Source organism: Convolutriloba macropyga, chromosome 11 (genome assembly GCF_964194025.1).
Source record: "Convolutriloba macropyga chromosome 11, txConMacr16.3, whole genome shotgun sequence".
NCBI lineage: Eukaryota > Metazoa > Xenacoelomorpha > Acoela > Convolutidae > Convolutriloba > Convolutriloba macropyga.
This window is the reverse complement of record NC_134478.1, coordinates 7,929,261-8,339,837: the sequence shown is the minus strand read 5'-3', so window position 1 is coordinate 8,339,837 and position 410,577 is coordinate 7,929,261. Positions and strand designations below refer to the sequence as shown.

Here is a 410,577-nt window from a genome sequence, read left to right as displayed (position 1 = left end):
TTGCAGCCCACTGTCCTCAATTCAATAAATTAATTACTCACTTTTTCGAAGAGTAATCTACACTAAGTTTCAGAAAAGTGGGTTGTTCAAATTTGTCTACATACCTTTTGAGACGATAACCAAAAATAAAGAACTGAATATAAGCATGATTAAGCAGAATTTATTTTATAGTTTTCAGAACTATGATGTAAAATGCATACTGTTAAGTAATTCTCTTACGAGTTACGCTCCTAGTGACAGCCTCGAATTATTTCAATTTGAATTAGAGTTAACTCTATTTGCTCAACTGATTGTTGTCAACTAACAAAACAAACTATTTTGTATGACTTGAAGGTTTTTGCTATTAGAGTAAAACATAGGTTTGTCTCCATTTCACAATAGGATCAGATTAATTACTCTATTCTGTCTTCCCTCTCCCCATTTCCGTAAATATATGTTTTTCACACGTCTTAAGCTGGCAAAAATTTCCTGCCCTGCCCGAGACCGAACAATAATATTGCAACATCATGCATTATTCTTGCAAAGGGACGTTAACTCTGCAATTTTGCAAGACGCTGCTTATCTGCAAGATTCTTAAAGGTTGTTTCCGGCTAAGCTCTGCTCTCATTGGTTCTTATTGGCGCATTATTCTTCCATCTTGCACAAAAATATAGATGCGTGTATTCCACAAGATCGATTCCGCATAAATATGTGAAATGAAAAGAAAACATAATTTAAGTAGTTAACGATAAATCATTATTAATCTTTTGCACAAGACTAACACAACTTGAGAACTATCTAAAAATTTCAAATTGTTTTTCCGTAGTTTTGGAGTTTACTCAATTCAACGTTTCGATAAGATTTCTTTGAAAACATTTCTGTTATTTGATAACAACATTCAGTTTCTTAGATTCACTTACGTTTCGTTTAATTTCTTTGACCTTATACACTCTTATTTCGGACAGAAAATAAGTTAAGATTTGTAGGAACGTGAAATATGCTCATCCCGCTAGTATTTGACTTTTTTGAGCTCCGACGTATATTTGGTGTTCCCTATGCGCTTTTCTGATATTAATAATGCAGAACTGCAAGATTTTGAAAGTAACTTTGCAAACTTTTTGCAAAAATGAAAAAGCATCTGAACATCATCTGATAAACGAACACCAAAGCCAACTCTCACCCCTTCTGCATTTTGTTTAACGTAAAAAAAATAAAAATAGCGCACTCTTTAGGGGGGAAATTCTAGTATCTTGTTCAGGATTAGAGACAAATTTGTTTGTGAGATATTTTTGTACTATTCTACCCGCAGAAAAATTGTTTCCAAAATGTTCAGTTATAATTGTAATTTAATTTCTGTTATAGTAAATTATATCTGAAATATATTTACCAAAAAGTGAGAGAAAATTGATTATCAATCAATTAAAATTACATAAAATTGAACGGATTAATTAATTATAAATAATTTAAATGCGCAATTATAATTAATTATATCTAATTCAAAGACAAACAAATTGATGTGAGAATGCACACGCGGAAAAGGCACACGTTTCTTCTCGCTGTAAGTTTCAGAGCAATAGATTTTCTCCCAGCTCAGGTTTCATCACACCATACATTCGCCAGGCTCAAATGCTTTCACGACAGACCTCCGCCAGGCTCGTTTTTTTCACACAAAAACTACGCCAGGCTCAATTGTTTTCACACCAGACCTCCGCCGGGCTCAATTGTTTTCACACCAAACCTCCGCCGAGCTCAATTGTATTTACAGCAGACCTCCGCCGAGCGCAATTGTATTCATAGCAGATACGCATCCAGCGTCCTCCGAGTTGAAAAATAATCACAGCAGCCCTCCGCTTATCAAACAAGTAGACGTTGTAATTGGTTATAAACTGGCTAGACTTGGTCATGTAATTTCTTTAAGGCGGAAATATGTAAAAAGGGCTCTCAGCTTGGAGAGGTAAAATAAAATTAATTTTAAGGCTTAATCTGAAGCTCTTTCCACTAAGATTCAACTATAATCTCAGATTTTGATGATAGTTCCGTTGCGGGTAGTAATCCTGGGACTGAATTCAAGAAGAACATTTCGTATTTACTATTTTGTATCTTTGGCGTATAACTAAAAGAGTGTGTATCGTATTGTCATCCTCATAAATCCTGATTTTTAATGGTAAAAATTGCATTCATAAATCATTTAACAAATTGGGTTTTTCCACTAGGTTGTGTGAAAATTGCGAGAAATTGTGAAGAAACTGTTTAAAAATTTATGAATCATCTTCCTCATTGTTTGGATCAGGATATTGTATGCATAATAACTTCTTTCTTCTTGTATTTTTTCCATTACGTGTAAGGGGTTTTTGATTTTTAGTCCTCAAACATTAGAAGAGCTGAAGAAAGTGACCTATTAGGATAAAAGAATATGAAAAGGGAAGAGGGATGAACAAAAATATTTTGATTGAATATTTTTTTCTGACACAATTAAGTTGACATCAATTAAAAAAAAGTTATCTGCAATAAAAGAACAATTTTTTTCTCTTAAGTTTTGGTGTTTTTGTAGGAACACATTATTTCTACTTCCGATAAAAAAGAAACTTGTTGCATTGACAAAAAATGTTATCATCTCTTCAAAACCAAAAGACCGACGAAAATTTTTTGATGCGCAAATTTCAAAAATTGAGGCTAAAATTTTCGTGGGATGAATAGTTGATCTATTGGATATTTTGTAAATCTGGCTTGGAAAATCATTTAGAGGAGACGTAGGATTTTGGAAATTTTGACAAAAATTGTACCTTCTTTTTAATTTTTTTGGAAAAAAATCATTACAATACCTCTCATAGTAAATGGATAGAAAATCTCCGAATCAAATGCACCAAGTTCCTAACAATGGTTCTCAATTGTCATATGGCTCGTCAAAGGTGATGTTGTGAGAACTCATGTACTATCTTGCTAAACATCACTCTCCTAAGAATAAAAACTTGGTCCTTCGTGTGCTGTACATTCCAAGTAATAAGATTTACAACTTTGTCGGGAAGACTTTTAATTTTTTGATTGTTCTAATATAAACTTTTACCCTCTCTGCTGGACTGAGTAGAGAGACTTTACTGGAAACTTGTTAAACAAACTTGACGGATTTTGAAACGGAAATGCTAAAGTTCTCGATAAATTTCGACTAGTCGTACAAGGTGTTGTGGACTACTCAAACTATTCATGAAGTTTTTCAGTGTTGTTAAATGATATAATGTTAGCTGTGATACAAAAATTTTAGTGCTGCAATCTAATTTCGGGCTTTTACGTCTACTGGTTAGCCTTCTCGCTTCTTGAACCGAGACAATTTTGAGGCGCAAATCTGGTTCTGATTGGCTATTTTCGCTTGGTTTTGAATTGCAACTCACGATCTCATATTAACAACTTGCAGAAGTTAAGACGTGCTCGGTTGTAAATGATTATCTGGAATTGTTTTCAATATGTCCATTAGAGGAATTCAAGTTTTACTTCAAACTTTGCTAAATGTAAATATTACCGGAATCGTATAATGTAGACGTATCCCGTCAATTGAAAACTAGGAAACTGAGCTTTAACCTGCAGGATAACAATTTGTTCTGCAAAACACTGATTTGTAAAGTGTTTCAAAATTCTAGCAGAATCTTGCAAAATCATGAAAAACAAATATACAACCGGAGAAGTACTTGAAAATTCATAATTAGGTATATCGATTATTCAAGAGAATCATACGGTGTAATTGATTGTTTATCAGCATCCGCTATCGCTTCCTCTCTCTCTCTCTCTCTCTCTCTCTCTCTCTCTTTCTCTCTCTTTCTCTCTCTCTATATATATATATATATATATATATATATATATATATATATATATATTATACCTTGCAAAATATATATACTATACCTTACCCAACTAAAAGAGTGTGTATCGTATTGTCATCCTCATAAATCCTGATTTTTAATGGTAAAAATTGCATTCATAAATCATTTAACAAATTGGGTTTTTCCACTAGGTTGTGTGAAAATTGCGAGAAATTGTGAAGAAACTGTTTAAAAATTTATGAATCATCTTCCTCATTGTTTGCATCAGGATGTTGTATGCATAATAACTTCTTTCTTCTTGTATTTTTTCCATCACGTGTGAGGGGTTTTTTGATTTTTAGTCCTCAAACATTAGAAGAGCTCAAGAAAGTGACCTATTAGGATAAAAGAATATGAAAAGGGAAGAGGGATGAACAAAATATTTTGATTGAATATTTTTTTCTGACACAATTAAGTTGACATCAATTAAAGAAAAGTTATCTGCAATAAAAGAACAATTTTTTTCTCTTAAGTTTTGGTGTTTTTGTAGGAACACATTATTTCTACTTCCGTTAAAAAAGAAACTTGTTGCATTGACAAAAAAAATGTTATCATCTCTTCAAAACCAAAAGACCGACGAAAATTTTTTGATGCGCAAATTTCAATAATTGAGGCTAAAATTCTCGTGAGATGAATAGTTGATCTATTGGATATTTTGTAAAGCTGGCTTGGAAAATCATTTAGAGGAGACGTAGGATTTTGGAAATTTTGACAAAAATTGTACCTTCTTTTTAATTTTTTTTGGAAAAAAAATCATTACAATACCTCTCATAGTAAATTGATAGAAAATCTCCCAATCAAATGCACCAAGTTCTTAACAATGGTTCTCAATTGTCATATGGCTCGTCAAAGGTGATGTTGTGAGAACTCACGTACTATCTTGCTAAACATCACTCTCCTAAGAATAAAAACTTGGTCCTTCGTGTGCTGTACATTCCAAGTAATAAGATTTACAACTTTGTCGGGAAGACTTTTAATTTTTTGATTGTTCTAATATAAACTTTTACCCTCTCTGCTGGACTGAGTAGAGAAAACAACTTTGGTTGAGGCTCTTACTAACATTGTGACAATTTTTTGAGTGCTTCTCAATAATATTTCAAAACAACACATTTTTCCAAAGAGTTTCCAGACTTTACTGGAAACTTGTTAAACAAACTTGACGGATTTTGAAACAAAAAATACGAGGAAATGCTAAAGTTCTCGATAAAGTTCGACTAGTCGTACAAGGTGTTGTGGACTACTCAAACTATTCATGAAGTTTTTCAGTGTTGTTAAATGATATAATGTTAGCTGTGATGCAAAAATTTTAGTGCTGCAATCTAATTTCGGGCTTTTACGTCTACTGGTTAGCCTTCTCGCTTCTTGAACCGAGACAATTTTGAGGCGCAAATCTGGGTCCGATTGGCTATTTTCGCTTGGTTTTGAATTGCAACTCACGATCTCATATTAAAAACTTGCAGAAGTTAAGACGTGCTCGGTTGTACTTGGTTCATTCGTATAATGTAGACGTATCCCGTCAATTGAAAACTAGGAAACTGAGCTTTAACCTGCAGGATAACAATTTGTTCTGCAAAACACTGATTTGTAAAGTGTTTCAAAATTCTAGCAGAATCTTGCAAAATCATGAAAAACAAATATACAACCGGAGAAGTACTTGAAAATTCATAATTAGGTATATCGATTATTCAAGAGAATCATACGGTGTAATTGATTGTTTATCAGCATCCGCTATCGCTTCCTCTCTCTCTCTCTCTCTCTCTCTCTTTCTCTCTCTTTCTCTCTCTCTCTCTCTCTCTCTCTCTCTCTATATATATATATATATATATATATACATATATACATATATATATATATATATATATATATATATACATATATATATATATATATATACTATACCTTGCAAAATTACCGTTTGTACTGAAAGATTATAAAAAGATATTAATTGCGCAAATACATAATTCGCAAAAAAATTCAAGACACTAATTCAATCTTACAAAAGATATATAGGGCTCTCGAATGACAACCCTTGTAACATAACAGTTTTGCAACATAACATTTTTTTTAGTTTTTTTGCATTTTCTCTAAAATCTTGCCAGCCAATTCCAAATTCGTGTGGGATTTTGTAAACGATCGGGAACACAAAGAAATCGGAACGATAATACCAGAAGCTCTGACAGAAGAACAGCAAATCTACGTTTTTAATCTAGCAATTTCTCAAAACATTAATTTTTTTTGAATTTAATATTAATTGCATGATCTGCAAAATTCACAGAAATACAATTGCCCCTTTAAGAGACAGTATGAAAATTGAGAGACAATTGAATATTTAGGGTGGAGGTTTTACCCTATTCCCAATTGCACAATTGTTCCTAGAATCTCTCTTTAGAGAAAACTACTGGAGTGGATAGTAACTTCACAAACCTAGTGCTCTTAATTAGACTGAAGAGTTATACCAGGCCCTCCGTTCAAGCCCTAAGGAAAATATTTTTGTGCGCTATAGAACTGTGGTCAATTGCCAATAATAATAATGATGATATTAGAAAATGTTTGTAATGCTCAATGTTATATGATAATTTAGCTTCTAAGAAATGTTTTACCAAATTAACTATATTGGTGACTCTAAAACTGAAAATTATAACAGGTCCTCAATTCACTTTCTATTTAACCGATCAACCAATAAAATTAAAACAAAATAGTAGATGACGTGAGGAGCTCATCATTGTTCACTCCACAACCCAACCAGACGAGTATTAACCAACTTGATAGAACGTTAAGACATTGCCCATCAGGTACTTCAGGTTACTGCAGACCGTTTTAATTGTCTATTTGGTTCACCATTCCATACTACATTGGTAAACTTAACTTGCCAAGTCTTCGACAAGCAGGCAGGCCAACCCACAGAGTGGCTTCACTATACGGTCTCCGGGAAGGAGCTTTGCCGATTAATAATCTCAGAAATCAATCGTCTTGATGTTGTCCTGGACTCGATGCTGTCCTCCAGTTCGTTAACCTAACTTAGCCTAATTGTTGATTGGTTGATCACTACTTTACTAGTCATAAACTGTTTTAAATCCAATTAAATTAAGCTAAAATTAATTATTTTGTTAGGTCATTGAAGATGTGATGTATTGCTACCAAATTTGTACAATTGTGCGCTTTCGATTTAAGAGAAACTGAAACTTATTAGCAAATTCCTAGTATTAATGAATATTAGGTTCCCGTTCTTGTAGAACAACTAGTTTATGACTTGTATTAATCCCAACTAGCGGAACGTATAGTCTAATCTTACTATATACAGGTTTAAGTTTCTACTTATTTATAAGAAAAAGTCTAGAAAATGAAGATAGTGGAATATTTACTAAGTTAATTTAACGTAAACTATAGTTAACCGAATTTACTAATTTCAAACAGTTATTACAATTTTCAGAACCACGACAGAGATCTGTTAACCCACTCGTCGAATCAAGTTTACTCCGCAAATTCGTTTATCACGACAATATAAATATTTTCAGACTGATTTTGGTTACAAAAATTGGCTAAAATTGAGCCATAAATATACTGCTTATCTATGTTTGGTTATGATAGTTTAGTCCTATTTTTACCAAAAATTCCGAATCTCTGTGTGAAAAATACTTTTTTGGGAAAAGTTTTCAGAAGTTCATTCATGACTTTGATAACCTAGTCCCCTAATATGGGTTTCGCATCCTTCATTACGTGTAAGAGAATTTGGGTAGATTTATCATAGAATCTTTATCAGGATCAATATTTACTTATTCAACCAATCTCATTAGTTTAGATTTTTTCGCCTTTATTATCTTTGTACGGTTTCAAATTTAGAATTTGCTTTGGTGTCGGGAATAATTCAAGGTCAGTATTAATTTGGTTGTTTTCCGAAAACCGCTCAAGTTCAACTTTCCATTCCTACATCCCACCCATCCGGACTAATTTATTTTTCTGATTAGTACAACGATATGCAATTAGAGTAAAAATTATAATTATAGGGAACAACACCATCACCACAATTTGCGGTACGACAGTCTCAATAAACTTGAGTGCCTTCAATTCGCATTCTTTCTACTAAGTTAAGTCTTTCCTCAGCAGGAGTTTCATTTCTGGCATTTCTTATTGGATCAGTTGACGAGCTGTTCTTGGGTCTCCTTTTCCTGTTGTTCACGTAAAACTTCCCTGCTATCCAATCAGCTGCAAGTAAGAGTCCCAGCATCCATAAAGTAAAAGCTAATAGGCCAGCCAATTCTGATAGAGTCTTCCGCCAGGAGGGCAAAAAAAAATGTTCTTTGCTGCTTTCCTTTTTGTATTGTTTCTGTATTTTGCCAGCCATTTCATTAATCAGTTGAGGGGTTACTTCCAGCGTTGGGACGTCTTGGAGTTCTGAACTAACCCTGTGTAGCGTCAACGTCTGCTGCTCGTTCATTGGAATATTTGTCAGAAGAATTGATATAGTAAGAAATGCGTCAAGGATATCTGGAGTTCTGATGGTGGTTATTGGTCCACTTTGTTCCACACATTCGGCAGGGTCAGGTAACATCACCTAGGTAAACTGCTGTTGGCAAAATTGGCAATTCGGTCACTTCTCGTACACAGGTCTTCAATGCCGCTACCTCATGGTCGTATAGTAGAGCTGTAAAGCATAACTGATCCTGTGCGCTCACCAGCGCCACTGGTTTTTTGTGCGCAGTTTTAACTGTGGTGTACCCGGGGCATGACAGATACTCCTCACTGATCATTTCTGCGTAATTTTTTTTCTCGTCTTGACACAATTAAGTAATTCCGGTCTAGTTTCAGCGTTTCTGCCGTTGTAGAGTTTTTGGTGGGTTGTGGTAGTGCGATTGCTTTGTAGGCGTTGTGAATAGGCTCTCCACTGTACACTGGAATCATCAGAGTGATTAAGAGCCCATTGTCATTGACATACACAATTCTGACTAGTGGTAAACTGTAGTACAGACTGGAGTTTTCTGAAGGAAATGATAAATGTTTTCCTTTGAGTTTCAAATTTGAGAGTTTTTTCTGTAATTCCAAGTAAGGTATCAGTGCTGCAAGTAAGTTAACATTAGCTAGAACATCCAGAATGATAGCAAACTGTGGCCTGTCTTCTGTCATGTACAGCGTTTGAATTTGTAGCTCGATCTGTATTGCATTCAGTGTCCAAGTGACGTTGTTGATTGCACTCTGGGCTCGGAAAGCAAACATAAATACGTCCGTTCTCCGGTGATTGCATACTTGTGCTTGTTGTAGGCTTGCCATTGTTTGTTGCAGTTTGTTCAAGTTAGATTGCAGTTTCCGAAAATTGTCCTCCGTGTAATTTAACACTCTTTTTGTATCTTGGTGTAGCTTCAGGCTGCTGCTTGCTAGAACGTGAACTGATTCGTTTTCCTCGTCGTTAAGATGAACTGTCCGTGATTCGAGAATGTGTAGTCTCCCATCCAACTTTTCCATCTTCTGTTTAGCACTGCGACATAGACCAAACACAGAGAGAAGTCTGCAGCCGGCTTTTTCTAACAATAGCTCCAAGGTTATAGCAGTTGCTGCTCCCATCACAAACAAGAGGGAGATCGTCTTTGACGCTGTATTAGATCTGTCTGGTTAGTAAAGGTTTTCACCTCGTCGAGGATTTAGTTTCTTCATCTTTCTGCTCTGCCATACTCCGTCCTAATGGATAATATCAAATCATCAAAGTGGTGCTGTAGTGATAAGCTGAGCTCTTGGTTGTGACAAAATTTTGAGCCGACTCACGTCTTCTTCTCTACTTCATGGAGGACTGTTGTAAACTGAAAGACGTTTTGAAGCTCCAATTTTAGCTGTCTTGGAAAAGGTATCACGATATCAACTGTTTTATAAGAATCTGTCAGAGACACCCAACGGAATCTGGGGTTGAATTAGAACATGAGCGCTAGATTTTCCATTCAGAATCGTTTGAAGTCGCGCTGCAAATGCAAATAATATAATCCAAAAATTGAAAATCTTATAAAGCGTTACTGCTCCAGATGCTTAGATAGTGTTTTCCCTATAAATGCAAAAAATACTACAGTATTTACTCCTTTTTTAAAAAAATTTTTGTCAAATAGGACAATCATTTTATTGGTAAATGAATTCCAATCGAATGCCAAAGTTCCTTCATTTCACTCCCATGTATCGAAGAAGTTTTCGTGTAATACTTTACCCCGATTTTTTTTATTGTAACTCAAAGACCAATTAATTAGTCCCCAGAATCTAACTCAAATTCCGATATATATAAATATTTTTTTGGTTATATTATGAGACCTAATTAAATCTTCTTGTTTTCTTAATCAATTTTTTTTCTTTTTTTTTATTCGTCATCAATTCTTCGATGACGTATAAAAAAAGAAAAAAAAACTTTTGATTATATAAAATTCCGATATATATATATATATATATATATATATATATATATATATAAATATTTTTTTTGGTTATATTATGAGACTTAATTAAGTCTTCTTGTTTTTTTAATCAAAAGTTTTTTTCTTTTTTTAATTCGTCATCGATCTCTTCGGATTCATGACCGCTCTTTTGTCTCTTGTTCTTGCAATAGAGAGGGTGCCATTTTCTGTTTTGGATCCTAGATGTTCCGCAAAAATTTTTGGTTTACACATTTCTCTCGTCGCGCTAGCCGGTGTTGATTTTCCTTCATTGAGATCTCTCATCACCACTTTGGGCTTGTGCGGTCGTTGGAGAAGGGGTGTGGAACTGAGCTCATTGGTTAGTGTCACGAAGGGTGTCTGAATTTCTTTGAGTACATGCTGAGACTTTTCGTGTGCTTCTTGCTCTTCACTGCTCGGTTCCGTCGGCATAAGTTTTTTGGTGAGAGTTCTTGTAGTGTTCGTGCGTTCAACAAATAAGTCATAGAAGAAATTCGGCTTTGTCCATCCGTTTTTATGGACTGTGCTGCCTTTGTGGTCTCAACAAAACTTCTGATGTGAAGGTTTGGATGTTTTCATCGTTAGCCATTTCTTTGTTGTTGTCTCCATTCCGTTGGTTCTGCATTTTTTCGTAATGAGAAGATGTCGTTTCCATTCTGGGTGGTCTCTCATTATCTTTGACTGGCTTTAATCGATGACGAATGAAGAAAAGAAAAAAAACTTTTGATTATATAAAATTCCGATATATATAAATATTTTTTTTGTTTATGTTATGAGACTTAATTAAGTCTTCTTGTTTTTTTTAATCAAAAGTTTTTTTCTTTTTTTTTATTCGTCATCGATCTCTTCGGATTCATGACCGCTCTTTTGCCTCTTGTTCTTGCAATAGAGAGGGTGCCATTGTCTGTTTTGGATCCTAGATGTTCCGCAAAAGTTTTTGGTTTACGCATTTCTCTCGTCGCGCTAGCCGGTGTTGATTTTCCTTCATTGAGATCTCTCATCACCACTTTGGGCTTGTGCGCTCGTTGGAGAAAAGGTGTGGAATTGAGCTCTTTCGTTGGTGTCACGAAGGGTTTCTAAACTTCTTTGAGTACATGCTGAGACATTTCGTGCGCTTCTTGGTCTTCACTGCTCGGTTCCGTCGGTATAAGTTTTTTGGTGAGAGTTTTTGTAGTGTTCGTGCGTTCAGCAAATAAGTCATAGAAGAATATTGTCTTCGTCCATCCGTTTTTATGGACTGTGCTGCCTTTGTGGTCTCGACAAAACTTCTGATGTGAAGGTTTCAATGTTTTCATTGTTAGCCATTCTTTGTTGTTGTCTGCATTCCGTTGGTTCTGCATTTTTTCGTAATGGGAAGATCTCGTTTCCATTCTAGGTGGTCTCTCATTATCTTTGACTGGCTTTAATCGGACTGTGGACGATCTGCCATTTTTTTGCATTCACATCCTTCGAAACTTTGTAATTGACCTTTGACGTTTTCTCAATGATTTTGTACGGTCGGTCCCATGGAAGGAAGAATTTTTTCGATTTCACTTTGTGGGGTGCAAAAAGCCAGACCCTCTCTCTCTCTCTCCCGGCTTCAATTCTTCTCCAGAAACGTTTTTCTGATACATAGCTTTCTGTCTTTCTTGCTTGTAGCCAAGTGTCTCTCTGGCATTCATATGCTTCCCTGAATTGCTCGTTGAGCCATCTTGTGAATTCGTAGTTGGCAATTTCGTCACCAGGTGCTTTTGGGAATAGCAATATTTGGAAATAACATCCGCAACAACTCTGTTGTGACGTTCTACCATGCTATTTCCCTGCGGGTGATATGGAGATCTTCTTGTCTTCTCTATTCTAGAAAAATTGCACACTCCTAGTAGTAGTTTGCTGCAGAAGTTTGATCCTAGGTTTTTGTGAAGGCAGCCAGGTGCTCCAATTGTCAAAACCCAGTTCTCCACAATCGCTCTAGCAACATTGTCGGCCGTGGTTCTTTCTAAGGGAACGCAAACCACGCATTTCTTAAAATAGTCCGTCAATACCAGTATGTATTTTGCACCGCTTGTCTCTGCTCGGGTAACAGGTCCCAGGATATCTGCTGCCACTTCGCTGAATCGGATCCCAACGTTGATTTTCTGGAGAAGGGCTATTCTTTTCTCCCAGCGGTACTTCGTGATTGACACAGGGTTAGGTTCTCACCTTTTTATAAAAACCTCAGCCTTGCCCTTTCCAAGGTCTTTTGAAAAACAAAAAGGCCTCCACTGACTTTTGAATTGTGAAGTTGTTCTAAAACTGTCTCTCTGAGTCCCTGCGGTACTATAAGTTGTTTTTATGTTGTATTGCTTCCTTCCACATGCCATTTCCTGTACAGCACGCCATCAATCAGTTCCATCTGGTCCCAGAGACCCCAAATCGCTAATGCATCTTCTGTGCTATTGCGTTTGCCTTCTTGAATTTTATGTCTCTCAGCGGATTTTGGTCTGGATGTTTCTCAGTGTTTGCCCATTGAAAGATGAAACGTAAGCAGAGATCGTTTCTTTGAGCCAGCCTAAATGAATTTACGACTTCTTGAAAGTGGATACTCATTGGTTCGTTCGCGTCCTCGGCTGTAACTAAGTTAATTCTTCCGAGGGCGTCTTCCAAAGAGTTAGCTGATGGGCAACTTCCAAACATATCGAGTTTCTCAGCTTCAGTTAGCTCAGGTGTGAGGCTGCACTGTTGTGACGGTCCATCTGCTTTACCTTGCTTGTCTCCTGGTCTATGTACTACTTTAAAACTGAATTCTTGCGGTCTTTGAAGCATCTTGATAATAATCTCGTCATTGTTTTGTCTAAATAACCACTGTAGCGATGCATGATCTGTTCTGAGCACAAATTGAGTTCCCCAATTGTAAGGCTTGAACCATTTCATTGCCTGAATGACTGCTAAAGCTTCTCTTTTTTTTGTTGAGTAACGACATTCTGCTGGCGTCAAAACTCTGCTCGCGAAAGCCACTGAGTATTCTACTCCATAGACAATAATCGAGAGTACTGCTCCTAGACCGTTGTCACTTGCATCCGAGTCTACGACAAAAGGAGAGTGGTAGTCCGGTTGCTTGAGTACTGAGCTATCAATCAAAGCCTCTTTCAGTTTTTCGAACGCATTATGGCATTCAGGGTTCCAAGTGAAACGGCTGTTTTTTTTGTTATCTTGTGTAGAGGTTTCGCTATCCCAGCAAACACTTTGATGAAACGTCTGTAGTAACTGCAAAATCCAATAAAAGACCTCACTTTGATAACGTTTTCTGGTCGTTTGCAGTCCCGTACTGCAACTAGTTTGTTTTCATGCGGTGCAGTTCCCTCTGGGCTCAGTTTGTATCTTAAATGGGCTACGGATTCTTGAAAAAGGCGGCATTTCTTGAGTTTGAGTTTAAGATTGGCCTGGCGAAGAGCGTGAAAAACGAGGCGCATGTGTTTTTCGTGTTCCTCCACATTCTTACAAAACACCAGAACGTCGTCCAAGAAGATGAGGACAAACGAGAAGAGATATTTATTGAAGATGCTTGTCATAAGTCGCTGGAAGGTTCCCGGTGCATTGCAAAGTTCAAATGGAAATCTGAGGTACTCGTAGTGTCCACCAACGGGAGTTACAAACGCAGTTTTTGGTATAGCACTCTCAGCTAATCAGACTTGCCAATATGCAGAGGCTAGGTCGAGGCTAGAGAAAATCGTTGCTCCGTAAGGATGATCCAGTATCTGGTAAAGTCGCGGAAAGCGTCTCTCTTTGTTACTTCGTTTAGTCCTCTGAAGTCTGTGCACTTTCGGTTGCTCCCATCTTTCTCGGTAACAAGAACAATTGGTGCACTGTATGGGCTGTTTGATGGTCGGATAATATTTCGTGCCAGCATGTTGTCAATCTCCTTCTTAACCACAGTGATCTTTCCAGGTGCAAGTCTATTGGGTGCAAACTTGATGGGCAGCGCATCACCTGTGTCAGTTTCATGCTGAACTAAGTGTGTCTGCCCAAGTTCGTTGTCTTTCATTGCAAACACATCTCTGAACTCCCGTAGCAGTGTTCTTCTGTCGTCTGTTTGTTGGTTTCTGCCTGGAATTGCTAAAGAACAAATCTGTTCTAACTCTTCATTGCATGATAGGGTTAGGTTTATTTCTGCACTTACCCCGTGCTTTGTTTCTTCCGTTGTTTCAATTTGATCAAGACCAGTTTCTGCTTCCGTCTCACGAAGATGTACGTGCCTGGTGACTTCAGGTTCATAGGCAAATAGCAAAGTTACAACATTACTTTGTTTCTCCATCATCAGCTGCTTAGAATGGAAGTCGATTGATACTTTATTATCCTCCATCACCTGGGTTCCAAGTATCAAAGACACGTCTGTGTTTGGTGTCACCAGGAGATCGGCTTTCACTTTAGACCCGGTGTCAAATGTTTTTTCCCAGTAATGACGCCAAGTATTTCGCAAGGATCATTGGTAGCCGAAAGAACTTCTTCTCAGAAAGGTCTGAGTTTGGAACGCTGTTCATACTGTGAGTAAGTTTTCTCTGATAGAATGTTCACATTGCTCCCAGTATCCGCTAACGCTCTGTGTTTTTGTCCGTCAAGATCAACCATCACGTAGACTGTAGGTCCAAAGACTGCTTCGACTTGAACTTTGTTGATACTGCTCACTTGCTCTGGGTTCGCTCTCTGTAAAATGCATTTTACGATTGGTTGTCTATCGGTGTTCAAGTTTGCGGATATACCCGGTTGTATTGTTCCCTTCTGTGGACACTGATTTGAAAAGTGCCCAAACTCGCGGCAATTATAGTACTGCATCGCAGACGTTCTGGGTCGAAAGCCTTCCGGTATTCCCGGACTTCTACTCTGAAATCTTGGTTGACTTGATTCGGATATCAATCTCTTTTGGGTCTCAAGAATCTTCTCCATGATCTGTGTATGTCGCTCTTGCTGCTCTAGCATCTTATTGAAGCTTCTGGTCTGAAACTCGATAATTTGATTGAAACCCGATGACAGACTGGTGTTGAGTGCTCTAAAGTCAGCTGTTACTGACTCATCATGATCTTGTTCACCCTTTTTCCATCTCATATGTCCGTCTCTTCGTCCTCGCAGGCGACTGGATTCCGCTTTACTGATAGCGTCTAGAGCAATGACCCGTTGTGTAGCTGCATTGAAGCTTCCCGGTTCATCCTGAAGGAGTGTATATCTGATTTCACTGTCCATTAGTCCGGTCATAAAGGCATCTTTGTTAGCTAACTGTCGTCCCGCAACATCAAGATGAGCATTGGCTGCCTGTTCTAACTTCCGAACTCGCCTTGAGTACTCTTGGATGGACTCTGATTCCAATTGTTGAAGATTTTTGAATTCGGTGCGGGCACTCCTCGCGTTCGGAAAGTTGCCGATTCTGTTGTTAAGAGTGTTCAGAACTCTCGCTATGGTCGGGGCTGTTTGTCCTTGCATTTGTTGAAAGTAATGATTAAAGATTGGGGAGATTGTAATACTTACCTAACACATAACTGTAAGTTGCATCTAACACACAAACACGTAACTTGGACCTCGCGTTGTCTCTGGTCATTCCAATTATTGGCATTTGACATAGATTCGAAGTGTCGAACCCATCTTTCGAAACTCTTGAAGTCGCGGCTGGGGTATGGGAGGGGATGAGAAGGGGTGGTGCTACGACTATTGGGTGCTGATTGTTCGCCTGGTTCTGTTGTTGCTGTTGCCGGTTGTTTGGTGCGTTGTTCATTTTTGGGAATTGACGTATATTTTGATGCAAAACCGAATGAAAACGGAAAAAAGTATAGATGAGTTTTACCTTTGGAACGTATTCCAAAGTTCTAATTAATCGGTTCTCTCAATTTTTTTTGTAAAATGCAAAACCGCCTTATCAGAAGAATCTCTCTGTGGTCGCCAATATAGAATCTGAATAACTAGGATGGAGGTTTTACCCTATTCCCAATTCCACAATTGTTCGACGGTGTTCACTCCACAACCCAACCAGACGAGTATTAACCAACTTGATAGAACGTTAAGGCATTGCCCATCAGGTTATTCAGGTTACTGCAGACCGTTTTAATTGTCTACTTGGTTCACCATTCCATACTACATGGGTAAACTTAACTTGCCGAATCATCGACGAACAGGCAGGCCTACCTTCAAAATGGCTTCACTGTACGGTCTCCGGGAAGGAGATTGGCCGATTAGTACTCTCAGAAATCAATCGTCTTGATGTTGTCCTGGACTCGATGCTGTCCTCCAGTTCATTAACCTAACTTAACCTAATTATTGATTGGTTGATCACTAGTTTACTAGTCACCAAACTAATTTAAATCCAATAAGTTGAATTTAAAATTAAGTATTTTGTTAAGTCATTAAAAATGGGCTGTGAAGTTACTAAATTTGTACAATTTTGCGCTTTCGATTTAGGTGAAACTGATCCTAAGTTTCAAATTCCCAGTATTAATGAATACTAGGCTCCCATTCTTGTAGAACATCTAGCTTATGACTTCTATTAATCCCAACTAGCGGAATGTATAGTCTATTCTTAACTAGATACAGGTTTTAGTTTCTACAAAGTTATAAGAAAAAGTCTAGAAAATGAAGATTGTGGAATATTTACTCAGTTAAATTAACAAAAACTATAGTTACCCAAATTTACTAATTTCAAACAATTTTCACAACTTTCAGAACCACGACAGAGATCTGTTAACCCACTCATCGAATCAGGTTTACTCCGCAATTTCGATTATCACGACAATATAAGTATCTCAGACTGATTTAGTTACAAAAATTGGCTAAAATTGAGCCATAAATATACTGCTTATCTTTGTTTTGTTATGATAGTTTAGACCTATTTTTACCAAAAGTTCCGAATCTTTGTGTGAAAATACCTTTTCGGGAAAAGTTTTCAGAAGTTCATTCATGACTTTGATAACCTAGGCTCCTAATATGGGTTTCTCATCCTTCACTACGCGTAGGAGATTTTTTTGGTAGATTTATCATAGAATCTTTATCGGGATCAAAATTTTTTATTCAACCGTTCTCATTAGTTTGAATTTCTTTACCATTATTGTCTTCGTACGGTTTCAATTTAAGAATTTGCTTTGGTGTCGGAAATAATTCGAGGTCAGTATTAATTTGGTTCTTTTCCGAAAAACGCTGAAGTTCAACTTTCCTTTCCTACATAATGTATAGTGGTTTTGCCTAAAAGAGTACTTTATCTAGTGATTGTTTCTTCTTAAAAAAAATGAGTTCATTCCTCGTTCAAATTTCAAACATTATCATTAACTTAATATGTCGGTCGTCTCAGTTAGATAATTTTACCTATTTACCTAACTTCTACTTTTTTGGTTGTTTCATAAAAGTGATCCCTTCAAGATGCTCTTTTACTCTCAAACAAACAATGGAGCTAATGCTGTAAGCGCGTGTTCGAGGGTGATTTCATGCACAATTCTTATTTGTCGTTTTTGCTCTTTTGTTCTGGAACACGCACTCGCTCTAGATTGACTTTCTCAAGTTTGATTTCCTAATTTTTGCTTGATTCAATTTGCTCTCATTCCAAAATTAAAGTTGTCCTCATAAAGACTATTGTAAGTGATCATAAAGAAATGTGGTTATTGCTGAGTAGTTAAGATCTAGGATACATTTTGTTTTTTTTGCACACTCTAAAGATTAAATTTCTCCGTTTGTTAGATAGTGAATTAAAAAATGTTATGATTTCCAGTTTTTCGTTTATTTGTCTCATCCTTTTAAAATTATGACAAAAATTTGGTCGTTTTGATGGTTTGACCTTGCGCCCAAAAATAGTGCTTCAGGGTTTTGGCAACATAAAAATTAGCAAAAATATGTGAAAATTTTGATTTTCGGAACTTTTTTTTCTAATTAAATAATTCTGAATTTTTATGTCATAAGATGATTATCTCAGAGGAGAAATCAGTTTTCATTTCAAAGAAGTTCCATGAAAGCCGTATACGTGACTATTGGATCGGACATTCTTATTTATCAAATTTTCGAGTTAAAAAAACAAAAACTACAATTTATGAAAATCTTGACTGAAACCTCTTTCTGTATTGCGAAAAAAATGATATTCCTTTCCATTCCTTTTCCAAAAATATGATCTTAAGGAAAATAGCATTTTTTAATCTTCAGTTGTTTTTCTCCATTCATAATTTAATTAGGAGGATAGAACACGACTAATTTTATTGAATCGTATTGTAATAATTTAAATAGAGAAAGAAGACTGCTGAATAACATTAATTTTTAAACAAGGAGATTTCAATTGATACCGCAACTTAGTTTTAAAAATGTATAAGACTTTTTTCAGAACTCTATTCTTCAGGTCAGAACACAAGGCAATTTCGCTTTCTTGATTAAAACTTCTGCTTTAATTTCATTAATTTTTCTTCTAAGAATTGCATGTGACGTGAAATGCTTTAAGATCTCAAGTATCCGTTCAGTAAATTTTTGATTACAATCAATCAATAAGTATATATGTATTTCGCGAAGGTATTTCACCAGCTGCTGTAAGCAATACTTAATAAATTCCTTAATTTTTACAGCTCCTCATAGGCTCAAACTTCGGTGGCATTTTCCTCAGCTCAAAACTGACTCGCGTATGCATCTTTTTTCATTGTTAGTTTAATTCGAAAGCAGTGGTTAAAAAACACCATTTTAAAATTGCTTACCGACCATTAACTAGTATGATGACATGTTGCCTTCACTTTGGTCATATTTATTTTTGGCTCATATGACGTTTGAAGTTAGTTCCAGTGAAATTAATACGATTCCATTTGCTGACAGGTAAAAATTTTGAAGTTGAAAGTTCTTAAATGGTACCTTTTTAACTTTTTCTGTAAAATGTGACAAAATTTCCAAGGAAGTGATCAGAAGATAAATATAACAGATTTCAGAAATCGTCTAAAACCAATCTGTTAATTAAAATCAATCAATTTAGCTTATTAACCAATATTGACTTGTTTTTACGATCTTTCGTTCTCTCTGTATTTTAATCTCTGTTTATATCTGTCTGAAGGATGTGTCTTAATCAATATAAATGTTATTATTGTGATAAGTATAAAGGCAACAAATATTGTTATTTAATATTAAGTTATGCGAAACTCAGAATTGCTAAATTTTTCCAATATTTGCCGCTAAATGAGCTGCGAGACCATAAAAAAACTGAAAAAAAAAGAATTTTTTTCGTTATTTCTTTAGCATCGGAAAAATTATACTGGCCCACGAGATTTCCATTATTATACGGCACCATTTTCGATACAGCACTGTTTACTTATGGTAACGTCTAGCAATATACTTGGTTATGTTCAAATATGCTGTGACCACAATAAAAGCACAAAAATGATTGAAGTGACTGCTTTATGTTTATTATTTTCCCTTGGTGGATCAGTGTAAAATCGTAGAAATATCACAAACAATATATTATATTTTAATATAATGCAAAACGTGATTTTAGATCTCATCAGGGCTTTACTTGCTGAAACTTAAAATTCGAAACTTTAAGTATGCTTGTTTAGAAAAGTTTTCTGAGGTGGAGGTATAAATTTAAAATTACATTATCTGACTCTTTAAGGCTGAAAACAAATATTCTAGGAAAGTGAGGAAAAAGTGCTGAAAAAATGGGCTCGTGTTGACGGCAATGGAACAATTACTGTTGTTGTTGGTTTACCATAAACGTTTCAAACAAAATTATTAATGGTACAACACATTGAGTTTTAATGTTTCTTTTTTCATTGAATTATCACAGGAATTATTGGACACGGTGGATAAAAAATGGTATATAGAATCTTGAAATAAGGAAAGAAGAGGAAATTGGGATAAACGTTTGAGCAGAAATCCGCCAGCATAATATTTGAAAACGTTCTCTGTAGGCAAACAAAGCCTTTTCAAAACTGATAATTAATCTGTGATTATAAAATTTTAATTTCATCAAGTTTAAACTTAATTTATTTTCAAATCTCACATAAATATCTTTTATCTGATTGTAGATAAAAACTGTGTTCTGTTATAAAGGTCGACTGTAGTAAACTTTATTGTTTTCCATTGAAAAGAAACTGGATAGCCTTGATAAGAAGCATACTTAATCGCGGATAATTTTGCCAAGATCTTGTCATGTTCACAGCAAATAGAATGTGATCGACAGTGAAATCTGAGGAAAACTCTTTTTTATATCTCCAATTCTTGCTGGGTTAATAGAAACTTAATTAAATGAACAAATGAATTGTAACCACGAAACCATTTTAGATAAACTATGCCAACTTTTTGGCTTCAGTTTAGATTGAATTTTTGTTACGCCAATGCTCCGCATTATTATCAACATCTAGAAGCAACTAAAAATAATATTGCACAGTCGTTGAGCACCAGATTAAACAAAACAATCAATTTTAACTAAATTTTGGAAGCCAGAAAAACGTTCTGGATCGGTTTCGTGGTTGAGTTTGAACGATTTCCTAAATGCAGTCAAGATTACCTTGACCACTTTGTGTAGCAATTCTTAATAAAAAAGTTTCCATTAATTCTTCTTTAGCATTTTAAAGAGCAGTTTAGTATAACATCTATCTTCTGCTTTTCCTCACAGAACAAGTAATAGTGGCCGAACCGATCTCTGGTGCTTTAAAACTTCCTTATTTAAACTTCATTTGCCTAAAATTCACTTTTATGAACAATTCATGTCGTTCCAGGTCATAAAATTGTCTTACTCAAATTTCAAAAATGGAACTTATCACAATACCGAAATAGAATCCAACAACATTCGAAGGTTTTATTTCATTGAGAAAAATTGGGTCGAGATGTTGCAATATCAAGTGCTGGCAAATTTTTCCAAAAATTTTTCTTCAAAGACTTTTACGTCTCATAATGGGTTTCCTAAAGTTAGCTCTTCATATAGTCATTTTAATTGTTGCCTCTTAAGGTGCAATAACCACGAAGCTACTAAACATATAAAATTGTGCAGCTTGGGAATTGGTGATTTTACAAATTTTGAAATGAGGCTACTCAATAAAAACTATTACCATCATGGCTCAATCGACGACACTCTTTTGAACAGGAAATTTCAATAAATTCTTTTTTCAATTAGCTTGACAAAATAACCAGCTGAAACCACCCGTTTTGACTTCCGAAGTTTTTGATCAACTATAAAAACAGATTTTCTCTTTAAATTGAGATGATGTTGAACAAAAACCGTGCTATGAAAAAATGATTGTTAAATCTGAGATGCTTACTAAACGAGTGAGTTACTTAATAATTCTTAATCTTCGCTTGACTCACTAAAAATGCGGAGAAGTTAAACAAATCCTAATCTTTAACTTCAAAAAACTTTCATAAAATTGTGTTCTAAGTCAGAGTCTCTTCATGTTTTCTGATGAGAACGAGTTGCTATTTATAACCATACATTGAGGCTCGGTTGTTTGACTCGGGTCATTGTTGGACCAAAAGAACTGACAAATCGAGACACTTCGTAGCTTTAAGTTATTTTACAGCTAATTGAAAACATGGCATTCCCTGTAGAATTTTGTATTTTTGCGTTAGAAGGCTTCTAGCTGGTGACCGGCTAGCGCCCAAAACTCTATCAAAGTTCCGAAAGATTTGTTTGGTGGTTCCTCTTGTAATAGGGAGTGTACTGTGTTGTCCCCAAACTATGTTGCTCTATCGGCTGGTTGAAAACTTCACTCCGGATGGTTGAATTAATAATCAAGAAATGCAATACCAGCAACTATTAAAGTTATAGCCAGAAACACTTAATTGAATAACTCCAACCATTCAGAAGTAATTTTTCAAAACTAACTAATAGTTCACACTAATTCAAACCAGGTCAATCAAACTCTCCACAAGTATCCAAAATCTATGCAATTCACTTCCTAGTCAAATTATTTTTTAAAAAATTCTGCCTCCCACTAACTAGGTTACTGGCCAGAAACTTACAATTTTCACAATAACCGATTTTGGATAACTTTGCAGTTCCACTAAGTGCAACTACTCAACTGTTTTTTCGCAAAGAACTCACTAAATAACTACAATTTTCTCACTCTGAGAACCAACTGCTCCACTTGAATTTTCTCTTAGTTTCGACTGACGAAACACTGTTTCTCAGCCTCGTAAGTCTTTCTCTCAGACTCGCTCTTTCGCGTCTGATGGATTTTCTTGTGCTTAAGGGTGCTCAACTTTATCAGTTTTTTATCATCAAAACGTAACGTGTCGTTTCTTTTCGAACGTTTTGACCTAACGTATAAGCGTATTAATTGGCGTAGATTGTTGGTCATGCGCACTAGATAATCTTACGTAAATGTTTGCTCAAGATGACCCAAATTTCGTGGTTTAAACGGTTTGCTAGTTTCAGGATTCACAAAAAATCATGTGCTATGTCACTTAATCTTTATACATGCAAGCTAGTTGTTATGTTTTCACAGCTATGGATATGTCTGATTGGTGCTAATGATGCTTTGTTTCCCATTGTGATGTTACAATGTCTGTTTTCAACCATTTTTTAACGGTTCTCTTTATGATCACAATAGTAGAAAAATCAGGGAAATTTTAGATCTTTTTGCATTTTTCTTTGTAGAATAGTCGTCAGCGTTAATACTTTAAACTGAGCGATAGCTAATTTGTGTTGTTAACTTTTAAATGTAGTTTTGGGTAGAGGTTTTGACTCTGTTAAAAGCATTCCTTCTTTCGTGAAAGTTCAACAAATATTCAGTTACCGCCTCTATTTGTTTGTTTTAAAAGCAAAAAAAACAGCTTTGGGTTGGCGAAAAGTGCTCGCTCTTTTTCTCGAGGCATATGCAATTGTCCAAAGTGTCACCAGTTAAAATTTCAGCACAATCGGACTTGAGGAAGTAGGGTTTTCAGGACTTGCGGGGGGGTGGTGAAATTCTAGACGCTTAGTTTTGTAACTTTGGAGTTTCTCTCTATCAGAAACTCCTTCAAACCACCCTTATGCTCTTTTGGACTTATTATTCTTTTCTCTACAGCACTTCAGAGCAATAATTAGTCTCATCTTAAACATCGAACTCACTTCATAGCTCCATATTTCCACTAAAAGCTCTCTTTTGCAATCTTTTTGATCTTTTAAACCTCCAATACATTAGTTACCGCTCTTTCTTGACAATTATGATTTCCTGCACTGTGTAAGTACCAAAATTTTAGTAGTGCTACTTTTTCCGAGCTCTGATTTTTGTTTTATTTGCCTTTATATGCACTAATTTTTCCAAGTAAACGTATCCATTACATCTTTCCTGAAAACATTAAACAATAACCCCAAACTTGCAGCTACTAATAGGTAATAAATACTCACGTTTATTATACCAAAATGGCTTTTAGGGGTGTAATTTTGTGGTTTTGGGGATTCATTTGTTAAAATATCTTTGCATTTTTCCCAAGCTCTTTCATTCTTTTTTCTGGTGTATTCATACTTGGTTCCTTCCGTTTAATGACCTCTGAGTTTCATTTTGACTATTTCTGACAGATTGATCACTTTGCGATTTCACACCAACTTTAAAATTCTCAAGTTCGCTGCTTTTGTTTACTTATCAAATAGGCTCAAGATCAGCCTCGAAACTTTGCAAATTAATCAGTATTACAAAAGCCAAATTCTTCTCTCAACTAGGGGTTAGTGACCCATGATTGATATCAATTCCACACTCCACCCTTCTAGACTATTATTCTCCGAATAATAAAAAAAATCCGTTGGTCCTTGTGTACTAACACACCCTCTCCTTTGTACAGAGCGTTCTTCGTATAGACATTTAGTGAACATCCGTTAGTGTGAACCATTTAAATAGAGTTCCAAGTAAATGAAAATTAGGAAATGCCCAGAGCACCGTTTACTGATTAAAAAATAATTAGAAGATATCAGCATGATCATATATATGAGTCACACAGTCGTCAAACAATTCTTTTTAAAGAAAAAGCTCTGGCCAAAAAAAAGCTCACAATCAAAACTATACCATACCAACAACCCTAATTCTTAATCCTAGTCTTAATTCCGTACATTTCGATTAAACTGACCATCTCTTTTCCAATGGTTTATGTCATTAAGAGCACATGCACTTTGAAAATTAACAGCAGATTTGTTGATTCAATTGTGATCTTTTGATTTAATTTATGGCATAATAACTCCCAATCATAAGAGCAGCATCGTCAGATCAGAATAACTAGCTCTCACATCAGACAGCTCAACTTAACCAACTTTCTCAACGCCTCTTTCTTCCTCTGATGCTTGAAGGGATGACCGCCTCCATTCTCATTCGTCAGCTTTTTCTTTCGTTTGCGCCACACTCCACTGGATGACTGATCCCCAAAAATTAGTTTGTTCAACTTCTATTTCCGGCTGACATTTTGTTTTCCAAACAACAGGGTGTACATTTCAGGGTACTCCAATACAAGACCTCTCCGGTGGTCACTCAACCTCAACACGTTCGGCAAAGAACTACGAGACACCGCCCTTCTATATTGTACTATCTACTATCTCTTCTCGGCCAGATGAGCACATCGACAACTGACTTCGATCAGTAGCTATTGCTTTCTTGACTTCGAAACCCGAAGACTGTTTCTGTTTGCTATCTTGCTTCGAAAAAGAACTCTCGAAGTGTACTGCCACTACATTTTCTCCAAAATTAAATGCACAAGCTTTTTGCTCTTGCTCCATCATTCGGCATGTTCATCTCCAGCTCACTTGTCTTTGAAGGTATCAACAACTTGTAGTCACCTAACTCTACCTTGTGTACGTGCAACATTTCACATTCCGCTTCGCTAGTTGAAATTTTTCGGAGAAAGACTTCTTTTGCAGTAGAAACTTCGCATTGCCCCACCATCAGTGACTGCTCAATCGCGTTTTTTACAGATTGTTCGCTGTGAATAATTCCATCAATTGCAACATAGGAGAAACACAATTCTGAGTTTTTTTCGTCTGAGCCAAGTAATTGAGGCTCCCAATTAAATGAACCGTTTTTCTCGTGATCTATCCTCAATGGCCAATCTTGCCGCCCATTATCCAAGTTTGACTCTTGGACTCTTCCTGCAGTTATTTTGTTTCCATCTTTTGGCAATATTTTCCCTTCTGAGTTGCCTGGCCCTTCCAACTTCATCTGAACTAAGCCACAGACCACATCATGCGAACCAACACCACTTCCACTTTGACCCTCAACGAAAGCGTTGAACTTGTCTAATTCCTCAGCAGTTGAATGTTCAAAATCATTATCAAAAACTGATTAATCAGGAACTGCTCTTTCTGCATCGTAGCTCTGATTCTCCACCATTTTGATAGTTGCAGGCGCTAGCTGCTGACGCAAAGTTCCAAAAACAATTCTGCTTTCCTGTATAATATCACCGCTTCCTCCAACAATGGCGGCAACGATTGAGTCCTCGTTTTCTGTTGTGTCTGTTTCATCAATTGTGCATTCTTCCCAGATCCTGATGAAAAAATTTTCGCCAAATTTTGCTAGTGCAGTCAATTTTTCTTCTTTGCTCAATTCTGATAATCCTTCCGCGTTTGCCTTTGCCACCGTGTTTTCACAACTCTCAGTCGCTTCACAATACGCATCGTCTGTTGGGGAGATTACAAATTTCGCTTGTAATTTCTCATAGTTATCTTCAGTTGAAGTTCGGGCCAAACTAAGTTGTTCCGTGTGCTGCGACCCAATACTAGTTATACCCTGTCGTGAACGCTTGTCAATCAATTTTTCTCAAATTATATTTTTTGTTGCTGTGGTCGGATATACTTATTGAGCAAAATTAAAATGGGGCATAGCTGTTTCTCCAACATCTATCCATTTCCAAAAGTACGGCATGCAAGGACCGGACGTGATGTATTCAGAAGCAGTCAACCCTTCAGAGAGCTGTTTTCCAACTGTCAATCCGTTTTTGGCAGCCAACTCGAACGATTCAGAGTATGCCGCTCACAGATGTTTTGAAGGAACACATCGTCGTCCATGCATTCAAAAATATTTTTATCGTCGCTATCAAAGAAGCTATCGTCATCGCTAAAATCGTCCTCACTTAAAATTGCATCATCCCCCAACTTACTGTTAACAGTTGCCTCGAGTGTTTTGCTTCCCAGTTCGGCAACTGTTATTCTCTTACCAATGTCCCACCGTGCAATGCATTGATCTATCATTTTCTTGAACTGTTCATCTTCAGATTTTGTCTGTCTTTGTCGTAATCTGCTCCTCCATCTCTGCGTAAAAATTGAAGGTGCAATTACCACCAATGACATTCAAATTGGCAGCAGCCTCCACACCCGACAAACTATTAGTCTAACATACTTGGTTCCTTCCAAGTTTAATGACCTCTGAGTTTCATTTTGACTATTTCTGACAGATTGATCACTTCGCGAAGCTAGCTGTGTTTTGTTTACATAAGATTTCACACCAATTTTAAAATTCTCAAGTTCGCTGCTTTTGTTTACTTATCAAATAGGCTCAAGATCAGCCTCGAAACTTTGCAAATTAATCAGTATTACAAAAACCAAATTCTTCTCTCAACTAGGGGTTAGTGACCCATGATTGATATCAATTCCACACTCCACCCTTCTAGACTATTATTCTCCGAATAATAAAAAAAATCCGTTGGTCCTTGTGTACTAACACACCCTCTCTTTTGTACAGAGCGTTCTTCAAATAGACATTTAGTGAACATCCGTTAGTGTGAACCATTTAAATAGAGTTCCAGGTAAATGAAAATTAGGAAATGCCCAGAGCACCGTTTACTGATTAAAAAATAATTAGAAGATATCAGCATGATCAAATATATGAGTCACACAGTCGTCAAACAATTCTTTTTAAAGAAAAAGCTCTGGCCAAAAAGAAGCTCACAATCAAAACAATACCATACCAACAACCCTAATTCTTAATCCTAGTCTAAATTCCGTACATTTCGATTAAACTGACCATCTCTTTTCCAATGGTTTATGTCATTAAGAGCACATGCACTTTGAAAATTAACAGCAGATTTGTTGATTCAATTGTGATCTTTTGATTTAATTTATGGCATAATAACTCCCAATCATAAGAGCAGCATCGTCAGATCAGAATAACTAGCTCTCACATCAGACAGCTCAACTTAACCAACTTTCTCAACGCCTCTTTCTTCCTCTGATGCTTGAAGGGATGACCGCCTCCATTCTCATTCGTCAGCTTTTTCTTTCGTTTGCGCCACACTCCACTGGATGACTGATCCCCAAAAATTAGTTTGTTCAACTTCTATTTCCGGCTGACATTTTGTTTTCCAAACAACAGGGTGTACATTTCAGGGTACTCCAATACAAGACCTCTCCGGTGGTCACTCAACCTCAACAGGTTCGGCAAAGAACTACGAGACACCTCCCTTCTATATTGTACTATCTCTTCTCGGCCAGATGAGCACATCGACAACTGATTTCGATCAGTAGCTATTGCTTTCTTGACTTCGAAACCCGAAGACTGTTTCTGTTTGCTATCTTGCTTCGAAAAAGAATTCTCGAAGTGTACTGCCACTACATTTTCTCCAAAATTAAATGCACAAGCTTTTTGCTCTTGCTCCATCATTCGGCATGTTCATCTCCAGATCACTTGTCTTTGAAGGTATCAACAACTTGTAGTCACCTAACTCTACCTTGTGTACGTGCAACATTTCACATTCCGCTTCGCTAGTTGAAATTTTTCGGAGAAAGACTTCTTTTGCAGTAGAAACTTCGCATTGCCCCACCATCAGTGACTGCTCAATCGCGTTTTTTACAGATTGTTCGCTGTGAATAATTCCATCAATTGCAACATAGGAGAAACACAATTCTGAGTTTTTTTCGTCTGAGCCAAGTAATTGAGGCTCCCAATTAAATGAACCGTTTTTCTCGTGATCTATCCTCAATGGCCAATCTTGCTGCCCATTATCCAAGTTTGACACTTGGACTCTTCCTGCAGTTATTTTGTTTCCATCTTTTGGCAATACTTTCCCTTCTGAGTTGCCTGGCCCTTCCAACTTCATCTGAACTAAGCCACAGACCACATCATGCGAACCAACACCACTTCCACTTTGACCCTCAACGAAAGCGTTGAACTTCACTAATTCATCAGCAGTTGAATGTTCAAAAACATTATCAAAAACTGATTCATCAGGAACCGCTATTTCTGCATCGTAGCTCTGATTCTACACCATTTTGAAAGTTGCAGGCGCTGACTGCTGACGCAAAGTTCCAAAAACAATTCTGCTTTCCTGTATAATATCACCGCTTCCTCCAACAATGGCGGCAACGATTGAGTCCTCGTTTTCTTTTGTGTCTGTTTCATCAATTGTGCATTCTTCCCAGATCCTGATGAAAAAATTTTCGCCAAATTTTGCTAGTGCAGTCAATTTTTCTTCTTTGCTCAATTCTGATAATCCTTCCGCGTTTGCTTTTGCCACCGTGTTTTCACAACTCTCAGTCGCTTCACAATACGCATCGTCTGTTGGGGAGATTACAAATTTCGCTTGTAATTTCTCATAGTTATCTTCAGTTGAAGTTCGGGCCAAACTAAGTTGTTCCGTGTGCTGCGACCCAATACTAGTTATACCCTGTCGTGAACGCTTGTCAATCAATTTTTCTCAAATTATATTTTTTGTTGCTGTGGTCGGATATACTTTTTGAGCAAAATTAAAATGGGGCATAGCTGTTTCTCCAACATCTATCCATTTCCAAAAGTACGGCATGCAAGGACCGGACGTGATGTATTCAGAAGCAGTCAACCCTTCAGAGAGCTGTTTTCCAACTGTCAATCCGTTTTTGGCAGCCAACTCGAACGATTCAGAGAATGCCGCTCACAGATGTTTTGAAGGAACACATCGTCGTCCATGCATTCAAAAATATTTTTATCGTCGCTATCAAAGAAGCTATCGTCATCGCTAAAATCGTCCTCACTTAAAATTGCATCATCCTCCAACTTACTGTTAACAGTTGCCTCGAGTGTTTTGCTTCCCAGTTCGGCAACTGTTATTCTCTTACCAATGTCCCACCGTGCAATGCATCGATCCATCATTTTCTTGAACTGTTCGTCTTCAGATTTTGTCTTTGTCGTAATCTGCTCCTCCATCTCTCCGTAAAAATTGAAGGTGCAATTACCACCAATGACATTCAAATCAGCAGCAGCCTCCACACCCGACAAACTGTAAGTCAACTTTGAAAAGCTTCTTTTCGTCCCGTCTCTGAAATTCGGCTTCTCTTCCAGCACTACTTTTACCCCAAAACCAAGAGCTTTTATGGCAGACCAACGTTTAGTCGAAGAAATCTTTGCTGGCTTTTTGGTCATCTCTGATTTGACAATAATATCGGTTTTCACTTGAACGTCTTTCTTTTTGTCTGATTTTGGAGTTCGCTCTCGGCACTGTAACTCCTCTCCGTCAACAACGTCACTTTGAAAAACTGGTCTGTCAATTTCACACTGTAAAACCGCTTACTCATATTCCTCTTTCTCTATCAAGTATCTCTCAAACGCATTCTCACCAAACTTTGGGTTATTGGACAGTCTCAGATCAAAGAAGAACAAAGTTTCTTGAAGAGTCCAAGCACGATACTTCGATCGGATTTCCAAAATTGATGCGGCAAGAAATTCAAAGCATGAAGAGCCCGACCACACAACTTCTCTAGCAAATATCTCTTGACTTCTTCTTCAGTCCAGTTAAAAGCACAAACATCCAAGCAATACTCACGCCAGTCCCCCAAATTTCATACCCAGGCGAGGGAAATTGTTTTATTAATCAGAATCCTGCCATTGTTCTATAAAATGCTTCACTCTGCTCTGAAGGCTCCTCTGTGGCTTCAATTACTGCAGCAATTCTTTTCAGTTCTTCTTCTCGTCTCTGTCTGAGTAATAGCCTCAATCTGTCTGCTCGGGTACTTCCACCACTATGCTCAGTTGGAATCCTTGTCCCGAGAAGAATCACTGAATGTCTTCCTAAATAACCCTCCCGGAAATACCTGTCTCTGTTGCTCGAATTCTCTCTATCTCCTTTGATCTACAAAACTTGTAATCTCGTTCCGACTATCGTCAACGTGTTCCTCGACTTGCTCTGCGTTGAAAGTCGCCAGCTTTGAGCACTTGTTGCAAGTCTCCAGAACTCTCTTCACATTCGTATTTAAATTTTCTGAATAACTCCCTTTTTAACAAGAGAGCCCACCCAGGAGCACCACTGTAGAATTTTGTATTTTTTCGTTAGAAGGCTTCTAGCTGCGGACCGGCTAGCGCCCAAAACTCTATCAAAGTTCCGAAAGATTCGTTTGGTGGTTCCTCTTGTAATAAGAAGTGTACTGTGTTGTCCCCAAACTATCTTGCTCTCTCGGCTGGTTGAAAACTTCACTCCGGATAGTTGAATTAATAATCAAGAAATGCAATACCAGCAACTAATAAAGTTATAGCCAGAAACACTTAATTGAACAACTCCAACCATTCAGAAGTAATTTTTCAAAACTAACTAATAGTTCACACTAATTCAAACCGGGTCAATCAAACTATCCACAAGTATCCAAAACCTATGCAATTCACTTCCTAGTCAAAATATTTTTTAATAAATTCTGCCTCCCAGTAACTAGATTACCGGCCAGAAACTTACAATTTCACAATCACCGATTTGGAATAACTTTGCAGTTCCATTAACTGCAATTACGCAACTATGTTTTTCGCAAAGAACTCACTAAATAACTACAATTTTCTCACTCTGAGAACCAACTGCTCCACTTGAATTTTCTCTTAGTTTTGACTGACGAAACACTGTTTCTCAGCCTCGTAACTATTTCTCTCAGACTCGCTCTTTTGCGTCTGATGGATTTTCTTGTGCTTAAGCGTGCTGAACCTTATCAGTTTTTTATCAACAAAACGTATCGTGTCATTTCTTTTCGAACGTTTTGACCTAACGTATAAGTTTTCAGGACTTGCGGGGGGTGGTGAAATTCTAGACGCTTAGTTTTTTAACTTTGGAGTTTTTCTCTATCAAAAATTCCTTCAAACCTTCTTTCTGCTCTTTTGGACATATTATTCTTTTCTCTACAACACTTCAGAGCAATAATTAGTCCCATCTCAATCATCGAACTCACTTCATAGCTCTATATTTCCACTAAAAACTCTCTTTTGCAATCTTTTTGATCTTTTAAACCTCCAATAAATTAGTTACCGGTCTTTCTTGACAATTATGATTTCCTGCACTGTGTAAGTATCAAAATTTTAGTAGTGCTACTTTTTCCGAGCTCTGATATTTGTTTTGTTTGCTTTCATATGCGCTAATTTTTCCAAGTAAACGTATCCATTATATCTTTCCTGAAAACATTAAACAATAACCCCAAACTTGCAGCTACTTATAGGTAATAAATACTCACGTTTATTATACCAAAATGGTTTTTAGGGGTGTAATTTTTTGGTATGGGGGATTCATTTATTAAAATATCATTGCCGTTTCCCAAGCTCTTTCATTCTTTTTTCTGGTGTATTCATAATTGGTTCCTTCCGTTCAGGGACCTCTGAGCTTCATTCTGATTATTTCTGACAACTTGATCACTATGCGAAGCTAGCTGAGTTTTGTTTAGATAGGAACTCACACCAACTTTAAATTGCTCAAGTTCGCTCCTTTTGTTTACTTATCAAATATGCTCAAGATCAGCCTCGAAACTTTGCAAATTAATTAGTATTTCAAAAGCCAAATTCCTCTCTCAACTAGGGGTTAGTGACCCATGAGGTATATCAATTCCATATTCCCAGTCAACAATTTTTCAAACAATACATTTGATTCACACAAATGGTTAAGTAAGTTTAAGTTTTGCGTTTCTTTATCACCTAACCGCATTAAAGAAACATAATTCTATCTTTTTTTCAGGTCATTGCCTTTCTCAGATGTCAGACAGTGCCATAAACTCAACAATCATATTTTGAAAACTCAACTAACAAAGAGCAGACTTGAATGTGGCATGTTATGCGCGCGAACTGCCGAATGTCTTTCTTACAACTTCTGCCACGAAAAAATCTGCCAGCTGAACTTAAATGACGCAAGTATTGATTTTGAATCACTATTTTACGACAGTAACTGTTACTATGCTGGTTTTTTGAATGCCAACTTACTGGACTGTTATGATGGAAAATCTGAAAATTCACTTGGTGATAATTGCGATTTTGAATACAAAGTTGGCGAGTTACGGGCTTCGAGTTGTTTGACTAAATCTCACCATATTTATAACTATTCCGAATTCGATTTTTACATGGAAAGTGTATGCGATGAAATTTATTGCTATCGAGGCGAGAGAATTGTCAACAATTCGCTTTGTAACATTGAACTGGGAACCGTAGTCGCTATCTACAACGCGAATTACCGTGGGAACATGACATTCGAAGAGGGAATCGCGTACTGCCTAAGTTTTGGGAACAGTCTCCGGACTAGCTATGAAATTATTTTGAAAGACCCGTACAGAGTTCATTACAAACTCCGTCGTCTCGACCATCCGGCATTTGTTCAAGTGACTGATGCCCAAAATGAAGGAATCTGGGTCGACAAGGACCGAAACAAAAATCAAACTGAGCTTTTAGTCTGGGATTCGGATCCAAAATTTCAAAATAGTGATCTGCGTGACTATGGGGCCGTTAACGGGTCAACATTCCAGGCATATGCAGCTAATGATACAGGTCCAGATGTTTTATGCAGCAGATCGAACTTGTAAATGGAGGATTTAGTTTCTGAAAAATAAAAAAAAAACAAATAATCAGCTAAGAAAAAAATCTATGATGTGTAGCCTCCCATCGCGGGTCGAGAAAATTTATGTAAGAAATGCGCTGGAATGCGCTGATTTTTCAAAATGTTCGGTGCAAAAACCTTACATAAAAATACGCTGAAATATGCTGAAATGTGCTGAAACTTTGCAAGACATGCGCTGAAAACCGCTGAGTTTTCAAAAAATAGCTATCACTGCGAATCGAACCCTTCTCTCCGGTGCCGCAGCCTTCACCCAATCCACTTCGCCAAAGAGTCCTGAACTTCTCTCTATTTAATTTAATTTTATATTAATAGACAGTTTAAGAAGAAATGCGTTGAATTTTTGTAAGAGATGCACTGAAAATTCAGCGCATTTCTTACATATTTTCAGAGCTTTTCAGTGCAATTTTTAAGAAAAAATATAATCGTTATATAAGGAAAACTAAATGGTTCGAAATTGAGGAATCGTTGTCACAAAGCGTTCAAATCCACTAAATAGTTTTAAGAAATGCGCTGAAATTTCACTATATTTTTTACAAAGTTTCAGCGCATTTCAGCGCAAAATTATGTAAGATTTTTGCACTGAAAATTTTGAAAAATGAGCGCGTTTCAGCTCATTTCTTGAATAATTTTAGCACATTCAGCGCACTTCTTACAAAAAAAAACGCGCTGAAACGGCGCTGACATCTCGACCCTGGGATTAATTTGCTTGTGACAGTGAAAATAGTTAGTTCGTCGTTACAGCGTTTGTGAGTTATCGTAACATGCACAATCACCCCCGAGCATCACGATCAATAACCTTACATCATTATTGGGTAAATTCAATGTAAATTTGACTATAATTTTAGCCCCCCCCATGATATAAGAAATATATGTAGCTGGTATCCACAATGCTTACTTTTTAATTAGATTGTCATATAATAATTTGTCGCTGAGATTGGCAACACAAATAGCATAGCAGAAAAGCTCCTAGCCATATCTTGATCTCATTTTTTAATTGTCTCTTAAATAAATAATAAATAAGTTCATGAAATCTAGTGTTTGGCTAGTTTCCGAAATTGGTAGCATTATGCGTGCAGAAATTGGTTTCACCATCAAAAATTCGTTTCATCAATTTTATGGATTTTAGACACCGTTGTTTTGTTAACGTCGTATCACTTCTTTCAGGGATACCCATCGATAGTAAAAAAAATTTAAAAAAAAATTTGTCGAAACAATATCAAATTTGACAAAAGACCCCATAAAACTACAAGCTTTTTGGCTTAATTGGGGTTAAAAGTTGTATACTTTCTAACATTTGGAGCTGAAGCGTAAACACTACCCGGACCGAACTCCAAGTCTATATCAGTACTAGGCAAGTCTAAATCCAAGTCTTATTTAGGTTTCCAGTACTGGGCAAGTCTAAATACAAGTCTTACAAGTCTGCCAAGTCTTAACCAAGACTTGGATAACACTTGGAAGTTGATTCCCAAGTCAAAACCAACTTTTCAAAAAATTTCGAGTGAAATTTTCGAATTCAAAAAAATTTCGCAACGTGCCACGATTTTGGCATTACTTTTTGGCCACTTTACCGGGGTGCTAGAAAATGATGCCGGGGGCATACCAAATTGATTATTGGGTGATATTAGCACCCCGGGAGGGTCTATTGAGGGTATTTCATGTGTTTTGGGCCGTTTTCAGCCATTTTTCAGCCGTTTGGAGCCGAATTTTAGCCGAAAATCAACATATATATATATTTCAGATCTTGAAATGTCTGGGTATTCGAATCGAGGCAAAGTTATGAAGAAGACTGTGACGGTTCCCATGCTGTCAAGGGGCCCAGTTTTACAAAGTCGTGGAAACCTGCTCGATAGTAGTGGGAATGGTCAAAATGGTCTGCCACGAAATGGTCAAAATGGGGACGAAAATGGGCATATGGCAGTGCCGATGTACAGATTGTCAGAAGAGCCAATCCTGCCCTCTGTTAGTTTAGCAATGTATTATGGGCATACCAGGCATGCCATGGGCATACCACGGTATATTTTGGTGGCATATTGGTTGGCATATTGGCTGGCATACGGGCATTTCGGCTATATTTTGTGGTCAAATTACACAGTGCTCACTACCTAATTTCTCATCAACCAGTGATCCAAATTTAATGTGCTATATATAGTTTTAAAGCTTAGATAATAACGGTCTCAATGAGCTATGTCCCGTTTAATTTGACCCAAAATTGATGGAGTTATTAAAGATTGGCGTTGTAACACCCGAAAATCTGAGGTATGCCCGATGGCCCATCGTTAATAACTTTTTATTGAGTGATGCGATCTGGATGATTTTTTGATATGAGTAAGCCTATTATCTGCTCTAACAAACAATATATGTGCGAGCTTGATTGGTATCAATTTGGTAGAGTTATTAATGATCGAGCTCGAGGTACCTCGTGTGGAGGTAGGTCGATTTAGGCGGTGCTCAGTACCTAATTTCTCATCAACCAGTGATCCAAATTTAATGTGCCATATGTAGTTTTAAAGCTTAGATAATAACAGTCTCAATGAGCTATGTCCCGTTTAATTTGACCCAAAATTGATGGAGTTATTAAAGATCTGGCGTTGTGACACCCGAAAATCTGAGGTAAGCCCGATGGCCCATCGTTAATAACTTTTTATTGAGTGATTCGATCTGGATGATTTTTTGATATGAGTAAGCCTATTATCTGCTCTAACAAACAATATATGTGCGAGCTTGATTGGTATCAATTTGGTAGAGTTATTAATGATCGAGCTCGAGGTACCTCGTGTGTAGGTAGGTCGATTTAGGCGGTGCTCAGTACCTAATTTCTCATCAACCAGTGATCCAAATTTAATGTGCCATATATAGTTTTAAAGCTTAGATAATAACGGTCTCAATGAGCTATGTCCCGTTTAATTTGACCCAAAATTGATGGAGTTATTAAAGATCTGGCGTTGTGACACCCGAAAATCTGAGGTATGCCCGATGGGCCATCGTTAATAACTTTTTATTGAGTGATTCGATCTGGATGATTTTTTGATATGAGTAAGCCTATTATCTGCTCTAACAAACAATATATGTGCGAGATTGATTGGTATCATTTTCGCGGAGATATTAATGATCGAGTGCGAGGTGCTTTGTCTGGATATGGAGCTCCATCAAACCCCAACCCCATCACCACATCAACCCCCCCCCACATCAACACCCCCAACATCCCAACATGACACCCCCCACACCAAGCTGATGTGTGCTGACTAAATTAATAGTTCTCAACTAGTTGCGTACTAATTTCATTCAAAAAAAAAATGAACGAGCGCAAGGTAACATGGGTCGACTTGGGTCAACTTGCCTTCTACTCGCAGGCCGGTCTTTCGCGAACCACTGACTCAATTTAGAAGTCATATATATGGTTATAAAGCTTATTTCAAGGCGGTTCTAATGCGTCATGTCTGGTTTCGATTGGTTCAGTATTTTGGTAAATATTCATGATTTCAGACTCTGTACCCCGAAAAAATTGGTCATGCCGAGTGCTCGTTCGTTAATAACTTTTTGTTGAGTGAATGTTTTTGGCTCAAAATTTGATATGAGTGATCTCATTATGTGTGCTAACTAGAATAATAGGTCTCAAACCTTTGCGTTTCAATTTCACGAAAAAAAAATGAACGAGCGCAAGGTAACATGGGTCGACTTGGGTCAACTTGCCCTCTACTCGCAGGCCGGTCTTTCGCGAACCACTCACTCAATTTAAGAGTCATATATATGGTTATAAAGCTTATTTCAAGGCGGTTCTAATGCGCCATGTCTGGTTTCGATTGGTTCAGTATTTTGGTAAATATTTATGATTTTAGACTCTGTACCCCGAAAAAATTGGACATGCCGAGTGCTCGTTCGTTAATAACTTTTTGTTGAGTGAATATTTTTGGCTCAAAATTTGACATGAGTGATCTTGTTATGTGTGCTAATTAAATTAATAGGTCTCAAACCGTTTTGTACTAATTTCACGAAAAAATTCATGAACGAGCGCAAGGTAACATGGGTCGACTTGGGTCAACTTGCCCTCTACTCGCAGGCCGGTCTTTCGCGAACCACTCACTCAATTTAAGAGTCATATATATGGTTATAAAGCTTATTTCAGTGCGGTTCTAATGCGCCGTGTCTGGTTTCGATTGGTTCAGTATTTTGGTAAATATTCATGATTTTAGACTCTGTACCCCGAAAAAATTGGTCATGCCGAGTGCTCGTTCGTTAATAACTTTTTGTTTAGTGAATGTTTTTGGCTCAAAATTTGACATGAGTGATCTCGTTATGTGTGCTAATTAAATTAATAGGTCTCAAACCGTTGCGTACTAATTTCACGAAAAAAATTCATGAACGAGCGCAAGGTAACATGGGTCGACTTGGGTCAACTTGCCCTCTGCTCGCAGGCCGGTCTTTCGCGAACCATGGACTCAAATTAAGAGTCATATATATGGTTATAAAGCTTCTTTCAAGGCAGTTCTAATGAGCCATGTCTGGTTCCGACTGGTTCATTATTTCGGTAAATATTAATGATTTGGGACTCTGTAGCCCGAAAGAATGGGTCATGCCTAGTGCTCGTTAGTTAATAACTTTTTGTTGAGTGAATATTTTGGGCTAAAATTTTGATATGAGTCAGCTCAATATATGTGCGTTTACGCACCCATTAGCTTCAAGCACTGAAGGAGGGATTGGGGATCGTGGAAAGCAATTAGTTTTTTTTGAACGGAAACAATCGGATTTTGTCTTAATTTTTTTTCAAATTGTTTTTGATTTGTGGCTCAGGTCTTTGGAAATTTTTCTTTTTGTCTTTATTTGTTTTTTTCCAGAGTCAGGGGCCCTGTCTTAGGGATACAAGAGGTTTGAGTCAAAGAGACCAGGAGGAGGCAAAAAAGATTGACGAACGTTGCTCAATCTTTTTGAAGAACAGATGGTGGTTCCTCAAATTTGAAAATAAGTCAACTCTTGTGGTCAATGCAGCTTTCAGTGGTGCAATTGGTCTCAATAATGAACAGCGTGTGGCAATAAAGGCAGGTCTTTTTGTATTAGTTGCGTTGCAAAACCGTAATCCTCATGATTTTTTAATTTTTTCTAAACAAATTTTTTTTTAAGGCAGGAGACCATATTGACGTTAAAGACACAATGAGAAACCCACGCACTGGAACGTTCATCTGGTCAGCATTAGTTAATACTGTTGGTCACAAAAATTACTGTTTGGAAGATGAGCGTAGATATCTTGCCTCCCAGAGGAACGAGTCACAGGGCAGCTCTGAACTTTCGTTCCAGTTAAATACTGACCCGAATTTAACGGTGCCTGACCCTTCGGCGCAGCTCCTGGGGGCTCATAGGGCCACCAGCTCACAAGTCATTAAGAGGCTCACTTACATGGAGAATGACAATGCTAATAACACTACAGTTCCTAATCCCGAATTGGGAGGTCTTGCAATGACTGATTGCTCTATGCCGGAGATCAGCTCTGACGATATACAAAGGGTATTTGAAGAAGATGCGCTCCAAATATACGAGGGAGAACCGAGTCAGCGCAAGGTTTGATAACTGTCATTAGTTGCTCACATCTCTTCAAATTCTAGGTTTCATTTTTGGATTATTTAGACAAGCAGTCAGCCTGGCTGTTCTGCTGAAGTAACTACTTCAACTCCAGGGAACCCCAAAAGGTTAAAAAGGACCATGACGCCAGCTTCTGGATGCTTAGAGGGCAATGAACTCTATAAGAACTTACTGGAGGCCGTGAAGCACAGCGTCACCGTCCAGTCTGAGCTCAGAGATACTGTAGCCAACTTAAGCAACACAGTAAAGGATTTGAAAGGAGCAATTAACTCTCTGGCTAACAGAAATTACAATGAGATGCAATCTCACACAAACCAGCTGAAAATAATGGTTATTGTTTTGTCTTCTTTCATTTTTCCAAGATAGCCGATTGGTTTTTGCGTCTACGTTCTGTTCAGTTCAATTGATTGAAACCTGTTTTTTATGGTTAGTTTTTTGTTTGTCTTTCGATTCGTTGTTGTAACCCATACGTTTTTTTCTCTCAGAATCAACAAATTGCGCGGTTTGGTTTGGCTTTGCCTCAACCAAAGGACATTCCAGAAGGGACAGAGCCATCGCTTCTTGTTCTGAAGGGTCCAGAATTGGGATATGACTTGGCCAAAATAACCGGCAAAACCGCTGCCTCAATAATGCGCCAGGCTGCTAACAAATTGTGGACCAAAGAGGACCAAATGAGGCACATGCTTTCTCCAAAAATGAAGACAAAGAGTGGAATGGTTGCGAGAACTGACTTCAGTCCAACGTGCAAAAGCTAAATGAAGGGTAATTTTTTGTTGAGCTTTTTGTTCAAATGCAAGTCAACCCGCCCCACAAGACTCCACGCAATTCATGCGAAAATCCTCCTCTAGTCTCGATCATTATTTTAGTTGAAAAGGATTTTTTTGTTGCAGAACTGTTCAGACTGAAGTACGACGATAACTGGCTCGCCATGTACGAGCACGCAAAGACCAGCTTCAATAACCGTGCAAATGAGCTCAAATCTGACGAGCGAAAAAGTGGAGGGAGCATCGAGCCCAATGATGAGGCTGGAGTGGCAGCCAATATTTTTGCACCGGACGATCAAGCATGAATCGAAGCAGAGAAAAACAAACTTGAAAACAGTCTAGTGCAGCTTTTTAACTGTGCGGATCTAACTTTAAAGCTTCAAATCACTTGCTATCCGAAAGCCTAAACATCCTTGAGTTCATTTATTATTTAATGTTGATTTTCCCTGCCATAGACTTAAGTCTATTTTGTTTTTGTCGTTACTCAGTCTTTGCTTCAAAATTTTCAATTGATCTTTTTCACGTGTTTTGCTTATTGATTTCGGAAAGATTTCGGAAATTATCTAAAACTTTAGGGACATTTTTTAACAATTTTTGTGAGGGCTGATTTGATACTAATATTTTTTCCAGTTCTATGTTGTCAAAAAAAGTTGACTGGATTACACTCAGTCAGTGCGATTTGTACGCTGTCAAACGAAATGTTGAAAAGTTCTATCGGAGCGCGGAATGCATAGTCAGGCCGCTTTCTGAGCGGTTATTTGATCAGAACATTCTAACAAAAGACCTCTGGAAGGAAACCTATGAAATAGTTTGCAAGTCGTACGATACTTTGAAGCCGTCTTTCAAAATTGATTGCGATAGCTATGGTGGATATCGGCTAATTTATGTTGGTGATGTTGACTTGCAAGCCTCAATTGTAATCAAGGGTCCAATCGGATTTGTGAGAACCATTCCTGACGGCATAACAGATTGGTCCGTGATGCGGTCTGAAAGGACCGGTGAAAACCTCCTCTTAGTCGGTCCAATTCGATTCGTCAATTCGGACTGCAATCCGAATTGCGAATATGACTTTTCGAGTAGCTCTGGCATTGTCCAACTCAGAACTAAAAGACGCATCACTAAGAACTCTGAGCTTTTAGTAAAATATGGGCCCGAATTTTTTGAACAAAACTATTGTAAATGCCATACGTGTGAGCAGTCTTTAAACCAAAGAGTGAATTCGGAATTTGTCGATTTCATAGATTTGTTTATCAACGAAGTTGCACAATTAGCGTACCAGGAAGAGTATTTCTTAAATTTTACAAGTAGTTATAGATTATCCATTATTTTTCGAAAAATGTTTAATTATTTATACATTACTAATTAATTTGAATGGCTTTGTATTTAGATTTTCAAGTGAAATGTCATAGGACAATTGTGTGATTTAAACAAAAACATTAGAAAACACTAAAATCGATCGTTGGAAAGTTTTTTGAACTTTGTTTTATTCTGCAGAAAATCAAAAATGTTTATAAATTATCCATTGGTTTCCAAAAATTAATAATTAACTACAAATTGTCCGTTATTTCTCGACTGGGGCAGACCGAAGAATATGATAATTTTACCCAAGCGAATACTCTTTGTCTGGACAAAGTTTAGGGCAATTAAATGCAATTTAGTGTTTTGGTTTAGGTCAATTTTCGGCTCGGCATTTTTGAAAGTTGGCTCTTTTTAACTGCGGTTCTTTTTGACCGATTATAAAAAAAGCGCGGAATTCTCTCATTTCTGATTGCTTATCATGACTAGTCTTACATCCATTTAAATTTTCGTAGCAAAAATCCACAAGCAAAGCTATAAACAAATTCAAACAAATGCTTAGACAGGTAAAAATCTAATTTATTTTTTGAGAAAAACAAAGAAACTCGAATATACGAGCTTGCTTTGGTTCAAAAAGAAAATGACTCCCCCTGAAATCTTAACATCGAGCATTTAAATCCTTCCTGTTGATGAAATTATTAAACAGAAAAAGTTGATATACTCAATGAAATTGAAAGAGACACATATATAATGTCAACGCTATACCAGAAGGAAAATGAAGCAAGTATGCCAAATAACTCATCTCTACGTCAAAGTAAACTAGTGCATTGGAAAAATTCAATTTGTTAGGCTGTTTCGGTTTTTGTGGATCTGGAAGACTGCTTCTCTTACTATACCGATATTCTATAGCCTGATTAAAAATGTGTGTGCTTGTGGACTTCACCAACCTTCTGTAGCTTGATTGAAATTTTGTGTGTGAGTGTTTAAAATTTTTGCATTCGGTGCTTATTGTTTTTAAGGCTATTCGTGTTTTTGAGGATATGGAAAACCGCCTCTCTTACGTTTTCTTAATGTTGTTTTCCTGATGAGGAATATGTGCACATTCAACTATTCAACTCTAGGTTTTCAAAGTATTTAAACTGACGGTTAAACTTGCTGACAAGGAAGCATGTTTTTTTAACAAAAATGTCTTCTGCTTTTTTTAATTTAATTTGAGACCAAAAGCCAAAATGTGTGGTCCAGTAGACAGAAGAGTGCGACCAAACTGCGAAATTTTACAGCAGCAGCGTATTTAATTTTACCGCAAAACTGATTGTTTTTTTTTGTAAATAAACGCAATATGTTTAAGCTCTAGAGCCAATTCGAAGCAATTAAATATTATTGCAATGATTACATCTTACACAGAACAGCAATACAGATATCATCAAACTCAGTTAGGCAATTAGAACCACGGCATTATCTGAGACAGATAAAAGATCTGCGTAGGAGCGCAAAATTTATCTAATTTCGAATTTAAATTTTTGAATCCGGGTACCATGTTTCGTTTTTTTTCCATTCTGCTTGGTAGTTGTACTAAAGTGCCTGTTGCTGATGGCCCCGTGTCACCATGAAGCAAAACGCGGGGACACCAAATCAATTTTTTTTCAAAAATGCTTTGCTGGCAGTTTAGGTTTTTATTTGCTGACTTTGAACAAAACATGACCAACGGATTAAAGGTTTAGCCTCGAGAATCTAGATCACAGAAGATATTTCTTTTGATGTCAAGTCGATTGTTCTGAACAGTATATATAAATTTATTGTGAATGATATTGTAAATTGGCAACTGAAGTGATGACTCAACATTGACGTCATAGCATACGTTATGCGTTCTCTTATATCGTTGTGCCGTATGCACGTATAAACTCCTTGAACAGAGGAAGACATTGGCTAGAACGAATTGTTTCACAACGAAATCGAATTGAACTTTTTTCTCTTCAATATTGTACCAAGTGCAAGAACGGTTACAAAGTTTCGAGACTTCAAACCGTACCTTTCCAGTAGATTGGATGTTAAGATGTCCTTTTGATTGCGCCAATTGAAGAAATTAACGTGCAGAGTATCTACTCTCTGAGAGCTTTCATCCTCTAATCGGCTGTTGCATCAGCCTTTTGTGGTTATTCTATCCTGATTGAATCAAGTATTGGTGAATTCTTCATTCCTCACAGACACGACAGAAGCGAGCGACGTTCCGTAGTCAAAGCTGACTTCTGTTGACGGCCTAGTTTTGAGCAGACAATTTCATTCCGGTAATGAAAACAACTTGCGCGCTATATCGGTGAACAGCGAACCCAGAGCGATGATAATTTTCAAAACATTTCTCTGTTTCCTTGGAATTGTTCTGAGCGTTAATTGTCCAGATGTTATACAAAAATTTTTGCTCCATAATTTTTATGAATCATTAATTGATGCTTTGTGGCGGAATTTTTGCAATTTTTCAATCATTTGATATAAACTTGAAAAATTTGGCGATATCGTAAACAGAAAGCATTCACGCGACTATATACTAACAGCGACTGATCACGAAAAACGCCAGTAGTATAGTGACTTCCTAGGGGGACATTTGTGTAACTCTGTAATTGCAACCGGGGGAACAAGAAAATTTTTTTTGAAAAACTGATAGTTTTGGCTTTTTGGCTTTGATGGCATTTTAGGTTTTTATGTGCTTGTTTTGATAAAAAAAAATCTTGACCAACGGATTAAAAGTTTTACTTCGAAAAGACTTTTACTTAATCCAGGCCCCACAAGATATTTGTTTTGATGTCAAGTCGAGCTTTGTCAACAGTATATATGAATTTGTTGCGAACAATATTGTAATTTAGCAATTGAAGTGATGACTCAACATTGACGTCATAGCAAACGTTATGCGTTAATTTTTTGGCATTTCTCTTATTTCGTTGTGCCGTATGCACGTATAAACCCCTTGAACAGAGAGGGACATTGGTTAGTACGAATTGTCTCACAACGAAAACCTAATTGACCTTTTTTCTCTTCAATATTGTACCAAGTGCACAAACGGTTACAAAGTTTTGAGACTTCAAACCGTACCTTTCCAGTAGCTTGGATGTGAAACTGTCCTTTTGATCGCGCCAATTGAAGAAAGTAACGTGCAGAGTATCTGCTCTTTGAGAGCTTTCATCCTCTAATCGGGTGTTGCATCAGCCTTTTATGGTTATTCTATCTTGTTTGAATTAAGTATTGGTGAAGTGTTCATTCCTCACAGACACGACAGAAGCGAGCGACGTTCCGTAGTCCAAGCTGACTTCTGTTGACGGCCTAATTTTGAGCAGACAATTTCATTTCGGTAATGAAAACAACTTGCGTGCTATATCGGTGAACAGCGAACCCAGAGCGATGATAATTTTCAAAACATTTCTCTGTTTCCTTGGAATTGTTCTGAGCGTTAATTGTTCAGGTGTTATACAAAAATTTTTGCTCCATAAATTTTATGAATCATTAATTGGTGCTTTGTGGCGGATTTTTTGCAATTTTTCAATCATTTGAATTAAACTTGGAAATTTTGGCGATATCCTAAACAGAAAGCATCACGCGACTATGTACTAACAGCGACTAATCAAAAAATAAACGCCAGTAGTATAGTGACTTCCTAGGGGGACATTTGTGTAACCCTGTGTTTGCAGCAGGGGAACGAGAAAATTTTTTTTGAAAAACTGATAGTTTTGGCTTTTTGGTTTTGATGGCATTTTAGGTTTTCATGTGCTTGTTTTGATAAAAAAAAATCTTGACCAACGGATTAAAAGTTTTACTTCGAAAAGACTTTTACTTAATCCAGGCCCCACAAGATATTTGTTTTGATGTCAAGTCGAGCTTTGTCAACAGTATATATGAATTTGTTGCGAACAATATTGTAATTTAGCAATTGAAGTGATGACTCAACATTGACGTCATAGCAAACGTTATGCGTTAATTTTTTGGCATTTCTCTTATTTCGTTGTGCCGTATGCACGTATAAACCCCTTGAACAGAGAGGGACATTGGTTAGTACGAATTGTCTCACAACGAAAACCTAATTGACCTTTTTTCTCTTCAATATTGTACCAAGTGCACAAACGGTTACAAAGTTTTGAGACTTCAAACCGTACCTTTCCAGTAGCTTGGATGTGAAACTGTCCTTTTGATCGCGCCAATTGAAGAAAGTAACGTGCAGAGTATCTGCTCTTTGAGAGCTTTCATCCTCTAATCGGGTGTTGCATCAGCCTTTTATGGTTATTCTATCTTGTTTGAATTAAGTATTGGTGAAGTGTTCATTCCTCACAGACACGACAGAAGCGAGCGACGTTCCGTAGTCCAAGCTGACTTCTGTTGACGGCCTAATTTTGAGCAGACAATTTCATTTCGGTAATGAAAACAACTTGCGTGCTATATCGGTGAACAGCGAACCCAGAGCGATGATAATTTTCAAAACATTTCTCTGTTTCCTTGGAATTGTTCTGAGCGTTAATTGTTCAGGTGTTATACAAAAATTTTTGCTCCATAAATTTTATGAATCATTAATTGGTGCTTTGTGGCGGATTTTTTGCAATTTTTCAATCATTTGAATTAAACTTGGAAATTTTGGCGATATCCTAAACAGAAAGCATCACGCGACTATGTACTAACAGCGACTAATCAAAAAATAAACGCCAGTAGTATAGTGACTTCCTAGGGGGACATTTGTGTAACCCTGTGTTTGCAGCAGGGGAACGAGAAAATTTTTTTTGAAAAACTGATAGTTTTGGCTTTTTGGTTTTGATGGCATTTTAGGTTTTCATGTGCTTGTTTTGATTTAAAAAAATCTTTACCAACGGATTAAAGGTTTTACTTCGGAAAGATTTTTACTTAATCCAGGCCCCACAAGATATTTGTTTTGATGTCAAGTCGAGTTTTGTCAACAGCATATATGAATTTGTTGTGAACGATATTGGAATTTAGCAATTGAAGTAATGACTCAACATTGACGTCATAGCATACGTTATGCGTTCTCTTATATCGTTGTGCCGTATGCACGTATAAACTCCTTGAACAGAGGAAGACATTGGCTAGAACGAATTGTATCACAACGAAAATCGAATTGAACTTTTTTCTCTTCAATATTGTACCAAGTGCAAGAAGGTTACGCAGTTTTGAGACTTCAAACCAAAAATTTTCATTAGTTTTGATGTGGAGCTGTCATTTTGATTGCGCCAATTGAAGCAATTAACGTTCAGAGTGTCTGATATTTGAGAGTTTTCATCCTCTAATCGGGTGTTGCATCAGGCTTTTGTGGTTATTCTATCCTGTTTGAAATAAGTAATGGTGAAGTCTTAATTCCTCACAGACACGACAAAAGCGAACGACGTTTCGTAGTCCGAGCTGACTTCTGTTGACGGTCTAATTTTGAGCAGACAATTTCATTCCGGTAATGAAAACAACTTGCGCGCTATATCGGTGAACAGCGAACCCAGAGCGATGATAATTTTCAAAACATTTCTCTGTTTCCTTGGAATTGTTCTGAGCGTTAATTGTCCAGATGTTATACAAAAATTTTTGCTCCATAATTTTTATGAATCATTAATTGGTGCTTTGTGGCGGAATTTTTGCAATTTTTCAATCATTTGATATAAACTTGAAAAATTTGGCGATATCGTAAACAGAAAGCATTCACGCGACTATATACTAACAGCGACTGATCGCGAAAAACGCCAGCAGTATAGTGACTTCCTAGGGGGACATTTGTGTAACCCTGTGTTTGCAGCGGGGGAACAAGAAAATTTTTTTTGAAAAACTGATAGTTTTGGCTTTTTGGTTTTGATGGCATTTTAGGTTTTCATGTGCTTGTGTTTATTTAAAAAAATCTTTACCAACGGATTAAAGGTTTTACTTCGGAAAGATTTTTACTTAATCCAGGCCCCACAAGATATTTGTTTTGATGTCAAGTCGAGTTTTGTCAACAGTATACATGAATTTGTTGTGAACGATATTGGAATTTAGCAATTGAAGTAATGACTCAACATTGACGTCATAGCATACGTTACGCGTTATTTTTTTGGCATTTCTCTTATTTCGTTGTGCCGTATGCACATATAAACTCCTTGAACAGAGGAAGACATTGGCTAGAACGAATTGTATCACAACGAAATCGAATTGAACTTTTTTCTCTTCAATATTGTACCAAGTGCAAGAACGGTTACAAAGTTTCGAGACTTGAAACCGTACCTTTCCAGTAGCTTGGATGTGAAACTGTCCTTTTGATCGCGCCAATTGAAGAAAGTAACGTGCAGAGTATCTGCTCTTTGAAAGCTTTCATCCTCTAATCGGGTGTTGCATCAGCCTTTTGTGGTTATTCTATCTTGTTTGAATTAAGTATTGGTGAAGTGTTCATTCCTCACAGACACGACAGAAGCGAGCGACGTTCCGTAGTCCAAGCTGACTTCTGTTGACGGCCTAATTTTGAGCAGACAATTTCATTTCGGTAATGAAAACAACTTGCGTGCTATATCGGTGAACAGCGAACCCAGAGCGATGATAATTTTCAAAACATTTCTCTGTTTCCTTGGAATTGTTCTGAGCGTTAATTGTCCAGGTGTTATACAAAAATTTTTGCTCCATAAATTTTATGAATCATTAATTGGTGCTTTGTGGCGGATTTTTTGCAATTTTTCAATCAATTGAATTAAACTTGGAAATTTTGGCGATATCCTAAACAGAAAGCATCACGCGACTATGTACTAACAGCGACTAATCAAAAAATAAACGCCAGTAGTATAGTGACTTCCTAGGGGGACATTTGTGTAACCCTGTGTTTGCAGCAGGGGAACGAGAAAATTTTTTTTGAAAAACTGATAGTTTTGGCTTTTTGGTTTTGATGGCATTTTAGGTTTTCATGTGCTTGTTTTGATTTAAAAAAATCTTTACCAACGGATTAAAGGTTTTACTTCGGAAAGATTTTTACTTAATCCAGGCCCCACAAGATATTTGTTTTGATGTCAAGTCGAGTTTTGTCAACAGCATATATGAATTTGTTGTGAACGATATTGGAATTTAGCAATTGAAGTAATGACTCAACATTGACGTCATAGCATACGTTATGCGTTCTCTTATATCGTTGTGCCGTATGCACGTATAAACTCCTTGAACAGAGGAAGACATTGGCTAGAACGAATTGTATCACAACGAAAATCGAATTGAACTTTTTCCTCTTCAATATTGTACCAAGTGCAAGAAGGTTACGCAGTTTTGAGACTTCAAACCAAAAATTTTCATTAGTTTTGATGTGGAGCTGTCATTTTGATTGCGCCAATTGAAGCAATTAACGTCCAGAGTGTCTGATCTTTGAGAGTTTTCATCCTCTAATCGGGTGTTGCATCAGGCTTTTGTGGTTATTCTATCCTGTTTGAAATAAGTAATGGTGAAGTCTTAATTCCTCACAGACACGACAAAAGCGAACGACGTTTCGTAGTCCGAGCTGACTTCTGTTGACGGTTTAATTTTGAGCAGACAATTTCATTCCGGTAATGAAAACAACTTGCGCGCTATATCGGTGAACAGCGAACCCAGAGCGATGATAATTTTCAAAACATTTCTCTGTTTCCTTGGAATTGTTCTGAGCGTTAATTGTTCAGATGTTATACAAAAATTTTTGCTCCATAATTTTTATGAATCATTAATTGGTGCTTTGTGGCGGAATTTTTGCAATTTTTCAATCATTTGATATAAACTTGAAAAATTTGGCGATATCGTAAACAGAAAGCATTGACGCGACTATATACTAACAGCGACTGATCGCGAAAAACGCCAGCAGTATAGTGACTTCCTAGGGGGACATTTGTGTAACCCTGTGTTTGCAGCGGGGGAACAAGAAAATTTTTTTTGAAAAACTGATAGTTTTGGCTTTTTGGTTTTGATGGCATTTTAGGTTTTCATGTGCTTGTGTTTATTTAAAAAAATCTTTACCAACGGATTAAAGGTTTTACTTCGGAAAGATTTTTACTTAATCCAGGCCCCACAAGATATTTGTTTTGATGTCAAGTCGAGTTTTGTCAACAGTATACATGAATTTGTTGTGAACGATATCGGAATTTAGCAATTGAAGTAATGACTCAACATTGACGTCATAGCATACGTTACGCGTTATTTTTTTGGCATTTCTCTTATTTCGTTGTGCCGTATGCACATATAAACTCCTTGAACAGAGGAAGACATTGGCTAGAACGAATTGTATCACAACGAAAATCGAATTGAACTTTTTTCTCTTCAATATTGTACCAAGTGCAAGAAGGTTACGCAGTTTTGAGACTTCAAACCAAAAATTTTCATTAGTTTTGATGTGGAGCTGTCATTTTGATTGCGCCAATTGAAGCAATTAACGTTCAGAGTGTCTGATCTTTGAGAGTTTTCATCCTCTAATCGGGTGTTGCATCAGGCTTTTGTGGTTATTCTGTCCTGTTTGAAATAAGTAATGGTGAAGTCTTAATTCCTCACAGACACGACAAAAGCGAACGACGTTTCGTAGTCCGAGCTGACTTCTGTTGACGGTCTAATTTTGAGCAGACAATTTCATTCCGGTAATGAAAACAACTTGCGCGCTATATCGGTGAACAGCGAACCCAGAGCAATGATAATTTTCAAAAAGGTTTCTCGCCGTGCCTGAAAATGTTCTGAGCGTTAGTTATCCAGGTGCTAAACTACAATTTTTGCTCCATAAATTCTATGAATCAGTACTTGGTGTTTTGTGGCGGAGTTTTTGCAATTTTTTCAATAATTTGAATCAAACCTGAAAATTTTGGCGAAATCGTCTACAGAAAGCATGCACGCGACTACTAACAGGGTCTGATCACAAAAAACGCCAGTATTATAGTGGTTTCCTGGGCACGCAACTGTAAAAATAGGTCAAACATGTTTGCAAACATAGGGTGACACAATTATCCCCCCCGTTGCGATCCCGGTAAGACACAATTTTCAGTTTGATTCGCTTTGGATATTAGTTGAAATTAACAATGGTGTTTTGGTGATTGTCCTTTTTGTAATCAGTCCAGTTGAGCCTCATCAGTGAAAAGAAATTTTTACCTGATGGGGCTCATCATCGAGAAAATCATTAAAATTTTTTGAAAAATTGAAAAGTTTTGAAGCATTAAAATTTTGTGAAATTAAATTTACATTGGGTTTCAGGTCTCAAAGACGAATTTTTGTTGACCTCATCTTGCCTGGTGAGCTTCATAATCAAAAAAATTTTAAAAAATTTGGGAAAGCTCAAAAAATTCAAAGTATTAAAATTGCACGAAGAGAATTTTGCGCCGGGTTTTGGGTCTGAAAGTTCTGCTTTTTAATTCATCAGTTTGCCTGATTTTAAAATTACATCAAATGTTTTATCATCAAACATTATCATCAATCACGGCTTACCAACTTGTTGAAAAGAAATTGTGAAGTGTTTGTGGTATTCTGTTGTATATTGCTATCTGCCAGTCCACTCGAATCCTCTCTTTAACCCTTTGTTTGATCATGCATGAGAACAAAGTATTTTTTTGGGTAAAGAGATGAGTGGCTGCTGTTGTTAGAACTATCTTTTTAGAACTATTCGAGTGACCAATCTATTCTTAATTTACCATGTCTACAATGACTAACTCCTATTACCGTTGCCAAAAGTCATTTTACACGAGTAGTTGTATTCAATTGTGATCTGACGCCCGACCGACGGAGAGTGTCAATAGTTTATTTCTGTATAAGTTTACATGTTGAACCTATAACCTTGTTATTAGCTGTACAGAAGGACGTTATGTAGCTGCCTGTCTGAACACTTGTTGCTCTACTATAAAAATAGAGACATTAAGGAAGTAAAACATCTGTTTATTTCTTGCGCTTGACCTAACAGATATCATTTATTTCGATAAAAACCTGAAACTTGAGTAGTACAAGGAAGATATATTAAATTTGTCAGCGTGAAAAAAAATTTTGTTTCAGAAGATACATTTAACCACCATATGAGAGAAAAATAGACAGACCAACAAACAATCAAGACACCAACCCAACAACGAACAATATTTTATTTGCAATATTAGTCTTTTATTGAAGTTGAGCATATGCAATTTTTAAAGCAAGATTTTAACTTTAAGATTTTAAGATTCATTCAGCGTTTACGTTGTTTTGGGGCAAGACATGAATTGACAGGCGGCACTTCAAGACTATTGGTTGCATATGAATTTGTTGTGAACGATATTGAATTTAGCAATTGAAGTAATGACTCAACATTGACGTCATAGCATACGTTACGCGTTATTTTTTTGGCATTTCTCTTATTTCGTTGTGCCGTATGCACGTATAAACTCCTTGAACAGAGGAAGACATTGGCTAGAACGAATTGTATCACAACGAAATCGAATTGAACTTTTTTCTCTTCAATATTGTACCAAGTGCAAGAACGGTTACAAAGTTTCGAGACTTCAAACCGTACCTTTCCAGTAGATTGGATGTTAAGCTGTCCTTTTGATTGCGCCAATTGAAGAAATTAACGTGCAGAGTATCTACTCTCTGAGAGCTTTCATCCTCTAATCGGCTGTTGCATCAGCCTTTTGTGGTTATTCTATCCTGATTGAATTAAGTATTGGTGAATTCTTCATTCCTCACAGACACGACAGAAGCGAGCGACGTTCCGTAGTCAAAGCTGACTTCTGTTGACGGCCTAATTTTGAGCAGACAATTTCATTCCGGTAATGAAAACAACTTGCGCGCTATATCGGTGAACAGCGAACCCAGAGCAATGATAATTTTCAAAAAGGTTTCTCGCCGTGCCTGAAAATGTTCTGAGCGTTAGTTATCCAGGTGCTAAACTACAATTTTTGCTCCATAAATTCTATGAATCACTACTTGGTGTTTTGTGGCGGAATTTTTGCAATTTTTTCAATCATTTGAATCAAACCTGAAAATTTTGGCGAAATCGTCTACAGAAAGCATGCACGCGACTACTAACAGGGTCTGATCACAAAAAACGCCAGTATTATAGTGTTTTCCTGGGCACGCAACTGTAAAAATAGGTCAAACATGTTTGCAAACATAGGGTGACACAATTATCCCCCCCCCCGTTGCGATCCCGGTAAGACACAATTTTCAGTTTGATTTGCTTTGGATATTAGTTGAAATTAACAATGGTGTTTTGGTGATTGTCCTTTTTGTAATCAGTCCAGTCGAGCCTCATCAGTGAAAAGAAAATTTGAAAAATTTGAATAAAATCGAAAAATTTGAAGTTTTAAAATTGCGTGATGTGCATATTGCTCTGGGATTCAGGTCTCAAAGACGATTTTTTGTTGACCTCATTTCACCTGATGGGGCTCATCATCGAGAAAATCATTAAAATTTTTTGAAAAATTGAAAAGTTTTGAAGCATTAAAATTTTGTGAAATTCAATTTACATTGGGTTTCAGGTCTCAAAGACGAATTTTTGTTGACCTCATCTTGCCTGGTGAGCTTCATAATAAAAAAAATTTTAAAAAATTTGGGAAAGCTCAAAAAATTCAAAGTATTAAAATTGCACGAAGATAATTTTGCGCCGGGTTTTGGGTCTGAAAGTTCTGCTTTTTAATTCATTAGTTTGCCTGATTTTAAAATTACATCAAATGTTTTATCATCAAACATTATCATCAATCACGGCTTACCAACTTGTTGAAAAGAAATTGTGAAGTGTTTGTGGTATTCTGTTGTATATTGCTATCTGCCAGTCCACTCGAATCCTCTCTTTAACCCTTTGTTTGATCATGCATGAGAACAAAGTATTTTATTGGGTAAAGAGATGAGTGGCTGCTGTTGTTAGAACTATCTTTTTAGAACTATTCGAGTGACCAATCTATTCTTAATTTACCATGTCTACAATGACTAACTCCTATTACCGTTGCCAAAAGTCATTTTACACGAGTAGTTGTATTCAATTGTGATCTGACGCCCGACCGACGGAGAGTGTCAATAGTTTATTTCTGTATAAGTTTACATGTTGAACCTATAACCTTGTTATTAGCTGTACAGAAGGACGTTATGTAGCTGCCTGTCTGAACACTTGTTGCTCTACTATAAAAATAGAGACATTAAGGAAGTAAAACATCTGTTTATTTCTTGCGCTTGACCTAACAGATATCATTTATTTCGATAAAAACCTGAAACTTGAGTAGTACAAGGAAGATATATTAAATTTGTCAGCGTGAAAAAAATTTTGTTTCAGAAGATACATTTAACCACCATATGAGAGAAAAATAGACAGACCAACAAACAATCAAGACACCAACCCAACAACGAACAATATTTAATTTGCAATATTAGTCTTTTATTGAAGTTGAGCATATGCAATTTTTAAAGCAAGATTTTAACTTTAAGATTTTAAGATTCATTCAGCGTTTACGTTGTTTTGGGGCAAGACATGAATTGACAGGCGACACTTCAAGACTATTGGTTGCCATAAGCCTAATACTTTCGGGTGCTTTGAATACACATGTTGTAATTGGTGTAGAGGTTATCGATATTTCTAAGTTAATGGTTGTTGAATCTAGACTTTCATTAATAGCTGGATTTTCCAAAAGCTTTCAGTGAAATCCAATTCTTGCCATTCTTTTCCTGATTTTCGTAAATAGGTACATTTGGAACATCGTAATCATAAAGAATTGTTCTAATATCATCTCCCAGAACTCTCGAGTCAAATATAAACTCACGAGTAAAACCCGCTACCAGTTCCAGAGTATATTGAGCTCCCTTATGTGAAGCTCTTTTAAATCTAAAAACTTCATTGAAATCGGAAGTAAAAACAGTTAATGCAATGTGTTTCACAGTTTTCCCCTCTTCACCTTGATACTCTTGCTAAACAATAACAATATTTTCTTTCTTCAAAGTCTCGTATGCAATTGTTCAACTACTGGTTGAAGATTTTTATTTAAGTATGATTGCAATGTGAGACATTTTAAGAAATGAACGGTAATTTTTCTGTTCACACGCATGTAAGTGGACTTTAATAACCCATGGCAGACTGGAAAGTACACCAAAAAAAGACTGTTGAGAAATTTTAAAAGAATATAGTTCAGTTGAAGAGTAGAAAATTGAGTTAATGTCAAAATTACTGTTGATGTAATCTGAATAGTTGTTATTACAAATATTATCAAAGTGCAGAAATATATCAATACAATTGTCAGCAATTGAGACATAATATAAACTTTTTATTTAAAAGGTAATGAATTTAGAGAATCCGGTTTGCGCAAAAAATAATGTATGCGGGCGAGGAAATTTTTTCATTAATGTCTGTACTTTATGTGCTACATAAACTCTCGTTATCTAAAATAAACACAGATTTGAAAGTATCAGTTTAATCGCCGCTAGTTTTATTTTTCCGGAAAACTGATTTTAGAATCCTTATAGAACCTTTTAATTTCGTTGCTATTGTTGCTACAGTACCTTATGTTCAAACTGGTGCTATAAAGATGAAATAATTGATTATTTCGTTTTTGGTGTGGCTTACTTTATAATGAATAATAGTTTCTGTAAAAGTGCTACCGTTTTCCGAAAAATCTCGGCCAAAAATGGAAAATTTTTTAATTACTTCGAAAGCTTTTAAGTTCAGCAGACAATTAGTTTTGCAATCTTTTTCTCTATGAATTAGACTGATTTGGTTTCTCCAAATAGAAAAATAAAAGTGTCTATTTGTTTAGTTTCAGGCGGCTCCAATCTTACTCGCAATGCATCTTGATAAACCAACTGTTTGTAGCTACTGTTTGAAAAACATTTATGAAAATTACTTGTTATTGACCGCAACTTACCCGAATAATTTAGTAAAACTGAACTACATTTTAGCAGCAAGTGAAAATTTCAGTCAAAAACAAAAACTTGATTATGATATTGCTTTGAAACTTTGACCATACGGAGGACTTATTGAAATAGATGACTCTTCTTTAGATTCGTCAACAAACAACTCAAAACTTCTACGATTACAAGCAATATTGCATGACGCTGGTGGTTTCAACCAGGAGCTCTACACTGAAGGACCCGGCTACTCTAACATGCTTCACTGGAAGCTTAATAGCGGCTTTACTGGACATCTGACTGGAATTCTTCTTTGTTTCTATATTGACGTTTTCCATTCAAAATTTTATCACTTGTTGGAATGTTAAGCAGTAAAACAGTTGTGTTAGAACTTAAGGTTTCTGTCACAGGAAAGAATTTTTTATTTTTAAATTAATTGGTTTATGTACTGAGGATTACAACAATTGTGTTTTTTTTTCTCGACCATCAAAATTTTTGGTTTGACAAATCCGCAAAAAGATTAAATTATTTGGTTTTCGGAAAACTTACACGGCTGAGATTGGAACTCTGAAAACTATCTGTACGTTTATCATACACAAATTGTTCAAAGCGTTTGTTTAAGAAACGCGAAAGTTGTTTTTTACGCTAAAGGTACTGACAAGACTCAACTTTTATTGGTGTTACTCGACTGTCCAGTAATCGATTTGAACACTCTGGAGTGTCCTAAAATATCTTAGTTCTCTTACAGTTAACTGTGGGAATCAAAGCTCAAGAGATCTTAGTAGCCTCAACAACCATTGTGCTCGAGAAAAAGCCTGTTTCTGTTTTGGCCGGGTAACTAATGAGAGAAGAAATGACGAAAGTGGAAGCACCCTTGTCAGCGAATTCCACTATTTGTGCCTTGAACACGAAGGAGGGGACACTGAAGTTTCCAATTTGCGAAAGAGAAATAAAAATTTGTTATCCAATTTTGTTTGAGAAAAGTTGAGGTGTTCTTGACAGAGGAAGAATTTCTTTTCATTCCCTACTTGGTTTTTTCATCGAACCTTTTTGCAGTGGAGAAAAGAAAATAGTGGATTGTCAACGCCTCCAAACTTTCTTTTGTTATTGAAACATTCAACTGCTGAAGAAGTAAATATAAACGCTAAAATGATGCCGGAGGAGATTCAAGAACTTGTAAACAGGGACAAGGCCAAAAAATATTAAATACTATGAAAAAATACAAGATTACCTGCATGTTTCATGGTGCAAATGATCTATGTAAATCATTATAAATTTCAAACTATTATATCATACTTGTTTTCTTGCGATAGAACAAGTAACATTTGATCAGTTTGTACAAGAGAGTCTCTTCGAAAAAAAAATAGTGTTAAATCTAATTTGTAACCAGTTAGCGTTATCTTGAACAGAAGTTGTATTTTTTTCCAAATATTGTAATTTTGATGATAATAGTTCTTTTCATTGTGAAATTGATTGAACTGAAACCAAGTTGTGATGAAACATCAGTCTGGATTTTGATTTCATCGATTTCAGTTGAGTATTTCTTACCAAACCCTCGATTATGAATAAAATAACCTCTACCAGCGAGAGAATTTTCATGACCATGGTAGATCCGTCGCCGTTGTGACAAAACAAATTTAGTTTTCAGAATAATAGCAGGAAACACCTTTTATTCAAAGTTTAAAAATAATGGTTTTCTTTACCACGAAATGCAACCAGTATAATCACGAGTTGACCACCATTCAAACATTGTTTTCAGAAAATTCACACATGGAGGTTTTGCAAAATACTGAATATTGTTTGTTTGTATTTCACGATTTTTGCGAAGACAATTTTAATGACAAAGAGTTCGTCAAGCTGGCTACCGCCGATTGACATAAAAAAATCAATTTTATTCATGTGAAGCCCAAACTCTATAAGAAATGCTCACGAACAAAAGATTTGAATACAAACCATAGCACGTTGTCCAAAACACCACGTGAGGTTCAGCAAATCGAGCTTTTTTGGCGATAGTTACTTGACTCTTACTCAATTTTTGAAAAATTGTTATGAAATAGCAACAAGAGAAACATTTGGAAAAATATTGATTGATCTTGTTCCAAAAACTCTGGATTGCTTACGTTTTCGCTCAAAAATTAAAGAGCCTGAACAGTCGGTGATCTACATACCTTCAGAAAAATCCGATATAACTCACATATCAAATGAATAAGAAAAAATTCTTTATGTTAAAGCGAATAGCAGTTTTATCTGAACTGGAGTTGAGGATGTTTCTCTGCACTTCATAAGAAAATATTGTTTTGGTTCTGAGTGAATGGTTTTACAACTTCATCAGATGTTGAAGTTGTAAAACCATTCACTCAGATTGAACAGATCAATAATTTAAAGCAAAATGAATACGTGTTCAGGACTATTCTCCGTAAAAACGTTTCCGTTGGAAAAAAAGAGGAATACTGCTCACAAAAAAAACAGGTTCTGATTTGGTTCGGCTCAATATTTATTTTTGGTACTGGTGTTTGAATCAATCATAAAAAGGAAAACTTGTCAACTGCTGAGGAGTTTATTTCAGTTCCCATGAAAAAACAACCATATCAAACCCAGGTATTAGAAGATCCTCACGTTAAACACGAATCAAGACAGCTGTAAATTTTTAAAAGAATGTTCGGCTCAAAATTCAATTTTGGTACTAGTGTTTGAGTCAATCATAAAAAGAAAAAATCGTCAACTGCCGAGGAGTTTATTTCAGTTCCCAAGAAAAAACAACCATTTCAAACCCAGGTCTTAGTAGATCCTGACGTTCAACACAAATCGTGACAGCTGTCAATTATGAATAAAAGGCAATCAAAGGCAAACAATGAAGCGCATATCAATGAAAAACTGTCAGAAAAAAACTGTGTTGATGATGTTGACAAAAATTTGGTCAAAAATTCAATGAAACTGGCATACTAGACCTAAAAACATAATCTCTATTGCCTCATTCAAAATATTTAAAGTTTGAACATTATGAAGATCTAATTAAAAAATATGATCCTTTGTTCATTGGTGAAGATGGTAAGTTACCCATTGACAACAGTCCAACTGACATAAACACATTCGTTTTCTTGTACAATTTACAGCAACGAACAATGAAAAATGACAGTCCTGACCATTTTGAATTTTTAAAACTGTTACAAATAAAAGAGGAAAAAGTAATTAACAGCAATGCTAAGAAACCGATCAAAAAAAAATTCTCCAGAAGCCGCAACAAAAAGAAAAGTTGTTATGAGAATACAGAAAAAAAGGGTTCAAATTTTCAAAAGCCTCAAAAACACGACAATCAGAAGCAGCAACAGTCCAACAGGGCACTACTCATCGAAAACATTGACAAGAAAGAAGAAGTTTTTGAAACTCTGTACGAAGCAACTGTAGAGAAGGAGAAACAATGGGAATGTTACGAGTGACGAAAAATTGCTGCAGTTAATAAACACAAAAGAACCGGCTGCGCTTGGAAGCTTTCGAAACCTATTTTAAGAAAACACCCATTTGCAGCCTCGCAAAGTGAAACAGTTTCTAACGAACAAGAATGCTCACAAAAAATATGAAATGATTCGAAAAACTTTTGCACTTTTGAAAGTTGTTGCATTGATATTGATGAAATCTGGTCAAAGACTTGGCAGACGTGGACAATCTGTCAAAACAAAACAAAGGTATTAAGTACTTATTGATTGCTGTTGACTGCCTTTTACGCTACCTAGGTGTTGAACCACTGAAATCAAAATATGCGACAACAAGAGCAGAAGCCTTCAAACAAATGGTTAAGTATAAACGGCTGAATAAAATTTGAGTGGATGCTTGAACAGATTTTAAAGGAAACTTCAAAACACTTTGCCAGGAGAAGAACATTCAAAAAATTATCAAATTTTCAGCGAAAAGAAATCTGCTTTTGCTGAAAGGAACATCTGCATTTTTTAATAGCAATATTTACAATTATCTGGAAGAAAAATAAACATATTCTTACATCTCTCAGTTGAAAAATTTTGCACAAACAAAAAACCTCACGCATCAACCGTGTAACAAAAGTTAGTCCAAAAAAGTCACTTGATTTGGTTAGAAAAAAAGAAGTTGATTTACCCTTCAGAAAAGATCATAAAAAGAGATTTATCAACGAAGTGTTGGAGGTTAACGATATTCCAATGATAAACCCTCCAACATACAGCCTAATTGATTTGAATCAGGATCCAATCAGGGTAAGTTCTATCTGTTGGAATTAGTGCTAGTTGCTATCAAAAACGAAACTTTCACAAAATATGAATCAGTTTACCATACAATTTTGTTCATCAGCTTCAATGAGCTTTTTTCCATAGAAAACTTCGGCCGACTTCAAAACTTTTTTAGCAAGGAAATCAACCTGGAAAATGATTGTAGAGTAGCTTTAAGCGAAATTCTGTTCCCATCCGGAATCAACCAGGTTAAAAGCACTCGAATCATAAAGTAGTCTCAAAAACCATCATAAAGTAAGAAACACCATCAGAGAAGTATTCGATCTGGTGCTGTTTGAAAGCCATACAAAGAGGAGACGGTCTTGATTACTGCTGGAATTTATGAGAAATGGGAAAACTTGTTAAAAGTCATCGAAACAGCGACTGGTCTAAACAAATTCAGTAATCAGTACAAAAAATCACAGCCGTTTCGGTCTTGTTTTTTGGCAAAAACGGATGAAATACTTCGCCTGACGAACAATCACCATGCATTCTGGACTTTGAATGAATCAAAAATGTCTCAAGCTCTCATAGGGGCTATAAAACGATAGATTCATTGTCAATTTTGCAAAGAGTGATGGAGAAGCAAACGCATTTGTCGCTGGTCACTCTTTTGATCTGCTTGCACAAAAAACAATTGATATTTGCATACAGCAACATTATTAATTGTCAACCCATTGAAGATACAAACGCTCCGCTTATTCTTGTCATTGATTAAAAACAACAACTGAAAAAGAGTAGCTTTTGTGAAACTGAACCTACAAACAGAATATTCTTAAGCAATTTCGAATATATGAAATTGTCAAACAATTTTGAGTGTATTTAGGTTTAGTTGAGATCCGGAACTAGCAAATCTGTTCAATTTACAGGAATAGGAGAAGTTATTCTTACTTAAAAATTTAGTTAGTTTAGTTAAAAAGTTTAGTTAAATGGAAGCGTACTATGGACAACAATCAGTTTCACCATACTTTGCAGGATGCTATCGTCAACGAGATAGCGGGTACAAGGCCTTAGCAGCTGGAATAAGTAGGGTAGCCATACCGATAGTTAACAATTTTTGTGGGCTGTTGCTAAACAGATTGGAAGAGCTTTTTGTGCAGGCGGCACAATAGATTGTTGACATTGTCGCCAAAAAAAGAATGCTAAAGATGCACTCAAACCAAGAGCCCGAATTGGAGATGTTCGTGGTGGCAAAAATCATAAAAAACAGAACAGGAGCGGTCCTGTCAAATCCCAAAAATCATTCAGAGAAAACAACCTTTACTGAGAAGTCGGTCAGATTTTCCCATATTGAACAATGAATACTAACTTATTGCAAGCAGAGGCAACATACACAACTCTAAACCTGTTTGAAAAGCAGCCTCTCGTTTTCATCTTTGACAGTGCTTTCACACAAAAGCATGCCATCATATTCACCGGATGGCCAATGCTGAAATCACAAGAACCAAGGACGCCCATTTGAGAACTGGTGCTGATGCAGCAAACACATATTTGCCGCATTTTAGCAACAAGGCACTGCACTCTCTGTTTTCAGGGTGTACAGTCTCGGCAAATGGTGTTAAATTGGCTAATACAAACGGCAACTAGGCACACAAGGCTATCATAGAAGAATTCTTCTCATCCGGAAGAACAGCCAAGAACACTTGGTTAGTTTGGCAAGGCTATTATTATGAAGACGAACCGGCTAAATTTGATTGAGCTGACAACAGCTTTTTCTCTCGAATTTTCTTTGGTTTCAAGTGATTTTGCTCGGAGCTAATTACTCTCAATTCCAAATAAACTATACTGAAGGTCAAATGTAAGTTAGCACCCCCCGCTTTTTTCACGAATTTAAATTTTAGAAGTTAAAAATTAAGAAGATCGAAGTTCAAGTCGTGAACTAATGATCTCCGTTCGCATTTGTAGAACGAGGTTGGCTTTCTCAGTAGGTGGCTTAGAGAGGGATACTAGGTTTGGTAAGACTGACTTCACACTGTGATATCATTTCGTCTCAGCAGCTTTTGTGATTTGTACACTAACAGACCAGTAAAATCCCAGAAGCTGTTCATGCACTCGAGGCCCTCCGGGCTTTTCCTTTTAAACGAAAAATTTGCGACAAGTTAAATGTCCAAACAAAAAATAGAGGCAGAACAAAAGGGGGCCAAATCTTCTACGATATTGAATCTGCTTATTTTAGATAGCTTTGCAGAGCAACTGGTGCTTAAAAACACTTTGAGCAGAATGAAAGTGAAACAAGCCTAAACTCCAAATTTTACGTAAAGTGTCAAAAAAGCGGGAAAGAACGAAAAGTTACTTTGACAGCGTAAAAAAATCAGGAGCACATTAACAGCCAACCGAGATGAGGGCGGCTATAAATCACATTAACAGAGGCCAGCGGGACCCAAATAACGGCCACAAACCTCATTTTAGATGTTTGTGGCCGTTATGTTTGTTTAGATCAGTTAACAACCGAAATATAGCTCCGTGCACCTTACACATCAGTTTTAATAAACCTCAAGCTGCAAGACTCCTTCAATCTATTTAATATTGCTTCATCGTTCAAATGGTTTCCTCCTTACAATAGTGGGATGAATCTTGAAGGAAAATCAGATAAGGCAACTTCCTTTATCTATTTCAGTACAGTTAAAAAATACAAACTTAAATGAATTTAATTACAACAATAAGAGTTAGTTGAATAGACATCAAAAATAAAATTTTCAAATTTTAACAGGTAAGTGTTCGATTAAAAACTGTACACGAACGGAATATATGAAGTTAAAAGGCACAATAATTGAGCGATCAATATAAGACTGCTCAATAACGAAATCTGAGTTCAAAATTCAGAAATAATTGTTTAAATTTAAACTACAATTACAGGTAATTGGCTAAATACAATAGCAGCAGTTTGTGGAAAAAACAGAAGAATAGGATATGCTGGGGGTGGTACAGTAGTTTACTCTATTTTCTGTTATGATTAATTGAGAATAATTAGAAATTGCACAATTGAATAGTCTGAAAGCATTCAAATCTATTTTCAAATGGTCAGTTATTTAAGGGGAGTAGTGAAAGACCATTGATGTAATCTGCAAAGAAACAACCAAACTAAACCTGCAGGGTTAGGAACAACTTAGGGGCACAAAACTATTTATTTCTCAGCTCAACAATATTATAGGAAAGTATAGCGAAGTTTCAACGTTTTTCAGTTCATAAATAAGAGGAACAAATGAAGGTCACTTTATCAATTAGCAACGTAATAGCAACCACGAAGTCCCTAAACATTTCAATCAAGACATCAGTTATAGAATTGGTTCCAAGTTTCTTTTTTGGGGATATGACTGCTGATAAGTTTGATTCAAATGATGGCAAAAGGAATTCCCCAGTTTCTTCTGCGGAAAAAATTTAATCCCCTGCAGCGTTGTCCTTTTTCCCTATTTTCATTCCATGACCAGGATAGGAGACACTTCTCTGCCTAACCATTGCACTGGGACCTAAAACAATATCAAATTTATTTGATGAGCACATTTATACCTGACCAAATCAGACATGTTGCTCAAAAACTATTGCAAGCTATAATGCTGTAGAGTCATTTACGCAGCGTCACAAGCTTAATTGTTAAAACGGTGGCGGTCAAGCAAGCCAATAGGCAAGCAAGCCCAATTTTGAATATGAGGTCAAGTAAACCAAAAAATTTTGGGATACACGTATTTTAAGTTGTATCTGTTAAAAAAGCAAGATTTCAGCTCAGCCCAGGCTTTCTAATGTTACGTCAAGATTACAACGTTAGCGGACGACTATAACGTCTGCATGATTAATTTTCTGCTGCCCGTTCCATAAAAAATTCACGTCAGCTCTTGGGCAAAATGAATCTGAGTTGGATCACATTGCCAGCAGACTGCTGAAATGGCTGTGAAATAGACCTGCAGGCCGCTACATATAGATAGAAGCCGATACAGAACTCAGTTAATTGAATCGACCTAAATATATTATCTAAATCGTTTGTTAAAGAAAAAACGTAATTTCATTTGAAAACATAGACGGCAGATTGCCGGAAAATAGCCACCGTTGACGCGCTTTATGCACATCAAGATTGAAACAGAAAAAAAAAGAAATTGGCCAAATTTTTTTTCAGTGTTAAAGTGTTTTAATTTAGCTTGCAGTTTCAGTTGGATTCTAAAACTATACTTAATTTATCTTCTAAACTGAAAACTAATAAGCTTAATACCAATGTCAGCTAGCAAACACTCTAATAAACTTTGATAACCTAGTTCTCAATGACTTAATGACCGGGCTTCATCGGTTTATCCCGTCTCTTTTGATTTTGCGTAATTGAATGCATGAAAGAATTTAAAATCCATTCAGTTGAAACAGTGAGTGAAGTAAGTCAGAAGTCAAACGTGAAAATCGTGACTTATGTAAATCGAAGAACGTCATCAAAAGGTAAAGCGAATTGAAAAAAAAAGCAGGACAAGTCCTGACGTACAATTCCAAGAACTTTCAATGACTAAACCAAAACAAGACCTAGAACGGACTATGAGTGAATTGGGAAAACCATTTCTAAAAAATTATATCAAAAACATAAAAAAAACAGAAAATCAATGTCAAAATGCCGAATGTAAACAGAAAACACCAGCGAGAAACAAAAAACTAGGCCTAGAATGAACTATGAATGGATTGGGAAAACCATTTAGAAAAAAAATCCGATCCAAAAAATCGAAAAAACAGTAAAAATCAGTGAAAATGCCACATGTGAACAAAAAAACCACTGGCGAGAAATCGAATTTTTGTTCAAACACCGTTTTATCACTACTCCAATTTGACTTCAAAAATCATGAAAATGTGTGAACAGATCTTTAAAAAAAGACAGCACCCCAATACAATTCAAATTCTTTGAATTGTAAAAATAGGAGCGCTATAATAGCCGGCTGAGAAGCTGAAGCGGCTATTAATAATCGTAGTGCTTAATACATCTGTGCTATCACGCCTACATTTCTTGCTGTCCTTTTTCTTTTTTTCTCTGTCAGAATAATGCAAGAATATAAAACACGCTAGCGTTATCTCTGACTTTTTTCATAGATTGAGCAAAACACCCGTTTTTTCACGTGAGGTTTTATTTTTCACATGTATCAGTGTCACTTTGTCGGTTAAAGAGTCTGTTGGCCATGAACCACTCTTCTCGTCCTATAAAACTACTTTAACGCACGCAGCTTACGACTTCCCAGAAATAATGACCGTCATTGTTTACGCTCAAAAATTTACGCTCGTTATTGTTTACGCTCAGTCAAGTAAACTGCCGCCAAATGTGCTCAGTCGCTTAGTATTACAAGGGAGAGAACAATTTAGCACACGACAAACTCAGGAAAATAATCTCGAAATGAGCGAGGGTGCTTGCAATCGGAGAATGAATACCAAATGGACGAGGATACATTGTGCATTTTTATTAACTTTAAATGAGGAACCGCTTCCAGCAAAGCAAGCAATTGTTTGATATTGTGAATGAGACTTAACTAGTTTACGCAGAAAAATCCAAGTCACATAATTGCCTATGGTGACCGAGAAATCCTCAAATAGATAATAATACCAATTTTTCGAACGAGATTTTTAAAATAGATCCTAAAACTTGCAGGACCGATTGACGAAACTGTCTATGAGACCTGAGGTTCCGATAATCGATATCGAAGCAGTAGATGCTGTCCCTCCTATTAAACTGTAGGTTGAGGAATTTATACCTCCGTTGATTTATGCTGTTAATTATCACAATCAATGTTTTAAATGGTCTTATGGTCTAAGAATTGTCACCGGAAGGCTGCTAAAAAATTATTTTAGGTCTGTTAAGGATCAAATGTCTGTCTTAAGAAAGAGACTCCACTGCACAGTTTATTGATTCTCCAAAATCAATTTGAGATATACAGTTCAGAAGCACCCAGTTAAACAGATGTCTTGATGCGTTCAGGTTAAAAAAATCTAAATTTTTTAACACTGGGACTTCATTTATATGCAAAACTTTAATTGTGCATTTCATTTTACTATCTTGCATTCTTTTCTTGCAAATCACAGCAAAACAAGGAAGCTTCATCAAAGCTTTGAACTACGAAACAGCTTTCAATTAATCAACTTCTCGAGATCATTAATACATGAAAAAAGAGGAAAAATTATATCATGAATCTCTTCACGAGACAATCTGATTGGTTGAAATTTACAGAACGAATGTATAAATCAAAGGGCTGCCAGTTGAACGTTTTGATATAAACGGTATTATAATTCAAAAAAGTAATTTGTGCAAGTACCTAGGTTTAAAATTAGACTCAAAAATCACCTATTCAATACATTTGCAAAAGTATTTCTTATAGTTGTGGAATTCTTATTATAAGTCGAACATCAATACAATAATTCAGTACGGCGTGTTAATATATGATTGCTGTAGTTATACATTTCTTTTACCGATATACAATCTTCAAACGAAGATACTGAAATTGACATATTTCAGAAAAAAAGAGCTCCCACGACCCTTTCGTTCTGATTAAAGTAGGTACTGTCAATGAAATACATGTTTACGAGTTGCTGAAATCTATTTATAGTATGCATTCGGAAAGTTTTGTGAACAATCCATTTGTTTTTAACGACTATACCAAACCGACTGGTACGCTAGACAACAATTATTGCATAAGCTGGCATGTCTCCGAAAATCTCAACGTGTTTACATTCAATATCGATGTCTTGTTTAGTCAGCTAAAAATCATAAGGTTGATCGATAACAGTTTACTTAGAGAGCACAAATAGTGATTATGCAAAATCATATCAATCCATAAACTTCAACTAAATAGTCAACAACCATAAGTGGGCCAGATTTATCCACGATGCTTAATCGTTAGGTTTCATTAGGATAACTAAAATCTATGTTTTGTAAATTCCACCAAAGTCTAATGTCGTGAATGGCTACTTGTTCTCAGTTGGTTTGTCTCTGTCCGTAGGCCTGTTGCTTCGCCCAGTGAAATAGTGTCTTAAAGGGCTCAAAGGCGCATACCACAGTTGGCAGAGGCAATTCAATACGAAAATTGGCCTGGGCAACCATTTTTTTCTTTGTAAAAACAATAGAAAATTTCTCAATACTCTTAAAATTGACTACTTAGTGTTAAACACATTTTATGTAACATAAAAATTAAAATTGTACCGGGGAGCACTTGCACAAATTCTTAATTATACCTCAAACTCTTAAATACAATTAGTCTATCAAAAAATTGCTTATTCAACGACTCTACTATTTGTCATTGAGCCAGGGCAGTGTCAGGACCTTGTCAGATATCAGGACCAGTGTCAGATATCAGGACCTTGTTTACTGTCTTCTCTGATGATTATTCATGTTAAGCTTGTGTCATCTGCATAACAATTATACTTAAAGAATAATTTTGTAATATCTGAGAAATTAATTTTCTTTTTCTTTCTTTCTTTTATAAATATATCCAAGGTATCGTGTAAATTATTATTCATTTTGCTTGATCGGTTGAAAATAGCTGGTTATTTAAATTAAATCTTTTAGAAGAAAAAGTAACATTTTTATCGTACCCACGGCACCAAGAAACATCCTAAAAAACAAGTTACTTAGACACATAAAAATATATTATCATACGTAAGAATGGAAACAGGAGTTATCCTAAACAATAATTAAAACAAAAACATAGCCGACAGATTGCCGGAAAATAGCCACGATAGACGCTTGTGGCCAACCATGAATTGAAACAACTAAAGAAAGAAGATTGACAGATCAACCACCAGCTTTTTAATAGGCCACTAGACTGTTTGGGTTAGATTCGGACTGTCATTTTTATGAGACACATTTGCTCTACAAGGAAAAAGCTCTAATGGAGCTTTTTCAAAATTAATATTCGATATTAAAACTCAAGACTCTATTACGCAGGAATTAGGGCATATAAGTTTGGCGCTACTTAGATGCACACTATTGACATTTAATTAGAAAATGTTCATAAAATTTGAAAGTTCTTAAAATTTGAATGTTTTTAAGAGTTCCATAAGTGAGTTCAGAAGTCATTTTTTGAGTGAGGTAAGTCACGCAATTGACCTAAAAGCAGAAATGACGTCATGAACACAAATTTTAACTGCACAGCAGTAAAGTCACCGAAGTCATCGAAACAGTCAATTCCAAGAAGTCAGGGTAAGACGAAACAAAAATATGTGAGACGATTAAAAAAAAACATAGCAGGACAAGTCCTGACGTATAATTCAAAGAATTTTCATTGACTAAACAGAAAACTAGACCTAGAGCGGACTATGAATGGATTGGAAAAACCATTTAGAAAAAAATCCGATCCAAAAACAGTAAAAATCAAAGTCAAATAGCCGCATGTGAACAAAAAAAACCACTAGCTAGAAATCGAATTTTTGTTCAAACACCGTTTTCTCACTCTACTTTAAATTTGGAGCAAAAAAATTCACGCCGCAAAACTACTCGCTTTTTCGCTCCACATCCTGTTTCGGCGTGACCAAAATCACTACTCCAATTTGACTTCAAAAATCATAAAAATGTGTGAACAGATCTTAAAAAAAGACAGCGCCCCAATACAATTCAAATTCTTTGAATTGTAATAAGAGCGCAATAATAGCCGCCTGGAATTGCTGACGCGGCTATTAATAATAAAGAGTAGAGGGCCGGTTATGGTCTCGTGAGGTATAACTTTGCTTGATCCCATCACATTCCCTGTTCTCTCCTATTATTTGCTATTGGTTTCTCACCAAATATCAAGACGTTTTGAGACAGAGCTCCAAAAATTGACCTCGAAATTGCGAAACTATACCTCCTCAGCAGTTTGAGTAAAACTTTTACTAGGAAATTAACTAAAAGTTTATTGTTTACCGGTTTATAAAAACCCTTAATAGAAATTAAATCATCAGAAATTAAATCATCAAGAATCAACAAGTTTGGAACCAAAAAATAAGAAATTTGCAAACGCAAATTCCTCATTAGATTAGCCGTAATTAGCTGTCAATATGACGTGTGGAAAAAGTATGCGTGTGAGAGTCACAAAACAGGGGCAAAGTGCAACGGGTGTTTCCAATAACTTCGTGTTTAAAATATAGACGAACTTAAACCCTCGTAGATACAGCTGTGTGTCACAAACAGAACCAACAAAAATATTAGATGTCGCTGGTTATAAATTTATGACCCTCAATTCGGAAAAGAGTTTTTTAAATGAATCTCTAATTACCCATTGCGGCTCAGTGCGCAGCTTGTCACACAGCATAGCCAGCTGTTCCAAACACTGGTCCATACTGCAGTTCACTATGACGTCATCAAACAGGTGGCCCCATTGCAAGTCCAAAACCCTCGCCTCTTCGATCACGGCACGCAGCTCGTTTTCCTAAAAACCATGCAATCATTCATGAGCTCTCAATAATCTCGGCCTTCAATATTAACATAGGTCCATAATCTTAAATTCACATTTTTCATGTCATATTTAAGTATTTACACTAGATCGCGGCGAATTGAAATTCATCGAACAAAAATGAGCAAACAACAGCAAGAACCACGAATAATAAAAAATAACAAACACTATTTTGAAAGTTCCGATCAATTACTTTCAAGATTGGGGTCATTAAACATCTGAAGTTTTCACAAAAAAAACAAAATCACCTTAGAAGACAAAACCCTATTATTAAATTTTGATGCTATAATTTTCACACCATATAATTTTAACTAAAACAGAGTTAGCAAAAAAGGACCGAAAATCAGTTACTTGAATTATTACGAGAATTATTTCCGACTACTTGCGCACCCGATCTACAATTAATTACTATTAATTATATTGAACCAAGAAAATAATTCCGGTCGGAGCAGGAAACCCAAAAAGTAGATGACAATATTTTTATGAAATCTGTACAACCTATACAAAACATAAGGAAAACTTTTAAAAATTTTTTGGATATTTAAACGACCAAAAATCCACCAGAAAATCGGCTCGCTCAATTGAGTTGTTTAAGATTCTTAAAACTATTTTCAAAAGCAATTTAGATAATGGAAAAACAAAAGCAAAAAAACTGGGAAAAATTCAAAAATTATTTTATTTAACAATATGTGCAAGAACTTAGCAACATAACGTTATGAGGTTTCAGCGGCCCAAATAGACGACCACAATATGATTACACCAAAGTCTGGGCTATGTTCGCGGTGACACAAAAAGAGTATCCTAAGTATGCCATTTATTTATTGATGGTACAATAGTGCCTTGCCACCGTGAAGCAGTCTATGCGAGGTTCAGCTGCAAAAAAAGTGTCCATAGTTAACAAAATGAAAACATAAACCGACTAGATTTGGAAAAATTGCTCTCGGATGACAGGCTGAGCTTATAAAAGGTAGGGTTTGAACCCCGACCATCACTCGGCTATCAGGGCCTTGTCATCGTATCTGTATCAATTAGTTTTGTTTGAGTGAGAGCAATTGAAATCAACCAAAAATCAAGAAGTGAGTGAAAAAGCTACCTGAGAAATCAAAGATTATTTTAGAGGGAAAGCACACAAACTGTCAAACGAAAAATCCGCATGAAAAATACACAAACGTTTGCAACAATCGCTTCTCTTTCGAGAGCAACTGAACATTAATCGACAAACGTCGCACAAATTTCTCTCCCACGATTAGCGGGGTAATTGTTCCGACCCACTCTAGTGGGGGAGGAACTATATACTCAAATGGGTTTTTTTGTACAGTCAATTTTGGCCGATCGATATAATCATCGTAGAGAATTGTGACTGGTATCATTAAAAAGCCCGTCCAGCGTAGAATATGGAATTAAAAAGATTTTTTAAATTTTCGCTCTTTATTGAGATTTAAACTTTTGTTGGTATTTTGGTATTTTTGACCTAATTTTCGTCAATTTTGCTAAAATTTTGTTCAAATTGTTAAATGTAGTAATATTGATATTATCTCTATAGATAGAGGAGAGTTGCTGAATTGTTCGATCCGAGTTTTTTGGCTGGAATTAATGCTAAATTTTTCAAAATTCGACTTTTTGTTACCAAGTTTGGGACCAAATTCGCTCTTTTAGCCGACTTGCTTTGAATCTGCTGCGAGTAAAAACCTTAAAACTGCGACCATGTTATTTTTAAGCTGAGAAACGGGCTAGTCGCACACCCACTAGCTTTGAGAGTCTTCTGGAATTATAATTTTGCAAGTTTTTTTGCAAATTTAAACTCAATAATTATACAAAATGCTTCTTTATTTTTTGACGAACTGAAAAATTTTGTTAAACAATTGATCTTTTTCGCAACCATTTGAACAAACGAGCAGTTTTTTAGACGCGCAGCAACATATGGGCTGATATTGATCTCGCCATTGCTCCTTCCGATAAAAAACTTTTTGGATTTTTATGGGGCGCCACTTTTTTTCAAAATATTTCCGCTACGTGAATGTTTTTTAGGTATTTGTTTTACTTACAAGAAATTCAAGTCCGGGCTCAATTAATGACAGATACTATATACAAAACAAGAGGCCCAACGAGATTAAATTACGGTTTCAGAGTTAAGCGCTTGATTTTTATGGATCTGACCAAATATTTTTGTAAAATTTTTTTTGTATTTCTTGAAATTTTTGCTTTCATTCGTTATCTTTTTTGTAGCCCATTGACCTATTGTCGTCCGTCAAAGATCCAGTTATTTTTTAGGAGATGTAAATGAACCTAGACACTTCTTTCAGTTGTTATCTAATGTGTGTTATGACTTTGAAAATATTTGTTTTGAGGAAACATCGGTTAATTATTGAAATTTCCCACTATTTTATCTTATTTCTCTCAACTTCGGGTGCAGTCTCAGTAAAAACAGGCAAAAACCAATTTCCTGTGGATTATAAATTAATGTTTGTAACTGTCTTATGTTCATCTAATGGTCTCTCTGTTTTGATACTATGCCTTTTCATTTTTTTAGCATAATTGCTTTTTTAATGACTTCATTTTGTTTCGTTGTCGATATATCACATTATTGACAAGTCCAATTGAAGGCAAGCATAGTAGGGAAATTTCACAGCGTTGGAAAAAGGCGTATCTGAATATGTAATTGTTTTTGTTATATAGTTTATGCTTTTTGGTCTGAGACAGTTATCGCGCAAGATTTTATGGATTTTTTGTTTTTGCCTATATGTCTTTCTTTTTGTTGTTATGCGCCATATACTTAATAACGATAGGTCTCAATTGCTTTCCCAGGACGTATATCTCAACCCAGTTAAAGGTTTCAGTTTACAGCTATTTGTTTTAATGACTTTAAAATTGAAAAAAAAATCATCTTTATCCTTTTTGCTTTCATTTTCAAAAACTATTTTATTTAACAATATGTGCAAGAACTTAGCAACATAACGTTATAAGGTTTCAGCGGCCCAAATAGACGACCACAATATGATTACACCAAAGTCTGGGCTATGTTCGTGGTGACACAAAAAGAGTATCCTAAGTATGCCATTTATTTATTGATGGTACAATAGTGCCTTGCCACCGTGAAGCAGTCTATGCGAGGTTCAGCTGCAAAAAAAGTGTCCATAGTTAACAAAATGAAAACATAAACCGACTAGATGTGGAAAAATTGCTCTCGGATGACAGGCTGAGCTTATAAAAGTTAGGGTTTGAACCCCGACCATCACTCGGCTATCAGGGCCTTGTCATCGTATCTGTATCAATTAGTTTTGTTTGAGTGAGAGCAATTGAAATCAACCAAAAATCAAGAAGTGAGTGAAAAAGCTACCTGAGAAATCAACGATTATTTTAGAGGGAAAGCACACAAACTGTCAAACGAAAAATCTGCATGAAAAATACACAAACGTTTGCAACAATCGCTTCTCTTTCGAGAGCAACTGAACATTAATCGACAAACGTCGCACAAATTTCTCTCCCACGACTAGCGGGGTAATTGGTCCGACCCACTCTAGTGGGGGAGGAACTATATACTCAAATGGGTTTTTTTGTTCAGTCAATTTTGGCCGATCGATATAATCATCGTAGAGAGTGGTGAGTGGTACCATTAAAAAGCCCGTCCAGCGTAGAATATGGAATTAAAAAGATTTTTTTTTAGTTTTCGCTCTTTATTGAGATTTAAACATTTGTTGGTATTTTTGACCTAATTTTCGTCAATTCTGCTAAAATTTGTTCAAATTGTTAAATGTAGTGTTATTGATATTATCTCTATAGATAGAGAAGAGTTCCTGAATTGTTCGATCCGAGTTTTTTGGATGGAATTAATGCTTTTTTGGCTGGAATTAATGCTTTTGGCTGGACTTTTTGTTACCAAGTTTGGGACCAAATTCGCTCTTTTAGCCGACTTGCTTTGAATATGCTGGGAGTAAAAACCTTAAAACTGCGACCATATTCTTTTTAAGCTGAGAAACGGGCTAGTCGCACACCCACTAGCTTTGAGTCTTCTGGAAATATAATTTTGCCAGTTTTTTTTGCGAATTTAAACTCAATAATTATACAAAATGCTCTTTATTTTTGACAAACTGAAAAATTTTGTTAAACAATTGATCTTTTTCGCAACCATTTGAACAAACGAGCATTTTTTTAGACGCGCAGCAACATATGGGCTGATATTGATCTCACCATTGCTCCTTCCGATAAAAATCTTTTTGGATTTTTATGGGGCGCCACTTTTTTTCAAAATATTTCCGCTACGTGAATGTTTTTTAGGTATTTTTTTACTTATAAGAAATTCAAGTACGGGCTCAATTAATGAGAGATACTATATACAAAACAAGAGGCCCAACGAGGTTAAATTACGGTTTCAGAGTTAAGCGCTTGATTTCTATGGATCTGACCAAATATTGTCGTAAATTTTTTGTATTTCTTGAAATTTTTGCTTTCATTCGTTATCTTTTTTGTAGCCCATTGACCTATTGTCGTCCGTCAAAGATCCAGTTATTTTTTAGGAGATGTAAATGAACCTAGACACTTCTTTCAGTTGTTATCTAATGTGTGTTATGACTTTGAAAATATTTGTTTTGAGGAAACATCGGTTAATTTTTGAACTTTCCCACTATTTCATCTTATTTCTCTCAACTTCGGGTGCAGTCTCAGTAAAAACAGGCAGAAACCAAAAAGAGTATCCTAAGTATGCCATTTATTTATTGATGGTACAATAGTGCCTTGCCACCGTGAAGCAGTCTATGCGAGGTTCAGCTGCAAAAAAAGTGTCCATAGTTAACAAAATGAAAACATAAACCGACTAGATTTGGAAAAATTGCTCTCGGATGACAGGCTGAGCTTATAAAAGTTAGGGTTTGAACCCCGACCATCACTCGGCTATCAGGGCCTTGTCATCGTATCTGTATCAATTAGTTTTGTTTGAGTGAGAGCAATTGAAATCAACCAAAAATCAAGAAGTGAGTGAAAAAGCTACCTGAGAAATCAACGATTATTTTAGAGGGAAAGCACACAAACTGTCAAACGAAAAATCTGCATGAAAAATACACAAACGTTTGCAACAATCGCTTCTCTTTCGAGAGCAACTGAACATTAATCGACAAACGTCGCACAAATTTCTCTCCCACGACTAGCGGGGTAATTGGTCCGACCCACTCTAGTGGGGGAGGAACTATATACTCAAATTTTTTTTTTCAGTCAATTTTGGCCGATCGATATAATCATCGTAGAGAGTGGTGAGTGGTATCATTAAAAAGCCCGTCCAGCGTAGAATATGGAATTAAAAAGATTTTTTTTTAGTTTTCGCTCTTTATTGAGATTTAAACATTTGTTGGTATTTTTGACCTAATTTTCGTCAATTCTGCTAAAATTTGTTCAAATTGTTAAATGTAGTGTTATTGATATTATCTCTATAGATAGAGAAGAGTTCCTGAATTGTTCGATCCGAGTTTTTTGGATGGAATTAATGCTTTTTTGGCTGGAATTAATGCTTTTGGCTGGACTTTTTGTTACCAAGTTTGGGACCAAATTCGCTCTTTTAGCCGACTTGCTTTGAATATGCTGGGAGTAAAAACCTTAAAACTGCGACCATATTCTTTTTAAGCTGAGAAACGGGCTAGTCGCACACCCACTAGCTTTGAGTCTTCTGGAAATATAATTTTGCCAGTTTTTTTTGCGAATTTAAACTCAATAATTATACAAAATGCTCTTTATTTTTGACAAACTGAAAAATTTTGTTAAACAATTGATCTTTTTCGCAACCATTTGAACAAACGAGCATTTTTTTTAGACGCGCAGCAACATATGGGCTGATATTGATCTCACCATTGCTCCTTCCGATAAAAATCTTTTTGGATTTTTATGGGGCGCCACTTTTTTTCAAAATATTTCCGCTACGTGAATGTTTTTTAGGTATTTTTTTACTTACAAGAAATTCAAGTACGGGCTCAATTAATGAGAGATACTATATACAAAACAAGAGGCCCAACGAGGTTAAATTAGGGTTTCAGAGTTAAGCGCTTGATTTCTATGGATCTGACCAAATATTGTCGTAAATTTTTTGTATTTCTTGAAATTTTTGCTTTCATTCGTTATCTTTTTTGTAGCCCATTGACCTATTGTCGTCCGTCAAAGATCCAGTTATTTTTTAGGAGATGTAAATGAACCTAGACACTTCTTTCAGTTGTTATCTAATGTGTGTTATGACTTTGAAAATATTTGTTTTGAGGAAACATCGGTTAATTTTTGAACTTTCCCACTATTTCATCTTATTTCTCTCAATTTCGGGTGCAGTCTCAGTAAAAACAGGCAGAAACCAATTTCCGGTGGATTATAAATTAATGTTTGTAACTGTCTTATGTTCATCTAATGGTATCTTTGTTTTGATACTATGCCTTTTCATTTTTTTTAGCATAATTGCTTTTTTAATGACTTCATTTTGTTTCGTTGTCGATATATCACATTATTGACCAGTTCAATTGAAGGCAAGCATAGTAGGGAAATTTCACAGCGTTGGAAAAGGGCGTATCTGAATATGTAATTGTTTTTGTTATATAGTTTATGCTTTTTGGTCTGAGACAGTTATCGCGCAAGATTTTATGGATTTTTTGTTTTTGCCTATATGTCTTTCTTTTGGTTGTTATGCGGCATATACCTAATAACTATAGGTCTCAATTGCTTTCCCAGGACGTATATCGTAACCCAGTTAAAGGTTTCAGTTTACAGCTGTTTGTTTTAATGACTTTAAAATTGAAAAAAAATTCATCTTTATCCTTTTTGCTTTCATTTTCATAACCATGTAACTCAATCTCAATAAAAAGAAGTCTCAATTACATTTGCTGATTAAAATATTTTTTTTCGCGTTTTGTATTACGTTGGGACTGATTGCTTCGACCATTAATAAAATAATAAAAAGTTTTCGAGATTTCTATACTCTTCAAACTCTGGTTTTCTTTTTGTTGTCATGTATATGTAGTTCTGTTAAAAGGAAGACTATTTGATATGAGTTGAAAGTGACATTTTACAGTTCTTGTAGGTCACATCTTATAATTATAGTGCCTAGAACAGTGTGATCTGATAAAATTGTTTGAAGGTTTGGTTTCTTTATAAATTTGATTGTTATGAATTTGATAGTTATTTTGTGGGGTCGTGACTTAGTCTCATTATTAACAGTCCCAATTGGCTTCCTGAGGTATTGCTACGTAATTCATCGCTGTTTTTTTAAAATCTTAAGTCTGCTATGACTTTTGAAAATATTTGTTTTCGAAAACATAATTGGGTTTTGGAGCTTCGTCATTTTTTAAAATAATTTTTTGGTCGATTTGTAGCACAGTGTCTGTAAACACAGGTCAAAACCCATTTCCAGATAACTATAATTTAATCTTTATAATGGTTTTAGCTTCAAACATGTTCTTTGGCTTTGTTACTACTGTTACTACGAGATTTCATAAAACATTTGAGATTTTTACGTTTTATAGAATTTTGTGTTCTTTTTTAATTTATAACAATAATCGTAGGTCTCATTGGCTTTAAGCAATTAAACATTGGATAATGACATGTCTCAATTGCTTCCCATGGAGATATAAATGAACATTTTAGGGATTTCAGTGAAATTGTTTTCAATAATGGAAACGTATTTTTGAACGCACCTCTTTGCTCTTTTTTGTCAACATGTTAACCAGTCGCATTGAGTAAATGTCCCATATTTTTTCCAAAGAAGTATAGGTTAAATTGTTTCGTTCAGTTTTTATTTGATGCAAGTTTGATTTTGTTATAATTTTATTATTGAAATAATAAGTTTGGTCGTAAAAATTGCTTGTTTGATATTTATTATTCTCCTTTCTAGTAGCCCTAATTTCAACGTTCATCGTTCCTCTAGGCTGGCATTATTGTATTCCATTGGTTGTTTATGAAACAATACGATATGTATGTCTTTGAAAGTTTTGTATCTCTTCATCTTTTGGTAGCCAATTAAGTCAAGAATGTGGATGAGCGGGGTCGGAACCTTATGTGCGTACGCACATTACCGAGCCTCCTTGTTCAATTCAGGGGGCTTAGATAGATTTTTATGGGTGTAAAAACATCCAACTAGGGTGCGATTCCAACCCGCCACCTCCGTAGTCCTAGCCATAATTTACTGTATCACGCTACAATTGCTTTTACTTTACCAACAAAGTTTACGCAGGAGTGAGCGCAATTGAAATCACTCAAAAATGACGAAGAGAAGCGTGAAAAAGTCACTTGAGAAGTCAAAGAATGTTCTAGAACAAAAGAGCAAAAGAGGTCAAGCAAAAATTTTGCATAAAAAAGACCCGCATGTTTACAACAATTGCTTTAAACTTCGTACGAGAGCAATTAATAATGCTCATGAAGAGAACAGTCTGAATTGTGAAAAATAGAAGAACATATTGGACTCAATTCGGGCAAATCAATCTCAGAAGACTGGCGAAGTGTTGGTTTTGGTAGCAGGTACATAAAGCTTAGGGAAACTTAGGAAGGGGTAAAAATGCGGACGTGGGTGGCAAACTTCCAAAATTGACATCAAAATCCTGAAACGATGTATAATAATTAGGAACTGCTGGTTCATTCAAAAGTCCAAGGCCATTTTGAGAAGTCCAAAGGTTATTTTTTGCTCTTTTTACACCTCAGCATCAAGATCAATATGGCAATGTCAAACCCCACTCGAACTCTATTCGGTAGCACCACAACAGGTTCTTTTTCCAACTTGAGTTTAATTTTGAACTCATTGCACAGTGGGAACACAAGTCACGCAAATACCAACTAGATATAGTTCTATAGAGCCGCAAAGGATAAACATAACCGACTAACGTCGGGGCAAAAGCGCGGTGGGGGGGGGGGGTGGAGCCAATAGTGGGGGTGGGGGTCAACAAGGGGGGGGGGGTCAACCTCTAAGAACCGCCCCTCACACCATAAGTATAAGTATAAGTCTCCAAGACAGTTTGAGCTGAAACAGACCTGAAAGGCTCTAAGAGCACATAATGCCCGCTGGGCGCTACCTGTTTATCCCGTTTTTGAGGACGAAAAGTCAAAAGCGTCAGACGAAAAATTGGTCAAGCGAAAAATCGCATAAAAAAAAGACCGACAGGACTAATATAATTGCTACAAACTTCGTTTGAGAGCAATTAAAAAAATTCTTGTAGAAAATACTCTAATATGGTATGAAATAATTATAAATAACACTTAACAATTATTCTAAGTGATGAAACAATGAAACATGTTAGCATTAAAACATACCCGGCAGATTGCCGGCAAATAGCCGCCGTTGATTCCAATAAGCATGATTGGGATTGAACGAATAGAAGATATTGAAAAAAAAAAGATTTTTGTACAAAAGAATTTTTTAAGTCCGATTTATTTTGATGGCATTTCGTAGTTGAACATACTTCTGTTTCTTAGAGAGAGAGGCTACAGGGGCTACTATCAACACCAATAAGCATTAGAGGTGGTAACTAAGACTTATAGGAACGACGTTCAAATAGCGGGCATCTAAAATTGGGCTTTATGGGTTTAACCCGTTTCTATTTCTGACTTCAATTTTTTATACTGACTCTGCTCATTTGGAATTGCTTTGCTGAGCAACTGATGTTCAAATTCACTTTAAGGAGAATGAGAGAAGAGAGAAACTAGCCTAGAGAAGTCAAAAAGATTTCACGCAAAATGTCGAAAAAGCGGCAAAATGGTAAAGCGAAAAAAAGTTCGACGAAGTAAAAAAAAAAACATAGCAGGACAAGTACTGAAATACAATCCAAGAAATTGAATGAAAAACAGAACTATGTACCTGACCAGCAGATCAATTGAACAATCCCAGCTAAAAAACGAAATCTCGATAGTTGAGAAACTAAAAGAATCAAATTAAATAAAAAAATATTCCTAAAACTCATGAAGCTTTTAACCTGAAGGCCATTTATGACACAATGCAACATAGTCATTAACTCACGCAAAAGAATTGAGAGAGATTAATTTGACACTAAAGGTAGATAGCACGAAAAAAATGACAAATGCGTTAAAAAGAAATGTGACAAATGCTTCCAATGAAAAGGAAAATTTTAAAGATATTTTTCGAAAATGTGTCTGGAAAAAATGTTCAAATTTAATTTTTCTCTGTGGAGTTCTGTCTTGTAACTCATCTGCAACATTTAAAAAGTTTCGTTGTCCAATAAAGATAGTTAAACTCAGAAAATGACAAAAAAATGCGAAAAAAATTTGAAAACAATAAAAAAATTTTAAATTGCAAGCTTTATTTTAAAAATTACTTATATTTACAATCTAAAAAAACAGAAAACTATTTTGTTGCCACTAGAAACTCCAATAACATAATAAAAAACTCAATAGCAGCAAACCTCTGGCGACTGAGGAAAAAGACTAAAATTTCAGGAAGTCAAAAAAAATTACAATTTGAAAATCGCTAAAAATTGTAATATCAAAATCTTGAAACAAATTCCCCATTACCACTAGAAACTATGCAGTAACCTATTATCAAAACCTAAAGAAAATGTTTTGGCTGTTCAGGTTTGAGATACCTAAAAATTGACAACAATTTTCAAAAATTTGAAAAAATTGGCTGATGCCATGGTCAATAAAAAGTTTGCAGTAAACCATTAGCATATCCTAGACGAGATTTCTCTCCCCCTGGAGCTGGAAAACTTGAATAATGACAATTAAAGTGAGAAAATTAGAAAAAACTTCAAGTTTTATCAAAAAAACTGGTAAAATTCGTGAAGTTGAAAACCATTCCATTACCACTCGAAACTATAAAATAACCTATTATTGTGACACCAAGAGCTGAAACAAAAATATTCCTGAAACAAAAACTTGAAGAAATTTTAAAAATTAGAATAAATTACCGTGTTTATGTTTGGTGTAGCAATACATATAGCTCTTAAAATGGCCATAAAAAGTAATTACTTCTTGCAAAAGACCTTTTCCAACTTTTACAAACCTCAATTTCAGACTGGTCCAACAAAAAATCCGAAAAGACGAAAAAATGCAACATTTTGGGCTCAAAAATTTTTGAAAATGACCTTTTAACTTTGAATTACGGCCTTCCCAGTAGATTCACCACTCTAAGTACTTGAAGAACTACTAAATGCGGCTACGGGCCTCTAATGAAACTTGATGCCCGTTGAGCTTTACCTGTTTATCCCGTTTTGAAAGCTCAAACCATGAAAAAAGGTGTGAAAACGTCTTACAAAAATTAAAAAAAAAGACAGAGAACCAATACAATCCAATTCTTGGATTGTAAAAAATAGGAGCGCTATAATAGCCGGCTGAGAAAATGAGGGCGGCTATTAATTAGAGCCAAATTGATTCCAAGTACCGATTTAAAATAAAAGTGAAGGCCACTTATAGGACAAACAGCTAGAAATCTGAAGCCATTCACACGAAACAGTCACAATTCACCGTCTTTCAAAACTGAACTAAAGATCTTCAAATCAGCTAATCTGTCAATTATAGAAATCTGGAACCTCAATTGATACTCAGAGGTCAATTATTACATCACGAGTTTTGTCCATCATTGACGAACACTTTCAGTTTAGCAAAAGTAAATACAAGAAACCAAGTAAGTACATTGTACCGCAAATAGAACACCGATAACGAAGTTCGGCCAAGTCCAAAAAGCATCATATCATTATCAAATTGTAATGAGAAACATATTGGTCAGAAAGCATATTTGTGCTTTTACAATCAAGACTCAAAGACGAATGGACTCAGCCAACAAAACGTGAACAGAACCGTCATACAGAGTTAACTATTTATAACCAGATTGGTTATGAACAGTACAACGTACAGCATTTACTAGCGGTTGGCCGATGGTTGCAAACGTACATCGGAGTAATTCAACTAGAGGCAGCGGAGCTAAACTTCATATTAACGCTGCTTTAAGAGACGTTTCATTTTATGAAACAAAACTAATCATATTTGTACTGTATTACTATAGTTATTATTGACATTTGAACCTTTTTATTATGTGAGCAACACAGTTTTGGTCTTTGAGTTCTCAGGCCAAACATTTTTTTTTACCTCAAATTATTTTTCCAGAGCCTGCTCCAACTTTTGCGCAGTTAAACTCAAAAGCGGCCTCTGAAATTGTACATTGCTCTGATATTTTAACAAATTATATTACCGTAATCTGAAGAAGCTGTTGAACAGCCACTCAGATTTTTAAAACGTCTATTCGCCTTGCTTAAAACTCAACACAATCAGAGACTGTAAAAAAAACAATCATTAGAAACTAAACTTACAATCGACTAGTAATCAACTCTTTAATTATCTAAAAATTATCTTAAAATGTGGAGCCAAGGTATTATAAATCGCCTTGATTTGGATCGTTTGATTCCTGAGAAACGTCTACAGGATCGATCACTCGGCTATTACTTCAAATCACTGTTCCAGTGGCACGATGAAACACTTAATTGTTGGACCAACATTCTAGCCATGGCCATATTAGGTAACTTGGATTAATGACTAAACTGACACCAAAAATAGACAACAGGTATTCTACCGGATTAAAATAACGATATGGTAAAAAAAACTTGCCCCTGGCACACGTGTTTTGAGCGATGTGTCATATATTTATTGGTACAAAAATGTTTTAAAATTGGCAAAATTATTCCACTCAATTTTATTGATCGCATCAGTGTAGTTAACTCCTATACTTCTATTTTCACAGGAATTAACGTAAGCGATTGCAAATCAAGAAACTTAGCCCCCACTGGTTAAGCTGAAAAGAACGCCGAGATTCACAATTCATCAGCTGAAACATAAACCGACTAACGTCGGAAGAATTGCTCTCGAACGACAGGCGGATTAATTTTACTCACGCCTTGCCACTCAGCCTTACCGGCTTTGTAATCACAACTGCAATCTCTTTATAGTAGCAAAAGGTTTCATTGCGGAATGAGAAGAACACAGCTCACGTAATAAGTCACACGAGAGATAAATAATGCTCTAGAGCAAAAGCGCAAAAACGGGGCAGCAAAAACTTTGGATAGAAAGATACACATGTTTACAATATTTGCTAAGGATCTTTCAACTGCTTTAAGGCATCACTTCACTAAGCTTCTTCAAAGCCTATTGATGACCTGTCAGATCGCGAATGATCTGTTTGTGTTGAATTAAAAACAATTCATTCGATTCTGAAAACCAATTTATTATAATATATCTATGAAAATTTTCAAAATATCATTTCAACATACAGGATGCATGAGAATGCCAAAAATTTGAACAAAGCCTGCAAAAGCGGGAAATAGCCGTCGTTGACGCGTTGATACACATCGGGATTGAAACAAAGAAAGAAAAAAGAGCAGATAAAAATTGACAGACTTTTCCCTAAGTTTCAAAAAGTGATTTAAACATACCCGGCAGATTGCCGGAAAATAGCCGCCGTTGATTCCAATAAGCAAGACTGGGATTGAAATAACAGAAGATATTGAAAAAAAAAGATTTTTGTACAAAAACATTTTTTAAGTCCGATTTATTTTGATGGCATTTCGTAGTTGAACATACTTCTGTTTCTTAGAGAGAGGCTACAGGGGCTACAATCAAAAACAATAAGCATTAGAGATGGTAAATAAGACTTATAGGAACGACGTTCAAATAGCGGGCATCTAAAATTGGGCTTTATGGGTTTATCCCGTTTCTATTTCTGACATCCATTTTTGTACTAACTCTGTTCATTTTGAATTGCTTTGCTGAGCAACTGATGTTCAAAATCACTTTTAGCAGAATGAGAGAAGAGAGAAACTAGCCTAGAGAAGTCAAAAAGATTTCACGAAAAGGCGGCAAAATGAGGTAAAGCGAAACATTTTTTTATTCGACGAAGTAAAAAAAAAATAGGAGCGCTATAATAGCCGGCTGAGTAGATGAGGGCGGCTATTAATTAGTACAGTTTCAGTTAGATATAAAAACTATAATTAATTCAGCTTCTAAACTAGCTATTAAGCTTATAATGAATGTCAGTTAGCAATCGCTCTAATGGACTTCGATAACTTAATGCACTATGACTTAATGGCCGCGTTTCATCTCGTTTCTTTTGATTTTGACCATATGCACTCCATAACCAAAACTACATGTGATAGAATTTGAAATCTATACAGTTGAAACAGTTACCGAGATCAGCCATGAGACAAACGTGAAAATTGTGACATACGTAAAACGAAAAATGTGGTCAAAGGGTGAATACAATTCAAATTCTTTAAAAAAAGAGTAAAAAGAGATCGCCTAAATAATAGCCGTTGAGAGGCTTAAGGGGGGCTATTAAACACGCATTTGAAAACTGGCTAAAAAACAGGATGAAAAATGTCGAGAGCAATTATAAACGGTAACTTACTTAAAAAATCAATTGTGTCATTTTTAGCGTACACAATTCTGTTGGAGTGTGATAGTGAGTGGGGTTTATACGTGGGCTGTTTGTCCTTCACAACCAACTTCTCCTCCTTAATAGCTCACCTCTTCATCTCCAAGAATTTCCGCACAGAGTGCATAGTCTTCGCATTCGACTTATTCGGAGCTGTTCTACTAGGTACATTTTATTCTATTCCATACAACTTAATTGGATTTATCATCTCCCAAATTGGTTTTAAAATCTACCTAATTGATATCTTCACATGGGGCTCTGGAAGTAAGGGGGTCTGGAAATAAACCTCAACGAAAAATACCCCCCCCCCCCCTTGATTCTAATAAGAAATAAACCCCCACCGAAATAAGCCCACATATTAATATTCAGTTTGGCCGTGATAATTCTGTCAGTTGTGATAGTTTCATATCAAGGCACACGGGCGACTAAGGCATATCCGTGACCCGCGAGGCATGACCAAATGCGCTAAATCTGCTGTTTTAATTTTTAGGTAGTCTACTTGCGATGAGCTTCGTGGGATTTGCATTCTCATCGCCACACATTGTCACAGAAGATATATACAATAGTAGCAATGAACAACTGAATTTTATCTCACGACACCTGGACTATGTAGTCTTAGCAGTCAGGGTAATTTTACACCTCTTCTCATTATCATAATTATTTTGGTTCAGTTCTCGCTTTCCTGATTATTCAACATCTGAGACACATTATTTATGCTTCGTTATACCAAAAAGATGCAAGAAAAGGTAGTCAAGTATTAATTTTGATTGAATACAATGATGCCCGCACCAAAAATACATAGCAATTTGTTCGGTTAATATTAAACATAACAGACCTTTTTCGGACGAAATGCTCTCAAACGACAGGCGAGGTTATGGCTCAAATGAGGAAAAGAAAGTTCTAGCTAAGAAGTCAAACCATTCAAATGAAAGTTTTCCATAAATAAAACATAAGCGATAGAATAGCGGAAACGACTCAAAAAGTCGTACAATAGGAACTCTAAAAAGAAACCCTACCCAAATCAGAACAAAACATAGCCGACAAATTGCCGGAAAATAGCCGCCGTTGACCTGCTTGATTCACATTGGAATTGAAACAGAAACAAAATTAAAAGATAGAAATTGACATAATTTTTCTAAGTGTCAAAGTAGTGTTCTTATTTGCAGTGTATATTCTGCATATTCGGTTAGATTCCAAAATTAGACTTAATTCAGCTTCTAAACAAGACTATTAAGCAGCAATCGCTTTAATGAACTTTTATAACCTAATGCACTTACTTAATGACCAGGCTTTATCGGTTTATCCCGTTCTTTTTGATTTTGCACTTTTGACATTGACCGTATTCACTGCATTACGTAATTCAATGCGTGAAAAAATTTAAAATCCAATCAGTTGAAACAGTGAGTGAAATAAGTCAGAATTCAAGCGTGAAAATTGTAAAATGAAAAACGTGATCAAAAGGTAACGCGAATTTAAAAAAAAGGAGAGCGCCTAAATAATAGCCGTTAAATGGCTAACGGCGGATATTAATCAAAGAAAAAAAATTAAAACCAATCTTCAGTTGCCTAGTAAAGCAATAAAGTAGTGTTCTAATTGCAAACGAAGTTTGAATCAATTATTGCAAACGTGTTGGTCTTTTTTAATGAACAAAATGTGCTTGACCTTAATGACTTTTTGAGTTACTGCTGCATTCTGTGTGATCTAAATTTCACTCTCGTTCACAGTGTCAGCACCTGAACTCCAGTGGCGGCAGTTCATTACTAAAAGTCAAATGAAAAGTGCGAAAAAATTGGTGTAACTTTTCTCATTCAATTTTATTAGTGATTACAGTGGTATATAATGACCTCTAGTGACATAATTCGAGGCCACACTTAACACTTAGTGCATATAGTTACCCCCCCCCCCCACTAAAGCAGGTGGAAATAGATTAAAGCTCCCACTAGTTGTTCGAGAGCAATTCTTCCGACGATAGTCGGTTACGTTTAAAAAAGCAGACGTTTTAAGGTGCGGAGGGGGTAGTTGTACTCTGCCCACGGATGAGGGATGTTATGAGATCAAAACTTCTTTACGACTTTTTCACCTTGATTATTACCAGAGCCCATTAACTACTGACCATTAGATACAAACTGAGAACTTTGAATTTTAATGCGCAACGGTCAAAACAGAAGACAATACTCAAAAAGAAATTAGTCCAAGTTCAAGTCATGAACAGAGATGCTTCAGATAGAAAAAACCTGTTTCACACCATTATTCCACTACAATAACTTTGTCAAATTGAGAGAGCAATCATTTCTCGAGGCACTGATTCTTCAAATACTTTTTAATTTAAAATCCAAAAAATTATACTCTTCTTTAAGTTTAGACAAGTATTGTTTGTTATACCAAATATACCTAATAAACATGAGCGACTAATATCACGAGAATTGCTCTCAAATGACACGCTAGTGGTTGGCTTTGGTAAAAGCCAGCTGCGGTTTAGGTATGCTAGCAGTAGGGAGAGAGGGTTCAAGCGATTGGGGAGGGGGGTAGAGTTAAGAGGTCTGGACGAGAGGGGGTCCAAATTGACAGATGGAGGAGGGTGGAGCGTTAAGTGTTGAGAGATCTAACTCTTAAGATTAAGATCCGCTCTTCACACCATGAGTTTGTCTCCTCAAAACAGTTTTGGTGAATCCGATTCTTAGAGACTGGTAAGATGTAAGGCACTAAGAGAACTTAAAGCCCTCCGAGCGTTACCTGTTTTCCCGTTATTGAGAACGAAAAGTCAAATGGGTAAGACGAAAAATCGGTCAAGCGAAAAATCGCATAAAGCCGACGGGACGAACATAATTGCTACAAACTTCGTTTGACAGCAATTAATAACTAGGAGTAAATAACTGGACAGTTAAATTACTGTGCTATAAAACTACATGCTTTTTTGCAGTTTGCTAGCGTCTTAACTTTTGTGTAATAATTGGCTCAACAAAGGATATGATTGATCATAGAAATTTTCCTTATATCGTGATATTTGCTTCATAAACATGGCTATTAAGTCGGACATGAAAATTCCTATTTGAATTAACCTCTCCGGTGAAGTTCAACAGAAAAAAGTGGATCGATTAAAATTCCATAAAAAATTACTCAACAAAACAACGCCTAATGTACAGCAGTCACCAAATATATCGAAATAGGGCAGAGTTTGAAGAAAAACAAAAACTCTTCTTTTTGATTTTTTCAAATAATTTTTTCGAAACTCTTCAGGTCCTTGGGTGCATTCTGCTGTCAAGTAGCTCAACCATCTACGTGAAGAGATGTGGGAAAGAGTTCAGAATGCATGGTGCTCACAACTCAATGCACGTGGATGTTGTCAAATGCATAGCCCACTCTTTCCCATTATGTGCTATGATCATGATACCTACTGCACTCTACACGGGCAGAATATACCCTGTCATCTTTATCACACTCCTATTAGGGTTAGTTTCATTTCTCCACTTTTACAAAAAAATTAAACCATAAAGTAATAAACGAAGTCGAGTACTGTATTAGTCCATAAACTGATGCATACATTTTAATCTACTGCTTTCTTGACTAAGTTTAGAGTGATGGTACGCATACGTCGTTTTCCTATTATTAACTGTGCATAAAACTGGTCGGATCGAAAACTACTTTAATTAGAGGATAAGTTTTCTCTTTTGTCCACTTAATTACATCTATAAACTTCAATTGTAAAACCGAAAATGTTCACACATGCTAATAACAAGACAGTTTCTGGGCGAGGAAGCGGGTTCAAGCCACTCGGGTGGTTATTTCGTTAATTATACAAATTTAGGATCGGAATTCAGAGTCCTTTCTTAAGACCTGAGATTTTTCAGCCAATAAAAACATACCCGGCAGATTGCCGGAAAATAGCCGCCGTTGATTCCAATAAGCATGATTGGGATTGAAATAACAGAAGATATTGAAAAAAAAAAGATTTTTGTACAAAAATATTTTTAAGTCCGATTTATTTTGATGGCATTTCGTAGTTGAACATACTTCTGTTTCTTAGAGAGAGGCTACAGGGGCTACTATCAACACCAATAAGCATTAGAGGTGGTAACTAAGACTTATAGGAACGACGTTCAAAGAGCGGGCATCTAAAATTGGGCTTTATGGGTTTATCCCGTTTCTATTTCTGACTTCAATTTTTTATACCGACTCTGTTCATTTTGAATTGCTTTGCTTAGCAACTGATGTTCAAATTCACTTTTAGCAGAATGAGAGAAGAGAGAAACTAGCCTAGAGAAGTCAAAAAGATTTCACGCAAAATGTTGAAAAAGCGGCAAAATGGTAAAGCGAAAAAAAGTTTGACGAAGTAAAAACATACCCGGCAGATTGCCGGAAAATAGCCGCCGTTGATTCCAATAAGCATGATTGGGATTGAACGAATAGAATATATTGAAAAAAAAAAGATTTTTGTACAAAAATATTTTTTAAGTCCGATTTATTTTGATGGCATTTCGTAGTTGAACATACTTCTGTTTCTTAGAGAGAGGCTACAGGGGCTACTATCAACACCAATAAGCATTAGAGGTGGTAACTAAGACTTATAGGAACGACGTTCAAATAGCGGGCATCTAAAATTGGGCTTTATGGGTTTATCCCGTTTCTATTTCTGACTTCAATTTTTTATACCGACTCTGTTCATTTTGAATTGCTTTGCTTAGCAACTGATGTTCAAATTCACTTTTAGCAGAATGAGAGAAGAGAGAAACTAGCCTAGAGAAGTCAAAAAGATTTCACGCAAAATGTCGAAAAAGCGGCAAAATGGTAAAGCGAAAAAAAGTTTGACGAAGTAAAAAAAAAATACGAGCGCAATAATAGCCGGCTGAGAAGATGAGGGCGGCTATTAAAAAAAAATACGAGCGCAATAATAGCCGGCTGAGAAGATGAGGGCGGCTATTAACTATGGGAGTAAATGATTGGACTATCAATTTACTGTTCCATTATACTATTACCTTCTTTGCAGTTTCAAGCGTCTAAAACTCGACCATGATTCCGCACATTTTCAACTTTCTTTAAAGCTCGTTTGGTATCATATCTTAAAATCGACATAGCGAAAATTGGCTCAATTTGTCTCAATCAGTATCGCTCACAAAAGTATCGGGACTTCCCTTTCAAAATACGTGATAATAATTATACAACATTTCCTTATATGGTAATATTTGGTTAAAAACGGCTATAAAGTTGGATAGAAAAAACGTACGAGATTCATTATACAAAAATACTTCTTCAAGACGTGACTTTTTTCAGCTCTACTCGGACACTTTTGGCAGCTTGTAACAAATGGCACAAACAGCGATGGCTGCTTCACAGCATAAGTCACTTAACAGGCGCACTTCTAGTAGCTACAGAGATCATAGAACTAGCAGAGAACACGACAGACTCCAGAGTGAAACACATGACACGCACACTACCTTACTATCTCTTTATTGACGGCATTTCCATACTCATTCTATGCGTAGTTATGCTAATTGTACATAATAAATTGCAACTGAAATCTAATAAAGATTGATTAAATTGAATTTCAGACCATGAATTTTTTTCGTATATCAATTCAATCAGTTGACCAAAACTGAATAACAGGTATCAGCAAATAAGACAGTTGATTAGTGAAGGACTTACTTGACCAGAGTGGTTGAACCAGAAACGAAATTTTACCAGAGAATGTTTAAACTTCAGAAATCATAATATTGGTGTTAAAAGTCATTTAGAATTGAAGGTTTTGAGTGATTATAGTCAATCATGAAAAAAAAATCGTCACGCAATTCAGCTAAAACTCACGGCTATTGAGGGCAGCAAATGACGTCACCCACATAAAGTTAGTTTTGGAAAGGCACGAAAAAATGGACAAAACTACAGTTGAAAGAATCTTCAATTACTTGGATAAACAATTTGAAAAGAATTTAAAACAGAATTTGAAAAAGATTTGAAAAAAAAAACAGATCAAGCAACTAAAAAAATAGAAGCCAAATTGCAAAACGAACAAAAATATCACTATCCAGAACGCGAATTTTTGTTCTGACACCACTTTCTCATTCTACTTGAAAATTAGAGTAAAACAACCAATAACCGGCTGTGACTGATGGGGTGGTGACTGAGGGGGGTCAAACTTTTAAGACTAAAAACTGCCCCCCTCACACCGTGAAATTTTCTCCAAATAGTTTCGTTGAATCCCATACCTGAGACTAGTACGGCAATAAGAGAGATGCTCGGCCACTTAATGCAATCCGAGCGCTACTTGTACGACGGAAATTCACCCGTTTCGGCATGATCAACATTACCACAAACAATTAACTTTAAAAAATCAAGTGAACAAATCTTACAGAAAATCTGTGAACAGATCTTATAGAAGAGGTGGATTTATTCTATTTCACCCCCACCCCCGCACACACACACACACACACACACACACAACGCCAATAAAAACACTACTCTAATTTGACATTTCATTGACAACAAAAAGTGAAAAGTAAAAGTGAACAGATCATATCATGAACATAACCGACTAACGTCGGGCGAATTGCTCTCAAACGACCGGCGAGCGGTTGGCTTCATCAACAGCTAGCCACGGTTTAGTGTCCTCAGGGCGCTACCTCTTTATCCCGTTTCTGAATACGGAAGTCAACTGAGTCAGACGAAAAATCGGCCAAGCGGAAAATTGCATAAAATTCAAATAGGATTATTATATTTGCTAAAAATTGCTTTTGAGAGCAATTAACAAAGTTTTCTCAAAAGTGCCTGTTATATCATTTATGACAAAAAACACTTCAACTATAACTCATTCATAATGAGGATCAGAGATGGTGAAATTACGCAACATAACAGTAGCTGAAGTGCGGAATCAACAAAGAGAGAGAGAGAGAGAAGAGAGAGAGAGAGATAAATTAAGAACGAGAAAGAGAAAGTAAGGAACCCCAACCGAAAGAGAGAAAAGGAGACAGGAATATCTTCCATGATTGGATTCCACACTGCAACTTCTAGTTTTCTAACCTTGTTAATAAATAAATCATATAGGAAAAAACTAAAAAAGGCAAAATTAAAAAAATTTTTGAACTCGGCAATAAAAAAATCAAAATCAATTTTTGTCTCAAAAGTTCTGTCAGGTAACTCATCTTCCAGACTTGAAAAGTTTCGTTGGCTAGTTAATGGTCGTTAAACTCAGAAAGGGACAAAAAAATTGAAAAAAACTTTGGAAAAAATTGCAAATTTTAACAAAATCTTGCGAAAATTCAAGTTATTAATATCTTAAGAAACATTTCATTGTCTCAAGAGACTATCCAGTATCCCTGTTTCAAGCCTGAAATAGTTTCACTGGCTCATAAAGATCCATACGCTTGGAACATATAAATTTTACAAAAATTTGAAAAGTTTAAATTTTATGAAATTAAAACTAAAAATTTTCGAGTATTTAAATATTACTAAAACTGAAGTCATAAAAACTGTTGATCAACATCCCATTAACTCTAGAAACTATGCAGCAGCTTATTACCAAACCTTGGAGGAGGTCCCAGGGCCTCTGTTGCCGGAAAAAATTCAAAAACATGAAAAAATTGCAAATACTTTTAAAAAATTGATTAAATTCGTGATATTAAAATCTCCAAGAACATTCCATTTCATCTATAAACTATGCAGTAACATATTATCAAACCCTAGAGGAAGTTCTGTGGCCCTTGAGACTAGAGCAACCTAAAAAATGACAAAACTTCAAAAAACTTCAAAAAAATTGAAAGTTTTAAAGAAAAATTGCTAAAACTTGATATTAAAAATTTGAAAATTAATCCATGACCAACAAAAATTTTCCAATAACTTATTATCGAACCCTAGGGGAGACTTTTTTGACCCTTGAGGCTCAAAAAATCTGAATAATGACTATAAATGTTAAAAAATTGGAAAAAAAATGGCAAAAAATATCAAAAATATGCTCAAATTTGAGATGTCAAAATATTGCAAGACATTCCGTTTCATCTAAAAATTATTCAGAAACCTATTTGCAAACTCTAGAGGAGGTTACTCGGCTCTTAAGGCTGAAAAATCTAAAAACCGACAAAAAATTCAAAAAAACGTGAAAAAAAAGCATGTTTTATCAAAAAATTGCTAAAATTTGTGACATTAAAAAGTTGTAAAACTATTCTATTACCATTAAAATTTTGTCAGTAACTTATTATCAAACCGCATAGGATGTTTTCTGGCTCCTGGGTCTGGAAAGACCTCCATAAGGAAAAAAAATGTCAAAAATTTTGAAAAAAATTGCACGTTTTGTCAAAAAAAAAGCTAAAATTCGTGATGGTAAAAAGTTGAAACCAATAAATTACCACTAGAAACTACTCAGTAACCTATTTATAAAACCTAAAGGAGGTTCCTTGACACCTAGAGCTGATAAAAATCAAAAAATGTCAAAAATTTTCAAAAGGCTTGAAAAAAATTGCAAAATAGTATAAATTTGCGTTTTTAGCAAGCGGTTGTTCGTCAGTAGCTAGCCGCGCGGGGGGGGGGGGGGGGGTGCATCCGGGGCTGATTCGGGGGGCAACACTGGGGTGTGGGGGCAACAGCGCGGTGAGGGGGGTGGGGGCAATAGAGGGGGGTCAACAGTGAGGGTGTCTTCAACCTCTAAGAACCGCCCTTCACACCATAAGTATAAGTCTCTAAAAACAGTTGGAGCTGAAACAGAGCTGAAAAGCTCTAAGAGCACTTAATGCCCGCTGGGCGCTACCTGTTTATCCCGTTTTTGAGGACGAAAAGTCAAAAGCGTCAGACGAAAAATCGGTCAAGCGAAAAATCGCATAAAAAAAGACCGACAGGACTAATATAATTGCTACAAACTTCGTTTGAGAGCAATTAAAGACATAGCTGATCATTATCGGAAGAACTGCTCTCGAACGACGGGGGGATCACATAAAACAAAAAAGTCAAGGGCGAAAAAGTCAAAACAGTAAAGCAAAAATTTTGCATAAAAAAGCGGTTTACGATCTTCATTCAAGAGCAATTTAAAAAGGCAGCACAACAACATAATTCAAATTCTTTGAATTGTTAAAGAAAAGAGCACCCAAAATATGACCGTTGTATTAACAATGAACGACCATTCTAAGAAAACAAAATATCAAGTTGAAAATTAGGATACAAATAAATACCAGGAAATTGAAGATCATCGATATTCAAATACTTACTCGAGATGAGTTAAAAGGGTCAAGCGAAAAGTTTGCATAAAAAAGGCGCAAATGACTACAACAATAGGAGAACATATCATTTTGGAGCAATTAATAAAAACCAAAAAGCTTAACACTTCCAACCAACATTCCTTGAAAAACACCATACCGAACATTCAAACTATCTAAAAGTCAAATTAGGTAAATTGAAGCACGTGAACAAATGCCAAAATAATTATTCAAACCCTTTATTATTTATATGGTAACCTGTCTTCCAATACCAACTATAACCGCATTTTACACCCATCTTTATTGCATTATAATATGCATAGAGACATAAGCAACAAAGTTTATTTGATGTTTGCAGAAATATTGCCGAAAGAGAAACTACTCCAATAATTGCTAAAACTTTGTTTTGGAGTCAATAAAAAAGTTACAATACAGTCGACAGTTGCTTTCACCCACCCTCAGTGTGTTTCCCATTTCCCTCGAAACACTTTTGAGCTGTTCCAATCCAGGAGGAGCAATGAACACAACGAAAGGCATCAATAGACCACTCCGAAGTGCCTCTATCGTCTGAAATAAACAACCACCCCATTATAAAATTTATCAAATGTTTTGCATTTTTAATGGAGGACTTCATTTTAAATCTGGAATATTTCTGGGATACCTTGTTGTTAGTCACTAGCTGACACAATAGTCAAAAATGACAAAATATGCCTAGCACTAAAAATAGAAAAAGTATCGCTGAAAAACAATTAATTTAAGTTTTTAAACCCAATCATCGCTTCATCTTTTCATCCCATATTATTCTACATTTTATTCTATTCTTTATCAAGCTATATACCCTAGTCGAGACCTGGAATTTATGAAGACCTATTAATTCCAGGTGGGGGGGGGGGGGGTGAACTCTTCTTCAACAACTTGGATCTTTCTCGTCTTTATACAAGGTGATGGGCCTGAACATAGTCTCTCCTGTACATACTCTGGGATGGTTTGGATAAGGTGTAACACAGGCAGTATTTCATCGAAGGTATTTTTCCATAAAAGTGGGGGCAGATTTGAAAAATTTAAGAGACAAGTTTTCATATGCACCTACCCTCGGGTGGTTTGGGCAAAGTATAGCAGCCTTGTTCCTGTGTGCAACTGCAGTTATGGCTGATCTACTTGTACCATAGAGATGTTTGTCAGCTGCAGATTCATAGTGGTCTACAATCTCGCCCTCTGATATTTTGGACTTGAAGTTGTTTCTGTTCACGAAGTGATAGTCCACTCCATCCCTCTCCGAGGGCTTAGCGGCACGCGTTGTATCTAATCAGAAAGAAACAATCAACTAACACCCGAAAAATCAATATCAGATTATTGTACTTTATAGGTCATAAAATAGAAACAGATAACATAATTTAGTGGATAATGTAAAATACTCGATAAAGAATTTCAGTAGTTAACTACAAATCTGAAGTACTTCACAAGTCCCGTACCAGGTCAAAGGATATTAAAGGAAAGGGACACAGTGCCCAGCGAAGCACAGCTGGATAAAAACGGCCGCTACAAATATTTCAATGCAAACTTGACTTAATCTAATTTGAAAATTTTTGTAGAAGATGTAGTTAAAAGATACCAGTGATGTTCTAAATTTTAAAACATAACCGACTAACGTCGGGCGAATTGCTCTCAAACGACCGGCGAGCGGTTGGCTTTGTTGCTAGCTTTAGCTTAATAGAAGGGATGTGAGGTGAGCGCAGCGGGGTGTGGGTGGGGCAAGAGTGGGGGGGGGGCAACGGTGGGAGGGGGATCTTTGGCTGCAAGGGGACTTACGGCCTGAACGATGCGCAGAGGTGCGGTGCGGATTGGGGGAAGTGAGGGGGGGCTGATGTATGTGTGTGTGTGTGTGTTGGGGGGGATGGGGGGTCAATTTCTAAGAACCACCCTTAATACCATAAGTATAAGTCTCCAAAACAGTTTCTGTGAACCTTATACTTTGAGACTAGTGAGCTGAAAGGGTCCGCTTAATGCCCGCTGTGCGCTACCTGTTCATCCAGTTTTTGGGGACAAAAAGTCAAATTGGTCAAGCAAAAAATCGCATAAAAAGACCAATATGACTAATATAATTGTTGAATTTCGTTTGAGAGCAATTACACAGGAAAAAAATAGCCGACTGGCAGTCCAATAAAGCAGCGAAATAGACTTGCATGCCGCAAAATACAGAAATGAACTATTACGCCTAAAAAACTATATCCAAAACCTTTTGGCGATAAATTGATATCACATGTTCAATTTCATCCCACAACTAAATTCAATTAAACTGATGTCTTTAGTTGAAAAAAAAATATGACCGACTAACGTTGGAAGAATTGCTCTCCCACGCCTGGTGGGAGCTGGATTCTATTACAGACTGCTTCAGTCGAGGGGGGACTAAATTCACTTAGGGGAGCTTCAAATAACGTCTTCAGAGGTTATTATATACCACTGTAACAGCTAATGAAAATTAAAATGAAAAAAAAATTAAACAAATTTCGGTGCACTTTTATTTGACTTTTAGTAGTGAACTGCCGCAAATTGAGTTCCGCTGCTGATTCTTCTGAATGGGCGATAAATTTAGATGACGCAAAATGAAAAAGTCAAGGGCACAAAAGCACGCGAAAAGTCAAAACGGTCAACCGAAAATTGTGCACAAAAAAGACCAACACGTTTACAATCATTGCTTTAAACTTCGTTCGAGAGCAATTAAAAATCATTTCTTGAGTTAGCCGTTTACGATCAAAATCCAATCACGCAATTAATCTAGAAGCGCTTGCTGTGAGTGGGGAATGACGTCACCTGCGCAAATGCTGTTGCGCACGGAGGGGTGGGAGTAATGAGCTGAATACTGGAACTGAAGACGATATTATAGTTTATTATAGAAGCATGCTCCAAATTCAAAAATTCACACTTTCCTCGTCGAAAGTGTAGAAAAAAAATATCACCAATAGAGCTAACCTGATAGAAATTGTTAAAAAAAGATAAGGCAAAACTTGTGAAGTCCATGGAGTCAATCGAAAAGTGAAACCGGTCAAGAAAAAATTTGTGGCTGTTTACAAAAAGGAGATAATAAAAACGTCGGAGGGCGAATATGGTTTGGAAAACTAAATATATTTCTGGAAATCTCTAGAGATAATCGTTAATAATTTTCTCAAAAACGTAGAAAGAACAAAAAATTATTCAAATAAAATTTCCAAAATTAAAAGGAGATAATCAAATTTTGAACAGCGATATCAGATTCCATAATTATACAAATTCAATGAAATTAATGATGTACTATGTAATGGCACGTGCTCTGTAACTGGGGGAGCATAAAGTACTGGGAGGGGGGGCACAAATGGAAAAGATCCAAATGACCAAAGAAAACTTGGTGCTTCTAGCTCTGAAACTATTCGAAACGAAAGGAACTTTAAGAACAAAAAACGGATCCTAAGTGGACCTTAAGTGTTTCAATCTACTTCGTTTTGCGGCCTTTAAACAGTAGGTCAGAAACAATCTCGCTGCCGATGAAAATATTTTGCAGCTAATAATATTTTAACATTAAATTTTATACGGTTGGCAATGCTTACAACTTCCGGATGCTCCTAAAGGCTTCATGGCTGTTTACTATTTCATTAGAAATTAGCAGTTCATCTGCCAGAATTCCATCACATCACGGGAGTGGGCGAACTTTTATTGCCCAGTTAACTTGCTCATTAATGGATAGTTTGTAGGACATTTCCACTGGAAGAGATATGACAGCTCGATCAATTTGAAAATAATCATTTTGACCTCCAAAATGATCTCTGACCTCAGTGAGTGCAATTCATCACAAAATAATGACGGAGATGATGTAGCCATTTTACTAATACAACAGTGGGAAAGGGGACAAAAATATGTTAGCACGTTCACTTACGTGGAACAGGATATTCAAAATTCTGGGGCTGTTTGAGAATGAGTCTTTGCCGCAGGTCGAAGATGCCAATTTTAGTTGGGCCCACCAGTACCACAGGCCTAGGAGTTGACGTCTCGGGTCGGAAGAGCCCAACCTACATAAAACCACGAGTATGCAATAGAGCTAGAAAGCACGGTGTGTCATAACACAGTTCACTATTTCTTTACGTTGCCTATATATTTGGTCATTCAAATTTAATTTTAGAACGCATTTTCTCGTATTTCTGCAAAGGAATTTTTCCTGGTCTTTCCTAAAACCCAACGAACCTCATATAGCCCCCCCCCATATTTTGAATTTACCGTAATTGAGAGGGGTTGTACTCTCCAGGCCCATTAAGAGGGTGCGGGGCAGGTAAGAGGTAAAGAAGAATTTTCCTTAAATTAGATCTAGGAAATGGTAGATGGTCTTGATAGCGTAATCTACAGACCACTTTTAATTAGAAAAATTAGAATCGTAAAAACAATTAGTACTTTAATATAAAAACATAGCTGGCAGATTGCCAGAAAATAGCCGCAATAGATTCGTAGATCGGCAGTTTAAAAAAAACAGTAAAAAAGACAGACCAAAAAAATTCGTCTTTTCATTGAAGGCTGATCTGTTATATTTCGATTAAAAATCTGTATAAGTTATTGCTGCCTCTATTAGCTGATCTCAAATAACCTTCATTTAGAGTGACACACACCCATTTGACCTTATCTCTTTGAATTAAAGCAAATAAAAGTCGAATTCAAAGTGAGGAAGTCATTTTTGAGAGTGAAGTCAGTCAAGTGTGACCAAAAATTTAATCACGCGCATGAACAAAAAAAACTCGCTACACTAAGAGCGAAAAATGACGACACACATGCAATTCAGTTGAAATTGCATGAACGAATGAACAAAAAGAGGCTCTGACGTCATATGGTCGTAACAAAAATCATGACGACGAAAAAAAAACATAGCAGGACAATTCCTGACGTACAATTCAAAGAATTTTCATTGACTAAACAGAAAAAACTAGACCTAAAATGGACTATGAATTAATTGAGAAAATAATTTTTAAAAAAATCAGATAAAAAATAAGAAAAAAAAACAGAAAATCAATGTCAAAATGCAGCATGTGAAAACAAAAAAAAACCACTAGCGAGAAATGAAAATTTAATTCAAACAAATAACTAGGCCTAGAATGGCTGGGAATGGATTGGGAAAACCAATTAGAAAAAAATCCGATTCGAAAAATCGAAAAAACAGTTAAAATCAGAGTGAAATTGCCGCATGTGAACAAAAAAACCAATACCGAGAAACCGAATTTTTGTTCAAACACCGTTTTCTCACTCTACTTTAATATTAGAGCGAAAAAATTTCACGCCGCAAAACCACTCGCTTTTTCGCTCTATTTCCTGTTTCGGCGTGACCAAATTCACTACTCCAATTTGACTTCAAAAATCATGAAAATGTGTGAACAGATCTGAAAAAAAAACATAGCCGAAAGAATTCCGGAAACGACTCGAAGTGAAAATCTATTTAACAGCCATCCAACTACTCATCAGAAAAAACTTGCCTCCACTAATGATTTTCTCGAAACCAGACCATGAAACAAAATGTAAAAACATAAAAATCAAATCTGTTAAAATTTGATTAAAAAATCTGATCAAATTTTGTCATAACTTGAGATCCCGAAAAAACTATCTCTGTCAAAATTACTTCATGAAAGCCACTAGTACTTACTAAAACCACTTAAGTGAATGTGTTAAAAATACTTGAGGCCAAATTATGAAAAAAAAAAGGATCTATTCTGTTTCGGCCCCCCAGTGTGTTTTACGCCCCCCAGTTACAAATTATATGTTGTTATATAGCACGTTACTATGTAAGAAAATTGCACATGCGCCTGGGGGGGGCGTAAAACATTTAAACCCACTAAGCTGGGGGGGCTGAAACAGAATAGATCCAAAAAAAAGCTCTTAAAAACAACTTGCACTAAAAAACTGGAAAAAAGTTAGTAAATTTTTTAATATTACAAAAGCATAAATCCAAAGAAAATTTCTCTTCAACCAATAGGGCATCCAGACGCTCGCACAACAATAGACAAGTCATAATAGTCTAAGTAACTTGTCTCAAAAACAGAAAAAAAACCGAAAAACTGCAAAGAAAAAAATTAAGAAAAATAGTTCCAATTTTCGCCATTTTTTGTCATATTTCTCAACAAAAAATGATTCAAATCCAACATTGCCCATACTTATTACTAAACATCTAGAACAACTATTATGAAACCTAAACCTCCACAAATGCCATAAAAAATTAAGGAATAGAAACGGCATTCAAAAACAAATTCAACAAAAAAACTATAAAAACTAAATAAGTTTTTTTAATAGTACAAGGAAACATAAAGCCGATTAAAGTTCCCTTGCAATTAGACCTTTGACAAACTTGCAAAACAATGGGAAGTTATAATAGGGTGAGTAAGACACTTGTGTAAGATTAAAAAAGAGACAAACTGCAAAAAATGAGAAATATGGTTTAAAATTTCTCAATTATTCGGTAATTTTTCCTTAAGAAATGATTTATACCAACAAAATTTTAGTCAATTGGTATCTGACAATTCCTTAAGTAAAAAGCTTCGATTCAAAACCCACTTAAAGCAGTAAAACAAAAAAAACAGGTAAAAAATCATTAAATTTCGTCTAAAAATCAGCAAAACTGATCAAAAACGTCCAAATTAGCATTAAAAATCAAATTAACTACTTGAAACCTTCAATTCCTATCAAAACAAACCTAAAACTAATACAATATCATAATCAAACCTCATAACCATCAAAAGTTGCAAAAAACTGCTTTTAAAAGCCGCACGTGAACAAAAAAATTTCGCTCGCTTAGAAAAAATTTTTTCACACATCAATTTCTCGCTCTCTCAAAACAGCGGTGTGAACAAAAACCACTCTCTTTTTGCTCCGCTCTTCACTTTTGTTCAGCCCCAAAATCACTCCAAGTTTTTTCACGCGTTTTATTTCCCGCTTCAAAATTCACTTCAAAAATTGATTAAAAAAAGGACTTCTCCAATACTCCTCTTCGAGTCGTAAAAAAAAGACAGCGCCCCAATACAATTCAAATTCTTTGAATTGTAAAAAAAACCAAGAGAAGGCCAATAATAGCCCCAGCTATCGCTGAGTGGCTATTAATATAGAAATAAAAAGGTTTCTGCATATGTATCTAGCTATCAGACCTCTTCGTAACTGAGGACATGGATTGCACTTGGGTTCAACTGGGGTCCTCCCGCACCCTTTCTCTGCTGCTGTTGGATCTTGTTAGCCCTGCTTCTGTTGGAAGAACAGCACAACCCACCGCTGGATCTCTTCTCATTGAATGACTCGTGGTGCTGATTCGTAGTCTCTATCATCAGACGAAGAGCTTCTCTCCTTTAACAGCCATACGTCATCAATTGATGTTAAGAAACGGTGTTTTTACACCTGTATAATACGGTTTTTTAATTGTAATGGCCAGACCCACCTTTCACCGGTCAGTGCAAACTAATATTGATACAAACAGCGCTATAGCTTCAATGAGCGCAGTAGCTTCACCGTCATCTCACAATCGATTTTGTTTTAGCAACAGGCTTCATTTCTGAATGCTCGCAAATGAGATCACTCAAAAACAAAAAAAGTCAAGCGTCATCAAAAGGAAAATCCCGAGAAGTGAAATCGAAAATATGTTCTAGAAGAAAACTGTCAAACAAAAAAAATTGCATTAAAAAGACACACTTTTACAAAAATTGTTTCAAACTTCATTCGAGAGCAACTGATTACAAATCCAATTATTGCAAAACCGCTCAATCTCATTGCTAGGAAATTTGATCTGAAAACTACTTCCATTCAATGTCCAAAGAAGAGTCTGAACCATATACTGTACAAGCAAAAACAACGAATATTGAAAATCCTAATAAAACTGGTTTCAAAATACGACATGTAATCGAAAACTTATGCCAAGAGACCTAAAAATTCTGCGACCATACATTGCCAAAAAAACTGGCTTGACAGCTAATTGCTTTTCGCGGTCCAGCAGAAAACTTGAAATAGATACAAAACGGGTAAAAATAAAATTGGATAGGCATTACAAAAATTTTCTACAAGATTAATGAAAATGGGTCCCATCTTAAGGTCGAAAAATTAAATTTTCCCCCGGTTATCCCATTTTTACATAAAAGGCAGAAAACAACAAAGGCTTCAGAAGTAAACAAAGGTGGGGTGCACAGTGGGGAATGATGGGAGGCAACGGTTTGGGGGGGGGGTTGGCGCTGCACGGGGCCACATCCTTACGTCCTGAACGATGTGCAGGAGTGTGGATTGGAGGGGGGGGGGGTTAAACTCTAAAATCCGCCTTTCACTCCATGAGTATACGTCTCCAAAACAGTCTCAGCTATGAATCGCATACTTACAGACCAGTGAGCTGAAACAATCTAAGAGAACTTAATGCCCTCTGGGCGCTGTTCATCTTGTTTTTGAGGACGAAAGTCAAATGGGTCAGACAAAAATTGATCAAGCGAAAAATTGCATAAAAAGGGAAAATATTTTACAAAACAACTGTTTTAGAACAAATTTGCCCTCAGCAACTAAGCACTCAGCAGTAAGGAAACACAAATATTAAAAAAAAATTCAATTGAATCTAGAAAAACATAATTGTCATCAAACTGACAGAAAAAAACGCCAAATGAGAAAAAATTTGAAAACAAAAATCTGCCATGATCAGTCGTTGGTTTCTCAGATTTTCAAATTATTTTAAGTTGAAGTTGCCAAAATCACCAAAAACAGAAACTAATATGTACTAAAAACGTGAAAAAGAACAATTTTTGGCCATTCAATCGCATTTAACAAGACAGCAGTTTAAAAGTAATGGCTAAGTAAAAATGAACACAGCTACTAGATTGCCAGAAAATAGTAGCAATAAAATGCTACACCTGCTGTCTCAAAACAAAAGAAGAATGAGACCTAAAAAGATTTTGAAAATTAAAGATTTACACAAATTATTGTCAGATCTGTAAACAAATTAGAAATATGTACCGCTAAAATGCTCGTCAAACAAAATTCACATAGATTAAGATATCCTCAACTGAACTCAACTCCTCAAATTAAAGTTAGCAAAAATCGATTTCAGAGTAGTGTCGTTTTGAGTGAGGCAAGTCATGGGTGACCAAAAAAACTATTCACACGAATGAACAATAAACACTCCAGTAAAAGTGCAAATGACGTCACGCATGCAATTACATGAACGATTGAACTAAAATTGCTTTAGGTGAGCCTGACGTGAGCTAACGCAGCCATTGTTAAAAAATAATACACCTAACCGAATGAAAATCACCATAACACTTAAAAACGAGAAAAAAAAATCACAAAATGACCATCACCTACCCAAAATAGTCAAAACGAATACAAAAAATTTAGCTGACTGGCTCCAGTTTGGAGTGCAAAAATGAGCAGCTAAAACAGAAAACTTGCTTTGAAAATGTCGCACGTGAAAAATAAAATTTAGCTGCTTCGAGAAAACTATTTAAGACCTAATTTTATCTCTCTCTCTCTCTCTCTCTCTTTCTCTCTGCCTCTCCCTCTCCATCTCTCTCTCTCTCTCCCTCTCTCTCTCTCTCTCTCTCTCTATCTCTCCCTCTCTCTCTCTCTCTCTCTCTCTCTCTCTCTCCCTCTCCCTCTCCCTCTCCCTCTCCCTCTCCCTCTCTCTCTCTCTCTCTCTCTCTCTCTCTCTCTCTCTCTCTCTCTCTTTCTTTCAAGTGTTACGAGTGCATGTTAAGTGATTCAATTGAAGTCTTTTTTCTCTCTCTCAACAACGCGATAAGAACAGAAAACAACTCTTTCTATTCTAAACTTTTGAGCAGTACATGCTAGAGTCATGCACCTAATACAGGGGGGGGGGGGACATTTTGACTTTCTTAGCCTAAAGTATATTTACCCGAACATTTTTTTGTTTCATCCCAAATGCAAAGACTTATCCAAATTTCCAAATTTAGAATGGTTTGAATTTTTCGACCTGTAACTTTTCGGCTTGGTGGATGAGTGTTTATTTCCAAGGCGGAATTAGTTCAGATTATATTGTCTGTCTATAGAGTTATTAAGTAGATGACGCATTAGTCAGTTTATAACCGCAGACAGTGAGGTATAATAGTCTCGTTTAGTGTGTAATTGTTTTGTTCATATGTAGAAACTGGATTGTAATGAAAACGAATGCCTTCTAGGTTTATATTTAGCGTGTTGATGTCTAAAATCAAAATTTGCAATTTAATACCGTGCTTGTACTGAATAGTTCTTATTGTATTGGTTAATTCGGTGTTTTCAGACAACCAACTAACCCGTTTTCCAGGTTTTCAGACGAGGACTTCTGGTATTCGGCTCCTTCAGACGGCTACTACAGTTAGAGCCTATGAATAATTACTACTAACGAATCTAGGTTCTTTTTAATATTATTCATCATCTATTCTTTTAAAATCTTGATTATAAACCAGTCACTACAAGCATTCTCCACTTTCTCAACTGTTCGTGCATCATTATAAACAAGATATTAAATTGGCAAACTTTCAGAAAAAAGCTTCTTTTAATTTTTCACACAAATAAAGTAAACAAATCACGGCTCCAAAATCTGCTAGAATTTTTGGTTTTTAAATTTTCAACGGAGTTTTCTATGATAAAAGTTCGCCAATTTGAATTCAACAACCCATTCATCAGATTCTCAAAGTTTGAAAACTGAGGAAATGGACACAGAAATTGACGTTCAAATTGTTCAACTGGAATCAAGCGATGAGCTGTCGAGTTCTAGCAGTGGCGGGTATCCTGAGGAGTCAGACAATGCAGAGGGGAGTCGTGTTCTACAAATCTGCACCTGGACGACTAACAGAGACAGAGAAAGGGATCGAGGGTCAAGCTCAAAGACGGGAAACGACGATAGCGACATAGAAATCTTACCGCCACCAAAAATTCGCTTCAAGAATTTGTGGAAGGTAATTTTTTCTTATAAGTTTTCTGAAGTTGGTAACGGAGTTGATGCCCTCATTCTGAAACTGCTCACAGTTGTGCCTCTGAAGATAAGACGATTCGAGACATTGATCAAAGTTTTCCAGAAAACCTAGACATTGATCAAAGTTTTCCAGAAAACCTGGGGATAAGGTCAGTACCCCAACCGGCTGGAAACGAATCTCAATGCAGCAACTGTAAGTTTTTCAAGAAAATGCATCATCAAGCAAGAGTGTATTATCAGTCAGCGGCGTTGAAACTAAGCCAAGCCAAAGCTATGGAAAAACGAAGCGTTCGACGTATGGAGAAAGCGAAAAAATTTTACGAAGCGCGTTTCTTCAGAATTCCGCAAACTCCGGAAAATATGGTTGATAAAGAGAATATAGAAACTTTTCAACGAAAGGCCGCCTTAAGGGCTCGTGTAGCCCTAAAGACACAAAAAGACAGTAAATGTATTTGATAAATGACTCTCTGTTGTCATTGCTAATTCAACTGTTTGCGTTGTCTCTGTTTTAACTCTTTACTTTCAAGATTTTAAAATAGTAAAACCAGTGTTTAGATCACAAGTAGAGTTTTACCTCTTCGAATACCTAAGCTACCTGCGGAGTTTCGAGTCGGTTTTAACTTCTACTAATGAAGAGTAATAGCAGTAATATTTTGCGTATCGGTTCCTAAGCCGGCTGCCGCATACCTAATCAATTTTAACTTCTACCAATAAGGAGTAAGAACGAAAATAACTTGTGCATTGATACCTCAGCTACCTGCGGAGTATTTAGTCGGTTTTAACTTCTACCATTAACGAGTAATAGCAAAATTAACTTGTGTATTGGTTCCTAAGCCGGTTGCTGTATACCTAATCAGTTTAACTTCTACCAATAAGGAGTAATAGCAAAAATAACTTGTGTATTGGTTCCTAAGCCGGTTGCTGTATACCTAATCACCTTTAACTTCTACCAATAAAGAATGTTAGCAAAAATATTTTGCGTATCGGTTCCTAAGCCGGCTGCTGCACACCTAATCAATTTTAACTTCTACCAGTAAGGAGAAATAGCAAAAAAACTTGTGTATTGGTACCTTAGCTACCTAGTGGATACCTAAGCGAGTTTTAACTTGTACATATCAGGGGTATTGGTAAAAAATAACTTGTGTATTGGATCCTTAGCTACCTAGTGGACACCTAAGCGAGTTTTAACTTGTACATATCAAGAGTATTGGTGAAAAATAACTTGTGTATTGGATCCTAAGCTATTTACTGGTTACCCCAGCGAGTTTTAACTTGTACATATCAAGAGTATTGGTGAAAAATAACTTGTGTATTGGATCCTTAGCTACCTAGTGGATACCTAAGCGAGTTTTAACTTGTACATATCAGGGGTATTGGTGAAAAATAACTTGTGTATTGGATCCTTAGCTACCTAGTGGATACCTAAGCGAGTTTTAACTTGTACATATCAGGGGTATTGGTGAAAAATAACTTGTGTATTGGATCCTAAGCTACCTGCTGGTTACCTAAGCGAGTTTTAACTTGTACATATTAAGGGTATTGGTGACATTTTTCTGGCTGAACAAAGTAGTGTGGAGAGCAAAAGGGAGTGCAAAGCGGAGAGCAAGGTGGAGAGCAACGAGGAGAGCCAGTTGGAAACCGACTACAGAAAAGGAATAATTCAGTTAGTCCTTTTAATTTTTACTTTTTGACAAGTTTTTGGGTTTTTTATTTCAAAACTCTCCTCTTCGTCTCATGACATTTTAGTTAATCACCAATTTCTGATGTTGCTCACCTTTATATTTTTGTTTGTTGATAAATTCTATATATTGGGAATTAATTTTAATATCTTGTCTGGAGTACAAAGTCTTGAGATAAACAGTCTGAAGAGTAGCAGGAACTGTACTCGCTTGACGTCAGTAAACTCCTTGCCTTCTTAACTTTGGCAACCCCAATGATTGAGAAGCGGACCTTGCTGGTTTAGAGAAACCCCATTGCGAAAATAGACGGCACCAGTTCACAAACTTTTAGCACGCACCACCATTCACAAACACTCACTGAGTTCACTTAGACACTTAGATCAGTTGTAGGGTAGATTATGACAGATTGCTACAATCGACACAGATGATCTACGGAGGTAACTATGAACATGTTACTAATTTTTTCGAGACAAAGAGGAATTTTTGTTTGGTAATATATACATCAGCTACTTTTTTCATTTTCATCTGATAGCGCGGAAGCTTTTTAAACGCTTATACTATAGATTGAAGGCACTGAGGATAAAAATGACTTAGATATAAATTGATCAACTGCTTATATGGGAGCTTTTAAAAGACTTATACAATTGATTGAAGGTACTGAGGATGAAAATGACTTAGTTATTAATTGATCAACTGCTTATGGGGGAGCTTTTAAAAGACTTATACTATGGATTGAAGGTACTGAGGACAAAAATGACTTAGTTATTAATTGATTAACTGCTTATGGGGAGCTTTTAAAAGACTTATACTATGGATTGAAGGTACTGAGGATAAAAATGACTTAGATATAAATTGATCAGCTGCTTATATGGGAGCTTTTAAAAGACTTATACTATGGATTGAAGGTACTGAGGACAAAAATGACTTAGTTATTAATTGATCAACTGCTTATATGGGAGCTTTTAAAAGACTTATACAATTGATTGAAGGCACTGAGGTTAAAAAAGACTTAGTTATTAAATGATCAGCTACTAGTATGGGAGCTTTTAAAAGACTTATGATATGGATTGAAGGCACTGAGGTTAAAAAAGACTTAGTTATTAATTGAGCAGCTACTAGTATGGGAGCTTTTAAAAGACTTATACTATGGATTGAAGGTACTGAGGATAAAAATGACTTAGATATAAATTGATCAGCTGCTTATATGGGAGCTTTTAAAAGACTTATACTATGGATTGAAGGTACTGAGGACAAAAATGACTTAGTTATTAATTGATCAACTGCTTATATGGGAGCTTTTAAAAGACTTATACAATGGATTGAAGGTACTGAGGATAAAAATGACTTAGATATAAATTGATCAGCTACTAGTATGGGAGCTTTAAAAGACTTATAGTATGGATTGAAGGCACTGAGGTTAAAAAAGACTTAGTTATTAATTGATCAGCTACTAGTATGGGAGCTTTTAAAAGACTTATACTATGGATTGAAGGTACTGAGGATAAAAATGACTTAGATATAAATTGATCAGCTGCTTATATGGGAGCTTTTAAAAGACTTATACTATGGATTGAAGGTACTGAGGATGAAAATGACTTGGAAATAAATTGATCAACTGCTTATATGGGAGCTTTTAAAAGACTTATACTATGGATTGAAGGTACTGAGGACAAAAAAGACTTAGTTCTTAATTGATCAGCTACTAGTATGGGAGCTTTTAAAAGACTTATACTATGGATTGAAGGCACTGAGGTTAAAAAAGACTTAGTTATTAATTGATCAGCTACTAGTATGGGAGCTTTTAAAAGACTTATACTATGGATTGAAGGTACTGAGGATAAAAATGACTTAGATATAAATTGATCAGCTGCTTATATGGGAGCTTTTAAAAGACTTATACTATGGATTGAAGGTACTGAGGATGAAAATGACTTGGAAATAAATTGATCAACTGCTTATATGGGAGCTTTTAAAAGACTTATACTATGGATTGAAGGTACTGAGGACAAAAATGACTTAGTTATTAATTGATCAACTGCTTATATGGGAGCTTTTAAAAGACTTATACAATAGATTGAAGGTACTGAGGATAAAAATGACTTAGATATAAATTGATCAGCTGCTTATATGGGAGGTTTTAAAAGACTTATACTATGGATTGAAGGCACTGAGGTTAAAAAAGACTTAGTTGTTAATTGATCAGCTACTAGTATGGGAGCTTTTAAAAGACTTATACTATGGATTGAAGGCACTGAGGATAAAAATGACTTAGATATAAATTGATCAACTGCTTATGGGGGAGCTTTTAAAAGATTTATACAATGGATTGAAGGTACTGAGGACAAAAATGACTTAGTTATTAATTGATCAACCGCTTATGGGGGAGCTTTTAAAAGACTTATACTTAAGATTGAAGGTACTGAGGATAAAAATGACTTAGATATAAACTGATCAGCTACTAGTATGGGAGCTTTAAAAGACTTATACTATAGATTGAAGGCACTGAGGTTAAAAAAGACTTAGTTATTAATTGATCAGCTACTAGTATGGGAGCTTTTAAAAGACTGATACTATGGATTGAAGGCACTGAGGTTAAAAAAGACTTAGTTATTAATTGATCAGCTACTAGTATGGGAGCTTTTAAAAGACTTATACTATGGATTGAAGGTACTGAGGATGAAAATGACTTGGAAATAAATTGATCAACTGCTTATATGGGAGCTTTTAAAAGACTTATACTATGGATTGAAGGTACTGAGGACAAAAATGACTTAGTTATTAATTGATCAACTGCTTATATGGGAGCTTTTAAAAGACTTATACAATAGATTGAAGGTACTGAGGATAAAAATGACTTAGTTATTAATTGATCAGCTGCTTATATGGGAGCTTTTAAAAGACTTATACTATGGATTGAAGGTACTGAGGACAAAAATGACTTAGTTATTAATTGATCAGCTGCTTATATGGGAGGTTTTAAAAGACTTATACTATGGATTGAAGGCACTGAGGTTAAAAAAGACTTAGTTATTAATTGATCAGCTGCTTATATGGGAGCTTTTAAAAGACTTATACTATGGATTGAAGGTACTGAGGATGAAAATGACTTAGATATAAATTGATCAACTGCTTATGGGGGAGCTTTTAAAAGATTTATACAATGGATTGAAGGTACTGAGGACAAAAATGACTTAGTTATTAATTGATCAACCGCTTATGGGGGAGCTTTTAAAAGACTTATACTTAAGATTGAAGGTACTGAGGATAAAAATGACTTAGATATAAACTGATCAGCTACTAGTATGGGAGCTTTAAAAGACTTATACTATAGATTGAAGGCACTGAGGTTAAAAAAGACTTAGTTATTAATTGATCAGCTACTAGTATGGGAGCTTTTAAAAGACTGATACTATGGATTGAAGGCACTGAGGTTAAAAAAGACTTAGTTATTAATTGATCAGCTACTAGTATGGGAGCTTTTAAAAGACTTATACTATGGATTGAAGGTACTGAGGATAAAAATGACTTAGATATAAATTGATCAGCTGCTTGTATGGGAGCTTTTAAAAGACTTATACTATGGATTGAAGGTACTGAGGATGAAAATGACTTGGAAATAAATTGATCAACTGCTTATATGGGAGCTTTTAAAAGACTTATACTATGGATTGAAGGTACTGAGGATAAAAATGACTTAGATATAAATTGATCAGCTACTAGTATGGGAGCTTTTAAAAGACTTATACTATGGATTGAAGGCACTGAGGTTAAAAAAGACTTAGTTATTAATTGATCAGCTGCTTATATGGGAGCTTTTAAAAAACTTATAGTATGTATTGAAGGTACTGAGGATGAAAATGACTTAGATATAAATTGATCAACTGCTTATGGGGGAGCTTTTAAAAGACTTATACTATGGATTGAAGGTACTGAGGATAAAAATGACTTAGATATAAATTGATCAACTGCTTATATGGGAGCTTTTAAAAGACTTATACAATTGATTGAAGGTACTGAGGACAAAAATGACTCAGATATTAAATAATCAACTGCCTATGCGGGACCTTTTAAAAGATTTAAACAGTACAATTTTTCTATAACTCGAGTTGGAAAGATTATTTATTTCCATCAAACGTGGAAAACAAAACACAAGTCACGAAAACTAAAGCAGAGTTATTTCACAGAAATTAATTGTCGTCACTATCAGTGTCATTTTGTACTACTCTCCATTTCTTTATTCTATCTACACTGATAGATTCTTTGTCTGATATCAGCTCCAGCGTTCGTTTTGCGCACTTTTTCGTCCTTTTTGAGGGTCCGGGATGGTTGAAGGGTTGCTCTTGTGTTGAAGAGCTAGTAGAAACATGAATGGGGGATACGAGTCTTAGATCTAGAAGACTAGGCGACGAACCTGATTCAGCAGCCTGATCGTCTATAAAGGAACATCTTTCAATTCCGTCCTCAATCACTTGTTCAGATTTGCAAAATCTGCAATGTCCGCTTCAATCTCATCGTCGCTGTACGCACGCTGGTTGAAACCTGGATCAGGAGGTGACCAAGATTCCTGTAGCTGTGTGTGCGGAGTCACTGGTGGACTCTGCTCCACAGTCGATTCTGCAAAGTGTACATTGGTCTCTTCTTCATCGCTCGAACCCCAATCAGGATCACAGATCATATTACGCATAAACATTTCCTCTCGCAACGCATGATGGCCATATGGTAGAGTAGTGACTTTATCATGCATAATGTAACGTTTTTCATCATATCCGGACAACGATTTCTTGTTGCAAACCACTGTCATCAACTGATGTTTGCTAGAAGCAATTCTGGTGTTGACAAGTCGGACCGTCTCGCCACCAGTAAGCACTTGTTTGTACAGCTCATGGGTCATATTCCTCCTAGCATCTCTGGTGACACCCTTTGCTGATTGCTTCGAGAATCCTGAAAAAGTTTTGTTTTAGCTTTTTGTTTATTGAGTCTTGTTTTTCAACACTTTTTTCCTTGTTTCCTGATTTTCAATGCGAAAACAATTTATTACTGGTCATACTTACCATCTGAGAGTTTGATGGAGTAAAGTTTTGGTTTGAGCCCCACAAATTCCGAGATGAGTTTGCCTCCCATTTCAAACTTTAAAGTTACTCGTGCATTGCTGCCGTCGTATAGCTCATGTTCCGCGGGAAGGTTGGAGAAATCGAAGAGGTCCTTGATAGCTGGTTTTTTCTGCAAGTCGGCATAGAAATCGTTCGATCTGATTTCATAGACAAAGGAGTCGGTGTCCGAATACAACAAGTTACAAATGAAGTGCTTTTTCATGGTATTGTAGTGAAAGTCGAACATGAATTTCTTGGCTAGATCCAGAATGCATGCACCAACAATTGTTGGTTTGTCCCACACAATTTCTGTTTGATTCAAGCTTACAGTTGCAAGATCTTCTCCAATGATTTTGAACGACTTGAGCTCTGGAACGCTAGTCCACTTGAGAGCTTCTTCCTCACTGCGGACCAGTTTCAATTTAATGCGGTTTCTTTTCCCTTCACAAATTTTACCGAAAGCGCTGTTCACCATTAGTTTGTAAAAATTCTCTTCGAATTTGTTTTTTGCTTCCTTCCGTTTCTGTGTATTGAGTTTCACATAAGGAGCCAACCACTTCGACTGATTAAAAGCTAGCGCTCGATGTAGCTTTTCTACTTTCATTCCTAACTGTACATATAGCTTCAGTGTTTGATAATGTAATATGTAATTTTTTTTTGGAAATAGCGTCTGAATCAGTTTATTGGTTGAGGGAGGCGCGTTCATTTTCATATCACATAGGAGTTCTTCTTGATAATCGCCTAGTCAGCATGATTCAACTTTTTGTTTCATTGGCGCTAGGGGAAATCTGAGTGTAGATCATGAAGCTCATCTGGATAAGACAAGTCGACTTCTACTATGTACCCAACGTTGCTTTCATCTGAAGTGTCAAGCACTTTCTGGATAAATTGGGGCTCAATTTCAGGCTCCCATTTTTGGTCTGTGAATTCAAAGTCGTTGAGAGGCAAAGGAAATTTTTCCATTATTCCCCCATACAGGTTGTTTGCGTCAATCATAACTATGAATGTTGAAGGCTGCTTCGGATCAAAGTTCGGAAGATATTTGTTGTTGGCAACTGCGAGTCTCTTATTATAAATGGAGCTAACTCCACCCCGAATGAGCCCCTCAACCATATCCAATTGCTCTCTCTCTCTCTCTCTCTCTCTGTTAGAAGCTCAAGGGGTGCTTTGCATATTTTCAGCATAGCATCACCTGATAGATTTGAGGCTGTATAATACTGACAACAGTCAAGTCCGTAAGTCTGGTAGCATACCTTGCGGAAGCGTAGTACGACTGAAGCCAAGAGAAAGACGTCCCTTTTCAGGTGCAGGTTACAATACTCGCCAATTGTTTTACATTTGAAGGTTTCAAAAACGGTTAGCGCGTGCTTGTATTCATCCTCTGTTACGCTCACGTCGTACTGTTGAAGACTGTTTGTCCACTTCTCTCTTGGTGGTAATCGAGCCTCTCCTAGCTTTGAAAAACTTTCGATGTAGTTGTAAGGGAAGTGCCCTTTCTGCTTTAACATGTCTACAGAAGATTTTGGCCAGTCGCTGAAGTAGTTTTCGAGATGGATAAACTCGTTTGCTGGAAGATTTTTGGCGAGAGCGTCTAACGATGAGGGCATAAATCGGAAGGAGTCGAGCAGTCTTATATGCTCATACACTGGTTTGTCAACTCCGTTCTTATTAGGACGCATTTTAAACAGGACTCCAATTTCCAAGGCTATGAATTTCTCATCAGTGCTTGGAATGATTGAAATAGTGTTCCGCATGTTGCTTCCTTGAAGAGCAAGAATGACATGATGAAGATCATAGTTGGAAAGATTGTGAGCAAACAGAGGCGTGTAATTGAGAAATTTCCGATTGATGTTGCAATTGTTGTGTGCCCATCCAAGAAACTGACCGGTGAAATGACAGTGGTCGAGCACTGTGGGATTTTCCACAGTGTTTTCCAGCGTTTCCTCACATATCCAACACTCTGTCACATCTTCTCGGGCAATGGGGGCTTCAGCAGAGAACTATCTGTTTCGTTGCTTCACGCTGTATATTTTCCTAGCTAATTGTTCAAGAGATGCCACGAACTGTGACATTACATTTAGACCGCTCACACATTCGAAATGAAAAGGCTCTACCTCATCTTGAGCAACAAATAACAATGCGTAGCTGCAAGGCTTGTGAATTTCTATTATCCTTGTTTCTGCTTGTTTCGGATTGTTACCACACCCAGAGACTGATTCAATGATCGATTCCAAATGGAAAAACCCAACTATTGGCGCGAACCACCTTGATTGGATTTTCTTATATTTAAAGGTACATTCCTGAGGCATTCTGACAACTGCTGGCCTGTTTTTGTTGACAGAAACCGATGTGTTTGTCATACCGCTCTTTAGAGGAGCAAACGTGGAAGCAATTTCGACATAGATGGTTATCAGTCCTCAATACCCGCTCTCGCACTCTGTGCACCAGACTCCGCAAATTGCGTATCAAAACGTAATGATGCATTTGACCGTCACTTAGTAGAAGCAAATCCAAGTTGAAGTTGCAGTTGAGTTTTTTCGATACCCGGAATGGTGTTAATCCACTATCAGCATAGCTGAAACAGTTTTGATCTAATGAGTCTTGTTTGTGTTAAAGCTTTTTTGTTCAAACAGTTTGTTTTTCTCTCATGATCTTTATCAGCTTTTACTTCTATTGGGTTAGCAATTTCAAGTTTTTCTTACCGAAACACGTTGACGCGAACATCGTTGAGGTCCTCAAATTTTGTCATCTGATGGAAGCCCATTGGCATGCTGAACACTCCATTTGCTTGTTTTGCGATTGGGTTAGTTGGTCCATATATTGCCGGACTGGTTATTCTGCGTGAAGATGCACCGGCAGGGACAAGTCGGGGACCATATTTGAAATGGTATGCAGCTGTGAAGCAGTAGAGGAAGCAGTTTTCATCTTCCCTGTTTCGTATGTTTAACAAGGCCATGGTGTTTGCTAGCTTAGCGGGAAGTGCCAAATATGAAGATGCGGTTATTGGCTTAGCTTTTGCTAGTCGGATTTCTATGTTGACAATCTGATCTAACGTCCAACCGCTACCATGCGAAGCAAAGTTATTCAAAGATAGAAGCATCTGCTCTACCATTGCGTGGAAAGTTTTATCAGCAAGGCCCCCAAAATCAACCCGCTCCATTTTCGACTGTACATGTTTTAAGATTTTATCTGGCTGGACGGTTCTTCATCACCATCTTTAGCTGGTTTTGTCAATTGTATTGTCGAACTGAATTGTACTTTTTGCGGATGCTGTTGAACGCTCATATGAACGATGTTTTCAATTTCTTGTCTCTTGACTTGCATAATATGGAAGAGGTCGAAGTCATGTGCGTCAACATTAATCTCGAAGGTTCTCAGAGTGTCGCCAAAAGCGCGTTCTGTCGGCAAAATTCCCGAATGTGGTAGATTTTCCACGTCAATGTTCCAAGCTGGCAAACCATGAACTGTATTCATGTGATCCAGGTAATCAGGGTCGAATGGGAAGCATATGTTACAGTACAAGCAGCAGCGGGGGTTCGGAGCATCATGCTGAACTGTCATATGACCAGTTAGTTCGTAGAGACTTTTTGTAGAAAAACCACAGTCGTTGCATTCGAAAGAATTACTTTGCGGATAGATTTTATGAATGCTCTTTCGATGACGTCGAAGGCTTCTTTTGTCAGCCAAATGTTTTTGACAAATATCACACTTGACTTGAAGCATTTCAATGAAAACCGCTGCGAATCTGATGTTAGAAGTAAACGATCTGAGTGTTTTTGTTCAATAATAAGAAAAATGTTTATCAACTGATTGTAAGAGGAAAGGCAGAAAGCAATGAATAAGTTTCACGTCCCCGGGACCAGATTTAGTGAGGCTTGCTCAACCAATCAGATGCGAAAAAGTTGTTTATTTACTCATGTCTAGTCGAGTTGATGTCATGATGCGGTAATCTTAGTTATTTGTCCAACTAACATTCCAAAGTCTAGACAAAAATTTGAATTTGTTTACAAGCTATAAATGTTTCCTCTTCTAATCCAAGGTTCAAGATCTAATGAGTCATCAAACATTCTTGAAGTAAAACGGAAATTCTAGAATATTCACTTCATATGTTTAATGAATGATATAAGCTGAACTTCATTTATATCGGGAATGAATGGGAAACCATCATTGAGAAAATAATGAGCTATATAAATACAGTAAAGTCCACACATTTGAGAGTTTTCGCTTTGCAAGGGTTTGTTTGAGTCACGTCGGTCTTCCATAAGGTCTACTATTATGCTATCAGTAGTGCTTTGTCGAAATCGGTCTGTTATGTGTTTATATGAATAAATGGGTAATGCCAGTGGGTCGGCAAAGTAAGTTATTGGGTAGCCATATCTCTTTCCCAGCACAACCCAATGAGATCCAGGTGAAGATGCTGGCGAAGCATTTACGATGGCATATGAATTGGTTGGCATGTTCAAGGGGAAATTGTCAGCTGCATAAACACCGTTGAATTTGAACATCAAGTGCCCGCTTTGTTGGGTCAATTTGAATATTTTATCCTCATCCATTAGATTATAGGAAGAGCATTTTTGGAAACGTTTCTCGAAGAATCGATATAAACTGTTGAACATTTCTCCCCGAGAAATAAAATTTCAATATTGCGCGGCAACGCTGCACCGAACTTGAGTTCCACAGATAATGAAGAGTTTGTTAACTCGGGATGAATAAAATCATGAGTGGCTTCTTGAGTACTGGTGAGATCAAACACCATAATATAGTGATGGGGGAAGTCGGATAGAGATATTCCATGACCATTTTCTACATAAGCTAGTGCAGCCATTGAATTGTAGTATAGTCGTTTATTATCGGTTGTTGACATTGGTGTACCAGCTGTGGCGAAACCATTACGGTAAATTATTATCTCATTCAAGTCAAACTTCCTGTATGAAAACGGATTGAGCGTATTGGTACCGATGAACGCATCGCCGCGACACATTGCAACTATCAGTCTACGAATGGGTTCTTTCGTGAAAATGTCCTCTTGCTTCCAGCTCTGTTGCCCAGCTGTTGCTAGGAAAGCTTTTGAAATCACTTCATTATAGCGGTACATTGCAGGTGTCTTGAGTAGTGTTTTCTCGATTGCACCCAGAACGTTATCTGAGACTGTCATTTTTCGCACGAACAAATTTGCTTCATCGATTTTGATTTTATAGTGTTTAGCTCCGTCTTCGCTCACAATCGTAAAGTCATCCTGTGATCGTCTGAAAGAAATTCGCAGCGTTACTCCACTCGTTAGATGCTTCTCGCATGAGAAGAAATCGGTAGCAATTTTTCCGTACATTGTGAGTTGAGCTGATCTTCTCACAGTTTCTTGTCGAGCTGTGATTGTAGCGGCTGGGACGCCTGTTGGGTCTGCTTCATATTCATATCCCTGACATTTCAACCAAGTTTTTTTTGCGTCCGATCCATGAGAAAATTCTGTTTCAATGAAACTTTTGTGTGCGTAGTGACCATTCGCAGAAGAAATTTTGATGCCGTTTGCTGACACTGTGCAATCGGCGAAAAGCCAATGTAAGGCGTTATTGACCAGATGTGGCGTGTCACTGTTGTTGGCATCTCCCGTGGTGAAGCGTAAATCGTTTCCATTATTTCGAACAACTCGAAATTTGATTTCCAGATAAATTTTCTGTAGGTCGATGAAGTTATTTCTGTCACCGACTATTTCAAACTCTAACGAAGATCCAGTGGGCGAGTACAAAGGTCCTGTTTTTTGCTCGAACGATTGATCAAATGTTACAAGAAGGGGAGGTTTCTCGAACAAGTCCAATGAGCTATGTGTTGCCTCTGTGGGAATAACAATGTTAGTACGCATTTTTTACTTTTGAGAAGAAATCTGATCGACTTCTTTGTGGCTTCGTTTTTAGCGAAATGATCTTTTTCTTTGATAGAGACTGCTTTTTGTATGCTTTGTTCTTCGACCTCCTTCGATAGATTGCTTTTCGTCCTCGTTGAAGTGCTCCTCCGATTTGTTTTCTCGCTGTTTTTGCAACTGTACTTTTCAGAGCTTGCTTCGCTGATTTCTTTTTTGTTGCAAATTCTAATAACTCTGGTGCACCTTGCACTAGCAATTCTCTTCCAATTGTTTTTGCTGCTGGCCAAATAAGTCGTCGGGCTAGGGGTAATGCAACACGACCAATGCCAGCAGCTAATGCGCCGAATCCACTTCCTCTTTGTCTATAATGTCCTGAGAAATGGGGCATTGAATTGGATGCTTGATTATTATAATAGGCTTCCATCAGTTAGCGTGTTCTCTGGAATTTGAGACTTATAACAACTTTACCAATTCCAGTGAAAGGGATCAATTTCCCTGTTTCACTTCTCAGCTCAACTTTGATGCTCTGGATATTGTTTGAAAGTAAAAGCTTGTAGTCCAAGTTTGTATAGGTTTTATGGTGAATAGGTGCTACTGTGTTGAGGCTACCGTTTCTCAGACGTCTCTCCGATTCAATGATTTTGAGAATGGGTGCACGTGAGTCACCCACATGTTGATACTCAATAAAATCAAGGTACACAAAAATAAGCTGCGACCCACATGTTATATCAACAGGGAAAATACCAAAATGTCTGTTAGGAGTGTTCGGAGCCCCATTTTCGAAGTTTGTCTTGTAACCAATGTGAACAAAACCACTGTGTGCAGGGTCCGGGGTCCCCTTGAAACCAAGAATGCTGGGAATTTCATCGTCTTGAAACGACAATCCTTCATTTTCCCCAAATGTTAACACGAGCTTTTGCGTTATCATGTCAAACTTTCGATCGAACTGTTTTAGTTTTGCAATGCGAACAATCTCCGAAACTAGATCTTCCCAGCTGTTGTAAATACCAGTCCAAATTTTTCTGAGTTGTCCTGATCGATTAATCGAGTCATTTGGATTGGTCATTGAATTCTTGTAAACAACTATGTCTCCAGAGTTTACGTTGTTGATGTTTGATGGAAAAGATAGAGATGTCAATGCTACTTGCCATTCTCCCTGTAAGTGTATCGGTTGTGATAATTGGTTCCGAAATGATGCCATAGTATTTCCATTAAAAACGTCCATTGATGCATTTGATAACAAGTCAATTGTAAACTCATTGCTGTTGGAAATCATTGCTCCTCTTCACTGTTTACCACATCAACTTGTACTAATTCCGGTTCGTAAAACTTGCCTAGGATTTTAACGTTGTTTGCGTCAATCATATTGTAGGTAGGTGGACTTGTTGTAGCCAATCGTAGTACTGTGAAAACTTCGTCTGTATAATTCTGAGTATAACCTTTTCTGAAGGTATCGTCTGGTTTTGCTATTCGTACCAGGTCCCCCTCTTCGAATCGTGGTTTATATTTATTGTTGTCCAAAGCAATCGAAATTAAAAATGGTTCATGTTTTTTGAATACTTTATTTGGGGCCAACTTTGTAACGCGGTTAACACGACTGTTAATGATATTTACGAAATTGGGATGCTCCTTTATATAGTTCCAAGTCCATTTTTCTTCCAAGTATCTGTATATAATGTTTTTAAGTGATCGAATATTTCTTTCCGCAAACGCAGATTTGGTTTCGTTTTCGGTTGTATACAAATGAATCTTTTTGTTTTCACAGAATGTTTTGAACTCGCCCTTGAATTCGGTGCCTTTGTCTATCCACACTTTCTCTGGTTGTTTCGTCTTTATCATTTGTTTGAAGGCTTCAACGCAATCCTTTGAATACATCGTTCTGAGAGGTTGAACACGTAAATAGCGTGATAAAACGTCAACTGCAATCAATAGGTATTTGACCCCATTGTTGTGCTTGGCTATTTTGTCCATATAGGCTACATCCATGGACCAGATTTCGTTTATTCTGTAAGCAACTACCTTCAATCGTGGAAAACTTTTCCGGAATTGACGATATTTAGTGTATGAGTTCTTCGATTGAAGGAATTTTTCAATTTTTCTGTGGGAAAAGCCGCTTTCCTCTTTTATGTTAGCAACACTTCCAAATGCTGCTTTTCCTTTCGTGTAAACTTTATTTAGTTTTTTGATTTCCGCTGAATAGAGTTTTCCAGCCTGTTGGCGTTTTAATTTCTTCTTTCGCGTCTGCGAAGCCTTCCTCATCAAAGCTAGCAGTCTCTGTTTTTTCTGCTCTCTCGATAGCAGGTTTCTGTTCACTGGCTGCTCCATCTGGAAACTGACGTAGTTTTTTCTCTTTCGGAATTTTTATGAACTTCGTTGCGTAAGTATTACAAGTGAGATGTGGCGCAAGGTTCAAATAATTCAATACTTGATAATCGTCAGGCAAAAGTTTTGATGATGTTTGTTGTAATGCGTAGAGGAAAGTTGATGCTGGAATGTCGGTGTTCCTTCCATTAATCAGGATTTTACCTTCAAAGTCCAGTGAAATAATGCGTGATCCGTTGATTTTCTTCAAAATTATTTTTGCTTTTCCAAATTTGTCTTTATCGAGAAAGTCTATATCATCGATCACACTCTGACTGATTTCATCAAACTCTTTCCGTTTAGTGTTGTCTGGGATACTTTGTTGCTTTTCTTCTTCATCCGAAACCATGACGTCATCTGTCTGTTGCTCTGTGTTCTGCTGTATGACCGCTTCTGGTGGCTCTTGTTTTGAAGTTCTCTGTAGAAGCGATAGTTGTTTCGACTTGTTTTTTGTTAATGGATTGTTTAATATTTGCGAAACTTGGGGTTGTTCAGTTGTAAACATGTTGCGAGGAATGAGCACAAATTCCTCAGTTGGCATTTTTCTGTAGATATTCTAGACAAGGTCTGGCAATTAGTTGAATCAGAGAATGCCCTCTCGTTGTCTGCAATAATTTACTTCTTTCTAGAGCACTAAAATATTTTTCAGAAAGTTGTCGTAGTTGAGGTTCAAATTGTTGTAGTTCTTTCTTGTTGATTGGGACAACACCAGAGAGCACGTTCATTACGCAATCGCTTAGGAACCAAACGAATTCAATGTCTTGGGCTAGAAAAATTCTCTTGCTTTTCGATTTGGGGTTGCTGTTAACGCACCAACGCTTCAGCATAAGCAAATGTCTCTTTTTCATTCGTAATTGGTGTAATAACAGCTTCCTCCGAAGGAATATAGAATATTGATGGTTCGGGACCAATGAGTTGAGAAGAAAATCGTAAGCCTTGACTTGTTTTAGGATCCAGGTCAATGATTAAATGTCCATAGGGTTGAGCTGTTGCTAATTTGTATGCGTCCTTGAGTAATTGGAGACAGTTTAACTGTTTTCCGAGGTATTCTATTTGTTGAATGTCACGCAATGATTTGAATAAAACTATATGAGTTGTGTTTAGATCAATTGTCCGCGACCATTTACTCTGTTGGAATAAGTTGTGTTTGACGTAGATCACATGAAGTTTTCTGTGTCTTCCTGACGTTGCAATTTTTACGAACTCTTTGTCGTTAAAAATTTCCTCGCATGAGTCATCATAAACGAGCAGACAATCTGAAAGTTTCTTTGTTATATCCAATCCAGAATACTTGATGAACTCAATTTGTTGTATTTTACGTTGCATAGCTGTAAATGTATCCTGGAACTCTTTGTAGAAGTAATAAATTTTGGGAAATTTTGGGTAAAACGACGAACTTTGCAACATACTGAATATTAGGTCGGTTTTCCCAGAACCACTCGGGCCTACAACTGCCATGAAGATTCTATCGTTTGTAAGAATGACTTTGTTCATAGTTTAGGGTTTGGCAAAATATAACCAACTAGACTTGAAAGCAGCGCGATCCAAATTGACTTCTCCTCACAACTTTCCGATATCAAGAAAAGCATGGCGAAACAAAGACTAATCATGAGCACTATAATACTCACTTGAACAAAAAATATGATCTCTGATCGAGGGACCACAGTATTGGAACAGCAGCGCCATGGAGGTCTCTCTCGGTTTCCATCATCGAAAACTAAGTTTGTAATACCCCCATCAATTTCATCTCTTACAACGCGGTTTGTCATTCTGGTTTTTTGAATCAATTCTGGGCGACTGTTTGTTAACGTGTAAAACAGGAAAATGATCAAATTTTCAGAGCTCGCCTCCCCATTGTAACTCAAATACGATTGATTTTCTCAATTGCATGATGTCCCTTTCATGTACTCATCGCGCGCAAAGGACCTTTTAGCTTTAATTATGAGGGGGCAGTATTTCTGAGTTTGAAATTTCAAAATGTCCCCCCCCCCTCCCTGTATTAGGTGCATGACTCTAGCATGTACTACTCTTTTGTAATTTCTTGAAGGAATTTGTCCTAAACATTTGGTTTTGACGAGAGGCATTTCCTGTATCAAATACCCTCCAACAAAATTATCGATGCTCCACAAATACTTCTCTTCGAGTCGTCAAAATTAATAGCTCAAAAATAGCCAGCCGGTATGATACCGTTGTTAATCAACAAAAACAAACTGAAAAGCTCGTTTTGTTCCAAAACCTACTTTTTCCAGAAGGTGTGTGATGGAATGAGTCCTGCAAGTGAGTTGTGGTTCTGAATGGCTAGCAGTGAACCCGTAGCTCCACTATCGTCACTAGCTGATAACCCTATCACGTGATCAGGAAAAGCCTGCCACCAATTTGGGTCCTAAATAACGACAAAAATCCACGTAGTGTCAAAACTATTTGCTTGAACGGCTACGTAAAAGGTTACTCAATGGCGAAATACCAAAAGTGAAATTGCCTAATACTAAGGACATTGATTTATTTTGATATCATGTTCAACAGTCAGTGCAATACTAAAAGAGAGGGCAATGTCAGCCTGCTTTAGGATCAGACTTTAATTTTCTAAACCAGCAGCTCAGCTGACGGTGCAATTGTCTACCATATGAGCATCACATCTGCCATTCACTACATTCGACTTTAATTTGGTTCCTTGGAGCGAATTTTTATTCCTGTGCTGCCTTCGTGAGCATGAATATGCTTAATATAAGCTGTAAAATATTGGATAAAGTTTGGGTATTTTTCCGACGGGGCAAAATGAAAAACAGTTCCGCAATCTTAAAATTATTATATCGATTATAACTTGCCTCTGTATTCATGACATGGAGGACTGTTCCTCTGTCGAAAGGAATGCCCAGTTCTCTGCAAGGCACATACTCGTCATCCTCAGGGTCAAAATCAAACAGGGCACGCACATGCAGCTGAAACAGACATCCCTCAAGTGAGTACAATTTGTACATTAAAATTTACAAAATTATTTAACTGAAACAGTCACCACAACACCTGCTTTATTTGAAAAGCCTATAGAGGTGAGCTTCTTTACATAAAACTAAGGACAAAGCAAGCAGATGAAAAACTAAAAGTTTCAAAACAATTGAATTTAAAACATACATGGCAGATTGCCAGAAAATAGCTGCAATTGATTCCGATTACTCTGATTGGGATTAAGAGAGCACAGAAAGGGAACTGGGATAAAAATTATTTTTTGTTGCAAAATATCAAAAGCAGAAGGTGCTATTTTGATTGAATTTGGTAATTAGACTTACACGTGCCTTTCAATGAGAGGATAAAGAGCCTACTATTAAAACCGTTCAGCATTAGAAATGGCAAAGCTAATTAAACAAGGTTTAAATAGCAGACATAAAAAATCGGACTTTCGATAAAGACTCCGTTCATTTTAAGTTGCTCTACTGAGCAACTACTTTTTGCAGATTGAACAGAACGAGAAACAATACCCGACAGATTGCAGGACCATAGCCGCCATTGATTACATAACCCCCCTGGAATTAAAAATACCGAATAAAAATTCATAGCACAAAATTTTTTTAAAAGTTTTTAGAAGCCAACTTTGATTGGGGTTCGTATAAGACATAATCCTGTTTCTTAATGATCTGATACAAGGATTGGTATCCATATCAATAAACATTAGACCAGGCAACCAAGTCTATTTAGAACATAGTTCAAACACGGGGCATCTAATACAGATCTTCCTGGGTTTGTCCCGTTTTTATTTTGATTTAATTTTTCGTTCGTTTTAGATTACTCTGTTCAGTGATTGCTCCTTAGAAGCAGCTTCAGAATGAGAGAAGAGTAAAACTAGCCGAGAGAGGTCAAAACGACTTTACGCAAAATGTCCGGAAAAAGCGGCAAAATTGAGGTTAAGCGAACGAAATTTTTGTCTAGCACAGAAAACATAACCGACTAACGTCGGGCGAATTGCTCTCAAACGACCGGCGAGCGGTTGGCTTGGTCAGTAGCTAGCCACGGGGGGGGGGGGTGCACCGGGGGCTGATGGGGGCAGCACTGGGTGGGGGGGGGGGGGCAAAAGCGCGGTGGGGGGAGGGGGGTGGAGGGTCAACAAAGGGGGGGGGGGGTGTCAACCTCTAAGAACCGCCCCTCACACCATAAGTATAAGTATAAGTCTCCAAGACAGTTTGAGCTGAAACAGACCTGAAAGGCTCTAAGAGCACATAATGCCCGCTGGGCGCTACCTGTTTATCCCGTTTTTGAGGACGAAAAGTCAAAAGCGTCAGACGAAAAATTGGTCAAGCGAAAAATCGCATAAGAAAAAGACCGACAGGACTAATATAATTGCTACAAACTTCGTTTGAGAGCAATTAAAAAGGAGCACTATAGTTGCCTGCCGAGAAGACGAGGACGGCAATTGAACATAGCCGACAAAGGTCAATCAAAATTCCACTCTTTTTAAACAACAGGCCGGTGTAAATTTTGCCCTACTTCAAATGATCCGACAAAAAATCGATCGTTTGAAAAATCGTAAAAAAAGATCAAGAGAACCCAAACAATTGCTAAAAACTTTTCCAGCAGATTGCAAAAAAAGCTCACGTGCCGTAGAACATAGATAGAAAAAGATACAAAAATAAGTTGAAGTTATCGACGCCGCTTACAAATTATAAAAGACTACCAATAAATTGATATTTCAGTTCAATTTCATTTTAGCGACTTACATCGTCACAAAATGACTTTCATTGATCAACTTTGGGTCTTCAAAAAGCTTATGTCATTGTGTTGAGTGAGGTAAGTCACGTCTGATCAAAAACGGAACAGTTTCAAAACACACTCAAAGCTTTGCCAATTCCGCGAGTTTCATATTTCAGGAGCAAACTGACGAATTTGAGAAAGCCAAAAACCACTAGGTCGAAAAATCAGTTTATTCTAATTTTAGAGCATCTAAACAATAGATCAAGCGATATCGCAGAAAGCAGGGGCTATCGTGTGCGGGGTTACGAGTTGAATGATGTGGAGGGGGTATAGTTGGCGGAGAGGGTCAAAGGGAAGGGAAGGGGGCCAAACACTCAAAACCATCCTTTACTCAATGAATTTAAGTCTCCTGAATAAATTTGGTGAATGGCATATTTAGAGACTGGTAGGGCGTAAGGCCTAAGAGAAATACTCCGAGACTTAACGCCCATCGGGCTTAACATGTGTATCCCGTTTTTCAAGAAAAAGTGAAGTACTTAAAAAAAAGAAGGAGCACAAACAGACAAACTCGCTTCCATTAAAAAAAATCCTTGTGACTTTTATCACGTTAAAGTTAAAATTAACGCTATGTAATAAAGAAACAAAATTTTTTTCTTATTTTATTGTTAAAAAAATTGGCTGAAAAAAATCAAAATTCAGAGATTGTCAAAACGCAAGAAGCTGAACAGGTGAAAAAACTCTTCAGAAAAGAGAGTTCAGTATATATGTTATCAACACAAACCAATTAACGTCGGATGAATTAATCTCCACACTCGAATGTTTAATGGGCGCAAAACTCCGACCTTATAAGGCTAGAAAACCTGACCTACAGGATGTGAGTCTAACATCTTAGGTCACTCGGGTACAATGGCTTTGGTTCTTAATCTCTCACACACGCTGTTATATTTAGCAACAAACTTTTATCAACTTAGATCACCAAAAAATGAAGAGCTCAAGCATGATAAAGTCACTCAAGAAGTCTGGAAACTTTCTAGAACAAAAACTCAAAACTACCAAGTAAAAATTTTGCATTAAAAGACACACACGTTCACAGTGAAATAATTCAAACTTTGTTCGAGAGTTATTGAACACTCACAAGATAATTCTTTAAGAATCAACCGTCATTTTACAACTAGCAACACAAAAACTTATTTCTAACTGCACAGACAACATCTGCATTAGAGATGCCCTCAAATTACCAAGCAATTATAAAATAAAGCCCGCATATTGCCGGAAAATAGCCGCGATAGACGCTTGTGGCCTTCCATGAATTGAAACAAAATAAGAAATAAGAATATAACCGACTAACGTCGGGCGAATTGCTCTCAAACGACCGGCGAGCGGTTAGCTTCATCAGTAGCTAGCCACGGTTTCATGAAGCGGCCTTTAGTTTGATTCGACTCTGCAGCTTTTAGTTTTCTATCCTGGTTAGTAAATAAATCAAATAAAAAACTGATATGTAGAAAATTTGCAAAATATTGCACAACTTAAATGAAAACCTTCCAGATTTCGCAGAGAAAACGTTCAAAACTATATTTTGTCTCTGAAGTTATGTCAAGTATTCCATCTGAAAGACTTGAAAAGCTTCGTTGGCCAGTAATGATCGTAAAACTCAGAAAAGGACAAAAATATTTAAAAATTTTGAAAAATCGTAAATTTTAACAAAAATTTGCTAAAATTCAAGATGCTAAAATCTTCAAAACTATTGTCTCAAGAGACCATCCAGTATCCCTACTTCGAGCTTTAAATAGTTGCTCTGGCTCATAAAGATCCATAAACTTGAACATAATAATTTTCCAAAAACTTCAAAAAAAAATCAAAATTTTATCAAAAAATTGCTGAAGCTGGATTCATTAAAATATTGATAAAGATTCCATCAACTCAAGAAACTATGCAAAGAAACAGCTTATCATCAAGCCTTGGAGGAGGTCCCTAGGACCCTGGTGCCGAAAAAATTCAAAAAGATTCAAAAAAACTGGAAAAAATTGCAAAATTTTAAAAAAAATGCTAATACTAAAAGCTTAAAACATTCCATTACATCTAGAAGATATGCAGTAACGTATACTCAAACCCTAGAGGAGGTTATGTGGCTCTTAAGGCAGGAAAAACCTCAAAAATAAAAAACTTAAAACGTGAAAAACAATTGCAAAATGCATAAAAAACTTAAAATTTGCGATAATAAAACTATTTGCGATAACTAATCCATGGCCACAAAACATTTTCCAGTAACTTATTATCAAACCCTAACAGAGATTTTCTGACAGGCTGAAAAACCTGAATAACGAAAATATTAAAAATTGAAAAAATGCAAGTTTTGTATAAAAAAATGCTAAAATTTGCGGTGTTGAAATCTTGAAAAACATTCCATTACATTTAGAAACTATACAGTAACCTATTGTCATACTCTAGAGCAGGTTCCTCGGCTCTTAAGGCTGGAGAAACCTAAAAACAGACAAAACTTGAAAAAAAGCAAGTTTCATCAAAATATTGCTAAAATTTTTAATATTAAAAAATTGAAAGCTATTCCGTCGCAAAAAAAATAGTGGGGTGTCTACCGGGGGTGTCTAAAGGGGGGAAACAGCGGAGTGGGGGTGGGGGCAATATTGGGGGGTCAACAGTGGGGGTGTCTTCAACCTCTAAGAACCGCCCTTCACACCATAAGTAAAAGTCCTCAAAAACAGTTTGAGCTGAAACAGAGCTGAAAAGCTCTAAGAGCACTTTATGCCCGCTGGGCGCTACCTGTTTATCCCGGTTTTTGAGGACGAGAAGTCAAAAGCGTGAGACGAAAATTCGGTCAAGCGAAAAATTGCATAAAAAAGACCGACAGTACTAATATAGTTGCTACAAACTTCGTTTGAGAGCAATTAAAAATAAGATAGACAGATTGACCACCAGTCCTTTAATATACCACTAGACTTTCTGGGTTAGATTCGGACTGTCATTTTAATGAAACCAATACACTCTATATGGAAAAAACCCTAAGAGCTTTTCCAAAATTAATACTCAAAATCAAAAACTCAAGAATTAAGGCATATACGTTTGGTACTACTTATATGCACACTATTGACCTTCAACTAGTAAATGCTGATAAAATTAAAAGTTCATTAAGCGAGTTCAGAAGTCACTTTTTGAGAGCAGTAAGTCACGCTATTCACCTAAAAGCAGAACAAATGAAGTGTGCATAGGGAGGCTGGCTTGATTGAGGGGAGTGGGGTGGTGAGTGCCGGTGGCGGCGAGCAATCGGGCTCAAGGGTTTAATAAGGAGAGTGTGCATCGGCGGCGGACGGAGTGGAGTGGGAGAGAGGGAAAGAGAAGGAAAAAATGGAGGGTCTAACTCGCCCTTCGCACCATGAATAAATGTCTCTTTTCAGTGAACCGCATTATTAGAGACTACAGAACCGTAAGGCTCTAAGGCAACTTAAGGCTCTCCAGGCTTTACCTGTTTATTCCTTTTTTGAGGACGAAAATACAAATGGTAAGAAAAAACGATGGGACAAAAAGTCGGTAGTACGAAAAATGGCATTGAAAGACTATGAGGACTAATATAACTGCTACAAACTTTATTTCAAAGCAATTAAAAATGTGCAAACCATTCTTATTTCCATTCTGCTACCCACATTGTGGCTCTGGATAATAAAAGGAGCAAATACTGGGGAAAACAAAATCCCAAATTTCACCTAAGTAAATAGATCTAAAAGAGTGATAAGGAACTAAGGAAACAAAAAGGCGAGGTGCAAGAAAACAGTCGCTAAATCCTAAGTAATTGGAAACTAATAATTTTGGGTGATCAGTCGTTGGTCCAGTGATTATTAGTATTCGGGACAACTATACGTTTCATAGCTTTTTTGGATAGTTACGCGTGATTTATTATTGTTACCTTGAAATGAAACTGACGCCGTGGAATTATGGCACCTTCAGTGGTTAAGGCTAAGGCGGCGGTGCCCGAATAAATGGAAGTTTCTAATTCAGGATTTTTGCTGCCGCCAACTGCAGCATTGCTGGCTCCTCGTACCTTTCCATTAGCCTAAATTGCCTCAACAATTATTCAGTTTCATCATGAGTAAACACGAAAAATGACATTGCAGGCGTTTTTTACCCCAAATCTTCATGTCAGTTCTGCGATATTTAGTGACATTCAGGGGGGCACAAACGGAAAAGATGCAGTGACTACTCAAGAAACTATTTAGAAAGCAAAAAGATTTTCTTAATAGCCATCCTATCGTTCAACGCCAATTTGCATTTGTTCTTCTTCATCCTCAATTATAGTAACGCTAAGTGTACATTTTGCACCATAATATTGCAGATGTCGGAAAAATTGCAAAATTACTGCAAACACAGGTTTCGGAGTCAAAACTAGCATAACACACTGCCGTTACAGTATAACTCGCCGACGCATTTTTTAAAGCAGTCAGCAAACTTCTGAAAATCAATTACATTATCATCGGAAAAGAAGCACGACTCACCACTTGTTCATCAAATATAGACGTAGCAGTGTTTGTTCTCGACCTCAGCATTGCCTCAACACTATTGAGTTGCCCATTAGGCACAGCAGCAGCAGCACCATTTACCATATGATGACCATTAACCCTCGGTGAGTTCTTGTTACTGTTTTTGGCAAGTGTGCTCAAGTTGCTGTTGGCTGCAGAAGTGGCTGTGGTCTTCGATGGTCTAAGTAGGAAATGGACCCTACCAGTAAGTGAGGCTAGTAGATCACACACGTCATCAATGCTCATGTTTCGACTGAGCTCAATGTCGTTTATTTTCAAAAGTTCATCTCCTTCATTCATTACGCCTGAAAACAACACAATATTTATCGGAGGAAAGACTATTCACGGAAAAAGCTTCATAAGACTGCTCATGAAAGAATGCTGTTACAGAAATTAAATTCGGCTAAACCGATTCACAATTAGAGGCTACATGTAAAGATTGCATATATTCGAACAATAAGGCTCCGAAATGTGAATTTGCACAGTGTTCCGACCACTCTCAACCACTAACTAGGGTTGAATGTCTAGCGAATGGCACAAAACAGCCAAATTTTTAAAATTTTCTGAGACGGAATATGAATTATTTGTTGGTCAGGGACTTCCTTCAATTAGACAGTCCGTTGAGAGATTCCTAATTTCACAAGTGAAACATTCTGTGTAATGATAAATGTTGAAACGATTTTTTTCCCATTACAATAGAAAAAGGTAAACGGGTAAAACGAATAAAAAGTTTTTGTCAGAGACCTCCGCATAGGGTAATTTTGGAAAAATGAGAAAAACGAAAAGTAACCACATTAAATGAAATTTTTAAAACTTTTGGTGCAAAATTAGTGACTTGTTTTTCCATGAAACTTCCACTTTACCTCTAGGATCAAACTTTTCCTCCTAGGAGCAAACGGGAAAATACTTAGACCCTCTATCACCGAGTACATGTTCAGCATGAAAATTGCAAATAACTTGTTCTCTACAGAATTTGAAATGTTGATATTAATTACAACATTAACAAAAAAACTTCAGAAGAGTTAACACAAAAAGTCTTGACAATCAATTATTCTTTTCAATGAGCACTTATAGAGCAAAAAATAAAACTGAGTTGGCAAAAAAATCTAAACAACCTATTTATTTGAAGTAACTAGTGTTAAAAAGTGGATAAACAGTTAAACTAAAGATGATTTAATACGAAATAATGTTGCAACCAACTGTTTATTAAGAACTAGTTTGCTGAATCTCTCCAAGTGAATAAAAATAATTTTCTTTTGGAAAATCGTGATCTTGAACTTGGATTTATTTTAATTGCGGTTTCACAAAATAGAATGTTGCAAAAAGTTATTAGAAATTTAAATTCCGTAATATTATTCGAGCAGGGACACTATAATTACTCAATTTTATGAACTGCTTTATTATATTTCCTTTCGCTTTTTTGCGACTTTCCAAAAAAATAATTACTAACGAATACAGTAAAATTTCAAAACAACTGGCTTCTAATTTTCCTTCAGAGAAAAACTTCTCCAATATGCAAATTTAAACGATCTTCATTGTTTCAGTACTTTTCCTTAAGTTCATTGGGACAACGTCAAGATTGTTAAAACCATATATCTCCTCAGCAAACTTGAAGCACCAAGTGTTATTTTGTTTTGAAATTCAAGAAATCCATAAATTGTGCGAATTTTTCTGAATTCCAGCGTATAGATTTAACTTTTCCTTAAATTTTTTAGGGAAAATTGAAATTCAAAAATACCCTCTTCAATACCAAACTCGTCATATAAAAATTTTATTCTGCAGGGGCTTTCTTTTGATACCACTCATTTCAGCTTCCGATGAATATTTAGGGGTCAAAATTGACCTAAAAAAGCCCATTTAGCATAGAAATCCTTATCTTACAGGAGATAAATAAGTTATTAAATATTAAATTTCGCAGATTGCCAGAAAACAGCCGCGACTGATTCACATGACCCCGATTGGGATTCAAATGGCAACAGAAAATAAAAGGAAAGACTTTCCTACAACAGACCATCAAAAGCACTTCTTATTCTGACAGCATTTGATAATTAGGCTTAATTGATAATTTCATAATTAGACAATAGAAGGATTCGTATCAATAGCAATAAGCATTAGATCTGGTAACTAAGACAAAGAAAAGACTGCTCAAACACCTGGCATTTATAACGTGGCTTAATGCTTTAGAATGCTTCGCCGATAAACTTTGAATTTGAACAGATTGAGCCAAGAATGAAACTAACCTGGAGTAGTCCAAAAGATTTCACGCGAACTGTTGAACAACCTATGAACTAGAGTAACGCTAAACTCTTGTTTGACAAAATAAAAGAACATAGCTGGACACATTTGGAAATAAAATCCTAAGAATGATAAATTTAGGAGACTGACTATCAAAATTGTCACAAAAACTAGTTTCTGATTATCAACAGAGCACTATCCCTCAACCAACAAAAAATCAGAGCAGAAAAACAATTTTAATGACATAGCCAGCAAGTTGCCAGAAAATAGCCGCCATTGACACACATCGGGATGGAAACAGAAAAAGAAGAGATAGGAATGGACAGAAGTTTCTCCTAAGTTTCAAAAAGTATTCTAATTCTCCCCGCAGTTTCAGTTATATTCAAAAACTATAATTAATTCAGCTTCTAAACCGAAACCTATTAAGCTTTATAACAATGCTCGCTCTAATAAACTTTGATAACTTAATGCACTATGACTTAATGACTGGGCTTTGTCCCGTTTCTTTTGATTTTGCTCTTTTGACATTGATCGTATTCACTATATTGCTTAATTGAATGCGTGAACGTATTTGAAATATATTCAGTTGAAACAGTGAGTGAGGTAAGCCACGAGTCAAACGCGAAAATCGTGGCTTATTTAAAAAGTAAAACAAAAAACGTGCTCAAAAGGTAAAGCAAATTTCAAAAATGGAGGAGACTTTTAATTGCCGACACTAAGTAAAAATCATCAAGAACATGCAAAACATGAAAACATACACGGCAGATTGCCGGAAAATAGCCGCCGTTGATTCCAATAAGCATGATTGGGATTGAAAGAATAGAAGATATTAAAAAAAGACTTTTGTACAAAAACATATTTTAAGTCCGATTCATTTTGATGGCATTTCGTAGTTGAACATAATGTACTTCTGTTTCTTAGCGAGAGGCTACAGGGGCTACAATCAATACCAAGAAGCATTAGAGATGGTAACCAAGACTTATAGGAACGACGTTCAAATAGCGGCCATCTAAAATTGGGCTTTATGGGTTTTTCCCGTTTCTACTTCTGACTTCAATTTTTTATACTGACTCTGTTCATTTTGAATTGCTTTGCTGAGCAACTGATGTTCAAAATCACTTTTAGCAGAATGAGAGAAGAGAGAAACTAGCCTACAGAAGTCAAAAAGATATCACGCAAAATGTTGAAAAAGCGGCAAAATGAGGTAAAGCGAAACATTTTTTTTCGACGAAGTAAAAAAAAGGAGCGCTATAATAGCCGGCTGAGAAGATGAGTGCGGCTATTAAAAAAATCAATAGTATTTTATGATAACACGCTGTGAATGCCATAAAAACCTTTAGCCATCAACTGCAAATATTTAATGGGTTCAACCCTGCTCTTTGAAAACCCAATTGGACAGGTCATCAAGACCACTAAAAGGGTAGGCGACGCAAATAACAACAACCAGAAGCGAACCACGAAAAATCATAAAGAATTTTTAAAAACAAGTAGTGTTAAAGTCTTTAAAACCATAGCCTCTAAACTGGAAAGCATATGGGACCTGTCATTACAAAACTAATTCAAGGGGCATCAAAAGAACAACAAATACCGACAGAACTCGGTATTTGTTGTTCTTTTACTAATAACTATGCAATTACAAATAACCCAAAATCCTATTCGCCTTCAGCAAAATACTAAATGTGAATAGGCAACCAACATAACATAGCAAAAGACGCAAATTCACTGATTATCATTATTGAATATAAGTAGAGTTAAGTCATAAAAACTATTAGCTACATAATATTATCGAAACAATTGTAACTATTCGTAATTAGAACACGTAAATCACATCTTACTCGCACTCAAGAGAAAAACGAAAAAAAAATCAAATGGCCGCACGTGTGAAAAAAAAATTCTCAAAAACAAAAATTATGCTCGATACCCATTTCATACTACAACTTGAAAGCACATTTTTTGAAGTTCACGCAACAAAAAACTCGTTTTACAGCTGGCCAGCGTGACTAAAATCACCACAACAAATCAATTCTCATCGACAAGAAAGGTTGAAGATCTTAAAAAACACCACTACGGAATCGATTCAAGTAAAACTTGCCGAAAGCGGCAGCCAATTTGAACAACTCATCAACTCAAACATAGGCGGCGAATCGCCGGAAAATAGCGGCTGTAGAAGCGCTTGACGCACATCGAGAGTGAAACAGAAAAAGCAAAATGGAGATAAGTTTACAGACTTTTTCCTAAGTTTCAAAAAAAGCTCATAACCGGTGAGCAGCTTCAGTTAGATTCTAAAACTATACTTAATTCAGATTCTAAAATGAAAGCTATTAAGATTAATAATGACAGCTAGCAATCGCTCTAATAAACTTTGATAACCTAATGCACTATGATTTAATGACCGGGCTTTATATGTTTATTCCGTCTCTTTTGATTCTGCTCTTCTGACATTGACCGTAATCACTATTTTGCGTAATAAAATGCGTGAAAGTATTAAAAATCCATTCAGTTGAAAAGTGAGTGAGGTAAGTCGCGAGTCAAACGTGAAAATGGTGACTTATGTAAAACAAAAACGATCAGAAGGTAGAGCGAATTTCAAAGAGCGCCTAAATAATAGCCGTTGAGAGGCTGACGTTGGCTATTAATAAAACGTTCCACGCAAAACAGATTACAATTTGAAAACATAGCTGTCACATTGCCGATAAAAACCATCACTGACCGACGTTGGGACTGAAACAGAGAATTGGCGACAAGTGTCAAAAATGTTCTTATTTAATCCGCAGTTTCATTAGAATAAAACATGACTAGAAATGTGCCTGCAATTGGGGGAATTTAACCTTAATACAAATAGCAATGAGCAGTATACACTCTAAGGAATTTAGATAACATAAAACAATAAGTATTTAAACATTAACACTTAGTGCCCGGGATTTATTGGTAAAACCCCTTTTTTTCAATTTCGCAGTTTCACTTTGGTCGTATTTGCGAAACCTTTGCAGAAAGATTTCCAAACTCCATACAGTTGAAAAATTGAGCGAGGCGAGTCAGAAGTGAAAGTGGTGACACACGTTAAACGAAAAAAGGTTAGAACAAATTTTAAAAAAGAGCGCTTAAACACTAGCATTTAGTAAGAGGCTGACAGCTGCTATTATGAACGAAAAAGCGAAGCCTGAAATCTGAGAAATACTTGACTGAATCCTAAACGTCGCAACTCCAAGCAATCAATTTTAACAGATTATCAAGGAAAAGATAAAACAAAGAAATCTGTTCAAAATCTGTTTTTTTTTCTCCAGAATTCGGCGTTCGAACAAAATTTCTCAGGAGACATTGTGTTTCTGGTTCTGTTCAACCGGATACTACATACTTGATAGACAAACCAAACAAAGGGAACTAAATAAAACTTAACCGACTAACGTCAGAAGAATTGATCTCGAACTAGTAGGAGCTCGAATCTATTGCAGCCAGCTCCAATCGGGAGAGGGGGTGTGGGGTAACTATATCCACAATGGGGCCTCAAATGACGGCATTAGATTACGACATAACACTATAACCACTAATAAAACTTTAAGTGAAAACATAATTATTGCAATTCTTGCGCACTTTCCATTTGAGTTCGGTGACACTTGCGAATTCGAGAAAAAGTTAGGAATGTGCAAAACAAAAAAAGGCGTAAAATTCAATTGAGAAGTCAAAACGATTACAATAATTGTTTCAAATTTCGTTCGAGAGCAATTAAAAATATTAATCTCTTTAAAAGTAGCAACATCCTAACAATTGTTCACAAGCAAAAGCAAATGCTCAGCAAAGTTTTTGGCCTAAAACAAAATAAACGGGCAGAAATCCACAAAATACCAAAAAATATCTTGAAAAATGCTCAAAATTCAATTTCAAATTCTAATAAACCTTTAAAATGGTCAAATATGCTCCCGGACATAAATTGAGCTTTTCATAACCTAGCGAGCAGACTGGCGAGAACTAAAGAAATAAGATAGACAGATTGACAACCAATCCTTTGATAGACCACTAGACTTTCTGAGTTAGATTTGAACATTGTTTCAAATTTCGCTCGAGGGCAAAGTAGCAACATCCTAACAATTGTTCACACGCAAAAGCAAATGCTCAGTAAAATTTTCTGGTTTAAAACAAAATAAACAGGCAGAAATCCACAAAATACCAAAAGAGTATTATCTTGAAAAAAGCTCAAAATTTAATCTCAAATTCTAAGCATAGCTGGAAAATTGCCAGAAAATTGCCGTAATAGCTTCATAGATCTGTTGTCTCAAAAAGAAGGTAAAAATTCATTAAGGGCTGAGATGTTAAATTTTGATTAGGAAACTGTATAACTTATTGCTGTTTCTATTAGCTGCTCTTAAATAACCTTCAATTAGGGTGACAAGCACTCATTTGACCTTATCTCTTTGAATTAAAGCACAGAAAAGTCAATTTCAGAGTGAGGAAGCCATTTTTGAGTGTGGTAAGTCACCAGTGACCAAAAATTTAATCACGCAAATGAACAAAAAAATTCGCTCCACTAAGAGTGAAAAATGACGTCACGCACGCAATCAGTTGAAATTGCATGAACGAATGAAAAAAAAGCAGATTTGAAGTAATTGTGACGTCATATGGTCGTAACAAAAATCTTGACGACGATATAAAAAAACCAAGAGAAGGCCAATAATAGCCTCAGCTATCGCTTCGCGGATATTAATAAACCTTTAAATTGGTCAAATATGCTCCCGGACATAAATTGACATTTTCATAACATAGCGAGCAGACTGGCGAGAACTAAAGAAATAAAGATAGACAGATTGACCACCAATCCTTTGATAGACCACTAAACTTTCTGAGTTAGATTTGGACATTGTTTCAAACTTCGTTCGAGAGCAATTAAAAAGCGTTAAAAACTCTTTAAAAGTAGCAACATCCTAACAATTGTTCACAAGCAAAAGCAAATGCCCAGCAAAGTTTTCTGGCCTAAAACAAAATAAACGGGCAGAAATCCACAAAATATCAAAAAAGTATTATCTCTAAAAAATCTCCAAATTTAATCTCAAATTCTAACAAACCTTTAAAAGGGTCAAATATGCTCCCGGACATAAATGACATTTCCATAACATAGCAAGCAAAATGACACGAACTAAAAAATAAGATAGACAGATTGACTGCCAATCCTTTCATAGACCACTAGAAATTCTGAGTTAGATTTGGACATTGTTTCAAACTTCGTTCGAGAGCAATTAAAAAGCGTTAACTCTTTAAACGTAGCAACATCATAACAATTGTTCACAAGGAACAGCAAATACTCAGCAAAATTTTCTGGTTTAAAATAAAATAAAAAGGCAGAAATCCACAAAATAACAAAAGAGTATTGTCTTGAAAAAAGCTCAAAACTTAATCTCAAATTCTAATAAACCTCTAAAATGGTCAAATATGCTCCCGGACATAAATTGACATTTCCGTAACCTAGCGAGCACAATGACGAGAACTAAAAAACAAGATAGACAGATTGACCACCAATCCTTTGATAGACCACTAGACTTTCTGAGTTAGATTTGGACATTGTTTCAAACTTCGTTCGAGAGCATTAAAAAGCGTTAAAAACTCTTTAAACGTAGCAATATCCTAACAATTGTTCAGAAGCAAAAGCAAATGCTCATCAAAATTTTTTGGTTTAAAACAAAACAAACGGGCAGAAATCCACAAAATACCAAAAAAGTATAATCTTGAAAAAAGCTCAAATTTAAATCTCAAATTCTAATAAACTTTTAAATTGGCCAAATATGCTCCCGGACATAAGTTGACATCTACACAACATAGCTGGCAGATTTCCAGAAAACAGCCACGAGAGACGCTCGTGGCCTGCCGAGGAATTGAAACAACTAAACAAATAAGATAGACAGGTTGACCACTAGTCCTTTGATAGCCCATTAGACATTCTGGGTTAGATTGGGACTATCAGTTTTATGACACATAAGGTCATAAGGCTCGAAAACCTGACCTACAGGATGTGAGTCTGACATTTTAAGTCATTCAGGTACAATGACTTTAGTTCTTAATCTCTCACACACGCTTTTTTATTAGCAACAAACTTTGAGAAAGAAAGCAACTTAGGTCACTCAAAAATGAAGAACTCAAGCATAATAAATTCCCTCAAGAAGTCAAAAATGTTCTGGAAAAGGAGCTCAAAACGGCGACGTAAAAATTTTGCATCAAAAAGACACACAAGTTAACATTAAAATGCTTCAAACTTCGTTCGAGATTAATTGAACACTCACAAGATAATTCTTTAAGAATCAACCGTCATTTTAACAAGCAACACAAAAACTTATTTCTAACTGCACAGAAAACATCTGCAGTAAAGCTGACTTCAAATTACCAAGCATTTTAAGAACAAAGCCGACAGATTGCCGGAAAATAGCCGCGATAGACGCTTGTGGCCTTCCATGAAATGAAAAAACCAAAGGAGTAAGATAGACAGATTGACAACCAAACCTTTAATAGACCACTAGACATTTTGCGTTAGATTCGGGCTGTCATTTTACTGAGACACAAACGCTCTATTAGGAAAAGGCCCTAATAGAACTTTTTCAAAATTAATAATCAAAATCAAAAACTCAAGACCGTCATAAGACTCAGGAATTAGGGTATATAAGTTTTGATTTAAATAGTAAAGTTCATAAAATGAGTTCAGAAGTCATTTTTTAATGAGGTAAGTCAAGCAATTGACTTAAAAGCAGAACAAATGAGATCACGCACAAAATTTAAATCCAAAGCAGAAGTCAGTGAAATTGAAAAAGTCAAGGGTCACAAAAATCATCGACGGAGACTACGAACAAAAAAACGATGTCCCCAATATTAGCCGCTATCGCTTCGCTATTTGAATTAAAGCACAGAAAAGTCAATTTCAGAGTGAGGAAGCCATTTTTGAGTGTGGTAAGTCACCAGTGACCAAAAATTTAATCACGCAAATGAACAAAAAAATTCGCTCCACTAAGAGTGAAAAATGACGTCACGCACGCAATCAGTTGAAACTGCATGAACGAATGAACAAAAAGCAGATTTGAAGTAATTGTGACGTCATATGGTCGTAACAAAAATCTTGACGACGATATAAAAAAACCAAGATAAGGCCAATAATAGCCTCAGCTATCGCTTCGCGGATATTAATAAACCTTTAAATTGGTCAAATATGCTCCCGGACATAAATTGACATTTTCATAACATAGCGAGCAGACTGGCGAGAACTAAAGAAATAAAGATAGACAGATTGACCACCAATCCTTTGATAGACCACTAAACTTTCTGAGTTAGATTTGGACATTGTTTCAAACTTCGTTCGAGAGCAAAGTAGCAACATCCTAACAATTGTTCACAAGCAAAAGCAAATGCCCAGGAAAGTTTTCTGGCCTAAAACAAAATAAACGGGCAGAAATCCACAAAATATCAAAAAAGTATTATCTCTAAAAAATCTCCAAATTTAATCTCAAATTTTAACAAACCTTTAAAATGGTCAAATATGCTCCCGGACATAAATGACATTTCCATAACATAGCAAGCAAAATGACACGAACTAAAAAATAAGATAGACAGATTGACCGCCAATCCTTTCATAGACCACTAGAAATTCTGAGTTAGATTTGGACATTGTTTCAAACTTCGTTCGAGAGCAATTAAAAAGCGTTAACTCTTTAAACGTAGCAACATCATAACAATTGTTCACAAGGAACAGCAAATACTCAGCAAAATTTTCTGGTTTAAAATAAAATAAAAAGGCAGAAATCCACAAAATAACAAAAGAGTATTGTCTTGAAAAAAGCTCAAAACTTAATCTCAAATTCTAATAAACCTCTAAAATGGTCAAATATGCTCCCGGACATAAATTGACATTTCCGTAACCTAGCGAGCACAATGACAAGAACTAAAAAACAAGATAGACAGATTGACCACCAATGCTTTGATAGACCACTAGACTTTCTGAGTTAGATTTGGATATTGTTTCAAACTTCGTTCGAGAGCATTAAAAAGCGTTAAAAACTCTTTAAACGTAGCAATATCCTAACAATTGTTCAGAAGCAAAAGCAAATGCTCAGCAAAATTTTTTGGTTTAAAACAAAACAAACGGGCAGAAATCCACAAAATACCAAAAAAGTATAATCTTGAAAAAAGCTCAAATTTAAATCTCAAATTCAAATAAACTTTTAAATTGGCCAAATATGCTCCCGGACATAAGTTGACATCAACACAACATAGCTGGCAGATTTCCAGAAAACAGCCACGAGAGACGCTCGTGGCCTGTCGAGGAATTGAAACAACTAAACAAATAAGATAGACAGGTTGACCACTAGTCCTTTGATAGCCCATTAGACATTCTGGGTTAGATTGGGACTATCAGTTTTATGACACATAAGGTCATAAGGCTCGAAAACCTGACCTACAGGATGTGAGTCTGACATTTTAAGTCATTCAGGTACAATGACTTTAGTTCTTAATCTCTCACACACGCTTTTTTATTAGCAACAAACTTTGAGAAAGAAAGCAACTTAGGTCACTCAAAAATGAAGAACTCAAGCATAATAAATTCCCTCAAGAAGTCAAAAATGTTCTGAAAAAGGAGCTCAAAACGGCGACGTAAAAATTTTGCATCAAAAAGACACACAAGTTAACATTAAAATGCTTCAAACTTCGTTCGAGATTAATTGAACACTCACAAGATAATTCTTTAAGAATCAACCGTCATTTTAACAAGCAACACAAAAACTTATTTCTAACTGCACAGAAAACATCTGCAGTTAAGCTGACCTCAAATTACCAAGCATTTTAAGAACAAAGCCGACAGATTGCCGGAAAATAGCCGCGATAGACGCTTGTGGCCTTCCATGAAATGAAAAAACCAAAGGAGTAAGATAGACAGATTGACAACCAAACCTTTAATAGACCACTAGACATTTTGCGTTAGATTCGGGCTGTCATTTTACTGAGACACAAACGCTCTATTAGGAAAAGGCCCTAATAGAACTTTTTCAAAATTAATAATCAAAATCAAAAACTCAAGACCGTCATAAGACTCAGAAATTAGGGTATATAAGTTTTGATTTAAATAGTAAAGTTCATAAAATGAGTTCAGAAGTCATTTTTTAATGAGGTAAGTCAAGCAATTGACTTAAAAGCAGAACAAATGAGATCACGCACAAAATTTAAATCCAAAGCAGAAGTCAGTGAAATTGAAAAAGTCAAGGGTCACAAAAATCATCGACGGAGACTACGAACAAAAAAAACGATGTCCCCAATATTAGCCGCTATCGCTTCGCGGCTATTAGTAAAAAGAAAACCGTAAATAGAAAACAACTTCGCTTAACTTAACAGCTCAAATTAGAACACAGCTCTTAAGAAAATGCCTGACGTGAACAAAAAAAATACTCCCTTAGAGAACTTTTTAAGACTTATTTTTCTCGGACGCTCTAAAAAATGAGGCATGAGCAGGAAACCACTTTTCCTAAACTGTATTTCAGGTTTTTTCAAAAATTTACGTGAAAGTCAATTGAGAAGTCACAGAATATTCTACAGCAAAAGCGTAAAATTGCTCAAGCGAAAAAGACCAACACGTTTACAATAATTGCATCAAACTTCGTTCGAGAGCAATTAAAAACCTTCCTCGGAACTATCTATCTTAGCTACGTCTAACGCACTCATTTAACATAGCCGGAAGATTGCAAGAAAACAGCCGCGATAGACGCTTGTGGCCTTCCATGAATTGAAACAACTAAAGGAATAAGATCGACCACCAGTCCTTAAATAGACCACTAGACTTTCTGGGTTAGATTCGGACTGTCAATTTTATGACACATACGGTCTATAAAGAAAAGGCTCTAAAAGGGCTTTTTCAAAAACGATATTCGAAATCATGAACTCAACATTAACACTCAAGAATTAGGGCATATAAGTTTGGCACTACTTAGATGCACACTATTGATCATTAACTAGTAAATGTTCATAAAATTTAAAAATTCCATAAGTGAGTTCAGAAGTCATTTTGTTGAGTGAGGTAAGTTACGCAAATACCCTAAAAGCAGAAATGGCGTCACTCACACAAATTTCAACAACTGCAAATCAGAAGAAGTCACTGAAGTGATTGAAAAAGTCAATTCCAAGAAGTCAGGTCCGTAAGTAAAATCGATGGCAACAACGCAATAAAAAAACATAGCAGGACAAGTCCTGACGAACAATTCAAAGAATTTTCACCGAATAAACAAAAAAACTAGACCAAGAAAGGACTATGAGGGAAATGGGAAAAACATAAAAAATAAGATAAAAAAACAGAAAATCAATGTCGAAATGCCGCATGTGAACAAAAAACCACTAGAAATGAAAATTTGGTTCAAACAAAAAACTAGGCCTAGAATGAACTATCAATATATTGGGAAAAACCATTTAGAAAAAAAAATCCGATCCAAAAACTGGAAAAAACAGTAAACATTAAAGGGAAATTGCTGCATGTGAACAAAAAACCACTGCCGAGAAAGCGAATTTTTGTTCAAATACCGTTTTCTCACTTTTAAAATTAGAGCGAAACATTTTCACGCCGCAAAACCACTCGCTTTTTCACTCCACTTCCCGTTTCGGCGTGACCAAAATCACTACTCCAATTTGACTTCAAAAATGATAAAAATGTGTGAACAGATCTTAAAAATAGACAGCGCCCCCAATACAATTCAAGTTCTTTGAATTGTAAAAAAACACGATGTCCCCAATAATAGCCGCTATCGCTTCGCGGCTAATAATAAAATCCATTATCAGTAAAGCAGGGGCCGATTTTTTTATGCATAAGATTAAAAAGTCACGAGGAGCAAAATAAAACGAAATATTCAGACGACTCCGAATTATTTCATTTTGCGACCGTCCATGATCGGTTTTTACATTCTTAGATTGATATACAGTAACGGGTGCTAATATCATCGCTCATTAGGCTATAAAAACCATTATCATAGGAAAAAACAACTGGATTTTTACAGGCTTATCAACGCAAAACATATCCTCAGAGAGGTGGCATGTCTTCACTCGAAAATGATTCTCTAATTACCTGATGTTTCGATTACTCCCCCTTTGACCACCCTGCCGATCTTAATCTGTTCCCCGTCTTTCAGAATAGTAGCCCCTAAAGGGTTCTCTCCTTTCTGGACTATCACAATTCTGAGGTCCCCCCTCTCGATAACCTCCGGCGGTACTTCCGAGTAAAGAGAACTATCTGTGGGGAGGTGTGAGGATGAGAAGGCAGCCTTTGAAGAGTTCACAGACTTGTCCTGCAACAGAAACAACAGCAATCTTTGCAATGCAATAGTACACAAACTGACAAATAGCATTCAACGCTATCTAATTGATTGCGTGTCTACTTTGTTGTGATCTTTTTTTCCTTTCACAAGCTGAGAGCACCATTGAGCTAGCCTCGATAATTGGACATTGGGAATTGAACAAATGGATGGTGAACTACATTTGTGTGAGAGGGTCTTACAAGGAAGGGTCTTCAAATAAGAGCCCATGACCATGATTAATTGGTTTAGTTCTATTTTCTGTTGCTCTCTTCCTCAGAGAACCAGTGGATCAGAGCTACATGCAAAACCAAAATGGTGAGTAACGTTGATTCAACTTTCGGCAAAATTTGAGCAAGCTTGAGAATTGTTTATCTATGTAAACATCGCACTGCTATAACTTTTGGTCGAAAACATTTACAAACCTGTCTTGTAGAGTTGGCAGCAGTAAATGACGTCACGACCGGCTGGCTTCCCATCTGGTCATCGTTGCCAACGTGTCTCAAATGATTATTTGGATGACCTTCAACAGCTCCGTGACCCAAACCATTGGCTTGGTGACCCTGTTTGACACTTGAAGCTGCCAACTGGTCATGGGCACTCAAAACAGCTTGCATGTTTTCACTGTCAAGAATTCGGTACAGTTCTGCTCCTGTGTGACTGTTGTTAGCACTGTTCACTTGTTGCTGGCCTTCTTTGATGGCTTCCTGGATCTTAAACAGAACATAAAAAGTTTTATTGCTATTTAATTACACTGGGTTGACTAACATTGGAAGAAAAGATAATCAATAATTAGAATATAAAGACTAACGTTGGATAAATTACTCTAGAACGACAGGCTGGACAATTAGCCTAATTGTTGTGATAAACTTATTAAATAGCTTCAGATACTGCTTGAGACCTGGGCTCCTACACCATGGTTAACCTTCAAAGCGCTATTGATCACCTGAGTATTGAAAACCCCAGCCTGGCAAATATATTTCATATTGTGAACAGTGAGATGACTGCCCTCAAGAATGACATGCAGAGGAAAGATGAAGACATCGTGTATCTCACCAACTGTGTAGAGGACCTTTCCGAAAGAGCGCTACAACTAGAGCGCTACAGAAGAAATTCAACAATTTTCCCTATGATCCGATATCTAACAAGACGCTGCAGGACCAGGTCATCAATTTCATCAAAAACATCTTTAATTCAAATATCCCGCCGGAAAATCTGAAAGCCTGTCATTTCCTCAAGATTGCAGTAGAAGGGCAGCACTCGGTGATTGTAAATTTGTTTATTTCGCTGATAAAAACTTTTTGTGGAGATCCCAATCATTTCTCTATGGAGTTAAGAACAGACGAAACCAACAGTTTATAAGCCTGAAAGAGTGCATCCCTGAAAAAGACAGAGAAATTCTAAAGTATGCCGTAACCGAGAAACATCTGAAAGTTTCTACTAATAATTGTGCTGTGAAAGTTGAAGTCACGAACAACGAAGGGAGACGAGAGTTTGTGGAGGTACGAACAAAAAATGACGTCGATAAATTTGAAAACGTGGCAACTAAGAAGAGGACTCGAAAACAAGTAAACTCTGTGCCGTCACAACCAATGGAAGTAAATGCTTTGGGCGACCCGAAAGTGCAGTCAAACAGCTCCACTGCTTCAAGCCTTCAACTACCACCCTTGACGTATCATCCCATTCCCAACTATCATCAACCAATAATCGGTAGTAAGAGAGCAAGAGAGCCTACTCCGGCAGAGGACCAGTATGAGCAGTTACCCCAGGACCTTAGGGAAAAAGTATCAGACCCCGAAACCTTGGAAGACTCTTAAGATGTTACATATTAACACTCGTTCTCTTCGAAAACACTATAATAAACTAGAGGCTCTTATACTAAGTCAGCAACAATCTCCAGAAATCTTAGGTCTCACTGAAACATGGTTAAATCCTAATGATGAACCTAACTGCTTCGCTCTTCCAAATTACACAGTGTTTAACAAAACTAGACTCACTCGTGGCGGAGGCGTAATGATACAGTGTTTGAACTGTGTCTCTCATGTTGATGAACTCTCCGTTTGAAGAATGCCTGTTCATAAAAGTCAAATACCATTGTAATATATTTTTGATAGCTGTGATTTATACTCCACCGAGAATAAATAAGCTGCTTTTTATCGAAAAACTTGATGAATTTTTGGAAAGTTTATCGAAGGGTTTGCCTGTCCTGATTATTGGAGACATCAACATAGACGTACTAAAGCAAAACGCTGCAACTCTAAGTTATTTAACAACTATAGAAGCAAACGGATGCAACTTCTTAAACAACAAAATAACTCGTCCTGCCTCAAACGGAGGGTCATGCTTAGATCATGCTATCTGCAAAAATTTTGATATAGGGATGATCTCTGTAAACGTTCTAATGCATGAAAATTATAGTGATCATTTCCCTGTGCTTTTCCAAGCGGATCTCAAATCAAAGAACCATTATTCCAGAAAATATTTTACTTTCAGGGACACCAGTAATCTAAAATTAAATGAAAGCATCAATTCCCTCTGCGAGTGCCTTGTTCATATTCTTACTAACAAAGAAATAACTAGTTTTGGCACTTTTCATTCCACCTTCATCGAAGTTTTAAACAAATATGCGCCGATAAAACGCGTAGCTCCATCAAAGATTTTCTCCCGACCAAAATACTTAACTAACAGGATAATTAATTTAATGAACAAGCGCAACCAAGTGCACCGTAGATGGAAAATTAGCGAAAATCTAAAGTATCTCCAAACCTTTAAAGAATTCAGAGTACGTGTAGAGAATGAACTCAAAAAATAGAAAAAATTTTATTTCTCTAAATTCAATAAATTTATTGGTGATAAAAAATATATAAACTCTTGAATGACTTGAGAGGTAAGAGTACTGATGCTCGTCAGATTGATCATCTCTGCTTAAATACAGGCGGTATAATCAATGGAAACATCCAGATTGCAGAAAAATTTAATGAGCATTTCTCTAATATTGCGGAGACATTGCATGGCACTATAAAAGAATCAAATGTCAGACCTGCACAGTTGTTATAATTTAATGATTTTTCAATTTGGCTGAGACCCACAATTATTTCGGAAATAGAAAACATAATTCAAGATCTCGATAACAAAACCTCATCTGGTTATGATCACGTAAGCAATATAATCGATAAAAGCTGTTACCGGCAAATAGCGCCTGTTTTGTCTGGTGTTATCAACAATTCATTCAAAACAGGTATTTTCCCATCAGAGTTGAAGCAATCAATTATAATACCACTTCACAAAGGTGACTGCAAAAGCGATCTAAATAATTATCGTCCCATTTCTCTTTTCATGGTTTTCAGCAAAGTGTGTGAAAGAGCAACGTACAACAAAGTATACTCATTTGTAGAAAGTTTTGATCTTTTGCATAAAAAGCAGTTTGGGTTTCAAAAAAAGCATTCGACAGTCGACGCTATTGCAGAAATCACGGAAAAATTAAGAGAAAACAACTATCAATCGCATCACATGATTACTTTATTTTTAGATTTATCAAAAACCTTCGATTGCATCGATCACGCCATTTTGAAGAAGCTAGATTTCATTGGTATCAGAGGACCATGCAAAGAATGGATGAGCAGTTACTTAAAAGATAGAATGCAATTAGTTTCCTGCAATGGCGTTTATTCTAACCGGAAACCAAATAATTGTGGGACACCCCAAGGGTCAGTATTAGGTCCCCTTCTTTTTCTGCTCTACGTAAACAATTTACCGCTTGTGTGTAAGACCAGCGAAGTTTTTCAGTTTGCTGATGACACAAACGTGACTACCATCAAGTGCTCCCATGAAGAACTAACGGCAGACATTGAATCAGTGTCCAATTGGCTCGATATCAACAAGATTAAACTAAAAATAAAAAAAACACAGGTCAACATTTCACTAGGAAGTGTCTCTAGTTCACCCCTTGTTTTAAACGGTGTTGAAGTGAAAATAGAAAACTCATGTCGTTATCTAGGAGTAATCATTGACAATTTATCTTTCAAGCAGCATGTAAATTGCATTATCAATAAACTCAGTAGACAATGTGGAATACTGTCTAAGTTGAGACACTACGTTCCCCGATTGCTTTTACTACAGTACTATCAAATGAATATAGAGCCAATAATTCAATATGGCATTTTAGAATGTGGCTGTACATCTTATACAGCCCTTGTTCCTATTGAAGATATCCAAAAAAACTATGCGTATAATTCATTTTATATCATTCAAAGAGAGCGTTTCCAAGATAATGCTAGAAACTAACACCCTGATGGTTGATGAACTTTATGTTTATGAGTTAGTTAAATTTTTTCACGATCTATCCTCAAGAAGCACGCAGAAAGTTTTCTTAATAATTTATTTTCATTTAAAAAAACAAGAATTTATTCAGCCAGAAGATCAACTAAAAACTATCTAAGTGTTCCAAAGACAAAAACTTTTCGTCGACTGTTCATAGGACTAAAGATAACTATATGTTAGGAAATCAAGAGCTGTCAAGGGAAGTGTTCTGTCTGTAGTCGTAGAAATAATCATTAGCCATTTTTCAGTTATCCATCATAGTTTCTAAGACGCTCTTCCTTAAAAAATAATTAATCCAAAAGTTTTTGGGCTAATTTTTGGGAACCCTGTTATCCCGGATGCGTCATTTACAAATTAAGGTAAACTTAATAAAAAAATAGGTGCGATGCCTTCGTAGAAGGCGGTTCGATTTCTGCAGTCAAAATTTGATTTTTCAAAGTTCTAAAGATGTTTTTTTAGGAATTTTTTTCTTCCAATATGCATTTTTGTCAAGAATTCCCGCTTTTTCTCTCTCTCTTTATTACTGAACGAAATTTGGGAGTTCGCTTAAGTCAGCTCTTATATACCATAGAAGCCGGGAAACAGAGCTGAGTTGTTATAAATTTTGAATGAATTACATTTTGTTTTGGAAAATCTTGTTTTTTTAGATGAATAATATTTTGTAAACGTTTCTCGTCCATGATGAAATTTTAAAAAGGACGAGAAACCCATGATGAAACAGGACGAGAAACCCTAAAATAAAAAGGTTTCTCGTCCTGTGAAGTAGGTAGAATGAAAAAGTTTCTCGCCCTGAGCACGCTGTGAAGTAGGTCGAATGACCTCGTTGCGTGTCCTATCCTGGCTTGAAGTTCAATATACTCTGCTGATTGCGCTATTTTATTTAATTTTTGTTGTTTTGTATTTACCTTATTTATTTATACTTTGCAAGCGAGGACAAACTAACTTTCTCTCATTTAATTTTTTGAGGGTGTAGTTTAGAAATGATTTATGGGTGCAAGAAAACACACCCAGTGACTCGAAACCCAAACCTCGTGTAACTGAATAACAACTTTACCACCAAGCTACAATGGCTTTTCATCTCAAAATCACTGTCTCACATTCTCTCTGATAATAGAAGTCAAATAATGTTCTAGAGCAGGACGAGAAACCCAAATTAAAAAGGTTTCTCGTCCTGTGAAGTAGGTCGAATGAAAAGGTTTCTCGCCCTGGGCACGCTGTGAAGTAGGTCGAATGACCTCGTTGCGTGTCCTATCCTGGCTTGAAGTTCAATATACTCTGCTGATTGCGCTATTTTATTTAATTTTTGTTATTTTGTATTTACTTTATTTATTTATACTTTGCAAGCGAGGACAAACTAACTCTCTCTCATTTAATTTTTTGAGGGTGTAGTTTAGAAATGATTTATGGGTGCAAGAAAACACCCCCAGTGACTCGAACCCCAAACCTCATGTGTAACTGAATGACAACTTTACCACCAAGCTACAAAAGCGCAAAACGGTTGCCCTAACGTTTTGCACAAAAGATTCAAACTTTCACAATAATTGCTTTAAACTTCGCCCAAGAGCAATTGTAAAATTAATTGATGATCAATTAATTCCATTTATAGATATGAACTAACCATAACAAGGAGCCTCGGTAGTGTGCGAGCGACTATTATGTTCCGCACTCAGTCACTCGAAAAATTTTGAACATGTTTTCTTAAAAAAATCCGACCTAAATATTTTTAGAACAAAGAAATTACATAAGAACTTTGAGACTAATGTATGCTTCGATAATTGATCTCGATTGTTTTTCGTCTACCGATGCTAAAAAGTTTTGCTATGAAATAAATTTTCGAAATAAAGCAAAACCTTTTGAGACTCAGAATTGTCGCTCTTTAAAAGCTTTATGAACTATTTTAGATTTTAGATGGGGGCTTTATCACTTCTCTCTTTCTATACCTTTCGAATCAAAAAAGCATTTATCATCCCCAAGACTTAGAATTTTCGCAGACTTGGTTGGATAACATCCGCAAAAACCATAGGTAACAGCACCCTACTTATCTCTGTTTAGCATCCTGAGAACTTTTACGTTCTACGCAGATTTCCATTTTAAGTCAGTTTCAAATGATTGGGAATTTTTCGAAGACGCCAAAAACAAATTTTTTCAACTATTGCAACTAGATTTTAAACAAGTTAAACATTGCAAGAGAGTTTTAACACAAGCTGTTCAGAGAGATGTTATCTTACTTTTGAACTAATTAAAACATTTGAGTTTATCACCTGAGACCAAAGTCAGTTTTTTATAATTCCGGAACTTTCACGCTGGGAGAAATCATTTAACTGTTCTTGACTGCTGAGGAATTATACAAAACTCTCCGTAAAAGCAATAGTTTTTCTCAATTTATAAAAAGAAATAGTCCATTATGCCTATTGGTTCTAAGGAAGAAAACGACGCTGCTAATAAGTGGCAATGTTACGTTTTCTAAGTTAATACACCTTTTAAGAAAAAAAAACGTTAACAACAATGCTAAAATAAAGGAGCAAAACAAAAGAAATCGTTTTCAACAAAAAGACTCGTGTTAAGTGTTCAGGAACAATTTTTGAGGTAACGGCTGACATAAAATGACTGCATGACAACAAAGGCAAAACCAATTCAAAAATTAGAAGCATATTGTCGATTTTTTTTACCACAAAATAGAAAAAATGTCTTTGTTTAGAGTGTTGATCAGAGAACACTTATCGTTCTTCTAAATTTATAATTTAAAACAAAAATTTGGATCGTAATGTACCATTCTGAAAAGAAAAACGACGGCAAAAATCAAATCCAAGATGAGAAAATAAAAGTTGTCTAAAACGTAAAAAGCATTTACTATTACTTGTCTTTTTATTGTTATTGTATGAGTTCGAGTGATTAGAGAGCGATTCTTGTCAATTTTGGCTGATTTTTTCCTTGTAGTATCATATGAGATCAATGTTGTTCATGACCTCAATGTTGTTAATTTTGATCTTTTTTGAAATAATCTACTTGTGTTCTCAAATTTGACTTCGTCACTTCGGTTCTACAGAAGCAAACCAAGCATCTCTACTTTACTAAACTGAAAACAAAATATTTTGGTTCAGAATTTGCGGATCTTAAAAGATAAAACTTTTAGCATAAAGCTGCAAATCTTTGCCTTTTTAGCAAAAAATTAGCTCCGATTTTTGAAAATTATTCACAACTTTGCCCCTACGATAAAAAAGTCGAAATCTCCCATACAAAAAGCAGTGCAACAATGATAATTTGAGAATACAGCTACAAATTCGCCAACTAAAAAATTTTAATTTTTTTGTCACTCCACAAAAGTGGAGAGGAATTTGAATCAGTAATTAACTTCATCAATGCCCTAATTTCAGGTATTTTAGGCAAATATTTGTTTTTTTAAAAAAAAAATATGCTCACATTCTCTTTTCAGTCAATTTTCGCTGAACTGTGCCAAAATCTATCAGCCGATCAATCTGTTCTAATAAAGCACATATCGAAAAATCAAAATATGGTGCCCCCGATGTATTACGATGAAGAGGTATACCCCAAAATTTCCGCCTTAGTAAAATTGGCTCAAAAATTAGTTACTTACAATGAACGAAATTAGATGACCTCCTTTGTATCTTACTTTTCGCAAAAGGGGTTCCGCCAATTTTGCGAAATAAAAGAACATTCGCTGCGAAATGTAGGTAACAAATCTTGCAGTACGTTTCCGCTCAATTTAGGTCTCAATTATTCGCGCGCATTTTGAGCATGCAATAAGCACTTTCATAAAGATTTAATTGAAGCTTTCAAAGCTTTAAAGTACTTTAAATAAATGCAACCACAAAAACTGACTTTTTTCCGAAAAATCCATCGCACATCAAAGGCTTTGTATATCAATGTGGAACTGGCCAATTTTAATAAGTAGTAATAAATAGTACGATTAAGTAGTAATAAGTAGTAACAAAGTACTATAAGTAGTAATAAAGTAGTAATAAAGTACTACTAGTAGTAATAAGTAAGCCTTAATTAAATAAGTAGTAATTAATTTAGGCTTAATTGCGGATTATATGCGAAATCAAGCTACATTGCGTGCGAAAAATCGATACGTAAATTGAGCGGATGCGTGATACAACTCGCGCGAAAAATAGGTTATTGAGTTTGTACTTGTATTTCGCGGCTAAAATTAGGACACTTTTGCGAACACGGGATACGATATTCCCTTCCATTTTTGCCGGTTTCTGCTAAAGTAGCTATTTTCCGCAATATTGTACCACTTACAATGTATTAACATAGTAAAAACGAACACGAGATACACACATTGGGCATATCTGCCCGTGACGATTTGGGTACACCTCTGCACTGTAATGTGGAATTTTTGATGATAGGACACGCAGCATAGTACGAAAATTAGTTTTCCGTAAATCCAATAATTAATCAAACGGGTATTGAGTAATATATATCATGTAGCTGCAGTGGTAATAGAGGACTTATATGATAAGTGGCTCTTTTTGTTTTAACGTTATGAAAAAATATCGTTAAAACCGTGATTTTAGAATATTTTAATTTTCAATTTAAATTGTATCAAAAATGAAAATGTATTCATTTTTCATAATGTATCCTCTCTTGTTTTTTCATAATCTCTCCTCTCTTACAGCTGCAGCTACATGAAGCACATTACTCAATACCTGTTTGATCAATTATTAGATTTACGGAAAACTTTCAAATATTTATCTAGGCGAGAGATAATTTTCGTACTATGCTACGTGTCCTATCATCAAAAAGTCAATTTACGGAAAAAATTCAAATTTACGGAAAAATTCAAATACTTATCTAGGTTACTAAGCACTACTTACCTTAATTCAACTCCGCCGTGGAGCTCTCTTTATAACCAAAACAACAATGAACCAGAAAACATAACCAGCTGAACGCTTTACAGAAAATAAATACAAAATAATCAGATGACTGTGGGAGCTTAATTAAATGGAGCGCAACTTGTATTCAAAACTGTTTGATATATTAATTGAACCAAAACTTCAGAACACCACAGCTATCACAGATCAAATACCACCAAACTGAATTCACTACGAGGCTAATAAACAAGACTTATAGACTTGAACGGTTTCAAATATAAAAACCAGACCTCGAAACGTACTAACCACGCGTCACTGTAAGTCACGGCTGACACTCTAAAAACCGCTCATCCTGAAAAAAAAAGAACTCAATTCTCCAAAATCGGAACTACTCAAGCGGTTAATAGCTGGTTTAAAAATCTCAAAACAAACAATCATTTTAACATTTACAATTAGTTCAATTGTAAAGTGAGACAACTACGAGCATTACTCTTTAAGGTTTAGAAGAGAAAAACAATTGCACAAATGAAAATGTTAAGTAGTAAACAATAAACTCTTTCTAATATGACGCGGATTTTTGAGCATCAAAAATTTCAATTGTTCGTTCACAATCCACGGTCACTCCCTTGCTTTTTTAATCTTAAAATGACTGCCTTTTCTTCTAATTTCAAAATCTTTAACGATAACCAAAGACAAGTCTCAAAAAATCATCAACGATCGCATGAATTCAAACAGAAAAGCGATTGTAGGAATTTTCTATTGATAAAAATGCTCAAATAATTCAAACAACCAACTGAGATCGGTAAAAAATTCTCTCAAACAACGGAAGACGGGGTTGATAGTTGAAAACTTCAACGATATAGATAACTAGGTCAGGGGTTGCAAGATAAATATAAGTGCACCTTTAATTTCGTCCTTCAAACCCCTTTTCAATCGCTGCGCATCTTAAAAACCAGTAGAGCTCTAAGAAATTTTCACCCTGACTTAATATCGGCGAGTGTAACCAGTTTACCCTGTTTCTGATGATTAACAGTCAGATGGTCGCACAATAAAAAATAAAAGACCCACGGGTACTTATAATTAATACAAAAAGAGCAATTAAAAATACTCTTTTTAAGAGCAATTAAAAATACAATTTTTGAGAGCAATTAAAACATAGCTGGCAGATCGCCAGAAAATAGCCGCAATAGATTCGTCGATCGGCAGTCTAAAAAAACAGTAAAAAAGACAGACCAAACAAATTCGTCTTTTCATTGAAGGCTGATAAGTTATATTTCGAATAAAAACCTGTAAAAGTTATTGCTGCCTCTATTAGCTGATCTCAAATAACCTTCATTTAGAGTGACACACACCCATTTGACCTTATCTCTTTGAACTAAAGTAAATAAAAGTCAATTTCAAAGTGAGGAAGTCATTTTTGAGAGTGATGTAAGTCAAGTGTGACCAAAAATTTAATCAGGCGCATGAAAAAAAAACTCGCTCCACTACGAGCAAAATATGCCGTCACACATGCAATTCAGTTGAAATTGCATGAACGAATGAACAAAAAGTGGCTGTGACGTCATATGGTCGTAACAAAAATTATGACGAAATAAAAAAACATAGCAGGACAAGTCCTGAAATAGAATTCAAAGAAATGAATTAAAAATTCAGAAGGACTCTACCTGAACAGCAGATTAATTGAACAATGCCAGCCAAAACACAAAACAAATCATACCGAAAAATTGAGAATCTAAAACAATCAAACAAACTAAACAAAAATATACTCATTGCTAAAACTCATTGCTAAAAATATACTTCATTGCTATACTCTTGAAGCTTTAAACCTAAGGCAGAACTTTTTCCCTTTAAATTAAACTACTTCAACAATATGTTTTAAACCAATTTTTGTTTCTGAAATCGGTCCAGTATTATATCTGCAAGACCTGATAAAAATTCATTGGCCCTTGAAGATCGATTAACTCGAAAATGACCAAAAAATTTAAGAAAAAAAGAAAACAATTGCAAATTATAATGAAATGTTGCTATCATCATATCAATATCTTCAGATTAATTTTTGTGTCTCTAGGGGCTATGCAGTAACCCAATTCCAAGCCTATAAAAGATCATAGGCTCAAAGATAGATAGGCAATAATTTTTAGAAATTCAAACTTAAAAAAAGAAATTTTTTCTATTAAATTGTTGAAATCCATTCAATTGCCCCCTGGAAACTACTTAATAACATACTATCGAACCCTGGATGAGTTAACCTGGCTACTGAGGCAAGAAAAACTACATAAAATACAAAAGTTTCAAAACAACTTGAAAAAATTGCAAATTATATTTAAAAACTTATAAACGTCGAAAGGTTAAATGGTTGAAAAGAAATTCATTGAAAATAAAAACCATGCAGTAACTTTTCATCAAAACGTGGAATAGCATTTCTCGCACTTGAGAATGGACAAATATCAACAATTGAGAAAAACTTTAGGAAACCTTAAAGAAATTGCAGAATTTATCCATGCTAAATTTCGAGATAAAATGTTAAAAACCAATCCATTATTACTAGAAAATATGCAGTTCCCTATTATCAAAGCTTTGAGGAGATTGCTTGGTCACTGAAGCCGGAAAAACACGAAAAATGACAAAAAATTTCAAAAAAAGCCCGAAAAAAATGCGAGTTTTGTAAAAAAAAAAATTGCTAAATTTGTGATATTCAAAAGTTGAAATGTATTCCATGGCCCCTTAAAAAATTTTAGAAACTTATTATCTAACCCCTATTAATCTTTTCTGCCCCGTGGGATTCAAACAACTTGAATTATGAGAATAAATGAAAAAAAAATGAAAAAAAAAGTTTTGTCAAAAAATGCTAAAATCCGTGATAACAAAAAGTTGAAAACCATTCCATTACCAGTAGAAACTATGCAGTAATCTATTATCAAAACCTAGAGGAATTTATCGTGACACCTAGGGCTGAAAAAACTGAAAAGAACTGAAAAAAATGACAAAAATTTTCAAAACCTGAAAAAAATTGCAAAAAGTAGTATCATTTTTCGCGTTTGTGTTTGTAGAACCAAAACATATAGCTCATAAAAAGATCATAACAAGCAATTGTGTCTCGCAAAAGGCCTTCATGAACTTTTAAAAACATAAACCTAATACTATTAAAAAAAACTCAAAAAGATCACAAAAAAAACATGAAAATTGCACCATTTTGAGCCTAAAAACTCCTAAAAATGACCTTTTAACCTTCAATTAAGGCCATCCCAGCAGCTGCACCACTATAAGCACTTGAAGGACTACTAAAACCCACTTTGGGCCTCTAATGAAACTTAATGCCCGCTGGGCTTTACCTATTTATCCCGTTTTGAAAGATCAAAGTCATTGAAAAATGTGAGAACACATCTTAAAAAAAACACAGCGCACCAATACAATTCAAATTCTTTGAATCGTAAAAAAAACCAAGAGAAGGCCAATAATAGCCCCAGCTATCGCTGTGCGGCTATTAAAAATACAATAGAAAAAACAATGGAAGGTATCGAATTATTATTTTTTAAACCTTGAATGCTTCTGGCTCCGTCAGGCACGAACAACGTATAATGAAAAACATAGCCGGCAGATTGCCGGAATAGCTGCGAAATAGACTTGCGTGCCGTAAAATACAGATGGAAAAAGATACAGAAGTGAGTTGATAATAGTTATCGCCACCGCCTATAAAACTTACAAGTTTATTTCAAAGGAGGTTGTTTTTGGGTGCAAAAAAAGTTTCCCTGTCGCGTCTCGAACCGGCGATGTCCGGATTAACAGCCAGTCGCCTTAACCACTCGGCTGTCGGATCATACAATCTGTTTTCTTACAATCAACTTTGTTTTAGGAACAGATTCTGTTTCTGAATAACCGCAATTTAGATCACGCAGAAAGCGTGAAATCACGCGCGAAAAAGTCATTTAAGCAGTGACGAGACAGAATGTTCTAGAACAAATGTAAAACGAAAATGAAGCGTCAGACGACGAAACAAAAAACATAGCCGGAAGAATTCCGGAAGCGACTCGAAGCCGCAAAACCTCACAAACAAAACCCTAATTGCAGCTGAAGCAATTACCATTTGAATTCAACCATTAACTCATTACCTCCCCTGGTTGATCTAAGAATTGGTGAAACTTAAACCACTGTCACCAAGAAAAAAATGCAGCAAAATTTTATGTTGTTGAAAATGTTTGATAACATTAAAAAATCCGAAATAGATAAGCAGATCAAAATACTGATGGCCTAAAACAGCTGAAAGGGCTATCAATTGCCCTCAAATAATTCATGATTCTGATCTCAAAAAGATCAGAAAAGCAAACGGCAGATAACAATCTTAGAAACTAAGTTAAATCTTTTTTTTAAAAAAAAAAGAATACTCAAATTTAAGAAACAGAAAACCACTATAATTACAATTCTAATCACTGCAATTAAAACAAAAAACGGCACATACTTCTCCCTTGTTCTGAATATGCTAGACAACATGATTTAAAACTAATTCAAAAATTAAAATCATAGAAAAGACAAGCAGCAGAAAAATGTTCAAAGGCAAAAAATCGTTTAAATTAACACCAAGGCCGGAAGGAAGTTGCAGTAGATAGTATTAAGTAGAGCTTTTGGAAAAAGCTGGCTAGCAAACTCTCAGTACTGCCTTGTGTTTAATGAAACCAATTGCAAACAAAGAAATGACGAAAATCTAAGAAAATGCTGAAATCATTCATTTTTTTAAGAACTGAAACAACCAAAAAAAAATGTGCCATAAAAAGCTGCCAGGACAAAACTAAAATGATACTAACTAGAATGATAAGAACATGGACACAATATGAGGAACACCGTAATAAAAACACATTCTTGATTTTTGAAAGTCAAAAATAAAAAAAAAACAAAATTCAATAAAAACGAATACATTTCATTGTTCAGCATTAGAGACGTAGAAAAGATAACTAGTCGTCCAATATAAAGATCTATCCTCCTGAAGTGAACAAAAAAATAAGAAAAACCAGATATCAAACATACGAAACATTAAATATTTTACAGAAAAAGGTCAAAAAACTTTTAATACAGCTTTCATGAAAAATGGAAGCTGAAAAAATCAATATACCAAAAATAAAAATAGATGCCAGGACAAAGCTAGAATGATACTAACTAGAATTTTAAGAATATGGGCACAATGTAAGGAACACCGTAACAAAAAGGCATTCTCGTTTTTTAAAAAGTTAAAAATCAAATTAAAAAATCAAGAAAAACAAATACAGTTCATTGCTCAACATTCGAGACCTAGAAAAGATAACTAGTCATCCGATACAAAAATCTCTCCTCCTGAAGAGAACAAAAAAAAATAGGAAAAAAAGCAGAACTCAAAAATATAAAACATTGAAACATTTTGCAAAAAAAAAAATTATCAAAAAACTTTTAAGACTGCATTTACGAAAAAGCTTCAACTGTTTTTCAAAAACTGAACTCCAAAAAATGATTGAATTTTTATTAAAACGCAATTAAGGTCCCTCATGTTGCACAAAAAGACTTTCTAGTAATTACAATCAAAATACAAACAAAAAACTGACAAAAATCGGGAAAAAACTACCAAAATCGGATTAGCATATGTACAATTTTATAAAACAAAAATACACCGAGGTAGAGAGAGGCGTTAAGTATATGAATTATCAAAGGGAAGTTGCCAAATGAACTGATTTTTGACAAAAAGACGGTTAAAAGATCTAAGAATGAAGAAATTAATAGAAAAAAGTCAAAAATTAACTAAAAAATCAAAAAATATGTGCCAATTTTCAAATTGAAACCCATATTCAGGCTCTGCAAAACACTGTGGCATCAATCTCCGATGTTGGCATTTCAATATAGTATCGAATAAAATTTATTTCTACAAAAAACCAAATTACAAGCAAAAAAAATTGGCCACTTAGACGAAAAAACGGCTAAAAACGGTTATCTATATATGCCATTCAGTCAAAAACTACTTTTCAAAGTCAAAAAGTCATTCACTAAACGCAGCGCATGATCAAAAAACTTCTCTCGCTTAGCGAAAATTTGTTCACCAAGACAGCTTTTCTCACTTTCGCTTTTAGGTCAAAATGCCGCGTGAACAAATCTACTTCCTGTAAAAAAAAAAACCGAGAGAAAACCAATACTCCTCTTCGAGTCGTAAAAAAACCAAGAGCACCGCAATATAGCTACGCTCAGCTTACAGCTTCGCAGCTATAATTAAGATGAAGGCATTGAGAATGTTACAAAGAACATACCCAGAATTATGCCCATAATTTTTTACCCATAATTCAGAGAATCCATAATTATTTTCACAGTACCGCCAAAATTGTTTGAATCCATGATCCCCATGTACAGTTATCTCAACAAATTTTTAAGCCAAAACTGATCAAAGATGTTAAATTAATTCTAAAGGCGTTTAAATTTTCCAAGAACTGCAAACCAAAACGCATCTAAAAAGCAGTCAATAGCAACTTAAAAGACGGAAACCGAAAGAACTCACAACTTTCAAAGAATGAGGGCAGAGCGCGCACATTACTGAGTTAACACAAAACACTAAAATTTCCTGAAGAAGAAGAACGAAAGTAAGAACTCAATGCGCACCGATTAGTGACTGATTACAGCGCAATTTGTGCAATGAACAATTGAATCTACATCTAATTTAAAGTTTTTGAAAACTTGCTGCGAGAACACTCGGGTTTCCAATCATCAGAAGGCTACAAAAACTCAAAGTTTGCAATTTTGTTCGGGACAACTTATTGCATGGATATTCAATCTAAAGTTGGTATGAAAAGCCTGTCTGTCCACAATGCTAATAGGTCTCTAACATAAAACTAACCAAATTCACTTTGCTCGTCTTTTAGACGATATTTGATGACATCTAGTTCTAATTTTCCATCTTGATTATCCAAAAAGAGCGTAAACTCAAGCTCGAGGACACATATTTCACCAAAAGGATAACACTTAACGAACGTAGCACACTGCCGTGGGACGATTTTCTCTCAAATGACAGGCGAGGAGTATGCTTTAGGTTGTAGTTAGCTAAATCATAGGGAGGCAATCCTCAGAGTGCAAGGATATAAGCAGGGGAGGAGGAGGGTTAAAACTTGGACGCGGGCAAAATCGCCATTCCAATGAATATCTGCGTCCTCAATCGTTCCACAGCAGCTTCGCTTGACTGAAAACTTAGTGCTTAAAAAAACTCTAAGTGAGCTGCTAAGAGACTTACCATAGCATGCAGATTTTCGGACAATAGTCGTGAAATGGACTGTTTGAGACCTATGGTTAAAACTACCACCAAAACCAAAGAGTGCTATGCATTAAATTTAAATACGATTGTGATTTCAAATTGCATACTTTGTTCAAAGGCAATAACTTTCAAGAAACAGCCTGATAATTATCTAACTTGGATGACCTCTGCTGAACTTTTATTGGAATTTACATTGTATATCAAGAATTTTATTGAGTGCAGAAGTCATGTTTTAGTGAGGTAAGTTATGTATGATAAAACATAACCGTCTAACTTCGGAAGAATTGCTACGGAACGACAAGTGGGAGCTCAGATCTATTACAGCCTGCTTCATTCGGAGGCGAGGCGGTTTGGTAAACAAAATTCAATAAGGGACCCATGTTGAGGTCTGTACATATCGACTTTCCGTCTGGTGCCTCAACCTGGGGGGTCTCGAAATGACGTTAGCTGAGGTTATTATATAGCACTAATAAAATTTTCAAAAGTTATTTGACTTTTAGTAGTGAACTGTCGACACTTGAGTTCAACTGCTGACACTTGTGAAAGAGAGAAATGCAGATCACGCAAAACGAAGAAGTCAAGAGCACAAAAGTCACTCAAAGAGTCAAAACGGTCAAGCGAAAATTTTGGATAAAAAGACCAACACGTTTACAATAATTGCTTCAAACTTTGTTCGAGAGCAGTTTAAAAAATTAATCACACGGTTGACCTTAAAACACACTCAAAATACAGTAATTATAATGTCGCAGACACAAATTCTGCTGCTTACTCGTAGAGGTCACCGAAAACACTCGCTATTCGATATCTTTGTGCGTCATCAAAATTAAAATGTTCTTAAATAAAACCGAGGAAGACGAATAATATTACAAAAATCCTCAATGAGGCCAATAATAGCCTCGCTATCGCTCTGCGGCTATTAATAAGCTTTAGCAAACATAACTTTTCTATTGAAACTTACACTGTACTTTCCTTTCCCACTTTCTACGACTCGATCCACGCTCAGTTCTAGCAACTGTAAGCTTTCAATTTGCGATTTGATAAAAGCTGCATTTCTTCGTTTATTATTCCTCTTCCCCTTTTTCGAGTCTTCTTTACCTTGACTGTATTTCGGAGTGCTGTTCAAAATCTCATTGAAACTTTCGCGACTTTGGTTGAAACTGTCTTCCTGTTTATCTTGACTTCTGTCCAGACTTTCGACTGTTTCGCGACTTTTATTTGCACTCTTAAATGTTTCCAGGCTTATGTTCAAATTGTTCGTTCCCTGTTTTTTGTTGCGACTATCGATATTGGATTCTGCTGTCGTTCCATTGCTATCGTTGCTTGTACGTCTTCCATTACTTTGATGGTTTATATTGACTTTGACGCTAGAGATATCGTTTCCATGACCTTCACTTAGTACGGAGCCATTATGACTGTTGTTACTATTCACACTTTTATTGCTACTGGTAGTGCTAGTCGCGCTGTTGATGTTTGTCTTCTTGTGTTGAACAAATGTGCTAACATTCTGCGGCTGTTGTTGTTTACTGTTGTTGTTGTTTGGGTCCGGTCGCTGCTCTGCTTCAGATTGTGGACATTCGGCCGAAATGTCACTTACTAAAGTGCCATTTGTAGCATTCAAATAAACGGGAGTAATTTCTGACATCTTCAATCTGATCGACCGATAACCCACTTTTTAGGTTCTCTTTCCCAAACCGAAGTTGGATAGCAAGCAGTATAAGGTTTAATTTTTAAATAAGGAGAATTGGCGACATCAAGTTTCAGGCGACTAGGCAGACTTCGATTGCAGTTAGACAGCAGAGATCAGCCCGACAACAATATGATAATAAGAACCGCCAATTATGATCAGACGCGTTACCTCTCCAAATAATTTTTTTTAAATTTATAAACAGAGCACAAACTCTACACGTTTTAAGCGAACAAATTAGACTATTATTAATTTTAAATCAACAAATATTTAATAAAAATAGCAAAAAGTGCATTCGCGCCACTAATGAAACAAAAAAATTTGAAATATAAATTCCAAATTGGGGATAAATTTAGCAATTATTTCAAAAATGATAAACCGATAACAAAAACCGCGTTTACATATGTGTAACCATTCCTATAACTATACCAAGTAGATAAGAGTAAAATATAACAAAACTAATTCCAGATAAGTATAAGTAATACTACACAATGAAGTTGAGAGTACTGTTAAATAAAAAATTATAACTCGCTGCTGCTGAACAATAAGTTAACATTCAACAGTCGAGTTTTACGTCAAATAAACGTAGTCAAAAAGTCTATATAAAACTTTTAAGCTGTTTTTTTGCCGTTTCAAAAAATTCTCCAAAGAGTTAACATAAACAACGTATTCAATAGCTTTCGAGTTGAAATTGTAAATTTCGGTTGCGTAATTTCAAAAGCGAAAAAATCACAATAGTAGAAAAAAAAATCCAAAATAAAGCTCAAAACTATATTAAATATGGTAGCCTTTCTAATCATGGAATGTTAGCACTGCGACAAATTTTATTAGTCAAAGCTTCTCTTTGTCAGAAACAGGAAAACCATTTTTTTGAACAGTATGTATTAACATACACAGTAGTTTGCCTGCGCAGGTTAGCATTTAAAATACAGAAACAGTAACAGGAAACAGTTAATGAAAAGGAACCGTTATTTTCACCCCCACTGAAACGACAAAAGCAAACCGCATACGCGATTCGATGCAGTAAATCAACGTAAACGGTCTCAGCAAGCTAAGCCGTTGCTTCAAAAATATAATCTCTCGTTCAAGAAACAATTGTGATGGCTTTAAGAACCAATTAGCTTATATCAAAAACTGAAAAACCAATTACTGATTGGCAGAAGAATAATACAACAGCTGCTTGAAAATGTAATTTTTCATAACGCTCAAATGGTCAAACATGTATTTACGAAGCGTTCAAATTGACGACAAAAACCAAACAACAAAAAAAACAAAACATCGAAAATTTTCAGAAATGATAGTTTTAGTGTGTTTTGGTGCATTTTAAACACATATTAGCTCTTAACTCTCAAAGAAGGACCTTACAAACAATTCAGTTAAGCAGGAAACAAAATTGATATGTTTCCTGTTGGTTCTCCGCGACTTTCGATTCCTCAAGGACAATCTGGGCACACATAAAACCCAAATATATGGCAATTTATGAAAAATAATTGCCAACGTTTTATATTTCAGTCAAGAACCCATACTTTGATTTAATAATAGCTCCTCTCAGCTATCACTATCAAAGCAATTAAAGCATATTTCGACAAGAGAGCCGACCAACGTCGGACAAATTGGTCTCAAACGACTGCAAAAAATTGATGCTCAATAAGTCTAGAAGGAAAGACTGATTCAAGCATTCTCCCGGGTTAGACTTAAAAAAAACAATCTGGTAAATACTCTGATTCAGTGCAGTTACAATCGTACTGTGTTCCTAGGAATTATAATAAAAAATAAACCGACTACCGTCAGACAAATCCTAGATCAATTTTTCTTTATAGGCGCAAAAACATCCGACTAGGGAGGGAGTTGAGAGTAATTAAACAGTAACGTTCACTGTATGCACAAACCTGCTGAGTAGTTGGTAGAGAGTTTTGAGATACAGGACGGTTGTGCTGCTGTAGCTGGCGTCCCTGCCCAGTACCCGCCGAGGAGAGACCACTTCTGGTGTGGTTGCTACTCGCTGGTGTGAACAATCTCTCGCCAAAAATGCTGCTTTCTTTATCATCTTCATCATCGTCCAAGCGGCGCGGGTCAAATGGCCGCCCTAGATAAGAGCATTTTTGGGAGTTCATTTTCAATTGATTACACCACACCGCTCAACCAAAGCTTCAGTTTCTGTTTGATAAGGTGTAACAAAAATTATTTTGAAACAATGTGGCCTATATTGCTAAATCTTTTTCCAATCCTCTATGTAGTTGAATTGGCTTGGGAGCAATTAATAATTTTTCGGCTCCTTTCCGTTTGTGCCAACCTCAGGTTGACAACAAGAAAAGCTTGGTTTGCACGGGCGCGTTCAAAATATATTTCAGATTTAATTATAGAAAGTTATTACGCGCAGCGTATTGTTTAAAAAGACATCTAATTAAGGAGCTAACACAACCGACAAAGCTCGGTCGAATCGCTCTCAATCAACAGGCGGGTGTCAATTGTGCCGTACCTCGACCGGGTAGGGGACGTCCATGGGGGGCAAATATTTAACATGAAACCAATTTTGGCACATTTTATTTGTTCCGACCCACTTTAGTGGGGGAGGAACTATATACCCAACTGGTTTTTTTGTGAGTCAATTTTCGGCGATCGATATATTCATCGTACAGGAATGTGAGTAGTATCATTAGAAATCTTGTCAAGCAAAGAAGTTCAAATTAAAGAGATTTTTTTTGAATTTTGCTTTTTCTTTTGAGTTAGGTAGGTTTAAAAATTTCTGAATGTTAGCCTATCTTCCAATGTTTTGTTCACATTTTTCGTAATTTTCGTTTAAATTTTGATCAATTTTCGATATTATTAATATATGCTAAAATTGTCAACAAAAGCCTAATTGGATTTACGTTTGACGATAAAATTGAGTTGGTGAATTGTTTGAACCCACTTTTTTGACTTCTTGAAATATGGAAATAACGTTTTTGCGGTCTTCGGTAAGTTAAACCGATATACATAAAAAAGTATAACTTATTTTTGATCGTTTCCCAAATCCAATTACGAAAAATTTTAAAACAAACACGTTTTTTAACAGAAAAGTCAAGTTTTGTTCTCATCGTTCAGTTTTGAAAAAGTTTTCGGATTGTTTTGGGACTGTCTTTTTTGAAATAGTTTTTGCTGCATATTTTTCTTCCCATTAACTATAAAGTCTCTTCTCATATAAAGACGCAATAAAAAAGTTCGTTTTCCCAAATTGTTTGATCGTTTTCCCAAATCCTATTACGAAATATTTTAAAATAAATACGTTTTTTAACAGCCAAGGCAAGTTTTGGTCTCATCGTTCAGTTTTGAAAAAGTTTTCGGATTGTTTTGGGACTGTCCTTTTTGAAATAGTTTTTGCTGCATATTTTTCTTCCCATTAACTATAAAGTCTCTTCTCATTTAAAGACGCAATTAACAAGAGGTCCCACTACATTCCGATCAGGTCTATTGAAACAATAATGTGATTTACGAGTGAAGCTCATGGTTTTCATGGCTCCGACCAATTGTTTTCGTAAATTTATAATGCATTCTTGAGATCTTCAAGCATTTGATGTTCTTATTGTAGTCTTATGACTGAGTCTAATTAACCAAATATCAAAACGGGAATCGACGGAGCTATCAAAGAAATTATTTAAGGCCTTCAGTTGATACAAATGCTTTTTTGGTAATTTAACTCGATAAGTATCCAAAATTCATCATTTATTTTTTATACGACTTTTTGGCCAAACAAACTGTTTCGGTAACATTTGGTAAAGTTTTTGTTTTAATATAGAAGCAGCTGGAGCAAGATCAGCTTTGATCTGGTTGTGGAGTTTAATAATTCAAAAATTACTCGGATTTTAATGAGGCGCTGTTTTTTTACTTTTGCTTTGTTTTTTTATATTAGCTAAAGACCAAAATGATTTCAAATAAAACCTTAATTCTTAAATCAAATTTACGTGCAAAGGGAGGCCAATTGAGGGAGATATATAGAATTTTCAGCCAAAAGCATAGTTTTGTCTTCAACACCATTTGCATAAAAATGTTGAAATTTTGAGATCTGCCTGTATTCAGTGTTAATGTGTAGTCTTTTGACTCAGCCTCACAAACGACATGAACAATTGGTTTCCAAAGTAGTAGCAAGTTAAAACATTTATCAATTTTCAGTTGAAAGCTTACGATCATTTTGTCGCTTTTAAAACCTACGGCTTCCAAAAACCCAAAAAAATAAGGGTAATTTGAGATTTGCCACTTTCAATCTTATTTCTGCAACTTTTTAGCGCAGTCCCAGCAAATAAAAAGAACGCCTTCCATTTAAATTGAATTTCAATGTAGTCTTGATTGCTATTTCATTATTTAAATAAGGGTGCTTTAGCGTTGATACGAGTTTCCCCGAAGTCATTTTTTGAAATTTTCCATTTTTTGATCTTCTCTTTTGCCGTCCTGTCCGATCATCAAATCAATGGCACATTAATAACAAGTTGCATTCCAAAAGGAGGCCAATGACCATAAACAATACTATCAGCGAAAAGCATAGTTTTTAGTCTTCAACACCATTTGCATATAAATGTTCGTGAAACTTTGGGTTTTGCCTGTTTGTAGTCTTTTGACTTAGTCTCACCAAAGACACTTAAAATTGCCTTCCAAAGCAGTAAAAAGTTAAACTACTTGGAAGTTTTTAGTTTAAAACAGACGGTTGTTGTCTTACGGTTTTGAAAATTTGATTTGAAAAATGGTTTTAAACGTTGATGTAAAACTCAATGGTGTTACATCTTAAGTTCCATCTTATTTTTGAAATATTGAAGCGTAGTATCATTAAAAAGAGAGATCATACTCTTTTTCAAGTGAATTATGAGGTAGTCTTAATTGATATTTTATATTCTAAATAATTGCTTTTTGGCGTACAACGAGTTTTCATAATTATCTACTAATTTTTTGATATTTTTCCATTTTTCTATGTTCTATTTCGCTGTCTTATCCCATTGCCACATTAGTAGCACATTAATGACAAATCTCATATCACATTAATAACGTTCAAATAAGGCGCAATTGATTATAAATAATTTTACTGAATAGATTTTGATCTTATAAGCTTCGACACCGTTTGCTCGCAAAATTGAAACGACTTCTTGATTTTTGCCTGTAATTGTTCTTTTTTAGTCGTATGACATTTTGGTTAATGACAAGTCTCCATGGTTTTGCATTAAGGTATAAATGAAGCAATCGAATGAATTCGTTTGATAGCTAATTGCATGACATTTGTTTTGAAAGTGTACAACTATTTTCTGACATCGTTCTTTTTTGTTTTCTATCTACTTGTTAGTTAATCTCAATAACTTGTTAATTAATCTCAATAAAGATAGTTCCGACATTTTTTCTGGTAAAATGCAAGTCATTTGCTTTAGTTTACTTTTAATCTGCTGCAATTTTGTTCATTTGATTTTTTTTAATCTGATGCAATTTTGTTCTTTTTTCGTAATGAAGTGCAGACGAACATTACCGAGCCTTCTTGCTAATTTTTAGTAGCAAACTGGCGAATAACGTTACCGGATAAAATTAATTAGGAGAATCCACAAGTCAAAATTCGATCAATAAGACAAATGGTCAGACTAAAAAAGGAATCAAGCGAAAAGTCCTACCCACTAACCTCGGAAAAATTGCTCTCGAATTACAAGCGGCGCAAATTATTTCAGGGGTTGTAAACTCGATAAACTTGTCTTTATAGGTGCAAAAACATCAGCCGACGGTAGGATTCAAATCCCGGCCTCCTTAGTCCGATTCCGTCACCTCGACGGAGGTATTCACCACTCGGCTATCAGGGACTTATCATCGAGTCTCTAACAATCGGATTGTTTGAACAACAAACTTTAATTGCGAGTGAGGGCAATTGAAACAATAGCCGTCAGATTGGCGGAAAATAGCCACCAATGAGGCGCTAGACGCACATCGGGATTGAAACAGAAAAGGAAAAAAAGAAGATAGAAAAAGAATGAATTTTTTCTAAGTGTCAAAAATATTCTAATTTGGCGTTCAGTTTCAGTTAGATTCTATAACTATACTTAATTCAGCTTCCAAACTGAAAACTATTAAGCTCAATACTAATTTGAGCTAGCAACGGCTTTAATGAACTTTGATAACCTAATGCACTATGACTTAATGACCGGGCTTTATCGGGTTATCCCGTTTCAATTGATTTTGATCTTTTGACATTGATCATATTCACTACATTGCGTAATTCAATGCGTGAAAGAATTTAGAGTCCATTCAGTTGAAACAGTTAGTGAGGTAAGTCAGAAGTCAAACGTGAACATCGTGACTTATGTAAAACGAAAAACGTGATAAAAAAGTAAAGCCAATTAAAAAAAGGAGAGCGCCTAAATAATAGCCGTTTGAGAGGCTGACGGCGGCTATTAATCACTCAAAAATCAAGAAGTGCGTGAAAAAGTCACTCGAGAATTCAAAGATTATTCTAGAAGAAAAACGCAAAACTGCCAAGCAAAAAAAATGCATAAAGACACACACGTTTACAATAATTGCTTCTCGTTTGAGAGTAATTAAAAAACAAGAACCCAAAAATTGGTACAAAATTTGTTTGAGAGCAATCAAGAATCTCGTTAATCACTATATTTTAGTTCTTGGCCACAAACGCTTGAAAAGTTAAACGGTTGTAGTTGGACGTGCATTAAACCTGAGCAACTTCGGAATAGCTTTTGCCCTATCCTGCGTTTGTTTTATCGCAGAAAACTAAGTTTGAATTTAATTCTGATAAGCAGTTCTTAATCTTCTTTTCACATACCAGGTGAATCCATATCTCTCTGTTGCTTTCCACTTCCTGCACTGTTTGTAACTCTGTTGATGGCATCAAAGTGGATCAGAGATCTCTTGAATGCCTCGCTGTTCAGAGCACTCTGCAATGTCTCTGTGTCCTTGTCCTGCTGTGGAAGACTAGAGGCCAAGTTGGGTATTTGGGAAAAGTCTAAAAGGTAAAGAGCTTTTTGAGAGGAAACAGCGAAGAGTGGCGATTATGGCGAGTACTAACATTCCCGATATCAACCCGATAGAAGATTAATAGATCACGTTGGAGGTATGGCAAAATGTACTAAAAGAGTAGTATTATTTATACTATTACTAGTGTTAGTAAAGCAGTGACCTACACATAGCAGAATACTCGTCTTAAGAAAAATTCATTAACGACTCGAAGTAAATCATCCCGCAAATTTCCACATTTCCAGCACAGATCTGGGTCTTTTCCCTTTATGTGCCCCCCCCCCCCCCACCAGTACGTTATATAACCCCTGTTACAAACGGATCTAAGATCTACAGATCTGGTTAGATCTTGCTAAAAGAAGTAATATAATGTTTCAAGATTAGTGGCCATCTTAAAAAATCTTTGCCTGATTACTGTGAAACTTGGGCAAACAAAACTTTAAAGTAATCAATTTTAAGGACAAAGAGCGAAAAAACCAGAGAATTTAAGTAATGTAAATTCCTCTATATATATTTAATTTAAAACAAGCCGCCTCTCAAAAAAGTTAATGTCAAGAACGAGAATGGAAGAAACCCAATTTTATTTACCCGAATTCTCTCCAAGATTGAGATTTCCAATTCAAATCTCTTTAAATTGTAGAGCAAACAAGGAGGCTCGTTAATGTGCGTTTGCACATGATGTTCCGACCCGAGCTCATCTACATTTTGACTTAATTGTCAACCAAATGAAGAGACAACAAAAATAGATGTTTGCGTTTAAAACAATCGTTACACAACCTATCTACTAATTTAATTACATAATGCCATGCCTCACTACAGCGCCAGCGAGATCTGACAATAAAGACAGTACGAGACAAAAAAAAACAAAAAAAAAATTAGCAAAGACAAAAATTTCAAGGCAAAAACTAAATATCTAAATTAAAAAGCACTTAGTAAAAATTTAATTTCTCTTAACTATACAGCAGATGGAAAGCTTTCTAATGAGACTAGGTAACAAGTCGACAAAGATAACGAACAATGAGGCGAAAGTCATCAACATTTTTTAAACCAAGAAATTCCAAAAGTGTTAAAAATCATTAGCTTTTAAATAAATAATCCTTGATAAATGACTAAAGTAATTACAAAATCAAAAGAACCTGTCTTTGGTAAGACTAAGCCATAGAAACGAACAAAAGAAAAACTCTAAAAATTACAAACAATTTGCGGAAACAAAAACTATTGCTACCATTAAAATCATTAGCTATTGTATGAAAATTATGTATTTTTATTTCAATTGTTACTTCTACAAATTCAGCGGAAGGATTTAAACTGATAGATTAAATAAGCTTACTTGGGCCACATTTGAAAACCATTGGGTTATTACGCGATTGTTCTCAAAGAAGAGAAAAAACATAAATTAACAACTCAAAAAACGTTTATAAAAACGGATATTGTCTAACAAACAAAACATCAGTGACAAAAAATATCAGAAGATATGTTTTTTTGAAATAGAAGAAATTGGATGGCACCTCTCATTGAGGAAAATAAGTTACAATTTGAGGAAAATAATAACAAAAACTGAAAAGCGTGAAAAAAATTTAATAAGTTTCATAATTTTTAAGACTAATCGCTATAAACTGGCTGCTTCGGGTAATATACTCCATTCAATCCACAATTACAAGCTTAAGAGAACTGTCAGCAATTTACGGCTACCTAAAGTACAAAAACAGGCAAAAACAGCAAATTCAAAAAAAAATTGCGCGAGAAAAGTGTCGAAGGCACTAAAAAATGAACTTTTCACTGAAATCTTCTCTAAGTTCATTTAATTTTTAACAGCAGTGGGATTCTGTTTTTTTAAAAATCAATATAACATGAAAAAATCAAAAATGAACAAACATATTAGAACCACGAAATTTTTTAAAACTGGTAGTATCAACGCCATTAAATTCATTAGCTTTCAACAGAAGCAAGTAATTACGCTACACTATGCCTCAATGGGACAACAAGTTTGTTTGCAAATCATATTTTGTCAATAAGACCTTAAAACAAGTTATTGACTATGAAAACAACAACAAAGACAGGTAAAAACCAAATACTCAGTAGAAAAGTGTCAGAAGAAACTGTCGAAGCAACTTAAATCATAAGCTCTTCTCTGAAAACTTTATCTATGATCCGTTGAACGTCTTCCCTAAGCCAATGGGAACTATCAGTAATAGGATAAGGTGAAAGATTTCAAAAGGATCCAAAAATAAGAAAAAGCACCCGAAAGTTTAAAAAAAATATGAAAACTCGTGGCATTGAAGTTTTAAAACAAATAGGTAGAAGATAAATCCGCTATCCAGATTAATTTTGGCTGCAGTAGAAAAAAAGATGCTTTCAGTATTGAGACTGACACTAAGTTTACGAAAAAAAACTTAAGCATTGGTTAATGTTCAATAAGAATATTCGAAAAATTATTTTTTAGTCTTAACAGCCATTAAAATCAAAAGCTTTCAACGGAGGTCAATAACTTTGCTCAGATATAACCCAAGTGGAGGAACAGGATGTTTTTCATGCATAGATAATCAATAAGACATCACAAAAGATCTTATGACCATGAAACCAACAACAAAAACAGGCAAAACCAAAATTAATTAGAAAAGTGTGAGAAAATGTCGAAGCCAATTAAACCGTAAGCTTTTCTCTCAAAAGTTTATCTGTGATCCACTGAAGGTCTTCTTTAAGCCAATAGGATCTATCAATATTAGGATAATAGGATCAGATTTCAAAAGTATCCAATAATACGAAAACATCCAAAATATAATAAAAATTTTTTGAAATCTTGTGACATTGAAGTCGTATAACCAAAGTCGGAAAATAAATCGCTAGCCAGATTTAATTTGTTTGCAGTAGGACGAAATAGGGTGTTGTCATCACTGAGAATGACTTACACTTCACGATAATAAGTTTATGATTGGTTAATGTTCAAAAATTTTTTCGAAAAATTATTTTTAAAGACTTAACAGCCAATAGCTGTCGTTTCAAAGCACTAGATATGTTCACTTAAAGCTCATTACGGAATATGTTGCACTGTTAGTCAATGAGTGCATGTCATAGGACTCCAAAAAATTAGTAAAACCTCAAAAAAAATTTCAAATTTTCATTTAAAATTACGAAAACTCAGTGTCCAAGCCAAAAAAAAACATGAGCAATTCCTTGAAAACGATTTCTTTGTTCGTTGGGCTGCTTTATTTGACTGTAAAGGAGGTTTGTCCATAAAGTAGAAAAATTTTATATAAAAAGAGCTCTAAAATTGAATTTGAATATTTTTGAAAGTGAACTTTATGAGACCCGAAATAGTCTTTCTTTATCGCCTTTAGTCAATTAGAAACACAAAATCGGTTCATTTTTCGGCGTGAAATTTAAGTTTGAAATACCATCTTTATCGAAAATATCCTAATTTGAAAAAAATTACATAAATTGAACAAATATCCCGTGTTCACACAAAAACTTCAATCCTCGATAACTCCTCGAAAAGAACGAAAATCGAAAAAATTTTTTAATTTTGAAATCTACGCTGGACCAGCTTTTTAATGATACCACTCAAATTTCTCTGCGATGAATATAACGATCGGCCAAAATTGTCTGAACAAAAAAAACCCATTTGAGTATATAGTTCCTCCCCCCAAGTGGGGTCGGAACAAACATGCTTGAGTTCACTAGGCTTAACCGCCTATATATTGAGAGCATCAACTAAAATTTATTCATAACGGATTGAACGTTTAGCCAAACATCTTGATAACGTAAAAGTAAGATTTTAGAGCGAAATAAAAAACCAAATTCTGAAAAAAACAACATTTTAAGATCAAATATCAACAACTTGTAAAATGAAGCCATATAAAACAGCTTTGCGTTCTTTAATGACAAGCAAAAATTCTAGCAGCCAACATGTCTCGTTTCAGTGTTATAAAATAAATTTATGATTCTTAACACAAAGCAGTCTATTCATAATGCGCACACCTATCAATTCATCAATACAGCCTTCAAAATTCCTACTGTTGACAGTCCATCTTTATGGATACAAAAAATTCAACAAGCTCAAATTAGTCCAGTAGTGTTTCATGAACAAGCGGAAGGTAATGACAGTTTGCATTGACATTGATACCACACAGAATATCGAATGTGTTCGGAATATTTTGAATTCCAAATAATGATTCTTTTTTCCCGTAAGTTTAACTTTCAAATAAGTTAACATTAAACGTTTAACCTTGCACTTGAATAAAGTTAAATGTTTGTAAGGCTAACATTTCAAAAGCTAGTCAGTCTTCCAGAAAAAGTTCACAATTAACACAGGACCCTTATGAATTTTGGGGCAACAATAGAAAAACCCGATATTAGAACATTACAGATTCAAAATGATTACAGTAACGTTCCACAACAGATGGAAAAGATGAAAAAGGAGCTTCGGAACTTAGAACTATTCCATTGTTCAGTCAATTTTGCCCCCTCTCCCCTCCTGACCATGGTAATATTTCCCAATTTTCACCTAAATTTGTGTACTGCATGTCTTCATTGAGTCTATATGAGATGAGGTCGTTATGGTGACTGGTGTTGCTTTGAACAGCAGAAGAGTTGTTCAGGTGGGGATGGTTGTTGTGTCTCTCGACAGTAGCCATTTCAGAGTAGTTGGGTGGATGAGAACGTGGTCCTTGCTGAGGTCTGTGAGGTGTGTACTGGTTATGACTGCTATGCACCTATAACAAAACAAGACCAAATTATGGCCGACATGATAATCACGTCAAATGAGAGAACTCGTCATCATATCCTTTTAAAACTATGAAAAGTGGTAGAAAGTTTTGTAGTTTTTAATTTCGAGATTGGTTGACAAATTGGACGCGTTCTTTATTAGAATTTAATATTGTGTTTTAAGATCTTTTGCGGAGAGATAAAAACAGGTATAATTGAAAAATTCTCACAAAAAATCTGATTCGATCCTTGAGGTGACCTAATCAACTTTTTTGTTTCCTGAAAAGCTTGCATTTATATAACATAAACCGACTAACGTCGGTCAAATAGCACTCGAACGACAGGCGGTGCAATTTAATTCACAGGGGGCTATAGCCTATATAAAATTTCAAGGGGGCAAACATTTCCGCCTAGGTAAGGAAGAGTTCCAAACCGCGCCCTCCGGCGTGCAAGACAGAATCATTAACCACTCTGCTATAATCTCCTAGACTTATAATATTTTACAATCGGTTTTGATTAGCAACAGAATTAAATTCTGAATCAGAGCAATTTAGATCACGCAAAATTAAGAAGTCAAGCGTGGAAAAGTCATTCCAGAAATGGAATAAACATAGCCGGCAGATTGCCGGAATAGCTGCGAAAGAATAGACCTGCGTGCCATATAATAGAGATAGAAACAGATACAGATCTAAATTGAAAAAAAAATCGACGCCGCTCAAAAAACTAGGCTAAAAAACATTAAGCGATGAATTAATAAAGCTTGTTAATATTCATTCCGCAGAAGCCTCTTATTAGGGACCTTTACTGCACATATGAGTTCCTTTGACCTTAAACAAATTCAAATTAAACTTAAGTTTTAAAGTGCAAAAGTCATTTTATTGAGTGAGGTAAGTCACGTATGATCAAAATCTAATCACGCAAATAACCTAAAAAATTTCGCTAAAGCGAGTGAGAAATGACGTCACGCGCGCAAATGCCGTTAGTGAGAGCAAGAAGTCATTCAGAAAATTTGACTTTTTCCGCTTTGCTGTGTGAACAAATGTAAAACGAAAAAAGAGCGTCAGACGACTAAACAAAAAAACATAGCAGGACAAGTCCTGACGTACAATTCAAAGAATTTTCATTGACTAAACAGAAAAACTAGACCTAGAATGGACCATGAGTGAATGGAGAAAACAATTTTTCAAAAAAAATCAGAAAAAAAATAAGAAAAAAACAGAAAAACAATGTCAAAATGCCGCATGTGAACAAAAAAACTACTAGCGAGAAAAAAAAAATTAATTCAACCAAAAAAAATTAGGCCTAGAATGAGCTGTGAATGGATTGGGAAAACCATTTAGAAAAAAGCCGATCCAAAAAATCGAAAAAAAAAACAGTAAAAATCAGAGTGAAATTGCCGCATGTGAACAAAAAACCACTACCGAGAAACCGAATTTTTGTTCAAACACTGTTTTCTCTCTCTACTTTAAAATTAGAGCAAAAACAATTCACGCCACAAAACAACTCGCTTTTTCGCTCCATTTCCTGTTTCGGCGTGACCAAAATCACTACTCCAATTTGACTTCAAAAATCATGAAAATGTGTGAACAGATCTTAAAAAAAAGACAGCGCCCCAATACAATTCAAATTCTTTGAATTGTAAAAACCAAGAGCACCGCAATATAGCTACGCTCAGCTTACAGCTTCGCAGCTATAAAAAAACGCAAAGGGTCCAGCAAAAAATTGCATAGAAAAGACGCTCACAAAAATTACTTCAAACTTCGTTCAAGGTCACTTAAAAAAATTTTCACTTGTTCATTTTCTACGCTTTTTAAACTGACAGGCTTCATGCGTTTGTATTTGCACATATAAAAAACCAAAGCACTGCTAGGCCATTTAAAGCGCATTTTTGTCGGAGAAAGTCAATTGAGTTGCTTCTATTTGGCAGAAGAATACAAAACAGATTGATAAAGAAACCCATTCTCCCATTTGCCATCCTACAAATGAACAAATCACAAAAGAAACAATATTTTCCATAGAACATTTACCTATTGTTACCAATCCTTAATTAAACTTGTTAAGCTGATGGTATATTTAAGATATCCGAAAGTTATGATCGAAAATCAGTCGTTTTGAATTCATTTATTTGATTATTTTAATCATAAGAGCATTATATACAACTACATTTAGGCCAAAGATCTCAATTTCTCGCATGCTAATTAAAACCAAGGCATTATTCTTAGATGGCAGATGTTTCCGAAGCCATTATTTTTAGTTAAACAAGACGGCGAAATATTATTTCAATTTTCGTCACCGCCGTTGAGATTCAAAAAATTTAAATACGAATCACAAGCATCCGTTCAATTAAGGCAGAAAACAATATCCGTATACATCTTCCAATGTTCGAAAAAATTGATCCCGTTTAAACACTTTAAATTTAAAAAATCCTTTTGTTTTTAGAAATAACCCATTTGAGTTTTTTAAATTCCAAAAAAGTTTTCGCATCTTTCTTAAAACTTCTCTTCTATTATGATATGGCAAGTAGCAGTATCATCAATCAAAATTTTAAAAAAAATTCGTTTCAGAAAGTTTATATATATATTTCTTTGGCACGTACTCGAAGAATAGTCCAAATTAATGAGTTCTGATAATCCGCCTTTCTCGAACATGGCACTTGTTAATAACATACGTTCTTCACAATTTAAAAATACTTCGCAAAATTGATTGCATATATAAGGTTCTTTAAAAAGAATGGGGAAATCTTAAATAGCTCTTTGGGAAATCAGAACTTGAAAATATCGTTAAATTGTTAAACATCGTTAAAAATATGGCTCATATTGTTTTCTAATCGAGGTTAACTATTTTTACCTACGAAAACTTTTTACCTTGATTTGTCTCAAAATCTGCTTAAGGTCATTTCAGCTAATGGTCCAACTTAACAGATGACCATTTATGTTCAACTTTTTCGTTATGCAGAAGCATAATGCTTAACGGCAGTGGGTATCTGTGAACATCAAGTTTTAACATAGGAAATTTTGATAACTGCAGATTGCCGGACAATATGCACAAAACAAACCGTCGAGACGTTTTGTTTAAAAAGATGATGGACTGACGACGGAAAAAGTGAAACGAAAAATTTTTGTTTCATTCTATCCTCATTTTCAAATCAAATGTAAAAAAAAGAGTATTAATAGAGCTTTATAATAATCTAGTTCTTCTGAGCTCCCGCCAATCTCAATTAGAGCTTACATTCTGATTTTGGAGGTCAATTTTTTATTGAGTCATGTATGATTAATCACACTATTTAACTAAAAACTCATACCAAAGAGAGCAAAAAATGACGTCCCGAATACAGATTCAGCTGCAGAGGTGAAAATTCTCTTTGATTTTAATGGTGAGCGATCAACGGGTCGCAACAAAAAACGCCAAACTAACAAAAAAAACCCACAAAGGCCAAGAATAGCATCGCTATCGCTCCGCGGGCGTTTTAAAAAAAAAAATGAGCCAAAAATAAGTTACCAGAATATCTTTCTGCATGTTACCAGAATATCAGCTAACTATTTATACCAATTCTTAAATATTTAATGGAGTTGCAGTTTTCCAACTTCTCCGTTCACTTGAATTAGATTTTTGCCTTACAACTAACTTTTCAATTGAACAGAACTAAATCTCTGCCTAAAGTCTCACTGAATGAGAGGACAATTCAGATAACATAAACTTTAAAAAATTCAAGAACGGAAGTCAGTTCAAAAGTAAAAAACTGCCAGACAAAAATTGTGCATTAGAAACACTCACATGACTACAACTTCGTGAAATCGTTTGGGAAATTAAATACATTTTTGACCTGGAGTGCTGATGACATACTTAACGCTTTCTTATTTATTGAAAGATTTTTTGTTCTTTGTCACTTCAGTTTTGACACAAACGCTCGACAGGCTGACATTATTAAATGTGACGAGCATTCTCAAGCGTGCTTTTCAAATTAATCAGTTATAGAAAAAACTTCGCTTTCATGTTTGGATTGATTTCTAATTTCATGTTCTCTTGCAATTTGCATCAAAGCACCCAACAAAATGCACTAGAGCAGATAAGCCCCCCCCCCCCTGCTATTAGGATGAAGTAATGAAACTAACCATGACTCTTCTGGCGTCTTCGTCTGGGGATTCAATGTGGCCTCCAATAGAGGTAGTCTCAGTGAGTCTCTCGTCAAAGAACATGTTAGGACTGGGTGCCACTGCAGCAGATGATGAAGGTGCAAATGGGTTGTTACTACTCTGTGGACCATACTGGGACTGACCAGGCTGAAGTCGGGAAGATTGGGGTCTGCCGGGAGGTGGAGGTCTAGGGTGCCGCTCTGGTATCTCATTTGGTCTTCTAACACAAAAATGGACCACTTAGACCAGTAAACACCATAGACTCATGGCAGCAAGAACAAGCGAATCTGGGTCGACGCTGCAGGGGCTGAGGAGAGGAGAGGTAAGATGAGGGGAGGAGGAGAAGGCAAAGAAACATCTTCAAAATTTTAACGCTTTAGTCCAACGAACTTGCTGGTACAATGCGTAAAATCTTCATATTTCACAAAAAAATATTCCCAAAAAAGCAACAGACCTGTTTTGTTGATGGTTGGAGGTTGTGAGTAGTGCATTGGGCAGCACAGCATGAGGCGAAGAATGAGAGGGCGAGTTTGACGAGGCATTGTAACCAAAGACTGCATTGGGATCCTGTCCAGGGACATCGATAGGCATCTCTCTGTAGTCTCCCGCAATCCCTCCCCCTACACCATCGTGAGTGTCGACAGTCTGTTGGAAGAAAAACACTGACAGTGGTATAACAAGTTATAACTTCGTATGTGATAAATGGAGCAATTATCATATCTCTATAGCATGCCAACATGTCCAATTCCACATGAGCCTTCTGATATTGATTGCAGAAACTTTTGCTCCCAGATTATTGCTAGATAAATCAGACTCTATAAATCGGCTCTATTATATTACAATCCCCTCCCCCAATGCACGGGCTTCTTTCACACAGTTACTAACTAGATAACTACATTAAGTCATAAATAAGCACTAGTGAGAAGTTTTGAATACATCCGCTTGATTTCGTGACCCAATTTTGCATCAGTTCTTCTCTTCGGTCTGCCAAATAATAGCTACAAAATATTACCCTGATGTCCCTGTTCTGACTCAATCTGTGGTCGAACCCGCTGAACAAATCCAGCTGATCCATTCCCCTATTTCCATTCATAGCTTGTGCCTGCATGAATGGTTTCCTGGACACCACAGGCTCTGACGTCATCATAAAGTCCATGTCATCAAAACCATTGGAGGTCAGAACAGGTCCACTTATAGTTTGCATCTCAATTTCTTCGCCGGGTTTCAAATCACTAGATTTTGGGTAATTTGTAGACCTGTGTGTTGCAAAGTCTAGGGTACTCTCGTTGGGCGATAGGGTTGTACTTGAATGGTTGTTGGTCCAGGGGTTGTTTTGGTTGCTGCTGATCAGACTTCTGGAGTTGTTGAGTGGATTGCTCAGTTTGGCTCTGATGGAATCCAGGGTGTACTGGCTACGATCAGACTCCGATTTCTTTTTATACCTGAAAATGAAAAAAAAATGTTGAATCATTTCTGTTTCTGCTCCAACCCCCACCCCCCAGTATGTTGTGCATCCCCCAGTTACAGTCCACGTGCCATAAAAATATGACACGCGCGTCTGGGGGTGCAAATAGTATGCACCCACTAAGCTGGATGGAGTCTTCGATAAAAGAGAATTTTTTCAGGTTTATTGCATGAAAAGTTGTTTGTCCGGTAAAAAATTATTAGAACAAGATGCTGTCAAGAAAATTTAACGTTGTATCTTGATAGGATCTCATCAGGGATTACCATGAAATATTGATGTCAAGATCATGCATGTCTTATCAAGGTGAATAAGTTTTAAATCATTGGGTAGCGACAAATAGTTGAAACCACGATAGTTTGGAGATAGATCTTTTCAATGTTCTACGTAATCTCTACTGAATAGAAAACGCATGAAAAAATAGAGGAACGAAAACGTCCGGGCAGTCAAGAGCAACCCACCTGCGTTTGTAAGTAGAACTATGATTCAATTCGTCCGAATTTCCCGTTGAGCTTCCAACAAACGAATAAACGTGGGCTCCATTTCCGTTAACTTGCAAATTATTATTATTCTTTGAAGAATCTTCACTAGCCGGTTTGGCTGTGAACGCACTCGCATCAATGTGCAAAGTATCAGAACTCTGCCAGCTTTTCAAAGCAGTGGCCGGAGGTATTTGGGATTCGTTAAGAGAATCCGAACAATCGTCTGAGTAACTATCGGATTCTTCTGATTGGAATTCGTTTTCTAATTCTGGTTGGACAATGCTTCCGTTTTCATGAACAAAAGCTTCTGCGATTTCATTGCTGAAGGTCACTGATGGTACATGGGTCTCGTGAATCTCAAAATCTAAAAAAACTTAATCATAAAAAGCTTGCTGACGCAAAAATAGTTAATAAAACGATTAGTTAAAGCTTTTTCAATGCTTGGTTATTGAGAACAGTGCGGTATATCAATTGTAATTGAGAAAACATGTTAGGCTTAAAACAATCTTTGAAGTTATTCTTTACACGGCCTATGTTTCAATTTATTTTTGAAGCAGTTCAAGAATTGTTAAATTCGCTGTGCACATAAGTGATACAGTTAGTTACCAAAGATCAATGGTAATTTTTTTTATTGATATCGGTTTAACGATGCTCATACAATTTAACAACAAAATATTATTTCAAAAATATTATTTCTTTTACGTGATAGCAGCTCGCTTTAGCACATTAATGTAAAAAAAGATTCTTTGAAAAATTCAGCCACACAATTTCAAAAAAAAATGATTGACTAGAATTCGAAAATTCTTAAAAAACTTGTGCAATCGTTTGTTTGAAAAGGGATTCATTATATATGATAGACTTTAGACATCAGTACAATTAACAGCTCGTAGCACTATTTTCGAAAAAGGTAAACATAGCCAGCAGATTGCCGGAATAGCTGCGAAAGAAAAGACCTGCGTGCCATATAATAGAGATACAAACAGATAAAGATCTAAATTGAAAAAATCGACGCCGCTCAAAAATTTAGGTAAAAAACATTCAGCGATAAATTAATAAAGCTTGTTAAAATTCATTCCGCAGAATCCTCTTATTAGGGACCTATACTGCACAAATGAGTTCCTCTGACCTTAAAAAAATTCAAACTAAACTTAAGTTTTAAAGTAAATACGAAACATTGAAAATTTTGCAAAAAAAATTGGTCAACAAAATTTTAAGACCGCATCTATGAAAAAGTTTTAACTGTTATTCAAAAACTTAACGCCAAAAAATGATTGAATTTTAAATGAAACGAAATTAAAGTCCATCATGTTGCACAAAAAGACTATTTCTAGCAATTACAACCAAAATACAAACAAAAAAAACTGACGAAAATCGGAAAAAAACTATCAAAATTGGATTAGCATATGTACAATTTTATAAAACAAAATTACATCGAGGTACAAAGAGGCGTTGATTATATGAATTATCAAAGAGAAGTTGCCATATTAACTGATTTGTGACAAAAAGACGGTTAAAAGATCCAAAAATGAAGAAATTAATAGAAAAAAGCCAAAAATTAACTAAAAAATCAAGAAATATGTGCCAATTTTCACATTAAAACGCATTTTCAGGGTCTGCGAAACACTGACATCAATTTCCGAGGTTGATATTTCAAAATAGTATCGAATAAACTTTATTTCTACAGGAAACCAAATTAAAAGCAAAAAATAGGGCCACTTAGACGAAAAAAACGGCTAAAAACGGTTATCTATATGTGACATTCAGTCAGAAACTACGTTTCAAAGTCATTCACTAAACGCAGCGCATGAACAAAAAACTTCTCTTGCTTAGCGAAAATCTGTTCACCAAGACAGCTTTTCTCACTTTCGCTTTTGGGTCAAAATGCCGCGTGAACAAATCTACTTCCTGTAAAAAAGACCGAGAGAAAACCATTACTCCTCTTCGAGTCGTAAAAAAAGACAGCGCCCCAATTGTAAAAAAACCAGGAGCATCACAATATAGCTTCGCTCAGCTTACAGCTTCGCAGCTATAATAAATAATTGAATAAAATATTACAAAGGAAAGCGCAGCTTCGGAAAAAGATACCTTGAAAATTATCGCCGACACTGGTCCGTGTGTCGTGAGCTTCGAAAAAGCTTCCTGTGGGTTGATAATTGGCTGTAGTAGCAAATTCACCGACTGAAGTATCTTCTGGTTGGCTTATTCTAGCCGAGGGAATTTTGGTAAGAGAGCGGGTGCTTTCTGTACTCTGAGAGTCACGCCTTGTATTTGTTTGGATATCGTCAGCAGCTGAAAAAAAACAACTGTTGAATATATTTCTATTAATTGCGAAAATAGATTATTGCATTTTCCATCTCTACAAAAAGAGAAAATTTAGCGAATACAGCTAACTATTCTCGTGAATGGCATTGGCAAACGAGGAAATATTAGATCCTGTCTTCAAAACAAGAGCTTACAAGGACTGCTCTCAAACGAGAGGCTGGGGCGGGGGGGGGGGGGTCAATTTTACATAGCCTCAGCCGGAGGGGGTATAAAGCCACTAAAAGGTGTCCCAAAAATGATGGCATCAAAGCTTATTATAATAGACCACGAATAAACGTTGGCGCAATTTTGAATTGACTTTCAGTAGTAAACTACCACGAATTAAATTAGCTGCTTAAATTCCGAATGAGAGCGACTTAGATCCAGCAGAAACTACATAAAAAAGACCAACATGAAACAAATAATTGCCAAACTTCTTTTGACAACAGACAATTTGATAAATTGGTAACACTTAACAATATTGTATCGTCCTACAGTACGTTCCTTATTCTGACGCAAATCATCTTCTCCTTTATTACTATGATCTCTCCATCTACCGAAATATTTTGAAGGCCAAATATAGACTTGATTCTAATAATGCCTCATTGAGATGAGAAAATGCATATATTTTTTATCAAGATCTTGTAAATTTTCTCAAGTATATTTGCAATAAAGACCATTACGATAACTATTATTTGATTCACTCATAACAGAAGAATTTGAGATATTGCTAAAACTTCTTTTTCTATTCTCCTTTTATTTGTCCAGCACAAGCTACCACGCACCCGAAGTTCCATTTATCTTGTGTTAATCTTGATGTATTTTTGATTAATCGAATGAAAATAAGGTGCTCCGATCATAAAAAGTATTATAGTAAAAAAATAAGCGCAAATTGAATATCAGTTATCAAGAATCCAATCTTAGACTGACCGCTAGATAACTTGGTAACTGTCAACAATATGACTATTGTTGACAGTTATCAACAATATGGTCGATGACAACCATGAAAATTTTTTTATCACCTTTTCACATTTATCAAAATCAGTTCCGGAAGACATTTGATGAGATAACAACTTGATTTGTATAAAAGTATAGTCTAAACATCTTAGGAAAAAAAAACCACCACTCAAAAATAAATAGCATGACCTCAAATTTCAAACTTGATTCTCAAATCTGCAATATAAAACGTCAAAGCAAAAACTATTGGTGGTCTTAATTGAAGAAACATTGTTGAAACCATTCTTCAAGACCACCGTTTCAATTAACTTTTACAATTCAGAACAGAGGCAACAGCCGTTTCCGGTTTTTAAGAATGGTTAAAATAAAAAACAGCGAGCAAAAAAGAATCAAACATAACCGACTAACGCCTTCGTCAGTAGCTAGCCACGGTCAGTGGGGCGAGCTCTAGCTTGATTCGACACTGCAACTTTTAGTTTTCTAGCCTTGTTAGTAAATAAATCAAAAACTGACATTTTAAAAATTTGCAGAAAATTGCAAAATTTAAAAGAAAAGCTTCCAGATATCGCAGTGAAAATGTTCAACACTTTTGTTTGTATCTGGAGTTATGCCAAGTAAACCATCTGAAAAACTTGAAAAGCTTCGTTGGTCAGAAATGATCGTTAAACTCAGAAAAGGACAAAAATATTCCAAAAATTTTGAGAACAATCGCAAAATTTAACAAACTCTTGCCAAAATTAAAGATGTCAAAATCTTCAAAAACCATTTCATTGTCTCAAGAGACTATTTAGTATCCCTATTTCAAGCTTTAAATAGTTTCACTGGTTCATAAAGATCCATAAACTAGGAACATAAAAATTTTCCAAAAATTTGAAAAATGAATTTTATCTATAAATTTTACAAAGCTGGAGTCATTAAAAAACTGATAACAATTCCATTAACTGTAGAAAATATGCAACAGCTTATCATCAAACCTTAGAGGAGTTCCCTAAGACCCTGGTACCGAAATGATTAAAAAAAAATTAAAAAGATACGAAAAACTTGCAAATATTTTTTAAAAATTGCTAAAACTAAATATTGAAAAACATTACATTACATATAGAAGCCATGCAGTAAGATATAATCAAACCCAAGAGGAGGTTATGTGGCTCTTGAGGCTGGAGGAACCTAAAAAATAACAAAAACTGAAAATTGCAACTTGAAAAAAAGAAAACTTTGTGACAATAAATTTGTGACAATAAAAAGTTGAAAACTAATCCATGGCCAATAAAAAATTTTCCAGTAACTTATCATCAAACCACAAAGGTTTGATGTTAGGCTGAAAAACCTGAATAACAAAAATAAAAAAAGGAAAAAAAATGCAAGTTTTTTTTAGAAAAAAATGTTAAAATTCGTGGCGTTAAAATCTTTAAAAACATTCCATTACATTTAGAAACTGTATAGTAACGTATTGTTAAACTCTAGAGGAGGTTCATCGGCTCTTGAGCTGGAGAAACCTAAAAACCGACAAAAATTTTCAAAAAAAAACGTCAAAAAATTCAAGTTTTATTTAAAAAAATTGCCTAAATTTGTCATATTAAAAAAATGAAAGCTATTCTATGGCACATAAAATTGTTTCACTCACTTATCAAACCCTTAACGACGTTTTCTGGCCACTGTGTATGTAAAGACGTGAATAGTTACAAATAAATGCGAAAAAATTGAAAAACGATTGTCAAAAAAATTCTTAAATTCGGGATGTTAAAAGGTTGAAACCATTCCACTACAACTAGAAACTATGCAGTAACCTATAACAAAACCCTAAAGAAGGTCGCTTGACACATAGGGCTGAAAGAACTCAAAAAAGACAAAAGTTTTGAATAGCTTGAAAAAATTTAGAAAATTAGTATAAAATTGCTGTTTTTAGCGATCGGTTGTTCGTCGGTAGTCAAGGGGGTGGGGGGGGGGGGGGGGGGGGGGGGGGGATGGGCAACAGTGCGGTGGGGGAGACAATTTGGGGGTGGGGGGGGGGTTAACAGTGGGGATGTCTCGAAACCTCTATGTATCGCCCTTCACATCATAAGTGTAGAAAGTCTCCAAAACAGTTTGAGCTGAGACAGACCTGAAAGGCTCTAAGGGCACTTAAAGCGCACTGGGCGCTACCTGTTTATCCCGTTTTGAGGACGGATGAAAAGTCAAAAGCGTCAGACGAAAAATCGGTCAAGCGACAAATCGCATAAAAAAGACCGACAGGACTAATGTAATTGCTACAAACTTCGTTTGAGAGCAATTAAAAATATCCCATTTAAAGAATACACAGAATCAAAGAAAAAAACTAGCGTAGAGAGTTCAAAGAAGTTACATAAAATGATGCAAAAAAGTTAAGATGGTAAAGGGAGCACAGGGAAGATGGGGTGGGGGATATATGACATAAGGCGGGGAGCATCCAAACCAGCTAAAATTTCCCTTTTACATCACATATTTGCGCTTTCTTTGTGGAGGAGGGGGGTGCTGTGGATAAACTCTTAAGAACCACCAATCACACCATGAACTTGTCTCCTCCACAGCTTAAGTAGGAATTGTCTGATTAGAAACTACCACGGGTCTAAGCGAACTGCTCAACAACTTAATGCCCTCGTGCTTCATTCCAGTCTATCCGGATTTTCTAGACAAAAAGCACGACAGTACGGTGGTCAGACAAAAGAACTGTCGGGAAAAAAAAAGCAGTACAAAAAGCACTCAAAACACCAGTAGAACTAATAACATACCCGGCAGATTGCCGGAAAATAGCCGCCGTTGATTCCCATAATTCTATTGGGATTGAAAAAAAAAATATTAACAAAAATTGACTTTTGTATAAAAACATTTTTAAGCGCCAATTATTTTGATGTTTTTTCGTCATTGAACATACTCCTGTCTCTCAGTGAGAGGCTACAGGGTCTAGTATCAATACCAATAAGCTTTATAGATAGTAACTAAAACTTATGAGAACAAAGTTCAAGTACCGGGCATCTAAAAATGGGCTTTATGGGTTTATCCCGTTTCTATTTCTTTGATTATTTTATACTGACTCTCTTCATTTTGAATTGCTTTGCTGAGCAGCTGCTGTTTAAAAGGACTTTGAGCAGAATGACAGAAGAGTGAATCTAGCCTAAAGAAGTCAAAAAAATTTCACGCAAAATGTTGAAAAAGCGGCAAAATGGGTAAAGCGAAAAAAAGTTCGACGAAGTAAAAATACATAGCAGGACAAGTCCTGACGTACAATTCAAAGAATTTTCATTGACTAAACAGAAAACTAGACCAAGAACGGACTATGAATGGGTTGGGAAAACCATTTAAAAAATCCGATCCATAAAATCGAAAAAACTGTAAAAAAAAACTGTGACCAAAATCACTACTCCAATTTGACTTCAAAAATCATGAAAATGTGAGAACAGATCTTAACAAAAAAACATAGCCAGAAGAATTGCGGAAACGACTCGAAGTGGAAATCCGTTTAAGCGCCATCTAACTACTCATCAGACAAAACGTGTCCCCACTAAATTATGATTATCTTGAATCAATACAATAAAACAAAAAAGAAAACAAAAATCAAATCTATTAAAATATGATAACAAATCTGATCAAATTTTGTTGTAAATTGAGATCCCCAAAATAACTATCTATGCCAAAAATACTTCATCAAGGCAATTATTACGTACTAAAACCACTTATGAAATTTTTGAAAATACCTGAGGCCAAATTATGAAAAAACAACTTGCACTAAAAAACTGGAAAAAAGTTAATTTTTTTAATATTACAAAAGCATAAAAATCCAAAAAAATTGCTTTTAGCCAATAGGGTATCCAGATGGTCGCAAAATAATCGGCAAGTCATAATAGGCTCAGAAACTTGTCTAAAAAAGAGAAAAAAAACGAAAAACTGCAAAAAAAATGAAAAAAATAGTCCCGATTTTCGCCATTTTTTGTCATATTTCTCAACAAAAAATAATTCAAATCCACAAAACTGTACCAAATTGTTATATAAAACTTGCTCAAATAGAAAGTGGTCTTTTCAATACCCATTTGAGCCAGTAAAACAAGAAGATGAAGGCAGCTATTAATAATAGCTACGAACTCAGTTTCAGCTTAATTAAAGATCTGTCAGGACTGTCCATTGAGTTATATCCTTCTCAATTATAAACAACTAATTTCTATAGGCCACGTTTCATTGAAAAAGCAATGACAGAATAGAAAGACTGTCTCAGACATATTTCCATAGCCTTTTCTGGAGGAAAAAATAGCGTGCCTAGAAAATATATAAATTTAAATCTTTTATTGGGCGTTTCTCAGAACAAAATTGCTTGAAGCGACGTCTCGTTATTACTGAATTGCCGCTGAATGAGCAACGCAAAATTACTTAAAAAATATATTCCGATATTGTACTCACTTTTGTAGATGATAGTGTAGTTAAAATTCTTCCTCTTTACACTATAAACCACAAAGCCTTCACCCGGAGCACTTTCCATTGAATTTCCGATCAAAGGCATCCCGTAAATAATCAGAACAAAAAACTTTTTCAGTTTCAAACGACAGTTAAAAATAACTTGGAAATTTGGATAATATCTGCTTAAGATTGCATATGCAGGATTTTTATGGCTAAATATTTGAAATTTTTACTAAAAAATATGCCGAACTTCATAATGGATGATCACTAACGGCGTGAAATTTCCAGGTTGATATAGTTCAAGGAAACCAACGAGGGAAGTTCGCTCAAACGTCGCTTTTGCAAATTTTGACGCCCATTCAAATATCTCTGAGTGAAAAATGGAAAACAATGAGAGCTAATAAGAATAGACAAAACAGTCGGAATTGAGAATGGAATACTTAATCATAGGAATAGAGAAAGCTACGGGGAATAAGTGACAAACACTCACAAAGACACCATGTATAGAAAAACAGACAGAACCGCTCCCAAGATAAGATCAAAGCAACGCCGCGGCGAGTTAAGGGAGGGGGGAGGCATTTTGGAAGCTTTAGGGAAAATTCAAAAGGGTAGAAGAAAAGACAAAATGCAGTATGGGAAAATGAAAAGATAACCCCAGAAAAAAATAAGAAGTAACAATTGAAGTCAATGGGTTTGCAAACAGGATGCGCAAATAACATGTATATCCATCAAATAGTAAGGCGACATAGCTTAGCGAGAAAACGGACAAACGGCCATTATGTTTGTGTTCGTAGACCAAATTAAATGAATAGCCCGGAAAATTGCTGCTTTTGTCTAATTAACCGCTCTGTTGGTATCCCATTAGCTTAAGCGGTTTTGCCGACTGTTTTTAATAAAAAAGGAACAAATTTTCAATTGCAATGATAGCATGAAAAAACGCAAGATATGGAGAGCTTTTCCTAACGGGGTAAATTTTTTGCGGACAATAATTTCGATGCAGAAAATGATCAACGACATTTAGCATTTCAGAAACAATACTTTATACTCTTTTAATTTAAAGAGTGCCTTATATTACTGATCGATGTCTGTAAGTCACTCTAACTCCAACTTAAAAAAATTACAAAATTCATGCTTGTGAATCTATTTTCAAAAAGCGATCATGAAATTTGCATAATTGAAAAAATAAAAGCAACGCCATGTGTAATTGTTTGTGTGCAAAACCGATTTCCAGATTAGTTCAAAAAGCGAACCGAAAATCCGAACGTAATCAGCACTTTAACGCGTACTGAATTCAGCCACAAAATTGAAATGCAAATTTTTTCCTCAAGGGAATTTTTCCCTTAAAAACGTGATATTGATACACGTAGCAAAAATGTGGCAATCAGCCCTTTTCTTCTGTGCACTTGCTCGTCGTGCTGCTTTTTTACATAGCCTAACACTTGCTGGAAATAGGCCCGATAAATTACCACAAATTAAATTGAAACTGAAACAAGGTTAGAAAAGGCAACTAAGATGTAATTGACGAAAGATCGAATAGAGGAAACAAAGATATAAAAAACCAAATAATTATCAAATATAACCAACTAAACAAATTGCGCTCAAACGACTGGCTTTAGAAGTAGACAGATTGGACTTAGCTTAGGGAGGATAGAGGGGAGTTCATTAAAGTTTGAGCGCGGGGGGGGGGGGTGGAATGGGATCTAAGGGGACGGAGAGGGGGGCCGAGTGGTGGGCTTCGTGGTGGAATGATATGGGGCGAAGGACAAGGGGTGGCGGTCGCGAGGCGGGGACGGCTTAAGGTGGCATCAAAGACACCAAAAACTGACCTTTACGGTAAGACTTAATGTTTTATCAGCGGCTTTAATTGTACACTTAGAAACTAGCAAAGCACTTAAAGAGCTGCTCACCTCCGTGCTTTATCAGTTGATCCCGTTTTTGGGGACGGAAGTTTAAAGTCGGTCAGTCGAAAAATCGTTCGAGAGAAAAATTGACTGAAAAAGACCGCAGGAATAATATAATTGCAATAAAGTTCGTCTGAGATCAATTAAAAGTTAGCGGCAATTTTTGCTTAACCTGCTTTCCAAAGGATGGAAATAGGATTAGTCGGAGAACAAAAGCATTAGACCTGGTAACGATTAAAATGTAATAATTTAACTAATGGGCATCAAAAACCGGGCTTCATGGGTTTAGCTCATTTCTATCTCAATTTTGTTTTTGACTTTGAATTTGTCCACTGTTGAGAAACTGCTCCTTTAATTGGAACTAAACAGAACAAGGAGTCTCGGTAATGTGCGTTTGCACATTAAGTTCCAACCCCGCTCATCTACATTTTCCCATTAATTGTCTACCAAATGAGGAAGAGATAAAAAAGATAACATATCAACATATCGTTCAACAAACTACTAAATGAGTAAAACAATCTACCTTAGAGGGCCTATGAGACCTGAGAATACCATAAAATGACCATAAGAAAAGACGGCGATAAAAATCAAATGATTACAAAACTTGACTAAGATTTTCGATTGCGTTTTTCTAATGACATCATTTGTGATTCAAAGGAAATGACGCTCATAATTGTGATACTTTTTTTAAAAAAAAACCTATGAAAAGTGCGAATATGAAAAAAAATCAAGAAAATTTTATGAAAAGATTGTTCTTGTACCAAGAACCAAGACCATTTGACCAAATAAAACCGTTATACAAGACAATAGATAAAGGGCGTGACTTGACTATAGAGATGCTAAGCTAAAAGTTAACAGAAAAAAGATTGGCAAATCTCAAAAATCTACTGTCTTTTTTAAAAAACAAATAATTTCAAGATTCATAGCCAACATAAGCATTCGAATAAAAAAGTAGACGGTTCATCTTGCAATTTCCTGGAAAACTAATTGCGCCCGTTATTACTGAGATTAAATCTTGAGACTAAAAAATAACATTAAATACAAGCTGGACTAAAAAAATTTCAGAAATAATTTTACAAAACCACAGTGTTGAAGCCATTAAATCCATAAAATACTAACCGACAGAATATCAAACATTTTTTTGCGAGTCCATTGATCATCATAGTCTTATTGTAAAACAACTATCACAAAATGACAGCAAAAAGAACCATAAAAATTGAAAAGTATCTAAATTTCACAAATTTCTTCTGAAACAAATTGTCTAAGCCCTGAAGGTTTGGTTCAACCAATTATTAAAAATTCCTCTCAATGATGAGGCTAAATTAGGAACTTATACATTGTATAATACGAAAAAAACTCAAAAAGAACAAAAAGGGATAAGTCGAATACGATTTTTATTTTTTTTAAGAGATTTAGTTTGAAAGTAAAAGAACCATTAAGTATATTCCACTATCAGTTATTAAGTTCATTTATTTATCTATATGGCCACGGAGACCTTCAATTACCTAATATTTCTCGTTAGACAAACCTTTTTTAGTTATATTGTTAAGTTATGTTACAGTTTACCAAAGAAACAAACTACAGCAAAAATGGGCAATTATGCACAAATATCACAAAATTTTGTATGAAAACTCGTGGTACCATAAGCAAGAAAACGTTCTGTTAAAACAATCCTCCACAAAATTAGTTTGGATTCTATAGAGAAGGAAGTTTGCGCTTTATTTTCAGAGAATAAGCAAAACGCTGACTAAAATAGTACAAAAAATTGACAAGTTCAAAAAATCACTGAAAATTCCCGAAAACAAATACATTCAATGACATAAGAGACATTAGTTACCGACCGAATGTACGGAACAGGTTAACTTAAACCTCCTCAGCAAACCATTTGTATCTTTGAATGGTTAGACTTAAAAATCAAAATGTAAAGAGAATAACAATTGAAGGCAAACACAAGAATTCAGTTGAAGTTTACTAAAACTCTTCCTCAAAGCCATAAAAACGCCTAGGTTCTCAAAAGGACAAACTATATCTACACTTCTTGTCCCCATGTTTACGTAACGTAAAAAGCAGACGTCATTAACTGAGCCGTGAATTAAAAATTTTGTCAGTAATTAACATTAAAGAAACAAAAGCAAAATATTTTGAAAAAAGGCAGCACCAAAATAAAAATTAAAATGTTTCTGTGTAAGAATCAAAGATAATATCAAACCTATACTTGATTTTGCCGCTAGCCTAAAAAAACGCACAAGTGTTCCAAGTTCTTGGATTAGGCCAATTGTTAATTGAAATTCTTCAAATATTTGAAAAAAAAGCGATGCATTTTGTATAATTACCGAGTTAAATTTGCAAAAAAACGGCAAAATTTTAATTCCAGAAGACTTTCATAGGACGCCTAATTTCAACCCGCACTCTTTCGCAGATTAGGGAGTCTGGGTCAAGGTTTTTGGGTCACGAACTCTGGCAAATTTTTACAATGTGGACCAAAAAAGCATATTTTGTGCCTATTTTGATGAAAAAAGTATGAATTTTGAACATATTATCAAAATTTTGGCCGAAAAAACTTCAATCAAACAATTCAGCAACGCCCTTTTATCGCTAACGGTAACAATAACAATCTACCGTTAAAAACTTTAACTTATTTTAAATTATATTAGCGAAATTGTGTCAAATTTTTGCAAAAATTACAGAAAATGTGAATAAAAACTGTCGATTATTCACAAAAATTTAAACCTCGATAACTCCCTGTAAATACGAAATTCGAAGAAATTTTTTAATTCCCTATTCTATGATGTACTTGCTTTTTAACGATACCACTCACAACTCTCTAAGATGCATATATCGATCGGCCAAAATAGCTACAACTGAATAGCAATTCAAAAAGTTTTATCAAAATTAAAACTAAACCACGAAAAGCCTCGACATGGCCTTTAAAAAAAAATTAAAGAAAATCAATAAACTAATCAGTAATAACTCAAATTATCGCACAAAAATAAATATAAACCGATTTAAGTAGAAAAATTGCCCTAAACCTAATGATGTTCTATGACTGCGAAAAGCGCAGACTCCACAGAACCTCTGACCTCTTGGTCTGACTTATATTACAGTCTGACTATTGACCACCAGCCTACAATCGCTTGACTTTTCTTTCGCTCACAATCGCCTTCATAAAGGCAACAAACTTTACTTCAGAGCGAGAGCAACTTAGCTCACTCGAAAAAGAAGAGCTTAGGCGTGAAAAAGTCATTCAAGAAATCAAAGAAAGTTCTAGAACAAAAGCGCAATAACTGCTTCGAGATCAATTAAAAATCTCTGAACTGAAATGCTGTTATCATTCATCAAAAGAATTTATTTCGCGTCCACTACCGCTCCGGCAATACAACTACCATTCAAATTTAAAAATTTATTGGACTTCATTATCAGAGCCCCTCTGAATTTGAAATAAAACCAATCAAAACGAGTATTATCGGTACATAATGTTTTAAACAACCTCGCCCGGTAGAACACTGACCTCTCCTACGCAAACTAATGCTTATTGAATAACGAAAAAGTTATATTTTAAGAGCATAATTATTGCTGAAAACCTGCAACTTTTCCTATCAGGATGCGAAATCGACTCAATTATATTTTATTACTATTCTCAATCTTTCATTGTGATAGCGGAAAGCCGTGAATCCCCCCCCCCCCCCCCCCCCACTTAACCATAGCTTGAGCTTGACCACAGCCTGGCTAATATTGAATGAAATGATGGCACCATGTATAAGTTTCAGGTGTAGAAAAATGGCCATATTAACAGCAACGAAATTAATATAACTTCGTTAGTAATGAAAAAAGAAATACAAAAAACAAATAGCAACCATCAAATTCCATGATTGCGTCATACGAAAAGCAGAAAAATTAATAAGAAGTTTCAATTATTAAAAATCAACAATCTTTATAAACATCTACAAAAATTAAAAACAAGCTAAAACTACACCAATGATTGCACATTCATTCGTCTATCACAACAAAAATACAGCTATAAAAACAGATTTATAGGGAAAAAGCTAAGAATTTTGTTTAAGAGCACAAAAAACTATGCGGTTAAAATTTAGTCAAATGCAATTCTGTGAGGCTGCCGCAAAAATTATTTGAGACTAGGAACAATGACCCCGTTCCGTTTAATTTATTTACCAAAACAAAACGAAAAAAGGTTTGGTACGGGGACCCAGAAAGCGTATACAAAACTATTAAATGAAAACGAAGAGATAAACTTACCACTCAAAATCCTGAAGTTAGTAATAAATGGTTTACAATAAAGCACTGAACATAAACGAAAAGGATGATCTCTTTTAATTAAGCTTTTCTCTACATCTAATTAATAGCGTTACATTACAAAAACTCAGATTTGGAACAAACCACAAAACGTAAGTCAATCATTTGCTAGCAAAACGTACCAATTACGCAAATTTTTTGATAGCTTGCTTCAGATTAACATGTTACATTACAGGTGAAAGTGAATGCAAACTTTAGAAAACTTCTTATTAGTTAGTATAATTAGTCTCATTTTCAAAGAGCAACGATAAATACAATTTTCTTTTTTCAAACCCAGCCACTACAATAATTTATCTGACCACCTTCTAAAACAACGTTTGAACAATTTGCAGATATCTCAAGTTGTTTATAACAACAAACTACACACAATGAACTTTGATCGGAATTTCGAGGACCACCGACTCAATCAGTCAGCAGTGCTTGGAGCAAAAATTAATGACTTTTCAAGATAATTAGGCGTAAAGTGACACTCTGATTGCGTGCTTGGGATTGCTTCGCAAAATTATTTTAATAACTTTTTGGTATAAATAGTAGTTGTCTGCAAATCGCTGATGAAATGTCACAGCTCCTGCATTTTGAGCTACTGTGGCGAAAATGATGCATAAGATACAAGTGCTCAATTCTCTGAATATGTACCTGAGACTTAAATAGACTAGCAATCCTGTCAGCAAAGCAACATCCTTTCTTTTTTGTTTTTCAAACTTTCATACTTTAGTTCCAACAACAAAACTAAAAATGGTTGACCAGAGTGAACATACCCGGCAAATTGCCGGAAAATAGCCGCCGTTGATTCCAATAAGCATGATTGGGATTGAAATAACAGAAGATATTGAAAAAAAAAAGATTTTTGTACAAAAACATTTTTTAAGTCCGATTTGTTTTGATGGAATTTCGTAGTTGAATATACTTCTGTTTCGTAGAGAGAGGCTACAGGGGCTACTATCAATAACAATAAGCATTAGAGAGAGGTAACTAATACTTATAGGAACGACGTTCAAATAGTGGGCATCTAAAATTGGGCTTTATGGGTTTATCCCGTTTCTATTTCTGACTTCAATTTTTTATACTGACTCTGTTCATTTTGAATTGCTTTGCTGAGCAACTGATGTTCAAAATCACTTTTAATGTCCAAAAACAAAAAAACTTAAAAAAAATTGCAAATCCTATCAAACAATTTCTAAAAGTCGAAAGGTTAAATTGTTGAAAACAAATCCCATGAAACTAAAAACCATGCAGTAACTTTTTTATCAAAACGTGGAATAGGTTTTCTTGCACTTGAAAATCGACGAATATCAAAAACTGACAAAAACTTTAGGAAACATTAAAAAATTGCAGATCTTATCAAAAAAATGCTAAAATTCGAGACATTAAAAAGTTAAAAAGCATTCCATTGTTACTAGAAACTATGCAGTTCCCTATTAACAAACCTCAACGGAGATTGCCTGGTCCCTGAAACTGGAAAAACTGACAATATGATGAAAATTTTCAAAAACCTGAAAAAAATGCAAATTTGTTAAAAAAAATTGCTAAAATTTGTGATATTCAAAAGTTGAAACTTATTCCATGGCAACTAAAAATTTTTCAGTAACTTATTATCCAACCCCTAATATGGGTTTCTTGCCCCTGGGACTCAAACAACTTGAAGGATGACAATAAATATGTCAAAAAACATGAAAAATTTGCAACTTTTGTCAAAAAATGCTAAAATTCATGATGTCAAAAAGTTGAAAACCGTTCCATTACCACTAGAAACTGTGCAGTAACCTATCATCCAACCCCTTATTAAACCCTAGATGAGGTTTCGTGACAACTAGGGCTAAAAAACTCAAAAAATGACAAAAATTTTCAAAAAACCTGAAAAAAATTGCAAAAATGAGTATCATTTTGTGTTTGTGTTTGTAGTACCACGACATATAGCTCATAAAATGGTCATAACAAGCAATTTTGTCTCGCAAAAGGCCTTCATCAGCTTTTAAAAACTTCAACCTTAGACTAATCAAACAAAAATCTCAAAAAAAATCACAAAAAACACGAAAAATTGCACCATTTTGAGACGAAAAACTCCTAAAAATGACCTTTTGACCTTTAATTAAAGCAATCCCAGCAGCTTCACCACTATAGGCACTTGAAGGACTACTAAAGCCCACTTTGGGCCTCTAATGAAACTTAATGCCCGCTGGGCTTTACCTGTTTATCCCGTTTCGAAAGATCAAAGTCATTGAAAAACGTGTGAACACATCTTAAAAAAAAAAAAACACAGCGCACCAATACAATTCAAATTCTTTGAATTGTAAAAAAAAAATAGGAGCGCTATAATAGCCGGCTGAGAAGATGAGGGCGGCTATTAATAACAATTAAACAGTAAACCCGTCAAAATTTACTCTTTCGATTAATGATCCTAGCTATTCCTTATGACCAAAGCCTTTCTTCTGCAATGCGTGCCAAACTGATATTTCAATTAATAGTTTCCCCTCTTTTCATCCAAATTATGTTCTACTATAATAGACGGCTAAAAACTTTATCGATAAGTATTGCAACTTCATGCTTTCAAGCATGACCTTTGAGTCGCCGTCACTGTCAAAATTACAAATGGAACCAGTAAGCTTCGTTAGATTTCCACTCGCTTAAGATATGCACACTTAAATTCAAAACCCTCAGATATTACTGATGCTGTCGTAATTACACTATGCGATAAAAAACAAAAAGCGTAAGAAATATTAACCAGAATTTTTTCTAGACGCGAAATAGCTAGCATGGTAAACATGCCCGGCAAATTGTTGATAAATAGCTGCCAGATAGATTTATCTGCAGTAGAACACATATCAACAGATACAGGATTGAGCTTAAAGGGTGCATATTATTTGCACTTCGACGCACGTGCCATATTTTTACATAACGATTTACTATGTAATGACACGTGCTCTGTAACTAGGGGTTGCATAAAGTACCGGGGGGCGGCACAAACGGAAAAGATCCAATAACCGAATGCACTATGACTTAAAGACCAGGCTTTATCGGTTTATCCCGTTTCTTTTGATTTGGCTATTTTGACTTGGCCATATTCACTATATTGCACAATTCAATTGAGAAACAAACAAGGATGCTCGGTAATGTGCGTACGCACATAATGTTCCGACCCCGCTCATCCACATTCTTAACTTAATTGGCTACCAAATGATGAAGAGATCAAAAACATAGATAACGTTCAATAAACAACCAATTGAATATAATAAAGCCACGCTAGAGGGCCAATGACAGTTTTTGATAATAGAACTACTAAAAAAGACCATTGAAAAATCAAAAAACAAACCTTATTTACGACGACATCTCGATGTCTCCAATAAAAAAAAATCATAACAAAATCAAACTCGCGTCAGATAAAATCTAAAAAAAGCAGTTTAACCTATACTTCATTAGAAAAATATGGGACCGGTTCTCAATGGAACTGGTTAACAGGTTAAAAGCGAAAAAATAGCAAAGAGGTGCAAAGTTAAAAAATACGCTTCTATTTTTGAAAACAATTGACTTCACAGTTATTAATGTCATTAGATATCACCGGAAATCACTGAAATTTTCAATTATATTTCCATAGGAAGCAATTGAGAAATATTAGAATCCAATATTCAATTGCGCAAAATTTTAGAGCCAATGGGACTTACGATTATTGTAATAAACCAAAAAGAAAACAAAAATCCTCTAAAATGTACAAATATAAAATCTCAAAAATTTTATGAAGTCTCGTAGTAAAAGTAGTAAATAGACGAGGAAAAGTTTGAAGCTAAAACTGTTACCAGGGTTAATCTATAGCTCACTGCAAACGGGTTGTGAACTGTGTTTACAAAGACTGAACTACAATTCGGCCAAAAAACTATTTTAAAAAATGACAAAGCTCAAAAACCCAAACTTGTTTTGGAAACAAATATTTCCAAAAGTCATAACAGATTTAGGATTTCAACAAAAAGCGATGGATTAAGTTGCAACACCTCAGAGAACCAATTGGGACTATTGAAAATGAGACCATGCTACGACCCCACAAAATAAGAAACAACAAACACACAAAGACGCCAAAACTTCAAACAATTTTTCGACATCACACTATTCGAGGCACTATACTTATAAGATGTTACCCGCAAGAATTGTAAATCATCCTTTTCTCCTCATCCTAACATCAACGAGCCTTCCCTATAAAAGGACAACGTAGACCCGACAACAAAAAGGAACCCGAAAATTGAACAGTATATAAATCTCGAAAACTTTTTTGAAAGAAAAAAATGGTCGAAGCAATCAGTCACAACGTATAATAAAGCGCAAAAAAAGTGGATGAACCAACAAACGTAATTGAGACTTATAATCACTGAGATTGAGTTACATGGTGACCAAATTGAAAGCAAAAAGAGACAGTTGAAAAAAACTTTTTTAAAAAAAAATTAATTTGAAAGTCATTAAAACAAACAGCTATAAACTGAAATTTTTATCTAGATGGAGTTATACGTCCGCGTGAAGCAATTGAGATCTATCGTTATCAAGTATATGGCGGACAACAACGAAAGGAAAGGCAAACATTAAGAAAACAAGAAAAAATTCACAAAATTTTGCGAGATACTTTGGTTTCAGCCCAAAAAGCATTAACTATTCAACAAAAGCAATTAATAAATACAGATACGCATTTTTCCAACGCTGTTCAAATTTCCTATCATGCTTTCCTTCAATTAGATTTGCCAGCATAGTGATAATTTGACAAGGAAACGAAATGGACTCATAAAAAAAGCAATTATGCTCAAAAATGAAAATGAAAAAAAAATATTTGAAAACGCGTAGTATCAAAACAAGGAAAACATAAGTTGAATATAAAACCGTTTCCAACAATAATGTATTACTCGCGGACGTATAACTCCATCTAGATAAAAATTTCAGTTTATAGCTCTTTGTTTTAATGACTTTCAAATTAATTTTTTTTAACTTTTTCAAGAAAAAAATAGTTTTGATGCCATTAGTATGCAGAATTAGACAAAATTGCTATGGATTCCGCTTTGATTATGTTTTCAAAATGTTTTTGGTCATTTTCAATGCTTCTTAGATCAAGTCATCATAGTGATAATTTGACAAGGAAACGAAATGGACTCATAAAAAAAGCAATTATGCTCAAAAATGAAAATGAAAAAAAAAATATTTGAAAACGCGTAGTATCAAAACAAGGAAAACATAAGTTGAATATAAAACCGTTTCCAACAATAATGTATTACTCGATTGGAGTTGGTAATTGCCTGTTTCTACTGAGGCTGCGCCCGAAGTTGAGAGAAATAAGATAAAATAGTGGCAAAGTTCAAAAATTCACTGATCTTTTCTTAAAACAAATATATTCAAAGTCATAAGAGACATTAGATAACAACAAAAAAATTGTCTAGGTTCATCTATACCTCCTAAAAATTTAACTGCATCTTTGATTGGGGACACTAAGTCGTTGGGCTACAAAAAGTATAACAAATGAAGGCAAAACTCAAGAAGTCAATAAAATTTTAACGAAAACAATTCGTCAAAGCCATATAAAAACCATGATCTTAACTCTTAAAACATATCATAATTTCGTTGGATCTCTTTTTGTAAATAGTACCTGACATTAATTGAGCCCTGATTTGAGATTCTTGTCAGTAATTTACATAAAACATTTACATAGCGGAAATGCTTTGAAAAAAAGTCGCGCCCCATTTAAATCTAAAACTTTTTTTTATTGTAAGGATCCACGGTGAGATCAAGATCAGCCCAGATATTGCTGCGCGTCTAACAAAACATTCAATTGTTCAAATTATTGCGAAAAAGATCAATTTTAAAACAAAACTTTCAGCATGTCAAAAAAATAAAAAATGCTTTTTTTGTAATTATCGAGTTTAAATTTGCAAAAAAAACTTGAAAAATCTGATCCAGAAGACTCATAAAGCCAGCGGGATTACAACTAGCTCCTTTCTGAGCTGAAGAAAATTTCAACCGCAGTTTTAAGCAAATTTAAAGCAAGTGGGCTAAAAAAGCAAATGTGGGTCTATTTTTCCCGAAAAAGTCTATTGAAAAATTTAGCATAAATTCTAGCCAAAAAAAAACTCGAATCGAACGACTCAACAACCCTCTTTTATCCTTAGAGATGAAATAAAAAGCAGTACAAATATCAATTTTTATTTTTTAAAGCAAAAAATTGACAAAAATTTGGTCAAAAATGCAGAAAATGTGAATAAAACAGCAATTAGTCACAAAAATTTAGACCTCGATAACTCCCTATAAAAAGCAAAAAATGAAAAAAATCTTTTTAATTCCTTATTCTAAGCTGGACTGGCTTTCTAATGATACTACTCACAACTCTCGACGATGATTATATCGATCGGCCAAAATTGATTGAACAAAAAAAACCCATTAGAGTATAGAGTTCCTCCCTCCCCACTAAAGTGGGGGTCGGAACAATAAAAATCCACTCAGTTGAAACAACGAGTGACGTAAGTCACGATTCAAACGGGAAACACGCGACCTGCCATAAATCAAATAAAATCCAAAGAACTGAATGAAAACTTAAACTACTGTACCTAACGAAAAGACCAATTACAACAGAATATGGTTTCAAAACTTTAGCATGGTTTCAAACCATTAAAGAATTCAAAGTATAAATACTTTCGGGACTAGCGTTTTGAATACAAGGGTATTGGTTGCAAAATGGTAACTAGAGCAGAAAACAAGCATAAAAAGGCAGAAAACTTCATAGACAGGCAAACAATCAGAGAAAGACAATGCAACAAATAGAAAATAAAAATAATCTTTGAGATTTCCTTAGATTTCAAAACGACAACCGCAGTGAAGTATTTAAATCTGCGCAAAACTCGGCACCGAGCTCATTAAAATTTATTGACGACTTGATCTAAGAAACATTGAAAATGACCAAAAATATTTTGAAAACATAATCAAAGCGGAATCCATAGCAATTTTGTCTAATTCTGCATACTAATGGCATCAAAACTATTTTTTTCTTGAAAAAGTTAAAAAAAAATTAATTTGAAAGTCATTAAAACAAACAGCTATAAACTGAAATTTTTATCTAGATGGAGTTATACGTCCGCGTGAAGCAATTGAGATCTATCGTTATCAAGTATATGGCGGACAACAACGAAAGGAAAGGCAAACATTGAGAAAACAACAAAAAATTCACAAAATTTTGCGAGATACTTTGGTTTCAGCCCAAAAAGCATTAACTATTCAACAAAAGCAATTTATAAATACAGATACGCATTTTTCCAACGCTGTTCAAATTTCCTATCATGCTTTCCTTCAATTAGATTTGCCAGCATAGTGATAATTTGACAAGGAAACGAAATGGACTCATAAAAAAAGCAATTATGCTCAAAAATGAAAATGAAAAAAAAATATTTGAAAACGCGTAGTATCAAAACAAGGAAAACATAAGTTGAATATAAAACCGTTTCCAACAATAATGTATTACTCGATTGGAGTTGGTAATTGCCTGTTTCTACTGAGGCTGCGCCCGAAGTTGAGAGAAAAAAGATAAAATAGTGGCAAAGTTCAAAAATTCACTGATCTTTTCTTAAAACAAATATATTCAAAGTCATAAGAGACATTAGATAACAACAAAAAAATTGTCTAGGTTCATCTATACCTCCTAAAAATTCAACTGCATCTTTGATTGGGGACACTAAGTCGTTGGGCTACAAAAAGTATAACAAATGAAGGCAAAACTCAAGAAGTCAATAAAATTTTAACGAAAACAATTCGTCAAAGCCATATAAAAACCATGATCTTAACTCTTAAAATATATCATAATTTCGTTGGATCTCTTTTTGTAAATAGTACCTGACATTAATTGAGCCCTGATTTGAGATTCTTGTCAGTAATTTACATAAAACATTTACATAGCGGAAATGCTTTGAAAAAAAGTCGCGCCCCATTTAAATCTAAAACTTTTTTTTATTGTAAGGATCCACGGTGAGATCAAGATCAGCCCAGATATTGCTGCGCGTCTAACAAAACATTCAATTGTTCAAATTATTGCGAAAAAGATCAATTTTAAAACAAAACTTTCAGCATGTCAAAAAAATAAAAAATGCTTTTTTTGTAATTATCGAGTTTAAATTTGCAAAAAAACTTGAAAAATCTGATCCAGAAGACTCATAAAGCCAGCGGGATTACAACTAGCTCCTTTCTGAGCTGAAGAAAATTTCAACCGCAGTTTTAAGCAAATTTAAAGCAAGTGGGCTAAAAAAAGCAAATGTGGGTCTATTTTTCCCGAAAAAGTCTATTGAAAAATTTAGCATAAATTCTAGCCAAAAAAAAAACTCGAATCGAACGACTCAACAACCCTCTTTTATCCTTAGAGATGAAATAAAAAGCAGTACAAATATCAATTTTTATTTTTTAAAGCAAAAAATTGACAAAAATTTGGTCAAAAATGCAGAAAATGTGAATAAAAACAGCAATTATTCACAAAAATTTAGACCTCGATAACTCCCTATAAAAAGCAAAAAATGAAAAAAATCTTTTTAATTCCTTATTCTAAGCTGGACTGGCTTTCTAATGATACTACTCACAACTCTCGACGATGATTATATCGATCGGCCAAAATTGATTGAACAAAAAAAACCCATTAGAGTATAGAGTTCCTCCCTCCCCACTAAAGTGGGGGTCGGAACAATAAAAATCCACTCAGTTGAAACAACGAGTGACGTAAGTCACGATTCAAACGGGAAACACGCGACCTGCCATAAATGAAATAAAATCCAAAGAACTGAATGAAAACTTAAACTACTGTACCTAACGAAAAGACCAATTACAACAGAATATGGTTTCAAAACTTTAGCATGGTTTCAAACCATTAAAGAATTCAAAGTATAAATACTTTCGGGACTAGCGTTTTGAATACAAGGGTATTGGTTGCAAAATGGTAACTAGAGCAGAAAACAAGCATAAAAAGGCAGAAAACTTCATAGACAGGCAAACAATCAGAGAAAGACAATGCAACAAATAGAAAATAAAAATAATTTTTGAGATTTCCTTAGATTTCAAAACGACAACCGCAGTGAAGTATTTAAATCTGCGCAAAACTCGGCACCGAGCTCATTAAAATTTATTGACGACTTGATCTAAGAAACATTGAAAATGACCAAAAACATTTTGAAAACATAATCAAAGCGGAATCCATAGCAATTTTGTCTAATTCTGCATACTAATGGCATCAAAACTATTTTTTTCTTGAAAAAGTTACAGAACAAATAACTTGCAGGCTAGCAGAACTCACATGTACGCGACAAACAACAGAAATAGCTAGAAAAGAAGTTTAAAATTGGAAAGCAGCAAAATAAAAAAAATGCCCAAATTCTTGAGGCCATTGTTCTAAAATCCAAATATCTCTGGCTAACATTTAGTCTCAAATCCAAGTTGTCAAAAAGCTCACAAATCCAAGTTGTCAAAAACATTTAAAAATTGCTCATCAAAAAGTTGCAATTGCTCTTGATATAGTCCTCTTAAAATCATTTCATTAACTTTAGAAACTAACTAGAAACATAACTTCAACCACTTTAACGTTCCTTTGATCCCTAAAAAATTGAAAATGATTACAATTTTGTTAAAGCTTGAAAAAATGCAATTTATTGAAAAGTCAATATAATTCGTGAAATTGATATCCTGAAAATTTATTGAGAAAAACGCCAAAATACATGATGTTTGAACCTTCAAAAAATTTCGTTCTCCTAAGAAACCACTCAGTTGCCCATTTTCAAGTCTTAAACAGTTTTAGTTTACCTGACTTCGAAAAACTGAAAAAATGACAAATATTTTCAAAAAATGGTAAAAATCAGTATCAATTTGCCTGTTTAAATCTGCATTACCAAGGCATACCTCGCAAATTGGACATTACGTCCTGGAAAAGACCTTTATCAACTTTGACAACCGTGATTTTAAATCTGATCAAACAAAAACTCCTAAAAAATGCCCTAAACACCTTGAATTTAGGTCTCCTCAGCAGTTTCAACACTTTTAGCACTGAAAGACTATTAAAACCAGCTAAGGGCCTCTGATGAAAATTAATGACCACTGGGCATTACCTGTTTATCCGTTTTGAAAAATCAGACTCATGGAAAAATAAAAGAAAACATCTTGCAAAAAAAAGACAGCATCAATACAAACCAATTCTGGGATTGTGAAAAGGATAGTTCTAAATAAGATCCGCTGAGAGGCTGACGACGATTATTAATAATACCCATTTAAGCAATTAATTTTTCTCGAAAACATTGCTTTCATAACGTTATTTTGGTTGCCATCCTTAATTAGTACCGGCCTTGATTCTTTATAGGCTCACACTTTTTTTGACCGTGAACCTCCTTTATTGGCCAAGGAATGGTTTAATTACCTTTAATTGACTTTAACATTAGCCTGAACAAGAGAGTGAGGTAAGTCATTACAAATTGTCAACAAATTTCAGCTTTAACTTCCAATTAATTTAAGATTTGACATCACACGCATAAAGCCAACAAAAAGAGCAGTGAAAGAGATGAATGAAATGTGAAGAAAACAACTACTTTTTTGAGGTTTTGCGGCGTGAGAAAAATGTTTAACGAATACGAGCGTCAGAAGACGCACATAAAAAATAAAAGCGCCGCAATATAGCCTTGTTCAACTTAAAGCTGCGCAGATATTTTTGCAAAAATTTGAGTTTCGCTATGGAAGAATTTGTCAAGCCCCTAATACAAACTAGGATATTTAAACGGCAGTAATTACATAGTTCAAATAGAATTACTAAAGAGCTGAAAAAAATATAGAACAAATATAACATTATAAACCTAAAATAAAAAAAATTGCATGCCAGAAGACCCTATACACATTGCCAGATGTTGACATTCATGTCCTTTGGTCTTTTAAAACCTGCAAAGCGCGTGTTTCAAGCAAGACTACGTGACTCTGTAGAAGTGACTCCGAAATTCTCGCTGAAGTTTCAAAACCGCTACCTAGTTTTAAGTAAAGGTCAGAAGTTTCAAACGGAGTCACGTAAACGGAGTCATAATTCATTTATGAATCTGAGATACGAAAGGCATCAGGTGGAATTGCTAACCTTTCACGAGATTTTCAGTAGGCAAGGGTTTAAAACTGCTCAGTTGGTTTTCAGCTGGTCGATTCAATGGCTCCTGAGAATAATGACGGAAATCTTCGATAGATGACTCCTGTGAATGAATTGGGTTTATCTCAGTAACCGCAGGCACCAATGCAGACCTTTCTGGGAGCTTCGGTTTAACTTCTCGTTTGAGGCGTAGTAACAACTGCCGATCTTGTATGCTCTAAAAATTCCAAATCAGTCGATAAAGATTGACAGTGAAATAGTTTTCAACACTTCAAATAACTCGTTTATAACAATTGGGAACTGTAAAATCACTTCAAAATATCTCAATGTCAACTTCTGTAGCAATATCGGTCTTGTTAAACAGTTCAGCTGTTTTGTTCATATTCATATCTGATCATGACACATAACGAGACCAATAGAGTCTTTACAAACTGCTCGAACTTTAACATCAATCGAGCAAAAATAAACAAAGTAGAGAACGCAAACACGATTCTACACACCTAATTTCGCTTTTTAACGCTAAAACTGCCTCGAGAAATTTTCAAAAACAATTAATGGATATACTTACCTCAGATCAAAATATTTCTGTTCAGATAACTTATTGTAAAACGATTATAAAAAGAATGAGGACACAATTAAGAATCAATTTTCATTTTCACGGACGATATCTAGCATACAACACTCACATACACACACTTTACTGTTTGGCTTGTCTTTGAATTGCTGTCCTTATCATCTGTTTCCAAGTTTGGATTAGACTCAAGACAAGTAAGTGATGATACAAGTGAACAAAGTCAAGTGAAAGAGATGAATCCAAAAGAACATCAGGAGAGAATGATAGAGGAATTACATCTTCTAATTTAGTCTTCATGGCTCTGTTTATGCTCCTCACTTTCTGTATACATAACACACTCTGTGCCAATGTAAACTGAATCACTCTTAGTAATACCAACACAGCCATCACAAGGAGAGAGGATAAAAACTCCTGTGGAGAAAAAACGTCAAGAATTCATCCTGCCATATTTATTCTACGTTCTCTTTGCGAATCGATAGGTAGCAAATGGTAAACTACAACGAAAAAGAACGTTTGTAACTTGTTAAATTAGAAATACAAAAATTCACTGATCTCACAGCTACATTGATCAAATCGCAATGAATTTCAATATGTTAACAAAGAGCGTTTGTACATAATGTTCCGATCCCGCTCATGCATATTTTTAACTTAATTGTCTGCCAAATGGTAGGAGATAGGAAACTTTCAAAAAATTTTATACTGCTCGACAATAATTGGTGTTACGGTAAAAAAATGTTACGGACAAACAAAAAATGCCACGCCGCACTAGAGGGCCAATGAGACCTGCCAGAACAAAAGATCATGCGATAAAAAAATAAACAAAACAAAAAGCATTAAATCATTATTACAAAAGATTACTTATTATTATTTAAGTTAATATTTATAATGTTTCAGTTATTATAGAACTGAAAGATTATACATGTTCACCATATGTCTCACTTGCAAATATATGGGATATGTTCAGGGGCTATGTGAACAGAAAGAAACAAATAATTAGCACTCAAAAAATTTTAAAAACCGCTCAGTGTCCATGTCACAAAAAAGAAAAGCAATAAGGACTTTAAAGTTTTACAAAAAATGGACGGGACCATTCATTGATGAGACAAAGTTTCCTGTTAACATAAACAAGAACAAAAAGTGTCACGTTCAAAAAAAACTACAAAAACTTTAGAAAACAAATTAAATCAAAATCAAACATAAACAACTGACGTCGGAAGAAATGCTCTCCATCGACCAGTGGGAGCTAAAATCTATTGTGGTTAGAGGTTTCTATATACCACTATAACCGCTAATTAGAGGTTTGACGTCATTAGAGGTTTCTATATACCACTATAACCGCTAATAAATATTAAAGTGAAATAAAAACGAGACCAATTTCGGCGCTATTTTCATTTGACTTTCAGTAGTGAACTGCCGCAAACTGAGTTCAGCTGCCGATTCTTCCGAAAGATAGATAATTTCAGCAAAACGGAAAACTCAAAGGCGCAAAAGTCACTCGAAAAGTCAAATTGGCCAACAAAAAATTTCCATAAAAAAGACCAACACGTTTACAATAATAACTCAAATTTCATTCCACAGCAATTTAAAAAAACCAGTATCCACTGACAGCATTAAGTAAGTTCGTTTACACCTCAAAAAAGTCAATGAGACCGGTCCTTATAATAACAATTAAAGCAGCAAATTAATTATTGAAAATGTTATATTAGTTTAACTGGGCCTCTAGTTAAACAAATTAGTTTAGCAAATAATTGTTTTATCAGATATTAGTTTTTTCACAGGAAAGAATATGCGACTTAATATTAGTTAGACCGAGCCATGAGTCGGGCGAATTGCTCTCAAACGATCGGTTGGCTTCGTCAGTAGCTAGCCACGGTTTAGTGAGGCTAATTTTAGCTTTATTGAAGGAGCGTGAGGTGAGCGCAGCGGGGGCGGGCAACAGTGAGGGGAAAAACGGTGGGAGGGGCGTTTCTGGCTGCACGGGACACTTACGGCCTGACCGATGTGCAGGGGTAAAGATTAGGGGGTTAACTTCTAAGAATCGCCGTTCACATCATAAGTATAAGTCTCCAAAACAGTTTGTGAATCGCATAATTGGACACTAATAAGCTGAAAGGCTCTAAGAGCACTTAATGCCCGCTGGGCGCTACGTTTTTATCTTGTGTTTGAGGACGAAACGTCAAATGGGTCAGATAAAAAAATCGGTCAAGCGAACTATCGCATAAAAAAGACAAACAGGACGGACTACAATAACTGCGTTGAGAGCAATTAAAAACGAGGCACAATTTTTTTTGAACAAAATCAAAGTCAACAGATATTAGGTGTTGACTAAGTGATAGGACAGAGTGCAACAAATAATGCCAAAATTCATAAACGCATTGAAAGTGTCGAAAGAATAAAAACCACGAGCTATTGAATGAAAATAAAAGAGATGCTCATTGGGGCTCATTTTAACGTAAATGGGATCTGCCACAAATGGAACCTTGATATGAAGATTGACCTTCCTGTAATTGGAATGCAAATAAAAATTGGGTAGAAATGGGTGCCCTAATAAAATTCAAATCCAAAACTAGCCATAAAAGTAGTTCGTAAAAACTTTAAACCCCAGTAACTCCTCGCAAAAAAACTAGAATTGTTTTAAATTCTACTCTTGAAGGCCTTCCTATTGGTACCACTTACAGTTACAGCCTTCTGAGATGAACATACGATCGGTCAAAATTAACCGGACGAAAACCCACAAAGTGGGTCGGAAAAAGAAACCATTAGAAGTCACAAAAGCCCTGTCAATGTGATGGACAATATAAGGTAAGGGAGTTACAGGTAAATGGGGGTTGGGGCTGCATTGGGAGGTAGGGAGGGCGTGTGCAGTTTGAAGAGGGAGGGCGACTGATGTTATAGCAAGAAAACTTCTCAAAATGACTTTCGACCTTGAATATTATAAGTAGTTCCTGATTACTATATTTAGTAACTAAGCTAGTATTAAAGTCCAAAATTCGAAAACCGATGTCAACGTTCTAAAACTGAAGTCAATGGTCGAAAAAAAGTCAAAGTTCAAGTCGTGAACAAACTTGCATCAGCTAAAAACATTGCGGGAAGTCCTTAGTTACAACCCACAGAATATAAATTAGCAATTTCAAAAACAATTACTAAATCGGCAGACTAATTGACATTGCGAACCAAAAACTTAATTATAACCAAATGCCTAATGAAAAATATCAACTAACTTTCAATTTGCAGATATTCTGTTGTTAAAGAATTAAAATGAATAATTCTTATCCAAAAAAGCAAGGACCCAAGAATAAAAAAATTGATAGTTACCAGGACCCTTACATGACAAAGAAACAAGGACAGGAAAAAAAGAACTTTACAAAGATGGAAAAATTTTCCAAAATTCATCCAAAATTTGTTCAAGCTCTTTGATAATAACGCCTTCCAAAACCAATCTGTGGCAACCAGGGTCTACAAAACAACTCAATAACAGAATAATAGATAATAACTAGCTTTAAAAAAGAATGCAAAGCCAAATGAAACTAGAAATCAGCAAAAAATAAAAAGTTACTGAAATGCTTGATGTTACTGAAATTCAAATTCTCAGAACCAAGTAGGTCTGGCTAAAAACTGTCTACAAACTTTCCTTTGGGTCTCAAAAAAGCTCCATTGGCCCCTAAAATTAAGATCATTTGAGAAACAAAAAAACTTTCCAAATAAAAAAGAGCAAATTATTTAAAGCATGCATCAACTCTGTGTAGCTAAAACCTAGCCACAGATCCAGCTCAACACTATGAACTAATTTTATTTGACCTATAAGACCAAAATCGAGAAAAAACAATAAAATATTGAAAATGGACACATTTATAAATAATTCTAGATTAATCTTCATAATTCTGTCTCTTTGAAATCCACTCACAAACCTAACTTTCAGCCTTAAACAAAAAATTTTGTCCCCTAAAAAAATTAGAAATTTTTAAAGTATATTAGCAAAAAGCAAAATTTTATAAACTTTGACCATATTCGTGTTGCAACTACCTTCAGAATCTATTCTGTGTCAAAGAAATCTATTCAGTAACGCAACTTCAATCAATGAATAAGCAAACCCATCTACAAGCCCTAGAATGTTTCATTGACATTGAAAGAGAAAATGGTAAACGCCAAGGAACTTTCGAAAATAAGCACAACTGATTACAGGTTAAAACTCGTCATAAATAGAGATGTGCGTATCATTAAAATCACCAAAACTCAAAATGTCGCTAACAACTATTCAACAACCTATCTTTGAGCCATATAAAGTTTCATTGGCCCCCAAGGATCCAAAAATGCAAAATTGACAAAAAAATTTGAAGACTTGAAAAAAGTTGCAAAAATCACTAAAAGTTTAGGCGTTTAGGTTTGCATAACCAAAAAATACAGCTCAAAATAGACATAAAAATATGGTCCGCAAATGAACTTTTTCAATTGTGACAAACGTCAATTTAAGACTAATCTATCCAAAAACCGTAAAGTTGCACAATTTTGGGGTCAAAAATGAAGTGTTAACATTGAAATTACGCCTTTTTGAAGCTCCAGAACTTTACGGTCCTGTAATGCTACTGAAGCCACATGAGGGCTTCTAACTAATCTTAAAGCCTACTGAGCGTTATCTGTTTATCTCGCTTTGAAAGCTGAAATTCGTGGAAAATTGAGTGAAACATCTCACAACTAATAACAAGACAGAGACCGCCAAAACAATAGAAAAACTTCGGATTGTAAACACCTGTAGAATACCATTATCACTCTTCAAGCCGTAAAAGGACTGCTGGGCTAATTAATGGGATTGTAACAAACTTTTTTTAGAGCAATTAAAAAAACTCAAACTTCTATTGACATTAATTGGGAGTCGTTACAATTCAAAACCAACCTTTTCGTTTCTAGAACACTGATATTGAAAGGTGAGGTGAAAAAGTTGCAAGCGAAGTGAGGATCATCTTACTCCACACTCAAAACTCCGAAATTACCGAAAGTACATTAGTGAGGACGGTTTTAAAAAGCACGGTGTTTCGCAGAAGGTGTAAGAATTTCTACGATCTCTTGCAATAATTTTGAATATTGATCATTACAGCTTAAGCTCCACATTCTCCTAACAATCTTACAGCTGTGTCCTTGTCGGTCCGTCTAATCTGATGTTAATTCAGAGCCAGCATATCGCATCGATCACCTTCCTAACGACTACACAGAGCTAAGTAAAAAACAAAACACTGCTCTGACGTGATAGGGAGCGTTCAAGTGCTTAAACGTTCTGAAAAACAGCTACAAAATCAGCAACGAGTGAGACAAACATTTCCAAACAAACACACCATCGGCGGCACATATTAAAACTACTGTTTCAATCGGGATATCGTCCATAGTCATAAAAAACACAAACCGGTTGACGTTGGATGAATTGTTCTCGAACGACATGCGGGGATATAATTTACAGGGAGTCAGAAAAGTTTAAAAGGGTGCTAAAAATACCACTCCTAGAGCGGTTCACACCTGCGACCTCCTTGATGGCAGTCTGACGTCATCGCCACTATCCTACGACGAATTTGAAACTCGTTCATTCCCAATCAATTAGTTCAAACCAAATTCGTTTGAACGCACAATCGCTTAGTTGTATCACAAAATCAAGAAAACAAATGAAAAGCCCACTTGAAATCGAAGAATGCTCCAGAACAAAAGTGCAAAAACGTCGAGCAGAAACTTTGCATAATTGGAACGTATGCTTGGTGGTTGCACACAATATGCAACCATTAAGCTGGGAGAGAGGGAGAGGGAAAGATCCAAAAATTTAGTTGCCTATAAAACTAATACAATCAAGAAAATTGGGCTAATTGCTCTCAAACCAGCGGGCGGTTGGCTTCCTTGGGATGGTTGTATCATTTGGGGGGGGGGTGGGAATCAAGCGATGTGTCGATGTAGGGTTGGGAGGGCTAGACGAGAGAAGGCTCCAAAATGCCAGGAGGAGGAGGGTTGACGTGGGAGTACTGACTGGTGGTGGTGGTGGTGGTGGTGGGGGGACGAGTGAGGGGTCAAAACTTTTTAAGATTGGGAACCGCCCCCTCATACCACAAAAATGTCTTCAAAAAATTTCGGTGAATCGCATACTTAGAGGTTGAGTAAGGCGTGACGCTCAAAAAGAGCTGCTCAGCCGCTTAAAGAACTCAGGGCATTGCCTGTTTATCAAGCTTTTGCGGATGAAAAAGTAAAAGGGTCACACAAAAAATCGGCAAAGCAAATTGCATAAAAATAACACAGGACTAATATAAATGTTCAGAACTTCATTTGAGAGCAATTTATGTTTCATTTTCGAAGCAGACACATTTTTCAGTTTGGGGGTGCGTGCATCGGGTTTTTGGGTGACCTTAATTGGGCAAGGGGGTTGGGTATAGGTACGGAATGGCAGAAACAGTAAAGAGGAGGGGCGTGTGGGGTAAACTTGAGGATATGGTTGGGGGTTGGTAGGGTCGCGTGAGGTAATGTAGGTAGAAGATAAGCAGAGGAGTGTCTCTAACTTGCATAGGGAGGTGGGACTTTCATGAGAAAACTTATTAAAGCCTTTTAACCTCAAATGTTACCAGCATAACCTGATTGCTATAAATAAGAAACTAAGCAACTGTTTATGTCCAATACTCGCTCTACAACAGAAGTCAACGTGTTTCGCAGAAGGTGTAAGAATTTCCACAATCTCCTGCAATAAAATTATTACGGTTTACGCTTCACATTCCCCCAAGTCTTAACGCTTCACATTCCCCCAAGTCTTACAGCTTTGTCCTTGTCGGTCAGTCTAATCTGACGTTAATTCAGGGCCAGCATATCGCTTCGATCACCGTCCTAACGCCTCTACACAGAGCTAAGTAAAAAAAATTCATGACATCAACAAAACACTGCTCTGACGTTATAGGGAGCGTTCAGGTGCTTAAACGTTCTGACAAAAACAGCTACAAAATCAGCAACGAGTGAGACAAACATTTCCAAATAAACGCACCATCGGCGGCACACATTAAAACTACTGTTTCAATCGGGATATCGTCCATAGTCATAAAAATCGCAAACAGGTTGACGTTGGATGAATTGTTCTCGAACGAAATGCGGGGGTATAATTTACAGGGAGTCAGAAAATTTTAAAAGGGTGCAAAAAAACCACCCCTACGGCGGTTCACACCTGCGACCTCCTTGATGGCAGTCTGACGTCATCGCCACTATCCTACGACGAATTTGAAACTCGTTCATTCCCAATCAATTAGTTCAAACCAAATTCGTTTGAACGCACAATCGCTTAGTTGTATCACAAAATCAAGAAAACAAATGAAAAGCCCACTTGAAATCGAAGAATGCTCCAGAACAAAAGTGCAAAAACGTCGAGCAGAAACTTTAAATGGAACGTATGCTTAGTGGTTGCACACAATATGCAACCATTAATCTGGGAGAGAGGGAGAGGGAAAGATCCAAAAACTTAGATGCCTATAAAACTAATAGAACCAATTTAAATTGGGCTAATTGCTCTCAAATCAGCGGGCGGTTGGCTTCCTTGGGGATGTTAGTAGCATTGGGGGGGGGAGCTGGGAATCATGCGATGTTGAGATGTGGGGTTGGGAAGGCTAGACGAGAGAAGGCTCCAAATTGCCAGGAGGACGAGGGTTGAAGTGGGAGTATTGACTGGTGGTGGTGATGCTGGGGGATGAGAGTGATTGAGTGAGGGGGTCCAACTTTTTTAAGATTGGGAACCGCCCCCTCATACTTAAATTGTCTCTTCAAAATATTTATGGTGAATCGCATACTTAGAGGTTGAGTAAGGCGCGAGGCTCCAAAAAAGCTGCTCAGCCACTTAATGAACTGCGGGTATTGCCTGTTAATCCTGTTTTTGCGGATGAAAAGGTAAAAGAGTCACACGAAAAATCGGTGAAGCAAAAAATCGCATAAAAATAACATAGGACTAATATAATTGTTCCGAACTTCATTTGAGAGCAATTTATGTTTCACATTCGCAGCAGACACATTTTTCACAGTTTGGGGGTGCGTGCATTGGGTTTTTGGGGGCCTTGATTGGGCAAGGTGGTGGGGTCTAGGTACTGAAAGGCTAGAACAGTAGAGAGGAGGGGCGTGTGGGGTGAACTTGGGGATAGTAGGGTCGTTGGCTGAGGGTTGGAAGGGTCGCGTGAGGTAAGGTAGGTGGGTGATAAGCAGAGGAGTGTCTTTAACTTGCATAGGGAGGTGGGAATCTTATGGGAAAATTATTAAAACCTTTTAATTTCAAATATTACCTGATTGCTATAAATAAGAAACTAAGCAACAGTTTATGTCCAATACCCGTACTACAACAGAAGTCAACGTATTTCGCAGAAGGTGTAAGATTTTCCACAATCTCTAGCAATAAAAATTATTACGGTTTACGATTCACATTCCCCTAACAGTCTTACAGCTTTGTCCTTGTCTGTCCGTCTAATCTGACGTTAATTCAGGGCCAGCATATCGCTTCGATCACCGTCCTAACGCCTCTACAAGTAAAAAAAATTCATGACATCAACAAAACACTGCTCTGACGTGATAGGGAGCGTTCAGGTGCTTAAACGTTCTGACAAAAACAGCTACAAAATCAACAACGAGTGAGACAAACATTTCCAAACAAACGCACCATCGGCGGCACACATTAAAACAACTGTTTCAATCGGGATATCGTCCATAGTCATAAAAAACACAAACCGGTTGACGTTGGATGAATTGCTCTCGAACAAAGTGCGGGGGATATAATTTACAGGGAGTCAGAAAATTTTTAAAGGGTGCAAAAAATACCGCCCCTAGAGCGGTTCACACCTGCGACCTCCTTGATGGCAGTCTGACGTCATCGCCACTATCCTAAAACGAAGTTGAAACTCCTTCTTTCCCAATCAATTCGTTCAAACCAAATTCGTTTGAACGTACAATCGCTTAATTGTGTCACAAAATAAAAGTCAAACGAAAAGCCCACTTGAAATCGAGAAGAAAACTCAAGAACAAAAGTGCAAAAACGTCAAGCAGAAACTTTGCATAATTGGGACGTATGCTTGGTGGTTGCACACAATATGCAACCATTAATCTGGGAGAGAGGGGAAGATCCAAAAATTAAGTTGCCTATAAAACTAATACAATCAAGAAAATTGGGCTAATTGCTCTCAAACCAGCGGGCGGTTGGCTTCCTTGGGATGGTTGTATCATTTGGGGGGGGGGGGTGGGAATCAAGCGATGTGTCGATGTGGGGTTGGGAAGGCTAGACGAGAGAAGGCTCCAAATTGCCAGGAGGACGAGGGTTGAAGTGGGAGTATTGACTGGTGGTGGTGATGCTGGGGGATGAGAGTGATTGAGTGAGGGGGTCCAACTTTTTTAAGATTGGGAACCGCCCCCTCATACTTAAATTGTCTCTTCAAAATATTTATGGTGAATCGCATACTTAGAGGTTGAGTAAGGCGCGAGGCTCCAAAAAAGCTGCTCAGCCACTTAATGAACTGCGGGTATTGCCTGTTAATCCTGTTTTTGCGGATGAAAAGGTAAAAGAGTCACACGAAAAATCGGTGAAGCAAAAAATCGCATAAAAATAACATAGGACTAATATAATTGTTCCGAACTTCATTTGAGAGCAATTTATGTTTCACATTCGCAGCAGACACATTTTTCACAGTTTGGGGGTGCGTGCATAGGGTTTTTGAGGGCCTTGATTGGGCAAGGTGGTGGGGTCTAGGTACTGAAAGGCTAGAACAGTAGAGAGGAGGGGCGTGTGGGGTGAACTTGGGGATAGTAGGGTCGTTGGTTGGGGGTTGGAAGGGTCGCGTGAGGTAAGGTAGGTGGGTGATAAGCAGAGGAGTGTCTTTAACTTGCATAGGGAGGTGGGAATCTTATGGGAAAATTATTAAAACCTTTTAATTTCAAATATTACCTGATTGCTATAAATAAGAAACTAAGCAACAGTTTATGTCCAATACCCGTACTACAACAGAAGTCAACGTATTTCGCAGAAGGTGTAAGATTTTCCACAATCTCTAGCAATAAAAATTATTACGGTTTACGATTCACATTCCCCTAACAGTCTTACAGCTTTGTCCTTGTCTGTCCGTCTAATCTGACGTTAATTCAGGGCCAGCATATCGCTTCGATCACCGTCCTAACGCCTCTACAAGTAAAAAAATTCATGACATCAACAAAACACTGCTCTGACGTGATAGGGAGCGTTCAGGTGCTTAAACGTTCTGACAAAAACAGCTACAAAATCAACAACGAGTGAGACAAACATTTCCAAACAAACGCACCATCGGCGGCACACATTAAAACAACTGTTTCAATCGGGATATCGTCCATAATCATAAAAAACAAAAACCGGTTGACGTTGGATGAATTGCTCTCGAACAAAGTGCGGGGGATATAATTTACAGGGAGTCAGAAAATTTTTAAAGGGTGCAAAAAATACCGCCCCTAGAGCGGTTCACACCTGCGACCTCCTTGATGGCAGTCTGACGTCATCGCCACTATCCTAAAACGAAGTTGAAACTCCTTCTTTCCCAATCAATTCGTTCAAACCAAATTCGTTTGAACGTACAATCGCTTAATTGTGTCACAAAATAAAAGTCAAACGAAAAGCCCACTTGAAATCGAGAAGAAAACTCAAGAACAAAAGTGCAAAAACGTCAAGCAGAAACTTTGCATAATTGGGACGTATGCTTGGTGGTTGCACACAATATGCAACCATTAATCTCGGAGAGAGGGGAAGATCCAAAAATTAAGTTGCCTATAAAACTACTACAACCAAGTTAAATTGGGCTAATTGCTCTTAAAACAGCGGGCGGTTGGCTTCCTTAGGGATGCTAGTATCATTTGGGGGGTGGGGGGTGGTAACCAAGCGATGTGGGGATGTAGGGTTGGGTGGGCTAGACGAGAGAAGGCTCCAAAATGCCAGGAGGAGGGTTGACGTGGGAGTATTGAGCGGTGGTGGTGCTGGAGGGAGGGGGGATGAGTGAGTGATTGAGTGAGGGGGTCCACCTTTTTTAAGATTGGAAACCGCCCCCTTATACCACGAAATTGTCTCTTCGAAATAGTTTTGGTGAATCGCATACTTAGAGGTTGAGTAAGGCGTGAGGCTCCAAAAGAGCTGCTCAGCCGCTTAATGAACTGCGAGTATTGCCTGTTAATCCTGTTTTTGCGGATGAAAAGGTAAAAGAGTCACACGAAAAATCGGTGAAGCAAAAAATCGCATACAAATAACATAGGACTAATATAATTGTTCCGAACTTCATTTGAGAGCAATTTATGTTTCACATTCGCAGCAGACACATTTTTCACAGTTTGGGGGTGCGTGCATTGGGTTTTTGGGGGCCTTGATTGGGCAAGGTGGTGGGGTCTAGGTACTGAAAGGCACGAACAGTAGAGAGGAGGGGCGTGTGGGGTGAACTTGGGGATAGTAGGGTCGTTGGTTGGGGGTTGGAAGGGTCGCGTGAGGTAAGGTAGGTGGGTGATAAGCAGAGGAGTGTCTTTAACTTGCATAGGGAGGTGGGAATCTTATGGGAAAATTATTAAAACCTTTTAATCTCAAATATTACCTGATTGCTATAAATAAGAAACTAAGCAACAGTTTATGTCCAATACCCGTACTACAACAGAAGTCAACGTATTTCGCAGAAGGTGTAAGATTTTCCACAATCTCTTGCAATAAAAATTATTACGGTTTACGATTCACATTCCCCTAACAGTCTTACAGCTTTGTCCTTGTCTGTCCGTCTAATCTGACGTTAATTCAGGGCCAGCATATCGCTTCGATCACCGTTCTAACGCCTCTACAAGTAAAAAAAATTCATGACATCAACAAAACACTGCTCTGACGTGATAGGGAGCGTTCAGGTGCTTAAACGTTCTGACAAAAACAGCTACAAAATCAAAAACGAGTGAGACAAACATTTCCAAACAAACGCACCATCGGCGGCACACATTAAAACAACTGTTTCAATCGGGATATCGTCCATAGTCATAAAAAACACAAACCGGTTGACGTTGGATGAATTGCTCTCGAACGAAATGCGGGGGATATAATTTACAGGGAGTCAGAAAATTTTTAAAGGGTGCAAAAAATACCGCCCCTAGAGCGGTTCACACCTGCGACCTCCTTGATGGCAGTCTGACGTCATCGCCACTATCCTAAAACGAAGTTGAAACTCGTTCTTTCCCAATCAATTCGTTCAAACCAAATTCGTTTGAACGTACAATCGCTTAATTGTGTCACAAAATAAAAGTCAAACGAAAAGCCCACTTGAAATCGAGAAGAAAACTCAAGAACAAAAGTGCAAAAACGTCAAGCAGAAACTTTGCATAATTGGGACGTATGCTTGGTGGTTGCACACAATATGCAACCATTAATCTGGGAGAGAGGGGAAGATCCAAAAATTAAGTTGCCTATAAAACTACTACAACCAAGTTAAATTGGGCTAATTGCTCTCAAACCAGCGTGCGGTTGGCTTCCTTAGGGATGCTAGTATCATTTGGGGGGTGGGGGGGGGGTGGTAACCAAGCGATGTGGGGATGTAGGGTTGGGTGGGCTAGACGAGAGAAGGCTCCAAAATGCCAGGAGGAGGGTTGACGTGGGAGTATTGAGCGGTGGTGGTGCTGGAGGGAGGGGGGATGAGTGAGTGATTGAGTGAGGGGGTCCATCTTTTTTAAGATTGGAAACCGCCCCCTTATACCACGAAATTGTCTCTTCGAAATAGTTTTGGTGAATCGCATACTTAGAGGTTGAGTAAGGCGTGAGGCTCCAAAAGAGCTGCTCAGCCGCTTAATGAACTGCGAGTATTGCCTGTTAATCCTGTTTTTGCAGATGAAAAGGAAAAAGGGTCACACGAAAAATCGGTGAAGCAAAAAATCGCATAAAAATAACACAGGACTAATATAATTGTTCCGAACTTCATTTGAGGGCAATTTATGTTTCACTTTGGCAGCAGACACATCGTTCACAGTTTGGGGGTGCGTGCATCGGGATTTTGTGGACCTTGATTGGGCAAGGGGGTGGGGTGTAGGAACTGAATGGCACAAACAGTACAGAGGAGGGGCGTGTGGGGTGAACGGGGTGATATGGTTGGGGGTTGGTAGGGTCGCGTGAGGTAAGGTAGGTGGGTGATAAGCAGAGGAGTATCCCTAACTTGCATAGGGAGGTGCGACTTTTATGGGAAAATTATTAAAAACTTTTAATCTCAAATATTACCTGATTGCTATAAATAAGAAACTAAGCAACTGTTTATGTCCAATACCCGTTCTACAACAGAAGTCAACGTATTTCGCAGAAGGTGTAAGATTTTCCACAATCTCTAGCAATAAAAATTATTACGGTTTACGCTTCACATTCCCCTAACAGTCTTACAGCTTTGTCCTTGTCTGTCCGTCTAATCTGACGTTAATTCAGGGCCAGCATATCGCTTCGATCACCGTCCTAACGCCTCTACACAGAGCTAAGTAAAAAAAATTAATGACATCAACAAAACACTGCTCTGACGTGATAGGGAGCGTTCAGGTGCTTAAACGTTCTGACAAAAACAGCTACAAAATCAGCAACGAGTGAGACAAACATTTCCAAACAAACGCACCATCGGCGGCACACATTAAAACAACTGTTTCAATCGGGATATCGTCCATAGTCATAAAAAACACAAACCGGTTGACGTTGGATGAATTGCTCTCGAACGAAATGCGGGGGATATAATTTACAGGGAGTCAGAAAATTTTTAAAGGGTGCAAAAAATACCGCCCTTAGAGCGGTTCACACCTGCGACCTCCTTGATGGCAGTCTGACGTCATCGCCACTATCCTACAACGAAGTTGAAACTCGTTCTTTCCCAATCAATTCGTTCAAACCAAATTCGTTTGAACGTACAATCGCTTAATTGTGTCACAAAATAAAAAAGTCAAACGAAAAGCCCACTTGAAATCGAGAAGAAAACTCAAGAACAAAAGTGCAAAAACGTCAAGCAGAAACTTTGCATAATTGGGACGTATGCTTGTGGGTTGCACACAATATTCAACCATTAATCTGGGAGAGAGGAAAAGATCCAAAAATTTAGTTGCCTATAAAACTACTACAACCAAGTTAAATTGGGCTAATTGCTCTCAAACCAGCGGGCGGTTGGCTTCCTTAGGGATGCTAGTATCATTTGGGGGGTGGGGGTGGTAACCAAGCGATGTGGGGATGTAGGGTTGGGTGGGCTAGACGAGAGAAGGCTCCAAAATGCCAGGAGGGTTGACGTGGGAGTATTGAGCGGTGGTGGTGCGGGGGGGAGGGGGGATGAGAGTGATTGAGTGAGGGGGTCCACCTTTTTTAAGATTGGAAACCACCCCCTTATACCACGAAATTGTCTCTTCGAAATAGTTTTGGCGAATCGCATACTTAGAGGTTGAGTAAGGCGTGAGGCTCCAAAAGAGCTGCTCAGCCGCTTAATGAACTGCGGGTATTGCCTGTTTATCCTGTTTTTGCAGATGAAAAGGAAAAAGGGTCACACGAAAAATCGGTGAAGCAAAAAATCGCATAAAAATAACACAGGACTAATATAATTGTTCCGAACTTCATTTGAGGGCAATTTATGTTTCACTTTGGCAGCAGACACATTGTTCACAGTTTGGGGGTGCGTGCATCGGGATTTTGTGGACCTTGATTGGGCAAGGGGGTGGGTTCTAGGAACTGAATGGCAGAAACACTACAGAGGAGGGGCGTGTGGGGTGAACGGGGGGATATGGTTGGGGGTTGGTAGGGTCGCGTGAGGTAAGGTAGGTGGGTGATAAGCAGAGGAGTGTCCCTAACTTGCATAGGGAGGTGCGACTTTTATGGAAAAATTATTAAAACCTTTTAACCTCAAATATTACCTGATTGCTATAAATAAGAAACTAAGCAACTGTTTATGTCCAATACCCGTTCTACAAAACAACTCGACGTGCTTCGCAGAAGGTGTAAGAATTTCTACAATCTCCTGCAATAAAAATTTTAACGGTTTACGCTTCACATTCCCCTAACAGTCTTACAGCTTTGTCCTTGTCGGTCCGTCTAATCTGATGTTAATTCAGGGGCAGCATATCGCTTCGATCACCTTCCTAATGCCTCTACACAGAGCTAAGTAAAAAATTCATGACATCAACAAATACTGCTCTGACGTGATAGGGAGCGTTCAGGTGCTCAAACGTTCTGACAAAAACAGCTACAAAATCAGCAACGAGTGAGACAAACATTTCCAAACAAACGCACCATCGGCAGCACACATTAAAACAACTGTTTCAATCGGGATATCTTCCATAGTCATAAAAAACACAAACCGGTTGACCTTGGATGAATTGCTCTCGAACGAAATGCGGAGGATATAAATTACAGGGAGTCAAAAAATTTTTAAAGGGTGCAAAAAATACCGCCCCTAGAGCGGTTCACACCTGCGACCTCCTTGATGGCAGTCTGACGTCATCGCCACTATCCTGAAACGAATTTGAAACTCGTTCTTTCCCAATCAATTCGTTCAAACCAAATTCGTTTGAACGTACAGTCGCTTAGTTGTGTCACAAAATCAAAAAGTCAAATGAAAAGCCTACTTGAAATCGAAGAAAACTCAGAACAAAAGTGCAAAAACGTCCAGCAGAAACTTTGCACATGTGGGACGTATGCTTGGTGGTTGCACACAATATGCAACCATTAATCTGGGAGAGAGGGGAAGATCCAAAAATTAAGTTGCCTATAAAACTACAACAACCAAGTTAAATTGGGCTATTTGCTCTCAAAACAGCGGGCGGTTGGCTTCCTTAGGGATGCTAGTATCATCTGGGGGGGAAATCAAGCGGTGTGAGGATGTAGGGTTGGGAGGGCTGACGAGAGAAGGCTCCAAAATGCCAGGAGGAGGAGGGTTGACGTGGGAGTATTGAGCGGTGGTGGTCTTGGGGGGATGAGAGTGATTGAGTGAGGGGGTCCAACTTATTTAAGATTGGAAACCGCCCCTTACACCAGGAAATTGTCTCCTCGAAATATTTTTGGTGAATCGCTTACTTAGAGGTTGAGTAAGGCGTGATGCTCCAAAAAAGCTGCTCAGCCGCTTAATGAACTGCGGGTATTGCCTGTTAATCCTGTTTTTGCGGATGAAAAGGTAAAAGAGTCACACGAAAAATCGGTGAAGCAAAAAAATCGCATAAAAATAACATAGGACTAATATAATTGTTCCGAACTTCATTTGAGAGCAATTTATGTTTCACTTTCGCAGCAGACACATTTTTCACAGTTTGGGGGTGCGTGCATCGGGATTTTGTGGACCTTGATTGGGCAAGGGGGTGGGTTCTAGGAACTGAATGGCAGAAACACTACAGAGGAGGGGCGTGTGGGGTGAACGGGGGGATATGGTTGGGGGTTGTTAGGGTCGCGTGAGGTAAGGTAGGTGGGTGATAAGCAGAGGAGTGTCTTTAACTTGCATAGGGAGGTGGGAATCTTATGGGAAAATTATTAAAACCTTTTAACTTCAAATATTACCTGATTGCTATAAATAAGAAACTAAGCGCCTGTTTATGTCCAATACCCGTTCTACAACAGAACTCGACGTGCTTCGCAGAAGGTGTATGAATTTCTACAATCTCCTGCAATAAAAATTACGGTTTACGCTTCACAATCCCCCAAGTCTTACAGCTTTGTCCTTGTCGGTCCGTCTAACGTTAATTCGGTCAGCCTGACGTTAATTCAGGGCCAGCATATCGCTTCGATCACCGTCCTATCGCCTCTACACGGAGCTAAGTAAAAAAATTCATGACATCAACAAACACTGCTCTGACGTGACAGGGAGCGTTCAGGTGCTCAAACGTTCTGACAAAAACAGCTACAAAATCAGCAACGAGTGACACAAACATTTCCAAACAAACGCACCATCGGCAGCACACATTAAAACAACTGTTTCAATAGGGATATCGTCCATAGTCATAAAAAACACATACCGGTTGACGTTGGATGAATTGCTCTCGAACAAAATGCGGGGGATATAATTTACAGGGAGTCAGAAAATTTTTAAAGGGTGCAAAAAATACCGCCCCTAGAGCGGTTCACACCTGCGACCTCCTTGATGGCAGTCTGACGTCATCGCCCCTATCCTACAACAAATTTGAAACTCTCTTTCCCAATCAATTCGTTCAAACCAAATTCGTTTGAACGTACAATCGCTTAGTTGTGTCACAAAATCAAAAAGTCAAATGAAAAGCCTACTTAAAATCGAAGAAAACTCAAGAACAAAAATGCAAAAACGTCAAACAGAAACTTTGCATAATTGGGACGTATGCTTGGTGGTTGCACACAATATGCAACCATTAATCTGGGAGAGAGGGAGAGGTAAAGATCCAAAAATTTAGTTGCCTATAAAACATACAACCAAGATAAATTGGGCTAATTGCTTTCAAACCAGCGGGCGGTTGGCTTCCTTAGGGATGCTAGTATTATTTGGGGGGGGTGGGAATCAAGCGGTGTGGGGATGTAGGGTTGGAAGGGCTAGACGAGAGAATGCTGCAAAATGGCAGGAGGAGGGTTGACGTGGGAGTATTGAGCGGTGGTGGTGCTGGGGGGGGGGGAGATGAGTGAGTGATTGAGTGAGGGGGTCCAACTTTTTTTAAGATTGGGAACCGCCCCCTTATACCACGAAACTGTCTCCGAAATATTTTTGGTGAATAGCATACTTAGAGGTTGAGTAAGGCGTGAGGCTCCAAAAGAGCTGTTCAGCCGCTTAATGAACTCCGGGCATTGCCTGTTTATCCTGTTTTTGCGGATAAAAAGGTAGGGTCACACGAAAAAATCGGTGAAGCAAAAAATCGCACAAAAATAACACAGGACAAATATAATTGTTCCGAACTTCATTTGAGAGCAATTTATGTTTCACTTTCGCAGCAGACACATTGTTCACAGTTTGGGGGTGCGTGCATCGGGATTTTGTGGACCTTGATTGGGCAAGGGGGTGGGGTCTAGGAACTGAATGGCACAAACAGTAGAGAGGAGGGGCGTGTGGGGTGAACTTGGGGATATGGTTGGGGGTTGGTAGGGTCGCGTGAGGTAAAGTAGGTGGGTGATAAGCAGAGGAGTGTCTCTAACTTGCATAGGGAGGTGGGAATTTTATGGGCAAACTTATTAAAACCTTTTAACCTCAAATATTACCAGCAGATCTTGATTGCTATACATAAGAAACTAAGCAACTGTTTATGTCAAATACTCGTTCTACAACAGAAGTCTCGTTCTAAAACAGAAGTCGATGTTAGGCGTCAAAATTCAAGCCATAAACAGACTCGCTGCAGCTGAAAAACCTGTAGAATAGCAATATTCCTCTTCGATTCGTAAAAGAAAGTAGAATGCCGATACTCCTCTCCGCGTTTTGAAAAAGCACACTTTTGAGACATACAAACTTCGTTCGAGAGCAATTAAAAAACGACTAAAAAAATTAGGGAGGAAAAAAAGAAAACACATCATTACCAAGAAAACCACATCACCAATCTCACTCTATTGTATCTACTAAAAAATGCAATAACAACTTCTAATTTGCGAGAAAACTTGCATCATCAAACATCCAAAGATAAAGAAAGAATACTGCTGGGAAAAAATTGAAACCTAAAAAAATGTTGGAACGATTGAGCGCTGCAATTTATACAACGAAGATGAACAACTGTCATTTTTGGGTAAACATTTTGCATGAAATAAGCTCTTTTAGATGCATCTATTAGCTCTATTCTTTATTAGCTGCATTAACTTTATTCCACACTCATACTAAATCCAGCAATAAAATCAATTTTAGTAAAAAAAAAGTTTGAAAAATGCTATCATTCCCGTAGGAAATTCTCCAAAAAAATGAAATTATCAGTGAATTATTTGCAGTTATTTTACAGATTTTTTCGTCAGAATCATCTCAAAGAAAGTGCAATAAATTTACAGCAATTTATGAGCACGGGAACAACAATTTACTCTGCATCGCAGTATATCAACGTCAAATAAAGGTAAATATTTTCCCGATACTAAGTGAAACTCCGGCTAAAAACTAATACTCCTCTCAAATGAAAAATTACCTTATGAATAAGAGTAATGACTTGTTCGTGTGTCGAATGCTCTAGACTGATTCCGTTTACTGCCAATAATTCATCTCCAACTTGAACGTCAGATCGCGAAACTGGAGAATCTGAAACCGGAAAATATTTTGTTTCTTATCAAAACTCGCACTTTCTTTAATAGCTATTTAACTGAAGCTAATTAATTAAAATTTCGTTTCTCAAGTACGAAAAAGTTTCGTTAAAAGGATTGTCAACGCAAGTTTTATTCAATGCAATTAGTGTAAAATTCATCTTTTTATTGAGAAATTTAAATATCCTGTTATCTTTCCTGAATATATAAAACAATGTCAGCCATTGTCGTTTTAAAACAAAATCTTTTCAGCTAAATATTCCTCGTGGAAGGGTTATTTGAAATTAGATCAAATATGAACATTGATTGATAGGGTTAATTGGTAATGAAATGGGTCGTCACTTTGAATGATTGTTAGTGGCAATTGATTGATACACAGTTTCTCTCTTACCAGAAGTTTTGTCTTAACCTGAAGCAAATAATGCATTTATAATCTAAACTAAAATCTGGCCAACGTCAGTTCAGAAGGAAAAACTATTGTTTACTTTTTTTAAAAAAATTCACATCACACAAACTGTAAGTTATTTTTGTTCAAACGGAAGTTGCATCATCAAACGCTTGGCTGGGGTTTTCTTTTAAATATCATGCACCATTAAGAAATGGAAAATATCCAAGATCACGCGAATTTCCAGATTTCAGATCCTTCAGGTGTTTACTTTCTAGCAGCGCAGCAAATAAAACTATTCCAAATGACGGTTCCGCATGCCGCAACTTGAAATCAACCTTTCTTTTCCGTTATGGTGAGAAAATTTAAAAAGAGGAAGAAACTAACTCGGTGAAATGCCGTCAACTCTTGGAAACTGATCGTGACAACTTGCTCCAAAGATTGAAAAGCCAAACTTGCGCTCGAACACGTGCATCGCCACCAGTGAGTCAAATTCTGGTCCCTGCGAAAAGATTATAATCGTGTAATGCAAAATGAGGAGTGATCATCAATCACGCAAACCAGGAAAAACTTCTGCCGACTTATAAAATCCGGGTCGAAAACACTGCCGACTTATAAAATCCGTTATAAAGAGTGCAAGCAGGTTAACATTTTTTTCAATAGCCCTATACTAAGATGGCCGAGGCGGTCCAATGGGCGCCCTTCGTAGTGCGATTTCTGAATCGCAAATGATAGGAGATATTGCAACCAAATGTTTTGCAACCAAAAGTACTCAACTAATGCATAAACTTCGGACTTTTCATTTCTGTCTTCTTGGCTTTTCCGACGCGATATTAAACCCGTAATCTGTCAATGACTTTCTTTCAGTATTGCCCTATCGCGTTAATCAATTTACGCTTCTTTTAAACATTATAGCTTGCCCGGACCAATCACGCTATATTTGAGCATCATGAGCACACAAAATAAAAATCTTTTTTACGCCGCACGAATTATTTAAGGTTTACAAAAGTGCACATCAACTTACTATTTCTCTCAGCCTCTCTGTTTATCTTGTTCCATTCTGACAAGAAGTGAAATTGGCGCCCGGCAAAAATTTCATTTAAAATACCGACAGTGGATTCTTTCCATTTCACATAGATTTCTGAGTACATATAATACCTTCAACTGCGAGTGCTATATCTCAATCATTTGCAATACAAAAGCACATTTCTAGAGCAGGGGATGGGGATGCATTGTAGTGGAGGCTGCAAAAACGGGTTTGACGTGTGCATTTACAGCTCTGACGTGAGCAAAATTTACAGCTCTGACGTGTGCACATCAAGCGCAAATTTAGGAACCCAAACACATCTATCTAACCTGATTAATACTGATTCTTTTGACTTCTATCGCTTCTAACTCGACGTTGTCCTGCAATCCAAATCGATGCAAGTCCAACTCGTTCGGCATCTGCAATTCCACTTCAAGTCCTCCGTTCCCAGAGTTACAACTATCCATTTCAGCTCACAACATGTTCAGCATCATTTTAACATTTAACACTAATATAATGTGGTGGTTTGTTTGATATGTACGGAGTTGATATGGTCCAGTTTGATATTTGGTCAAATGGAAGACTCGAGGAAGAGTAAACAATATTACATATTTGACACTGAAAGATATTGGAAGGTTTGTGCATCCAGTTTTATTAACTTTATCAAGTGTGCCTCTCAGATTGACGGATAACAGATAAATGACAAAAAAGGTTCCACAAGATTATCATACCTCAGCGCGCAAATGGAAAAAGGCAACGCATTCTCGCGCACAAGTTTTATGTAGAGGCGGCATAAAATATCTGGGCAAAAGAAATGATATTTATTTAATAATTTTAAAATAATGCCTCTCAGGAAAGATGAATCAAAATTTCGTTTTGATATTCAGTTAAACAAATGACCTGAAAAACCTTGTCTTTTGCAGTTCAGTCAATTTAAAATTGTCCAATTTAAAAATGTTCAATTTAAAATTGTCCATTTCAATTGTCCAAACAACAATTCTTTTCAGTTCAAGATTTATTCTTTTTAAGTCTTTAGTCCTATTATGGTTGTCTTTCGCTGTTTATCGAAAAATATGTACCGTTTGAATCGACAAAATAATTGCGTAACAAAGGAATGTTTTCTTCGGAGAAACTTCAAGCGGTCCGGTCCTCTCAAAGAGAATTACAGCCAGCTGGGCTTGTTTTTTTTTTATCAAATTAAAAACAATTTTGCCGACACCTGAGCTACATTAAAAGTCTCGAACTAAAACAGTTCAGAATTGGATATGTACTCAAATCTATTCGTCAATGCATATGAAAATTGAACCAATTTCCGCAAAATATTCAATTCGATTAGCAACAAAAATTATGGAATTTTTTGCGATAACTCCGTTAAACCGCATTGCCATATAACTTAATTTTATTAATAGGGAGAGAATGAGGAATTAGATTTCAAATCCTTGACTTCATTCATATCCATAGGAAAATAACAAGCAATCCACGATAGAAGTATTTGTTTTTTTAGCGATTCCACTAAAGTAGATTTTAGGACTGAAAAATCGAAAAATCCTTAGTTAATTCTTTGATCGAAACCATTGATGTCATCTGCCATCAATACATAAAGGGATGTAATGCTTAAAACCCTAAGCTAAATCGTATCAATTATGTTTCACAACATAATTCATGAATACAAATCAGCTTTGCAATATTGATTTTTGTACAGAAAAAAAGTTGATTCATAAGTTTTGAAGTTTGTGAAACATAAAAAATTGGAAACAATTAGCGGTTTTCCAAACTATTTGGATAACTAAGTCGAATTAAAAAAAATAAAATGTTGAAAATAAATTTTCGAACAAGAGGTCACCGCTGTGAGTATCAAAACAAATACCCAATTAGATGCAAATCCACCGAGTAACTGATCAAAAAAATTACAACTTAGCGCACCATAGCTTAGATAAATTATTTAATTAAATAATTACAACTTAGCACTAACAATCTGAGAGACAACAGTGAGATGGACTTGGTTAAATTTCAGATATAACCCAATTAAAAGTGCAGGTACAAACATACTTCCATTAGGTAAAACATTAACCTAATCGCGTCGGACAAATTAATCTCGAACGACAGGCGAGGGCATTTAAATTCAGAGGGGGCTGTAGCCTAGATAATTCTCTATGAGAGCAAAAAATTGCGCTTACAGAGAGGTGCGAACACCCAGACATCCGTCGTAATAGACTAAAGCATCGGCCACTCAGCCATTAGTGCCTAGTTATAGCTTATCTTACCATTCATTTTGTTTTAGCAAAAGACTTAATTTCTTAATAAGAGCGATTTAGGTCACGCTAAGATCAAGAAGTCAAGCATGAAAAAGAGACTAAGACGTCAAATCGACGGATGTTCCAAATCAAAACGGTTCAGCCAAAATTTTGCATAACGAAGAGATACGGTTACAAGGATTGAATCAAATTTAGTTCGAGAGCATTTAAAAATAATCCAACTATACAAAAATTGTGCAAACGCGTTATTTAAATTTTAGAGTCAGATTCTAGGTTTAGGCTTTCAAAAAATGGCATATATAGCTTAAATTTTGTAATTAGTAGCGATCAAAAAGGTAAAAATAACAAATTACCCAACAGAACTAAAAAAAGATGTCGAGACAAAAATACCGCGTAAAAAGACAATAAAGAACAAAATTATAATTTTTACTGGCAAGGCCAATTTTTACAGTATACTTAAGCACCGAATTCTAAACTCGTGATGCTGTATTGTATTCCGATCCCAAAAAATGTCTATAAATTCAGAACCAGTTTTTTTAATGCAAACGCCACTTCAGAATCTTTCGTTACCAATAAAACCCAAAAAAGTTAACACAACAAACATAACAAACAAACCGACTAATGTCGGAAGAATTGCTCTCGAACGACAGGCCGGTGGAAAAACATTTAAACCCGCCGGGATTTGAACCACTGACCTCCCAATCCATAACAAGATGCACTGACCACTCAGCTACCAGCTCCTTGTCTCTACTTTGCTGCAACCGACTTTATATTAGCAACAAGCTTTACTTCGGAGTGAGAGCAATAGAGACCACTCAAAAATGAAGAACAAAAGCACGAAAAAGTCACTTGAGAAGTCAAAGAATTTTCCAGAAAAGCGCAAAATGGTCAAGCAAAAAATTTGCATAAAAAATGACCAACGCGTTTACAATAATTGCTATGAACTTCGTTCAAGCGCAATTAAAATTTGAAACTACAGCACCAAAATCTCGAGCTTGAAACGAGGTCTGGTCAATTAAAACGGCAATTTGTTTTTAACAGATCACAGAAGTATGCTGTTTGTTAACCTTCTAATGAGAAAAGTGGCTGAGACAGACCGCTGAGGCCTAATGCTGTTCCACCGCGATTAAAGAAACCACAATTATTATCAGCCTTTACTCAATTATGAGAACATTTTGGACCAAAGAAGAGTTGGTTCATGTAATACCATGGATTAGAGTAGATCAGTGCAAGTTCATTTGATCGTGAAAAAAACCTTTAAACTGTTCTCAGCGTACAGCTTCTTCGATGCAAAAAGGGGGTTTGATAGCCTCCAATGAACTCAGTCCTCTAAAGGAAGGAAAAATTATTTGAAAGCAAAATTCTGTCACAATACTAAAGCTTAGAACCAAATCGCTTCAGAAAAATACGCTTAGCACACTATTCAACTGAAAAACTATGGAATGATGAGACTTCTTTGAGTTTTCTTGTTTATCTTATATCGTTACTTGCACAGACTAAAATACCCTTTTTGCGGAAATATACATTTTTACCAAACACAGTTTCCAGCAAATCTCATCCAATCAACCCCAGGAGGGCGACCCAAAAATCACAAGGAGGAAAACGTATATACATCTCAACTTAGAAGTCAAAAATTGTGTCTGCACATACTATTTGTTAAGAAACAACTAACAAAGAATCGGAAATCGGAAAATTTTTGAAAAACTAACTTTTTAATTACTAAGGTAATTAGTAATTAATTTATTATGAACAGTCAAACCCCGAACCACTCAAGCGTTTGAAAGTTTCAAAAAGTCAAAAAGCAGGCAAAGAAAGCAGTCTAAGAAAGTGCACGCAACGTCCAGATGGCTGTCATTTTAGTCAAATCACTATTCTCATTCCATTTTTAAACTGAAGACTAACTATCTTGTTTAGCGGCTGTCAAAATAGGAAAATATGGATAGATAAAACGTAGAGGCCTGCCAATGATAATAGACACTTTGAGCTTAAACGTTATCCTCTATCAGGTGCTTCAGGAATGGTCCCAGACACAACTAACAAGTGGATAACCAAAGAGTTCAAACATGATTACAGCCACACAACAGCTGAAGAAAAGGAACATATACATGAAAATTATTTCTGTGATGGGAAATAGTCCATCAAACGCAATAATAAGACGAGTTGCACAGAAAAACAACATAACTGAAAAATATGATCTGTAGATCATTAATTGGCGTGATAGCCGAGAGGTAAGGTGTGTGATTCACACGCCAATGATTGAGAGTTCAATCCCCTGCCTCCGTGAAGCTGTCTGTGTAACGACGAGCTCTTACTTAACCATAGCTTCAGGTTGACCATAGCCTGACCAATGTTGGCTGCAATTATGGTACCACGTGAAAGTTTCAGACGCAAAAAAGTAGCTAAAGTCACCAAAAAAGAACATTTATGCTCACCAAATGAACAGTCTGAGATGTGGAATAATTGAAAAAGGACAGCTGAGAATAGGCTACTGTTAATACACTGCAGCCTAATGCTTCTCCGCTGCGATTACGCAGAAACACATTTATTTTATTTTATTAATTTCGGCAACCAATTTTGATTTATTTGCGCACATAGAAAAGTTTACTGCAAGATGACCTGAAGTCCATAAAGAAATAATTACTCTACAAAGGGTAAGCTTTTTAATATTGACGGGAGAAACTAACAAGGAGGCTTGTTAATGTGCGTTCGCACATGATGTTCCGACCCGCGCTCATCTACTTGTTTGAATTAAAATCAATCAACATTTTTTAAACCGAATAATTTCAAGTCTCAAAAATCAATAGCTTTCAAAGAATTAATTCTCAATAAATTTACTCTCGAGTCATAATGAAACCAATAGGACCTGTCTTTGGGTAGACTAAGCCATAGGAACCGACTGTAGATGCAGAAAAATTACAAACATTGCGAAAACACAAATTAGTGAAGCCAATAAAATCATTAGATATCTGAATATAATTTATTTTTATTTCAATTTTCATTCATTCTAATTCAGCTGAAAAATATATACTGAATGATAAAATAAGTTCAATTGGGCCACATTTGAAAATCATTGGGATCTGTTAATACGCGAGTGTGCTAAAGGAAGAGAAAAAGAAACACAAATACACATAACATAACTTTTTATGAAAACACATCGTCCAACAAACAAAATATTAGTTACGTCATAATATCAGTAAGCATGTTAATCTTTAAAATACATGGGACCTCTCAATGATCAGAACACGTTACAAGTTAATGAAAACAAAAAAAACTAAAAAAATTGAAAAATCCTTAAACTCTCAAAAACGTATATTATAAACTTGAAGACTAATCGCTATAAACAGTCTTCTTCGGGTAACATTATTCAATCAATCATCACTTACAAGCTTATGAGAACGGTCAGCATTTTCAAAAACAGGCTAACACAGCAAATTCAAAAAAAACAAATGAGCGAAAAAAGTATCGAAGTCAATAAAAAAGGAACTTTTGAGTTAAAACTTTTCCCGTTTCAATTAATTTCTAACAGCAATGGTATTCTTCTTTTCAACATTTTGACTTCGATAAATCAACAACATGAACAAACACATTAAAACAACGAATTTTTGAGAAAAACCGTAGTAACAACGCCATTAAGTTCAATAGCCTTCAACGGAGGCAATAAATACGCTAAGTTATGCCTCGGTGAGACAAGGAAAAGATGGCATGTTTGGCATTCATAACTCATCAATAAGACATTACAAAAAGTCATTGACTATGAAAACAACAAAAAACATAGGCAAAATCCAAAAAACTGGTAGAAAAGTGGGCGAGGAGTGTCGAAGCCCTTGAAACCATAAGCTTTTCTCTGAAAACTTTTTGTATGATCCAATGAACGTCGTCATCTCTAAGCTCATGAGACTATCAATATTAGGATAATGTGTTAAGATCCCAAAAGGAACCAGAATTAAGAAAAAGATTCAAAATTTTTTTAAAAAAGTTATGAAAACTCGTGCATCGAAGTCATAACAACAAGAGCTAGAACATAAAACCACTAACTAGATCAATTTTAGTTGAATTAGACAAGAAGGGTCCGGTCATTACTGAGACTGACTTACACTTCACGAACTAAGGGTTAAGATCCTTTAATGTTAAAAAATTTCTCGGAAAATCACTTTTAAAGTCTTAACAGGCAGTAAATCAAATAGCTTTCAACGAAGCCAATGAATACGATCAGTTGCCCCTCGATTGGACAACAAAGGATAGTTTTCATGCATAGGTAATCGATAAGAACTCACAATAAGTCTTATGACTATGGAAACAACAACAATTATTAGCTTTTCTCTGAAAAATTTTTGTATGATCTATTGAACGTCCTCATCTCTAAGCTCATGAGACTATCAATATTAGGATAATGTGTTAAGATCCCAAAAGGAACCAGAATTAAGAAAAAGATTCAAACATTTTTTAAAAAGTTATGAAAACTCGTGCATCGAAGTCATAACACCAAGAGCTAGAACATAAAACCACTAACTAGATCAATTTTAGTTGAATTAGACAAGAAAGGTCTGGTCATTACTGAGACTGACTTACACATCACGAACTAAGGGTTAAGATCGTTTAATGTTGAAAATTTCTCGGAAAATCACTTTTAAAGTCTTAACAGCCATTTAATCCAATTGCTTTCAACGGAAGCCAATAAACACGCTCAGTTGTCCCTCGATTGGACTTAAAAGGATATTTTTTATGCATAGGTAATCGATAAGAACTCACAAAAAATCTTATGACTATGGAAACCACAAAAATTACAGGCGAAAAGAAAAAATTCAGTGGAAACGAGAGCGAAGAAAGTGTCGAAGCCATTTAAACCATAAGCTTTTCTCTGAAAATTTTGTCCCAGGTCTATTGAAAAATTCTCTAAGCCAATGGGAGATATTAATAACAGGAGAATGTGATAAGATTTCAAGAGGAACCAATAAAACGAAAAAATCCAAAATTTTTAAATTTCGAAATTTTGTATCATTGAAGTCATACAACAAATAAAAAGAAGATAAAACCGCTAACCAGATTAATTTTGGTTGCAGTAGAAAGTAAGGGGGTCGTGTCATCACAGAATTTGACTTTTGACTTACAATTCACGAATATAGTTTATGATTGGTTAATGTTAAAAAAGTTTCGAAAAACCATTTTTAAAGTCTTAACAGCCATTAGCTGTCCACTCAAAGCTCTAGATAGGTTCTCTTAATGCTCATCATGGAACCTATTGCACTTTTAGGCAACGAGTTTATGCCATAGGACTCCAAAAATTTAGTAAAACCTCAAAAAAAAATCATAATTTCATTTAAAATTCAGAGTCGTAGCCAAAAAAAATACGAGCGATTCTTTGAAAACGAATTTTTTGTTCATTGGGCTTCATTAGACTGTGAATCAGGTTTATCATTAACCGAGCCTTGGGATGAAAAGTGACTAGTCTCTGTGACATAAAACAAAAAAAATATGAATTTTTTTTAAAAAAAAGCTCTCAAATAGAAATCGATTTTTTTTTTATAGTAAACTTCCCTATGAGACCAGAATTAGTCTTTTTGATCGCCTTTCGTCTATTAGGATCTCAATATTGATTCTTCTTGTGGCGTGAAATGTAATTTAAGTGTGAATGTAATTTAAGAGTAAACAAAATATCACAAAAAAGGAAATTAAAAAAAAATCTTTTTAGTTTCGAATTCTACGCTGGACGAGCTTTTTAATGATACCACTCACAATTCTAAACGATGAATATATCGATCGGCCAAAATTGACTCAGCAAAAAACCCATTTGAGTATATAGTTCCTCCTCCCACAAGGGGTCGGAACAATGATCACGTCCACAAAAGTTGTGGCTACTTTAACGAGCCTTAACACACAGTTAACATAAACCGAGTACCCTAGGAAGAACAAGTCCTGAACTACAGGCAAAAGGGCGTCTTTGACAGTAGCTAGCATTGGCTTTGAGAGTCAAGCGGTACTGGCTAAGAGGAGTGTCGATGAGGTGGGCAGATAAGTGCGTCCAAAATTCATATTGCCCCGCGAATAAATGAGCTCTGCTTAGCAGCTTCTGCGATTCGTATTTTTAGACCCTATAAATGTTCAAAAAACTGATTATTAAATAAATGCCCTCAATTATAACCAGTTTACTACTATCCGGACAAAAAAATGTTCAAGCGCGCGAAGAAATATGCAAGAACTCATCTAACGGTCAAGGAAAAACTTGCATACAAAGAAAAAAAAATACTTAGAATTTCGTTCAAGAGGAATTAATTAACATCGCTTGCAGATTGTCAGAAAACAGCTACGATCGCCTAGTAGATCTTGTAGGTCTCAAAAATTTAATGAAAACAGACCAAAAAATTTCTCCCTCAACAATTGATATTTTGATAAATGTTCTGTATAACTTATTTCTACTTCCATTAGCTGCTCATTAGAATCAGTTGAATTACCTTATCGCCTTGAATTACAACAGGGAAAATCAATTTGAGAATGAGTCATTTCTAAGTGTGAGGTAAGTCACGTTTGACCAAAAACTTAATCACGCGAATGAACAAAAAACTCTCTCCACTAAAAGTGAATAATGACGTCACGCACGCAATTCAGTCGAAATTGCATCAATGAATGAAGAAAAAGCAGTATCGGAGTGAGCGTGACGTCATGCGGTCACTCAGCCAACAGGAGGTCTGAACATCCTCTGGTTAGGAATGTTGAAAACGAGTTCGATTTTTGGGGGCAAATGGTCACCATTTTTTTTGCAACAAATTTTAACAAATTGCGTGACGCGATCGATAACAATTACGTCTAATTCATTAGCCATTTTGCTATTTAGAGCATCGCGTTCATCGGAGCAAGCTTATACAAACCCTCAGAACATGCAATTTCGTTATATACTATCAAGTGCTTTAGGAATGCTCGAAACTCAAACATATTCAACACGTGCATAACCCAAAAGTTCAAACATGATAACGGCTACGCAACAGCTGAAGAAATGAAAAAGTGAACATATACATTAAATTCATATTTGATATGAGAAATAATCCATCAAACGCAATAATAAGACGATTTGTACAGGAAAAAAAAACAACACAACTGAAAAACATGAATTATATTTAGGTATCATTATTTCGACAACCAATTTTAATTTATTTGAGCACTTGAAAATTTGGAAAATGAAGGCAAATACTGACCAAACCATAAAACACACATTTAATATATCAAGTAGTTACAATACACGTTTTGTGATTTTTTTGAAAACTTTGTAGTCAAGATCATACATATCAAACTCAAAAGCATAGAGATTCCACTGCAATTTCAGATCTATTCTGTGCCCCCAATGGCCATTTAAAATTCAATTACAAATTATGTATTTTTATATAGAACATTATAAGGCCGCTATGAAAAGAATAGCAGCTTCGGTGGGAGCGAGGGGGGGGGGGGTTGTAGTGGAGTATGCCGCTTGGGGGACTATAGAGAAGATTGGGAAAACAGAATAGACCGACGATTTCAATCAATGTCAAGGATAAACCGATGAAATCAAACAACCGCTACGAAACTTTTTACACACACGAATATCTTTACATAATTTTTGTATAATTTCAACTCAGTTGGCCCATACAATTATTATTTAACCACCTTTTAAACTTGGAATTGTTAATGTTAATATATTGCAATTGAAGCTAAGGTTGAGGAATAACATTACTTGCAACATCTGCACATTGGGTTTGGTGGTAGAGAGGTGTATATATGATTAGCCCGTTGGTCGCCCGCCTCTTAGTCCATTGTATATAATTGGTTTGTCGTCTACGCCTCCTAACAGTTCTTTAATAGCTGAAACAAAAGTATTTATACTCTTACATCTATCATATGCATGAAAACGAGGATATCACACTTTCTCGATATCACACTTTTTCGATCAGTCACTCTCCATGTAAAATGTTCAATGTTTCTGCGTTCAAAAATGCTCGTCAAAAAGCAGTATCTTTTCATTATTGTTCCTAACTGCACCTCAAGCAATACTTTATATTAGCGTCTTAGAGAACAAAGAATCCTGAAAACTCGCTAAAAACAAAAGACAGCCCAACTTCAAAAACAATTCTTGAGTGATTTGCTAAAACGCACAAAAAACGAAGGTTTTGCGAGAAAGCGGCCCTACCACCCCCCCCCCCCCCTCACAAAACTTCAATCTGATTCCATTGTATTTAACTGGTTGTATAATAGGTTTCAGACGTTATATTATGTCAAATACGGGAGTATTTCAAAATCCAATTAATATTCCGATTATTGACAAGCTTATCCATAGGGATTATGTCGCTATAGTTGCAGAAAACATATTGTGTCCTTCGAGAGTGCGTCAGCCAGCTGCAAAAAATTGGGAAACAGTAGAGAGTATCTCGACAGTCGTCAATGAAATAAGCAATCAAAACAGCCCGCTCGGACGACGAATGGTCTCCTGTATTAAAGACTTTATCTGAAAACGAATATGATAAAAGTGCTTCCAACAATTGTTGCTTTTTTAGTTAGGATTCGTTTGTTAAATCTAATGCGCCAGTGAATAACAAAGTTGAAGTTACGCGCATTGGCAAACCTCGTTCTTCCAGCGATCAAAGGCATTTTCCAATTGCTGTTACTTTGCTCAATGAGTTCAACCGGATGGTCATTCTGAGTTGTATTCATACTCCAAGAGGAACTGGTCAGTTTTTTTAAAGTCAAACTTTATGGAAAGAGCGCCTTGGAGTGCAAACTTTGGCTTTGAGATTCAATCTTGTTGAAAATAAATTTAAACATAACCGACTAACGTCGGGCGAATTGCTCTCAAACGTCGGGAGAGATTGAACGTGAGCGAGAAGGAGAAGGAAAGAAACGCCAGCTAACACAGAGAGAGCGAGAGCTAGGGATTTTTTCCATGATGAGATTCAACTCTACAACTTCAAGTTTTCCAAACTTGTTAGTAACTAAATCATATAGAAAAAAACTTAAAGTGCAAAATTCCAAAGAAAAGTTTCCACATTTCGTAGTAAAGAAACTGTTCAAAAACAATTTTTGTCTCTGGATTTTTGTCATGTAATCCATCTGCAAGACTTGGAAAGCTTCGTTGGCCAGTATTGATTGTTAAACTGAGAAAAGGCCAAAAATTCCAAAGTTTTTAAATCAATTGCAAATTTTAACAAAATCTTGCTAAAACTCGTGATAATAATATCTTCAGAACGCCATTCCATTGTCTCAAGAGACCATCTAGTATGGCTATTTCAAGCCTTGAACAGTTTCATTGGCTTATAAAGATCCATACACTTGGAACATGATAATAAATTTTCAAAAAATTTTCAAATTAAAATTTATCATAAAATTTCTAAAACTCGAGTCATTAAAATAATGATAACCATTCCATTAACTCTAGAAACTAAGCAGCAGCTTATTATCAAACCTCGAAAGGGGCTTCTTGGCTCTTGAGGCTGGAAAAACCTCAAAAAAACGACAATTTCAAAAAACATGAAGATTGCCGAAAATTTTTTAAATACTTAAACTCGTTAAATGTTAAAATCTTTAAAGACGCTCTAAAAAACTATACAATAACTTGTTATCAATTTCTAGAGGAGGTTCCTTGACTCTTGAGGCTAGATCAACCTATAAAATGACAAAAATTGTCAAAAAACTTGAAAAAATTGCAAGTTTTATAAAAACAAATCGATAAAATTGTGATATTAAGAAGTTGAAAACCATTCCATTACCGCTAAAAACTATGCAGCCACATAATATCAAAACCTTTAGCAGGTTTTCTGAACCCTGAGGCTGAAAAATCTTGAATAAAGACAATAAATGTTTTAAAAAAATTTAAAAAATGCTATTTTTTTTTTCAAAAAAAAAATGCGAAAATTCGTGATGTTAAAATCTTGAAAAAAATTCCATTACGTCTAGAAACTATTCAGTAACCTATCATCAAACCCCAGAGGAGGATCCTTGTCTCTTGAGGCTGGATAAACCTAAAAACCAACGAAAATTTTCAAAAATCTTGAAAAAAATTGCAAAAATTCGTGAAGTTGAAATGTTGAAACCATTCTACTACCACTAGAAACTGTGCAGTAACCTATTATCAAACCATAGAGTGGGTTCCTTGGGTTAATCTAGGGTTGATATAACTCAAAAATTTGACAAAAGTTTTACAAAAATGACACAAATTTTCAAAAAAGCTTGAAAAAAAATTGTGACAATTTGTATAAATTTGCGTGTTTTTAGCGACCGGTTGTTCGTCAGTAACTAGCCATGGGGGGGGGGGGAGTGGTGCTGATGAGGGTGGCAACAGTCGAAGGGGGGCAACAGCGCGGTGGTGGGGGGGGGGTGGGGGCAATAGTGGGGGGGGGGGTCAACAGTTGGGGGGGGGGGGGGGGGGTCTTCAAGCTCTAAGAACCGCTCTTCACACCATAATTATAAGTCTCCAAAACAGTTTGAGCTGAAAGAGAGCTGAAAGGCTCTAAGAGCACTTAATGCCCGCTGGGCGCTACCTGTTTATCCCGTTTTTGAGGCGCTACCTGTTTATCCCGTTTTTAGCAGTTACTTCTTCTATACAACGGTATGAAATTTTTGATGCCTATGTAATTGATGAAGCATGAAACTATCGGACAGCTAACTTAAGCTTTTTGTAGATTGTTTTCAATGTGCTAGGAATATATCATCGGATATCCAAATTATTCTTTTTGTAGGTTGATTTTGATATGCCAGTATAATCTTGGACAACATTTACGGGCTTCCACAATCGCGAGAAGGATTTATTAGACGTTAGTGCTGATCTCAGTTTAAAGCCCCGCGTTCTCTCCTTACCGGTGATTAGTACTTCTTAAACTACAGCAGACCGACAACTGGATATATTTATGAAATAGACTGGCTTGCTATGATATATAGATGGCAACAGATACCAAACTTCAATGATAAAGTTTCTAAAGGAAAAAGGAAAATTAGCAACACTGCCAAAATTAAATTATTTTCCTCATTACAGTAGAGAAGCCATATAAGCACTGGCATTCATTACATGGGTGTCCTTCGCTTGCCACGAAGTTGTTAAGAACATCATACAGTAACCTTAAATTCGAGTGATAAAGGTCCCTTTGAGAAATAACAAAACATAATCGATTAACGACGGGCGAATTGCTCTCAAACGACCGGCGAGCGGTTGAGAGCAATTCGCCCGACGTTGGTTCGCCAGTAGATAGCCACGGTTTACTGAGGCTAGATTTCGCAGTGAAATTGTTCAAAACTAATTATTGCCTCTAGAGTTATGTCATGTAACCCATGTGCAAGACTTGAAAAGCTTCGTTGGCCAGTAATGATCGTAAAACTCAAGAAAAGGACAAAAATATTCAAAAATTTTGAAAATAATTGCAAACTTTAACAAAATCTTGTCAAAATTCAAGATATTAAAATCTTCAAAACCATTTCATTGTCTCAAGAGACTATCCAGTATCCCTATTTCGAGCTTTAAATAGTTTCACTGGCTCATAAAACTGTAGTCATTAAAAAATTGACAACTATTCCATTATCTCTAGAAACTAGACGAAACTAGGCGACAGCTTATCAACAAACCTTGGAGCAGGTCCCTAGGACCCTGGAGCCGGAAAAAAAAAGATTAAAAAAATTCAAAAAGATTTCGAAAAACTTTAAAAGATCCAAGTATTTTAGCAGTTTCTGCAAAATTGCTGATATTAAAACCTTAAAAAAACATTCCACTACATCTAGAAGCTATGCAGTAGCCTAAAATCAAACCCTAGAGGAGGTTATGTGGCTCTTGAGGCTGCAGAAACCTAAAAAACGACAAAAAATTCAAATGCCGGACCCTGGAGCCGGAAAAAAAAAGATTAAAAAAATTCTAAAAAGATTTCGAAAAACTTTAAAAGATCCAAGTATTTTTGCAGTTTCTGCAAAATTGCTGATATTAAAACCTTAAAAAAACATTCCACTACATCTAGAAGCTATGCAGTAGCCTCAAATCAAACCCTAGAGGAGGTTATGTGGCTCTTGAGGCTGCAGAAACCTAAAAAACGACAAAAAATTCAAATGCCGGACCCTGGAGCCGGAAAAAAAATTAAAAAATTTCTAAAAAGATTTCGAAAAACTTTAAAAGATCCAAGTATTTTGGCAGTTTCTGCAAAATTGCTGATATTAAAACCTTAAAAAAACATTCCACTACATCTAAAAGCTATGCAGTAGCCTAAAATCAAACCCTAGAGGAGGTTATGTGGCTCTTGAGGCTGCAGAAACCTAAAAAACGACAAAAAATTCAAAACTTGAACAAAATTGCAGGTTGCATAAAAAACTGCTACAATTTGTAATAATAAAAGCTGAAAACTAATTCTTGGCCAAAAAAAATTTTCCAGTAACTTATTATCAAACCCTAACGGGGATTTTCTGTTACACTGAAAAACAAGAATTATCACAAAAATGTCAAAAAATTGAAAAAGAATAGCAAGTTTTGTTAAAAAAAAAGGCTAAAATTTGTGGTGTTGAAATCTTGAAAAACATTCCATTACATTTAGAAACTACACAGAAACCTGAAGTCAAACCCTAGAGGAGGTTATGTGGCTCTTGAGTCTGTAGAAACCTCAAAACCGACATAAATTTTCACAAAACTTGAACAAATGCAAGTTTTATCGAAAAAAATTGCTAAAATTTGTCATATTAAAAAATTGAAAGCTATTCCATGGCAAATAAAATATTTTCAGTAAACTATTATCAAACCCTTAAAGACGTTTTCTGGCCCCTGCGTCTGCAAAGACGTGAAAAATGACATCAAAAAAATTTGCACGTTTTGTAAGAACCGCCCTTCACACCATAAGTATAAGTCTCAAAAGCAGTTTGAGCCGAAACAGAGCTGAAAAGCTCTAAGAGCATTTTATGCCTACTGGGCGCTACCTGTTTATCCCGTTTTTGAGGACGAAAAGTCAAAAGCGTCAGAAAAAAAATTGGTCAAACGAAAAATCGCATCAAAAAAGACCGACAGGACTAATATAATTGCTAAAAACTTCGTTTGAGAGCAATTAAACAAAAATGGATTGAAATGCAGTGCTGCTGAGCTTAAAAACGACGTCAGTTAAATAAAAGCAGCTGAGGAGCGGCTTGGAACGAATGATGAAAACCGCTCTTTGCTGCGTTAAAAATGCAAAACCAAAAAGCGTCAGACGCTGAAACAAAGATTACTCCAAAAATTGTGATATCGGCTACTATTAGTAATTCGATTTCAACTGCAGAATTGTTTACATACATGTCTTTTAGGGCATCAAAAACAGTTACACCATTTTCACTGGTGCAGAAGTTGATATCTACCATTTAGTAATTTCTTAGAAATTTGGATAATAAATCCTAAAATTGTCCTGACCCTGCACAAAAAACTCGGTGCACGCTCTAAATCCTTCGTTGTGCTAATATTAATCTTCCAACATATACAGGTTGCCATCAGGGATTTTATCTATCTTGTATGGCGAACGAGAAATCAAGCGACAAAATTGGCTATTTATATCATCTAGAATTCTTAAGCAACTGAAACATTTCAAAATTTACACATGACAAAAATTCGAGCAGAGATTCGTGGCGCACAAAAATCCATCTCAATATTGATTACGCCGAACATGAGTCCAATCAGAACATTATTAACTTTGTAAAAACTCTCAATGCAACCAATTAACTTATTAAAGCGTACACACCTGCTTTGGTTTCCTGTGAAAGTTCTCCCTTGGGGAAGGCAACGTCAAAGGTGACGTAGAGATCGCCTTTCCTTGTGTTGTCATCTACATTTGGCATTCCCTCGTCCTTCTTCTTAATTTTGGCACCCGGGAACGTCACTTTGTCACGAACAACTGGCACCTAACAAAACAAGAAATTTAGTCTTTCAAAACACTACCTTGCAAAGCGAGGATTAATTTTACAGGTCTGCACCGGTTGAGCTCTGCACTCATTTCCAAAAACTTTCCTTTGTGTTTCTATTTAGTCTTGCAAAAAATAATAGCATATCTTACAGATTGCTATAAAAGAGCTTTGATAACTTCGTACATCTGCAGTTTTGAAAGATTTGAAAAAAAAAGAAACAGACAAAAAAACTTCTCTGCTTTTTATTAATTGCTCAGATACCAGACTTTGATTAAGAATCTGTACAACTTATTGTTGCTTCTGTTAGCTGCTCTCAGCCTTCAAACCTAGCCGGCAGATTGCCGAAAAATAGCCGCCGTTGACGCGCTTGATGCACATCGGCATTGAAACAGAAAAGAGATAAATTGACAATTTTTTTCTATTTTTTTAGAGTCAAAAAGTGTTCCAATTCGGCGTACAAATTCAGTGGGACTCTAAAACTCTACTTAATTCAGCTCTAAACTGAAAGCTAATAAGCTTAATACCAATTTCGGCTAGCAAACACTCTAATGAACTTTGATAACCTAATTCTCAATGACTTAATGACCGGGCTTCATCGGTTTATCCCGTCTCTTTTGATTTTGCTCTTTTGACCGTGACTGTGTTCACTATCCTGCGTAATTCATTCTGTAAGTCAGAAGTCAAACGTGAAAGTCGTGACTTATGTAAAACGAAAAACGCGATCAAATGTAAAGCGAATTTTAAAAAAAGGAGAGCGCCTAAATAATAGCCGTTTGAGAGGCTGAGGGCGGCTATTAGTAAGGTTGATATATACTCTGTTGACCTCATCTCCTTGAATTAAAGTATGAAGGTCATTTTGAAAGTGAGTAACTCACATGTGACCAAAAATTTAATCGCTCCAATGTAAAAGAAGTCGCTCCAATAAGAGTGAAAATGACATAACTCACGCAATTCAAATCAAAATTGAAAGAAAGAATGATGAACGTAAACCAACTAATGTCAGAAGAATTTCTCTCTAACGACCAGCGAGGAAACTTAATTCAGGGGCTGTAGCCTGGATAAATTTTTCTTTACGGGTGCAAAAAATAATTGGCCACTACGGGATTCAATCCATGGACCTCCCGAGCCCTCACCGGAAGCACTGCCCACTCGGCTATGAGGTCCTTCATTTCTCTATGCTTAAATCAATTTTAGCAAATATTTTTAGGATCAGCGATTTGAATACTACGGTATTGGTTGAGAAATGTGAAAGAGCAAAAAACAAAAGTACAAAAGTCAGAAAACATAGCAAATAGAGTCGGCATTCGAACCATTGACCTAACGAACCCTAACCACAAGCACTTCCCACTCGGCTATCAGACCGTACTTGATGCTATGCTGCAACCGATTTTACATTAGCAACAAGCTTTACATCGGATTGAGAGCTAAAGAGATCACTCAAAAACGAAAGCGTGAAAAAGTCACTTGAGATGTCATAGAATGTTCTAGAAGTAAGGCGCAAAAACGGACAAGCGAAAAACTCGCGTAAATAGACCAGCCCGATTTCAAAAAATGCTACGAACTTCGTTCAAGTGCAATTAAAAAGCAAACTTCAAGTGATCGTGACGTAATAAGCACGCAATTAAAATTTTTGCAACGAAAAAAAAAACATAGGAAAAGTCCTGAAATACAACCCAAACAAACGAATCAAAAACAAAATACTCCCCGGCGTGACCTGATCAGCAGACCAACCAAAAAACATAACCGACTAACGTCGAGCGAAATGCTCTCAAACGACCGGCGAGCGGTTGGCTTCGTCAGTATCTAGACACGGTTCAGTGAGGCTAGCTTTAGCTTGATTCGACTCAGGAAATTTAAGTTTTCTAGCCTTGTTAGTAAATAAATCAAATAAAAAATTGATATTTTTGAAGATGATCAAAACTATTTTTTGTCTCTGGAGTTATGTCAAGTAACCCATTTGCAAGACTTGAAAAGCTTCGTTGGCCAGTAATGATCGTTAAACTCAGAAAAGGACAAAAACATTTAAAAAAACTTAGAAACAATCGCAAATTTAAGCAAAATCCTGCTAAAATTCAAGATCTCTGAATATTCAAAAACATTTCATTATCTCAAGACACTATCCAGTATTCCCATTTCAAGCTTTAAGTAGTTTCACTGGCTCATAAAGGTCCATAAACTGGGAACATGATAATATTTTCTAAAATTTGAAAAAAAAATTAAATTTTACCAAAAAATTGCTAAAGCTGGAGTCATTAAAATATTAAAATCCATTTTATTAACTCCAGAAACTATGCGGCAGCTAATAATCAAACCTTTGAGGTCCCTAGGACCCTGGTGCCGGAAAAAATTCAAAAAGATTCAAAAACTTGAAAAAATGCAAATATTTTTTAAAATTAGCTGATATAAAAATCTTGAAAACATTTCATCACATCTAAAAGCAACGCAGAACTCTATAATCAAACCCTAGAGGAGGTTATGTTGCTCTTGAGCCTGGAGAAACCTAAAAAAAGACAAAAAAATTCAAGACTTGAAAAAAAAAAATTGCAAGTTGCATAAAAAACTGCTAGAAATTGTGATAAAAGTTGAAAACTAATCCATGGCCAAAAAAATCCAGAAACTTATTATCAAAATCTAACGGAGCTTTTCTGACTTTGAAGGCTCAAAAAACCTCTGAAGGCTCAATGACTATAAATGTCAAATGATTAAAAAAAGGCAAAAATTGTTTAAAAAAAAGCTAAACTTCGCGCTGTTAAAATCTTTTAGGACATTATATTTCCTTTAGAAAGTTACCCATTTTCAAACCCTAGAGGAGGTTCCTTGGCACTGGAGGCTGAAAAAATCTAAAAAAAACAAAAATTTTCAAAAAACTTGAAAAAAGCAAGTTTTATAAAAAAAAACAATTGCTAAAATTTGTGACATTAAATAGTTGAAAAACTATTATGTGACCAAAAGTTTTCCAGTAACTTATTATCAAACACTAAGGAACTTTTCTGGCCCTTGCGTCTGGAAAAACCTGAATAATGACAAAAAATGTTTAAAAAAATGAAAAAAATTGTAAGTTTTGTGAAAAAGCAAGCTAAAATTCGTGGTGTTGAAATCTTGAAAAACATTCCGTTACATTTAGAAACTATACAGTAACCTATTGTCAGTCATAGAGGAGGGTCATCGGCTCTTGAGGCCTGAGAAATCTAAAAACTGACAAAAATTTTCAAAAACTTGAAAATGTAAAATTTATGAAAAAAATTTGTCGTATTAAAAAATTGAAAGCTATTCCATGGCAAATAAAATTTCTTTCAGTAACTTATTATCAAACTCTTAAGGACATTTTCTGGCTCCTGTGTCTGGAAAGGCGAGAATAATTAGAAATAAATGTCAAAAAATTCAGAAAATTTGCACTTTTTGTCAAAAAATGCTAAAATTCGTGCTGTTAAAATGTTGAAACCATTCCCCTACCACTAGAAAATATGCAGTAAGCTATTAAAAAAAAACTAGAGAAAGTTCCTTGATACTTAGGGCTGAAAAACTCAAATGACAAAAATTTTCAAAAAGATGGAAAAAATTGCAAAAATACAAAATTGAGGCAAAAAGCAAGCGGTTTTTCGTCAGTAGCTAGCCACGGGGGGTAGGGTGCACCGAGGTCTGATGGATGCGGGGTGGGGGAAACACTGGGGTGGGGGGCGGCAACAGCGCAGTGGGGGTTGGGGCAACAGTGGGGGGGTCACCAGTGAGCGTGTCTTCAAACTCTAAAAACCGCCATTCACACCATAAGTATAAGTCTCCAAAACAGTTTGAGCTGAAACAGAGCCGAAAGACTCTAAGAGCACTTAATGCCCGCTGGACGCTACCTGTTTATCCCGTTTTCGAGGATGAAAAACCAAAAGCGTCAGACAAAAAATTGGTCAAGCGAAAAATCGCATAAGACCGACAGGACTAATATAATTGCTACAAACTTCGTTTGTGAGCAATAAATTACCAGCCAAAAGAATAACAAGGTTTCACAAATTGAGAGGAAAATAATAACAGAGCTCAGAAACAAAAAATGATTAAAGATCTTTCAAAAAGCTACTTAAAATTTTGATAACTTCCTCATGCTCTCCATGACCAATTTGTCTAGCCAACTCAGCCCAATAACTATCGTGCGGACTAGCAGCAATCCGGTCGGACAAATAAAAAAAACAAAGGCCAAAAAGACTAAAGATTTTTTTAAAAATAGTAACAAGTTGCCAAAGTTCATGAAACCAATTTAGTTAAACATAACAAAAATGCGCTACTAGATTGGCGCATTAAGCAACGCATAAGATGAGACAGAGCTTCAATACCCCAAACAGTATTAACAAAACGTCAAAAAAGAAGAATTTTCAAAACGCAACAGGCAGGTCGTCAGAAAAAAGCCGCAATAGCTTCGTAGATATACAGTCCTTAAAAAATACAGAAAGAAATCAAGACCAAAAAAATACTCTTTTATATTAAAGGATATGTTATATTTCGATTAAGAATCTGTATAGGGTTATTGCTGCCTCTATTAGCTGCTCTCAAATAACCAAAAATTAGAGTGACACACATTCACTTGACCTTATGTCTTTGAATTAAAGTAAAGAAAAGGCAATTTCAAAGTGAGGAAGTCATTTTTGAGAGTGAGATAAGTCACGTGCCACCCAAAACTTTATAACGCAAATGAGGAAAAAACTCTCTACACTAAGCACGCACTTCAATTGAAATTGCACGAGTGAATGAACAGACAGCAGATGTTAAGTGGTTTCGACGTCATATGGTCGGAATAAAAAACTTGACGACGAAGCAAAAAGCATAGCAGGACAAGTCCTGACTTACAATTCAAAGCATTTTTACTTAATAAACAAAAACTAGACCTAGAACGGACCAAAAAACTAGACCAAAAATCAGATCAAAAACGTAAAAAAAACTGAAAATCAATGTCAAAATGACGCATGTGAACAGAAGACCATTTGCGAGAAAAAATTGGTTCAAACAAAAAACTAGGCCTAGAATGGTCTATAAACGGACTGGTAATACCATTTAGAAAAAAATCCGATCCAAAAAATCAAAAACATTAATATTTGAAGTGAAACTGCCGCATGTGAACAAAAACCACTAGCGAGAAAGCGAATTTTTGTTCAAACACTGTTTTCTCAATCTACTTTACAACTGGAATGAAGAAATTTCACGCCGCAAAACCACTGGTTTTTTCGCTCCGTTCAAACGAAAAACAAAAAAAAACTAGGCCTAGAATGAAATATGAATGGATTGGAAAAACCATTAAGAAAAAATCCAACCCAAAAATCAAACATAGCTGGCAGATTGCCAGAAAATAGCCGCATTAGATTCGTAGATCGGCAGTCTAAAAAAACAGTAAAGACAGACCAAAAAAATTCGCTGTAGCCTGGATAAATTTTTCTTTACGGGTGCAAAAAATAATTGGCCACTACGGGATTCAATCCATGGACCTCCCGAGCCCTCACCGGAAGCACTGCCCACTCGGCTATGAGGTCCTTCATTTCTCTATGCTTAAATCAATTTTAGCAAATATTTTTAGGATCAGCGATTTGAATACTACGGTATTGGTTGAGAAATGTGAAAGAGCAAAAAACAAAAGTACAAAAGTCAGAAAACATAGCAAATAGAGTCGGCATTCGAACCATTGACCTAACGAACCCTAACCACAAGCACTTCCCACTCGGCTATCAGACCGTACTTGATGCTATGCTGCAACCGATTTTACATTAGCAACAAGCTTTACATCGGATTGGGGTGGGGGGCGGCAACAGCGCAGTGGGGGTTGGGGCAACAGTGGGGGGGTCACCAGTGAGCGTGTCTTCAAACTCTAAAAACCGCCATTCACACCATAAGTATAAGTCTCCAAAACAGTTTGAGCTGAAACAGAGCCGAAAGACTCTAAGAGCACTTAATGCCCGCTGGACGCTACCTGTTTATCCCGTTTTCGAGGATGAAAAACCAAAAGCGTCAGACAAAAAATTGGTCAAGCGAAAAATCGCATAAGACCGACAGGACTAATATAATTGCTACAAACTTCGTTTGTGAGCAATAAATTACCAGCCAAAAGAATAACAAGGTTTCACAAATTGAGAGGAAAATAATAACAGAGCTCAGAAACAAAAAATGATTAAAGATCTTTCAAAAAGCTACTTAAAATTTTGATAACTTCCTCATGCTCTCCATGACCAATTTGTCTAGCCAACTCAGCCCAATAACTATCGTGCGGACTAGCAGCAATCCGGTCGGACAAATAAAAAAAACAAAGGCCAAAAAGACTAAAGATTTTTTTAAAAATAGTAACAAGTTGCCAAAGTTCATGAAACCAATTTAGTTAAACATAACAAAAATGCGCTACTAGATTGGCGCATTAAGCAACGCATAAGATGAGACAGAGCTTCAATACCCCAAACAGTATTAACAAAACGTCAAAAAAGAAGAATTTTCAAAACGCAACAGGCAGGTCGTCAGAAAAAAGCCGCAATAGCTTCGTAGATATACAGTCCTTAAAAAATACAGAAAGAAATCAAGACCAAAAAAATACTCTTTTATATTAAAGGATATGTTATATTTCGATTAAGAATCTGTATAGGGTTATTGCTGCCTCTATTAGCTGCTCTCAAATAACCTAAAATTAGAGTGACACACATTCACTTGACCTTATGTCTTTGAATTAAAGTAAAGAAAAGGCAATTTCAAAGTGAGGAAGTCATTTTTGAGAGTGAGATAAGTCACGTGCCACCCAAAACTTTATAACGCAAATGAGGAAAAAACTCTCTACACTAAGCACGCACTTCAATTGAAATTGCACGAGTGAATGAACAGACAGCAGATGTTAAGTGGTTTCGACGTCATATGGTCGGAATAAAAAACTTGACGACGAAGCAAAGAGCATAGCAGGACAAGTCCTGACTTACAATTCAAAGCATTTTTTACTGAATAAACAAAAACTAGACCTAGAACGGACCAAAAAACTAGACCAAAAATCAGATCAAAAACGTAAAAAAAACTGAAAATCAATGTCAAAATGACGCATGTGAACAGAAGACCATTTGCGAGAAAAAATTGGTTCAAACAAAAAACTAGGCCTAGAATGGTCTATAAACGGACTGGTAATACCATTTAGAAAAAAATCCGATCCAAAAAATCAAAAACATTAATATTTGAAGTGAAACTGCCGCATGTGAACAAAAACCACTAGCGAGAAAGCGAATTTTTGTTCAAACACTGTTTTCTCAATCTACTTTACAACTGGAATGAAGAAATTTCACGCCGCAAAACCACTGGTTTTTTCGCTCCGTTCAAACGAAAAACAAAAAAAACTAGGCCTAGAATGAAATATGAATGGATTGGAAAAACCATTAAGAAAAAATCCAACCCAAAAATCAAACATAGCTGGCAGATTGCCAGAAAATAGCCGCATTAGATTCGTAGATCGGCAGTCTAAAAAAACAGTAAAGACAGACCAAAAAAATTCGCTGTAGCCTGGATAAATTTTTCTTTACGGGTGCAAAAAATAATTGGCCACTACGGGATTCAATCCATGGACCTCCCGAGCCCTCACCGGAAGCACTGCCCACTCGGCTATGAGGTCCTTCATTTCTCTATGCTTAAATCAATTTTAGCAAATATTTTTAGGATCAGCGATTTGAATACTACGGTATTGGTTGAGAAATGTGAAAGAGCAAAAAACAAAAGTACAAAAGTCAGAAAACATAGCAAATAGAGTCGGCATTCGAACCATTGACCTAACGAACCCTAACCACAAGCACTTCCCACTCGGCTATCAGACCGTACTTGATGCTATGCTGCAACCGATTTTACATTAGCAACAAGCTTTACATCGGATTGAGAGCTAAAGAGATCACTCAAAAACGAAAGCGTGAAAAAGTCACTTGAGATGTCATAGAATGTTCTAGAAGTAAGGCGCAAAAACGGACAAGCGAAAAACTTGCGTAAATAGACCAGCCCGATTTCAAAAAATGCTACGAACTTCGTTCAAGTGCAATTAAAAAGCAAACTTCAAGTGATCGTGACGTAATAAGCACGCAATTAAAATTTTTGCAACGAAAAAAAAACATAGGAAAAGTCCTGAAATACAACCCAAACAAACGAATCAAAAACAAAATACTCCCCGGCGTGACCTGATCAGCAGACCAACCAAAAAACATAACCGACTAACGTCGAGCGAAATGCTCTCAAACAACCGGCGAGCGGTTGGCTTCGTCAGTAGCTAGACACGGTTCAGTGAGGCTAGCTTTAGCTTGATTCGACTCGATTAGGAAATTTAAGTTTTCTAGCCTTCTTAGTAAATAAATCAAATAAAAAATTGATATTTTTGAAGATGATCAAAAATATTTTTTGTCTCTGGAGTTATGTCAAGTAACCCATTTGCAAGACTTGAAAAGCTTCGTTGGCCAGTAATGATCGTTAAACTCAGAAAAGGACAAAAACATTTAAAAAAACTTAGAAACAATCGCAAATTTAAGCAAAATCCTGCTAAAATTCAAGATCTCTGAATCTTCAAAAACATTTCATTGTCTCAAGACACTATCCAGTATCCCTATTTCAAGCTTTAAGTAGTTTCACTGGCTCAAAAAGATCCATAAACTGGGAACATGATAATATTTTCTAAAATTTGAAAAAAAAATTAAATTTTACCAAAAAATTGCTAAAGCTGGAGTCATTAAAATATTAAAATCCATTTTATTAACTCCAGAAACTATGCGGCAGCTTATAATCAAACCTTTGAGGTCCCTAGGACCCTGGTGCCGGAAAAAATTCAAAAAGATTCAAAAACTTGAAAAAATGCAAATATTTTTTAAAATTAGCTGATATAAAAATCTTGAATACATTTCATCACATCTAAAAGCAATGCAGAACTCTATAATCAAACCCTAAGTTGCATAAAAAACTGCTAGAATTTGTGTTAAAGTTGAAAACTAATCCATGGCCAAAAATGTCAAATAATTAAAAAAAAAAGGCAAAAATTGTTTAAAAAAAAGCTAAACTTCGTGCTGTTAAAATCTTTTAGGACATTATATTTCCTTTAGAAAGTTACCCATTTTCAAACCCTAGAGGAGGTTCCTTGGCACTGGAGGCTGAAAAAATCTAAAAAAAAAAAACAAAAATTTTCAAAAAACGAAAAAAGCAAGTTTTATAAAAAAAACAATTGCTAAAATTTGTGACATTAAATAGTTGAAAAACTATTATGTGACCAAAAGTTTTCCAGTAACTTATTATCAAACACTAAGGAACTTTTCTGGCCCTTGCGTCTGGAAAAACCTGAATAATGACAAAAAATGTTTAAAAAAATGAAAAAAATTGTAAGTTTTGTGAAAAAGCAAGCTAAAATTCGTGGTGTTGAAATCTTGAAAAACATTCCGTTACATTTAGAAACTATACAGTAACCTATTGTCAGTCATAGAGGAGGGTCATCGGCTCTTGAGGCCTGAGAAATCTAAAAACTGACAAAAATTTTCAAAAACTTAAAAATGTAAAATTTATGAAAAAAATTTGTCGTATTAAAAAATTGAAAGCTATTCCATGGCAAATAAAATTTCTTTCAGTAACTTATTATCAAACTCTTAAGGACATTTTCTGGCTCCTGCGTCTGGAAAGGCGAGAATAATTAGAAATAAATGTCAAAAAATTCAGAAAATTTGCACTTTTTGTCAAAAAATGCTAAAATTCGTGCTGTTAAAATGTTGAAGCCATTCCCCTACCACTAGAAAATATGCAGTAAGCTATTAAAAAAAACTAGAGAAAGTTCCTTGACACTTAGGGCTGAAAAACTCAAATGACAAAAATTTTCAAAAAGATGGAAAAAATTGCAAAAATACAAAATTGAGGCAAAAAGCAAGCGGTTTTTCGTCAGTAGCTAGCCACGGGGGGTAGGGTGCACCGAGGTCTGATGGATGCAGGGTGGGGGAAACACTGGGGTGGGGGGCGGCAACAGCGCAGTGGGGGTTGGGGCAACAGTGGGGGGGTCACCAGTGAGCGTGTCTTCAACCTCTAAAAACAGCCATTCACACCATAAGTATAAGTCTCCAAAACAGTTTGAGCTGAAACAGAGCCGAAAGACTCTATGAGCACTTAATGCCCGCTGGACGCTACCTGTTTATCCCGTTTTTGAGGATGAAAAACCAAAAGCGTCAGACAAAAAATTGGTCAAGCGAAAAATCGCATAAGACCGACAGGACTAATATAATTGCTACAAACTTCGTTTGTGAGCAATAAATTACCAGCCAGAAAGAATAAAATGGTTTCACAAATTGAGAGGAAAATAATAAAAGAGCTCAGAAACAAAAAATGATTAAAGATCTTTCAAAAAGCTACTTAAAATTTTGATAACTTCCTCATGCTCTCCATGACCAATTTGTCTAGCCAACTCAGCCCAATAACTATCGTGCGGACTAGCAGCAATCGGGTCGGACAAATAAAAAAAACAAAGGCCAAAAAGACTAAAGATTTTTTAAAAAATAGTAACAAGTTGCCAAAGTTCATGAAACCAACTTAGTTAAACATAACAAAAATGCGCTATTAGATTGGCGCATTAAGCAACGCATAAGATGAGACAGAGCTTCAATACCCCAAACAGTATTTACAAAACGTCAAAAAAGAATTTTCAAAACGCAACAGGCAGATCGTCAGAAAAAAAAGCCGCAATAGCTTCGTAGATATACAGTCCTTAAAAAATACAGAAAGAAATCCAGACCAAAAAAATACTCTTTTAGATTAAAGGATATGTTATATTTCGATTAAGAATCTGTATAGGGTTATTGCTGCCTCTATTAGCTGCTCTCAAATAACCTAAAATTAGAGTGACACACATTCACTTGACCTTATGTCTTTGAATTAAAGTAAAGAAAAGGCAATTTCAAAGTGAGGAAGTCATTTTTGAGAGTGAGATAAGTCACGTGCCACCCAAAACTTTATAACGCAAATGAGGAAAAAACTCTCTACACTAAGCACGCACTTCAATTGAAATTGCACGAGTGAATGAACAGACAGATGTTAAGTGGTTTCGACGTCATATGGTCGGAATAAAAAACTTGACGACGAAGCAAAGAGCATAGCAGGACAAGTCCTGACTTACAATTCAAAGCATTTTTACTGAATAAACAAAAACTAGACCTAGAACGGACCAAAAAACTAGACCAAAAATCAGATCAAAAACGTAAAAAAAACTGAAAATCAATGTCAAAATGACGCATGTGAACAGAAGACCATTTGCGAGAAAAAATTGGTTCAAACAAAAAACTAGGCCCAGAATGGTCTATAAACGGACTGGTAATACCATTTAGAAAAAAATCCGATCCAAAAAATCAAACATTAATATTTGAAGTGAAACTGCCGCATGTGAACAAAAACCACTAGCGAGAAAGCGAATTTTTGTTCAAACACTGTTTTCTCAATCTACTTTACAACTGGAATGAAGAAATTTCACGCCGCAAAACCACTGGTTTTTTCGCTCCACTACATGTTTCGGCGTGACCAAAATCACTGCTCCAAAATGACTTCGAAAATCATGAAAAAGTGTGAACAGATCTTTAAAAACATATCAGGTCAAATCTTGACGTACAACTCAAAGAATTTTATTGACTGAACAAAGAGCTAGACCTAGAACGGACTATGATCGAAATGGGCAACCATTTCTAAAAAATCAGATCAAAAAATAACAGAAATCAATGTCAAAATGCCGCTAAAAAACCCCTAGCGAGATATGGAAAATTGGTTCAAACGAAAAACAAAACCAAAAAAACTAGGCCTAGAATGAAATGAATGGATTGGAAAAACCATTAAGAAAAAAATCCAACCCAAAAATCAAACATAGCTGGCAGATTGCCAGAAAATAGCCGCATTAGATTCGTAGATCGGCAGTCTAAAAAAACAGTAAAGACAGACCAAAAAAATTCGTCTTTTCATTGAAGGCTGGTGTTACATTTTGATTTAAAATCTGAACAAGTTTTTGCTGCCTCTATTAGCTGCTCTCTAATAACCTTCATTTCCTTCATTTAGAGTGACACACACCCATTGGACCTTATCTCTTTGAATTAAAGTAAATAAAAGTCAATTTCAAAGTGAGGAAGTCATTTTTGAGAGTGAGTAAGTCAAGTGTGACCAAAAATTTAATCACGCCAATGAGCAAAAGAAAAAGCTCCATTGAGAGGGAAAAGTGACGTCACGCACGCACTTCATGTGAAATTGCATGAACGAATGAACAAAAAGCAGATTTGAAGTGGTTGTGACGTCATATGGTCGTAACGAAAATCGCGAGCCACGAATTAAAAAAAACATAGCAGGACAAGTCCTGACGTACAATCCAAAGAATTGTCATTGACTAAACAGAAAAACTAGACCTAGAATGGACTATGAGTGAATTGAGAAAACCATTTTTAAAAAAATTAGATAAAAAAGTAAGAAAAAAACAGAAAATCAATGTCAAAATGCCGCATGTGAACAAAATAACCACTAGCGGGAAATTAAAATTTAATTCAAACAAAAAAATTAGGCCTAGAATGAGCTGTGAATGGATTGCGAAAACCATTTAGAAAGAAGCTGATCCAAAAAATCGAAAAGACAGTAAAAATCAGAGTGAAATTGCCGCATGTGAACAAAAAAACCAATACCGAGAAACCGAATTATTGTTCAAACACCGTTTTCTCACTCTACTTTAAAATTAGAGCGAAAAAAACTCACGCCGCAAAACCACTCGCTTTTTCGCTCCATTTCCTTTTTCGGCGTGACCAAAATCACAACTCCAATTTGACTTCAAAAATCATGAAAATGTGTGAAGAGATCTTGAAAAAAGACAGCGCCCCAATACAATTCAAATTATTTGAATTGTAAAAACATAGCGGGACAAGTCCTGACGCAACATTCAAAGAATTTTCATTGACTGAACAAAAAACTAGACCCAGAACGGACTATTAATGGATTGGGAAAACCATTTAGAAAAAAATCCGATCCAAACAATCGAAAAAACAGTCAAAATCAAAGTGAAATTGCCGAAGGTGTACAAAAAACAACTAGCGAGAAAGCGAATTTTTGTTCAAACACCGTTTTCTCACTCTACTTTAAAATTAGAGCGAAAAATTTTCACGCCGCTAAACCACTCGCTTTTTCGCTCCACTTCCTGTTTCGGTGCGACCAAAATAACTACTCCAAATAGACTTCAAAAATCATGAAAATGTGTGAACAGATCTTAAAAGACAGCACCCCAATACAATTCAAATTCTTTGAATTGTAAAAAAACCAAGAGAAGGCCAGTAATAGTCTCAGCTATCGCGCCGCGGCAATTAATAAATTATTACGGCTTAATCTTCACACTTCCCCAAAAATCTTACAGCTTTCTGCTTGTCGGTCCGTATAACCTGATGTTAATTCAGGGCCAGCATATCGCATCGATCACCTTCCTAACGCCTCTACACAGCTAAGTAAAAAAATTCGTGAAATAAAAAAAACTTCTCTGACGTGGTAGGGAGCCTTCAGGCGCTTAAACGTGCTGACAAAAACAGCTAGAGAATAAGCAACGAGTCTGACACACCTTTCCAAACACACGCACCATCGGTGGCACACATTAAAACAACTGTTTCAATCGCGATATCGTTCGTAGTCATAAAAGACCGACTGACGTCGGTTGAGTTGCGTTCAAACGAAATGCAAGGGATATAATTTTGAGGGGGTGTAGCGCAAACTTTTTAATGGGTTCAAAAAATAAGAACTCCGGAAACGACTCGAAGGAGAAAAATGCCCATACTTTTGACTACACAACTAGAACAACTATTGTGAATCCTTAGCCTCCACAAACGCCATAAAAAATTTAAATAGGAAGAATAGAAACGGCATTCAAAAAAGAATTGAATAAAAAAACTAAAAAAAGTACAAAGAAAAATAAAGCCGAGTAACATTCCTTTCCAATTACGGCAATGGAAAGCTCGCAAACCAATGGGCAAGTCATAAAAGGCTAAGAAATTTGTCTAAGACTAAGAAAAAAGAAAAACGGCAAAAAAATAGGAAAAATGGTTCAAAATTTCTCAATTTTTCTGTCAATTTTCCAAAGAAAAGGATGATTTACACCAATAAAACTTTAGTCAATTAGTAAATGAATATTCCTTAAGTAACAAGCTTCTATTCAAATCCCACTTCAAGCATTAATACTAATCCTAATACTAAACCTAAAACTAATACAATATCATAATCAAACCTCATAACCATCAAAAGTTGCAAAAAAACTGCTTTTAAAAGCCGCACGTGAACAAAAATTTCGCTCGCTTAGAAAAAAATTTTTCACATCAATTTCTCGCTCTCTCAAAAACAGAGGTGTGAACGAAAACCACTCTCTTTTCGCTCCGCTCTTCACTTTTGTTCAGCCCCAAAATCACTCCAAATATTTTCACGCGTTTCGTTTCCCGCTTCAAAAATCACTCCAATAAAAATGATTAAAAAAAGGACTTCAACAATGCTCCTCTTCGAGTCGTATAAAAGACAGCGCCCCAATACAATTCAAATTCTTTGAATTTTGAAGAAAGCAGGAGAAGGCCAATAATAGCCCCAGTCATCGCTGTGCGCTATTAAAAACCAGCAAATTGTGATATAACTTTGCGTATAAGTTGGCATTACCCTACTTGTAACCCAGAAAACAGAAAAGAAAATTTCTAGCTTGTTCAAGAGTGTTCTGGATGTTTGGCTCAACACAAAACTCATACGTGAAATACTGCTCAATTTGGGGCCTAAAATTTCAAAAGGATCTATGACCACTGGGCTTTATATGTCTGTCTCATTTTGAAAGCTGAAAGTCAGGGGAAAATGTGTTCTCACATCTCACAAAAAAGAAAAAAGGACATGGTACGTTACAATCCAAAAAATTGAATTAACTAATAACCTGAGCAACAACATTTGTGCATCAACATCAAAATTTGGCACCCAATAGAGCACATGACCCTAAACAAACGGTATCTAAGTCGATAGTAAAAAAACAGCTTATGCCGATAAATTTTAAAAAATACGCCACAAAGCCATTGGTGTTCTTATCGAGACTAAGCGACAAGAAAAGCAACAAAAACAGACCAACATTCTACGAATTGGTTTTTTAAACAGAGTGTCAAAGTCATTTTCTTTGCTGATTTTCTTTTAAAGATAAGCTAAAAAACAGTTGCCCTTGTAGCAGCTGCTTGCAAAAACACAAACATAGCCGGCAGATTGCCGGAATAGCTCCGAAAGAATAGACCTGCGTGCCATATAATAGAGATAGAAACTGATACAGATCTTATTGAAAAATCGACGCCGCTTAAAAAACTAGGTAAAAAAAATTCAGCGATAAATTAATAAAGCTTGTTAAAATTCATTCCGCAGAAGCCTCTTATTAGGGACCTTTACTGCACAAAAAAACCTAAAACTTTTGCTAAAGCGAGTGAAAAATGACGTCACGCGCGCAAATGCCGTTAGTGAGAGGAAAAAGTCATTCAGAAAATTTGACTTTTCAGCTTGGCTGTGTGAACAAAAGTAAACCGAAAAAAGAGCGTCAGACGACTAAACAAAAAACATAGCAGGACAAGTCCTGACGTACAATTCAAAGAAATTTCAGTGAAAAAACAAAAAAAACTAGACCTAGAACGGACTATGAATGAATTGGGAGAACCATTTAGAAAAAAATCAGATCAAAAAATCGGAAAAACAGTAAAAATCCAAGTGAAATTGCCGCATGTGAACAAAAAACCATTAGCGAGAAAGCGAATTTTTCTTCAAACACCGTTTTCTCACTCTACTTCAAATTTAGAGCAAACAAATTTCACGCCGCAAAACCACTCGCTTCGCTCCATTTCCTATTTCGGCGTGACCAAAATCACTACTCCAATTTGACTTCAAAAATCATGAAAATGTGTGAACAGATCTTAAAAAAAACATAGCCGGAAGAATTCCGGAAACGACTAGAAGTGAAAATCTATTTAACAGCCATCCAACTACTCATAAGAAAAAACTTGCCTCCACTAATTTATGATTTTTTCGAAACCAAACCATAAAACAAAAAAGTAAAAACAAAAAAATCAAAACTGTTGAAATATGATAAAAAAATCTAATAAAATTTTATCATAAATTGAGATCCCAAAATAACAATCTCTGCAAAAATTACAACATCAAAACAACTATTACTTACTAATACCACTTAAGTGAATGTTTTAAAAATACTTGAGGCCAAATTATGTAAAAAAAAGCTCTTAAAAACAACTTGCAATAAAAAACTGGAAAAAGTTAGTAAATTTCTTAATATTACAAAAGATTAAATCCAAAGAAAAATTCTTTTCAGCAAATAGGGCATCCAGATGCTCGCAGAACAATAGACAAGTCATAATAGTCTAAGAAACTTGTCTCAAAAAACAGAAAAAAAAAACCCGAAAAATTGCAAAGAAAAAACTTAAGAAAAATAGTTCCAATTTTCGCCATTTTTTGTCATATTTCTCAACAAAAAATGATTCATATCCAAAATTGCCCATACTTATTACTAAACAACTAGAACAACTATTATGAACCCTAAACCTCCACAAATGCCATAAAAAATTAAGGAATAGAAACGGCATTCAAAAACAAATTCAACAAAAAAAAACTATAAAAACTAAATGAGTTTTTTTTTAATAGTACAAGGAAACATAAAGCCGAATAAGGTTTCTTTGCAATTAGAGCAATGAAAAACTAGCAAAACAATGGGAAAGTTATAATAGGGTGGGTAAGACACTTGTGTAAGATTAAAAAAAGAAAAACTGCAAAAAATGAGAAAAATGGTTTAAAATTTATCAATTTTTCGGTCATTTTTCCTTAGAAAAAAATGATTTATACCAACAAAACTTTAGTCAATTGGTATCTGACAATTCCTTAAGTAACAAACTTCTAAAACTTCTATTCAAATTCCACTTAAAGCAGTAGAACAAAAAAAACAGGTAAAAATCATTAAATTTCGTCTAAAAGTCAGCAAAACTGATCAAAAACCTCCAAATTAGCATTAAAAATCAAATTAACTACTTGAAACCTTCAATTCCTATCAAAACAAACCTAAAACTAATACAATATCATAATGTGCGCACGTGAACAAAAAAAATTGCTCGCTTAGAAAAATTTTTTCACACATCAATTTCTCGCTCTCTCAAAAACAGAGGTGTGAACAAAAACCACTCTCTTTTCGCTCCGCTCTTCACTTTTGTTCAGCACCAAAATCACTCCAAATTTTTTCACGCGTTTCATTTCCCGCTTCAAAAATCACTCCAATAAAATTGATTAAAAAAAGGACTTCTACAGTACTCCTCTTCGAGTCGTAATAAAAAGGACTTCTCCAGTACTCCTCTTCGAGTCGTAAAAACACAGCGCCCCAATACAATTCAAATTCTTTGAATTGTAAAAAACCAAGAGCGGATGTGAAACACAGAAACATGTGAGCCGTCTTGTTTATTATATTAGCAATGATCTGAAAGTCGTCCTTACCTTGTGTCCATCTAAGTGCTCGATTTCAATGTTGAATCCGGTTAGTGCCTGTGTAAGTGAGATTGTTATGTTTGTGTACAGGTCGTCTCCCTTCCTCTCGAACTGATCGTGTTTCAAGGTCAGCTAAAAGGTTCGCCAATGTTTATGAAAAGTAAAACAATCTCGATTTTTTTTTCAAGAAAATAACTGCGACTAGGAGCAGAATAACTATGTCCCATGCTAAAACACCGTGCCATATTGTTACCAAAAGATTCCGAAACTAAAAGTAATTACGGTACTTTGAAAAGACCACACTAAAATATAACCGACTACCGTCGGACGAATTACTCTCGACCTACAGGCCGTTTTGGGTTTCACTTTAGCTACTTGAAGCGCAGAGATAGCCCCAGTGGGCGTGGACAATAAGGCCAGTGGAGGCGAAATGAGGGCAGAGTGAATGATTTTCAACTTTGAAGTCATCCTCCGAAAAAGAGCCACTCGAGAACGGATCAGTAGGTCTAATGCTCTCGCTGGTAACGTTTTTCTAGTATTTTTCAACACCTTATACAGCGTGATTTCACTGTAATAAATGTCAGTGTTTTGATGTCATGCATAAGAGATCAATTTAGTGTCATATCGTGCTTTAAGACATGACAATCTGCCTCCTCAAGCGTTGTTCAGCAGTTTTGCTGAACTCTTCATTAGAGCTTTTTAAAAGAGCTGCTCAGAGCTTTAATACTCAAGTGCCTTACCAGTTTATCCCGTTTCTAAGACGGAAATTCGACTTAGATATTTTGCATAAAGATACGCACATGTTCACAATAATTGCTTCAAATTTGGTTCGAGAGAAATTGACAGTTAATGAGCATATGGTAATCGTTCGCATATTCGCTCGATTTTTTTTAGGTGTAGCAGGTTGAAGTATTTGAATATCTTTAGAGTCTAATGAAGCCATCAATGACAATTACAATTTTTACGGCTTATCAATTTTTAACCTTTTTGCAAAATTATTGGCCATCACAGGAGCCTGTTCTCCTTTAATACTATCTCCGCCATACAACATATGGGACACATGCGCGTGTGTATTAACAGAGAACAAATAACTTTTCTAACTATTAGACATCGGGAATGTTGATACTAACAAAGATTTAATTGACTCACGATTTTGATAATGAGATCACCCTGGTCTCCATCGATGTGAGGTTCTCCCTCCCCCACCCACCTATACTCGCTGTTCTCTCTCATCCCAGGCTGGATTTCAAACTCAAGAGTCCTCTCCTCATTAACTAATCTGCAAACACGAAAATTCATAAGATGACCATCTAGATTCTATGCATCACAAATCAAACCAAAATACCCAATACGGCTTCCTGGATACCATAGATGGATGCTTTATCTATATCGCCCCTCGATTCTAGCAGCAATAAACGTTTCCATGATGAGCAAATAAAAATGTGCTGCACAAATTAATATCAACACAATTATAAGGAGGGGTAATAACATTCACTATTCATTATTGGGCTCTATAACGTATATCCCCCTCACCAATTACAGTAAAAATATAACACAGTGGGGTGAGGGACGATTTCGAAGAAGGGCTCAAATGGGAAATATTTTAAACTAAAATCATTTTTATATGTCTAAGATATTGGTTCGACACCAAACTTGAATAGTGAAGCGGCTACAATAAACAAGTAAGTTTTGATGATATCAGCTTTAGGTTTTCCATTCAAAATATACATGGCAGATTGATTGCCGGGATATAGCCGCCATTGATTCACATACCCCCGATTGGGATTGAAAACAACGAAACTTTAATGTTGTACAAAAACAATTTTAAAATGCACTATTTTGATTTAATTTGTAGTTAGACATTCTCCTGTCATTAATGAGAAACTCAAGGGGCTAGTATCATAACCAATAAGCTTTGAGATGATAACGAAGACTTAAAAGAAATAGGTTCAAGTAGCGGGTATCTAAAATTTGGCTTTATGGGCTTATCCCATTTCTATTTATCATTTCATTTTCCGATCCGCCACTGACCTCGTTTATTGTTTTACAGAGCAAATTCTGCTTAAAAGCACTTTTAGTGTGAGAGAAGAATTAAACTGGCCCAGAGAAGTCAAAACGAGACAAACTGATTAAAATCGGAAAAATTGCTCTCGAATGACAGGCCGGGAAATTTAATTCACGGGCTGTAGCCTAGACAAATTATGGCATTATGCGCGCGAACACATCAGTCGAAGGCAGGTTTCGAACCCCAACTTCCTGGGTCCGCTTCCGTCACCTCGACTGAGGTATTAACAACTCGACTCATTCGAGCGCAATTAACAAGCCCCGAAGAAAGGCAAGGTGAAAGAAATTTGGTCGAAAAAGAACAAAAAAAACATAACAGGAAGATTTCCGGAAACGACTCAATGAGTGCTTTCTGTCGAAAAACAACCATTTCAGAACTAGACACTGACTCCAATCAACAATTTAAAAAAACTGCAGTCAATTAATGAAGTAAATAACCTCAAAAAAATAACCCTCAAAATTAAACAGAGAAAATAAAATTATTTCTAAATTATTAGCCAATTTTCAACAAAAATACTGTTTTTATTGCCAAAACTGCAATGAAATGATACCTAAAAATTTCGTTGAGTAAGAGGCGTCGATTCAACCCCAAACCGAAAAAAGAGAAAACACTATCAATACAAGAATAAAAATAGTAATACAACCCGTTCAATTCTCTTCACCGAAAAATAGATAAAACTAAAAACAAACATAAACCGAATAATGTCGCAAAAATTGCTCTCCAACGACCGGCGAAGCCATCTAATTCAGTGGCTGTAGCCTAGATAAATTTTTCTTTATGGATGGAAAAACAGTTGACCACACCGGGATTCGAACTACGGACCTCTCACGATCCCTCACCAGAAGCACTGCCCACTCGGCTATCAGTCCCTTCTTATTGCTATGCGGCAATCGTTTTTATTTTAGCAACAAGCTTTACTTCGGAGTGAGAACAATAGAGATCAATCAAAAATGAAGAACGAAAGCGTTATAAAGTCACTTGAGAAATCAAAGAATGTTCAAGAAAAGCGCAAAAGTCAAGCAAAAAATTTGCATTAAAATCACGCTTACAATAAGTGCTATGAACTTCGTGCAAGAGCAATTAAACAACCGCCTAATTGCGGTCGAATTGCTCACAAACGACCTGCGAGGGGTTTTGGTAGTAGCCAACTGGGGCTTAGGGATGCTAACATTAGGAGGGGGTGTTGACTGGAATGTGGGCAACTGTTGGGGGTGGGTGGTCAAGAGATGAGAGTGGAGTTGCGAGGGCTGGATGAGGTGTTCAAATCGACAGTTGGAGGAGGTTGGGCAAGGGGAGCGTTGAGTGGGCGGGTAAGTGGGGTATAAGGGGGTGACTGAGGGGATGTGGTGACGGGAGGGTGGTCAAACTTTCAAGATGAAGAACAGCTCTTCACAAGTGTCTCTTTAAAACAGTTTTAGTGAATCACATTCTTAGAGACTTGTTAGGCGTAAGGAAACAAAAGAACTTAATGCCCTCCAGGCGCTACCTGTTTATCCCGTTTTTGGGGACGAAAAGTTAAATTGGTCAGACGAAAAATATCATTAAAAAATACACCAGGACTAATATAATTGACTTCTTCATTTGAGAGCAATTAAAAACTGCCCGAAAAAATCGCGTCTGAAAAAATTTCGCTTAAATTTTGCTTTAAAAATTTCGCTTAAATAAATCAATTGCTCGTTCTCTCGAAAACGGCGGTATGAACAAAAAACCACACCCATGTCACTCCACTCTCCACTTTTGTTCAACACTCCAAAATTTTCCGCGCGTTTCCTTTCCTGCTTCAAAATGCACTCCAAAAAATTCATTAAAAAACACTTGTCCAATACTCCTCGAGTCCTAAAACTTGCGCCACTATAATAGCCAGTTGAAAAGACGCCAGATTGCCAGCACTATTCATATAATTACTTCTTAACACTGCAAACTTCTGTCATTCAGAATTTCTCATGGAGATTGTTGATAAGTACTCACTTGACATTGGGGCAATCTTCGCACACAGTCTCCTCAAACATCTGGAATCGGCCAGGACCCATAGACTGAGTTCGCATCTCCCTTCGACAGTTGCACTTTCTAGTTCCAGACGCTGGCTTCGGAATTGGCTTGTTACGCACAATCTGAAATATTCAACAGTCTTACCAAAATGCATGCTTCCAATAAACAATAATTCTGAGAGCAAGTTGATCAACTTTGTAGTAACCAGAGAGCTACACCTCCATTTGCCAATTGGCTAAGTGTACCGGGCATAGTTGAAACGAGGTATGATTCTTACAGCAAATACACATCCCAAACCACTCTGCAATCTAGCATTGTCGTAGTTTACAAATTATCCCCAGAAATGACAATTGACCGAAAGCTAGGCCCGGATTGCAACCCTTTAACCTAAGTAGACATTGAAACAAAAGCAGCAAAAAGAACTGAACATTTTGCCGCTTCTAAATGCTACACAGCTTAATCCGTAGTTCCTTTTTGATTTACATAAGGAAAATTCCGCATATATTAAAATAGCAATACTGATTTTTACTGTCTAGTATGTCATCAGTCCATTAAAAAAAATAATATCAATGGCGTAATCTTCAGTACTGATGAATCCTTTTGATCATACTGATAAAATGGCAGATAAGACATGACCAACAAGCGGCGGACGAATGACTTTCAGACAACAGTTGCCTGGGCATTTAATTATAGCCTCCATAAGCTTGCTGTTTAGGTATGTAGGTTGGGTACGATGACTTTTCTAAGGGTCTTCAGATGATGTTATTGCATCTTATTGAAGACTGCAAACGTGATTTTAAATAAATAAAACAACCTTGGAACACAAGCGAATTGAATTTTAATAGTAAACTACCACCAGCTGCGTCAAGATGCTCAATTTTCTGAATGAGGCAAAATTATACCAGGCAGAATTCCACTAGAAAAGCGTGAAAAGTGAGGTGAAAAGCAAAAAAGGCAAAAAAAATATTCTAGAAAAAGTCCTGAAAAACAATTCCAGTATTTGGAAGACATTTCCAAAACATTGACAACTTTACCAAAATATGACCGAAAAATCAGGGTTCAAAAATCGGGGCGTAAAACATCAAGAAGGTTAGTTGAAAACACATGCAGCAGCCAAAATCCTTAAAACAAACATTTACTTTAACTTAAACCGTCGAATCATTAAAATTATCCAACCAGCATCATCATCATTCTAGACAAACAGCGTGTATAATAGCATCCTCAAGACAAATAGCAAAATTCTAAAAAAAATAAAAGAAAAACAATAAACATACCCGGCAGATTGCCGGAAAATAGCCGCCGTTGATTCCAATAAGCATGATTGGGATTGAACGAATAGAATATATTGAAAAAAACAGATTTTTGTACAAAAATATTTTTTAAGTCCGATTTATTTTGGCATTTCGTAGTTGAACATACTTCTGTTTCTTAGAGAGAAGCTACAGGGGCTACTATCAACACCAATAAGCATTAGAGGTGGTAACTAAGACTTATAGGAACGACGTTCAAATTGCGGGCATCTAAAATTGGGCTTTATGGGTTTATCCCGTTTCTATTTCTGACTTCAATTTTTTATACCGACTCTGTTCATTTTGAATTGCTTTGCTTAGCAACTGATGTTCAAATTCACTTTTAGCAGAATGAGAGAAGAGAGAAACTAGCCTAGAGAAGTCAAAAAGATTTCACGCAAAATGTCAAAAAAGCGGCAGAATGGTAAAGCGAAAAAAAAGTTTGACGAAGTAAAAAACAAATACGAGCGCAATAATAGCCGGCTGAGAAGATGAGGGCGGCTATTAAAAACAATCAACTAGCGTCGAGCGAACTGCTCTCAAAAGACCGCCGAGTGGTTGGCATTGGCAGTAGTAGCCACCTGGGGCTTCGGGATGCTAGAATTGGGATATGGAGGCGTCAAGAGTTGGGGGGATGGGCGAGCGGAGGGCTCAAATCACCATGTAGAGAAAGATAGGAAAGGGAAGAAATGGACGGTGACTGAGGAAAAACATTTAAGAATGACAACCGCCCTTCATACCAAGAAATTGTCTACCCAAAAAATTCGTTGAATCAAATACTGAGAGACTTATGAAGATGTAAGGCTTTAAGAGAGCTGCTCAGCCACTTAATGCCCTCAGGGCTTTAGATGTTTATTCCGTTTTTGAGGACGAGAAGTTATAAGGGTCAGATGGAAAATTGTTCAAGCGATAAATTGCTTTAAAAAACCACAAGACTAATGTGATTGCTACACAATTTGTTTGAGAGCAATTGAACAAAGGAAAAGCAGAAAGTTACAGCTATATTTTTGATATTAAGTGTGATAAATTGGCCGCTAAAACGAAAAATAAACGATTAATACTGAAACTATTCTCATAGATGAAAAAAATCATTTGAACCTCTCACGAATGGAAAAATCACCAAAACGGCAAGAAAACTCCAAAAACTACATCTTCAAAGAAGATGATTGAATACCAATTCCTATACAATGAAAGATTAAAAAACTCAAATTTGTAAACTCAGAACACGATGTCACTGAATAACATCAAAAGCGGGAAAACACAAAGGTCAAAATTCAAAAAAAACAGTAGTACCAAAAATAGAAAAAGACCAACAATATACATGGTACAGCATTCGAAAGCAATTAAACAAGGGTGACTGATCCGATTTAAAACTATAATTACTAAATAGGTTTAGGCACTATTTTAATATTCAAAAGTGCTTTAGTGCATAATATTCAGAACAAAAATTTTCTGTCGGGTATTAGCTTTAATTAAAATGGTAGTCTGTTCCACTCATGAGGAATTGAATGACTACATAATCTCTTTCCAAAGAAGCAGGAATTCGAAGGATGTATATATACTGGCGTCTGGTAACATTACCATTACCAAGGAAAAGGGACCTAAGTTAATCGGGAACTCGGTGCGGATGATGAATTACACGATGGCCAAACAGAAAAACTCTGAAAACAAAACGTTTTTGTTCAGGTGACCAGTGTAGTTGCTTGATGAACCTTCAGATTGGTATTCCGGGTGACAGTCGGAATATCAGCCTGCACAAACAGTTCATTATCCGTTGCAGCAGCATAACATATTAAAATGCAATAGATAATCCGCGTAATAATTATTACAATTACGCGCTAAATTAATACATCCTTGTCAGCTGAGTCTCTGATAGAATATATCTTTCGTAACTTGTAGTAGCAGATCGAGCTAACTGAACTGATCTGCTTTGAAAATAGAATTTTATCACCTAAAATGAAGCCAAGCAATTTTACAGTATTCGAAAAACTGGATTCCGAAGGTAGTCAGACATCAGCATTAAAAAGTTTGGTCCTAAAAATTTCATGAAATCTGCTTTATTAGTATTCAGATTCTTTTCACCAAAATCAGATTTTTTTTGAAAAAAGGAAAGGAAAATTTATCAGAATAAATTGATTTTCAGCCATTTATACCTTCAAAGCCAGTTAAAAAAAATTTTCGAAATTATAAATCTTGAATATTTCAACCAGCTCTTACCATTCAGAACTGCTTTACTCTGCAAGGGGGAAAACGGGAACACAATTTCAGAGAAAGCAGCAAAATTAATATCTAATTTCTTTCAAAAAATTTTGCTATTGACATTAAAATGATCACATTTGCTATAGAAAACCCAACCAATCTGCGAGTAAACACAGAAAGATTCACTGAACCTTCAAATCAAAACACAAAACAATAAATCTTCAAATCCAAACAATTAAATGCGCAAAATAAAAAATGAAAAAAATTTAAAACTATTTTTGGTTAATATACTTAAAGCCGATTACTTCTACTTCGAAGCTATGAATTGGAGGATCTGGGAAAGTAATGCAAGACAAGAGATCAATTTTCACCGTTTCAAAGACAAGAGAAACAGGAACGAAATATGAACAGTTTTTAAAAAAGGGCCAAAAATCAAACTTTTCTCTTAAAAAGTTTGTTAAGGCCATGAAAAAAAGCGTCATAGTACATTGCAAATTTTATCACTTCTTTTGTGGAAGTTATTGATTTTAAGTTATGACAAAAGATCTCTAAAATAGTGAATCTGTAAGCTACTGTATGAGTCTACATTTGCGGTCTCGTGCAGAAAAACAAATTGTCAAAAATTAAACAAATTAAACAAAATTAAACAAAATTTTCGGTCATAGCCGTGCAGAAATAGCAATACTTTTATCGAAGAATTTAACAAGACAACTGGGTTAACTTCAGCGAAGTCTAGGTGCTAACAAATTGAGGCTGTGTGAGGGGGCGGACTGAGGGGGTCAAACTTTTGTGATTAACAACCGCCCTTAACACCATGAAATTATCTCCTCAAAACAGTTTAGGTGAATCGCCTTCTTAGAAACTACTAAGAAGGTCCAAGTTTAAGAGAGATGCTCAGCCACTTGATGCCCTCCAGGCTCTACCGTTTATCCCATTTTTGAGGACAAAGTTAAAAGGGTCATCGCATTAAAAAAGACAACAGGACGAGTATAATTGCAAAAAACTTTATTTGAGAGCAATCAAAAAGCCAACGTCCAGCAAAATTTCTAACCTTTTCAGACTATATATTTCAAAACTACCAAAACTTCTATAAAATATCTGTTATGATGGGAGGAAAGACTAACATCAACAAAGTTGCCAGAGTAAAGTTCTTCCAGAGTAACTGTGATTTTGAGCACCACATCTTCTCCCTTGGGAGTGTCAGTGTTCTGTCGGCCACCACCACCTCCGAATCCAAATCCGAAGCCAAAGAAATCCGAGAAAGGATCGTTACGACCTGCGACAAATGGAAAATTTCAGTTTGGGAACTACTTCTGAAATTATTTGCTTTCTTGGATTCTTTACCCTCATTCATGAAATAATCTTTCCATTTAATCTTGTCATTTAGAAAAAGTCGCGCAATTCTTGCAGATATAGGGTACATGAATCAGTTATTGAAGAAGCATAAAGATAATTGGCATAGCTAATATTAGATAACATAACCGACTCGAAGTCGGACGAATTGCTCTCAATTCTATTAGACCTCAATTTCGCTGTTAATAAAAATCAACAAGTTAGGCCTGATCACTAATTTGGAAAATTGATCAAGCAAGATGAAGTCATAATTTCATACTTTTTATGCGTCATTATTTTCAAGATTTCTAATTTCACACTAATTTCAAATTGAGATCTAATTGCCTTAGGCTTCCCAGAACTTTTCTTTATCATATACTTGTCTCCTTCTTCAGTCAAGGAGGGGCAAAACGTTTACCGAGGTGCTTCAAATGGCCTTATTACAGCCACTACTACGATCTTAAGACTGAATTTCTAAAAAAAAATGAAAATTCTGGCTTAAGTTTCATTTGAGAAACTGCCGTCAATTGAACTCAGCTGCCCAAAAATGTGAATAAGAAAACCATTTCCATCACGCAAAAATTAAAGAGGACGTAAATGTCAATCAAACACTCAAAAATGGCCAGGCAAAAAAAAACGAGTAAGCAAAGGACTGGAAATCTTCTTGGGGCTGAAGATTTCAAATGAAAGCATTTGAAGTTATTAAAGGCCATTTAATAGATTTATGACCAGTTAAAAGTATCTCCTGCATTTTTACTAGACTCTAAATACAGAACTGCTGGCGTCAACGCATGCTACTGTTTGATACTCTGAATGAGAGAGCTAATTTACATAAACATAAACCGACTAAATCGGACGAATTGCTCTCGAACGACTGGCGACTCAAACAATTTAAAAAGGGGAATTTGCTAGAGAAACTTTTTTGGTGCATAACCTTCTGACTCGTAAACTGCCGTCATTTGAGATCTGCTGCTTAAAATTTAAAGTAGAGACCTTTTTATATCACACAAAACTTAAAATCTCAGGACCGTAGAAATTAATCGCAAAATCAAAAACAACAAACCTCTCTTAAACAAAAAAACCGTAAAATAAAGGTTAAAACAAGTTAAAAGTTGAGATTAAGGTCATTATGTACAGTTAAAAGGCAACTTAAGGTCACTCAAGGTCAAAAAATATCGTAAAGATGGTGGTTAATAGTTTTTTTCTGAAAAAATGCTAAAAAATAAAAAAGCAAAATTTTGCAAAAAAGTGAAAACATTTTGCTCAAAAGAGACACACGTGACTAGAACAACAGCTTCAACCTTCGTTCAGGTACAAATTCAAAACATTAGGCAACTGAGACAAAGCATGTATTCATTCTTTTCTAGTTTGGCCAATGGTGGAAATCAACTAAATGGTGTTCCGCCAAATGAAAAACTGATAGAATACTTGCCAAACCAATCTTCTGTGCTACAATATACCATGCAAATAACAAACTACCTTCTTTTCAGGTTAATTTTTCTTAAAATAACCAATAAAAATGTCCCAAAAATCGAATTTCACGCTTGAGAGTGGAAACTTCCAGTCGCGACTCAGAGGAAATTTCATCATTCATTTTAGCAGTTAGTTTTCAACATTAACCCTTGGAAGTAGGGCATCGGCTTACTTTTCCATAGTTTGTTACTTATGGATAATAACAGATTTTCTAATAAAAAGAACTTTCACAACAAGGTAAATTTCAATACGATTAATATTATGTTTGGTATAGAAAGCGAATTTACTAATTTTTGTACAAAAAGCTCTCATCTTGTACCAATGTGGGCTATTACTGTTGTAGCCCCCCTTTTTACAGTAAATAAAAACAGTAAACCATGACGTGAACTCTAACTTCGCTGGGGGTTCAGGACTGGGAAAATCACTTACCACTGCCTTGATCCTTCAGACATTCTTCGCCACAGCGATCATACTGCTTACGTTTGTCCTCGTCTGTTAGCACCTGAAACAACATGGTCTAATGCAGTCTAGGTCGTTGACTTGTAAGAGGTAAACCTCGGACTAACATTCATTGCTTCAATGTGCTTAAATACGTGAATTCACCACCCATGTTAAAAATTTTAAAGCAGTTCAACGATTGCATCAAAGCATCGTCAACGAATATTGAATTTTAACTGTGTCCCTAATAGTTATTTGCTAGAAAGAATGAGAAATGCAACTTTTAGGAAGTTTTTGCCAAGTAGACAAAGATAGCAACATTATAAAGATAGCGAAAGCGTTATCTTGTCTTCTATTTGAGCGTCCCTCGGAACTAGAGGAGAGGTGAAAGGGTGCTCTGCAAAGAAATTCCTATTCAAAAATCGAAAATATATTTTTTTTAAGTATATTAAGATGGCAGGTTAAGTTTTAGCTATTTACAACACTTTTGCAAAAATGTGGAATTCAAACGAGAAAGCTATTTCTATGAACATTGTTTCAATTGAATCTAAGTTTCAATTCAAACTTAGAGTTTTTATCTCGAAGATCTTTATTAAGCCATCAATGAGTTAAACAACATTAAATCTTTTGTTTAAGTTATGAACGCTTGCATTTCGGCCAACTAATGCTCATTTTCATTAACAACTATTTGCCATAATTGAGACTTCTCCAAATCCAAATGAAGTCCTATTTCAAACACACTACACTGAAAAACCGAAAAAATTTGGTTGTTCAAAACAAAAAATTCAAAACAAAGTACTGCATCTCACAGAAACCGCTATTTTTAAAAATGATAATTAATACATCAAAATTTTTTGTATCTTTTGAAAGCCTTCAGCTCCATTTCTCATTTAAAAAATCCTATGAAAATAAGACTGTTTAACTATCAAAGTCAGCAATTGCTTTTGAAAGTTCATATCTGACAGACCGACGATCACAGTGCGTTAAAATTGGTTCCAATTTCTTGGCAGATATCCTTATCAACCATCATTTTTCTCAGGGCACTGTTATAGGACCACTAGATGTTGGTAAGTTCTCAAAAAAACTTTTAACAATGACTGCGATGATGGCCAATTTGCAGCCGATACTAGTATTTTGTCTATATTGTTGCAAGGACTATAATTCTGAAAAAGCTTGAAATAATTTGACAAACAAAAATTAACTGAACGTTGCATGAGTTAAATCTGGATGAGACGGAACTGTTTGTTTACTGATAAAAAACAACAACCGCATATTTGATATAAAATAACGCTATATAAATTTCGTCACGAGGATTATGGCTATTTTGGGTAAGATATCCGATACCAGTAATGCGGATATCTTTTATTCCGTAGAAATTTTTAACAAACTGTCAGCTAACAATTTACAGCACACAAATCTTCACACAAATAAACATTATTTAAGAACCATTTATAAACTCAACAGTTCAGAAGAATCAAAATAAAAAGGTTTTGAGTTTTCCTCTAAACTCAACTTCAGATGTGATTGATTTCAACTCAAATGGCAATTTATTCCATTCAGTTGGCAATGTAAAAAAAAATGAAGTAAATCTGTCGTTAGATCTAAATTTTCAGGTAACATGGTTCGCGTAACCAGGCGGTTTCAATGAAACAGTTGCGACAGCTACACGTTTTAATAGGAGCCAATAAAGTTGAGCACAAAAAATTATGTGCGTCAAAAATTTGATAACAGTTGGCATTTTCAAAAAAGCTGAACTTTTGCCAGCTACATCAATTGTTCCGACCCACTTTAGTGTGGGAGAAACTATATAATCAACTAGGTTTTTTTGTTCAGTCAATTTTCGCCGATCGATATATTCATCGTACAGGGTTGTGCGCTGTATCAATCAAAAGCTTGTCAACCGAAGAACTTCAATTTAAAAAAGACTTTTTTTGAAATTAGCTTTTTCCGAGGAGTTATGGAGGTTCAAAGCTTTGTGAACGCTAGCCTAACTACGTTTTCACCTTTTCGTTATTTTTGCTTAAATATTGATCAAATTTTGCAAAATATGAGAAAACTGTTAATTATAGTCTCATTGGTTTTACGTTTAAAAATAAAGGGGAGTTGGTGAATTGTTTGAACTAAGAGTTTTGGCTAAACTTAGAGGCAAATTTTGACGCAGAAAAGTCAGCATTTTTTTATTCCTTTTTCATAAAAACATCAATTATGCCTATTTGGACAATTTAACCGAAAGTGCAGATACATAAACTGCTTCCACAATATTCGTTTAATCAGATATGGGCTTATTGTACCTCCGGTTCCTCAGAAAGTTTTCTGGAAATTTTGCGTTCCTTCGTTAATTGGAAACGATATTTAAAGAAATGCATAATTTATTTTTAATATTTGATGACCGTCGTTTGCCAAAATAAACTTACTTAATGTTTTAGGGCAATTGCGTTTTTTTAAGAGGGGCAGCGACAGCAAAGCCAGTCTTGGTCCCATCGTTGATTTTCGCAATGAAAAACGATTCGAGTTGTATTTTCGGTCTGTCCTTATTTTCTTCATCACAATTACAGGCAGGTCTGTTTTCATTTAAAAATTCAATTAATAGGAGGTCCCATTTTTGCTTCAGGTCCAATGAATAAAAATTGTTTTTTGACTAAAGTTCATGGTTTTTTGGCTCCGACTAACTGTTTTCATGAACAATTATTGAATTCTTGAGTTTTACCAGCATTTAATGTTCTGTTGTAGTCTTATGACTAACTCTAACTAAATGAATAAATCAGTATTGAGAAAATTATTAAAGAAAATATCGAATGCCTTTAACTGATACATAAGGGTTTTTCGGTTACACAACTTGACTTTTTGTCAAATTAGCTAGTTCGGTAATATTCTGAACATTTTTGTTCTTAATGGAGAAGTAGCAAAAGCAGGACCAGTTTTGGTCCAGTTGTAGAATTTTATTGTAAAAAAAATACTCGGATTGTAATTGCGCTTGTTTTCTTCTTTGAATAACTTCTGCCTCTTCGTTTCTTTTTTATGTCAGTAACAGACCAGAACGATTTGAAAGCAAATTTTGAGTTCTGCCTGTATTCATTGTTAAATTGTAGTCTTTTGACTTAGTGTCGCTACTAAGTCCAATCGGCTTTATATACATTGAAAACCTATATACCACTTTTAATTAGATATCAAGGATTTTAAGTCTTATGGTCTTAAAATTGTTTAAAAAATAATGGTTTTTTCACATTTGCCACCTTCAATTTTCTTTCTGCCAGCTTTTAGCATAGTCTCAGTAAAGAGATGCGTAGCATTTTTTCAAGTGAATTATACCGCAGTCTAATTTTTATTATTTAGATAATGGTTTTTGGCGTTTATACTACGAGTTTTCATAGTTTTTTAAAAACTTTCCGGCAATTCGTGAGGTTCTGTTTGCTGTCGTGTCCAATCATCACGCTAATGACACATTAAAGACAAGTCGCAAATGACATCAATGGCGTTGAAAAAAGCCGCAATTGATTATATTTTAATAGAATAAGCAAACTTATAGTGAACAGATATTGATTTTATAAGCTTCCGCACACACTTTATAAGTTTCCTAGCAGAATTGAATTGAGTTTTTGCCTGTATTAGTTTTTTTGGAGTCGTATGACATTCTGGACTCTGACAGGCCGCAATGGTCAAGAAAGCATAAATGAACTCATTAGCAAATGGCTTTCATTACCTTGAAATTAATTGTTTTCAAAAAGTGTAAACTTATTTTCTAAGTTTGCAGTATATGTTCTCTGTCTATTTGTTAATGATTCTCAATAAAGACAGGTCCTTGCAAGTCATTTGGTTTAGTTCAGTCTTTATCTGATTCTATTTTGACTTTTTCATTAATTTTATTAAATAGATAGACGATAGGTTTTGAACATCTTGTTGTTTTTATTTGATTTTGTTGTTTGCCTGATCTCTTACTCTTCATAATGGTAGAGATCAAGGGCCCTCTAATGTTTTCTGGTTTAATTCGGAGAGGTGTGGGCTTCTGAGTCTCCTTAATTCAAAGTTTATTTTAATACATCACAAACGTTTTGAAAGTGCTATTAGCTTGCAAATCGAGTGAAACAAAACAATTGGCTACAATATCAATCAAATACCGTGTCGTACAAGATCAAGAGTTCAAAATGAAGTTAAAAAAGAACAGAATTTTTTAAAACAAACATGAGAATATCCCCTCGAACAGAAAACTGGCACCATCAATGTGACACTTTTACGCATTAAGCCGAAGAGCCAATCGTTAACTGTGAATGTGATTTGATTTAATGGATTGGCAGGCACGTGTTCAATCGTTGGTTACAAAATGAAATTCACGTGCTTGAATGAAAACATATCCGACTTACTCGGGCGAAGTGCTCTCAAACGACCGGCGAGCGGTTGACGACGTCAGTAGCTAGCCAGGGTTTACTGAGGCTAGCGTCACATAAATTGAAGGGGCGTAAGGTGAGCGCAGCGCGGATGCAAAAGTGGATTTGGGGGAATGATGTGGGGCGGTGGCGGTGTGGGATCAATTTCCAAGAACCGCATTTTACACCATACTCCAAAACAATTTCTGTCAGTCGCATACCTGAAGACTAGTGGGCTGAACGGCTCTAATAGAACTTAATGCAACTGCGCACCAACTCTTTTTCCCGTTTCAGAAGACGAAAGTCAAATGGGTCAGACAAAAAATCGGCCGATCGAAAAAATGCATAAAAAAGACAAACAGGATTAATATATTTGCTACAAATTGCTTTTGAGAGAAATTAACAATGGTTTCCTTAAAAAGGCCTGTTAAGTAATTTATGATGAAGAAAAATTTTCTATAACAGACTGTTAATGAGGATCAGAGATGATGACATTACGGCACATAATAGCAGCTGAAGTGCGGCATCAACAAAAAAAGAGAGAAGGAGATAGAGTTAAAGAAAGCTTAACCGTGAACGAGAAAGAAGGAAAGAAACCCTAACGATACAGAAAGAAAGAGAAATAGGAAAATTTTCGATGATGGGATTCGACTCTGCAACTTCTAGTTTTCTAGCCCTGTTAGTAAATTAATCATATAGAAAAAAAAAACTAAAAAAGGCAAAATTAAAACAAAAGTTTTCAACTTTGCAGTAAAAAAGCTAAAACATTTTTGGTCTCGAAAGTTCAACCAAGTAACCTATCTCCAAGACTTGAAAAGTTTCGTTGGCCAGTAAAGGTCGTTAAACTCAGAAAAAAAACAAAAAAAATCGAAAAATTTTAGGAAACAATTGCAAATTTTAACAAAATCTTGTTGAAATTCAAGATATTAATATCTTGTGAACCATCTCATTGTCTCAAGAGACTATCCAGTATCTCTGTTTCGAGCCTAAAATAGATTCAATGGTTCATAAAGATCCATACACTTGGAACAAAAAAAATTTACCGCAAATTTGAAAAAAAAACATCTTAAAAAATTGGGTAAATTTGTGATATCAAAATCTTGAAAAACATTCTATTACATCTATAAACTATACAGTAACATATTATCAAACCCTAGTGGATGTTCCGTGGCTCTTGAGGCTAAACAAACCTAATTTATGACGAAATATTTCCAAATGCCGTACAAAAATTGCAAGTTTTATTTTTTAAAAAAATGCTAAAACTTGCGATATTAAAAAGTTGAGAACTAATCCAGTAAATTATTATCAATTCCTAAAGGAAAATTTCTGGCCGTTGTGGCTCAAACAACCTGAATAAAGACTATGTCCAAAATTGAAAAATGGCAATAGATGTTAAAATTTTGTAAGACATTCCGTTATGTCTAGAAATTATATAGTAACCTATTTCCAAATCCTAGAGGAGGTTCCTTGACTTTTGAGGCTGAAAAAACCTAAAAAGAAACAACAAAAAGTTAAAAAACTTAAAAAGCAATTTTTATCAAAAAAATTGCTTAAATTTGTGACATTTAAAGTTGAAAAACTATTCCGTGGCCAATGAAAAATTGTCAGTAACTTATTATCAAACCCCTTAGGAGGTTTTCTGGCCCCTGGGTGTGGAAACACCTGAATAAGGAAAAAAATGTCAAAAAATTTGAAAAAAAAAATGGCTCGTTCTGTCAAAAAGTGCTAAAATTCGCGAAGTTTAAATGTTGAAACCATTGAATTACCCTTTGAAACTATGCAGTAACCTATTATTAAAACCTGGAGGAGGTTCCTCGACACCTAGGGCTGATAAAATTTAAAAAAAAACCAAAATTTTCCATAAGCTTGAAAAAATTGTGCAAAATAGTATAAATTTGCGTGTTTTTACCAAGCGGTTGTTTGTCAGTAGCTAGAAACGGTGGTTGAGGGGGGGGGGGGGGGGGGGGTTTGGGGTGCATCGAGTGCTGATGGGGGTGGGGTACAATGGGGTGGGGGGAGTAAGAGCGTGGGGGGGGCAAAAGGGGGGTCAACAGTGGAGGGGTCTGCAACCTCTGAGAACCGCCCTTCACACCATAAGTATAAGTCTCCAAAACAGTTTGAGCTGAAACAGAGCTGAAAAGCTCTAAGAGCACATAATCCCGCTGGGCGGCGCCTGTTTATCCCGTTTTTGAGGACGAAGTCAAAAGCGTCAGACGAGAAATCGGTCAAGCGAAAAATTGCATAAAAAAGACTGACAGGACTAATATAATTGCTACAAACTTCGTTTGAGAGCAATTAAAAATGTATATATCACCGCTCTTTTAAAGCACCCAACACGAAGTACTGTAAACGTAGCATACTGCACGTAACCTATAAATGTTAGTTTTCGTAACCTATAAAAAATTCTATAAACAGCGATTTAGAAAAATTAATTGCAATTAATTGGCTAGACAAAATAAGGAGCAATCAATTAATTTAATTGGCAAAACATAAAAGTCAATTATTGCAACAATTGCAATTACTGATCAATTAAATTTGATGTTCCGTCAATTATTTTTTTTTCATAGATTTAAGAATAATTTTGCCTTCATTTACCCAAAATGTAAGCAAATAATTATGTTATCAGAATTATTCAATTTCTATTCAACGACAAAAACTTTTTTAACGCCCAAATCTACCCAATAATTACATGCGATCTCTGACAGAAGTTTGTGATCTGGGAACTTTTTCTCTAGCGGCGGCTTTGCGACTTGGTAAAATGCTGCTTCAAGTTTCGCCAATTATTGGGCAATTAATTGGGTCGCTCCAATCAATTATTGCAATTGAAATATAGTAACCAATCAATTATTGCGATCAATTAATTGCCAATTATTGCAATTACAATTAATTTTTCCTAATCCCTGTCTATTAACCTCAACTGTTGTGGGCTGTAATGAGAAAATCTGAGAACAAACCTCATAAGCCACGCTCATATCTTGAAATTTTTCATTGGCTTGCGGATCATCGGGATTTTTGTCGGGGTGATATTTCTGAGCTAACTTTCTGAAGGCTCTTTTAATTTCATTCGTTTTGGCCTTCTTGTCAACTCCCAAAATTTTGTAGAAGTCTCTCCTAAAACGCAAAGAGAAAACAACTTAGTCAGGGAATCATACAAACTTCGTTATAATCGTTAAAAAATATTTATACGTACCCCGCTATAACAGAATTGCAGCAAAAAACAAATAATAACAACTGGAAAAAATCCATCACTTTCTCACAAACACACCATCTGAAATAAGAACCTTCGCGTAATACATGTAGACGGGGAAATATGTTCAATCATTGTCAAAATATTCAGATGTTCCAGTAACCAGGACATTTTGTAAAAGGCCATTCGATAAACATTGTACGCGGTAAGTCAAGACAGCATAACTTATAGAACAACCAGTGAGCCAGTAACTAAATATACCATAAAAAAATTGAGAAAGTGGCTCTCATTAAAAGTGCCTATAGATGGCCACCGTTATACCCCTGCACTCAAAAAGCAAAAAAAAAACTGAAATTAAGATGTGCGAAAATTATCTTTTGCAAATGTAGTTATTGCGTATTATTAACAGTTTCTCAGACGGCACTGCTCCCCTCTACGAGACAACAGGAGCCGAACAAAAAACTACATTATTCAATATGCGTTTTTGATATTTCAGATATTTCATTGCCTCGTAGTAATTATCTTAGATTATGACAGCAGCATATTTAAAATTTGAACAGCAGCAAACATCACAAAGTATAGATCACAAACATCACATAGTAAAAATAATCACATAGTTGCTTTTCTTTGCGTGCCTTGAATTCAAACCAGCAGGCCCACAAAACCATAAGAAGAAAATCATTTACACGAAAAGGTTTCTGTTTTGCTCGAGTTCGGGTTCGATCCCATGCCCCTCGTTTAACAGCCATAGATCTCACCACTTCAGGTATCTATGCGTATTGCACTTGTCTTTTGATCTTTCTACAGCAAATTTCTGGATAATGGCGTTTGTGACTTGCTTGTTTTTGCTATACCGTATGCGTAATAAGCGCAAAAAATCTGCATATTAGGAACTTAAACATGATGGTAAAGCGCGTCTCAAAACTCATTTATTACGATAGGTTACATGATTAGGGACACTTAAAACATGCTACGATAGGAGAGCTGTTGACCATTGTGCTCAATTTCAACTGATATTTACTATATAAAAGGAAGATTAGACAATACAACTAAAACTGCTCAAAACTTAGTTTCATAGCAATTTTAGTGATAATGGTAATAGCAAAATACTTTAAACTTCAGATTAACAGTCCTCCGTCTTACGAACTGCTCCATATCCACTAGAAACCACCGTTTTTCACAATCGCTTTTTATCATACTAATGAACATATTTCAGATTCAGAGCATTTGAGATTACGCAAACATCAAAAAGTAAAGTGAAAAACTTTTGAAAGGTAAGAGCATTCTAGATTATAGCAGACTCTATATAGATTAAATTTTGCAAATCAACACAGTTACAATAAATAATTCAAACTTCGCTCGGGAGCAATTAAGGAAAACGTAATACCCAGGTCAGTAATTCCTCCCTCTGGATGAGCATACCTTCAAGCCCTCATAGCCTCGTGGTGATTTCAACTGGTTGACAGTTTTTTGTCCAAGGTTCTGTTCTCATAAACCTAAGTTGAGCCTTTTGGGCCATTTACTCTCTCTCGATATGTTCACTTAACCATGCTGCTCATTGCAGCTCTTAGACATGTGTTTCGAGAAGCCCCTTAAACATTTTAGTGCTTTGTCCAATATTAGAGCTCACGCGTTTAATATTTATAGGATAGAAATTTTATGAATGATAATAGAAAAATACTTTAAACTTCGGATTAGCAGTATTCCATTTAACGAACTAAGTTGTAACCACTACAAAACAACGTTTTTATCAATAAACATATTTCTGATTCGGAGCATCTGAGAGTAAGCAAACATCACAAAGCAAAGCGTGAAAAACTTAGTTGAAAGCTAAGAGTATTCTATATTAGCGCAAAATCTTTAAAGCTAAAGTTTTGCACAGACACAAATAATTAGAATCAGTACTTGAAACTTCGTTTCAACAACTGTAAGTATGAATTGTAAAAAAGCTAAATATTGTTGCAGAGAAGAATTGTCAATTGAAAATAAGTTAAATTGATTTTAAAAAAAGAACGTTTTCGAATATTGCATTCATCTTCAGGTTTAACGATCAATTAAAATCATTCATAAAGTGTTTAAGCTTGTCTTAGGCTATTTATTTCTAAGAATTGAATTTAAAAAACAATTTTTTGAAATTAATTTCTGTTAAAATCACATTTATAACATATTACTTACATTTGTTACATCACAATTAATTCAATCTTTATTCCGAAGTTTTTGAAAATCTCGGGTGTATTGTTTTCTTTTTCTGAATAGTCTTCTTTTTACTTTCTTTTTTTTCTGTTGTTTTTCTTTGCTTGTTCGACTTGACAAAATTTCAAATTAACATTATAACAAAAATTTTTGAAATTGAGAGGTAAAATTTTGTACTTGAACTAATACTTCAATGTCAATTCCCAGCCCCGGTACTCCTCGCGCGTATTTTGTTGTGGTTTCAGCTTTTTGATCGCTTCTGTTTTCGCTAGTTTTTCAACCCCGTGACATGCATCTAGGATCTCCCTTTCAACATTATGCGCTGTATCACAACATTCAACGAGGCATTGTCCCACAGGAAAATTAAACTTTCCTTTGGTGCTCAAAATTTGAAATTCCAGTGGTAGCATGTCGGCTGGTTTAGCCAACATAAAAGAAACTGTGTTCATTACATGTCACTTTAAATACCACATGGGATTTCAGATACTTATAAAGAGATGATTTCAGGGTGGGCAAGCAAGTTCTTAGTTTTTCGTTGTGAAAATGTTCACTGGATTTTTTCAGTTTACTGGAAACAATTTGAGTGATGTTTCCTTTTTATTGAACAAAAAACATCGGTTTCAGCTCATTTTCGATGAAACTTTTATTTGTTTTTAGATATTGTTCATTTTTGGGGGGGTGGTGGGGAGGTTTGCTGAGACTTTTCTCTTTGTGACTATTTTATCAAATATCTGATTAACAATACTTGATTACCATTCAGTTGGATAGTAACTTTCAGCCAATCTCTTGACTTTGTGTATGAGCTATTTCAAAAGATTGCCAGCCATTGTTTATTTTGAATTTCCTTTGTACATCATTCCCTTGAATCACATTTTTCTTATGTTGTAACGATGCACAGCTACGGAAATTTAGGATTATGCCGGTATCCGTCAATTTTTGATACCAATGACAGCTAATTCTCCTATCATTGTTTACGTTTATGTTCAGATCTACGAATGCCAGGTCCCTACAACCTTTGGGAGTCTGAATTGTAATTTTTTGAAAGGACATCGCACACTCAATGTACTTTAGAGGTATTCCTTTAACAGTGCACACTATGTCATCCACAAAACTCCTGAATAACTTCAATTATTATGAATCCTCTGTTGTAAATTTTTTCTGCACAATACGAACAGATCCAAACAATTTCCATCATATTCTTATACTCCATGTCACTGATACTCTGGCATTTTGCTTGAAACCAATTTTTGAATGATGCCCACTCTACTCATTTCCCTCGAAAAGTAGCGCGTTGGTTACAATTAATGCATATTGCCTTCATCTAAGGAATTTTGTTCTTTTTCCCTCATTTGTTCCTGCAAGGATTTTTTACAGTATTTCATCCACAATTTTGTCAAAATTACCGCTAAGCATCCTTTGCTAAACCGTCCCATTGAGTTTACCATTTTTTATTACAATTAATGTTAATATTTGTTACTACTAGTCTCAAAAGTCTCTTCAAAGTTGACCTCGGAATTTCAAAAACCTCGTCACTGGAGTACATTTCTTTAAGCGCAATTTCCATTGCTTCCTCAACTTGTACATTGGTGTATAAGCTTTTAACATTGAAAGATTTTACTAGCTCATCTTCTTCCAGTATTGTCGCCTCTATATCTGCTCTGGTAGACTCTAAAGCAGCTAAATATTGTATAAAGGGAAAACTTTTGATTTAAGAGAGTTCCTAGAATTGTATTATTTGTGGTCACAGACAAATTTATTTTCATATTCATTTTGATTCATTACCGTTTTATGGAATAGTTTTAATCTGACGGTGAACGTAAAGGTCGGAAAAGTTTGTTTTAAATATCAGATTTAATTTTAATACATTTTAACTCAGCAAGCATACGTTCAAGCGCTCATTGCCTCGTGGTGATGGCACTTGATTAATACTCTTTTTTCCCAGGTTCGGTTCTCATCCCTAAAATTTGAGCCATTATGCCATCGACCTCTTTCGATATAGTCGTTTAACCATGCTACTCGATACGGTTTTTAAACATGCGCGTCGAGAAGCCCCTTGAACATAGAAGACCTTTGTCCAATATTAGAGCTCACGCGTTTTGGAATATAGAAAATTTTATGGATAATGGTAATAGAAAAATATTTCAAACTTCGGATTAGCAGTACTCCAGCTTACCAACTGAGTTATAACCACTACAAACCACCGTTTTTCATAATCGTTTTTATCTTAACAATAAACATCTTTCTCATTGAGTGCTTCTAAGATTACATAAACTTCAAGAAATAAAGCGTGAAAAACTAAATTGAAAGCTACGAGTATTCTAGTACCGCAGAATCTGTCGAGCTAAAACTTTGCAAACAAAGCACAAGTACAATAAACATACCGTATGCGTATGCGTGCTATAACGTATATACCGTGCTATACCGTATCCGTAATAAGCGCAAAAAATGTGCATATTAGGAACTTAAACATGATGGTAAAGCGCGTCTCAAAGCTCATTTACTACGATAGGTTGCATAATTAGGGACATTTAAAATATGCTACGATAGGAGAGCTGTTTACCATTGTGCTCAATTTCAACTGATATTTACTATATAAAAAGAAGATTAGACAATAAAACTAAAACTGCTCAAAACTTAGTTTCATAGCAATTTTAGTGATAATGGTATTAGCAAAATAATTCAAACTTCAAATTAACAGTCCTCCGTCTTACGAAATGCTCCATTTCCACTAGAAACCACCGTTTTTCACAATCGCTTTTATCATACTAATGAACATTTTTCAGATTCAGAGCATCTGAGATTACGCAAATATCAAAAAGTAAATAGTGAAAAACTTTTGAAAGCTAAGAGCTTTTTAGATTATAGCAGAATCCATATAAATAAAACTTTGCAAATCAACAGAGTTACAATAAATAATTCAAACTTCGCTCGGGAGCAATTAAGGAAAACGTAATACCCAGGTCAGTAATTCCTCCCTCTGGATGAGCATACCTTCAAGCCCTCATAGCCTCGTGGTGATTTCAACTGGTTGACAGTTTTTTGTCCAAGGTTCTGTTCTCATAAACCTAAGTTGAGCCTTTTGGGCCATTTACTCTCTCTCGATATGTTCACTTAACCATGCTGCTCGTTGCATCTCTTAAACATGCGTTTCGAGAGGCCCCTTAAACATATAAAACTTTGTTCAAAATTAGAGCTCACGCAATTAATATTTATAGGATAGAAATTTTATGGATAATGGTAATAAAAAAATAATTCAATACTCAGAGTAGAGGTCCGCCATCTTACCAATTGAATTATGACCACTACAAACCACGGTTTTTTGCAATCGGTTCTTTTTATCAATAAACATGTTTCAGATTGAAAGCATCTAAGATTACAAAATTATCATGAATTAGAGCGTGGAAAAGTACGAGTATTTTGGATTAGCAAAAAATCTATAAAGCTAAAATTTTGCAAAGAGACCACAATTACAAAAAATTCTTCAAACTTCGTTCAGGAGCAATTAAGAAAACCGTAACAACCAGGTCAGTAAACCCTCCTTCTGTTTGAGCATACTTTCAAGCACTCATAGCGTCGTGTTGACGGCACCTGACTAACTGTCTTTTGTCAATGGTTCTACATCTATTTTGAGCCTCTTAGGTCACTGAGCACTCTCGATATGATCGCTTAACCATGCTTATAGATGCGGTTCTTAAACATGCGCTTTGATAGGCCCCTTAAACATGCAAAAAGTGTCCAACTTTCGAGCTAACGCGTTTTATATATAATAGGATTGGATAATCATTTTCCAAACCCAAACACACAAATGAACATAAACTTACTCGCGTCGCAAGAAGTGCTCTCGAACAACAAACCGCATGGTGTTGATTAGAAAACTTCATGCCTACAGAAAGGAATGGACTCAAAATGAGCTCGAACTCTTGACCCTCAGAACAGCAGTCCTCCATCTTACGTACTGCGCAATAACAGCTACAGACAAGCACTTTTCACAATCTCTTTTGTCGTATCATTAATCATATTTCAAATAGTGAGCATTTGAGATCAAGCAAAATTCAAAAAGTAAAGCGAGGAAAACTTAGTTGTGAGAAGAGTGCAGAAACTGTGAAGCTGAAAATTTGCAGCAAAAACACACATATTTACAATAAGTAATTCCAACTTCCTTTAAACAGCCGCAATTATGAGTTGTAAAAAGGCTAAATATTGTTGCAGAGAACAATCGACAATTGAAAACTTATTCGATTTCTATAAAAGAACGTTTTCGAACATTGCGTTCATTTTCAGGTTTAACGATCAAATAAAATCATTCATAAAGCGTACAAACTGGTCTTAGACTATAAATGCCTAAGAAGTGATTTACAAAAAACAACGACTTTTAAAATTATTTTCAATTAAAATCACATTAATAACATTTTATTATTAATAATTACTTCAGCCTCGTCCGAGAGCAATAAAACAAATACTAGTTCCGGGACAGTAAATCTTACCTCTGGGAAAAAAATAACTTCCAGCATCATAGCCTTGTGGTAAACGCACCTGAATTACTGTCTTTTTTCTCAGGTTCTGAGCTTACTCATCTACTTTGAGTCTTTTAGGTCACTGACCGTTCTCGATATGTTTGCTTAAAAATGCTGCTCAATATGGCTCCTAAACGTACGCTTCGGGCAGCCACTTAAACCTGCAAAACATTTCCCATTAGAGAACTCACGCGCTTAATATATAAGATAGTTGCTTTCTTTTGCGTGCTAGACTAGATTCTGCAAAAATGGCATCTGAAACCAGGTTCAGAACCTCTCCTCATCATTGAAGCGAAGGATGCCAATCCTTGTGATTTTTACTAAAGCTTAAACCCTTACTCTTGCTCTCATTTACCGGAAAAATAAATTTGCTTTAATATCGAGTTGAGTGTTGATATCACTGCTAGGTTTGTTGTAAAAACTTTGCTTTCGAGCAATTGAAATAATGGCTCAAAATTGACGTCATAAGATACGTATTGCATTGTTTTTGAAAACGTGTATCTTTTTTCATTGTATTTTTCCACGTTTCTCTAGGAGATTGGAAAACTTATGCTACGATTGGTTCAAGCAAATCTTCTTTGCCAAAGAGAGATTCTAAAGCACGGCAGCCATCTACAACATCGACGCTAGTTCCCCAAAAATCTTTAAAGCCCTGGAGTTTTATAGCTCTTTTACAATTAATTGCCATATTTGGTGCATTTGCTAGTCATCCAAAACGCGCACAAAGATTGGATTAAACCCTAAAGCAATCCAGCAATTTGTCCGAAGTTTCTACTACACTGCAATCGTTCGCGTACAATAATTGCGATACATCCGTGTTGCGCAAGAGATGAATCAACGGCAGTATTGCTATAACCCAGATTGTGATGATAAAAGGATCTCCATCGTGGAGCCCTGGTCAAGTTCCAACAAGATCCGGCTACAAACAGCAAAATCTTTTTATATTTTTAGATCATATTGTCAATATTGTCCATTGAAGCAAAAAAATCTATTTCCTTGTGTCTAACAGGATTAAACCTACATTTTTGGGAGCAACATAAGCAGACCGCATTAGAGTATAAATTAGTCAATTCCAAATTTTGTCCTAGGCAGAGCTGGCTATTGCCTCCAAGAAACCCGAAATCTTTTTCAATGAGCTGTATGATAGAAGACCCAATTCTTATAAGACCCCCTGTCTAAGTGTTATTATGTCTCCAACGCCATTTGATCTAACACAGGGTTTTTGTTGAGTGTTATGAGGCAGCAAATCATTTTGCAGTCAAACATATATAAAGAGATTTTCGGCTAATCTGTTGGCAATTCTAAATACAGTTTTTGCAAAATTTCGTTGTTTTTTTGTAAATACAAGGAGACAGATATGCTCACTGGTGTCAGAGATACTAAATGTTTAGATGCAAGCTGCACGAAATTCGGCTTGACGCAGAGAATATTTAGTTAAGTCAAATATAAACATGCGATTAAGTTGATTACAGTTCACCAAAATTTTGGCCTGTGCTAATATTAATTATAATAATTCAAATTCAAAAGTTGTAAAAAAACTCAAATTCATCCATTCGGTCTCTTCTATGTTAACTTTTAATTTTGCTCCAATGAGCATCGTTTCCAATTAATGTCAAAGAGATTTTCCAAGGCTACAAGAAGAATCAGTTTTTGGTGCTATTGAAGCCTATCTTGAGCCGATTGTTTTGCGTTTGACTATCAATGAGTCAAATTAGACAATTGCACCAGTATTGTCCCTATATTAAAATAGATTTTGATATTTACTTTGAAAAGTGGGAAATCGCGGTGCGAATAGCTGGTTAGAATTCTGAAATAGCTTTTGAAAATCAAATTGCTAATTTTTAATTGCAACTGATTTTGAGCAACACAAATGAAAGGGTGAAATGAAAATTATAAATTCGATCAGAAAAGAAACTAAAGAGATCATAAGGTGATCACGCAAAAAATAAGGAAGTTGGAATTAAAGATGGAGGAAAATTGAACTAGATTACAGCCCTTGAAAATGATTTTTAACTAATTACAGTAATGGATATTTTGTATAAATATTCAGTCCGTATGACGTTTCCCCCTGTGAGGAGAAATAACGAAGATTATATTAAGATAAAATAAAAAATATGTGTATTTATTCACCGGTTAAATAGTAATAGAAAAATAATTTCGTAAGTAGTTTTTAGTATGTCAAGTTTTAATACAAATTTAATCTGAGTCGTCTTGTTGTTCTTTTGCTTCCAATACGGTTATTTACCTTTCTTTGGGGATATTATAATTCGAGTCAACCGTCCAAAGATCCTTTGAGTTTCTGAGGGTTGCCGTTCCACTAAATTTCGTGTCTGTAACGGTTATTTCAGACGAAAAAACATGAGTTTGTTGAATATCTTGGACTGTTGTTTGTGTCTGCTGACTTGTCTTTTTTCGTTGCTTCTTCAATTGTCTCTTACCTGTTCTGACTGAAGAAGATTCAGAGTCAGATGTATCATTGTTTTTCAGTGCACGTTCCTTTTTTCTCAGAAATGGAGTCAATTGCGGCGCTGATGGTGCTGACTTAGAAAGTTGAGTTGGCGGTGCTCCAATTGGTTGAATTAGGCTAAAATTTAAGACTTGTGCGTGGTCAAGTCTAATCTTGAAAGCAACGTCGTGTTTTGGGTTGCGCTTCGGTATGCGCATTTTGAGGGCTTGTGCTACGTTACTTGCTTTAAAATACATGATCGATTACGAGAGACCATGCTAATATCCTCGGATTGTTTTTCGGAAAGTTTGTTTTTTCTTACTACGAAATTCTTTCTTAGGAGGTCCTTTCAGTTAATTTGAATTTTCTTCTCAAGTCTCTTTCCGTAGAATTTCAGCGGTCTTCGGTCTGCGTACTGCACTAGATCAGTGCCAATTTCATGCTTGATTCCAACGTTGCGATATCTGAGTTTAATACTCTGATTCCTGACCTGTTTGTTTCATTTATTACAGTTGTTGAACGGATCACTTTAGCTACGGTGCTGCCTGGTACTATAATTTTCGTATAATCTATCCTCATTATTTTGTCTATGAGCACCCTGAATTTTGCTAGCATTTTTAAGTTGAACAATTGAGCGCAAATGACATTCTTGATCTCCACGGCTGAACACATCCCAGTTTATGCCCACTGTTAGTCGGTTAAACATGTGCGTCCTAGAATTGTATACTCGCTTAAAAAATATTAAATAATTTTACTATAAATAAGATCTTTACTCTTTGACTTAATTGCAATATTAGATGCCGTTGCTTTACACTTTCTGCAGAAATGTGCCTCAAATGGTGTAATATTTATTTTTTTTTTATTTTCTTAATTGAATGTTTTGCATGTTGTAAGTTAATTTTTTTCATTTAATGTGCTTTCATACATGATAATTGTTGTTCTATAGGTTTGAATGAAACGTTCTAGAAGATCTATTGCTCTATGATCATGTGTAGGGGCAAATATTGGTTCAATAATATTTTTGGAACGAATTTCTTCAGCTTTTTACCTGTTAAGCACCTAGCTTAATTTAATCTGATTGATCCTGGTTCCCCATGATTATGTATTTACGTTTTTAGAAATCTAATTACATATGGACTGGAATCACTTTTTACTATTTCTTTTGTACAATATTTAGAATATCGATCAAAGCACGTTAAGAAATATTGTTCTACTCATTTTTTGTTAATAATGGGACGCCAAAATCTATCTGTAATTTGTCATTCGGTTCAACACAATTAGGTAGTGGTAAACATTTGCTATCCAGAATCACTGGTTTTAAGTTCTTACCGGTATCTGTTTAGGCTTTGCAATCACTAGTTATTGCTAGTATATGGCGGTGGATATACAGTCACAATCTATTTTGCGCATTCTTGATTACTTTGGGGATTGCTATCCGTTCGTTAAGACATAGACAACCTTTTTTGACACTCACGTCCCTCCAGTACAAGTGTATGTAGGGACTGATATCTTTCAATCTCTCCTCATCGTTTCTCAAGCGACAATCAGGGACTTCCTTTACAATAGCGTCTTTCCCCGTCAAAAATGCCAAGTTTTTTGCTAAAAACATGGTTGATTGTTTTGGATAGTCTAATCGTCGGTTATATCTAGTGCAATGGTAGAAGGGGTTGCTTCAGTATTGGTTAAATTGTTTGTGCCAGGCGTCGTGTTTTTTCGGGAATTGTCCAAAAAGTTTACTCGGGCTTTTGTTGGCGTTGGTTTGGAAGACTTTTTGCGAGGTATTTTTGAAGAAGACGCAATTGAGTTTATGTTGATGAAGATATTCGCAATGATTTGTGGGCCAAAAGCAAGTTGTTTTTGTGTTCTTTGTACTTATAGATGGAATTTCTGAGTTTCGCTCCTAATTTGGAGAATTAAGGTGATGAGTTGATTTGGTACCAGATATAGGACTTATTGTGCTGGACTATTCAGATTGTTCTCATTCCTCGCCCTCTGACTTTTGCAAAGCATTTGCACAAATTTTTAAATGTAATTTGATTTATTTAATAGGCGAGTATTTATTTCAAATTGTGATTTAGAATGTTATACGGGCATTTGCGACGCGATTGAAGATTTTGGTTTGGGGTTATTGTGACTAGACGCATGTGTCAATTGCGATGCATTTGGCGATGAAAAATTGGAATGTACCAAATGCGAGGCGGATAACTTTTTGTTTAATGGTAATTCTATTTCTTTGAATGAAGGGGTTGGCTGTGCAAAAGACTTGTGGATGGGGAGAATGTTATTTAATTTCTGTAGTGATGATGGTTTAGATTAAATAAGTCGCATAAAGGATTGTTTGATTTTCGGATATTGTTCGGACCACAAATTGTTCATCTAATGAAAAACTTTTTTTGCTTTTGGGAATTAATTCCTTGAAATATTATCGACTAGATCAGTTTTTGCTCCTGGCATTTGTTCTATGGCAAAAGTATAGGGAAGAAGTTGTTCAATCCATCTAGATGTTCGAGTAGTGTAAGGCTTTTTACAAAGATGTTCTTTAAGGATTGGTAGTAGATCTCTATGGTCTGTGATGACCGTAAAATCTTTACCATATAAATAGAATTTGCCGTAGACAATTGACTAAACAATTCCCAATAGTTCAGTTCATTTACACTGTATCGTTCTTCTGTGGAGTTCAGACATGGTGACGCAAATGCAAAAGGGTTATATCCGTCTGCGGTGTTCTCTTAAAATGCTGCACTTTGTCTGGAACGTGAAACGCCACTTTTTACTCTATCATCTAATTTAGGATTATATTGACATTTTTTGGCACTTCGTTCCATTTTATATTTAATTATATCATAGTGTTTTCGGGATGTGACTCAGTACAAATGAATTTGTTAGATTTTTTTTTAAAATGGTCTTAGGGGGTGACAAATTGTGCTGAATGTGGTATAATTTTGCTAATGCAGTGTACTGATACAAGAAATAATCGTAATTGTTTAAATGCAAGTGGTGTTGGTATAGCTAATATGGCTGCTGTTTTCCTTTCAAGAGGCGAATAACCCATTTTTTGTAAATTTATAGCCAAGCCAATTTTTGTTTTAGCAAAGTGACTTTTGTGTAAAATGACGCGCAAATTGTTGTCATTTAACTTTTTCAGGCATTGAGAACATAATTAAGATGCTCAGACTCCTTTCCGGTACTAACTATAAAAATCGTCTAGTAAACAATGTAAATATGTATTTTTTAGGCCTTTAAGATTATAGTTCATTGCCTTTGGAACTTCATCTGGCCAGCTGGTGAGGCCATTACATCCTGTTTTGAATCTAGATGTGCTTGTTGATACACCGCAATTAATATTAAAATTGCAGTGCTTTCCAGTATCTTTATAATATATTAATTGACTGTAGTATACATAAGATCTATAATTGAAAAAAAAACTCGTGGGCCGTTTTGTGAAAAGGTTAGATGTTGTGAGATTAGGTCCCTTAACATTTCTATAATTGGCATATAAAATTTGTTTTTATGAATTGATTTGGTGAGGATTTTAATATTTAGTGCTAGTTTCATAGATTGACCTTTCCTTTTTGCTGTAATTACTATAGCAATTAAAATTTTCATCAAAACAACTTGAAAATTTTTCGAAAAGCTCTTCTTTTTATAATCTGTCGAGTTCAGCAGTATCTCTTGGTTGTAAATTAATCGGGACGCGACGACCATTCTGAGACTTTAATGTAAGTTTTGATGAAACATTGCTTCAACAACATGTGTCTTTGATAGGCCGAATCTTGTGACAAATTCGGGAAATTGCGACGCTATAGCCTGCTTTACTTTGCATGAAGAATTACCTATTTTATGAACACATTTACCTCCTTTTTTGGCTGGTGAACCACTGCTAGTCCAAGACCACTGAATAGGTCCTGTCTTATGATGATTTTGTGGTCATCATCTAGCACAGTATGGCAAGCATCCTCATTTATCAAATCGATTGATCAAAGACCCCTTGATTGGATCTACGAAGATTTTTTTGAGGTCTTTCTCACATGCTGAGGAATTCCATCGTGCTGTTTGGTTAGTATTCAAGATATTGTTGGCCAAAGTTTTTTTTGTTAAAATGCTACGTACAGTCCCCCGGAGTCGATCATTGAGATTGCGGTGATTTTTTCCAAGATGTACTTTAGCATTGAGTGATTCGTATTCGAGTTGATTTATTTAGAGTCAAGGCAATAATTTGTATCATATTTGCTCGCAGAGTTCTCTGTGTCTGGATATGTAACTGGTTTCCATCACTTTTGTTATATGTTGATTCTATCTGTTTGAAGTTTGTTTGTTGAGGCCGGGATGTTTGAGATTTCGATTTTTTCGGTTTTTTGCACTTTTTGGCAAACTGGTTAAATTTTCCGCAGTTGTACTTTTCTTTCCTATTGCTGGGCAGGTTTGAAGATGATTATAGTTCCAGCGTTGGCTATATTTCGCAAAGATGCTAGTGTACTGTTATTGATTAAGGGCATTTGCGTTGCGATTGTTGCTTTTTCGATGTTGTTGATAGTTTGTGGTGCGATTGCAATTTTAAAAGTTGTGAACTGAATTTAGCGATTGAGCGTATTTGTTGAGATTTTAATTAATCATTTGTTGATTTTGGGCCCATTTCCATGTGAATGGAAGTTTCCAATGCTTTCTTTGGTGACACTGTTTCCTTAAGAAAACCATTTTGTGTTTCTCAATGCAACAAATTTATGATGAATGTGTCGCGTGTTAAGGTTGTTTCTTCGTCACCTAGGTTACAATTCTCTGCTTGTTCGATTAGTTTTCCGACTTTAAACAGATTCCTCTTTATGTAGTTTTGGCGAGAAGAAGACGAATCGGTCATATGTTATAATGAAAGTTTTCATAATAAAATCTTCCACAACACGCCAAAGTTCTTCACAGGTTCCTTCTTGATAAGGAAGTGTGATTGCTTGCTTTTAAAATTTCTGCGACATTCTCTGCCGATGCAAAGTTAGAGAAGTGAAATTGCCTTCTGATCGCACCTGTCCCAGGGCTTGTCACCACACAGAATGCCAACTTCTTCAATCTTTTTGCATCTGTTCTGCCATGTTACCTTCAGCTGATGATTGCGAAGCTTTCTATCGGTTCGGAATATTGTGTGGGGTTTTCCAGCGGCTCCTCATGCACAGGCTGTGGTGGGTATGTGACTCCTAGACGTGGTCCGTTGAGGAGAACTTCAAGTTGTATTCCTTCTTTTGCCAGCAGGGCAAGTTTCCGTTGTTCGGTTCATTTCTCCCACGAAAGTGGTGGTGTGATTTTGGCGTTCACCAAGAAAGCGTCTATGTGAAGAGATTATTTTTTGGATTCCGCTGCTGACTCTGCCATGCTGTGCCACTTAAATCTATCTCGAGCCCATTGTGTTGCGTTGGACTATCACTTAGTCAAAATAGGCAATGGTGTCGCGACGGCTTCTTTATTAAATTAGATTTCGAAATTTACATTTAAAATTCGGAAATTGCGGTGCAAATGGCTCGTTAGAATTTTGAGATAGCTTTTGAAAAGCCAATTGCTAATTTTAAATTGGAACTGGTTTTGAGCAACAGCAATGAAACTATGAAATCAAATATACAAATTAGATCAGAGATGAAATCAAAGAGATCATTAGGTGATCACGCGATAAGAAAAAAAATGGAATTGAAGCTAAAAGAAAATTGAACTAGATAAGTTGGAATTTGTTTACAACGTGAACAGACTGTTTCCAGTCAAAAAAATGAACAAACTGGAAGTTAAAACAAATATGATGAATGAAAAAGAGATGAAGGAAAAATGAACTAGATTACTGCTCTTGAAAATGATTTTAAATTAAATACGGTATTGAATAATTTGTATAAATATCCAGTCCGTATGACATTTCCCCCTGTGAGGAGAAATAAGGAAAATTATATTTAGAAAAATCGAAAAATCAGTACACTTTTAACCGGTTAAATAGTAATAGAATATTATTTTAGTAAGTAATGATATATGGTAAGTCAAGTATTAACATAGTTTTAGTCTGAATCGTCTTCTTGTTTTTGTTTTGCTTCCAATACGGTCACTTACCTTTCTGTGGGAATATTAGAATTCGGATCAACCGTTCAATGTTCATTTGAGTTTCTGGGGGTTGCCGCTCCAATAAAATTTCTGTCTGTAACGGGTAATTGAGATGAAAAAAAACATGAGTTTGTGGAATATCTTGGACTACTGTTTGTGTCTGTTGACTTGAATCCAACGTCGTGTTTTGGGTTACGCTTTGGTATGCGCATTTTGAGGGCTCGTGCCACGTTACTTGATTCTTACCTTAGGAAGTCCCTTCTGTGGTTTTGATTTTTCTTCTCAATTGTCTTTTTGTAGATTTTGGGCGGTCTACGGTCTGCGTATTGCGCTAGATCAGTGTCCCTTTCTTGCTTGGTTCCAACGTTTCGATATCTGAACTTCATACTCTGACTCCTCGCTTGTTTGGTTCCTTTATTAATTACACTTGTTAAAGGGCTCACTTTATCCACGTTGCTGCCTGATGCTAAAATGTTTTCAACAATGGCCTGGTTTCGCCTTTTAGCAAATCCTCCCGGAAGTGACTGTATTCAAGTGTCATATTCATTGGTGACGAAGGAAAACTTCGTGTTCATCGACATCTTTTCTCACTTACATGGAATGACTTCATTAGGAGAAAGTCGCATTGATTTTTTGAATATAATTTAAAGAGATTGTTGTAATAATACAAAGAAGGGCACAATCGCCGAGGAACATGAGTGATAAAAAGTAAACTATCCACAAAATGCACAAGTTTAAGAACTGCTTCAGTCTTTTTAACAAAGAAAGTTTTGAACAATTCTAGATTTTAGGAGGGATTTTTCCTATTTCTTTGCATTATAACGTTTTATACATAGTAAACTATTCATAGTATAGTAACAAAATATTCTTAAGTTATTCAATACTTATTATCCATGGGGGCCCAATGTAATGATCAGCGTTCAAGCCACGTTGAAAACTTTCGTTCCAAAGATAATGTCAGCAAAAATATGATATCTCAGAAAAATTCACAAGGTTACTGTTTTTCAAAGCAGTCCATTTAAAAATAATGCTACTCTGTTGCTTAGAGAGGGTTTGATAGCAATCGCTAGCGATGTTGGCACGGATATCAGTTTCATTGTTTGAGCTTTAGTAGCATCGTGGGAAATGCTTCTGATGGTGTAATGTTGATAAAAGAAACAGTTAGAAGATCTTTGTGTTGTCTGAAAAAATTGTGAAGTTAATTAAACGGACGATACAAAATGGTAACAGACCCTAGCCAATCTATCGATTTTGGGAGCATCCTATAAGCTGCAGGTTCAAGTCGTCTCATATGATTTTCTTCGAATGTTTTAGCTTTGGATCTTGCAACTGAAAACTTACGTATCCTGTTATTTGCTTGCATTAATTAAAATTAATTGATTGACCAAGATAGAGGTCTGTTTTGCAAAGTTGCAGAATTCCGCTTTCCAGAATTCTCATCTCGTCGTCAAAGACATGACAAGTGTTATTATTTGCCATTCTTTACCGAAACAAATGGTTTTCGTTTACATGAGTTCAGGCACGATTTTTCGCTACATTGGAGAATTATTGATTCTCAGTGGACTCCCATTCCAATCCATTGAATTTCTTTTAAAAGTGAAAACTCAAACCGCCCTTAGATAAAACTACAAGATCCGAAATCCAACCATATTCAAGCGAAGTAAATGAAACTTGATGCGCTAGGCAATTGGCGATCATCGGTTGAAGATCGCCAATTGCGTGCAGCATTGTATAACAACATTGATATAATGATATCTGCAATAATTGGAATTTTGTCAAAAATAAGGTAGGTAATTATACATGGCAGTTATTTTCAATATAAGGATACTATATTTTAGTGACAAACAATGACACCAATCAGCCCACACATCTTTTACTCGGAGAACTAAGATGGGAATAGGCTGTTGGGCAGTACTTTTGGAGAAAACTGGGCAGCAGGGTGAATCTAATTAGCACTGCCTATCCAAGCGAGAGTGGCATTATAGTTTTTCTGAACTAAAAATTTCTAAAAGAACGCTAACGACAGAAAGTATAGCAAGTTATTTTAAAAATTCAATTTTCAAATGTCATCTCCATGAATCTATTAGGATATTCTTGACTAAATCAAATGGTTCTCGTTTACATGAGTTCAGATTTTGATTTTTGCTAGTTTCGTGAATCAATGTTTATCAGTGGACTCCCATTGGAATCTTCAATGTATTTTCTTAAAAAAAACTAATCTTAGATTTCAGAACACCCTTAGATTACATTTTACGATCCAATATCGCACCATTTTTATGCGAAATCAAAAAAAACTTGATGCCTGAGGCCGAACTCACCAAATAAAGGAAGCCAATTGCGTGCAGCATTGTAGGACAACATTGACATAATGATATCAACCAAAATTCAAATTTTATCTAAGACAAGGTATTTATTTATACATTTAAGTTATCATATCTTTAGAATATTATTTTATGACTGTTTCGGTTTGGCGATTGATTGTAACATGAAGATACTATGGATTATTGACAAATAAAAGAGCCAATCAGCCTCAGCTTCCTTCTTGTGAAGGACCAGACTGGGAACAACCTGTTGTGCAGTACTTTTGGAGAGAACTGAGCAGCAGGGTGAATCTATTCAACACTGCTAATCCAAGCGAGAGTGACATTATAGTTTCTCTAAACTAAAATTTATTATGAGAACGCTAACGACAGAAAGTACAGCAAGGCAATTTTGAAAATTCAGTTTTCAAAGATCATCTCCATGAAATCATTAGGACCTTCAATTTATTTCATTGAGCGTCTACAAATTTCAAATCTGAGATTCGTTATAAAATTTTAGGGCTTTTAAGAATGGGATAGGGTTTTTAACCAGAAAGTAATTAGTGTTTCCTTTGACACAACTCTACCAAACTTTTGTAGGAAATAAATTGAAGATTGGTAGATTCTACAAAACAAAAATTAGTAAAATTTTTTCAAACAATAAATGAAATCTATTCTGATCACATTGAGAAAACAGTTTTCAAATGAAAATATGCATACACATTTTTAGGGAGCTTGTACAGCAATTGTATGACTGAGGTTGGTTGGTTTGGTTCCTGGAAACTAACACTTCTTTCGTTGTTGTTTTGAACAATTATTTTGGTTGCAGGGAATTATATAAAATTAAATTTTGAGAAATTTTAGCAAAATGGTTTTAATTTAGCATTTTTGAAAGCTAAATGGCATGTTTGTAACTAGTAAACTGAAGACATAAAGAAAACTAAATTTCAAAAGTTTCGTTCTTTTAAACATTACTATTCCAATAAATTCCTGCTTATTGTTTTGTTTAGTAATTGAATTTAAATTGTTTCAATTGTAATAAAAAAACGTAAAGATAAAAACGTTTGCAAAATAAACTTTATGAAGGTTTTTGTTTTTTGAACAAATAAATATTTCAGTCAATAGGTTGAAAGAAGCCCTAGAGAGGCAAAAAACAAAAAACAATCAACGTTGCAATTATTACAATTATCGAACATAATGAGCAATTGGGCATGCAATTCAATTATTGAGGCTATTAAACACGTCACTTAATACAATACGCAGAATCTGTTTTTTCACAGTTGTAGAAAAATGGTTGAAAGCTTACACTGTGAGAACTGGTTTTTTGAAAGAGGTCAGAATATAAGTAAAGAACGAAACGGAAAAATTAGGAATGCTCGGAAATGTTTTAAATTGCAAAAACACCAATGATTTTTGCACAATGTTAGGCTACCCTAATAAAATGCTTCGTTTTGGAAAAAGTTTTCACGAAAATTTGAAACTCACAGTGGAATAAGCTTATGAGAAACATGAACTAGGTTTTCTGGATAAGGTAGGCTACTTCGATGTACAAAAAAGTGTCTCTTGTAAACGATACCAAAAAACCAAGAGCCAGGGAACAATTGTGATCTTCCCTAGCTCTGGACATCTAGAGCATAAAAATGTTTTGCTGAAGGTACTATCCCCAGGTTTTCTCGATCTACACAATCTATCTCACCGAAATTTGAACATCCTCAAAATTGATCTTCAAGCATTGTAAATCAGACAGTTGCAAAAAATTTATGCGACTCTAAAATGATCGCAAACACGCAAAAGCGGAAAAAAATTAAAGTTAACCTAAACTATAATGAGACACTTACAATTGCACAATTGAGTGGCCAATGAAGCATTAGACTAAAAAACTAATAAAATAAGCCTCCTGCAGCTATCGTTGCAACAACTAATCTCGGAACCTGCTTTCATGCTTATAGCCGACTCTTGATTTGCAGATAAAATTGCATCTGTTATACGAAATGTGTAGTAAAATCATTTCCAACTATATGGGGCGAACGTGCAGATTTATGAACACATGCATAACAGATCACCAAAAAATAGACTTGCTTGTAAATCAGCATGTTAGCGAATATTGTGAGGCCTCACGTGGATTTGAGTAACATGAATAAGTGCAGCATGCCACATTGTTTGATGACTTTTTGAGCAATACATAAAGCACTAAGAAAGTTTCTGGTGAACACGTGCTTGTAGTACTAAATCAGGAAATGGCTTTAAAGATTTAGTCAACAATACGTAAATTGCTCTTTTCGGAAGTCACAGAAAATTTTTAGAAGTAAAATCATAAGACCCTGAATTGAAATTTAAGGATGTTACAAAGTATGGAGATTCACACCTTTATCTTTTAAAGAAAAGTTTTGTTCCAAGAATCTCCTTCTAATTGCAAATAGAGTAAATTAGTATTCAACTAATTTTTTTTACTTTTTATTAACTTTAATATTTTTAAGTCTTGAATGCTTTTTGTGTTTTCAGGAAGCAGAGTTGCTGAAATGTCAAGAAAGATTGCAAATTATTCAAAATGGAGAAGAGCCAAATGGGGTATTTTTTGTGCTCATCTGATTTTTCCAACAGTTTTTTGAGCTAATTCATCTTATTCTTACTTCATCAAATGACGCCTGTATTGTTCAACTGTCTGCATGCATATAGCAACTCATTGTACATATTATGAAGGTCTAATGATTTTCGGCTGACTCTTTTGTCTTTCTGTCCTGGAAACGGGACAAACAGGCAAAAGCCACAAAAAATTAAGTGAGAAAACTCACACAAAAGAAGCAGTACACGTGGCAAACAATATTCGGCTGCCCTCGTAGGAAAAATTTCACACTAACGCATGTTCTACTCGATGCAAAGGAGGATTACAATCAAAAGCGGCAAAATTGAGTTTTGAAACACTTTCCCGAAAAAAAGACACTACGTTTGCTACGACGTCGACGTTCAGCAATCACTTCATTTGCTAGAATGCCAATGCTTTTACAAATCTAGTATCAATGATGACAATTCATGAGTGGATATAAAATTAGCGGCTTGTAAGGTTAAGAGTTAGCAGAACTTTCACATTCAGCAGAAACCGTCAGTCAAGTTATTTCCAAATAAAGCTAAGCTGCATGAAGAAATGACACGGCAATTAAGCAACTAAAAATATCAACAGTTAACTCAGGAAATCAAAAATAACTGTTTTGTTGTGTTCGTTTTTTGCATTGGAGGTGGAGGGCCTACTGTAACACGCACTACAAAACAGGTAGCAAGATAAAAATATATTGAAAACAAAGACTCACACTTGGACGAAATAACATGCATTCAGACAAAAATAAGTTTCCCACTCTTTTCAGCGCCATTATTTGTCTCAGAGTCTGCCATAAAGCCACTATATAACTGAGAATGATAATACCTACAGTTTTGAACAAAGATATATAAATCAACAATATTTTGTCTAACGTTTTTGCTGTTCCCAGCACTTTCGGAAAGTTAATTTTAAAAAACTAAAAAATTTTCAATGGTAAAGTAAAAAAAAATGTTGAAGTTAAGTTTGCTGCTTCTAAGAACCTTTGTCTCTAGTCAATTCAAAAAATTAATTACATAAAAAAGGCGTTTTCTCGCTTTAATTATTTAGATTATCTCAAATTTTCATTCATTTTCACTTGTGTAACTGCGGAATTGCATCTCGCACATTTTGTCTGGTTTCCGAACTCAATTTTTATAACTTGCAAGTTTTGAAAAAAAGACCCGTTCCGAAATAAAATTTTGATGTCAGTTCTCTGCATTTGTTTTGCTCTTGCATGTTGAACCGGGGCTTCCGTCGCCTTATGAGACGCTTCAAGTGTCATTATTTTTCCTACATGGCTGTACTTCTCAATTGTTTACTCCTGGAAGGTTTCCGGAGCAACCACTTGCATTCTGCTCGACCGTTGAATCCATCTTTTGATATTCGTTTATCCTTTTGATAAATGTTTGCACGTCAGCTCAACATAGGTGGATTTGCATCCACTACAGTTAGTTGCAAAAACCAGTTTGGATATTAAGTCCTTTTCAAAAGGAGATTTAATACTTGTATTTGTATTTCAGCAACAGCCTAAATGTGTATCTTTCCATTTCAAGAAAATCATCGCGTGAATAATGTAACCTAAAACTAATGGCAATGACCTCAGAGACTGACACGTTAATATAGAGGTCCTGTACGTCAATTGATACCATTTAATCACCATCAAATCGTTTCCATAAAATCTCAAGCCCTCCAATTTTTTTACAAGTACCTATCGTTGAGGTTTTGATATTGACCCCCGGAACCTGGCGCAGGGTAGTCTCCTTATGCGTATTCGACATTCCGCATAGCCTTGCCCCTTTGTTTTTTTAATTTTTATAAATTTTTAAGAATACCTATAGTGTTGTTGTTCCGGAGGAGGGCTGCGTAATTAATTAATGTAATAGTTTTTTTCATTTTTTTGCTGAGGGTCTTTGCGCATTGCGTAGTGCTGTTAGTCCAAAAAACAATGCGGTAATTTTAAATAGGCTGCTGTATTGTTTCATCTCGGGAATTTACTGTTGCGTCCCATGGGTCGATATAAACCCTTTCTCTAATTTTTATGTCAGGGTAAATTAGAGTGTTTCCCATTATCGTCCCCTTTCTCCCGGAGACTGGTGGTCAAAGAGCCATCCCATCCTTACCCGATAATGGTAAATAGAACATAACAAGAGGCTGTATTTTCATGGGGGCTAACAGAGGAAAAACCTAGTTTCACATATTCACAAATTTTACTCTATGAGCAGACAGCGACCTCTGTTCATAGTTCTTCTTGTAAACAGGTCCTGGTTTGCCTCTTTATGGGACAGTTTAACTCCTAGTATCTTAAAGTACTTATATTCTGGATATTTCTAGTGGTTGTTCAATCTCGACGTTTTCTGCATAGTTTTTTCCGACAAGATAAGTTCTGTCAGAATGTAATTCCACTCAGTAACAACAGGTTGGCTGATGTTGTTCTTCTTTAGATCAGACGTCAAATTCTACAGGTTCAATTTGTTGCCATTGCCAATGATTAAGAATTCTTGGATCTGTTCTGGCTGTGGCTCACTTTTTGGTCGTGTCCGAATTTCGGATTGAGGACTTTGAAGGTTTCATTAATGTCACAACGCAGTTGTCTAAGGATCAGTGATGACATGTCAAGCATTCTGAGACAATGCTAACAACTGAGGTGTCTGAAGCCCACGATTTTCCTGCACGACCTTGAACTCTCTCCAAGACGGGAATAAATTTCTGTTGGTGTTAGGGCTAAACTAGAGTGGCGTACTCATGGTGCGGTTTTTCCAATAATACGGAACCGGTTTTGTGAACAATATTATTTCCAGGTGAACAAAACTCCCTGCTATGCGTCCAATAATTCTGCAGTCTTTGGCTGCTTTCTTTACAATATGTTTGTCAAATGTGAGTTGGCTGTCGAAGTTGAATTACTGGTTTAATTCACTGTCTACTTTTGATATTGTTGACTTGCTGTTCCCGTTCATACGATACTCAGGCGCTTCATGTTTTCTGTTTTCAAGTTGCAACATCTTTGCTTTCTCTGCATTTGTGTTAAACTTACAATTCTCACTCCAGTCATTCATTTTGCACAAGTCTCCCTGCATAACTTGGACGTCCTAACTGTCTTTAAAAGCTTGGCAGACTTTTGTTTTCGTCCAAAACTCAAATTCGACTGTCAGTCAACGCTTAAAGGTCGGCGAAGTAAATAAAAAAAGAAGGCACAGAACGCTTCCCTGCGGGACTCAAATTTAAGCATTAAAAATTGCCGATGTTTTTTGATTGACCGCTACATACTGCTTTCGGTTGAGGTTAAATAATTCGATTCAAGCATTGACTCTCCCTTCAATTCCCTACGGCTTGGTTTTGAGTAGCAATGACTTATGTGGAAGTTTAAAAAACGCCTCTCGCAATAACAATTTTTATTAAACACTTAATCTACTTTCGTAAGATGACATTAAATACAATAAATTTCGTATCCGTCATCGAGAAGCTTAGTCAACTCGTCGCTAATTTTCTGACGACTTATTGATTGGTTTTTTAGAAGCAATTGTTTGCCTAAAAATAGATTGTTTACTTGTTTATGTGTCACAATCTCGTTTTTGTTATATACTTTCTATCATTTTGCACACAAAACTGGCAAAATGACTGGACTGTAGTTGCCGCGGTCTTCCTTTTATTTTATTAGAGAATAACAAAAACGAATGCCTTCTTCCATTCACCCGGTACATCAGCATGAATCACTAAATTCTTGAACAGGATTTTCAGTGGTTTTATCAGCACCGTACTGAGGAGTATCGTCAAATCACGGCAATTTGGTTTTCTGTACGGGTGTCGGTTATTCTTCAACCATCTCTTCAGTTTTCTTGATGTTTCTGAGTGGCACCCCGACCACTTTGGCTTAAATTTTGGGCGACCGGTTCATTTCCCATTGAAAACACCGAAGAAAAAATCACTCACTATGCTTGCCTTGCGTTTGTCATCAGTGGTTTGGCCTTCATTAGTCATGACGCTGACGTACTTCCAAAAAGCCTCTGATTTCTATTTTGCTACACTTTGACGCTACATTTCGCATGTTTCGTCCCGTTTGGGTTTCGTCAGTTTGGGTTTATTTGCATGTGTTTCTTTTACATTGAGTGTTTCTGTTGTATTAACTCAAGTACCTAACTTGGCAATTGTAGCGGGAACTGTTTCGTCTAGCGTTTTTCGATTGGTTTGGCGATTTAGACCCTCTCACTCTGTCCCCAGAGTAAAAGTTAACCAACAGTTGAAGTTAACTGTCCATAAACAAAAACTCCTTGCTTTCATCCCCATGTGTTAGAAGTGTGGAAATTGTGTTCTCATGAGTGAAAGTTGTGTTGCAATTAATTTTTGGGAAGTTGAAGTCCGCAAAATGTCGGAGACTGGATTTCCATCTAATCTTTCTCAGCAAAACCTCCGTTGATTCATTTGTGCAGGCAGTTGATGACCTTCTGTCTCCAGCGTGTCGCACCTGAGTTGCTTGTAACCATTGATTTCAGTTTCATCAATTCCAAGATCAAATTTAGCGTTCTTCGGTTGAGCTTCTATGTTGGCGAAGATTGAAGGCGGCATGTTGCGAAGTCTTTGTATAATTACGAGCGCCTTTTTCGAATTGGTGTCAACCTCGGAAAAAGCAATCTTCAAGTCTACCATCCAACCCGTTATTTCAGGAGAGCCCTCGCTTCACTCTTTTGATTCTTAGCTGATGAGATGAACCATTCAGCCTTTAGGTGAAGTTTTTCAGCACCACCATCCAATTGAATTGCTTGGCTTATCTTTTGTTTGATTTGTTGAGCGTAATACTCTTTCGGATAGTTGTTTTTTGGATAACTGTGCGTGATGCTCAGACGTTTATACTCCCCATCAATATTTTCAAATCTTCTTACATAGCGAAAAAAGTTGTCCAAAGACTTTTTGTCGAAAGAAGAGTCTTAAGTGAACGTGACATGACTGGGGTTGACGACACTCTCTCGTTGTCTCTGCCAGGTTGAGCCTGTTTTCTTCCAATTTTGATAGCTTCTTTTGCTTTAACGTTATACAACTTGAATGCTTCCGTGCTCATGTCATGAAAAAATTGTATTCATCTTCTGACCTGACTTTCGGATCCACAATTTTGCCTTCTGGGAAGCGGAAGATAATCAAAGTGCATTCTCTGCTTTCCAGGTCAGTTTTTTTTGCCTTTTTTCTGTCAACGTTTCTCTCATTGTCTCCTTACTAATTGGCACAACTTTTCCCGGTTCTGGCGGTTTTATTTTTCATTTTTTTCAGCAGTAAATTCAGTTTTTTATCGAGTGAGTTCTCTATTCTTTTCATTCGGTCTTCTAGCTCGCCGAATGATGCAGCGTTTTGATGTTTAAGTTCCTTCACTTGGTTCTGATGATCAATTTACCTTGTGATTGGTCTTTTAAAATGTGTTCTCCTGGTGCCTTACAATTTTTGCTGAGCGAGAAGAACCACTTAGTTTTTTTATTGCATTCAGAGCTTGTGCTTGGACACCAGAGCAATTTCTTCCATAAGTGCAACTTTCACCAAGTGCAACTAATAAAGCAAAATAAGTTTTTTCGTGGCATTCAGAGTCACATTCACCATAAGTTTCTTTATTGAGTTAGATTGCGTGTTATGACTATGCATAATTTCAGGCAGTGCATTACAAATTCTCGGAGGGGCAAGAACCTGCTGAAACTTTGACAAAGGGATTTAGGAGGCTAGTTCCTGTGGTTCCTAAGAGGGAGCCAGCGGAAGCTGACTGAGACCAATCTGATCTTCGAAGGGGATCAGTGACCTATGAATCCTAAAAATGAAAAAAAAACAGACACTGATCATACTTCTAGATTCCAGTAGTGGTGTTTGAACTGCACGAACATGCAGTTGCTGTCGCCTGATTGACATCTCTAGGTGTTGAGGATGCTCTGCACTGTCGACTGCTACGCTGTAGTTGTAGTCGCGGTAGAATATCGCTTTTGGATTGATTTATACCCATTAAACCCTTCAATACTCAAATGCACACAGTCGAGTGTTCAAGGAGAAAATTGGAGGCGCGGCAAGCTTTGGCTCCAAGGATGACTAGAATTTTGAGTTGGGGAAGCAGAGGTTTTTTCCGTTTAAATCAGTGGCCATCAAATTCTCTGACGGCAAACTTTTGAAATTGTGGTGTCTCATAAATATGCACCCGTCCAAGCCTGAGACAGACAGGACTTTGAAAATTAATAGACGTAGATAATAAAGGGATAGGTGCTAATAGGATTGTAATATTGTCCGATCTATTTAATAAGTTTATCACAACAATCAGGCCAAGATAGTTTAAAAAAAAACTGAATATAAATAAACAATAAGACGATGAGTTCTTTTCAGAAAACTCATTAAAAATAAGGAAACCTCGAAAATTTCGAAAAAGTCAAAATCAAACAGGTGAAAATTGTCTAAAAACTTTGTCTATAAATTTTTAATCAAATGCTTTAAATGTTCATCAGATTTTAATCAAATGTTAACCCACTGGTTGATCAATCCTTGCATATTCCAAAATGTTAACTTTGATCCGTTTTTTTTATTCAAAACTACTACCTGTTTCCTCTTAAACCACGTGGAAACTGTTGACCTTTAAACTTATCGCATAGTAATCACCACGTTAAAAGAAGCAAAAAATATTTAGTTTGCATTTGAATTGTAATCTGATGTTTCTCCTGTTTTTTATCAGTAACATTGGCTATATGTTTTTCATTGTGAAACCTTATTTTTTTGAAAGCCTAGACATTGATTTTGGTGGCCGAATTAAAGTGTTCTTCAGATTGGCCTTCCATATTTTGTATAAGAACATACAACATTGTACTTTGTTGCACACCTTTTACAATTTAGGGTAACGAGTTATAAAAATTCCATGCAAACAGTAACACAAAAGATTCTCTTAAAGAATGTGAGTTCCTCTGCAGTAGAGAATCAAAACCTAACGGTGCTTAAGTTTTTTACTCTCAATCTGCCAAAAATTTTTTATTGCAAATTGGGAGGGCCACACGTATATACAAAAACATATGCTAAAAACTTTGAATTTCAAAGTCAAAGATTTAGTTTATGAAATAATTTGTTACCTGATTTATAGCTGACACAAATATAAAAGGTGTAAAGAAAACAAAATAGACATTTTAATAGTCAGAGGTCGGGCTTCGAGCAGTATCAACAAAACAGACATGTCTTTGTTGACTTGGTTGATTTACCACAATTATAAAACAGATATTGGGTACTGACCAAAAAAAGGTTTAAAATCATTCATTGATCACCAAACCTACAATTAGAGCTAACCTCTCTATTGAGCTTTAATTTTTTTAAACCAATTTCTCGTCCACATTTTTATACTTATTTTTTTTGTCTTTGTATTTTAAACAAGTACAACGCTCAATATTTGAAACATTGCGCACGGGGGGCTGCCATAGTGGCGAGAGAGAATAAAAGTAAATAGAAAACGGACCCCCAATAAAATTCACCGTTATTCTGTTTTCCAAGAAATATCTGTTTTTGTTTGAAAATCGATTTTTATCTCGGGTCTGACCTCTTAACATCAAGACTCGATTAAGGAATTATGAAGTGGTGTCAGGATTAGAAACTCAAAATGATGAACGGCCTCGTTATTAGTTTAAAGGCTAAAAAAGTTGGCTATTGATTTCTATCGAATATTTCTAGAGGACAATAAAGGAGCAGAGAAAAAACTTGGGCGACGCGGGTATGACTAAAGACAAAGCTTTAGAAAGAGCGATACATACTGAAGCAGCCAAGTTAAACAAAAGTATTCATAGCAAGGAGCAAGGCCAAAAAAATTCTGCGCGGATATGAGCGAAGTGAAACCGGAAATGAGCCAAGAGAAAACAGAGATGGAAATAGAGTTTTTAATAGCTATACCAGAAGCAGTGCCGATAATAGACGAACCAATTTTGACAAAAAGAGTTCGATCGCCAACAACAGTAGGCGAGAACAGGAGCCGAGATTTGTGGTAAGAGAGTCGTTCTCAGCAGTGAAAAACCACGGTGAGTTCCGAGAAAGAAAAATGTCGCCTTTGCAGTCAAGGAAATCATGCATCTAAGGAATGTAAGAATTGTTTTGATTGTGGGAGTCCAAATCACATAAAAAACGAAATTGTCAGTTTTTAAACAAGGAATAGCTGAAGATGGCATGACTTCATTTTCAGCAGGCTACGTAAAAACTTTGCGTAGCGTAAACAGCCTTGTGGAGGCTTTGTTTGCATGTGGTGGCGCAAACATCTATGATACAAAATTTTCATGAAGTTCAAACGATAAGGGCTTTTGCGACAGAAATTACTTTGAAATAAAACTTAAAATTAATGCTGTGTCATGTCATTCAGATGTACATACGGCAGCATGAGCTTTGAGAACAAAAACCCATGAACAAAATGTTGAAGAATTTGAACGAGCTGACATAGTCGAACCAACACGTTCGATTGGGCAGCACCATCATTAATTGTATTGAAAAGTGACGGAATCAATTGCTTGGTCGTAGACTATCGTGGTCTGTACAAACAAATAGAGAAAAGATGCTGGAATTACCGCAAATTAATGAGGTTATTGATTCACTGGAGGAAATCATGCACTTCTCGATCATAGATCTTTTGTCGGGATACTTTAAGATAACGCTCGAGGAAGAGAGTCAAAGCTTAGGAGCTTTTAAAACGCCTCAGGGCCCGTATAAATAGAAATGACTTCCTATGGGACTAGCATCTGCAACTGGAGCTTTTCAAAATTTAATCCAATAAGTTTTTGCTGACTTCTCTTACGAAATATGTCGAGTTAATCAAGATAAATTTATCCTTTTTGGAAGGAAATTCGACAAACATCTGAAACACTAGAACTGGTTTTCTAATGTTTAGCTGAGAATTGGTTAAATTCTGAAAAATTAAAATTCAAATTTTTCCAAAAGTGGGTCAGCTTCTTGGGGCACATAATATCCAAAAAAGGAATTGAGCTCAGACAATAGAAAGTAACAGCGGTAGAAAAAATGAAAAAAAAAACAGCCTCTCTGTAATATATCAGGGCAATTATAGGCCTTGTGGGCACTTGTCGAATATTTATTCCGGGTTTCGGAAAATAGCAGAACCTGTTTACAGGTGATTAACTATATCAAATAGGTTTGATTGGATTACAGAGTGCAAGAGTGCTTAAGTCAAGTTGAAGAAGAGGTTTTTGGATGCCCCATTTTCAGGATATAAAACAATAGGGATAGGTATACATTAACTAAGGATGCTTCGTTGACAGGCCACGGAGCAGTTCTCACCCAAAAACAGGGAACTGGGGATAGAGTTATTGCATATGCTAGCAAAATTCTGGTTAAAAGTCAACAAAATTATTCAGCAACTCAGCGGGAATTACTTTCAACAGTTAAATTCACGCAATATTTTGAAAACTATTTACTTGATCAGCACTCTTTAATTATAACGGATCACAGGGCTCTTGTCTGGATCTATTGTATTATATAACCGGACGATATGGTCACAAGATGGATAGCGAAACGTGGGCAGTTTATTTTTGACATCAAGCGTAGAGCAGGAGAACAATCCCACAAGCTGACTGTCTGTCGCGCATAAGAACAAAGATGATAAACAAACAACTTTCCGTTAATGCTTCTGCGACGGAGCAGAGCAAGACATTACTGACTATGGTAGTCAAGTTTGGCAGTTACACAAACTTCTTAGAGTAACATTGCGAGATTCGGAGCAAAGTGACAAACTACTCAAAGAAGTATACTCTTGCGTACTAAACCAAAAAAGAACGGAACCACGGCAATTGAAAAATAGAGCATCAAAGGAGTTATGGAATATTGGGTCCAGAATACAAATTTTTGACTCATAGAGGGGATTTAGTATCAAAAATATCAAATAGAACCTAACTTGAAACTTTTTACGAAAAGGTGTTACCAGGGGGAGAGTGTTCAAAGTGCTTCATCTTTTGCATGATTCTCCTAGCGCAGGCCACTTTGAGGTTGAGACTACATACCATAGGGCTTGTGAATGTTTTCATTGGCTGTGCATGAGAAGCGACGTAAGGAACTGGACAAAATCTGTGACTTGTGCCTAAAGAGGAAAACAATAAGCAAAAACATCAAAATTCACTCACATAATGAAAACCAATTCATCCATTTTGGAAGTATCCTCAATTTCATGGGTCAAATCCTGAGTCTTAGGGAGAAAAGTACTTTTTTGGATCGGTGATCAATTCAGTAAATGGTGCAAAGCAACAGTTTTGTCCAATCAAGAGGAAACAACCGTGTGAAAACCTTTTTTTTGAACACCGGATAGAGAGGTTCGGCTGTCCAGTCAACCTGCTCAGTGGTCAAGGGCCGAACTTTATGTCAAAGTTGTCTTTGAATTCTTTGCAGTGAACTGGGAATTCAGACTACATCAACAACATCCTACCACCCACAAATGAACGCGATGATTGAAAGAACAATTCGAACAAAGGAAGAGTGCTTTCCAAATATTTTGGCCAATATTCACTTGAGTGGACAGGATTGCAACCTTTAGCCATCATGGCCTATCGATCATCAATCCTTAGTGTAATTAAAACAGCTCAACGTATTTGGTACTTGGTTTCCCACTGTCACTACATTCAGATTGTATCTATAGCACACTACAGAGCGCATTATATTCCACATCAACTGATTATGTTTTCACAATGAAACAAAAAACTACAGGAAACCCATCAGTTGATGCGAGAATTTATGAAGATCAAACAAAAACGCAAGAAGACTTATCATGATCGCATAAAGTATGGATCGAGCTATAATTACGGAGAAGAAGCGTTAGTTTTTAATCCAAAGGTAAAAAAAAGAGGAAACATGAAAACTTATTTCTTAATATAAGCGACCAAACACAATAGTTAAAATTATCAACGATTTTAATTTCCACGTAGAAGATAAAAAGACAAAGAAAACTATTAACGTCCATTATGAGCAACGCAAAAATTATAACCCATAGCAAAAACCATTAACGCCTGATCCTCATGCAAAACGAAAAGCAAGAGCTAGGGAGAAGAAAAATATCAATTTAGGCAGCTCAGACGATAACGATATAATTAAAACAGAATCATCCGCAGACGTTAAAATAGTCTCAGCTCAGAAAATCAATCTGAAGCTAAAAGTAAATAGAAATCGGACCCCCAATAAAATTCACCGTTGTTTTGTTTTCCAAGAGATATCTGTTTTTGCTTGAAAATCGATTTTTATCTCGGGTCTGACCTCTTAACATCAAGACTCAATTAAGGAATTATGAAGTGGTGTCAGGATTAGAAACTCAAAATGATGAACGGCCTCGTTATTCGTTTGAAGGCTAAAAAAGTTGGCTATTGATTTCTATCGAATATTTCTAGAGGACAATAAGGGAGCAGAGAAAAAACTTGGGCGACGCAGGTATGACTAAAGACAAAGCTTTAGAAAGAGCCTAATTCTGCGCGGATATGAGCGAAGTGAAACCGGAAATGAGCCAAGAGAAAACAGAGATAGAAATAGAATTTTTAATAGCTATACCAGAAGCAGTGCCGATAATAGACGAACCAATTTTGATAAAAAGAGTTCGATCGCCAACAACAGGAGGCAAGAACAGGAGCCGAGATTTGTGGTAAGAGAGTCGTTCTCAGCAGTGAAGAACAACGGTGAGTTCTGAGAAAGAAAAATGTCGCTTTTGCAGTCAAGGAAATCATGCATCTAAGGAATGTAAGAATTGTTTTGAATGTGGAAGTCCAAATCACATAAAAAACGAAATTGTCAGTATTTAAACAAGGACTAGCTGAAGATGGCATGACTTCATTTTCAGCAGGCTACGTAAAAACCTTTCCGTAGCGTAAACAGCCTTGTGGAGGCTTTGTTTGGATGTGGTGGCGTAAACATCTATCATATAAAATTTTCTTGAAGTTCAAACGATAAGGGGTTTTGCGACAGAAATTACTTTGAAATAAAACTTAAAAATAATGCAGTTTCATTCAGATGTACATACGGCAGCATGAGCTTTGAGAACAAAAACCCATGAACAAAATGTTGAAGAATTTGAACGAGCTGACATAGTCGAACCAACACGTTCGATTGGGCAGCACCATCATTAATTGTATTGAAAAGTGACGGAATCAATTGCTTGGTTGTAGATCGTGGTCTGTAAAAAAGATGCTGGCATTGCGGCATATTAATGAGGTTATTGATTCACTGGAGGAAATCATGCACTTCTCGATCATAGATCTTTTGTCGGGATACTTTAAGATGACGCTCGAGGAAGAGAGTCAAAGCTTAGGAGCTTTTAAAACGCCTCAGGGCCCGTATAAATAGAAACAACTTCCTATGGGACTAGCATCTGCATCTGGAGTTTTTCAAAATTTAATCCAAAAAATTTTTGCTGACTTCTCTTACGAAATATGTCTAGTTAATCAAGATAAACTTATCCTTTTTGGAAAGAAATTCGATCTGAAAAACTAGAACCGGTTTTCTAATGTTTAGCTGAGAATTGATTAAATTCTGAAAGATTAAAATGCAAATTTTTCCCAAAGTGGGTCAGCTTCTTGGAGCACATAATATCCAAAAAAGGAATTGAGCTCAGACAATAGAAAGTAACAGCGGTAGAAAAAATAAAAAAAAACAGCCTCCCTGTAATATATCAGGGCAATTCTAGGTCTTGTGGGCACTTGTCGAATATTTATTCCGGGTTTCGGAAAATAGCAGAACCTGTTTACAGGTGATTAATTATATCAAATAAGTTTGATTGGATTACAGAGTGCAATAGTGCTTAAGTCAAGTTGAAGAAGAAGTTTCTGGATGCCCCACTTTCAGGATATAAAACAATAGGGATAGGTATACATTAACTACGGATGCTTCGTTGACAGGCCGCGGAGCAGTTCTCACCCAAAAACAGGGAACTGAGGATAGAGTTATTGCATATGCTAGCAAAAATCTAGATAAAAGTCAACAAAATTATTCAGCACCTCAGCGGGAATTACTTTCAACAGTTAAATTCACGCAACATTTTGAAAACTATTTACTTGATCAGCACCTTTCCTTTATAACGGATCACAGGGCTCTTGTCTGGATCTATTGTTTTATATAACCGGACGATATGGTCACAAGATAGATAGCGAAACGTGGGCAGTTTATTTTTGACATCAAGCGTAGAGCAGGAGAACAATCCCACAAGCTGACTGTCTGTCGCGCATAAGAACAAAGATGATAAACAAAGAACTTTCCGTTATTGCTTTTGCGACGGAGCAGAGCAAGACATTACTGACTATGGTAGTCGAGTTTGGCAATTACACAAACTTCTGAGAGTAACATTGCGAGATTCGCAGCAAAGTGACAAACTACTCAAAGAAGTATACTCTTGGGTACTAAACCAAAAAAGAACGGAACCACGGCAAATGAAAAATAGAGCATCAAAGGAGTTATGGAATATTGGGTTCAGAATACAAATTTTTGACTCATAGAGGGGATTTAGTATCAAAAATATCAAATAGAACCTAACTTGAAACTTTTTACGAAAAGGTGGTACCAGGGTGAGAGTGTTCAAAGTGCTTCATCTGTTGCATGATTCTCCTAGCGCAGGCACTTTGAGGTTGAGATTACATACCATAGGGCTTGTGAATGTTTTCATTGGCTGTGCATGAGAAGCGACGTAAAGAACTGGACAAAATCTGTGACTTGTGCCTAAAGAGGAAAACAATAAGCAAAAACATCAAAATTCACTCACAGAATGAAAACCAATTCATCCATTTTGGAAGTATCCCTCAATTTCATGGGTCAAATCCTGAGTCTTAGGGAGAAAAGTAATTTTTTGGAGCGGTGATCAATTCAGTAAATGGTACAAAGCCACAGTTTTGTCCAATCAAGAGGAAACAACCGTGTGAAAACCTTTTTTTTGAACACCGGATAGAGAGGTTTGGCTGTCCAGTCAATCTGCTCAGTGGTCAAGGGCCGAACTTTATGTCAAAGTTGTCTTTGAATTCTTTGCAGTGAACTGGGAGTTCAGACTACATCAACAACATCCTACCACCCACAAACGAACGCGATGATTGAAAGAACAATTCGAACAAAGGAAGAGTGCTTTCCAAATATTTTGGCCAATATCCACTTGAGTGGACAGGATTCCAACCTTTAGCCATCCTGGCCTATCGATCATCAATCCCTAGTGTAATTAAAACAGCTCAACGTATTTGGTACTTGGTTTCCCACTGTCACTACATTCAGATTGCATCTATAGCACACTACAGAGCGCATTATATTCCACATCAACTGATTATGTTTTCACAATGAAACAAAAAACTACAGGAAACCCATCAGTTGATGCGCGAATTTATGAAGGTCAAACAAAAACGCAAGAAGACTTTTTATGATTGCATTAAGTATGGATCGAGCTATAATTACGGAGAAGAAGCGTTAGTTTTTAATCCAAAGGTAAAAAAAGAGGAAACACGAAAACTTATTTCTTAATATAAGCGACCAAACACAATAGTTAAAATTATCAACGATTTTATTTTCCAAGTAGAAGATAAAAAGACAAAGAAAACTATTAACGTCCATTATGAACAACGCAAAAATTATAACCCACAGTAAAAACCATTAACGCCTGATCCTCATGCAAAACGAAAAGCAACAGCTAGGGAGAAGAAAAATATCACTTTGGGCAGCTCAGACGATAACGATATAATTAAAACAGAATCATCAGCAGACATTAAAATAGTCTCAGCTCAGAAAATCAATCTGAAGCTAAGGATGCTAAAAAATCAATAAGTATATGCACTAAACAACATATAGGACGATGTCAATTTTTTTACCGAAAGTTAACGACTACTAAAATCAAAATACCCTTTAAAGGAGAGAAATTGTAGAAAGATTTTGCGGAACAAAATATTTGCCATCAAAGTCAACAGGTTGGTAACTGGGGAAATTTTACGACCACTTATGTCGAGGAGCATAGTTAAAGCTTCATGGAAAAAAATGGGCGCAAAGGTGCTATGTATGCTGAGCCTGTAGAGTGGGTTTTACCTGCAGGAGGAAAAATTATAGACAATTTAGGAATTATTTCAAAAAATTTACATCGAAACAATTTGGGCAAAGCTGGTTCAAAAAAACTATTAAACATTGAGGATCTCCTATGTTTCTCGAAACCTGTTTTCATCAAAACCACATATTTTGTAGACAACTTAGAAATTTATTTCCCTCGAAAATCAAGGCAAGCAAACATGTCAAACGATCAAAGACTTTTACCCGGAGGACCCTGCAAAAATTTTGCTAAAAACAAGGCCAGCTTTATCAGCGGAAAAAGTTTACACCAAAACATTATGAATCAGCCTGCTACGTTATATGAGATTTTGTTGGTATAAAAATCTGCTCCAAAAGATTAGATCATGAAACACTACTACAAAATAAGCCTGTTGAAGAACCCTGATGCTGATGGATACAAAGATATCTTCAAGACTATCAATCTGGCATATCAAATTCTGACAAATAGGGCGCGAGAGGATTTGAACATATTTGAGTTCCACGAGGCAGAGAGTGTTTTGAACAACAAAAACTGATTTTCAAACTTCTCTTATGACAGTACAAACTTTTCTTATAATAAATCGTTCAATTAACAAGAGTTAACATTATTTGATTTTTGAGTAAGTGGTAGACTCTTTTCTTATTAAGAGGGGGCTGTTTGAGTGTCACACGTATAAAAAGAGACGTATTAAAGATCTTGGATTTCAGAGTTGAAGATTTAACCTGAAAAATTACATGATTTTTTTATTACCTGATTTACGGGTGAATGGCGGTTGCCATGTGTAAAGAAAACAAAATAGCCATTTGATGAGACAAAGCTCGGGCTTCGAGAAATATCAACGAAACTGACATTTCTTTGTTGACTTGGTTAATGTACCACGATGATAGAACCGATATTGGGTACTGACCAAAAGGAGGTATAAATTCTTTCATTGATTGCCAAACCTAACATCAGAGCTAACCACTCTATTGAACCTTCATTTATTTAAACCAATTTTTCCTCCACTATAATCTACCATTTAATATAACTTCTAACTTTGTATTTTAAACAAGTGCCACTCTAAACTAACCAGAGTTATGAAATATAGCGCACGGGCGGCTGCTACATAGCAATTTGCGTCAGTTAGAAAGCTATATTTACCGACGCGTTTGGTGTAACTGGCATCATCATCTTAAACTCTTTTTAGAGTCAATTTAATGACAATTAAAATCATTTCATTTCAATTATGAAATAAGACAGTAATTTAAGAGTTTCTCGGAATTGTGTTTCATCGTTTTCATTTGAAAATATATATGGATTTTCAATCTTGGCTTTCATAGTATAAGAGTTCTCAGGAATTTTGATTGTTTCGGTTAGCGTAAGAAGGTTTTAATTCTCAAAAAAAATTCCGAATAAAACAACATTACTAATCCTAACTAATTTGTTAATGTTTCCTCCTGGTTTTGGTACTCGTCGTGCGTGTTCAGCAATGGCCTTTATTGTGCTATATGTATTGCTTTGAGTGTCATGAGGTTTTGTGGATCATTGCGCTGCTAAATTTTTCGTCAACCTAGCTCGCGTGAGCTGCCACGACAACCTTTTGAAGCTGACTTACAGTTAAATCTTTTTTGATAATTCACCATCCACGTGGTTATATGTCTTAAGGTTTGCCCGACATAGGTAGAATTGCATCCACTACAAACTTTTTTGTATGCCACGTGCAAATTTGAGTAATGATCAGAATTAGACTTGAATGATAGTAAGCATGTTTTGATTTTTTTGATGTGTAGATCCCTCCGATGTCTTTATTTGGAATAGTTTCATTTAACCTAATGTTTAATTAGCCTCTATATTGTAGATTAAGTGACGGCATTTTATTCCCGGTTAGCTTAACCGTCTGTTTGATAATATTAGCTACCATTATATTTAAAAAAAGCATTTGTCACTTCCAGTTTGAGTGTTGATCTTTCCATAATGAGATGGATGTCACGGGAGTAAAGACAACAGGGCATTTTTAGAGATAGAAATCTTAGTATATAAACTTTTCGATCTCCTCGGTTGGTGCCCCCAGTACGCTTTGCACCCTCCAATTTCAGAACAAGTGCCTTTTTATAGTGATTCAGGATTCAAAAATATGTCTTATACGCTGGGGAAGAGGGGAGGTTGCAAATAATATGCACCCACTAAGCTGCGGAAGCATACACAAAAAACTTCCAAATTTTTAATTTAGTGAACCAGTTTGCTCATTCGCTCAAGCTCAGTTGTTTCAAGTTTTTGTCATGGTATCAGACTCAATGTTTCGATAATATATCCCAGTACATTTTCAAAATGTAATAGAAAAAAGTAAAAATTAGAAATGTTTAACTTGTGATGAGGACTTCCTGGAATAGATAAAACGTGGCGCATTAGTATTTTTTGGGAACCTCAGCAGGCGCATAGAAGCACGCTGGTTGTGCGCCTGTTTTTCGTAATTTTATGTAAAATATGCTACTGAGATGTCTTGTTTTTTCATTTCAAGTAAAATTTAAAGTTCTTGTTTTGATATAAGTTCCTCATGACATTTAAAACATTTAAATTAGAAATGTACTGGAAATCACCATGAAAAGAAGAAGTTTGAAAGCAAGTGATTTTTTTTTAGTCTGGAGTGTTTTTTTATGGCTAACCTGAGATATAGCAGTTCGCTCACTTCCACGATGATAGAACCGATATTGGGTATTGACCAAAAAGAAAATTGAAATTCGTTCATTGATCGCCAAACCTACCATCAGAGCTAACCACTCTATTGAACCTTCTTTTATTTAAACCAATTTTTCTTCCACTGTAATCCACCAATTAAATTAACTTCTAACTTTGTATTTTAAACAAGTGCCACTCTAAACTAACCAGAGATATAAAATATAGCGCACGGGCGGCCGCTACATAGCAATTTGCGTCAGTTATAAAGCTATATTTACCAGCGTGTTTGGTGTATCTAGCATGATCATGTTAAACTCTTTTTGGAGTCAATTTAATGACATTTAAAATCATTTCAATTCAATTATGAAATAAGACAGTAATTTAAGAGTTTCTCGGAATTGTGTTTCATCGTTTTCATTTGAAAATATATTTGGCTTTTCAATATTGTCTTTCACAGTATAAGAGTTCTTAGGAATTTGGATTGTTTCGGTTAGCGTAAGAAGGTTTTATATCTCCAAAAAATTCCTAATAAAACAACATACAACATTACTAGTCTTAACTAATTTGTTAATGTTTACTCTTGGTTTTGGTACTCATCGTGCGTGTTCGGCAATGGCCCTTGTTGTGCTATATGTATTGCCTTGAGTGTCATGACATTTTGTGGCTCATTGCACTGCTAAATTTTTTGTCAACCAAGCTCGCGTGAGCTGCCACGACACTCCTATTCAGGCTGACCTACATTTAAATCTTTTTTTGATAATCCGCCATCCACGTGTTTATATGTCTGAAGGTTTGCCCGACATAGGTAGAATTGTATCCACTAAAACCTTTTTGTATGCCACGTGCAAATTTGAGTAATGATCAGAATTAGACTTGAATGATTGTAGGCATGTCTTGGTTTTCTTTGAGGTGTAGATCCCTCCAATGTATTTTTTTTATAAGAGTTTCATTTAATCTTATGTTTATTTAGCCTTTATATTGTAGATTAAGTGACGGCATTTCATTCTCGGTTTGCTTAACGGTCTGTTTGATAGTATTAGCTACCATTATATTCAAAATAAGCATTTGTGACTGCCAGTTTGAGTGTTGATCTTTCCATTATGAGATGGATGTCACTGGAGTACAGACAGCAGGGCAACTTCAGAGACAGAAATCTTAGTATATAATTTTTTCGATCTCCTCGGTTTGTGCCCCAGTACGCTTTGCACCCTCCAATTTCAGAACAAGTGCCATTTTATAGTTATTCATGATTTAAAAATATGTCACATACGTTGAGGAAGGGAGATGTTGCAAATAATATGCACCCACTAAGCTGGTGAAGCATAAACAAAAAAGATCCAGGTTTTTAAATTTAGTGAACCAGTTTGCTCATTCGCCTCATGCTCAGTTGTTTCAAGTTTTTGTCTTGGTATTAGCGTCAATATTTCGATAATATATCCCAGTACATTTTCAAAATGTAATAGAAAAAAGTAAAAAGTAGAAGAAATGTTTAAGTTGTGATGAGGACTTCCTGGAATAGAAAACACGTGGCGCATTGGTTTTTTTGTGAATCTCAGCAGGCGCATAGGAGCGCGCTGGTTGTGCGCCTGTTTTTCGTTATTTTAGGTAAAATATGTCTTTGAGTTGTCTTGTTTTTTTCGTTTAAAGTAAAGTTTAAAGTTCTTTTTTTGATATAAGTTCCTTATGAAATTTAAAAAATTTTTAAATAGAAATGTACTGGAAATGACCATGAAAAAGAAGTCTGAGAACAAGTGATTTGATTTTGAGTCAGAAATGTTTTTTTGCTCAATGACACCCTAATGCTACCATTCCTCTACTGAAGCCAACCGCGCGTCAGTCGCTTGAACGCAATTCAACCAACTTTAGTCAGTTAAGTTTAGTATTTTACAAAAGAAATTGATTTTAATTCAGCAAGATTTCTTTCGGTCGAAATGGTTTCGATTTCTTTTTCTGCGATAACCATTTTTTGCCTTGTATCTGCATAGTGTGATATCTTTTGCTATGAAATTTATGCATAGTTAGGTTCATCCTTGTCTATAATTTACACCCGTTGAACAGCCACCCCCGACATTGTCAGATACTCAAACCCATTGATCTTAAGATTCTGTTCACCTGCGAGGAGGTGGAGTTTGGTGCTAAGGTTGCTGCACATATATGCATATCAAATGCAGCGGCCTGTTAACTAGAAACAATCACCATCCAAATTTCATTTGAAAACATTGCATTGAATATTCAAAAATTGACCATCGAGAAAGAGTTTGACAATCCCTAACTCCTTCAAACGAGGCACACTTGTAACCATGCGACATTTGGATAAAATTTCAAGACAAAAAAACATAAACTCTACATAAAATTTGCAATTAAATAGTTGATTGGAAAGCAATCCTCTGTGCCATTACCAATAAATAAAGTAGGTTTCAATATTGCCGATGTTATGATCATCATTCTCACTAAGACGCTAATTGATGGGCATATTACAGAATGCCTATGATTTACACCATGTTAATGCGGTATTTACTGCTCGCAAAATGCAAAGTTGAAATTGAAGCTTTAATAACAAAAATATTCTTTAGAAGGCTCGATCCGCAGATCAAGTGAAATTTCGACAGCCTGGTCGTTGAGGCCAAGGCACTTCGGGAGCTTTTAGGGAAATTAAAAAGAAAATAAAATTTGGATGAATTTAAAGCCTTTGACAAACAAATGGAGTCTCGTAAGATATCGAATGCTTCAAGATGCCTTTCAGACGATGCAAATATGTTGTGCTATTGACATCTGATGATGTGTTTATCAAAAAAACGTGCACCGCAATCGATGTTTTGCAAGAGAAGCACCATTATAATCAGAAAGCCGACCTTAAATAGGCAGTAACCGTTCTGAAAAATCTGGATCTGCCGTTCCATTATTCCATTTTTGAAAAACTAAATGGCCCTGAATTAAACGCTCAGCAATGAAAACAAATGGCAGCCATGGCCCATTTGGTCCTAATGCAGGGGAATGGAGAAGAACTTCGACATCATACAAATCCTCCTTAATCAATCTTGTCTAAACAGTGTCCAAACTTGCCATCAGAAATGCCACCAAAGAACTATTTTTTTCTAATAACGATAGTTTCCTGACTGCACTAGATTTAGCCTCTGGGTTCAATCAATTTGCATTGGCGAGATCTTCAGACGAATTATAGGTAGGATTATAGTGAAGTGAGTTAATTGAGATCTCAATTTAATTGGGGGAAACGTCAGATGTGCCTTAGACAGAACAGTGGCAACGATAATGCTACCCATGCACTCCGACAACGCTTTCATAAAGATCCTACTAAAGAAATCGTTCTCATTGATGTCAGGAACGCGTTCAATGGCTTGAATAGAGATTTGGCTCCAAAAAACATCAAAAACTTTTGTCCCCTAGTTTATACAGCAATCACAAAGTTTACTCAGACATAATCAGACCTTTTTGTTGATAAAAGAGTAATCAAATCGCAGGAAGGACCAACACAAGGAGATTCAATAGCCATAGAAAATGATGGAGTGTCTACATTGCCTCTCATCGACATGCTTGAGGATCAATATTTGACCCATAAATGGTACGCATATGACGGTAATGTGGTCGGTAGCTTTGAATCACTACGAATTGTGCTAAATAAGCTCTATGATCATCGCGGTGCATTTGGTTATATTGTGATCAGATGTTATCTCATTACACAACCTGAGTTTGTTAATAAGGGAACCACGTTTTTCCGGAATTAGATGTTGATGTTATTGAAGGTCATCGATATCTGGGTTCCAGTTATTGGTTCTGATCAAAGCAGCATCGATTTGCTGAAAAAAACATTGAATAACTCTTACAGAATTGAGAATCACCGAAAACAGTATGGTGTCCTCTCAGTTTATGTACAAATTTATTTACAAATGGACTGCAGCATAAAATGACTTTTTCTGCTAGGACTAATCCAAACACGGACAGTCTGCTGAAGGAAGCAGTAAAATTAATTGACAAAAATCTTATGACTTCAATGTTGAAACATCCCTCTTACAATGACAGATACCGTAAGGTTTATTCTCTTCCAGTTAAAGACGGTGGCCCAGGCATTCTTATTCCTGAAGACAGGGGAAACGAATATGAACTATCCTTTCGGATTTGTGAGAGTTTACGGAATCGTAACGCTATAGATGCAGAGCTTCCTCAGGAAAAGAATCCTTAAGAAAATCAGAGGAGAAAAACAGAAATAAGCCAGATCGAAAACCCTGGCAAAAAACTCTCATCAAGAAAAAGGAGACATTTTCTCTAGATTTGGCTATGGAGAAAGGAGCATCATGCTTGCTAAACTCGCTTCCATGGAAAAGATTTCATTTTGATTTAGTCAAGTGAGAGCTTAGAGATGGAATTGCTCTTTGATATGAATGGGATCCCGCAAAATTGCCGTCAACATGCGCTTTTGGAGAAAAATGTAATGTAGCACATGCTCTTAAGACAGGGCTCCAAGTCATTGTCCATAAGGGGGCTATACGCACAAAAGACACAACAGTATTCGCGACTCTTTTGCGAACATGCTCAATGAGGTGTGCGATGATTTCGAAATAGAGCCCTGTCATCAGACTTTGCAAGGGGACACCTTCGCAAGTAGAACTTAGAACTACAACTACTGATGACAACGCTCGACAAGATATCAAAGCTAATTGCTTCCTCGTTTCACGTTTCAGCAGAACATTCTTTGATGTGAAAGTTTGTAATCCTTAATGTTGTTGTTGTTGTTGTTGTTGGGGATTTTCTTTACAGAAGGGAATTCTCCCGATCAAAACAGTTATAGAGAATTAGTCCATGTATCTCTGCAGTGTTGACAGTTACAACAGATCTGCCACGTGCAGACTTTTTCTGGTTTGTACCGCATCATGATATCATTCTACATTTGTTTTAGAATTCTGTGTTTTAGGCCGTGTTGATTTCCGAAGTGAATTCTGTGATGAAGTCTGTTGACTATCCTTTGGGTGCGAAAGAAGAATTAGCCGCGAGATTTTTCGAGTTGTTTTTTTTGTCAAGTCAAAGTAATCGTCTCTTCGCGTTGATCTGTTTCCCGGCAGCACCGGCTGTTTTGAATTTGCTGGTTGAATTTGTTGAAGACTTGATAGTAGTAGAAGATCATTGAGCTGATAGTGCATTGGCAAGGGTAATAGATTTGACAAAGGTAGTTGTTCGATGTAACTCAGTGTCTTGCTATTTGTTAGCCAGGACACAACCTTTCGTTGAAACCGTTCCAAGTTTCGCATATCTCCTCGGTTTAAGTTACAGCACTAGGATCCATACATTAGAACTGGCAGAATCATCGATTTGTAAAGTCCCAGTTTGATGCGCATATTATCTTTAAGGCTACATTTCTCAGGGAATAGAAGACTCGGTTAGCTTTCTTCATTCTTCTAAGTGGATTTTCCAAGTCAAATCAGATTGTATCCGAATCCCTTAGTCCTTTACACCAGCTGAGGTTTGAAGGAGACTTCCACACAGGTAGAAGTGGTTTTTTGGACCTTTGAACAAAACTTTGGCGCATTTTTCAATAGCTAGACCCATTTTGTTTCGGGTGACCCAGTCTTCCAGTGCGTCGAGTTTACTGTGTACTTGGTCTGCTGGTGTTCCAATGTGGAGTATTTTTAGGTCATCCGCGAACATAAAGGGTTCGCATAAAGGGTATGCGAAGAGTTGACCAAGAAGCATACCGGATTCCTACAAATATCACGAGTCCATCAAGAAGCTGAAATACGAGCAAAGTATAATCGAATTCGAGAAGTCCACCTGTCCGTTAATCTTCTCATGTACAGGAGGAGCTGGTCCATCAGCATCAAAAGCCATACAGAGGTTGGCATCCAGGATCAGCTATAAGAAGATTCACATTCGGACGTGATCACGTACATTAGGATAAAATTAAGTTTCGCTCTTTTGCGTTGCCCCATACTCTGCCTCCGTGGCGCACACTGCAGTAGAACCGTCAATATTTTAATATCTAATTTTGATTCAAAATCACCGCATTATATTCTGATTGCTATTTACCAAATCTATTATGAATATAATTCTGATGCTTCAATTTCTATCTTTTGCATCTGATGCTTTAATTTTTAACTACTGTCAAGATTTATAAATACATAGGAGTTGACCGACTACCCTTTTAGGGGAGGGGTTTTCTCCTAATTGACTTTTTTTCTTTTAAAAAAAGAATTTTTCAAACGGTGCTCGAGTTCGCCAAAAATTTTGTCTACAAATGCTTGAAGTAGAGTGCATAATTTTTATTGTGCTACAGATCTTAATGTAGAACAGCATATTTGAAAAAAAAATGGAAGAAGATGTCAAGAAAGCACTTGAGGCTTGTAGAAACCTGAATTCAATTGACAAGACAGAAATAGGGTTGCTCAAATCGAGGATTGACGAACAAAGCAATCTGATCATGATTTTGAAAGCTCGAGCCGACGAGGAGTACAAACGAAGGAAAAGCTTTGAGAATATTGTTGATGAGTTACAGCAGACAGTAACCGATTACGAAGAACAGTTAACAATAGAGAAAGCAAAATTCGGCATGCTGGAGGAAAAGTTTGACATTCTTGGTAATTCGATGTTCTGAATTCGATATTTTATATAGCGGTAAATTAAACCCCAGGAAATAAGTCCACGATAAAATTCAACTCAAATTTATATGATAGGTTGTGCGGTTCTGCACTTGGCACAGAAAGTTCCAACAAGTCCTGAGTTTTAAAGAATTGCATGAAACACCTGAAAATTTCTGATTGGAAGAGCAGGCAAATTGACAATTACGAGGCAAACCTGCAAAAACTAGCTTGAACAAATTTATAGAAAACAAAAAATTTCAATTGTGGGTACTGCTGGTATTAAGATATTGAGCAACAAAATTGCCTATCAATAAAGCACGAAAGCAAGAACAGAGAACTTGAAATGTAATGAAAATCTTGCTCGACATAAAAAAGCAAGCAAAGGCAAAAACAACAATAACAGAAATCGCAAATAAGTGAAAATCCTCTAAGTTTCGATAATTGACTTTCATTGCAAGAACTACTCCAAATTCTGAGAGTCTGCTGCGGGAAGCTGAAGGCATAATTGAGAAAAATCCTATTCCATCAATGTTAATTAAACCATCCCTCACGTTGATAATTGTCGGAAGGTTTTTTCTTCCTGTTGGAGAAGGTGGCCTAAACATTCTTCTACCTGAAGACAGGGCAGACGAATATCAAAGATCTATTCAGATTTGTGAACCCTTACTATATCTTAGCGCTGTAGATGCAAACTTTCATCAGGAAAAGTTTTTGAAAAAAAAACAAGGGAAAAGCAGGAACAGGCGCGAGCAAAAAATGGCATTGAAGGATCTCATCAATGAAAAACAGGTATATTATCTGTATTTGGCCATGGAAAAAAGAGCATCATGCTAGCTAAACGCACTTCTTTGAAAAGATATGTCGATCTAATCAAGGGAGAATTCGGAGATGGAATAGCCTTTAGCTCTGGATGGGATCCCGTAAAACTGTAATCACCATGCAGATCTGGAGAAATTTTTACTGTAGCTCACGCTCTTCATTGACCAAAGCAGAACACAGTGACATGCGTGGCTCTGTTGCCAAACTGCTCAATAAGGTTTGCGGTAATGTTAAACTAAAGCCTTACTTCAGACTTTGCAAGGTGAAACTTTTGCAATTAAAAGTACCACTACTGATAACGGTGCTTGACTAGATATCAATGCTAATGGTTTTTTCGAGTGACGCTTCTGAAGAACATTCCTCTATGTGAAATGTGAAAGTGTTTAATCCGTATGCTAAGAGTTGCCCAAGAAGAATACGGGATTCTTAGAAGTCCACGAGTCTATCAAGAAACTGAAACAAAGGATAATCGAAGTCGTAAAGGCCACCTTCTTTCCGTTAATCTTCTGTACAGGAGGAGTCGGTCCGTCCTCGTCGAAAGCCATAACAAGATTGGCTAACAGGATCAGCGCTAAGAAGGAGGATTGTTTTTCAGTCGTGATCACTTACGTCATGACAAAATTAAATTTCAGGCTTTTGCGTAGCTCCATACTATGCTTCCCTGGCTCGCGCTCTATGCGTCGGTCCCTGCAGTGAGAGCGTCGATCGGAACTATTGTACAGGAAGTGCCTCTGTTGTCCTAAATCTGTCTATTTTGATCCAAAAATATATGCTACAGTTTAATTGCTATTTTTGATATTTTTTGTTCATGATTCTGCTTCAGAGAAGGTTCTTAAAAGTTTATAGAAATAGCAAACATTTTCAATAATCAAAAACAATTGTAAAAAATAACATTGTTTGTTGTTAGAGTCGACTTTATCAACATAAACACAACTTCAGATGAAATTGTGTTTCTGATACGGAAGAGCAACTACCAATCGCTGGCAGAAACCAAATCGAAGAAGGAAACTGAAGCAAAAAGAATTAAAAAGCGAAACACGCAGGAAATTCTTAACTACTCTGGGCATACAAAACTTTAAAAACTGACTGTTTAACTTGTTTTTGGCCTTTCGAGCAACTTTCCACTAAGAATTGAGCAAACTGGTTTCAGGATCCACGTCGGCCCGACAAGTCTGCATGGTCCATATTCTCAACAAAGATCAAATTTTAAATTGGAAATTCAGATTAGACGGGAGAAGGCAAGAAACAAGCGGTCTCAGGAATCTAAAGAACACTGCTATTAAGGCATTAGGTATCAGTAGCAGGTGAAATGTCCAGAACATATTTTTTTTAATCAGCAATAACAACTTTTTTGGTCATTGAAAGAGAAACAAAATGAAAAAAAAAATAGAAAAAGAGCTCTTCAGCCACAAAACTCGAACTCAAATTAAAGCAACTTTTTCTTCACAGCCACTTGTTGACCATATGGAGCAAAATAGAGTCCAAAAACTATTATATTTTTATAGAACATTTTAAAAAATTGCAAAGATAACAGATTTATAGCAAATAATGGTGTTCAGATTTCAAAAACCGATTTTTTTTCATCTATCAGAAATCAAAAGGATTGTAGTTTAGACTTTTTCTGCGGGAGAGGAAAAAAACATTGTAATTTAACCCGTCATTCCCGAACGATTGAAGTCGAAAAACAGACAGATAAAGAGTGGTAAATTTTGTAATAAATGACATTTTCAACTTCAGTTTCGTTTACATTTTTGTCAAATGCTACATATAACTAATTTATAGGCCAACAGAAACTTAGATTAGCATGTGAATCACAACCAGAGTAAATAGGGACAAAACTAGCAATATTTCCAAAAAAATTTGCGAAGTGACTTGAAGTTCAATGATCTCCAGAAGCATTGTTGTGCTGCTAAAATGTTAGTCATAACACATCCGAGAAATTTACAGCTGTTTAGGTGGCCTATTCAGCTCATAAAATACAAAAAATCGTAAGAATATTAAATTTTGAGAACTTGAAAAACATAGCAAATTTCATCACTTTTTGGTGGTAAGTTATCAATGCATAACAGAAAAAGTTTATACTTCAAAACGCTGACGAACAAACGAGACCTAGATGAACAATTGAGGACCGTGAGCGGAGACAAAATCCAAACGTGTTTGTTATGCTGGTGGAGAGAAGAGTGTGTGTGTGGTGTGTGTGTGCGTGTGTGTGTGTGTGTGTGTGTGTGTGTGTGTGTGTGTGGGTGGTGTGTGTGTGTGTGTGTGTGTGTGTGTGTGTGTGTGTGTGTGGTGTGTGTGTGTGTGTGTGTGTGTGTGTACTTTTGTATGTGTGAGAGAGAGGGACATAGGGTAAACTTGGCATTTCATAATTTTTTTCTTTTGGATTTGAATTCTACACTTCAAGACCTTTCAAATAATGCCTTTTTGATCTTTCTAGAATGCGTTGAAAAGTTCTGGAGAAAAAAGAGGCTGTGATATAGTTCACCCATTACAACTAATGTTGCAACATTAACTTCTAAATTACTTTAAAAAATCCTGAATATCTTGGTAGAGGATAAAACATGGAATTTAAGTCAACTTTTAAATTACCTAAAAAACCTGATTATATTGAAAAAGATTAAAACATGTATGTAATTTTAAACCTGGCTATTGCATTCGCCTTCAATGGCCAGTGGATATACCTGTTTCAGCTGCGAACCATCAGGAGATGATAAAGTTCAAAGATGGCTATAAAATGGACAACGAAAAATTACGAGAGCGAAATGAAAGTTTGACGGACGAGATTAAATTTCTGCACGGCAACAGTCATGCTGAGAAAACTTTAGCTGTTCAGACCCTCGATCAAACCATCAAAAAGCTGCAGGCGGACTTGATTGCTTCACAAAGGGAAAATACGTAAGTTAAAAAAAGGCATTGCACTCGTATCATTGCTTTCAACTATTTTTCAAACAAAATGACACCGAGTTTCAGTTATAGACTCATTATTTATTTAATGTTTTCGAGTCGCTGCAAAAATGACATCGAACATGTGATTTTTTTAATTGCTCTCAAACGAAGTTTGTAGCAATTATATTAGTCCTGTCGGTCTTTTTTTTTATGCGATTTTTCGCTTGACCAATTTTTCGTCTGACGCTTTTGACTTTTCGTCCTCAAAAACGGGATAAACAGGTAGCGCCCAGCGGGCATTATGTGCTCTTAGAGCCTTTCAGGTCTGTTTCAGCTCAAACTGTCTTGGAGACTTATACTTATGGTGTGAGGGGCGGTTCTTAGAGGTTGACACCCCCCCCCCCCCCTTTGTTGACCCCCCACCCCCACTATTGGCTCCACCCCCCCCCCCCCCACCGCGCTTTTGCCCCCCCCCCCCCCACCCAGTGCTGCCCCCATCAGCCCCCGGTGCACCCCCCCCCCCCCCGTGGCTAGTTACTGACCAAGCCAACCGCTCGCCGGTCGTTTGAGAGCAATTCGCCCGACGTTAGTCGGTTATGTTTTTGTTTGTTTTTTTTCTGGGGGGGGGGGGGGGGGGTGTTTGATATCTCTCCAGTTGTTGGTTTACCTTTTGGTAGGATGTAATTTCACAGTTTCTACTAATGGACCTTTATTTACGTGCGACGATGTTCTAGTGTGGAGATCAAACATAAGGTGCTCATTTCAGTGAACAGACAAATGCGATGAGTGCCAAAGAGGAGAATTGGGAATGCGAGCGTGAGTCATTTGAGCGGCAGATTACATCACTCAACGACGCTTTAGATGGTTTGACGACTCATTTTACTACCATTATGAATGTTTCAATTGTGTTAAAATATGCCCTCCCTTCCGCTTTCGCGATCTCTATTGATACTTTTTCATGAGAGCTCTCAAAGGAATGGTTGTATTCACAGTGTCTTTGGATGTTATTTTTTTTGCTTGACCGGTTTTTAACTTTTCGATGGATATTTTTGCCCTTTAAGTCTTCAATTTTTCTGATTTTGAATTAAAGTTTACGATGATATCCTTAGCTTCCCGCAGTTTAATAGAAATAAAATGTAAAATAATAATTATAGCCGCGAAGCTGTAAGCTGAGTGGGCTATATTGCTGTGCTCTTGGTTTTTTTTACAATTCAAAGAATTTGAATTGTATTGAGGCGCTGTCTTCTTTTTAAAATCTGTTCACACATTTTCATGATTTTTGAAGTCAAATTGGGGTAGTGATTTTGGTCACGCCGAAACAGTATGTGGAGCGAAAAAGCGAGTAGTTTTGCGGCGTGAAATTTTTTTGCTTTAATTTTAAAGTAGAGTGAGAAAACGGTGTTTGAACAAAAATTTGCTTTCTCGCTACTGGTTTTTTGTTCACATGTGGCAATTTCACTTTGATTTTTACTGTTTTTTCAATTTTTTGGATTGGAGTTTTTTCTAAATAGTTTTCTCAATCCATTAATAATTCATTATAGTCCTAGTTTTTTGTTTCAACCAAATTTCCATTTATTGCTTGTGGTTATTTGTCCACATGCGACATTTTGACATTGATTTTCTTTTTAGGTCTAGTTATTTTGTTTAGTCAATAAAAACTCTTTGAATTGTACGTCAAGACTTGTTCTGCTATGTTTTTTACAATTCAAAGAATTTGAATTGTATTGGGGCGTTGTCTTTTTTTTAAGATCTGTTCACACATTTTCATGATTTTTGAAGTCAAATTGGAGTAGTGATTTTGGTCACGCCGAAACAGTATGTGGAGCGAAAAAGCGAGTAGTTTTGCGGCGTGAAATTTTTTTGCTTTAATTTTAAAGTAGAGTGAGAAAACGGTGTTTGAACAAAAATTTGCTTTCTCGCTACTGGTTTTTTGTTCACATGTGGCAATTTCACTTTGATTTTTACTGTTTTTTCAATTTTTTGGATTGGAGTTTTTTCTAAATAGTTTTCTCAATCCATTAATAATTCATTATAGTCCTAGTTTTTTGTTTCAACCAAATTTCCATTTATTGCTTGTGGTTATTTGTCCACATGCGACATTTTGACATTGATTTTCTTTTTAGGTCTAGTTATTTTGTTTAGTCAATAAAAACTCTTTGAATTGTACGTCAAGACTTGTTCTGCTATGTTTTTTACAATTCAAAGAATTTGAATTGTATTGGGGCGTTGTCTTTTTTTTAAGATCTGTTCACACATTTTCATGATTTTTGAAGTCAAATTGGAGTGGTGATTTTGGTCACGCCGAAAAAGCGAGTAGTTTTGCGGCGTGAATTTTTTCGCTCTAAATATAAAGCAGAGTGAGAAAACGGTGTTTGAACAAAAATTCGCTTTCTCGCTAGTGGTTTTTATGTTCACATGCGGCAATTTCACTTTAATGTTTACTGTTTTTTTGATTTTTTGGATCGGTTTTTTTTTCTAAATGGTTTTCCGAATCCATTCATAGTCCGTTCTAGGTCTAGTTTTCTGTTTAGTCAATGAAAATTCTTTGAATTGTACGTCAGGACTTGTTCTGCTATGTTTTATGTTTCGTCGTCTGACGCTCTTTTTCGTTTTACATTTGTTCACACAGCAAAGCTGAAAAAGTTTAATTTTCTGAATGACTTCTTCCTCTCACTAACGGCATCTGCGCGCGTGACGTTATTTCTCATTCTCTCTCTAGCAAATGTTTTAAGTTCATTTGCGTGATTAGATTTGGATCATACGTGACTTACCTCACTCAATAAAATGACTTTTGCACTTACATAAGTTTAATTTGAATTAGTTTAAGGTCAAAGGAACTCATATTTGCAGTAAAGGTTCCTAATAAAAGGCTTCTGTGGAATGAATTTTAACAAGCTTTATTTATATATCGCTGAATATTTTTACCTAGGTTTTTGAGCGGCATCGATTTTTTTCAATTTAGATCTGTATCTGTTTCTATCTCTATTATACGGCGGCACGCAAGTCTATTCTTTCGCAGCTATTCCGGCAATCTGCTGTTGTGTATGAATCTATTGAAAGTCAAATGGAACGTTCTGAAATTGATACGTAGTGTAACTTGAGTTTTTTTTAGTGTACCTCAAGTTTTCTTTTCTTTTGTTCATATCCGTGTCAATACAACTGTGATACTCGTGATGTGCAAGAAATCTATTGAGAACAATTTTTCTAGCGAAAGAGGAAATGTTCAAACAAATTTGAAATATGTTTCTCCTCTTGCTGGTTTTTCTGGCATCTTAACCAAACAATTCTGCGTGATTATTAGGGACAATTTGTGATAGAAACCAAAAAAGTGTAGGAATGGTATTAAAACTTTTTTTAATTTTCAGAAAGATCAATTTTTTAAGAATACTTAATTTTGTAGACTTCTGTGGGCATTTAGAGTCAAAACTGAAACCCACAACCTGAAAACTTTTCGCTGAAATTGAAATTGTCTGGATTGAATTTTCCATGAATTTGCTGAATTTTGGACACGTGAAACGCGGTCAACAGGAAAAATAATTTCATGAGAATTTTAATTTCTTTATTCCTACTCATTGTTCCTGATGCTTTAGATAACTTTCAACTTTGAGCTCTCCATTGGCATCCAGTTGGGCAACAAATTTAGTCTCCACAAAATGTGAAGTTGCTATTATATTTTTGCTTTTAAAAGATTTAACTCGAACTAGAGATTACTGAGAATATCACAGTTGCAAAAAATATACACTTTGCATCGTTACTCTTCCCCATTATTTCTAGTTGTTAATATGACAGTAAAGTTACTTGATTAGTTCCTTTAGTTTTTATGAAAAACCACTACAGAAAAGGCAATTAGTTGAGTCTTTTATATGTGTGCACTTAAGATTTCTTGTTTTTTTTTGGTAATGTTTTTTAAAAATTGTTAAATTGGATCTTGAGACACATCGAGTGGTGCAGATTTAATGAGTTGAATACGTTTTAATTTACAAAAATGGGTATTTGTTTATGCAAATTAATATTTGCTTGTTTTACGTAATTTTTTGTTACGATTGATTACTGTTGCTGATCTTTAACTTTCTACTTTTTTGTAAGTTCTTTTCTTTTGACAATTGGATGCTTTCATGTTTTTACTTCTGTAGCCCTTCTATTTCAATGTATGCGCTTTACTGGAATTCGGATTAAAGTTCTGTTTAAGTTCGGATTAAAGTTCTGTTTCGCATTGTTTAAAGTTCCGCTTTTTATAGCTGAAAAATTGTAAGCTGAGCGTAGCTATTTTGCGGTGCTCTTGGTTATTTGTTGTCGTATGGCGATCTTCGCTGCACATTTGTTCTAGAAGTTTTTCTTGGCTTTTTCTTGAATTTTGCGCGCGCATCCAGAAATTGTTTGTTGCAAAAATAAAATTGATTGTAAGATAAACGGGTAGTGCTCTCTGTTAGACACATCGACACATCGAGTGGTGCAGATTTACCGAGTGGAATACGTTTTAAATTAAAAAAATTGGTATTTGTTTATGCAAATTACTGTTTGTGCTTGTTTTACGTAATTTTTTATCGCGATTGATTGCTGTTGCTGATCTTTAACTTTCTTCTTCTATGTAAGTTCTTTTCTTTTGACTATCGAATGCTTTTTTATTTTTACTTTTGTAACCTTTTATTTTAATGCATGCTCTTTACTGGAGTTTTGAAACTTTCTGAAGCTGTTTAAAGTTTCGTGTGATTTTTTGTAGCTGCGAAGCTGTAAGCTGAGCGTAGCTATTTAGCGATGCTTTTTTGACTTTTTCAGGATTAATTTCCTGCTTTTTGCGCTCGCTCAACAAAATCCATTGTATGGTAAATGGTTACTGCTCTGTGTTAGTTGCTCGCAACCGGGGTCTGTGGGAATTGTTAAATTGATGTGTCTTCAATTTTACTTCTCGAATGACTTTTTGACCTGTTTAACTGAGTTTTGCCGAACCAACATTTGATTATACTCAGTTATATGTAGCCAAACTCAAATTGTAGTTTTTAACTGAATAAATTGTACAAAATTAAAATCAATGTAGTAATCTATACTGAGCTCTCATAAAACCATTTGAAACCCCATACTGATATATATTACCACCCTGGCACATGTTGTTTTTTAATTTTGATTGAAGTCAAATGGAACCTTCTCTAATGCCATATTTCTTCTTATTTCAGTTTCATTAGAAGTAGCGAATCTGACAGAATCTCTTAAAGAAGAAAAATCAGGCAACACATTAGCAGACTTAAAGAAAGATGAAGAAAAGTACATGCAATTATCACGCGATAGAGGGAAATTAGTCGAAGACAAAGTAGCTGAAATTAAGCGATTGTCAGACCGATTGCACACTGTTGAAAAAGAGTTGATTTCTTCTAAAGAGAGATTCGAATAGGAGGCTTTGAGGGTTGACAAAGATTTGCTGGTCCAAGATCTCAAATGGCGAACATAGGAAGTGGAAGAGAAATTGACTCAATACAAACGAGAATATTCGGCATTTGTATGTGAGCGGAATCAACGCTTGACCAAAATTTCCATGAATTTCCTGAATATGGGACACGTGAAACGCGGTCAACAGGAAAAACAATTTCATGAGAATTTAATTTTTTTATTCCTACTCATTGTTCCTGATGCTTTAGATAACTTTCAACTTTGAGCTCTCCATTGGCATCCAGTTGGGCAACAATTTTAGTATCCACAAATTGTGAAGTCACTATTATATTTTTGCTTTTAAAAGATTTAACTCGAAGTAGAGATTACTGAGAATATCAGTTGCAAAAAATATACGCTTTGCATCGTTACTCTTCCCTTATATTTCTAGTTGTTAATATGACAGTAAAGTTACTTGATTAGTTAGTTTTATTGAAAAACCACTACAGAAAAGCAACTAATTGAGGAAAGAAAGAGAAAATTATTTTTTTTGCTTGTTCTGTTTAAATGCTCATATATTAGCAATAGGATTTGTCATAAGTTCTTTTGGAGTCTTTTATATGTGTGCACTTAAGATTTCTTGTTATTTGGTTATGTTTTTTTTCAAAAAAAATGTTTAATTGGATCTTGAGACACATCGAGTGGTGCAGATTTAATGAGTTGAATACGTTTTAAATTACAAAAATTGGTATTTGTTTTTGCAAATTAATGTTTGTGCTTGTTTTACGTAAATTTTCGTTACGATTGATTATTGTTGCTGATCTTTAACTTTCTACTTCTATGTAAGTTCTTTACTTTTGACAATTGGATGCTTTTGTTTTTATTTTTGTAGCCTTTCTTTTTCAATGTATGCGCTTTACTGGGTTTCGGAAACATTGTTTCAAGTTTCGCTTTTTATAGCTGCAAAGTTGTAAGCTGAGCGTAGCTATTTTGCGGTGCTCTTGGTTATTTGTTTTGTCGTCTGGCGATCTTCGCTGCACATTTGTTCTAGAAGTTTGTTGATTGACTTTTTCTTGGTTATTTCTTGATTTTTGCGCTCGCATCCAGAAAATGTTCGTTGCAAAAATAAAATTGATTGTTAGATAAACCGGTAAGGCTCTCTGTTAGACACATCGAGTGGTGCACATTTACTGAGTGGAATACGTTTTAAATTACAAAAATTGGTATTTGTTTATGCAAATTAATGTTTGTGCTTGTTTTACGTAAATTTTTATTGCGATTGATTGCTGTTGCTGATCTTTAACTTTCTTCTTCTCTGTAAGTTCTTTTCTTTTGACTATTGAATGCTTTTTTATTTTTACTTTTGTAACCTTTTATTTTAATGCATGCTCTTTACTGGAGTTTTGAAACTTTCTGAAGCTGTTCAAAGTTTCGTGTGATTTTTTGTAGCTGCGAAGCTGTAAGCTGAGCGTAGCTATTTTGCGATGCTCTTTTGACTTTTCACGATTAATTTCCTGGTTTTTGCGCTCGCTCAACAAAATGCATTGTATGGTAAACGGTTATTGCTCTGTGTTAGTTGCTCGCAACCGGAGTCTGTAGGAATTGTTGAATTGATGTGTCTTCAATTTTACTTCTCGAATGACTTTTTGCCCTGTTTTAGTGAGTTTTGCCGAGCCAACATTTGATTATACTCAGTTATATGTAGCCGAACTCAAATTGTATTTTTTAACTGAATAAAATGTACAAAATTAAAATCAATGTAGTAATCTTTACTGAGCTCTCATAAAACCATTAGAAACACCATTGTGATATATATTACCACCCTGGCACAAGTTGTTTTTTAATTTCGATTGAAGTCAAATGGAACTTTCTCTAATTCCATATTTCTTCTTATTTCAGTTTCATTAAAAGAAGTAGCGAAGCTGACAGAATCTCTTAAAGAAGAAAAATCAAAATCAGGCGACACATTAGCAGACTTACAGAAAGATAAAGAAAAATACATGCAATTATCACGCGATAGAGGGCAACTAGTCGAAGATAAAGTAGCTGAAATTAAGCGATTGTCAGACCGATTGCACGCAGTTGAAAAAGAGTTGATTTCTGCTAAAGACAGATTCGAATCGGAGGCTTTGAGAATTGACAAAGATTTGCTGGTCCAGGATCTCAAACGTCGAACATCGGAAGCGGAAGAGAAATTGACTCAATACAAACGAGAATATTCGGCATTTGTATGTGAGCGGAATCAACGCTTGACCAAAGAAATTGAACTCAATAAACATTTAAAACAGTTGCTAAATGCTTAGTTGAAAGCGGACCTTTGGTAATACTATTTTTAATCTATCGTAGATTAGACTTATTTTATTGTAAATATGTGAATAGATGCGTTGTGAATATAACTTGTGTGTATGAGTTTTTTTTTCAAAGGAGCAGGTCATATAAGTCTCAAAATACCTTACGTATTGGTCTGACAGAATGGATGTTTTTGCAATTCGTTTTTAAATTCAACTAAAATTTGATTGCTAGAAAATGATTGAAGCACTGGTATAGGGAGAAATTGTTCTGCTATTTTGTCAACACATCTGTGTCAGTGTTAAGATAATAAGTTAAGATTGGTTTGAAACTGAAGTGTTTTTGTTCTCTTAAAGTATCAGTTCCTTTAAAGCTCTGGTGAGGACAATATTTCGTATTTTTTTCCAGCTATTTAAGATAATTTTTATCTTACCGTCCTTGAAAATCCCGGGATGGCCACCATAAATGTTTGTGGGAAACCATACGTGAGACATGGTTGTATGGCGTCTTCGATACCATACACAAGACCATGAAAAAATCAAAGGTGATCTGAAATGACCACTTTTGGATATCACTTATGTTTGCGGGGAACGTTGATTTCCTGCACGTTTATTTAACTGCTGAAAATATAGCTGCCAGTAGCTTCTAAAATTTGAACCAAAAAACTTTTAAAACGGACTGTCGTGTAACCACGTAGCTGTTTCAGATAATAAACAGATATATAACATAATACATAGATAACAGCCTTTAAGTTAATCATCAAATAAAAAAATTGCTCTGTGGGTTGAAATTCTATTGATCTTCATTTAAAAAATTGCAAAAAGTTTTGAAAATCAACTATCACTGAAAAGTTTGTTCTTTAGATAAAAGTTTAGTCAAGTAATGAATTAGTTCAAAGAAGTATAGCCTTAGACATTCAAATGATTTTCGTTGATTAAAATTTTTGTTGGATCTCCAAAATACGCTATTTCTAAGTATGTTTTCTATAGTAAGTCAGCTCAAAATTAGCTGAATTAATAGATACTTCTACAATTTTTACAACAATTGAGTTGTTTCGTAATTACTTTAGACAAGATTTTCCTTAATGCGTTGAAAGGCTATAGGTTACTAGTTATGACAAAAAACGCCTTTAAATTAGGCAAAACTTTGCTTTTCGAAAAAAAGAACAGAACTGAAGCTAATCACTGTGAGTTTTACAAGTTTTCAATTCGTTCGCTATTCAACGTCTAGTGATAACGTCACATTGTGATTGTGACAAGACTTCAAGGAAGATATACAATTATAAACAATAATCCAGAAATCAAAAAAATTATGCAGTCAAATGCAGTAACTAGAAAATCTTTCTCTCTGGAACGACAACTGTACCTTGAATAAGAGAGTTAGAGCTCAATTTGACAGAAACCATACTTAAAAGTTGAAATTTCTCGTAGTTTTTATTAGATTTTTTTTCAAAGTAACAACCAGTAGGTAGCAATTCAATGCGATAGGTTCACTTAGTACAAATGAACTTCTGATTACCGAGACTGAACAAAAGTACAACAAATGCTGGCAAAAGTCCAAAATATAATTTAAATTTAGAGAAACAGTGTCGAAGCCATGAAAACAAAGAAAAACTGTAAAATCGATTTTTTTAAAATAGTTCTTGAATACAATTTTCATTCTGATGATTGTAAAAATCCGAGCAACAAGAAAAACTTAAATGGAGCAAGAATTACGCTAAAAGTGAACAAATCACGTCAATCATTAAAAGTTGACAAAATTTCGAACAGCAGTAACTCGTTGAAAAGAACGAAATTGATGTTGAATTTTATGCTTGAAGCGCTTGCTAATGATATCACTTAAAAATCTTTAAAATGAAATTATCGATCGGCGAAAATGGACCGAAGAAAAACAAGTTGAGCATATAGTTCATCCCCTATGAGGTCGGAACAGCTATAAACTTTACCGAACACTCAGTTCCTGAATGATTTCCATTGACGTAAATGAAGTCAAACGGAGCCACTATATATTTTCAGTCTTAGTAGTAAATAATGAGAGCGGGGGGTATTCATGCGATACTAAACATGGGAATATAGGGAGTGATCATGAGTGGGAATTCCTAGGATCAAAAATATGTGATTTCAGGGGGTTATGGTGAGAGGGTAATCCTTGTGGTAATTAAACATGGGAATATAGGGGATGACATTAATTGGGTCTTTTATGATACTTAAACATGGGAATATAGGGGGTTTTTTAGGAGGGTATTTTTTTTACGATACTTAAACATGTGAATATAGAGAGTGATCCCAAGTTGGCATTCCTGGGATCATAAACGTGTGCATATAGGGCCTTATGCTGAGTGGATAATAATACGATACTTAAACATGGAAATATAGGGGTTTTTTAAATGGGTATTTCTTACGATACTTAAACATGGGAATATAGGGGGTTATTTCAAGTGGGTATTTTTACGATGAATAAACATGGGAATAAAGGGGATTATCCTAAGCGGTCATAACAGTATAGGGGTGGAAAGATGGGGGGGGGAGTTAAATGGGTCACCGTTGAAAACCTTAACAGTGGGAATAGGATTGGTTGAATTAAAATGCAATTTCTCAATATTTTTGTTTTCTATGTTTCTATCTCTTCCCTATACAACAAAAACTAGGTGAATAGGTTTCAAGTGTCATTTCTCAGAGGAGCGCCCAATGGCAACAATTGCAACGGTAGATTTGAAAAGTATTCACGAGTTATACCAGCAAGTGAAGAAAGAATATTCAGGGTATAGTGAAAGGTATCTGTATTTCTTAGCAACTTGTTTTTACTTGGATCCTGATCTTGATTTGGATATTGCACTCAAGTTAAGACCCTATGGTGGGCTCATTGGTATTGACAATTCCACACTTGACAAATACTTCAAAGCTTACAAAATTTTAAGGTTGCATGCTATTCTCCATGACGCTTCCGGTTTTGTCTTTGAACACAGCGAAAAAGGACCAGGTTATTCTTACGTATTGCCCTGTCTAGTCACAAATGAGTATCTCGGTCACGTCACAGGCATAGCTTTCTGTCTCTATGTGAAGACATTTAAGAAAAATTTGTTCAGTTTATTGGAATGTTGAAACTGCGACCAGTTGTTCTTGATATTGAAGGCTTTCGACAAAAGAAATCGGGTTTTATAATCAAAGAGCTTTCTGTGTGTTCTCATATTTACAGTGATACAGTTTCTTTCCTACTCCCAAGTTCATTCAATATACTTTCCTCAAGTGAACAAAAGTCTTACCAGTGGGTTTCAAAATTTCTTCATGGTTTGGCTTGGGAGAGCGGAGATTAACCCTATTGCTATTTGCAACAAATTATTCAAAGCATCAAACTTCGTTTTCCGTTTGCCGAATTTTATGCAAAAGGAACTGAAAAGGCGGACACTTTGAAGAAGTTATTCCAAAGAGACGTTATCAATTTGGAGACGTTGTTATGTCCAAAGGTTGAAAACCTAAAATTATATCGCGACATTCCAATTTGTGAATTACATGCGGTAAGTTGTCCCAAACGACAACGAAGTAGACATTGTGCTATTAAGAAAGCCAAATTGTTTTACCAGTGGCTGACGAATGAGTCGTCGTTTGGAAAAATCAACTCCATCTCTCCTTCAAGTGAATTTGTCTCCAAATTTGACAGTTTACAGTTACATAACGGCTGAAGAACAGCTAACCGTTACATTTGTTAAAGAAGAGAAAGTTGATACCCGTGGTCAAACTGTACTAAGGAAGCAACAAGTTACCTGTACTGAAACAGAAATAGAGACACTGAAAAAATACATTTCCCTCTTAGAATATTTAAAATTATACCATGTCTATTCAAGAGAAAGCGCGAAGACTGAAACTAATCCCTTTACCTATGCCCAAGCATGCAGTACCAGTTCAGATATCTCCAACAGATGAACGTCTTCCGGCTGAAATTAAGGAGAGCATCAGAGACAGCAACGTTGAGTCAGTTGTGTTCAGAGATAAAACTGACAATGTGAATGCAAACTATACTATTGCTTACAAAAAAACTGATGAAAACTCACAATTTGTTTGTTATGAGTTTTTTATTCTCAAATAATTATGAATGAGCCTGAGTTTCAATTCATTGTTTAATTTAATAAACTGTTTCAAATGACCCAACCCGAGGACACCATTGACGCTGCAGGAGCTATAACTGACTTAGTTTTTGACGAAAATCACCAAGAAAGGCGATCTTGGCGGTTTTGTAACTCTAGAGTTCCATGATCTGAGGTGGTTTATTTTACCCAAATTTTCATAATAATTTTTCTTATAGGTGTTTCTTTGGTCAAATTGGTGTTTTTTAAACTCGATTGTGAAGAATCAACATTCTGGTTTTCACTCCTTTCTTGCACAGTCGGATACGCTCTACCTAACCCGAAACTATGAATAAAATAATTTCAACTACCGATAGACTTTTTATGGCTGTTTGTGGCCCATCATGTTGTGGAAAAACTGAATTGATTTTCAAAATGTTACTTCAAAACACCTTCTCACCCAAGTTTGAATCAATATTTTATTTCTACCAGCATGAACAACCTAAATTTCAGTTCATTGAGAGAAAAATAAACATTCAGTTTATGAAGTTTACCAGTTTTGAGCAAATATCAGAACTAGATGATTGCCTTTTGGTATTTGACGATTCATGTGAAGAAATTTTTAATGATAAAGAATTTTCTAAATTAGCGACAGCTGGACGTCATAAGAAAATCAGTGTGATATACGTAAAACACAACTTATTTCAACAGAGCAAATGGTCCAGAACTATTGATCTTAATACAACACACATTATTTTATTTAAATCGCCTCGTGATGTTCAACAAATTGGTTTAATTGGTCGACAACTCAACAACACACAATTTTTAAGAGAAAGTTATGAGTTAGCAACAAAGCAACCTTTTGGTCATTTATTAATTGATCTGGACCCAAAAACGTCAGACGCGTTACGTTATTCCTCTAATATTGTGCCTCCAGGCCCCTCAATTTTTTACTTACCTCCAGCAAAAGCTGTTATTACAAATTTAACCGATGAAAGAGAAAGAAATATGTATGCTTCAGCAAATGCTACAAGTATCGGATATCAAGTTAAAAAAGTTAATCAAGTCAGCAACTAAAAAGTTCATTTATTTTCTTTGCGAATGCTTCCTGAACGTAGTTAATGGTAACGTGCCCATCAACAAAAACTTGATAGAGACCGCAGAAAGCTCATTCAGAAAAATTTTATCTAAACAGACAAGTTTGAAGACGAATAAGGAAATTTTTGCGAGAGAAATAGAACTAGTAAAAACGGTTAGCTTTGCTTGTTTTCTGTACCTGAAAAAACCATAATGCATGCAGAAGAATTTGTTCTGATTCCGAAGCGAATGTTCATGTCGAAACAACCATTAAAAAGCGAAATTCTCGACAACCCAGCCTATAGAAACAAAGCAGCTCAGTTAACACTCATGCAAAGAATTATGCCAAGTTCCGAGGACAGCGTGGAAAGAACAGATGGAGTAGTTCAAACCGAGCCAGTGTTAACAGAGCGGGAAAAACAAGTAGACGAGCCCGAAAAAATGGACTCGATTAGTGATGACAGCGAAATTGATCCAGTTGTCACAAAAAAACCAGAAAGTGCCCCCGCAAATTTTGAATCAATAATGGGGCTAGTGAAACTGAAAGAAAAATACAAAATCCAAAGTGCAGAAATTTTGCTTGATCTTATCTTCCAATCGGAAGCAGTTAAAATTGGAGAGGAAAGCAAGTTACTATACATCAATCAAGAACCAACAAGTGTACAAGTCTCCAAGTTTTTGTATGATTTACAGCAGCCTACTAAAAAAATTGATCAATCAGAATACTCTAAAATTTTAGCTCTTCTCCCGGTTGAGCCTGAACTTGTTGCAAACACTTACGCCAAGCAAATTATACAAGCCTATGAAAGTGAACAAGAATTCTTCCCAACCCAGCAAAGTCCACAATCAGGAAGCGGTAACCCAAAACGAGCCACAACAGGAAAAAAGGTCAAAATCAAAAAGACAAACAAAAAAAAGAGTCAACCGAAAAAATGGGATCCTTTCTTCTTCTGAGAGAAAAACCTTGGAGCAGCTTTATTCAAAAGGCCCTGCTTCTTTTGGTAGCCCAAAGCGACTTCATACACAAAGCAAAATGTCAATGGCTAAAGTGAGGTCATATTTAGAAGCAAAACCATCCTTCACAAAATACCGCTCAATTCGTTCAAGGTTTCCAAGACTGAAAGTCATTGTAAAGGACATTAATGAAATTTGGTCTCTGGATTTAGCTCATGTTGATAAACTTGCAAAGTACAATCGAGATGTCAAATACCTTTTGGTAGCAGTTGACTGTCTGTCACGATATCTAAGTGTAGAACCAATGAAAACTAAATATGCAACAGAAGCAGCCCAAGCATTCAAAAAAATGGTTAAGTACAAACAACCATTAAAAGTATGGGTTGACGATGGTACAGAGTTTCTTGGAGCTTTCAAAAGCATGTGTGAGAAAAGAGGGATTCATTTATATAGCACCTTCAGTGAAAAAAAGTCTGCTTTTGCAGAAAGAAACATTCGCTCGCTGAAAAATATCATCTACAAATACCTTGAAGAAAAGTGGACATACTCTTATATTGATAAATTGGATCAGTTTGTGAACACAATTAATTCACGTGTTAACCGGGTCACTAAACTTGCCCCAAATAAGGTTACAAAGAAAGATGTACCGAGGCTGGTCTCACTGAGTGCTCAAACAAGTATCTGTCAAAAACCCAAGTTTTATATCGGAGACTTTGTTAGAATTGTCAAAAAGGACAAAGCGTTCAGAAAGGGATACAAACAATCCTTTACTGACGAGGTATTTGTGATTACAGATATTCCGACGTTGTCACCGCCAACCTACTCTATTATTGACGCAAACAAAGAAAAAATAGAGGGTAAATTCTATCAACCAGAATTACAACTGGTTCGTGAACACAGCGAATAAAATGGCTCGCAATCAATTTGAAGATGAGTTCACAGTACATGTTATATCATCTGCATCGATGCAAATATTCAAATCAAATACACTGGCGTCATTTCGAAATTTTTTTAATGATGAAAATCAACTTTCTGGCGACTGGAGGGTAGCGTTAAGTGAAATTATCTTTCCAACGAAAATTGAAAACGTTGTGGAGGGGGATTTTATTGCTTTCAGCTTGAAAGAATATTAAGAAGCTACGAAAAGGGCCGCAGATGCCAATGTTATCTCACGACCATACAATGGATCAAAATTGGGCTTTATTCCAGGGACATTTGAAACAGTAAATCAGCTTCTAGCATTAATAAAGCGTACAGCCGGACTGCCTCACTTTTCCTTCAGAGAAATAAAAAATTCTGGAAAATACGAAATTTTGTTTGGAAAACGTGAAGGGATTACGTTTCTAAGCAAGGAAATTCCAAGTATCCTTGGTTTTGAGGGAGTTCCTGATGGCAATGGTATCCATATTGGCTATAAAATGAACACGACTGCAGATAAACTAATGAAAAGCGACGACACAAAAGCTTATTATGGAGAGCTACCGGCGGATCTGTTGGCTGGTAAACACTTGATATTTGTATATGCAAACATTATTGAATATCAGTACGTGGGTGATGCCAAAGCGCCTCTTTTACGAGTCATTGATTCAAAACAGCGTCTAAAAAACGGTAGTGTGTGCGAAGTTGAACCAACACATCGAATAGTTTTTTCGAACTTGGATTACAAAAAGCTACTGACAAACACAATTCAATCCATTTCTATTGAGCTGCGAACAGAAACAGGTGACTTGGTTCCCTTCTCGGGAACAGGAAAAGTTCTCTTGACGTTACAATTCGAAAAGTTTTCAAATTAAAATGGATTCATACTACGCAAATCAAGCAACAACTTCTTTGCCGCATTTTTCTGGATACTATCGACAAAGAGGTAGTGGCTTCGGAGCTTTGGCTGCGGGTATTAGCCGTGTTGCTCTACCCTTAGCACGTCGATTCATTCTACCGACTGCCAAACGAATTGGAAAGGAACTGTTGAAACAGAGCGTTCCGGAGCTACTAGACGTAGTAAGCAGTAAAAAATCTCCAGAGCAAGCGTTCAAGAACACCATTTCTAATACAGTAAAAAAACAGACCGGCGGATCACGGAAAAGAACACTACGACAACGTAGACTAAGAAGTCGGTCAAAGAGCTCATCCAAAAAGTCAGCAGCAGTAACCAAACGGAAAAACATCATTTCCACTCGGAGGCCCCTGAAAAGAAGTCGGTCAGATTTTTTCGCCAAAGTTAACGATGATCGCTAATTTGTTGCCAACAGAAGCAACTCACAGTTCTCTGGATTTATTTGAAAAGCCAGCTCTCTTAGTAACGTTTGATGGAAGTTTCTGCCAAAAATTGGGGCCTGTCTACAGTCCAAATGGACCTATGTTAGAGTTTGAAGTCTTTGGTGATCGAAACATTTTTATAGATTTACAAAAAATTTTTCTCGAAATCAAATGTAAAATTGTTCAGTCGTCTGGAGCTGATTTGAAATATGATGCAGGAGCTCCTACTGACAAAGCGAAAACGGATGCTCCATACTTTTGCAACAATGTGTTACATTCATTATTTTCTGATTGTACGGAATCTGCTAATGGACTAAAAATATCAAATGCCAACGGGAACTATGCGCATAAAAGTTTTATCGAGACCGAATTTTCACACAACAAAGACGCAAAAAACACATGGATAGCATGTCAAGGCTACTCATTCGAAGAGAACCCGGCTACGTTAGCGACAACAGAAATTGACAGGAGAAAAGAATTAGTTAAAAAATCAGCCGAATGCGCTTTTTATGGAAAAGTTGCCGTTGACTTCTTCACCTGTGATCGACATCTGCTTAGCGGTCTTACGCTTCGCATTGCTTTCAGACGCTCTATTGATGACTTTGTCATCATGTCCGATGACCCTGCAAAACACTACAAAATGGAAATTTTGGAAGCCAATTTGTATGTCCGCAAGATGACGCTAAATGATGACGTTATGTCAGCCATTGAAAAAACCTTGTTAAGTAGTCCTGCATCTTATCCCTACTTCAAAACCATAACAAAAACGTTTTTGGCTTCAGCTGGTCTCCATAGTTGGAAGCAAGAGGATATTATCTCGCGGGAACCAATTCGCAGACTTGCAATTTGTTTAAACACTAACGAAGCTTTCTTAGGCAATAACAGGCTCAACCCGTTTCATTATCGGAAATTTGGCCTCGAACAAATATATATTTATCGCAACGGACTGCCTGTTGCGGATAGTCCAATATCAACAGATGACGATAAACGTCTCTATTTTAACACAATATCCGACTTGGCTTATATTGACAACGGTCATGGAATTAAACTGAGCGAGTATCCCAGCCATTTCCTTATGGTTTTTGACTTTACCAGCACGCAACAGGCTTCGCATGATTTTATTCACACGGAGCTGACAAACAGTTCAATAACCATGGAACTGAAGTTCTCAGCGGCTCTTCCAAACAATATTGAAATTTTTATAATTGGCGAAAAAACAAGTACAATTTACGTTGACAGTGCACGACGTGTGTCGAAAAACCATATATTGACAAATTAATGAACGAAGACGAAGTAAATGATTTAATACAGCGCTGCAAGCTACTGAAGCACAAATTTCTGGGTGTCTTTGCAGCAAATAATTTCCCTAAAATTTTGCAACCAAATTCATTTATAATAGTCAATGCATCAACGTCTGACAATGCTGGAACACATTGGCTCCTATTATGCGTCAAAAACAAGAACTTGATTTTTGCCGATCCTCTGGGGCAGCCAATTGTGTTCTATAAGAATGTATATCGAAGACTGGTTTCTACCCAAGGAGATGTTCAGCTATGTCAAGTTCTAGAAAACCAGCCCATACAAAGTCGAGACTCAAAAATATGTGGACTTTTTTGTATTTATATTGCTCATCTTATTTTCAATTTTCAGCCCATTGTTAAATGCAGTGATAATGATTTGATACGGTTTGCTCTCCATATGATGATGACCTAACACTAACAATGTTTGAATGAAATTCAATTTTTTCAAAATTTAATTTTTTCTTCATACACAAAACGAATGAACAACAAATCAGTATCAATATTCAAATTTCCATAACCACTCACAAAAATATCCATAATCCGACAAAAAGCACCAGAATGAGGACCAGTTAAAATTGATTCAAATCTACGCAAAGTTTCACTACTGAAATTGTCAGTTTGAGTTTGCTTTCCCGGCAAAATCATGTTGTGTACTGACTTCTGCGCCACCATTGTTTTCACTGACTTCACAGTATTTCCATTATTTTTGTTTGAGTTTCCAGCAGTTTTCGTTTGTAGCTGTTGTGATAAAGTAACAATTGCTGGTAAACGCTTCCGCACTGTTGCTGCAGGCTCAGGTTTTTCTTCGTTCTTAATGTTGAAATCAACCGCTAACTTCAATTTAAAAAAGACATCGCCTTTTGTCTCCAAATCCACTGCTGATGAAAACAAGTATCAAAAAGTTGTGAAAAGACAAGATACGGGGAAAGCCTTGTTTCGTTTGAAAATGTCAGTGTAATTTGTTGCTGCTTCTGATGTATCTATCAGAACATGAAAATGGTTAGTAGATGTCGTTGTTGTCAACTGTCAAAATTCTGAATCGAAATGGGAACACACTGCAAAATTTTTCACGCTTGACCAGTTAATTTTTTCATTAGTGACTAAAAATTTAAACTGTTTCTGAAACTGTTTGAAGTGACTAGGTGAACGCTCAAACATTGCTTCAACCATGACTTTTATGTTGCGCTAAATTTCCTTTTCTTAGCAGGAGAAGGTCCGTCAGTCTTCGATTTTGATTCAGCTTCTTGTGAACTGAGTGGAAAAGTTTCCCTAATTTTTGGCGCTTTTTTAATAAAATTATCAAATTCTTCGGTAGTTAGTGACAGCCGTTGTTGAAATTCGTAATCGTCGTCAACTTTCTTGAATAGTTTCAGAAACACATACGTTCCAGTCTTCTCATAAGTTTTGAGGGTGGCCCTGATTAGACGTTTTTCCGTCTTTGAAATATCAGAATAACTATTCCCAAACTCAGAATCTTTTGTGGCAGAAAACGGCATATTTCAACTTAGTCTTTGGTTATACTGATAACAAGTTCTTTCGAAATGCGATATAAAATTTAACAGACCACCTCGAAGAAATACTCACACCAAAGTGGCGCGGCAAAATTGGATTAAACAAGTGTCGTCTCTGTCTTTAATTGCGAACAAGTTTAAATGTGTGAAAATGCAGACTCAAGTACGCCAGCGGCGTACTTGAGTCTGTTAATTCATTTTAACTTGGAAACCTTTCTGTAAAACACATGTCTGTTCAATTATTAACACGTGCGTGGTCCATGGAATTTTATTGCAAAGAGAGTTCAAAGATCAAATTGATAAGAAGACATAAAACACGTGTCAGAAAATGTGGGCAAAAGGAACACTGAACATGTAGAAAACTACTATTCTATAACGCACGTGTTTGTTTATATATTAACACGTGCAGTAAAACATGTTGGGTCCATGAAACTTTATTACAATTAAGGTCAGAGATCAAACTGATAGGATTATATATACACACTAGGAAAAGTGGGCAATAAAAGGAAAACTTAACGTAGAAAAGTTGTGTGCATAAAACAGCTTAAACCTGAACATGGGACATATAAATATATGTCGTTAAACATTGGTCTGGTGCACTGATAACAGCTAGCTTCAATAAATTTGTCTTCCTGTGGGTAATATGCAGGAGATCAAAATCGTAGTTAGTGGATTGAAAACAATTGTGACCTAAGGGAGTGCCTGAACCATAAAATCAAATTAGTTTTAACAACTACCACTATTTTCCTCTGAAGCATTAGTTGCTCTCTATCTTTCAATCTCTTTCTTTATATGATCTCGATTGCTTGCTTGAACAATTTTTGAAATTTTAAAATTTCAGAATTTCTTTTTATTTGCTCTCTGATTCTGAAGAGTCCTGGCAAAGGACTTTAGTATATCAGACTATGTACGAAAATTATGTTGTTTTTATTCAACAGTATAAAGACTTTTCTGAGAAAAATTGGATTACATCAGACCGCTTCATTATACCAAAACCAATTATCGATTTTGTTGCCACTTTGCCGGGAAAAAACTTACCTGCCCATGGAAGTATTGTAACTTCTGGTGGTCTAGTGCCTCCACAACAACTGCAATCGTGTGAGCCACAAGAGATTGCAACATTACCCGATGAGACAAAGCAACTTCTCTTCAAGTATGATTGCGATTGTGTGCCACTATTCGAAAACCAACTTGGAGCTCAAGATGCTCGTGACAATTTAGCCAGTCTTTGGGGCATTCAATTATCGCCTACATCACCATCAAGTTCTTCAGGGCAAAGCTTACCGACAACTCCGCTGAGTGACCCTAGCGCTACAACAACGCCTCAGAGCTCAAGCCCGTCATTTTTCGCAGCACTCAGTAGAGATCAAGTTCCTTGGATATTTGGAATTGAAACGACAAGCCAAGAAACACCCGATACTACAATGCTTTCAGAGGCAAACTTTGAATCACCAAAAACACCAGTTCCAGAGAGCGATGGGGAAGATAAGGCTATCACTCCAAACAATTTGGAGACGCCAAAAGTATGCAGAGCACCTAAAAAAGAAAGTCGGATTTTAATCTCTCGGTGCTTTTTGAAGACTAAACTTTTTATCAGCATCACTTTCTCTGCTTAATTTTAGAATTTCCCATAATTTATTTCTTTTTTGTAATTATATGTAAGCGTTTATTTGGTGTTTATACATGAAAAATTTGCAAAGATTTCAGTTTTCTCAAATTGAACATGTTTGAACTTGTTCTCTGTCTTTTGAATTATCCCATAAGCAGGAACCTAGAATTTTAGCCAATGGAAATCACGTTTAAAAATCAAGTATCAACTTTTGTTTAATTATACTCCTTCATAGAGTGCTTTGAAATGGATTTTACAAAGTTATTCAACTTAAAACGGTAAGAATTAGTTGCTTCAGCATATTACATAAACCACGAAAAACAAAATCTTTACTAGTTTTTTTCTGGTTACTCAATTCATTGCAAGGAGTTCTTCGGCTGCTGTGTTGAATAGCAACTAATACTATCAACTTGTCCCTAATAAGCACTATTGTAAAAAAAAATTTTAAAAAATCACAAAAAAATCAAAATTTCTTGGAATGAAAAACCAACAAATTGTCATAAGATTTTTCATAAAATGTGTGTAGATGGATGGTTAGGTGTCATGTTGTAAAACGTAACAATACTACTCGCTCGTTTTGTAAAAAAAATTGACAGAAAGGCAGTAAAAGAAACTTAAAAGTGCCGAAAAAATGTAAAATTTAGGTGAAAACTTTGAAATTGTACTATTTATACATCAAATGACAATTAAAACTATCGAAAACACGGTAAAAGAAGGATATGGTATCATCAACTAATTGCCAACGGGCTGTTCCGATGCTAAAAAAGAAGATGTTTGAGAAAAAATTTTTGAGAAAAACATTAAAAAACGCGATTTTTTGCTGTTTTTTAACATATTAACAGTGACATTTGACCCCAAAAAAGTGGGCTCCAAAAAATAGTTGGGATGAAAAGGAGTGTTTCATTGGCATCCGCGGACAATGAGCTACAAAAACTCTCATCACACTCGTCAAATTTAGACAAATAATTAATGAGTTAATTAGCCCTTAATTAAGAGCTAATTAGCGCTTAATTAGCCAAATTACTAATTAACTAAAAAAAAATTTGAAAATTTTTTTGCAGATTTGTAATGCCCTTGTTATGCTTGACAAATTTGCTCATAAGCATCGAGGTCGAAAAACTGCTCCTTCACCGATTTCCAAAACATCTGGCCATTCATGTCCCATTAACATCTGGCATTAATTAGAACACCAACTACCTGATAAAAAAGAGTTAGAGCCCCGTTTTTTGCAATCACCGGCGGCATTATGTGAAGTTTTCTTCTGAGACCTGTCATCGAAAAATGCTTTTAAAGAAAAAACATGTGTAACTGTCATGTAATTGTCATGTTTTGACAATTTACGACTTGATTGACAGAAAAAACTAACTTTTTTTCTGATGATGATGGAGCAGTTTTTTCAACGGGGTCCTACGTTTCATGACGCCACAAGCATTTTTGATTCCCACAACTTTTGCGTAGCGTTGCTATAACATCCACTTTCAGACAGTAGTCAAACCACGCCCTCATGTGGGGTTTTATTCAAAAAGAAAATGTTTAATTGCAAACCAATTACATTTTTTTGCATTAAAAAAGTCATCGCATTCTGTCTGTTGGTTGCTCACTCACCTATTCTCACTTTATCTAGAGAAATAGTTTGAAAAAATTTAGCTTTAAAATATAAAATTTTACAAAAATTCGAAATAAAATAAGCCCGCCAAAACCGACCAATCAGGTTGCAGCATTTTAAAAATTCAAAATTGGCGCGCAAAACAATCCATGGTCTACGCTTCGGAAAAACCGAGAAACCATTTTCTGTTCTTTCGTTTCTCAAGTTGAATTGTTATTACTCAAGCTAAAGCTTTCGTTGCTACTCAAGTTAAAAATGGTGTACCCTTGCCGTTATTGCGATTCTTTACTCAGTACAGCTAGCAATCGGACTAGACATGAACATCATTTCCACCCGGATGAACTTGGTTTACCCACATACCAGTGTTCATTATGCGAATTTACTTCGCGAAAAATCTCGAATCTCGAGCAGCACATGAGGGCCGAACACTCGCGATTCACCAACTGTTGCCGCAGTTGCCATCTTGGGTTTAATGACTCTCACTTGTATGCTCAGCATATGAACTCTGTGCACTCTCTACCCGTATTTGGCGACGAGTTTGAACCAAGAGATACGCCAACGGAAAGTGCGTTCAACGGCCTCTTGCGAACGTTTGAAACAACTGACGCAGATGAAGCACGTGATCTTGAAAACTTCATGCGTGCTCAAAAACCCAAAATCGATAGCCTCATAAATGAGCAGTTATGCCATGGGCCACAGAAGGTTCAGTTGTGTGCAAAACTACAGCTAGATAAAGCACCATAATGACCAGCCTGATAATGCAGAAGATGAGCGCATCGAAATATACGCTAACTCACTTATGACTCCAGTCTACGCAAACGTCTCACGATTGCAGCCTACTGGGGAATGGTCGAAAAAATGATGAGCGTATTAACGACATTTGCTTCGATGGGTAGTGGATGGGTACTGGAAAAAGTGCTGAAAGTGGATGTGAAATTCGCACGTTTCAGACCAATTCGTGGCTCGTCCTATATCGCACTGCCAACTAAAATTGCCAATTGTCGCGGTCTGCTCAACATTGGAAATCATGAAGACCAGCAGTGCTTCAGATATTGCTATGTAGCAGCATATCATCTAAATCATGGAGTAAGTCTGGACAGAGTTGATCAGAACTACCAAACTGCCAAAACATCCCCGACCACTTACAATCAACCGGGAATTCATCAACCATTAGGTGAATTCGATATGCCTATGGGCTTTGAAGCTATTCCCGAATTCGAAAAACTGAATGATGTTCAAGTTAATGTGTTTGGCTACGAAAACGGGCAATTTTTTCCTCTTAAAATTTCATCATACGAATCTGAATTTGTAATGGATCTACTTTTGTTGTATGATCACGATCATCACCACTATGTACTGATTACTCACCTTGTAAAAGTCGTTTGCTACGTAAGACGTATTGACTTTCGTTATTGTTATCGGATCTGTCGAAATTGCTTTTGGATATGTCGAGACGGCCTCGAAAGTTACAATGTGCACATGACTAACTGTGGCAACAACGCTCCCGCAGTTATTCACATGCCTTCAAGCGATCAAAATTCATACAAATTTACAAACCTCTCTGCAACTTGGTTCGTACCTTTGGTAATATATTTCGACTTTGAGTCATTTCTTAGACCCGTGTCAGGATGCAAAGGACCTAGTAGCAGAGCATTTACACAAGTAAAGGAGATTCATGAACCGTGTGGGTTTGCGATAACAGTAATTGATCACCACTCCAGCAAACCAATTTTTTACGAAGTTGACAGTTCTGAGGACTGTATGGCTAATTTTATGAAAGTGCTACACAAGCTTGCAAGAGATATCCACAAGCAAAAGAGAAAATATCCGTTTTTCAAAGGCGACAGGCGAAGTTTGGACAAATCTCAAGCTACACAATGCTGGATTTGTGAGAAACCGTTTTCAGAAGTCGAAGACCCAGAAAACTCAATTGACTTAGACCATTGTCACTATAGTGGCAAATTTCTCGGCTGGGCGCATGAAAAGTGCAACCGAGCAAGGAGAAACATCAATTTCATTCCTGTCGTAGGTCATAACAAACAAAATTATGACCTACACCACATTTGCCTAGCTCTGAACAACTGTGAACCAACAACGACCGTCAGCGTCATACCAGCCACGGACGAAAAATACATATCTATGACCTTTGGTGTGCTCATTGACACATTTGTTAACGAAAAAGGGACAACGGTGAAGGTGTATGAATATCTACGGTTCATCGACTCCTTCAAAATGATGAATAGCTCACTTGAAAAACTCGTGGAATTACTCCCGGCAAATCAATTTGAAATAATGAAGTCAATGTTTCCGACGGTCTCGGGTGAAAATATTCAGCTGCTAAAACAGAAAGGCTACTATCCCTATTTGTATATGAGTAGTCGTGCCAAGTTCTCTGACACACAACTACCACCACTAGAAAAGTGGGGAAACACCTTAGACGGTGGCAATGTGAATATTACAGAAAGTAATTTAGCTCATGCAAGCAGGATGTGGGAAATTCTTGGCTGTGGAACACTTCAAGATTACCACGACGCTTACTTAAAATTAGACTGCGCACTATTGGCCTGTGTCTGTGAATTCCACAGAGAATTGAGTTTTACTACCTATAAGTTGGACTGTATGCACTTTTTTAATTTACCCAATATGGCCAAAGAGGCTTCATTGAGGATCTGCAAAGCAAATGTCGAGTTATTGACAGAGCGAGAACATCTAGATATGATCGAGCCTGCAATCCGCGGTGGCGTCACCTCTGTCTACGAAAACCGGCGCTTCATTGCTAATAACCAATACATTCCAAACTACAATAGCACAGAAGATCATCAATTCGGTTTCTGTGTTGATGCGAACAATTTATACGGAGGAGTGATGCAACTTGAAAAACTCCCCCTCTCAGAGTTCGCATTCAACACAGAAGTTACAATTCAAGAGGTCCTAGACACACCCGACAACGCCAGCGTGGGATATTTTGTGGAGGTCGATCTTTCAAACCCACCAGGATTGCATGACGATCACCGGGATTTCCCCCTGGCCCCTACCAAGGACATTGTTGAAGAGGAGTGGTTGGGAGAATACCAACTTAATTTGAAAGAGCAAAACAACCTGCCCACATCAAAAGTGAAGAAATTATTACAAACGTTTTTTGATAAGGAGAGATATGTGGTTCACTACAAATTGCTCAAACTGTATATTGAACTTGGACTTGTAATCAACAAAGTGCATAGAGTACTGCAGTTCCGCCATGAAAGCTGGCTATCACCATATATCACGCTAAGCAGTGAAAAACGACAAGTTGCAGCTAATAAGTTTGAGGAGAATTTTTACAAGTTAATGAACAACGCTGTATACGGCAAGAACTGCGAATCTATGCGACGCCGCAGTAAAATTACAATCACGCGTAACGCTGAACAAGTGCTGAACGTAGTGTCTAAGTTCGAGTTTGACCGCTACATGATATTCGGTGAAAACATGGCTGCTTTGACGACACGCCCAAAATCTATCTTTTGGAACACTCCAACTATTGTGGGAGCCACCATCTTAGATTTGGCGAAATATCACATGTATTTTTTCCACTATCGGGTCATGCGTGCAAACTTCAACTGTCGCCTATTATATAGTGATACGGACAGCCTCTTATATTCTGTTCAAAGTCCGGACTTCTACAAGCAATTATCAGAAAAGCCGCAGTCAGTTCTGAGCCATTTCGATTTTTCAAACTACCCGTCTGATCATTTCTTGTTTAATGCCAGTAACAAGAAAGTAGTCCTTAAATTTAAGGATGAATTCGCCGGCGACTACATTACCGAATTCATCTGCCTAAAGCCAAAGCTTTACTCCATTCTGTCAACAAGTAAGTTTATTATCTTTGAAATCAATAATATTAGTTTTACTATAAATATATATAGTTGGTTAGTAAACATCTGGAAGTTGTTAGTATGTATTGTTATTATATAGGGGGTTAGTAATGAAAATAGCGCCTATTTTTTCTCATTTTCTTTCCATCTTTTCAGGTTGTAGAAAACTGTCAGCAAAGGGAGTGACGAAGGCTGCGCAACAACATCTACGACATGCAGACTTTGTGAATACCCTGCTGTCAGGTAACAGTGTACGTGCAGAGAACACCCGGATTGTTTCTGACCACCACTCGTTGCGCACAGTAACTACAAACAAAATCTGCTTGTCAGCGTTTGATAATAAACGCTACATACTACCCGATGGCATAAAAACCCTCCCATTTGGCCACTATGAACTGGGCGATTATGCTATAGATGAAATAAATTGGAGCGACGACGATGTGGAGTGGGATTATGAAAATTCTGGCAATTTTAGTGACTTACAGCTAAGTTCGAGTCCTGAGTGGGATAACAGTTTCGTTGTGCCACAATCGTCTCCAGAAACCAACACCCAAAGCTCCAACACATGGCAGCCACCCGACCCTGGTTTTCTAGCTGCTGAATTGATAAACGATTCGGATATTGGGAGCAGTGATTTAGTTGATTTTGATGCAAGTTCGGATGAAAATTCCAGTCCCGATGACCCGTTTATTAATTTTGAAGCAGAGGAAGCCAGTGAAAGTGAACCAGAAGAACCAGTGTTTAAAACTGCAAGGCGTTATTAGACAGTGTAATTAAATTTAATAGTGCAGAAAAGCGCACGCAAAACTGTACAAGTCTTGATTTTGCATGGAGTTAAGTATTTGGTTTTAATTTAAATTGATTGAGTGTTTTGAAAGCGCTAAGACTACTGAGAAAGCGGCGAGAAAGAAAGATTGGAATAAAGCGGAAAGGAAAGGTTTTACATGTACAAACCATTCAATCCCTCCTAACCTAATTCCCACTCATGATCACTCCCTATATTCCCATGTTTAGTATCGCATGAATACCCCCCCCCCCCCCCCGCTCTTAACGCTCTTATTATTTACTACTAGTCTTTGCTTCCAAAATTGTTGATTTAGTGACAATTAATTGCTTAATTTTTTGTTTCATTCCGCCTGAAAAGTATTCAGGATCTGATGTGTGCTAGATGCGTATGGCAGAAACTGATTTTCAAAGCCTCTTCTCTCCTGTTAAACACGAAGACTTGTAGTTGGCTCCAAAAAACTTCAGGCATGGGTATATTTGACGCTGTAAATGATCTTTACTTTGCAATTAAGTCTAGTTTTAATTTCCGAATGGGTATAACTCTTGATAAGTTCGATTATGCTGGAAAAGTGTCCATTGGCCCAGAACTTTGATTTCCTTTACCGGTTCCACGCACAAATCAAATGTTTTCGCGTATCACACTGCTATCGGCTATGAGTGTGAAACAAAGTGATTGCATTAGAATTTTTAAGTCTTATTATTTTCTTTTGCTTCCTAATGGTTTACAGGGCATTTTTTTGCTATCTCAAAACGGATTGGCTATGGGAGTATTTTTCGGAAAATGATGGCATCTAATAGAAGCGTAAACAAGATAACAGTTGATGAGCACAAAAATGTGCTCAAATTTTTCAATAGGAACCAAGCCAGCTCTGGTCAGCACGGGGGGATCCTTCCACAGAGTGTGACTGGACTGGACTGTATACGGTCTGGAGAGTCTGACGAGAGACCCGCCCAAGGTCTGGATAGTCTAATCAGGGTGTGGTCTAGAGTTTGGTTAGTTTTGCGTCATGATTTCGATAGTATGAACAGAGCACTTTCTAGAGTCCATGCGGTCTGATCAGATACCCTTATAGAGGTAAGTAAAATTAATTATTTTATTAAAAAATTAAATATTGGTAATTGCCGGTGAGCTGGAAATTTTTCGTTGTTCAGAACTTTTACTGACGCTAGTGCATTAAACAGTACATTATAGCAATTATCACTGCTACTTCGACAGTTAAAAGTGTTAGTCGGGGTACTCCCATTGCGCGGCCCAAGACTTATACTTGACTCAGATTGGTTTGATCAGAGCCAATTTTGGTCGTAAGGGTCTGGTGCCCCCGTACGCGACGCTCAGAGCTGGCAGTCTGATCAGAGCTGGCCTGGGTCGCGCACTTTATCCTGAGAACACAAAAATGAGCACACCTTTTTAATAGGACCTTTAATTATGCGTCCAAATGGTATTGTTAGATTTACTGCGCAGCGCTAGAAAATTAACTCACAACAAGCAGATTTTTCACATATAGTCTCTATAGCTATATATAAGTTTTTTCAGAGGAAAACATTTGCAATATTAATATTTTCAAAACTTTTTTTTAGAATAGTCAATAACTGGTCCATGTTATGATAACTTTGGCGTTGTTTCCTGCATGATTTAATTTTTTAAGATTATATGATGAATGTTCTGTAATTCTGGGAATTTGTCTTTTGAGCTCTTATAAGATCATAAACCTTCTTCTTGTAACTATCTTATGAGTAAACAAATAAACAAGGCGGCTCGGTAATGTGCAATGGCACATAAGGTTCTGACCCCGCCCATCCACAATTTTGGCATAATTGTCTACCAAATGAGGAACAGATAGAAAAACCCAAAAATTATTTTTTGCGAATCCCAAAAAAGCCCAAGTCTTTTTCAAAAAATTCTGTATGAACGATAAGATAACCTCCAAAACAAATAACTCAGTGGAGTAAAAATTGATGCATTAGATTGCTGTAATATGTCAATATTAAGAAAGCGAGTCAAAACGAACAGCAAAATCAAACAACAACAACAACAAACATTAATTACATCAAAAAATTTATGTCCCTCTTAAAAACTAAATTTAATAACAAAGTCAACATACCGTCAGATAAACCTGAAACTAAACAAAAATAACTTATAAATCACCAGAAAACATATGCGACCAGTCCATAAAAAGGTTTGGTAACAATTATACAAAAAAGAACAAAAACAGAAAAGTAAAAAAAATTAACTTATTTTTTTGAAACAATTAACTTCAAAGTAATAAATACCATTAGGAATAAATTAAAATTACCACAAATTTCGATTACCACTGCTTCTATAGAAGGGCATTAGGACCTGACCTTATTCATTTTTTAGAGCGGCTAAAAAGAACAACAAAGAACAAACAAAATTTCAATTGAAACTTGCCAGAAAACGCTGTCAAAACCGTCGAGCCAAATTTTGGCACTCAAAATATATTTGATTGCGCCTTCTTCAAACAGCTATAATGTAGTAAGTGGCCATTCATTAGTAAGACTAGGTAACAAGTAGACAAAAAAGCGAAGTGCTAAAGTATGTAATACTTTTAATTTTTTTTTCGAAACAAAATTACATTCAATGTCATGAAAGGCATTAATTACAAAAAGTGCTATTTAAATATCGTCGTTTTTTCATGAAAAGGAAACTCTCGAGACCTGTAATTTTCGAGGATATTTCTTGCATCTACAAAAAGAACGTCAAATATGACAAAAATCAAATTAATTTAATTTTTTTTGTGAAAAAGCGGTGTCGAAGCCAGTAAGGTCATAACAAAATCTTTAAAAAAAGATTTTGGGACACCAATCCTTTTTATTCCCTTGAAACCCATAATGTCATATTTGACCTGTAATCAACTAACGAGATTAGGTAACAAAAAGAAACATAAAAAGAACAAAATTGCGAAGTTAAAAAAGTTTTTTTTTAATTTTGGAAAACGATGGGTTTGAAAGTCATAAAAGCCATCAGCTATCTGCTAATATCAGAATATCGGTTTTTTTATTCTTCCATGAAAAGCCAATGAAAGCTATCACTATACAGGAAATTTCATACGACCGAAACGACAAAGTATAAATGACAGTCAAGACAAAATTAAAAAATTCAATTGATTTCTTCAAGAAAGAGGCGTCGAGGCCATTAAAACGATAATTTATATCTTTCAGGATTTTAATATGTTCAATTGTGTTTTAATTTGAATGCTAATAAGGTGACATGAGAACTGTCAATAATGTGATAATGTGACAAAATTAGAAAACGTGAAAAACTGGCAAATATCAAAACAAACAAAAATCTAAAATCTTGTAGTATCAAAGCCAGAAAACAATAATTTCAGGCTTAAAACTGCAACCGAGAATAAATGTTAACTCAGTAGAAAGAAGAAGCAGTCTTTTTTTGCTGACACTAAGCTGGAAGTTGAACAAATTAAGAAAAAAATAGAGGAAAAGTTAATTAAGCCATTATTTATTGAAATGTCAATTATTTTTAAAAAAGAAACGACCATAAACTTTCAATTAAAAAACTAAATGCATTAGCCTGGAGCTGTTTAGCAAGCGAATTGGTTGGACCTATCACTCCTGAGCTTTGATTTGATATGTTCTGTTCTTTATTATTAAAAAAAACTCTTTTTTTATTAAAAAAAAGACCGACTGATTACAACCCGATTTTTTTTGGATTGTAACAGTCCAAGAATGGCCCAAAACTACCCCTGTTAATACTTATTGTCCGTTAAGAACAATTGATTTTTTGAATGTTGTAGATATAGATAATTTCTGAGTTGAAACTCAAAATAAATTTTGCATTTTTGATAATCAACGAGTAAAGTTAGCAAAAAATGGCAAAGTTTTAACTACAAGGCACTCTCTGCGGACTCTGAAGTAGAAATAGCCCCCCTCTAAGTCTACAAAGTTTGTATGAGTGTTGTTTGGGGGTGTACTGTAGGCAAATTTAATCAAAGTGGACTAAAGTAGCTTATTTCGTGCTGTTGTTGATGAAAAAGGCTAAAAAGGCTAAATGTTTATCCAGATTTTTTGACCAAAAAATTAAATCAAAACAATCAAAAATGCTTGTTCGTCTTCAAAAATAAAATCAACGACACTATTCTTAAAAATTATAACAAATTTTAGCAAAATTGACGAAAATTTAGGCAAAAATTCCGGAAAATGTGAATAAAAACAACGTGAGTTCACTCTTCTTTTCTCAGAAGTTTAAGCCTCGATAACTCCCTGTAGAAAACGAAAATTAAAAAATCTTTTTAATTCCATATTCTACGCTGGACGAGCTTTCTAATGATACCAGTCTCAACTCTCTACGATGAATATATCGAGCGGCGAAAATTCACGGAACAAAAAAAAAAACCCAGTTGAGTATATAGTTCCTTCCCCCTCAAGAGGGTCGGAACAAAAAATGGATTAATTTCTTTTATCAGCTCATAATAAGCATATTAGCTCATATGTTCAAGAAAATTTAGAATTTAAACAGTCTGCTTTTGCGTCCTAACTCAAAATGAACTTTGAATTGTAAAAACAGTATTCCGAAGTTTTATTTAGCTAATAAAAATCAAAATTTTTGGTATGAATTGGGCTGATTATTTTATTGCCAAAATATTTCCAAAAATTTGTAGCACTTCTCAGCGCATTCGACTCCTAATTCTAACAAATTTTCAGCCCGCTCAGTTCTCTGATTTTAAGCTGAATTTGAGTTGAAACCAGGGTCCGGCTAATAAGCCCACACAGTTGATAATTTATATGGAGAACTAAATAACCATAGTTACTTGACCCCTAGATTCGAACTTAATCGACATCGCCATGTTACCTGTGCGATTTATAAGGTTCTCCATATAATCAACTTATTTCTGAACTTTGTCTTTCAAAATTCTTTTGATGGCTTTTCCTGACAAAATTTATACCTTTTGTTTAATTAGAGGGTCATTCGTTGCAGAAATTAATGGGCGGTTCTATCCCTGTGTGGTATCAAATTAACCCTAAAATTACACAGAGAGTGTATTTGTCCATGATTGGTTTTAAATTTCACTTTTAATCAGATTAAATAACCCGTTCATAAACTCTATTTGAGACAGCAAAAGCAACCCAGTTATCATTGTGTATTGTATAATCATGACCACCGTTCGCTAGGAGAGAAAGATAATTCAATGTCAATTACTTTATTAGTTGTGATCCATTTCCAATTGTGTGAAATCTTTCATCCTTTGCTCTTTGCTTTCGTTTCAAATTGTCCAATTGAAATATGTATTGAAATTTCTCTTGCTCCTATTTGGTTGACTTTGTAAAAGCAACAATTTTGTAGAGACAATAGGGTTTCGAAAACAAATTGTAGTAAAATCCTTTTGACTTCACAAAATTTGACGATAGAGGTAAGCAAGTTTGCCTTTTGATTTTCGTACACGGTCTCGTCAACTAACCAAAATTTAAATCTCAACCTTAAATTCATGTTAGTCAATTGGTCATCCGTAAACCAATTAGTCATTCCTTTGTGTATAACTTTTATTTTCCGCGTGTTAATTTGCGTTTGCAAAAATTCTTTAAGAAAATGGGCGTCGAGAATACCACTATAGAATTCCAACTTAATATTCTGGCTATTCTGCTGAATGTTCCCAAAAATTGGCTAGATTTTTTGACAGAGTTTCAGTATTGATGTTAAAATTGACTATTTTGAGCATTTATAGATGTATAGTTGTGTGCAGACACGTCGTTAGGAAAGCAATTAATCAAAATCAATTACCAGCTTTTTTATCAATCCAAAAGTAAAAATAATTTTTAAGGGCTTAATACTGTTGGCGTTTTCGTTCCGACCCACCTTAGTTGGGGAGGAACTATATGCTCGACTGGGTTTTTTGGTCAGTCAATTTTGGCTGATCGATGTAATCATGGTAGAGAGTTATGACTGGTATCAATAGAAAGCCCGTCAAGCTTAGAAGATCAAATTAAACAGCCCTAAGATTTTATTGAAGTTTGTTTTCTTAAGAGTTATCGAGCTTAAAATTTTTGTAAACATTCGCATGATTTCCATTGATTTTATAACCTTTTTTTTGTATTTTTTGCTTACATTTTGGTCATTTTGCCAAGAAAATGTTAAAAGTTTTAAGAATAGTGTAGTGATAATTTGTTTTGATTCCAAGTTTTGGCTAACATGTTTGCTAACATTTTCAAAATTTGGCCAGTATTGAATCCGCTTCCAATGAAAGTGTTCGAGAAGTAAATATCTGACGGTTTCTTTTTTTTTTTACCTAACTCGATAATTCGTTAAAAACCATTGTTTTTTGATATATTGATTTTCGTCAAGGTTTTTATTTTGCTAAACCTTTGAAAAATTATTATTGGATGAGCATCAATTTTAAATGTAGTTTCTGTCTAAATGTTAATTTTTACAATATAGGAAATTAATCTATTTGTATTGGGCGATGTATTTTTTTTAAAAAAAGATGTTTCTATTTTGTTTCTTTCATTTGTGTTAATAAAAACTAGAATGATTTCAAAATTAATTTATCGACTGATCCATTTTATGAGCAATTGAGGCCCAATCAGCGCATAACATAGTTTGAGTTCAAATTTCATGGTTTTTATGCCTCAACCACTGTGTTTGCTTAAAACTGCTTGTGAAGTTTCAAATTCTGTTTTTGTTGTCATTTTGTAGTCTGATGATTTATTCTCAAAATTCACAATTTGCGTCCTGGGAAATCAAAATTTTTTTCTATTTTGAAGTTTTTAGTCGGAAAATCATTGTTGTGTGATATTTAAAAGTATTTGTTTTGAAAAAATTGATTCCTGAGCTCTGTCTTTTTTTCGTTCTTCAAACTTGTAGATTAATCTCAGCAGAGAAGTTGCATTCTTTTTAAATGAATTAAAATTTTGTCTGCAATGCGGTTTTTTTTGTTTTTAGTGATTTTTTTGTCTTTGTTGATACATGTTTTGAATTCTTCTGCCTTCTGTTTTCTCACATTTTATGTAAGGTTAAAGATTCTGTAAATTCATAATTATCATTCATGTCTTCGTTAAAAAGCCCAAATGAAAGTATACTAGTGAAAAGGTTTTGGTTTTTAACCGCTTCAAAGCAAGTTTTCCTGCAAAATTTTGTTTAGTTTTCGCGTTTGCATTTATTTATCGTGTGTTTTTTATGTTCTGAAAGATAACAGGTCTCATTGGTTTCCTATCGATATATAAAAGAATCTATTGACTGACTTCAGTCGATAGGTAAACTTTTTCATGAATTGAAGAACATTTGTTTCATAATTTATCAGTGTCTTCTGAGACTTTGCCACCTTTTTAATCGTATTTCTCTTATTTTTAGCCTAATCTCGCTAATGAAGGTTCGTATCATCAATCTGGTGAACGAACGCGGTGATAAAATGCGGTTTTATGTTTAGATTAGTGGTTTTCTGGCTTTGATGGATTTTTAATAATTGTCACATTTTGGGCTGCAGTTTTGATATCTTGTCTCATTAACACACTTTAAATTCTTTTATTAACCATTTCTTTCAAAAAGATTGCAATTATTTGAAAATTTTGTATCTCAATTAGAAGACAATTAAGGCGAAAAATTTACTTGAGTGGGGTCGGAACTTTGTTAGCAAACTTATATTACTGAGACTACTTGTCAAGTTGTATCGGTAAATTTTTGTTCAAACTACCTTGTTGCAAGAAGTTCAAACGGTTGCTTACAAGATCTTGTACCAAGATGGCAAAAACTCAGTGTTTTGCCTGGATTAGCTAAACATAGGTTGGGGATCTGGTGTTTGCTTTGACCAATTTTCGGCCAACTTCAACGTCTGGCAAATGAAAATTGAAAAACAACCAGTCTTTTTCCTCCGCTTCCCAAGAAAGTGTTCTAGAACTAGCAATTTTGCGTGTTAAACTCAATATTAAGCGAGAAATCCGTCATTTATATTTATAATATTACGATGACAATTTTTATAAGCCGCGTAGCAATAGCAAGGTCAGTTTTGGTCTCCTCGTTGATTGTTGCAATGACAAAAGATTCGCATTTCATATTCGAAAAAGTTTTTGGATTTTTCAATCCAAATTATAGACTACCTATTTCATTTTGATGCTCAATTAACGAGAGGTCCCATTTAAGTTCAAATGAGGCCTAATAAAATTATGTTATTTGGGTAAAGTTCATGGTTTTTATGGCTCCGACAAAGTGTTTCGTAAACTTTTATTGAATTCTTGAATTTTGTCACTGTTTTTCTCGTTTTTTTGTAGTCTTATGATACAGTCTAATCAACTTCTTCGCCATCGAAGGAGCTAGTAAAGAAATTATACAACGCTTTCAGTTGATACCTACTGTTTTTTGCTAGCATTACTCGATAGTGATCTAAATTTCATCATTTATTTTTGATATGTTGACTTTTGTCATCTAAGGTAGTTCGGTAACATCTGTATTAATTTTTTTTAATGAACAAGCAATAATAGCAATAGCAGAACTTGTTTTAGGCTGATCGTTGAATTTTAGAGTTCAAACATTATATGAATTTATATGGGGCGCTGTCGTTTTAAAAAATAAATGTTTTTTTTTGTTGTTTTTAAGCTAATTACAGATCAAAACGATTTCAAATCAAAACCCAGTTAATGATAGACCAAATGTACGTGTAAATGGAGGCCACTGAACATACATTATAATTTCAACGAGAAGTTTATGGTTTTTTGGCTTCAACGCCTTGTTTGAGTGAAATTGTGGGTGAAATTTTTAGTTCTGCCTGTACTCGTTGTTATTTTGTTGTCTTTTGACTGAGTCTGGACTTGCCATGTTCCGAGCACTCATAAACATCATAAACACTAGCTTTCATTTAAGAATTTGCTTCTGACTTTCCATATTAAAATAGTTATTACAGAGGAATATAAGGCCGCCGGATTTCGCTTTTGTGTTTTTTTGGCCCGGGGGTTGGGGGGGGGGGGGGGGGAGGGATTGGGGGCTGTTAATTTTATGCTCCAGGTCCGAAAGGGTTTAACAATTATATTTCTTTGATGACGGGGTTTGTCAGAAAACTTTTAGAAAACTAGATCGGAAAAACTTCAACTTAATTTTGTGACATTTTTCGTTGAAACAAGTTTCACACCGACAATATTTGATCCAATCAAAAGGTTGTGGTCCAATTTTGGGGGTAATTCGGCTTCAGTTCCAGACAGAACCCTGGTGTTTCTTATATGTGTGTTAAGATCTGTAATAATTAAGCTGATTTTTATCACTTTTGAAGTTTTGGGTCTTTTGTCTGGCTTTAAGGGTCGTAAAACAACTCTACGCGTTGTCTGGCATTTTTATTTCTCGGAGATGGAACTTAATTGCTTTGAGTGTGAGTTGTAGATTTCAATATAGCTTTGATAGTGATCCAATTTTCCTAAATTCCGGCCTGTCAAAACTTGTGAAGTTTTCAAACAATCTCCCTTTAATAGGCAGAGCTAGTTTCGACTTCAAAGCCCACAGATCAGTTTATTCATAAAACAGCTCAGTATGTTTACAAAGGTTTAAACCAGTTTTCAGTTTACATTTGGTTAAGGCAACGTTTATTTATAGAGAAAGTATAATTCCCTTTATTTCGGGGTAGAGCTGTATAACGTTTCACTAGAATTAGGAAGTGCTATTCTGAAGCAATTCTAAAACGCTATACCTACTCTTGCGTTTTAAGTATAGCGAAGGTAGTCCGCGCTGTAGGTCTGTTTTGGGGTAAATTTCTCCAGGCAAATTTAGGCTAGTTTCACTTTAGTTTACCGAAATCTTCTAAGTGTATGTCTGGAATTTCTAAACGGTTCTGAACACCTAATAGCGGTACGTTTTATTACGTGCGACCTTAATTGCGGTTCTCTCTCGTAATGCAATCCATACGAAATATTTCCTTTTTGAGACGTAAGTCATAGTAAAAACTTCACTATCTATTTCCTGTTACGCAATCAGATCTTGTGGTTACGCAATACCTTTTATGTGTATGCGTAATAAGCCCCGTCCATATGAAGGTTATATTGTTACCGGTACTATTAAGACAAATTATTATGGGGTCTGAAATAATATTTCTTCAATTAATTTAACAACCACTAGAAAACAGTTGGTTCAGATGGGCTTAACCTAACCCGGGTGGTCTTACGTTACCAGCCTTACATTAGTTCCGACTATCCAGACATTGAAGGCTTGCCGTGTCACTAATATGCGCATAAACAAACAGAACCTTAACTTGACTGATTTTATTTATTATTTCTATCTCAAAAATCAAAAATCTCAATTGCGGTATTAATTCAGCTATTGCTTACTACTTTCTCAAAACTTAAGCCCAAACTTAGACCTGCTACTTTTTCTAAAAATATATTCAAAGCGCAAAACTTGCACAAAAACATTACCCCTCGCCCCGACTGCTGAAATGACCCGGGGCTATTGTTACCCACCACTTAGTTGGCTATGTTTACAAAAGCAGATATATTTACCACTGAGGCACAAGTATAAAAAAGATCTTTAGCCCCGATCGCAAACAATAACCGACAAAGTGTAAGCAACGCCGGCGCCCAATAACCTCAACATCAAATTCCCGATCGACCACCTATTCCGACACTTCTTGGAGGTTTCTCTTTTAATATTCCAATGCTTTAATATCTCCTTCAGTTAAACATACCCCACACTTTTATTTCACGCGCTGAACCCAACCTACCCCACGTGAAAACTCGCCGCTTTCTGTCTTCTCGTCTCAAAGCCGAAGGTAAGAAAAACTTCGTTACATCTAATTTTTTCTACAAATAATCGTCGACATTTTTTTCTCTATTACAACTGATCAGTTTAATTTCGTTTTTTTTTCTCACTTGGTTATTGTGGCTTAAAGTTTTCTGACCATTTGACTGATTTCCGTTGTTTCTCTTCACATTTTCTAAATTCTTACGCAATTTTTCTGTCAATTTTGCTAAAATTGTGGTAAAAATGTCTAGGTAAGTGTTACTGGTTTTACTTCTATAGGTGAAAAATTGCGGTTGAAATGTTTGGTCCAATTTTTTGGCCGAACTTTTGGCTAAGTTTTTTTTTAAAATTAAGCCTTTCTTTTTTAATCAAAATTGCGCCAAATAAGCTTCATTAGTCCACTTTATTTAATTTTGCCTGATGACACAATCTTTGTTAACTCCAAGAGGGCTAGTTATAGCTCAACGTCCTTTGAGAATTTTATGGAACTAAAATTTTGCCGGATTTTGGCTAATATAACGCTATAGTTATCCACAAAGCATTATTAAAAGGAGCAAGGCTGAATTTATGTCTAATCGTGAATCTTTACCATCCAAAAATAATTCGGAATGTTACGGGGCTGTCTTTTAAACAAAAAATTTGCAATTTTTGTCTCTTTTCTGTTAATTAAATACCAAAATAACTCAAATTGAGGCTGAATTATTGAAAGATTCCCATTACGTACCAATGAGGCTCAATGAACACGTTTTATACTTTCAGTGAGTAGCTCATGGTTTTTATGGCCTCAACACTCAGTTTAACAAAAAAGCTATTGGAAATTATGTTCTATTTGAATTCGTTTTCTGTAGTTATAACTGAGTTTTTGTACTGTTAGAACTCACTCGTGAAAGTCCTAATTGACTTTCAGAGGAGGTACAAGATAAACTATTTAGTTTTTTAATCAAAAAATTTGATGGTTTTGATTTTTAGAAATAACTGTTTTCAAAACAAAGAATGGATTATTGAGTTTTGCCACTTTTTCTCTTATTTTGGTCGACTCATAATTTATTTTCAGCAAATACTGGTTGGCTTTTCTTTCTACTGAATTGCTTGCTTTATAACCGCTTTTGCTGTTTCAATTATTTAGTCATATTTTTTTGGCTTTGATATTTCAAGTTTTGACAATTACTTTTTGTACATTTACCGATGTTATTTTTTCTCCTCTTGTTTCATTTTAACAATATTTAAAATGTTTTATTTAAAATTAAAATAACTTACATAGTTAATAAACAATAACTATAACAAATTTAACTTTTTTAAATTAATATCAGCCAAGAATGAGAAAAATTTCTTTACATCAATTTTTCTATAAATAATCGACCTTCTGCTCTATTACAACTGATCTGTATCATTTATGTCGAATCTCATTCGATTCAATTTCTTTTTTTTTCGTTTTGTGACCGAGTCTTGTTGAGACACAAAATTCGGGAAAACTCGATAAAAATTGTGATGGTTTTTTGTCTTTCGAATAAATTAACCAAATTTTGAAAAAAGAGACAGTTTTACAGTTTTTAAATATTATTTCAAAATTTTGATTTCTCACAGACCAAAATCTTGTGGTGATTTTTTTTACTAGCAGGAAAAAAGGAGAAAGTTACACGAGTAATTTTTAGTACTTTTTTCTAGTACTGTTTTCCTTAAGATTGCTTACCGAAGGACTGCAAGGCAAATAAAATTCAATATCTGCCAAATTTAAAAATAATGCCTCATAAAGTTTTGATGAGAGCCGAATGAAATTAACTAAAAGAAAAGAAAAAACTAGTTCAAAATCGATTTCTGCAGAACAAATTTTTCTTGTTTGCAAGTATCTCTTTAGCTTATTGTCTATCTTATGCTTATTTTGCAATTCAAGTTAATTGTATACATTCACTTTTTATGAGGCTGTCGAGGATGATATAATACACATTTTGATAAGTTAATATTGTTTAATGTAGAAGAACCAATAGTATGATTTGTTAGATTTTGGAGAAAGAAATAACAAGTCAAATGTTGGAGAAGTTTTGACCTTTTAAATATTAGAGATTCATACACGAAATTTTTTTAAGTAAGTTCCCCTTGTTTAACAGAGAGATGATTTTGTTATTTTTTTCATTAAAATCCTTGAACAGGTTTTCGAATACGCTAACAAACTAATCGCTTTGATGAAGCCATCTAGCAGTATGAAAGCAAAGTCACCTTACTCATTAAAACTTTTAAAAGGCGGAATTTTGCAAATTGTTGTATTACTTTTTTGTTTTTGAAAGTTTTACAGCAGTTAAAATTGTGTTTTCTAAAATTTTTGCTGATTTGAATCAAGAGCACTGTTTTGGGTAATAATTTAAATTGTTTATACAAGTAGTACAAGAAGTAACCCCGGTTGAGACAAAAGACTGTTTTGTAGGAGTCTGGCATTGGGTGTAATAAAAATAGGTTTCTTCTAATTTCTAGCGTTAATATGGTGCAATTGCGCAAATATACAAGACACTTCAATTTCTATAAGTAAAAAATATATCTAGCAATATCTGCGAGAAAATTACCTTGCCATATTTTGCTGTTTTTCTGGTTCCGTTTTGGTTATAATTCGTTCATACTTTGATTTCTGCTTCATTTCATTTCAGCCAAAAATATTTGATTTTCGCCTTCTCGTTGCGACAAAATATCCACTAAATTAATCGATAAAGGATTAAACGCGATTTGGTTAAAGAGGTTCAGATAGTATCGTTTGGTTTTGCATTTTGTTTATATATTGCATTACGCTCCATTTAAACCGGCCATAAGCTTACTTGCATTCCTCGTTAATATGGAAGCAGTTATTAAATTAAACAATTTTTTTGCTAATTACTTATTTTTTTAAAAAAATTTAAGCGTACTTGTCTTACCGTTATTATAACCAATCAATATTAATTTTCAAATTTGAGCGAGTTTACCACACTGTGGTTATTTGGTGCAAAATTATTATTGATCAGAATTCTCGCCCCACGTTTAAACCACTTTTAAGAAACTGATAGAACAACGATTATCATTTACGATTGTGACAAAAATGCAAGTATCCGTCTTGAATGTGGTTATTTTGTGGAAAGCTGGCCAAAGTTTCTTCCAGATGAAACATCTTCCGTAAGGGCCGCTGATTTTCTGCCTGATTCCTTCGAGAAAACCATTCACCAAGCGTTTTGGCCTTAGAATGCAAGCAGATAATAAAAAACGTTTTTGTTCTATTTTCATTTTTATATTTAAGAATTTCTTCAGTTAGCATTCGTTTTTGAAGAGATTTTTTTGATATGAGTTAAAAAAGGTATGATTTTCGCACCATTATATCATTCTCGGATCTTTTTCAATCTTTTTGGTTTTCAATACATACAGCATACAATAAATTATAACGTGTCAACTTCTTTTCACCCCGATTCAATTTTACCCCACATACCTAAACGTCGTACAATTTCATCCCTGTATCTTTTCACCCCGCAAATTATGAATCGGCATTACAAGCATGTTCTCGCACAATTAGATGGAAAATTTAAGGATTATTTTCTGTTGTGATAGTTTTATGTATGGTGGCCCAGGGCCGCTGAGGTATGGCCAAATGATTATCGTAACAATGGTAGCAGTACAAATTATAATAACTAATAATAATTAAAATTTGAAAACCAAAGAGAAAAAATATTAAAGACAGGAAAACGCTTTTGTTAGGAAGAATATTGAAAGCATGAGTTAGAGCTGATCAGAATTAGTACTGTTGACAAGATAAATTTAATTGATAGAAAAATTTGGTCAAAGCTTAAACCACACTGTGACCTTTTAGGTCAACGCCACCCTTTGTTTTGTTGAGCGCAGCGAGATCTCTTAAAGGACCCCCCCCCCCCCCTTATACGCTTCGCAACTTGATACTATAACCATTATTACTGTACAACACCAATCGAAGTTTGCCACCTTTTTGCTCATTTTACTTTACTTCTTAAAACATTTTTAGAGCCGTGACGTCTTTCATATTCTGTGCTCAATTACTACTTTCAAAAGGACTCATTATAATTTTTGGCTGGCTTTTATGACAAAAAGTTCTGAAGCTCGCTTTGTAATTTTTGCTGATAAAATTTCAAGTTGTACATTAAGTAGATATGAATTAATTGAGAGAAACTTAAAGATTGAGTGAGAGAATAAGAAAAGTAAGTCACTCAAATATAAGTGAGTTATATACGTTTTCTCATTCTGAAAAAATGTACGTTTTTGTACTTGAAAAAGTAATCCAAATAATAGCTCGTTTTTACTGTGAGAGGCAAACAAGCGTTTGCTTCAGTTTTCAGTCATATATCGGAATTACGGGAGTTAGTTAATTTTCCATTAGATTTTTTCTTTCAAATCTCGAAAAAAGCGGTAAGATCGCTATATTAACATATGTGTAATTAACTTAGATATAAATGGTATTAAATTTCAAAGTTACAAATACTCCGTAATTATGGAAGAAACGACAAAATAGAGCCGTGTCCATCCATAATTTAATCTTGTTCAAATGGTTGTACAAATTTCATTTCATTAAAAAGTTGGTTTCAATAAATAGAACTTAAATGAAAAAGCAGCAGTGAAAACCCGGACTGAACGGCAAGTCAATATCAGTACTGGGCACGTCAAATTGCAAGTCTTATATCAGTACTGATTCAGAGCTATGATCATGTCACTTTTTACACTTGCCAGTATAAATGCAAGTCTTGGCCTAGACGTGCAAGTCTAAATGCAAGTCTTGGCCTAGACGTGCAAGTCTAAATGCAAGTCTTGGCCTAGACGTGCAAGTCTAAATGCAAGTCTTGGCCAAGACGTGCACGTCCTGCACATTTCATTACGTCAGCATTGGCTCCTGAGCGAGCTGGTACTGGGGCACAACAAAGATTTTTTGGCCAGTACTTTGGCCGTTCTGGCTGGAACGCTGGTCTTCCTCTGGGTCTGGGTCTCTCAAATTTGAAGGATTTTGCAGTGCATCAACAACGATTGGTCGAATAACGGGACCTCGTGCTATCATTGGGACCTTCACGGTAGCACTCTTTTTAACAATTTTGCCTCGGTTCGACATTTGGCATATCTGAAAAGTACATAAATTTGGTGATTTCGGCTATTTTAGGGGCTGAAACGGCTGAAAAATGGCTGAAAACGGCCCAGAACACCTCAAATACCCTCAATAGACCCTCCCGGGGTGCTAAGAATCACCTCATAATCAATTTGGTATGCCCCCGGCATCATTTTTTAGCACCCCGGGAAAGTGCCCAAAAAGTAACGCCCAAATCGTGACACGTTGCAAAATTTTTTTGAATTCGAAATTTTCACTCGAAATTTTTTGAAAAGTTGGTTTTGACTTGGGAATCAACTTGCAAGTGTAATCCAAGTCTTGGCAAAGACTTGTCAGACTTGCAGGCTTGTTTTTAGACGTGCACAGTACTGATATATGCTTGTAGACTTGCAATTTGACGTGCCCAGTACTGATATTGACTTGCAGTTCAGTCCGGGAAGGTATCTTTTGCGGAAATTAGTTTTCAAGTCTCTCTGCACCACAAAAGAAATGTCTAATGTGAACTCAATATTTAAACATTATTTTAAATTTTTCTCAAGGTTGACACTGCGTTTTTTCACCTGAATATCTTTCATAACAGTACTGTCTACGTTTAATAAGCAGTCACATGTTTTTTTTCTGTGCATACTACATAACGTCCAATTTCACTCGCCAAAGCAAAAACTTCTTTCTGTGTAAAATAAATTAAATCCATTGTTGAAAAATTGCGTCATTGTCGCTTTCCAGGCAAACGGAGAACTACGATTACGGTAAATTTGGCTGATTGAACAATTTATCAATAGAAAATTATGGCGTGCCCTTCATTTAAGATAATTAATTGGAGTTTATTTCCAATTCTTTTTAATTGCCGAAATAGGGGCAAAGAAAGCTCCTATCTTACTACTGCATTTAAAGAGCAAAGTTTTCTTAAAATTAAACGGTATGTTCAGATTTAAAAAATTATATTTATAAAGAAAACAAACAAAAATGAGTGATGTTTTCTGCTCCAATTAGTTTTTATAAAATTAAATTTCTCAAAAATTATTTCGAATATCATCCAAAGTGATAAACCTTCACCAACCTTTATGAAAAACTTCAAAAAAAATTGAATTAAAATTTGAAAAAGAAATTATAAAGATTTATTTAAACATTTTAGTCTCATTTCTCTCCGATTATTGGTTTTTTCCTTTCCGGTGCAATTTGATAGCTAAGTACAAGTAATCGAACGCCAAAGTCTACAATATTTCTTACTATTATTTAAATTTCTTAAATAATATTTGTATATTTAATTTCAAATGTCTGTGTTTTTTTTATGCAATCCTTTCTTGAAGGAGAACTTTTGATGATTGATAGAGCAAATATTCGTAATTTTATCAATCTAATTAAATTCATCAATCGAATTAAATTCCAATTTAAGGGTCCATTTGCGATTGTAATTCAACTTAATTTTGTCAATTTTGATGTTAAGTATGCTCCATATAAATCCTATAAGGTATTCTGGTTTCATAATTTGTACAACTTTTCTGCTCAGACAAATTCTCAGGTGTTTATATGAAGTGCAAGTGTTTATCTATCTGTGTGCATGTGTTTATTTTCTGTATTTTTACAATATTTTCCTTAAGGAAAACTTTTGATGATTTTTAGAGCAGATATCGGCATTTTCTTATTTTTTTATCGAGCTAATGAAATAAAGATCATTCGCTATTGTAGTTCAACTCATTTTTTTCAAAATTAATGTTAAGCATGTGCCGTAAAACCATATATGGTATTTTAGTTTGACAGTTTTTACAACTTTTTTTTGGCCAGGCAATCTCTAGGTAATTATTTGAAGTGCGAGTGTTTGCGTATCGGTGTATGTATGTGTGTGTGTGTGTATTTGCGCGTATTTTTGTGGCTCACGCGCGTGCTTGCGTATCTGTGTGTGTTTTTGTGTGTGTATGGGTCTGGCCAAGTTATGGTTGTTGACATTTTTTGAATAATCACAGTGAACAGACAAAAATGTTGGTAAGTTTCGGTTCTGTTAGCTTTTGAAACAATTTTACGTTTTGTTTTAATTAGTTTACAGTTTTGTTCAACGTTTGTCCCGGAAATTCAACGAAGCTTGTCTGCCTTTAACAATGTTACCGTATTTGTTCTTAGCTGTTTTCCGGCTTTTTCAAAAATTTTTGTCGATTTTGGATGAGCTACCCGCTTTTTTCTACAACTTTTCGGGACTTCCGAGAAAATTGGATAGCTTTTTTGCTGACTTGAATCAGGTAATACTTGCAACTCTACCGATCTTGGCTCACGTTCGCAACCAAATACTGTTTTTTAAAATTACCAGATCATGGACGCTTTCATAGTACTGTTACTTCAATTTAATTTATTTGTGTGTATTTTCGTACTAAGATAGTATTGGATATGACTTTAAGAGTTTTTTTTTGCAAACAGAGTGGTCGAAAGAATTGATTTGCTTAAACGATTACGAAAGGTGTTTTTTATGCCTTCCCTGACAAAATCCTATTGTCAGGTCATTATTCGATTTGTTCACAATAATAACAAAACCTAGTGAAACGAGACTTGAGAAACATTGACCACCAGTCTTGAAAGATTATATTTGTCTTCGTTCAATTTGAAATGACTTATCAAAAACTTGACATTAACAAGATGTTAGCCGGATTCAAAACAAAGAACATTTGCTAAGCTATCCCATGATTATGAGAAAAACGTGAAATAGGGCAAAGATAATTTAGATAATCCAAAGAGAACAGGAACAAGTTTTTTTTAATCTCCAAAAAACAGCTGTAGTAATTTCTTTTTGAGAAAATTCTAAGGCGTTCCATTTCGAGTGACGAGTGTTAGTCTCAGCTGAGAGCATCCTAGACTCGTGTAAAGTAGGGTCGGCTCGTCCATATTCTCATCCAAAAAACTCAATTAAATTGCAATAACCGAATGATATGCCGGATACTGGACTCAACTAAACCTTAACCCGTTTCAGTATTATTTTGACATTTCGCGACAATATCTTTGCGTAATATAAACTAAATACAGATCTTCTATAATTCTAATATCTAGGAGAAAATATTTATGCAGTTTTCTCAGAAGGAACAACTGTGAAACTTAATATCACCTTTCTATAATTACCAAAATCTACTAATATAAATCTGCTTTTTTACCCAAAAATTTTTTTAGAGCTTTTTTACTATTCTGTTTTAGGGGACTATAAGCGTAAACCGATTTCTATTTTTTCATGGTAAGCGAGTTCTGAAACAAAATTGGTTTTTATGGTTTTTGAGTTTATTTAGTCAGAGCGGTTTTTAGCTTAGCACACCTATGTTTTATGCAGAGTAATATGTAGACAAAAGCAATTTACATCAGAGAAAAATGCACGCTTAGTTAAATTTTGTTAATTTAATGTGATGGTCTTTAATGGAAATTGCTAAAATTTGTCGTAATTACTCACTAAACCATAAAATTCTTTTGTACATCGATTAATAATAAAAATTAAAAGCATCATTTTTATGTACAAAATATTTTCAGCTGAGCATATCTAAATTGCGGTTCTTGAGCTTGTATGTTTTAATGCACCAAACAAGAATTTTCGAGTTGACTAAAATTTATATAATTTTTATTCTCATACATGTTTGATTAAAACTACTCGCTAGTTATATACTTTACATACCTTTTGTAAATTTATAAAAGCACTTCATTTTATAACGTGACAAATTTAAGAGCCTTTCGAGCTCAGTTTTCTACTCTTATGAGCGACAAGTTATCCGACCATAGCAAAGGACTGCTTTCTGTTCGTTCAATCATTTTGCGGTTTTGTTTTAATTACAACTGTCGGTGACTCCAAAAAAGGTAAGTGTAATTAAGGGAAATATTGTCTATCTTTCGAAACTACCCCCCCCCCTTGTAGAAAATAGCCGAAAATAATGGATATTAAAACAGCTTTATAATGACATAGATATATTGTGATGGGAAGTCTCCCCTCTTATTTAGGTTATACAAACGTAATCAGTACAAAAACAAGCCTTACTTTGTTCACACAGTAAATTAAAAAACAATAATTTAAAGATCTTTGTTGAGTGGGGAGAAAAAAACTTTCTTTTTTGTCTTTTTCCTGAGCATCGATATCTTTTCTGCATGGTTAACTATTAAATTTTGTATATATCCAAATATCATCAAAGAATTCTGAGAGGTTCAATTTTCAGCAATCGGTGAAAATAAACATTAAAAATTACAAAATGCAATTATTTAAACTTGGATTCTTACAAAATTTCCTGAAAATTTACCTACAAAATTGTATAGTTTTTGAGAATTTCTTACCAACCGTATCTAGTATACTGTGTGCTGCAGCCAAATCAGTATCAGTGCAGAAATCTATGCGTAATCTTCTCTCTTAAATTTCGCGGCAGACTCAGATATTTGGATTCAAAAATGTACAAGATATTGGATGCGAAAAAACTTTAGAGGGATTTAAAATTTGTTGCGAGATATATTTCAATAATTGTCCGGATTTTTAATAATGTGTTTGAACCCTAACATGCTATGCTCAACTAAGAACACAATTTTGCCGTTTTTAAATCAAAACCATAACACGCAAGCCCCAATTCTAATTAACTGATTTCTTAACGTGTGCTTTCAGTTTCGATTTTTTTTTCAAACGTGTGCCTTCAATTCGTTTTGCTGAGATAAGTTTGCTTTTTCAATTTTGATGAGCTGTGTTTCCGTCCCTTTTCGTTTTTACCCAGTCAGCAGCCTATTTTGTTTATTTTGTTTAATTTGGCTTTTACTGACTATTTGGTTTAAAAGTTTGACAAAAAGGGTCATTTCTCTAAATATTGGTCAGGTTCTGTTCATGACAATAAATTCATTTTCAGATTGGTTCCACAAATTTTAAAAATGCGATAATATTTTATCATGTCCTGAGCACACAATGTGAGCGAGTGAAATAAAGCCAAATAGTCTGTTTTTGTTTCTGAGAGATTTTCTTCTTGGGCGATCAGATCAATAAAATTTCACATCAGGGAAATTCCCCCAAATAGCATCACTTAATCATTTACTTGAAAAAAAAACAAACGTGAATTCTTACCGGGAAAGTTTTTAAAAATATCAAAGTATGTGATAAAGTTGCCTCCTAAATTATTCTAAAAGCTAATTGTTCAAAAATCAATTATATCATTCTCTATCAAGTTTTCAAATATTGTTTCATCTACCTTTATTTTTAATATTTGGTGTCTTACAAGGTTGCTTTTTTGTTGTGTCTTTTTTATTCTATTGTGGTAGCCGATTCCATCACTATTCGATTACCAGAAAATGATTTTTCTAATTTGTTATGTGCGATGAAGCTTTTTACGGATTCTGTTTCAGCAATAGCCCTGAGAGCTTTATAATTTCACACAGTTTGAAAAACTGATGCTATTTTGATTTTATTTTCAAAAACTTCTAACGTTTTCATATTCTCTTTTTCGAACGAAATTTTTTAAGAAAAATTTTGCTGTCTTCGTAAGGGCTAATTATTGTTTTTTGATTCTCCGTAGAAAAAATTCCATATTATTACAGCGATTGTTATACCATTTATTGGTTTTGATTATAAAATGTTTTAATTTGAATTGAGATCTTTTTTGTTACAAAATAGTGATTAAGCTATCACATTTGTTTTCACAGAAGGTACGTGTTCATTCGTACTTAGATCAGAAACTGAGCTAATTTATATGATACTTTAAATCTTTCTTGCAGTTAAATATATTTAACTTCTCCATACTGGGAGATAATTTGATTTCCTGCATTCATTTTGGTTTTTTCACAATTTGGATGCCAGTTAAGGTTTAACATATTTTCTAAACAAATATGTTTTTTCGGCCAATAGCACAACGTGTTTTTTGGTAGGCACGTTTGGTTGATTGCTGATTTAGGCCAGAAACAAAAGTACTCCTAAAAATCAACCATTTGGTACTTCACATGGTAAAAATACTTGATCACTTATTTGTCATTTGAACATACTGCATGCCAACTTGCGGGTAATTTTTATACCAGCTGAATATTTTTTACTGAAACATTGTTCACTCAGTTTTTCATAGTTTCAACTTTTGCAGTCATCGCGTACCTCTTGCTGAGGAAGCCCATCTTCTTTGAAGACAAGGTATCATATTTTTTGAAAACCTCTGTATTTTATACTTTAGGAAAAATGTTTTGTGAGGTCAGCTAATTCTGATATTCGTATAACTGGATACCACGTTTTCATCGCCAGATTTGTGTAGAGGTATAATTCTAGCCGTTTTCGAAGATTTTGGAAACTGTTCCATCAGTTAAAAACCAAAGTAAATGCTCCACACACCAGCGTTGATGATTTTTAAAAATTTATCCGAGAGCTCTTTTTTGTCACAAGTAGATTTTGTAAAAATTGCTTTTTATTTCGTTTGTTATTCATTTCTTTTCAATTTACCTTCCATTCGCCATGTTTGGATGTAGAAACATGTCAAAAATATCTGTGATTTGGTTTTGAAGTGCTCTATATGCCTCTTGAAGTGGCAGTTTTTGTTCTAGTCTAGTCTAAACTTATTTATTTTAAGCCTTTCTGCGACAGAGCTCTACCTTTAATTCTCCTTCGCATTAGAAAAAATCATAGTTGTAGAACACATAAAAATGATTGATTTTGGCTGGTCTGGACACCTGGGCAGTTTGAGATGTTTTTTACGAGTAACTGCTCGTTAATGAGTCTTTCTCTATATATTTTTTAAATATTTGTTGCAATATTGATATCAAATTTTTCCACATAAATTCTGATCTGTGATCTTTTTTCTAGTAAAAATCAAAAGATACAAATGTGCGTAAAAAAGGTGTGCGTAAAAATCAAAGACCAAAGAAGTTATCTCATTTTTTAAATTCTTATTTGTAACCTTCAATTTAACCTTATTTCACAGCTTTCGCTATGAGGGTTAAACAGTTCTGGGTCAAAAAAAGTAACTTGCAGACAATGATTTTTTAATTTTTTCTCTCATCTAATTTTTCGCGTATGATCGCCTCCAATTTTATATTCAGTTATTGCAGTTATTTTGGATTTTTTGATGTTTAGGAATGTAACGGCTGCTCTCCTATCAAAGTCAGGGAAAACTTTACACCGCCCAGTTCGTTTCAGCGGTGTAAAGTTTTCCTTGACTTTGATAGGAGAGCAGCCGTTACATTTGGTCCTCCGACCCGGACAGTGGAAGGCAAACTGCTGTCCAATCTGATGAAGAGAGTGCCGAAGGCATCCCCCAAAGAGAATCAAACAAATCAACAGCTCAACCCCAGTGAGGCAGAGCGAAAGTTCCGAGTGCACTTCACAAATTACGTTGAAGAACTAACCTCGCTTAAAATGAGCAAGCAAAGCAAAAGGCAACCAGGCAATCCCTGCACAACCAGCAGACAGGAGCTTCAATCAACAGCTCAAAGGTACGACAAGAAGTTCCAAGATTTATTAGAAGAAGTCAACACCAAAACAGGGATTGGCTACAAAATTATTGAAGATTCAGATCGACCCAACAAACTAAAGGTCCTCTACCAACAGACTGTCCACCTCCTAGAGGAAGAAATACCCAAGCAACTGCAGCGTCGAAACAAGCTTGTGCCCTACCAAGCAAATTTCGTTGAAGAGCATCTGAAAGAAGCAAGAAAGTGCAAAGCAAGTTTGGACTATCATTGGCTTGCATATATAAGCAAAGGCACGCAACCAGCAATGAATGCAGAGCAAAGCAACACAGCTCAAGCAGTGAACGACAGCGAGAGCAACAACAACTACCAAACGGACAACCCAGTTGCTCAAACAGTGCAAAATGGAGCAACAGCAAGTGGCCAAGAGACGGAGAATGTTTCGGAAACATCTTCAGCAAAGCAAAGGCGAGAGGAAAGGATGAAGAAATTCGATATCGAATTCGAAACCAAGATGCGACTGGAACAGGCACGGTTCGAGCGGAGGAAGCTAGAGCTAGAAATGCAAATGAAGGAACTGGAAACCAAGCATCAACTGCTGGAGGAAGAGCGTGAGCTAGAGCGCAAAGTGAAGAGAACAGCATTAGAGAACGATGATGCTCGTTCCCAATCCACTGGTGCTCGAGACAAATCGCCTTTCAACTGGACCCCCAAGAAAAGAGATGTCTCTGACTGGGCCAGCAGAATCGACAACCTTCTAACACCAGATCGATCAACAGCTCGCTTCGAAGTAACCCCTGAAGTGAACAGGCAAAGTCACTTCTCACGATATCGCAGTTCACGAGACCGATCCTCAAGTGTTGAAGACCGAGACGTTTCCCCCAGAGCTGGTCTATTGCGATACAACACTGGCTATTCAGGTAGTAGTAGCCTACCAAAGTTGAAGTTGAACAACTTCGACGGGAACCCTCTGGAATGGCCGGAGTGGTCTAGTATGTTCATTGCTACAGTGGATCAACGACCAATACCAGACTCAGAGAAAATGAGCCATCTGAAGACTCTACTGACAGGCAAGGCAAGGTCAGCAATCTCTGGAATGGGCTATTCTGGACAATTCTATGGTGCTGCATGGAATATTCTCGAGAGGAAATTTGGAAGGCCTCATGTGATCATTGATGCACAACTGGAGAGCCTTCGCAAAGCAAGTCAGGTGAAACCACACGACTCAACAGGTCTGATCAGTTTCTCAGTTATTGTTTCGAACTTTGTGAATGTGCTCAAAGAGTACAAGCAGATTGGTGATCTGCAATCAAGCTCGACATTGTACATGGCAGTAGATAAACTACCCCAAGTTCTCAAAGAGAAGTAGTGGTTCTATGTTGATGATAAAGATGAAGATTGGCCTGATCTGATTATGTTTGAAAAATGGCTATCAAGGATAGCATTCGTGCACGAAGGGTTTTCAGCTTTCAAGGGAGAGCGAAGAGAAGAAGACCGAAGAAGCACAAATAGAGACAAACGGTTCTCGAAAACGTCGAACTTCAGTGCAAGTTCGAACGTGAAAGAAACGAAGCAAACGCAAAGTGATCACTGTCCGCTAGCTGATGGCACTCATAAAATATGGAACTGTCCACTATTCAGGAACATGAGTGTGAATGATCGGTACGCAGCAGTGAGGAAGCAACGCTTATGTTACGGATGTCTGGGCAAAGGGCATGCAATCAAAGATTGTAAAGTCAATGCGTGCGGCATCAATGGATGCATCAAGAAGCACAACCGATTGCTACACTCAGAAAACCAAATGGACGAGGGCAATCATGCAGTCAACGTAAGCGCAGCAACAATCAACCAGAGTAACGAAGTTACTAGCTTTCTTCAGATAGTTCCTGTCTCAATACAGAGCGGTGGCAACAGGCTGAACACATATGCTTTCCTCGATAGTGGATCAACGGTTTCATTCATCGATCAAAGTGTGCAAGAGAAGTTACGAGCCCAAGGCACCGGTGTGATGCTCAACATAGCTGGCATACACGGAACGAAGGATCTGAAGACAGAAAAGGTTCCTCTCAAAATAAAGGGACTACATTCAAAGGTGCATTCAATCGAAGCGTTTGCACACCCGTCAATCTCCCTGGGAAACACAAACTACAACTACAACAAGCTGAAGCAAAGCTTCAACCACTTGAGTGTTTTACCCAACAAAAGCTTCAACTTGATGGAAGTTGGCATCATCCTTGGTCAAGATGCTTATGAGCTACAACGCCCATTGGACTATAAGATAGGAACACGAAGTGAACCTTTCGCCGTTCTAACAGAGCTAGGATGGGTAGTCAGTGGACCCATGACGGGCAAAAGAAGACAAAATGTTTGTCATTTCGCCTTCACTGAAGATGTGAAAGTGGCAGAGAATATTCAAACCTGGTGGGACATAGAAACCTATGCTTCCAAAATCAACGTCGTCAGATAGTCAAAGAAGGAACTGCAGGCACAAAAGATGCTAGAGAGTACGACAAAGTTCACAGGCGAGCGGTATGAAGTGGGAATGCTGTGGAGTGAACCAGAGCCAAACCTACCGAACAATTACAGCTCAGCCTTGGGTCAGCTTTACTCACTGGAGCGAAGATTCCAAAGGGACCCAAACCTGAAGAATTTGTATCAACAGTCAATAGATACAGATGTAGAAAAAGGATTCGTAAAGATATTGGACGAGTCCGAAGTGAAAGGCACCTTCGGGAAAGAATGGTATTTGCCACACCATCCAGTGCTAAACCCGAACAAGCCTGGCAAAGTAAGACGGGTTTGCAATGCTGCCTCAAAGTACAAAGAAGTATGCCTCAATGATAAGCTACTAGCAGGACCTGATCTGCTACACGGCTTGATCGGAACAATATTCAGATTCCGCGAAGGACCAATAGCCCTGACAGCTGACATCGAATCGATGTTTCTACAAGTGCAAGTTCCCGAACAGGATAGAAGTTGCTTGAGATTCTTATGGCGTCCAAGAACTAACGAGCCTGTTCAGATATACGAATATCAGCGTCACGTATTTGGAGCTAAGAGTTCTCCAACTTGTGCAAACTATGCTCTCAAGCGAGTGGGACTGGACAACGAAAAAGAGTATCCGATTGCAGCAAAGGCAATACAAAACAACTTCTACATGGATGATTTCATCAAATCAGTAGAAGCCCCTGAAGAAGCAATTGAAGTCTTCAATCAACTACAACCTCTTCTCTCACAACATGGATTTGAATTGAAGAAGTGGATAAGCAACAGCGATGCAGTTATCGAAGCAATCCCAGAGGACTTGAAGTCAATCAGCAACACAAAGCAAGTCGAAGTGGAACCCAGTACGGAGGGATCTTCAGTGCTAGGACTACAATGGACCGTTACTGATGACAGTCTTCAAGTATGCAGAGGTACAAACAAGGAAGTTGAAGCACCTATAACCCAGAGGAAGATTCTGTCACTGGTATCCTCAGTATTCGACCCGATCGGATTGTTTGCTCCGTTCAGTGTTCATATGAGACGACTTCTGAAAGGCATCTGGACTAAGAATGGACAACATTGGGACAACGAAGTGGAGCCTAGTGAAGAAGAAGAATTCCTGAGATGGAAAGAACAACTTCCAATAGTGGCTGAAACCAGCATCGATAGGAGATACTTCAACAGAGAGAGGGATAAAACCGAACTTCATGTGTTTGCTGACGCATCTGAAGACACGATGTGTGCAGTGGCCTATCTACGTTCACAACCAAAAGAATACTCAGCTGACTTAGCATTTGTCATTGGAAAATGCAGAGTGGCCCCGATGAGGCATCTTTCAATACCACGATTGGAGTTGCAAGCAGCAGTCATGGCAGTGAGGTTGAAAGAACAGATAGTCAAGGAACATGAAATGAAGATAAATAGTTGCAGTTTTTGGTCAGACTCAACTACGGTATTGCAGTGGATACACAGTTCCCATCGTAAACAACAAGTGTTTGTGGCCAATCGAGTGGCTGAGATACTAGATACAAGTGATGTTTCACAGTGGAAACATGTCAGCGGTATCAACAACCCAGCGGACATTGGCACCAGAGCAATCAACATTGAAGAACTCAAGAGAAGTGAGTGGCTCACTGGGCCGGCCTGGTTAAAACGACCAGAAAGTGAATGGCCAGAGCAAGTGAACCTAATCTTTGCATCAGATGAAGAGAATATACCCTCATCAGTATTCATGATGCAAGCTGAAGAAAAGAAAGCTGTTATTCAGTGGGAACGATTCAGTAATTTTAACAGACTAGTAAATACAGTGGCATACGTACAGCGAGCATTGAACAAAGACAAACCGGCAACACTCGTAGTCAAAACTGAAGAAAGAGAAAAAGCAAAAGCAACAATCTTCACGTTACTACAACAAGAACAGTTTGGTGAAGAGATGAAATCTCTCAAAGCTGAAAAGGAAATTCCAAAAGTCAGCAAAATTCTACAATTCTCGCCCTTCCTAGATGAAGAAGGACTTATTCGAGCCAAAGGCAGAATAGGCAAAAGTCAGTTGGACTTCAATGCAAAGCATCCAATTTTGCTACATTGGAAACATCATGCGGTTGAATTATTCTTGCGAAACGAGCACAAGGACAATCAACACGAGGGCACTGAGCATGTAAGAAACATTGTTCAGCAGAAGATGTGGATACTAGGCATACGGAACGCCTTAAGATCAATCAAAAACAAGTGCGTTACCTGCAGAAAGGGCAGAGCGCAAACGATAGCACCAGTAATGGCAGATCTACCCGAAGAGCGGTTAGATGCTTCAACAGCCTTTACAAATGTTGGAGTTGACTACCTTGGCCCTTTCATTGTGAAGGTTGGGCGAAGAAACGAAAAGCGATGGTGTTGTCTCTTTACATGTCTAACTATGAGAGCGGTGCATATAGAAGTGGTACCCAAGTTGGACACAGATAGTTGTCTCAATGCAATAATGAGATTTATTGCTCGAAGAGGCAAACCGAATACGATCATCAGCGACAACGGGACAAATTTTGTTGGAGCTGAAAGAGAGTTTGCAGAGTACGTCGCCGCATGGAACAAAGAAGGGATCGAAGAACATCTAATTCAACGAGGAGTCAGATGGAAGTTCAACCCACCCGCAGCACCACACTTTGGAGGAGTATGGGAGCGGTTGGTGAGAAGTTGCAAGAAAGCAATGTATGCAGTGTTGGGGAACAGATCAGTCACCGAGGACGTTCTTTCAACAACGATGTGTATTGTTGAACAGACTTTGAATTCAAGACCTTTGACTCCAGTCAGTTCAGATGTTAATGACTTGGAGGCATTGACTCCCAATCACTTCTTGCTTGGCAACAAGAACGTTTGCTTACCCTATCTACCATGCGCGGAAGAATTTGTTGATCATCGAAAGCTCTTTCGACAAACTCAAGCCTATGCAAATCTCATATGGGACAGATTTCGGAAAGAATATCTGCCAACTCTGAATAATCGGCAAAAATGGCGATCTACGGCGAACGAAACCCTTAAAGAAGGCGACCTCGTTTGGTTGATCGAAGACAGCGATAAGCGTGGATATTACAATCTAGGTCGAGTTACGGAGACCATCGATGGGTCTGACGGTGTGATTCGATCGGCGATAGTTCGAACGAACGACGGAGTGTACAAGAGACCAGTAGTGAAGCTCGCCCCAGTACTACCTGGAAAAGATGTTTTCGCGATGGAAAACAGGGCCGGCGATATTGCGGCTGAGCTTAACAACTCAGAAATCAAATTGAATAGCGCTTCAAGGTCATTTCAAGCCTTAAAGCTAGAATAGCGTGACAAGCGAAATTTAATGCTACATTCTATCGAAGCCAAACGGATTTGTTCATTTTGTTCAACATTTATATTTAGCAACTATTATTAGTACACAAGCGTCATTCATGAAGTCAGACTATAACTCAAACTCGAACTACCTCAACCACCAGCAAAACAATACTACGACTTAACAGTACTGCATCAGATTCTTTGCGATTGGATTGCGAATCAACCTGTTATTGATACAGAATATTCGACAAAACTTCTACATGGTTAACAAATTTCCCATGACATCAAATTTACACTGAAAAAGTGACGTTATGGAAAAATGTTCACATTCTGTCGACATCATTATCTACAACCAATCAACAGTTGAATTTGACATGTAAATCCACGTGACTAGCAGCATAAAAGGAGCTTGAAAAACTACCAAAAATCAGTTGAAACTCGTTAACTTTGTCTTATTAAAACTGACATACCGTGCGTATTGAAGCACACTTTCTTGAGCGGTAAATTACTTGTTATCGTGTCTTGTTTCTGTAGATCATATTAGTGATTGTACAGTTTTAACTTTACTTTGACTTGTGAAAAGAGAATTAACTTTGATATTCTCAAAACTTTCCTTCTGAGGAACGAAGTTCCTAAGTAAGAGAAACTTTGTGCAAAGCGTAAAGTCAGTTTCTCTTACTGGCTTTAACGAAGCCTACTCTAGTTTGATATTTTAGTTATTGAGGCCAATTGAGAAACAAAAGCTGATGATTAAATTAACTCAGTATATTCAAATCTGAGGTGAAACTTGTTGTGTTATTTCTCAAAGACAATTCTACCGATTCCGTTCATTCCTTTTTCGTTTGATTACTTGTGTAACAGTGTTGTGCACTGCCAAGTTTGCTCAATTTTGAATCATTACTTACCGAGTTATTCAACATTGAAATTTTTGCCCATGTATTAAGATTGGGTATAAAATATAAAAGGTAGCCCCACCAACGCAATTTACCCAGCGTTGTTTAAATTTACATCAGATAGTAGGCCTACCTAACGTTCTTAACCCTGTGAAATTTTATCTCACTAGCTTTTGTGGTTAAGGAGATATCACTGAAAAACCTCTAATTTGAACTAATTTGCTTATTTGGAATTTTGGACTTTTGCTTAATTGAAGCAAAGTTATTTGTTATTCAGCAAAGCTAAACAATTAGTTATTTGAAATTATTGAGTATCAAGTAATGCAACGGCATTCTAAAGTATAGCGGATAATACAGTTCACAAAAGTTAACTGCAAAAATACAATATCCGGACAGATTTGAAACCGCTGAAACGAACTGGGCGGTGTAAAGTTTTCCTTGACTTTGATAGGAGAGCAGCCGTTACAAGGAAATACAGCAATCGTTCAGCGGACAATCACTTCCTGTCAAAGTGCATTTGTATCTCCCAAATCAACAAATCAATGACGAACATTTAACCAAGGAAGAATATAATTTCTAACTTTCGGCGCATAATTGTTTCCTGTCACAGTAGCTATTTTTTTTTCAGATTTATTTCTTGCGACATTCATTCGGCCAGAAGAATCGATTTTTGATTTTAAAACTGAAATAAAAAGAATATATTTGCAGCCACCGCAAATAGAAAAACTGCGATTTTCAATGTTTGTTTGTTGAACTTTGCTTTAGCTAATTGGTTGTTTGGACAGCAAAATCCATCTTTAAAATTCGGCTGAATTAATAGGGCTTTCTTTCTTGTAGTTTATGTTCGAAGTGTTCATTATTCCTCTGCAGATTATTGTAAACTCTCTTAGGAAGACTCAATACTAATTAAATATTAAATCATGAATTATAATTACTTGCAAAATTTTTAATAACGCCTTATCGTTTCTCAAAGTTGTTTATTTTATTATTTTTTTCACTCATTAACCTCGTTTGATCTTTTTTTGCTCTCTGGGCAAACTTCCTTGAAAAATTCTCCGGCGAGAGTTAAGAACAAATCAAAAAGAAGCCTCGCTTTTGAAAGTCTTGGGCACTTTTGTAATTTAAATAATTTGACACAATTCAATTTTTTTTACAATGCTGCGCTTTTTAATTGGTATGTAAATATGCAAGTTCTGAAATCAAGAAGCGGAAAGTTCATTAATTTTGGATATGAATCATCAAAGTTTCCGACAGTAAACCAACACCAATCTTTTCACTCATTTAATAGTTAACGGTTCTACAATGTTCAAAATATTTAATTAAAGGGCACAGTTTGAAAGTTTTATAAATCTCTGCTGACACTTTTACAACTTTTCTTCTATTTCCAGGGAATTACTTCCTGCAAAATACACAGTTACAAATATTCGTAAGTGTACTCATTCACAATAACTTAAACTATTCAGTCTGTGCCCTTTGAAAAAATATTCTTTATGTTGTCTTCGGCGTGAACAAAATACATCCCAATCTCTAATGTCGTCATTTTTATAACTTATATGCAATTTATCATATATCTGTTTTAAATAATTGTAATTAAAATTAGAAGTTTTAAGGATGCTCACTGTGATTTTCTGGAAATCTTTAATAAGTTCTGTTAACAAATTTTAATGTGCATAAAATATTGCTAAAAATGAAAAGTAGTGAATTTGGTGAATATTGGTGAAATAATGGGAGCATTGTTTCATAGAATTTCCAAAAATTTAGGGTATTATTTTAAAAAATTAGACCTGCGTATACAATGCTAATTTTATTATTGTTTCTGCTTTTCAAATTTTTTGTTTTTCTAACAACTTTCAATTTTGCGTGTCGAATTAATACGAGAAATATTCTTGTCACGTAAATTTGATTTAAAATTGCATGCCTAATTTTTACTCAGATTTATCAATGCAAATTTTAGTTTTCATTATTTGGGCATTAATAATAAGCATATTCCGAATGTCAATTAGTTTAAAATTGGTTTCAGGCAATTTTTCAATTAGACTTCTTGTCTTGTTATACAATTTTTCGCTCACAATATTCACGGCCAATTATAACATCAAGTTATTATAATCGTTTATAAAGTCTGAATTGTGTTTAAACTGTGTATGCTAATGTAATTGGCGATTGAGAAAATCAATTACGAAAACTTCCGATAAATTTAAACTTCCTTTAAATAAATTTAAAACGAAAATTTTGTCTGGCCGTTTGAGAACTTTTAAAATGAATTTTGCAATCGATTGTTTCTCTCAATTCGACCCCACAAAAAAAATAACCCAAGTACAATCTTCAAATAATTACCTTATTTTCAACCGTTAATTTAGTAGATTATTTTTCTTTTTTCAAACCTGCGGAATTCGATCTAAAAATCTGAAATCGGTAAGTTTGATTCCTGGTCAATTTAAATAAAACTCGCTCCATTATTCAGCATTCCTGGTACAGCTCACTAAAATACACAAATATTTTAATTGACAGATGTTCAGAAGTTATTTTTTTTAAACAACGTATAGTTTTCGAGAAGTCTATTTGATCTAATCGATCACTAAAAAGACACTTGTTTCTATAATATTGCGATAAGGGACAGCAAGATGCAGTCAATTTTTAAAACTAATCTCTATAAAATTAATTTTTTGCTAAACTATTAAATTTAGGTGTGTTTTATCAGTTGGCTTTTGGTGACGTTCAAAAATTTCCCAAATTTGATTTAGTACAGTCAATGGGAAATGTATCTGTTAAGGCTTCCGCAAAATAAAACATGCTAATTTTATTTAATTGATGCTGTTTTCAGAACTTAAGGGAAGAATTTCTACATTTAAACTTCTTTCCATACTTTTTGCTGTCCCAGTGCTGACAAAAGTGTTGAAAAAATTTACGCACAAATTGGTCATTCGTCGTAACTTTGAATTGATATAAAAAATAAAGTCAACATTCTGAGATATCTGAAAAGTATAAAGTTGCTTCAATTATTTTGAGTTTGAACCAAACAATTCAATCGAAGGAATTTTGTAAAATAGTCTAATAATTCAGTTTGACAAGAAATTCATCATGCGAACGTCATAGTTAAAGAGTGTAAGTAAATTATATATGGTTGAAAGTTCGAGGTTTCTTAAAAATTGCAATGTTTGATTTTTTAGTTTAACCCAACAAATTAGGTTGAAGGGATTTTTGTCACAGCTTTATGATTCTGGCTGGCAAAATGTTTAGTATCTAAACCTTCAAAGAGTTCAATAATTAGATTTTTATATGAAAAAAGTTTGTAAAATAAAATTGTGTCAGTTCATCATCGAAAAGGGCGCAAAATTTGAAAACTCACTGCAGTAACATCGTCTAGAAGTAAACAATGGTAAGAAATATTATGCAATCAATGAGCTTAAATATTCCAGCACCTGGACCATAAACAGTTTTTTGAGCCAAAATTTGTCTGTTTTTATGCTATTTAAAAATGAAACGTCTGATTTTTGTATTATTTTTTCTGTGATAATTTTCTATTTTGTGCTGTTTTCATGGGAGAAGTCAGGGGGTTGACATCTTTTCCTATGGATTGGAACTTAGAGGGAGCAACCATTCTATGGCATTGCTGATCTGTAAACACCGAGTATCAGTATTTTGTGGTTTTTGAATTTTTGAAGTTTTTAATCGAAGAAAAACTAAATTTTTCAATGAAATCGTTGATATTGTTTTTCTTCTAAAATTGAATTTTTATTAAGATCAACTGTAAATTAATCTGAGCTCAAATATCAATTGAGACTTTTAGAGGCCTAAAAAAGGGGTGACTTTGCTTCTGTTTTTTGGTGTTTTTCGGTGATGTCTAGCACTCTTTGAAGTTAATTGCTATTATAACCGACAATCAAAATGGGAAGGAAAATGAAATCCCTCCTCCCTTTCATTTAACGTTTTGCGAAGGACAACAGTATTAAATAAAAATAGTGGATAATGTTTTTTTATTCCTATAAATTGGTTTGTAAACAAAAACAAACCATTCACGGATTTTTTTGTTTTCAAAATCTTATACAATCAAAACAGGCAAAAAATCTTAAAACACTCTTAATTTTCATAGTTTGCATAAATAAACAATCGGTCTATACTGAATATCAAACGGAATATAGAAACTATGGTTTCTGGAGTAAAATAAGAAATTTTTGAAGTTCTACACCATAGTTAAACATGAGTTTGGAAAAAAAATTATTTAGCGTGGTTTGCCCAAGTTAGTATTTTTAGTTTCGTGATATTTTCACGAAAAAGGCAACTCTAATCAACAAGATATCCCAATGAAAAAATCCGTTCTCCAGCATCGACTGTTTTATTTGGAAACTAATTTGAATCGATGTGTGATGTTATCACATTTCTTGTGCTGTGACTGAATCGCATTAATCTAAAATCTTTAAAGAGAATCAACTTTGATTACCTGTGAATTTGTGACCACCTTTCCCTGTTTTTAACTATTGAAAATGTTGTCTCTCCTATATTGGAATACTTGACATGTTAGTTTTTCGTTTTATTTCAACATTACAGGTAGTCATGATCACTAGGGGAGGTTATAAGAATCGTCTTAATTTATTGCCAAGACTTACGAAATTTTGGTGTAGTTAAACGTCGAACACTGATATCTTACTTCGTTAGGCCATGAGGTGCCAATGTACTTCTGAGATTCAACATATTTTCCTACAGGCAGCAGAAAATTTTGAAATTTTCCCCGGGGTTAGGGTTTATAGAGTTTGCCAAAGACTCGTCTTCTAAGTGTCCTTCTTCTAACCTAATGGTCTAAAACAAAACAAAGAGTTCATTATTTGAATTTGACAAGTTATATATTGTATTAACCTGTCACCGAATATTTCTATGTCTTTTGAATGTAATTTTTCAATGTGATATAATTTTTGACTAGTGAATACAAAGTATTTTTCCTTCGTCAGTAAACTTACAAGATACAAATTGTTTTTGATATTCTTGAAAAGAAACCATAATTAATGGACAAATTTGGTTTCAATCAGTATCTCAGATTTTTTAAAAATTATTTTGGGTTGGGTTTGATCATACATAAGCCCACATTAATCTTTTGGATAAAATTACCAAATAGAATTTGTTTTAAATTATATGACTTATTTTTCTTAGAAGAAAAAATATTTTCATCTCATCTCTCTTCAATTCAGAAACACAGACTACTTCAGTATTTACTTCATCAAATTTTTTCAACTTAAGGCTCTTGAACGAAAAAAACACTGCCTCTATTGTGAAAAACCTAGATAGCAAGAACTGCTCTTGGAGACGTCAAAAATGCAAATTACCCCCCTTCGAGTTACAAAAGTAATCCTCAATTCAATAACTGCATTTTTCTCCTGCTTTGACGAATTTTGCGAAAGCTCTTTTAGAAGACAATGACTTCTTTAGCTAATGGACATTAACTCTTTAATTATGGGAAAGAATCCATTTATCTAAATCTTATGGTTCTCTCATTTCCTCAATTTTAACCTTCTCAATTTGACTCAAATTATCTTTGAACCCGACTGGGCCCTTAAATGGACCCACAACAGGAAATAAATCATCGAGGGGTGGGGGTGGCCAGGTGGGGGTTTCCTATTAAGGCAATAAACAAAATAAATACAGGATTATCCATAATTCTTTTATCTCGCAATCAATTTGTATGGTAACGACCTTTGTTAACCTTTGTTAACTTAGTAAATTTGTGTTGTCTATTGTTTGTCAAATCAACTTTTCCTTTTTTATTAGTAAATAATATAAAGGCGTCGTTACCGATTTAATAATGAAAACTGTCATTGAGATAATACTCAACAAAGTATAATAATTATTTATTATAGTAGATTTTCAAAGAACATTATATGGGACAATGAATTCTCTTTTATCTTAGGTAACACATTAAGTAAGTACTATTAGAACGAATTTATAAGAGCGGCCGTCGGCGCCTTGTAAAGAGCCTAATTTTTTGCTCCATTTTTGTGTTGTAAATGTAAAAGTATACACAAAAAAAATGAGAATTTGAATTTTTTTCCAACTCTCCGCCAGTCTGTTGAAATAAAATAATTTACAATTGTCAGTTTTGAGAGCACTTTTATGACGTCATGATTTTCTGTTCACATTCCTACGCAATTTCTGCTGAACATAAAATCTTATAGGCGATGAACAATTTTAATACTATCCAAACAACTTTTACTCACGTATACTGAGCGTATTTCATATAAAATATCTCCACAAAATTTCTGGTTTTTGATTAAAAGTCAACAAATTTTCCTGAATTTTGTATTCCGCCGCTCTTATTCGGATATTTGTTCATACCTGTGCGTGTTGGAACAGGTTCCCAATTTCAACACGTGAAAAGTAAAGATTTCATACTATAACCGCAACTGGGGACAGGAATTTAACTGTAAATACAATTTTCTTACATCGCTAGCTAGTAGCAATTAGCAAGCGGCTACTGGAAAAGATATACAACCTCAACTCAGTTTATGACGATTTATTGCTACAATTTATCCCTATTTTTCAAAACAGTGCATTTTATTCAAATGGACACCCACACGTAAGTTTCTCTACAAACTAAGTATGAAAATTTCAAATTATAAGGAATATTTTTTCAGGTCCCGTTTTTAGCTCGAAAATTAGCGTTTCATACCCTAAAGTTTTGGGATCTTTTCGGTTAGTGCTCCCCCCCCCCCCCCCCCCCCCCCCAGCTTAGTGGGTGCATATTATCTGCACTCCCCAGACGCACGACGTGCCATATTTATACATACTACATAATGATTTACTATGATATGACACGTGCTCTGTAACTGCGGGGGGGGGGGGGGGGCACAAACGGAAAAGACTCAAGTTTGTGCCCCCCATGTTATTTGCATGTTATTTGCTACCCCCAGACGCACATGCCATATTTTTACATAATGATTTACAACGTAAGGACAAGTGCTCTGTAACTGGGGGGCAGAAACGGAAAAGATCAGTAGCCTTTTTTTTATACCTAAAATTTTGAGTATCTATTCTCTTTGCCCCCTCCCCCCCAGCTTAGTGGGCTTATCATTTATACGCCCTTTAGTCGCACGTGTTTTTTACTTTGTCACGTGCTATATAAAAACATAATTTGTAGCTGGGGGCGTAAAAACACTGGAGGCCAAAACAGAATTGATCCAGTTTTAATTTAAAATCTTACACATTGTTTGATAATTAAGTATGTTGATTTTTGATTGAAAATTGTTAGAAAATCCGAGTTTCTATAAGCTTGATCTATGATGAAATTGATCTATAGTTACCTTTTATGGCAAACTTTGAACTCGGCTTACTTCCACAAAAGTCAAAGGTCATTTTTTATAGAGACTTTTGAGACGAAATTACGATTCAAATTGAAGTACTTCCGATTTTCGTTTCGAATTGATTGCGAATACCTGAGTGATTACAGAGTTGTCAATTAAATGTGAAACCAATTCAGTTTCTTTATTTTGGTACGTTTAACTAGATTTACAACACGTGAATAAATAATGAACTTATTGCCTAATTTGGAACTTAGAGCATCAAATCAACTGATATTCGCATCAGGTTCGTCACACCTATTTACAGGGACCCCAAGAAACAAAAACTGAACAAATAAGCAAAAATTAATTGCAAAAATTGCACAAAATTTGCAATATTTGCAAAATTGCCCCGGCGGACCAGAGCACTTCTTAACCCAAAACGTAGAGATTTTCTTTATAAGGAAGGCATGGAAACAATCAGATTTTGGACTTTTTCTAACCCGACGGCAGTTTTCTGGTTTTTTGTTTGTGCCGCTGGCTAATTTTCTTTGTCCTGCAAGACGCAAGGATTGGTTTGAGAGCCTTAAACGTGTAAATAAATGCAGATCGAAACGTTATATCGTTATGTATTATGTTGGATCTTTTCTGTAACGGTACCCATTTTAACGAAAATGCAACGTTTTATGCCCCCATTGCTGTAAAATTGGTACCCGGGGGATACAAACTTTACAGGGGGGTCGAAGTCGACCTGGAATCTAGTTAACGCAAGTACTCATGGCATCTGTGAACAGACAACTGGTCAATCACAACCTGGATTTGATTGTAAATTTACTAATTCTTTGGTAGGCAGGAGTTCTGGAGAGAGCGAAAAGCGCCCAAATTTCAATATTGAACTTTCACGTTTTTGTAGAGATAAACAATTTGATCTAGGGCGCTTGCAAACTTTTTATTGTGGGTTTAAAACATTTTGCCGCTTTTGGGATATTTTGCAAAAATGAACGCAAATTAATGGATCGTAAACCCGTTTCTGAACTTTATATATCCAGTCAGTTATTACTGACCAAAGTTTCCAGCAAGTTGATCAGCTCAAAATTAAAATATTTTACAAAACAAAGATTCATGCTAAAATCATTTTTTCTTTTAAATAAATAGAATTTAATTTATCTCTTTCTTTGAGGGTAATCAATTTCAATTTTTACTAGTTCGAATCTTTACCCACTATAGCCCCCTCCTCTGGGCTATAGCTTATTGGCATCCTCTCCCCCCTCAATTAGGGTAATTATGCACGAACGGATGCTATAATTTTGCGACGGTAGCTATAAACAGAAAGATGTGGTAGTTCTCTTGTTAGATACGTGTCGTGGCTCATAACTGCAAAAAAAGTTCAACCCGAAAACTAGGTTAAATATTACGGATCTTTTCAGTTTCTGCCCCCAGCTTAGTGGGCGCATATTGTTTGCACCCCCAGAGGCACGTGCCATATTTTTGCATAATAATTTACTATGTGATGACACGTGCTCCGTAACTGGGGGGGGGGGGGATGCATAATGTACTGGCGGCACAAACGGAGAACATCCGAAATTACATTAACACTGGATGTTAAAAAAATGGTTCTTTTCCGCTTGTATCCCCCAGTACATTACTTCATGCAATTTCTTAGTGATTCATTATGAAAAAATATGTCACGTGCGTCTGGGAGTGCAAGTAAATCCGGCAGTCTATTTAGAAAAAAAAACAAATTATAGAGTCGTACTTTGTAAAAAATGCACTTGTGTGCTTGAAGTTATGGTTACGCGACTCAGCTTGACGTCGCTGAGAACTTCTGTCGTTTACCGAGAACCGCAGAGCAGCTCGAGATATTAAGTCAGAATTTCGAAATGATAGCTGAGTCACGTAGTTATGCCTTAAACCCAAAATAGCACGTTTTAAAATGACAAAAGTCATTGGAAGTCAACTTCTGGCTTTTTAACATGGGGCTCTGCAGAGTATCCGCATTTTAAAATGTGCACGCGAATATTTAAAGTTTGTTATAAGCTTTTATCTATTCAGGTTTCTGAAAAGCAACTGGCTGTTCCAAAAATCTTGCAAAGCGTTTGCTAAAATCAAGCATTTTTAAAAAAAAATCGCCTCACTTACTTCTATACACCTGTCACGAGTTTTCAGATAGTTTTCCAGGTATTATAATTAAAACTTTTGAAGGTAACAGTTCAAAATTAAACTATATAGTTTTAATGTTTTGGAATAAAAGATAACAGGCACAATTTTTGTAATCGTTTGACAATCTAGACTTTCGTTTTGGACGAAAACGTCAATCTATGACAATCTGAACAAGTAAAGTTTTGTTCTGGAATTACGTTGATGTCATAAAATTGTTTTTATAGATTACGATTACTTTTTTGTTTGCAAAATTACCAATGGAATTTTACATATTGATGTTATTGTTTTTTTTTCAGTTATTGCAAAAAAAACAATACAGGCGTGCTGAATATATGACTTTGCATATCAAATTTTGTATATGTTAGGGTCATCAGTGAAGCTGGGGAGCTATAGTGAGCAATAATGATTGAGATATTATTTTGAATTTTTTTTAAAAAAAACTGAAGCATTGGGAAATTGATTTTTTTTATTTGAAAGACAAGCATGAAACTGGTATTTGCAGTATGCAGAAAAATCTGAGACAAAATTTTCTGAGAAGATTTTGGGGTAAATAATTTCAAGAAGAGAAGATTTTATGAGATTGCTCCTGTGTTACAAAAAGTTATTTTTTTTGAGAAAAGGATATAGTGTTTTCTTATAAATCAATTCACCAATTCATTGATTACTGCAGTGTAAAATTGTCAGTCTATTTGGAGACATTTTTTGTTAAATTTTTAAAATGTTTTTTATTATAAAAAATAAAATAAGGCAAGGAAAATATCAAGTTTATAATTTCGAGGGTTTACATTTCTGTTAGTACCTATACAATTGAAAGATTGAATAGTTAGAGGGACAATTGTTGTGTTAATATTATCTGTGACTTTTCGCATAAAAAATAATTTTAATATTCAAGAAATGTTTTTGCTTTTTAAGTATTCCGATAACTTTTTATTTTTCTTCAAGTTTATTTTTTTTGAAAAATTTTAAAATTTTTGAATTGTTTCGTGACTATTCCTCCAAAGTTAGTCGGTTGTTGTTTTTTTTGAGCCTGAAATGCTTCTTTATTTATTAATATGTTTTTGCTTTGTTTAATCACCGAATTACTTACTTAGTTATAATTTAAAGGTAATAGTATTTTTTTTTATTTTGTAAAAACCAGGAGATAGTATCATGACTGTTAAAATTAATACAGGGTTCAAATATTTCTAAATCGAGATTTGGGTATAGTTCTCAAAATTCAGTACTGATATATGTCTGGTTTGTTTTAATCTCAGAGTTATGACAAATTTGAGTTAATATTGCTTACTTTGAAAAAATTACTTGAGTAAACTCAAAAGGGGGCTTAAATGTTGCTAATTGTTAGCTAATTAAGGTCTCGTAATTAGTGCTATGATAACCGATAATTGTTATTTCCCTATCGCTTTTTATAAACCGGGCGGAAAGTGTTATAAATCATCCCCTTTTCCTCCTATTGTTATACACTCTTTTGTTAGCAGGGAAATGACATCATACTAAAAATAAAAGGTCACTTAATCCTTGATATATTAAAATCCATTTCTATATGGGTTTGAATAATTACCGATGACCGAAATTAGTTATAACTTTATTCTAGTTATATGCTGTGATATTGAGTTAAGTTGTATTTTGGTTATAACTTTTGACAAAACAGTAAAATTGCTGCTTTTTGCACCACGCGCGTACAACTTATGATCGTTAGAACACAATAATTTTATTTAAAAAATTTTGTCCTGTATAGTTAGTCAATGTACAGTAAACGAAGTTTGAGAAATCTACATATAAATTGACGACAGTTTTTACATGATTAATTTATTAGAAAATTAATCTAACACTTTGCTGTTAAGTTGAGAGATTGTTGATTTTTTGTATATTTTTATTTTTGTCATATGTTTTAGCTATTGTTATTCGAAGACGCACGGCTACATAACACAGAAAGAAGAAGACACGAAACAGCCCCCCTCCCCCCGCCTTCTGTCATCTTTAAAACTCAACAAGTTTCAATGTGATAAATCATTTTGGCAGACATAAATAACAACACTACTGATGTTCAGCTCTTCAGTCGTTCGTGTGAACAAATAATTATACTTATATTTTATATCTAACTACACACGATATTGATTTACGTTGTGTTGTTATTACTTTTTTATCAATTAGAGAGATATTATGAACTTAACGTCATGTCAGAAACAATACCCGAGCGAGAACTGAAAGAATGCTGTCGCGTCACTTTAGCAAAAACCGACAAAATTCACCGGAAAAGTTATCAATGCGATCTTAACTTATTTGCAGTAAATTGCCCGAAAAATATTACGCCGATGCAAATTATGAATTCCGAAGAAATTTCAATGAAAAGCTACAAATATTGTGCAAATTTACAAAATTTAACAAATTTTCCAAATTCTTCTTTTAAACAAAGACACAAAATGAAACGTGAAATCCCTACATGGAATAAACCGACTCGACGGAAAAAAATTAGACAAAATTTGAACTTGACAGAAAAAATAATAAAATTTAGTTTATTATCAAATTATCATCATTTTATCATATGTTTGCTAACCATTGCAACGTGCTTACCAATAACTAGTGCTATTCGCTCTTCGTTATCTTCGACAGGTTATGACTCTGTTATTAGTAATAATAAAAACAAGCTAACTAATTCGCCAGAAAATTGTGATGCCAGATGCGACCTTGGCCAGTTCCAGTGTCACAAAACTTGCAAGTGTATCGACACAAGTAAAGTGTGTGACGGAAGCTACTTAGATTGTGGTTTAGACGACATATCAGATGAATTCAATTCTTCCTGTCGATTTAGTAGCCTAAAGACGCCAATTCGAAATCAGTGCTTAGAGGGAAAAATTCAGTGTTTAGACAATCAAAACGTTCAAAAATGTATTAAACCGATATGGTGGTGTGACGGGTCACGAGAATGTCAGGATGGTTCTGACGAATCGGATAGTTTGTGCGAATGCGGGTACGGGTTCGAAAAGGTCAAAGGTCGCTGCACTCTTAAAGGTCATTGCGCAGAAGGTCAAATAACGTGTATGCATGAAGATTCAATGACTGTTTTATGTATGCACCCCATATTTCAATGTGACGGGAAAAACGATTGCCCGAAAGGCGAAGATGAATCGGCGAGTGTTTGCAATAAGTGTTCGAACGATAACTATTTTCGTTGCAATGTTAATAACCATCTGTGTATTAATCAACGTAACGTTTGCGATACGACTAAAGATTGCATTTCTGGTCAAGACGAAACCTGTGCCGCTAACAATCTTGTCGTCCAGGAGGGTAAACATCGCTGCGGGGTCCATTCGCCCACGAGTGTACTTTTCGACATCGACGAATCCTTCAAATGCGACGGAATCCGACAATGTCAGGATGGTTCTGACGAACTGGGCTGCTCCGAGATGCCAGAGTTGTTCAAGAGAGACGCCGAATGCAAATCCACAAGTTGCCATCATAACTGTCGGAAAGTTTACGAAGTTGGTAGTCCGCAGGGAATCGAGTGCTCGTGTAACGAAGGCTTTTCATTGGCTAGCGACTCGTACACTTGTGTGCCCTCATTAGAGACCTTTTCGAGCATACTTGAAAAAGCTTACGCCGTGCTAAATACAGGAGATCTTTTGGAAATTAGCTTAGACTCTTTCGGAAATTTGGTGGATAAGCAAATTCTTGTAGATAAACTTACCAAGAACACCCCAATAACTTATTCTATCGAGGAAAAATGCTTAATTTTTTTCAATAGAAGATCAAAAGGTCTGCAAGATTTGGTGGCGTATGACTTGGAAACGTTGAAAAATTTTACCCTCGTTCAAAATTGGAATAGCTCGAACCCAGTAACATCAATAGCTTATGATTCCAGACATAAGTTGCTTTATTGGGTCGAGGATTTCAGATCCAACAAATTTGCCTCCAGACTCAAGGTCGCCAGTTTGGTCTTTCCTCAGAAAAACAGGAATCGGCTACATTCAACGGGAAAGCAGTTTTCTGATTTCAAACCCAGCACAATTTTGAGAGGAAGTTCTGACAACCAAGCTGCAGAAAATTGGCGTCGTTTCACATCTATAGCTCTGAGCCCGGATCGGGGCGTGATTTTTGTCGCTTCGGAGTTTAAAGGGAATGCCAGTGATTTGATCGAAATTTACAATCAAGACGGCTCGGAAATTACCTTGGCCAATCATGTTTACGTTAAACAACTACACCGCCCGGGCAATTTGAAAATAGGAAAAGATAACAAGTATTTGTACTTCACTAATCGCGGAGGTCGGGAACTGAGTCGGGTTTCAATAGCGGGTGATAGCTTGGTCCCGGGTTCTGTAAAGAGAATCGAAGCTCTGAAAGTTATGAGGCAAGCTCCCAATTCGAAGTCACAACAGGAAATTGTATCGTTCGAAATTCTATCAAACCAAATTATTTATTCTGAAAAAAATTTGACCTCATTTTATACGTTGATGCCTTTGAGCAATTACGACCCGAACTCGTATTCAAACTCAATTGGTGCTAAAATTATTCAAAATTTGCCGGATATTTTGTTGCCAACTCACATTGTAGCCTCTGTTTACCTATCGGCTAGTCGGAACATTATGCCACCGAATCTTGGACAAAACTTTCCATTCTCCTGTTCCAATGATCCTATTTGCTCGACTGACCTCGGAATTTGTTTACCCAAAGGTCAAATAGGTTCAACGTGCGTGTGCCCAGACAACACTATGAAAGACTCGGTTAAAAATGTGTGCAAGCCAGTTATTGACCCCTTCGTTGTCATGGCAACCGCCTCTGGTCAATTATTAAAGCACGGCCTACACGGTGAAAATACAGTAATAATTTCATTGAATACTCGAGTATCTGATATTTATTATGACGATGACTTTGTGTATTGGGTGGACGATTTGCAACGGAACATCCAGCGCGCGTCGGTTCTAGACCTGAGCAGGGCAAATAGTCGGAGTGCGAGAATCGAACCGTCGATCATTGCTTCTGATTTAGATCACCCATTTTCCCTTGTAGTTGATAGTGCAAACAACGCTTTGTTTTGGAGTGATATAAGTCGAAAGACAATTGAAGTCGCATTTCTAACTGGCAAATTGCATTCAAACGTTTTAATATCAAGAAAAATAGCGCCGCGTCATTTAGCATTGGACCTGCTCAACGGGTTGATTTTCTGGACTGAAGATGCTGGTCAGACAATCTGGCAAGCTAATATGGATGGCTCAAATATCCAGGTTAAAATACAAACCGATTCCAAATTTAGTAATTGCCAGCCGGACGAAATTCATTTTGAGCCAAGTTTTGAATCTCAGCTCTATTTTTCCTGTTCTGGAATGGACGGACGCAAAAAGTTACTCAAAGCAAGCGATTCAAGTAACATCCGGGAGGTTTCTATCAGCGACAATTGGAGGTTCAAAAAATGGTGTTTTACACTTTTCAAACGAAGTGTAGTTATTTCCGAGAAAAAGACTGAAAGTTACACTTACCATAACGGCGAAACAGACAACTTGGTAACAATTTCAGAAAGCAACGATTTGACCACCCGATTCGAAATTTACAGACAAGAAGTTTTCAGTCAGATTTCGGACCCTTGCCAAAATAGCGAATGCTCTCAACGATGTCTTCGGATTTCGACATCCCCATATTATGCATGTACGTGTTTTTTCGGGTACAAACTTCAAACGGACAAACGAACCTGTGAACCTCGGGAAGATTCCGACATTTTGCTCCTTTCCCACGATCGAGGAATCAAGATGCTTTTCTTGGACGACAATCCGGCGTTGCCAGGGGATGTAAATTTACCCGGACCCCGAACCCGAATCGGGGAGTTTGATTTTGACCCTGGTTCTCGACAGCTTTACTACCTTCAGTCCGATCAGAACCAGCCTCCGGAACCGATTCGGCGCGTTGACTTGTTGACGGGGGAACTGCAAAGAACCTATGCGGAGAACGAAGATGTGATTGCGTTCGCTTTGGACCGATTTGGTAAAAAGTTATACTATGCGGAAGCTTACTGTCAGTGTATAAAAGCTACAGAGTTGGAACCATTTAATGACCAGGGTGAAATCCGAACTAAAACGATAGTTTCAGATCGAATCGGGTACCCGGTTCTCGGAATCATGGTCGACTTTAACAGCGGGCTTTTACTTTGGACCCACGAAATTGATAATGAGCGAAAAATTGAACGAATCGCTTTGAACGGTCGAAAGCGGAAACTAATCAAGGCTTACCAGAGAAGCCATGGAGTTTTTGAGTACCCAGCTGTCGATTTGGAAAACGACAGGTTGTACTATACTATGAGGACTTTTATTGAGCGGTCTAATTTCATAGAACGAAACGGTTTGACGACTTTCGACGAAGTGGATTTCGCGGCGGATGTTGTCGGAATGACATATCTAAAAGATACTTTGTATTTCGGGTCACATGTCTCTAATTCACATTCTTCTGTTTTCTCATGGCCCACAAAAAGCCCAATTATCAATGGACAGTCAACAGAATCAAGGATACACAACAAAATAATCCTTTCTGAACAACTTTTTAGCGTTAATCACATGCACGCGTATACATACGAAAAGCCATCACAGCAAATTTTGAACTCTTGCGATAATTTTAACGGTCATTGTGAGTTCATGTGTTTTCGAACGTCTTGGTCTGAAAGGAACCCGTCAATGTTTAGTTGCGAGTGTCCAGATGGGATACAAAAAGGGAACCCTGAAAACACCTGTCAAAGATTTCCAAAAGAGTTCATACTTCTGCCAACTGAACGAATTTTCTACCCCGAATCGAACGTTAAAGATCTGGATTTTAACTTCAAGGAAATAATAGAACCTTACAGTGTCGACTTTTTATACAGAAATCGGCAAATTTTTATCGGAACCAGAAATCACGGGGCGTATTCCATGGATTTCAATGGAGAAAATGTAGTTCAAATTTTACCAATCGTCGAACAGTTAGAAAATATTGCTATAGATTGGATAACTGAAAACATTTTCTGGCTGAGCAAAAATGGCTTGCATGTTAAGCGGATAAATGGATCACAGTCGAAGACTTTAGTGAAAAACGTGAAAAGACCGCGTGGGTTGACAATACATCCTTTTAAGGATCTGGTTTTCTACACAGACTGGGAGCATCCGGCTAAAATTGCGGCCATTTTTATGGACGGAACCGGACATAAAATTATAACGCAGCATGTTTCGTGGCCGATGTCGCTAACTATAGATTACGAACACGATATTCTTTACTGGGTCGATTCTAGCAAACATGAGATTAACGGATGCGCTTTAGATGGTTCCCAATACCGAGTAATTGACGAACGACCTCTTCACTCAAGACCAGAAGCAATAACATTCCTAAACCGAAGTATGTACTACACGGAGAGATTTGCAAAGGATTCCTACAACGTCACTAAATGTGATTACTCAAACGATATGTATCAGAACTTAAATGTGGATTGCGAAACGTTGCACCAAGGTCGTTTCACCACCGAATCCGAGAACAAACCGAAGTCCTTGGCATTTGTAACTCAACATCGTCAACCTCAGGAATCCCCGAGATCCGATGGTCGCAAGAGCGGCTGCACCTCTTTAGACTGCAAGTACATGTGTTTGAGCAGTAATCAGCGACTTACCTGTGCTTGTCCGGAGAAAGATTACAGGTGTGTAGAGCAGTACTTCCCACGGGAACCAATGAATCCGGCGATTCGAGGTCCAACCACAACTCCGATCCCTGATCCGGAAGCCAGCCCGTTCGCATTTGAACTAAAACTGGTTATGATAGTCTTGGTAATAATAGCTGTGGTCGTTATAATATTAATGATTGCTATATTATTACTGATAAAGCGGCACATGATTGCAGCACCTCCGTCACCTCACAGGGCTATTTTTACAAACCACGACAATCAACCCTCCACAACCCTGATCCTACACAGCTCTCAGTATCCGCCGCATCTTGCCCGGGGAGCCGGACAATTTCCTAACCCGATTCGTCCCCCTGTGGGTCCCAATCAGGGCCAATTCGGGCGGATGACCAAAACTCATGTCCGACCAAACGTTTACCAAGACTTGCCACCCCCTCGAGCAACCTTGTTACAAGGCGGGGCTGCAATTCCCCACTCTCAAGTTAAGTTGATGTCCGGCAGGGTCGCGTTCGCCCCCAACCTCAGCAACGGCGGGGGTATGCGAGTTGAAAAACCACCTCCTGTGATCTTCGGCAATCATCACCTCGAAATGAACCCACCGCCTTACAGTCCCACGGGTGGAAGTTCCAGACAGGGTTCCACCGGTGGCAGTAGCCAGGGAAGCAGTGGGAATTATTCCCATTTATGGTCAGTGCAACCCAACATATCCGGAAGTAACGCCCCGCCCCAAATTAACAGATTGTCAACAACTGGGCATCCGGCACCGATTGGACCATTTTTGGTGAGTCCTGGTTCCTTATCAAACGCAACAACCCCAATGACCTTCAGCGAAAACTCATCTGAAGACTCTCAACAGCATAGTAATGACGAAAGTAGCACTGCTTAATCTTATGACCTTCAAAATCGACAATTTGTTCATCATCCTCATCATCATCAGACGAATGAATGACTTCATCAGATTTGACGAAAAGCAATTGCCATCGCATATACACTGAATGATTGGGCGTTTTGCTTTTGATATAAATTTGGTAAAGCGTAATATTTTTCCAATTTTGAATAATTATTTGCATTTTTGTAAATTTACTTTACTTCACCTCAAACATTTTTTACCCAAGAAAAATAGTTGTCTTTATTATTGGCTCTCAAACGAAGTTTTCAGCAATTGTTTTAATTGTGCTGGTCTTTTCTTATATGCGATTTCTCAAACTATCAATAATTTTGGCCTGAACTCAAAATTCTTTGAATTTTGGTTGGATTTTTGATGAAAGCAATCATTTTCTTGCGCAATTGACAAATTATATGAATTGCTACAAAAATTTTCAAACACTTGAGAATGAAGGTTCCATTCTCAACACTTTCATCTAACAAATAGATGTGAAGCGGTGTTTTGTTGTGTTTTGTTATGAAACGGTGTCTTTTCCGTTTGTGCCCCCCAATAAGTTATGCTCCCCTCAGTTACAGAGCACGTGTCATTACATAATAAATCATTGTGAAAATGTGGCACGTCAATTTGATGAAACGATAAAATTTATAATAATATCCTTTATTAATGCGGTATAAGCTGGAATTTTGATCAAAAATATAACATAAAGCTAAAAATTGGGTCCTAACATTGCCTATTGTAGTTTGATTAGTTAAAAATATTTTAAACCCGATCCATGACTTGAAAAAATGCAACAATATTTTTCTTAGAATGACAATTTAGTTATGGTACGAATATTCTTCCGCAATTTTAGCGGTGAGTTGTTTGAGGAAGCAATTATGGGAAAATTGGATCTTATCCGTTTGTGCCCCCCCCCCAGCTTAGTGGGTGCAGATTAATTGCATCCCCGGACGCACGTGCCATATTTTCACACAACGACCTACCATGTAATGACACGAGCTCCGTAATTTAGAGGTGCATGACATACTGGGGGCATAAACGGAGAAGATCCAATTATCCCATAATTAATTCCTCAAACAACTCACCACCGAAATTTCAGTGAAAAGACTATTAGTATCCTAATTAATTTGTCATTTTAAAAAATTGTCAACAATCCCGCTAAAATCTTGTTTCTTTCTTCGATTTTTAAAGAAACTGTTGCTCCGAGAATGATTTCACAGACCAAAAAGCAAAAAAGCTTCTCATAGCTAAAAAACTTCAGCTATGGTGAAAGTCACCTAATAGCTTTAGAAATTTTTGGTATTTATGTTCGCGAAATTTCGTCAAAATGATCCAAAGAGAAGGTAAAGTTTTGCCTAATTTTTGTAAAAAAATGTTTTTGTAACGAAGACTGCAAAAAACTAAATAGAATTATACAATTTTCATCGAGTTTTATTTTAGAATTGGTACAAAATCGGTGTACAATTGGTATGTTGATGCATTTATTGACCTCTTTAAATGTTCTTTGTGAGTTTTTGCGCAACAAAAAGCTGCGAAGCCCCTATTTGCTATTGGATGATAATTTTGAAGCTCAAAATTTTTATTTTCGCTGGTTTTGAAACTCAGGATGACCAAATGTGCTATTGCCATGCCAAAGGTAGGCCGATGAGAATCAATTTATTTGAATTTTCCCACATCTTGTGTTTTCTCAACCGCGGTGACTACAATACATGAAAACGTCTGCTGGCCATTGGCAAAAAAAAACACTCAGAGTGAAAAATACCTTCAAAAAAAGATGAAAAAAGAACTATTAAAAGATTTGTGAGAAATAGGAAGAACGAGTAATTATGTGCTGTGATACAAGGACAGCGACTAAAATAGAGCTTTGTTTACCTCTGGTCCTGTGGAATTTGATAATGGCACCAGTTCTTAGGAACCCAAAACTCACGAAATTTTTTACTTTTTTGACATCAATGAAAAACGCTGGTAGGTAAAATGTTAACGTAGCATCATATACCGAATGAACTTATATGTTAGCGCAAAAAGTAGAATTCAGTGCGAGTTTTTTTAATAAAGACAAAGAGTGGGCAGATATTTTAACACCCGAAACGTTTCGGCTCAAAAAGGTTGGCAAATCAAACAAAACGGTGCTCAATCTCAATTTTCCGGCCCAAACTAAAAAAACTCCAATTAGATCATTCCCAAAAAGAGTGAGAAATTTTTTTATAACCTTATCCAACTCAGATCAGAAGATTCCAAATAAAAACATCCTCTGATGAATTTATACTGCTATCCATATTTTCGTACGACTTCTTTACAATATTAAATGTATGAAAAACTTTAGTGTGACCACTAATCAGACCATCCACCAGTGTTTGCCCTCTAATCACATCATTCTAAAATAGGAAGTAAAAATATTTGAAATTCTAAAAACATATGGATTTTCGTTTTTTCATTGCTCAGCAGCAATTCGATCAAGGAAAAATATAATAGGAGGAAGCTCGTCTTGTTGAGGCTACGAAAAAAGTAGTTGGCAATATTATTAGATTAATTTTTATCGAGAGGGCGAGAAAATTGTTACTGCGGTAACAAATAATTGTAATACGAAAATGCAGTCATTTGAAACCGTCACTTTTTGCTGTGTAATCTTATTTGTGGCCTTAACTGTTGTGCTTAATGTGGTTTCTAGTGAATGGAGACAGTTGGCACAGCAGATTTGTAACAACACAAAATTTCATGATAGAAAGCTTACTCATAATAGAAAAACTTTCAGAATACTCTTCTTAAAAAAGAATATTTCTTTGTGTAGAATCTACCTCTAAAAACATATTCAGAAAAGTATTGCATAAAAAGAGCAAGATAGATAACTTCTATCAGAAAAAAGAGCAACAGCAGATTCAACATTGCATGATGAGCTTGATGTTATTCAAATGCCAGACAAACCGAAAATTATTTTCGAGCAGATAGAAGATAAATTCTCCACATATTTTTCCGTGACAATTTCAGAACTGCAAAGAGCATTTCGAAATCTAGTAAAAAAATGCAAGAAAAACGCATCCAAAACCCAAACTGAAATGAATTTTGTTCATAGTTAGTCTGCATTAAAATTTCAAAGAAACTGGAATAAATTAATTGCTGAAACAGAAAGAGTTTTTTCAAAAGAACAAAGGTTGCCTGGTTGTTGGAGTGCTTAGCAATGTCGGCAGGAACACTATCACAAAGTCATACTATCTAAATTGGTAAATAATGTTGCATTTATTGCCAAAGAGATTTTGTTCGACAAAAAAGAAGGATATAAAGTACTCGACAGTATCAGAAAATCCGATAAAAACGTCTTTAAATGGAGCAATACAATATAATTAAGCAAACAATCATCTGTTCAGTCGTTTACAAACTTAATATTTTTGAATTCAATAACCCAGGTTGCCCGAACTTGGGAAACTTGGTAAGGCTGTAGTACGGCACCGTATAAGTCTTTGATCAAAACCGTACTAAGATCTTGTTAAGTTTTCTACGGGCCGTAGTAAGGCCATACTAAGATTTCTAAGGTACCGTACTAAGGCCGTACCAGGATTAATAAGGTGCCGTACTAAGGCCGTACCAAGATTAATAAGGTTTTAAGGGACAAATAATACCTGGAAAATTGTCGGAAAAGGCTCCAGTCAAGTTGAAAAACCGACTTTTTGAGACTTTTCCAGTATGTTCTGGATGTGTTTCCCTCCTCCTTTCTCATCCGGGCTGGGGACCGGCTACGGCGGAGTTACAAACAAACAACTATAGGAGATTTTGAGAAGAGCACTAGGTAAAATACCAGGCTTGAGCTCTATCTCCAAACAAAGCAAAGCATAATAAATCTTTATTTTAAAAAAAATTTTAAAATTCGCTAATCGCGAAATTCGCAAATTTCCGTATGAAAAACTAACTTTTTTTCCTAGACAAGCTGTAGCAAAAACTCTTTTTCCTTTACTTTCTAACTACACAGGGGATACCCAATACCGAGTATGGTTTGATTTGGACAACTCCTTGACCCAGTGAAAAAGACCTATTTTTAAAATTCGCTTATCGCGAATTTCGCAAATTTCAGTATGAAAAACAAACTTTTCTCCTAGACAAGCTATATCAAAAATTCTTTTTGTTTTACACTCTAACTTCACTGGTGATACTCCATACCGTGTTTGGTTTGATTTGAACAACTCCTTGACCCGATGAAAAAGATCTATTTTTAAAATTCGCTATTCGCGAAATTCGCAATTTTCCCGTATGAAAAACTAAATTTTCCATGAACTGCAGAAGATATTATTAGACTTCCAAAGTTCTGCACGGCCTCACAAGGGGCGTAACAGGTTTTTGCTATTTCGAACTAATTCAAGGTAAAATTTTTGACCGTTAGGTGTACCTGCAGAGCAAATTAATGTTTGAAAAAAAAAACACCTTGGAAAGAATACAAAACTTGGTACGGCCTTATACGGCGCCGTACTAAGTTTTCTAATTTTTCATAGATGTGAAAAGTGCCAAAAATTAGTGAAAAAATGACTTGTATGAGATAATCGTTGTTTTTAAAACCAATTTTAGGAAGGTAGACTTTAGAAATTGGCAATTACATCAATTGGATACGGTGCCGTAGAAAACTTATTACGGCCTTATACGGTGCCGTACAAAGTTTTGTAAGTTTTATAAGGCAGCGTATAAGTCTTAGTAAGTTTTCAAAGTTTCGTCTAAGGTGGTCAACCTGGGAACTGAATTCAATCTGACAAAAAGCTGATTTTCTTGTCCTTGGTAAAGAAAAAGATATTGATATCGTGTGCTTAAATGGTCAAAGTCTGGTGGAATGAACATCCAATTAGTGATCAATGTGCCGCTAAATGAATAAAAAACAGCTAACAATTTTGAATGCTTCTTGCCAGAAAAAGATCAACAGAAAAGGAAATAAATCCAATGAAATGTAATAGAGATAAACAAGGAAGCACTCTAAAACTACTGGAAGCGGGTTTTGAGATACCTTCCTGTTGTAAATAAATTATAGCCCTATATATCTCAGCAAGCAGGAATCTAGACTTGACCACATTCTTTGAATGTAAACATCTTTAACAAGTGCGATAACTTAACACCCTAGAAAAATTCGAATGCACCTATAACACTGAAGATGGGGAGATATCAGTAAAGATTGAAAGCAGAAACTTAAAGCTTTTAATCATTGGTTTTCATTTATGTCAACCGCATCATAAGCATTGCCAGAATATGCAATTTTCGCAAATATTCTTTCTTAAAACGTTTCGTATCCCGTTCCCTTGCAGACAAATTTGATAGTGACCACTGCGTCCAGAAGAAAAAAGTATGCTTCAGAAAACTTGATTGAAAGACGATTTAAGGAAACAAACATAAACATAGTAATACAACAATAGATGAGTTCTTTGCTGTAGCTAAGGCAGGTTACCTGATCAAATAAACAATTTTTTGGTGATATCTTTTTCAAAAAAAAAGTGAAATAAATGTGACGAGAGCAAAACAACGAAATATTTTATAAACCACTAAGAGAAAAAAGAAAACAAAAAGGCCAAAATTTTGATACTTTAACAGAAAAGTTAACGAAAAACCATGAACACTAACGTTTCAGTTTTAAAGACCAAATAGCGAACACCGAAGGCTGGACAAAATTTTGTTTTTCAAAACATTGGAAGTCAATGACGAGTCAAAATCAATTTCAAAATTCTGAGACGCTTGCCAAATCATCAAAAATTTATCTATCGGGACAACAAGCTCCTTAAACTACTCTTAAGTTCAAATAACAAGAAAAATTCAAAAATCTAAAACCAACAAACAAACAGAAACAGTAAACAATTTTAGAGCAATCAACCTCACCAAATGCCTGCTTGATATATTTAGAATCTTTGTAAAGGACAAACTGACTTTAAAAATCATATCGTGTGGGGCAAAACACAATGTACGTTTAGTCGGAACCTCTTCATAGCTGATAAGCTGATCGAACTAATGTAGCAGAAACCAGATGCGTATAATGGCTCCAAAATTATTGAATTTGTCTGCTCGTATATCGAAAACGCTGTTGATGCATTGTTGAGTGTCATGCATGAACCGAAGGCAATGCATTTTTTTATATATGACATATTTACATCATTTCATATAAGCCTTAATTCTTTTGTACACTTATTTCACATTCTCATTCATTGCTTCAATTTTGTTCACTTCTCGCGTTGCTGAACAACTTTTTGTTCAATTGATAAGCTGACTCTGTAATTCTGAGTAATATTATTACCTCAGTCACGCTGATTGGAATCAGTCAAATATTTGAAGTCATGTATTTGCCATCACTCAAAATTAAATTTCAACTTAGATGAGGATATCTTTTTGCGAATTCCTCTCGCAAACCTATAGATGTGATTTCATACCACGAAATAAAAAATAAATAATTTCCGCAAGACATAGCACAGTCAGCAACTTAAAAACGAGACTATCTTGAGATGGATATCTTTTGGATAACACCAAACTCTCCTCTTCACTGAGAAAAAAGGAGCACACATTTCAAACTTGCTATACCGGCAAAAGGAAAGTATTAAGTTAGACACGCTGCTTGGCCCAAACCTTAAAATGCAAAATTGAAACTGGAGCTCTTCTACGAATTAACAATCTCAAACTTCTACACAATCAGAATGTTAGTTTGTTGCAAAAAATGCTCTGGCAGGAAATGCAAAAGATGAATTGGCAAAACAAATGTCAATGGATCACAGATGTGGGAATTTTAAGTGTAGACAATTGACACTCTCACGCCGCAATTCAGTCTCAATACTCAACTCCAGCATCAGGAAGGAAGGACGACGAATCCTTAGCTGCAGAATTTTACATACCCCAGGGAAACTCTAACTACACAGGAAATTTGAAGTCCAGTGGAAGAAGTTTTCATTAGACCACAAAATTTGACGTTTCATAGCTACAAGATTCTTATAACTAAACCGCTGAAAGGCCAGACAGCAGAAATTGTTAATGGGAAGCTCAGAAAACTAGGTGAAAAATTTGAACTTGAAATCAAGGATTAAACACTCATCAGAGGTATGTTTATAATGAACCTGATTGACACATTAAGCTGAAAGAAGTTTCTGAAAAAAATCCGTAAGGCTTCTGAACTGGCAATCAATATAGGGTGCAGAAGGAGAAACCAACACCAATTACAGGCAAAAAAATACATTATCTTCAACGACCTCGAAAGCAATCAGATGTATTAAGAATTTTCGCTCACTGAATTGGTTATCCAAAAAATTTATATTCAGTTCTGCTTCACGCTTTTCTGCAATTTATTATTAGAATTGCGGCTTATTTTGACCCAATGACACAAAGCAAAATGCATTGCGCATGAAAAACAGTTCAATAATTGTTGTTAAGGATATCACTTTGCAAAAATTTGCAGAAATTCCAGACTTTCAAACCCTAACTTCCAATACCAAACTACCAAAAAGTCAATGAAGGCAGTTGAACAATATAATGCAACAGAAAATTCGGTCAATTTAGTTGGGTCGGAAATTCTCAAGCCAAAATTAGTTAATTGCGAAGCTCCCACCTCATATTAGAGTATGCCGGCAGTTTAAAAAAATAATGAAGAAATGGCCCTTTAATATGTCATTGACGATCAATCACATCGAGGTAACAATGTCAGTGAACTCTTGAAATGCATGTAGTATATTTTACGCAACACTTGCGACGAAAGACGTACAGTCTTCGAATCAAGCTCACCAAAAGCAAGTCATCCAGAGCTACGTACCTCTTGTAAAAGCAAGTCAACTACCAAAAGCAAGTCAACCAGAACTACGTACTTCTTCCAAAATAATCTACCAACACCAAGTCAACCAGAGCCATGTACCTTTTCAAAAAGGCTACCAGATACCAAAACCACTTCAATCAGAACTACGCACCTCTTTGAATGAGCCGATCAAAGTCATCGGATATATTCGGAGTCATGTTTCAGTAATGGTTGGAGCCAACCTAATGCTGAGTTCGTCGTAGTTCTAGACGGACGATGCAAAAATATTTTATCACGTACACATCGTAAACAATAATACCCCTCGGTGTACTGGAAAATCCCGCTTTGCAAAGTCCTTCCCTAAATTTATAACTCAAATTCGGTGCTCAAAACCCATATAACCCGCTCCAAATTTTAAGAAACTATTCAACAAAAATCAGAGGGGACGACGAATTTCCATTAATTTGTCACCAGTTATGGATATTGTTTTTTAACAATTGGTAATTCGCACCTCGAAAGCAAAGGTCTGCAATACCAAGTCCAGAGCCGTCAAAAACAGTTAAAAAATTTTGACCTTCCCTTACTCCGTACATTATAATAGTAAAATTAAACCAAGTTTTGCCCAAATTTGTCTTCAACTTTGCCCTCTAATACCAAAATCTGAAAAATTGAGCTGAAAATGAACTCAAATTAAGCGCTTCGCCGAAATAAAGAATTGGACGCAACTGAAAATTACCATTATAACCCGACCCTTAAAACGCTCGTCAAAGATGACGGATTAAGTTCTGGATTAAGCACCGCATCAGAACAGCTTAATGTTGATGGTTGGGAACCGATTCTTTCTACCTCTCGGCTATTAAACTATTGAGGAACATTATAGTGTAAAAGAAACAGAATTGCTGTGAGTGTTCTCGTCTATAGAATACTTCCCTTATTATTTATATTGACAACAATTTAATATAAAAGCAAACCACCGAGCATGCTTACATATAGTTTTTATAAACTTAAAAGGACAGCGATCGAATAAATTATATAAGAGTCCTTTAACACCCTGATTCGACCAACTTATCCCCTATCAGGTCTCTTTAGATAGTTTTATGTAAATCTCTTTGGAGGTTGTACTTCCTGATATCCATTTCGGCAAGGTAAAAAAATTCCTGCTAACGATGAAAAATTTAAAATTTCAAAATTGGAACTGAATCGAATACAACCAATTTACTCAATTTCAGTTAGCCGAACCTGCAGCGCGCCTACAGTCAGTATTTTTAGCAGACGCACTCGCTCTGCAAAAGAGACATACAATTAGCAAAAATTCTCATTCAATTCACACCAGTAGCAATTTCGCACCGCAAGTATGCATGCAAACTTTTAGTCCGTCACCTGCTGTGTGAAATCTACCACAGTATGACTGTGCAAATGAAGTAAGACTATAAGTGCTTCTTTCTCGTCACGAAACTAAGTAAATACATTAATCGCTCCTCAAAATTTCAAAAAGTACAAGTTCTTCACACCAGACAAATGAAACTCATGAAGTTCGTTCAGAAAATTATTCGAACGAATTACACCAAGCGGGTGCCAATTAATTCAACTTCAAAACCTATATAGAAAACAAGTAACAAATGAGATCTAATCACAGCGGTGTTTTTGCCCATATTCAGTCTGGAAATCAGTCGTTTTCGCTGAAAAAGAAACCTCTCAGAATCAGAGAAATCAAAATGCAATCGCCTTTGCCGTAAGAACACCTTCACTGCAAAACAATCGCGAAACCTAATCCATTTCGAACAAACTCCACCCTCTCCACAAGCGCCTACAACACTTACATCCTCATCACCTAGCATTATATCTGCTCAAAGTACACCTCTTACAAACAACCGAATTGGTTCCGTATTTGCACAAGTATAATTAAAGTCTGCAGTAGGTTTTTTATTGCCTCATTTAGTACAAAAAAGATCACACTCTCAGAAAAAAGTGGGATTGTATCCTCACTAATAATGAAAGTAGCCTCAGGGATTTGAATCCCTATATCAATTCGCATTGGAAGGAATTGCAGATAAAGTTGGGCTGCGTCTGCGTGTTCGGACAATTTGTTATACTGAACGGGTTGCGCTTTTTGAGGATTTACTCACTAGCCACCCAAAAATATGGGGACTGAAATTAACGGCCACGCACTGGCCATATATGAAGAGAGAACTAATATTTAAATCAGTTGAGGGCAAACACTGTATAGCGATAGGTAAGAGCCCTATCCCAATTACTCCCACTAAGCAATTTCAACCACTTAAATCCAATTAAAAAACCAAATCAGGACGTTCAAACTGATTTTGGACGCCTTATTATTGACACGAAAGGACATGAGTTTTTTTCTTAACGGCAATAGATAGATTCTCAAAGTATACTACAGCCGAAGTTTTTGATAAAGGAAACGGCCCAAACCTGATTAAAAACGTAAACATCACGAACATTATCATTGAATAAGACTTTACCCAGCACGATAAATAATTATTAGCCAAGAAAATTATTTTAGCAGCCTCTATAGTTTTGAAGTTATTGAGTTATTGAAGCTCCTCCTAACGACCATTACTCTATTGATATTGTAGAACGTTTAACTCAAAAAATTAAACGTCACCTGGATTGTATTTGAGAGGAAAAGTCAACTACAAAATGCTAAACTTTAAAAGCTGACCTTGAATCTGTAATATAACAGCTACGAGTATGCAACCAGTAAACAATAAAGTTTTGCCCTTCGAAGCACCCTTTCGTAGAAAGCCAAACATTCCGCTGGCCAATGGATGTACTAGGCGGAAATCATCTACTATCTCGAATGAAAACATAGTAAACTTAGAGGAAGAAGTCGTGATGCCCGTTTCGGTTTTCCCGAATAAATCTGGCATTCGTGTTACAGAAGTGACTTGGAGTTGGTATTTGGAATGACTCGTACTACCGTTGATGCCAATGATCGGGAGGACCAGGCGACAGATGGCGCCTCAGAGTTTTTCCGAAGAACTAACGCCTGCCGACCAATTTCACTCACCAGAAAAGCAATACAGTTAGTGTTTGGCCAAAAAATTTGGGGAAAAAAGCGTTCTGGGAAAAAAATCTGCAATGCTTCCCCTAAGTTTTGAGCAGCTGGGTCGACATTCGAAGCAGCATAACCTCTCCAATTAAGGAAACAGAAAAACTACCAGTCACCACCCTCCAAGAGCAACAAAAACATGCTCGATAACATTTGCCGCAAGACGTTGTCTTAGAAGAAATGAGATAACAACTGAGCAACTTTTTTCCCTATAAAAAAGAATTAACGAGAAAAAAATGTTTTATAAGAAGGTTAAACCGAAGAAGCGTGTCTCAGGTAACTGAGTTTCTTCAAAGAAAAGCAACGCTTCCCCGTTCTAATCACACTTGAATACCCAAAGTTCTAATTTCTTCGTCTTGCGGAATCCAACTTCTGATTCCAACCTGTTTCGCGCAGCAAACTACAAATACTGTCATAAATGCCCCGACTTTTGTTCTACAAATAGAAGGTCCGCGCAACTGAGGTTTCGAAAACCAGCCACAGATCAAAGGACCGTAATAGACGAATCACAAATCATTGCGTTAACTTTGAACACTCGGCTTTATCACTAAACTCGAACAAACCACAACAGAGCCAAAACGATCAGGCGTGGTAGCAAATTTTCACCCACAATCTGTCCAGCTTTTATCTATTGTTGGAGGGATCCAGGATACAGCTTGCCAAGCTCATCCACTATCAAAGATCTCTCCAATCCTTGGCGAAATGTCACCAACAATTAAGCGGACCAGACACTTGGGTAAACCGCTTCACTCAACACCAGAATATTTGCTCTCTTTTTTGTTCAGCAAAGAGGAAGACTATTAGTCGTCATTGTATTTACACTGATGACTATTAAGCTGCTCCCTAAAACACTTTGAAACTTTTATCTGAACAACTTTTAACTATTATCTATCATTAGCTATGCCCAACTCGTAATAATTCTGTTGATTTTACTTAACTGGGAAATGAATATTAATTTCAGTGAACATTAAACAATTAAAACTGCCCATTTTTTCATTTTTGAATAAGAAAGAAACGGTAAGGTCATATATGCCTTGATTGCAGTTAAATTTTAAATATGTCGTATTTAGATCTATTCATTATACTCCTATTTTGTTTACATGTTTATTTCACACGCTTGTTCTTTCCTTCAATTGTGCTTACTTCCCGAGTTTCCGAACCGCTGTTTGCTCAACTAAAAAGCTGACTCTGTAATTCTGAATTAAATCATTGTCTTAGTTTTGCTGTTCAGATTCAAGCGTTGGAATAAAAGTGTTGTCTTTGCTCTGAGTTTTTCTCTAAAAAAACAGCAGTCAAAGTAAAATTCAACTTTATTGTGAATCTGGCATCGCAAAGTCCACTTGAAAATATTTAGAATTGTTTTTGCACTGTAAAATACAACCTAATGTTTTTTTGACACTGAAAATGATTTTTAAACAAATTTTGATTGCTTGAAACTGCAAATTTTAAATAAACTATTTTCTCGGAGAGAATTATCTGTTTTTATTTGAATAACTCATAAAGCATTTGGGTTTCAACTTCAGTTGGTGTCTTTGAAACATTCTTCTTACTGGTTTCATTTTCGACCATACAAACAACTACGCCGAGGATCCGCATGATAAAGTTTTTCGGTATAACCTCCATGTGGAGGCAAAAACCTTCTGTAAAAGTTGCCAGATGTGGTTCGCAAATGACTACTTCAGACGCTTAAAAATCAAGAAAATTAAATCGATAGTTGAGCTCACCTTTAAAAAAAGAAAATGTCCGAAAAAAGTTGCAAATGCGCGCTGGATCATCTGTATTGCTGCCAGTTATCACCTCTCGAGTACTTTCGCATGTCTTAAATTTTTCCAACAAACGAGGTTTGAACGCGCAACCAAGTTCATGAGATTTTTTAATATCTCTGTGTAACACAACAGCAGTTCTGTTTTTAATTACGATAATCCTATTACTGGGTATGAAAAACAAGGTATGAAAAAGAAAAGATCAAATTGTGATGTAAGTATATGATTAACGGCCAAATTGTGAGAAGAGCAGAAAGCGGAAAAAAATAGTAAAACAATAATTTTTTTTTTCGTAGAGATAAGTTGTTTGAATCTTTCAAGCAATTTAAACAGTTTAATTTAAAAACTGCCATCAAAGTTAAAAGAACTCGCAAATTGATCCCGTTTTTAATGAGGAAGGGCTGAAGTTTTAATCAGTTGCTACTTTTACTTTTTGGTGACCAAGTTTCAGAATCTCTTTTAAAGACAACGCCCTCTCTATCGCTCTGCTGATAATTGTGAACAGCCTTCACTGTTGTTAAGATCACAACATGAATTTAGTTTTAATAAGGAATGGTAGAACCTTTAAATCTAATCATTTGCTACTTTCACGTTTTGGTGACTTTCAAGTTTCAGAATCGCATATAAGGACAATGCATTTTTTCTCATTGCTGCTTGTTCTCAATAGCGTTAAATCTTCATAACGGAAAACCGAAATTCAACGCTGCAATAGAATGATGTCTGGCGTAAAAAGTAAGAAGTTGCCAAATGAGAATCGAATTCCTGCTTGGACTTGGAGGCAACTAATAGCGGTGCAACAAGCTACTCTTTTTCTACGCGGCTTCAAAAATAGTCGCTGGTGTTTCCATTTAATCAATAACCAGGCGCCAAAATATATCTTCATTATGGGATCACGGGCCGCGGATTTTCCCCAAAAATAATGGGGAAAAGAGTACAAAGAGTGTAAAAATAATAAAAAAAATTACACTCCTATTTCTCCGCTTAATTAACAGCGGAAGAGTGTAATTACAAGACTGTAATTTAAAAAAAAATAAAGGTGGAAGTAGGTAGTGAGCATCGTTGCTCCAACTTTTCCTATGTCCAGCATGTCGCCTGACCAACTCGTCCTCTAACAATACAAAACGAGTTCAATTCAGGAAACGTGACAACTAAACAAAGCTCACAATCTGTTTTCGGTGAACTAAAATCCAGCGGAACGGTTATTCAAAAGCCATTATCAAAAATGTTTTTTCAAAGGAGCCGATTATAGTTTTAATTATTGAAATGGAAAACGGCGGAACAGGAAACAAGGAACATAGGAAAATTGATGAGACAGACCAATTGCCTAGCAGGAGAAAATTAAAATTACCTTAATTTTATTGATATTTACTGAGTAGTTGAGCAAAATGGTACTCAGAAAAATGTCTGAGACCATATTTTGGATATAACCCTTAAATGTGTTATGGAGTGCACTACAAAAAATATAAACACTTTTTTCAGTTCTGAACTTTATCAGTTCGTTATAAAAGTAAGTCAACATAGAACATGAGAATATATTTAGTGAAAAGATAGTGTTTACCGCATTTGCAATTATGTGAGC

The 410,577-nt window shown here is 36.0% G+C and overlaps 8 protein-coding genes across 16 annotated transcripts in view; 5 read left to right on the top strand and 3 right to left on the bottom strand.

Moving 5' to 3' along the window:
- LOC142349737 (uncharacterized) overlaps nucleotides 1–226 on the bottom strand; it is a 27,547-nt gene extending 27,321 nt beyond the window's left edge. The window contains exon 1 of the mRNA XM_075401480.1: nucleotides 105–226. Coding sequence (XP_075257595.1) covers nucleotides 105–147 — 43 coding nt within the window. The 5' untranslated portion in view covers nucleotides 148–226. The remainder of the gene's footprint in view (nucleotides 1–104) is intronic.
- An 18,706-nt stretch (nucleotides 227–18,932) lies between these two features.
- Nucleotides 18,933–32,873, top strand: LOC142349581 (uncharacterized). Of its 2 annotated transcripts, none has more exons than XM_075401241.1 (2): nucleotides 18,933–19,003; nucleotides 32,024–32,873. In XM_075401241.1, exons 1-2 carry the CDS (start codon nucleotides 18,951–18,953, stop codon nucleotides 32,856–32,858), a joined length of 888 nt encoding a protein of 295 aa, XP_075257356.1. In that variant the 5' UTR covers nucleotides 18,933–18,950; the 3' UTR covers nucleotides 32,859–32,873. The 2 variants fall into 2 exon arrangements, with proteins under 2 accessions (XP_075257356.1, XP_075257357.1); XM_075401242.1 differs by lacking the exon at nucleotides 18,933–19,003 and adding an exon at nucleotides 31,850–31,953.
- A 28,297-nt stretch (nucleotides 32,874–61,170) lies between these two features.
- On the bottom strand, nucleotides 61,171–222,735 carry LOC142349480 (uncharacterized). 2 transcript variants are annotated; one of them, XM_075401066.1, is made up of 23 exons: nucleotides 222,420–222,735; nucleotides 221,451–221,565; nucleotides 220,567–220,676; nucleotides 200,928–201,150; nucleotides 178,047–178,250; nucleotides 175,941–176,325; nucleotides 175,030–175,459; nucleotides 174,472–174,662; nucleotides 173,997–174,237; nucleotides 169,685–169,892; nucleotides 164,990–165,169; nucleotides 160,101–160,297; nucleotides 140,543–140,830; nucleotides 139,892–140,111; nucleotides 126,565–126,893; nucleotides 120,208–120,321; nucleotides 119,623–119,765; nucleotides 98,608–98,800; nucleotides 95,373–95,505; nucleotides 92,556–92,767; nucleotides 91,922–92,032; nucleotides 67,736–67,888; nucleotides 61,171–62,005 (listed from the first exon to the last, which is right to left on the bottom strand). In XM_075401066.1, exons 1-23 carry the CDS (start codon nucleotides 222,555–222,557, stop codon nucleotides 61,952–61,954), a joined length of 4,572 nt encoding a protein of 1,523 aa, XP_075257181.1. In that variant the 5' UTR covers nucleotides 222,558–222,735; the 3' UTR covers nucleotides 61,171–61,951. The 2 variants fall into 2 exon arrangements, with proteins under 2 accessions (XP_075257181.1, XP_075257182.1); XM_075401067.1 differs by lacking the exons at nucleotides 200,928–201,150; nucleotides 220,567–220,676; nucleotides 221,451–221,565; nucleotides 222,420–222,735 and adding an exon at nucleotides 183,627–183,741.
- LOC142349930 (uncharacterized) lies at nucleotides 79,585–87,849 on the top strand. The gene is made up of 5 exons (XM_075401786.1): nucleotides 79,585–80,387; nucleotides 82,296–82,460; nucleotides 82,786–82,922; nucleotides 85,533–85,744; nucleotides 87,564–87,849. The coding sequence occupies exons 1-5, from the start codon at nucleotides 80,228–80,230 to the stop codon at nucleotides 87,823–87,825; spliced, it is 936 nt and encodes a 311-aa protein (XP_075257901.1). The 5' UTR covers nucleotides 79,585–80,227; the 3' UTR covers nucleotides 87,826–87,849.
- LOC142349484 (coiled-coil domain-containing protein 89-like) lies at nucleotides 140,978–329,804 on the top strand. The gene is made up of 5 exons (XM_075401073.1): nucleotides 140,978–140,998; nucleotides 318,026–318,326; nucleotides 321,839–322,043; nucleotides 322,801–322,898; nucleotides 329,295–329,804. Exons 2-5 carry the CDS (start codon nucleotides 318,059–318,061, stop codon nucleotides 329,696–329,698), a joined length of 975 nt encoding a protein of 324 aa, XP_075257188.1. The 5' UTR covers nucleotides 140,978–140,998; nucleotides 318,026–318,058; the 3' UTR covers nucleotides 329,699–329,804.
- On the bottom strand, nucleotides 231,340–300,357 carry LOC142349020 (dnaJ homolog shv-like). Its single transcript, XM_075400422.1, has 10 exons — nucleotides 300,340–300,357; nucleotides 274,005–274,084; nucleotides 273,769–273,925; nucleotides 266,445–266,517; nucleotides 264,335–264,486; nucleotides 259,702–259,844; nucleotides 256,818–256,947; nucleotides 255,678–255,800; nucleotides 238,031–238,190; nucleotides 231,340–232,172 (listed from the first exon to the last, which is right to left on the bottom strand). Exons 2-10 carry the CDS (start codon nucleotides 274,058–274,060, stop codon nucleotides 232,093–232,095), a joined length of 1,074 nt encoding a protein of 357 aa, XP_075256537.1. The 5' UTR covers nucleotides 274,061–274,084; nucleotides 300,340–300,357; the 3' UTR covers nucleotides 231,340–232,092.
- A 15,142-nt stretch (nucleotides 329,805–344,946) lies between the features above and the next one.
- LOC142349736 (uncharacterized) lies at nucleotides 344,947–348,017 on the top strand. Its single transcript, XM_075401479.1, has 2 exons — nucleotides 344,947–347,905; nucleotides 348,010–348,017. Exons 1-2 carry the CDS (start codon nucleotides 344,947–344,949, stop codon nucleotides 348,015–348,017), a joined length of 2,967 nt encoding a protein of 988 aa, XP_075257594.1.
- Nucleotides 348,018–358,729: 10,712 nt separating this feature from the next.
- On the top strand, nucleotides 358,730–396,653 carry LOC142349630 (uncharacterized). Of its 7 annotated transcripts, none has more exons than XM_075401333.1 (2): nucleotides 358,730–359,407; nucleotides 389,825–396,653. In XM_075401333.1, exon 2 carries the CDS (start codon nucleotides 390,107–390,109, stop codon nucleotides 396,437–396,439), a length of 6,333 nt encoding a protein of 2,110 aa, XP_075257448.1. In that variant the 5' UTR covers nucleotides 358,730–359,407; nucleotides 389,825–390,106; the 3' UTR covers nucleotides 396,440–396,653. The 7 variants fall into 7 exon arrangements, with proteins under 7 accessions (XP_075257448.1, XP_075257445.1, XP_075257451.1 ...); XM_075401330.1 differs by lacking the exon at nucleotides 358,730–359,407 and adding an exon at nucleotides 368,081–368,269; XM_075401336.1 differs by lacking the exon at nucleotides 358,730–359,407 and adding an exon at nucleotides 380,902–380,922.
- The last annotated feature ends 13,924 nt before the right edge of the window (nucleotides 396,654–410,577 follow it).

Coding starts and splice junctions, on each gene's coding strand:
- LOC142349581 (XM_075401241.1), top strand. CDS start 18,951: ATGACGTTTGAAGTTAGTTCCAGTGAAATTAATACGATTCCATTTGCT. Junction 19,004..32,023: donor ACGATTCCATTTGCTGACAG/GTAAAAATTTTG, acceptor TCTTTTTTTCAG/GTCATTGCCTTTCTCAGATG.
- LOC142349930 (XM_075401786.1), top strand. CDS start 80,228: ATGTGGAGCCAAGGTATTATAAATCGCCTTGATTTGGATCGTTTGATT. Junction 80,388..82,295: donor TCTAGCCATGGCCATATTAG/GTAACTTGGATT, acceptor TGTCATTTTTAG/CGTACACAATTCTGTTGGAG. Junction 85,745..87,563: donor TTTATCACACTCCTATTAGG/GTTAGTTTCATT, acceptor GACTTTTTTCAG/CTCTACTCGGACACTTTTGG.
- LOC142349480 (XM_075401066.1), bottom strand. CDS start 222,557: ATGGATAGTTGTAACTCTGGGAACGGAGGACTTGAAGTGGAATTGCAG. Junction 95,506..98,607: donor ATGTCCTCAGTTACGAAGAG/GTCTGATAGCTA, acceptor GGTTTTATGTAG/GTTGGGCTCTTCCGACCCGA. Junction 92,033..92,555: donor TTTGCCCAAACCACCCGAGG/GTAGGTGCATAT, acceptor TGTTTATTTCAG/ACGATAGAGGCACTTCGGAG.
- LOC142349020 (XM_075400422.1), bottom strand. CDS start 274,060: ATGGATTTTTTCCAGTTGTTATTATTTGTTTTTTGCTGCAATTCTGTT. Junction 264,487..266,444: donor TCTGAAGGATCAAGGCAGTG/GTAAGTGATTTT, acceptor CATTTGTCGCAG/GTCGTAACGATCCTTTCTCG. Junction 259,845..264,334: donor ACTCTGGCAACTTTGTTGAT/GTTAGTCTTTCC, acceptor TGAATATTTCAG/ATTGTGCGTAACAAGCCAAT.
- LOC142349484 (XM_075401073.1), top strand. CDS start 318,059: ATGGAAGAAGATGTCAAGAAAGCACTTGAGGCTTGTAGAAACCTGAAT. Junction 318,327..321,838: donor GGAAAAGTTTGACATTCTTG/GTAATTCGATGT, acceptor TACCTGTTTCAG/CTGCGAACCATCAGGAGATG. Junction 322,044..322,800: donor GCTTCACAAAGGGAAAATAC/GTAAGTTAAAAA, acceptor TGCTCATTTCAG/TGAACAGACAAATGCGATGA.
- LOC142349736 (XM_075401479.1), top strand. CDS start 344,947: ATGGGTAGTGGATGGGTACTGGAAAAAGTGCTGAAAGTGGATGTGAAA.
- LOC142349630 (XM_075401333.1), top strand. CDS start 390,107: ATGTCAGAAACAATACCCGAGCGAGAACTGAAAGAATGCTGTCGCGTC.